This window comes from Bemisia tabaci, chromosome 2, assembly GCF_918797505.1.
Source record: "Bemisia tabaci chromosome 2, PGI_BMITA_v3".
Lineage (NCBI taxonomy): Eukaryota > Metazoa > Arthropoda > Insecta > Hemiptera > Aleyrodidae > Bemisia > Bemisia tabaci.
The window spans coordinates 26,210,143-26,665,717 of NC_092794.1; the positions used below are offsets into that span (position 1 = coordinate 26,210,143).

A 455,575-nucleotide genomic window follows, 5' to 3' on the forward strand; every position below is an offset into this window, starting at 1 on the left:
ATCTATGAAATTTAATGAAGGGACGGTGATTAATCGTCTTTACAGTACGTAGGGTAGGATACCCTCTAGTCATCACGCGGCTCAACCATTCGCGGATCCAGCAAATTGACAACGTTGTTTTCTCTCCAATTTAAACCTATGGAAATTTATCGATTCTTGGAGGGGCCAGGTGCTCCGAGAAGAATCGATTGTTTACCATAGATTTAAATGGAGGCAATCCGGTGTTGTCAAAGTTCTGAGCCCGCCTCTGTGCTCAACCCTTAGAGGGCGCAAAGCGCCCTCCGAGGCACGCTATGCGCACCCCTATCCGTTAATTTAAACGAGGCGGGCTCATGCAGGGTCACCTGGAATAATAATGGATATTGACCGAGGAAAACGACAGAACAAACAGAAACAATTAAAAATTGAAAATTCGGGCGGTCAGAAAGCTTGTAATAATGATCATGCAGCAGGAACTCCAGATCATCTTAAACCCGGTTCGCTTTTTTCAAGTTTCACCATCCACAATCTTTAAGCACATGCCGTGACGAGGAAATAAACCAACTTAAGAACAATCCGAAAGTAACGATGTTCCTCTTACGATGTTAAAATTTACAGAAAAACTTGAGTATCGTCGATAGATATTTTCATGAACTCGATTCGGACTTAAATCTAAACCACTTGAAAAGTCTCAGAAAAAATCCTTAACTTCACTTACAGTTAGTTTACTCGGGAGAAATTTGGCAACATTTGCACACTCGAATGGCATTCTTCCTCAACACGGCCGGCGGTGCAACACGGCCACTATGCACACTTCGATGCTTTCATAAATAAATTCAAAACCACGTAAAGTTCATTAGCACCGTACGCGAATGCGCGGTCAGTCCTGAAGAAGGCAATACGCGCCAGCGCCTCAGCATTGAAAAATAAAATCCTTCTCCCCTCATTGGGTGACGCAGCAAAGCACAAAAAACAGAGCCCTAAACATGCATAACCTCATCTTGCTGAGGAGTGCAATGCCTGATTTTTGTAAACATTCGCATTTCGCACTGCTCGCCGGCTTAATTTTTACAACTCGATGGGCGCAAGCGATAAGAGTTAGGCGACCCCTGTCTCTTGAGAGGAACGTGTTAAACTGCCTTTCTTTTTAGTCGCCGATTGGCGACAGTTCTGCATTCCGTGGTGTTGCATTGCGCTTTTTTTATGTTTTCATAAACCCATGGACCCAGGACACCCTTTTTCAAATAAAGGTGTCGTCATCAAGCTTAATAGCGAGTTAAATTTTCTTAACTAAATCATTGAGTTGAACTGAACCCAAGGCAACCATGAATTTTCTTTCTTTCCTTTTTAACTTTTCTGGTTAATTTCTACCTTTGGTGGAAATTAATGTGACCTTAATAGTCAAATTATTAAGGTCACATTAATTACTTTACTCTAAAAAAAATTAATAAATTAAAAGTAGAAAATAATGCAATATCCTTGGTTTTTCTCGAGTCTTTCGAACATTTGGTTCGTTGCGCAAAAATCTTTGCAAGAATATAATAGAAAGTGATCATAGTAATATCATTATTAGCAGACGTTCGACGACAACAAACGCTTCCTCGGTCGACTATTATATGCCGTGCCGACGACGACGTGACACGGTGACAGAGATGTTAACGCCGCGCCGTTCGTGCTTATAGCACGGCTGAAGATGCAACTATTCTACCTCGATGGATATGCGTGTTGCATACACTAAAAAGTGAAGGCGTTTTCACTTCACTGGCCCGCGCCCGCAACCCGCAACTCATCGCTCCTTAATAGAACGTAGAGATAACTTACTGGACTCGTACGAATCTCTTGAAGATTATGATTGATTATCAAAGTGAATTAGAAAAGGAAAAACAAGGAAAGGAGGAGATTAAAGAAGAGAAGGAAAAAATGAGTAGAGGATATTAAAGAAGAAAAAAGAGAAGGAATAGAGAGAGAAAATGAGGAGGATGGAGAGAGGAAAGAGGAGGAAGAATAAGAACAAGCTGTAGAAGGAAGAATAATAATACGAACAGAGGTAGAAAGAGGAAGAAGTAGATAGGAGAAGAAGAATAATAGGAACAAGAGATATAAAGCGGGGCAGGTAGAAAGATAATAGAAGAAGATTAGCAAGAATAAGAAGGAGAGGAAGAGGTACAAAAAGGAAGACGAAGAAGATTAGTAAAAAGAGTAGGGGAAAGAGGAAGAAGAAAAAGTGGCTAAAAGAAGAAGGTCAAGAAAAAGTGAAAAAAAGAAGATGAAAATTATGCGGAAGATAAGGGGAAAAGGAAGAAGAGGAGGAGAAAAATGATGAGAAATGAATTAGTCTTTGTTACTCTTAACCTTTTTTTTTTCTTTCTTTTCCCCACTTCTCCTTATATTCTTTCTCTGCGCTTCATCCCCCTTCTTCCACTATTTATCTCCTCTCTCCCTCTCGATTTCTGATACGTCCTCATCTGACATAAATTAGGAGTCCTAAGATCCGAGGGTTTGAGACCAGGGATAATGAGTCGCCAGCGCAGGATCTCTATTTTTTAGAGCAATTGAAGCGCTGGATGTAATAAGGGTATTTTTTGGTTGCGAGTTTCATCCCTTATAACTAAGTGATGCGTATGTCTGGAATTTTTTGAAACTTTTATTGAAGTTTCTACATGGTTTTACAATGCTGAAAACGAAAAATTTCAGAAAATTCACCCGATAGTTTCCTTTCCAAAATATAAACTAGCAGAGGGGATTCTGGAACACCGCAACCAAGAAATGCCCTTCTTGCACCCAACGCCTCAATTCGGCTGCGAGCAGATACTTGAGATTCGTCTGCGGTGACTGTTGAGGAAAAGGGCTGCGCGAAGCAGGAAGCCAAGGGTCTGAACTTCTGAAGTCTCGGCTCGCTCACCAGATTACTATGTCGTTTTTCCCGTCTCGAATTTGAGGATGACGGAGGGGCGGGGGCCGGGGGGGCCGAGAAAAATGACTCCAGCCTCTGACGCATGCGCAGGAGTCAGCCCGAGTATTCCGCCACGCTCTGGTCCTTCAGTCAACGCTCCCGCATCCTCCGATCCGCTCCGTCCCTGCCGAAACGGGATTTTACGCGACGCGAATTTTTCCGCAATCCACGAAAAACATCTCGCGTCCACCGACACGTTGTCCAGATGGACTTTCAATTCCAAGCAGCGATTGTTAGAGTTTTTTCTTAACGGAAAGAGAGAGAAAAAATTGTAAGTTCCTCGAATAGCGCACCCCTTGTAAAAAATGGTCAAAAAGAGATTTGAAGAATTATGGGGAGGGGGATGTAAAAACTTTTAAAAACGCAGGGGTCAGTTGACAGTTTCCGACAAATTTTACAACTTTTGGGCTCAAACAAATTGTAGAAACTCGGAAAAATTAAAAGTGCAAAATACAGCACGTAAGCATGCGTGTAAGGAAATAGTGTACGGTGAAAGTTAAAAGTTTTGATTACAGTGTACACAAATAATCTTTTTACAGGTTTTTTAGCCTAAAACAAAACCATAAAACTAAGAGTTACGTACGTAAAAAATTTGTTTGGTTTAAACTATTAACACGCACCTTCTATCCGAGTTAATGTATTTTTTTCCTTAATTTTCAGGGGCGTCCACAAATTACTTCTAGTGTTTTATCCGATAAAGCTGCCAAATACTGTCAACTAATCCATGCTTTTTCTTGCATATTTTTACGTTTTCCTCTTTTCCTCTGCTACGAGAGTGCGACCATTTTTGTCACAATATCATTACAATTTGCCAGAGTGTAACTTGTCCCCCAGCACTATTAAAAAAACTCCAGAACGTTCGTACAGTATGAAGGAATTTGCTGCTGGCATAAAAAATTCATTCAAAAACAGTGTGAAAGTTTAAATGACGGTTAGTGTTTCCAAAAGGAATCTCTTGCCTACTTCATTCTAGCATGAATCGGAGGACTAGTTAAATAGCTGATACTTTATTTTCTAGCGTCACGAGGTGGTTGAAATTGTAATCAGTGCAGAATTATTTTACTGAATTGTATCTAAATACGTTTTTACTTAAATACCGTATTGCAAAGTGATCGCCATCAAAAAGTGTTCAATTCTTCAAATATGCGACGTGACAGACAATAATTGTGCGCCAGTTCCTCGAATGGAAGAACACCAAAGTTTTGATCTTTCAAAGGATTCTGATCAGTATAGCAATATCAGTATCTTTCCAACCTATTCAAGATCGTGGAAATGAAGTTGGGACGTGAGAGTGCGGACCGAATATGCTGTAAGCGATCGAAAAGGTGACACTCAAACATGGATTTTCGGAACTTGGTATGATGGACCATGCTGCATCACACTTCCTGATCATGAGTGAAAGGTAAGTTTCAAAGCATAACTGCTTGGAGAAGTAGATTTGGAACCACTAGCATTGCAATGTTGCTAAGATTGTGCAACTTCTTTTGTCTTGGAGGAAAAACCCGATTATCCCTTAATAGTTTCTATTTTACTCGCTAAAAACTGTAAATTTAAGACAAAAATTACCATCTATATTTCATAGTTTTTCACAATTTCCGCAATTTTATTGCAAAGGATGAAGTTGCACAATCTTAGCATCATTGCAATGCTAGTTGTTCCTTTTTGCAAAATACAATCCATTTGTCTCGCTAACACTAGGGGCTGTTCATAAAATACGTGACGTTATAAATCTGATTTTTTGGATTCTCCCTTTTCTCGTAACGCAGCCATAACAAAGGTCCCTGAAAAAACTACCTAACGCTCAGTTAGACACTGAAAATTAGCATTTTGTGATTCAATTTAGTCCTCTATGGCATAGTGTTATGATTTCGTGACAACGTATTTTCGGGGTTTTTAAAAATTGCATTTTTCCTCTGTAGCGTGATTTTGCACAGTTTCATTGGTTTTTTCTTATTTTGAAAAACTGATTCCCTTAAATTTAAAATTTCGAAAAAAATGTGCACTCTCTGTTTTTTAAACTAGCTACAAAATAGATTAGTGTCCCCTAAAATCTGAGATCCAAAATTAGTTCATGCCATAGAGGATTAACATAGATGAAGTATTCCCACATCGCATTGATTCATCGTATAGAATATTTTAGAAATTGCCGCTACGCGCTCACTCTTACGTTACGTGACGCAGCCTTGGACATTCCATTCCCGCTCGGTAACGCATCCGTAATGCAGGCTCAGATTTCCTCCAACCTAGAGCGTTTTTGATGTGAACGGACCCTTAACTTTAGGTGCAATATGATTCACATTGATCTCTTGAATTGGAAACTGTGTGTCCTGGTTTGCAACGTTGCAAGTTTTCCGTCATGCTTATTTCCTGAATTAAGCATACTTGACGTAATTCCTCGAACATCTCCGTAGGTTTTTTGCCTTGCTGAAAATTTCAAGCACTGAAATTAGTGAATCGTTTACCTGCGATAAATTAAATGAGAGCATAAATTTTTAGTTTAACTGCATAGCATTTAGGGAAAAGGAACCAGCGTGATTGCAGTGATGTGAAAATGTTGCTTTTTTATAATTATTTACACATTCTCCTAATATCAAATATTTTTGGCGTTTTTCCTTTCAAATTGATAATTTTAAAGGAACATAATTCCGTAAGTTTTAATACTGTGCTTATATTGAGTATTTTTAAAATAAAAGGAGAAGTTGCACCATTTTAAAAACACTGTACTCGCGCTGGTTCCTTTGGACAGAATTCCACCGGCCGAAAAGAAAACGCCAGCGGGGGCTGTATTCGTCTCACCATCCGGAACCCTTGCCATAATTTTCGCAGAACACTCCTCCGCGTTCTGAGATTAATGACTCAATTTTGAATTTTTTTGGACTTGGATCCTTTTTCCGATGGACGGTCACTTTTTCGCGGTTTTTTCAAAGGCAAAATAAAGAGTAAAATAAGAGTAGATTTCTTTTCCACGTGGCTCAACAATTTATATCTACCGGATTCTGTATCTCATTTTATTAATCTATACGCATTCCCTATACAATACTCATCTAGAGGAAGTAGAATAATAAAGGGAAAGATAAGAACTTTGATACGGTATAATGCGTAAAATCTACTTGTTCATTTACTTATTTCACTTATCTGTGTGTCACTGGGTTACTCGCATGGACGCAATTAGATCCAACTACGTGAGTAACGCAATCACTTAGACGTAGTGGGTAGCGGGTGGTCGTGCGACATTTTCATTCCTTTTCCACACTACTCTTGCACTTCTGCACTCGCGCAGTCCTGCACTCATCTTAAAGAAACCGTTCAAATCGACTCATTGCTGAAACAATGCCAGTTCAGATAGGATGTTCAAATAGGAAGATATTTTTATTTTATTTCCTCTAATTTTACAGAATGATTTGATAGAGTTTGAAGATTTTGCGCAGAATTACCACTTGTGTGGTATTTGAAGTAGTAGTAAAAAAAAAAAAAAAAACCTTGGTATCTCTACATTATTACAAACCGCATTTTTGAGAAATTTTCCCCCCTAAATCCATAAGCAATAAAGAACAGCCGTCTTACGCGACTGAATAGACGATACATTTTTTTTCAATTGTTACGGTCAGAAGTCTCCTTGTACTTATGAGCGTTCACCACGCTACGCGTATAGTGAACCCCCTCTCCGGAGATTTTTTCGAATTTGCGGACGTAACATTGTAACATGGTATAATGTCATCATGTCATCAGCCACCAGGGACCAAGATTCGAGTGATTCTATGCATGTAGGGTCTGAACTTGACGGCCACAAATTTAAAAGGTTCGATGCGGTGATCGCTTTCCAATGTCCGAACGTTGGGACCAAATCCTCGGTTTTAAAATCGCTACAAAAAAGAGAGAGACTACTAGCATTATCAGCGACCAGAACTTTTGTTCTACCATCGCAAATACTGAGTCGAGGCCGACTCAAATGCCTAGAAATTACACATTTTGATAGGCGAGAGGCTCCTAAATATAGAGGTGATATTTATAGAATGGAGGATTTCAGCTGGTCAATGGATCCTCGTCCTCTCGCAATTGTATAATGAATGGAAAGGATCTATTGGCTAATATTTGTTTCTGTTCGACAAAGTGTCCTGGGGAGCTCCTCTTTATAGTAGGTTTTATCTCGGACGACTCGAGTCTTGGTTCCTGTGAAGTCTAGAATTTTTCGCGGAGTCTCAAATTGGACAGAGAGGTGTCTGAGTGGATTCGACATTGTCGAAGATGAAAAAATCGACAACGGAGCAAAGACCGGGAAGACTATTCTCTATTTATAAATTACTCCGACACCGCGCCGCAGCGCTTCATCGCTCCTGATGCACCAGTCCCAGAGTTGCCTCATTTTTGCGCAAATTGTAATTGCACTTTCGAAAAAAAAATTCGGTAGGAACAAAATAGTTCGGAAACGCCGGATGATCGTAGATGGGAAATGAGGCCTTGATCAACAGTGACAAATTTTTCAGTAATGACGAGTTTAAACGAGTAAAATGAGTGGAGCGAAAAATCAGATTTATTTTTAGGTTTCGACGAACACTCCCTCCAGTGTCCTACAGAATGAGTTTCGACTGGTGTGGCTCATTTTTGTAGATATAAAAGGCGAGTAGGTTAAAATTGGCTGCAGGTGCTTGACACAAAGCCATTAAACAACAGAAAAAAAGGGGAAAAAAGGCGAGCAGCTACATTATAGTTCGACAATATTTTGTAACCTAAACAGAATAGATTAACTTGAATTTCGAAAACTTGTTTTTTTAACAACGTTTGTTGATCTCCAAACTTCAAACCGGCACGACACCGGTTTGATTCCACATTTTTGAGCACTCATCCCCCAAAATGTTCGTTGAACATCCTTTCACGAACCAATTGTTGATGTTTATGTCGGCGCGACAAAACATCGAATGCGCTGTATTTGCAGGTTAAAGGTATAGGGATTTTTCCTGTCCTACCAAGCAAGCGTGTATAGCACCAAAAATCGGCCCGCTAGGCTTTGGTTCCAATAACTCACAATCAGGTTTGAGTTTCTGATTCTGTAGTCCAACATCCTTTTTCGAATCTTTTTCCATGGTATATTTAAATCTTTTAAGGTGTCTTAAGGATGACACCGCCAGGTATATTGATGATTACTGAAGGGCAACTTAAACTTCCTTAAACTAGATCTCGTGTCAAGGAAAGTCTAGATTCAGAGAGACTAGCAATAAAGAGCCCCCGCTCATTACAAGGTATGCAATTTGTGACTCACGCGTCCACACTGTGACTGATACAGCCATTGATGACAATCTATGATGAGAAAACATACACTTTTAAAGCTCTACATGAAACTCAAAGATGACTGATGCGCGATACGTTGAGTACTTCGACGGTGAAAATTGTAAAACACGTATTTCGATCCCTCCGGGTGGCTTTTGCAATGAGTGCGGGATCACTGAGATACTCAAGAAGCAAGTTTGGCTATCACTGAAAATGAAAAGAAATGAAAATATATCGTCGAACAACTTGTACTCTAATTTATTGTATATGTTTGCATTTTGCATCTATTTGGTAGTGACTATTGATAAATATTGTACTCTAAGCTTTCAAGGGTACAGCTTCAAACAAAACAAAAACAAAACAAAACAAAAAAAATCACTGATAAGTAGCATAAATTTGTCCGATACCACCTCGAAAAAGAATGTATATACAGAGTCTCCCTGGTAAAAATTGTCAGTAGAATCTGTGTTCCAAAATACCATAGACCTACGGCCGGCTGTAAGATTTCCAATAGCTTCTATAGCCGGCTACACAATTTCTCATATCCTTTTATAGCCGATGGCGATTAAGCAACTCACAGCCAGGCGATAAAGTGTATGCTAAACGTCAGTAATTACGGATGCTAAGACTTAGTGAGTTTTTGGACCACTGCTCTCTTTTTGGGCCGTAGTATCTTGATTTATTTTGCGAGGAAAGCTCCGTACTTTTGATGGATGCCTGCCATTCCTAATATATTAGAGCGCCTTCAGTTTCGTATGATACTGTGCAATACCTCTGGTGTGAAATAGTTGCTTCAAGCGCCGTGGCACGCTGCGGTGCGGCAGGCGGGCAGCCAGCGCGAAACGCGCACTGGCGCCTACAAACCTAACAGAGATACTTCACGCGTTGCGCAATGCGTGAAGTATCCCTGTTAGGTTTGTAGGCGCCAGTGCGTCGCGTCGCCGCTCCGCTTTGTGTTAGGCTCTAATATTTAATCTGGCGGCGTCAGCGTTTTTCAACTCATGATTTTGAAATGTTTGCACATCCTGTATGAATTATTCTCGTTTTAATTGATGAATAAAATATGTATTAAAGGAAAATATAACGTAGGTGGTACCGTATCGAACTTAATGATTTCCAAAGCACACGAATTTCTACACAATTTCTTGTAGCCTTTTATAATCGATGGCGAAAAAGCAACAGTCAGGCGATAAAGTGTAAAGCCCGGCTATAGGAACTATAGCCCAGCTGCATAATTTTTTATCGCTTCGTATAGCCCGGCCGTATGATTTTCTGCCGGCTATAAGAATTCCTATGGTATTTTGAAACGCAGCTCTTATCGCCAATTTTTACCAGGGCTTTTTGAAGCTTTTTCTGTACGAGCAGTCTATCAAAAAGAACTTATGAATCTGTTTGCAAGATAATTTTTATGAATGGATGGTACTGCATGACCACGTATCTCCAATTGCGACAGCGCAGACTTTCCATCATACTTCATGTTTTTGTTTGAAAACTAGTCAACGTGATATCTTGAAAGGTTCCTTGCTTTCTACTCTCTGCTAGCAGAATTTTCTGTGCGAATTTCAAGCAATGAAACATAGCAATAGAGATACGTGATTCCGCACTTTTGCCATGGAGATGCTTTTTTGCGGATCGGCCTGCCCCTGCTCCTGCCCCTCTTCCCTATATTTGAACCAAACGTAATTTTTCCCGAAATTTCGATCACATTGAGAACCATCCAAAAGTGATTCAGTTGGACCCAAATTTTTCATAAATTAGGGAAAGTCCATAAAGTCCGTAACGTTTAAAAGGGGAGGTGGGTCGAGGAGAGCCTCGAGTTGTGTTTTCACTTAGAGACCTACGTCCTAAAAGCATCACATGGGGGAGGGGAGGAGGTCGAAAATTCCAAAAAAGTGCGTCACGTAATTTACGGACGGTCCCTTATTCTTTTTACGGATAGAACCGATTGTAAACTAGTGCAACTCGATTTTCAAAAATTACCGAATAAGCCATACCTTATATTTGCTTACCAGGTGACCAAAAAGAAGAAACAATAGGAGGAGTTCTGCACATTCACACTAAAACCAGGCTAGTTGGACGTCTATACCAGTGGCGAGGCGTGAATGACCGATTATTATCGATACTTCCCCATTTGAAGCTATGGTAAAGAATCGATTATTAAGGTGTTCGTCGCGAACACCCTGTCTATCAATCCTTTTCCATGGGTTTAAATGGCAGATCCATCGATGCATCGCAAAGCACGCCACGCCACTGATCTACACCCATGCGTAAAGCCGCCTACTCCCAGGGAGCAGAGCCGCCCTATCTCCCTGACAAGTTAACACCCTCCCACCCTCTCTCGGAGGCAATACTCTGGTTCTTAGAACTGAACACTCCTCACCCTCCCCTCCGCCCCACGCTCAGATTCCTGGACCATATTCTCTGAATTTAATTACTCATCCTGACTGTACCTGAGAGTGAGAATGTTTTAATGATCTCCTCTACGTTTTCGTTGAGCATTGCTCGGAGGATCCAAGCATTGAATAAATCAATAGCGTCCGCAAACCCCGTGCTAATATTTTTCTAATGTAAATGGAATGCGTTTTCCTCTCGGCCTACCAAAAATTCTAAATGATTGAGTTTTAACGCTCGGGCCAGGATTCCGCTTCTCGCGTGCATTGCGTGGATAGGTATTCTGAGGTCTGACGCACTGAGGAAAAACGCCGTATGAGCCTTCCGACGTTGGCACATTTTCTCCAATAAAAAGCGAATTTACTGAGAAAATTTTGAATATTTTTCTTGAAATTTTTTACGCGATTTTGTTCGCAATGGACCACTAGACAATGTACGAATTCAAGCGATCTGATACATGTTTCTAAACCAGAATTTCACGTATAACACGATTCACACGACGAAAATTTTTGAAACCAATTCCTAACGAAGATATTAACGTTTTTATTGCACACTGGTCACGAGGAATTTGAACTGCCCGCTCACAAGAAACTCAAAGCTCTACTTGAGTCAAATCGCCCACTACGACGGTTTCAGCAAGCTTCTTAATCGAGCAATGTTCATCTCCCACCATGTGTTATTCAAACTATTAGCAATTTGCTACAGCTGAGCCAAAGCGTCAAGATTGAGGTTGCCAGATTTTTTTATCGCAGAGACTGTCATGATAACGTTTAGCGCGCGATGTGAATCACGTACAGCATTGAGTTTTCATGAGCGGGTGGTTTGAATTCACACATCAAGAATCATTAAATATCTTCGTAAGGAGTTGATTTCGGTACTTTTCGTTGTGTGCATCGTGTTTAACGTAAAATTTTGGTTGAGAAACATGTATCAGAATGCTGAAATCCGTACCTTATCTAGTGGTCCATTGAGTCCATTATATCTGAAAATTACCCCAAAAAAAATGTGTGTACATTTCTTAATAAATAAATATTTTATCGGGGTGATTTGGCAACGTCTGAAGGCTCATACGGTATTCTTCCTTAGCACGGCAGGATTAGTCTCCGGTGTGATCAGGGAATCAATATTTGCATGGAATTTTAATTCATTCCCGTTGATCTTGGAATGCCTTTTAGATAGTGATTGTCTTCAGGTCTAATGCACGACTAAAAATTCTCATCTCTCGATTCAGTTTACCAAGTTATACAATGCTGATGCTATTGAAGATAGGTAGAGAGGCTTTGAATGCCTTATTAACTTGTGAAGCACTGAGTCACCATAAATTAAATGGATAGAAATTCATTCACAGAAATTACAAGTAAAAACCGGATGGAAGAGTTTCTCAAACTTGAATTGTATCTTCGCGCTGCACGGAGAGAATGAAAGTCATGATCTCTTGACGCCTCTTGATAAGTTTTTGAACTATGTTGCGTTCGGACGCGTCAGAGAATCGAATTAAATTAATCGATTACTCTTATTTAAGCAGGTGTAGGTCAGGATTTATGCTGAATTTAAAAATCAAAAATTACACGTAGTGAAAATTTTCAATGATCATTTAGCTTTCGGGATGATTTTATCCGGATTTATTAATATAAATCCTAATTTTCAATAAAGTATCAGCACTCATGGGCTTTGAGATGAAAGCACAGGATCTGGGCTGATTTTGAGATATTATTTGACCCGGTCACCAGGAAGTTTTTCGTTTTCAATTAATCGGCAGCAAAGTATCTATTATTATATAAATTATTCTTTAAATCCTGTTTAAGATAAAATAACAGCACTCATGTTCTTTGAGCTGAGATTTCTAAAGGCTCTTTGCTGTTTGTTAAAAAAGATTCGACCTGGGACACAGGAAGTTTTTTATTTTCAATTGATCGGTAGAAAATCATCTAATAGTAAACGCAGTTCATCGGAAGTTTGATAAGCGGTTAAAAATCGGAAGATATTTGATTGATCGGTTAAATAACCACTAATCGATAAATTCTATAGGGAGCGTTAATAAATTATACGTACTATGCACTTTTTCGACATTTTTACCTCCTCCCGCCTTAGAACTCTTTTGTGTCTTGGGTCCTCATCCTTTGACACGCAAAAACAAAACGGTGTAATGTCCTCCTCGCCCCCCCCCTCTCCCACAGAGCGTCCCGCAATTTATGAACGCTCCCATATCGGAGGTCCATAGTTTTCGATGTCCGGCACGTGTTCCCCATGTTACCTTTCTGGCGGTTACCGAGGAGCAAATTAGGGATCGTGATGTATGGCATTGCGCCAACGTTGCAATCCGCGGCGATGTCTTTTCTGCCGCGCTAGGGAAAAACGCCGTATGAACATTCGAGAGTTGCCAGATTTCCCCGAATAAAAGATGTATTTTTGAGGAAAGTTATGCATATTTTTCCACGAAACTGTAGATTAAAGCGTGAACAAAATTGATTGAAAATTTTGAGGAAAAATATCCACAACTTTCTCAGTGAATTCGGTTTTTCTAGTAGGAAATATGGCAACGTCTGAAAGCTCTTACGGCGTTCTTCCTTAACACGGCAGTTTTAACGTGTGATCATGCGCACTTTCCCACCCGACGCAAAGGATCCGTCACCTTTTTACTTGCTTTTTACAGGCGTGAAAAGAAAGTTGTTACTTGAGATAAATGGTTAAAACTAACAATTTGCGCACCTTTAAATGCCTGAAATTCACTCTTCACTTCACAATCTGCGGAGAAAAGTGCATCTTAAGCTTCCCACCGCAAATAGTACATGCGTACAGAATGCCTTGTGAAAATTTGAAGCCATGCTGTTGATTTGGTCTTTTTTTAAAAAATCAAATATAAACGAAGATATTGAAACGCAGTGCACCGAGTTATGCATTTTTGCAGTTTTATCGTCGATTTGTTGCTTAGTGGTTGATTCATACCCTGTCTAGGAGCCTATTGGTAGAGACTTAATGTGATACAGATGCATGAGTCACCCAGGTTTCACAACCCCACGCGAAGCTAGAGGCAGATCCAGGAGGTTGCAACACTGACTTTTCTCTGTTTAAATCGTTGTTGAATATTCCAGTCTTGTCGGAGCACCCTGTGAATAGATTCATTTTGGAAAATTTGCAGGTGTTTGCAGGAAATTTTGTAAATTACATATTTAAAATGAAACTGCTAAGAAAATTGAGCCCGAGAATATCCTTGGTTTCTGAATTGAACATTTATTGAAGGTAATATGACAAAATAATCTAATCTGCTAAAATACATGTGTTTAAATGGAGAATGTCGTCACAAGGCGGCACATTTTCTCTCTTTTAAAGCTATTTTCCTCCAATTTTTCATTTAAAAAAAAAAAAAAATTATGAAAAACACTGCGAACTTAGCTCCTTAAGCACTCCCAGATGAAGCAATAAAATACTTGTGTGCAAATTCTCTACGTTTCTCAAATGAAAACGAGCAACGAAACTACTTCCACTCAATAAACTTAATTTGAACGAGAAGTTGTCGGATTAATGGTATTTGAATGCATCCCTGATCGTCCCTTCCACCCCAGTAACGCACCCGTAACTTACGTTCAAGCCCCTCTCCCTTTCAAAGCTTAAACTATATTATGAATGGCCTCTCACGATTTAGGAATAGAATTTTTCGATACATATTTTAATGGTTCTGCGTGAAATTTTGATGAGGAAACAATTTTAAGTGAAGTTCAACGCTCACCCTGACACGTAGTTCATGAGAAGGATTTTTCGGGAAGTTGGGCAACACGGGAATCGGGATTGCTTTGTTGCGGGGCGGCCAGGCGCACGTCACCTGCTCGCGCATCGGCGCGGCGGTGGGATTCGCGAACGTGGCATCGACCCCTAGTGGCGTGCTTTGCGATACATCGATTGTTCTGCCATTTAAATGTACGGAAAAGGATCGATAGACTGGATGTCTCCAACGAACACCATAACAATCGATTCTTAACCATAGCTTCAAATGGGGAAGTATCGAAAATTGACCATTCATGCCTCGCGACTGATTACAAGAAAGGCCAAAAGCGATGCATCCGACCCAGGGGTTAGGGGAACAACGAGGAATCGAACAAGGCAGAATTTCGGCAGAGAACGGATCAGAAACACCATGTTGTCGTATTTCAGATAAAATAACGTAATTTATTTTCATGCTCGCAAAATTTCCTCTCGTTTTTAATATTTTTAATGATAGACTGTTGAAAGTTCTCACTGAAACTGCAATTGATTTGTTCCTCTAGTTAAACGCAAAAAGCAGCAAAACTCTGGACAGAAATCAAACGCAGTCATAATCCTGGAAAAAATTAACTTGGTCAATTCTGCAACCTCGGAGTGGAATTACGTTCATCCATTTGGGAGACGACGATTTCGTCTGTTTGTTCCCAAAAAATCTGGTTTGTCAAACCTGAATGAAAGCTGAACAGTAGTGTATTCAGAAATGTTTCATATGGGCAAAGGGGGTCTCCTGTCAAAAATTTTTCATAAAGGAACGGTTTACAGACCGATAAGTTCTAAACATCACGAAAAATGGCATTTTTGGAGGGAAACGTACCGATCAAAGGATGGGAGGGGGGGTGTCCATACTACCTAGACTTCCATTAGCCACACAGCGGAATGATTTAAAATAAAATTACAAAAAACAACGAGATGTTTTCGTTCATTCTGTTTTCTTTTTTTTAACCCAAAATTAATTTTACGCGAATCAAGTTTCAGAACCGCTGCATCGTTTAAACATCATCCGAGTTTCTGAATCGTTGCAATTGAAATACATATTACCCCCATACGCATATACATACACATATATACCATTTATTTTTGTTAAAAACCGGTCAGGGACCGTGAGAAGAAATGACGCGTGGTCCTAGTTTTGCGGCGACTTTAGCGTCGCGCAAGTCATGGAAAGGAGTGCGGCCGAGTGTCGAGTCATCTTCACAGTGTGATGCGCCTTCAATCCAGCTAGCGGCAATGTGCCTAATCCGTAGTCGATTAGTTATCACAAATAACTCTCGCATCGCGTTCGGTGTAATGCGAGAAGTATTCATGCAGTCTTGTGGGCGCTAATATGCGTTTGATGCCAACCGCACTGTTTAGCGGAATGCGCGAAGTATTCCTGCAGTCTTGCAGGCGCTGATATGAGTTTGACGCTGGTTTGACGCCGACCGCACCTTGTTTGGCGCGATGATTTGAACTCGCGTTAGGATGATTGCGGCTCCAAAGGCCCATGTTGTGCTTCGACGCCGTATGAGCATTCCAACGTTGCCTCGTTTCTCCCGATAATTTTTTTTTTTTTTTTTTTTTGAGAAAGGTTAAGAAAGTTCTCTATGTTCGCTTTTCTAGATTGGATGGACCATTAAATAAGGTACAAATTTAAGCACTCGGATACATGATTCTTTACCATAATTTCACTTCCTCGTAGAACACGATTCGCGTAACGAAAACTACTGAAATCAACTCCTGACTAAGATATTCACGTTTTAATTTTACATTGGTTACGGGAAATTTTAGTTGCCCGGTCACAAGAGACACAATATACTCGTAGCCATTAAAAAAATCATAATTTTATCCCTCTGAATTTTGCGATTGTTCTCGTCGCAAATGATTCTTCAGACTCATGCGCAGGGGCTATGATATGAAGGTAAAGTCCTAAATAATCTGGAAGGAACAAATCTCTTACGATGAAGATCGACAGCAACTGAACTATAGGTTCATGACGAATCGATCATGTAGGTCTGCCCGCAAGAACCTCAATTGAAATATTATATGGTAAAATATGCCACACAGCGAATCTCCATAATTACACTCCTTAAAGTGTCGCACAGTGGATCGAGTCGATGGGAAAGGTCGAACAAAATTTGGAAACTTCTAACGCTTACGACTCCGTTTATACAGAACTTCGAGGTTCAAAAATTTTCTTATAAAAGTACCCCTTGAAATTTAAAATGTGACGAAATAAACAACAAAATTTGCAGTTTAAGTAAGGAATTTCATGTCCGACCTCTCTGACTGACTCGATCCACCGCCACCGTACGTCGATTCAAAATGTGCCGTGCTAAGGAAAAATGCCGCATGTGCATTTGAACGTTGCCAGACTATCTTTGATGAAATACACGTATTAATTGAACTTGCGAAAGTTTTTCTTTGAAATGCTTGAAGAATTTGATTGACACTACATTCCCCTGGATATAAAACTTTCTCGAATACATATTCACAACTTTCTTCAAAGGTGAGAATCTATTGAGAATACATTTAGCAACACTGAATATTCACACGGCGCGCCGCGCGGCGGCGCGGCGTTCCTCCATAGCACGGAAGAAATGTAAACAGTATGTAATTTCACTACTCTCTTATACTTCTCCTCTGAGGGTGCAAAATATTGTTTCGCGATCGTTTTGGTTTCACTGGTTGAAAAATGCGATCGAAATCCGAAGTTATCAAAAAAGAGAGCATTCATTTCAAAGATGAATAAGATTTGCGGAGGTAACATTCAAGAAGCAGAATTCACATTCATGGCGTTCTGATAGGTAGTTGCTGAAATGTGAAATACTGAAAAATTGAAAAAAACTAAAGAGGTAAGAGATTCAGGGAAACATAAGAAGCATTTTAGGTGGAAAATAAGACAAGAAAATGAACCTTTGGCTAGGCTATTGTACTCCCCCACCTCTTCCTAATATTCATAACATCTTACTATTTTACTCTTCTTACAGACTGCTCACAATTTCGTCATACCTGACGTACTGTTTGCTCATTTGGATGACAAGATTCGTTGTAATCAAATCCAATGGACTTTCTAATTCCATACTTTATAAAATGAAGAATGCTGACGAGTGTACCGAGACGTGTTCCATTCTCCTCACACTAGGTGAAACTAAAAGGTAAGATAAATTTTATTTCATGTAAGAGCAGTGGCATGACAGGTACTTCCGCAGACTCTGCTGCAAGGGCGGATCTAGCAATTTGGCAACACTGGTTTTCTTCCATTGGTCCAGTCAATTGGGGATTTTATTATGCAATACAGTAGTAGCATTTCCCATGTATTCCTGCGTATTTTTTCGCGTAAAATCTGCATACGCGATTTCCACCAAAATTTTGTGCCACTATGTCCCAAAAATATAAAATAAAAAACTCAAATTTTGCCCCCAAAATGTACCGCAGATATACCCAAATTATGTTAAATACATCGATTATTTGGACTGCATTTTGCAATTTGGAACTATAAATTCTGGCTCATCTGGAAAAACACATATGTGCATAGAGAAACTAATGGCACATACGTTGATTTTAAACCGGGTCAGAATTTATAGTTCCAAATTGCAAAGCAGTCCATTTGAGGTCTCAATGGTACGTCAAATCATGGAATTTCAAGCGCAGTTTTTATGACGCAATAAGAAATCATAGAAAAATTGAAAATGGCATGTTTTTGATGTAATACATTCAATCAATCAACTGTAATTTTCCCAAGATTTTTCTAAAAGTACTTTGAAATTTTGTTCTTTTCTTCAGTTTATGGAAGCTTAAACCCCTCCCGGCTAAGAACTTGACATTCATCGTTGCTCCTTGCTCATCTAAAGTCTCATGGTCGGTCCGATGGTATCTTCCACAAGAAAACAGTAAGTCCCTAAAAACTATAAAATATTGTATTTAGAATACTCTTTCAAATGAAGCTTTCCCACACGAAGAATCATGGTTGCACATTTAGTTCATTTTAGAAAATGAAAAAACATTTTAAAAATTGTGCTTCTTTAAAATTGTATTCATTCTTGATTTTTTCGAATTTAGTCCCAATCAAAACATATATTTTTACCAATAAAACACAGATGGAATGGAAATAATTCCGTCAATTTTCTCAAGGTTTTCAAGATAAACATGGAGTTTATGTGGAATACATTCTCTTACACCTTGCAACGAGGTATTTCCACGTTATCTGCTCATTTCATCGCATCCGATGGTCAGATAGACAGCAGAGGACAGTTGATCTTCACCAAGATGACCACTTCGATTTGCACTGTCAGAGATATTCGATTTCTTGAAACTCAATACGGTTTCGTTCCGTAAGTGAGGCAGTTTATGTAACATCGCCCTTTCATCACTGCCCATTCATTCTCCTCTTTTTTTAGATTATTTTTCATTAGACGGGTTGCGGTCAGTCCCTGCAGCGATGAGACAAAAACGGGGTAAATTATACGCGGCGGAGTGGCTGGGAATGCATTTTCAACGGAGAACAATGACGAAAAGTGAGCCCTCGGAATGACAAACTGCCCCGGGAGTCCAGAAAAACGGAAGGGAACAAGGGGAGCTTAATTATATGCACGAAGACGCTGAGACAATATCTTATGGCAGCTGGAATAAATTATGGTTTCCAGGCAGCATTTTTCCTAACCGCGTCTTCGGTCTCCTGTCTGGAGAGTCCTTAGATTTAGGGAGTCAGTATTAGATGTAAAGAGTAACCGAAATAATAATAGATTCTATCAGCTAGCTCTGTCCGCGCGCGGGGTGACTAAAAACACTTTTTCTTTTTCTTTTTTCTTTTTTTTTATTTATTTATTTTTATTTTGCCGTGTACCTACTGAGAGACAAAATTAGGTTATACATACCGTGAAGCACTGAATGATTTGGGAATATGCGGTGCGGTCCGCCCAACCGAACATTGATAACGATCAATTCGGTGCTCAGTCACCGAATGTATTGGCTCTCGGTAAATAAACCATTCTGCACTAAAGTCTCGAAGTTATGTATTTCTGGTATTTTGGTACGAAGGGTTAATTTCAATAATATTCCATCATGCAAACCGAACTTCATTGTTCCATTCAGGCGAACTAATGGAGAAGAGGTTGGACTAAAACTCATAGAAAATGGGTGCCTCTTAGGATATTTAACGCTGAAATCTTCACATCGAATTTTAAATCTTCAAGTCCTAGAGGTGGTGAGGGGGGGGGGGATAAGGATACGCCCATAGGCACACGTATTGTTTTCCCTCAGCAAGGGAACATTGGACCGCAGTAGCGATTCTTGCAAGTTGGCAACACTATTTTACCTCCATTTACATCCATTGAAAATATCGATTTTAGGTGCATGAATCGATTGTTTTATATACATTTACATGGAGCATTAGCGGATCCAGCAAATTGGCAACATTGTTTTTTCTCCGTTTAAACCAATGGAAATGTATCGATTTCCGGGGGGGGGGGGGCAGATGGCCCGACAAGAATCGATTATTTAACATAGGTTTAAATGGAAGGAATCCGGTGTTGCCAAATTGCTGGATCCGCCTATGAAATGGAGGAAAAACAGTTTTTCCAAATTTAAGAATCGTCACTGCACTGGGCGCGCTCCCGTGTCTTGTAAAATGACTAAATGCTGACTGAAATGGAAATTATTTTCAGCGACGATCGATAGCGTCCTGAAGGAGGGGAATGGACAGGTGATAGTGGAGGAAACAAGCGACTCCCTGATGTACGTGACTGTGACCAGGAGGGGTTTCTACGTGCTGGCCCTGAGGGCGGTTAAGGCCGACACCCGCGTCTTCCTCCGAAGCGTCGAGGATGACGACCTGCCACCCTTCCTCCAGGTCAACCAATCCAGTCACATCACCATCGAGAATCGACGCAAAGGCACGCTCACTTTCCACTGGAGTCCCAGGTGAGTGCATTCTAAGTGCATAAATAAATTGATTTAGTGACTACGTCATTCCACCGAAAAAAATAATATGCTGTTTTAGCATCTAGGATGTTAAAAATGTGTCTGGTGATCCCAATATGCTGCCTCTACTGCCCCCGCAGTTGAATTTGCATTCACAGGATGTAAAACTAACTGCGGGGGCAGTAAAGGCAGCATCTTGGGATCACCAGACACATTTTTGACATCCTAGATGCTAAAACAGCATATTATTTTTTTCGGTGTCGATACAATATCGAACTCTTGGTTCAAACCAAAAAAAAAAACCATAACCTCATGTACCAATTCTTCATGAGTTAATTGTGTTAATTTATTAAATTTTAGTTATTGACCGGTCATAAATCTATTAAAGACTCGTTATTTACGAAAAATTTTGATTGTAAGAAACACTTGGACGCATTTTACTATCATGGTCTAAAGGGCGCGAATCAGGAACAGGGTTCTGTCAAATCCAGAAATTATCAAGTGATCAATCAATCGTTCTAAAAAAACTGAAGATCCGCTTGAAGCGTATTTTCGTTGATGATCGGTCCAGCCAAAATGCCGCGATAATGGCGGCGAGATCATAATCGGGCTGGTATAAACATTTGAGGTTAGAGTTTCGAAATTGATGCTGGTCGGATGCCATCGTCTTCATCAGGTCATTTCTAAACCCTACTTTTTGAAGGATTACATTTTGGCTCTGACGCTTGCAAGAAGTCCACCTTCTATCCGTGTGATGAGTCCCGATGTTCCCTGGTAAAAATTGGCGATAAGAGCTGCGTTTCAAAATACCATAGGAATTCCAATAGCTGGCTAAAGAAGGCTACAGAAAATCATATAGCTGGCTGTAGAATGCGGAGAAAATCATACGGCCGGGCTATACGAAGCAATAAAAAATTATGCAGCCGGGCTATAGTTCCTATCGCCGGGCTTTACACTTTATCGCCTGGCTGTTGCTTTTTCGCCATCGGCTATAAAAGGCTATAAGAAATTCGTGTGCTTTGGAAATCATTAAGTTTGATACGGAACCACCTTAATATTTACAAAACACACATTATAGTTTCCTTTAATACATATTTTTTTCATCAATTAAAATGAGAATAAACCATACAGGATGTGCAAATATTTCAAAATCATGAGTTGAATAACGCTGACTCCGCCAGATTAAATATTGAGCCCAACACAAAGCGGAGCGGCGACGCACTGGCGCCTACAAACCTAACAGGGATACTTCACGCATTGCGCAACGCGTGAAGTATCCCTGTTAGGTTTGTAGGCGCCAATACGTGTTTCGCGCTGGCTGCCCGCCTGCACGGCGCTTGAAGCAACTATTTCACACCAGAGGTATTGCACAGTGTCATACGAAACTGAAGGCGCTCTAATATATTAGTAATGGCAGGCATCTATCAAAAGTACAGAGCTTTCCTCGCAAAATAAATCAAGATACTACGGCCCAAAAAGAGAACAGTATTCCAAAAACTCACTAAGTCCTAGCATCCGTAATTAGTAACGTTTAGCATACATTTTATCGCCTGACTGTGAGTTGCTTAATAGCCATCGGCTATAAAAGGCTATAAGAAATTGTGTAGCCGGCTATAGAAGCTATTGGAAATCTTACAGCCGGCTGTAGGTCTATGGTATTTTGGAACACAGATTCTACTGCCAATTTTTACCAGGGTTGTTCCGAAAAATTATGATCGCGTCAAAACAAAATATACGAAACCGCATGATCCACCCATTTTCGATCATCAACAAAAATATCGATCGATCATCAACAAAAATACGCTTCTAGACACGATACTGCCGTGCAAAGGAAAAATGCCGTAAGGACTCACAGGCGTTGCCAAATTACCTTCGATAAAATACGAATTTTGGGAAAAGTTGTCAATCTTTTTCTTCTCAATGTTTAAGACAGTTTTTCTCGAAGCAGGAGAGGCGTCATGAAGTCAGACAAAATTCGTCACGTAATATTTTATGACTGTCACTAATGCTATGTTTCTCAGCGTAACGGAACACGGTACAAGAGACGGGTTCTCTCGTTGTAATGAATCCAAGTTTTCTGAGCGCGAGAGGCGAAATGTAAGTCGACTCCAAACGGGTGATCTTTTTGGCACCAGTGGAAAACCTGGATCCGTAATCTCAGCGCAAAATTTTCGCGAATCAAGTGCAACGTCACCGCGTTCCTGAAGCGGAATTCACGAAAAACATGCCATCATTATTTATTTGATCTTGAAGGCCAGGGTCGAACTACGGACCCGCTATACGCTCAGCTGATTCAGCAATCCTCTCCGCTCAGCGTGAGAAACTTCCTAGAAAGTGGTCCAAAGACGTCCAAGATGATCAAACTGCATATGTAGACAGGAAAATCGTTTAGAATTACCTGTGCCTGGAGACAAAAATATTTGAGAGACCCCGCGTTGGCTAACTCCTGTGCGGCAAAATTTAAGTCGGACCACAATTTTTACAATACGTTACGCAGCTTCAGCCCCTATTTTTAACAACTGGCGGAAGGGCGCTCCCGATTGGCTAATGGTTTTCACTAACTACAATGGTGGGTTTGGGGAAAGATGTTAAATGTCACAAAAAAATAGCGATCACCCTAGCCCCTATACGATCTTTGAGGCAAAGTGCGCGATGGAAGTTCCGCACTCCCCAAGTAGCACGGATTGCAATAATTTTCAACCACATGGTGAAATTGTTGCTACTACATCCGAATGTTGTGTGTGTGAGGGAGGGTGAAGGTGTGTGTGCGTGGTTGTTGCCTATCTACTGATCGAAGGCGCACGGCTTGTAGAAATTTATTGCAATGAAATTGCAATTTTTCATTATTCTGCATAGGTAATGTCCATCTTTCTGACACATGGAACTCGCTTTGTTGATTGCTTAGAATCGGCATTCGTTGACCGAGTGATGTAAGAAGATTGCAATTTCTAGGTAAAAAATTTCAATTTAAATGCATTAAATCGCACCTTTATTTTAATATTTTCATTGCACTCTGCTACTTGAGTAGGAGCCTCATGACGGTGAAAAAAAGATAGAACATGAGCCAGAAATCTGCAAACACCCCAGTAGCATTTTTCAACGAAAAATCGCGATATTTCGAAATTTAGTTGCGATTTTTTCAGTGATTTTTTGGCGATAAAATTGCGAGGATCATCAACATCTGAGCGATTATCCTCAATCTTGGCGCAATTTTATCTCTATAAAATTGCATTGGATAAAATCGAAATTTGATCTCAATTTATCACGATTTTTGGTTCAATAATATTGCGATTGATCGCCGTCGATGAAATCGCGATTTTATTGCAAATTCATGCGATTAAATCGCAATTTTTTTTCTGATAAAATTGCAGTGAATCAACGTCGATAAAATCACGATACATTCTCCGATCGAATCGCAACTTATCGCGTTCACTGCCAAATCAACTTTTTAAATGTTTTTAATGGTTTAATGGTTAATGGCAAACAATGGTTGCCTGGGGCTGGCTCAGTAGGGGCGGAGGGGGGATGGACTTAAAGCGTGAGATTAGCCCTTGTGGGCTATTTGAAGTAGTAAAAAAAAAATGTTTGTGGCTTGAAATTTTCTTGGCTCAATCTTGAAACGACTTCGAGCACTTCCGTTAAACTCAGTCCAGATGCAATTCCGTTTCTATATCTATCTAAAGATCAAATAATTAAATGAAGGAAATAAAAAATATTAATTGGAAAGAGTGAAAAATCAGAGGCAATATGGCTGCTTCATGAAGAAGCTGACAAGGAATGTTTGTGTGTCCGTTTTAGCACACAGGTGGTCTTTGACGACAAGTGCGCAGGTAACCGGACCGGAACTTGCTGGAGTCAGTCATCTTTTAATGCTCTCATGTATGCCTATACATACACCGACGAGAAGCGTGTTTCGTATCCATGATGGAGTCATTTTATACCGATATTTAAGACTTAACAGCTCATGGTGTCCTAATCCGGTGCAAAAATTCCGCAAATCGCGAGAATTCACTCACCTTTGATTGTGGAAAAAGGAGAGGATGAGGAGAGACCTCCCGTCACTTCATTCCTTGCCTACTGGGACCTTTGCGGAGATCCCGCTCTGCCATCTTCAAAGTGATAGAGGAACAGGAAGCAGAAGAAGAAGGAGAAGAGGAAGAAGAGAAAAGGAAAGAAGAGGAAAACCCATTATTCACTTTAGTCCCTTATTTCCCATTTACTCATTATTCTCGCTCTATCTCTTTCCTTCTCTTCCTCCTTATCATCTCTCATTTCGAAGCTGGCAGAGGAAGGTAAGAGAATAAAGAGGGAGAGTACATGAAATGGAAAGAAAAATGCGGAAATGAAGACAAAGGAGAAGAGGAAAAAGAGAGAACGGATAAAGGAAAAATGAGAAAGAAGGAGGACAACTAAAAAGTATAAGAGGCAGAAGGGGAGAAGAACTGAAAATAATAAAAGGAGAAGAGGAAGAGACAAAAGTATGTAAGAGTAGCTAAGAAAAAGGGGACAACAGAAAGATTGAGATAAAAGAAAGACGAGGAAGATGATGAAGATGATGAAGAAGGAGAATAGGAAAAGCAAGAAGAGGGAGGGAGAGGCCGTGAAGAATGAGGAGAAGAAAGAAGCATTTGTCATGAACAGCACATACGTTGTTTCTAAAATGACTATACTACTAGTTCCTGATTGCAAAATGTAGTCCAAATGACGTGGGTTCCGTGCAATAGTCTAGGAAAGAAGACTTCACTTGACAAACTTGCTTTGTAAATGTCTCGCTCCGACATTAGTTATTATCAGAACAATAAAATGCGCAACGATACGGAAAAACTTGGTGAGAAAAACTACAGTAGCAATCTATACTATAAGCTCCGAGACCTCCTTATATGGTATATATTCCCATATGCCGCGTCAGGAACTTTTTCTCCGTGCGCTTAGTGACTTCATTTGAAATCCATCCAAAAATCTGTCCCAAAAAATGGACAAAATTCCTCTAGTCTAAGGTAGAAGCGATTCTATCCCGGCTCTCGAATTCGTTAGAAACGTAAGAGCAAAGCACAAGGGCCTACGTAACATCTGCGGGTTGCCTGCCCTTCGGTCGCAAGACGGCAAAAACCCTGTCAACTCCAGTAGAAATCGCACGAAGATACGCGATTTCTGAACAGGAAAGTAACAGAGCTCATCTGCCAGATTGTTCTGAAAATTAGCTCTTTTCGGCTTGAAATGCATTACAAAAGATGCATAATTTATGATAAAATCTGACGACCTTGCGTTGGAGGGGGCGGACCTCAGAGACCGCCACCGCCACCGCCGGCCGCGATCCTGGTCGGCTGATGACTCGTTAATGAATTCAGTCGGCAAGACGAAGCACTGATGACCGATGACAGCGGTGACCACCGGATCAACCCTTTTTTTCCTCCCGCTGAAATATTCGGTCTGCCTCCCCGATTAGGCCTATCAATCAGCTCGCAGACAGCCGGCTCTTCTGTTGCCAGCTGCTCTTGAGTCTTAAGGTAAACAATATCCTCATGGGAAGATTGTAGGCTGAGCCCTATGGAGAACCTTTGGACTTAAAGAAAAGAAACAAAAATGGCGGCGACTATACAGAGACAAGAAACCCTCCACTGGCCTCCTAGCAACAGGTGGAAGATTTTACTTTCGGGGATTCAACAATTCCTTATGGACAATCATTACACGGAGAAAAAAAAGCTCGTGCGTGGGACCCGAAGTTTAGGTCATATGGATCTCTGAAGTTTCCAGATTGAGCATCTGAACACTTTAGATCTAGCTGTCGAGGTTCGGATCACACATCTGAAACTTCAGTTCTTACATCTGAAGTACTTCAGATGTGAGAACTGAAGTTCTTTCGGATCGTGAAAACCGAAATACTTCAGATGTAAGAACTGAAGTTTCAGATGTGTGATCCGAACCTCAACAGCTAGACCTCAAGTGTTCACATGCTCAATCTGAAAACTTCAGAGATCCATATGACCTAAACTTCGGGTCCCACGTACGAGGTTTTTTTCTCCGTGTAGGGAGCAACAGTCATCACCCTAATTTCGGCTGTTGACCTACCTACATGGTCGATGATGAGCTTCGGATGACGTCATGAGCCAAACAAGTTTCCCAAACGTCGGCAATTTTCGGCTTGTTTGCAAAACGAAACTGTCAACACGTTGTTGAACATCAACCGTGTAGGTAAGTCAACAGTAGAATGCTGAAGTCCCGAAAGTAAAAGCTTCCACAATGGCCAAGATACTAGTGGAGGGTCTCTTGTCTCTGCGACTATAAGAGGGCTAGTGAGAAGGGGTTGTTGCCAACCTTTTACGTTTAAAATCTGCCGGCTGGTCATAGACTGGTTCAGTGGCTACGTGATTTGATATCGTATCGAGCTCTTGGTTCAAATGTAAACAAACACAGAAACTTGTTCCTGAATCGCGCCCTTTACACCATGGTGGTAAAACGCGTCCAAGTTATGTTTCTTACAATCGAAAGTTCTCGCGTTTGATGAGTCCAGGGCCGGATTTACCTACTTGCCGCCCATGGGCCGCCTGTATTTTGCCGCCCCCTTCTGATTCTTTTGAAACATCAATAAAAACCATCAAGTGAACGTACCAGCGGGAGAGGGGTGCATAAGACGCGTTTACTCGTGTTGAACACATTTTTTGGGGATGTCCTGTCAACACTACTAGCAAAAGTTAAGTTTTGTAAACTTATCTCTGTGTGGACAAGGCCTTCCATTCATAAGAAATGAAAAAAAAATTATGAAAGAACAAACATGAATGTGGTCCAATGATTTTAACTTCCGCCGTCGCGCCGCGCAGACCGCATCGTGTTTGGCGCAATGCGTGAAGTATTCACGTAGTCTTGTAGGCGCCATGCGTTTCACGCTGACCGCAATGACCGCTCTGTGTTTGATGCAATGCGTGAAGTATTCGTGCAGTCTTGTATTATACCGGTCAATGGCTAAAGTTTAATAAACTGACACAATTATTTCATGAAGAATTCACACATGAGGTTAGGATATGCAGGTTTACATAAATCAGTCGGCCTTCGTCGCACTCATCTCTGTTATTATTCACGGGGTGCCGGACAGGGAACCTTGCATTTCGCCTTCTTCAAATTTTGAAAAAAAGGATAATTGTCCTGCGGCCCAATTATTTAATCTATATTACTGCACTATGACGTAACAATAAGGCGTAAGCCTGTTGAAATGTATCGTCCTCTTGAGATTCGCCTTCGACTTAACGCATATAGGCAACATTCTTGCCGGGGAGCGCGAATAGTTATCTATCCAAAGGACCCACGTTTCTACCCATCGTAAGCTTTGACTTAACCGCTTGCATGACGATGTCTCTTCCGCTTTACCGTCCGTCTGAATCGATAAATGTGATTTCGTCGGTAGATCTCTTGAATCTCGCTTTCAATAATTTCACCGCGTGTACTACAGATCTCTCTGAAAGCGCGAAAATTTATCTATCCGAGAAACACTCATTTATCACTCAAGTTTGTAAGATTTGACTGAGGCTATAAACGAAGCTGTTAATTTCTTGGTAGTATTGTTTACTTGAGGTTCGCCTTCATTTTCGTCGCATGGGCAACACAAATTCCGGAGAGCACGAATCCAGGAAACACGCATTTCTCCATCTCTATACGCATTTTTACCTCTATAAGCTTTGACCGAAGCTTTAAACGATGTTATTAACCTCTTGGTAGGTGTCGTCTGTATATAGTTGGTTACAGTACTAATCTATCCAAAAACACGCATTTATATGTATAGCTTAATAAGCTTGCGTTGAGGCAATGTAGACTATAGTTAACATATTGGTGGGTGTCGTCCGCTCGATGTTCGCCTTCAATTTTGCTGCACATGCAGCAAATTCACCAGGAAGTACGAATGGTTATCCATACGAAAAACATATTTTTATCGCTCGATGATCTTCGATTGAAAAAATACTACGATGTTTTTAACTTATTTGTAGGTAACGTCCACTGAAGTTCGCCTTCAATTTAGGCATAGGCATAATGTAAGGTGTTCGTTACCAGAGAACGTACGACCAGATAGTACGTACCATAATGTACATACCATAAAATACGTGCCAAAAAGTACGGTCCAAAAAAGACGTACCAGAGAAAACGCACCAGAGAGCGCATTTCCGATGAGGAAACATATCGATGGGTAAAGTGCGAAACCTCGTATCTCCATTGCAGTGTCTCAACATCTCCGCTCCTATTTCATTTTTTCGAAGAAAAAAAAGCCAACTTTATGGCCTGAAATTTCTATAGAATATTTTGCAAAAAGAGAAGAAAAAGCGAGCAAGTTTTCGAAAAATTACTTCGCCGGTTTCCTAAGAATAAATAAAGTATGACCGGACGTCTGCTATGTCGCAGACGGAGACGCGTGGTTTCGCACTTTGACCATTGATATATGGACTACATTTTGCGATAAGAAACCACTATTTCTGGCTCATTTTAGGAATAACATATGAACTGCATTTTGCAAAAAGGAACCAGGAGCATTGAAATTTTGCTAGGATTATGCGACTTCTTTTGTCTTGGACGAAAAACCTGATTATCTATAAACCGTTTTCGCTTCTCTCGCTAAAAATTCTAAATTAAGGACAAAAATTACCAAGTAAATTCCATACTTTTTCGGGCTTCCAATAGTTTTATTGCAATGGATGAAGTTGCACAATCTTAGCAACATTGCAATGCTCCTGGTTCCTTTTTGCAAAATGCAATCCATATATGCCATTGATTTCCCTATCCAAAAAGGTGCTTTTATGAAAGAGCCAGAGATAGTGGTTCCGTATTGCGAAATGTAATCCAGATCATGTGGCGCTTTTTATCTCTTACCCTGTCAATGGTCCATTTTGCCAAGTGGAACTTTCTGTTAGTGGCCCAGTTACCCTTGCTGACGTTCTACTATAATCTAAAGAAACGATGGGTTATTCTGTAAGGGAAAACACCGCACGGAACATTCGGACGTTGCCAGATTTTCGCCTTTAAAGTTTTATTTTTGGGCATACTTTGCCATTATTTTTCCTTGAATATTTCAAACATTTTACATCAAATTGTGAGTAATAATTTCAGGAAAAGTGGAAATGAAACATTCCATAGCCATGGTTCTAATGTAAATTTGATCAAAGGAAATTCTGCAACGTCGGAAGGTTCATACGGCGTTCTTGAGTATGGGGCTCGGTCCAATTACCCGGTGAGGCAACTGCGGGGGTCTCTGGTTTAGTGATCACTTCTCAGCGCTTTTGAATAATTAGAGACGAACGGTGGCGTGGCGTGCTTTGCGATACATCGATTGATCTGCCATTTAAACCTATGATAAAGGATCGATAGGCAGGGTGTTCGCAGCGGACACCTGAATAATCGATTCTTTACCATAGCTTCAAACGGGGAAATATCGATAATCGATCATTCACGCCTCGCCACTGGAGACGAATGAGCCCGGGGGCTATGACTAAATAAAAAGCCAATGATGGATAATTCCGGCTCCAGTTAAACTTTATGACAGCGATGCAATTACTTAATTGCGTTATGGGGCATGCGGCATGCGGCGTGCGGCGTGCGTGGCACCTGGTGCTTTTCGCGGGGCATCGCGCGTTCCGATGAAGAAAATGGAGGATAGCTCACTTCCACAGCGCGTTAAATTGCCTCCGTCCACGCTGCCAAATATAATTTTGCATATAACCTACTCAATGTGCGAGAAATTGGTGAACATTTTGAAAATGTAGAGCAACTGGTTACGCGCTCAGCCGATAGGGAGCGCTTTTTTATCTCAACGTGCGGGCTGATTGATGGAAATGATAGACAAAGTGATAGACAAAGAAGACATAAGGCGTATGGAGCGATCCTATTGGTTGAAATTGATGGTTCTTTTCAGACTATGGGGGTAAGTGATGGACTAAAAATCGGGTCTCTCGTGGGTTGCCGTTAGTTAGTCTGTTACTCACTTCTCTTGTCATGATTGATGAAATTGATAGACAAAGCTATAGACAAAGAGGACATACGGAATATGGTGCGATCCTATTGGTTGAAAGTAATGGTTCTTTTGGACTAAGGGAGTGAAAAATGAACTAAATCGGGTCTCTCGTGGGTTGCCGCTAGTTAGTCTATTACCCACGGCCTTTTTCCATTGCAACCACCCACTTCCACCAATAGGATCCCTCCGTATCTTTTTTGTCTTCTTCTATTTTGTCTATCAATGTCAACAATCAGCCCAACAATTTCAGCGGTGGAATTCTGGTATACGAGTGCTGCCGTGATAGCGAAGAGTGCAGCAAGTGTCACATTTTCAAAATCGAGTTTTCCTTCAAAATTCGTCCAATCTTTCTTAGATGAAATCAATGAAATAGCTACAACAGAAAAATTCATCTTAATTTTATAAAAACAAGACCTTGAGAAAGTCGTAAGTGCGCAAAAAATGACGCGGTTTCAGGCAAAACAGCCGTAAGTGGCATTATTCCTCCAATAAAGCCCAAAAAAAAGCTCTCCAATAAGAGCCAATAAAAACAGTGCTTTCAAGTAAAGTGTCACCCTCTTCCGCGAATTTGTAACCTGAAAATGTGTTTGTTGTGTGTCCAAAACGCAACCAGGACATCGTGCAGAAGATAGCACTTACGGCTGTCTTACCTAACACTAGCCTAACATGAATTTGAAAAATACCCTTTTTATGTAATTGAAATAATTTTGTCGATTTTTAAGTATCCATACGATTTCTAAGAGTCTTGCGGATGAATAGTGGCATCTCGCGGTCTTGCTTCGTTTTTTTTCTTCTTCGCCGAGGAAAGGAACTGTGGCAACACTCGAGTGAAAAATGGGCGAAAAAATTGCAGCTTGTGACGTTTTTAATTCCAAGTGGTACAATACCTACTTACCTCAATCTGAGAGGGGAAAGATCACTCGACCAAGTTAAATGTTTCCTCTCGGGGCGGCCTATCGTCTTAATGATGCCAAATTGGCACGTTGAGCCGCGTAACGACCCCTGCAAAGTTTCGAAATGCAAATTCGCCGCCGAGAATCGCACCCTCTCGTGCGCCCGCAATACGAATAAAAACCCCGTATCTGTCCGAGCTTTCCTATTGCCGTTGAGCGGTTTTCGCTTCCTCATCGGTCATCCACCATTATCTGCCGGCAATCATTACCGCACCAGCTCCGGATATTGTTTCTTCATTACCCTCGAAATTCCTTCTTGCCATATTCTATGGGAAATTACGACTTATGAAGCCTCGCATGTAAAAACGACGGGAACGCAATGCATTCTATATTGGACACCTGTCGTTTACGTATGTCGGTCTTCACTCTGAGTGGAGATGCGTCGCACTGTGGTCCAGAGCTTGGATCTAACGATAAGTTTAAAAAAGTCAATTGTCGAGGTTTTGTAATTTGTTTTCTTCCTCTTTTATAGCGTGAACAGTATTTTTTTCAATTAATATTCCGTTTTTACATATCATTAACGAAAAATGGGAGTGAATCAATCACAAGGGAAAATTATGAAAAATGTTACAAAGCATCGTTTTTTTCGATCAAGTAATTCAAAATTTTAAAACTTGTCTACGTACACTTGCACTCACGGTGCGACTCTTGTAGTTGTCTTCAATGTCTTTTTTCTTTTCTTTTTTTCCTTTTTTTTGTGGAGGGGAAGAGGATATGGGCTCACTATGTCACAAAATTGAGGCACAAATGTGAGCTTCAATGTTCAATTTCTTTTTACCTACAGACGAGTTTTGTATATATTTCCTAACATCTCAACCTTGAAGAAAATGTCACTTCACTTCTTCATCCATACTTCCGTTAAATCTCATACCAAACTTTGAGGGGTCTTAATTTTATTTTTTGATTTTTTTTTCTAATTTTCTTTTTTAGGCAGCATCTTCAAAGAATGCAAACAGACCAACTTGAGTCAAATTTACAGAAATCAGTACGTGAAATAGACTAAAATTTGCGATGAGAGACAACTAATATTTCTTGCTGACCGAAAAAAAAAAAAACATAAATCCGCATAAAAAAACTAGTGGCACATGTGTTGTCCCTAAAATGAGCCGCCAGACATAGTTATTAAAAGCTTCTGTGACTTGAATTCAATCGAGAATCGACTACCTGTGAGCTACGCCAAATTTTGATTTTTGCATAGTATTAGGCATTTTTTGTCGAATGAAATCTGGGTCCCGGACCATTGTGCGTCGCTTCATGAGCAAATCGATACTTACCTATTAGTCGATATTATTTTGAAAGCTTTTGCAGAACCTGCAAAACATTGTTTATCGATGCCAAGAGGTATACGCTTCATTATAGTTGGTGGGTCGTTTGTTGAGCATTTATCGCATGCTCGCAGCGCCTGCCGTGAGACGCTATTTCGACGTCATTAAGCAGAGGGGTTCTAGGTGCAAAAACAGTTTTTAAGAAATCGCGTATCCGCTAAAGGGATGCAACAGAGCGTCTGTTGTTTCATTAAAACCACGTTTGGAGATAGATCTTTTCTACTTAATGACGTCTATTTATCAGTATGCATTGAATAATTTTTTAAACATTTTTTCCTCGTTGTTTGTTAATTATTTCGCCGGGGGCAATGCGGTGCCCGTGAAAGAAATATGTAGAAGAAAGCCATACGGGTTTGTTATTTTACTTAACTAGTGACCACTTGATCCCTTTGAAACAGAATACGGGGAAATGTGAAAATTCGTTTACAGCGTCGCGCTTTTTTTTGAAGTACACATATTAATTATTGGTGTTTGAAACCGTACACCTCCGCCGATATCGATGGTAAAACTAGAAAGTCAGGTTTCTCGTCTAATGGCACAATGACGCTAGCAAGATGTTTTACAACAACTCAAAGAACAATATAATGTTTCTCAAATGTTTCTTTATATCGAGAAAAGAGCTAAAATATTTCTAAAGCTCCTCTGATACGTTTATGGATATAACGTATAGTGACTTTTCATAGTTCTTAATAATTTTAAAAACATTTCTTGACATGTTTATGAACATATTTTAGGAATATTTGAAAAAATAATTAGTACTAAATATTTTTCAACGCTTTAAATGTGTTTCTAAAAATGGTTTCCTCAGTGACATTTCTAATATAATTTTCTTTCTTATCTTTAAAAACGTGGCACCGCACGTACATTAATACGCTCATATTATAGTGTTCTAGATCCAAAATGGACAGATTTTTGCGTGGTTGTCAATACGAGAGGACCATATCACTCGTTTTGCGCCGCTAATGAGGATAAAAACGCCCTCTCGTCATGGACACAATCTTTTCCAGATGGCGGCCACTCTGTAGCTCTGGATCCGAAGTGGAAAAAATACGTCACAGCGTGGAAAAATGTCGCAGAGAATCCGAAAAATTATTTTCAGGTGCGTACCAGTTTAGTATAAATTCTTCCTCAATAACTAATTTGTTCTCATTTGATAAAAAAAAGAAATTTTGAGTTTGGCCGTTTTATTGTATTTCCTCTTAATTTGTACTTTAAAAGAGGAAAATTAATATTTTGGAGTGATTCTAGTGGGATCAAACCCATATATAGACGGCGTAAGTCTGCAATCACATATTTCATTTGCGGTGTCCAAAAATCTCCGCCTCTTTTTTTATCTGCAATCTTTTAAAATTGCAGCATTTATGGTCCAAATAATGTAAAAATATTGCAATTTTGTTTAATACATTGCAAAGTCATGTCAATATTTTTGTTGCACTGTGCAACTTCGGGCATGTATCCTCAGGCGTGCTCACAGGGAATTTCTGCTTCAGATGAAGTGCAAAGTCGGGAAGAACAGGCGGACGTTCAAGAATTTCACGGAGCACGTTCGATACTTCGTGGACATTTTTTACAGATCAAATAACGTCACTTACAACTTCCCGCTACCTTACGCGAGCAAAACTTTCGTCCACCAAGAGCCGAGTCGTTTGATCAAACTGCGAGACGGCAAAGTGACGACGGTTGACTTGACCAGACTTCACGGCAAAGCGGTCTTTAAGTATAAGGTAAGGCGAATTTAGAGATATGAATTCTATGAAAAATTTTCTTTTCAGTATGGAGAAGAAAGAATAGTTGCTTCTACAAAGGGCCTGGCTGCAAGGTGCGGGAATTTGGGGCTGGGAACAGCACTCTCATGAAACAGATTTCGAGATGTGTAGCATCTTGGAATTTGTTCATACCTACATTTCTAGTCGCAGCTATTTATGTGAGGAAATAATTATGCCAGCCGGAGTGCGAAGGGTTTTGAGTTTCGTCAAGATATAGTGGCGGCTCCAATTCTCGGTTAGAGATCTCTGCAGGCTTGGCGGGGTCGCTACCGCCCTTGTGATACAGTCAGGGACAATATATTTTAGAGATCCTGCTGTGCAATCTTTGGTATAATGCATAGGTTACTTTCGGAAGTCAACCCTCAAATTCCCCTTAAAGGGAGCGTTAATAAATTACGAAACGTTCTTGGGGCGGGAGAGGAAGTATGAGTCTTCAATGCGGTATTTTACAAGGAGGGGATGGGGGTTGGTGGCAGCGTTGCACAACCCTGCTTATTAGTAAAAAACACAAAATCCAAACAATGTCATCCTTATTTTTGCGACTTTATTCGTCACACTGTATCATCTGAAAATACTTCGAATTTTATACAGCCATTTATTCAACAGTTTTCCACAATTTTTGGGATCTTAAGGAGGAGGGTCCGTCAAGAGTCACGTATATTATTAGGGATGGTCCAGGGTTATGGGTGTATGAAGCGTCACAAGGGGGAGGGGACCAATTACGCAGCCGTTATCAATCGAACGAAAAAAGAAACAAACGTAAAAATATTAAAATCAGCCAAAATCTTTATGGCCAGAGAAAGGAATCACCGGCAATACAATTAGCTATTAATTTTAACATTGGACTTTGTATAAAACATGAGGTGCTCATTGTTTCCTAATACTTCGAAACATTTTGAAAAAACTTTGGGTGAGGTATACTAATCGGTATTTTTTACGTTCCCCAGACAAGCAGGAGCACCGTAGGAAATCTAACATTCGTTATCATACCCTGCAAATGGGCAGCTGAAATCGAAGTTTCACGCCAACAAAAACATCAGGAGGGTGTTGTTCAGCACAGAGCGCAGATCACGAACGCTTATCGGCTCACCCTACCCCACGTTCAACCACATCAGATAATTAGTCTTAAAATTTCTTATTTAGGCAATTTTGACAACTCTCAACATTCGTCCAATATTGAGGTACGTATTAGGTGAACTTTCTTCTCTATTTTCTTTTTTTGTTTTGTTTCAAAGTATAGCTATGCCATACCAAGTTGCAGAGTATTTAACTACAAAGTTAGACTCTCTTTTATTCCTTCCCTCCCTTTATTTTTTCTCTCTTTCTTTCAATTCACAATACATGCGATAAAAATTGTGATTCTCTTAAAGAAAAAAGAGGAAAATTAGAAAAGAAGGTTAATAGGTCATGTAGGTAGTTTGATCAAAATGAAATTGTCCTAAGATACCACTGGTCAAGACGCTGGAGTACCTAACTTACTTCCACTCATTTTAAAACGCCCGATATGCGCTTGGCTATGCAACAAGCATTGATGGTGATCATTCCATTGCATATCCGTCAGGCGTTCATAACGAATTTCAAATAGAGTTATAAGACAGATGAAACTGTTGAAACTAAAGAGGCCAAAAACGACGGACAGTTTTAAAGACGATAAATTTCTGCTTTTTTGGAAGGTGAAAATCGACGAATAATATCTCTTTTAGAGACATTTTATTTTGTTGCATGGTCTATTTACTTCTGCGGTTGAGTAACCTTTGGTTCAGTAAATTTGGTTAAATACACTGGAAAAAAACACATTTAATCTAGAGTCCAGACTCTTTAAAACATTGACAAGAAAAAATACTCTTGATTCAATCAGATTTAGGCTTAAATCGAAAGGAAATCCGCTCAAATTAAGAGGCTTGGTTCTTGATTTAAGCTTAAATCTGATTGAATCAAGAGTATTTTTTCTTGTCGATGTTTTAAAGAGTCTGGACTCTAGATCCAATGTGGTTTTTTTCCAGTGTAGTTCTGAAGTTCTGTCTTGACACCATTTCAGTTAATTTTAAGGAGCACTTTTTTCTCTCCCTCTTTCCCCCTTTCCTCCTTTTCCGCCCTTTTTTCCTGGCCCGAGGGTGGGTCATTTCACCTTGCCCCCCTCCCCCCCCCGATCCGCCACTGAATTCTCTACCCTAATGTCAGGACTTCAGCTTCTATTCTATGAAGTTAAATTAATCACATTAATTGAATTAATTATTATATCAGGTGTTGGCATCGACGAACTCGACGACTCTATCCAAGTTCCCAGTCCTGCCTGCGTCGGCGACGGTCTACGAGTTCAAGTGGCTACGCACGTGCCGCTCCGTGACGGTCGGCTGGGTGCCGGTCAAGAGGCTACCCTCCGAGAGCCCGGTTTCGTACTGCGTCTACGCCTTCCGCAGGGATCCCGACGATGATTGGGACCCCTCGCCGGACCAGTGCAAGCCCGAGGCCAGGACCAAGGATATCAGCTCCCTGGCAGCAGTGGAGTGTCATCGCTACAGCGCAGAGAACGAAACGAACCGAACCTCGCCGTAAGTATTCGTTTACAGTAAACCCCAGAAACTTGGGTAAAGAGACTCCGCGCAAGTCACCATCCTCTTGCCAAAAACCTCTAAAAACTCCTCTTTGTTCCCCTCTTTAGTGGAAAAAGAAAATATCACACTACGACAGCTTCCATTTCTGTCGTAGAGTACCCCAAGCGGACCAAAGATACAGTACTATACTGGCTAAACGCGGAAATTGAGACCGAAGGCACAGCGGATGGTCCAAAATCGTGATAATTCAAAATCGTGGATAATCTAAACATGTAGAGTCCTCTCAACCGCGGAAATCGAAAACCGCGGATATTCGAAAACCGCGGATAATCGAAAACCGCGGATAATCGAAAACCGCGATAATCGAAACCGCGGATAATCAAAACCGCGGATATTCGAGAGCCGTCTATAATTCAAAACTGCGGATTACGGAAAACCGCCGACGGCTGAAACCGCGGATAGTCTGGTCTAAAACAAGTATCAATCTCGCTTAATTTCAACCGTGGATGGGAGAACGCAGTAAAATCTCGTTCAAGACCTTAGATGATCCGAACTGAATAATCAAAAACCACGGAAATTCTAACCGCAAATAATGTAATGTCGCGGATAATCGAAAACCACGGTTAATGGAGCAAGAGGATGATTGAAAATCGCGGATAGTCGAAAACCGCGTATAAACGAAAATCGCGGATATGCGAAAACCACCAATAATTGAAAATTGCCGATTATATATAAGCCGCCGATGATTGTTAACCGCGGATAATCGAAAACCGCAGATTGCCTGGACCAATCTTAATCTCGCTTAATCTCAGCCGTGAGTATAGGAGAACTCAGAGAAATCTCGTTTAAGAACCGCGGATAATGAAAAACCGTAGAAATTCTAAAACCACTTACAAGTACGGTTAAGCCGCGTATAATCAAAACCGTGGATAATGTGGTGCCGCGAATAATTGGACTCCGCAGTTGATCGAAAATCCGAGGATAACTGAAAACCGTGGATAACCTGGATCACAAGCAATCTCAGCTGCATGCGCTTAATCTCAACCGCGGTTAATTTTAATCCGAACCGCGTAAAATCGAATGCGGATGATGGGTATCCTTATTGTGATTGCGACCATCTTCAATGCCGTGAAGAAAAAGTTGAGTCAAAGTCAAAGTTCAAAACCGCGGATATTCGAGAGCCGTCTATAATTTAAAACTGCGATTACGGAAAACCGCCGACGCTGAAACCTAGACGTCTAGAACGTCAGTCTCCGGGGCCTTAAAAATGAGCACAAACACGTTGTACAAAAAACTGTATGTGAAAAGGAGGCCTTAGTTTACCGTGGGGGGGGGGGTTGGTTTCCATAGTTGAGCTATTTTTCTCGGGCGCAGGATCGAAAACTCGGATTTTGAGATTTCGACGAAAAACTTTTTCTTCTGTCCCAAAAATTAAGTTAAGATAGTTCAGCCTATTCATGTAGAGCAAGCTATTGGGCTATGTATTGAATTTCGGTCATTTCCAAATTAATATTAAAATGATGTTTAAATCTCTCTCAAATTTGTATTCTACTCGCGCATTTGAATTTTGTGCAAGCTCACAGTCTCAGCACGGAAAGCGTTTGCAAGTATGCAAGAGCAGGGTAAAGCAATAACTAATAAAACTTGTCTCGCTGGACTTTTCCACGGTTACATAACACCTTGCCCTCCCGAAACAGGACAGCGAGATGATCACAGAACAAGCGAAAAGCAATTCCGCACGATCTCTATTAGCGTTCTCTTCAATGATGGCAGTACCTGAGGTAGTTATCCAGTATTTGATAATAGTTATTTGGATTTAAAGCCCTGTGTCCACTCGTCAAAATGGCGTGAAAATGGAAGCTCATTAGCTCAAAGTGAATCGATAAATACGATCTGTTCGCGATTGTTGATCAAAAAAGAGTCGCGCCGCTCTATTTTGAGTTGCAACACTCATCAATAGCATCAAGTCCAATTTTTAGCCACTTATCGCTGAAATCGATTCGCTTTGAGCTTCTATTTTGACACATTTTGACGAGTGGAGACAACGCTCAACAAATATACAATCCATCGGATTAATTTTACCAAATTCCTAAGAGAGCGATTCCTATTCTGCGATTTAGTTTGCGAGTACTATTTTTTCACGGATATATGATTGAATCTGAATACAATGGGCCATTAGACAAGGTCTGAACAAAAATAAAGTCACGTGTTTTCCTCCTCAAAATATTACGTAGGTAAAAAACGATTCACGCAACGGGAACATCGGAAATCAATTCATGGACGAGATATCAGCAAGTATTGTTAACACAGATTAAGGAGAAGTTGGATCGCTAGCTGTAATGGCGTCATTCGTACTTTTGCCGTCCAACCAATATTAATTGTAAACATACTTACAATATTCATGAGGTGACTTCCAGACTCCTCGTTGCGGGTATCGGTTTCCTAGTGAATTGGTTTTTAGTGAGAACATGTTGCGTAGTGCTCTAATTCATACCTTGTCTATAGACCCACTATTGATACCAACACGCTTGTGAAACTGAAACATCTCATACAAATAATTGTTGAAAAAAAAAAACCCCGAGGCAGTAAAACATGTACTATTCTCAAAAGTTTCATGTATGCATTGAGGCCCAATTGCCTTTTTAAACGTTGAAAGCATGAGATTTTACCTTTTAATTAGCTCATTCTACTGAAGTAATGCTTTCTTTAATTTTCCATGTTGCAGATTCGTGATGACACGAAAAATCAATCGACTACGACCAAATTTCAGCTACTCGATACAGGTAGTTGTGAAAGTGCAAGACGGTCGATCTCTATCGTACGATCGCTTGGCGGTACAAACACGGCGCTCATGCAAATCATTGACAATGAGTTAAGATTAGACATATTCGTAACCACGATTTTATCGCGAAGGTCCTTCAACTACAAAAGTCTGAGATTCAATATAATAAAGAGACTGTGTAGTCAACTTTTTTTACTCCAAGGAAGTATTTTGGATTGAAACGATTATTTCCTCTGATTTTGGCTAATATATGCATAGTAGCAATGGTTTACTGCGTGGCCAACCGAAAATTCGTACCAGTTCGATATTTTTCACATTTGAATGCGTAAACGTGTTTCGCTGACATTGTTTCGACACAAATTGTCTGCATATTTTCTCCACAATGATCACTGGTCTTTCTTAGAATGTTTTGACGTGAGAATGAATTGGTGTTAGTATCAATTCAGAGAGTTAGTTTGGCACTTAAGTACTCCTTGCAATAGTTGTATCTAACCAAATATAAGACTGCAATAAAATATAATAGTTGGAAGGGAACTATATGATCCATAGGCATATATGTTGGACTGTTTTTCTCCTCTGCAACATAATCTTATGAAAACTGCATTTTTTTTTTAATCGTTCAAGTCGCTGAAATTCCAGTTCTTTTTATCGATACATGCCTTAGAACTTAGTTGCATTTCACTTTTTTCCAAAAGGCAACCGAGGTATGATATTGCATACACGCACAAAATAGAATCACTGGTACTTGCAGAAAAGATGAGTATTATCTCTGCAGTGGAATCCATGATGAAAGAGATAAAGTACGATCGTATTTTCAGTCAGTGCCCAAAAATTAACCTTCTTTGACCCGAATTTAAAGAAAATAGTGAATACTAGATCTGTATATAAAATATATGTATTTTAAGTTAAGATATCCACGGAACGACAATACTCTTAATGAACTTTTTTATTGTTTTTACATTGTATTTTTACTCTCATTCGCCGTTTTATACATAATTCGTCAATAAAATTGGTTTCAATCACCATAATTTACTGTGTCTTCTACTATGTCCCTGAAAAACTTGTTCATAATATAAGTATGTGTTCACCCCCCCCCTTCCTCAAATGCATTGGTAGATAGCGGCACTAAAACAACTGCAGACATAAAAGCATTAACTGATTTGGTGAGATCTTCGTGCTGCTTGTGTTCCAGGGTCCACATAATTTCTCAAAAAAATTGAAGAAAGCATTTTTTTTTTAATTTACTCAAAAAATTGATACAGATTTTATAGTGAACTTTACATGAACTTCAAAATTTATAGAGTCCCGTGGTATTAAAGCCTAAAAAGATCGAGAGAACATTTAAAATTCAATGATATTACTGAAGTTGCACGTAGAGTACTTTGTGGCATACCTTTGAAAATGAAGGTGCAGTAAAGAGAGAAGGTGCGTATGACACTCAATTATTTTGCACTCAACCAGCTTCCTTCATTGTCGCTTTTTCTTTCTTTATTTCAGCCGAATTCTAAAATCTCATTCAGATTTTAGAGGGACACTATTTGAGCTCTAGATGTTTCGGCGAATTATTGAAATTCTCTTTTTTTTATAATCGGTGGTTAAAAACAAAAGGTAATAAAACAATCGTTCTGAGAACAGAAAGGAGCAGTATGCTAAGTATAGATCTAGTGATGATGATTCAAACAAGCATTGTTCTCATACTGATAGATAGCAGGTAATCGACAAGATCAGCTGTAAAAAAAGATTATTCTTTCATCGAATAAGTCATTACGAGCGTCTAATTAGGTTACGGTTTGTGAGAATCAGCGGTAGAGTGCAACGAATAATGCACCGTCAGTTAATGACAAACGCTGATGCCACTAGGTGCATAATTTTACAGATTTTTTCCAATGAGGACTGAGTGGAATATAGGCTGATTTAACATACACTAACAGTTATGGCAACAATGACACTGACCCCTGCTAATACCTCGAGCTCAATAGACCGCATGAGTCGATGACTGTGAGCGCTGATATTGCAAACACATCAATTCTTCTATCGATATAGACTTTATAGAAAGTGTGATAAAATCATCAGGAGAAATTTTATGTTCTCTCGAGGCAAGTGAGCTATGTTGCTCACAAAAAAAACTTGGTTTATGTGGCACAAGAGTACGGTTTTGATTGAAATGACTGAGCTGCGAGAGTATGGAAATATTATTAACCGCTGGATAAGGTGATAATTAAAATAGGCAACATAACACAGAATACATCTTGAAATTCAAGCTGAACACGTTGAGCATATCAAAAACTTCTGAAATTGAGGAGCTTCCCGGAAAAAGGGCACATGGCAAAAAATTGCATTTGAAGTTTTGATCATTACTCTATGGCCACTGATACTGACTTTCGTTCGAAATCGGGAGTCCAAACTGCGATGAAAGGTACCATCAGTAGCCAGAAATTAGTGATGGAAACTTAAAATGCATTTTTCTCAAACGATATTTTTTGCTCTGTGCCCTTTTTCCGGAAAGCTCCTCAATTGGTGAGAAATTAAGGTACGTTTGAAGATTGAAATGTAAAATGTCCTTTCATGATCCCCATTCGAATCAACCAAAATCAGCGTAAGTAGATCGCAAATCGGTCATTGAACTAGACTTATAGATCAAGCAAAGAACTGCAAGTTAGGTCTCACACGGATTCCCTTCCTCCTCTGACGTAAGAGTGTATCACTATTTCCACATGAGATCTGGAAAGCATAGAGTTATACGAAGAGCAGAGCTCACGAGATACGACCTTGCGTCAGAGGGGCGACGAAGTGACCCATTCTGGCTCCAGTTCGAATCCCCTTCAATTTGCTGACTCACGCAACCGGCTCTTTTCGGAAGCAAGTTTGGTTGCATGCCTCAGCCGCGGAGGTAACTCAAATCCTTATACAGACTATGGTGTAGGAGCATGCGAAATGCGAATGTTGCCGTCTCCCCCATTAATGATGTATTACAGTTTATCCTCACGAGCCTCATGAGCGGTCCAAAACTGTTAAACCAATCCTTGTGCGGCTTAGACATGACATCATTGATATAATCTCCATGTGAATGTGTTCTACAGTCATGCTAAGAGAAAACGCCGTATGGGCGCTCGAGCGTTGCCGCATTTCGTCTGCTTAAATGCAAACATTCTAAGATATTTATGAGCTTTTCTTTTCAAAATTCACAAAAAAATTTCTGCGCACCTCCATCTGAAAAATCAGAAAATGGAGATGTTGCATGTATGAGGGATTTGCGATTCGACTGTTGATTCTTAAGTAAAAGTTCGCGAGAAACACGATGGTGCCACTGGTTTTCTCTGAAATCAACTCCTAAGTTCAAAAAAGCTCTCAAGTTAAGGCCAAAATGGAGGGGATATCCCATACGCTATCCTGAGAGTCCACCTCTACATCAAGACAAACTCTCCATGCAAAGATAGGGAACAAATACATTGACAGGGCTGCCACCTTATTTTGGGACTCTTAAACTGAAATCACGGCAACCCTGTCAATGTATTTGCTCCCTATCTTTGCATGGAGAGTTTGTCTTGATGTAGAGGTGGACTTTCAGGATAGTGTGGGATATCCCCTCCATTTCGGCCTTAAATTAAGAGCTTTCTTTGAGCTTGGGAGTTAATTTCAAAGAAAACCAGTGGCACTATCGTGTTTCTCGCGAACTTTTACATACGAATCAATTGTCAAATCGCAAATTCCTCACACATGCAACATCTCCATTCTCAAAAAAATGTCTGCGCACCTCCATCTGAAAAATCAGAAAATTTAAATGAAAACTATTCATAACTTTTCTTTAAAAAAGGTCTTATAGGAAGAGATATGGCAACGTTTGAATTTTCATAGAGTGCTCCACCGGAGCACGGTAGTCTAGCCGTTGCGAGGTTTGATTTTCAGGCGAGAGAGCGGCAACTCGGCAGAAACGGCAATCAGACTCATTACTGATTCGACAAGTAGAGGCGCCCGCACCGCCGACGCGACGTCGACGTCGAGCCTAGACGCCGCGCCGGACGCCGGGCACGCATCAGTCGCGCGAGCATAGGAGCGGAAGCCTCGTGGTTTTTATTCCACCGTTGTCCATTACATGTCCGAGCCTCGGCTTTATTTATCTTTTCTTCGTCGATGACGTCATCGTCATCCAATGACCATGAATGCGTGTCCGTGAACCGCTTCACACGATTTGTTCGCCAATTATTGTGTTTGCTGTGTAGTGATGTGCGCCGGCACCGGTTGAGGATTCTTCCAGGATGACGACGGACCCCCCGTCCCCGCTGACGGAGCTCAAACCTACGGACCCCACCGACGGACCCCCGGAAACTCATGTCCCCAACTCGAGTGGCAAGGTAATTTGAGGGGCTTGGAGGACAAGGCGCATAAGTGCGGTTTTTTCTATTTCGAGAAATACGTGTTGGAAGTTTCGAAATTACCTGGATCCTTGCGGTGGAAAGAAAGTTCAAACTGACTTTTTGATGCTTAAAAGTTGGAATTTGGGAGGCAATTTTTTTACAGAGTATGCATTAAGACTAGTTGTACTTGAAATCATTATATCTCAATTGTTTAAAAACGGCACTTATGCGCCTTGTCCTCCAAACTGCTCATCAACACTAAACATAGAGGAACAATTTTCTTTCATATGCAACACCTTTTTCATATTGGGTATACCCTCAGCAATCTTGGAGTTGGATGGGCCTGTTGCACTTATGCTTTTATTGTTTTTATCGAAAGAAAGAGGGGTCCTAATATCACCGGAATTTTCCCGGAGTTTTGTGACCATCGGAAACCCCCAAAAAATCAACTTTGAAGCGTCCAGCCCGCACCCAAACTAGGGGCTTCAAAGAGGCTCATCCATGGAACTGTTGACTGTTGCCTTTAAAATATCGTCGGGCCACCGATCTTTGAAGGCAACCGATGTGTTTTGGATACATCATAGATCATATTCTGAAATTTTCAAGGAATTTCGTGTATACATGGCTGAGAAATTGAAGAATTAGCGCCAGTTTGAGAGCCGAAACAACGTGTGGGCTGGACGTTAAAAACGACTCGAAAGTCGGATTTTGGAAACGGTCACTTTTATGCGGGAACGGGAACGGGTCCGGTTCAGGTACACTCGTGACGTCACAGTCCACGACGAACCTGGTCTCTTCTTCGTTCACAATGTATTCCTCCGTACGGAATTTGCAGCCGTTTGATGAGGAGACTAGGTTTATCATGCACTGTGACGTCACAAGTGTACCGGATCCGTTCCCGCGTAAAAAAGCCCGTTTTGAAAAAGTCTGTTCCTTAAACAGCTTTTTTTGAGTTTGGGAGGTGATTTCAAGATTTATTGATAGCACCAGCGTTCTTTTCGTGAAATTTGCCATTGGCATCAGTTAACAATTCGCCAATTCTCGCACCTTGCAACAGGCCCATTCGAGGTCGCTCCCTAAAAACTCCATTAGTATGGCTGATAGGTGAAAAAGCTGATTGATTGGATTCCTTCTGGAAGGAAACGCAGGGGGATGTCCTGTAAGGCTAGTATCACCTCGGGACGTTTAATGGGATTTGTCCCGAGTTCGAATCGCAGGAATGAAACTTCTGGGCTTTTTCCCGGCAAGCAAATCAACAAAATTTCTTTTCCATGTCATTTCGTGTTTTTCATATTGGCCAGATATTCATTTGGACATATTTCTGCCAAACGGAACTATGTGCATTATGCCATAAGCCCTGAGACCCATAAGAACCCTGGTAAAAATTGGCAGTAGAATCTGTGTTCCAAAATACCATAGACCTACAGCCGGCTGTAAGATTTCCAATAGCTTCTATAGCCGGCTACACAATTTCTGATAGCCTCTTATAGCCGATGGCGATTAAGCAACAGCCAGGCGATAAAGTGTATGCTAAACGGCACTAATTACGGATGCTAGGACTTAGGGAGTTTTTGGACTACTGCTCTCTTTTTGGGCCGTAGTATCTTGATTTATTTTGCGAGGAAAGCTCCGTACTTTTGATGGATGCCTGCCATTCCTAATATATTAGAGCGCCTTCAGTTTTGTATGATACTGTGCAATACCTCTGGTGTGAAATAGTTGCTTTAAGCGCCGTGGCGTGGAACGCTGCGGCGCGGCAGGCGAGCAACCAGCGCGAAACGCGCATTGGCGCCTACAAACCTAACAGGGATACTTCACGCGTTGCGCAATGCGTGAAGTATCCCTGTTAGGTTTGTAGGCGCGGGTGCGTCGCCGTTCCGCTTTGTGTTAGGCTCTGATATTTAATCTGGCGGAGTCAGCGTTATTCAACTCATGATTTTGAAATGTTTGCACATCCTGTATGGATTATTCTCCTTTTAATTGATGAAAAAAAATATGTTTTAAAGGAAAATATGATGTGTGTTTTGTAAATATTAAGGTAGTTCCGTATCAAACTTAATGATTTCCAAAGCGCACGAATTTCTACCCAATATCTTAAAGCCTTTTATAATCGATGGCGAAAAAGCAACAGCCAGGCGATACAAGTGTAAAGCCCGGCGATAGGAACTATAGCCCGGCTGCATAATTTTTTATCGCTTCGTATAGCCTGGCCGTGTGATTTCCTCCGCATTCTACAGCCAGACACATGATTTTCTGTCGCCTCCTTTAGCCGGCTATAAGAATTCCTATGGTATTTTGAAACGCAGCTCTCATCGCCAATTTTTACCAGGGAATACATGCATAACACGGCCTACGCCACAATGCATGTTGAGTTAGTTCCGTTTGGCAGAAATACGTCAATTTATGCTTGTACCTACAGCTATTCATTCAGAATGGGTGGCCGAATCTATTTCGAGTGAAGTACAAGGAAGGATTGAACCCGTTGCGGGCCTCCCAGGCCTACTTGGTACTTGGGGTGAGCATAGTCGCAACTGCAAGCAGTGTCAAATCAGGCGTTTCGACAAATGCTAAGACAGATCGTCCATAAATTATTCTCACTCGGTCTGAAATTCCAGAATTTTTTCCTATTTTCTCTCGAGGAGAGGGTTTACACATATAAATTTTCCTCCGTAAAATGTTGGCTCAAGTTCAACAATTTAAGGTTGTTTAAAGAATTTTTATGGCCTTGAAAAAGCTTTTTATAAACATTATTTAGTAGTTTATGAAATGCTGCGTATTTGAACATCTTGAAATGATAAATGAACTTCGAACACTTTTTCAGACTTTTCGTGAATATTTTCCAAAAACTTTAACATTCAAATTCCTTACAAATCCATCTGAAATTCATGATCTAAAATCCATGCAACTCTAAGAAAAACAAAACAAATTGGTAGGTTGTCTATGACAGCACTGACATTGGCAGAAACAACGCCTTTAAAGTGCAACTATAGTCTGTCCGCTTACATCGGAAAGTGCACGTTTCCTCAGTGAGGCAAACTTTTGTAATGTATGCCTCTGCCAATGCACAGCGTGCAGTCTTATGACTACGCTGCCGTGCTAAAGAAGAACGCTGCAAGAAAATTCAAGAGTTGCCAAATTTCTTCGAATTTCACCCGTAGCTGTGAGGATAGTTTTGTAAAGTTTTTCTTGAAATTTTCAGATATTTTAGACTAAATCTCGAATAAAATTGTCTGAAAATTGTGAAAAAAAAAATATTCAAAATTCTCCTAGTAAATTTGACTTTTATTGAAGGAGATATGACAACATTTAAAGGCTCATACGGCATTTATCCCAGTACGGCAGTACAGGTGTGGCTGGTCAAAGTGCATAACCGCATACCACGGTCAGGATTTAGCTTTTATTCGTTGCCTTTTTTCCTTGATCATCGCATCATTCTACTTCAGCGGTGGAAAGCGTTGTGAATTAGTGATAGATCACCTTCCAGCGACTCGATCGTTGAATCTATATCGAATGACCTTGATCAATAAAAAGCATTGCTAATATGGGGATTCGTCGATTAGGATCGTTCGATTTGTTCCAATTGTCTCCTATAATAATATATATGAATTAAAGGGCGTACCTAGAGCATTTTGCTATGGGGGGTATTCCATACCTCCCAGTTGAGAGGGAAATTAGGGGGGCTTCCCCTGGGAAATTTTTAAAATTTTAAATCTATTTGGACGCATTTTGAGGCTCCCGTAACGCAGATTTTCCATCAATTTCTGTGGGAAAAACTACGTTTATTTTTTACTTTCAAAATTTTGCATTCAACACATCCGGAAAATTTTGACATTTTTAGTATATTTGGACACATTCTCAGCCTTCCGTGTCGGAGATTTTCCATCAATTTCTGCAGTTTCGAATCGTTGCATTCAACACATCTGGAAAATGTTAAAGATTCTTACTATATTTGGACACATTTTGCGGCTTCTTTGATGAAAATTTCCGAAAAATACTGACTGATAAACACTGTGTTTTCATTTAAGAGGAGAGATAATCACGAAGGATTTTCCCACCATCAAAAATTTCTGGGGGGCCTGGCCTCCCTGCCCCCCTTCCCTTTGTATCCCCATGTACGAATTATTATTTTTTGCATGCTCTCTGGATTTTTGATGCTGCCTTGAGTTCAAACCGAACCCTTACGATCAGAAATCTTAACTTCCAGCCAAGAGTAGACCTGGACCCGATACTGAATGTCCCCTTTTCCGGCATAGTGTATTGAATTGTTAGTGTTATCAGACCCGGGGGCTTCCCAGGGTCTCATCAACAAATAGGTAGAGTCAGAATCTGACTCATTTTCCGCGTGATTGGGGGAGTCCCATGCTTCCGCGACTACTCACTCATTTTCCTGCAATTCTGTTTCCTCATTTTTCCACGTCCAACAGATTATGGCCGAGTAATTCTAGTAAACAGTTCAGTAAACTAATTTTAAAGCCCGAATAAGCACAATAGGCTGATCGAGTTTAACGGAGAAGAACATTTATTCTTCCATGTCCCATGAACTCAATAAGTATTAAAGGTAAAACCATGGTTCGACGTAGTTATAAACGTATTCACATATTTTAAAGACAACTTACACTATTTGGACGTATTTATGCGAAAAGGAGATATGTGGAAGTGGAAAGATGGGGTGTGCTCGTTAGTGGTCGGACCATAAGAATGAATGGGGAATAATTGTGCGCCAGTGACGTCAGCGGCAATGAGTGCGCACTCTAACGACGGGGAGATGGTCGTCGGGGCGCTGTAACTCGTGAGCCCTGTGCACAAGGCTCTCTTCCCATGCCCGCGGCTCATGAGTTAGCATATTTTGCCGTTTAGCTCCTTTTGATTTAATAGAAAATCCCGCTTCTCAATTTTCTCAAAAGGAGCTATATCCACTGACCACATTGTTTCTTATGACCCAACTAACGAGCACACCCCATCTTTCCACTTGCACATATCTCCTTTTAGCATAAATACGTCCATTTTTTCCATGTACTCTTAAAAAATATGCGGCTGTTCGTACTCGTCCTTACTATTTACAACTAGGTACTCCTAATTATTTTTTCCCAATATATTGTAATTTTGATCCTTCCAGTTCAGCTCAGTCCTCATTTACTGGTAATGTTTCCCTCGAAAACAGTATTACAGTTAGAAACCAAAACCACGCCCATCTAATTTTGGAAACATTAAAACCTACAGGTGGCAAAATTTACGATTTCTGCAGTGATATAAATAAATTCGCTCCCCAAGGTGCTATATACCAATCTGTTCTCCACTCAAGTAGCTACTGCTACCTGGTGAAATGCCTGTCCACACACGGGAGTTGTACTTGAGTGGTACTGCTATCTTGCGGTGGGTTCTTGCTTTAACTCCGCGATGTGGAGCTTTTCAAGGATCAGTTATTAAGTTCCTCCTGGTCTGTAGAGACTGTTTGAGAGCTTTCTTCTGCACGGCACAATTTATCAGTCATGGAAAAATTCAGCCTCGCCGTAATTTTTTTGCATTTTTCTTGCTTTACTTCTCTGAACTATAAAAAACTGAAGAAATCTAAATTAACTGCGAAATTAAAAAACTTTAGCAAAAATTCACTTCTTTCCACGAAGTCGCCGTGTGGTTGTTGAAAATTTTAGAATGAAATTAAAATTGAAAACTTTCCACACCTCAAGTAAAATTCACTGAAATAACAAAATATCAAGCCGGACATGTACCACTAGGCACTGTTTCGACACGTTTTCTCGACAACTTCTCTTTTACGCGAGTGGAGCGGCCCAGAGGATCCCCATCTCTTGCACTTATTTTTCTTAACGTCTACAGTCTCTGTTAATTAGGCCCTCAGAAACCACTTGAAGTGAGTTGAATGAGTGACCAAAGTTATCGAAACCAACTCTTATCTAGTTTGATTTGAGTTCTGAATAACTCCACCACACTTACAATTATTCATCTTCATTTTATGAGCTTTAAATTATACATAAAGTAAGCAGGTATCATCGCATCCGTATGAATCATAATACTTAATCGTAAACTTCAAGCTTAATTCCCATTACGGATTCGTCTTGGGGGAACAGGCATGTTATCTACATCAGCCTATGTATATGCCATAATGTACAAGTTACACATTAATGAGAAAACATAGAAGAACACTTATATTTAAGAATCCCCCCCCCCCCCGAAAATAATGATTTAACGCAGGTCACTGCCGTGCGATAATGACAACTCATTTTCTTCCAACGGTTGTTTCATGCATCAACACTAGAACAGCTTGACAAACGTGATTATGTGATAATTAAAATAAGTAATTTGACTCTTTGAGCGAGGGGCTTAATAAACACTCTCAGAGACAAAAATTCCGTTCTGATTTCCAGAAAGAAATACTTCAAGTGTTTGTTACAATGTTTCTTCAATGGCTTCCTTGAACCTCTGCTGCCTTGGAGGAGTGCTTAAATTTATACCTTGTTTAATAATGGTTCAGTCAGTTTAAAAAAGCGAACATAGAGAACTTTCTTAACTTTTTTCAGAAAAAATATTTTATCGGGAGAAACGAGGCAAAGTTGGAATGCTCATACGACGTCGAAGCACAACATGGGCCTTTTAAGCTGCGATCATCCTAACGCGAGTTCAAATAATCGCGTCAAACACCGTACGGTCGGCGTCAAACTCATATCAGCGCCTGCGAGACTGCAAGAATACTTCACGCATTGCGCTAAACAGTGCGGTCGGCGTCAGGCGCATATTGGCGCCTACGAGAGTGCATGAATACTTCTCGCATCACACCAAACGCAATGCGAGAGTTATTTGCGGCAACTAATCGACTACGGGTATAGGCACATTGCCGCTAGCTGGATTGCAGACATATCACACGTGAAGATGACTCGACACTCGACCGCACTAAATGGTTTGAACGAGTGAGAAATAATGTGAGTGAAGTAGTAATTTTTTAATGACACAAATAAAGCAGGGTTAATTTGAAAGTGGCCTTGATGACCCAAAATTAAAACATTCATTGGTATTGACGGGATCCCAAATACCCTAAAAGCAGAGGAGGAGCCACCGAGAAGGAAAAGGAGAGAAAAAGTTATACTTTATCGAAACGACTAATAATTGAGCTCTAGGGGAACCTAATTTTTTAATTTTTTCCCGTTGAGATAATTCATATTCTCCTGCATCTTTTTTCTTCTCTTTTTTTTTTTTTTTTTTTTTTTTTTTGTTGGTCCACGCCAAATAAGTTAACGCACTTTCAGACTACGGCAAAAGATCGTCTCTTTGACGTTATTTTATCATGGAAAGTTCATACAGGATCAAGATAGAGGATCTTCTGTCGCAGTCTAAAAATGCGTAAACTTATTTGACGTGGACTCAACCAAAAGAAAATAAAACAATTACTGGGAACAGAATACTTTGATTAGGATAAACGAATATTTGGACAAAATTCAAGAGGTAATACTGATTGGTTTTCCTCAGAAAATTTTTAATATGAAACCTGCAACGCGGTGATCGAAGTACTCGCTCGATAAGAGGACCACGTCATCTAAATGTTTAGAAAGAGAGGAGGGGCAAGACTTCAAAAATTTCAAGAAGACGTTTAAATTGGCATAGTGCCTCTCTTCATGAAAAAATCGAATTTTACATGTAAGGGGGGGGGGGAGGTTAATCATCCCTTCAGCAGATTATCATCCGTACACGAATTTTCGATTTTCAGCACAATATTGTCGTACGTATGACTCGAGTTACAGTCTCTGTTACCACCTGACAACAACTGAGCTCATGTATGAGCGAGCAGATTTTTTACCCGAAAAATGTTTTTGAGGATTCTTGGCGGATTTTCCCGTGCGGCAACATTTTTTCACGTTTGTGAATGCCTCCTCTCCTTCAAATCTCATTTTTTCGTTATCAACGGAGTCCCGGCATCTGTCGCCACAGCGCGGTTAATCTTCGTGTCTCAGCCCTCCCTACCCGGTCCCCCCGCCCCCTTCCGTTGATCCCTTAGGAGAAGGGGGCCCCCTCCCCCCCTCCCCCTCCCCCGGGACTACGTATCCTCTTCGGTTCAGGTGGGAGGACGTCATCGACACCGAGCTTAATCTCTCGCCGAACAATCATGCTTCTGGCTTATCAAAGTTTGCGTTTCCACGCGAGTCAAAGTTTACTGTCCGCCCGGCTCCGTGAAAACCCCGCGCTTTAGCCGACATTTGTTTACGCGATACTTCGCTTGTTTCGATCCTTTTTTTCCCTACTTTTCCACTGATTCACCTTTTTCTTGGCCGCGGTTGACCTTTCGTTTGTTTGAATTTTAATCTAATCGGATCGCTCACTGCATCAAAGTACGTGGAATTCGGCCAAATATCGTGATTTATCTTCATTCTACATTGTATTGTACATACGTCAATTACGGGTTCGTGTGGATGATCTTATCATAATAGCTTGTTATTTTATTTTACTAGTGCAGTTACTAAAAAGTAGAAATTCAAAGCAGCCTAAGCTTTATCAGGTGTTAATAAGAGATATTTATCTTTCAATTCCTACAACGATCTTGTTGACCAATATTTTCAACACCGGAAGAGCTGCCTTAAAACCGATACAAGGATCCTTCCCATTGATCCACAAGACTTTCCTTTTACCCACACCAGATTGCCTTGAAATAAGAAAAATAATCTCATTTCTGTGACAAATATTTTAAAATAAAGGTGACGAAAATTCGGTCTTCTCAGCCAAATTGCACGGTGCAACAAAAATGACAATATTTTGCTATTTTTGACCATAAATGTATAATATTTTTACGTAATTTGGTCAAAAAATGCTGATTATAAGCGAGCAAAAAATTGAGCTCCATGTGTGAAAAATGTCGGCAATTTGCAATGCAAATAAAACTACTTTATGCCATTGTGGTTTCGATAAGAGAAGCCCCTTCAAATCGTGAATAGACAACATGCACAACACTTTGATGTAACAGCTGTATTTTTACCATGTAATTGCAATTTATTGTAACCTTTGCTACTTGAGTAACGAGACAATCGAACTCGAGCTTACATATCAAGAATCTCTAAGGATCAAATATAGGAAAGATTTCGTTAATCGTGCACAAACATGAGCCAAATTCTACATGAATAACAGTGCAATTTTGCTGATGAAAGAGATATCGTATCAATACAACCAAATCGTACCAACCAGAGATATCGTACCAACTAATGGAAATTTAACCGTACATATTAAGTTTATGAGTAGCTGAAAGTAATATCCTCAATTTGTCGGACCCTTTCTTCTTCTTCTTCTTCTTCTTCTTTACTGCTTTTGAAAATGACGTTTTCTCCTTTTTTGGTGTTTTCGTCAGTGCTGGACAAAACCTTTACGCGAATTCCAAAATATGCCCAGAAGAGTGAAGTTTAACTACCACAAGTGAAAAATCGCCAACTGCTTATTGGCACTCGATAATTTTCATCATAACTAGACGCTAGGAACTTTTAAAGTAGCGATGGTGCCGTCAAACTCTAATCATGGGAGATTTAAAGCAGTCTCCAACCTCAAAAATGGCTCGGTAAGTCAGTAAACCAGTCGCTTATCCAAGTCTAAGTAAATATAATGCGTTACAACTGTAAATCAGCTACTTGGAACTTGCTTGTTCGTCCGTAACTTTCTCTATGTGTTTGTGTGAGGTATGGGTTTAGTCTAGCTGAGGAAACGTTGTGCCCCTTCGAGCGATAATTTTGACACAGCTAACAAAAAGTTGCATACCAGTCATAATATTAAAAACATTTTCGATCGCTTATTAGTCGTCACTGAGGGCCTTGTTTTAATTTTTCCCCGGAAATAAACCGACAAACACTATTCCTTGGAATTATTACTAATTTTTTTCGTCCCAGAATATTTTGTGATAATTTCGAACGATTAGGTTTATTGATTTTTCTTTCTCCAAAAAGACGATCAGCGAAAAGTTTGAAGTTCCAATCAAGGTATGAGTTTTGTGATATCTAAATATTTTTCGTCCTATTTTCCATATTGTTGCATAGTTTTGTTCAGATACATGCCCACGTAGCAATCATCCTGAGATCAGTCAAAATCGCAAAGCTTCCTCTGTCAGTACTGGTTGCTTGTGGTCATTAGCTCCCTTTCAAACTCTAGAGCGAGTTCATCAGAGGCTGTTCATGAAAAATTTAACGATATAGAGGGATGGGGCGGGGGGGGGGGTTGCTTAAAGCTGCGTTACGGACCCGTTACACTAGAATGGGATCATAGCTCAGATTTTCGAAAAATCTGAGCTATGATCCCATCGTGACAAATCACGAGGTGGCAATTTTCCATTTAGAATTCTTCACAAGACGCTACTTAAAGGGGGGGGGGGGTGAACTGTGTGTTAGCATTTCCTTAGGGGGCGCACTCCTGTGTTGCGTATGCTTTACGAGGGGGGGAGGGGTCATAAGGACGTATTTATGCTAAAAGGAACTAGAGACAAGTGGCAAAATATAGGGTGTGCTGGTAAAAGCTGCATAAAAAACAGAGTAAAAGTGAGCGTGATTCCTTTTGGCAGAATGGAAAAGTGGGATTTGACATTTAATCAAAAGAAACTAAGCCCCACCATATTCTAATTCATGAGCCGTGAGCATGTGACAAGAGTGTTGTGGACAGGGCTCACGAGTTAAAGCGGACCATGTGCGACCGCGGCGACTTCGTCGCCACTGACGTCGCTGGCGCTTTATAATTCTCATTCATTCTTACGGCGATCAACTAGCGAGCAAACTTCTGCTTTCTCGCACCCGTCTCTGAATCCTTTCAACACAAATACGTCCGTAAAATCCTCAAAAAAGTCATCTTTCCTCCATCCTCCTCCCCACAACCCTCTCGCCCTCCTTCCCCTCCTCCCACCTCCCGGCAGTGTCAACCACTTGTTGCCTACGGAACTCATTCGTATACAGAGTGATCCATGGTTAACGGCTGGACTGTATGAGCATATGTTCTTGTTCTATGGGTCAAAATAAGACTTTTTTGTCGTAAAAAGTTTTTATTTCGAAAGTGCCCCCAGTCGGAGTTACGCGCCCCCCCCCCTCCCCAAGAAAAAAAATCGGAAAGCAAATCGTTTTTCCTGAATTTTGGCAACGGTCGTGAACTAAATCTCATGAAAATGTGTACTATCCTGTACTTTTACGCCCTGAATTCATAAATTATCTGAAAAAATCGAAATCTCAATTTTAAGAGGGGGTTTGGGGGTGTTTCGGCTTCTGCAGTCTGGCCATTTAACCCTGAATCACCCTGTACATTCGGCTCTTTTTTTCTTCGCTACATCATTCTCTTTGTAAGCACGGCAGGGCGCCATGATGGGTCGAGCTTTGCCAGAGAAGGCCCGTCGAAAGGGAGCACCGATCCCGAAAAATTGCCCGAGATTAAAGTGCGTGGGATTACCACTCTAGCTTATCCGGTGAATTGCGAATCTCGAGATTCATACTCGGTACTTCAGAGGCGGGTATGAACGTGCTCTGTGGCACGTACGCGGGGGAAAAATCGGAAGAGAAGATCTGGATTTATTGTCGATTGTTTTACTGCTGAATTGTTTTCTCAGTCTCGAGTGGTGGATCTCAATGTTTTAAAGCTGTATATTTTGCTGACGAGATAATCCTTTGAACTGGATACCATGGAAATTTTCGTTAGGGACAATTAGGACGACGCGACGCTGACCTTAACCGGACGTCATCATGCGAGCATGCGTCAATCTTCATTCGGTACTAATCAAAAATACCTCCTAAAAAAGTACTCCTCGGTACAAAATCTCCTAAAATCCTTGTACATTGGCCAAAATAGTCCTTAAAAGTCAACCCTGACAAAGAGCCTATACCGGGTGGAGGGGGGAGGGGAATCACAAATCGACGGTGTAAGTTGGCAATCACATAACTCGTTTGCAGTGTCTGAAAAATCTCCGCCTTTATGTTACGAGTATTTTTTAAAAGAGAACAAATTGACATCATTCCTTGAATTTTTGCAGAATTTTCTTCATACAGAGGAGAAAAATCACGGCAGTTTTAAAAGAATTGCCGTTGAGTATCTTTCTGTTTAATAAATGAAGTATGACAAAGTCTGCGACGTCGCAAACCGAGTTTTGTGATTGCCGACTTACACCGTCGAAATATGTTGTATGTTGAGATATGCGCGATCGAAGTTTCCCTGAAGTGACCCTGAAACGACTATGCCGCATTTGTCGTTTTTAGATCAGAGGAGGTGAGGACTGCACGCCACATTTTGAAACAGCAACGTTGTTATATATTTAAACAATCAAAGTATTATTCAGAAAATTGACCATGTAGTGATAAAACTCGGTAACAGTTTACTTCATCGGCATAATTACAACACTGAAATTAAGTTACAGTGCAATTGAAAACAAAAAAAAACCGCCCTTAGTCGGGGTCGAATGCGACGGACATTAGACGAAAACCCCTATGCATGCAACTATTCGAGCTCCATTGATGTCCGTGTTGCATACGCACGGGAGTGAAGGCGTTTTGGCTGTCCTCGCACTCGCCGTTCGCGGCGCACAGTGGATCGAGTCAATAGGAGAGATCGGACACAATTCGGAAACTTTAAACGCTTTTAACTCCGTACACGCAAAACTTGGAGGTTTTGAAAGTGGTTTCATTAGTTGCCTCGTAAAATTTTCTTTCATTCGCATCCCTTGAGATTTAAAATGTGACAAAATAAACATCAAAATTCGCAGTTTTAGTCAATCATTTCAAGTCCGACTTCTCTAATTGACTCGATCGAGTGGGCGGCGGTAACGAGGGGCTTTACTGCGAAGATCCAAAACGACAAAGAGCTTTCAATTATTCGTTTATATTACAAAGATATCTAATAAAGCACGAATAGTAGCATATAGGAGGTCATAGGTGTACGGTGTGAGTATCTTTCGTGCTTCAGTTTCAATATGGCGTTATGCTGAGCACGATTTGTAGAGCAACCATATTCGTGCCTAAAAGATGCCTTTGAAGTATTGTTAACAAGAATCAGAAACACATAAATATATTAGTACTTTATATTAATTTATTCAAATACGCTTTTACGGCACATAATATTGTACATTGACACCGAGCTGCCGCGGACCATTGACACCGCCAAGCGGCCACGGCACGGCCTATGCTGCCGTGCTAAGGAAGACCGCCGTATAAACATTCGAGAGTTGCCAAATTTCCCTCAGTTAAATATTTATTTTTGAGGAAAGTTATGAATATTTTTCCTTGAAATTTTCAGGAATTTTAGGTGAAATTGTGAACGATATTATCTGAAAAATTGGAAGGAAAATATTCATAATTTTATCAGGAAATTCGCGTTTGATCAATCGAAATTTGGCAACGCCTGGAGGTTCATACGGCGTTTTTCCATAGGACGGCAGTATGGCACACGAAGACGTTGATCGCTGCATCAACAGGAAACACTTGTTTCCGGTTGCTTTAAAGATTATATTTTTCCTCTCAACAAGTATACATGAAGAATTGGAGGCACTGTTTCTTTTGAGATCCTCGCAGTAAAGCCCGCGGCACAATGAAACGAGCCTTTCGAAGAAAAAACATCGTACAATTTTTGACTAAAACTGCAAATTTTGATGTAAATTTCTTCGCATTTCAAACTGTACGGCGCGTGGTGGATCGAGTTAATAGGAGAGGTTGAACAAAATTTGGAGACTTTAAACGCTCATAACTCCGCGGAGTTATAAAACGCGTTTACACAAACTTGACACAACTGAGGTTCTAAAAGTGGGTCCATTGGTTTTCTCGTAAAATTTTCTACCGTGTACACCCTTTGAAATTTAAAATGTAACACAATAAACATCAACATTTGCAGATTTAGTCAAAAATTTCATGTACGATCCTTCTCATTGACTCGATCTACTGTGCGGCGTGCCCCTTGGAGACAATTTTTTGAGAAAATCAATGAAACCTCCTCTAAAACCTCCACGCTCTCTCTAAACATCCATATATGAGCTTTTAATGTTTCCATATTTTGTAAAACTCCTCTCACCGACTCGCTCTAACGCGCCGAGCGGCGCTGGTAGTGTCTGAAGTCAAAACGCCTTCACTTTCGCGCGTATGCAACACGAACATCCATGGAGCTCGAATAGTTGCATCCTGAAATTGAAGGGAGTGTTCGTCGTCCGTCATACCTATTTGACAAGAAGAGGGCGCTTTACTTGTATTTTTTTTTAAAAAAATTTTTTAGAAATCTAAGGAAATTCGAATTTCTGTTTATGGACGGGGAGAGGACTGACCCTTCTTCCGATCACCAGAATGTTAAGCAAAAATGACTTTGATAAAATTACGAAGTTAAAGAAATTGTCAAATGGCCACGTTGAAGTAAGCGTTTTAAAAAGGCAGTTTTATCGTCGCGACGATGCACATCGATTCTGCTGCAATTTTTTGCGAAAAATGACGTCATGTAAAACCCTCCGCCCCCACCCCCCCTCCTAGGCCCACCCGGAAATAAAAGTCCGCTATGTCGAATGTAAATAATCTTCGAGGTTATGTTCTCTTGAAACCACCTCCACAAGTTCAGATTCTGAAGTTCTGGACGCTTATCTCACCTCTCTCACCTGACATAACAACCATGTTTTCCTCCTAATACTAGTATTATCACTTTTTCGTCGTTTCTGTGCAGAAATTATCGTCACCCCAGTAATAGATACAGTTGTTAAATTATCAGTTCTTTGAATTCGACTTTCGTGAGTGCTCGAAAATTTTGATATTTTAGGGTTGTGTTAATCGGTTTTAGTCTTCTCCCTCTATGATCTAACAGTTCTCTCAAGTAACCATTCTATTTCTTACATAGCTTCCTCATTTTTCTCCATTTAATTGACGGGAAACGTTTCATATTTATTCGAATGGCCCTTGGTGACGAGTCTTCCTAGAAATCTGGTTACCAGTTGAAAGCATGTTGAAGTCCTGCCTACTCAGCCTTCTCTTCTAAAGTGTTTGGCTTTTATCATCAAGAAAGTTATCTCCTCCAATAGTTTGCAGTTATTTGAGCTGAGTATGGATTTTGTTGGCTCTTATCTCTCCCTATGTACCATGAACTGGCTTGCCACTTTTTGCTCACTCCGTGTATTAAATGTCACTTTGAGCTCGATGAAACTCGAAATTTTTGAATGATAAACGATAATGTCATGTCCAATACTCAGTACATGCTTTTGGTAAGTCCCTCAATTTTCCATTCATCTGTACAATTCTTTTTTTAATCATTAATTGGGCACAGTAGAGTTTTACGTACTTATGATAAGGTTATGGCTTCAAATGTTCACTTATTCATTGCTTTTCTGCATCAAATACCACCTATGCCGTTTTCTTCTAAAGGATGTTAATTTTTTTTCATAATTGGCCAGTCAGTCCCCTGTTAGCTCCTCTTCAGAAATTTATTTTTAACTTGAGCTGTGTCCCTTGCACATTACTTCTCTGAATGAGTTATGTAAGTGGTTACGCCGGCAACTGAATCAATATACTCTGTTGCCGTCAGTCCGCTGGTAGCAGCAGTCTCAGGATTGATCTAATTTTTCGATTTACCTTAATTACTGCTTGCATCTAAGTCCATTCCCCCTGTATTGCACCTGAATATCTGCTACATATCAATATATAAATGGAAACATGGACAAGGACAAGAGTTTTTTGGTTAATGTTAACCTTGGGCCAAATTTGTTTCTCCATTTTTGTGTCCCTTATATTTTTTCAAGAGTGCTCTTTTCCCTCGAGTGTAAAGGAAATCAGTGATTTGCCTCTACAGTTGATTGGTCAATAACCAAGGTCTAGATTGAAAATCCCTGCGTGCTTTTCCTCATCAGAATTTTTCACCTCAAATTAAGTACTTCATTGACTTCATGCGAAATAACTTTACGCACTTTCAAACTGTGACAGTACATCTTGTGATGCCAGTCTAGCATTACAATTAAGGACAAGAATCAAGATGCTGGATCTTCTGTCACAGTCTAGAGGTGTGTTAACTTATTTGGTGTTGACTTTACGAGCTCAGGACTATTTGTGAAGTATATTAGTTTATGTCTTTTAAATTATATTTGTCCAGCAATAAATCTTTTTTGTTTTAGCCGACGATGGATGGGGACTGCCCAGGAGATCATACCAGTGATCAAGAAAAAAATCAATCGAACCGCAATGTCTCGACGGAAACAACAACGCTACAGACTAGATCTGCGTATATGAAAGATGCTCAAGTGATCATACCAGAAACAGAGGATGTAAGTTTGTTTTTTTGTTTATTATTATCAGAGTGCCTGTAAAATGGAAGGACCTGAAAAGTAATCGTGATGGATTAGACTTTTCTGGAGCAATATCAATAGCTTAAATGCACGTATTTCTGCCAAATGTGCATTAAGACATGAACCCTGAGTCCAATAAGAATATATGCATGACGAGGTTCACATCATAATGCACATAGTTCTGTTTGGCAGAAATATGTCCAATCGGACCGAATTTAACAGAAACTCCTTAAGTTCCATCAAGGTTGATTGAAAAAAAAAGGTTTGAAGTCTCATTTCTCCATAAGATTCAAATTTTAGGGCAGAGTTTGATAGCTTATCACGTTCAAAATACTCTTTCTCGACTTTGACTTTAGCACAAGACAAAATTTGGGACGGCACTTTTCTCATTTACTTGTTTATTGATGGCTTTACTTGGAGAAAACGCACATTGATTGCAGAACCTCAACATTTCTATTACTACTTCGTTTTTTCAAAGGGGAATAAGCCAGTTTTATTACTTAATAATTTCACAAAGTACCCTCAAACAGAGGAGATAAATCATAGGAATTTAGATAATCTATATCAATTAGTGTTCAAATTAAGAAGTATCGTTTAAGAGGAAGTCTGCATCATCGCAAACTGCACTGTCATTTCCTCATATTTGCTTTTCCACTAATAAGATTTCTACTTATTAATAGACTTGTCCAAAAGTATTTACACCTATTCTTGTCTCCTAAAAATTGTCAAGAAATGTTTGACATTTTTGTTTCCTTTCAGGCTGCATTCAGTTTCCGCAAGCTATGGGCTTTCACAGGTCCAGGTTTCTTGATGAGCATAGCCTACCTTGATCCTGGAAATATACAATCTGATCTACAATCAGGGACTGTCGCAAAATATAAAGTTAGTATAAGAATATTTTGTTTTGATATTACAAATATGAAGCATCCAAACCATTCTTAATTACAGTATTATAGTTTAAATAAAATAAAGAAAGTATCCTAATTTTCATCATATTTTTTAATCATATTTGTTCAGAATAATAGACCATAGTATAGTGTCTTCATTTGAAAGGAGTGCTATTGATGTGATATTGCTTTAAGTATGCTACGTAATTTTTGGCACGTAGACCATTGTTTCTATTTCTAGCTGAAGTCTCAGTATCTTTGAGCAACAAATGCAATTAGCTTATGAAACATTGGTCCATCATTTGAAAAAATTGGTACTTTTTGATCGCCACATCATTATTTTGATCTTCCTTTTGTAAATTAATAAAGCTTTCCATTATCTTTTTTATTCAGTTATTATGGGTCCTCTTAAGTGCAACATGCCTAGGTTTAATCATGCAGCGATTTGCTGCCAGACTGGGTGTTGTCACTGGTCTACATTTGGCGGAAATGTGCTATCGTCAATATCGCACTGCGCCACGACTATTTCTCTGGCTCATGATGGAGGTAGCCATCATTGGATCTGACATGCAAGAAGTAATCGGCACAGCTATAGCTATATATCTCCTTACTAATAAATTGTAAGTTATACATTTTCATCATACTTTTGAAACATAGTTCATTTTCAGATGCTAGACTGAAAAATTTTTATACCGAAATTATTATAACGAAGCTTAAATTTACGTTCTTCTCTAACATGAGGAATAAGAATCCCTGATGAGCAACTGAACCAAGGTGACTTTTAATGAGTTTTTAAACCCCTTGACAAGTAATAAACTCTAAAGTGTTCTAATTCTGGGTACTTTTATAAAGGTTGTATCTATGCATTTAACAAGCAAGAGAGGAATTCAGATGTTTTCTTGTATCTGCGGTGAGCTGCCACGAAAAGATTTGTTTTACTTCATGTTCTTGCATGACAGGCATACATGTATTCAGTACATGAATAATAATTTCATAAAAAATTTAATTTAAAGTTTATATCTTCCATAATTGGGGTTGAAGAGTGTCTAAATAAAATACAAGTTTACACCCACTACATGTACAAAAATGAATTGATCTGCCAACAGCGATTTGAGAATACTGCAGTCTTTTCTGTCAACAACTCAAATGCCAATTTGTAGACCCTAAATTTGTTTAACTGAATTCCCGTTGTTAAGCACAAGGGTCACTTTACGGTAACATGGTTATGTACCATTCACTTAACAGGTAGTTTTAAATTTGTGTTACTTGTTTTTTCAGTGTTCCACTATGGATGGGCGTTTTGATAACGGTAGTCGATACTTTCACCTTTCTGTTACTCGATAAGTATGGCTTAAGAAAACTGGAACTTGTGTTCGGTTTCTTGATCATTGTGATGGCTCTTTCTTTTGGATATGAGGTACAGTTTTTCATGCCATTTGGATCTTTGTCTCTTTAGTATTTTATCATCTCCTTGTACCCCTCAATTGTCAAACCTGCCTCCATCTGAAAATGAGACTAGCACTCTGCACTTTTTCACTAAATATCACAAAGAATTACATTTGTGGCAAGCACATACATTTTCAGATTAAGCCGTCTGCAAAATCTTTAATTTTAAACGTTTTTCTTTTCGTTATTTTGATTAAAGTAAGTAGATACTCTCCTAGATAAGTTTACTTTTTTCATCTGCCTGTGAGTTTAGCATTTATGGTATGTTCACAAGCAAATGAAGTACGCAAAATTATCTCAAAAAAGGTCAAACTCTCTGTTGTGTTGGTTTTTCCTCCTTTTTTTTCCTCTGCATTTATTTTGCCTTTACCTCTTAGACATCTAAGGATGTTTATTTCCTGGTTTGGGTGCTTGTAAAAACGAAAAATTTTAGAAAAAAAGAACAATTTTAAATGTTTGGATGCTGGCATATAGCAAGCCCTGCAAGTTTCTAAAGTGCCTCATAAACTTTTGATAGTAAGTATTTTATGTTATTTATTCCTGAGTTCTGTCTTTTTCAAGATGATTTTTTTATGACTTTTGTTTCTCCTTCAGTTTGGAGTGGTCAAACCAGAAGTAGCCTCCATCATGGGTGGAATGTTCACACCATGGTGTAAAGATTGTGACAGCACAGTGCTGGTGCAAGCAGTCGGTATTATTGGTGCTGTTATAATGCCGCATAATCTATATTTACACTCAGGACTTGTAAAGGTAAGACTGAAAGTATTGTTTGATCCAAAAAAGAACAAAACTTTCCAGCTACATTCACACACGATTGTAACTCATTGATGGCTTTAATTTCAAAACGACTTATCAAATAATATGCACCTTCAGCATACAAAGGTTAAGTTGAGAGAATCTAAAATCGTGTGAAAATGATATATAACTGTTATGAAAGTGGTGGATTTAGAATTAAATTGGCAGCCATCTCTCCATTGGAAATATGCATTTTTTTCTAACATTTAATTCCAACAATTTCATCACTCTTACCTAACCTACCTACTTATCTAAATTGGTGCCTTATCTTGCCCTTCGAGTCTTTCAATGAATTCGCATCCTCCAACTAAGGCAATCAGGTTTTCGAAGTCATTCATGGGAACTGGTAACAATTTTCTTCTGGCTTGTGAAAAGAAAGATGTTTTTGATGAATTGAAGCTGTATCAAAGTTTCAATTTAATCAGACACTAAATTGATGAGCCAGTGGAAAGTTGATTCTGATGTGCTATGCATTATCTCTAAAAACTAGCTGAAAGCATAGAATTTAAGTGAGGGTGCATGTAGAGAGTAATTTTTTCTGCTTGTGGATGCCTCAGTATAATTTGCAGCTGTCTTTTTAGATTGAATATTTGGAAGCATTAAAATAAAATCAGAAATTTACTCTCTGATAACAGTAAACAATCACGTCTTTGCAGCCATACATTCTTACAGATTCTTTGGAACCGTGCACATTTTCCTTGATCCAATATGTTTACATACATATCATGTTTACATACAAGTTCTCATTTTACAACTTGTATCATTTTAAGCAATTTTGAATCCAACTTTTATTTGGTGGCTTTTTTAATTTGAAGTGAAAACATTTAAATTTATGCATGTTTCAGTTAAAGAGATATATTTATTTATCCAAATTTTTCCTTGTTTTGTTTCTAGTCGAGAGAAGTTGATCGCTCTAAGCAAGAAAAAGTTCGTGAAGCAAACCTTTACTTCTTTGTCGAAGCTAGTATAGCTCTATTTGTCTCATTTATTATCAATGTTTTTGTTGTGTCTGTGTTTGCACATGGATTGTATAGAAAAACAAATGAAGATGTTGTAAGTATTTTTTTATAATATTTTTTTACTTTAAATCTACTTGCAAATCTATGTATGGAGCCCTGTCCTATTCGTCAATCTCCATGTGGATTGAAACACACAGAAATGGATAAAAACTTTAAACAGTTTACTTGCGCGCTTTTTATTTACTTTATAAGTTATAATATGTACTTTTTCTCCTTTTTTTTAGTTTATTGATCAAGACAAATTACATAAACAATTTATAAAACATATGTAAATACAATGGTAATCTCTTAATCTACACTGTCAATCTATGAATAGATTATATGCTGATAATAACCGTTGCTGAAGAGCCATGTGTCAATAGACATTTGATTTATTGATACGGCTCATCAATTGAAAAGTTACTCATAAAAGGCTACTAACACTCTCACGGAGGCAAATTACCACTCTATTTTGAAGATCACTTAAGTGTTTTCAAAACTAATGCTAAACTGTATTAGGTAAAACCAATGGAAAAAATTGCGATACATTGCTACCTACTTATTTACTGAGGTGTGACTGACCTCCCACTGTAATGAAATATTAGTTATCTCAGTAGATAAGAAACAACTGTTTAATTGATTACAAGAATGAAACACCTCATACAGGGTGGGCGCGGCTTTGTTTTGAAGTTCTACAATTTCTCTTTCCAAGTTTCTCTCTCAGAGATGATTTTATTCGGAGAGAAGACTACGATCATGCACCAAAGTCTGTACAATCAACATTCTTTTATATGAAAATTTCTCATCTCTCTAGCTATATTAGAGACAAAATTGTCCCCTCTGCCAAAAGTGCAAAATATCTTGGTGTTCATTTAGATTCTCGATTAAACCTCCAAGACTACAAAATCCAAGGGGGAAAAAAAAGGAAAATCAAATTAATAATTAAATTCATTTCAATAATGTAAACTTTGTTTTATCTTTTTGTCTGGCTCCAGATGAATGTGTGCCGTGCTAATAATAACCCAGACTGGATTCTTTTTCCGGTATGTACCTAATTTTTATGTACATTTCCCCTCTGTATCATTGTAATATGTACTTCTGATCTGTTATTACAAAGCTATCTTTCACCTTCAATTTATACACAATCTTACCTCAATCAAGTACCCACACATCAATCAGTACCATCAATCAACACAATAGGAAGATAGTGGAGGTCGAAGTATTGACATTTTTTGTTTAACTATCAAAACTATCTAGTGAGCTAAGAATCAAACTATCCTTTATTTTTAAATCAGGCAAGTATCAGTAGCGTTATGACAATTTATGTGAGTGTGTTGAAATACACGGGTTTAAAGGGAAAATGCTTTCCACAGAGGTCACAAGGTGATCCATCTCTCCACTTCTAATGCAACTTTTTTCCGTGATCCTATATCTACAACTTAAAAGAATTGTATATTTTTCCATTGTAGGAAGTTTACAAGAAATCAACTCTATGTAAAAAAAGAAGGTGAAAAATGTTCTGAACTCAGCTCCTAGCTAATACTTTTAAATGAAAAAATAACATTTTTTTTGTGCTTTTGACCCATTATCCACTTCCTTAATTATGTTATTCCAGTAGAGATAAAAATGTGAACATTTTACGTAATAATTTTACTCCCAATTTTGCTAAAATCTTCTACTTGCATTCTAATTTTTTGTTTGTGTGCTCTTTAGAATAACACGGAGCCTGCTGATGTAAATATTTATCGAGGAGGTATATTTTTGGGATGCCAGTTTGGAATTCCTGCAATGTATATCTGGGCGCTAGGTATTCTAGCCGCTGGTCAAAGTAGTACCATGACGGGATGTTATGCTGGTCAATTCGCCATGGAAGTAAGTTTCATCTTCCCTCAGAAGTGCTGATTTCGATTCTTCTCTATATTTTTATTTTTAATCCATGCTGTCTGATCATTTTCAGTCAATACATAACTTGTGGTCTAAATCTTGTTTTCTTTTGTTGATTCAAGGTTTTTCTCATTTACCACTTTATCTCTCCTATTTTTAGAAGTGGGGAAAGAAAAGAATGACATCCAGAAATTACACCATTCAACAGACATTTACACGCTAACGAATGGGACAACTAATGATTGATGCATTCAGACTGATGTGACTTTTGTCTATTCTTTTCTTTCCCCAGTTCTAGTGCTATATGGAGTGTGCAAAACACTGTATTCGACCCCTAATCAGTTAGTTACACCCTGCAACTTATAGGGGTTACAGCGTATCTCAATCAAGTTCAATCCTCTAACGGTTGATTGAATATGAAACTAATATTGTCTGTTCAGACAGTAGGATGCTCTAAGTATGCCAACTCATTCTTTTAAATGAGGAAGCCGTAGCCCAATCTATTTAAAAAGCAAGGAGCCTCCTTTTTTTTTTCTTTGCCATAATCCTGTTATTTTTTGTTTCAGGGTTTTTTGAATCTTCAGTGGAGCAGGTGGAAGCGAGTGGTTTTCACACGATTGATCGCAATCCTTCCCACATTTTTAGTCGCATACTATAGTAAGATTAACGAATTAAGTGATATGAATGACCTTCTGAATGCCGTCATGAGCATGCAGCTTCCGTTTGCTGTGATACCAACTATTGCCTTCACTAGTAATCCACATATAATGGGATCGTTCACCAACGGAGTGTAAGTTCCATGACTTCTTTCTCTATTATTCAGGAATGTCTGCAAGTGACAGTACAAATTTTTGAAATCATCAGTTGCTCTTTGTTTGAACTTTCATACTTTTTTTTTTTTTTTTTTTTTTTTTTTTAATTAACTTCTTATTTTTAATTTTCTGTTTACTTTAAATTTCCTCACTTTGAGGACTGACACCTGATATCTGATCTTGATCAAGACATCTGGGGTACGGGATATAAGGTGATGAGCAAAAAATTGAAAAGTCCAGCCACACACGACACAAACACGCTATCGAACGAGGAAACTGTGAAAATAATAAAAGACCTATTCCCTGCACACCCGGAAATAGAATGGAATAAAATCACGCCAGATAAAGAGAACATCCCTGAAGTATCGAAAGAAGAGATCCGTGAATCGCTGAAAAAACTTAAACCTAAAAAAGCACCCGGGCCAGACTCTATACCGCAAATCCTTGTGAAGCTTTTTATCGCGAATAACATCGAAAAAGTGAGGAAAATGATAAACAACATGGTAACAACATCAACCTTCCCACTTGAATGGAAAAAGGCTAGATTAACTCTAATAGATAAGCCGAAAAAGAAGAAAACAGATAAAAAGAAACACAGACCTATTTGTATTTTAAATGCTTTTTCGAAAGTTCTTGAATATGTCATACAGGAAAGGTTATTGAAATCGGTGAAATTATCGGACAGACAATACGGGTTCCGCAAGGGCCGCTCGACGATACATGCAGTAAAGCGATTAGTGGAGATATACGAAAAGAACAGACAAGTACCATATAATAAAAGAAATATGCTATGCATAATCGGGATTGATGTAAAAAACGCTTTTAATTGTTTAAGATGGTCAGATGTAATTAAGGTATTAGAAAACCAGAAAGTCGAAAGAAGACGCTTTCTTTCACCTTTTTCCCCCCATTTTGGAGATGAAAAGGAGAGTTTTCTTTTTTCCGTGCTTTCGAGTTCCATAACTTTTTTTAACTCTTACGTTGCAAAATAGAGCACTTCTTTCCGTAATGAGTGAAATAATCGTATGTTCTTGGTACTTTTGATTCGAGACGCGACAACATTGCTTTTAGCTCGGGCACAAAGCTCTTATCACCGATGGTGAAATAAGACCCGCTCCCCACCACCATCTCGCGCGGCACATCGTTGTTATCATCTCCTCTTTCCACTCTGAATGAATGCTGGATAAGTATTCCTTTTTCACTCGCATGTTTGTTTACATCTAACCTCAAAGTTGTATGGGTTAATGTTTAAACTACAGCGTAGTCATCCAGGAGTAAGCCTTAGAAGGTCTACAGAGACATCAAAAAAAAAGATATTTGGCAACTTGTAAATCATCAAAAAGTCAATCTCCCATCTAATACAGTAGTCCTAGGGCAAAGCTATGCTAGTGTAGTAGCCATGGAAAAAAAAGGCAGATCATTTCAACCCAGTCCTTAAAAAGCACTTCGAATAATTCTGAGTTTGCTTATCAAAATTTCAATTAGCGACTCCTGTCCCTCACACTCAATTTTTATAACAATATTAATGGTATCTCATTTTATGTTTCAGTGGAAGTAAAGTTGTGGCCTGTATAATATCTGCACTCATCATAGCAATTAACATATACTTTATCTCATTTGTGATGATTAAATATTTGCTAAGTCACTGGTCATTAACAGTATTCATCATTGCGTACCTGACCGTCTACATTTTAACGTGTATCTACCTTATTTTACACATGTTCATAAGCATGGGTGTTGATAATAGATTCTCAAATAGTAAAGTAAGTTTTTCACTTTTGCCCTTTCTTTTTTTTTTACTTTTAAGGATTTAAAATCACAATTTTTTTGTTAGTTAAATACAGCATTTCAGTAAGAACTTAAAGTCCAGATATCTTATTCCAATAAGTGACAGTGAGCAAAAAATCGGATACCAGTTTTTATCACTAAAATTCCGAATCAAATAATCTTATCTAATTCATATTTGTCAAAGTCACAATCATGTAAAATTAGCATGGACTTAAAGCAAAAGCGTTCATTCTTATTAACCTTATGTTTTGAAATAATACAAACAAAAACTGAGCTAAGCATAAGCAGAAATAAAAATTGTAAGCTCTCTTGACACAATTCTGCAAGAAATAAGGACGAGCCTGGCAGTTGCTCTATCAGTACATTATCACGAAGATTTTCTGTCAATTTTCATTTAGAGGAGTTGTGTCACATCTTTTTTATTAATTTCCGTTGATCGTTTTTTATATTTCTGTTGCAGTTTGTTCAGAGTTTAATTGGGACGCAAATCACGCATGACTTTGTACATAATCCGGATGCAGCTTCTTCGAACAGGTATTCTTCTGTCCATTGATTATAAGTAGCTTTTTTAGAGTAATGCAGGTATCAGCATGTTTTTAAGGTTTTGTTTTCTTTTTCACTCATCATTAACAGCAACAGGTCCAAAAATTTTGTCGAAAAATAAAACTGCAGTCAAAGATATGTTAGCTGTAGCTCTCATTTGTTTGCATCATGCTCGTTCCATGTGCAAAAAAAAGAAGAAAAAAGTATACATGAAAAGAATTACATAAGCAGGAGTTTTTACCATGTTGATCAACAGAGGTTTTCTAAAGTTCTGCACCATTTAAAACATCAGAAATTGACCTCTGAGCTTTAAGGTAGGTTTTAAACACTGGCTCTGGAACCCTCTTTTAGTTGGTCTTTTTTACCAGTATTTAGCAATTTTGGATAGCTGCAAGGGTTTTTAGAGGGATAGGATTTGCTGCTGAGATTTTGAAGGCATGCACTTTGGTGAAGGGTTGGCTACAGGGCGATTTTAAAAATTGTTTTTCTTTCCTAATGAAAAACGGGTGCATGTATTTGTGGGAAAAAGGTTTGGCTCATTCTATCATTTTTTGCTTTTGTCTTTCGAACCCTGTAGAGGATGAGGAATCATTCTCATGATAAACAAATCATTCCGACGAAAATTTCAAAGCTTTCCTGTTTGGTCTTTCAAATTCCAGTTCTAATGTATGATCTAGTTACCTGTTCAATGATCCAAACAATTGAATGAGACAGAGATTATCGAAAATGTTATTTCACTTCCACAGTCTTCATTTTAAACATTTTTCTTAAAAACTTAATTTAAAGAATCAGTAACTTTCTGTACAAATGTAAATTAGTAGTTGGATGGAAAATAGGAAAGTTTGCACTTTTTAGCATGAGTCAGAGCAAAATTAAAATTTTAAAATGGAAGAAAGTAGAACATTGAAGATGATGCCGAGCGATTAAATATGAGGGAAGCGCAACACGGGGATGTATGGTAGATGGTTGGTGTCCACAAGACGGAATTGAAACCATCTTAAATATCGGTTGTATATTGAATAAATGACGTCATTAACGCCCTATGGACATGGAGGCCTCTGATTGGATAATGGAAAATGGTGACTCCGCATCAATTGAGAAAACGAGGCATCAAATATTGATAAAGCTATCATGAATGTGATCTCTCTAAATGATGAAAGATAAAGAAATCAGAATAAGTAAAGGATGTGTAGGATCTGAATTTTCGGAGAGTGAAATGTATGGAAGAAGAGGAGATAGAAAAAAAGCTTGAAATATTATTTTTGTGCGTAGAAACCATGGGAATATTCATTTAACATATATTTTAGTTTTGTAAATGAAGCTAACAAAATAGCTTATCTAAAATATGCAATTTATGAGAAATGAAATGATTATCAAGAAGAGAAAAGGGTTTTTTAATGATATATGGAATCTATTATAGTAACTCTTTTTCGAAGTTAATACGGACCATTGCCACATACCTGCAAGCAGCTTTTTTAGTCCTTTCTTCAATGAAGCCATATTAAGTTGCCCCAAAATTCTCATTTTCATAAAATTTTTTTCTCTCATTCTTCTCGTATGCTAACCTTTTCTTTTAAATGGTTTTTGAGAATTTAACTTCGTTTTTTATTTGAATTTTTACATCGGTGTGATAGTTTTTCCCCCGCACCTTCGCATTAAAGTTTCACACCACCCACATTTTCATTCAATGTAAACTCCTCCAAAAACGAAAACAAGAGGAGAGGAGAAAAAGTAAATGAATAAGTAATAGATACATACAGATTTTACACCTGACCAGATTTTTTTTGACACCTGAGTTAATATCAAGACATTTTTCTAGCAATAACTAAAAAGCCTGATGATTTTCTATCTTTTAGATAACTTTTATCGATGATCTCTGCCTCTATCAGAAACTTATCATGTATGATGTAGAAAAAGTAAACGCAGTAGTATGTAAGTTGGCCTTGTCCATTTTTCTTCATTTTCTCGTTTGAGTCAAAAGTATTGTTAATTTATTTATTATCAGCTATTTTACAGAAAACTAAAAAGGTCTGGACAAAGCAATCAGATTATGAAAAAAGGAACAAAGTAGAGGGATCTGTTCTCTTTTTTCTAGAAGGAGAAAAAAAAAATTACAAGTAACCTCTGACTAAAAAAATAGAGTTTGGTATTAATACATTTTTCCTGCAAATTGTATGATTCTCGATTGTGTATTCTTACAAATACTCCATACCCTTTAGATTAGATATTCCCAAAATTTGATCAGGTATAGAAACATCAGCAGAGTTTTCCCCCTGTAAAATATTAAAAACAGAAAATACTACGCTCGTTTTCTACAGTGATAAATATGTTCCTGTTAAATATGCTCAATGCTGCGACAGAAAGTATCAGTTTTACCTTAAAGTAATGGAATGTTTCTTTGAAATAACAGGAATAGTGTTTTAAACAAGGAGTTTTCCTATTATTTCAACGAGGAATTCTGATACGGTTCTAGTTAACAGGAAATTTTTCTCTGTGTATGCTCAAAAGTTTGGTAACTTATTACTGTCAATAACCAATGCCATGTGACCTATGTGATGACTTGATTTCAGTGAAGAGGACTCTGTTAGATCTCAGTGAAGCCTCACTCTAGTGCACCTCAGTGTTTTAAGACGCCCTTGTTCCTTACTAATGTGGTATGTTTCTTTTTGCAGTAACCGGCATAGCTAATGTAGATTTTTCTAATATTGATCGAAACTTGTCTTTCAAACTTATTTTCTAGTATCATAGTTGTTCTGTGTTCGAGACGTAAGTACTTATCACAGTTTTACATTCAGAAGCTCAAGCTAAATGTGATGTGTTCTGGAAAAATCAACTGTAGCCATTCAAGGACAGATTCGAATTCTCCACTAATCAAGTGGTCAGATATGGGTTATTTCAACAAGAATATCTTTATGAAATCTTGACAATGCAGGAACAGTTCGAATTTATCATAAATGGAAAAGATATTTTACAGTACTTAGCTATGAAATTTTGAGAGAAAACGGTCGGAATATTTGTTTTTACTTCCTGATTGTATGACCTGTAACCTAGAAAAAGATTATTTTGATTCAAATTTTGAGTGTCTTTTTACTCCTAGAAGAAAATCATCCACATTCTTTTCCAGAAGATGTCACCAAAGTTTGCTTCAAACTCAGCCTGGTTGCACCTAGTGATAGAAGCATTGAAAAAAAAGGTTAAGCAATGGCTCTGTGGGTTAAAGTATGCTGATTGCGATCCTCTTTTTAAATTGTTTGCTCCTTAAAATCTCTTCATAAATTCCTATTTAGTAGTTTGCTAGAATGTGCAATAGTTAGGTTAAAATATTTCATTCCTCACATTACCAAGTCGTTGCAATATGTTTTTAGAGATTATCTTTGAATTTTTAAGGCTTATGATTCTTACTGAGAGGGCCTTATCAGTCGGTATGATTTCTTTCTAATTTCCTTTGCTTGCTGTAGTTTAAAAGGCCTCGATTCTTCATCAATTCATTGAATTTTTTGTTTTTGCTGACTCTCAAAATTTTGCAACCTTTTTAAGCTTAGCATCGTTATTTTCAGTGCATAGTGTTTCTTTTCTCGCACCATCATTTTGTTTGTTTTTGCGTGACCTGCTTTTACCAATGTACAAACGTTCAATGTACCAAATGTACACAAAAAATTGCATAAAGCAACACTATATTAATCCCATCGGCATTGCTTTTTATTATTTATTTTATTATATTGTTTCTTTTTTTAGTGTATTTTTATTTTGCTTTTGCATTAGGTCAACTTTGTTGTAGAAGTTTCATTTGCTAGCCACTTTAACTCGCTTCTCTCCCATTGAGTCAGATTTACTTTCTCTTACAGTTATCATGTTTGACAGCATTTAAATTAAATCGTGGCTAAGCCATTCGTGGTTAAATCCAGTCGTTTCATTTGCTTTTGGGAGGGTTTCATGAAAAATGGGATCAAGCAACATTTCTGGAAAATTAGGTTTAAGATATCATAGTAGCAAGGACCGTTCAGAAAGTAAAACCTGAAAAAAAGCTCGTAACTTTAAAAAAAGAAAAAAACAACTCTTTAAAAACTGTTAAATTGTTTGTTTTAGGTAACCTTTTTGGGGTATTTCTTTAATTTAAATTTTAGTGGGAAAATTCAAGTATAAAAGTATTGATTATCTCTAAAAATATCGAATGAATTTTTTCAAGCCCCAACATATTTGGGGGAGAGGGAAATGTAAAAGACTCTTATAAAGAAGATCCCTTTCATCCGTCGTAACTTTCAAATTTTCACAGCATCATTTTTTATGACCTCATTTTTCTCTTTCTATGAGGTGTGTAACCTAAGATCAATTATATTTGAGGCATTTGAGCCACAATTTTTTCAAGAAAAACTACCATTATGTTGTCAAGGGTCTTCGCCCAAAAGTTACATGAATTTTGAAGTATCTTGTAGTATTTGAGTAAAGTAGGTATTTTGGCATCCCATATTCACATTCCTTACAATAAACCAAGGAGGAATGATGTACTGGATAAACTTTTTAAGACCCTCATTTTAGGGTTGTACTTGCTCGGATCTGTCAACATAGTAAGTGGTATCGTGAATCCTCTGTTAAGAAAGATTACTTCGCGGATGTGGAGAAATAATTCAATCGTCCACCATCAAGGAAGGAGACAAATGAAAGAATTTGGTAAAACTGAATTGATTGAATCATCCTGGTCATCAAATTAATATGCCCTTCAGCTGATCGTTATCAGAACTCGATGATCAAACTTTCAGTCTTAATACTTCATTTAAGAAGAATTGCTCATAAATCTTCATATAATCCTTGTTGGAAGCGTTCTGGTGATGAAACTACGAAATCGAACGTCTGTGCTTATGATTATGTAATGGTGCATATTTCATGTAACATTTTATTCTGTCGAAGGATGACTGACCTTAATCGACCTAATGATTGAACAAAATTTTGTATGAATTTTCTTCAGAGGAAATTATTTTTTCCCTCCTCTTTCTAAGAATACTCCCGGAAATTTCTATTTACAAATGTCCACGAAAATAATAAAGAACAATTGGCAATTTTGAAACACAATACATCGTTTTCCTGACATATGAGGGTAACTACTTTTTGCAATGAACCCTCTCGTCTATACCATTCAATGCTTCTCCGGGCTCATCTCAATGTGTAGTTATGCTCTTTTGTCAGCCAAGAATTGAGAATATGTTTTCATTGTTTTACCATCGATTTGGGGCCGACCATAATAGATATCAGGTATTTAAGAAGAAGAGGCTCTAGGCCTGCTTGACAAACCCCTTCTGAAGAAGATGAGAGGATGAGAGGGGGAAAGGGAACTTGAAACGAGAGCAAGAGATGAGAAGAAAAAAGAAGGAAAGTGCTTGACGATATTCATGAATGGCCTCTGTGTGATTCCAATTTGATTTAATTTTAATTTTCGTGATTAAGCTGCACACAGATCTATTCTATGGCTTTCAATAGCTTTATTTTTTCTTGCTGTTTTTGTCATTTTTGCCGTATCCAACTCCAAATTATTTTTCTCTTTTTCATTTTGTTTTAACCAGGAACAGAAACATGGGAACCATGTCCTCTCCAACTCATCAACTCTCCGACTATTCAAAGTAAACTTCATAATGATGGAATGTTTGGAATTTTTATTCGTACTACCACTCCGGACCACTGATCATCCCAGCAGCGAAATTTCACTAGTATGATGTATGTACAAATCAATACCTATGACATTGTAAATATTTAGGCACTTTTAAAAAATCATCGATTTTGTAAACGAATAATTGATTTCTTCTGCAAGGACCCATGTTTATTCTGTAAAGTGTTATATGTATGAAGTATGTTTTTTGTTAAAAATTCTCAATACATAAGGAACAAAGTTCTATCCTCAGAGATACCATGTTAGATTTTAGACTTAAATTTTCAAAAGACAATGCAGTGGTAAGGAACTCTCTCAGAAATTTATAATTTAGTTCATTTCTTGAGTTTTTTAAGTCAGAATAACCAAAATATGCAGAAAAAGAAGACATAATGATTAGGTAATAATTAGAGTAAGAGAATATGAGTATATCCATCATTGAGAAATTAAACTTTTATTTTTACTCAGTCCCATTCCTCCTTCTTTGCCTTTTAATTAACTTCAACGCCTCTATGGATTGGAACTGACTCATATTCAGCAATCATTTTTGAGCTTTTCTTTACAACATTATTTAAGAATAAAAGGGAAATAATAAATTGATCAATTTTTTTGCTGGCTTAACAATTCATAGATTAAAAATATTTAGATTTGATGGCATTTTGCTGGAAACGTGAAAGAAATTTAAAAATCTTTTTTTACTGTCAAGCATGTAATCGAATGTAATCCTTAAATCATAAATTTATTTGATTATCCTTTCTCTCTGAAGGTCCCCATAAACCTTTGCTCTCAAACCAAGTGGGCTTCCTGAAAGGGAGCTGTTTGAGGATGAACTATAATACGAGCCTCCAGATTTTTGAGATAACATTTGTTCAAACTGATATAACTATCCATTCTTCAGAAGTAGCGTCTTCTTTTCTTGGAATCAGTAATTTTCTGAGACCTACTTAATTTCTTAAATTGACTATTCATCTTTTTATTTTTGAGTTTGATTGCTCTAATTTACTTTAGGATGACTGCATTGTTTGAGTTGAGGTAATGACTCATGATCTTTCTGGAGATTTAATTTTTACACTTTGTTTTTCTTTCTCTCCTTTTGCTTTCTTCGAGAATCATCACACTCCATACCACTTTTATTGGCAAGAAAGCGAAAATCATTCAGTTTCCGTCCAGCTTTTTACTTATTGCAGCTGTGCATTGTCGTGTTAGCGTTGCAACTATGAAATGGAAGTTAAAAGCATAGCCTGTTTTCTCTTGTTTTCTTTTTTCTAATTTAAGTAAAGCTATGAGTGAGGAATTTGTCAAAGACTTATATTCATTCTAAAGCATGCACACTGAAGTCCACGCCACAAGAAGTGGCAGGTGGGGGGCATAGTCAATTCAGTAGCTCGGTGTTAGGTCTAAAGGTTAATTGGCTTCAGCGAGCGGGGGTCCTTCAAACAAACCAAAGTACCTGTTTTTCAGTTCTTGAAAATACTCTGAGGCAGTCCCTTATTCCGCCTCTCATCTATCGCTTTTTGGGGGGTGAACTATAGCCAGTGCTTCCATTTCTCTTTCTTTTATTGTTTATTTTCATTTTATTTTTGTTTATTTTTCCAAGGCATAAACACTTTGTTGTGTTTTTGTTTTTTCTTTTGAATTATGAATGTTTGCCCTGACAATTTTACCCAAACTAAAGTTTGATTAAAATAAACTTGTCTGCAATTGTGATAAAAAATAATTTGAGACTCCTGCATTAAGAGGCTATATTAATGTTAGTATACATTTATTTTTTTCTATCTCTTGTTGTTTCCATTGTTGCAAATTAGTTTTTAATATGTTTAAAATTGAAAGGCGTAGGTGTTTTATACCTCACAGCAGATGTATTTTTTAAGAAATGTTAAACTGAAATTTCTCAAAATAAAGCTGTAAATAACTTGTTTACTTATTCTGGCCTTCATTTTCTGCCTCCACCTTTCAATTTTCTCAAAGATCATTAGGCACCCACCATCCTGCCATGCGGATGAGGAGTAAAGAGACAGACAACCTTGCAGGCGTACTTATTTTGAAGAATTCTGCCTCATTCGTTTTTGTTGTCTGCACCTTAGCATAGAGAGCTGAGTCATTTTTATGGAAAATATTAATTCATCAATATTGTTTTTTAAGCAGTGATTAGAATTAACCCTTTGAGGCCTACGCACGAAATATCTCCTGTTGCAACTTCCGCCCAGAGATTCCACTCCACCTATTTTTCTAATCGATGTATCAAGTCATACAGCGTATGCATTTTGTTGAAAAGGATATAACATACAACCTCAGACTACTGCCCATAGAGTGCGGTGAAAGCGGGGGGATGATAACCCAGGGCCCAAAGGGGTGCAACATTTTTTCACCAAGATTGTTTTGCTTAAGTCAAGTTACCCTAAATACTCTTTGTAATCTTGACTCCAAAGAATACACCAAAATATTTTGAAAACGGGCTGAGAAATTTGGTCCTTAGATTACGATCAAATAAAGTAAAAAGGAAGTAATTATTGATGTAGTGTCTTTTATTACAGTTAAGTTACTATACAATAAAACTTCAATGTTATTGAACACGAAGAGACTAGATTATTATCGCAGGTTGGTAAAAAAAAAAAAACGCTCATAATTTAGAGCTGTTACAATTAAAAAAAGAGATCTACTGTTTCAACTGTGGTAAAAGATATGAAAGTTAGGTAGACTTTAAAATTGACTCTGCAAAAACAATTTTGTCAAAAAAAAAAAAAAAAAAAAAATTATCCATGAATAGAGTGTGTTTTGGAATGTGAAAGTTTCATTCATTTACATACAAATGTTTAACGAAAACAACTGATAAAACAAAACAAAATTGCAAGAGAGTGAATATTTTTGGATTAAAAAAAAGAGTGCTGGTTTGATTACTGCTCTTCCTACACTAAAGGGGTTTTGCCAGGATTAGGGATTCATTATTCCATTACTACGGTTGGTGATCAAAAGGTGTTTGGTTTTATATCTTAGAGAATCTTCACTGCAATTAGATAAACATCAAAGTATTGAAATAAATTTCCGTGTGTATCAAGATTCAAACCTTGTTCTATAAACTTCATGCAACATTTGAGGGGAAAGCGTAAATTTGCAGGCACCAACATTCTGACAATATTCCACAAATTAGGTTTAAAAAAATACAAGTTTCACAGGTAATGGATGAATCAATTGGAGATTGATAAAACTTGCGATCTATCGACAAATTATTAACAATAATTACTGATACTCCACCAAAAAAGGGACCTAAAGACACAGAGACAATTTTTCGGGATAAAGATTTTTGTCTGGTCAGGTCAAAAAGTATCTGTGTTTGAGTTTTTTTCAGGGAACACTCTTAGAATTTTTCAAGACAATAACATCCAAACTTAAATAATATTCCATTCATGCCCCAATCTCTCTTGTGTATGCTAAGAGACACTAAGAGCCTCTTTGGCACAATTTTTTTTATTAATTTTTCCAGCACGATCACTTTGTCTATTTTTTCATACTAAATACATTTTTAGATAAGTTGAGGTGGTTTTTGAAAAAAAAATTAGACAGCTAAAGTTTTAATTAGTTAGATCAAACCATAGAATGGATTTTTTCGCTTCTTATTTCCTGTTATTGTGCACTATGAAAAATTGAAAAGACTAATTAATTGATCTAAAAGGCTGTCCATAACTTACGTAGTAAGATTTTTCTGATTATTTGACACCCATGACCCACCCCTTGTGATGCAATCGTAACATTGGTTCTGACACCTCCAAAATAATTACGTAACAATGATTTCAACACCCCCCCCCCCCCCCGCCCCTTTCACACAAAAATTTCCAGAGAAATTTCCTCTCTGAAAACTGATGGGAGAGGCGAGAGGCCACAGCTTTTTTCAATTAAAAGGCTCTGCGTTTCAAGAGACAAGAAAGAATAAGACAAAAAATGAAACGTTTCTCACTTTAAAAGAAAAAAAGTTGAAATCCAAAAAGTATAAACTATAATGTAACGCTGAGCTTGACACTCCCACCCCTTGTCACGCTCGGTCACAAAATAATAAACACCCACCCACCCTTTAGAGCATTACATACTTTATAGACAGCCCATGAATGTCCTCATTGGGACTCCTGAACTACTTTTAACTAGGTCTGTTATCAATGACGATTTTATCATCTGTTTCCAAGTCAAAAGTTTTTACCTCATGTAAGTGATCGGCTAACAAGTCAGTTGTCTGAGAAAAGCAAAGCAAAATCCATCCTAAAATGGCACAAACACATCTTACAGCATTCAGAATTTGCCAAGTTGATACAAGTGATGAGATGCTCTGGAAACAAAGAAATTTGAAATTACAGAGGAAGCTATTTTTTTTTTGTTTTTTGTTGCAAGAGGTGCACTCATGATTCCCAAAATCTGGATCCAATGATCAATTGAAACCAAACAGCAAAACTCCTAACTTTTCAACGTCTCCTTTTCTCCCTAAATATTAATCTTGTACATCGGGTTTTCTTACATTTGAGGCCTGCAAAACACGCACAATGACTACTAGGTAGAATTTAATGTCAGTTCAACACATTTTCGAATTTCAAATTAAAAGAAGAACAATTCTGCTAAAATTTGAAGTGTCTGATTAAAATATACGATTACACCTCAAAAATGGGGCTCTCTGCTTCGGCTCAATTTAATCAGATATTAATTTTTCTATTTATATCATCCTTTTTCGCTTTAATTGTTTAATTTATTATCTACTTTAATTACTAACTTTTTTGCAACCAGAAGAGAGATGGTGGCTGAGAGAGATCAATACCACCCCTTCATAAAAATCAGCTGTTAATACTTTGGGAAAAAAAAATATCAAAACTCAGTTTTTGTGAATGGAAATTTCTTTCCCTTTGCATCATTTTTTTCTCTCTTATTTATACCTTGAAAATTTTGGTGATCTTATAAAGAAACATTATATGGAAATTTCAAATTCTTGGGGAGGAATTTTTTATCGTTGCAGGAATAGAATTTTATCAACATAAAAGCTCAGAACTTTCCATACTCCAATTCTGAAGAAGTTCTACAATTATTTTACATGTTTAAAAATGATGGATCAACTTATGAATTAGACTACAGAAATTCTTTGCGAGTCTAATCAACAATGTTTTCCCTCCAAGCTTATCAGATTGTTGCTGGTGGATTTGAACCTTATTTCTTTCCAATTTTTAGAAAAAACTTCTGTAAATAAGCAAATTCTAATGGAAGTAAAATTTTGTGAGTACACTTACCTGGTTTTTATACCAGTCTGTAACAACTTCTGGCGATGAGGTCCCTTGAAAATTGACAATTGTAGGATCCTTTGACGGATAGTGTGATATCATGTGATCATATCGAAAACAAACAGCATTGATGACAAGGCCACAGAAATAAATGAGTCCAATGACCCAACTGCGGCGGTAAGAAATCCAGTCACGGGGATCACACTTGAAAATGTGAAAAAGATCAACTCTGAAATGTTGAATTAAACCTGAATTAATTAGGTAGTATTAACATGACAAGTAATGGTTACATTCTATGATAAATAAGTTTCTACATATTGTATGTTCATTTTGGAGTTAAAAAAAAACAAAAACAAACAACAAATTTTTAGAGTCTATGGCATCTTTTTGAAGATTACACTTGAGGGTATCTATTGTACAATGCATATAATTTGCACTTAATGTGCATGATGCTAAAAGATAATTAATTTTACAGGGCATGAAAAAACAAACAGGGAATTTTTCAACAAAAGAGATAAGATTTACCTGTCCAGTATAGACATGAAACAAATTGAGATGAAAAATGCGAAGCAAGAAGGTCCAACCAAAGCCAACTGCTGATACACTCGAAACACAGTTTCAGATGTAGTTTGATCAAAATTGTGCCCAGAGATCAAATAATATGCCTGCAAAATATGTAAGAAAAAATGAAAAAAAGTGACAGATTTTGATTCATTTTGAAATCAAAAGAGTGGGTAAGAGTAAATATCGACGGTGCAACTGCAAAAATGGAAAATTCGACAGGGAGTCTGCAAGGCTGTAAATAGAGATACGCGATTTTGCACTTAAGCCATTGATATATTTACGGAAAAAATAATTTTCGGTAATAGATGCATAAGAGCTTATTCTCTTTAAACAATACAAAATCTTGGTTGGATTTTGAGATGACCTAGAACCTTCTGATAGCATCAAATCATTACTTATGGATTTCAGGATACACTTGCACCTGTTCAGAATGAGCATCGCAATTGGTTATGTAATACAGAATTCAATGTTAAATTTCAGTGGTGCTGAACTGATGAGAGAGATGAAGATGTAAAATATAAAAAAAGTTCTTACCAAGACTAGTTGCATGACTGCTACTCCAGCTAAGAAACCATGACAAGCAATAAAAAAAGGGCTTATGACTCTCCGCTGGAATAAAAGGGCCACATCTAAAGGAGAGCGAAAGCCCCTGTAACAAAGAAAAAAAATTTAAAAGGACTAGCTTAATACCTACACTTTTCTAAGGGTGAATGGATAGATTACATGACAATTCAAAAATGAGCAAAAAAATCAAGCTCATAAACAATTATGCATCTTCCTAAAACCGCAAGCAAAATGTTTTATTTTTTTTCCTTTTTTTAGGAAACTGATCTTATAAAGTGGCTATAGCATCAAAGGCAGAGACAAAAGTTAAAATGCTCTTAATTTGACGCTCATGTGGTGCTTCATGATGCTGTTTAGTGCTTTTTGATTTTGACCCTTATGGATCATTACATATCATTTATGAGACTCTATGACAGATTTCATTTTTAATGAGATGGCACGGCACAGTTTACTCAGAAATGTGATGGTCCAAACTGATCGTATAAGAAAAATAAAATTTATGATAAATTAAAATAAATAATTTTAGAAAAATAAAAGTATTTTAAGATTTACAATGAAATTTCAGTAGGTAAATGAAGGAGAAATTTGCCATGATTTTAATTAAACCATGAACTTCTTCTTCAGAAGAAGCAGTAGAAGAGGAAGAAGATAAATAAACTTAGGTCTAAAATTATTTCAAATTGAAAATTGCAGGCATGCATTTAAGAAATTTTAAAAAAGACATTACACTGGAACTGCTGAGGTGATCCAATTTCAAGTTAACAGAATTAATTTTGTAGCTCTTAACTGATAAGGCGGGAGAAAATAAATGAGGCAGATTCAAGACAGTCGACTGCCTCCTTTCCTGAAATAGTGGAATACTTAATGATCAATCTAGCATTTCTCTTTGTTAATGTCCTGAATTGAACATCAATGAGTTGGAACTTATAAATGAGGAGAACTTCCATAAAAAGGAACCAGGTTGTACATACTACTTACAGCTTATCAGTATTCAGCCACAAATTAGAGTCGCTTTTGTTGATATTTTGATCTATATTCGGATTAGTAGTTTTGATGAATTTGTTCCTTTGCTGGATGTAATAACTGTCAATCAGCTGCGTTTCAGATTTTTTCAACTCAGGAGACACCGCTGTGGGAGAGACAAAAAATACTCTAAGCTACACTGTCATCCAAAGCAAGAGTGATGTAACTCGATATTATCCAGATGAAATAAAGTATTCTTAAACAAGCAAAAATTAGGAGGGCTCTGAATGGAATCAGTTTCACCACATTGATCTTTGCTAGTTTCCTCTCATGTTGTGAAAGATATTTACAAGAAAAAATAAGACAATATTCTGCTTAATGTTGAAGTCACCAGTGGAATATACACAAAAAAGTTACTCGCGAGCATTCTGGCTGGAAACAAAGGAAAACAAAGGCCAGAAGGCTTGTGAGTAATTTTTTTGTGAATATTATGATTACTTAGACTAACTTTATCTGTTGCATTTAGGTTTATTCTGGTTTGGTTTAGGCAATCCATTTACTATGAGAACATTGTACAAAGATTAAAGTAAAAGGGTGATTTTGATTCTTTTTATCTTTTTCTTTTTTGTGGAGCATTTTATTTGAATTTTTTTTTTTTTTTTTAAAAAAATCCCGAGTGGAATTGTGGCTTTTATGTTTCCGATAGCAATGGATGTGATATAAAAATCAGTTGAAGAAACTTGTTGAGAAAATTTTCTAGCTTTAACAAAAAGACCGTATTTGGTGTTTCCTCTTCTTTGCTTATACTAGTTACTGAGGGATTAATTTTGAAGATTCATCAGTTGCTGGTACTTACAAGTGCTTTTGATTGCTTCTTCATCAAGTTTTTCAACAATATCTCCTTTAATTTCGTTTAACACTTTTGAAAGTTCGGATTTCTTCTCAATAATTAGATCTAGAGAACAAACAGAGAAATGAGACATGAATTACATCTACTTTCAATAAGGAAGAGTCATTCTCCTTTCTTCTCATATGAGTACAAAAAATTATTAGCCCCTTCAACTAATAAAAAACTGTCATGGGCGAGTTCATTTACACAAATAGATGGCCAATCTTCCAAAACCACAAGTTTTCGTTTATGCCATAGCAGACTCCCTGTCATACTTTATTTTTCAATGGGAGAGCTACTCAGCATAAATTACTAAAAACTTCCATTATTTATTTTCTCCAAGCGAAGCAAATTCTGAAAAAAATCAAAGAAATAATGTAGGTGTGTTCTCCTTTGAAAAAGTAAGATAGGAGTGGAGATTTTTAAATACCACAAACAAAATACGTGGTTTAGGAGTTTCACCATCAATATATGAGTTCTTATTGCTTCAGCACTTTTGCTGCTTTTGAATATTGTTTTGCAGCAATCTTCACCGTTCCAAAATTCAATGTTGTAGCTGGAAACACGAAGTGGCAGGTAGGTATAGCAGTCGAAAATGTATACAGATCAAAGGATTGAGAAGGCTCTTCTTTAAGGATGAAAATGTCTGGCAACTATGCTACAGCAGCCATATTACGGCTAATAGCACCGTTGATTTACAGCCTGCAATATACTGCCGCAAGGATACTATGAGGGGATTGACCAATCAAGGGCCTTACAGCTCCATTACCATGAGGTACTTACCATTTTTAAATGGGATGAAAAGGAGTAAGTTAGATCTGTTACCTATTCTTACCTTTATCAGGACACATCTAATTCCTGATTTTTTCCGCCCGATTTTCTAAAAATTTTGGAAAAGCTCAAAAATCATAAAATAAGTTTTTTAACCTTCTGAAACATTCCTAGTGATCAGAAAGACAAAATCAGGATTAGAATTAAAATAAGCACTGGGTTGATTAAAAAATGGCTGAACTGTCAATTAAATGGTACCCTCCAAATCCAGTAATGATTTTTGACTGAGCAAGTGTTTTGAGCCATTCTACTCAAGACACCGTCTGAATTCTTAAAAATTCTAAACTGTTCAGCATGCACCTGAGAAATCAAATATTCAGATGAGATCAATAAGCCAGCACCTACTTAACTAGGAAAAAAAGTAAATAAAATAAAAAAACCTCAGAGAAGAAACTACCTTTCATTTCATTCTGTACATTTTGTCTTCCCCTCCGGATATTCTCTGTGCGGGCTGATGTTGGAGCTTTGTCATCATCATTTCCAGACTTTCCACTTGAAGATTTGGCCGACATCTTGGTGGTTTACGCATTTAATAAAAGCTGACTCTGTAAAGATTAAAAGGATTTCCAAACTTTAATCAATAATGAAAAATCAGGGGGTGGTTCAACATTTAAAGCTTGTAATGGATATGTTGAAACTTGTTTACCTCCGATTATTATACGACGTACATTTTTTTAGGTATCTGTGTAAGGCAACGACAGGATCACCCTGGTTCAACCTTTGATCAATATTTAAAGACAGCAGCAGAGTTTCTAGTCAGCTAGTCAGAGAACAGAAGATGGTAACTTAGCTGACATGAGCTCTACTACAGCAATAAAATGGTGAAATTATTTTACCACATCTAAGTTGAGAAGGTTGAAGATTTCTGTCACATTTTGCTTTGGAGCGGACAAATCACCTTCATTCGTGCATAAAATTTTCTGCATTGCTCTGATACCTGTCTTGAAAGTTTATAGGTACCTAAGTACATATGACTCAAATTGATAAGTCAGTTAAGTCCAGATTATTTGGTAGGTATTTTGTGAAGGAAAGAGGTAATAAAATGCTTACCTACATTTGTCACTTTGCAGCATTTTAAGAGTAGAATGAGATGGGTAGAAAAGATTTTGATGAAACACGCAGACAAGAAATTGCGGGACGATCGGTAAAATCATTTTCACTTTTTTGGTTAGTTTGTTTTTGTTTACATTTGAAGTCGTACTCCATCGTTGCCGTGTCTCTTTCGGTTGCTAGGGTGACAAAGGTAAACAACAAGTAGTTAGGTGAAACTCGGCAACATTACTCAAACGCAGCTACGTAATGGCGCGCATTTTAAATATGTCAGAAAAATAATGATCGCCGCCGTCTAGATAAATCTGTACCTAACGGTAAGATTTCCTAACGATACCAATTTCGTAAGATACTGTGCAACACCTCTGTCGCGAAATAGTTGCTTGAAGCGCCGTAGCACTCCGCGGCGCGGCGGACAACCAGCGTGTCACGCGCGTAGGCGCCTACAAACCTAACTGGGATACTTCACGCATTGCGCAATGCGTGAAGTATCCCGTTAGGTTTGTAGGCGCCAGTACGCGTTCCGCGCTGCAAACACGCCGCTCCGCTCTGTGTTGGACTCTAATATTTAGACTCGCGGAGTCAGCGTTTTTCAACTCATGGAATGGAAATGTTTGCACGCTGTGCATGGATTATTCTCATTTAAATTGATGAAAAAAAAATATGTATTAAAGGAAAATGTAATGTGTATTTTGTTCATTCAATGTAGTTCCCACTCAAATTTAATGATTTCCAAAGCACTTTAATTTTTTCTTTTATATTCTGTGCTTTTACTGTGCTGCAGCGTGGTGTAAGCGCAACCAAACGCTCAAAATTGGATGCATTTGACTCTAAAATATCGATGTACAAAAGAGGTTAAAACCAAAGATTGCGTACTTTTTGGTTTTCTTCCCTCTTTTATTCATTAATGTTTACATTTCTTTCAACATAACTGCGGCTCATTGAGATTATTATCCATGCCATTGCTTGGAAAAGGCTTTACAAATAATTGCTACGTTTTAAAAATGTAAATATTTTTAAAAGGAAGTAATATTTTCATTTAAAAAAAGGGAAATATAAGGTATACTTCATATCGAAAATTTTAAGGATGGAAATAAAACTAAATATTCATCGATGGCAATTTGAAAAGATGAATTGAGAGAAGAAAGTAACATTTAATTTAAAAATTGAATTACCATAACAACACCTCCTTCACTCTCAATTTCCTTATTTTGATATTATCAATATATTTTTATGTACCAACTAAAATATGACGTTTGGACCAAGTCACTGTTAATTATTTCATGCTTGGACGTAAATTACTAGACATAACAGTGCGCAGACAAAAAATCGTTGATGGAATTTCCTGAAACCTTTAGAGGGTGCTTTTTCATCATTTTTTAACAAGCTCTTTTGGGTAATTGGTGTTGAGGTCAAATGGAAATTTTCTTGAAAATGTCAGCTTTGAAAGATGAGCACTGCAGAGATGAACCTGTCAAATGCGTTTTTGAAGAAATGATCGATCCCTATCATCGCTTCATCTCCACACATCTATTTATGTGCAAATGAATAATGATGGCACGCTCCGGCAACAAGGTTCTATGACGAAATCATTTTTGCCTCCAGAGTCTCCAAAATGTATACATCTTAGTGATCAAACGTCCAATCACTGAGAAAAATGGCTCGCGGAGCGAGCCGAATGTCACTCGCGTAGCGAGTGATCGGGGGTCCAGGAGGCGCAGCCCCTTGGCTGGCCGTTCTGGACGCGCAAAGCGCGTCCAGAACGGCTAGTAATTAGTAAACATTAAAATTTGCAGTTTTTGTCAAAAATTGCATGTCCGACCTCTGCTATTGACTAGTTCCAATGTGCGTCACAAACCGAGATACCTGCTCTGGTAGTTTCACCGTCGAAATGTATAAGCCAAACGGGAGCAAACACATAGTGGAAATAGAGCAAGGGAAATGACGCGCGTTGATGACGGGGCAGAGATACAACTATTCGCACTTGATAGATGCCCGTGTTGCATCTGCCAAATTGAAGGCGCGATGGCGCGAGGCGTGAATTCGCAATGCTCTGCCCTATGCTGCCAATGAGGTATCGCTTGAATTCGAGAAAAATTATTTTTAAAAAACGAGGCCTGGTTACGTATTACCTACCTTGGGCTGTGTTTGCACTCGATTTTTTCTTTTTTTTGCAATTTGTGTCTAATTCTTTTTTAGGATGTGTTCGGAAACTTTTGTCAAAGGCTTGTATATACAGGCCCCATGCAACCCGCGGGCACGTTTTTTTAACGAGCCTCGGGTCAATTTGTCCTACGATTTGCGGCTCCGTTTCGGAAAATTCCGTTCCATTCGGTGAATATTTTTCCGGAAAACGGGAAAATATTCACCTTCATCCATCCTTTTCCGTGATTTTTCTTTTCAGCACGGCGAATTCTGAAAAAAGTCAAAGGACTGATGTTAAGTTATTCTCATTTTAAAAAAATGAAATAAGAGCGGAAAGTTTTGAACTCAGTGAACTATTTACGTGGTTTGGGAGTTTCACCGTCGTTATCCTCGTTCATTCGCAAAGTTCATCAAAAGATTCAAAAGTAGTTTTAAGTAATTTTTTTAACTTTAAACACAATCCTCGATAACGCAAAGATTTTTCTCGACTCATTCAAAAATGATCGCTTTATTAAATTTTTTTCACAGCATCAAGGCTTGAAAATTTTTAGGAATTAGATTCCAGACTGTTACTTACAGTGCTACTCGTGAAGCATTCTGCCATTCTAAGGAAAAACGCCGCATGAACCTTTAGAAGTTGCCAAGTTTCCTCCGATAAATACCGAATTTACTGGGAAAATTGTGAATATTATTTTCCAAAATTTTCAGACAATTTTGTACGCAATTCAATCTAAAACATCCAAAAATTTCAAGAGAAAATATGTATAAATGTCCTCAAAAATACATGTTTTATCGAGGGAAATTTGGCAACTCTCGAATGTTCATACGGTGTTCTTCCTTAGCACGGCAGTATTGTTATCAATTATATGCTTCTCTTCCATATTGAGGCATAAGGTCATTCCCCAGACGAAGGAACAAAACTCGATTGCAAGATCACATATTTAACTCAAACGATTCATTTCTTTAAAATAGTATGAGTGTGTAATTTGGGTTCAAAATGTCTCTTATTATTTCGTATAATCGAGCGGAAAATCAGTGAAAATTTCAGTCAGAAACGCTCAACAGTTTCCCATTAAAAATACCTACGATTTACGGGTAAAAAATTTGCAACGTTAATATTTATTACGTTCCTTATAATTCTTACTAGGTACTTAAGACGGTTATAAAACTAAAGAAGATTCAAACGGAATTATTTGCAATCAAAAAGCACCGGTCAGGTTTTCTTCAGAAAAGTACCATTCAGTGGCGTGGCGTGCTTTGCGATATATGGATTTTTATGCCATTTAAACCTATGTAAAAGGATCGCAGCGAACACCTTAATAATCGATTCTTTACCATAGGTTTAAACGGCATAACAATCGATATATCGCAATTCACGCCACGCCACTGGTACCATGTGACAAGGAGGTGAAAAACGTCGCAAACGGGGGTACATGGTTCGGTATAATTTCACCACTTGAGGGGGGGGGGGGGTCACTCCCACATTTTTTTAAAGGATCAGCGTTTCCCAAGCATTCATGCAGCGAACGCTACAGCTAACGATGACCTAGGATTTAAACGATACCTCAAATTACATTTAATATACTTCAAATGAAAATTAATGTAAATTTAATTTAAATTAAATTAAAATAAATCATTAATGCTTGAATGGTGCGAGAGCATGTGCGCATGTATTTGGCGCGGCGAAAAATCCCGAGCAGGGATTCGAAGGTACGCGACGGCTCCGCACGCAACTGCGTTGGAATGTCATTGCGCAGATATCAAGGGGGTGGAGAGAACACACCCCCGCGAATCATGATCCGGCTCCAGCTCCGCCCCTTTCATCCCTTATCGCGTTATCTTATCACCTCCCGATCATTTAGTGCAATGACGGATCCTCGCCCGAAAATAGCCGCCGACTCGCGATTTTCAGTCGACTCTTTGAAATTTGTACCTTTCCCTCACCTCGTGACATTCGAAAGTAGCCCGCCAATTTCTTCCGATTTAACGTTTTTATTCATTTTTTCTTCCTCTCTTTTCGATAATCTCTCTTATAATTTTTAATTCACTTCGGTTGAGATTTTAGGTGATGTGTCGCATTTGGTTTATTATTTGAATCTTTTTTTCTATTACCCTCTTTAGTGGCTCATTTCTTTATTTTTGCAAATTTTTAATATTGGGGCCTGCCTTTCCTTTACCAGTGATACGTTGAGAGGAGATAAAATCGGTATACCTGAGTCTCCATGAATATCCGCGACTGACCGGGAAGATCTTTTGTCTCTCTTCGAGAAATTAAAAGAAAAATAAGTAAAGTTAGTTGCGTAGTCGGGAAGTCAATGAGGAAATAAGAATTTTTACGTAACGCTAAATTACGTAACGCTAAATTTGAGGGTTTTTGACACCTTATACTCTTACAGGAATCTCGAAATTTTAGCACCTCTGTTCGATTACTTATTTAATGTATTATTGATGCTTCTAAGATCAAATTATTCTAAGATATAGTAATTCACCGTTATGTAGGGGAATTAGACTCATTTAAGAGAAATGACCGATCCAAAAGAAAATATTGTTAACTATTGTATTACTATTACGTATCTTGAATTTTCACAATAATGAATTTCATCACAATGGACACGTTAAAAAATGATATCTGCATTTCAGCTAAATGTTGTCCTTAAACAGGAGGCTCGTGGGAAATAGTAAATAGTATTTTTCTGCTAAACGCTGACAATACCGACGAGTTTTTCTCACCGTGATTTTGAAGCGGTCGTAAAAAAAAAAAAATTCTGCGATGCCACTTTTTCCACCTGTATCACGATTATTATAGTTTTACTTGAAAAGTATATACCTTAGAAAATTGTCTTTAAAAAACGTTGGGTTATCCGTTACTTTGTACCAAAAATTGGCGCACTTTTTTTCTTTCTTGGTTTTTAATTTTTTAATTTAAATTTTTAACCCTCTTTCTTTTTCTCTCTCCTTTTGACTTTTATAATCATTCTATTTTATAAGCTCATTTAATTTCAACCCATAATAAAACGTGTGGTCATTTAATCTGATTAATAGAGATTTTTATTCATCAGAAAAAGATAGGGAAAACTTATGTCACCTCAGGCATAATCTTATTTGCACCAAGACAAGCTGCGACAATGAAAAGCTCGTGGGCGTAGAAAACAATCTCATTTCGTCATTTTTCATGGTAGAATGAATGACTAATATTTATTTGTATCTTCAATCGAAATTAAAGTTTTCCGAAATGGAATCACTATAGTTATCTCTACACATTTCAACATATCTTCAATGTAGCCGTGAAAAGACATTATACCTGTGATGTGATAAACCAGAACTTTTCTCGAGAAATATTCCTAAGAATGTTACGTCCATAACCTGTGAATTATGATCAATTTGAATCATTAAGAGTTTTCATTGAAGACAGAAACTGCTAGAACTGCCACCGTCGTTAATCAGGAACTTCGATTCAAGACAGAATGATGAGTTTCGCAGATGTCATATCAGAGCCAGAATCAAGAAAAGTGGTAAGACACTTCACCATTTTCCATTTGACGTAATTTTCTTCTCCTTTTTTTAAATTTTATATCGCACTCTACCAAAGTAGTTTAGACTTGATTGTTATTTAAAACATGACGCACTTGCCTTTCAAATTCATGCAGATAGGTCTATATCAACCTTCGAGAATGCAACTATTCGAACGCGCAGGATCTGTTTTTATCTAATCGTCAAAATGAAGGCGGAGGAAACCCTCCGTGCTGCACGAGATGTCAAGTTAGCTTCAGAGCGTGGTCGCAGGTTCCCTTCATTTTGACGGTTAGGCAAAATCTGGTCCCATTCCTTGAAATGAGGGGGCAAGAGAAAGATAAGCTCAATCGCATTATAACGTTGAGAAAGATTTTGAGACCATACAATTTTTATATTATTTGATCATTTATTCATTTATTTGGAAACGGTTGCAAATTTGAAATTTGTCTTGATTTTTCTCAGCAACTCTGCGGAAATTTTCCACAATTTTTTACGTAAAATGTACACCTATCCACGACTAAATACATATATGTTGTCATGCGAAAATTTCAAATATTGTAATGCAACCAATCAGGGCCGGATTCACCTACTTGCCGCCCATGGGCCGCCTGTATTTTGCCGCCCCTTCTCATTCGTTTTGAAACATCAATAAAAACCATCAAGTGAACGTGCCGGAGGGGTAGGGGTGCATAAGACGCGTTTATTCGTGTTGGACACATTTTTTGCGAAAGCCCTATGTCAACACTACCAGCAAAATTTCACGGAACTTTGCGCGAAAGTTAAGTTCCGTAAACCTATCTCTGTGTGGACAAGGCCCTCCATTTATAAGAAATGAACGAAAAAATTATGAAAGAACAAACATAAATGTGGTTTAATAATTTTAACTTCCGCCGCCGCTCCGCACTGACCGCACTGTGTTTGACGCAATGCGTGAAGTATTTTTACAGTCTTGTAGGCGCTATGCGTTTCACGTCGACCGCTGCTGACCGCACTGTTTTTGACGCAATGCGTGAAGTATTCGTACAGTCTTGTAGGCGCTTTGCGTTTCACGTCAAGCGGTGCTGAACGCACTGTGTTTGACGCAATGCGAAATTACTGTATTTTCAGGAAATGAGAGATTTTGTCGCCTTTTCTCGTTTGTATTTTTTTCTGAATCCGATTTGCTTTATATCTTCACTTAAAAAATCGCAAAATTTGCCACCATGGGCCGCGGCCCATGTGGCCACCCCCTTAATCCGGCCCTGCAACCAATACCCTCTGATGCTTATTTTTTAAATGGTGTGCCCTCGTCGCTTTACTGGCGTTTTCTCGTGTTCTAGAGAGTTATTTTAATTCATATCGCCTTACACAGGGTGTCCCAAAAGTACTGCACACTGCCCTCACTGTCATAAGACGAAGAAAATTACGAGAGTTTTATTGTTAACTTTTTTCGATAAATGGGTTTTCTTCTCTTTAGGGTTCTCTCATTTTCTTTCTCACAAAAAAAGTGCCGGAAAACCACCGAGGTCAACTTTTACACGTCAACTTTGAAGTGACATAACTTTGGCAATTTTTAAGTTAGATACCTGCTTTTGGTCTTCTTTTCAAGCTAAGGATTCAATTTAGAGGCCTGTCTAAACCGCATGTCGATAACTCTTACCGTTTTCTCAGAACAGGGCAGTGCGCAGTACTTTTGGGACACCCTGTGTATGTGTGTCACCTGGAAAACCCCCCAAAACCCTCCATTTTGATTCTGCTTTCACTCAATTGGACGTATTTCTGCCAAACGGAACTATGTGCATTAAGATATGAGCCCTGAGGCCCATAAAGATGCATGCATTACAGGGCTCACGTTATAATGCACATAGTTATCCGTTTGACAGAAATACGTCCAATTTTCAATCAGTGAGCGCCACTGTCCTTGATCAGGCTTCCATACGAGCGATTCTAAAAGCGCGCAAGAATCGTGTAACGCTTCATAAAAATTATGATTTGCTCGCAGACAGTGAATGGAAGTTGGTCGGGAACGAGAGGGGGGGGGAGGGATGATTGGGTCCGGAAATGAGGCAATCCCACACAGGAAACAGCGGTAGACACCGATGGGTCCTGGATTATGCTTCCCAGGGATAAGAGCGGGCAGAATTCACCTTCCACAAGGTAAATTTTTGTCCTTGGCGCCGCGACGCGGTCCTCCGCGTCTTGTCTCGATCTCAGTAACCGCCACCCCCAACCCCTTGCGAATCTCGCCGTTTTTACTCGGCGACAATTCGATTATTGAGAATTAATTTTAAATCGGAGATAATTCCGCGACGCGCTCAATCAGATTTGCGGAATCGTTTTGTGGTGCAATTAGCGGCCCCGACCATCGGGCGTTCCTCGAGGTCTTGAGGGAGGGGAACCGTTTTGCGGTGATTTTTTATTCCCGACTTCATCTGCAGAGACACCTTGAGGGCTGATTGGGAGTTTAAAGCAGTGCTCTCATTCAATGTCAGTCAAAAGTTCTGAGATTCGGAACTTTTTTGTTCCAATTTCTACCACTACATGACCGATGTTCCGGGATTCCTTTTAGATATTTTCAAAAGTTCCGAGAAAGTTCCGGAAAATGCAAATGATCCGGGGCATTTCGGGAATTACAAAAGTTCCGGGAAAAATTCAGGAAAATCTCAATAGTTCTGGGATTCGGAACTTTTTTATTCCAATTTCTACCACTGCATGACCGATGTTCCGGGATTCCTTTTAGATATTTTCAAAAGTTCCAAGAAAGTTCCGGAAAATGCAAATGATCCGGAGCATTTCGGAAATTTCAGAAGTTCCGGGAAAATTCAGGACAATCTCAAAAGTTGTGAAGACTGTGCTAAAACTCCCTGGTAAAAATTGGCAGTAGAATGTGTGTTCCAAAATACTATAGACCTAAAGCCGGCTGTAAGATTTCCAATAGCTTCTGTAGCCGGCTGTACAATTTCTTATAGCCTTTTATAGCCGATGGCGATTAAGCAACAGCCATACGATGAAGTTTATGCTAAACGTTACTAAATACGGATACTAGGACTTAGTTAGTTTTTGGACTACCGCTCTCTTTTTGTACCGTAGTATCTTGATTTATTTTGCGAGGAAAGCTCCGTACTTTTGAAGGATGCCTATCATTCTTACTATGTTGGAGCGCCTTCAATTTCTCATGATACTGTGCAATACCTCTGGTGTGAAATAGTTGCTTCAAACGCCGTGGCACGCTGCGGCGCGGCGGGCGGGCAGGGAGCTCGAAACGCGCATTGGCGCCTACAAACCTAACAGGGATACTTCACGCATTGCGCAATGCGTGAAGTATCCCTGTTAGGTTTGTAGGCGCCAGTGCGTCGCCGCTCCGCTTTGTGTTAGGCTCTAATATTTAATCTCGCGGAGTCAGCGTTGTTCAACTCATGATTTTGAAATGTTTGCACACTCTGTATGGACTATTCTCATTTAATTGATGAAAAAAAAAATATGTTTTAAAGGAAAATATAACGTGTGTTTTGTAAATATTAAGGTAGTTCCGTATCAAACTTAATGATTTCCAAAGCACACGAATTTCTACACAATTTCTTGTAGCCTTTTATAGCCAATGGCGATAAAGGGTAAAGCCCGGCGATAGGAACTATAGCCCGACTATATAATTTTTTATAGCTTCGTATAGCCCGGCTATATAATTCGCTCCGCTTTCTGCAGCCAGCTATATGATTTTCAATAGCCTCCTTTAGTCGGCTATAAGAACTCCTATGGTATTTTGAAACGCAGCTCCTATCGCCAATTTTTACCAGGGTCAATTAGGGGGTCAGGGGGGTTTAATCTCTCAAAAGACTTCTAAGATCATCGTTCCAATCAGCCTCTCTCGTAAAAAAGCTCATATCAACGAAGGAACTAAATACGGAAACATGTGTTTCAATTTCAGTCTCTCAAAATTTTAAAATTCGAATTTGATTCTTCGTTTTTATCTATGGGATATTACTAGATATCTCTGCACCCAGTTTTTTGCGAATGCGAATAATGTAACTGAGAGGACAAAGAGAAATCATGCGAAAATCTACGGAAAAGTTATTGCTCATACTTGAAAAAGCTTAGTTTTGAAAATTGCAAACCCTCTGCTTTACCAAGGACTCGGCCCCTATGATGTTAACAATAATTTTATCGATTAAAATTTAATGTATTGTTTTATGAAGGTAGCTAAATTTTGTTTTTTAGTCATTCAAATTAATCTCTGTTCTCAGGGTTCAGGCTATCCGGGAAACGCTGTCTCAGACTGTTCCAGCTACGAGTCACCATGGAATCCACCCCACCATTATTTTGGAACGAAATTCTCCGGTATGATTTTCAGCTTGAATTTTTTGTAAATGTATCATTTCTGATGGACCCCGCCCCGGTGCCTCCCCCCCTCCCATTTGTAAAATTGATTCCTTTATTTATTTCATCTACAAATTTAATTTTTAAATTGATATCTAGTAATTTCAAAAATTAATTTCTCAAAAAAATTTTCCTTTAGTTCTTGAGTACTTTATTTGGGGGTGAATTAATTTTTATATTATGTAAAATCAGTTTTAAAATATGTAATTGTAAATTAAGTAATTAATTTAATAAAAAGTGACTTCTCCAGCACTGAATTTTAAGTTATAAATAATTAATACTCTCAGAAATTAAGTACTGTAAAATATAAAAATATACACGTAAAAATACAATAATATTACAATAGCATTATTGATACTCTTAAACTGGTGATTCTCTTTGGCTACTGTGCGGCCCAACCCCCGACTATAACTCCAAAATTTGAAAACGACGAGCTTATCCAGAGATTAATTACCAAATGCTAATACCTGACTGATTGAATTTTAATCGGGCGTGGTTTTTTGTTACATGTTGGAAGAAGTACCTAACAGAAAAACCTTTTAATGAACAGTTCATGAAAAAATAAGAATCCTATCACTGAAATTCGAAAATTTAATTAGTGCTCAGTGAGTCAAGACCACTGAATAATGGTGGGGTCCATTTGACATTCATTCATCTCTCAAGGAACGATCAGACAAACTCCATCTCGAACAATCGAAGGGCTTGGAGGACAAGGCGCATGTATGCAGTTTTTGAAAAAATTGAGGTATTCATGAGCTCAACTAAAACTAGTTCGAAAGTATATTCTTTGAAAAATTTACAACTATAATCCAACTTTAAAGCATCAAATAGCGAGTTTATACTTCTTTTCCGCCATAAGGCCCCATGTAATTTTGAAACTTAAGACACGTATATCTCTAAATAGCAAATACTGCTCTAATATGCCTTGCCTTGTCCTTCAAGTCCCACAATTGCACGCAATAAATATTTTAAAGAAAATAAGACAAAATGCATGATCCAAAATCAAAATTTGGAAAGTAACTCGGCAGTCGACATCGCAACCAGATAACGTACATTTTCTGAGGAGAAAAAAGAAACCTTTTGTTCATCGCCTTTCAAGTTTATTGATGTGTCCCAATCGTATTGTACCTTGAATGGAACTTGGCAAAGGGTGGGGGGGGGGGGGGGGGGTACGGTTCCATCCCTCCGACGAAAGACGTCGATTGTTGACGAAACTATACAGTGCTGGGCACATGCCGAGGATGCCCTATCGATTTCTACACGGCTAATCGTGTTAATGGCTCCAACAGAAAGGTGAACTTCTACAAATAAAAGGAGGAGAAATTAAACTTATCTTGCTTTTTTGCGCGAGATTCACCCTACTCCATCGCCTAATTGAACGTATTTCTGCCAAACAGAACTATGTGCACTAAGACATGAGCCCTGAGATCCATATGGATATATGCATAATATGGCTCATGTAATAATGCACATATGTAGTTCCGTTTGGCAGATTTACGTTCAATTGAATGTGGGTCATTCTGAGATAACCAATTGCACAACTGGAAAACAAATGAAGAAAGTTTAGCTTATGCTTATCCTTCGTGTATTTTTTCAAATAACCCATTTCGACGGCGTGAGTCCGCAATCACGTATCTCGTTTGCGGTGTCTGAAAATCTCCGCCTCCACGTTATTTTTTTATAGGAGAACGAATTGACATCATTCCTTGAGGTTTGTCACAAATTGTCACAAGTGGGAACTAATTTTGTCCATTTTGTATTACAGGGAACAGCTGCGGAACTGAGGGAAGTGAACACCAAGTTCCCGAGTACCATAATCTCTCATCAGGTCAGTTAAAGCTACAAAATTATTTGGTTATACCTAGAGTGACAAAAATTGTCATAATTTCTAAATTTTGATCTTACTCTCCTTAAAATAAAAAAATTCTCTCACCGCTTTCATTCTAGGCTGAAATGTTCAAATAAATTCATAAATTTTAATGAATTAAAAAGACGCGCTGAGGCTGACGATAAATAATAAGACCACATACTGCGATTTAGGAACTATGATTGGTAGCTCAACTTTCAAAGCGCCTCTCTGCATAGGGAAGCTGATCGTACATGCGTTGTTTCTAAAATGAGCCAGAAATATTGGCTCCTTATTGCAAAATCCAGTCAAATTTTCCAGCAGAAAACGCAAAATGCCACCACGACGCGCCCCTCCGCCAATTCCGCCGTGCTAAGGAAGAACGCCGTATGAACATTCGAGAGTTGCAAAATTTCGCCAAATAAAACGTGTATTTTCAAGGAACTTATATGCATATATTTCCTTAAAATTTTCAGATATTTTACACTTAATTGCAAACAAAATTATTTGAAAAAATGGAAGAAAAATACTCACAACTCTCCGAATAAACTCTTATTTTTTCAAGAAAACTTAGCAACGCCTAACGGTTTATACGGCGTTCTTCCTTAGCACGGCAGAATTGCACCGTGAGTTTAATAAAATTGCAACATCGCACATCGTGATACGTGTTTTTCGCTGTCGGTACGGCCTCCGCTGGAGGGATGAGGGGGCGACGTGGGGGTTGATTTAGGCCTGGCGAACAAATCTTTCGGCCGAGAACAAAGTTTAAAAGAGGGTAATTCTTGGAGATAGATTTCATTACTGGATTTCAATAGCTGTTCGGGCAAATATTTACCCTGCTTACAATAAACAGAACGGTCGGCAAAAAGCTGCGGGGTGTAGGCTTCTCAACTCTAGAGCCGGCACCTCCCACCCGCCCCCTCCCCTCGACTTACCGATGATCAGGGATGAAGGGCCCGACCAAAGTCTTATGCAGCTAGCTTATGTTAATGATACAGTTTACACCAATTACAGGCCTCTATCCAAAGTAAGGGAAATGCTCAATTTTTTATAAGTGCTTACTTAAATTGAGGGGCTTGGAGGAGGCTCGCATGAGTGCAGTTTTTGCTGTTCCGAAAAATACGCGTTTGAAGTTTCGAAATTACGTGGATCCTTACGGTGAAAAGAAATTTCAAACTGACTTTTCTAGATCAAAAATCGGAATTTGGGAGCGAAGTTTTCTCAAAATATGCATTAAGAGTAGTTTTACTTGAAAACATTAAAATCTCATTTTTTTTCAAAAACTGCACTTATGCTCTATCACATAACGACGATGAAACTACCAAACCACGTATCTCGGTTTGCGACGTCGCAGACTTCCTGTCATACTTTATTTTTTAAATGAAAAACTACTTAACACCCAGTCTTGAAAATGTCTGTAATTTTTCCTCTTCGTTCGGAGAAAATTCTGTGAAAATTTCAAGGAATGATATTGATTTGGTCTACTTCAAAAAAATAAAATGCGAGCGTAGATTTTTAAACACCGCAAACGAGATACGTGGTTTGGTAGTTTCACCGTCGATAAGCTCGCGAGAAAATCGCGATTTCATCGACAGCGATGTATTGCAATATTATCGTACTAAAAATCGTGATCAATCGTGATCAATCGTGATCAATTTTGATAAAATTTCGACTTTATCGAACGCGATTTTATGAAGTTAAAATTGCGACAAGATCGAGCATAATCGCTCAGATGTTGATGATCCTGGCGATTTTAGCGCCAACAAATCTTTAAAAAAATCACATGTTAATTTCAAAATATCTCGAAATTTCCGTTGAAAAATGCTACTCGGTAATTGTCTCAGCTACTTTCCAGAGAGGTGGTGGGGGGTAAAAATGACATTAAAATCAAAGTCTGGTCACTCTCAATTACTCTAAACACTCTCACTGATTATCACTCAGCACTCACAAGTTAATTTCAAAATATCGCGATTTTTCCGTCGAAAAACTCTACTCGATAATCGTCTCAGCTACTTTCCAGAGAGGAGGCGGGGGTTAAAAATGACATAAAAATCAAAGTCTGGTCACTCTTGGACCTTTACAAAGATCTCAGCCCCAACTGCACGGTCGTTCACCGACGAGCATCCCCCGGCGGAGCGAAAATCGCTCATCCGCTGAGGGTTTCCCCGCGGGAGTGCGCGGTTCTTGAACAGGACGGCTGACGCGTCGGGAGTCCTCCGATTGAGGCGGCCGGGCGCTGCCGTAAATTTGTAAGCGTATACATGCATTATTTATGGCGACGATACATCGTTTATAATTCATTTGACACCGTGCGCGACCACATTATGAATGAGCCGCCGCCACCGCCAACGGGATCAGTCACAGTGTTGTGATCGCCGCGACCCCTCTCCCCCTCCCTCTCATCCCTTATACCCTTGCCCCCCCCCCCCCCCCCCGCTAATTTCAAAATCAGCTGTTTCTAATGACGCCGGAGCAGACTGGGGAGCCTCCCCTCTCCAGATGACCCCAGTGTCTTCATCAGGAGAGGATGGACATTGGCCCCGTGGAAAATCTTCGGGACACTGGAACGGTGCTGCTTTGGATGAGGGTGGGATAGGGGGTTGCTCCTTGCCTCAGAAAAGGGCCCTTAGCAGTGCTCCCACCTCCCGGAAATAGTTCCGAATTCCGGAAATTTAGAGATTTCCCGGATTTTTTCCCGGTTCTTTTGAAATTCCCGAAATAATCCGGATCTTTTGCATTTTCCGGAACTTTCTCGGAACTTTTGGAAAAATCTAGAAGGAACCGAAACTTTAGACGGTCATGGAGTGACAGAAATTGGAACAAAAAATATCTGAATCCCGGAACTTTTGAAGGAGTATGGAGAGATAGGGAGTATGGAGCGAACCTATTGGTTGAAATAAACTTTCTTAACGACCATTTTTTTTTCGTCCTCTTAAATTAGATATATCAGCCACAGGTCTATCAAAATGAGCAAAAGAAGCACTAGCTCAATACGCCATGATTTGACGTGTCATAAGTCAGGGGCTCTCATTTGAAAATGATGATATTTTTTGAGGGAAGATGCTCCCTTCCTTAGCCCTACCCCCTAGGGGCTCAGATATTCGATACTCTCCAAAAAGGGTTTCTCGTTGATGATCAGGGCAACAGTCAAAACCGGAACATTTTAACTTAACCCTTTGTTGCACGAATTAATTTTGGATCACCGATTTTGATGAAAAAAATATATGTTGTAGGTTATGGAAAAAAAATGGACACGTCTTTTGCCGTTTTTGAAAATTTTGACCTTTTGACCTTTTTTGGGGCACAAAACCAAATGTTGCCAAACGGCATCACCGAACACTTTGAGAATTTTCAAAAAAAATTGAAAGACTTGGAAGTGGAAAATTTTGAGCTAATAAATTGGAGTATTAATTTAGAATGATAAAAGAAAGAAAAAGTATAAGAAATCGTAGGTAAAATTGAATGCTACGGCTTTCCGGGGAGGAAAAACTGTTGCGTTTCCAAGCGTACCAAAAAATTAGACCTAGGTCCAACGTCCGACCAAAATATTTAGTTTTAAAAAAATTAATTAAAGTTTAAATACCCTAGGTGTATAAAAAATGAAAGAACGTGAAAAATAATGTAAAGCAATGGAATTTATTCGTTGAAAAAATTTGGAATTTATTCGTCTTCATCCAAGCTGCTGGCCAGGTCTGAATCATCAGATTTCTCTGGATTTTCACCAAGACACTTGACGATTTCGTCTATTCGCAGGCGCTCCTCCTCTTTAGCCATTGTTCCAGGCACTCAACACAGCATTTTCATAGCAAAAACTAATAAAACTGACTGAAACGCGCGTTTAACGCATGTACTCGCGCGCATGATAACTTGAGTAAACATTCAAAAGTTGTCCCCTAGTTGCTCGGTGATGCCGATTGGCAACATTTACTTTTTGATCTCTATAAAACTGCGTAATAATGCTGTAATAATTTTGATTGGCTATCAAAAAACTACAGAAAGCAACCTAACAGCATGAATTTTCCCAGCCCATCAGCACCACAGGGCAGCCAACCACCGACCAGCGAAAGTGGTGACCTCACCGGTGACCCTCAGACCAACCAACCTGACAAATGAGCGTTTCTTTTACAGTTTGCAGCCCTGAATTGGGAGTGGGGGAAAATTTATGCATGGCCGCTGTACCGATGCCGAACGGTATCACCAAATGCATCAAAAAATCATCTACATCCTGATTTTAGAAAAATAAAAAACCAAATGTTGCCATATGGCATCATTGTGCAATAAAGGGTTAATGATTAGAAAAATTAAAAAAATGAAACCAGGGCGATAGGGATATTTTCGGAAACCATCTCGGCTTTTTCGCCGAAGCGTATTTGAGAAGAAACTAAAAATACGCAACTGTGGACTTTGTTCTTTATGAGTTCACATATCATTCAGGAAATTCTGAAAAAATTCCTGAAAACCGATTGTGCTCTCTCTCTTTATCCAAAATGCAAGAATTAAAATGAAAATTACCGACCAACCTGTTTTGGTGGATCGTATTCCCCACAGGGAACATCGGCTCTAAATCGAAAAAGCGAGGCTAACGCTGTTCGAGAAAGTCACAGCTTGGGAAAAGAGTGGAAAGGGGGGGGGGGGGGGGAGAGAAAGTCTCCACGGGAGCTTCTCTGCTCACATGCGCGTCGCTCGAGAATTGAATAACGGCGACGCACTCAAAGGCATGTCACTCACGGTAGTCTCGGAAAATATTATAACTAATTTCCGAAAATACGAGCTCATTCAAAGATTAAGAAGGAGGAATCTTCACCGCTGTAACACTGGAAAACCGGGGAGGGATCGGGGGTGGGGCGGGGAGGGGAGGGGGTGTGAGGGATTGAGCGGCCGTCTATTCGGGACCATCTTTTGAACGTTGGCACCCGCTGCGATTTCCAACTGGTTACATCATCTTGTGCTTGTCATCCCTGTATACCTCCACTCGGGTTTTTTATACTTTTCTTCAAAGCTTCAAGTTAGATGTTTTGTTCGAAATGTGGTTTTCGCATTTTCCGCGGTAGCTGTTCGGCGATTCTGTTGGGTCCGTGGCTTGCGATATATCGATTAATCTGCCACATAAATCTATGGAAAAGGATCGATTTACAGGGTGCTCGCAACGGCCACCTTAATAATCGATTCTTTAACATGGGTTAAAATGGGGAAATATCGATAATCGATCATTCACGCCTCACCACTGCACAGTATTATGAAGTGTTCTTCCCCCTTGCGATCCCTGGTAAAAATTGGCGATAGGAGCTGCGTTTCAAAATACCATAGGAGTTCTTATAGCCGACTGAAGAAGGCGATAGAAAATCATATAGCTGGCTGTAGAAAGTTGAAAAAAATCATACGGCCGGGCTACACGAAGTGATAAAAAATTATACAGCCGGGCTATAGTTCCTATCGCCGACCTATACATTTTATCGCCTGGCTGTTGCTTTTTGTTCATTGGCTATACCTTAAAGGCTGTAAGAAATGAGAGTGCACAGAGTGTGCAAACATTTCAAAGTCATGAGTTGAAAAACGCTGTCTCCACGAGATTAAATATTAGAGCCTAACACAAAGCGGAGCGGCGGCGCACTGGCGCCTACAAACCTATCACGGATACTTCACGCATTGCGCAATGCGTGAAGTATCCCTGTTAGGTTTGTAGGCGCTGTCTGCTCGCCCGCCGCGCCGCAGCGTACCACGGCGCTTGAAGCAACTATTTCACACCAGATCAAAAGTTGCATACATTCAGCTGCGAAGGAAGCCCTGGGTATGTGTAATGAGAGCAAGGATGTACAGAAACCCTACTGGTGGGACAAAGAGGTAGAGGAGGTAATTGAAGAAAAGCGTAGGAAGTACCATGACTATCTGGCTTCTAGGACTGCAGACACCCGCGGCGCGTATAGGAAAGCCCAGGCGAGGGTTCGTCTTTTAATCACCAGGAAGAAAAACGAGTCTTGGGAGACCAACTGCTCAAGGATTGACACATACCTGGGGGGAAGGAAGAGTGCTGAGAGCTGGAAGCTGATCAAAGGCCTAAGAAGGGACATGAAACGGGACATTATATCTCCGATAACAATCTCACAGCTTGACGAACATTTTAATAAATTATTGACGGAAGGACGACCAGAGTTTCAAACGGGGAATGCTGAAAATATAGTCGAGGATCACTCAATGGAAATTCGAGTTGAGGAGGTGGTCAAAGCAATCAGGGAATTGATGAATGGAAGAGCTCCTGGGCCAGGAAACATTCCAGCCGAGTTAATTAAATGTGGGACTGGCAAGTTGGTTAACCATCTCAGGGATTTGCTGCAGAAGTGCATTGACGGTGATGACATCCCGAAAGAATGGAAAGAGGCCTGGATAACAGCGTCGCATAAAAAAGGAAGGAAGGATGACTGTGGGAACTACAGAGGGTTAGCGGTGACAGGAACGATAAGTAAAATTTATGGAAAAGTGTTGAAAGCGAAGATCGAAGAGGAGTGGACCCCGTTCGAGGCGGAGGAGCAAGCAGGTTTTAGGGCTGGTCGGTCTACCGCTGATCATCTGTTCTGTGTTACCCAGTTAACCGAAAAGAAGAGAATTGTTGGCCAGGAGCTTCATTTAGTGTTTTTGGATATTGAAAAGGCTTATGATAGTATTCCTCTTGTGAAACTCTGGGAAGTCCTAGAAGAAACTGGTTTTAGTAAAGGACTTATTGGGGCAGTCAAGCAGTTTTATCGGGGGGCTTTTGCTAGAATTAAGTGCCAAGGAAGGCTTTCAGACGGTTTTTTTGTCACCAAGGGGCTTAAGCAGGGATGTTGTCTGTCACCGACGCTGTTTAAGATATATCTAGAGCACGTTCTGAAGGAATGGAAAAGAAAGTGTGCCGGCATGGGCGTCCCTCTAAATGACCAAGAAACACTGTTCACGCTATGCTTTGCTGACGACCAGGTAGTCATAAGTCAAGATCACGATGACGCGGAGTATATGACCCGGAAGTTGGTGGAGGAGTACCGCAAATGGGGCCTCGAGGTTAGTGTCCGTAAGACAAAAAAGATGTCAGTCGGAGGTGCTCAGCAAAGCATAGTCCTGGAGGATGGTCAACATATAGAAAGTTGCGAACAATACAAGTACCTGGGGGTGAACCTGACTTCGGATGGGAAGCTGGATCAGGCCATTCGGGACCGTAATCTTCTAGGAAGGAAAGCCATCGCCATGCTTAATGGGATCCTTTGGGACCAAAGGATTTCCAAAGACAACAAGAAGAGGATTTATAACTCGGTTGTCAAGCCTATTATCACCTATGGCAGTGAAGTGTGGCAGTTGAAGAAGCGGACCCAAGAAATGCTCAAGGCGACCGAGATGGATTTCTGGCGAAGATCGGCTGGAATCTCGAGGAGAGAACGTGTCAGGAATGAACGTGTCCGAGAGATAATGGGCGTTGAGGGGACGATTGTGCACGATATCATGACCAAGCAATTGGTATGGTATGGGCATGTGCAGAGAATGGCTGATACCAGGTTGCCGAAGAAGGTGTTGGAGTGGGTCCCCCCAGGTAGGCGACGGAGAGGGCGTCCAGCCAAACGGTGGGTAGAGGGCATCCATGAAGAGATGGAGAGATGCCACCTTCCGGAGGATCTCTACCATGACAGATTCCTGTGGAGAATAGGCGTCGCAGAGCGCCCTAGCGCGCCGTAAAAGCGGCTCATACATACATACATAGGTACTGCACAGTATCATACGAATTTGAAGGCGCTCCAACATATTAGGAATGGTAGGCATCCTTCAAAAGTGCGGAGCTTTCCTCGCAAAATAAATCAAGATACTACGGCTCAAAAAGAGAGCGCGGTAGTTCAAAAACTCACTAAGTTCTAGCATCCGTAATTAGTAACGTTTAGCATAAGCTTTATCGGCAGGCTGTTGCTTAATCGCCATCGGCCATAATAGGCTATAAGAAATTGTGTAGCCGGCTATAGAAGCTATTGGAAATCTTAAAGCCAGCTGTAGGTCTATGGTATTTTGGAACACAGATTCTACTGCCAATTTTTACCAGGGATGATTGAGATCAGAGGTAGCGCGGATGATCGTAACACAATTGAACGAATTTCTGCCAAACGGAACTATGTGCATTAAGACATGTGACCTGAGATCCATAAGAATAAATGCATTACAGGGCTCACGTCACAATGCACATAGTTCCGTTTAATAGAGGTCCGTCCAATCAATTGCTTTCAGTCGCCTTATTAAGCTTTTCTCAGGCACCGCGTTCTTTCTTGAAATGTTTTGGAGTCCTCCACTGAATCCTTTTTGTAGCCTCAAAGTGTTCTCATGAGCTCCTTTTTTGTCCTCGTAGTGCGCCTGGATCAATCTCGCACCAGTTGAAAAAATTCATACAGCTGGCACTGCTGAGTATCGTAATCAATTTGACACAATTTTTCCGAGTAATAGCGCTAGCGCTCGTATATTGTTTATTGTTTGTTTCGTCTGATTCCAGTCGTTAAACCTGAACCCAGATCACCTGAAAGTTGTCTCGGACCTTACTCATCGAGTTCCTTGCAGATATCAGCTTCACCGTGTCCGTCAAGGTAAAATAATCATGAGCGTATAAATGTGATATAAGCGTTTTAAATTGGAAACTCACATAAAATCCGGAGTGTCTCATCGATAAAATAAGGAATTTTCGTGAAAGTATATACGTATAAAAAAATGCATGAGCCTGATACATTCTGATGCATGATGAGTATTTTGATCATTTCCCGGGCGAACAAAAAGACGCAGCTTGGGAGAAAAATTATTATTTTTTTTTTTAACCAACAAGAAAGTTAAAGTAACCCACTGAAGAGATGTATTTACGAATGAGCTTCCACTTACAGAATCATTTTGATGTAAAGTAACATGGTGCACGCATTAATTACACATCACGTGCTAACAGAAATCCATGAGACGTTTTAAAAAGGTAAATTTTTTCAGGATTTTAATCGTATAGGTACTTATTTTTATTTGTAAAAGGGCTCAATTTATTTTTGCAGGAATAGAATTTCTAAGCGAAGAAATTAGAAATTTTAAAGCGATTTAACCCACCTACCAGCCTCACAGGCGTGGACAGCAAACAGTTTTTTGAACATGGCATAACCGCGAGAAAAATGTTTCGCTTCGTTTTTTTCAGTGGAAGTTTTCCCTTAATTTGACTGAAAAGCCTTCTAAAATAGTTGTACATCTCTCACTCCAATTTTAAAACAACCGGAAGCCCTCTTGAAAGACTTCTCTTTAAACTATTCCATCAAATTTGGTAATATTCAATTCATGTCAATTTTATCAATATTCATATCAATTCAAGTAAAAATTAATCTTCATATAATAAGGAAAAATGAACCATGTGATTTCATACAGGGTGTTTCAGACCACCCGTACCAGGCCTTTTTCTCGGTTGGTATAGGTCGTACGAAGTCGGAGACCGCGGGGTTGAATAGGGAATTGACCCCAAGGAATCCGAATTTCGTGGTCCCGAAACCCCCCCACCCCCCCTTGGGGGGTAAAGGGGGGGTCACGATGCTAAAAGTCACGGTTCCCGACCGAATTGCGGATAGATCGCATCAGAATTGAAAAGCACGGAAAATTTCACGTGGAATTGACCCCTAAAAATCCAAAATCGGACCATCCAAGGCCCAAAAATGACCCCCTAAAGAGGGGGACAGTACCCCCCTCCATAATTTCTCTTTGGTCTCAAAATTGACGTAAATTCTCCAGAAAAAGACGGTTTCCCAGGTAATCGACCTCGAGAAATCCAAATTTCATGGTCCCGAAGCTCCTCTAGCTCCCCTTGGGGGTTAAACGGGGGGGCCCAATTTCAAAAATCGGGGCTCCTTTCCGAATCGCAAATTGATTGCATCCAAATTGAGGAGCAGAACACATTTACATCTTAAGTGACTCCTAAGAGTTCTAATTGACCCCCCTGAACGGCAGAAAGTAACCCCTGAGGAAGGGGGCCTCGCCCCCGCCAAAAATTTCTCAGGATTCCTCTTTGGTCGCAAAATTGACGTCGATTCTCCAGAAAAAGACGGTTTCCCATGTAATCGACCCCGAGGACTCTAAATTTCATGTTCCCTGAGCTCTTCGGGGTCGATTACATGGGAAACCGTCTTTTTCTGGAGAATCGACGTCAATTTTGCGACCAAAGAGGAATCCTGAGAAATTTTTGGCGGGGGCGAGGCCCCCTTCCTCAGGGGTTACTTTCTGCCGTTCAGGGGGGTCAATTAGAACTCTTAGGAGTCACTTAAGATGTAAATGTGTTCTGCTCCTCAATTTGGATGCAATCAATTTGCGATTCGGAAAGGAGCCCCGATTTTTAAAATTGGGCCCCCCCGTTTAACCCCCAAGGGGAGCTAGAGGAGCTTCGGGACCATGAAATTTGGATTTCTCGAGGTCGATTACCTGGGAAACCGTCTTTTTCTGGAGAATTTACGTCAATTTTGAGACCAAAGAGAAATTATGGAGGGGGGTACTGTCCCCCTCTTTAGGGGGTCATTTTTGGGCCTTGGATGGTCCGATTTTGGATTTTTAGGGGTCAATTCCACGTGAAATTTTCCGTGCTTTTCAATTCTGATGCGATCTATCCGCAATTCGGTCGGGAACCGTGACTTTTAGCATCGTGACCCCCCCTTTACCCCCCAAGGGGGGGTGGGGGGGTTTCGGGACCACGAAATTCGGATTCCTTGGGGTCAATTCCCTATTCAACCCCGCGGTCTCCGACTTCGTACGACCTATACCAACCGAGAAAAAGGCCTGGTACGGGTGGTCTGAAACACTGTATTTTTCACTTTTTATGAATTTTATATTTGGTAGTGCTCAGATAAATGATCAATTTCGTATTAAATTGTAGTTGGAATTATTTCTTTAACTTCTGACACCGAAGACATACAGCTCTAGGACTTTGGGTTTAAATGCGGGTTCAACATTTACTGAGCAGTTAATTCGCACCGTTTTGATAATATTCGGTGTTCATGGAATTTCTTTGACGTTGCATTGTTGAGAACGAAAGACAGAGGAAGTGGATGGGCTGAGCTTAGGTCTGTCGACTGATGTGTCTGTTTGCATTTTTAAAAGGGGTTAAAAATGGAGCCCGTTAAATGGCTGCTTTAAAATGCTGACCTGAGGCCTGGAGGGTACATACTTAACTGAAAAGCTTCTTAGTTACGTTTTTGCACGATGAATACGTTTTAATTATTCACTTTGCTGCCAGAGACTGTATTCGGCCTTTTGCAGTGCGGCGAGAAAACTTACCGCTGCGCTGCACCGCTTCCCAGTGCATCCATCAACCATCAACCATCAACCATCAACCATCAACCATCGGGAGCACCGAATCATCTAGACCGCGTCGCATAACGTCCTGTCACTTTCTTCGTCTAATTTCAAAACATTTTAATGCCTGAATTTCTCTTTTGCCAAACTTAAGTCGACCGATTTTACATTTTCCTCGGTGAAGCCGTGCAAGCACGTACATTCCAAACATCTAAATTGATTTGGGTGACTTTTGGAATTGCTAGAGTGCATGTGTGTTGAAAATTCTCATGATTTTGCTCATCAAAGATCAGTTACAGATGTCTTAGCGACACGATCACATGTCCTTCATTTGGAAAAAGTAATGGAGGGAGGGGCTCAAAAAGAGGGGAGGAAAACTGCCTTCAGTTCTCAGCCTTCATATTCGGTCGGAACTTGGCCAACGCGACAGACATGACTAAGTACTAAGATCTCCCCCTCCCTTCCCCAAATTCAGCCCTTAACCCCTTCGACGACCCTCATTTTACCAAAAAAAAAAAAAAAAAAAGAAAAAAAAAAAAAAAAAAAATGGAGTCCGAAAAAATTGCTAATAAAATTATGTTTGAGGGACAACATAATTCTTTTAGAAAGAGAGGCTTACGTAAGCCCCCCCCCCCCCAACGTAAGTCCTTGTAGGCTATCATAAGCTCAGACCCCACCCTACATCGGCCGAGGCTTGAGAGGCTCCCTGGTTGACAATCACTGGGATGCAATTATACATGCTCGAAGGACGTCCATGTTGCATAAGCAAACAAAATAAGGCGCCATGCCATCGTTTACTTCCGATACACTCAGCCCCGCGTGGCTCATTCGCGTTAATCCCTACCTAGTGGCGATTCTCGCAAGTTAGTAACACGGTTTTTTCTTTTATTTATACAGGGTGATCCAGAGTTAAACGGCCGGACTGCAGGAGCCGAAATACTCCCAAACCCCCTCTTTAAATTGAGATTCCGATTGTTTTTAGATCATTTATGAATTCAGGACATAAAAGTACAGGGAATATAAACTTTCATGAGATTTGGTTCACAACCGTTGCCAAAATTCAGGAAAAACTATTTACTTCCCGAAATTGGGGGGGGGGGGGGGTTGTTCCGACTGGGAGCACTTTTGGAAGAAACTTCATAGAACAAAATTGTCTTATTTTGACCCATAGAAGACGGAGCGGCAGTCTGACCGTTTAATCCGGATCACCCTGTATAAATATAATGAAGTCTGTATAAAGCCGCGTCTTTCCATAAATTCATTGTTTTGCATTTTGTGGATTCATTTAAAATGACGAGACCGGTGTTTTCAACCTGCTTGGATCGCCACTGCTAAAACCATCACTATCAAACTGCCTGTATATTATTTCTTCTATGGTTAAACATGCCTTGCCTTGGGGTGTTTTTTTAAATTCTTTGGAAAATTTAAACGTAAGAAACCCTTACGATCTCTCTTTTAAAGTGTTGACAGATATAAGATACACTAAATGATAAATGCAGTATTCTATATAATTTGTTTTTATTTTCATTTCCAGAAGTTCTCACAGTTGGTCGTCTGTAAAAAAGGAGTTGAGCTCTGCGCGTAAGGTACCAGGATCAAGCCAAAACTTCATTGTCCCTACAGGTGAATTTCTTTTGCTGTGTTTTGTACACACATAATGTATGTATAATTTGTTTGAAAATCCCTGGTAAAAATTGGCGATAAGAGCTGCGTTTCAAAATGCCATAGAAATTCTTATAGCCGGCTAAAGAAGGCTACAGAAAATCATATAGCTGGCTGCAGAATGCGGAGAAAATCATACGGCCGGTCTATACGAAGCGATAAAAAATTATGCAGCCGGGCTATAGTTCCTATCGCCGGGCTTTACACTTTATCGCCTGGCTGTTGCTTTTTCGCCATCGATTATAAAAGGCTATAAGAAATTGTGTAGAAATTCGTGTGCTTTGGAAATCATTAAGTTTGATACGGAACCACCTTAATATTTACAAAACACACATTATATTTTCCTTTAATACATTATTTTTTCATCAATTAAAATGAGAATAATCCATACAGGATGTGCCAACATTTCAAAATCATGAGTTGAATAACGCTGCCTCTGCCAGATTACATATTAGAGCCTAACACAAAGCGGAGCGGCGACGCACTGGCGCCTACAAACCTAACAGGGATACTTCACGCATTGCGCAACGCGTGAAGTATTCCTGTTAGGTTTGTAGGCGCTGTCTGCCCGCCCGCCGCGCCGCAGCGTACCACGGCGCTTGAAGCAACTATTTCACACCAGAGGTATTGCACAGTATCATACAAAACTGAAGGCGCTCTAATATATTAGTAATGACAGGCATCCATCAAAAGTACGGAGCTTTCCTCGCAAAATAAATCAAGATACTACGGCCCAAAAAGAGAGCAGTATTCCAAAAACTCACTAAGTCCTAGCATCCGTAATTAGTAACGTTTAGCATACACTTTATCGCCTGGCTGTTGCTTAATCGCCATCGGCTATAAAAGGCTATAAGAAATTGTGTAGCCGGCTATAGAAGCTATTGGAAATCTTAAAGCCAGCTGTAGGTCTATGGTATTTTGGAACACAGATTCTACTGCCAATTTTTACCAGGGATTTGATGATATTTTTATTAAAATGTCGCATTTCATTACTTAGTTTTTAACTGAAACCTAAGGTGTTGAACCGAATTTTGGTGTAAAATGTTATAAACTCAGATGAAACATCTGATATTTTAATGGCCCGATTAGAGTTTTGGTAATATTTTGGCAAATAAAGATTAACAAAATAGGTAAATGGTGGCAAACCCCTCAGCTAAAGATCTCCGTCTGGTATCCCAAATCAGTGGGCTCCCTAAGTTTTTAGAATCACATATTACCATATCACTTCAATATATTACATGGTTTTACCAAGCGAATTATTTCTGAATAATCGAAATTTCATTTTTTAGATTTCAAATTTCCAGAAAATTCACCTTAAAAACATGAAAATAAATTTAATCAAGTTTTCGTTTAAGTACGTGCAATTTTTTCTCCGTGTTTTTATCTTTATCCTTAAGGTAGGTCCAAAATTTGATCAGATAATTTTGAGACATGTACCTACTTCGCGTGGATCCGACCTGCAAAAATGACCTAAGTGCAACTCATAATGAAGGGGCTTAGAAGAGAAGACGCATAAGTGCAGTTTTTGGAAAAAATTAGTTATTGATGATTTCAAGTAAAACTAGTCATGGTGCATATTCTGTGAAAAAAGAACTCTAAAATTCGAATTTTTAAGGATCAAAAAGTCAATTTTTGAACTTTCTTTTCGCCTTAAGGATCCGTGTAATTTCGAAACTTCAAACACGTATTTCTCGAAAAAGCAAACACTGCACTCATGCGCTTTGTCATCCAAACCCCTCAATTATTCATGCACTGAAATGGAACCAAGGTGCGAAGCTGCGAACCGTGGATTCCCCTTTAGGCTACAGTATCAGAGATATTTTGTCACTGAAGAGAGGTAGGAAATCGGAAAGTGGAGAAAAATAGAGACTAAGAGCTCGAAGGAAGTAAACTCGGTGGGACAAGGAAGGGAAGAGAGAAAAAGCGACACGAATCTATTAGGTGAGTCAGGATCAGCTCGGATTAACGGTTGCTTTATTAAAGGAAAATATTGGAGTGCCAAATACAGGCGCCACCGCTCGGATTCCACGAGTCTTGCATTCCCGCCACGCGAGGAGCGTTATTATAAACTCGAAATCATAATATTAAAAGGAAATCAAAACCGCAACATGGAAAAATAAAATATACAAATTGCATTATCTTGTAACAATATGATCTTGAGGGTTGCCTAGGCGTCGCGGCGCGGCGCGGGGGGAGGAATGAGAAAAAAATAAGCGAGCGTAATTCTTCGCCTCGGGGGGATCTTAGAGACGAGTTGACTTTCGGCGCGGCGCGCGGCGCACGGTGGCGTGTGCAGAAATTCAATCATTTTGGTTCGAGTTATAATTTGCAGCCAGCAAAGGGTGCTCCGCGCGGGAGGTCTGCCCACCCTCTCATCCCCGTGGCACTCTTCTTTCCCACCCCCCACACCCTCCTCCTCCCGTTAGCCCGACCTCGTCTAGTTCGGCAGCAGGAAATGAGCGACGTTTGCCAGTCAAATTGTGTTGCTCCATTTACCACCTTTTTCAACGCCGACTTAACTGTAAATCTGAATTTCAGCCCAGGCTCTACCCGCATAACAGAGGATTCAATGCAGTTTTATAGATGGAATAACATAAAATGTTCATTGACTGATCCAGCAAATTGGCAACATGGTTTTTTCTCCATTTAAATCAATGGAAATGTATCGATTCTCGGGGGATCTGGGTGCCCCGACAAGAATCGATTATTCGACATTGATTTAAATGGAGAGTCAGTGTTTCCAAATTCTTGGATCCGCCTCTGAAATTGTTTTGTCTAACTTTTAGCGGTTACAATTTTTCCTGAAAATATTGAATTCTTCCGAAATGTCAATAAGAGTTCCCCTCACAAGTTTTAAGATGCACGAAAAAAAACCCTTCAGTCATACGAAAAATTTTCGGTCGTAAGAACCGAAGTCTTTGGTTCTCAGCTCTGAATTTTCGATGGATCAGGGTCTTAGTTCCTCGCACCGAAAAATTCCGGTGTTTCTGGATCATGTTCTATGTGAAACAGTTTTTTGGTTCATTGAGCTGAATATTGGATCCGAAGAACTGGAACTTTACGCTTCGGCGAGCCGAACTTCATTCAGGTATCGTCAACCAAGAAAGTATGCTAGCACAACTGACAATGAGTGCTCCGTCCTCCATTTAAAATGACGAAACCCAGTGTTCTCAACCTGCGAGCATCGCCAATTCTGAAATCACCACTTCATGTATTTTTTCCCCTCATATAGTTGAACATTCCTCGCTTCCGAGTGCTTTTTTTAAATTCTTCAGACAAATTAATCAATAACAACCCTGCAAGATCTATCTCTTAAAGTGGTGACAGACAAACTTCAAAAAATTCGTAAAATAATCCCTAAGCAGTGGTGCCGCAATATCTTAATTTTGTATTTTCAGTTATACCTATTACCTTTTCCCGGGGAATTTTATCACTGTATCGATGTTAAAACATGTATTAATGGCCAAAGTACAAAACCACGTGTCTCTATTTCGGAGTATCAAAATTTTGGCTCCTATTTTACTTTTTCTGCCAACTTCAACATATCGACGGTGCGTAAGTCGGCAAGCACATAGCTCGGTTTGCGACGTCGCAGACTTCCTGTCATACTTCATTTTTTAAACGGAAAACTACTCAACGGCAATTCTTTAAAACTGCTGTGATTTTTCTTCCCTGTGCGAAGAAAATTCTGCAAAAACTTCAAGGAACGATGTCAATTTGTTCTTCTTTAAAACAATAATTAACATAGAGGCGGAGATTTTCAGACACAGCAAACGAGATATGTGATTGCCGACTTACACCTTTTACTATACCCATATCGACGGTGAAACTACCAAACCGCGTATCTCGGTTTGCGACGTCGCAGACTTCCTGTCATACTTTATTTTTTAAATGAAAAACTACTTAACGTCCAGTCTTGAAAATTTCTGTGATTTTTCCTCTTCGCGCGGAGAAAATTCTGTGAAAATTGCAAGGAATGATATTGATTTGGTCTACTTCAAAAAAATAAAATGCGAGCGTAGATTTTTAAACACCGCAAACGAGATACGTGGTTTGGTAGTTTCACCGTCGATATGCTTTTTGCGCCGACCAGCGACCGCACTGCATTAAGCGCAATGCGTGAAGTATCCCTGCACTCTTGTAGGCGCTAATCTGCTAATCTGCAACTTCAAGCCAACTTCATGGCTTCCAATGGAGGTGTTACATGTGTGAGGAATTTGCGATTTGACGGTTGATTCTTATGTAAAAGTTCAAGAGAAACACGATGGTGCCACTGGTTTTCTCTGAAATCATCTCCCAAGCTCAAAAAAAGCTCTCAAAGTGAGGCCAAAGTGGAGGGGATATCCCGCCCTACCCTGAGAGTCCACCTCTACATCAAAACAAACTCTCCGTGCAAAGATAGGGAGCAAATACATTAGCAGGGTTGCCGTGTTTTCAGTTTTAAAGTCCCCAAATAAATTGGCAGCCCTGCGTCAATGTATTTGCTCCCTATCTTTGCACGGAGAGTTTGTTTTAATGTAGAGGTGGACTCTCAGGGTAGGGCGGGTTATCCCCTCCATTTTGGCCTCACTTTGAGAGCTCTTTTTGAGCTTGGGATATGATTTCAGAGAAAACCAGTGGCACCATCGTGTTTCTCGCGAACTTTTACATAAGAATCTACAGTCAAATCGCAAATTCCTCACATATGCAACATTTCCATTATGGTAACCGTAAGTGAAATGTAAGGATAGGCTTCTAGACAAGGTATGAATTAAAACAGTATGCAATTTTCCCCTTCAAAATTATACGAGGAAAACGAATCGTACAAAGTTTGGAAATCAACTTCTAGACAAGTCATACTTGAGTATTTGAGTCGAGGTATCCTCTCTCCTACAAAAACCCGGGGGGGGGGGGGGGGGGGGTTAAAAAGCAAATTCCTTATTCCATTCTGAAAGCGTTCAAAATTAAACGATAATTTGAAACTGAGTTGTGGATCAAAATTACCATTTGAAAGAGTTTGATCACTCTAACAATTCCCTACACTGGAAAAAAAACACATTGGACCTAGAGTCCAGACTCTTAAAAACATTGACAAGAAAAAATACTCTTGATTCAATCGGATTTATGCTTGAATCAAAACGAAATCCGCCTAAATTAAGAGGCTTGGTTTAAGCCAGATTCTGATTGAATCAAGAGTACTTTTTCTTGTCGGTGTTTTTAAGAGTCTGGACTCTGGATCCAATGTGTTTTTTTCCGGTGTTCCCTAAAATAAAAAAATCGTTTCTTTTCTGTTGCGTTACTTTTACATATGAAACAACAGTCAAATCGCAAATCTCTCACACATGCATCATCTCCATTGATGCAGAATAATCCGCTGACAGAGAAGAAAAACCATTGCGATTTTCAAGAGGTTACGCTGATCAGTTTTCCTTAGAAAAAATAAAGATAATAAGTCTGCTATGTCACAAACGAAGATACGTGGTTCCGCTTTTTGGAAATCCGTATAGCTATAGATTCTTATTTAAAATGAAAAACGGTGATTTACTGATGGAAGTTCGTGGACTTTCTTTATTTTGTCATTTGTTCCCAAAAGAAAATACCACGCAAGCGAAGCTTTGGTCCACAACCGCGATATCTTAATACCTTTAATTTTGATTAACGGTCCAGATAACGAGATTAAAGACTGCAAGGTTGACTTTGACGAGTGGCTGAAATATGTAATTAAAACAAATGAGCCCCTCTCGCTAATAAGTGCAATGAGGCGTTACTCTCAATGAACTCAACCGAGACGCAAGCGTTACGTAGCGTTTAAGCTTTCGTAGATAAATGATGTGTTTTGCGTCACTCGCTCAGGAGACTATAAAACAGAAGTAGAGGCAACTCCGTTTTCGGCTTTACCAGTCTTAACATTGCGCGTTAATTGGGCAACGTTATAAGAGAACGGAAAAACCCTCACAGCACGTTTCATAATTTTCTTTCTTTTTAGTTTTTTAATTGCTTATGAAGCTAACTATGTCATTGCATGAAATTACGAGTTTTTCTATATTTTTAATCTACAGAAGAGGAGCTATTAACATATAAAACTTAGAAATAACTCAGAAAGAGTCATATGCATATCGACGGCGTAAGTACGCAACCACGTATCTCGTTTGCGGTGTCTGAAAATCTCCACCTTTATGTTATTTTTTTAAAGGAGTACAAATTGACATCATTCCTTCAAGTTTATGCAGAATTTTCTTCGCACAGAGAGGAAAAATCACGGCAGTTTTCAAGAATTGCCGTTGAATAGTTTTCCGTTTAAAAAATAAAGCGACAGGGAGTCTGCGACGCGACGTCGCAAACCGAGTTATGTGATTGCCGACGTACAACGTCGATATGTTTCTTAAGGGCCGTTCTTAAAATACGTAAAGCTGGATTTCAGAATTTTTGCCCCCCCCCCCCCCCCTCTCTCGTAATATTTTTTTTTACGTAGGCCCCAGCCCTATACATGTAAAAGTAAAAAATTGCGTAATACACTCCTCCACCCTTTTCCCCTGGAGCGTCATGTATTTTATGAGCTGTCCCTTATGAAAATGGTAATGATAGAAAAGCATGAACATATCTCGATTCTGATACTTCGAAATTTTTACTCGGACAATGTCTTTGGAAGAAAACTTTCTACTCCCTGATACACGCTCCCAACACAGTGCGGTCGCTCGTCGGCGCTAAACGCAGATTAGCGCCTCCAAGAGTGCAGGGATACTTCACGCATTGCGCTTAATGCAGTGCGGTCGCTGGTCGGCGTATAACGCACGTAAATTAGCGCCTACAAGACTGTAAGAATACTTCAGGCATTGCGCGTTCACTGCAGTGCACGAGTGCGCGTTTTAATCGTTGAAAATTCAGCCGTATATTCGTGGTCTAGATTGTGTAATGCATGTCTATGAAAATGTACCTGTGGGCTGATTATTAAAATTGATAGACTAAGCTTTAGACAAAGATGACAAACTGAAAATCAAGCTATCCTATTGGTGGAAGCGGGTAGCTGCAATGGACAAAGGAGGTAAGTAATAGACTAACTAACGGCAACACATAAAGACCCTATAGTTAGTTCATCATTTTCCCCCTTAATCTGTAAGAAACACCCGTTTCAACAAATTGGATCGCAGCTTTGTCCGTCAATTTCAACAATCAGCCCGCAGTGCAGGGTCCTGAAAATCCTCTGTCTCTGGTTCATACTCGCTCTTCAGCGGTATTCCACGGGAAGTAACCCGTTTGCGTGTAGACTTGGCACAAAGCTCTCGGTGCGAGTGTTTATAGATGTTCGATATGTTGCTAATTCGAGGCAAAACAACTAATCCCTGGGATCGGATCGGGGGAGGGTGGAGTGGACAGAGGAGGACTCACACTGGCCTCCCAGCAGGAAATCTGGAAATAAAAGCTTTCTTGGGGGATGCGCTGGGCTCGGATGGGAGGCTCCAGGAGGCCTGTCTAGTATCCCCGACATCGGCACTCGCGCACCGTTCGACATTCGGGCAGAATTTTCTAGCGAGCTGAGAAAAACGCCGCGCCAGCCTGGCCCGCGTTGTTAAAAGCTTTCGTTTCATTATTAACTCACGTTTCTTGTTGCCATGTCCGCTCTGATACGCCCCGATTTCCTCGCTGTATAATCGCACCGTTCAAAAGATGCGATTTTTACTTTCTCGCTTCCCTAGCGGTTAGAGGAATTACTGTCATCGTCCAGGAGGAAGAAAGTTGAAATTTCATTATTTCTAGGCGTTTTAAGGTAGCTGGAGTCAAAAAGACCACACTTGAAAAAATGTGTGTCCGTCCGTCAGGCGTGCCCTATTTCTGTGTGCAGCCATATCTCAAAATCTACATATATTTGTTCAATTTCATTTAAAAGTTGCATGGAGGACCCTATCTATGGTCTCCTTATGCACGTCAAGTGATTTTTGCGTGCGCTAATTTCCCCCCCCCCCCCAACCGTTTTCCGTCCCTTCATGAAGCGACACTCGTTGGAATAACTCTGGTTGAAAGAGACCTATTTTTACGTCTCGCAGATTTCTAAATATTAAAAGATAAATTCATTATAATTTATACGTATTTGTAATTGACAATCAGCGATTTTCCCCCGGAAAAATAACATCTATCAACATTTTATGTATACGAAAATTTAGTCCATAAATTTGTCCTCAATATTTTAAAAAAAAATAATAATAAATGATTTAAAAATAAAATAATGCAGGCGATCCTGATAATTGTGTGATAGATGTTTCACACCATTTCTAACTAAAATCTAGAGATTTCTAACCAGAATTAACGTAGATAGCTACACCAGACTCCACATGTTGCACGTTACGTGTGAGTTGGTAATTTTTTTTCGTGTTTCATAATCTTCGAGGATCACCTAGCAGCAGTCTGACTTAATGTTTTACTGGTATACTCTAAATAATCCATGACAAATTCAAAGGAAGTTTTGAGGTGTCATGTAGCTTCGTTTTCTTGTGAAACATAAAAATTAGAGGAAATCAGGCAACGAGAAATGCAGTTCGCTTGCTTATGGTTTAATCCGTCCATTCATGGGTTCAGGGACTGAGCTACGTACCGCTGGGTGATTATCAAAACTATTACTACTTTCTCGAATGATCTCGATTGACAAAACTAAAATTTACAAAAGGGTTTCCACTTCCCTTAAAATAGGGATACTGGGAAGTTTAGACATATTTTTCTCAGTTTGCTCTTTCTAGAAAATTTCTGGTAATAGTATCTATGTAATCTGCAGAAGATTAGAAATTTTGTCCTTAAATCTCCAAAAACTTCACTAAGATGTGATAAGCCAGGCATTCGTCCACAGGATTTTACTTTTAAAAAGTTTACTTATTCAAGTTTAGTTTTAATTATTTAATTTTTGGATTACATATGCCATTGAAACTAATTAAATCAGATAACTTTAAGTTCAGCCGCAACTGCTAAAACTTAATCAGCCAGTAATAGTCATTTTTATATTGAATTACGCTAATTTAAAAATATTTAACGTTAATATGTTTTGTAACGCCGACCGATGAGGACCTTTTAGTAAATTCCAACCTCGAGTGAGAGGGGTAAACATTCCACGCCGACCAAAAATAAATGTTACTGCATATTCAGACGATTCCAGTGTTTTAGGAAGTACGAAAGTAGATAAATTCAACCGGATACCGTGAAGGCACGCAAGTACTGCCATCCATATTTATCGCGACGTTTGGCAACCTCGCGCTCCGGCGCTCCGAGCCCCTAACACATCATACAACTTGCCCTCTCCCCTCTTTCGGATGTCAATTAGGATTAAAAAGCTAATCTGGGTGCATGAAATGATTAATTTTAACTAACATCTATTATCTCCTTGTTCATTAGGGTTTGCGCACCGCGTCGACAGCCACCGCAGCTACCGCGGATCTTTTTTTGGTGCATTCCTTTCTTCCGCGATGCGGCTCAGCGGCTCCTAAGGTATGCATCTGCATCCTTTGCAGTCAAGCCCCGCGATAACCGATGATTTGCAGAATAGACCGCATCTCCCATGCACGGTGCCCCTGAACTCACTTTAAATGCGACTTTGTTGTACATCAAAAATTCAAGTTGGAGGTTGTAGTGGGGTACTCCCTGATGGGTTTTTGGGCAATTTCGAAATAGGTTGTCGGAGCTCCTCGAAAAATAATCGCATTTTTGTGGTTTTTTAGGGGTAAAATAGCAAAATTGGCCTCGGGGCGACAAATTAAACCCCCTCTCCCTCATCCTTGCCTTGACCGATCTGAATTTTTAGTATGTTTTTACCTGGTATAAGATGGGACTTTTCTGAAATTTTCATGCCCATACAAATTTTTTTGCTCCCGCGGCAGCGTTGCCAAGTTGCGGACTCCAAAATATCGAATTTAATGATAAAATGAAGGTTTCGGAGTGTGATTTCCATTCAAAATCAAAAATTCAAATTGTAAGTTGTAGTAGGGTACTGCCTGATGGGGTTTTGGCCAATTTCGAAGTAGAGTGTTTGAGATTTTTGAAAAATAATCGAATTTTTGCGGTTTTTTAAGGGTAAAATAGCACACTGAGCACGGGGCGGCAAGTTAAACCTTTTCTCTCTCATCCTTGCCGTGACCGATCTGAACTTTTAGTATGTATTAACCTGGTATAAGATGTGACTTTTCTGAAATTTTCATGCCCATACAAAATTTTTTGCCCCCCGCGGCAGCGTTGCCAAGTTGCGGACTCAAAAATATCGAATTTGATGATAAAATGAAGGTTTCGAGGTGTGATTTCCTCCAAAATTTCACGAAAAATGTGCAATCTGAGAGTTTTCGATAAAAAAAGGCATATTTGAACAATTTAGAGTTGCAGTGTTGCCAGCTTTCGATTTAAAATTCGTCAAAATGACCCAAATCGCGTTGCAACCTCAAGCGCTGGATTTTTATTTCGTTCAGAATTGGTTATTACGGTTCTTCTGTACTCTATGCATTTAGGTACCATGAAAATTATGCCATTACTTACTTGATGGGTGCAGCTAACTCAAAAAGAGAGGCCGGATAAAGCGATGAGTCGGGGGAAAACGAGCGGTTCGGGTTGACGGAAAGTTCTTAAATCTACTCCATCTCCAGAAAGTAGAATTTGAGAACTTTCTCCCACCCTCCAAACCTTATTCCTGTTGCAGTCAATCCTTTGAACATCTTATCTGATATTTTGCCCCCGAATTTTTCCCAAAAACATGAAAAATAAAAACACAAATAAAATGGGTGGATAACAACGATTCAAAAAACGCTATGAAGTCCCTGAATTCGACCTCCTCTCATACAGCGGATTGGATAGTTCGAATCCAGAAGACTTCTTACTGTAAAGAAAATACCTTCGATAATTTAAAGAATAAAAAAATTACAAAAGATCACAATAAATTTGAGTAATGTTGAAAATAAACTCCCTCATAAAAAAAAAATAAACTAGATGACGAAATTAAAAATGCTTTGTAAATTTTTGGTTGTATAAGACATGTTTGACATTCCGAAAAATAAAATATTTCTGGACTAAATAAGGAAACATACCATTCATGGCAAACTCTGTTGCATGAGATTCCAGATGATCGAGAGGCCTCTTGAATTTAGATGGACTCCATCAGGTTTGTTCCGATCATAAAAAGTCATAATTTCGTCATCTAGTTTATTTTTTTTTTTTGTGTTTTTGGGAAAAATTCGGGGGCAAAATATCAGATAAGATGTTCAAAGGATTGACTGCAACAGGAATAAGGTTTGGAGGGTGGGAGAAAGTTCTCAAATTCTACTTTCTGGAGATGGAGTAGATTTAAGAACTTTCCGTCAACCCGAACCGCTCGTTTTCCCCCGACTCATCGCTTTATCCGGCCTCTCTTTTTGAGTTAGCTGCACCCATCAAGTAAGTAATGGCATAATTTTCATGGTACCTAAATGCATAGAGTACAGAAGAACCGTAATAACCAATTCTGAACGAAATAAAAATCCAGCGCTTGAGGTTGCAACGCGATTTGGGTCATTTTGACGAATTTTAAATCGAAAGCTGGCAACACTGCAACTCTAAATTGTTCAAATATGCCTTTTTTTATCGAAAACTCTCAGATTGCACATTTTTCGTGAAATTTTGGAGGAAATCACACCTCGAAACCTTCATTTTATCATCAAATTCGATATTTTTGAGTCCGCAACTTGGCAACGCTGCCGCGGGGGGCAAAAAATTTTGTATGGGCATGAAAATTTCAGAAAAGTCACATCTTATACCAGGTTAATACATACTAAAAGTTCAGATCGGTCACGGCAAGGATGAGAGAGAAAAGGTTTAACTTGCCGCCCCGTGCTCAGTGTGCTATTTTACCCTTAAAAAACCGCAAAAATTCGATTATTTTTCAAAAATCTCAAACACTCTACTTCGAAATTGGCCAAAACCCCATCAGGCAGTACCCTACTACAACTTACAATTTGAATTTTTGATTTTGAATGGAAATCACACTCCGAAACCTTCATTTTATCATTAAATTCGATATTTTTGAGTCCGCAACTTGGCAACGCTGCCGCGGGAGCAAAAAAATTTGTATGGGCATGAAAATTTCAGAAAAGTCCCATCTTATACCAGGTAAAAACATACTAAAAATTCAGATCGGTCAAGGCAAGGATGAGGGAGAGGGGGTTTAATTTGTCGCCCCGAGGCCAATTTTGCTATTTTACCCCTAAAAAACCACAAAAATGCGATTATTTTTCGAGGAGCTCCGACAACCTATTTCGAAATTGCCCAAAAACCCATCAGGGAGTACCCCACTACAACCTCCAACTTGAATTTTTGATGTACAACAAAGTCGCATTTAAAGTGAGTTCAGGGGCACCGTGCATGGTAGTTCGTCACGAAAAAGCCGCAATAGAGCACAGTTGCAGGATACGAAATCGAACCTAATCTTGTCCTAATTTAAATTAGATTTAACTAACCAGTGCTTCTATTTCCCGGAACCAGTTCCGAATTCCGGAACTTTTGAAATTTCCGAAATGATCCGGATTTTTGGCCTTTTTCGGAAATTTCTCGGAACTTTTGGAAAAATCTAAAAGGAATCCGAAAATTTAGATGGTTATGGAGTGAGAGAAATTAGAACAAAAAATATCCGAATCCCGGAACTTTTGAAGGACGTGGAATGGGAACACTGGCCCTTAGCGAACTCAGTAACTTCTTTCACTTCCCGGAACTAGTTCCGAATTCCGGAACTTTTTTTTTTGCTGGCTGATTGGTTTCTGTTCCGTTAGGAATCTACAGTCCCCTAAATAGTAGATTCATTGTCTGTAGACATCAAGGGATAGGGACATCCATGCTCCAGGCTTTTCAAATTTTTAGGGATTAAGGCCGAGTAGAGCTTGTTCCTGCAGATCTACTCATCAGTTCCGGGAAAATTTGACGCCACTACCGGGATACGAACCCGGGGCCTATTGACCTAGAGTCAGACGCGCTGACCACTAGGCCGACCTGGCTGGCATTCCGGAACTTTTGAGACTGTCCTGAATTTTTCCCGGAGCTTTTGAAATTTCCGGAATGATCCGGAGCTTTTTATTTTTCCGGAATTTTCTAGGTACTTTTGAAAAAAGCTAAATTTTTAGCTAGATTAAAGCTTTAGTGCTAAAGTCCTCATGAAAAAATTTAAAGGCTATAAGAGATTATAGCCAACAGAGAGGAACTAGAACTGGAACTATAAGTCAGATCAGGTTAATTGAGGAAAAGAGGCTCAAAGTTGCATCCCTCTATGAGACTAGAGTCCCTTTATACCCAGAGTTACGACAACTCGATTATCAGCTGACTGGCAGCCGTCCTTGGCTGCTGGCCATGGAAGCCGAAACGAGTGCACCCAAACGAACGATATTGAGGGATAAGGATCAGGAATCGTGCGATGTCTGTCACACAAAAACAACAACATCAACAAAGTGATCAATTAAAAAGAAAATGAGATTGGTTTGTGAATAATTTCTTAATCTATTTTCATTTTGGACCTATGGAAATAACAATTTACTCTTCATAAACCACAATTAGGTAATATTTTCATTATTCTTGTTCACATTCGAGGTACCGCCATCTTGGTGCACTCGTTTCGGCCTCCATGAGCGAGAACCAATCAGAATTGGATTTTTTTTTAGGCCACTTTCAGCCCAATCCTGGCCCAACCAAAAGTGAGTTGTCGTAACTCTGGGTATAAAGGGACTCTATATGAGACTATATCATAGAGATGAAGTTCGAACCTATTTTCACGTTCAAATTATTTCTCTAGACTTCACAACTTTTGACAGGTGAAAATAATGACCACATAGTTGAGCTTAAAACTACCTATCGCTAATTATTTTCCAAAACGGATCTTGCCTCCATTCCGTTTGATCAGTTTAATTTTTGGTGAAATGTTTAAAAAACCTTCAATCGCTCCGGAATTTATTAAATTCTATAGTTTCGAAAGACTGTTTCAAAGAACCGAGTCACATGGCACCAGGATGATGGACAGACTTTGAAAAAAGGGCAAAAAAAAAGACGACACATTAGCTAATTAATACATCCGACAAGGCCTCCCGTAAAGCTGTTAGAAGTGAGAAAAATGAGGAGAACTTCATCCTTCTCCCCCCCCCCCCGCCGCCGCACATCTTATTGGGGTAGTTTTCTCTCTCTCCCTTTCCCCAGACGAGCGAGTGGCGGCAGGGCGCGTTTAACGTAACCGTTGGCGTTTGTATACACAAACGGCGTCCCTTCTCCCTTCGCCCCTTGATTTCTTAGTGGAGTTTACGCCCTGGGGGCTCATTACCCTTCCTGCAGACCCGTTTAACTCGTGTCTGTTAGTACAAAATATTAGATTATTAATCGCTCTGTACCGACTTTCATGGTTTTTTTCTCTCTTATTACAAGTTTATTAATTCTCAATCAGAGTTGCCGCTCCTCTTTGTTAACATTGAGCTCTCTTGACGAGTTACGTCACACTAGCGGGCCGATTATTGAGATTGATAGACATAGACAATCCTGTGTACAAGTAGCCCTATGATCAACCCTTGTATTTTTACGGTCTCGCACTTCTTTTGCCAGAGAGTGCTGCCAATAGTTAGAATTTTTCGCTACTACATGCAATGCGCGTTGGCTTCCTATCGTCTCATCAAAACAGCCGTATATATTCGTGGTCTAGATTGTGTAATGCAAGTCTATCAGAATGTACCCGTGGGCTGATTATTGAAATTGATAGACAAAGCTATGGACAAAGATGACAAACTAAAAATCAAGCCTATCTAGTCTATTTCGCCTCAAAAAATCGTTTTAACTTCCATTTAATCAAATTGCATACATAATCAATGAACTATCCATGGTCTATATCAAATTTATGGTTCAGGTGAAATTAATAGACAAAGCTATAGACAGAGAGGACAAAAGGGATACGGAGGAATCCTATTGGTGGAAGACGGTGGTTGAAGGACTTGAGATGAAAAGGACAAGCCCTCGGCACTAGGGTCGACATGTAACACATATTAGTGCCTACAAGACTGCATGAATACCTCACCCATTGCGTCGAACACAGTTCGCCGGTCAGGAGCAGTTGGCGTGAAGCGCGTAGCGCCTACAAGACTGCAGGAATACTTCACGCATTGCGCCAAACACAGTGCGATCAGCCCGGCGCAGCGGCGGAAGTTAAAATTATTAAACCACATTTATGTTTGTTCTTTCAATTTTTTTGTTCATTTCTGATAAATGGAGGACCTTGTTTATACTACAGAGATATGTTTACGGACCTTAACTTTCGGGCAAAGTTCCGTGAAATTTTGCTAGTAGTGTTGACAGGGCTTTCGCAAAAAATGTACTCAACACGAGTGGGTAAACGCGTCTTATGCACTTCTCCCCCTTCGGTACGTTCACTTGATGGTTTTTATTGATGTTTCAAAGCGAATGAGAAGGGGGCGGCAAAATGAGGCGGCCCATGGGCGGCAAGTAGGTAAATCCGGCCCTGCCGCAAAGGGTGTATTATAGAATTCCATCATAAGACGAATTTTTGCGACTGGATTCGGTGAAATTTTTTTAATAAATGACTGTCGCGTCATTGTTGGAATTTCGACCAATAAGAATTGAGTATCTATTTTTCAATCAAATCCTGAAGGAAACGAGCCACATCCAGGATTTTTTTTAAAAATAAAAATCGCGCCAATTGGCCGATGCAACACGATTTAATATACGGTATTACAAATCACAATACAAACGTACCAAAAATATGTGAAAATGTCAACCAAATTCACTTGCGGGAGAGAATGAACACTGACCCCTATGGGGATCTTTAGAAACCAATTAAATGGCTGCGACACTCGATGTTGGAGGGAGTTGAAGTTATTGCCAACATTCGACGGTTATAACCTGTTGCATGTCTTGCCAACATTGCCCTGGTAGAGATATTACTTGAAAAGACTTTCTCGGATGCAGTGCACAAAGTTGGTTTGAAAACATTTGAATTTGTATAACGGTATGATCGGCGGAAAATTCACGGTGATTTAAGAAAATGGCATCTCATAGTTTCTGTCATTTTTCATCATCTGCATGCAACTTTCGCCGTTTTGGGGGTCCTGAGAGTTTTTTGAAGCCTCTGGAGCAAAAGAAAAAAAGAAAGTCATATGTTTTATTTATTTGGGACAATCGACAATAAACAGGATCTCAATCCTCAAAAACTCAAAGTTGAGTCATGGATTCTAAAGTTTGAAAGCGTGCTTTCCTAACATTTAAGGCCAAAAAAACACCCGAGGCTAGTATCGTGGCAATTTGAAGGTCGAGAAATATCGAATTGCAGCTTATTCTCCAGGACGCAACTGAGAGCTCTTGTCTAAATCGCCTCAAAATCTCATTTTTAGACTCACCTCGACAAAAATCGCTCTCTTTAGAATTTGCCTCTTTGCAAAGAAGGTACTTTTTTGTGAACGATCACATTTCTTAAGATCAAAATTGCTGAGGAAAATTAACTTAGAAATTCTTGATGAATTAAACTTAATCCCGGAGCGCGTAAGGACGTAAAAACGTAGAAGAAAACACCTTCACGAGTACATATTTAACATATCCATAGCATAATTTTTGACAAGATATTTAAGGACCATTAAGAAATACCCATCCAGTTTTCTCCGTGCAAAATTTTGCTATGGATGTGCTAAATATGCACTTGTATACAAGTGTTTTCTTACATATTTTCGCGTCCTTACGCACTCGGAAATAAGTCAAATTTATCAAGAATATTCTCGTGAATTATCCGCACCAATTTTGATCTTGAGAAATGTGACCGTCCACAAAAAAGTATCTTTAGTGCAAGGAGGCAAATTTTTGACAAGATTTCTGAGGACCATTGAAGAATACCCATCCAGTTTTCTCCGTGCAAAATTTTGAATCGCCAGGTCATAAATTAGTTAACTATTGACGAGGTAATTACGCAATGAGCGAACTGGAAGCGCATGCACCCCGTTTAATCGAGGTATTGAATGATTTATACTAAAAATGGTAGCTGACTTATGACGTCTGCGTTGGGCGGGGGAGGCGGGGGGGGAGGGCATAGGGCTCAAATCAGAGCTCAGTGACACGAGATGATAGGATTTGTTACAGACGACGACGCGTGCAGAATGATTGTGGCGAACTTTTACCGACGGGGTGCAAACTGCAAGGGGAAGCCTCGACCCCAGGAGAAGGCGCGGCGGGGAGCGGAGGAGGGTACGATCTACTCAACGCATACATTATTCAAGACGCTTAAATTGATACTCCCATGGTTTTATAAACTATCATGCTCATTTTCATTTTGCAACTCCACGCCCGCCCAAGTTGTGCTCCACGGCTCGCTTGTACGGTACGCCATCGACAGCTCTGTCACAAAATTCCTGTGTTGTCCGACCTCCCGAAAACCACCCCCATGACAATGGAGGCACTGGATGCGAAAAGGGCACTTCTCGGTTGCAGTGTTTTAGAGTCTCCTCTAATATTTCATTCATTGTAAGGAAAGTGAACGCGTCCATTTCACTAAAAAAAAAAAATTTATAATACTGCAATAAATCGGCATCGATAAAATCGCGATACATTCTTCGATCAAATCGCAACTTATCGTGATCACCGCTACTTGGGATATTGACCCGAGACTTGCTATTAAAACACCGTGCCACGCCAATTGTACATGTGCAGGGCCAGTGCGTACAAGCTTTCGATACAGTTCCTCAAATGCATCCTAAAAAAAGATTCAGACGTGAAATTGAAAAAAAAGGAAAAAATCGAAGTATCCAATAACGTCTATTAACACAGCCGAAAATAAGAGAGACGTATTTGACCCTCGTTTTTTAACTTTTCTCCCGAGTCTAAGCGACACCTCATTGGCAGCATAGGGTGGACCAATTGGACCATTACGACTAGCGAGTTCATGCCTCGCGCCTTCAATTTTGCAGATGCAACACGGACATCCATCGAGCACGAATAGTTGTATCTCTGCGCCGTCATTAACGCGCGTCGTTTTCCTTGCTCTGTTTCCATATTGTGTTGCTTTCGTTAGTCTTATTTGCCGTGGTGCTTCAAGGGCTACGTGAGCAACTTATTCTTCTTTCTTCTTCTCTTTTTGTTGATAAACTAAAAAGTTGGGTCATAACATGAACAGGAGTGTAGTATAGCGGATTCAAAATGAAATTTTGGAATGGTAGACGTACTGGTACATACACCTTTTGAGAATGATTTGAAAAAGAATGAGGTTTATAATTTTCTGTTTTAACTACACCTTCACAATATTTGAGAATTTTTGAATGAATATAATTCAAGATATAAGCGTGCATATTGGTATTTTTTGGAACGTCGCAATTAGTGCGCGTTTTTTAAACTAAACATTTTTTAAGAGTGGTGTCCAATTATTTTCATTTTTTATAGTACACTGGAAAAAAAACCACATTGGATCTAGAGTCCAGACTCTTGAAAACATTCACAAGACAAGTACTCTTGATTCAATCGGATTTTTGCTTGAATCAAAACAAAATCCGCTTAAATTAAGAGGCTTAGTTCTTGATTTAAGCTAGATTCTGATCGAATCAAGAATACTTTTTCTTGTCGATATTTTTAAGAGTCTGGACTCTAGATCCAATATGTTTTTTTTTCTTTTTTTTTCCTCCAGTGTGTGATATGTGATGAGTTCAAATTGTTAAATACTGAGAGGAACATTCTGGTGGACAGCCCCTTCGCTACAGTTGTTTACCTACATTATTAATAAGTCGAGTTGTAATTTGATACGAGGAATGAGAAGGGTTAATATCCATGAAATTTCATTGTAGGGTCAAAGTCGCACGTGCCACCCTCTCGGAAGAGACAAAGCATTGTAATCGGTGCTCATCGCTTCACCTTAAAACAACATCTTCAGAGTTCAACAGAATGAATCAAGTCCAACATTTAATTTTTGAAGTCTCAAAGCCCAAGTAGCAATTTTTGATGAAAAACTCGCGATATTTTGGAATTAAGTTGTGATTTTTCGGCGATAAAATCGCTAGGATCGTCAACATCTGAGCGATTATCCTCGATCTTGTAGCAATTTCATCTCAATAAAGTCGAAATTTTATTTTAATTTAGCACGATTTTTCCTCGATAACGTTGCGATGGATTGCCGTCAATAAAATTGCGATATTATTGCAAATTAATGCGATGAAATCGCTATTTTGTATCTGATAATATTGTAATAAATCGACGTCGATAAAATCGAGATACATTCTCCGATCAAATTGCAACTTATCGCGATTACTGCTACTTGGGAGGGATCCAATGAAAGTGTCATAAAGTGTCAGAAAGTGTTATTTTAGTGATTCCTCATACAGATTTTACAAAGATATAAAATAGGACAGGAAAAGACAGGGACGAGGCTGAAAAACACAATTATTTACAAAACATAATTTTTTTTACAGAGATGTGATGGAGTAAGCAAGAGCGCGCCCTCAGGGTGAAAAAAAAATGAGATCACTCCTTTACAACTAAAATGGATCAATCTTACATTATTTTATGCAGTGTTGACAATTTATTGAATTTCCTAGTCGTAAGGCAATAAAGGTCGGGAATCCGGAAAGAACACGGTTAAAGTTCGTTACTTTCATTAATTTAATAACTTCATAAAACAGTATACTTTACATGATCATACCATCACGGGTAATGCAGTTGGAATTTGAACCCAAAGTTCTTAGGAGTATCGGAAAGCGTCTAGCAGAGAGGACTGGAAATTCATTTTTTTGCCCTTGAATGGACTTTTTCGCTACCAGTGGGTACGCTACGTCCCCGGACCGCTTTGCGTTCCAACCCCTCGAAGCGCTTCGCGCCTCAAGCGTATGCGTTGCGTGTTTCTTTTATGATTTTATATTATAGAGCAGGATATAGAACAATTTAAAATTTTTTCTGACTCCGTAACACTGAAATTGATATTTACCTAAAGGCAAGGGCTAATTTTTTATCGATCAATTACAGATTGTGCTCCTTGCTGGGAAGATTCTAACTCAACGCACACAGGAAATCAAAGAAGAGGATCCTTGCAGTTGTGGCAATTTTTAGTTACCCTTTTGGATGACCCAGGAAACGCTTCCTTCATAATTTGGACGGGTCGAGGATTAGAATTCAAGCTGGTTGAACCTGAAGAGGTACGCTACACTTTTACTCACTCTCCTTACTTTTATCCTTTCGTACTCATTGTAACCATTGCCTTGAGAAGAGAGAGCCGTATCTTTACCTCTGAAACTTTTTTTCGTTTTTTTTTTTTTAAATAAAGTGCTCTAATTTAAGAGGATCTTATCATCTAAGTACGTCATTATTTGCTTTATGATTTTCCAATTTTTCCCGTCATTCTAAAGATATGACGGCTAAAATAATATCACTATGTTTATCTTTTCTGACAATACATTGGTCATTAAAAGCAAACTTATATCATTTGACGGAAAGCTTAAGTAGGATTCTATAAAAATGTCTGTGCTACTCTAATGCACGGTATTTGTGAACTCGCAATTAAGGAAATTCAGTATTCCGGGAAAGTTATTTGATCATTAAGATCACTATATTGAGTTCAGTGGCCACATATCACACGAGTAGATTTTTGAGCTTCGGGAAATGGGAGCTTTGAATCGACGAATACGGAATACACTGATTTTTCATTTGGACTACATTTTGGAATAAGGAGCACTCTTTCTGGCTCATTTCAGAAAAAGCATGTGTGCCATTAAGTTTTTCTACGCAGATGGGCGCTTTTGCAAATGACCCAAAAATTATAATTTCTAGTTGGGAAATGGGAATGCATCCTCATAATAATGCAGTTCAACAAGGAGTTTATTTTTATATTCTCTCGATCCTCAGGTTGCACGGAGGTGGGGCATCCAAAAAAATAGACCAGCAATGAACTACGATAAGCTGAGCAGGTCTTTACGGTACTATTATGAAAAAGGAATAATGCAAAAAGTAGCAGGTATGTGTATGTACAGTATGATAGAGTCTATATTACATTGTCGATATAAAGAGTCTAATATTCAATCACCGTTTTTCTAAGCAAATGTCATCGGAAAAAGATGCGTAATTACATCTGAAAGCGTCGACACACATTGGAAATACATTTCTCCTCATCTTAAACGATGAAAATGGGCCTGACATCGTGTGCGCCCTGAATTTGGAGGGTATGCAATTCGAGCTACTTTGCCGTTTAAAATAAGTACGTTGTACTGTGAATTGCGGTCTGTCAGCATGGCGTTTTATAGATGAGAAACGCGTACAGTAAGCTTATACTCATTCTTTTACAGGAATCCAGGGTCAAATATTTCAAATTCCTTTCTTCATGATCATTTCAGTTTATTTTACGTGTTTTCTAGCCGTTCAGAACAAGTAAAGAACCTCGACTGACATCTTCAAAAGGAACTTTTTAGGATGTGAAATTTGTCACGAAACGTCAGTAGGATTCACATACTTGAATCAGTCGAAATTAAAACTCAGTGTCTGAAAATCACTTTATAGGAGAAAGGAAAAACGTTCATCCAATGAATAAATTATGTGCGTCGGCAATATCATTGAGATTTTCTTTTGCAATTAAGAACTATTTCTGGCTCTTCCACACTGGAATTGTAGTCTATTTAATATCTCTAAGAGTTTGTGGTGTGAGACATGCTTACTTTTGACAAGCCTGCTTGATTTTCATTGAATTAAAGGGCGTATTTAATATGGTACATGTTAAATTTTGAATGATCTTTTCCGACGACACGTCCATTTTCCGGATACTTCTGCGAAATCATCATGTAGAGTATGGAATGTTCTCTCAAAAGAGAAGATTTCCATGGAAAAAAATTCATTTTTCGTTTTTTCGACATTTTTGGTCTTAACGCCGGCTGACTCGTTAACTTAAAAATGTACACTATAAGTGCATCTGTACTGCATTTTGCAATTAGGAACCACCATTTCTGACTCAGTTTAAGAACAACGTATGCGCCGTTAGTTTCCCTATGCACATAAGCGTTTTCACTAATGACTCGGAAATCGTAGTTCCGAATAGCACAATTTAGTCCATCTAAAGATAATGACCGTCTATAAGTGACGTCAGGTACTTTTCCCGATTTTTGGACTTCCCTCTCCCCACCCCAATGTCAGGTGCCCTCTTCCCTTCTCCCGCCCTCATTTTAAAGGGTATGTCAGGCAGTCGTAGTCGCCACTCCATTCAACGTACCAACGTACCTGACGTCAATTACACTGAAAAAAAAAAGTTACGGGTTATATAGACGTACCGTCCGTTCCGGACTCAGAGGCCGAAAGTTCCGGGTACTGGAGCCATACCTTCGATTGCTCCGGGTGCTACACCCGGAACTATCAGCCTCTGAGCCCGGAGCACGGACGGTATGTCTATATAACCCGTACGGCTTCACCGGCCGGATTTTTTTTCAGGGTTTGGACGGTCCAATATACTGATGGTGATCTCTGAAGTCATTCACTCCACAGTTGGTTCTTATTTTCCGCAGGTGAGCGCTACGTCTACAAATTCGTATGCGACCCAGAGGCGCTCTTCAACATGAGCAGTAGCTGCAGTTCGAGCAACGGGAACACCTGCCACCGGGGCCTCAAGTCGGAGGCCCTCTGCTCGCTCAAATCGGCAGCCTACTCCGAAGTCATGTCCACCATCTACAACACGGGCAGCAACTGCAATTACACGACGCAGCTGTCCCACTACCTGACCTACGCCTCCGGAGAACCCCCTCACGCCTCGGGCATGTTCAAATCCCTCAACTCTCGTTGCTTCACCTACCACCAACAGAGATTCAACAACCAGGAGAGATTCATCAACTACAACAATCAGCATTGCCTCGGCGACTACGCGCCCTGCTACAACCGCGAGGATGGCTACCGGTCCAACCAAGAGGGGATCAAATGCTTCAACTACGAGGCCCCCGATGCGAATTGTGACGGCGCCACCGGTGTCAATAATAATTTCGATAAGTTCGATAGGAATAGCGAGGGCAGGAGCAAGGAGGAGAGAAAGAGGGAAGCTTACGAGAGTCAGGATGGCGGTCTCTGCCGGTCGCTGTCGAAAGATAAGTCGAGCTTTGAAAGTTTGAATTTGGCGGCTCCGACGGCAGAGAGCGCGCAGAGCCTCGGCGAATCCCCCGAAAGAACGCGGCCGGCTGTCAATCTTGAGTCGCTCCAATGTGATCTCTCGCACCATTCGCATCTTGAGAGTAACCGGTGTGAGTGTTAAGCGTGAAAGACCACGTATTTCCCTTCTTCCACAATCGTCAGGTAACGACAATCACTTAAACGCTCATTCTCCAATTTTGCATCTAATCAATGAAATTATAAACCTTTGCCATGAAAAAAAAAAAAAAAAAAAAAAAACGGTACGCAAATGTGTCTCATTACTGTCCCGCGCTGAAATACTATCTCAATTTTTGGCATACTATCTGTAAATTTCCTGCCCCGAAGTTTATTGTTGCTGAGACCAGAGAAAAAAAAATGCAAAAAGTGTGGTATTGACTTATGCCCTGTCGAGACTAATTGCATGAAAAATTAACGGGAAACTTTTATTTGTTTTTGTTTCTTTAAGTATGTTTGTTTATTTTAATAACTTTACAGATTAGCGAAAAGTTTCAAACACTGTGATTAAGTAACGAATTTTTGTTAAGTCGCCTCTGGCGGGCGTATATTTAAACGTCTGATACTAAGTCGATTTCGATTCAACTATTCCATGAAACTCGGTATCAACGCTGAATGCAGGCTGAGATATTTTAGTCCGACCATTCTCGAAAAAAGACAATTTTTTATGCTCAGTGCAGTCATACGTTTTCGATAGATCAAGCAATAATCACCATAAAATTCCTTAATGGAAGTAAAAGAAAAAAAATAAGGATTCCATAATAGCTGGGTGGGAAGCCGCTAGAATATTTGTAAGTACTACGAACATTAAGATAATAGATAAACACCATCGGATTCAAGTGAGACGAGCTGCTTCAACAAAATCGTGATAGGGAACACCTGTTGATCGTGCGATAAGCGTACCGGATTCTGCGTATACCGTATTCTGCGTCAAAAATTACATGTCCGACCTCTCTAATTGATTCGATCCACTGTGCGATGTCTTATGTATAAGATGAGTCTCAAGTGGAAATTGAGGTATGCTCCTACGCCAGAACCTTCCTATTTTCCGCGGTTTTGTTTATCCGCGAATTTTGATTATCCGCGGATTATTTTTGTCAGTTCCGGCCCCAAATTATCATTAATCGACAGTGAAACTTCTAAGCCACGTAACTAGATTGCGGTGTTCAAAAATCTCAACTCCCATTTCAATTTTTTACAGGTTAACGAATCAACATAATTCCTTTAAATTTTTCACAGAATGTTCTCCACCCAGAGAAGAACAATCATGGCAGTTTTTAAAAAAACCGTTGAGTAGTTCTCCATTTAAAAAATGAAATACAACAAGAAGTCTGCAACGTCGCAAACCGTCGAGATACGTGGTTTTGGGAGTTTCGCCGTCGAAGTACAATACCTTATTATACCACAGTATGTCACCAAAAATTACAAAAATAATTCTTCAAAGAATATTATCACTAATTTGCGTTTTGCTCTGACTCTAAAATTTGCAGGAGTAAAGGTTGAAGGTCACGAAGATAAGTAACAGGACTTCAAATAATAGATGAGCGATCATATAAAATAGAGTTAAAATTGCAAAATAAATAGGTTGGTCTACCGCTCCAACTGTATTTACACAATTAATTTGTAATCTGAATATTTTACTTGCATCATTTTTTTGAACTTAATTTTTCCAAGAGACCTAATGACCTCGTAATTCTAGCTGTATCATTTAAACAATTGCTTGTGTAAAATACTCGACAAAATTTTCACTCAACCTGGTTACCTCTCCATTTTCTTAACAAAAAACTTTTCCTTTCTCGTTTTTTTTTTTAAAAAAGCTTCGATTAATTCTTCTTCTCCAATAACAACTGCCTCATTTTGTTTCGATTTACTAATTTTCTTGGTAATATATCCTCCTTTTATTTTTTCTGGTATTTCTCATTTCTCTCTAACATCTTCCTCTTAATTAAAGAACAAATAGGTATATCATCAGGGTGCAGAAGTATTTGTATGTAGTCGGCACCTTTGATATTTGACTGCTTCCAGTTTTTCAACTTTTAATACGTTGCTTTTTACCTCACTGACATCAGTTTTCCTCGTTAAACATGAGCTTGGGAAGGGCTCCGGATTTTGCATGCAAAATCACCTGAATGGTAACCATCAAAACCCGCGACCTTTTTCTAGTGGATGAAATGAAAGTTGAAATCTCGTCCAAGCGTTCTATTTCCGGCTTTGCGACCAGCATTTGAAATTGCACTTAAGTAAATCAATACGTGATACTTATCATACCAATTTTTAGAATATCACGTTCAAATTAAAATTTGCGCCCGCAAAGCTGATTTGATACCCCATGGTACACGGACTTTCTGTCCACTTTTTTTACGTCCATAGACTTTTCGTCCACAATTTTTACGTCCACAGTTATAAAGCCCACACTATTGTTAAGTCCATTACTTAAACGTCCACTAACTTAAGTCCACAAATGTAACGTCCACTAAAATCAAATTCAAGCGTTATATTTTAGTCCGTGTGTAAAATTATATTGACAATATCGAAATGAGAAAATTAAAAGAGAATGAGGTGTTGTTATCGTAACTCATATTTTAAATGAAATGTTAATTTCTTCTTTTGATTCATGTTTTCAAATTGTCTTTGGTAAATATTTGGAAATTGAATGCGTTTGGTTGCGCTTACACCACGCTGCAGCACAGTAAAAGCCCAAAACATAAAAGAATAAATTTGAATGCTTTGAAAATCATTAAATTTGATACGGAACCTCCATTATATTTACAAAAAACACATTATATTTTCCAGTAGTACATATTTCCTTTTCATCAATTTTAATAAGAATAATTCATGCAGAGTTTTCAAACATTTCAAAATTACGAGTTGAAAAACGCTGACTCCGCGAGTTTAAATATTAGAGCCTAACACAGAGTGGAGCGGCGTGTTAGCAGCGTAGAACGCGCACTGGCGCCTACAAACCTAACGGGATACTTCACGCATTGCGCAACGCGTGAAGTATCCCGTTAGGTTTGTAGGCGCCTATGCGCGTGTCACGCTGGTTGCCCGCCGCGCCGCAACGCTTTAAGCAACTATTTCGCGTCAGAGGCGTTGCAGAGTATCCTACAAGATTGAAGGCGCACGAAATAACTAGTTAAAGAGGACTTTCAATTTTGACTGCATCTGTTACTGAAAAATGTTTAATTGGAGCGTTTCCTAGGCTCCCGCTTTGGTTTTCATCTTATCATATCCGTACAGTGTACACATGAACATAAGTTTTTATCTGCTCTTAGAGTCTGTTCTTTTTCATGACTTGATTCATGAATGAAATGTTTCTAAGAATGAAGGTAGTAGTAGTAGTATGCATTTATTTTTGAGCTGGTTCCTGTCATTTAAATGAGAAGAAAAAAATTTGACATAACATGCCCACAATTTGGACAATTTTGGACATATTCATGGTTGAACATTAAATCATGTGGACTTAATAAAGACTGGACTTTACGTTCAGTGGACATAAATAGCGGTGGACATTCATTTAATGGACGAAAGGTAGGTGGACATAAAGTCCTGGAAGCTACCCCATGCCTGATAGCATATTTTGGCAAGTTCACAGTTTCATCGGATGTTGTTTATGCGTACCACGACTAAAATCAACAGTCTTATCCATCACGAAGAAACAAACTTTAAAGAGATCTTAAGTTCGTGTGCAGCCCTTAGGTTCATTCATGAAAACATCGAATATCATGAATGAGGTTAATCTCCAAGACGAAACGAAAAACATTTGCTCATAAATAAATTTGCGATCACTCCGGACAAGTCGGTTTATTATGAAAGACAGTAATAGTTGTAACCTTCAACATAAATACATATAATACACACCTTTGCTACTGTTAGTTACCTACCTAAATATCCGCACAGTTCAATTTTGATGACATCATATACATTTAAGATACAAGTACAAAGGAATTACGACTTTATAACTTAATTTGGTGCGAGTTATATTCACTAGTGAATAGCGTGCAAAAACTCTGCCATTGATCTCGTAAAAATACTATCTTTTCCTCAGTCCTTAGATTAGGTATCAGCTAGAGACTGATTTCATAAAACGCATTTGAGAAAATTGCAAACGATGGAACTTTGGTCAAAATTGACATAAAACCATAAACAACGGTATTTTATTTTGAATATATTATACAAAGCAGTTTAATCGTAGACGTTGACCTCTATAACATTTTTCGTATCATTTATATTTTAAGGCATATTTGTCAGCGGGGTGATTATTGAAATCGGTAGACAAAGCTATAGTCAAAGAGGGCAGAGGGAAAATGGAGCGATCCTATTGGTTGAAAAAGGTGGCCGTTGGGGACTAAGGGGAAAAATGATGGACTTCCCAGGTGCTTACATCTCCACGCGCAACCGTCAAAATATTTAAGAGACATCCAGATTATCGGATCACCCTGTAAAGTATAATGTGAAGCTACGGGAATGACAATAAACGGAAGCCTTGGCTGAAACCCGTCTGCGGGTCTCGAACGTGGGTCGTGAGCTTCGAGGACAAGGTCAGGACCATTTCGGCAGCCGCTTTGTCGCCGATGACCGCACCGACCTAATTTTATACTCTTTACTTCATCGTGCCGAAATTTATCGTACGATCTTCCGCCCCCCCTTTTTCTTCCCTCCCTGCCCTCTCCTTCCGTTCAATCCTCTCCCCTTCTCTCGCTCCCTTTCGCTCTTTGCTATGCAGGGTGATCCAGGACTAAATGGCCAGACTGCAGGATCGGGTTTTATGGGTCAAAATAAGACTTGTTTGTTGTAAATTGAGTTTTGGATTTTTTTAGATCATTTATGAATTCAAGGCATAAAAGTATAGGGGAGCACGAATTATCATGAGATTTGATTCACAACCTTGCCAAAATTCAGAGAAAACTATTACTTTCCAAAATTTGGGGGGGGCGTAGCTTTGACTGGGGGCACTTTTGGAAAAGAACTTTATACAACAAATAAATCTTATTTTGTCTCATAGAACACGCTTCTGCATGCAGTCTGGCCGTTTCACCCTGGATCGCCCTGTATACACTGAGAAATCTATATCCTCACCAGGTAAAATTACCCGGAACTCCCGGTCATTTTACCGTCACTTTTTTTTAACAGAACATCGTAAAATTACCGGCAAAATCTGGTAAATTTTCTGTAGATACAGTAAAAATTACCTTTCATCGGGGATGTCTAATAATGGCTGTATTCCCGGATTTTGGTAGTTGGTAAAATTATCGGCATGAAGGAGAAAATTAATTAATGGTAATTATCGATCACCAGGAATTTCTGGTAATTTCATTGCGTTCCCGGTACTTAAAAGTTTGTGAATTTTTCAAGAACACATTAAAATCACTGGAAGACGGTAGTCACCAAGAAAATCGGTAACTTTCTCGGTTTTTTTCTTATTCTTCTTCCTTCCTTCTTAGTACTTACAGTGTCGTTCATAAATAATTAGTCCCAGTGAGAGAGAAAATAGTGTCTCTGCGCTCTGCCATGCTGAGTAAAAACGCCAAGTGAGCATCCGAATGTGGCCAAATTTATTCTCAGAAAATATTTATTTTTGAAGAAAGTTATGAATATTTTCCCTTGATATTTTCAGACTCTAAAGTAGTCTACAGATCAAATTACGAACGAAATCCTCTGAAAAATCGGAAGAGAAATATTCACAATTTTTTCTGAAAATTTATCATTTGTAGAAGGAGAATTGGCAATGTTTAATGGCTCATGCGGCGTTCTTCCTTCGTTCGGCAGTGCTGATTCTAGAGTTCCATCTATGGCCCTATACCGAACTTTTTTTTCAACGTAGTTACAAGTAAACATATAATCCAAAAGACTTCAGACTTATCACGATGAGGGGCCGATTAGGAAGCATAGTTGCCAGATAATGCTGAAAAATCAGCCAAATGTTGCCAATCATGTTGCAAAATCTCATCTCAGAAAATATTTATTTTTGAAGAAAGTTATGAATATGTTCCCTTGAGATTTTTACACTTTAAAGATCAAATTACGAGCGAAATCCTCTAGAAAATCGGAAGAAAAATATTTACAAATTTTCTTGAAAATTCATCATTTGTTGAAGGAGAATTGGCATCGCTTGATGGCTCAAGCGGCGTTCTTCCTCAGTTCCGGCAGTGATCCCCCACACTGGGAAAAAAAACACATTGGATCTAGAGTCCAGACTCTTGAAAATATTGGCAAGAAAAAATACTCTTGATTCAATCAGAGTTAAGCTTAAATCAAAAGAAAATCCGCTCAAATTAAGAGGCTTGGTTCTTGATTTAAGCTTAAATCTGATTGAATCAAGAGCATTTTTTCTTGTCGATGTTTTTAAGAGTCTGGACTCTAGATCCAATGTGGTTTTTTCCAGTGCATTTAAACACTTGTAAAATATCGACATGCAATCGCACGATCTGGCAATTTCGTGGGAAGACTCAGGCAGGCATATGCTCAGCCTCCGGGGGCGAAACAATAAAATTTTAAGCATCCGCTCGATAGAATCGTTTACGGATACTTAGCATGGATCATGCGGAGCCGAAAAAAAACAAGGATAACTTTCCCATTAGGACGGCGAGGCAGATATTTTAATGAATGATCCCATAGTGTGTACGATGTACGTCGCCAAGGTCGAGATGAAGACGCTTGGAATCTCGCCTTCAATTCACACCTTCCTCGACCAGTCGATGACCGTACCTCATTACCAGTGGCGTGGCGTGAATTGCGATGTATCGATTGTTATGCCATTTGAACCTATGGTAAAGAATCGATTATTAAGGTGTTCGCTGCGAACACCCTGTCTATCGATCCTTTTCCACGGGTTTAAATGGCATAACAATCGATATATCGCAAAGCACGCCTCACCACTGCTCATTACGCCTGCAAATTAGGTCGTCTTCGCACCTGCCTATCGGAAAGATTAGGTCTTTCAAATTTACTCAAAACTTTTGACTTACACTCGCATCATAAACGAGGGGCTTGGAGGACGAGGCGCATAAGTGCAGTTTTTGCTATTTCGAGAAATACGCGTTTGAAGTTTCGAAACTACATGGATCCTTATGGCAGAGAGAAAGTTCAAACTGACTTTTTGATGCTTAAAAAATGGAATTTGGAAGCGAATTTTGCACGAATAGGGATCAAAGCTAGTTTTATTTTAAATCATTAATAACTCAATTTTTTCAACTGCACTTGTGTGCCTTGTCCTCCAAGTCCCTCAAATTTGGTTACTGCAATTTTACGTCAGGGCAGGATTTACCTACTTGCCGTCCATGGGCCGCCTGTATTTTGCCTTCTCATTCGTTTTGAAGCATCAATAAAAACCATCAAGTGAGCGTGTCAGCGGGGGAGGATGCAGAGGACGCGTTTACTTGTGTTGGACACATTTTTTGGGAAAGCCCTGTCAACACTACTAGCAAAGTTCACGGAACTTTGCGCGAAAGTTAAGTTCCGTAAACCTATCTCTGTGTGGACAAGGCCTTCCATTCATAAGAAATGAGCGAAAAAATTATGAAAGAACAAACATAAATGTAGTTTAATGATTTTAACTTCCGCCGCCGCGCCGCGCCGCTCAGACTGCACTGTGTTTGGCGCAATGCGTGAAGTATTCGTGCAGTCTTGTAGGCGCTAATATGTGTTACATGCCGACCGCCGCGCCGAGGGCTTCTCCTTTTCATTTCAAGTCCTCGTCATCATTGCTCTCTGCGTCGTGCCGTTCCAGGCCAAATTGCATGTTTGGTTTCTCTCTTAACTCGACTAAGTAATTAAAGGTGCTGCCTTTTATATCACCGAAAGACGTCAAAATTAGAAATTACTTTACTCTCAGGAAATGAGAAATTTTGTCGCGTTTTCTCATTTGTAATTTTTTTTCTAAATTCTATTTTTTTTATACCTACATTTAAAAAAAATTGCCGCCCCCTAGATTTGTCGCCATGGGCCGCGACCCATGTGGCCATCCCCTTAATCCGGCCCTTTTTTACGTAATCAATTTGAGGCATCTGTTATTTACTTTATTACCTGGTTAGCTCGACCGTCACAGTCCCTTTTGGCCGAATCTCAACACTCTTCCCCCAAAACTTGAGTTTGGAATAAATAGATCCATAGAAAATGAATTGCTTACTCTCATGGATCCTTATGGTGGAAAGAAAGTTTAGACTGATTTCTCGATGCTCAAAAATTGTAGTTTGAGAGTGAATTTTTCACAGAATATGCATAAGACTTCCTGTGCTTGAAATAATTAAGATCTCAGGTTTTTCAAAACTGCACTTATGCGCCTTGTCCTCCAAGCCCCTCAAATGTCGAATCTGATACCCAAAAAAGCGAATTTTGTAAACACAATGCGCGTCCAAGATGATGCTTTTATTGTTTTTATATACAACAACGTTCCCGTCCTAAAATATAGGCTAGGGGCCCCTGTGGCCCCACTTCAAAATACGAGCGTTCGTTGACTGTTGGAAATAATAAATTAAAAAAAAAAAATAAATAGAAATGTGGGAAAGTCTTACTTTTTGGTGAAAGTCATTTGGGAGTTGTTGATCGAAAGTCATCAGCCCGCAGCCCAGACTTGAGGTTCAACAGTCGATACCCCCATCATCGATACCCCCAAACTAACGCTCCAGTTAGATGCCATCAGTTTGAGCGTCTGAAAGGGGCTTTTAACTTTCGCCTCACTCGATTTGACATATCCATGCTTGAAGGAACTATGTGCATTGGGTTTGCTTGCAACATACTTACTTTAGTAAAATGCGTCCAATTACATTGCTTACATTTTTAGTGCGGGGTTCCTAAAATATCGACGGTGTAAGTCGGCAATCACATGACTCGGTTTGCGGCGTCGCAGACCTCTTGTCATACTTTATTTTTGTTTCCTGTGCGAAGAAAATTCGGCAAAATCTTCAAGGAATGATGTCAATTTGTTCTCCTTTAAAAAAATAACATAGCGGCGGAGATTTTCAGACACCGCAAACGAGATATGTGATTGTGGACTTACGGGACTTACGTCTCAGGTTGTATCATGGTTATATCTGGTAATTTTTATCGAGTACATTTAGTAATTTTTATCATTGTTGTACAGGGACTGATATAAAATATGCCGAAGGTCAAATCGGAGAAAAGGAACGCGGCGGACTCGGAGAACGACCCGAAGAAAGCGCAGAGCGGCTGGAACAACGGGAAACTCTTCGGGACGGAGACGACGGAGACGACCTTCCAGGGCGCCGGGTTCAAGGACAAACAGAAAGCCCTGGAGACGATCAAACTCCTGGAGGGGCGCGACATCGCCTACCAGTACAACATCATCAACTCCATGTACAACAGAGCCAAGGTCATCCTGAAGCGCACCAACGACAAGGAGAAGATCCAGAACCTCAGCGAGGCCATCGACACGTTCGCCGCCTGGATCGACGACTACAAGACCAACAACCGATCGAAGGAGAACCTCGGCTACCTCCCGCTCGAGACGGTGGAGAAGTTCGAGAAGCTGGCCAAGAAGTACGACATCAAGTCCAACGGGTTTCTCAAAGTTTACAGGGCGGCCGAGGGGGATTACAAGAAGCTCAGGGCGTGTAAGGTCGAGGGCAAGGAGGTAACCTGGGACGTTCACAGGAACAACGCCCTCAAAGCTCTGGACAAAGAAAACAGACAGGATCTTTGGGAGGAGAAAGGGCTTCCTTCGAAAATCCACACGCAACGGATCATGTGGGGTTATTCCAACGAGCCGTCCAAGGTTAAGAAAGCCATTCCGTTGTTGGAGAATCTTTAACTGAGCTATGCGGCCCCTTAAAATCCAGGGCCCGGAGCTCGTTGGCAGAGTTGCAGTCGACTGCAAGTTGAGGCGCAGAGGCGGATCCAGTAACCTGGCAACGCCGGATTCCCTCCGTTTAAACCTATGTTAAATAATCGATTCTTGTCAGAGCACTTGCCCTCTCCAAGAATCGATACATTTCCATAGGTTTATATGGAGAGAAACAATGTTGCCAATTTGCTGGATCCGCCAATGCAAGAATGTTGACTTCGTTACTCGATCGCTGATAATGGTTTGCACCGTTGAGAAACTATGGATGGCTTGACCCGACTGTAAGAAAAGCTCAACTTGCGTACAGCTTGAGTTTAGAATATAATTATTGCGACTTGAAGTCGAATTTAGAGGTTAGGTTTCTCAACTTGCGTTCGACCGTAAACCAACAAGATCTCGTGACCTTCCGGCGAAAGTATATATCACAAGTGCAATGCGACGTTTCGAAATCTCCGCCGCCATTTGATTTTTCTACAGAGAAAGTTTTCAATGAAGCTGTCTAAAAATTTCACTGAATTTTCTTTGCGCTGCTGATAAAATTCAGTGAATTTTTCGAGCAAATTCAATCAACAATTTCTCTGTTTAAAAAAAATGGCGGCCGGAAATTTTGGAGCCTCGGGCGCTTGTGATACTTTGGCCGGGAGGTGACGGTGTGGGCCCAGAAAGTAAGTCTATTATTCATTCTTGAAAAATGAGGCACCGAACGAACCATGGAAAGTATATAAGACTCGAAATTTCAAGTGTTAAGGGTGTTAGCATTTTTATTGTAGTATTTTTATTACGTCACACGGCACTTTATGTCAGTCTCCGTTGTGCGTCTCCTTTGTCTATGAATGGACAGAAAAATACATGCGTCTTTTGTAATGTTACGAATTCTCCGGCAAACTTTTTTTTTAACTTTTTTGCTAACATGGAATGCAAACTTTCGAGATATTCTTTCCCCTACGGCAATATCTCAGAGGTATCGTAATAGCATCAATGGATAAAATTTCGAACTATCCTTATCTGAAAAGTACTCTAATAACTATAAATTGATTTATTTGTTTGTTTATTTATTCATTCCTTCGTTATTAATTGTTTATTTTTATATGATTTGTATGTTTTTAATCGATCGATTATTATAATTTATTAATTATTTTTCATTATGTGTAGGTATACGATACCCGTGCTTATAATTTCTTTGATGTGTGTGTACAGTATCAATATTGTTCAAAATGATACAACACTTTCATACATCCTGTGTACATCAATATAACTATAACAATAGCCGCGCATGTTTTCGTTTATTTCCCCAAATACTTATTTGGCACCAACACCATAGAAAGCGAGCAAACTCTCAGACAGAGCCGCTTTCCATCTTTCCGCTCGATCGTACGAAGCTTGAAATCATATAGCGCCTTCAAACAATGTAGATGCTTTGCAGCACGACACCTACGCTCAAATAGTTGCATCGTCGCTTGTATTCGTCATACCACTCTTCACATGTTATATGCCTTGCTGAGGAAATGCACCATATCTGCGTTCGGACATTGCCGCACACCCTCCAATAAAATATTTATTTTTAAAAGTGAAAAGAAAGGACGAATGGAGTAAAACTTAAGGGATATGGGTGGCAGGTATGATAATTCCAAATTAAAAATACACCAATAATTTCAATTAAGTTTTATTATTCAGACAAGTTTTAAATGCAAGACAGGAAATTTGCAAAGTCAGCCGAAGTGATTGTTCCGGACCCAAAAAAAAGTAGACTTGTCCCTTTCCATATCTTGGAGATTACAAAATATTTTCCAAACTTGTTCTCCTATCGTTAAAGGGATTCGAAGAAGCGACAATTAAAGCATATCGGTGGATAAAAATGGAAATGATCCATTGCTTGAAGTCTTTTTTGACTTTCACAATGACTTTCAAGCTAGCCTTCGGCAATTCTTGACAATTAGAAGGTTCGTGCATTGATGTTACAGTATCGTTTAACGCACATTCCGTGTTACCCACATCTCAGGCAAAACTCGAGCGAATACAAAGAGTACATACAAAAAATCTGCACTTCGTGAACTTTCAAATGTCTTATCAGCTGGACTAAAATCTGTATTTGAAACCTCTTCTTGAAACTAAGCATCAAGATGGCAGCTAATTTTTAATATTTTAAGTAGGGAAACAATATCGGGGTGACATTTAAAAAAGGAAGGGTTGAAATTAGGGTTGATGACTCTAGGATGAATTGGAATCAGGTTTACTGTGCTATTGATAGTGCCATAGATTGCACGGCGATTGCGGTAGATGCAGTAGATTGTGCCAGCTTCGCTAGTCCTAGAATCGTGTTTTCGTGGTTGAATCTTAGAGACCAGCAACATTTAGTGACATCTCTTCAAAATACAAGTCTCTACAGACACCCTGCCAGAAATGACTTTTTAAAACCGGCGTCTTTAAATTAATCTTCTACTAAAACTTGAGAATCAGTGGACCGTCACATCACGCAATTTTAGCCACTAATTACATTGGTAGATGACGTCATCCACCAATTTTAATAGTGAATGAAGAGACTTGGGGTTTGGGTACATTTTCTTGTTCTTATTTGGTAATCTATAAGATTTGCCTACTAAATCTTGATTTTGTAACGCGCAACTGGACTACATTTTGCATGCTCCTATTCTTGGCTCATTTTAGAAACAACGCGTGTACCATAAATTTCCCTACACAGATAGGTGTTTCCGACGATGAGCCAGAAATATTAGTGCCCTATTGCGAAATTTAGTCCAACTGTCACTTGACATCGGACCAATCAGACAAACAGGAATTCCATTGCTTTCCCACCCTGCGGTCAGTCCGCCCGTATATGTTAAATTTCTACTTAGTTGAGAATTATAAATTTATGTGCTACGCTCTAGAATGAAATATCTTATCGTAGAAAAATAATAACTGATTGAGGGAAGGAGAACTACATACTGGAGAAATTTTCTCGGTGACTTACATTAGTGACTCGAAAAATTAGATACTCGATTCTAATATCCACACAGGATCCAGCGCGCTTAAGCTCCATATTAAATGCATTCTTGTTACTTAAATGGCATACACTGAAGAATTGGTTAAAAACTTTCTTTCAATTTGAAAAAACGATTGTTTTTGATTCGCAGAATTTTTTTAGGTCAAAAATGTTTTTGGCTAAAGAGAACATTATTGAAGTCCAATAAAAATTTGTTTTACCTAATGAAAATTCTTTTGGAGTAAAGAAAATTTTTTTTAGTTCAAATTCATTTTTTCTTACTAAAAGAAAATCGTCACGATGATTTGTAGTCACTTTTCGAATTTTGAAACCAAAAAAAAAAACCTTAAATTTAACTCACCCAAAAAATTGAGCCTTCAAGTTTCCTTTAAATCAAGCACAATGAGAAGGAAAAAAGAAAAAAAGGAGTAGTAACCATTTCGTTCAGTGTGGTTGCCAGATTGTGCTAAAAACAGTACTTTACCGCATGTAACTCAATGTAAAGTACGCACATTTTATCACACGACCTGGCAACAGCAGCGTGACGTGTTTTGCGATGAATCGATTGCTCTGCCATTTTAACTTGTGAAAAAGGATCGATTTTCAGAGTGTTCGCAACGGACACCTTAAAAATCGATTTTTTTCTATAGCTTCAAATGAGATAGTATCGATAGTCGTAATTCATGCCTCGCCACTGCCTGGCAACATTATCGAATGGCCAGCAATAGTGACTCACTAAGGTCTGAATTGAAGATTGCAGGGCTCAGATCTGAGCGGAAGTCCAAGATTCAAGATTTTCAACTACCCTTAAAAGCTATCCTAGAAGATGTCAATGTCTGTGAAGTCGCGCTCCCAGTATTTCCCGTTGAACATCCAATCCTCTTGGTTCGTGTATTTGTTCATCTGTTTTTCGAACCATCTGGAATCAATGGAAAATGAAATTAATTAATTATATTTGACAACTACGCGCCGGGCATTGATTTGGACTGCATTTTGCAATTTGGAATTATAAGTTCTGGCCCTTCTGGAAAAACGCTTATAGGCATAGGGAAACTAAGGGCACATACGTTGTTTTTAAACCGGGCTAGAACTATGGTCCAAATTGCAAAATTAGTCATTTTATCACATACATGGACTGCTTTGCAATTTGACTATAATTGGCTCATCTGAAAAAACACTTGTGCATAGGGAAACTAATGACAAGTACGTTGTTTTTAAACTGGCCCGGAATTTGTAGTTCCAAATTGCAAAATGTAGTCCATATGATCTCCTTGATTTATGGTCGCCTAAAAGTATACTCTCATTTCTACCGGGTTATAGGACATTTCGTCAACGATTTTTTGTCCGCGCACCTGTTTTTTCCAGTAATTTTTCCATGCGTTTTTTCGGCACGGGAGTTTAATACGTTCAATTTCGTATAATACTGTGCAACACCTCTGTTGTGAAATAGTTGCCTCAGGCGCCGCCGCACGGCGGCCAGCGCGAAACGCGCATTGGCGCCTACAAACCTAAGTGGATACTTCAAGCATTGCGCAATGCGTGAAGTATCCACTTAGGTTTGTAGGCGCCAGTGAGCCTCTCGCGCTGGCAGCACGCCGCTCCGCTCTGTTCGGCTTTAATATTTATACTCGCATAGTCAGCGTTTTTTAACCCATGATTTTGAAATGTTAGCACACTTTGCATTGATTATTCTCTTTTAAATTGATGGTAAAAAAATATGTATCAATTTATCAAAGGAGAATAATAATATAATGTGTGTTTTTTAAATATTGGTGGTTCCGTGTCAAATTTAATGATTTCCAAAGCACTTTAATTTTTTCTTTTACATTTTGTGCTTTTATTGTGCTGCAGCGAGGTGTACGCGCAACGAAACGCTCAAAATTTGACGTATTTGACTCTAAAAGATCGATGTACAAATGGGTTAAAACTAAAGATTGCGTGCTTCTTGGTTTTTTTTCCTCTTTTATTCATTTTTGCAGTTTCTGTCGGCACAACCGCGGTTCATTGAGATTAATGTCGCTTGGAAAAGGTTTTACAAATATTTGTCACGTTTTAAAAATATAAATGTTTTCAAAATAAAGTAATAATTTCGTAAAGAAAAAAAAAAAAAAAAAAAAATAAGTACCTATACATATATCAGGTATATTGAATAAAACCAAATATTCACCAATGACAATTTAAAAAGATGACTCAAAAGGAGAAAGTAATAGCATTTCATTTAGAAAATGAGCAACCATAACAACACTTCCTTCTCTCTCAATTTCTCATTTCCATATTGTCAGTATAATTTCACATACCGACTAAAATATAACGCTTGGACCAAGTCACTGTTGCTTATTTTACGTGTGGGCGTAAACTACAGGACAAAAAAGGTGCGCGGACAAAAAATCGTTGACAAAATGTCCTGAAACATTGTCCTGAAACCACTACCATGCTAAGGAAGAACGCCGTATAAACATTCAAGAGTTGCCAAATTGCCCCATGTGTTTTTGAGAACGATAACGTATTTTTCCTTGAAATTTTTAGATATTGTATACAAAATTGTGAAGAAAATTGTCTGAAAAAATTCAGGATTTTCACAGTAAATTAAGGTTTCATTGAAGGAAATGTTGCAATGTCTGAAGGTTAATACAGCGTTCTTCCTTACCATGGCAGATTTGAACTCATGTTGACATTTTTACACTTGAAGTGGAATTGAGGCAGTTTAGTAGGTACTTAGTCAACTTATTTTTGGGTTCATATTATACCTGGCAGCCTCACACAGACCAATTTTGATCGATTTAACTCCAATTCGAAATCACTAGCTAGGTGACTATCTATAACCAAACCAATGTCCGTGCATGACCTGACCATTAATATAAATCCTTTGACACCTTGATGACACTCGTGATGACGTGTTCTGAACTACACGACTCAACTAGGTCAATCACCAGAATGTTTGTCACGAAAAAGTTATGATCATGTATACTGTTGCTGTAACTAATGATACAAAAAATAAAAAGTTACTTTTGGTACTAGTGATTATTATTCTATACGTTCCTCAATGATACGTCTACTTACTTCGGTGTCCATTCCTGTCCTTTTTTTGATTTTCTAGTTTTTTTGGCCTCCCGTTGTTTCTCTTCTAGCCGATGTTTCTCGGCTGCTGCGCCATCGAGATCACCTTTCTCTAGTTTCCGTATATCAGGTCTTAACCTGTCAAAACAATGAACACACCCGTGAACATTTTGACTACATTTTGCAATTTGGACCCATAGATTCTAGCCCGGTTTAAAAACAACGTATGTGCCATTAGTTTCCCTATGCACATAAGTGTTTTTCCAGAAGAGCCAGAATTTATAATCACAAATTGCAAAATGCAGTCCAAAATTAAACATTAAATGACCACATACCTAGTTAGGCGTTGTGTTGAATGCATGAAAACAATAGATTATATTGTGCGGAGTTAATCGTATGCAATTCTAGATCTCCATAAAAATATGTTCCGACTATCGGGGGGGAGGGGGGGGGGGGGTGTGTCCATCAAACTTGAAAAACCGCTAACCTGCAAGGAAACTAGAATTCTGAGCTCGGAACGGAACCCACTAGGTATCCGAGTGAATCATTTCACTTTCGTTCGTACTAAAAAGGTAAAACGTTCCATATTGTGTGTATTCCGTATGTGTTTTGATTCAATAACTTTGACATTTTATGCCCCGTCCTTTCGACCCCGCTTTATGAAGGGCATGGCCGGATTTACCTACTTCCCGCCCATGGGCCGCCTGTATTTTGCCGCCGTCTTCATTTTGAAACATCAATAAAAACCATCAAGTGAACGTGCCGGAGGGAGAAGGGTGCATAAGACGGGTCCACTCGTGTTGGACATATTTTTTGCGTAAGCCCTGTCAACACCAGTGGCGTAACGGACTTCCGCTGGGCCCCCCCGCAAAATTTTTTCTAGGGGCCCCCCATGTCGAAAAAATTCCAAAATTATCCCCCCCTTCTCCGTCCCTCACCCCTTCTCGTTTTTTCTCTTATGGTCTAGGCCCGCAGCACGAAAATTCTTGAGAAAATCAGCCTTAACCACCAAAAAATCAAAATGGCAGTAGCTTATATCTTTTTACCTCTAGGTACGGTATGTGCAGGATTTAGCCTACTTTTACGTTATGTTCTGAGATGGAATTTGATTCACTTACATGTTTGCGCAAATAAATAAATTTAAAAAAAAAACAAAAAAAATAAAATAAAAAAAATAAAAACGTAAAAGTACCTGATTAAAGGGAGCCCCTAAAGGATCAAGGATCTAAAGGAAGGCGGGTGCTCAGCCGAGGCCCAAGAATCAAAGGGCCCCTAAGGCTTTTAGATTCTTGAGCCTCCTAAAACCCGAAATACGAAAAGTGACGAAAGAAGAGAAAATTATTTAGGAATCATTGAGTCCAGCAAACGAAAAGTTAGTAACAGTCCTAGAGGAGTGTGAAAAACCCCGAGTTAACAATAAAATTCAGATGAAGCCCCATCTCGGTAAGAAAAGGCCCAAAGTTTGAAACCAAAGCTGAGCATCAAAGAGAGAGATAGAGAAAAAAAAATCCCGGCGGCCGAGGGCCCCCTAGGCGCCTGGGCCCCCCTGCATAGCAGGGTCTGCGGGGGCACCCGTTATGCCACTGGTCAACACTACTAGCAAAAGTTCACGGAACTTCGCGCGAAAGTTCAGTTCCGTAAACCTATCTCTGTGGGGACAAGGCCTTTCATTTGTAAGAAATGAACTAAAAAATTAAGAAAGAACAAACATAAATGTGGTTTAGTAATTATAACTTCCGCCGCCGAGCCGCGCTGACCACACTGTGTTTGGCGCAATGCGTGAAGTATTCATGTAGTCTTGTAGGCACTGTGCGTTTCACGCCGCGCCGACCGCTGTTGACCGTACAGTGTTTGACGCAATGCGTGAAGTATTCATGCAGTCTCGTACGCGCTAATATGTGTTACATGCCGACCGCCGCGTCGAGGGCTTCTCATTTTCATCTCAAGTCCTTGACATCATTTCTCTTTGCACCGCGCCACTCCAGGCAAAATTACGTGTTTGGTTTCTCTCTTAACTCAACTAATTAAAGGTGCGCAGTCTTTTGTATCACCGAAATACGACAAAATTTTTTTGCCCTTAATTCCAAAAATAGGCTGGTTCGGTCATTTTTGACTCGATCCAGTTGAAAAAGAAAGTGAACAATTCGTGACATAGAAGTAAACGTAACCAACCTGCTATCAGTTGGGCAGAGTTTTCCTTCCATACTGGGTTCTATTTCATTCAGTGACATCGTGAATGCGGTAAACTGATAGAACTGCAACAAGAATGCAAGCAACTTATAATGAGAGCAGTCGTTATAATCATCACGGTGCCAGGCTGAAACCTACGGTAAGTGTTCATATCATCCCGTTCTTTTGTGATAAAGAACATAAAAAGTGCCCTCTAAAAAAAATTGGTACACGCACATCTTGCATGTTTCACGCGCTGAATTTAGCAGCTGAATTTGGAAGTCAACAGCCATCGCCCAACGGCTGAAATTTAGCAAATTCGAGTTATTTTCATCCAGATGTGTATCAAATCTACTCGAATAGTTTAGGAAAATTCAACATTAGACCGATGGTTGCTGAAAATTCAGGCATCGGGCCGATGACTTCCACATTCAAGCCACATTCAGCTCCCACATTCAGCGTGTGATTGTGGCATTAAACAGAGTAAAATCAGGAAAAATCTGCTTTAAAATGATTGAAAATCAAAACATTTGGAGTGTATTTGACTGCGAACCTCTCCAAAAAAATGACTTTGCACCCTATGCTAACTTGGAGCGGCAAGCATTGCGAGTTCACGCCTAGCGCCATCGCGCCTTCAATTTTGTAAATGCAACATGGACATCCATCAAGCACGAATAGTTGTATCTCTGCGCCGTCATCGACGCGGGCCCTTTCCCTTGCTCTATTTCCATTCCGTGCTGTGCTGCGGCCCGATTTTTGAAACTATGTCGGCCCGACACGACAAGACATATCCCTATCTTAACCATGCAATATATCGCAATTCGATGTCTTATCGGGCTGCTTTAAAATTGCAATAATTAAAATTGGCCCGCTAGTACTGTTCCCATTTGCTTTATTTGTACTGGTGCTTCATGGGTTCTCAAATCTCTCTCGGCCACAATGGAAACCATCTGGTGCCTATTGGGAGGAAGCATCTTTAAAGACAGGCTATGAATACGATCTTCAGACATTATTTGCCACTCTGTGAGAGGACTTCATCTATCTATGAAATATTTTTTCAGTCCAGAGTCATGCCAAGCTTATTACCTCCGATGTTCTCTCCGGTCGAGGGTTTGCCTCCCACAGCGTTACTGAATTTGGAATGTCTATTGAAAATGTTGAGTCGCTTTTTGGAACATCTTCTGGTCCATCGGAGCTATCTTCATCATCAGGCTGTAAAATAAACATAGGTACATTACAAAAACTATAAATAAATGTGTAAAAAATACAATGATATGAGAACAAAATAATAGAAAAAAATTAAATTAAACATAAATGAAAATGTGAACGAACGAGTCGTTAAGTCATGGTGGAACTACAGAACGTAGGCATTTCGATTGAAGTGTATTCGACTTTCTGAATTTAGTTTCTTAGTCTCTTTATTTTTTCAGAAGTCGATCATGGAATATTTTTACATGACATTTTAAAAGAATAGAATTAGGTTGACGGGGTGAAGAAAAATCACAAAAAATTCCGTGCAATAACGAGAATCGGCCAATTTTCTTATATACTAGATACGATGGAAAATCTGCAACACCGTAAACTGAGGTACGCGTATTTCTAGTTTTACCATCAATTTATATTTTGCATGATATTAGTGTATTAAAATATATTTATTAGGATTTAAAAAAAATGCACATTTGTATGATATTAAATGAGAGAAAATTCGGGCATACCTCATTTGCGGAGATTGACATGGATTTAAAAAGAGACTGTCCCATTTTTAGACTATTTAATTTGGCTAAAACTTTTTTTGGTGTTTGAGCAGGGCTCTCTGATCCAACTGAGTTGTATTTGCTATCCGATGACCTGCAAAAAAAAAGAATAAGGTCTCAAACATCTTTCCTTAGATTGAGCTGAGTGAATATGCCTCAATACATAGAATAAAATAAATTACAGGTTTCAAAAAAGCAAGTAGTATCCACTCTAGTTTTGAGAATGAAGAAAAAATTGAAAAATTTGTTGATCCTTACCTAAATTTGTTGGGGTTTTCTTTCGCATAGTCCTCAAATGAAGAGTAATCTGTGCACCTGATGAACTCTGTCCATTTGCCGTATATGAAGGTTTGTTTGACATTGCTGTAAATGAGATGAAATAGGCATGAGCATTATATACACAATTTGAAATAGTTCTCTCAAAAGATAAAAGATGGCCACTTTTGTAGCTGTAATAAGTAACTTTCCAAACAACAAAAAAAAGAAGAAGAAGAAGAAAATAGGGATATTATGGACTATTAAAGGAGTTCTGATAATTAAATTCAAGGATCTCTCAAGAACTTCGGAGAACATTTACAAGTACTTTCAAGAATGTGCAAGACTACCTCAAAGAACAGGTTTCAGCTCCTTCTTTGAGGCTGGCTTCAACCTAAAGATTTTTTTTTTTTTTTTTTTTTTTAAATTTAGGGGTAATTTTACAAAAATCCTCCGGCACTGTCATACCATTTGTGACGGTTGTCGCTTCATTGACTTTCTGATACCTGCTTAGAGTATCCGCTTAGGAGAAGCTGGACACACTAACGGTACTCAAACAAAAATTTAATTCGCTCAAACCTAGTCCATAGCATCATTTACTGAGATATACTTTCCATCCTCACGTAGTTCAATATATGTACAAAGTACAATAGAAAGAAGGAGGAAGAAATAAAAACATACTCTTTGTCCTGGATGAATCCTTCAACACGATGAATATCTTTGGACGCTCCACCAGTGGAGGGTTTGAAAGTCAATGTGGATGTGTGACCTAAGAAAATAAAATTCATTGCATTGACAATTTGATACCTGTGAAATATCCTGTGAAATATCCTGTGAAATAAATTTATTTTTTTCTGATTTAAGAATCTATAATTTCATAATGTATTTATTAAATTTGTGCGTTTTGTTCGAGTCGCTAAATTTTCCTCGTCGCAAGTAAGCGTTATTTACCATACTTCTTCTCTACGGTCAGCCCCGGTGCCCCAAAAACCTCTAGATAGGAGCACTGGCAACCTCTCCGACGTGAACCGACGTAAGACACAGGTTAACAAATGGCAAATGGTAACAATGGTTGCCTGGGGCTGGTTCAGTAGGGACGGAGGGGGGATGGGATTTAAAGCGTGGGATTAGCCCTTGTGGGCTATTTGAAGTAGTGAAAAAAAAAAAAAAAAAAAAAAAAAAAAAAAAAAAACAAGAAATTTCAAATGGTCGCGAAAATACGATGTTTTCCATTAGGTGAACGATTTCTATGTTTCCATTGAATACGTAACCAACCCTGATTATTTGCCTTATTTGAAATCTTATTCCTTATTAAGACGGTTTTGTGGAGGCCCATAAGATACATGTGGGACCCCATGGAGAGCCATGGGGATCTCACATCCTCAGTCATGACGATTTTATGGGAACTCATGGGGAATGTCATGGAGACGCCCTGGAACCTATAGGTTCCAATGGGGCGAATGAAGAGACTAACAGAAACCCATGTGGCAGCCAGAGTGACCTCTAAAGGGACCCTCAGAGTTCTCAAGTGGTTCCCTCGGTGTTCCTATATATGGGAACCCGTGCAATGCTTCCATGGGACCGTTTTGACAGAATGGGCAATAGCTGAGCTACTAAAATCTGTAAGAGAGGAGGATTATTAATTTCTCACCAGTTTTATGATTCCTAATTTCCATTGTTCCATATTGTTCAATCCATAATTTCCCAACAATTAAATTGTGCACACAGCAGTTAACATTGGACCATGTGTAAGCCTCGCCCCATCTAGAAAATACCAGGAAAAAGAATTAAATAACAGTCTCGTCAGGTGCAAAATAATTCACAAAAATCATACTTCTATAATGTAAAATCATAAAAGTACCGCATAACGTATAAAGCACAAGGGGAGGGGAGGTTGGACCGCGAAGCGTTCAGGGGGCGCACCGCTGAAACTAAAATCAGCAAAATCCCGCAACAACAGCGAATTTTTGGAATAAAAATCGCAAAAACATATTCTGGTAAAAAATGAAATCGTTTGAGTCAATTTTGCAACCCGAGGAATGGAATGGCGTCCATTCGTCCAGGAAAAGACTAACTGTAGTGAACTATACTGCCGTGCTAAGGAAAAACACCGTATGAACCTCCAGGTGTTGCCAAGTTTCCTTCGATAACACGAATATCCCGGTGAACTTATGAATATTTTCTTTCCAATTTTTCAGATACTTTTGCTCACAATTTCAACTGAGTAAAGTTCCTGAAAATTTCAAGGAAAAATATACGTAACTTTCCTAAAAAATGGACATTTTATCGAAGAAAATTTGGCAACTCTCGAATGTTCATACGGCGTTCTTCCTTAGCACGGCAGTGTTTGAAGTTTCGAAACCACATGGATCCTTAAGCTGACTTTTTGATGCTTAAAAAATGGGATTTGGAAGCGAATTTTTACCAGAATAAGGATCAAAACTCATTTAACTTGAAATTATTAATTACTCAATTTTTTAAAAAACTGCACTTATGCGCCTTGTCCTCCAAGTCCCCCAAATCTGGTTAACGCAATTTTGCGTAATCAATTTGAAGCATCATAATAATCTTTTATTTACATTTACTTTATTACCTGGTTAGCTCGACCGTCACAGTCCCTTTTGGCTGAATCTCAACACTCTTCCCCCAAAACTTGAGTTTGGGATAAATGGATCCGTAGAAAATGAAGTGCTCGCTCTCGGCATGAAACGCTGAAACCGGGGGATGATGACTAACTTGCTCACAAACAACCCTGGAACAAAGAGAAATTTGGAACAAATAAGTGATGGGTTCTTTAATTTCAACTTGGAGTTTCAATTTTAAAATTTGTTCATCTCCTCTAGCATCTGCCGAGGGGATGGATCGTGCTCGATAGTGGTTCAATGTATCGTTTGGTTCAAAACAATAGAACATAACCTCATACAAAAATTGTAGGATTTAAGTTAGAAAAGCTGAAAAAGAGAAAATTCCTAACAATTTCACTTTTCAATGCCATGTGGTACTCTTAAGAATCCAAAACCTATCACAAAAGCCCCGTTCCCACAGATTACTCAATTGGCTGTTGCGACTATGTTTACATGTTGAGCCAATCGATATCGATACAATCTCACCTGTTTGATTCATCGTATTCGATCCTGAACATCCCATTAAGGGAGAGAACGGACGCCGAACACGCTGTTTATCGATCCTTTGCTATAGGTTTCAATGACAGATTTATCGATGTATGGCAAAGCACGCCGCGCTACTGATTCCTATGCGATTTGGCACCGGTCGCACTTCGCGTGTTTGACCGCAAGTTTAAAAGTGGCGGGTGATTTTTGTAATTCGCGGTGTTAATTCTGGCGGGAAAAGCAAACTTGCCTCTAATTGGCTAAAAATTCCCGCCTTTCACTGCAATTGGTTGATTGAACAATGCTAAACGTGACGTAGTCCACTACTAATCCTACGATTTTCCTCCATCTGATTGGTCCATTTCACTGACGTAATAAGATGGCTACTCAAAAAATAAAGTTGACAACCTGTTTGTTTCGCTATGAAGCCGAATTCAAATTCAAACAATAACAAATAGTTTCAATTTAGTTTCAGTTCATTCAGTTGGTTTCTACTTCAGCAAATAATTTTATCTTTCAGTTCTGTATGTTCTGTAAGTGAAAAAAAAGGTTGCTCTTATGTAATTTTCGTCCGTTTAATTATCCAGTGTCTTCGAATATCTTCGCATCAGGTTAAAATTAGGTAATATATTCCGTTGCCGCTACCTGCATGTTCTTGTTTGGATTTTCTCCTTGGCATATTATTCATAATATTATTCCTTGGCCTCGCGCTGTTTCTTCTTGCCTGACAAAAGAATTCTGGAAACCCTCAAGTCTGGTGTGTGGCCGCCTTGTCAGATTATCAGTTCTCTGTAGCCACTGAGACAAGTATCGACGGTGAAACTACCAGACCACGTAACTCGGTTTGCGACGTTGTAGACTTCCTGTCATCCTTTATTTTTTAATGGGAAACTATTAAATGTACATTCTTGAAAACCTTCATGATTTTTCTTCTCTGCTCATAAAGAAATCAGCAAAAATTTCAAGGAATGATTTTTATTCGATCTGTTTTAAAAAAATAAAATAGGAGGGGAGATTTTTAAACATCGCAAATGAGATATGTGGTCTGGTTGTTTCACCATCGGAATGTTTTCACCAAGCGATCCACCATTAGAACAAGATAGATCTGTGACCCACCATTTGAAGATGCAATTTTTATGCATATCTAGAGGAAAGTTCTCAGTCTGTAGCGACCATTTTCCTGCAAGATGGGATCACCTGTCTAATACATCCCAGGGATCCAATCAGCTCTCACTTTTTTCCCATCACAAACATATTACATAGCGTTAACTCACATGAAAGTGGTCTGTGCTGAAACGAAGTAACATCTTCATTTAAGAAATTAGGTTTATATCTACGTGCGAGTTCTCTCTTTTAAATCTGGCTTGAATTAGAGCACCCCTAATCAAAACTGTTCACAAACTAAAGTATTTGGCAGGGACTTAATTTTGTTTCCATTTGATGTGATGTTCGATACAACCTCTTGAGCGTGGCGAGCTTTAATAATAGAAAATAAAACCTTCGGCGGGAATTTGCAGAGGACATGACATCAGATAATGTCAAATTTAATGTTTAATGTGTGACTTCCTTTGGAGGAAAGTAACTTTAATCTGTTTATGTTGGTAAGTTATTAATGAAAGAACTTGAATGTCCTTCCAGTGATTCAGTTCCTCACTCCTATCAAAAATGACAGCAATGGACGAGAAAACCTTACTGGCCACAATTCAGGATTTTTTCCCGGAGTTGCGCATCATGCCTCAGGACCTGAAGAATCCCAATCCTGAATTCGTCATCAAGTTTTACAATCGAGTTCTCATGGAAATGGAGGTTGATCTCACAAATCTACAAGCGGTCTGTATCCCAATTCCTTTTTTTCACAAAATTACTTCCATTATTACAACATTGGCTCACAATTCAATGCGACCTGAAGTTCCTCCATCTCTCCATCTGGGACCATTAACATATCGATAGGGTAAGTCGGCAATCACATATCTCATTTGCGGTGCCTGAAAATCTCCGCATCTATGTTATTTTTTAAAGGAGAACAAATTAACATCATGTCTTTAAGTTTATGTAGAATTGTCTTGACACAGAGAAGAAAAATCATGGTAGTTTTGAAGAATTGCTGTTGAGTGGTTTCCGTTCAAAAAATAAAGTATGAAAGGAAGCCTGCAACGTCACAAACCAAGTTATGTGATTGCCAACTTACACCTTCGATGTGCAGCAAAAATAAATTTTGGTTGTGTCTAGAAAAATGACATACTAAATTTTCAAACACCAGTGCTGAAAGTATACAAATTCTAGGTTGTGTCTTTTCTTCCTATAAAGGAACAATCTTAAGTAGTTTAAAAATTTGCTCTCAATAGATCAATTCATAAAGAGTATCTCATAGTTTGGCTGTTAAGTATGTTAGTCCTGAAAATATGACGGTATATTTACGCTTCCAAGACCATTTTATTATCCCATTTGTTCTTCAAAATGTTGGATTGGATAGTTAATTCTCATCACATTCAAAAATTTGCACGGAGTTCACCTACATAATCATAGCAAGGAAATTAATGGTCCCCTGTAAATGTCTGCATGTACCCACAAATCCCTTAGACCATGCTCTCCATGTTGTGCCATTACGGAAAGAAAGTCGCAAATTATTTACCCAGCTTGGTTATAAAAAATATCTTCTACTTCTAATTGATGAAAGAGCTTCATAACTGTTCCTAAGTGTAGAGATTTACCTCCAGAAATCTCTTTTGGTGACCGTGCAAATGGACTCAATAAAGGAAACTAATGTTAAATTAAGCAATATTAATTTTAAAAAAAGTACTTTTCCAGTAACAGATAATAAAGAACGATCTAAATTGCAACCTTTTGGGTGTTTTAACTCTAAGATTCACTTTTCAAATTATTGTGTATCTCCGAAAGTGGGCTCACTTACTGATTTATTTTCTCCTTTTCAGGCTCAACCCAATCAAATGGAAAAAATTTCCAATTTGGAAATGTATCAAGATATCATACCATCCTTGAATTTGAGCAAAGGAATTCAGTATATATTCTCACAGATAGGGCTCGGCCGATTGAAGTTCGGACTCTCAGATCTGCTAGCTCCTAGTGAGTACTAAGTTTTTAATTTCACAATACTGAAATGACAAGTATTGATCAGAAAGGAGTTAAGTAGCTTTTCTTATAGATCTGAGGCACCATTCATTTTGAGTAAAGCTTTTCTCAGCTCTTTTTTGGTATTTAAGTTTAAAGCTTGCTAAGTTTTAAGATTCCATCTAATATTTCATCTTAACAGAAGATTTTCTAAATATTATAAAATCATCTCTAATCCTCTTCAACTGTGGAAGAGGCATTCACTAAAGTTCATCTAATTTCATACTGCTATGATCAACTTTTTCTATCAGTATATTAGCATTGGAAGTAAATACAAGGATTAAGGTGCTGGATCTTCCGTTTTACACTAAAGCTCTGTCCATGGAGCAGTACATCATGCTCAAAGTGACGGAGCACGTGCAAATTGATGTGACTCACCTAATTTTACTGTAACAGGTATCCTAGTAATATCAGAATTATCAGGAAGTTTTCAGCTTTATTTTTGTTTTAAGAGATTCAAAATTGTTTGAAGAATAATGAAAAGGATTGTTTGTATACAGGGTAACTTAGTGCTTTTTTTTCTGATTTTTCAGCTCCCAAGCGAAACATGATGCTCATGTCAAACCTCATGAATTTTGTCTTGTTCTGCGATACTCGGGCAGCAGAATTTGACCCTAAATTCAAAGAATATACTTCATTCAAAGTCAAATTCCAAGAACTAGTGAAGCAACGAGATGAATTAAAGAGAAAAATCAACCAACAAGCCACGGAAAGAGTTCATAGAAATCAAGTTAAAGAAGAGGTAAATTATAAGCTTTCCATATCCAAGCATTCTATTACAATCAACTAATTTTTCAATGAATGATACAAATTATTGTTGCTGTAAATCTGTATACTTATGTGGTTGAAAATTCAATGAGAGAGAAAGTATCCAATCAGCTATCAGTAAACCTCCAGAACTTTAACAGGAGCAAGCAGTCAATGTACCTAAAAGATTCATTTGGGCAGCCTTAATGAAAGTGAAACCTTTATTAAATTTTCAAAAACTGCTGCCAAATCAAATATTAGTAGATTAAAACCTCATTTCTCATGAAATTGGCAAAAGTAGTCTGGGAATTTTATCTGTCAATTTCTGTTGTGCACTCTATGAATTGATGTGCCTTAGTTTTTATTCCTTAGAATTTTGTCACTAGCAATTCATTTAGGTATCAAGTGTGAACAAAATCTATAGATGCAGCATTAATTTTCCCAAGTGATGCTAGTTGAGCCTGATGGTGCTGCTTCATATGTAATGGAAGCAGATGGTAACTTTCTTAGCTAAGCCTGTGTCAACTGGCGACTAATAAATAAATTTTCTTATCCAGCTTCTGGCTCAAAAAGATGCACTCGAAACAGCACTTCAAGAAATGACAGCAGAGTACGAAGAATCGAAAGCTCATCAGAAGCAAATAAAGATGCAATTGAAAACTGAGGAGCAAGGATTAGAAAAAGCAACCTATCAAGTCAAAAATGTGAGTATTGTTCTATTTTATCTGAAAAATTATATGAAAAAGGAAGGAAACCATGTTTTGAGAGGACCTGGGGTGTCCCAGACCAGTCCCTTGACTCAAATTAACTATCTTTAAAACTTTCCCAACATGCCGGTCCTTGGGACCGATATTCTCTTGTCATTCCATGCAAAAATCATTAGTGACCATATTATTTGTGACCATTCATTGTTGAATGTTTCCATAGCACTACTAAGCTGTGAGAGAGCCTCCTATATTTCGGTGAAGCAGGAAAATATTGGGGAAGTATGCATTGTAAACACACTAAAGGTGTAACGCCAATGGCGATCTCCACTTAAAGCAGAGAGGAAAAATCTCGGAAGTTTTCAAGAAATAATGGTGAGAAGTATGCAGCGTAGAAAATTAAGTATGATTGGAAATTTGCAATGCTCCAAACTGATACAAGAATTTCTGCAGTTTCACCATTATAACACTCTTCGATGCGGTGGCGCTAATATTTCAATTTTGAATTTCCCTCAATTATGAGTTCCCACGATTTGTGAAACTTTAAAGTCAGGAAGGAATGAAACCAGATGAAAAATTGCGTACTTTAATAGAGTAAAGCAGCAATGGAAAAAATCAACTCTGTGTGGTGAAACAGGGTCTTGAACAACTCTTTTCTTTTGAAAACCTCTTATTTTCTAGTAATGTTTCAAATTATTTTTATTTCAAAGGCATTACTTCCTCTTGTCCCCTTAGCTAAGCATCCTTCACTTTGCAAGAAATGTGCCGATTTCATGCTGAAGCAAGTAGGCTTTCTCATTTTCAAAATCCCATGCTTTCCATTCTCTGAACCCTCTCTTGCAGCCCTACTATTTCTTTGAAATGTTTTTGCTCCCAAATGGTAAGTTCTTAATTAATGTCTGCTAAATTTTATATAATTTCAGCTGGAACAAGAGTTAGTGTCCCTGCGAGAGCAGATTGTTAGTTCACCGGAGGAATTCCAGGACCAATACGATAAATTGAGGGAGCAAAGAAATGAGGCTAAAGAGAAAGTAGACAACTTACTCTGCCAAATTGAACCAAAGAAAGAAACCTATGAGAAACTAAGCAGTCAAATGGAATCTCAAGAAATTCGGTTGGCCATACTGAATGAAATCGTCAGCTTGAACCAGACTCTACAGTAAGAATTTTTTTACAGTTCTGGAGAATTTTAGTCAATACAAGATAAATGGAAAAATTAGCATGCTAAATCGAACAGCTACCTTTTAATTGAATCAGCCAGTATGGAAGATTACGGTAGATATTTTACTTCTCAAATCAGCTGTCAGTATTTAACTCTGCAATTCTAATGCAGGAGAAAGACTTGGCACAGAGGAGGAAGATTGTCATGTATATTTGTCCAAAAACTCAAATTTTAAAAAAAGGCTATTTTTTGTGTGTATTTGTAGTTGTCAGAACAATCAAGGGAATATTTTCACTCCTAAATAGTCTTGTTTTATTTAGAAAGACAAAAAGTGGTTTATCACTATCTATGAACAATTTTCAATGGAACTTAATATCATCATCAGTTAAAGTCAACAACCAAAATTTCAGTAGAGCTCATATCAGATAAGTTCCACCTATTAACTTTTCTACGTTTTTTCATCAATTTCATCATCAATATTTATGCATTTGTTAACATTTTTTCCTTCAGGGGCTTAAAATCTGAAATAGGTATCTTGACCAAAGAAAAATCCTCAGCAGAAGAAGGAGCGGAAAGCGCTCACGAAAAACTCAAGAGCTATCAAGAACGATTGGATCAAAAGCAAGAGAATCTGGCTAAGCTTCAAGCACAATGGAATCAACAGCGCTGTATTTTGAATGTCAATCATGAAACCCTCCAAAAGTGAGTTTGCTCTTTCTAATTCTGTTATTTGTAGTTTTCAACATTTTGAGGGGTTTTCCCTGTCTTCTAGTTCAATTTTATTGAGGGATATTTTCTGTTTCGGCGCTGAATGTTATTGAGGGGCATTTTCTACCTATTAACCTGAGTGCAAGGATGGACACAAAGAACAAAGCCCAAAGACAAGGTCAGCATGTCCCCTACTTAAAAAAAAGAAAATGTATTCATGTAATGTTTTGCCATAAAATATTTCTTCTCACTCAAACTTCCTCAGTCGACTAAAACAAGTGAAACTCAGATGTCAAATACCTACTTTTGTGTGAAAAAGTTCAGCATGAAAAGAGATGATTCGCATAGTTTAAGTCAACTGACGATGACTGTTTTCGTTGCTGTCATGTTAAGTAATGGCTCAGTTGCACTATTCATTGAATCTTATTTTGATGGTAAAAACCCCAAATGAGAAACAAGGGAAGCGAGAAAGTAAAAATCATACAATCTTTCTGAAAGCAATATATCCACGTCCAGTATTACAGAGATATTGTTCATAGAAAATTCAGTCACTAGTATCATCCGCCACAGAAATGCATGCCTCAGTTTTATTAATGATGCACAAAGGCAATCCAGAAAAGGTGTATCACTGATCTTTAAAATCTGTGTGGAAGACACCATAGTTTACCTTATTTCTTTGGATAAAGTCATTCATAGAAGTTCTTGCACAATGATATCTCCATTCTTGTTGGACATGGTAATACGACTATTAGACAGCTCCTAATATTTGTTATTAATTCGTAGGATTCAATCATCAATACAAGACTCAGTGCAACTGACCCATTATGCTAGCAGGAGTTTGACGTTATTTATTGTTCAAATCAACAAAATTTAAAGGTCCATGTTGCTATCAAGTAATTATTTTTGACTTTCATGTTTGCAGAGAACTAGAAGACGTAGAGGAGAAGTTTGAAAAAACAGCTGCAGAAGAGAAAGATTTAAGGCAAGAAATCAATTATGCTGTAGACGGTATCAAAGAATTGGAAATTAAGTTCAATGATTGCGTTGCAACACAAACGTTGTTGAGGAGCCTATGGAAGGAAACTCAAGTAAGTAAGATAGGAAATCAGACAAGTTCTCCCAACAGAAAATCCATCACAGGTTTGCATTAAACCATCCTTGCTGTTGGGAAGTATTGATGATCAAACCATGATGCAGATCGCTGTATCAAAAACAGAAACGAACTCCTGGGCAACGGACATTGATGCTTTGCTTGCTGTCTTGCGTTGATCCCGTAAGAAATGGTTTAATCTTATGATGAGGATAAATCTCTAATTCTAGCATAGTTTTCTCTCAAGCAAAGATGAGCCGAGACCAATTAAAAACATGATAATTTACGTTTCTTTAACATAGGAATGTTTGGTATTACAGTGAAACCTCGCTAAGTCGGTTTTCATCGGGACCGAGGAAATTTACCGAGTTAAGCGGGTTACCGACTTACGCGGACTGCCACTTTTCCTGCCGCGCTTTTTCAAATTTCGCGCCCTAAATTGGACAAACGCAAACGTGCGTGTAGAGTGACTTGTAGGAGTGTTTAGGAGAGCCATTTGATCGAAGAGAATGGTACTAAAGAGTAAAATTTCATGAGATGCACTTGAAATTGCGTGTTGTAAGTGTCAGGGCATCATGAAGTCATCGGGTTAATCGTATGTTGGGGTGCCGCGGCACCCCATTGCGTATCACCCCCCGCGCACCCCACGCGGCATGCCGCGCGGTGATGCGCCGCGGCCACCCGCTATGGCGGGTCGTTGAACTGAAAATGCAACGTATCAATACTCGCTAAAATCTCCGAAAAACTCTGCGGAAGATTCCTGGGGGGAGCGGGGAAGGGCAATGCAAGATGGTAGGGGGAGAGGGGCCGGTGCCGACTTGACCTGTCAACTCATCGATGCGTGAAATTGCTTAATTATGCATGCGTGTTTTCACACGCGCGATAAGATAACACGCGGTATCAGATATCCTATTCTCTACTGTTCTCATCTTTCGTGTCGTTATCGAGTGTTTTTGATTCCTTATCTCTCTATTTCCGATGTCGTTTCTCGCACTGCGCTGCGCTTTCTCGGAGATTCGCTCACCCTTCGTGGCGTAACTTGACCCGACCCGCACCGCACCGCGCACGGAAACACTACCTACGCTTGATCACGGGTGACGATCGAAGAAAAACAGGTCGAGATGGAAAAATTTCACCGAGTTAAGCGGGTTCAGAATCTGACCAAACCGAGATACCGAGACTTATTTAGCATTGTGTTATATGGGTGATAAACGGGACCGGGCGATTCTACCGACTAAAGCGGGTTACCGGCTTATCCGGAAACCGACTTAGCGAGGTTTTACTGTATAACCCAAGTTGACACCTTGTTTTGTCTCGTAAGAATGTCAGATTTCATTACTCAACACGCAATGTGCTGCTTGAAATGTTTTGATAAACTCCACTGCAGTACTGCAGGTGCTTTGATCCCTCTCTTTAAATGTCTGTTGTACTCTGTCTCCTTAAAAATGGCATGAAAGCTCATCTTAAACCTTTAAACTTCATGAGGTTTCGTTTAATGCTGTGCGGCAGCTTAATGAGGTAACAGGTACTCAATTTTAATTGAGGCGCCCAATTAATAATAATAACAAGTATAAATATTGTATGTTAGAAGTATATAGCGAGCAAGTAACTTTGCTGTAGGTTCAAGATGTCAGCAAAAATTAGTAAGTGTCAACTTAATTATTAATTCCTCTTTTTCTTTATTATGGTAACAGTGTAATTATCATCTTATTCTTTTTGGTTTTCACAGGATAATGTCATCGAGAATTATCAGTGCAGACTTACAGATTTAGAGAAGCTAGTAAGAAAACTGACTTAGATCAAACTTTGGCCATTTTCTGCGTTCTAAAGCGGTGAGAAAAGTTATTCCGCCTCTGGTATGTTTTCAATTGATAAATATTTTAATTTAATAATATAATATATATACTGTTTCTTTTGTAATTTTCATGAAATGAGTATTTAATAAATAATGTACATAGTAAATGAAATTCCATTTTCTTCATTCGCAGTTAATTAACAATCTTAAAATCCACGCGGTTTTGAAACATCAAGGTATTTTTTTTCCCCTTTGTCTTTTTGACACTGTAAATTATGGAGGTGTTAAAAAATTTGGTCAGTCCACTCACTTGAAACCGTCTCTTTGAAGCTCATAAGTCTCCCCCAGCAGTGGGTTGAAAGGTTTTCCAGGTCGCTCCCAGTTAGATGACAGAGCGCTAACGGCAAAAGCTGACATGTACTAGAAAAAACCAAACGAAGTTATAGAGGTTATGCAACCTTTCTTTAGTAATTTAACGTACTTAAATACCTACTATTTTACGACTCTATTTTCCGTTACCGGACATAAAATGTTCTAAAAAGTTGCCAAAAAATCGCTCTTTTTTTCTTTTTAACAAAGAGAACTCAGTCCAACCAATTTGAACTTACATTAAACATTTGCAGTGTTTGATGGAAGCAAGTAACTTTTTTCAAGAAAGCACAAAGAAAAAACAGGTTTCAAGTTACATTGCCTCTTAAAAGTTTCAATGGTTATCCCGCAACTGAAATTCAATTTTTCTTAAGGTGGCTCTTCAGCACTTTGGAGAACGACTCAACAGTCGATCAATAAATTGATAATTTCTGGATTTCAGGACATTTCTCAAGAAATTCTGAGCATCTTATGAGGTATCTCAGGTATTTGTACACAAAATTTAACCAAGAAACATTTTGAAGTAACTGCAGAAGCACTTTCGGATTGAAAATCGCAAATCGAAAGGCAAAACAATTTGTGATATTTACTCGAGACATACTTCCTAAATTATTTCGAAGTTTTTCTTGGATCAAATTTTGTGTAGGTACAAGTACCTGAAATACTTCAGTGTGATAAGATGCTCAGAAATTCTTGAAAAAAATCCTAAAATCTAGAAATTATCTATTGATCGATCGACTACCATATCGTTCTTGAAAGCTCTGCAGAGTCACCTTAAGCAAGCTTTAAAATTATTCTTTGAAAGTAAGCTTGCTCAAAATCCCGAAAATCTTGGTTTTTTAAAAATTGCTTTGTATCCATTTTGTCCACTGGAACCCTCATTTTTATAACATTCACTGTCCATTAGCATCTCATCAATCACAGTTTTCTCCTTTTTTCCCCCTGATTATTGTATAAATATAGGATAGATCTCTAGGAAACTGTAAAAACTGGAACTGACCATAAGTTATCACATACAGGGTGTCCCAAAGTATCCGTACCAGACTTTTTTCTCGGTTGTTTTAGGTCACACGAAGTCAGGGACTGTGGGGTTAAAAGAGGAATCAACCTGAAGGAATCTGAATTTCATTGTCCCGAATTCCTCCTAGCCTCCCTTGGGGGGTAAAAGGGGATTAAATATTGACACAATATCCCAATTCAGTGATTAACTGTTCAAGCGTATTGTTACATCATATGGCTCACCTGCATTCGTATGAGAGGATCGGTTTCCTGTGCAGCTTTGACAAGAAGGTTTGAGTACTCCATGTACTCAACCATTCGTTGAAGGAAGCTAAGAGGTTCATTGAAAATGACCGGCATTGTGACAGAACTTAATTCCTTTCCACAAGAACGTTTTACCATAGACCAGACATTCAACTCCTCTCTCTTTGCCATACTAGCAGGCAACTTGTTCCTGGAAAAAATTACACAATTTTAAACCTCAGATTATTTTCCCTGCAAAGAATGCAACTGTAATATAGGTTCTATACAGAAAAAAACAATCCCTTTGCAATTCTTGAGTTACATAGTGGGAGTTAGCAAACATTGAGAAATCAAACACATTTTGGTAAAATACTTTTTTTTTTTTGTATATTTGGCAAAAAAAAAAAACAGATCGATTACGCTTAGGGGCACACTTCAGCTGTTTCTCCTCAAAGGATCCATTTTGTAAACCCTTAAATGCAGCTAAAGAGAGGTAGACATGCTATCAACTGTTCGATTTAACTAACTGAATGCAATTTTTTTTTTTTTTTGCACCTTTCAGCTTTATTCTCAGGTTTAAAAATGGATTCTTTGGAAGAAAACAGTTGGAGTGTGAGTTCAGTTAGAATCAATCCGTTTTTTACCGAAAAATGAAAGTGAAACCGGTAATTTAGCAAAATTTGTTCAAAATTCCAATGTTTGTCTATTGTCGTTGGGGATCCATCCTCATGACAGTGAATAACTGAGACCTGGAAATTCCAGTCATTTTTTAAGTGGATTGATTTGAAGCAAGTTCAAAAGTTTTTTGTAGTCTTTCAAAGTCTGATGTAGGGTGTCTAACGACTAAGAAAGCCAGGGAGATTAAATTGGTCAATGAGAGGAGACGAGTAACAGGGAGAGTTGCAGAGGCCCTTGCAGGATAGTGTTTTTTGCATAACTTCACGGCGATTCGATACAGGGCGCTCTCCTGCAGGCTGATTATTGAAATTGATAGACAAAGCAATAGACAAAGAAGACATAGAGAGTATGAAGCGATCCCATTGGTTGAATCTGGTGGTTCTTACAGACTGAAGGGGAAAACAATGGACTAACTAAAAGGTCTCCTGTCCGTCGCCGTTAGTTAGTCTATTACCTCTCTCCTTTGTCCATTGGAACTACCCACCAATAGGATCCCTCCACATCCCTTTTGTCTTCTTTGTCTATCTTTTTGTCTACCGATTTCAAGAATCAGCCTGCACTGGAAGCCATCCTATCGAATATTCCCATCAACCAGTATATTCTAATTAGAATCCCTCCCAATCCCTTTTGTCCTCTTTGTCTAAAGCTTTGTCTATAAATTTCAATAATGGGCCTGCTGGTCTCTGTTCATCACAAAATGTAATCCGACTGGTATTTACCCACTCAAGGAATGTCTCGCGAGAACCGAAATTCCGAGCTCACAAGAATCAATCCTAATAGCACAATGGAGAATTTGCACGCAATTTTTCTATTGCTTCATCTGAAAGTGCCTAATGAGCTGAGTTCGCAACATTTTTCATAATTTTTTTCTGACATGGGAAATTGGAGAAAAATTGATTTAAAAGTGAGAAAATGCGCCGCCTTGTGACGTCATCTGGCGGCATTTCCCATTTAAACACATGTATTTTAGCAGAATCGGTTATTTTGTCATATCTCCTCTAATAATTGCTCAATTTATGAATCAAGGGTATCTTCGTGTTCAGTTCACTCAGAGGATTCCACTTAAACAGGAAATTCATCAAATTTCAGACCCTTGCAAATTCTCCATTGGACGTATTTCTGCTAAACAGTGCTATGTGCACTATGACGTGAGCCCTGTTATGCATATATTCTTATGGGTCTCAGGGCTCACGTCTCAATGCACATAGTTCCGTTTGGCAGAAATACGTCCAATTGACAAAGACATCGGAATGGAAACGTGCTCGTTTGGCCCTCACCGTCACCGGACATTTTTACGGTCTTTTTTCGTGCAGTACTCGGCAATCGCGTGCGCTCGAGCGGATTTTTGCCGCACAGTGGATCGAGTCAACAGGAGAAGTCGGACATAATTTGGAAACTTTAAAATGCTAATAACTCTGTTCATACATTACTTTGAAGTTCTAAAAGAGGTTTCATTGGTTTCCTCGCGAAATTTTCTTCTAGAAGAACCCCTTGAAATTTGAAATGTGACGAATTAAACATTAAAATTTGCAGTTTAAGTTAAACATTTCATGATCGACCTTTCTGATTAACTCGATCCACTGTGCGCCGCTTGAACTGGTAGCGCGGTGTGCTTTGCGATGAATCGATTAATCTGTCATTTGAACCCACGGACAAGGGTCGATTATCAAGAAATTTGCGACGAATACACAACCAATCGATCCTTTACCACAGCTTCAGATGGGAAAATATTCGTAGTCGATGATTTGCACTTCACCGCTGATTTTGAACATTCAGACGTTGCTTAATTTCTTCTAATAAAACACAAAAATCCTAGAGAAATTTCCCCGAATTTTGACTAAATTTATTTTCATTTTTCAGGGAGTGTTTTCTCCATTTCATTCTAATTTACCTGAAAATTTCCAGGCAATCTATCCGTAACCTCCTTCAAAAATAAATAGTTAATAAAAAGAAAGGCAATGTTTGAAGGTTTACACGTTTCTTCTTCTTCGTTTTATTTTCAATTTTCAGGGAATGTGTTTCTCGTGTTATTAAAATTTACCTGACAATTCCCAGATTATCTATCTGTAACTTCCTTAACAAATAAATATTTTATCAAAAGAAATTTGGCAATGTCTGAAGGTTCATACGGCACTTTTTCATAGCATCGCGGCAAAATGGTGTGTTCAAGGATGAGGAGGGGGAGAGGGGCTCAGTAGGGCACAGAGAGGAGACATGGTGGACGGAGATCTTTCGATCTTCAGCTTGTTATGGTGAGACGTAGCACATCGGTTTCACAGTTAAAAACTGAAATTCATTTCCACGATGGACCAGGATGGAGAGAAAAAGGGAGGTAAAAAAGTGATATCTATAAAGCAGAAAATGTTAGGGGTTGAAAATGAGACTCTAACACTGCAACTCACCTGAAAGTATGATCAATTTTGATCTCTGAGCCCATCTCCCAGGCGCTGGTTTTGATACAAAGTGGGCTGGAATTACAGACATCTGAATGTTTCTGTCATCAGTGCAACACTCAGGTCCCAAACTAAATTCAAAAACAGATAAAATACAAAAATTACATATTAGGTACTCAAGAGTCATGGACGTAGATAAAAGTTGTAGGTTCTAAAGGAAGCACACTTATCGTGATGAAGTTTGCTCAATAGATATGCTCCCCTCGGGATTTAAGGAGAAAGAGGATTTAGCAGTGGTCTCTTCAAAGAGTCCGTGTTTTATATCTTTGAATCTTTTGACGGATTTACAATGAATTGAAACTCAGAGCAGCCCTTTTCTTGTCTCTAACTCTGTTCATTTTATTTATACTATCCCTTGTATTTATACTATCCCTTGTATTTATACTATCCCTTGTATTACTCACTACTATAACTAGTTAGATTTACCAAAATCAGTTCGTCTGCATTTCCCGGGGGCAAATCCACTCTCGTATCTTTCCTTTTTGAAATTACACAAACCGCATTTTTTTTAAAAAAATTAAGAGTCAAATTAGCTTATAATTTTGTTAGTACGTGTTATGTGTCCAAAGCTGCATGTTACTTGGTTTCGTGTTGGGAAAAAAAATATGAATAAATAAAAACATAAGAGAACATTTTGCAGTGCAAAATGCAGTTAAATCTATTTCGCTGAGAACTGGAAAACCAATTGATTATTTTTTTTCAAAATAATTTATTTCACAGACGCAGGCGGTGCAATTTTCTGACTTGCAACTCCTCATCAATAGGGAGCATAAAGTCGTCACGCATTTTGTAGAAATAAAAAAGAAAGAAAAAAACCCTTATCTTCTCTTGCGATCTTTTTTTGTGGATGATTGGGGAATGGGCATGGGCACTTGTGAGTGAGCGGAGGGCCGCGCGCCTTCATATTTTAGATATGCAACATACACGACGCACGTCCGTGAAATAGGAATAGTCGTATCCGTGCGCCGTCATCAAGAGTCGCGCTTAGAAACGTATTCTTTATCGTAGGAAATTTGGCAACGTTTATATGCGTTCATCCTTAAGGATCGCGAGCGGTGGTTCTTTTGTCGAGACTCTACCTCAGAGCTCCATTTCCTGTTTCCGTCTCTCTTACTTGGAGATTCGTTAATTAAGTAAGTACTATATTAATTAAGACTTGAATTTGAGTAACTTATCACTCCTCCTGTCAGATAAATATCAGGGTTGGAAAACAGGGAAAAGTTAGGGGTACGGACGAAAAGTGTTGCTCGAAATGTCAAAGAGCTTCATTAAAAAAATACTGGAAAGTTTCTCGCTTGCTCTGTTTGTCTCTTTCTTTAAATTTTGGACGGCTGCGGCCGTTAGATTTCAGGTCTCTGAAATGTAAATTTTTTACGATTGATTTTGTTAACATAAAAATTGAAAGCACATTACTGGCTAAAGTAAAAAAAAAAATCCATTTCATTCAAATTTCCACTCTCATTTTATTTTTTCAAAAGAAAACCAACCATTTTTATGAATAATTGATTTACCAATTTTGTTTATTAATTTATTCACCCATTCAAAAAGATTCATAAAAAAATCTCAAACCGGTGTACCTACAGCGTTAAATATACCCATGACCCAAGCACTTTTCACATTACAATCAAATCAGAGATAAAATTTATTTAGTTTTAGGATATACCATCTTACTAGAGACTTTTATTCGAGCTTTGAAAAACAATTTCTAGATGAGTATGAAATTCCGTACGATTTCTAGATGAAAATTCTTCGTCCTTTATGCTTTTCAATTTTGTTTGATTCAACCGCGTAAAGTAGCGAGATTAAATAGAGATTAAGAAGAAAAGAAAAGAAAAAATTGTCCACGAAATTTACTGCTCGGGGCTCCAAATCCCAAGAGCTCTTTTATGAGCCGAATGCGGTCTTTCAAGGCTCCTCCCCTAAACGTCGAGGAGATATCAGTTAACCTGCAAATACGAATATTTCGATTACGCTGTTTCAAAATCCCCGCCTCTACTTTGATTTTTTTCATTTAGACGAAACCAACATCATGGCTTGAAATATTTACAGAATATCCTTCACACGAAAAGGAAAAATCGCCTAAGTTTTCGGAAAGTATTTTCGAAAATTTAGGAAATGAGGTAGTATGACAGGAAATCTGCAACGTCGCAAACCGAGGTACGCGTTTCTACAGTATCGCCGTTGACATGCTATCTCGAATTGCGAACGCGCGCCTTTTTCTGGGATGAGCCATGAGCGTGTAAAAGCTGAGCGCCTTCAAATTTGTGGATATGCAACATGGACATCCGTAGTGCTGGTGTAGTTGTATGCAGGCGCCGCACAGTGCAGTGTCCCATGGACAAAAATCGAAAATTCGACTTTGTCGGATAATAAAAATGACCGCTGGATTGAAGAAATGGATGGATGGGAAGAAAAAATTCGTAGTTTCTTGACACGAAAACGCTACTGGAGTGGAGGGAGGGGGAGGGGAAATCACGGAACCTGCGCGGATGCACAATTAGCAGAGATCCAGCAGCGGGCATCATATGTTATGACGGGTGATAACTGAAATTACTCTACTCAGAACGGAAAAAGGTAGAATGTTTAGGTATAAGGTATGTTTGTCGATACAAAAACTATGTTGATCATTTTAAATTCTTAAATTAAGGGCCTCTCAGTCCGGTCTTCCGTTGATGATGCCAAAAATTCGATTTATTCTATATACGCATCTTCAAATGTAGATTAAAAAAATATATCAAAATATATCAACGCAATTTTTTGATATGTTGTTCAGAATACCTTCCAGATTCAGAATATGTTTAGTTTTTAGCCCTAAAGACCCCTAAATCGACGGAATCGTCATTTTTGTGACCTCAAGTCAGGGCTTAGGCGCGCACTGCGCGGCATATTGGCTTGTTTTTATAACAGCCATACGGGAAACCAAACAGAGCCAGTGTGCATGCATGAGTTCAGCCGTGTTTTTTGATAAGTTGTTAGAATGATGTTTCAAATCCATTATCTATTTGATTTCTACTCAATTGGACCTCAAATTTAACGACAATTATGGTGTCCGTCCTTTCATGTCAGAAATCAACTACGTGATCGATAAATGAGATGTGATGATATCTTTAAACAGAGATTAAAAAAATATATCAAAATATATCAACGCAATTTTTTGATATGTTGTTCAGAATACCCTCCAGATTCAGAATATGTTTAGTTTTTAGCCCCAAGGTCCCCCAAATTGACGGAATCGTCATTTTTGTGACCTCAAGTCAGGGCTCAGGCGCGCACTGAGCGGCATATTGGCTAATGACCATGTCTTTAAACATAGATTTAAAAAATATATCAAAATATATCAATGCAATTTTTTGATACGTTGTTCAGAATACCCTCCAGATTCAGAATATGTTTAGTTTTAAGCCACAAACTGCCCCAAATCGACGGAATCGTCGGTTTTGTGACCTCGAGTCGAGAATTGGGTATACTCGTTGAACTGCATATTCGCCCCTGTTTAAGGCGAACTTTATGATTCCTTTCCGACGAAGAAAAAAAAAGTTACATACACATGTGGTTATTAGACATTATGTTCATTCTATACAATACTCTAACACATACCCCCCCTCCTCGCCCCGAAAATTCTATCCGTCTTTCAGCATCGTCCTCTAGTTTTTCGGAATAGCCGATTTTCCCTCGGATAATCACAGTTTTTGACCACTTTTTGTTTTTGCGACTTTTTTCTCACACAAAAATTTAAAAAAAAAATATATAATACGTGTTAATCTGGGTAAACGTAACAGGGCCTGTTGTTAACCAGTAATTTCAAATCAAATCATGGGGAATGTGCCATGACCGTCTTTTTCCGACCAGAATCGATCTCTCTATAATTGTTACAGCCCTCCCTCCCCCCTCCAGGTGCTGCTTTAAGAATGTAATCCTATCTAACGATAGACTATATGAATAGGAGGTCTCATGTCAAATTTTCCTTCTCTATGTCCATCCGTCTTTGAGCTACGAGTTCAGTTCCTACCGCCCGAACGCTCACTATTTAGTAACTTTGTGACCGCTCCACCCCTCCCCGCCGCAAGTGTCATTTAAAAAATTTGACATCATCTAACGATGGCCTATATCGGTAGAAGAGGTCGCACCCAAATTTCACCTCTGTATGTGCTACCGACTTCGGACTAAAATGTTTGTCCCTACCGTCCAAACGTACGTCTTCAAATATCACTGCTTCCGCCCCCCTCACCCCGCTACAAGAGTTATGAAAGTTTGACCCCATCCGACAATAGCACATATGTATAAGAGGTCTCATATCAAATTTCACTTTTCTATGTCTTTCTGTCTTTGAGCTATGAGTTCGGTCTCTACCGCCCAAACACTCGCCTTCAAGTATCAGTACTCCCGCCCCCCTCCTCCCGCCCCAAAGTGTCATTAACAAAATTTGACCTCATCTAACGATAGTCTATATGTTCAAGACCTCTCATACCAAATTTCACATCTATATGTGCTTTTGTCTGCGAGCTATGATTTTTGTCCCTACGCGCCATAAGGACACTGCACTGTGCGCCGTGAAAAAGCTAGTGTGTCTCTAGTGTTTCATTCTAAGTCCGTCCGTTGCTCTCTTTTAAAATGATAGTGTTGTTTTTCCTTCTTTAAGACTGAAGTACAAGTTGAGTCACAGTTAAAGCTAAAATACAAACACTTTGTTTTTTCTATTCTGAAAGGCTGTGTCTTGTATAAACAAATCGTACATTCTTAAGGAACGAGTCGTGAAAATTCTCCAAGAAAGTTTCCCCATCCACTCTTGCTGATTTTATTGAAGTTTAACTGTCTCATTTTGTGTGTTGCAAAGGGCGCTCCGATCCTCAAAACTTCCGTAATCGACCAAGAAAACCTTCGACTCGCAAAAATTGTCTTCGTATCGCTCTCTTTCAGGAGGTAAGCACGACATGCTACAGAAACTTCAACGTAAACCGAAGTTGCTTTTGACTGAAGGATATTTTCAACTTCCTTTTGTTTAGGATTATACATGCATATGTTACGTTGTGTGCGTAGGTAAAGTCCCCATAAAAAATCGTCACGTTGCCGCATCTTGATAGCTTTTTGAAATATTTTTCGTTTATAAAGTAACAGACTCGAGGCTACGTAAGGAAATGTTAAGTATTATCAGAAGTCGCCATAGTAGCGAGGGTATGTTCTCGTTCCCCCTCGTACATTATTTTTAAAAAATTCAAAAATTTAAGGGTGACAGTAACTGAATTAGTAATATAGTTTACAGGTATCGGGAGGAAAGAACATGCTCACAAAGTAAAGATTTTTATTTCAAGTCTCCGCGCATGAAACTAATTAATTTTTCCTTTTTTAGATGAGGGTGAAAGGGAGGGGCACATAAGAGCAACAAATTGCATACTTTAAACTTAAGTTCCTTCCAAGAGACGATATTTTAAAAAAAAAGTTTTTGCGGACCACCGATTGCGTCTCAATCGTGGCTCTAGGCCCCCTGGCACCATTCAAATTTGGTAAAATTAGTGATCAGATTACTATTTAATTCGACCCGCGCGATCAAGTGGCTTGAATCGATGGATACAGAAGTGCGCAGTCCCCCGAAGACGAGAAAGTGGTTCTAAACTCTATCAGGCTGAGGTGGAAATCCAAGTCTATTCAAAATATACACAGGGGAGGACAGGCGTAGTTTTGGGACGGCCTTGTCCTTCATCAATCACATGGAAATCTAGGTGCAAGTTCGGTACGCGAGCATACTGAGGGTTCAGGAAAAGTCAGCCCTTACCTGGATTACAGCACCGCCATCCAAAAGAGCGTTACTAGTGGCTGAAACAGTCACTCCTCACTTTGGTTTTGGGTTTAAATTCCGTCGAAATTTTCGGGTGAAAATATCCCGCACCAACACCGTTCCGCGCAGTTAAAGTTTACCTCGCTCACCTGAACTGACAGCCCCTGAACGGGTGCACAACAAATATGGAGCGGAGACTCAAGGCAAGGTAGACTGAAAGCAGGCGCGCACAACTGCCCGGGATCGACCGTGATTGGCTGCGAAAAACTTTGCTTTCGACGCCCCGCAGGAGAAGAACTCCGGGTTCCCTGATTCAAAGCAGCGTAAACACACGGTTCGATGACGTCATTCTTGCCGACTAGCGCTCGTGGTCGCCGGCGAAAGCTTGGGGTGTCCTCGCCCGCGCTTCGGTCAACTTTTGAGTCATGCGCTCGGCTAACTCTTCCCTCAGCAGTAAATCAATACTGCCTTGTTGAGGAAAAACGCCGTATCAACCTCAGAGCGCTCCCAAATTTACCAAAATAAAACATGAATTTCCCAAAGAATCCGTCATTTCTTTTCGTTGACCAATCCAGAGGAGTTAATTGGCAATTTAATGTAGTGTATTCGAAAATTTTAAGGAGGAAAACCTCGTATCTTCCCTCGAAAACAAATATTTAATCGGAGTGAATTTGGCAATATTCGAGGGTTCTTTCATTGTTTTTCCGTAACACGGTGGAACACAACGGTACGCCTCTCTAGATGCTCGCCAGCGCCTGCTATCGATGGCACGCAACCAGGAGTACCGCAAGCATGTTTCAGTTACCTCGCTCCCTTGACTATTAATGCTTGATTTGATTAAGCTCAGATCAATCAAACTCGCTAGGGAGCATAGGATATCGCATCCAGCTCTTTGTGATACGAATAGCAAGAGCTGGAACTTCGATGACTATTCTTCGAGATCGCATCTCCATTCCGACGTTTCGAAATTTGCTCGCAGATGTTAATTTTTAGAGGGGGGAGAAATCGACACAGTGGTTTGCAATTTTCTCTGATTTTCCTGTGTCATTCCATCGTCATTAGGTGTATTAAAATTTTACACAAACTGATTGCGGTGAACGCACGGGTCGTCAGACAGTATGTTGGAGTTTTTTTGTCAACGTGCGTTAAAAATTTAGCATCAAGCTGAAAATCTCAATACAGAGGGAAAAGTGTGCTCGTATGAGCTTTTTCCCTCTGTAGTGAAATTTTCAGCTTTATGCTGAATTTTTAACGCACCTTGGCAAAAAAACTCCTACGTGCGGTCTTAACATTTTGGGTCATAATCAAGGGTGGCACCAAGATTTTTTCTTGGATGGGGGGGGGGGGGGGGGTAGGGGGCAGAGAAGGCTCCTCAACAATGGGGGTCTAGCTCTAGCCCACCTCCTTGCCCAGAGGAGGAGGCTCTCTCGGGAAAATTGGAAGGTCCTAGAAACAACTTCGAGTTTCTATTACCAATAAATTAATTAGTAATACAATTCAAATAACTCCCAAAAAAGCCCCCCCTAGCCATTGCCGCCCCCTGGCTCCCCCTTCCCCCCTATTTCGCCTACAGTCAAAATGTATAAATGTTGGATTGCATTTCCTCCAAGAAGTAAAATAAAAATGTATACTTTCAATTTATGCGGTTGACGCACGTGATTTTGGAGTTTAGCTGTAAAACGGCTGATGTGTATGTGGATCGCATTTAACAAAAAGGAACCAACGCGATTGCAGTGTTTTCAAAATCATGAAACTTCTACAACTCTTTTAAAAATACTCAATACATATACAGTGTTAAACTGTACACAATTATTATCCTTAGCAATTAACACTTCCCTTGGCGGGAAACAAAAACAATTTGCTATTCTAGGAAATTTTTACAGTAATTATGAAGAGGCAACATTTTTACAACACTGTAATCGCACTGGTTACTTCTTTGCAAAATGTGATCCATATGTGTTACGTGTGTACTTGTAATTCGAATTTCTACGTTTATGACCCAGTCGTATCGTGCAACCTGTGCATAATCTTTAGTTTGAACTTAAAATCGTTCCCGATAATTTTAGCCAAGCACGAGTCGGATAGAAGTTCCTGCGATTAAGTGAAGCGTGGTGTGAATGTGTGATGGCTAAAGAGAAAGGGGTGGTTTTGGGGTAGTACACCACTCTGCCGTGCCAAGGAAGGGCGCCGTATGAACATTCGAAAGTTGCCAAATTTCCCCGGATAAAACATGAATTTTTGAGGGACATTATGAATATTTTTTTATCGAAATATTCAGATAATTTAGATCAAAATGCGAAAAATATTGTCTGATAAGTTTGAAGAAAAATGTTCAAAGTTTTCCCAGTAAATGCGGTTCTCATTGAAAGAAATATGGCAACGTCTGAAGGCTCATACGGCGTTCTTCTTTAACACGGCAGCACTGCTGCACTCTGGAACGTCATTCGATAACATTCTCGCCACCCTGGTAAAAATTGGCGATAGGAGCTGCGTTTCAAAATACCATAGGAGTTCTTATAGCCGACTAAAGAAGGCTATTGAAAATCATATAGCTGGCTGTAGAAAGCGGAGCAAATCATATAGCCGGGCTATACGAAGCTATAAAAAAGTATACAGTCGGGCTATAGTTCCTATCGCTGGGCTTTACACTTCATCGCCATTGGCTATGAAAGGCTATGAGAAATTGTGTTGAAATTCGTGTGCTTTGGAAATCATTAAGTTTCATTCGAAACTACCTTAATATTTACAAAACACACATTAAATTTTTCTTTAAAACATATTTCTTCCATCATAAGAATAATCCATACAGAGTGTGCAAACATTTCAAAATCATGAGTTGTACTCCGCGAGATTAAATATTAGAGCCTAACACAAAGTGGAGCGGCGACGCACTGGCGCCTACAAACCTAACAGGGATACTTCACGCATTGCGCAATGCGTGAAGTATTCCTGTTAGGTTTGTAGGCGGCAATGCGCGTTTCGCGCTCTTTGCCCGCCCGCCGCGCCGCAGCGTGTCACGGCATCTGAAGCAACTATTTCACACCAGATGTATTGCACAGTATCATAAGAAATTGAAGGCGCTCCAACATATTAAGAATGACAGGCATCCTTCTAAAGTACGGAGCTTTCCTCGCAAAATAAATCAAGATACTACGGCACAAAAAGAGAGCGGTAATCCAAAAACTAACTAAGTCCTAGTATCCGTATTTAGTAACGTTTAGCATAAAATTTATCGTCTGGCTGTTGCTTGATCGCCATTGGCTATAAAAGGCTATAAGAAATTGTACAGCCGGCTACAGAAATTAACTATTGGAAATCTTGCCGCCGGCTTTAGGTCTATAGTATTTTGGAACACACATTCTACTGCCAATTTTTACCAGGGCAAAACTTCCTCCAAAAAGAATGTATCATTCAGGAGATTAAAGAATATTCCTTTTTAAATTTTTAAAAAATATTCGGTTAACTTGCCGATAAAATTCTCTGAAAAATTCTAGGAGAATTGTTTTTCAGTTCTCTTTTCTGCAAATTTGTATTTTATGGGAGGAATTTTGGCATTTAAAGTTTGAATGTTCGTGTGGCGTTTTCCCTTACTGCCGTGCCAAGGAAGAACGCCGCATGAACATTCGAGAGTTACCAAATTTCCCTTGATAAAACATGTATTTTTGACGACATTCGCGCATATTTTTCATTGAAATTCTCAGATAATATAGATTAAATTGCGTAAAAAATTGTCAGAAAAGTTTGGGGAAAAATATTCTCAATTTATTTCCCTGTAAATTCGGTTTTTATCGAAGAAAATTTGGCAACGTCTGAAGGTTCATACGGAGTTCTTCCTTAGCACGGCAGAACACGACAGCATAACACAAGGGGTGGTGAATACAGCAAAGCTCCATGTTGGCCGACATTAATTGAATGCCGCAGGCAAAGATTCTACTCACACTGCTTTGTTGCCAAATCTACACATCGATGCTTTCTTTTACGAGTTCCTTTGATTTCTTGGTTATGTATTTGTTTATATAAATTCTTGTTGTTTAAGGAAAGTCTGGTTTAATTTTTATCGTCAAAATTCCAAGTTGAATTGAACTTTCTGTGAAAGTATCAGTGCCTTTTAAAAAAATTTAGGAGATAATTTTACTTACTGGTTCAAAAAGTAGAACTATACAAATTCGGCGATTTTCCATCATTCGAAGCGACCAACTGTCATTTTCTCTAACCTAAATTCATCAAGTAAGTAAAATACTTTACACTTCTTTGGCTACCTAATTACTTTCACCTTTTGGAGCAGAGCTGCATGAGAAGAACAAATAAATAATTAAATTTAGTTCTTCCGATTTTGTCCCTGTTTTTTCATTAAAATTTACACCACACCTCATAACGGTCATCGAGCTCACAGGAATTGTTCTTCGACTTATCTTATCTGTTTGTATATCGACGGTGAAACCTCTAAACACGAATCATAATAATGGAAAGGATAACCAGAGCGCCTTCAAGTTTTTACGTATGCAACGCGGACATCCATCAGCAACGAATAGTGGCCTATACGGCCGGTAGTATCCCCGGTGCATAGCACCTATCAACAATGAATCTCCCAAACCACGTATCTTGATTTGCGACGTTTCAGACTTCCTGTCACACTTCAAGTATTTTCTAATCAAAAATTCAACATCAATTTTTCAAAACTTCCGTAATTTGTGTTCTCCGTGCGTAAGAAATTCTGTGAAAACTTGAAGGGGTGCTGTTCATTTTTTCTCATTTAAAAAAATAAAATAGGAGCGTAAATTTTAAAAAATCGCGAACAAGTAAGATACGTTATTTGGGCATTTCGCCGTTGATATACTCGTTATACCTCACCTGCCTGATGAAATAAAAATGAAAAAAAAAAAAAAAAAAACAATTGATTTTTGCATGTTTGCATGGGACTAGTGGACACAATTTGCCATGCTTTTTCTGGAGCCTTTGAGGCCTTTCCTCTGGAAAATTCGTGGAAAATCTCGGTTATTACTCGCTGAAGGAAATGAAATCATGACGGAATTTGTTCAAAACTGTAGCCGAGAAAATATCCTAAAAGTGTCGCCATCGATAGATGATTCTCAGTAGGTACTTGCATTCTGTCAAGGACCCATTCTCATCATGCAGGCAGCAGCGAAATATTAACTGATTTAATCTGGCTATACGTCATTCGATATATCGCTGATGAATGATTGTGCCGCTCTCGAAACAGATAAATGATCGATATCAGAACCACTTATTTGGAGGGGGGGGGGGGGGGGGTTGTCGGGGTCGGGTCTATTCAATACCTATATGTATTGAATTACGCAGCCACTGAATCTGACCACTCTGATGCACGTGGAAAGATCGCCTTCAAACCGACGGGTATGCGACATCACGACGGCCGTATTTCGAGAGTTATCGCTGAAAATCCCAGGAGCAGGGGCGGATCGCTGACAGACATGGCTACCGCCGAACAGTGCCCCGCAGATCAGTAGCTGCTCTCGTAAAACAGAAATTCCGCTGATTATTTTTATGGTGGTTTTCACTAAATCGTTCTTTCTCTTTCCTTTCAGAAAAACCAATTGGACTCCTCAGCCTCAGAAAACTAAATTTCAAATTTCAAATGCTCACACCTGTAAGAGGAACTTCTGGGACTTAAAAATGTACCTGATAAAAGGCACAAAAAATGATCCTTCTCCATGTACACAGAAAGAATTTTCTGAGGAGACTAAATTGATACTTTCTGACTCTCAGCATGTAGTCAAATGAGCTTTAACTAAGTTTCCTCTTTAAATAGGTATATCACAGGAATGAAATTTGAAACTCTTCTGGGGTCATCTTATTCAACAGTTTCCATAGAGGTCTTTCAAAATGGGGAAAAAGTCACGTGATAATGACACAAAATTTGAAGCTTGGGGAGAAAATGTTGAAAATGGTCCTTCGGTCTCACCGGATAAAATGTTAAAAATTCAGTCAGATCACTCGAAATCACCAGAAAAAATTGTAAGAAATTACCGGAATCCGTCAGTAACACCGGGAAAACATTTAAAAATCCAGTCACGTCATTCAAAATCGCCGGAAAAAGTTATAAAAAATTGTTGGTGCCCCTCAGTAACACCAGAAAAGACTGTGAAAATTCAGTCATGTCACTCAAAATCACCAGAAAACGTTATAAAAAATCATCGGAGTCCTTCAATTACACCGGAAAAGTTTTTAAAAATTCAGTCACGTCACTCAAAATCACCAGAAAAAGTTATAAAAAATCATCGGAGTCCTTCAATTACACCGGAAAAGTTTTTAAAAATTCAGTCACGTCACTCAAAATCACCAGAAAAAGTTATAAAAAATCATCGGAGTCCTTCAATAACACCGGAAAAGTTTTTAAAAATTCAGTCACGTCACTCAAAATCACCAGAAAAAATTGTAAAAAATCAACTAAGTCCATCAGTGGTACCGGAAAATTTGCTGAACATCCAATCACATCACTCAATATCTCCAGAGAAAAACATTAAAGATCAATGGAATCCTTCTACAACCCCGGAAAATGTTTTACAGAATCGACTAGGTCCTGCCACATCGCCAGAAAAGGTTACAAAAAATCAATCGAGTCATTCCAATTCACCAGAAAAGAATGTCATTGAAGAATCCCCTACCAAGAGTAACAAAGATAAGAAAGAATCCAAGAGAAAGGAGAAAAAATGTTCAAACACTACTGAGAACAGTGATGCAAAACCAAGAGCACTTGATAATGGATGGAAATTTAGAAAAATGATTAGATCGATCAAGGATGCTGATTTAAAAAAGCCGTGCAAAGTTCACGGCTACAGTACACCTCCAAAAAAAAACTGCGGTAAGGGTTACCACAGAAGTACGACAAAGCATCCGACCATTGAAGAAAAAGTTGAAGATAAAGCAAAATCTGAACTTGGGGTCTTTTCAACCTTGGATGACGCATCCCAGGTCAGCGACAAATCACCGACTTATCCTAGTACAAAAAGCATTCTCAAATCGAATGGTGACAAGGTATCGAAGATGAAGTCCAACATAAAGTTTGACTTCCTCCCAAGCACTTGGAGTAGTACAAGTTGGAAGACTGATCCTCAAAACTCATCCACTTTTGCATCCCATCTCTCAAAAAGTAGGTATAATACATTCAAATCGAGCCAATCGCAGATTCGGTCCTGCTCTTTCGCTCGTAATCACCAATCTTCCTCTCTTTCGGGCTCTTTTCCACATGATCATCGTTTCTCATCTCCTGGCCACCCGCTAGGACTTTATCAAGAAGCTCCGGGCTCGAAAGTTAGGGTATCACCTCTTTCTCAGATTCTAAACCATGGTAGAATTGACAAAGACTCTCGGAGATCAAGCAGAGCCTCTATCAACATTCTTTCCAAATTTAATCAAATTTATGAGAACCCAGACCTTTATGATCCAGGATCCAAAAGGAGTATGTTGAGTCTCTTGCAAAAACGGTACAGCACCAACAACACAAGTGTGCCTTACACAAAGAAACCTCTAATTTACAGCACCAACGTCACAGGAAAACCTAGGCACAGCCCGAAAGTAGTTTGTCATTCCCATCCAACAGCTCATACTGAGGTCCTAAGTGCCACCTCCATTCATTCTGAAAGCTTTGAATCTGATTTTGATGTCATCAGTTTACTTTCGAGCCAATCTGAAACAATTAATGCTGCAGAAAATGCAGCCCAGCATCAAACTAGTGTGAACTTAAGATGTTGTGAACCTAACTGCAAGTCTTCGCCGTTGAGACAGCTGAACCAACAACAACGCCACACTAATACAATCAGCTCATCTGAATCAAGTGAGATGGAGAGTAGTTGTTCATTCTGCAGTGGAATGTTTCGCAGCAATGTCCCATCCAGCAGAATGGATGGAAAGGGTGTAGCAGATGAAAATTGGTTGAGCGATTTTTATGGGCCAAAATACAGAATGAGTCTGAGGAACCAAGTATGCAATAAGGCGTGATAATTTCGCGCCAATGATTATGTAAGGGAGATTAATATATCTTACTGGTTGATAAAATGGAACCAGTTGAAACGACGCAAAGCTCAACAACTTCCAGCTGCCTTCTACATTACAGTATTAATTGAGAACTCCGATGTGATATAAAAATAGTAGGGATTTAAATTTTTAAGATCAAACAAAATTAGGCTGAGATTGAATTATTGATGATTGTAGTCGAAATTATACTTTCAAAAGTCTATCCTGGTTGCAACTTTTACTTATTAAAAATTTGTAAGAAACTCCCGAACAGGGGAGGACAATATAGCGGGTAACTGTAGATTTAGAGATTGGATTTTCACAGTTTTCCTTCGGTTCACTAAAAATACAATATCTAAAGTTTTTATATTCAATATCTTAATAAAATGGTGTTTCAAAAACTATAAACATTTCATCTTTTATTTCTTTGCTGCTGATAATCCGTTTTTAATCAAGCCATGGGGTTTCATTGTGATACCCTGGTTAAGTAGTAATATTTTTTTCCTCCTTATCTTCTCTCATCAAACAAGTGTCAAATATACAGGCAAGATGCAAATAAAGAACAACAAAACGTTATTTGTTCATTTCAGAGTTTCGCAAAACTTGAGCTTACATGGGAGCTAAGGGTACCTAGCTAACCTTCCACCACAGCCATTGACAAAAGCCTCCTCGTACACTGTGAATCCATGTTGCTACGATGAGCGATGAAATTTGGGCATTTTACAAAGGTTTAGAGAGAAATGCTAATTTTTTAGCACTATCTAGCGACAATGCAAGACTGGAAATTAAAATCAAATAAAGTACTTCGTGATTGATCTTCAAATTATCAGGGTGAAAGACCTATGGCTTTTTCAAAGCTGAGAGTATATCATGGTGATAAATATTCTCTTGGAAGTATTAACGAATTTGCATAAATTTTAAGAATTTAAATTTATTCTCATAATAAATTACCTTAAAAGGGAAACTGACAATGTTTTTAACAGAATTAGCGCTACTTTTTCGAAGTCAAAGTTTTCAAAATTCTCAGATCTTCAAACTCAACAAAAAAACTTTTGGCAAAATCAAAGCATCTGTGAAATTGAGGAGTACAAAAACAACATTGGCTTTCAAGATCAATTTGTTAAGGACTAACGATTCAAAAATTATCCAGGAATGAAAAATGCATCCAGAGCACGTTCTCACTCGGCCACGGTAAGACTAGCATTCTAAAGTACTAAAATTATAATCTGTGAGGCATGATTGATTAATTATAAAATTTAAACTGATTCCTCATAGCATTCATTGCAAAATAACGTTTGTTATATGTATGTACTTGAAAAAATGAATAAGAATTGGACCTGATCTTGAAAATCTTCAACCTGCAATAAGATAAAATCGATGATATTTTTCCAGATAAGTTGTTTATACACTCACCAATTTAGTACGGAACCATCTCCATAAATTAAAAGCAGATCTCAACCTTAGACATAAAGCAATTAGGATTATCCTTCACAAAATTTGAAATAAAATGAATTCTTTCGTAAAATTGATAACATTTTATGATATTTCTTTTGATGTCACCATTGTCCATTTGATCAGAATTTCAATGTAACATTCTTCAATAGACTTTAATTTTAACTTAAAAGTAAAATCGATTTGCATGTAATGTCTTTTAAAACCACCAACAAAATGGTTATTATTTTACACTGTACTTCATAAAAATTATAATCATCACAGAAGACCACTCAGTCATGCCACATCTTAAGTTTCTTAAACCTATAGAGTTCTAAAAAATTTACTCCTCACGACTTATTTATTCTGCAATGACACACAGAAACGTTCTTACTTACAGATCATAGATTGAGGTCCCTAGAAGGTGATCAACATTCACAGGCAACGCTTTAACTCAACTCTGTATCATATGTAAAATGCGCCTGAAGATCAGGTTTAAGCTTAGCACCTAAAATAAGGCACACTAGCCCAGCCTTAAAAATTTGCAAAGACCTGATTTCTTAAGCATTCTATCTTCTTGTACGAGTTCAAGCCAAGCTCCACATATTATCAAAATATTTGATACTGCTAGATATTAGTCTTCTCAATTGGCTAGCTGAGATTAAGTTAAAATACCATTCATAGGTTGTAAAACTTTTATTCTCAACACATTTAAATAAAATATTTTTTGTTGAAGGACCCTTAGACCTTTCTTCAGCACAATAAGTAGTCCCTTCAACTACTTCATCGGCTGGGCTCATTGCCAAATTTCATTTCTCAGGTTGCCCTTTGCAAATATCATTCATATGCTTACAGGCACCAGGTCAGTGCAATTGATAGACTGAATGAAATTTCAAAGATTTGATTTCATTGGGAAGAAAACATGCAGATACACAATTACTTAACATGAAGTGTTTAATGACAAATATCCTAATACGGATCAATTAATGAATAAATTTGGTTTTGGTACTAAAAAATATACACATGGATTAAAATTTTGTTGTAAAACTTGCGTTGTCCAAGTTGGCAGTTGTTTACTTTTGACCGTCACTAGCAGTAGACTGTTTTACATAGCTGCGCGCAAAGATAGCATCGCCTGTAGTCACTTCTCGATCACTATTGGACATGGCAGTACGGCCCTTTATTGACAGAAAGTAAAAAGTGCCAACTTATCTATGAGTTTTACTGCTATTGACACAAGACTTCTGGTTAACTCTGATCAGAACAAGTTCTCAAAGATCCTTCCCTGCTACTTGCTACTTCATCCATTTCCAAATTTCTAGTTCCTAATTCCGCCAAACTTACCTCACTCTGCGCACAAATTGAACAATTTTAATTCAATGTTTCACTTAAGCCGCCAGAGTGGTTTTTATTTCAAAAAGTAACAGGTACCTTAAATAAAAATGTATTCACTTGAAGCATTGCTTAAAAAACTTAATAAAAAATAATTGATCTGGAATTAAAAGTAACCATTTAATTGAAATTAAAAATTTCATCAAAGCACTATCGTAACAAGCAAGTTAAGCAGCCTATGTTAAACTCATCAGGTAGAAAAGCTTCATGGGGTTTCCACCCGCCTTAAAATTTTTCCAGTTTTTGTGCACAAAATCACAGGTATGCCACATTTCCGTTCATGCTGCTCGTGGTCTTTTGGACAGCTCTGTTCACAGCTAAACGAGGCTGATGGAAACTCTTCCGGGGCTTTCACCTCAGCCATATTCGCTTGCACCTGCATGGTCGGGAGGGCCAGAGGATCTTGCTGAACCAACAAAAAGTCATTGGCGTCTTTGTTCAACTCTCCATTCAGCAGCTGTTTCATGTGACCATGTGTTGCTTCGTGCTTCAGAAGATTGACATTTTGTGCAAATGATTTCCAACAAACTTTGCAAGAGAAAGGCTTCGCTCCTGAATGCGTTCTTTCATGACGCTCGAGGTTGGATTGTTGCGTGAATGTCTTGGCACAAAGGCGGCAATGGAATGGGCGCTCCCCGGTATGCAAGCGAATGTGCTTGTTCAAGTTTGCTTGTTGTGTAAACGCTTTGTTGCACACACGACATACGTATGGTTTCTCTCCGGTATGAATCCGGATGTGCTTTACCAAGTTGGCCTGTTGAGTGAAGCCTTTATTGCACGTTTCACATCTGTAAGGACGCTCACCAGTATGGGTTCTGATATGCTTCCAGAGATTTGGTTGCTGCGTGAATGTCTTCAAACAGATCTCACATCTGAATGGTCGTTCACCCGTATGGATCCGTTCGTGGGTCACAAGGTTGACCAACTGAAAGAGAACAGATAATTTCCTCAAAGATTACACTAATATGCCAAGGTTTGTTGAATAAAGTGGCATTGCTACATCATCTTTGATCATGAAATTGAAGCAGGGTTCGAAAAAGGTGGTACCTAGTTGTTCTAAAATCTTTAAGTTTTATCACAAAGCATCACCAAAATTGGCACACGGGAGCCTCTTCCTACAATCCCCGCACACAATAAACAGAAATAATAGCTAAGATCGCGCATGAAACTTAGGTAAAGGCCATCTAAAGAATCTACCTTACGTGCTCTTGATCCTTGAAAGCATTCTACTTTTCAGTTCTTGAGAATTCTGATCGTATGCATGAACAGAGCCAGGATGTCTAGCAATTTTCAAAACTAAAATTCCTTGACACTCCACACACTGATTTCCCTGACAAAAACCGGGGAAACATTTAAAATTCCCTGACAGACAGAAAAAATAATTCCCTGACAAAAAGGATAAATGTTCCTTATTTTTTTACACAGTTGAGCTGATTAGATGCAAAAGACTTTGTTCATGTTTCAGGGATATAATGTAATAAATAGAGCAAAATATATGGTGGTTAAACTTATGCGAGTTACGTTTGCCTCATTTTTAAAATTTAAGACATCCGCAGAAATTCTGGTAGAAATTTGAGTATCGATTCCATTCTTCTGAAACTTGATTAATCATCAATTTTCAATAGAAAAAAATCCTTGTTTTTCAATTTCCCAGAGACAAAAATTGCTTGCAATATAAAATTCCCTGACATGCCGAATTTTTGCCGATTCCCTGATGTTAACCCTGATTTCCCTAACACAAAAAAAAGTTCCCTGACATTTCCTGGTTTTCCAGGGCAATAAGCACCCTGAGAGCTAAAATTCCTGAGTGCAAGGGACTCCTCATTGTCAATAGAATGTATAGCTGAGAGTTACAAAACTTACAACTCTCAGAGAGGAGTGCTTCGAAAATGCTGTAAAAATAATGAGGCAAAAATTTAGGAAAATCTGAGAACTGATTCGGCATTTTTCTCAAGCTTGCAGAAAAAAGAGGATAAGATTATACACAGCAAACAAAATTAATAAATGTTTAATATAAACCTTAGGGGTTGTTCATAAAAAATGTAACACAAAATTTCGGATTTTTCAACTGCCCCCCCCCCCTTCCTCTCATGGTAATGCCTATGTGATGAAGGTCCTTTTCCTTTAAAAGTAAAAACAAATTGGCATAATGCTCTCCTTAACCTCCTCTCCCCCGCTCTAGAGCTTCACGCATTACATGAGTGGCCCCTCTTATCAGCTTTTATTTTTACTTGAAAAAAGACTTACCTGATTAAAGGTTTTAAAACACACTTTACAGCGGTATTGTCGGGAATTTTTCTTTTTAACAGGTTTTTTCGGGCTAATTTCTTCCACCTGATGCGGTGACTGCGTTGCATAAAAGTCAGTGCAGACATCAACTTCAACTTCCACCTCCTCGTGGCTTGTGGTATGATGAGAGACAACCTCTTCGCGGCCTACCGGCATGGATACAGCACTGGTTGGGTGGTAGTTGTGATGACCCAGCATATCAAACGGCTGGCCCAGAATGTAGCTACAAACAGAGCAGTACCCAATTGTTGTAAATAATTGCTGCTAGGGAAAAAATGGGAAAGCACCCAGGAGAACAAGAAACATAAGGCAATCCCTGTGGAAATGGGCAAAGTTCGGGGACCCCTGAGAGATTTGTTCTGCCATTTACGTTTTGGAGCGCATTTAGCATTGAGAGAGACCGATTTTGAAGGTGAAATCTTTATTATTGATTTCCACTCGGGGGAGAAAGCTATCATGAATTTGGATTAAAAATGGAGGAAGTGAAATTGCATTTACAGAAGGACTTGGAACTTTCTGTGCTCTTAGAAAAATCTTTAAATAAATTAAAAAATTTGAAAAAGAAGTTACATGTCTCATCTTTTGAGAAGAAACGCGTTTGAAATTTTCATTTCAGTTTTATGTAAACACAATTCATGCTGACAAGTAGGTCAGCATGTGATTGCACCAAGCTTAGCGCCACTTAAGCGCCAGATACACATGAGTGCCAGACACAAAAAGTAGGATCCAATCCTGCTTGGAGCGAGTTACGGGCGGCAAGCTGCAACCTGATTGTCTACGGGGATTGCCCAACACGGCCGAAGGCCTACTCCCTGCTCAAGAAGCACGTCTAGCTTGCAGGTGTATCTGGCACTTTAACAACTGAATTTGATGACTGTTGAATACTATTACTACTGATGGCAGGGATGCCATATCCCCCACGATTGGAAAACTGAGCAGGAGAGCAAATCTTAGACAGTGTAGAATGTATCTTGATACAGTACGTTCTGCATTATTAAATGAATCGTCAAGCAGGACAGCCTCATAAAAATTAATCTAATTACTAATACATACTAAAAATGTTATCTACAAAGATACTTGGCAAATAAAGAGAATAATAATCCATCATATTTACCGATAAATTGCATTTGGATCATTTCGCATATCGTTGCGCATGGAGTCCTCGTACTCATGCTTGATGAGATTTGACTTTTTCACACTTGTCAGCTGAAAGGGCTCAAGCTGAGGTGACTGTTGTATAAATAGAGTTCGAGAATCTGACATGGCCATTTTGCGTATTAGGGAGCCAAAAATCAGTATGACTTCAGTCCAAAAATTGGAGATTGCTTGACAAAGGCATCTAATTGTGACTTGAAAAGCTCGCTTTTAATCGGTTCCTTCAAATTGCACTCAGGGTTTTTAATGACATATTCAACAAAAACCTAAAAACAACATTGAAAAATGTGAGAACAAAATTGCTGAACACAAAATAATTTTTTGTCTGCAAGTGACTATTATTCACAAATTCATAGACTATCGTAAAAGAAAACGCTTTATATTATAAATGATTAAATGAACCGCGTTAAGCAGGATGGAACCAAGCCACATTTTTAAGCGATTTGAGTTATTGGTTGATCTGAATGGGCTAAGATATGCTTTATCTCACAGCAAAAATGTTTGGGAAAAATCGAGTTCAATTCGAAATTTCGATTTGAAAAGTGGATCAAATCGCTTCGAGGAATTTTGAATTCACAGAAAGGAACCAAGTACATGAGCCGCGCTCAGGTAACTTTGCCAATATGCTTCCGCCAAAACTGCAACTTGAGGTTAGGTAACGAAATATCAACTTAAATTGTGGTTCATTGTTTAAATGGTATTTACATGTTAAAATATTTTTATTCATTATTCACAAAAATTGCGCCAGCAAAAAGTATAATAGAATCTGTTTTTGTTTTGAAACTAAGTGTTCTGTCAGCAACAGCACTGCACATGCGCGCTCTGTCGGGCCTGGAGCCAAGTCCTTGCTATATTCAAAATCGAATTCATGGAGAGGAATCAAGCGGGTACTTAGTTCCTTTCTCTGATTTGATTTGATTTTGCCCATTTAGTAGTAAGCAACAGGGAACTAGTGACCAAAAAAACAGATAATTAAATGGGTAAAACATTCATTCCACTTTTATTCATGTCAAGAAGTCTCTTATGTAGATACTAGTTAGTCAAAATTCAAACTTCAACCATTTCTAACGGTTTAGAAATGCATGGATAGTAATAACTTCAATTTACTCAAGATCAGCTCAATGTGGCTTGGTTTCATTCTGCTTAATACAGTCCAAATAGAGCTCAAATCTGTCATTAAAATTAGGAGATTGGGAACTTCTGAATCATTTTTCCAGGAGAGAACTTTCTACCTCATTGTACATTTGAAGTGCAATAATACATTTGTAAATTTTCTGTCAGCACACACTCTAATCAGCACATTATTTAATTGGACGCATTTCTATCAAATGAAACTAAGCGCCAATTTGAGTTCCTTTTGAGGAATTAAGAATTCCGGATAGCGCGTTCTGTCAAACGGACCTAAGCGTCATGGAAAAGCATTGCGAGTATAGGACGGAATAAGCCGGACGCCCGATTCCGCCGCCAATCCAAGCCCCCCTCTACCTTCCTCACCCTATGGCGCTTAGGTCCGTTTGATAGAAATACGTCCAATTTGCCTTTTAATATCGTTTGAGTGCGATGAAATATTAGTAGATTCTTGGTAAATATTGGTAGATTGGATTGTTAGCAAGTACTTTTTAATTTTCTGTAGAATTCCCTAAAAATGAGATAAATTTAGGAAACTTAGTGTTCCGGGAACCATGGATAATTTTTTGAACGCTCAAGTATTTCTCAGTGAAGGAAAAAAAAAAAGCTGATACAGCTTTCGATTTAAAGCTAATATGACCCTGTTACCTGCAAGGTTGCAATTGATGTGAGGACTAAATACAGACAGTGAAAACAATGTTTTGGGAAAGTTTGAGAAATCTGAGAGTTGGCCGAGAAGACTTGAAAGGATGGGAAAAGAAATTTATCGTGCACAGCAAAAAGAATGTTGACTTACCTGTCGGTAGATTTGATACAAAAGCTCTCTTACATTTTGAGCATTAACATCAGTGTTCAAAATGAATTTCAAACCAGTAGGAGTCTCAAAATAATGCAAAGCATACTTATTAGTTTTATAGCAAAGGAAGCCCTTTTTAGTATCTAATGGTGATATTTTGCAAACAAAAGATTTGATGGACCAGAGCATACCAAACATTAATTTGGCTTCCTGAAAAAGAAATTAGTATTAGATGGCTACTAAAACTAGAGTAGGGAAACTTCTTGACCATGCAACCAAGCCGGTTGCCATTGGTGCAGAAATGGGAAAGTAGGTAAAATTGCATTTCCTTTTGCTAAGCTACACTAGAAATCATGTGTTTCTTCTAAAATTTGGCAGCTTATTTGTTTGGAGCCATAAAAAGGATTTAACTTTTGAAATTTTTAAGGAGAAAAGGCTTTTTAAAATAGGAAAGTCATGAACTTTCTGCACCCTTATTCTAAAAAAAAAAATGAAAATTTTTCATTCATAATAATGTAAGGATAATTTAGTTAAACTGTCCTTACAGGCGATGTCTAAGTAGTAATATGATGTTGAAATTTGAAAAACGTTTTTTCGTTGTTTTGTTTCAAAATTATCGCTCAAATTTTATCTTGTAATCATCACCACTTCAGTACTATTGAAGTTTTGTTGCATTCCTGAATTTATCTTTATGATGCATCGTCAATCAATCCTATAGTAGAGCATGGCGTCATGCTCACATAACCGATGAAGTCAGATGGAAAGTCATATGACATATCTTCGATTTATCTCAGGACCACTTTGATAAATTATTCAATGAACAGGTTTGTTTTGTTCATTATTATATTGGAGCATAAACACAACACAGTGCGATAGCATTGCAACAGGTGGCTTTTGGCTCAGATTTCTTGAAAAATTTGTGATATTATTATTTGAGTGGCTTGGAGGACAAGGCGCATAAGTGCAGTTTTTGCTATTTCGAGAAAACGTTTTTAAAGTTTCGAAATTACATGGATCCTAATGGCGGAAAAAAAGTTAAAACTGACTTTTTGATGCTTAATAATTGGAATTTGGGAGCGAACTTTTCGCAGAATATGCATTCAGACTAATTTTACTTGCAATCATTAATGCCTCGCTTTTTTCAAAAATTGTGCTTGTGCGCCTTGTCCTCCAGGCTCCTCATTTATTTGTCATGAAATGGACCCTATATGCTCTTTCAGCTATTTGATTTCAGCAGCTCTTCTGAAGAATTCCTATGATAATTTATACAAAGTGTGACTTGTGAAATGAGCAAAATTCTACAACCTAAGTGCATACCTCTTCTCTGGTGATGCCAGACTGTTTTAAACGGTTCCATTCAGCATAATACAGAAGAATTCCAGAACGATCAAAAATGTACAAATTATGGATCGTCATTCTACCATAGTGGAAGGGGAAGAAAAGAATATTCCTGGAACACAAAATATTTTATTAATTACTTTATCAAGCAGATGGAAAAGAGAATGACAGAGGAAGCTTTCTAACAAAATCCCTGTGAGGAGGGGAGGACATACAGTCAAATGAGTGTGGGCTTTTGTGAAAGCGGAGTTGATATCCCAAGTGTTCGGTAAGTAAGTATATGAAGGTTCAGTTACTCTCCATGCAATGAGATTATCGACATGGAAGTAGTATCAACAATAGCTTCTGTGTGGCTCCTGAGAATATCAGGTACATAATGAGACCTACAAGGAAAAATGCGAGTATTCCCACGTATCTAGATAAATATTGTTTATAACACAAAGATCACACAAGGCACTATTTTAGTATTGAAGTGTCTCAATTGTTTTGAAAGCCTTAAGCTATAGTGATAATTTTACAAGTATGTAGGATACACACCAAAAATAAGAAGAGTCAGCGGTACTTTGAATTACCGTAATTGTTTTGAAAAGCCACATACTATGAAGATATTTTTACAAGTAGGATACACAACAAGAATAAATATTGTCACAGCAACGCAGGACCACCCACTTGAGAAACAGAGCAGTATTTCTGATTAAAACTTTGAGAATGACCTACACAAAGGGCATCTCACTACCTATTTCTGCCGATCTCTTCCAATTAAATACTGTTCAAATCTGGAATAATATCAGTAGGTAGCGTTCATGAAAATCTAAGTTCATATTTCTCTGCAGCACTACCCACTTAGAATCCTACAGTTGTCCAAACTTAGAAGAGCTAAACAGTACGATTTTAGTGAGAATCACTTTGGATGAAAATTGAATTGATGCAATTTTGCAGTTATATATTGGAACTTGGGTGTTCACAAAAGCAATTTTGTCAGCACAGTCGGGAGTCGCATCATGGTGGGTGGCGGAGACTAAAAGTTATTACCAACATGTTCTCCTAAATTAAGTAAAAAGGTCGAACACATTAAAGTGTAAGAGAGGTGAAAAAATCGAACGTTCAAATGTGATACTTAAAATTAAACCAAAAATTGAACGACAAGTTAGGGGGAGCTTTTGACTAGCAAAGGGTTTCCTTACTTATCAGAGGATGGATGACTCTAGGAGTTAGCATGAAAAGAAGTAAATAGCAAGGAAATTTTCGGACAAAACTGCACTACAATGAAAGGAAATAAGCAATGAAGAGCTCAATGATTGTAAGGTAAGTACCAATCGTTGAATGGAAAAGATTTTAATAAGTGCTTGTCACAGCAAAAAGATAAAAGGAAAGTTATGAGGCAGGGGTTCAATACATGCTCCCTGTAGAAGATTCTTACCTTCAGAGCTAGATCAAATGCACGGGATCGGATGCGCACTTAAAATGTTGCAATCATTCAAACGGAGAGTTCCAAATTTGATAAGAATTCGAGACGAATTAAGCACACTTCTAATTCTCCGAATTTATGGTAGTAGCGGCCATTGACAACACAAAAGACAAAACATCACATCATCCATAGAGAAAGAAATGACAGACACATTGATAATTTAGTCATGACGTAAAAAGGTACTAATCAGTATTAGCCAATGAGAGTTAAGTTTGGGCACGGCGCGTGTGCTGCTTCACGTTTGACACGACCCAACTTTGCAACAGTCTTGGATTAAGGTGAGTTCCAATCATTCGACCATCGCGATCAAGCTCATAAAAAGATTTCAAAAGTTCAATAAAAAAAAGTAGGATTGAAGCCGCATTAGCGGAAGAAAAAAGCAATAGTTCCTTGCATCGCTCGAAGTAATTTTCATCCAAATTCATTTTTTTTTAAATTTCATTCTCCACATATTTTGTTATAGGTACCTACTCCACTTTTAAAGTTCTCTTATACGTGATCAACTGGAGAGAACTTCTTTATGAATCCATCACGCCCTCTCGCCTCCCATTTTTTGGAAGGAGTTTTTGAGAATTGAGCAGCGTGAGCGGCTAACGCCACCTAAAATAATTGATTATACCCACTATGTACATATTTTATGGATTACATTTTGCAATGAGGAACCACCATCTCTGGCTCCTTCATGAAAGAACTTACCTGTATAAGGAAACCAATGGCATTTATGTTGTTTCTAAAATGAGCCAGAAATAGTGGTTCCTTTACAGAGGTGTCATCCCTCCCCCCCTAGGTTCTTGACGAGCTACCCCCCCCCTCTATTTTATCACTTTGCACCCCTCGGCCTCCCTTTTTCTAAAAACAGCCGTGGATGTCCAGGGATAGTCTGGGAGGCCTCCCCCGGAAAATGTTGACATTTTGACAATTTGATGTTCTCTAGCAGCACTCTAAGCACCCCCAAAGGAGGAGGGAGATCTTCAAACCAGCCCCTCAACCTTCAGGACATCCTTCATTGAATGCGGGGGGGGGGGGGGTGTACTGACAAAATACGCTCTCTCCAGTATTGCTAAAAGAAATTTCATCGAATGAAATTTCGTGAAATTTCCTCATGAAATTTCTTCTTATAATCTTTCACGAAATTTCTTAACTCTGGCTCTCTCTCTTCGCTTCTTCGCTGATTGGACCGCGCTCAGCGGAAAGAAACCGAGCCACATCAGCTTTAAATTGCAAAATTTAAGTAACTGGGCAATTTAAATTTTTACGAGAGATCGTTTGTGCGATTTCCTTTGAAAATTTTGGGGAATTTGCTTTGTATCATGCAGAAAATTCACTGAAATTTGCTGAAAAATCCGCACTACCGTTCTCAGTAAAAAAGTGATGTGGCTTGGTTCCTTTCTGCATGTTCAAAATAGTCGGAAAGATGTTCGGAGAAAAATTTCTTTAATTTTATCAGAGGTATTTTCTAGAATTGTAATTTTATCCCAGACCCTTCACCAGAGTTAAGAAATTCCGTGAAAGATTATAAGAAGAAATTTCATGAGGCAATTTCAAGAAATTTCATGAGGAAATTTTAAGAAATTTCATGAGGAAATTTCAAGAAATTCTGGGGAAAAAGAAATTTCATGGGGGAAAAAGAAATTTCATGAAATTTCTTGTGAAATTTCATTCGATGAAATTTCTCTTAGCAACTCTGCCCTTCACCTTTCTGTTGTAGATAAAAAATACCCTCTTGGGCTGGGGGGGGGGGGGGGGGGGGTGCTGGTGGTTAGTATCACGGTACATGATCAATGCTTCGATCGCAAGTATCTTGAAAAATGACCTCCGAGCAAGATTTTTGAGTCGGAAAAAAGACAGTTCAGATTCAGACCCTCTGAATGGTCACATTCTGAATACCTACAATGATTATTCTGGCTTTAATTTTCATTTCAAAAATCGCGCTGTTTTCTGGTTTTCGCGACGTGGTAGCCAAATCAGGCAGTAAGAACAGAGACACAAGGTTGCCAAAGTTGCCAAGCCATGTCCGAGGACAATAGCACTTTACATTCACTTATATGACATCATCGTGCGAATCCACCAATGAGAGCCTCATACTCGTGGTGAAATTCTACCACGGGTCGGGGATTACGTTATCGACTGTTCTATGGTTCTGTTGCCTGTGATGTCCCATGTCCTTTATCCTTATCTTCTTCTTTTTAGTGACGAATGTTTATTATCTCCCTTATCCGCCTTGCGTCCTAATTCGTCTAATATTGCATTGTTCCAGTATTTTTGCACATCCCACTGAATTTATGTCTCTCGATAATGGAAGGTAGAAGGTAAACACTTAACTGAAACTACTGACGAACTTTGAGCAGCAGAAATGGTCACGCCAGCAGGAAATGGTAAGTGTAGTGTAAACTTGTGCTATGAAAGATTCCTGTCAGATTTTGTATACATCGTGGGCTGCTTATTTATATGTTCTGCTTGTAACTTCCCTCTTTTTTTCTTTCAGGATGCAATTTACCCACCAGGCCTGCCCCTGCACCTCCTGGAAGCTCCATATCCAGGGGCATCTCGTCTCTAGACCTAGGAAGTGACAAGTAAGTTAGCGGCTTTAGTCTACATTAGTTGTTTACTTCCATACTTAAGTTTTCCTATCTAACATAATGAGAATATCATGCATACCAGGTTTATCTCATCGCCTCTTTAATAGGAAGTATGTATAATATATTAACTGGCCCCACTAATATGGTTTTCTCATCAGTAAGTACAGAAGGGGGTTCCGCCGTTCAAAGGAGTGAAATATGACAACATCAGTGTTGCAATTCTCTCACGTTGTTTTATATCAGACTGGAAATCAAGGAACCTGTTCCTAAGATATTATGAGTACCGTATCTTTGTAAGTAAGATATAAAAAGACCGCCAAGCGTTTCATTAAAATACCCCTACAACTCGGTGAAAAATATTTTTTAATTGAAGTAAAAACTTGAAGACTGTAATCACTCCTCTGCGTTCTCACCTCAAACAAAATTGGTGAGATGGCACTACAATCAGAATCAGAGTTTGCACGCACAAAGCCCTGTAAGAAGCATCAACGCACCAACTGCTCAAGCCATTTTTAGTTTGCATAATAGATTTAAAGAAGAACATGGTGCCCTCAGGAAATCTTCAGGGTGTAAGTGATGACCAAGGTCGATAGACCCATATTAGTCTGTCACAGAAGTTGAGTGTGATAATCATTGAAAAACGGCGGCAAGGGTTGTCTGCGTTGCCAAGAAATTCCCCTGATTTGCTCGTTCCACTATGCTGTTCCTCAGTCTGATTCCATTGAACTTATGCTCATTAAGGAGATTAAGGAGGCTTTGCAAATTAGGAAAACGTTTGGAAAGTAGTGAAATAATAAATCGGGGCAGCTTGGCACCAGATCGAGAAAATGCCATAGAACATCTTGTTATCGGACTGACCTTGGTGATGACTGGCACCATGTGTGAGCTCTCTTCGTCAAAGAAGAAGTATTATTTACTGCTAAGACACGGATTTCGTTTTCCCTAGGTATTTCCCCTTAGGTATGTTTTTGATGACTAAGTAATTGTGCAATGGGTGATCGAATTTATTTACTTATTTTTTTAAAAGAAAAGTATTGTTTATAGAATCACTAGTAATAATACAAATACAAAACATTTAGTCCTGCCATTGATCATAGCTTGTTAAGCAAGAAAAATACATTTTACTTTCACATTTAGGTACAAAACAATAATAATAACATTCAGCTATTTTTAAGTTTAGTTGGCTAACATCTGGTAAGTACTCCCTGATCTCTCAAATCCTTAGATTCTCTGACATAAAGTCAGTAAGTAGAGTCTGAAAAATGTATCAGTAAAATCAAACATGAAAAAACAATCAAAATTTATGAAAATTCCATTTACTTATTATCAATGTCGTAGAAGAGAAAAAAAGAAAAGGAAATGAGAATCCCTCACTAGGGCAGAGCTGAGTGATTTTATTTCTCTAGGACACACAGTTATTATTTTGCAACCTCCTTATTTAGAGCAGGATCTTGTGCCCTTCCCATGCGATTGCAATTTGATCACTCCTCATGCAAGTGTAATGCAGTTCACAATATTTATCTTTTTTGTCTACAGGAAGCATGCCATTGAATCCTCAAGACCGTCTAGTCTTGCTAATCAGTTTAGATCTCATTCAATGTGCGATGTTAGTAAGAAAAAGAAACCTCCACCACGGCCTCCCCCACCAAAAATTGACAACAAGAACAAAATACAGGTCAGTCCACCTCAGAATTTTCTGCTCGAATGATGAATCTTCTATCCAAAAAAGAGAATACTCAAAATCATTTTACTATTATCGAGGTTGGGGGTTGATAGAATACCTTTATCCAGTATTTGAAACTTGGCATGAAGTCTTAGCAGCCATCTGGCCTGCAACTTTTTTTCTTAGGGGCCAAAACGAGAAATCGCCTTTTCGAAATGCCTCGAGTCTGGAATATGCCGAAAAATCCCAAAACTGGAGTCCTAACAATGATTTTCTTGGCGTCAGTTTCATTTCTTAGCGGCTAAAGGCGATTTCTTATCGGCGAACTGCTGTTTGGCTGGCGTATGTTTCAAGCACTGCCTTTCTCTATTTGTAATCTCATCCCTAGCTGCGCTGCGTACCTTGTTGTTTCAAATTCCTCAACAATTTTTTTCACTGTCCATAATCTCAAAAGAATGGTTAACATTCGCAATTTTTCCCTTCTACTGATTTCAGCTTCATGAAACTTTTCTTTCAATTGTTGCAAGATCTCATTGTCATTACTCTCAGTCACCACATCACAAGTTTTATGCTTAAAAGTTCCCGTTACTCTGTTACATTTATCTTTAGAATACCTACCTATTCTAATTTTTTTAAACAAAAAGAGATTCACCAACAACTTTTAAGCTAGCATTTAATGCTTCTCGATTTTAGGAAAAAAAACGAATAAAAAGTGAATCAAATAGATAGAACTAAATGACAAGAGCACAATTATAGTCTTCAAACATTTATCAAAACTAGACCAATGGTACTCACTGTCAAGTGGTGACCGAGCAGGAATACTGGATGCTTGAGTCCTGCAACTCAGCTAAATTGAAGGACTGGAGCCAGAGGTCTAGAATTTGTAGGTGTCAGCACATTTAGAGTCTCCAGGCATTGGAAACCCAAGCCAGAAGCTCTGACTCCCCGTTTGGACGTCTCCTTCCAGCATGCTTTCATTTGAATTTCTAAAGTCCTAATTTTTCCCCACCCTCTCCGAGCAAGACTTAAGACTTAAGGAAGGTAAACTGCAAACATTAATAGCAACATCCCCCTCCCCTGTGCAGAACGGAAGTTCCCTGTTCTTTGGCCTTTTACAGGTTAGAAATTTCACCTTTTTTTCTCTCAATACTGAGCAATTTTTGCCATTGAATACTTTTTGTAACTGTCGATTCCTCCTTTATTTCAGAACCGTACAACTGTTTTATCAAATTTGTTCTCTCGAAAAAATTCTTTTGCGGCTTCAAGGCCTGCTCACATCTTTAACCCTGAGATCACGAAGGCTGTCCACGTTCCAAGTGTACCGGTAGCATCTCTGATTGACTTGCATTCACCTCCTAGTTCACCAACTCTTACCACAAGGTATGCGGGTTTATCACTTTCAATATTAGGAGCAGTAATGGAGTGATGTAAATTGAAAACTCGCGGGCTTGAAATAATGTTCGAATAAAAATCTCTTTGAAGTTTGCTTGTCATCTGGTATAACAAAATTCCACCGCAAGATATTTTATGCCCCTGTACGCCCGTCAGAAATTAAAAGTGAAGACATTGCAGAAATTAGAGACACAAAAAAGGTGACAGACAAGTCAATCCAATGAAATTGAATAACTTCGGACCAGGGGCGCAGAAAATTTTTTGCCTTCACTTTTCCTAAGGAAGCTTTCACATATTTTGAGGCAGCCATCAAATTTTCTAAGGCTGCCCTCACATTGCTGTCCACCTAAGACTTCCCTCCCTTCACATTTTTTGAGTCAACCTTCACATTGCTCTACATAAGACTGCACACTTCATTATTATTTTCGCATGAAACACACAGTTCGCAGTTTTTTTGCTGAAAGTAATGTGCTCAGCACTTTCCATCTGAAAGAATAACACATTCAATAATTTTATTCACACAAGGTAGTCCCACCATAACATTTTCCCCCCTTTTCAGATGCCTTCACATTTAAAAAATCCCTGTCCATCAGCCTTTACAATTTTATCGTGACTATTATGATTCGGTTGGTCATTCAGTAACGGTAGCTCTGCACCCCTACTTCCAATTTAATGCCTTGAAATCAATTCTTTCAGACATCTGTAAGAATTCTCTGGAGAATTGAGATTGGATCAATTTACATTTTTAGCAAACTTCTCTTTTCAGCCAAAATTTCGTATGACAATAAACTCCTGTCTACCACAAATCATGAAACTCCATAATGTTTTTCTATGAAAACTATGTATATGACGATCACTTATTGCTTAACCTTTAAATTATTTTTCTTTAAAAAAAGGAAAAGAAAAAAGGGCCAGTGCCAGTAGATAAGTTAATCAAAAAAATAAATTAAAAAACCAAAAAAGCCAATATGCTGAGAAACTTGAACAGTGTATTATACAAATAGCAGGCATGCACTTGTTTCTCAAAAGAAAATGATTTGAGACTCAAATTTGAATAATATCGGTGAAGAGTATGAACAAGCTGGTAAATGCTGCTGGGACCCTGTAACTTTAAATCTGATTTGTAGCAAACTGTAATGAACACACATGCTGCACATTTCTAACCAAAATAAATGAGTAAAACTAAAGACAATTTTTGAAGGGCAGATTCCGGTCAAAGTTTATAATAGTCCAGCAGGAAATGAATCTGTAAGTATTACAATCTTGGCAGAATTGAGGAGCTTGTAAGTGTGTATTTCTTGCATTATAAAAATACAACTCTCTCAATTTATGAAACTCACGAAAAGATTTGTAGCTGTGCATCGTCACCAAAAAAGTCCAACAATTCAGTCCCTCAAAATAATCCTCATTTTACCATTTAACTAGTAGGAAACTTAAGTCTACATTAAACCAACTTCGTGTTCTCTACAGATCAAGTAGTGATGGGGTCAGTGTTGACAGTCTGAGTAGTGACAATGGAAACACTTCAGCCAGTGGAAATTACGGAACCGGCTCTCAAGTGGAAAGTGGTTTCGAAGATGACTTCGCTCTTTTTCCTACGAGCCTCAGCCTTGAGGACACCACCAAACCCGTCACAGACCCTTTCTCCCCTTTGCCAAAATCAGCATGCGTCAATCCAACTTTCCAACTGAGCAATGAAGATCCTAAGTTAAAAGTAAAAATGCTGGACACACCAGCTGTTCGCAACCCCACAATTATACGAACAAAGCAGAGTAAAGCACCTTTGAGGCCACCTTTACCCGTAATAAGTCAAAATTCATCTGAGTCTCTATGGGCAGTCCCGTCCAGCAGCTGTACGCAGCCATCAGAGTCAATCTTTGACTTTCCTGATGATTTTTCCCCGCCTATGCCCTCTGTTCCACCACCTCCTCCCCCTGCTGAGGTTCTCCAAGTACTATGCAGTGGGCCACCAGTTCCACCGAGACCATCATTTGAGTTTGTAAGTACTATTTCACGTAAATTAATTTTTTGGCACCATGACTGCCAATGCATTTTCATGTGCCTATTCTGCAACAGACCCTCAGATAGTGTTCCTGTCGTTCAGAAATGCAGTTTATGTAAGCCGTGTTTTGGTCTCAAGCACATAAAAACGATCTCTACAACTCGCTTAGCAGTTAAAGTTCTTATGGGCCTAGAATTGTTAAATAGCTTGGTGTCCAGCCACCATCAGACAAAGTTATTCATCGGTTTTTATTGAATGGGAAAGAAACTGGGATAAGCAAATTAATATAAGATAAGTAGAGATTCTAAAAGACATCATCTTCGATATTCTTATTTTTCTGGTCTCACCTTCCATTTCGATATTATTTCTCAGAAAAGATGTATTAATCAATAATTTTGTCGTGTGATTTTTTCACTCATTCAGTTTCTAAAACTTGGAGATGTGCTGATTGTCAAGGTATTTTTTAAAAAATTTCTGATGATAGAATAATGTTCAATTGAAAGTATCTGTAACATTTCTTATTTTTCTTTTTTTAGAAACCATCAAAACGTGTTGAAAATGAAAAGCCATACTGCATTGCTTTGTATGATTATAACGCAGATGTTGAAAGTGATTTATCTTTTAAGGTAAGGGTTCAAGATTTTTTTATTTAAACTACCTGAAGGCTCTCCTCAAATATTTGATATTTGATGATAAATTCACTATTCATTGTGCCAACCTTTATGAGTTGCAACTGACAAGGAAACAGTTATTGAAAGGAAACTTCTCAAAGTAAATAATTGTCTTATACATTTTTGATGAAACACATCCTTAACATTGTTTCCCAATAATTTTTGGAGTTTTTTCCACAGACAGGAAAATAACTCTGGAAATATCTGATGGCTATGTTAGTATTCTCTTCAATACCGTTAAAGGCTAGCTACAATGCTACCAACTTCACAAAAACATTAAGAACATTAAGCATCTCAGAGGCAGGAGGAATATCACGAAGGATCTCATTTTGTCCCTTTTACCCCTCGACCTCTTTTCCCCCTGGATTTTCATATTTTAGGCAACTTTCAAAAAAATCTGAACACATTTTTTAAAAATAATACTCAATGAGTCTGTTGCATGCCAGAGATCCAGGCGAGTAAAAAGATTTTTCATAGGTAAATTCATAAGGAAACTAACCGTGATTAGCTGGCTTTGCAAGCTGACATGCCTAGCCGGGGAGTGCCCCTGGACCCCCGGTTCTTGGCTTCTCGATGAACTTGCGACTCGCTCTGCGAGCCGGCCCTGTCCCACATAGTTTTTAACTATCATGAGAAGACAGCAGTCGTCTTCATCTTCTTTTCCACCAAGTTGCACAGAAATCGATGGTCCAGGAGCAGACGCAGTATTCCAGGCCACGGCCGCCATTTTAGATTTTGGAATTTTGAAAATCTGACTAAAAATTCGAGTTTCCTGACGAAAAATACGCGGTGATGCCGAGTTTCATAAAAATCGATGGAAGAGGAGCCAATGTAGCATTTTAAACCACGTCCGCCATCTTGGATTTTTGGAATTTTGAAAATCTGACCGAAAATTCGAGTTTCCCGTCGAAAATTACCTCCTATCACCGAGTTTCACAAAAATCGATAAAACTGGAGCCATCACAGTATTTTAGGCTACGGCCTTCATCCTGGATTTTGAAATTTTAAAAAGCTGACCAAAAATTCGAGTTTCCCGACGAAAAATATCCGGTACTACTGAGTTTCACTAAAATCGATGGAAGAGGAGCCAAGATAGTATTTTAAACCACGCCCGCCATCTTGGATTTTTGGAATTTTGAAAATCTGACCAAAAATTCGAGTTTTCCGTCAAAAATTAACTTTGGACTCCGAGTTTTACAAAAATCGATAAAGCAAGAGCCGACACAGTATTTTAGGCCATGGCAGTCATCTTGGTTTATGAAATTTTGAAAATCTGACCAGAAATTCGAGTTTCTCAAGGAAAAGTACCAGTATGGCAGCTCTATGTAAAGTAATGATGATGGGCACATCTAAGAAGTCTAAAATCCTTTCTTCAGTTTGTAATCTGCGAATTTTGTACCCCTTTTTTTGAGTTTTCTGTATGGCAGCCACTAAAAACAACAACCTGTTGGAGGTGTAAAATTTGAAAAAGTGTGCTATAAACTACGCAGATTGAAGAAGACAGCCTTAGTTCCATTTATTAAGAATTCGGCATGGATAATCATTTGAATCAATCAAGGATCCAAAATTAAGGACCTTCTCCTTGTCATACTACTTTTTCAGTTAACTTGTTACATAATCAAGCACCAGGGTGTCTAGCAAAACCTGGAAAACTGGGAAATGTCTGGGATTTTTTTTTTTTGTGTCAGGAAAATCAGAGAATATGTCAGGGAATCTGCAAAAATTCGGTATGTCAGGGAATTTTACATTGCAAGCGATTTTTGTATCAGGGAAACCAAAAAACACGACTTTTTCGGGAAATGTCTCCCAAATTTTACTCTTTCAGAGATTTCTACCAAGATTTCTATCAGAATTTTCGCTAATGTCTTTACAAGTTTAAATAGGCAAAAATATCTCTTATAAGTTTAGGCACCATATATTTTGCTGTATTTATTACATTATATTCCTGAAACATGAGAAAATCCTTATCTTCTTGTTAGCTCAACTATGTTGAAAAATTAGGAATATTTTTTCTTTAAATCAGGGAAATTTCAGGGAATTTTAAATTTTTTCCCGGTTTTTTGGCCGTTTTTGTCAGGGAAATCAGGGAATGTTAGGGAATTTTGTTTCGAAAATTGCTAGACACCCTGTAGCTCCTGCCTGATCAGGCAACTAGCTGTGCAACTAGCGGCTTACGTAACCGCAGTTACATAACAAGCCAGGAGAGTTATGCAACAGTTATGTAATGGGCTCAAGGCCAGCCACTCTCGGTTGTGTAATCACTCATATAAATACCGGGGCAGGGCCACTGTAAACCAGTCTCTTTTCTACCTCCAAGTGCTCAACTACTCCTCTCTTAAGCATGCCTGAGTAAGGCTGCTTCTCTAACATTTGTCTCTGAATTAGACAAGGTTCATCGAGTCATTGAATTCAGTTAGTTCTGTTCACAAATTACGTGCCAAAGAGTGGACTTCAGACTTTTTCATGTGCCCTTTGTGACTTTCGTGCGTAAGTTTTGTGATTTTAAAACTCTATTTACTTGGCTGTATCTCTTGCATGCAACAGACCCACCTTCAAATGTCAGTTGGAGAGTTCAATTTTAGGCGTTTTGATTAAAATGAACAGTTGATTTGATAAACAGTGATTAAAACAAGCCTCACTCACTTTCATTTATTTCCAAAAACCACTTGTGTTTGTAATACCTTTTCTCTTTCTTTTTGTGCAGGAAAAAGATGTGATTCTGCTCACCAGAGAAGTGAATGAAGAGTGGTTCATGGGGTGTTTAAACGGACGAGAAGGCATGTTTCCGAGCAACTATGTAGAAGTCAAGGTGCCTCTGAATAGTGCTGACAGTAGTAGTTCTGAAAATAGAAAAGTTATCGCTATTTTTGATTTTCATGCTGAAAGTTGGGATGATCTTGATTTCAAGGTATTTTGAAATTCCATAATTCTTCAGCTTATTTTTCTCTGTTTCTTGCTCCCCTTTCTCTCCCTCAAAAAAGCTCCTCAACATTTTTAACTGCTGAAATGATAATTATACAAATGGCTTACATATATGCTGCAGCCTTCTCTCTCTAAAAAATGAAATTTGTTTTCCGTGTAAAAAAAGAGAGAAGTATGACCTATTTTAAATATTCTGCATAAAAAGTTTTGCAAAAGGACATAGGTATATCCAAAGGGGGGGGGGGGGGGCTGAGCCTAGGGGCACAATTCCCCTAGTTCTCAGGCAAAATATGGCATTCGGAACAACAACCTTTGCCCACAACCCCTACAGTAAAAGCCTTCAAGCTATTTTTTCCCCCGTTTCCCTAAAGAACCTATTATGAATCATAATTTATCCGAATTTAATTAATGGCTCGATGGATTAATGACATGCTCATATTGATGATGATGTTATTTTCAAAGGCTTAAAACAGTAACAACATCTTTTCAGCAAGGAAATGATTAAATGTATCTTTCACTAGTAACTTATATAATTTTGACTGTTTGAAAACTATTATTTGTAAGTGAAAAATAAATATTTAAATAACCTTGTAAGATTTGTAACAGTATGACGTAAAAGGATAAATTAAAGCACATGAATACACTACATCATAACTGTCATTTGGTCAGTTTTGATGTATTTATTCTTACCTTCATTGTATTAAGATCAAATGAATTCATGATTTACCTGCTTCTTCAATTTCAGGAAGGAGATGAAGTCACTGTTCTGGAAACAATAAATCAAGACTGGCTGTATGGTGAAATCGGAGACAAAAGAGGTCAATTTCCTTCTAGTTTTGTAAGTCCTTTACCAGATTCGTGATATCACTCAATAGCTAATCAAGGATATTTGTCAGTCACATTTTACCCTTTTTTTATCCTTTTCATTTTATCAAATTTAAAAGCATATCTTGTGGATCATCCAAACATCAATCTAATCAATAATGTAATTTCTCAGTTTGATAAGATTCGTATGTTTCTGTAAAGATTATTATATTACAAGATTATCATTGGCTCGTGTTTTAGTGCATTTAAACTTAAAGAGCTTAACGTGAAAGTCAAATAGAACAAATAGGACGCTATTATTTGTCCATGTGTAACATTGTCCAAGGAGACATAATGTAAATGAGATGCTAGTGGCACCTGCATCAGAAAACTGTGTCGTGATATAACTTAGGTAATGTTAGTTCAATTGTTCAATTTGTCGTTCCTCTGATACATGGGCATATCTCTATTTGCACATGAGCCCCAGAAAGGATAGAGCTATGTGGAGAACAGGGCTCTTGTGGCAATTGAGATACATTCTTACGTCAGATGGGCGATAAATTGCAAAAGGGACTCGTCATTTCTTACTATTTATCTTGTCAAAAATGAATTTTTTTGTAGGATTGTGAAAATCTGAAAATGTCTTTGTCTAAAATGTCTCTAAAATTCTGCAAGTGAACATGTAGTTAACATGTGAATGTCTTTAATTTAAGAATTTCCACATTCTTTTCGCCACTTGTGAAAATGTTTTACAAAAATTGGTCGCTGATTAAGTCATGCCAAACAACTTTTATCCGAGTGTTGAACAAATGAAATTAATTTTAAATCATAACAAATCGTAAGAGAGGGCTTCAACTTGTCATAAGAGAGTGGTACATGTTCATAAAATGGTTACTTGAAGTGAGGGTCATGGAAGACAAAACGCGTATGTGCTGTTTTTGAAAAAATTGAGATATTCATGAACTCGACTGAAACTAGTTCGAAAGTATATTCGGAGAAAAATTTACAACTAAAACTAACTTTAAAGCAAAAAGTGAGTTTAAACTTACTTTCCGCCAGAAGGTTTTATGTAATTGTGAAACTTTAAACAGACATTTCTTGAAACTGCACTTATGCGCCCTGTCCTTCAAGCCCCTCAAATGAAATGTCACCAATTTCCGCAGAGAATTTTTCAATTAAAGTGTATTATTTAGTAATCAACTCCAGTTAAAACGCCCCAAACAATTTGTTTTTTAAGTTATAATAGTTTTTAAAATTTGATCAATTTATCTAAAAGTAAGAGAGTGTATGTTTTAAATTTTTTTAGTCTCAAACTTCTTGAAAGATTCATGCTTGCGACCTTCACATGCAAATAGTTTATTTTTATCCTACAAAAAATTTGCATGGTTTCTGGCTCATGCAAGTACAATTTTATTTTGATCTAGTTTTTGTCAATCTGATCAGTCTTACCTATTAATTTTTTTTTTTTTTATCTAGAGAGCCGAAAATTTGTCAATGTTGAGGTCATTGAAGATCTTGCAATTTTTTGTTCCGCAGTCAAAACAGTTCTACTCTCTCTTTTTTATCTTGTTTCACAAAAACTTTTTTTGATCTGCATTATATCTCAACAGCAACAATTTATACCATTCATAATGGTGGGTAGACTGTTACATTTCAATGGCTTCATTTTGTTTGTGTCACAATTTTTTATTTTTATACATAGTGCATAATCAGTGGCAGTTTTTAGTGTGTAAAAATTGGAAACCACATTGCTACAGTGCATTTAGATTACAGAAACTGTTTTGGAATGTTTTTTTTCTGAAAATAGTAAATATTTTCTATTTTTAGATTCTTCAGTAAGCAATTGAATCAAATATGCTTAAAATTAATTTAAGCTGTCTTTATAAAAGAAAATTCTGATTGGAAGTTTGACTGCCCTAGTTATCGCAACAACTGACAAAAGTTTGTCAAATTTTTATTTTATATATTTATTGGTTGAACTGTAACCAGAACACATGGGACAGGAATCCTCAAACCTAGTGGCTTGGGTTTGATGTACTCGGCAGACTGAAATCTTAATACTTTGCGAAACTATTGATGCACAAGCAGACAGATGCCAGAAAGCAAACAGAATATCAATGAAACATAGAGATCAAGAAAAACTGAGAACTAGAGAAGAAAATTTTTCTTACAAATTTAAGTAAGAGGCACCTAAAAACAAGGAGAAAAGTAAGAAGATGTCCTTGGAAGAAAGTAAGGTGCACGCTGAATAAGTTGATGCATTTAACATGGAGTAAAAGATCTGCAATTTTCATATTAGTATAGAAGAAAATGATGGACGATCTGTGTCACTTGAAAAGTGCGTACACTTATTCAGCTTGTGGCCCTATCCAGGATGCAGGAAAATGATCTCTCTGAACAGACCCAATAAAACCCAAGCACCTCATCTTTTATGTTGAATGCAATTCAAGAGCCCCTGAAATCATTGAGTTTTTAGCCTCCCGTTTGAGCCCAAAGAAAATCACTGTGAAGCCAACTAGATATTTGATCCTTTAATTTCAAAATATCATCCTGTTTGAGACATAAACATTAACCTTCCTTGACATCGCTCTCCCGATGGGAATCAGCCTATTTGTAAGGAAGACAAACTATGAACGGAGGACCCCCTTCTTTTAGTCATAATCAACTGACAGTTGAACATATTTATGCTAAAAAGAACTATTAGCATAGAGTTTGCGTGTAACATAGTTCCTTTTAGCATAAATACATCCAGTTAATCCAACAGCAGATCATGAAAATTTTGCTTTCAGCTTTGCTCAGTGAAGAGAAAATGCAGAACATTCGATCAATACACCGGTCTACTTTCAGCTGATCAATTCTTTATCAAAATATTCAAGTGTGTCTTGATCGAAGTGATCTGAATAGTTGGGCAATCTCTGAAAGCAAATTTTCTGAGAATAGTGAAATTGAAGGGTGATTAATCTCTTGCATAGTGTCTTTCACAGTAGTCAGGAATCTGGGTTTGCATGACCAGCGTATCACAATGAAGAGAGACAAACAAATCAGGAAAAAAACCCATTTTGAAATTTCTGAAAGACTTCTCTGAGAAAACCGTTTTATTAGATAAATCCAAAACAACAAGGGACATCTTTCCATCTTGGTGAAAGATTTTCTATGAGCAAGAACAATTAGTAGAAGATTTATTCCTTGGGCTTAAAATATTCAAGAGGAGTATGTTACCATATTCATTTGCTGTGCCTCTTAAGATAAATTTCCTAGATAATAGGGATCATGTTTGTCTGCAGTATCAAAGAATCGAGATTTCCTGTCAGAAGTCCTCAAATAGCATGTTTTTGATTACATTGATCCTCTCTCTAATTTTTTTATTTATGAATATAGTGAAGTATACTCACTCTTTAAAAAATTCGTCCATGTATTCATTACTTGTGTAAGTATTCTCATTATTGTACCTTCCAAATTTTTCTCTGATGTATTAATGCTCAAAGACAATCAAAGAGGTGCCTTATAAAGTGTTAGAGCTTCATTATCAAGCCTTGTTTTGTAATAAAATTTTGTTACTATTTCATTCGTTGCCTTTCATTGTTTTTTAGTAAGGGGGGGGGGGTGTTAAAAAAAAGGGGGAAAAAAATCGAACGTTATGAAGTGAACTAAAAGATGCTAAAAGTGCTTATTGACATTACATATTCACTATTATTAGTTTCAAGGTTTCTATCAAGATAATTTGTCACAGTTTCTGGCGTAGTCGAACTGGTATGTGATATATTGCATCGATCATGCAAAAAATCTCGGCAGATTTTGAAGTTCTAGCCATAGAAAGGACGATAGCCCCTACACCTGAACCTAAAGAATTATTCTAACCATAAAATTGGCCAAATTTATAGAAATAAAAGCAGAATCCTTTTTGAGACAAAAACGTTGCATTTGATACAGTTGTCGATTTCTGCATGAATGCAAGGTTTGTCCTCGAAAAGGATTCTGCTATTATTTTTCTGAATTTTGCCAATTTTTTGGTTTAGAATGATTCATTAGGCTCATGTGTAGAGGCTATAGTCATTTTCTTGGCTCAAACTTCAAAATCTACCAATATTTTTTGCATAATTGATGCGATAGATAGCATGTCAGTTCGACCACACCAGAAACTGGGACGAACCACCTTAAGAACTGTTATTTCAAGCATTTTATTCATCTATCAAATTTCTCTGTATCAGAAGTGACTGAAGGGTGAAACTGGAAAATTTAATGTCTTCATTTACAAGTATGTCAGATTTCGTCCCATGCCCACCAGTTTTCAATTTTAATCCAGAGAAACAGGTTGCTATTTTCGTTTCTGTCACCTTAATGTGTCCTAAAAGGATAAATCCATTTCATCGTTTTCAAAAGTTGTCCGGTTTACATGAAGGAGAACATTTCGACGGTGTAAGTTGGCAATCACATAACTAGGTTTGCGACGTCGCAGACTTCCTGTCATACCTACTTTATTTTTTAAACAGAATACCATTCAACAGCAATTCTTTAAAACTGCTGTGATTTTTCTTCTCTGTGTAAAGAAACTTCTGCAAAAACTTCAAGGAATGATGTGAATTTGTGCGCTTTTGAAAATAAATGTAGAGACAGAGATTTTCAGACACCGCAAACGAGGTATGTGATTGGCGACTTTCGCTGTCGATTTGCTTTTTTTTGCAGTTTATACCAAATATTTTCCCTTCTTATTTGAAATTAAGGGTTAGATATCAATGAAGTACCTGCACATGAATAACCTTTATATAGGGATGTTTTTCATTACCGTTAGTGGTTGTATTATCAAGTGACAAATTAAAATTTGAACGAATTTTAATGATACTTATTTATTAAAGAGTAAGTAATTTTAACAATTAATTTGATTTAATTCAATCCAAAATGTTTATTATTTGAGTTCTCCGTTTTTGCTCACTGGATTACTTATGAGAGGATTTTAAAAAGAGCATAACTAGAAATTTTGTATGAAGGGAACTCTATGGATCTCCTATATCTAAAAAAAAAAAAAATCCTACTCCATCCAGTCAACAAAATTGCCTAAAACACTGAGGTCAATCTCTAGAAAGCCAGTTGCCCTCTAAGTTCTGACCTGACACGCAATGTTTCCATTCTAGTTTGTACAGCACTGAAAGATTTAAATGCCCATCCTAAAATCTTCGAAAGTATAGCCCAAAAACTTGTAAAAGAATGCAGCCTTCCAATTACTCGTACGTACAATAGTCGTACGCAACAGGAAGTTGTGTTGCATACCCGCCCTTTTCGCGGCGCGGGGTTGTTGCCCAATTTGTGGTCGACGGCCTTGTTTTGAATGAAAGGCAGAAGAGTCGTTGTCATTGGCCAGCCTCACGTTGGAGGGGCGGACCTTGCTGCATTCCATTTGCCGCGAGACAAAGCAGTGCTCACTTTGTTACCACCGCGTTTGGATGAAACGAGAAATATTTCAGTGAAATGAGCTTTCCTTCAATTTCCCTTTGGAATCACTTTGTTTTAATCGTTGGACAAGTTTGATTGTGCTTCCCTTCATACGACGAGTGCACCAAGGAAAGAAAGGAGCAGCGCGGATGTATCTGCATGCACGGGAACTACTTTTTCTTGTGCCAAGAGTCCCGGAATCAGCCGTTGGTTTGAATGTACGGTAATCGCGGCCGCGGAACGTTTTGTTTGTAGTGTCGGGTGCGATTTTGTGTCGTTTTTCAATGATATTAAACGGAATTAAGTGCGAAAATGTGAAAATTATGTGCATGTGACTACTTGTGAAATGATTTTGTTTATTTTATGAGTGTAGTTCCCCGCAAATTTGGATTAATGTGGTTTTACAAGAGCTGAACCGTCGCATTCAAACCATGAAGCGACCTGTGGATTACCTGCTGTCCCTCATTCTATTCTGCTTATTCTCAACGGTCGTAGAAGGTTTGTACTTTGATTGGAATTATCGTTATTCGTTATTCTACTTTTTCATGTACCCGGAGCAATAATTTTCAATCAGTCTTTAATTTTTCCCTTCAATTCAGCGAGATTTCTCAACCTGTTGAATTAGATTTGGCCGTGCGTCCTTTCCTTTGGTCCCTTTAACCTCCCCTGCATTTTTTCACCAATGGCCCCATTTTGCCTTCCTTCGTCGTAGGTATTTTGTCTTTTTTTTGTCTCTATTGACCTGAATCCAACATCCAATGCTTAGGAGTGTTAAATTTTCCATCCTTCCGAAGTTTTCCACGAGTTAACTACATTGAATGGTATCAACCCTCTGTTCAAAGCTTTAATCTTGCACTGGCCTCAAACCTTCATCTCACGTTTTCATCGCAGGTATTCAACAATTTTTGAAATTGATGTAGTATTTGAAGTAATCATAATTATCTACAATGTGGTTTTAAACTTTCCTCAAGTCTGTTTTGGCCACTGGATATTATTCTTTCCATTTAGGTACCTATTTTGGATTCTGTCCGGGTACAGACACCACTTTTCCCCCTCTAATTCAAGGAAGCAGGACGGTTATCATTACCAAATTCGTGTGCCTTCTAGGTTGAAGAAACTTTTTCCTGTAAGATGTACTTTTCTGTGAATCTGGTTCCTTGCCCTTATCCTCCTATCTACCTACTACATTTATCTCATTGATAAAAGCTACGTGAAAGCCACTGTGGTTTAATCATAAGCTGTTCCTTTGAATTACATTCAATGGCAAATTTCTTTTCTTTCCAACTTCCTCAGTCCATACCTGGACTGGATAGGGCCTTTGCCATGTGTAAACAACTCATGGATAAGGGGAGGAGCAGGGAACCTTTGCACTGTGCAGTATGAATGCGAGTGCTCAAAGTCCGTTGCTGAGGTGTTGATCTGTAATGCTATGGGCAGTTCTGATAAGGAATTTACCTAAAGGTTGAAACTTCATTTCTGTTTTATGTTTCACAAGTGAAGCTGTTTGCTCTCAAGATCTTCAATTCTGATGAGCATTGTTCCAAATAGGGCTGTAGTAGAAAGGTGATTCACATGCTTGTTGATTATTCAGCTTAGTGTTTGAAATTTTTGTCCTGTTGATTATAAGACAAGACCCTTTTGCAACTTCTCATAGGTCGCCTTACCAAAGGATTGTAAACAAAGCAAGGGTCAAGAATGGCAATTAAAGAACACTGACCCCAGTATACTTGAATTTTTTATTGATGTCAGCTTAGGATGATTGCTTCTATGGTGGCAAAAGTGAGATGATTCCCCCTTAGAATCTCGATACCTTTCTCAGGTCCTTCTGTTTTGAAAGTGCTCGGATGAAAAATTAGGTGCACAAATCCAGTCCAGACTAATAAGGATGTGAGACCCCTAGACTTTGGAAGGAGAGGGGGTGTAACCATAATTTGGGAGCTTGTAGTACTTCATATGAGATGTTGATTGCCCTATCTGTGATTTTGTTGCCAATGTTTTTGTTAAAATGAGCTCTAAAAACGAAGACTTTTTAGGTTGAGGAAGGGTTAAAGTACTCCTGCCAGTTTAAAATCAATCTCAGAAATTCAAATCCTCCATTGCATCACTTACTTCCATGATGCGCATCTAAAGCATTAACTCTTTATACTTTGGTGCTTCCACAATCCTATCGTATCTTCTCTGCGTAATATGAACAAGTCTAAAGGGCAGTTTCCTCCATAGAGGATAGATTTTTCTGTAGCCACTCCATTCAAGGCATATACTTACTCAAGCCTTTTTAAGCACAAGGAAATCCTGCAATCAGTCTCAATGTAATCAATTTACTTAATCACCCTTTCATTGTGTCTGGAGGACCTCATCTCTCAAGTTCTTTGACCTGGAGGAAGGACAGAATGGACAAATGTCTCATCGAATGATGGCATCATTCAACAGAAATTTCTCTGTGCTAATGGGGCAAGTGATTCTTAATGCGTTTTAAGTTAATGTGACTTTTGTCTATTCTCTTCTTTCCCCAGTTGAACTTAGGATGGATAAAGTACTCCTGTAATTCGAAATGTATCACATTCCATCTTCAATCAAGTGCATACTTTCATAAGTGAAGTGATTTTTGATACATGAATTCTATCATAAAGATCAAGTGTGTATTATCTCATAAGATTAGTGGCATACCTAAGTATATTCTGCTATTAAAGTGGAGAAGAACTGAGACTAAATATGGTGAATGATGAAATACTACAATTCGTTTCCGAACCTTTAGGACGGTTTCAATGCTTTTTGTGGCATTTTTTTTTCGTATTGGTTACCTCTCCTTTTTACTTCAAGAAATGGGAGGTACCGGAGCCCTCAAGCACAGAAACTTTGGCTGCATCCAGTCGTGATTCACAGAAGCTGGCAACACTGTTTTTTCTTCATTTAAATTCATGTGGAACAATTTATTTCAGGTGGTTGGATCGATATTTTTAATGGGAGTAAACGGGATAAACAGTGTTGCCAATTTGAGAGGATCGGCACTCGCGTCATTTTTCTTTACCTCGCGTTTAAGTCTCTGAGCCAGCCCAGCTTTCTCAAATCCACTTCTCGCTTAACTTAGATCCTGAATAGGAAAACCTATCGAAAGCGAATTTTTTGCATTCTATAGACTAGAATTCTGTTTCCTAGAGCATAGAATTTCCAACTCAGCAAGGATTCCTGCTAAGACAATAAGTATGTAAACCAACGAATGTGCTGATCGGTACTAAACGTCCGAGTGTCAAGGACATTGCAATATTGAGTCTTCTCGCCCATTGTTTTCGACTTCTGAATTGAGCCGGGTCAATACTCAGAAGTCTCTCGTAGGATCCATGTCCGTCACTCCTCCCTCCCCCCCCCCCCCTCTCGCTAGGATCCTGACGTCGTCAGAACAGTTAGTTTCGAAAAGTGCTCAACTCTGGAAAAGAAATTTCACGGAACGGAAAACACTGAAGTATGCCGAAAATTTTTGGATGAATGAAAAATGCCAAAACTGTTTATCATTTTCCCACGACAGCCTCTCAGCCAAAAGTATGCAATTTTTCGGTCCTATTGAGTGCTATTGGAACACTGGAAAAAAAAAACACATTGGATCTAGAGTCCAGACTCTAGAAAATATTGACAAGAAAAAATACTTATGATTCAATCGGATTTTTGCTTGAATCAAAATGAAATCCGCTTAAATTAAGAGGCTTGGTTCTTGATTTAAGCAAAAATCCGATTGAATCAAGAGTATATTTTCTTGTCAATGTTTTAAAGAGTCTGGACTCTAGCTCCAATGTGTTTTTTTTTTTTTTTCTTTCTTTCTTTTTTCCAGTGTATATACAGGTTCCCTCGCGCGGGTTGCCGTTAGTAAGTCTATCACTGTATCACTTACCTCCTTTATCCATTGCAACCACCCGCTTCCACCAATGAGATCGCTCTATTTTCAGTTTGTCTTCATCGTCTCTCGCTTTGTCTATGAATTTCTACAATCAGCCCGCCGTGTTTGTTGTGAGGCAGAGATCGTGGCGCATCACTGGAAGCACGCACTGGGCCAATAGCTATGTTTATGCGAGCCTCTTAACCTAACTTCAATCGAAACCTGAGTTTGAAACCAAGGTTCAAATCACGGCATAAACGATACGGAACTAACGAAATGTAGGTTTCCGAAATTTGTGTTTGAAACCTTATTTTACACTAAAGACTAGGTTTTCGCACTCCGCATAAACGAACCGGAGGTTGAAATTAGTTGAAATTCGACTTCAAATGCGATTTTCAGGTGCGCGATCGGCAATATGGCGGATTTATTATCATACCGTTCGTAAACAACTGGTGCTTATCCCACGATTTAGCTTTAATTTTGCCATTATTCAACATTTTTTACAATCATAATTTTACTATAATTGTTGCTTAAGCACTTTTACGTGATTCCTTCAGTTATATGTGGCTTACTTATCCTTATTTAGCTAAACGTAGGACGTTATTTTCTAGTGAAGGTGTTTAGTGTCAGATGGAATCCAGGCTTATTACTGCTTTTTCAGATTATTCTTGCAACTCTAATCAACATTTTATGACTACAGAAGCAAAGCAAGCAAAGAGCTTTACAGGCTACAATTGAGTAATCGCCTTACCCACCAGTTCATCATCTGCGGAGAACTTTTTTACTGCATCCGCACGATTTGCCTAGGATTTCAAGATAAGGCACCCTGCTTCCCTTTAAGTAGTGCACCGAATTTTTTCATTTCAATCTACCGATTAAATCTAAAATCTGATCCAATCAGAGCTGCATAGCTCTTGAATTTGTGTGTTATCCGTGTACGTATTTCCTGATTGTCCTACTGGAAGTGTGACTCCAGCCACAACCGTGACCTGCTGACTTATTTCTTTGATCCAATCTCTAGTAAATGATGACTCAAATTCTGAAGCCATCATTTATTGAAACTAGTTCAAAGTTATTGCTCCAAAGTATCGTCACTCTTCTCATACTGATGCAGAAGGAAGGAGATTCTTCGGTGAGTGCTCTGTGATCCAAGATTTTCAATTTGAGATAAGAATAAGGTTATTATTGAAGCGTGTAACAATTTTTGGTCGTTGAACCACTTGTCATAATTGAGCTTTGGCGTTAGAGATGCATCAACTGTGGAAAGGGGCTCTGCCTGTGCAAAAATATCTTGTGACAGCAGTGAATGTTAGTAAATGCGCTTTACAGATAGACTGAGAGCTCCAGTTAATTAAGGCACTTTTTCAGTGACTGCGGCGCGGCGCAGCGCGAGGGCTTCTTCCCAGCGCAACGCTGCCCTCCTTAGACACAACCGCGTATGTACATAGATTTGCCATTTTACTTACGATGTTCTCGCAGAGCACGGCGGAACGTCAGCGCGAACCTTGCCTCGCTCGTTGCTGCGCCTGCAACCAGTTCGTTTAACCAACGCCCGCCTTGTCGCACGGTGAACCCGGCCTGAAGGAGTTGTATTCCGTACAGTACGCAGGCATAGAGTATACATAGAGTTCATACCAGAGGGGCCCTAAAAAGTAACTACGCAAGTCTGGTCGTAATTCTCTACCCCCTTTTTTAAGACCCGGTGAGGCAAGCTCAGACCTCCCTCCTCTTGTAGAAGTTTCGCACGTTATTCTTAAACGGCTCCCAGGATTTTTGAATTTCATTCGGAGCAAATTTTAATGGATATGTTTGCTCTGAATTAAGTACTCTTTTTCCATGCGAATGATTCATTTCTCTCTCGATACTATAAAATCCTCAGAATCGGTTTCTCCTTCACCAGGTTTTTAAGAGCCCCTTTGAAAACCTGCAGTCGATGAACCAACTAGAGAGCGGCATAGCGGGCTGATTATTGAAATTTACAGAGAAAGCTCAGACAGACAAGGAAGACAAACTGAATATAAAGCGATCTTGTCGGTGGAAGTGGGTGGTTCCAAAAGACAAATGAGTTAAGTAATAGACTAACTAACGGCAACCCTCAAGAGTTCCCACAGTTAGTCAATTACAACCACCCCTTTCAATCCACAGGATCGCTCCATGTTCCGTATGTCTTTTTTTGTCTATCGCTTTGTCTATCAATCTCAATAATCAGCCCGCAGAAATGACAAGTGGATATACTGAACTTATGGACAGAGCATCTCGACTTTGGACGGATTTGACATTTTTTCCGGTACTTTTCTCAACCAGCATAAGACGATTGGTTACACGGGTATTTTGCCGAAGTAAGCATTCAAGTTAAGTTACCGCAATACCTTTCTGGATTTTTGAATCGTCGGACCGCATGATTTTTCCTTGTACATAAAACAACCGGTGAATCCGTTCCTTACTCCAGCTTCAAGAAATGTATAAGCGTCGTCTCTTGGCAGTCTGTCAATGTATGTCGCGTGACGGAATGTTTCTTTTGCCCCCGGGTCTGAATCTTCTTCGGATTTCCGAGCGGAGTGTTCAATCACCTATCTTGCTCTTTTCTCGACCGTCGAGTAATTACTGCCTTCCCGCACAGATACCTTTCGAGACTCGTGCGCCAACGCATATGCAGATGAACTGAAATTGCCTCAGCGCTAAAACTTCAAAATCCTGGAATCTCCGGTCAGGAGGTCTCCCGCGTCGCACTATAGACTCATTTAGTGACTACGTCATTGGATATAATATCGAACTCTTGGTTCATATCAAAACAAACTACATAACCTCGTATACCTATTCTTCGTGAGTTAATTGTGTTAATTTATCACAATTTAGCCATTGACCGGTCATGAATCGATTGAGGATTCATTAAACACGAGAAATTTCGATTGTAAGAAACATTTGGACGCATTTCATCACCCTGGCGCAAAGAGCGTGAATCGGAAACAAATGTATTCCAGTCAATCTAGCCAAAAAAAGGGTCTAACCTCGGACAAATTAGCACAAACTTCTCTTGTGTTTTAAAGCGCTCCAAAACATGTCTAGAGCCCCCAAAAAAAAGTTTACCATTAGCCCCCCTCGGGAACACAGTCAAAATTGCGTATGACAAAATGGCGGCCGTCTGAAATAACGGATAAATTGATTGTTGACTTCGTCACCGTTTTCCCGATTTTGCGTGATTCTAGTGCATCCAGTGAAAAAAATCATTCCTGTCGTTTTTTTAGAGTATAAAATTCTGCTCACGAATATATATTAGTTTTTTTAATTTTGACTTGTTGGTGCCGAGCTACGAGGTCAGACACCGAAAAAAAAGACTAGAATTTTCTTGAAATTTCAAGTTTGGTTTGTAACTTTTAAGATACAGCAATGAAAGAATTTTTTCTCTCAAAACTGTTGGTACCATTGGAAAGAGCATGAAATTTTCTTTTGAAAACACATATTACATCAAAATTTAACTGAAGGTTAAAGACCTTTATAGGGCCTTTATGGAATGGTGTCAAATTTGACATTTTTTACTTTTTGTAAATTTTGGCTGGAATTTCGATCAGTGTGAACCTTTTTCCCGAATATTCGACTATTTTTGAAATAAATGTTGTTATTAATTTGATAGCCATGGTACATAGTAAAGGGAGAAGCACTTAGAGGGATGGTGGACCCGGGGGGGGGGGGGGGGGGCTTATCTGATTCGTTCACCGTTTAGACTATCGCAGTTAAAGATTCTAAGAAAAAAACTGCAAAACACCTATTTGTCGGCAGATTTTCATGAAATTTGGTGTATCCCAGTATATCGACCTAGGAAATTCGAATTTGACGTTACTTTCAGTCTGAATCAAAATTCAAGATGGCGGAAAAGAAGATGGCGGCAGTAATTTGTTAGATACCTGTTTATCGACTGATTTGCATGAAACTTAGTAAAACCCTATATTTTGACCTAGAGAATTTGAATTCGGTGTTGGTTCTAACCAGAATTGAAATCAAAGATGGCGGGAAGAAGGTGGTGGCCATAATTTTTAAAAATTAAAGATGGCGCCCATAATTTGGAAACTACTTGTTTATCGCCGGATTTTCATGAAACTCAGTATACCCTGGTATTTTGACCTGTACATTTTGAATTTGATATTAATTGTAGTCAAAATCAAAATTCAAGATGTCGGCAAGAAGATGGCGGAAAAAAGATGGCGGCCTTAATTTGTAACATACCTGTTTATCGACTTATTTTTAAAAGTAAGGAAGAAGTTGCACAATTTTGAAAACGCTGTAATCGCGCTGGTTTCTTTTTGCTACACGCGATCCAATTGTGAACTGGTCACCTGATGAGAGTAGTAAACGCAAGCGAGAGTAGCCAAATGCAACTCATATGGAGGAGAACGAGTGCGATGTCAGTCTCTTGACAATTGAGCTGTTTCGTAAATAAACCGTTTAATTTAATATTAGAAGTGCAGTTCTTACAGTGTAGATAGCAGGAATACTTAAAAAATTCGTAGGAATGAGAAAAATATGCTTGAGGCGTATTAAAAAATTGCCGCCGGCGGGAGTTGAACTCGGGTCTCCCAAATAGGAGACGAGCGCACTGACCGATACTCCAACGAGCTCACAAAGAGTTAGGCGTAAGATTGTTCATTATACATCCGGGATATGAAATGCGCGCGTCAAGCAGCAGTGAGTGGCAAGCAAAACTTGTCATTCCAAATATGTTCGAACAGTTTAAAATGATTTGGGTTCTTACAAATCACATTACCGCGAAAATTCTTTTAAAAATGCTCTCATAAGCTGAGGATGACACGCACTATTTTACCTCATCGAAGAATACCTACTCTCTAAGATGCAACAAAATTATAAAGGCAATTCCAGAGAAAACGGCCTTTTAAACTTTCATACCCAAGTTGTTTTGAAAATTTACTTCCTCACAATATGTCATTACTTTAAGTTCTTAGTTGAGATTCAAAGCCAACGAGTTCTCGAAAACCCTTACCTATTCTCTTTTACTAAGCATCAGAATCGATTCATTGTTTCCCTGTTGCATTGATAGATTGATTGATAATCCGGTGGAGGAAAGAGAGGGGAATTTTTCATTCTTACATCAGTTAAGCAATTTCGGAAAGGACTATTTGAATTACTAATTATCTTCATTTTCCGCTTCCTTTTTGCTATCATGTTTCATTGATTTACAATTGGCTTTAGCAACAGGTTTCCTGATCTCGGTGAACCAGATCTCACATCTTATTTAGTAAACAACACAGGCAAGCAGGCCCGCATAGTGTTTGTTAACTTTTGAATCCTGACGTAGCCACTAAATTAGTTCATTAGTTTAGGTTGGCGATAGTCGGAAGAAAGGAAATTGAGGAAAATTCAAGAAATGCCGGAAGTCGGGGAATGTTTTAACCTAATTGCGAAAAGACTGAAAATTTGAAAAAACTGAAAATCTGGAAAAATATAAATGATGTCCGCTCACCTTCTAAGTATAGGTAGTACCTAGACAGAGAAATGATTTTTAGTGATAATTGCAATTTTAGTCAATATCGGATCATTAGGTAATACCTGGAGAAAAAATCTTCACGTGTCTTTCATCAAGAGTAAAATTACGCAAAGATTGTATACTTTTAGTTCTATACATGCCAAGTGTCGATGTAAAAAGTAAGGTAATTTTGATTATTGTGGCGAGGGAAAACCTGAAAAAATCTGAGAATTTTCTCTCCGGCAAGTCTATGACACTGAAAAAATCTTCTTGAGATATTATTTTGACAGCGTCGTTTATTGCCGACAAATATTGGTTTTTTGTGTTAAATCCCTGCGGAATTAACTAAATGTCAATCTTGTTGAGCTAAAGAAACGTTGTTTTGTTCTAATTTTTAACTTGAACTTAACGAGAGCCAAACAGTGTTTCTTTAACTTAAAAAAACTGACTTTTAAGTCCAAAAAATATCTCAAGAAAAATTCGTTTCGGTGAAACATTAAACTTTGGTTGTTGTAAGAGGACATTATTCCTCGAGTTGGACTACTTGCCACCTGACCTCGTCCTCGCATGCAAATCGACCAGAGGAAAGCGATCGGTGGTGTAAATAAATTGACAACGCTGGCGCAGGCGCGGAGCATGGCATTGGGCAAGGAGTAATTGACAGGTACAACAGCCCACAGCCAGGTCATTTTTCTCGCGAGACTCCTCGTGTCAGAAGAGGGCCGCCATTAAGGCCTGAACTTCTAAAGATTTCCCTGAGCTTTGCCGTGGATTATACGCACGCAACGAGTATTATGCTCGCAAAATATTCGACTCCACTTCGCTTTTGAACCGTGCGTCACAATTGCACACAGCATCACGAGTTGCAATGCTTTCTCCGTCTCATTTTTCGCAGAGTTGTCCGTGGACAGAGTTTAGCGCCAACGAGCCAAGTCTGTGGGTCACGCTCACAACAGCAAGTACCTATTTGTATTTGGACCGCGTTTAGCAGAAAGGAACCAAGCCGCACCAGCTCTTGCAAAATTTAACTGAGCGATTTCATTTTTTACAAGAGATTGTCTGTGCGGCCTTTTTCGAAAATTCTAATGAAGTTGTGCAGAAAATTTACCGAAATCGGCACAAAAATCCGCTTATTCGTTGTTTTGTAAAACATCAAATTGGCAATACCTAGCTGATGTGGCTTGGTTCCTTTCTGCTTAACGCAGTCCATTTGTAAATCGATGGTGACCTCATAATGTTACAACTCAGAATTCTGAGTATTGCGTTAAAAACTCCTTTATACTGATCAAAATAGGTTTTATTTACTATTCTGAACTCGCTTTAAAGTTTTAGGAGCCTTTACAATCGAATCGGCGTATGCGAAAACGTCCGATGTCGAACACAGTGTTTCAGAATTTAAGTGGAAGATTTCTTTGTAGCTTAAAGACACAAGATGGTTTTAAGACGTTAGGAATGTAGAACAATTTTATAAAGAATCCCCTAAGTATAATTAAACGGCTACAAAAGAGATCGATCTTACTCATCAGTGTCATGGGGCAAAGGAAACCACTGCAATTGTCAGTTAGATCGAAAACACACAATCGGTACTCGACAATCGAACTTTCATCAAGACGGTCAATAACAAGGTATTGAAGTTAGCGCCACTGTTCAAACTTGGACTTAAAAGCGAAAGTGCTCGTCTTGATTCAAAGAATCTTTTCTTCGACTAATTTCTTCATTCTACTGTGCAGTTTTGTTTTGTTCATGACTATATTCATTATTCAGAGTTGGTGTGTTTCGTGCTCACTGTTCAATTATGAAACCCTGTATTGGACAACGGACGTTTTCACATGAGTCGATTCAACTAGCCCATTAAGCTCAATTTTTAAGGGTCATCAACAATTTTTAGGAGCCAAATAAAATTGCTGCATACTTGATTATGTATCACAGCACATTTATCGTCGGTGTACCGGGGGAAATACTTGTTGCGCTCAGGAAGTAACTTATTATGCGGGTTACCGAAGTAGGAAAAGGAGAGAAAGACTCGTATTCGGCTTGGTCGATTCGGATAGCACACCCCTGGCTCGACGCAAGACTCGTTCGAATCTTAACGGCATCGCGTGGCATTCAACCCCTTTGCGCCTGGTAACGGCGAGCGGCGAGTTACCACCCTTGGAAGTAGGTTCGGCAGCAGGTGACGAGGCCTCGAAGACGCCCCTCATGGTCCCTCCGCTCCGGATCCGTGCTTTAACCCCCTCGGCCCCGAGCCTCAACAGATTTTCGATCAGCGTGCATGTCGCGTGGATTCAACAAGTGGTCCTGGCCTACCGAGGCGATGAGGTCGCTATGGCAACCACCACCGCGACGACAGATGCTACTTCTTCCGCTCCTCGCCCCCCCCCCCCCCCCCCTCCTTCGGCTGTACACGCTTGATATTCTTCAAATCTCGACGGAGCCCGTGGGTGCTCGACGCTTCGGCCCGGCTCCTCGAGACACTAATAATGTAACGTTGCCGGCTTCATGGTATCCTTATGGGGAGAGTATTGACTCAGTAACTCAGTACCCCAGAGCCAAAGAGCACCCAACTCCATTTTAGTCTTTTCGAGTTGTCAGAAGAAAACCGCACTGGAAAAAAAGAAGAAAGAAAAAAAAAAAAAAAAAAAAAAAAACACATTGGATCTAGAGTCCAGACTCTTGAAAACATTGACAAGAAAAAGAACTCTTGATTCAATCAGATTTAAGCTTAAATCAAAAGGAAATCCGCTCAAATTATGAGGCTTGGTTCTTGATTCAAGCTTATTTCTGATTGAATCAAGAGTATTTTTTCTTGTCGATGTTTTTAAGAGTCTGGACTCCAGATCCAATGTGTTTTTTTTCCAGTGAGGTAAACTATTTCAAATCCCAACCTTAGAGTCGGACTTCATTTTGCATCGTAGAAACAATATTTCTGATTAATTTTAGAAACAGCAGAAATAATATGGACCGCGTTAAACAGACAAGAACCAAGCCACATCAGTAATTGCCATTTAATTGGGCAATGAATTTTTTTACATGAAAACGACCGCGTGGATTTGTGTGCAAATTTCAGCAAATTTTTTACAAAGTTCGAAAAGCTCCTTAACATTTTCAAAGGAATCTGCACAAACGTTCACTTGTAAAAAAAGAGGTGTGTGAAAAAACGGCCAAAAATGCCTCAAGGCATTTTCGAATTTTGATCACTTGGGGTGATACAGTAGCTTTCGAGACACCCAAAACCGGTCGCCGTTTTGCTTAGAAGCGCCGGGTTGCGACGTTGCCATTTTTTAAAGTGGAAACCTTTAAAAATTCATATCTCCGCCGCATCTCAACCGATTTCAATGAACTTTTTTTTAAAATGTTCCTCTTAAATAGAGCTTTCTAGTGATGTATAGTTTCTTGGGGTTTACTTGGCTTTAAGTGGCACTTACGCGGTTTTAGCAGTTTTTGATAGACACAAAAATTTAGTTTTTATTTTGCCACGATCGTGGAATCGACGGAATCTAAACAAAAACCAGTCTAAATGAAAGTTCAGATTCTCACCTTTCTAACGAGCACAAGATCATCCCGGGGAAACGTTTAGTTCCCGAGATATGACCGCTCAAAGTTGGTCACATGCGCTTTTGCGCAATGTGAATGCGTGTTATCACTGAGTCATTCGCGAACTAGGGGTCCCTTACGTTCAATTTACGTTGAAATAATTACACAGAGCAGTAAGGTGTACAACACGAGCCGTATTTTCACCTTCGGCTGCCGATGTGCGACGTTGCCATTTTTTGAAGTGAAAACTCTTAAAGATGCATAATTCCGCTGCATTTCAACCGATTTCAATGAACTTTTTTTTAAAATGTTCCTCTTAAATAGAGCTATCTAATGGCATTTAGGTTTCTGGATTTTATTTACCTTAGGGAGGCACTTAGGTCGTTTATATGGTTCTTTGCAGAGATTTTTCATACAAAAAATAGTGTTGCTATTTATATTTTTTTTTCTCGGCGGATTGTGGGAGGGTTTAAAATGGCAAAATTTAAAAGAAAGAACTTTTAAAAAAAGGGATTCTTTTAAGCACTATTCTTACGTGTACAAATATTGAAAGCGACGCTCTCATTGTACAGGAGAAGGTGGTGTTGCTAATTTACCAAGATTTTTACATTATACTTTAAGCGATGGTGATCTTCCGATCTAGTTTGAATGTTAAAAAAAATCGGGGGAAATACCTACAGACCCCCTCCTGAAAAAAAAGAAAAAAAAAATAGCAACACTATTTTTTGTATGAAAAATCTCTGCAAAGAACCATATAAACGACCTAAGTGCCTCCCTAAGGTAAATAAAATCCAGAAACCTAAATGCCATTAGATAGCTCTATTTAAGAGGAACATTTTAAAAAAAAGTTCATTGAAATCGGTTGAAATGCAGCGGAATTATGCATCTTTAAGAGTTTTCACTTCAAAAAATGGCAACGTCGCACATCGGCAGCCGAAGGTGAAAATACGGCTCGTGTTGTACACCTTACTGCTCTGTGTAATTATTTCAACGTAAATTGAACGTAAGGGACCCCTAGTTCGCGAATGACTCAGTGATAACACGCATTCACATTGCGCAAAAGCGCATGTGACCAACTTTGAGCGGTCATATCTCGGGAACTAAACGTTTCCCCGGGATGATCTTGTGCTCGTTAGAAAGGTGAGAATCTGAACTTTCATTTAGACTGGTTTTTGTTTAGATTCCGTCGATTCCACGATCGTGGCAAAATAAAAACTAAATTTTTGTGTCTATCAAAAACTGCTAAAACCGCGTAAGTGCCACTTAAAGCCAAGTAAACCCCAAGAAACTATACATCACTAGAAAGCTCTATTTAAGAGGAACATTTTAAAAAAAAGTTCATTGAAATCGGTTGAGATGCGGCGGAGATATGAATTTTTAAAGGTTTCCACTTTAAAAAATGGCAACGTCGCAACCCGGCGCTTCTAAGCAAAACGGCGACCGGTTTTGGGTGTCTCGAAAGCTACTGTATCACCCCAAGTGATCAAAATTCGAAAATGCCTTGAGGCATTTTTGGCCGTTTTTTCACACACCTCTTTAATCGCCCACGGCAAAAGCTGATATGGCTTGGTTCATTTCTGCTAAACACGGCCCATATTAATTTCACTGTTTCTGAAGTTGATGAGGAAGATTGTTTCAATAATGCTAAATGAAGTCCTACTCTAAGGTTGGGATTTGAAATTAGTTTCCATCGGCAGACGGACATGTGCTTTTATGAATGAGTCAAGAACAGTAGTTTTTTCACTTGAAAATGAGGTTTAATACTGGTCTCTGTTTCTCCATTACAGTCCGTACATCAAATGCTAAATCAATAATCATTTAAAAATAATAATTGGCGCTCACAAAGTCTCAAAGAAGCCGTGCTTTTCGAGCTTGTGTACGAGGAAGCATCACTCGGCGATCTCGATGGGTTCACGGAGACTGGTTTTATGACGCGGCGAGACGGGCGGCATGACAGATGAGAGAAAGAGATCGTCGGGGCCCGTCTTTATCCATGTGTGTTTTGGGCCAACAGAAAATCACCCTCTCGCATTATCACGAACTCACAGTTGCAGCTGTTTCAGCAAATCCTATCGCATTCACCCTCCCTCGCCCGACCCCTCACCCCTCCCCGCTCCCTCCGCGACTACCTGTTTCCTTTGGTTCCTTCGGTGGTATATTTTTTTCTTCCTTATATTCACGCTCATCGCTCAGGTTCCATATTCATATGCACCGTTGCCGAGTCTCTCCCATATTGAAACCAGAGCTAGTTCTGGAAGGCCCTCTCCACGAATGAACTTCAGACACATCGATTATTCCAACTTCTTTCAATCGGGTTGCCACAGTCAGGGAAAACCGTGAAACGTAAGGAATTAAAGTCAGAGATAACCGGGAAATGTCCAGGAAAATTTGTTACATCACCTTCATTTGCTTTCTAGAATGGGTTTGAGGTTTCGAACAACAAATTCGCTGAAAACTATTTTCAATTATGCCGTCTGAACACCGTACATCTTCCATTGACAGGTAATTTCACCAAATGTGTCCGGGAAATCAGGGAAATTTCTGTGAATTTCATTTTCTAATTTCCGTGGCAACCCTGATTCAAGGTTTCCCAAGTCAGGAAAAACAGGTGAAACAGGGAAATGACTGGGAATTTCAAAAGGAAGGATAACCAAGAAAATTGCTCTAATTTCAGGAAAAATCATCTAAGAGTTGAGGGAAATGGTTTATTAACCTTTAATTGAGGGGCATGGAGGACAAGGCGCTTAAGTGCAGGTTTTGGAAAAGTTGAGATAGAAATGATTTTAAGTAAGACTTGTCTCAATGCATATTCTGCGATAAATTCGCTCCCGAATTTCAATTTTTAAGCATTAATGTGTCAGTTTGAACTTTATTTCCGCCGTAAGGATCTATGTAGTTTCGAAACTTCAAACACGTATTTTTCGAAATAGCAAAAACTGCACTTTGGCGCCTTGTCGTTCAAGTGCCAAAATCTGTCGAATCCTTCTTGCTTCGAATGCATTACGGAACTTAAATACCGAGTCAGTTTGAAATTATTTTACGTCAAAAACGCATGGCTGTCCCCTACCGAAAGTGACCCTAATAAGGCCGGGATTTGATCCGAAAAGTCACGAATTACTTTCGGCAGACCGCCGGACTAACCTCTCATTTAGCGGAGACAGAAGTATTCCATTTAGTCGCCCGCCAGTTACCGTAATCATCCATCTGCAGATCAAGGGAGCCGTACCGCTGAAGATGAAGGCAGCAGATTTAGGTCAGATGATACTGGAAATCAGCGCACGTCCGGAAAATATAATGAGTGACTTTAAATCGCGGTAGCTGAGTAAGTGAAGATCGTCTGCCTTTGTAATAAGAGAAGTGAAAGTTTCAGCGGCCGTGCGTTTGTGTTTGGTTTAAGCAGTTCAGAGGTGCCATGAAATGGGTACCTCGGTAAGGTAAATTCTTGGTTCGTGGAAACATCGAAGTTAGCCCAAAGGACCCAGCATTTAAAAGCGTGAATAGGTCCCCTTCTAGCATTATCTGTTCGAAAAAAAAAAGAAGTTGTAAATTTTGAAGGAAAAGCTCTGAAAAAATGTTAACATATATGAGCCTGAAAATCTGTTTTGTTCTGTTTTACGTCAGATGCCATGTTGCACTTTACTTATTTATTTTAAGTTCCTAGTAAAATTAACAAAATGTGACGAAATATTTTAGATTTTTATTTTGTTTATTTTGCAGTTTATTTTATGTTCAGCATCAATACGCACAAGGAAATAAACTTAATAAAATTTTGATGCTGATCTCTTTTCATGTCTTTGCTTACGTACCTACAGTTTACGTAAAGGAAGAATACAGATGGTTCTTAATTCGTTCATTTTAAGATCTTTATTTTACTTCTTTTAACAGGCAGTGCCACTACCTAGGGTCGTTTTTTGGAGCTAAAACTCCCAGGTTTACCCCTCCCCCAATCCTGTGCCAAGCTGTGTCCATGGGAATCAAAAAAATATTTTTCATCCAATCCTTTGAATTAATTTAAATAAAAAATAATTCAAATGTTTAGAAGTCGAGTACTAAAAATGAATTTTGATGAAGGTGTTAAAGCTGAATTGAGTTGATAATTCTAAATTGAAAAATATTTAAATCCATCGTCTCTCCGGAAGGGAGAGCAAAATTTTCGCCACGGGAACTCGCTTCTTCCAAAAATTAATGATTATAACTGTGAGGGATATTTGGTTTTTTCTGTTAGCATTATATCTGTTCTCTCGGCTGTTGTATTTTTTAAATGTTTTGAAGTTGCTATACTTTCTTATTTTGTACAAATATCAATGATATTGTTCTCTTTTTTCTGTGTGTCCCAGGTTTCGTGTCATGCTCCCCAAATCCTTGCAAAAAAGGAGGGACATGCGTCTCAACACCAAGAGGCGAATCCTACTGCAAGTGAGTACCCTTCAATTCATTTTATTAGTATAGATTTGTATTCTCGACGGTGAAACAGCAAAACTGCGTATCTCGGTTGCAGTGTTTCGAAATCTCCGTTAAGTAGTATTTTATTTTTTAAAAGAAGACCGAATCAACATGATATCTTGAAGTCTTCACAGGATATTCTTGTCAGGGTGTCTAGCATCAGGATTTCCCGATTCTATCTGGATTTGAGGTCAATTAGGATTTAATCCCGATTTCATCAGGATTGAGGAAAGATCGGTCGTGAAGTCAGAATCTGAGAAAAACACTTGTTTTCAATCCTTAGAACTTAATTCTAGAGTTCTGCTTTTGTATACTTGCGCTTATGCAAAAATTTTAATTTTTCTCCGCAAAAAATCAGGATTTGGAAAAATTATGAAATCAGGATTTAGCAGTCAAAAATCAGGATTTCCCAACATGACAAAAAACTAGACACCCTGTTTATGAAGGTACGAAAAATCGTTAAAATATTCAAAACATGTGTAGGAATACTGTAGTTTTCCAGTAATTTTCCATGTCGAAAATAAAGAATGAAAGGAAGTGTGCAACGCCACAAACCGAGCTACGCATTTCTGCACTTACACCATCAATTTGTAATACGTCCAGACAGCGCAATGTAAACAAGCTTCTTTAAGCATTAAGACTTCGAAACTGAGGAAATTTATGCGAAATCAAAGTTTTATACGTGCTATTATAATTTTTGATTTGTCATGGAACGACGGGTAGCAAGAATCATGAAAATTAGTACCACTGGAAAATTCGAGTTCATAGGTTGGCGCAGCCCTTTTGGGCCCCAAGAGGTACATGGCCTGATCAAACTTAACCTCCAAATTTTCGAGTTGTCCGTACTCTCCCCATAGAGGTACTCCTCTAGCCTTGAGGGGTCTCTAAAATCCATGTCTCAAAGCGACATAAGGCCCAATCAGAAGCATTGGCGGATCCAGCAAATTGGCAACGTTTTTCTTCTCCATTTAAACCTATGGAAATGTATCGATTTTTCAAGGGGCCAGGTGCTCCGACAAGAATCGATTATTTAACATAGGTTTAAATGGAGGGAATCCGATGTTGCCAAATTGCTGGATCCGCCTCTGATCAGAAATGTATCCTCCTGTGGCCATACTCTCCTTGTAAAGGAATTCTGCTCTCGATATGAGCGGAACCTGTTTGAATCGAGACTCCCCCGAGTGACGTCATATCTAAGGCAGTCGGTTTTAAGTGGAAGCCGGAAGGAGAGCGGGGAGGGATACCTGCCGATGACCGAGGGCGAAGGGGTTAAAGAGCCAGGAGCCGGAGTCGCGGGGGTCACAGGAGCCGCGGCCGCGGCGGCCGAAGATGAAAAATGAAAGAAGCGAGGAAAAAATCAGGGCCGAGCGTCCAGCGGCCGTCGTCGAGCCGAACCTCAAACACACGCGTTCCTTTTCGGGAAGGCAGCCCGCGGTAAAAGAAAAGGAGAGGAGGAAAAAAACCGGGAGGAAAGGCAAGAGGAAAAAAGACAGCGAGCGAGGAATTCCGAATGGCTAATGAATCGGGCGAGGTGGAGAGCGAGTCTGTGACATCATCGGGGCCCGCGTGGTGGGGGTAAAGAGAGTGCAGCGCGCGAGCCAAGTTCCCACGTCCGAGCGCCGAGCAGCGGACATCTGCCTCGAGAGTCACGCTGTTCCATTGTGAACCGGCACAACACCCCTCCCCGCGCCGCCGCCCCTCGCCGCACCGCGCCCCTCGCCACCGCGCTCTGGAGGCGCAGCGAGCAGGCAGGCAGGCAGGCGAGAGACCATCCGAAGCCGAGGCGAAACCTGGCCTACCGATCGGGCCCACCGCGGCCGCTGCACCGAGGCTTCGGATGCTTCTACACATGTTCGGTCCCATCGGCCCCCGAGAGGGTGAAAAGCACTTGGCTCCGGGGCCGCCACCGCCGCCCGCCGCCCCGCCCGCCCCGAAAAACGATTTGCATTCGCCCGGCCCAAGGCCGCCGGGTGGACCCCCGCCCACCGCACAGTGCGGTTACGCCTCGTCGTCGAGAATTAAATCCACGCATTTTCGCCCAAGAAGTTTTCGTGTACTGAGAGAATTTAGGAAGAATCTTTAGGAGGAAGTCAGGGGACTGGTCGGGCGGAGCTACCCCCGCCCAACCGTACTGGGCGCTTCTACCTCAGAATTTAATCCACGCATTTTCGCCAAAGAAGTTTTGTGTACTGAGAGATTTTAGGAAGAATCTTAGGGGAATCGGGGCTGGTCGAGGGAGCTGCCCCCGCTTACCGGAAGAAGTTGGGGGATTTCTCAATGAAACCGTGCGTTTTACCTTAGGCGGACAGAGTTCGGAGGATTTCTGACATGTTGGATGAGGATGTATTGGCGATCGGAAGGAAGAGGAAAGAAGGAGATGGAGAGAGAAAGAAGAGGAGGAGAAAAATGTAAGGGAAGAAGCAAAAGAGAAGAAAGGGATGGAGGACTGAGGAGGCAGAAGGAAAATATGGGGAAAGTTGAAAAAAATGAAGAAGACTAAGATGAGATGCACAGGAAGGGTGGAAGAGAGGAGAAGAGAAAGAATTACTACGTCTTCGTCTTTTTCTTCCTCTTCTCTGCTCCCGTATTCATTCTTTTTATTCTTCTTCTTTTACTCCTACTTTTCCCTCTACCATTCCTTTTGCCGTCCGATTTTAATCATCTTCAGCGAAAAATCCTCTTTGGATACCTCCTTTCAGCTCTATCGTAGGATTTGCGAAGAAGATTTTTTGCAAACTATGAGCTGGAATGAGGTTTAAGATGCTGTGGAATTATATTTGCCATGTTGCAGGTGGTTTGCCAAAAATGCACAGTATACCTCAAACCAGAATATAGCCAAATTTTGCCAGATTTGTCGATGTACGCTTACGCCTGCTTAGAACTTACCCTACACAGTAAAGGGTTGGTAAAGGGTCTCGGGAGGAACGCACTGTGCGGCGCGGGAATACTTGTGCAAAGCAACAAATGTCGAGGATGGCGCTCCTCGGCCTCGCAACCCGTCCACCCATGGCGACCTCCCCCCGCCCCGCCCTCCCCGTCCCTGTCCGGGTCCCCGGGCGCGGATTTATATTTTCTATTTTTTTTTATCCGTTGCACGCTCTGGGTCCCGGGCTGGGGGCTCGGCGGCGAGGCAAGTGTTTTCGTAAACAATAGTCCAATTTAGCGGGCAATAGCGGCGAGGGGCTTAATTGTGCGCGTGGATGGGATCGCGCGTCACGCGAGGGCTCCTCACGCTCGGCGGCTCCTCCTCCGTTGGGAATGCGCACTTCGCAACTCCCGACGCCGAAGAAAGTGCACGCCGCGCCCGGGCGTAGAGAGATCCCATCCAGCGGCGGCCGGCATGGCGGGTTCGGCCCCAGTCCAGATGATATCCAAGGGAGGTATTGGATCGGAGACGAATTGGACATATGGAGGAATTATATAAAGTCCCTTCATACCCAGAGTAGCGCCATGTGGAATTATTAATGTCTGATTAGCTCCCGTTTTAAGGTCGTTTTAAGGTCTGCATCCCACGTACGACTAGGAATAGGTACAGATAGAGCCATCGAAGGGTGCAAAAATTTCTCGACCGCGCGACCGGGCGGGTCGCGTGTGGAAGTAGGAAGGCCCTGAGGCGGTGTTTTGAAATGGGAGAGCCGTCAAAATTGCGCACTTATGCTTAGGGGAAGTATAGTTTCGATAAATTGCGGTAAAAATCACGTTTTTTTGCAATATTGTGGCAATTTATCTGCGCAGAGTCATAAAAAAATTATCCTTTTGAAGTTTCTGAGTGTTAAGAGGTTTTTAAAGTGGGAAGGCAATTCTGAAAATTAGGAAAGCTGCTTCCTGCATCCCTCCCTGGAGCTATTCTTAAATGAACCGATTTACAAGCTGTAAAATCTTGCGGAGGATGTGCCGATTGTTTAATCAGGTGCAGCAAAACGGTTTTGAGACCGCAGTGAGATTCCCCAAATCATCCGTATTTTCACTGATTTTTCTTCACAAGTAATACTTAGCAAGTAGATCTCGTGGTCCTCATATTAAGTTCTACAAAGTTGCACAGTTATCTCTGTATTGCCAAGCTTACATATGTCGTTGTTACAAAGAATAGTGGGCTTGTTTCTCCTGTCTTTCCGTAATCATCATCAGGCGTAATATAGTGTCGATCCCCGAAACCTCTTCGGATACTTAAGAAGGCTTCTGGTGCGAGGTCTCATAAATATCCAGTTTCCGGATGGAAGACCTCTTTAGTTCCTCGTTAAGGTGTTACGCTTCACTTATCGTATTCTGATCTCTCTTCAGATTGGAAGATGACCTTTTCGCTCCCGCTTATTAAAATCTGATTTTTACGACTTTTAACTGCATCTGCTTCTCCGTTTTCTCGGAGAAGAAAGCATAGATTCCCAAGGGAAAACGTTCATTTTTAAGGAGTTTAAAATGTTTGGACATCATTCAGGATTCATGTTGATCAACAAGTAGGGGCATCTCACTTTTGATAGGCAACACTCATCTGACACATCCGTGTCCCATTTTGATCGTGGAATCAGAACTGCGGGCTGATTATTGACATTGATAGACAAAGCGATAGACGAAGAAGATATAGGGAGTATGAAGCGATCCTATTTGTTGAAACTGGTGGTTCGTAGAGGCTAAGGGGGAAAATGATGGAAGAAATGAAGGGTCTCCTGTCTGTTACCGTTAGTTAGTCTACCCTTTACCTTCATTGTCCATTTCAACTACCCACTTTCACCAACAGGACCGCCCTTTTTTCCCTCCGTCTTTTATGCCTAACGTTTTGTCCATCGGTTTCAATAATCAACCCGCTGGAGGCAATATCTCCGTATCGATGAGTCCGGACGGATTTATAGCTTTCTTTGACGGAACTCCAGTAGCTCCCGTGGACCGGTAGCTGCCCCGCGGTTCCCTCGCCGTCGGCGGCGGCGCGGCCGGTAGACGGAGCATGACCGCACTCCCGAAGGGGGGGGGGGGGGGGGTTCGTCTCGGATGGCACCCGGGTCGAAAGGGAATCTCCCACTAATTAAACGGGAGTTAATTTCGTTTTTGCAGACGCGACTTAATGAATCCGGAGAGATGGTTCGACTCAACTCGGCTCGGTCGGCTGGCTGCTCGCTCTCCCGGCTAAACTCGAGGTGTTAAGTTGTCAAACCCCCCCTCCCCCCCCCCCGGCCCCCCGGTGACGTCACGGCGTCGTTGTCGTCGCTGAGCTGCATCGTAGCGTCGCGATGCTCACGGTGCTCGTTGAGTCATCGCGGCGGCGGCGTCGGGGCGCAGCCGGCTGTTAAAGCACCCGACCCCCCCCACCCCCCCGGGGGGGGGGGGCGGTGTAATGAAGATGAGGGCCCTTGCGGGCCCGCGAAAGCTTATTATTGTCGGTTGCGGTATCGTGATTAAACGATTGTTTAAACGGTCGACGCGGCGTCGAGTTATGAGACGGTCGAGCGTGACGCGGTGCTCGGCGGGTTGCGTCGCGGCGCGGCGACCACGCGTGATGCGCGTGGGACTCAAGCGGAAAAATGTCGGAAAATTTGAGAGAGAATTTCAAGATAACTCTGACGGTTCTCTCAGTAGTTGCAAATGAAACATGAAATTTACAAAATTTCAGACACCTGCAAATTCTCCATTTCCTTAAACATTTGGGTGAGACAAAGAGAGAGAAAAAGAAGAAGAAAATTGGTGAAAAATTCAAGTTAGGGAATTCAAATCCTACATTTCTGTGCCTACTTAGCTGCCGCGTTAGTTGAAACAACAAGTGTGAATACCTTACCTCTTGAGTTTTTAGGTATGGTGTATTAAGTTGCAAGCAAAATCCGCATAAGGGGGACGAAACTGCCAGGTTTACTTACAAAAAAGTGTGTATTTTATCTTATGAATTTTGGCAACGTCTGAATGCTCAGAAGACTTTTTTTCTCAGCATGGCAGTATGCATAAAAGCTTACTAATATCATATTTTAACGTCATCTTCGTCAACTTTCAATGCCAATAAACTGTTCATGCATCGGGGAAAAACATACGTTTTTCCGCGGGAGTTCTGCCATGCTAAGGAAGAACGCCGTATAAGCCCTCAGACGTCGCCAAGTTTCCTCTGATAAAAACTGAATTTCCTGGGAAAATTGCGAATATTATTTCCCAAAATTTTCAGACAATTTTGTGCGCAATTGAATCTGAATACTATCTGAGAATTTCAAGGAAAAATATGCATGAATATTGTTAAAAATACATGTTTTATCAAGGGAAATGTGGCAACTCTGGAATGTTCATACGGCGTTCTTCCTTAGCACGGTAGAGTTGCTCTTCTACATCCACTCGGCCTGTCAGGGAAGTGTCACTGCGAAGCGAACCCTCCTCCAGTGTCCAGTCGTAGTCTTAGCATGCTGCTACTCTGTATTTATCAGAGCCTCGTATGCCCTCGTATTAATTATTTACTTAAACTGCAAGCAGCGCTCCGTTCGTCTCCGAGTAATTAAAGTGAGGCTAATAAGGTTGTAATACTCTGCCGACTCGACGCAAGACGCCCTACAATGGGCGCGGTGCAGCGCACAGTGGGATATTCAACCGGTTGGTTTTTTCCTGCCTCAGTTTCCTGCAGATTGAAAAGATTGTATTCGATACATTAAATCATGGTTGCCACAGTCAGGGAATACCGGGACAACCGGCAAATGTCAGAGAATTTCAAAATGTCTGGGAAAATGATTGAAATGCTGGATAATCGATTCTTTTTGGAGCACCTGGCCCCTCCAAGAATCGATACGTTTCCACAGGTTTAAATGGAGGAAAACTATTTTGACAATTTGCTGAATCCGCTAATGCCATGACCCAACCGTGCCACAATTCCCATCAGAGCTTACCATTGCTTACTGTGACGTAGAACTGTACATCTCCCCGCTCGTCACCACACTCTGTATTTTTTCCACGGCCACATCCATGCGTCGGGTCGGGCAACGGAAACCGGCCATAGCGACGACGTTTGCGTAAACACGGGGAATGAATACGTCGGGGATGGCGCTATAATCAGGATAATGAGAGAGCAAGAGCACGAACGGGCAGGAAGACAGGGAGCAGATTGGAGGATCCCCGGTCGCCTCGCGCCTCGTCCCCGGGTCGCCCGGGGGGGGGGGGGGGACTACACGTGGGGGGCAATTAAAAGCGTAATGGCCGAGTCGGGGCCCCGTGTGACACGGTGGAAGCGGGCGACGCACTATGGTCCACAGACCCTATTTAACGGAACTTTAGTCAAATTTTGAGGGTGGAAAAAATTAAAGTTTGGCACTACAGTTTTATCATACATACTCTCATGGATCGTCACCTAAGTTTTCATCGACTAATAATGATTTATAAGATTGTGACGGACCCTAACAACAGAGCGCGCGGTAGGTCTTCATTAGCTGATTGTGAGCTGCATTCGGTGGTGCGTTACAGGGTGTTTATTTTACCGAGTTACGCCTCATCTATGTAAATTTTTGGGCAACGTGGATCCACCTGATAGCAAGTGACTTCCTTTTCACCCCGTTTCATTAATTTTGAACCGAAATTTGTATGCTTTTGAACGCTCCAAACATACGCCAAAAAATGCTAGAAATCAGTGAAATTCGTAATTTTTAGGAAGCTCTAACTTTTTTTTAATTCTAGTTAATGCTTTGCGGATTGAAAAATCTTGTTCAACATATCCTTGACTTTAAAATGATGCCAATTTAAATTGCGCCTTTTTGCAACTAACGGTCGAAATTAATTTTTTTCGGAGTGCACCTCCGTACATCAAAATGTGGAATATTCCATGCATTTTTGGCGTTTTTGCGACTGTTAAATTTTTTCTAGGTACAAAATAAAAGTATTCCGATGTATTTTGAACTACTGAGTCCGAAAATGACCTTTGTATTTTCTTATCACCTCTCACTTTTCCGAAAAAGCAACTTTTTCCCGGGAAAATGAGCAATTTTGACGTATTTTTGTCATAATTGCAATTCATGTTGATAAATTATACTGGACCCGTGATAAAGAGATTCTGTCATGTATATTAAGCTGCTAAATCCGAATATGAAATAGGTTTTGGTTAATCACCCTCCAGTTCTCCGATAATGCCGATTTTTCCGCGCCTTTTGGGTAAAACCTTTCCCGGACTCTAAGTGTGCTAAAAATACGGTTTAAATTGATTTCGATGTTTGATATATCGATTCTTATGTATTTTGACTTGCTAAACCCGAATATGACCTTAGATTTTTCCTATCACCCCTCATTATCCCGGAAAATTTAATTTTCCTCGGAAAACGAGCTTTTTTGGTATTTTTCCGACGATTTTCCGTATTCTGAGGAAAACGGGGGTCTGTAAGAGGCAATTTGAGGTCGAACTCCGGTTAAATGTTTCTTAAGACGTCATAGAAGACCTAAAGAGGAACTTGGAAAATCGCTACAGCTCCATAGAATAGGAAAATTGGCGCAAAAATACCGAAAAAGCTCGTTCTCCGAGGAAAATTGAATTTTCCGGGATAATGAGGGGTGATAGGAAAAATCTAAGGTCATATTTGGGTTTAGCAAGTCAAAATACATAAGAATCGATATATCAAACATCGAAATCAATTTAAACCGTATTTTTAGCACAAGAGTCCGGGAAAGGTTTTACTCAAAAGGCGCGGAAAAATCGGCATCATCGGAGAACTGGAGGGTGATAAACCAAAACCTATGTCATATTCGGATTTAGCAGCTTAATATACATGACAGAATCGCTTTACCACGGGTCCAGTATAATTTATCAACATGAATTGCAATTATGACAAAAATACGTCAAAATTGCTCATTTTCCCGGGAAAAAGTCGCTTTTTCGGAAAAAAGAGAGGTGATAAGAAAAAACAAAGGTCATTTTCGGACTCAGTAGATCAAAATACATCGAACTAGTACTATTTAGTACCTGAAAAAAATTTTACCTACATGTTGCAGAGGTCAACAGTCGCAAAAACACCAAAAATGTCCATTTTTCCGGGTAAAATCGGCTTTACCGGAAATTTTAAGGGTGATGGACCAAAACGGAGGTCATATTCGGATTTACCGCCTAAAAATAAATGAGAATAGTCTGATCTCGACAGAGAGACACTTTTGTTATTATTTTTATACATGTCTAAATAGGGTGGAAAAAATCTTCAGTCTTAAAAGCGCCAGAAATCACATTTAAGGTTAAGTTTCTCGGTCAGGATGTTAATATTTTGTTAAACTAAGATGTAAAATGAAATCAGCGACCCAAAAAACATAAGATCCAACACCTTTTATAACGGTGCAGTGCATTTTCGAATAAAGTTCCGTTAAATCCAGTCTGTGGACCATAGTGCGCGGGCGACCGCGGATCCGAGAGCGGATTGCGATAATTATGAAATTAACACCCGACATCGGAATCGACGGGCACCGAGCCATGCCCATGTTCGACCGCCATTACATGACACGCTCGAGCCCGGGAACCGTGTGTCATGCCACCACTCCTAAATCAAATGCGATGTGAAGGAGCGGGCTTTGAGGTTAATTTTTGCGAACTAGGTTAGGATTGCTGAAGCAATCGCTCACCTTTCTGTTTATGGTCATCGGTCGTCATCATCATGAAAATCTGAGCAATGACTCCTGGAAGTACGGGTACCTTCAGGGTGTCTATTGTACGGAACAAGCACGGATACACCCAAAAAGCACGGATATCGGAGGGTCAGTACCAGGGACAAGAGACCCTCCACTAGTATCTTGGGCATGGTGGAAACTTTTACTTACTTTCGAGACTTAATCATTCCATTGTTGACCTACCCTCATATTTGATGGTTAAGGACGTGTTGATAGTTTCGTTTTGTAAACAAGCCGAAGTTTGGGGAACTTGTTTGGCTCATGACGTCGCCCGAAGCTCATCATTCACCATGTAGGTAGGTCAACAGCCGAAATAAGAGTGGTGACTGTTGCTCCCTTATAATTTTCCACAAGGAAGTGTTGAATCCCCGAAAGTAAAATTTTCCACCTGTCGCCAAGAGGTCAGTGGAGGCTGGAGGGTCTCTTGTCTCTGGTTAGGATTGCTGAATCAATCTCTCACATTTATGGTCCTCGGTCATCCTCAGGAAAATCTTTGCAATGACTCCTGAAACAAGGTGTCTACTGTACGGAAAAAGTAAGGATTTACTCCAAAAGCACGGATTTCGGGCTTTTGGTGAAAACGTACGGAAATTTTAGATTTATGTGACAAACTTTAACAAAGAGCCTCGGGGGCATGCGATTTCCTCGGTCGCGTGGTCGGGGAGTCCCTGTACCTCTAGATCCCCTAATTTGCAGTTTCCATCCGGAAAGATTTCTAGATTGTTTCAGTCCGTCGAGATAGTAGACTTCTGACTTGGCATCCCCGGATCTGCTCACTCGGTGTTGTCTTGCCAGACTGTGGTGTAATTGTATCGTGTTCGCGGGGAAAAGGACGTTGATTTGGCGGGCGATTTGGCAATCGCAAGCTCACTTGTTCTCCGGACGCGATGGTCGGTCCGCGGACGGCGACCCCTCGATTGAAAACGCCCGGACCGGGGCCCTTTCAGCGGCGCTGATTAACGGATTAGATCCTCCGTCCTCATCCCTCGTCCTTCCCCTCGCTCCGCGCCCGCCGGAAGGGATCCCATATCCACATCCTATCCATCCATCGAATATGGGTCAACGATTCCCAACCACGAAACGCATTCCTTTTCGTTTTTTAATTACGTCATTATCAACTGTGAAGCGTTGGAGCCGAACAGGGACTGTTCCACGCATAAACTGGGACTGATAATTGAAATTGATAGACAAAGAGGAAATGGAGCGATCCTATTGGTGGAAACAGGTGGTTGCAATGGAAAAACGAGGCGCATAATAGACTAACTAACGGCGGAGTATTTTTCCCCGGAGTCTATGACAACCAGGCGTTTCAACCGATAGGATCGCTCAATTTGTTGTTTGTCTCCTTTGTCGATCGCTTTGTCTATCAATTTCAATAATTAGTCAGCTGGGGCTTTCAAACTGGCACTAATTCTTCAATTTCTTAGTCGTTTCTGCTCGGAATTCCTTGAAAATCTCAAGATCTGATCTGTGATCTGTGATGCGTGATGGTGCGAGACTCCTGAATCACACTGCATGTAGCCTTCCTTAGGAAAGAAACTGTGTAAGAAAGAACTATACTGCCGTGTTAAGGCAGAACGCCGTGTGAGCCATCAGGCGTTGCCAAATCCCCTTCTACAAATCACAGCTTTTCAGAAATATTTATGGATACTTCTCTTCCAATTTTTTACAGGATTTCGATCGTAATTTGATCTATGAAGTCCAAATATTCCAAAGAAAAATATTTATAACTTTCTTCAAAAATGAATATTGTCCGAGAGAAAATTTGCCAACATTCAAATGCTCATACGGCGTTTTTACTTTGCAGGGGAGTATGAATACGGTCCGAAAGCGAGTTGAGTATCCGACCGCCGTACAGTGGATCAAGTCAATCAAAGAGTCCAGACATGAAAGTTTTGACTAAAACTGCAACTTTTGATGTTTAGTTTGTCACATACTAAAGCTCAAGGGGTGCCGCTTGGAGAAACATTCACGAGGAAACCAATGGAACCACTCTCAGAACCTCCAAGTTTTGTAGAAACGGAGTTATGAGTTTTTAAAGTTTCCGAATTTCGTCCGACCTCTCCTGTTAACTCGATCCACCGTGCGCCGGAAGGTGGAGCGAACTTGCGGGTCGCACAGTTGTCGACGATGGCCAAGCGGGCGACTCCCGGATCACCCGGTGGAGGCCGGCAATTAAGCGACCGCAATCAGATGCACAAACGTAAAATTACCCATTACCGAGGTTCCCAGGGACCCGGGACGAAGTTGGAAGCTTTGATATCAATTAAAACTCTCGTAAATATACATCTCCCGCTCCGACTGTTTGGGTTTCTCTCCGCGAGTGAGATGTCACTGTCCGGCAATTACGGGTCGTCAGCTTCTCCTAAATCGTCGCCCCCCCCCCCCCCCCCCCCCCCCAACCGGCGTCTCCCCGCCGGGAATGGTAACCCGGATTGCTACCGTCGAGATAATCGGTAAACATTCCAAAATTAGGTGAAGAACAGGAGAAGTATTAGGACAGAGAAACATTTCCATTTGAGTCAAAAGAAAGGTTCATTATACAGGGTGATCCAGGGTTCAACGGCCAGACTGCATCAGGAGCCGAAACACCCCCCAAACTCCCCCTCTTTAATTCGAGATTTCTACATTTTTAGATCATGTATGAACTCAGGGCATAAGAGTGCAGGGGATTGCACATTTTAATGAGATTTGTCTCGCAACCGTTGTCAAAATTCAGGAAAAACGATTTACTTTTCGAAATTTTGGAGGGGCCGTTGCTCCGACTGGAGACACTTTTGGAAAAAACTTTATCCACCAAATGTGCCTTGTTTTGACCGATAGAACTGCTCCTGCAGTGGCCGCTTCTACTTAGATCGCCCTGTGTATGTACCCTAAATCAAAGAGTTGTTGGGGGTAGGTCTTAAAATACATAACGCTAAATTTCGTATTTTTCGACCCCCTTGTGCCCGATCGTAACGCTTTTGTGCGGTAGGTCTCTACACTTTAACACAGAGAAACAAAATGGCGTGCTCTCCTTGACCACCCTTCTGAGTGTTGCCGGCAGTCCGGAAAACAGAGAAAATGAGAGAGGAAACCAGGGAATTTTGACACTTGTTTGATCGATTTTCCAGAAAGTATTCATCGAAGTGGACGTATTCATGCTAAAAGGAACTACGTGCATAGGTTTTTGCGAGCAACATAATTCCTTTTAGCATAAATATGTCCAAGTATATATCGATTCTGCTAAAATTTTAGAATTTTCGAACGGGTTAAGTGGATTGCATTTTGAAAAAAGGAACCACTAGCATTGCAATGTTGCTAAGATTGTGCAACTTCTTTTGTCTTGGAGGAAAAACCCGATTATCCATTCATAGTTTCTATTTTACTCGCTAAAAACTGTAAATTTAAGACAAAAATTACCATCTAAATTTCATAGTTTTTCACGATTCCCGCAGTTTTATTGCAAAAGATGAAGTTGCACAATCTTTGCATCATTGCAATGCTAGTGGTTCCTTTTTGCAATATGCAATCCTATTGATTCTGCTAAAATTTTAGAATTTTCGAACGGGTAAAGTGTTTTTCGAGAAAATCTAGGGAGCCGTTCAATGCCCGAGTACTCGGTTTTGTCCGGCGTCCTGATCCCGAGCGATCACCAAGAAACTCATGCTCAGACGCGGAGGGTCATCTCGTTCGCTACGCCTTTTGTGCGTTCAAACAAGGAGGCGACAGGTGAGAAAACAAAAAAGCCCCGCGTTTCGTTTCTCCTCGTTTCGATCGCACCGATTTATGATCCCGACGAATTCCTCGCGTCCGTGAATAATAAAATTCTCTATGCCCGCGGAGGCGGAGGCATTGGCACGGCGCATGACGACTTAATTACGCCCCGCGGCGTTGCCGAGTCGCCTGTTTTCCGCACCGAAAAAAAATTCTCGGCGTTTTTACCACGGTCTGTCGGTACCTTTACCATCTCACTTTTTTTACCAATTATTGGTAATTTTACCAAGATAGACTGGTGAGGTTACCTAAAAACCGGTATTTTTACTGTTTTTTCAGGTAAGAATACCACTTTTATTGGTAATCAATTCCCGGTAACTTTGCCATTTTATCTCGGTAATTCTACCACAGTCGATGGCGTTTTTACCGGGGTCCAGTAAAATTACCGAGAAAGTTCAACAATTTTACCGAGATTTCTCGGTAAAATTACCAATTCCATAAATGGTAATTTTACCAAGAAAAAACTGGGATCAAATAGAACCCTGAATTCTTGGTAATTTGACCGTTTTCTTAGTAAATACACCGAGATTTGTTTTTCAGTGCGCTCGCTCTCGACGCCGAAATGGAGCCGACGCGACAACCCCGCGCATATCACCCCCTCAGCTTCCATCCCGCGAGCTGAGAACTTTGTCTGCGCCGACGCAGCGTAATCCGATAGCCGCCGTGATTAGTTTTTATTTACTCATTGTTGTGTACACATATTTTGTTTCGCCTCTCCAGATCCGTATCCCCCCCCCCCCCCCCCCGGCTCGAATTGGGGTCTTAGATAATGTCGGGGGAAAGGGGCTGGGGTTGCGCTACTGTCGCCCCCATCCTCCCCCGAAGCGATGAGAAGCGGTCTGCGGGTCGATTGTTGAATCGTTATCGAATGAACTCGATCGGTAGATCCCTATCCTGGCAATGCTTTTTATCGATCAAGGTCGTTCGATATCGATAAAATAATCGACCCGCAGGTGTTGGTAGGAACATGGGCACGAAAATGGATGATAGCTTGCCGGTTTAGAAGCAGGTATGGATGTAAATCGAATCAAGTGTCTGATCGGCAGCCAAGACTCGAAATGAGTTTTTCGAGCCTGTAATTTGCCGAGATGCCCGGAATTTGATGAGAACAAGTGTATGAGCAACTAAACTTTTTGTTCGTTATTGAATTGGGGTGTTCCTAAATTGGTCCGTTGCACATGAGAGCTTTAGCTAAGTGAGTAGAAAGTTCCTAGGTAACGTCTTCCACGCAGAGCATGCTAAAAAATTCTAAATTTCTCTCCTCAGCGCTCAATTTGCACCATTTTGGTATCACATAACGTCGTTTTCTGCAGAAGGAACGTAACTTTATTCCAAGGTCGCAAAATTGACTCACACAATTCAATTTTTTACAAGGAAATATCTGTGCAATTTTTGCCCAAAATTTTTCTGATTTTTGCATGAGATCAGAAGAAAAATCAGTAAAATTTTCGGTTAGAAATCGCCAAAGATTTTCCTTGTGAAAATGCAATTTGCGAGGGGAAATTTGGCTACATCGAACATTCGTTACGTTCTTTCGTGAGAGGGACGACAATATGTTTAAGTTTCCTTCGTCCACGAGCTCTTTTCCCCAACAGTCCAGTTACAAGATCAAATTGAGCCATCAAATTAGGCCTCTCATTGGTCGCATCCTCACCTCGGTCTTTTTCCACCAATCGGAGCTTCAGTTTGATGGCTCAATTTGATCGTGTAACTGAACCTCAACCCGATCGGAAGCAACCAGGTTTGCCGAAAGAGAAACGCAAGAAAACCCAATAGAACGAACAATCCCGCGAACCATTGAGACTATAACACGGTGTTCTAAAGGTGTTCTGTCGTATGATTTTAATATTTCCGAAGCATTTATTTGGTCTTCATTTAGAGTAATAGACACAGTTGTTGGAGTTGGTTGACACACTTTAAAACTGTTAAATCATATGTGAGGAAGATTTTTTTTGTATGAATATATTTCTGGTTTTTTTAAATCTCTCCTTCACGTGCCCCTGATGGAACTCGTATGGAAATTAATTCAAGGATGAGTTGGGCGATGAAGCTCAAGTGTAACGATCCCTGAACTCGTCGAAAATCCCTTCAGGTGTTGTGATTCAACGAATGGGGATCACGTGACATCCGGAACTCGTTCGAATCCACTCCACTCGACGCCTCTCTCTTTTCTCTTCGCCTCCTCCCTTTTTGTTCTCGACCCTGTTCCTATCAGTTTTTTGTCCCTTCGTCCCGGTCTCGTCGGGCCAGCTCCGCCCCCGAATCTGGATGAAAGAATTATATGTCGATTTTTATCAAACCCGTTTCAGTTATGACGAGTCTTGAGCTGTACTCCGGTTACTATTAGGAAATCGGATTTCTTCTCAGATATAAAGGGTCACCGGCGCGCGGCGGTCTGGAAAAATGGGGAAATCAGGGAATTAGTGGGAAAAGTCAGGGAATTTTTGAATCGTCTACTAACCACTAAGACTTACATTTCTGATCTTCCAACTGTTTATTGTTTCTAGTCACTTTAAGGCTTGTCATATCTTAACCAGCCTCTAATTTTGAGTGCCTTTTTCAATAATTTAATCTCTAAATAAGGAGATTGCGTTATCTAAGGTTAGCGAAAGCCAGCGATTTTTTTTTTTTTTTTTTTTTTTTTTTTTTTTTTTTAATAAAATAAAGTGGAAAAGGTGGTAATTTTGTCCGAAGGTCAGAGAAAATCAGAGAAAATCAGGGAGTTAGAACATTTTGGAGTCAGGGTAAAGCGAAAATAGTCAGAGACTTTGAAGATGACCAAATTATTGCAACCTCCGACATATGTATCTGCCAACAGATGTGACCCTCGTGTTTGCTGTCAAGTACCTGTTTGGCTGTTGACCCACCCACTGGTTGAATGATAAGCTTCGCGCGATGCAATGTGCCAAACAAGTTGACCAAACCTCAACTTGTTTGCAATGCCGAACGAAATTTTCGGCACGTGGCTCAACATCCAACTGGACGGTCGTTCTCCGTCAGAAGTCGGATTTCCGAAAGGAAAAGCTGCCCTTGTACCTAAAAAACCAGCGGAGGGTCTCGCTTGTCTTTAAGCCGCCCCCCTCCCCCCCCCCCACTGGAAAACAAACGCATTTGACCTAGAGTCCAGACTCTTGAAAACGTTGACAAGAAAAAATGCACTTGATTCAATTAGATTTTTGCTTAAATCAAAAGGAAATCCACTCAAATTAAGAGGCTTGGTTTTTGATCTAAGGAAAAATCCGATCGAATCAAGAGTATTTTTTCTTGTCGATGTTTTTAAGAGTCTGGCCTCTAGATCCAATGTATTTTTTTTCCAGCGCCCCCTCCCCCCAGATCCGCCCATGATCGGCAGGGAAAAAGAAAGGAGTTTTTTTTATCGTCCCCTCGGCGGAACCCTGTGTCGGGTCCGAATTATGTGTGATGATCCCGGCGCGGCGGCGTCCGTGAGAGAAAAAGAGGAAGATCCCTGAAAGTACGGGCTTGCGGAGCGGTGAGAAGAGTCCCGAGTCCGAGATCGAGGAAGCTGGAGGCTACGGGGACGAGGATGGCGCTTTCCCGTGCATAACGAAGCTCGCTCGAGTAAATAATTCGTCGGTCACGGAGTAAGAGGAAAATTACTCAGTGCCCGTCGTCGCTCTCAAGGGCCGCCCCCCCCCCCCCCCCCCCCGCCCCCGGGGGGCTCGTCCATTACCCGTTTCCTCGCTTCGCTATGCATATATTCGGGAAAATGACAGACCGGCACCGAGTTCGTCACGTCGTGGAAAGACCCTCGATCCTTTTGTAGTTTTACCATCGGATTTTCACCGGATGACAAGTTTGGGAAAAGTCAGGAAAAGCTTGCTAAAGCATGGGAAATCCCGCATCTTGAAGTGGGTCAGCTCCAATCGGTGGGGTGGATTAGCAAGAGATACCTCCAGAATCATACATACATACATATAAGTCGCTTTACAGCACTCCCTCGCGCTCTACGACTCCTAACCTCCACTGCTCTCTTTCAAACCACAAATCTTTGGGGATTGAGCACCTTAACATTTCCGTTTCAATCCTCTCCCTCCAACCTTTCATTGGGCTACTTCAGAATCATACATTTATTTCCAATTACAAGCGGGGAATCGTCAGGGAGTCTTCTAACGAATTTAGCGAAGATGCCCAGGGGGGCTGGGGGACGGGGGCCCTAAACTCATAAAATTCAGATTGTTTGGAATAGGTCACAACATCACCATCAACTAAATGTTACATGTACTTCTTACAGCTCTAATACTGGTCCAAACCTATACGCTTGCCGCGCATTAGTTGGCCGATTTCTTTCTCTGATTTTCTTTCTGACTTATTTGATGAAATTTGGGTGAAATTGTAGGGTGAATTTTCTTTGGATGAACTTTTAGTGGATTTTAGGGTGAAAAAAGCAGGGACAAATGACTCTGGACATTTTGGCTTTTGGCGAAAAAGCCTCCTACCATTGTGTACCGTGGTTGTAAACGTTTAACACGAGCTTCAAAGAACCTGAGAGAAGAAGGATTTCAACTAACATTTTTATTATAATAAGGCTGTGGCTTGGTAAAAGAAAGATCTAGTATCGGGACGAACCATGACCTATCCGAGTTCGGAAAGCTTTTAAGACTCGGTCTGACTTGGATGCGAAGCCCGCGGGCATATGCCGCACAGTGGACCGAGTCAATTAGAGAGGTCGGACATAAATCTTTTTACTTAAACTGCAAATTTTGACGTTATTTAATCATATATTAAATTTTATGTAGCAGTTTTGGAAGACTATATTTCACGAGGAAACCAGTGGAACCAATCTTAGGACCTCAAAGTTTTGTATTACCGGAGTTACAAGCGTTTTAAGTTTCCTGATTTTGGCCGACCTCTCCTATTGACTCGATCCAGTGTGTGGCGGGTAATGGTGCAACGCCAGGATGGCCAACTGGTCAGAGCGCTCATTTGCATTCTGCGCTTGGGATCTATGATTAATTACGATCGGATCGCTATTGTTGCTATCGAAATCCGATGCCAACCGCGAAAGCGCCCCCTCCCCCCCCCCGGTCCGGGGCCCCGCGCCCCCCGGCGGGAGGGGTGTGGGTGTGTCCGCCTCCCGCGCCAAATTGCGGCGACGTGATCCCGCGCTCGCCACTACTGGGTACCTGGGTGAATTCAAATAAGGGTCAAATTCCAGGTTCTATTTCCTCCCAAAATTTTTTTCTGAATTTTTGGGCAAACCAAACTTTATTTTGACTATCATTAGGTGTAGACTTAGGAAATATAGCTCGTCGAGCTTAATAGTTGGGCTTAAACCCGAATTTCCACCGTCAAGTGTATCACTTCCCAAAATTTGCCGTAATTTTGCCTGATTTCCTAAATTTTCATCTCAGAGGTGACATATAATACTTTTAATTAAAAATTGAACACAATTGTCATAAAAGCATCGTCGATCACTAAATTAAACAGGGTTCATGCAAGCTTGAAAAGTGCTTGAAAAGTGCTTGATTTTTAAAAAAAAATTCAAGGCCTTGAAAGTGCTTGATTTTTTGGAAAGTGCTTGAAAACGTGCTTGAATTTCTCAGATCCACTTTTCGGAGGTTTTAGTGTAAATAAAAACCTAGAAGTAGAAAATTTAAAGGAGCAGTCCCACATAGCACAGCGTTATGTACATGAGTTTACCGATGAAATGGAGAGCTTATCCAGTATGGTAATAACCAAAGAGTTAAGACAAAGTGTATCAGGTGCTCGCAGTAGATATGCTACCTATTTAGAGGAAGAAAAGAAAATCAAGGCTCTCACAGCTATTAAAAATGAAAAGTCAGAAAAAACGAAATCTCTACAAGAGAGAAAAAGACGCTTATATGAAGATGTAAAGACCTTAGAAAAAGGTGCAGACGACCTGGCAGAACAAGCTGAAAAGAAGCAAGATCTCTCATTAATTGTTAAGTCCAATAGTTTCCGCCAAAGTGCCAAAAGAAAAAAAGAAGAGTTAGCAATCGTTGAAGGAGAAATTTCGAAACTCTCCAAACAGTTGTGAAAAAGAACCATAAGTCTCGGTTAAAATCTATAACTTTTTAAACTGCTTGTAAAAACATTTTTCTTCATACCTACATTTATTTAATTTCACATTAACATTTTTTTCTTTTTACTTCTGGTTTTTTTACCTTATTTTTTTTCAATGATGTGGGTCCATTATCTTCTTGAAAGTGTTTTTTTTTCTTCTTTCGTCCGGTTTTTTAGTGTTCATAAAGACTCTTTTTTCAAATGATGTGCCGTTCCATACTCCAGACATACTCCTTACGTGTAGCTTCAAATTAAGAAATCCCACTTTTAAAATTCAAATATTTTTACAGTAGTGAAAGACTATCAGAAAACATCTTGCTTCAGCTTTATCAAGAATGAATCTTCAATTTTGAGCTTCTTGTCCAAGTACCCTACTATTCTCATGAATTTAATCCATCGGGTAGCATGCAGATTTTCTATTAACTCTTTCATAAGTTGCACCATCTTCAGCCCATCTTATACCTATCGATATCCATCGGATTTAACCCATCGGATAGCATGCAGATTTTCTATTAACTCTTTCATAAGTTGCACCATCTTCAGCCCATCTTATACCTATCGATATCCATCACTTCTTAATGATTAACGTTGTCTCAATGAATATGAAGGTAAGATATTTATTTATTATTATCATTTATTTTTCTTTTTATTTTTAAACCAACGTTTTGAATAAATTGGAATAAAACATTCAGGTGTAAGTATGGATGGGTAGTTGGTCGAAAACTTATGCGGTGAGCCAGGATTTTACTTTTTTTTGCTTAGAATTTAGAGGTATTTACTTACTGGGTTGTCAGTATTGGTACTGATACTTGGGATGGTCTTTCATTTATACATCCGTGTATTTTTTAATTAGAGGAAAATACTCATTTTAGTTGGTTGTTGATATCTGTCTCGCTATTAGGAGTTTTCATGTCAAAGGTCCTGTGGAAAAATTTCTTGAATCTCGCGCAAAACTGCTTCCAAAAGGCTCTTGAAAGTGCTTGAAAAGTGCTTGAAAAGTGCTTGAAAATTCAGAAAAATGTGCTTGAAAAGTGCTTGAATTTTTAGCACTGAGGCTGCATGAACCCTGTTAAAGCATAATTGAAAACATGTAACCCTTTCATATCTTGCAGAACCAAAAAAATTAAGAAAAAATTCATCTGTCATGAGAGATATCTGGAGCTTATTCTGCTTGTCTTTTAGACAGTTCCGTCTGTTTAACAAAATGCGCACTGATTTCGTTTCACACGAGAAGAAGCTTTTATTTCTTGGAATATTGCAATACCAAATGGATCAAAAACACCGAATTTTAAAACTTCGAGTGGGCGTGTACCCGCTGAAGTGGTGATAAAGCCAGGAAATTTTGAGGACTTACATTAACATAACAATTACACCGGTCAACTTTTTTTTTTTTTTTTTTTTTTTTTTTTTTTTTTTTTTTTTTATTATTTTTGATTTTCCGAAGATTTGCCAATGGTTTCGGAGTAGATTTTTGGCGCTGATTCTGGAGAACACCTCCATTTACCTGTATCAATGCGATTTATCCTGGGAAAGTTCGGAATTTTTCCGGAGAAATCGGAATTTTCCTTAAAAGTCTAGCTTTTCCAGAAGAGTCAATTTTCCGGGAGAATCTGTGCACGATGGAAAAAACACAGGAATTTTTCGATTTCGTAGCCTAAGATACACAAGAAACCCTATTGCACCCCTATTAAAATTTCCTTTCTTTTCCTTATACCAAGGTTTTCCGGTCCAGTTTCATAAAAATCAATTAATTAGTCACAGAGATAGTGTTTTAAGCCACGGCCACCATCTTAGATTTTCGAATCTCAGAAATTTGACTAAAATTCGAGTTCCCCATTCAAAAATACCCGCGGGTACCAAGTTTCACGTAAATCGATTGATTAGGCTCTGAGATAGCATTTTAGGCCATGTCCGCCATCTTGGATTTTCGAATTTTAAAAATTTGACTAAAAATTCAAGTTCCCCATTGAAAAGTACCCCCGGGTACCAAGTTTCACTTTAATCGACTGATTAGGTGCTGAGATAGCATTTTAGGCCACGTCCGCCATCTTGGATTTTCGAATTTTGAAAATTCGACTAAAAATTCGAGTTTCCCATTCAAAAATACCCCTGGCTACCAAGTTTTGCGTAAATCGACTGATTAGGTGCTGAGATAGCATTTTAGGCCACGTCCGCCATCTTGGATTTTCGAATTTTGAAAATTCGACTAAAAATTCGAGTTTCCCATTCAAAAATACCCCCGGGTACCAAGTTTTACGTAAATCGATTGATTAGGCGCTGATATAGCATTTTAGGTCATGTCCGCCATCTTGGATTTTCGAATTTTGAAAATTCGACTAAAAATTCGAGTTCCCCATTGAAAAATACCTCCGTGTACCAAGTTTCACTTAAATCGGTCGAAAAGAGCGCCTACAGGGCTTAAACAAACAAGTCCCAGTTGATTAGGCGCTGCGATAGCATTTTAGGTCATGTCCGCCATCTTGGATTTTCGAATTTTCAAAATTCGACTAAAAATTCGAGTTCCCCATTGAAAAATACCCCGGGTACCAAGTTTCACTTAAATCGGTAGAAAAGAGCGCCTACAGGGCTTAAACAAGCAAGTCTCAGTTGTAACAGTTTTCCACTCTGTCCCACTATAGTGGGACATGGGACAGGATGGAAACATATGGGACAGGATGGAACGGGACAAGATGGAACGGGACAGGATGGAATAAGCTGTTTTTTAAGCTTATCTCTAACAGTAAAGACAATTTTGGTGTTTTTTTTCACGGAATATTTAGTAGCACGTCCTAGAGGATCGGAATAAGAGAAAATTTTCCCTAACGCACACTTCGAAAGTATTTTACGAGCTGATATTAGTGTGTGTGTGTATGCTTGACGCCCTGTTAGTTATCATGTACTAGGGGGCTACGCCCCCTGGCCGCTACGCGGCCCAACCCCCTGAAGGCGCTTCGCGCCATCAATGGGCCGCTTCGCGGCCCTATTTTTACCCTCCTATCAGTGTTAGTTTTATTTTTCCCCAAAAAAAATACGATATGAGGTATACTTTAATTTTAAACTTAACTTAAAATTACTTTTAAATTAAAAGGACGCGTTTTGGAATGACTGCTTGATGACATATTGCAGTAATACAATGAACAATGACAGTCAGGTAATAATCAAGATCTCATAAGTCAGGGATCGAACCCACACTGTGATTAAAGCGGATGCATTAGACGTCTTTAGACGACTCGGCCACCGCTCGACATGAAGTCGTAGGTGCGAATCTTGTGTAGATAAGTGTAGAGCTGATGCGCAGGCTACCCAGCTACTGCGCAACCTCCTCGACCATTGCGCATCCTCCCGCGCATAGCGGTAGCAGTACCGGAGCATTCTGTAAACTCACTCACTTTTATAACGTGATTTTAAAAAAACCTGGGTCCTATTTCCAAAATCTGATTGCAGCGGGCTCATCTAGGGCCTATTACCTGTCGATTTACGCAAAAATCATGGAAATCGGCCCGGTAGAACGCTCAAACGAACTATGACAAAAAGTATAAATTTACATTGTTTAAATGGGAGAATTCGCAACTTTACCACGTAATATAAAAAAACCTGGGCCATATTTTGAAAATCTGAAAAGAGTTGGCTTATCTAGAGGCAATTGCCCGTCGATAGCCGCAAAAATCATGAAAATCGGCCCGGTAGAACGCTGGAACTAAGCGTCACCAGTTTCGCAAAATTAGGAGGTCTTGGAGCTTATAGTATAGATAGCATTCTGTTTGGCATCATTAATGGCGTTAATCTTGCACAAAAATTTGCGAATTTCAGAATTTTTGCCATCTACGACGTGTGAACTATTCAATCAAAACAAAAAAAGTCGTTTTTGGAAAAACCTCAACGTTACGGCAATCATTTAGTGCTTATTACATCGTTGCCATGTCTCTCCTGACTGTTGCTGACTGTTGCTCGGGACAATGATTCTAGCGCGTGAAAAAGTTATTGATGGAGCAAAAAATAAATTGACTTATTTTTTTTCTCAAATTCAAAAGCATTACCTATCATCTCCGATAAAGTTTTCTCAAATAATCAGTCTAGTTATGCTGCAACATCGATTTAAAGTCAAGAACCAGGCACGGGGGACACGCAAATTTGGGACAAATGTAGGCAATTTGCACATTCAAAGTTCTCCTAAATTTTTATTTCAGTCCAAATAAAGTGGGAAGTAGCATGTAATAGTCAACAATAGTGTGGAAAATGAGAAAAAAATTTGATCTGCCCATGATTCTCAGATTATGACGATTAAAACAGCTCGGGACACCAAATTAGACGCTTATTTGAACTCACCCACCTGCGACCGCCGCGTCCTTTGGCAACAACTTCCTCCTCGAATTTATTGCCGTCGCGCGGTCAAAATGTCCTGTGCGTTCCCGGGGGAGAAAAAACGCGATGGGAATCCTGCCGTGATAGTGAAGAGAACAGTAAGCGTGAAAGTTTCAAAATCGAGTTTCCTTCAAAATTCGTCCAATTTCTTTTAGATGAAATCACTGAAATAGCCAAAACAGCAAAAATCATCTCGCTTGTTCAAAAACGAGACGTATGAGCGAAAGCCGTAAGTGCGCAAACGATGACGTAGTGTCATGGAAGACAGCAGTAAGTGACATTATTCCTCCAGAGAGCCAATGAAAACGGTGCTTCAAAGTAAATTGCCGCCCTCTTCTGCCAATTTCTAACATGTAGGTAAATGTCTTCTTCTTCTTCTTCTGTTGGTCTATTGGCTTATATTCCTTAACCTGTAAGTATGTTTGTTGTGTGTCCGAAACCAACCACGAAAGCATGCAGGAGAAAGCACTTACGGCCGTCTTGCCTTACAATAGCCTAGCACAAAAATGAAAAATACCCTTTTTATGTCATTGAAATTAAATTAGTCGATTTATAATCATCCAAACGATTTCCAGGAGTCTTTCGAACTGATAGTGATAATTTGAGAAAGAACGGAGGTTTCTTCCAATTGAAATTTCCCTTCGCTACTAGTTAAAATACTTTCAGTTTGCGGAAGTGTTGCAACGTCGAAAGGCAGTTAGGTTTTTTTCGTCTGGGAAACGACGCAATGAGGAACGGCTCCCGGCGAGCGAGATATCCATAGCCCGACAACAAAAGCACTCCAACCGGGCTGATTAGAGCCCACGAGGACAATGCAGCCTCGCGAAGGAAAAACCGCGGATCCACGCACGGTCTCCACGGGAGTTAAGCGGTTTTGGCTCGACGACACCGCGGCGCGTTCGCATGTGGGAAGACGCTGGATTCTGGGCGCTGGAGCTGGGAGCAGCGGGACCCGGGATCAAGGAATTCTTGGACCGCGGCGCACAGTGGATCGAGTCTTTCGAAGAAGTCGGACATGAAATTTTAGACTAAAATTGTAAATTTTGATGTTTATTTCGTCACATTTTAAATTCTTAGGCCTTGTCTCCACGAGCCGTTTCACGAGATTTGTCCAGGGAAAAATCCCATTTACGAAGTTGGGAAAAATATTGAGTTAATCAATATTTTTCCCAGTACCAAGTATGGTACTTGTACCCTAGAACCCACTGAGAGAAGAAGAAGAAGTGAAAACGAATTGTGCGATATTTAATTCATTACATTGTTAATGTTTGTTTAGTTAAAATAATGTGTCTAATTGTCAATTGAGTGTAATTATTATTTTCATCCCGGTTAAATACTCGACTTTAACCAATTTATCTTCCCGCGCAAACTAGTCGCAGGACTGTATGAGCCCCGTCCCGTGGAGACGGTAACGGGGAAAAATCCCAGAAGTTTCATTCTTGCGATTTGAACTTGGGACAAATCCCATGAAAACAGGCCTGGAGACAAGGCCTAAGGGGTGCAGCTCAGAAAAATTTTACGAAAAAAACAATGAGACAACTTTTGATAGGCTTTCCACAGTTAGGGAATACCGGGAAAAGTTAGGAAAAACCTGGAAAAAGCAGTGGAATGACCAAAGTGTCAGGGGAACATTGTTAATTCATCTTTATTAGCTTTCTAGAATAGATTTGACATTTAGAACAACAAATTTTGCCTAGAAAATATCTCTCATTATGTCTTTTTGGCCGAATGCAGGGTGTCTACAAGTCCGGATTTTCCGGAAAGTTCGGATATAGTACTGATTTTATAAGGGCGGTCCGGAAGTACTGAAAAGTGCGGAATTTCGCGAGAAGGTCTGTAATCTTTGTTATTTTTGTCGCAATTCGAGCGAGGAATTCAAGTTTATGAAAATTTTTGAATTTCGTCAATCGGAGTCACTGAAAAAGTACTGAATTTCTCTTATGAGGAGGTAAGCACTGAATTTCTTGAGAATGGACTGGAAAATTACTGTAAAAGAACCGCTTTTCGGCCAGCCTGTTTTAGTAGACACCCTGGAAAGGCATATCTTAAATTGTCAGGGAATTTCGTTTTCTAAATTTTGTGGTAACCCTGTTTTGAATCAGCAACACTGAGTATTGACGGAGTTGTAAGCTTTTAAAGTTCCCACATTTTGTCCGACTTCTACAATCGACTTGTTCCAGTGTGCGACGCGGCGTCTCCCAGGCCGCGGCTCAAGCCTGACCAATTCATAATGAGCGCCCGATAACTATTGCGGGCATTATTCCGTATTCAAATTATTCATAATACGTACGTGCGGCTCCGCCGTCCGTACATTAGTGTATCAATAGAGGAAGACTCTTCTGCGACGGCGTGGCGAACGTACGGACGCGGCGCTGGGACATCTCCCGGTCGGACATTCACAGGAGCCAACCGCTCGCCGCTCACAGGCCGGGCTCCGGGGCCCTGGGAAACAGGGATTTTGAAAACTCGGAAAAAATTTAAAGGATCATGAAGGGGAACCCAGGGTGTGTAGTCAGGGTGTCTACAAGTCTGGAAAGTCCGGAAATAGTACTGATTTTTTTAAGGGCGGTCTGGAAGTACTGAAAAAAAGGCGGAAATTCTGTAAGAGGGACTGGATTTTTTTTTTTAATTTTTGTAAGTTTTGTCGCAATTTGAGCGAGAAATACAAGTTTTTGAAATTTTTCGAAGTATGTCGAATGGAGGTACTGAAAAAGTACTGAATTTGCCTGTGGAGAAGGTACTTAATTTCTTGGAAATGTACTGTAAAAGTACTGTTTAAGTACTAATTTTTGGCCAGCCTGAAGGGGAGCCCAGGGTGTCAAGTACTGATTTTTTAAGGGCGGTCCGGAAGTACGGAAAAAGTGCGGAAATTGCACAAGAAGGTCCGGAATTTTTTTAATTTGTTGTCCTTTTTGTCGCAGTTTGAGCGAGAAATTCAAATTTTTGAAATTTTTCGAATTTCGTCAATCCGAGTCATGGAAACGGATTTCGGGGAAATTCTGAAAATTAGGAAATGTTAAGGGATGCTTCAATGAATGTCTACAGGATGTGGGCGACTTGAAGCCCATTCAGGCAATATTTTAAGCTGCCGAGTGATTTACGCCGAGTTTGGCCGGAAAAACGGTTTGTTGCGGCACCGACGAAGGAAAACGAGCGAAAACAGGAAACAAGAAAAGTTTTCCCTAAAGGCCCAGATACCTCTGCTCCTTTAAGCGCTATTTGAAAGTGAAACGCCAGTAGGAAACCAGGATTTCGATCGCTCTACGTCGAGCTATCGAAATGCTCCTTGCCTATTGGTGTTTCACTCTCAACAAACGCTTGTAACTTGCAGGTGTATCTGGCCCTTAAGTTGTGTGATGACTTGCGTCCTGACGATGTAGTAGTCGATCGTTGTGCGCAGCCTCACACGGGTTCGCGTTAATTCAATTATCTCACTGTTCTGTGAGGATGGGAAAGCGACCGATAATTTTTCATTCCTAATTTCTTCGGGATCCTCTCCTTTCTTTTTCACATTGTCCGTTCCAGGAAGGGGAGGGTGTCATTTCTTTATGAATATGAAATGACGCTCTTATCCGTCCTATACAAATTGGTTCAGTTTAGTTTCGGTCGTCAAGTTCATTTTCGGTTTGATTCGTTTAATGTAACCTGATTTACATGCCTGGTCGACAAAAAATCGATCGTGGCCAGCATGATAGTTATTAATCAGAAAGATTTGAGAACGAATTGGGTCTGTTGATGTAAAAAGACGATACTGTGATCTGTCGGTTTGAATTTTTCAAGCTTATGATACACCTAACTGTTGCCCCGAGTGTAATCAAATCATTCATGATTCTTATTTTAATCGTGTGATATTGAAATCGTGCTTTTAAAGTTTTGGTTTTCTCATGTAACTGCGGATTTGCGGGGTCTGAATCTCTGTTACTGTTCGATTTGGGGGGGGGGGGGGGGGGTATAGATAGCCGGCCGCATCACGCAATGATTTCCTAATTGAAAAGGAGACTTTTTTACTTTTGAAAATATTATGTTTTCAGACTACACATTTTGTCAAAGAACCAATTGAATTCGGAAAGCAAAAGCTGTAGATCCACCATTAATACATGTACATAATATACACAATAAATACATAATATGTATATACAAGGTTGTTACAAGGCAAGGAGGGCGATAAAAGAATTGGAGAAGTGCGTTACACAACCACCCCTTCTCCCAAACGCCCCCAGCGTTCAAATATTCACACTGACATGTGCGTTATTTTTTATTATGAAAAAAAGTTTATGCCGCAGTTCTCGGAAAAATATTCAGTGTTTTTTTTTTACGCGCAGCTTCTCGATGAATTTCTATCCTTGATCCGTCGAACATTTGTTCCTCATTACGAAGTTTAAATCACGCCTAAAACTAAATCTCTCCTCACGCCGACGTATTTCGTTAATCTGTGAATTGACGAGTGTTTTGTAGCAGCTGTAAACTGAGAGATGTAAAAAATATTATGATTGAAGCTATGTTCCTCTCGTTAACTGCTCTGTTGACATGTGTCTCTCATTTTCGAGCTTCACTATGAGACCAACTCAACGTCGCTTGGGTTGCGAGAAAGTCAACTGATCGCCAGAAGGGTTATGAAACGTATTCGATTTTTTATCGTCTGTAGTAATTCGAGTGTGTTTATACTTAGCAAAAAAAAAAAAAAAAAAAAAAAGGTAAGCGATCGCTGGAATTGTCGTCTCTGTGTGTAATAAAAGATGAATAAATAAATAATAAACCAAGAAATCGGACCTGACGTGGGAATTTTACCTCAGCATTTGATCCTCGAGTTTTTTAAGAATACAGGGTCTCTTGAAAATGACTGTTATTTCATGAGTGAGCTAGTTTTTAGGTCGAAAACTATAAAGCACATTTTCCTTATATGATATGACATTTTGTCTAAGCCGTTTTTAAATGGGGAGAGAAGGCTCTTAGAAGTTTAGAAGTTTTTTAAAAGAGAACAAATTGACATCATTTCTTAAAGTTTTTGCAGAATTTTCTTCAAACAAATCAAAAAAATTCTTACCTAATTTATACTGGAGTCCCTTTATACTGAGAGTAAAGACAATGCGAATCCATTTCCGATTGGTTACCGTAACATCCACAAGCCGCGTTGTCTCAACACTGGAAAAAAAAAAGAAAAAAAAAAGAAAAAAAAAAAAAAAAAAAAAAAAAAAAAACTCATTGGATCTAGAGTCCAGACTCTTGAAAACATTGACAAGAAAAAATACTCTTGATTCAATCAGATTTTTGCTTAAATCAAAAGAAAATCCGCTCAAATTAAGAGGTTTGGTTCTTGATTTAAGCAAAAATCCGATTGAATCAAGAGTAATTTTTCTTGTCGATGTTTTTAAGAGTCTGGACTCTAGATCCAATGTGTTTTTTTTTTTCCAGTGAACACTCTCTATAAAGGGACTCTAACTCATACCAAAAGTATGAGTCTTTACTTTCGAGTCACCCTGTATGCGATGTCACTGGAGACCGACAAATGGGATGTAAGCACTTAGAGATGCGAGCGTATCTGTCTCCCCTCGTCGGATCAATCCACACTTCATATCCGCTGTCAAATGCTCCAGTCGCGTTTAAACAACCATCCTAATATCCGACCCATCAGACCCACTCGGACAGTAGTTAGGAAAAAATGAGCCGTCGCTCAGTTAGTTGCCACGGAGTTTCATGGGAGACCCCATCAGCACATCCGCTTTAATCTGTCAACGATATCTGCAACCAGTTTTATTTGCCAGTCAAAGTTCTCGCTTTTTTTATCAGTCGAGCTGAGGCGAATTTCTCAACCTATATCCTATCGTTGGAACAATAAAAAATGAAGCCAGGCAGAAACAAATTTTATTTTTTTAGCACTGGAAAAAAAAACAACACATTGGATCTAGAGTCCAGACTCTTAAAAACATCGAAAAGAAAAAATACTCTTGATTCAATCAGATTTAAACTTAAATCAAGAACGAAGCCTCTTATTTTGAACGGATTTCCTTTTGATTTGAGCTTAAATCTGATTGACTTAAGGGTCCTTTCTCTTGTCAATGTTTTCAAGAGTCTGGACTCTAGATCCAATGTGTTTTTTTTTTTTTTTTTTTTTTTTTTTTTTTTTTTTTCCAGTGAGCGCTATTCCGCTAAACGAAACGTATGAAGGGTAATTTCACTTCTTGTGCCAAAGGCTCCACCGTACAGCGGTATCGAAATCGCAAGTTTGAGTTTTTTGACATCAACGTCTTCGTCACCAGAGCTGACTGTAATTTCGAAATGATCGATAAACTGAAGTGGTGGTGTAACGTTGAACTGAAATCTGGAGCCCCCTAATACTGAACTCGGTTCTCACGGCCTAGGGCTGTGGAAACGGGATGCTGTGGACCAGCCCAGGCGTGTAAGAAAGGGAAGACAGCCGTAAAGTCAAGTGTCTCATATTTTAAGAGGTGATTCACCCTTGTCGGGGGTTATGTTTGGAGCTCGCCTGAGTCTTGGCTCAGCTGTCACGTTCAACGCACGCATCATCGCAGGGTTGCGTTGGAGAGGATGCAACGAACGCCCCTACATCCAGCTGTAAAAGTCGTTTTTATTTTAACAGTTACGGGAAATTTGAATGGCCCGGTCACAAGAAAGGCAATATACTCTACCAGAGTCCCTTTTATACTATGAGAGTAAAGACAATGCGAATCCATGTCTGAATGGTTCCCGTCTTTTAGGCCTTCGTAGTGTCACAAACGGGCTTAAAGATTTCCTGTTCATCAGTCGCAAATATTATAAACTGGAATGGACCGGGGAATCGGGGTTACGGCCAGGAACAAATGGAATGAAAGAGGGAATGAAGACATACGAATTCTGCCATGCTAACGAAGAACGCCGTATGAACATTCGAGAGTTTCCAAATTTCCCTTGATAAAACATGTATTTTTGACAACATTCTTGCACATTTTTCCGTGAAATTTTCAAATATTTTAGATTGCACAAAATTCGCACAAAATTGTCAGAAAATATTGGAAAATAATATTAACAATTTGCCCAGTCATTTTTCCTCGAAATTTTCAGATATTTTAGATTAAATTACGCACAAAATTGTCAGAAAATATTGGAAAATAATATTAAGGAGTTGCCCAGTAAATTCGGATTTTATCGGAGGAAACATGGCAACGTCTGAAGGCTCATACGGCGTTCTTCCTTGGCACGGCAGAACTCGGGAATGGGTTGATACTTATTAGATTACAAAAAACGTCCGATTTGTTTAATCTTCATTCCCGTTTGTACATAGGCCGCGTTGTTTCAAATCTCCCTATACTTACTGGGGCTCCATTAAAATCAAGGTAAAGTGAGAAACTTTTGAAACTCCAAGGAAATCTGTGACTCCTGCCCAGCATTCCGTGCACGGGTGCGAATGCTGGCGCGAGGTCCCGTAGAAGCGTACAGGTTGCACGCGGCCGGTAATTTTTATTCCCTGAGTCATCCGCATTCTCGCGGAGGTAAATTCGAGCTCTCCGACGTCCCCCCGTTCCCCCGCCACCCCCCGCTCGTCAGCACGTACCCCCTTACATATTTCTGCGCTGCGCCGCACTTGTCTTGTGGGCCTCCTCGCGCCTCGCACAACCCCCTTCCGTCCCTCGCCCGATGAAGGCATCGCACAGTGTGGAATCTCATGGAATAAAATGGAAAGTCGACTTTCTAGTGTTCCTAATATTGTTGTGATGTCCGTGATCAGAGCAATTTTGCTAATACGACTGTATACTTTTTTTTCGATTTCCTGCTAAAACCTAGAGTACCTGTATAGTAAAGTATTGCCATCTCAATCCTTTTACTACTACAGAAAAAGGGTGCCGCTCTCTGATCGGTCGGCTATCGTGGAGCCTCAAAGTTGGACCAATGTAATCAAACCCCAGCCCCTCCGCTCCTAGTTTGGCCCAATGTAAACAAACAAGATGACGAAAAAGTTCTAAAAAGTTCTAGGTGTGATGTTGGGTGTGATAAAAAAAAAAATTATATCAAACTTCCGGATTGAGTTCGGATTGAACTTCTCGTAAGACATAAACAGAATATTTGTAAGTTGTCAACTTTAGATGAACTTTTCTCGAGAATTCGGGATATCCCTCAGGGTGGTGAACATTTTCTCATTCTTTGTACACCCAGCTTCAATCTTGCCAAAAACTCATGCAACAATCAGAGATATTTGCAATTAAAAATTTGTTTAAAAACAGGTTAAACTTACCATTTTCAGTCTCAATATTGAGTGTCTTAACTCATAATTACGTGCATTTAGTGCATAACCACTTTTGACGTATTTTGTCTACGGCTTTGTCCATCAATTTCAATTATCAGCCGGTAAGGTCGTTCCCTGGTCTGCGTACTTCATTTAAGTAAGTCCCTTGCTGAGAAAATACTCGTCGTCGAAGTCATCTTAAATGTTCCTAAAACATCATATTTTAGGCAAAGTAAGGAGTTTTTGCAAGTTTGCTCGTGTGCGTTGCTCGTGCCAGCTCTCGGATGCTGGAAAAGTCAAAATTCGTTGTGCAAACGTCCAGTGCAGCTCAATTGAATATTCCATGCCTTTTATGGTTTCGCACGTCTAATTATATACGGCGCCTTTGATTTTTGTTCACACCGCCGATGGAAGCTCCGCACTGTGCTCCGCTCGCAGGGTGGGGGAATCAGGTTTTCGTCGCACCGCCGAAATGTCATCCGTGGCATCGTCAGGTGTCCCACAGTGGATTGAGTCAATGGGACGGGTCGGACAAAATTTAGAAGCTTATAACTACATTTATACAAAACTTGGAGGTTCTGAAAGTGGTTCTATTGGTTTCCGCGTGAAATTTTCCTCAAGTGGCACCCCGTCGACTTTCAAATGTGTCGAAATAAACATAAAATTCGCAGTTTTTGTCAAAAATTTCATGTCCAACCTCTCTCATTGACTCGATCCACTGTGTGCCGTCCAAAGGCTCAAAGCTGTTAATCTGTGTGACCTCCGGTCGTTTCTCCGAGTAATCGAGTTCACTCATGGAAAAGTGGCGAACGCGTGCAAAGCTCATCGCTCTGGGAAAAGCCCGTTTTTTGAACTTGATACAATCTTGAATATCATCTCTTTTCTAGAATAGGGACTTAGACAGCAGCAGAACATAGCTAGCATAGTGACTCAAAATGATTGGAAAATCGACTTTTTGAACTCTTCCGTAGCACGCAGGATCGAAAGGTTGTGATGGATTTACACCGGAAGTGAACAAACATCGAGGTGACGAAGGAAGATTGTTGAAATATCGGTTTGACGATTTTTTTGGCAAAAAACTGACTCTCGCGCTTTGATGCATACTTCTCACCCATCTATTCCCTACAAATCTCTTGTAACATTTTAATGAAAGCTGGAAGTTATCGAACGTAGGAATTAATGAATTATCCGTACAGTCTGACCCATTGAAAGAAATAATTCGGGTCCGGATATTTTCAATGTTATTCTAGGACTCTTCATTTGTTCAGGAATGCATGCGGACCTATTGCCGTGGTTTGACGTTTTTGTTTCACCGCATATTACCGATTGGCCTCACAGTCCAACTTCCGATTCTAGGCAAAATATATATGCTTTCTCGGTCAATATGTGATTTTCTATATTTTCTTAAAATATTCACCCCCTTTTTCCAGAAGGAGGAGGAGGAGGAGAAGAAAAAGCAGGAGAAGAAGATAAAAATAGAAGGATAAGAAGCAGAAGAAGATAAAAGAAAAATCCAATAGATTTATTAGTGAGGTTATTGAAAGGTGCCTCAAAGTGTACGAGATCCGTCTATTTCTTTCCCCTTTTTTTTGCCAAAAAATTTAAAGTGTAACAAGGCATTAGACGCTCGCTATGTAGACACCTCGACGTATGTTAACTCGGTGCGGATTCGCATTAAATCGGAGAGAATCCGCAATTTCAGATGGAAATCCATCGCACGTGGATCGTTTGACGTTCCCGCGAGCTGCGACGAGTCTAGTTCGCACGCGCGCGCCCGCCCTCGGCCGGGCCGGATTGGAGGGGCTGCGGCTCGAGACGTCGACGCCGACCAATCGCCGGAGCGTCGCGACGCCACCCCCTCGCCTCCGCCGCGGCTCGCGATTCGACGCCGCCGCGCAGGCCCGTTCCGCCTCGTCCGCCGCTCGCGCCGCTCATTGGCCGCGTCGCGACGCCCGCTCCAGCCAGCGCGTCGCGGCGCCAATACAACGTCCGTTGCTCCGAACCACGAGGCTCCGAGACGTAGCCACGACTGTGCGTTGGATCGAGCGTACAAATTCTGCGGAAAGCGCGCAATTTTCACTATGATTTCATGGGAAGTTCGCAGTTTTGACGCTTACTGCGCCGGCCTTTCCATCCAAGTTCGAAACCCTTTTTTCGGCACGCTATCATTTTCACACGCAAGCGATCGTTTCATCAACTTTTTCCTCATCGATTCGTTGCGACCATAATAATATGCTTATATTCTATTTCACTATTCCCAACTATTAACCCCATCATATCCAATTTTGGTTTTTTTGGGTTAGAAATGTATTAATCGTGTACATGAACATAAAAATACCTATTTAAATTTGCAACTATGAATATAGAAACGCCAATTTTTATTCCGAACTGTAGTCACAATCAAGAATAAACGATTTTTGGTCAAACATTTAAGGGGCTGTAACTTTGGAGAAGCAGCTTTCTGTCAAACGCTTTAAAACCAACATTAGTCCTTATAATATACCATACGTCTTATTCTTATCCCAAAAATCGATGCCTTTAAAAAATGCTCGCAACTTTACAACTTGCTGGGAAACTTTACTTATCGTCTCTAGCATGAGTCGCTTATACTGCGAAACTTTACATATCGTCCCTAGCATGAGTCGCTTATACTGCGAAACATCCTACCCAACACCTACGGCGACGAGCCGAATGAGCCCCTTTTTTTCACGACTGGGATCGAGACTGCATTCGAGGGACGATCCGTCGCGTCGGATCGGCGGGAGCTTCCACGGCGTGGCGCGGGAGGGGTGACTTGCACAACGTCTCGGCGTCGGCGCTGCGTTCGCCGTTGCCGTTGGGTTTGGCGCAACCCGAGTCATAACACGCGGACGATGAATCGATCGTAAAGTGAGCAGCGCCATTTTATTAATCGGTCTCGCGGACGATTTACAGCCGATGGCGGTCGCACCGCTCCCCCCCTCCCCCTCCCGGCCCGCTTAATAAGCCCGGCTTTCACAACGCGCACCCGACGGGAATACGATGAGACTCGCCGGAGATATTCCATGAATAAATTTAGAAAAAATTCATCATCATGCCAGGTGACTGATTGAGCTACTGAAACGAGTGCCGTGGAAAATAGAACTGCAGCTACTCGTGGAGGGGGAGGGGGAGGGGGTTATGAACTCCTCCGAGGAATAGAGGTTGTCGAATGGCGGACTTTACAGCGACCAAATCGTGATGATACGTATTCGTCTTACTCAAAATTTTAATTATTTACACATATTTAACTATAATTTTCGGTTTTTTTTGGTGAGTTGAGCAGTTTTCGAACCAAGACAGTCGTACGGGCTTTATTACTGTGATCAGAGTATATTGTAATCAATTAATCATCAACTAACTGTATGATATCAAAGAACGTAACACAAATCACATTGATCTGGTAACTGCTGCCAGATGTCTCGTTATCTTTAGTCTCGATATCACTGTGTAAAAAATTTGAGTAGACTAATTATTGAATTTACCGTCTTTCTGGTAAAATTCGCCATACTTTTTTCCACTGACGTACAAGGTTTTTCCTTTTCCTGGGGAAAAAACTTACCAAAAACCTTTCATAGTCAGGAAAAGGTAAGGGGAAATGTATCGAATTTTTAAATCCAAGAAAACTTGTCACCCTATAAACATATCATTGCTCATGTATCGTAAGGGCTTATCTGAATCGCCACGTGAGTCCTGCTTTACGTATAAACCCATAATTTCTGGGGCTCATCCGGAATTCTAGATACGCACTTACGTCCATACTGGAAAAAAAAACACATTGGATCTAGAGTCCAGACTCTTGAAAACATCGACAAGGAAAAATACTCTTGATTCAATCAGATTTTTGCTTAAATCAAAAGGATATCCGCTTAAATTAAGAGGCTTGGTTCTTGATTCAAGCAAAAATCCGATTGAATCAAGAGTCCTTTTTCTTGTCAATGTTTTTAAGAGTCTGGACTCTAGATCCAATGTGTTTTTTTCCAGTGCAGAGGGACCACAAAATGGACCAATTCAATCAGGATCTTTACAGGTGCGCGAGGAAAAAGATAATTCATTTTCAAAAAAGTTTCCCATAGAACGGTGGGGGGCCCGGAAAAGAACAATAAGCCTATAAATACGTTTAAATCGCGAGATATAATATTTATAAATATTACTCTCCGACGAGAAAAATATCGGGTCCGACGGGAACCCCTCTCTCGGGCACACCACCGGGAGGCCGATTTTTACATGGTAATGTTTTTCGATAGGATCCAAATGACAAGAATTAGGAGGACGCACGAGATTATCAAGTCGGATCGTAAATTCTTCGGATTCAGATTCGGATTCTGGGAGTCGATTCTCGAATCGTTATCGAAGGAACTCGATCGACGTGTCCCCATCGTAGCAGTGCTGTTCATCGATAGAGACGGGAGTCGACAATCCAGGCGGTGGTTCCACAGTTGTCAGATTGTGCGATGAAATGTGAGGGTGTCTAGCCACCGGGACCGGGAGAACCTGGAAATGTTGGGGGTGTCAGGGAAATCAAGGAAAACGTCAGGAAATCTGCTAAAATTCGACATGTTAGGGAATTTTATTTTACAAGCAATTTTCGTGTTAGGGAAACGTCAGGGAAATCGAAAAACACGGATTTTCCGGATAATGTTTCGGGAATTTTACTCTAGCGGAAATTTCTACCAGAAGTTCTGCTGATGTCTTTTAAAATTTAAAGATTAGGCAAAAATATATCGCATAAGCTTAGGCGTCCTATATTTTGCTCCTATTATTACATTATATTCCTAAAATATGAATCAAATTCTTACGTACATCTAATCAGTTCTAACGTGACCAAAAGTTAGGAAATGTTACCTTCTTGTCAGGGAAATGTCAGGAAATTCTTTTTTTCCGTCCGTCAGGGAATTTTGAATTTTCCCCGGTTTTTTGGGCCGTTTTGTCTGGGAAATGTCAGAGGGTTTTCCTCTGAAAATTTCTAGACTCTCTGAATCGATTATTACGGTGTTCATCGCGAACAGCCTATTTATCGATCCTTTTCCATAGGTCATATCTAAGCAGTTCTAACGTATCGAAAAAGTAGGAATTTTATCCTTTTTGTCAAGGAATTTTGAATTTTTCCCGGCTTTTTGGCCGTTTTTGTCAGGGAAATCCAGGAAATGTCCGCGAATTTTTTTGCTTGACAATTGCTAGAAACCCTGAATGTGGATACACGCTCAGATTTGAACAGGGAACGTTGCTGATTTTTCAGCACGACGCGGCAACTGGTTGGTTCCCATTGTTTGGGATCTCACAAGAGTAAATACTCGTCTCATCGGGATGCCTTTTATAAAGTCATCACGGGCCGTATCTATGCATCGGAACTGTCGTGACCCGGGCGCGGACCGGCGAGAATCCTCCGACTGTCCCCCGAACCTAATTCGGAATGCAGTCTATCAATCAGAGCCGGAGCTGACCCGCGGCCGCCGCGAGGAACCTAAAACCTACTGTCAGAGCCCGAGCGACTCGGTAAATAGCCTGCCCAGATTCGCTCCCGAGATATGAACCCGGGTTTTCGGAACGGGGACACGCCCACCCCCGGGTGAGCCCCGAATCACGGTTGCGAGTGGGCGTTTCGAGGCTCAAGGGATGGGGTTCCTCGAGGGTGGATGTTCGAAACAGCTTAAGCCACATCAAGTGTTGCCAAGATACAAGGTTGCCACGGTCAGCGAGTATCGGGAAAAGTCAGGGAAAACCTGGTAATGTTAGGGAAAATGACGTAAGCAGGGTGTCTAGCATCAGGAAAAACCGGAAAATATCAGGAATTTCGGCTGATCAGGAAAATTTCAGGAAAATCTGTAAAATCGGACGTTGTATCAGGAATTTTTCTTACGCAAATCTCCTCGGCAGAGAAGTCTTACTGCTTTTTGCCTGCCGTTCTAGGAGTCGTCGCGCCGTCCTTGTTGAAAAATCAGGAAAATATCAGGAATTTTCAAAATAAAAAATCAGGAATTTTTTATTAAATATCAGAAAAATGTCAGGATTTTTCATAATTAAAAAATACTAGACACCCTGGTAAGTGTCAGGGAAAAATTGTTAAGTCATCAGTTGTCACCATTGTTGTCATTGTTAATTGTTTGTCATTTGCTTCCTAGAATGGATTTGATGTTCCAAAGAACAGATTCTGTGTGAAAACTTCTCGAAAAAATGGAATTTCAACCGTCTGGCATATAACTTCAATAGGATGTATTAAAAGGAACTTCGTGCATAGGGTTTGCGCGAGACACTGTTTCTTTCAGCACAAAAACGTCCAATTGTCAGGAAATTTTACCAAAATATGACGAGGAAATGTCAAGGAATTTCATTTTCTAAAGTTTGTGGCAATCCTGAAGATAGTGCGACCCGGTCCACGATGTGAAAGAACCTGAAGAGCTCTTCATTAAAAACGTAACGCTCTATGGGGGAGGGAAGTGGAAAGAAGTGAGGTAAATAGGCTCCTGCTCCCTAAAAGAAGCAGTTGCATAATCTAGCAACGTTTGATGGCACTTACGATGTTTTTAATTTCCACTTTCGACGTGCCCTTTAAAAATAATAAAAATGAATTAGTAAGGGCTGCTCATAGTGCCTGGCGGGTGTTCCCTTCATCATAAGATTTTAGTTGAGTTTCTTTCTGTCTACTCATTTTAAATGTACCTTTCCTAGGCGTGGACGATAGCTCTTAAGTTAATGGACTTCATACGTAGATTGAGGCATTTTTAAACGTTGGACCGGGAAGAAACTGGCGGAATAGACAGATCGGCGGATAGTTCGAACAGACAAGTTAGGAGGGTAGGAGGGGCCTCGGACAGGGACATAACTTTCGCAATTCACTGAAAAAAAAAAGAATCTTAAAGCCGCCAAGAAGTATTCCTTCTTCAGTGAAGAATTTTTCTGGGTAATATAAGGTAGTTTTTTGCTTAAACCGAACATTATTTTTCTTGTATCAAGAAAAAGTCATCTGAAATCAAGATAAAAAAAAAAAATTCTTGGCGTCAAATTCAAGAATTATCATGCTTGATCCAAGCTACTTCTTTTTTCAGTGTTTGATAAACCTCGAAAATGTCGAAACCCAAGAAAAAGTTTTTTGCCTTCGAAGTACTTTTCTGCTGTACTTACCTGACGTCATCAGTCGACATTTTGTCTCCATCCGTGAATCGGTATGACTTTCTCGTGATAAATAGTAATCAACGATCCGGAGGCAGGAACATCCCTTATATTAAGAGAAAATTCCGACGAGTCAGTAGTCAGTGATTTCAACCTCTCAGCTCATCACTCGCATCAAACCCCGTAACGTGACAATAGCGGCTTACAATACGATCTCCCCGTTTTAGTTTGTTTTGGATATCAGCAGTCAGCAGGTATTCCTCGAAATATCAAATACACCTGTAACGACGTATCTCCAGCGCTGGTCGCTTAAAGGTTGTGCTGTTTCTGCGCGGAACGACCCGATTTCGTCCATCGGCTGGACAATAGCCGGACTGACCTACCCTTTAGCCTGGAGCGTGCCGCGCAGTGTAAACAAAACAGGGAGCCATTGTGTCCAGTTCAGGGATACACAGGGACAGGAGGAGAAAATCAGCCCGTGTCTCTTTTTCCGAGAAGGGGTCGAATGAATAATACCTGTTGATTCCTCACCTTTCTCAACGCCTCAATCTGGACAATCGCCCTGGAACAAAGATTTAATAACGTGTCGATTGGCCGAGAGAGCCGTAACGTAACCGTATTTCGAGTGAGGATCCCTATTTATAATGCCTGGTTTGGCGGGTTGGCTCAGATCATTCCTGTTTTCGAAGACAACTAGAAAAGAAGCAAAAACAGAAAGACCTGATAAGAATTTTAGGTTTAGGATGAAATTTTTTCAATAATAATTAAATTAACTCAAGTTGGCATGTCCCCGGGGGATACGCCCCCCTCTTTTATCTCCCCTTTCTTTTTGTCTGTACCAAAAATTCTTATGTTTGTTTTCTCTATTTGTTTCAGGTGAGTATCATGGTTCAATTCGTCGATCATTCGATTTGCTGGGCGTTGGTATGTTTTTTGGTTTAACTGTAATCAGGGTGTCTACAATTCCGGAAAGTCCGGAAATAGTACTAATTTTTTAAGAGCGGTCCGGAAGTACTGAAGAAATGCGGAAATTCCGAAAGAAGGTCCCGAATTTTTTTCATTTTTTTGTCATTTTTGTTGCAATTTGATCGAGAAATTCATATTTCTGATATTTTTCGAATTTCGCCGAATGGAGGTACTGAAAAAAAAAACTGAATTTTTCTGTTGAGGAGGTACTGAATTTTTTGGGAATGTACTGAAAAAGCACTGTAAAATTACTGATTTTTGGCCAGTCTGTTTTAGTAGACACCCTCGTATTGGGTATGTAATGTGGATGCCGTACCGTCCGTCCAGGCTCAAAGGCCGAAAGTTGTGAGTGCTGGAGCCGTACCTTCGTGCTCCGGGCTCCGAAGTCGAAGCGACATGTAGTACTTTCGGAACTTTCAGCAGCTGAGCCCGAAACAGACGGTGTGGCTTCCACGGCTGGAATTTTTCTTTCCAGTGTAAACCATATCTTGCGGAAATTGCATTGCGGTTTCTCAAAAATAGTAAATTTCTGTATGGGCTGTTCCTGGATACCAAGAAATATGGTGGATTTTCGATGGATGCCCAATTCGGGTAAGAGCATGCACTGGAAAAAAAAATCACATTGGATCTAGAGTCCAGACTCTTAAAAACATCAACAAGAAAAAATACTCTTGATTCAATTGGATTTTTGCTTAAATCAAAAGGAAATCCGCTCAAATTAAGGGGCTTGGTTCTTGATTTAAGCAAAAATCCGATTGAATCAAGATTATTTTTTCCTGTCGATATTTTTAAGAGTCTGGACTCTAGATCCAATGTGTTTTTTTTTCCAGTGAGGATAATGAATTTAAGAACCCGTCATACTTTTCTCTCCGCGTGGGCTCGATGATAATGGTACGGTGGCTCGGGCCGGAGTCGGAGTCGGAACCCGGCGTCGGTCGTCCGCGAGTCGAGGAATCCAGTCGGAGCGCCGATCGCGGGATGGCAGCGCCCGAGTGCCCGGCCCGGACGAGGGCGCGCGCGGTGAAATAACGCGGCGAGAATCTCCCCGACCAGAAGTGGATGCCACTCTGCATAGCAGCCACGAGCACCATCATCGCTACTCATCCGGGGACGTGAACCCTGGATCTCTCGGAGTGAAAAACTCGACCCTCCTCTGTGGACCTCCAAAAACTGCCCTAACATATCTAGGCGGATCCAGCAATTTGGCAACACCGGATTTCCTCCATTTAAACCTATGGTGAATAATCGATTCTTGTCGGAGCACCTGGCTCTTCCGGGAATCGATACATTTCCATAGGTTTTAACGGTGAAGAAACAATGTTGCCAATTTGCTGGAACCGCCAGTGCGCTGCAAACGTGCGATTCCCATATTGTTGAGGCCATGGATGAATCTTAACGATTCAAATTACAGGAAAAGTTATTTTTCATGAGTTTTGGACCATGACCACAACGCCAAAATTCGGAAAAACGTATGACTTTTCAGAAATTTGAGGGCTGCAATTTTGACTAGGAACTACAAAAAGAGACTTTATAGAGTATCAACCCCTCTTTCAATTCATATAGCACGCTTTTATGCGTTGGTATTGTAACCTCTGATCTCCCTGGACTCATCTTAAATGGGAATTGCTGTGGATGGAGCTGCTACTTTTCCAATCGTTCGTTAAAGTCTCTTGACGATTTAAGCGATGAATGAATTCGTATCACGGGTTTTTCAACTACGGCCCACGGTCTTATCTAGCAAAGATTAAGCTGCCTCTTGAGAAGACCAAGAGAGGAATGATCAAACCATATTTTTGCGATAAGAAACTAATATTTTTCATTTAATTTAGAAACAACATATACGCGATTGGTTTCCTAATGCAGAAAAGTGGTTTAGTGGAAAAGCCAGAGATAGCGGTGTGAATGGAAATTACTTTTGATGCAATTGCTACTTTTCTAGTCGTTCGTTAAAGTCTCTTGACGATTTGAGTGAAGAGTGAGTCCGCACCAAGGATTTTTCAACCACGGACCACAGTCTTATCCATCAAAAATTGGACTTACAAGTGGAGGAGCAGTAATTTGACCACGTTTTTGCAATAAGGAACCACTTTTTCTGGCTCAGTTTAGAAACATGTTTGCGATTGGTTTCCCTATGCAGAAAGGTGATCCTATGGAAGAGCTAAAGATAGTGGTTCCCGATTGCAAAATGTAATCCAATTGTTTGCGACAACACGTTAATGACGTGACTTTACCACGCTCCTCCAAAATTAATGGCGACAGTGATGTGCGACGAAGAGACTTTGCATTTGGGTAGGTTGTTATAATTTTTACACCTCCCAGTACTTGAAGGTTAACGACCCGACGACAAAGAGTTTTATTCTTGTGTCCGTAATGACCTCAAGTTAAGAGACGCATATTATCACAGCTCGCATTTTGATGAGTAGCTCTGTGAAAGTTATGGTTGATTAGAGCCGCCCATTCGTCGACTTGACCGTCTAAGCTTTACGATTCGTCTTTTTATGTCATTTTCGCACGATTCGAGGCTAACCGCAAAGACGGCCCATCGTTATCTCCCCTAGCCTAAAAGTTACTTTTTCAAGTCAACGATAAGATTCGCCTGATGATTACTGAGCACCCAAGAGTTTAGCATTTTGTTCAGCAATTCCAACCTTATTTGCAGAAATTGGCCTTGCAAAGTGCTCACTGCGATCGGATAACAAAGCCAACACTCTTACCGCATCTTTTAGTCGCATGCAAACTCTGCCGTACCGAGGAAAAACGCCGTATGAGCCTTTAGACGTCGTCATATTTCCTTCAATAAATATCGAATGTACTGGGAAATTTGTGAATATTTTTCTTTAAAATTTTCGGACGATTTCGTTTGCAATTTAACTGAAAATATCCGACAATTTCGAGGAAAAATATGCATAACTTCCCTCAAACACAAATATTGTTTCCGTGGCAATTTCGCTTTGTTCGAATGTTCATATGACGTTCCTCCTCAGCATGGCAGAACTGGCAACAAGATTTGGGCGATGAATATTAGGTTTTTAAAAAACTAGAGTCCCTTGATACTGAGAGCAAAGACAATACGAATCCATTTCTGATTGATTCCCTTATTTTAGGCTTCCAGTGTCACAAACGGGAATAATGATTACATTTTCACTTAGTAATTGCAAAGATCATGAACTGAAATGGACCGGGGAACAGGCGGCACGCGCGTTGTCTTAACTCTCTCTATTAAAGGATTCTAGTAGAAATCTGCAAATTAAATCCTCAGACAAATAATAGAAAAAACCCACCCCTCGAGATTTCAAGAAAATTCGTGTTTTATCTTGTAGATTTTGGCAACGTCCTAATGTTGATACGTCGTTTTTACCCGAACCACGACAGCTTTGTCGAGCTTCGGAACAGGATCGCGTGCGACCGGCCGATTTGGAGGGGATTTCTTTCCTTTCTTCTGTCGGGGACGAATAAAGAATCAGGTTGATATGCGTCGACTCCTACGATTGTGCGAGTGCGGTGCGACCGTGCCGGACCCCGGATCGCCGAGCCGACCGCAGACCGAAGAAGTCGCGGCCGGCGGGTCGGTCGCTCTAGCATCTGCGCTGCGATGGCCAATGGTAGTAGGAGTCCGAGCTTCGTGGCCGAGTTTGTTATGTTAATGCCCTTGCCCCCCCTCCCCCTTTCACCCCCCACCATCGACCGACTACGTGAGATCGATCCTCCTCGGTGTTGCCGATTCGCTACGGAATCTATAATTGTCGCGTGTTCTCTTGGAAAATTGCGAGGAGAACGGTTGTGGTGTGGTGTTGCAGGGGTGCAGAAAACTCCTTACCACGGGAACGGACCGGGAAATGGGTAAATTCAACGGAAGACGAGAGTAATGAGAGAACCCGTGCGAAGACGAGAAAAATGGGGGAACCCTGTAAAAAGGGGGAGGTTGTTTTTTTTTTTTTTTTAATTTCTTGCGAGGTGGGGAACAAAACATTCAAGTGCGCCGTTTTTGAGGGAACAAAACTGTCGACTGCCGCACTTTGAGTGCCGGGCAATAGTTGTCGAAAACTTGAAGTGGAGGAACCTATATTTATTTCAGGGGAACCCTTGGTAATTCCTGCACCCCTGCGGTTAACTTTACCTAAGTCTTAGGTTTAATTTACCAATTCTTTTGATTGAAACACTCCAACCCCGTGAAAGCCCAGGCACTAAGAGCTAGATTAGAGCCTTAATCTCGGAATTGACAATCCGTTTAGTTGTGCCATTCACTAGCCAGCAGTAGCGTGGCGTGAATTGCGATTTGTCGATTGTTATGCCATTTAAATCTGTGGAAAAGGATCGATAAACAAGGTGTTCGCAGCGAACACCTTAATAATCGATTCTTTATCACAGATTTAAATGGCATAACAATCGACAAATCGCAATTCACACCACGCCACTGCTAGCCAGTTGTAACCGATGAACTCTTGGGACGGACACTTTTCTAATCCTCAGTGTATCGGATTGATCTAATTAGAACCGAACAGTATGATTAACAGGCTGGATTAACCAAAAAATTAACGTTGATCCACCAAACTATTTTGTTGATCCAACCGAAAGAGATGTAAACCCGAAGTGCCCAAAGACACGGAAATTTTTATCCGCGTGGGTTCCACGACCCTCGACACCGGTTCAAGTACCTAATTACCAGAATTATTTATCGTTTGAATGGGAGATGGTTTATCAGCGCGAATTTCCCAAAGCTGAGCTCGAGACGAAAGTCGAGGAAATATAAAAGTATTACACGGGTCGTTGGCCGTGGACGCGAGCAGAGAATCGCCGGAGCGTGAACCATTGTTGCCAGATCAAGAGTCCCTTTATACTGAGAGTCAAGACAACACCCCTTATGGAGTCACAAACGGGAATAAAGATTACAGAAATTGAACGTTCTTTGTAATCTTTGATCGGCCCATTCTTAAATTCCTTCCTCCGTTCCTTCTCTCATTCCGTTTGTTCCTTGCCGAACCCGTAATTCCCTGGTCCATTCCAGATTATGGTCTTTGCAATCGGTGAAAATGTAATCTTTATTCCCGTTTGTGACATTGTGAAGGCCTAAAATATGGGAACCAATCAGAAATGGATTCACATTGTCTTGACTCTCAGTATAAAGGGACTCCAGTTCGAACCCGTTTAAACCCGTGATTTTTTTCTTCATTTTATTTTTAATTGTTTTTTTAAATTTCGTTTTGTTTTTTTCCTTTGATTTTAATTAATTCCGAGAATGTTAATATATTTTTAAGATGTCACGACTTGGCAACCTCGCGTGAAACATCCCGTGCTGAAACGAAGACGCCGGGTCGGATTTTAAGAGAGGGCCCCGAGAGCCCGGGTCATGCGGACCTTTGACGATGGCCACGCGATTACATCCGGGCCCGGCGGCCGCGCCGCGCCGGCCCGTCGAGAAAAGAAATTCCTCTTCGGAAAAAAACATACAGGGTGAGCGAAAAGTCCCCGACCCCCCCTCTAACTTTTGAACGAATTGAGCTAGGGAAATGAAACTTTGGGAATGTTCCTATCTTAAAGGGGACCATCTTTTGAGGGGGTCAAAATTTTAGTCCCCCCTCAGGGGGGGACAGGGGCCCCCAACTTTTTTTTTTCAAATAGCAACCCCTATCTTGTGATACCTCATTCGAAAAAGCATAAAAAACTAAGAATTTTGGCGCAAACCGCAGATCAATATCTCAATTTTTGACCGAGTTATGATAGGTCAAAGGTCAAATTTGACCTATTTTCAAAAATTCATAACTCCGGTTCAAATTATCGTAAAGAAAAAAATAAAACGGGAAAATTTACCAAATTGTGTTCGCTTTTACGTAAAAATTGCAGAAATCACTTCGATTAAATTTTAAGGGGGGGCTCGGACCCCCAAATACGTCAATTCAAAGGTCATTCAATTTTCCCGCGAAATAAGCCAATTTCCTCTGGATTTGCCTCCACATTATCTCAGTAAGGTCAAAATCAGTTCAACATTACGTTGGCAAGTCCCCAAATTTCGGGAAAAGTTAAAAAAACGAAATTTAAACGGTCTAATTTAATCACCTTAAATTTCGTTTTTTTAACTTTTCCCGAAATTTGGGGACTTGCCAACGTAATGTTGAACTGATTTGACCTTACTGAGATAATGTGGAGGCAAATCCAGAGGAAATTGGCTTATTTCGCGGGAAAATTGAATGACCTTTGAATTGACGTATTTGGGGGTCCGAGCCCCCCCTTAAAATTTAATCGAAGTGATTTCTGCAATTTTTACGTAAAAGCGAACACAATTTGGTAAATTTTCCCGTTTTATTTTTTTCTTTACGATAATTTGAACCGGAGTTATGAATTTTTGAAAATAGGTCAAATTTGACCTTTGACCTATCATAACTCGGTCAAAAATTGAGATATTGATCTGCGGTTTGCGCCAAAATTCTTAGTTTTTTATGCTCTTTTGAATGAGGTATCACAAGATAGGGGTTGCTATTTGAAAAAAAAAAGTTGGGGGGCCCCTGTCCCCCCCTGAGGGGGGGACTAAAATTTTGACCCCCTCAAAAGACGGTCCCCTTTGAGATAGGAACATTCCCAAAATTTCATTTCCCTAGCTCAATTCGTTCAAAAGTTAGAGGGGGGGTCGGGGACTTTTCGCTCACCCTGTATAACGCGATTAGCTGTTTACTGTTTGGTTTTTATTGCAAGCGACCGTCCGACCCCGGTCGCGGGACTTTACGATTGGGCCCCCTGCATGCGAGCGGCGAGCGCTGCCGATGAGAATTTTCGAGGTCTCGGCGCCCGATTTTCCGGATTCTTAGGCTAATCAGTTTCTCCTCCGTCGAGTCCGGTTCCCGTCGAGAGGAAAAAATCGTCTGCAGCTCATTCCAGGCGCAGCCCATGTATTTTTAGTCTGATTTACAATGCTACATTGTCGTCCTAAGCTTGTCGATTCTCAGAAGGAAAGAGAGGAACTGCATATCGATGCTGCCGTGATGTAGCGAAGAGAGCAGTAAGTGTCAAAAAATGTTCGAAATCGAGTTTCCTTCAAAATTCGTCTAATCTCTTTTAAAAGTATCCTCGATTTTTCTCCTGATTGCATACGAAATTCAGCAAAATTTTGAGCAATGACCACATAACTAAAGTCTTCGAAAGAAGGAAATTGCATTACTAAGTTAATTTTGTAATCTTAGAATGAAATTGCATTCCTTTGTTTAGAAACTGACGTTTTGCGACGGCAATTATTCCGGTCCTGGTAACAGCGCGGCATTGTTTCCGTCAGGGGTAGTGTTGTAACCCTGACTAGGTATTTAGCTGTGACATATAAGGCCTTGTCTTCACGAGCGTGGTTCGTGGAACTTCGGGCGATTGTTTCAGGAACTTACCATAATTTAGTTATAACTTTTTACGCAAGACCCCTTTTCGCGGAACGAATTCGCTCTAGCTGCACTCGTGCGAACAAGTCTTTAGTATGGAAAACGATTTTTCTCCTTGTTCGATCTCAGATTAAGATCGTCGGTAAAATGAAACTTCCTAGAGTTGCAATTAAATAAATCCCTGCAACACAGGAAAAACATTTGCAAATGCCGAAGGCAATAATGAAAACGCAGTCCTGTGAACTCGGGTCTTGAACCGCCAGACTTGAAATATCAGCTTCTATTTCTTTTTAAGTTTTGCCTAATCGTTAAACAGTTAATTTTAATCCCCTGATGATGTATTTTTTTGTCCTGCGAAACATCGCAGACCGATTTTCTATTTTTAAAGATCTGATCTGCGTTTCAGCTTTTTCGCTGACGGTGGCACGTAGTTCTGTACCCTAGGTATTTTCCCAGCGTCCCAGGTTATGCGTCAGGGTGTCCATACTGCCGTCCTCAGCCAAAAAGTCGTAATTCCATTCCCACTATCGTCTACTTTGCACACTGTCAGCTGTATCACATGGAAACCTAATCGCCACAAGACGTTATTTCTTCATTTTGATTTCGTTATGGTAGGTCCGAGTATAGACTTTAAAAATGAAAGACGCATGCATGTGCATATTTGTTAGTTTTTTTGTGAAAAATATTATGTCACTGATTTATGTCCGAGGAGACTTTAAAAATGGAGGACGCATGCGTGTGCATATTTGTTAGCTTTCTTGGAAAAAAGCATTTTGCCACCAAAGAATGTCCGAGTAGACTTTAATGGAAGACGCATGCGTGTGCATATTTGCTAGTTTTCTTGGAAATAAGCATTTTGTCACTAATCAATTGAGGAAATGTAGAGTGGAAGTACGGCATTCTTATACTTTGGACGGCAGTGTAGGCTTAGGAAACCGGGAATTTTCAGGAATTTACATCAAGCTAGGGAAATCACTGAAAAACAGAGAAATTTGCACTTCATTTCACCGTTCATCATCATTTCATTTTTTTTTCATTTTCATAATTTTCACTTCTGATTGCACACATTTCGTCGGTTCTTGGACGAAGGAATGTAACTCCATTCAAAGGTTGCAAAATCGATTTAACAAATTCAATTTTATACAAGAATTAGAGTGCAATATTTCTGATTTTTGCATGAGATCGGAGGGAAAAATCAGTTAAATTTTCAATGCGATTTGTGCGGAGAAATACGACGACATTGTGGTTACGTTCTTTCATGAGGGCAACGACGATTTTTAGATGTGAAAAGTCGAAGGAATTTCGATGGAAAACGTGGATGGGTCGAATTTTTCCTCCTGACTCTTCAGACACCCCTCAGAGTCCCTCTTTAGAGAGAGTCAAGACAACGCGGCTCATGGATGTCACAAACGGGAATGAAGATTACACAAATGGAACGTTTTTCGTAATCTTTGAACAACTCATTCCCGAATTCCTGTCTCCGTTCCTTCTCTCATTCCGTTTGCTCCTTGCCGTGCCCCTAAATTCTCCAGTCCCGAGGATGCATAGGGTTTTTAGCTTCCCCACTTTAAAAACCGCTTTTCCCTCAGAAATGTCCAAGACATGACTTTTTCATGGCTTTATACAAAAAAATTGTCGCGACTTTCCGAAAAACTTCGATTTATCTTAACGAAAAACACGTGGTTTTTACCGCAGTTAATCCATCCATACCGTTAGTCCATCCAGTTAATGATAATCTTTGCAATCTATGAAAGTGTAATCTTTATTCCCGTTTTTGTGGCACTGTGGAGGCCTAAAATACGGGAACCAATCAGAAATGCGGATTCGTCTTGTCTTTACTCTCAGTATAAGGGACTCAGATATCCTGTACGTATGATCGAAAGCAGCGAAAGGTCCAAGAAAGGAACAGATCGTGAGTGTATCAAGATCTTGAGTATATCTCATCCAGCGGTGGATTTATCTCGAACGGAGGCTTCGTGGCGCGTGATTTAAACTCATTTGTGGGAGCAAATCTAGCATCGGATCGGACTTCAGCGTGCGTACTGCGTAGCACGTTGACCACTGACCACTGCAAGTTGTGCGTGCGTCGACGGACGGATCACCGAAAGCTCCCGAGCTAGTAAATCCTCGTATGATCCGAACGTATTGCGGTCCGCTCGCAGCCGGCACGACACGCTCGCCCTGCCCATATTTGCTACCAATTCCATTCCTCATTTGCTCCGTTCGCCGTCCGCTGATGCCATCGTTCTTCGTCCGATATCCGACTTAAAAATGTCCAGCTTCGTACCTGCCTACTTACAAGCAAGGTGTACTGAAATAAAAGTTACGGCTTTTTACTTACAAGCAAGGTGCATTGAAATAAAAGTTACGGCTCTTTACTTACAAGCAAGGTGCACTGAAATAAAAGTTACGGCTTTTTACTTACAAGCAAGGTGCACTGAAATAAAAGTTACGGCTTTTTACTTACAAGCAAGGTGCACTGAAATAAAAGTTCCGTCTTTTTACTTACAAGCAAGGTGCACTGAAATACAAATTCCGTCTTTTTATTTACAAGCAAGGTGCACTGAAATACAAATTCCGTCTTTTTACCTACAAGCAAGGTGCACTGAAATAAAAGTTACGGCTTTTTACTTACAAGCAAGGTGCACTGAAATAAAAGTTCCGTCTTTTTACTTACAAGCAAGGTGCACTGAAATACAAATTCCGTCTTTTTATTTACAAGCAAGGTGCACTGAAATACAAATTCCGTCTTTTTACTTACAAGCAAGGTGCACTGAAATAAAAGTTCCGGCTTGTGAATCCGACGTCCGAAGTTCTGCATATCGCCCGAACCTTCGGCTCCTCTAGAGTACATTCATACTGAGAGTTAAGACAATACGAACCCATTTGTGATTGGTTCCTGTATGTTTTAGGCCTTCACGGTATCACAAACGGGAATAAAAATTTACACCGATTGCAAAGATTATAAACTGGAATGGACCGGGGAATTGTGGGCACGACAAGGGACAAAATGAGAGGAGGAACGGACGAATGGGTGTGAGGTCTGAGCCGTGTTGAGTCCTGGAGACTTGAACGCAGGTATAAGAAAGTAAGCGAATTCGCTACAGCCTGGCTTCACATACACTGGAAAAAAACCACATTGGATCTTGAGTCCAGACTCTTAAAAACATCGACAAGCAGAAATACTCTTGATTCAATGGGATTTTAGCTCAAATCAAGAACCAAGCCTCTTAATTTGAGCGGATTTCCTTTTGATTAAGCTTAAATCTTTTTGAATCAAGATTCATTTTTCTTGTCAATGTTTTCAAGAGTCTGGACTCTAGATCCAATGTGTTTTTTTTTCTAGTGCCCTATAATCAGTCGATCATTTTCTCCCTTACTTAGTCGGTATGAACCAACCATTTCAACCATTAGGATCGTTCCATACCCCCAGCGTTTAATTTGTATATAGCTTCGTCTATCAATTTCAACAATCAGTCCGCTGAACTGTCTGGAGGGCGCGAAGGAAAGCGGGGATCCGTCAAGGATTGACAACGACGCGGGCAATATCCGGAACATGAATAAAACATGGGCGAGCGATCGGCGATTGGTAATCGACACTGATCGGCCGGCCGCCGCCGCCGTAGCATGATCGCTGGGAACCGCGCCGCGCCGTTAACTCGCTTGTTTATATCATTTACCCGCCGATGGAAAAAACGCCGAGACGAGGGGGGAATAACTAATTTGTGAAAGTTCCGTTGTGGGACCATGCGACGTATCCCGCGCTCGGGTTCTGTATTGCGCTTTTTTACGTCACTCGGGGAACCCGGTCGACGATGTGTTTCGCAAGGGAATCGTTTTGTGGTATGAGGGATCAGAACAGTGTTCGAATCCGACAGGTGCCATGCACAAACTCCGCCTAAATAATCGGAATCGTGGCCAAAGTTTGCACTTTTGCGAACTAGGTTAGGATTGCTGAGCAATCGTTCACCTCTATGGTCATTGGTCGTCACCAGGAAAATCTGAGCAATGACTCCTGGAAGTATCTGTCAGGTGTCTATTGTACGGAAGAAGTACGGATACACCGAAAAAGCACGGATTTCGGAAGGTCAATACGGAAGTACGGAAAAGGTACGGACTTTCGCTGAGAAGGTGTGGAAATTTGAGATTTTTGTGACAAAGTTTAGAAAAAGGCCTCGGGGGCACGCGATTTCCTCAGAGGCAACGGACACCCCACTGGTCTTTTGGCGACAGGTGGAATCTTTTACTCTCAGGGATTCAACATTTTCCTATGGACAATTATAAGGGGGCCACAGTCATCACCCTTTTTTCGGCTGTTAAATTATACTCCAGATAATTTTGCAGTTAGACCAGTTGATTACCAGGTTGATTTAAGAAAATTTGACCATTTTTTCGTATGACTGAAAAACACTCTCCTCTTTCTTGAACACAAGTTCAACCCTCTCCCTCTCCAAAGCGCGTCCCCCTCCCCACTACCACTACTTGTAACTAAGCAAGCCTGATCCAGTTGAGGCAACCTTGTTAAGTGGTCAACATCTGAAATGAGTAAGTCTCTCTCAGTGGGATCAGACAGACTTTAATTCAGATGAAATAGCTGCGATTCAGATACGTGCGACGGAGAAATCCGAGTCGGTGAATAAATTTTGCAAGTGAGCGAAAGAGGGGGAGGGAGGAACCCCCTGCCGAGCTCGACTTGGTCCCGTCTCGTTCTCGCCAACTGCTGCACTGGTACGAATGAACTTTCCGACGTTGCCAAAATTCCCACGACTTTACGGTACTTTTTGGTGGAACTTGCAAATTTTCCCCTTGGAATTTTCTCGGGATTTTCACTCGAACTTCAGCCTAGCGCATCTGAAAATTTCGCGCGAGAATATTCATTAGTTTTCTGGAAAATAAATATTTTATTGGTGGAAATTCGGCAACACTGGAAAGCTCTTGCGGCGTTCTTCGGGGCGACAACGTCGACACCTCGGCACGTTCGAGTCGGAGAACGTTACAACCCATCACGTCCGCTATCTGATGCGCCCCCGAATGTAAGGGCTCTTATGGAAATCAGGGGTCATCAGAGGATGCGCCTCGAAAGGTTTTACGCTGGGCGATTCGTTTGAGCTAGGAGCCGGGCGGCCGATTTATGCACTGAAAAAAAATTCTCGGCGTTTTTACCAAGGTCCGTTGGTACCTTTACCATCTCACTTTTTTTACCAATTATTGGTAATTTTACCAAGACAGACTGGTAAACTTACCTAAAAACTGGTATTTTTATTGTTTTTTCCAGGTAAGAATACCACTTTTATTGGTAATCAATTCCCGGTAACTTTGCCATTTTATCTCGGTAATTCTACCATAGTCGATAAAAAATATTATGGTGTTTATACCGGGGTCCAGTAAAATTACCGAGAAAGTCAATAATTTTACCGAGATTTCTCGGTACAGTTACCAATTCCATAAATGGTAATTTTACCAAGAAAAACTGGGATCAAATAGAACCCTGAATTCTTGGTCATTTAACCCTTTTCTTGGTAATTACACCGAGATTTTTTTTTCAGTGTGCGTCTTCAAAAAATCGCAACAGCACACACTCCTCCGGTTTATCAGGCTGCTAGTTTTCACGCGCGATAGAGGTAGCCGACGACGTCACAACGCGAGGAAGCCTCGTGGATTTCAGGCTCCGAAAACCGAGGTCTTATGCGGGTATTGTATCGCGGTTACGCGGTTCTGTCTCAGTGGTTCGCGGTTGGGTCCAGAAGGGGTGCGCTAAGCCTCGGTTCCACAGGCAGCGCGCGACGTAGAATAGATTGTTTTCGATACATCAAATAGGTGAGATTGTATCGATATCGATTGGTTCAACATGTAAACATAGCCTCAAAAGTCGATCGAGTAATCTGAGGAAACGGGGTTTTTCTGATAGATTTTTGATTCCTATGAGTACTAAATGGCATTGCAAGGTGAAATAGTTAGGAATTTTCTCATTTTCAGCTTTTCAGACTGAAATCCTGAAAGTTTTGTTTGAGGTTATGTTCTATTGTTTTGAACCAAACGATACATCGAACCACTATCGAAAACGATCTATTAATTGGCCGTGCGACCGGGTGCAATTTGTTTAAATCCGCCTGTTGCCACAGACGCACATTGGACCGAGTCATTAGGAGAAGTCGGACAAGATCTGGAAGCTTTGAAAGCTTATATTTTCGATAGTAGGAAACAAAAGAATTTATGAGTGGTTCCATTGGTTTTTTCGTGAAATTTCCTTTCTGAAACACCCTTGGAAATGGAATTTGTGACGAAATAAACCGAACAAATTGGAATTTTAGCCGAACATTTCATGTCCGATCTCTTCTATTAGTTCGTTCCACTGTGAGACGTATCGCTTTAGGTTAGTAAGCCCTAGAGCCCTTTTATACGAAGAGTTAGGAGACGTTATGAGAGTTTCGAGAGGCAGAAGAGTTGAGGTCCTGGAGGTGTAACAGTGCAGTGGAAGAATGTCTGTCTCCTATAATCACCTCCGTCAAAATTTCAAGTTGCTCTTTACCTTTCAAGTTTCGACGGGTTGATCTGGAAAATAAGGAGAGTATACCCGCGTTTCACTCCAAGGTTTTAATAAATAATCGAAAGATGATTCGAAACTAGGAGGAGCGAAGACTTGCGGTCGTTCATCACGAGGTGAAGAACCCCGACAATTTCATACATAATTCTCCGAACGTCTTACACAAGAATCCAATCCAATCATGGGATAAAGAAAATGCATGGATCCACCATATAGCACGGCATATCAAGAAGTCACCGCGAACAATGGGCGACGAATATTTCGTGGCATTGAACGAGATATATTCCGGTGCGCGGCGGCATAAGGTCCATAAGGGGGGGGGGGGGGGGGCATAAGAGGGATTTCCTCAGCGAGACACCGTTCGGGAAAGCGGACCAGGAATAAACCGTTCCTCCTTGTAGATTGATCCTCATTTCTGCTTCGCCAAGAATAAACGTCGTATTAATCTTCGGACGATGCCGAAATTTCTTCCACAAAACAAGGAATCTCCGATAAAACTTATGAATATTTTTCTTTTGACCTTTTCACAGTTAATTCACAAAATCTTAAGAACAAATATACGTAATTTATCAACATAATCGATGTTTCATCAGAAATGAATTGGACGTATTTCTGTCAAACGGAACCAAAGACAGGTGAGAAAGAAGGGATGCTCTCGTTAGTCGAGAGCCGTATGAGTGAATAGGAATTATTAAGCTCCAGTGACGTCAGCGGCGAAAAAATCCGCGCCGTTATCGCTTGTGGTTCGCTTGAACTCATGAGCCCTGTGCACAACGCTCTTTTTGCATGTCCAACACTGGAAAAAAACACATTGGATCTAGAGTCCAGACTCTTGAAAACATTGACAAGAAAAAATACTCTTGATTCAATCGGATCTTTGCTTGAATGAAAACGAAATCCGCTTAAAGTAAGAGGCTTGGCTCTTGATTTAAGCTAGATTCTGATTGAAACAAGAGTACTTTTTCTTGTCGATGTTTTTAAGAGTCTGGACTCTAGATCCATAATGTGTGTTTTTTTTTTCAGTGAAGGCTCACAAGTACCGCATTCAGTTAGCGCTTAGTTCCGTTTGGTAGAATGTGAAATCCCACTTTCCCATTTCCCAAAGAAATCACGCCCATACTTTTACATAGTTTCTCATGCAGCTTTCTAGAGCACACCCCATGTTTCCCACTCTTCTAAAAATCCGTTCAGCAGAAATACGTCCAGTTTATTCACGCCAAAAACAGAAAATCTTATTCTCTAATGTAAATTCATAGAGTAACGCTCAACGCGAAACTTTACCCCGGGGGGGGGGGGGGTTGGACCGTAAACCGGTTAGGTGTCTTGTTGTAGCCGCCTATTTTCATGTCAAATATCAAGGAAAATCTGAACTGAAATTTTAGTAGACACCCTGTCCACGTTCCTGTTGAAACAATACAAGATGAAAATACATGATGCAATGTTTGGTATAGTTAGGAGGATTCTAGTTCAATCCGTCGTAATACTAAATCTGATGAGGACGTTATATCGCGCGGCGTTACTCGGGACACCGCGATGCGACGCACTGTGGATCGAGTCCGAGAGAGATTGAAATTGAAATTGAAATTGTTTCCTAAAACTGCGAATTCGGATGTTTATTTCGTCAAATTTTGAATTTCAAAGGGTGCCTCTGAAAGAAAATTTTACGAAAAAACCAATGAGACCGTTCATTTTGAAGGCCTCAGCATTTTGTTCTTGAGGAGTTGAAACAATACCAACTCCCCATACCTACCAGGGTAGAAAGAGGTTAGGAACCCGTGGTAAAAACCGAAATACCTGGCATCTTATGGGAACTGCTGAAAGGGGTGAGTGTTCGAAATTAAAATTACGTGCACGAATTTCAACGCAACTTTAATTTAACCCGCGCACTTGAAAATGAAAGACTTTCAAAGCATTAGGATTGCGTAAAAGAATAAAAAACTTTCACTTTATTGGGAGCCGACCCATGTGAGAGAATCTGCCTTTGATTATGACTTGGAAACTTGATTTACATTAATTTCCTTCGATACTCGCAGTAAGACAATCACTTTCAAACACACCCCTAAAAAACACTTCCCTCAACACGGACCAAGTATTTCCAAAAAATTACCTGCATCTGAACACTGGAAGAATAGCCGTTATCTTCACCGAGGATACCTAACCAAGGTGTCTACGCAAGTTCGGAAATAGTACTGATTTTTTAAGGGCGGTCCGGCAGCACTGAAAAAGTTATCGGAAGTTCCGCAAAGAGGTCCGGAATTTTTTTCATTTTATCATTTTTGTCACAATCTGAGCGAGAAATTGAAATTTTTCAAATTTTGTCAATTGGAGATGCTGAAAAAGTACTGAAATTTTCTGTTGAGGAGGTACTGAATTTCTTAGGAATGTACCGAAGAAGTACTGATTTCTGACCAGCCTGTTCTCGTAGACACCCTGCTAACCCCCTAGCTTAATCTTCGGCAGTGAAAGGTATGGGTAGGTGGTATTGGTGGTTAAAAGCCTGCAAAGTTTCAACATTTTGTCCAACTTCCCGCATTGCCTCGTTCCATTGTGCGGTGGTGGACGGGGCAGGGTCCGGCCAATTTATTCGCTGCGTCCGTCGCCGTCATAACTCGGGAAAAGCGCCAACCGCGCCGCGGCGTGTTGGACGCGCTCATAACTCCGCTTTATGCTCCGCCGAGACACAACGACATGCCCCATCTTGTAAAAGAAGAATTTTAGCGCGCTGATGCGACATCGGCCCAATTGCAAATCCACCTCCAGACAGGTTAACGTAGAGTCCCTTTATACCCTGAGTTTAGACAACTCACTTTTGGTTGGGCTGAAAGTGGCCTAAAAAAAAAATCCAATTCTGATTGGTTCTCGCTCATGGAGGCCGAAACGAGTGCACCAAGATGGCGTACCTCGAATGTGAACAAGAATAATGAAAATATTACCTGATTGTGGTTTTTCAAGAGTAAATTGTTATTTCCATCGGTCCAAAATGAAAATAGATTAAGAAATTATTCACAAACCAATCTCATTTTCTTTTTAACTGATCAATTGTTGATGTTCTTGTTTTTGTGTGACAGACATCGCAGGATTCCTGATCCTTATTATCCCTCAATATCGTTCGTTTGGGTGCACTCGTCGTTTCGGCCTCCATGCCAGCCAAGGAAGGCTGCCAATCAGCTGATAATCGAGTTGTCTTAACTCTGGGTATAAAGTGACTCTAGTTAACGTGGATCCCCAGCTTTAGCGCTATGCATTATGCGCCGGGAAAAAAACCACATTGGATCTAGAGTCCAGACCCTTGACAATTAACACCGACAAGAAAAAGGACTCTTGGTTCAATCAGATTTAAGCTTAAATCCAGAACCAAGCCTCTTTATTTGAGTGGATTTCCTTTTGATGTAAGCTTAAATACGATTGAATCAAGAGTCCTTTTTCTTGTCAATGTTTTCAAACGTCTGGTTTTCCAGTGTGCAGTGGCGAGACGTGAACGATCAACGGAGAATTCGCGCACTAAAATCTTATCGCTTCATCTCAGAGTGCTTAACGAGCTGAGTTCGCAGTATTTTTCATAATTCTTTTCTGACGTGGAAAATTGGAGAAAAATAGATTTCAAAGCGAGAAGATGTGCCGCCTCGTGACGTCATCTGGCGGCATCTTCCATTTGAACACATGTATTTTAGCAGATCAGCGGGCTGATTATTGAAATTGATAGACAAAGCAATAGACAAAGAGGACAAAAAGGATTTGGAGGGATCCTATTGGTAGAAGCGGGTGGTTGCAATGGACAAAGGAGGTAGGTAATAGACTAACTAACGGCAACCCACGAGAGACCCGACAGTTAGTCTATCATTTCCCCCCTTAGTCTACGAGAACCACCCATTTCAACCAATAGGATTGCTTTATACCCCCTTTGTCTTCTTTGTCTATAGCTTTGTCTATCAATTTCAATAATCGGCCCGCAGGTTATTCTCTCATAAAGACAACTTGCGCTTAAACCGTGAGAATAATGGCTCTCTTATATATCAAGTATTCGTCAAAGGTCCTCATAAAATCGAGGAATGTTTCCGTCAGTTACAAGGTTGCGGAGATCATTAAAATCTCGTGAAAAAATAAAAATGAGCTCTAACGATATTGCAACATCAAATGCAGATGCTGTACTTCAGCCTGGAAGTCTGAGGTGCAATCCACCCGTAAACCTGTTTGCCGAGGCGACATTTCGTTCGAGAATGACCTTCGGATTGGACAGGGCCCTCTTCTCGAGCAGCTCAATCTACTTTCGTCGCAGAGGTGGAGCAATAAAAAGACGGACGTCAACAGGGATGTCTGGTCCTGATATCATTCCCGAAAGCATTATTTGGAGGCTCTCTCAAAGCAACACCGAATGGCATCAAGAGCCTTCTTTTTTGGAATTGAAGCCAAAAGTGACCTAAAAAATTAATAACTTCATACGAACTCGAAAGTAATGAGCATGAATCAAACACGATACGATACGTAGATGAATTGGATTACATTTTGCATCATGGAACCACTAAACTATCTCTGGTTCGCCCTTAAAAGCACATGTCTGCATATAGGAAAACCAATGGCAAGTTCGTTGTTACTGAAATGGACCAGAAATAGTGGTTCCCTATTGCAAAATGTAATTCAATTGAAATTCGCTTACTTTCTTATACCTGCGTTCAAGTCTCCAGGACTACACGGCACGGACCTCACACCCATTCGTATTCTCCCCCTGATTTCACCGATTGTGTACGAAAACTTCCATCGGATCAATCAGAATTGTTGTTTAATATGCCGCGACAGGAATTTCTCGCTGAAACAACAGGAAAAACATCACTCCTATTATTTCAAAGACAATTTTATATTTCATTACTTCTAAGAGCTCTCTGGCATCTTGAGCGTTTCTTGCAAATTAGCAGCGCTGTTTTTCCTCCATTTAAATCTCTCTTAAAAAAATCGAAGAAAGCCTCCTACTTCACCCAGAATCGACGTATTTAAAAGATTTAATTATGGAAAAAAAAAACAGTGTTGCCAACTTGCAAGAATTGCCGATGCAAGATGTGTCCTGTCAATCTGCGTCCTCAGTCAGCCCGGTTGATTCAACGATAATTTCTGTCGCGGCATTTGTAACAAGAACACTTTTCTAAGTGGAACAACTGTTGCGCACATGTGAGCATCACTTTTTGATGAATGGAAGACAACGATATTCATTTTACACGGGTGGCCATGCCTACACGGAAAAAACGAGTTTAGGATGGGGCCCTAACTAGAGGTAGGGCAGTGAGAGGTAGCTCACGTCCCTACAGATTACAGGCACGAGACCTCCATGAGCTAGTTGCGAACGCTGCCACCGACTGGGTTTTGAGGTTTTAGTTACTGCGCATGCGCAGGAGTAGCGAATAACGTCATTTCTCGCTGAACGCCAGTTGAGGACTGATGCCCGTATGATCAGGTGTCATTGATATGCCGAGTGGGGGAATTGCACTCAAGAGGCGTAAATTCGCCGCCTCGATTATCGAGGCCTCGTAGCCTGGTGGTAACGCGCTGGTCTACCATCTCTGCGATGCGAGTTCGAATCCATGCGAGGGCACGGATTTTTTACGCTCGGCGTCGATATGGAGGTAGGGCTGGACCCTACCTTCAGCTTGGGCCTGACCCTCTGAGGTTTAGGTGAAGCAATTTCACCTACCCGGGTTTGGGGCCGGGCCCTGCGCCGCAGTACCCGATCCTAAACCCGTTTTTTCCGTGTAGTTTTTGTAGTGGGGAAAGTTTTCACCACTTCATACGCTCGTACACATACATGGGATGTTGATCCCAAGGCAGTTGTTGATCATCGAGAAAACCTAACCTAACCTGACCTAAAAATTGATATTGTAACCTTTTTTTGCGGTTTTTGCGATTTCGTGGTTAGCTGAATCCTTTTAGTTGATCCCCAAAAGATCAATGTTATAAACACGATCAACATTCCAGGTCTTAACTTCTCCATTCCGTGATGTGTTGACACATGTAAACTGTGTCGCTTTCAGGTACAAGTCTTGTATTTTCAGACTCTCAATCAGAGCAGCCCAGCAAAATTCCAGCGGCAAACAGCTTTTCAATCGCTCTCCTTTTATTCAGCCTTTCCCAAACTCTGACATGGGTCCGCCGCCGGCCCAAACCCGCGTGAGCACATCGGTAGGGCTCAAGCCATTTAAAGTGTCCGATCCAATAAAGCCGAAACCAAGTGTGGGCATGTTGGACTGACCGTCGGACAGGCTACCGTTCCACCTCGCCGAGCGAAAACAACGGATCTACAAGTAGAGTTCCCATCGGAGTTGCGTCGTTTCAGCCGTTCCGGTGGAGTTGGTGCACCTGTCGTCGGCGGTGGTGCGCCGAGCCCTCTTGGCCGGCCCCCGCCCCTCGCTTCGTCGAAAATCAAACCACCGCCGTAGCGGCTCGAAAGTGAAAAAATTATGCAGAAGCAAGTCGAATTAATCGCCAATTCAACCCGAATCGCGATGGTTTTTTGCTCGTCCCGTCGGGGGAAATTGGCCCCCCGAATCGGGTAGAATTCGCAGCGGTAGCGAGTTTGTTGACTCCGTGCTCGACCTCATCCCCTGCCCCCTTCTCGTTACTGGTTGGTAGTAGCTACTGGTATGTGTGAGGTAGGCTGCTACTCGGCTGTTCGAAACGATGTACGCGATTTTTTTTTGTTAGGTCTGAGGTAAGCGAATTTAAAGCATGCCGATGCTACTCTCGGAGTAATAGTAGCACGGATTCGAAATTATCGTAGAAGTTTGCATGATTGGGACAAATTCCAAGAACGGACGACGGAAGCTCTCTTCGGGAAATCGCGTCTAGAAATATTGCCTTCTCAATTCTTTTTTGCACGGAAAAATGTGCCAGTCATGATGGGTTTTTGCTGACGGTGTCGGTCGATCCCTTAGTTATTGCTGCGTCTACAATTTTTCAAGATCGACATCCTTGGATTGCAATGGCGTGGCTTGCTTTGCGATATGTCGGTCGATCTGCCATTTCAATTCTCGGTAAAGAATCGATTAACAGGGTGTTCGCAACAACGCCTTAATAATCGATTCTTCACTGTAGCTTCAAATGAGGACATATCGATAATAGATCTTTCGCCTCGTCACTGTTGGAGTGTTGGATGGCTTTTTAATATTTCCATTTAAAATTTTCAAGATAGTTAGAGTTGAAACATTGCCCTACTTTACTCGGGCTCAGTTGAATTTTAAATTAGGAGGAGGAAAAATCACAGGGATGCTGAAAGATCTTTGGAGAAATAATTTTTTGCCACTTTAGCCTCAAAATATCCCAATTTTTCGAAAGTTTGCTCATTCTGCAGAAACGTCAGAAGTACGCCAAGTTGAGCCTAGAAAGTCTTGAAATCAGCACGTAGATCTGTCATTTTCTCATTTTCTCTAAAAAAGTAAAGTAAAAGTTTTCGCTAAGTTTTCTCACGCCACGCGTGTGTTCGAGCATGGGAAAGCGACGACGCGTTCGACACCTCTGTGATTGGTCACTTCCGGCCGAGGAGTCACCTCAACAAAAAATAACCTCAAAGTCAGCCAGTAGGACTTGTCAGTGGAAAAAAGGAATTGAGGAAAAAAGCAAAACAAAACAACTTTTGAAAACGATCAATCTGCGCCGATCATCTGCCATTCTTTCGTGCTGAGGAAGAACGCCGTATGAACATTCGAGAGTTGTCAAATTTCCCTCGATAAAACATGTATTTTTGACAAAATTTATGCGTATTTTCCTTGAAAATTTCAGATAATTTAGATAAAATTGCGTACAAAATTGTCTGAAAAGTATGGGAAACAACATTCAAAATTTCCCTAGTAAATTCCGGTTTTATCGAAGGAAGTTCGGCAACGTCCGAAGCCTCATACGGCGTTCTTCCTTAACACGACAGCGTTGGACACATTCTCGTCGCTAACCCGTCAGTATGTCCCGAAGCGAAAACCGACGAGGGCGCGATTTCGGGCGCATTATCGACCGGAAGAGGCTAACGAAGTCGTTTTGTTTTCGTTTCATCTCATTTCGTCCGGCGACGCTGAGCAGCTCAGCGCGGCGGTCACCGTGGGAACTGGATTTCGCGGATCGCGACAGCCGACCGCGGCCCGGCCTCAGGCCTGACTCAGCCCGAAAGACGACGGGCTCGTATTTCAGGGCAAAACGACGTAAGCGCACTCCGCGACAGAGCCCCACCGAGCGTTGATCCGGATGGTGCCCGCCGTTCGAGCCGGAATGGACTTGAGCCTTTTTGTCGGGATCCTGGACCGGAGCCACATCTCGTCAACGGAGCTTATGCAAAACGCGGGCACATCGGCAATGAAATAACGAAAGGACCGTTTTGAAATGAATGTGAAATGCGAGCGCCGAGCGGACGCCCCGCCAGTGCATCGATGAGTTTTGGCCATTTCGCTCGAATGTTCGCGGAGAGGAAAAAAAGCAAGTCGAACGAACAACTGCCGAACACGTAACTTGACAGCAAATGATTCGGGTGAGAATTTCCGAAAAGCCCGGAAATAGTACTGATTTTTTAAGGGCGGTCCGGAAGTACCGAAAAAGTGCGGAAATTCCGCAAGAAGGATCGGAATTCTTTTTCATTTTTTTCCAATTTGGGAAAAAGTCAAACTTTCGTAATTTTTCAAATTTCGTTAAATGGAGGTACTGAAAAAGTACTGAATTTTTTGGAAATGTACTGGAAAAATTCTGTAAAAGTACTGATTTTTGGCCAGCCTGGTCTAGTAGACACCCTGCCCTAGCATGGTGTCTACAAGTCCGGAAATAGTTCTGATTTTTTCAGGGCGGTCCGGAAGTACTGAAAAAATGCGGAAAGTCCGCCGAAAGGTCCGAAATTTTTTAATTTTTTGTCGTTTCTTCGCAATTTAAAATTTTTGAAATTTTTCGAATTTCGTCAAATGGAGGCACCGAAAAAGTACGGTATTTTTCTGTTGAAGGAGGCACTGAATTTCTTAAGAACGTACCGAAAAAGTACTGTAATAGTACTTACTTTTGACCAGCCTGTTTTAGTAGACACCCCGGACCCTTATGAAAACCTTAAACTCGCTTACCAATCCGAAAGCGGCACATTTTTTTATTATTAGATAACGGGTTGAGATGGCAATACATCTCCGATAATTTAGGTTCCCTTTTTTCCCCCTAAACTCGAAGGATACCTGACTACTCCAGGTACCACTCCAGGTAGTCCAGGTATCGGATCCGGCGACCGTCTCGGCTCCCGATCCTCGTGGCCGGAGTGTGCGCCGTCGCGCGGCGTTGCCCGATTGTGCAGGAGGCGAACCGCTCGCGCGGACGGAGCATTCCGAAAAAATATGGTTTTAATTATTCAGCCGGCCGAGCGGACCGTCAATCCCGGAGCCCGGACCTGGAATGGGCCGCCCGGATTATCCTGCGTCAAGTGTGGGCCGCAGACGAGGCGCAGGTGTCCGCGCTCCACCTTCGCCCCCCCCCCCGCCCCCCCTCCCCCGTCCTCCATTGTATCCTCCGAGTGCCCCCCCGCCCTCCGGAGCCCCCCTTCCTTCCTCATCAGGAGCGATCGTCTGAGATTGAGTAGACAGCCTCGGGCTCCGTCCGCCCTGTTGCCTTTTTTGCGGAGGTGCTCTCCGAGAAGCCTTTCGATAGGCAGGGTTGCCATGGTCAGGGGACACCAGGAAAATAGAGTACCTTTATAGAGAGAACATGGACAACTCGAAAATTTGGAGGTAAGGTTTGACGGGTCATGTAGCTCTTGGGGCCCAAAAGGGCAGCCAACCTATAACCGCGAATTATCCGGTGGTACTAATTTTCTCATTTCAACTATTTACACCTGTAAAGCACCCGTGTAGTTCCTTAAAAGCTGTAAAAGCATGTATGAAACTTTAATTTCGCATTAATTTTCTCAGTTTCCATGTCTTGTTCCTCTAAAACGCGTGTTTAGAATGCACTGTCGGTCCTATTGATTATTCTTTCAAATGCATAGGTTGGCAGCGGCACTTTTCTTTGGGCCCTAAGAGCTACATAAATCGAGTTGTTCATACTCTCCCTACAAAGGTACTCCAGAGGCAAACCGGTAAACGTCGGGGAAAATGACGAAAAAGTCATGGAAAATCTGGGATTGCTAGGTTACACGACGAAAATGTCAGGGTAAATGACTTAAATGTCAGGGACAAATTGATATGCACCTTTATTTGTTTCCTAGATTGGGTTTGACGTTTCGAACAACACATTTCCCCCAAAAACGATTTCTAATCATGTCTTTTTAACCATGTGGCATATATTGAATTGTCAGGGAAATCAGGGAAATGGCAGGGAATTTAATGTCCTAGATTTGGTGATAGCCCTGGATAGGGTTTCCGTTTAGTGCATGTTATATCAAAGAGCGTACGAGTGCCTTAAAAACACGGCTAATCATGGTAGTATTCGAAAAGCATTGGCAATGCTGCCTCAGCTTTGCCATTTGAGTAGGATCTAAGGTGGTGCACCCGGGGCATAACCGCTGATCTTCGTAGAGATCCTCCTAATGTTACGATGTTTCTGGCGCAAAAATTATATTCGTGCCTTTGTTCGAATGAGGGCGGAGTGGATTTTGGAGCAGAACACTTTATTCTATTTTGAATTTGTCATTCCTGTATCCTTGGAGAGGAGCAGGTGATAGAGGCGGGCGGAGCATTGATTCTATCCGATTCGAATGATTCTGCAATGCACTAGCAACCATTCAGTATCTACGGAGACCCTTTTAAGACTTATAATAAAAACTATTTTTTCGATGTTAATTTTGTTTTTCGATAAACGGTTCAACCCCTCTGTTGAAGTTTTCAGAAATGGGTGATTTGAATTCACCGATTCTAAATGTAAACTTTTAATTGTGTTAACACCCATTTCTCATCCACACATCAGAAAATTCAGTCCAATTGTTCGATCCTCCTCTTATTATCATACTATTTTGCTCTCGATTGCTTTGCTGAAATTGCGTTTCTCCGGACTTCCTCAACAATAATTCGAGAGAGGCATGCAGTAACACCAATCTCCGTGGGGTGGGTCACGGGGGCTCTTTTGTTTCTAATTATGCAGGACGTGGGAACTCAGTATTTTGACAGCTGTTTATATTTTTTCACCGATCTATAAACTGAAAAAATTTCAACAAGATCCCTTGACTAGCGCGACTGACTTAGAGTCCCTTTATGGAGAGTTAAGACAACGCGGCTTGTGGATGTCACAAACGGGAATCAAGATTACACAAATCGGACGTTTGCTGTAATCTTTGATCAACCCATTCCCGAATCCCTGTCTCCGTTCCCACTCTTATTTCATTTGTTCCTTGCCGTACCTTCTACTCCCCGGTCTATGCGGGTTATTAATCTTTGCAATTGGTGAAACTGTAATCTTCATTCCCGTTTGTGACACTGTGAAGGCCTAAACTACGGGAACCCATTAGAATTGGATCCACAGTGTCCCAACTCTCAGTATAAAGGGACTCTAAGGGTGTCTAGAGTCCCTTTTAGCTGAAAATGAGAGTAAAGACAAGACGAATCCATTTCTGATCGCTTCCCATATTTTAGGCCTCTTTCGGCCTATAGTACGAGAACCAATCAGAATTGGATTTGCATTGTCTTTACTCTCAGTTTAAAGGGACCCATTCCAGCTACGCTACGTGACGCCCTCGTCGACTCGCCAGTCGCCAGGAGGTTTCATTTTCTGTCACTTGTCGATTCGGAATGGATTAGATTGGAATGGAGTGGAACGGAGCGGTCTAGCGGATAAGAGTCAAGTCGAGGGGTCTAGTTTAGCATGCGTTGGCATGATTCATACTCTAATTACTGCTTGTCTTTCGGAGAGAAGCGGCCCGCTCCGTCTCCTTCCCCGGATCCGCGATCGCCGCCGCGCCCATCGCATCGCATCGACGCACGCCGCGCACGACGCACAGTGGATCGAGTCAATTAGAGAAATCGGACTTACAATTTTTGAGTAAAACTGCAAATTTTAATGTTTATTTCTTCACATTTTAAATTTCAAGGGGTGCCTGATGTAGAGTACCTATATTGAGAGAGTGTGGCCACTGGGCCCCATGGGAGGCTTAGGACCCAAAAATGGCGGTGCTTTGTTTTGGTTTTTGTGGATGGGAGGGGGGTCATTGCCAACTTTTGACGGTTATCTCTAACCGCACTTGCTGCCAACCTTACTACATCTAAGATAATTTTTCTCAAAAATTGGACACGATTAGCCTTAAAAATATGTAAATAAGTCGCAATAGTACATTTGGGTAAATTTCTCGTTACGATAAGCAAAGAGAACTACATTTTGAGTCATTTTGCATCACATTAATTCATGGCGTCCGCCATTTTTGGGTCCTTAGGGCTCCATTCAGCCTAAGATGGCTGAGCCAATCAGAGGTGGTAACACCAGTGGCCATACTCTCTCAATATAGGTACTCTAGCCAGATGCAGAAAATTTCACGAGGAAACCAATGGAACCACTTTCAGAATCGGAAAGTTTTGTATAAACAAAGTTCTATTCGTTTAAAGCATGGTGTCTAGCTCTTTAAAAACCGAGAAAAACCGGGATTCATCAGGGAATGATAATTTACCGGGAAAATCAGGGGGAAATCAAGGGATTTATTCCAGAAATCAGGAAAATCAGGTAAAAATCAGGGAATTTGTTCCCCGAAACCAGCAATAATGTAGAGGCTTTCATTGACCAGATAATGTAAACACCAGGATCATTTTTTGACTTAAAATTTTGAATGTGCGCCAAAGAAATGGCTGTAAGATGAATTAAAATCTATATTCATATTTGAAACTCTGAATAAATTATTTTCCTTTCCCCAAGAAAACCCCGGGAAAGTGGGAGAAAACTTCGGTTTCTCATCCGGGAATGAGCTCCTGAAAATCAGGGAAAAATCAGGGAATGAGCTTTGCCAAGAAAACTAGACACCATGGTTTAAAGTTTCCGAATTTTGTCCGACCTCTCCTATCGACTCGATCCACTGTGCGACGCATCGCCGTCGCGCGTCCAGGTTCGAGCTCATGATGATGATTTTTCTTGGAGGCCGAGTGCACTCGCTCCTGCTCCGTTGTAGGGAGCAGGGTTGCCTTAGTCAGGGAATTTTAAAAAGTCAGGGAAAATAACAAAAGTGTCAGGGAACGATCAATAATTAACCTTATTAGCTCTCTAGAATGCATTCGACAGGGCCGGCCATTCGACGCCATTGTCAGGGACAACCGGGAAATGTTAGGGAATTTTAAGTATTCAGGGAAAACCGGGTAATGTCAGGGAAAATGACGAAAATATCAAGGAAAATTTGTTAAATCACCTTCATTTGCTCTCTAGACTGTGTTTGAAGTTTCGAACAACAAATTTTACCTGGAAACTATTTCAAATTATGTCTTTTTGGCCTTAAGACAATCATCTGGTAATTTTATTTAAATGTGCCCGGGAAATCAGGAAAATGTCAGGGAATTTCATTTTCTAAATTTTGTAGCAACCCTATCCAGCCCTCCGTTTAATTCCTCCAGTCATCCTCCCACCGCGCCATCGATTTACACTACATACAATTTTTTATGTAGATTGTAAAGTTACGCGTGAATATTCCAACTTCCCGATACGCTCATCGTGATTTCTGAGCCGGCCGTGAGAAACAACTTGCCTTTTCGCTTGATCATAAGTTGAGCCATTGTGTAACGCTCAGATGGACTTGCGTCCGTATGTAAAAATTCGATTTAAATGTTCTCATCAACGGTCTCATTTTAACGGCTGCGGCGTGCGAAGCGCTGCGATGCCGAACAGACGCGTATGACCCAATTTCATCCGGCCCGGAGTGACCAAAGCGCGGAGTCGCGGTTCATCCAACGCGACCGCGTATCGGCGCACAACGGATCGAGTCAATGGGGGAGGTCGGCAAAAAATCTGGCAACTTCGGAAGCTTACAGTATCGAAAATATGAAGCGAAAAAGTTTTAGAGTGGCTGCAATGGTTTCTTCATGAAATTTCCCATCAGTATTAACCATCAAAATGGAGATGTTACATGTGTGAGGACTTTGCGATTTGACTGTTGATTCTTATGTAAAAGTTCGCGAGAAACATGATGGTCCCAATGGTTTTCTCTGAAATCAACTCCCAAGCTCAAAAAGTTTTTTGGCCTCAAGTTGAGGCCAAAATGGAGGGGATATCCCACGCTATCCAGAGAGTCCACCTGTACATCGAGACCAACTCTCCATGCAAAAGATAGGGAGCACATAGACAGGTTGACAGGGCTGCCACTTTATTTGGGGACTCCAAGACTGAAAACACGGCAACCCTGCTAATGTATTTGCTCCCTATCTTTGCATGGAGAGTTTGTCTTGATGCAGAGGTGGACTCTCAGGGTAGGGTGGGATATCCCCTCCATTTTGGCCTCAACTTGAGAGCTTTTTTGAGCTTGGGAGATGATTTCTGAGAAAACCAGTGGCACCATCGTGTTTCTTGCGAACTTTTACGTAAGAATCATCAGTCAAATCGCAAATTCCTCACACATGCAACATCTCCATTTGAAGATTTTGCCAAAACTCTTATGCCCGACCTCTTCTCCTAGCTCGTTCTACTGTGCGGAGTTCGGAGCTCGGAGGCGCTGACATTTGGAAACGGGGCTGCTCGCAGGTGCCCGGCCTCTTAATTGCGGGAGCCAGTGACATTTGATTCGGTGAACTGATCGGATTCGACGCTCTCGCGGGCCCGGAGCCTCGCTTTGATTGATGAGCGTTTTAACGCGTCCGAACGCTTTTCGGCGGAGCTTGAATCGTCAATTAGGCCATCATAAGGCCACCCTCGAGGGCCTCGAGAGCCGAGATCTTGATTTCGAGTATTATTCTCCTGTCGGCGGTATCGCGAGATGAGGTTGCTTGATCTACATCCTCCGATGAAAGCACTTTCGAAATGTCCCAGGAGATCGATAGAGAATTTGCCGGTGTCTGATATTTGACGAATTTCGTGTTTAGGTGGAAACTCCTGAGTGAACTGAACACGGGGACCCTCGGCTCATAAATTGAACAATTATTGGAATAGATGGAACAAAATGATGTAATCTGCTAAAATACTTGTGTCAAAATAGGGAAATCGTTAGATGACCGTTAAATCTATGTTTCCACTACTTCCCAAATCAGAAAAAAATTAAAAAATTACCTTGAACTCAGCTCTTTAAGCACTTTCAGATGAAGCAATAAAAAATGTGTGTGCAAATACTCCATTTGGTTGCATCGCATTTCCCATCGTGTCAAATTATCTCGCAGAAACTCGCGTCAACTTCACCCTCTTTTGGGGTGGGGGTGCTTAAACTTCCCAAATAGGCGACTCAAACTTAAAAAATGAGGAGGCCTTCAGGAATTTTTTGAATTCTCGCCGCAGGCTAAGTGAAAGTCAAACTTGGAGGAATGTCTTGCTTGGATCAAGTGAGTTGGAATGATAGCTTCATGCAGCCTTCAGTCTGGAAAAACCTCAGACTAAAGCAATATAATCATTTGGATTAGCGAGAAGGTGACAATAAACTCGTGGATTTATTTCACGCCTTGTCTTAACGTAGCGGAACCGGCAGGGTCGCCTACGGCGCAAAACCGCAAGCCACTTGCCAGTCGTCCAGTCCTCCACTGTCCAATGCCCATGAGCTCTAACCGAGATTCTGGAGGCTGAAAGGTATATGATACACTTACTCAGCAAAATCCTTCACTTTTCCTGGAGGAGGCCAAGTAGATCGACAGAGATCCCCCAAGAAAGACCCTTCAGAATCATGCACGCTCGGGGATTCAACACTTCCTGACGAAAGAGATACAGAGGGATCTTATTGGTGGAAGCGGGTGGTTGCAATGGACAGAAGAGGTAGATAATAGACTTGCTAACGGCAATCGACAAGAGACCCGACGGTAAGTCTATCATTTTCCGTCTTAGTCTATGAAGACCACACCAGTTTCAACCAATAGGACCGCTTCATACTCCGTATGTCTTCCTTGTCTATAGCTTTGTCTATAAATTTCAACAGTCAGCCCACTGGGAGGGTCTCTCTTTATCCCTGAAGTCCTCGCGGCTCCTTGTTCCGCTCGTGAAGCCACCTTCTCCCCGGTTGAACCGACTACGTCTCTTTTTGAGGGTCTCTTCATCTCTGAAGTCCTTGCGGCTCCTTCTTGTTCCTCTCGTGAAGCCACCCCGAGTCCCCTTGGTGGAACTGACTACTTTTCTTTTTGAGGGTCTCTCTTCATCTCTGAAGTCCTCGCGGCTCCTTTCTCTGAAGTCATCGCGGCTCCTTCTTGGTTCGCTCGTGAAGCCACCTCCTCCCCGGATGAACCGACACATTTTCTTTTGTGGTTTCGAGTGTTTGAATTTGTGGACTAATGCGTTTGTTGTGATTTGTTTCAGCTGCACGGCGATGTACGTGGGGGAGTACTGTCAGCACCTGAACCCGTGCCACACGGGTCCGGGCCCGCGGTGCCAGAACGGCGGGACTTGCCACGTGCGGACCTCGCCGCAGTCGAGCCCGGGCTTCTTCTGCTCGTGCCCGATCGGGTTCTCGGCCTCCCTCTGCGAGATCCCCATCAAGAACTCGTGCGACTCCCAGCCCTGCCAGAACGGCGGCACCTGCACCCTCCGCTCCCTCGACTCCTACAACTGCACCTGCGCCCCCGGATTCGCCGGTAAGTCGCCCTTCCTCAATGTTTAGAGCTTGGAACGTTAGGAAAAACTCCGGAAAGTCAGAGGAAACCCTTGGAAAACGAATGGATTGTTCGGAGGAAACGTGATAAAGTCTCTGACTACCCTGGATAAGTCAGAGGAAACCGTAGAATAGTCAGAGAAAACCCTAGAACAGTCAGAGCTTGGAAAGTTAGGAAAAACTCTGGAAAGTCAGAGGAAACCCTTGGAAAATGAATAAAAAGTTAGGAGGAAACGTGATAAAGTCTCCGACTATACCCTGGATAAGTCGGAGAAGAAAACCTTAGAAAAATTAAAGGAAACCCTTATAGAATAGTCAGAGAAAGCTCCAAAAGAGTCAGAGAAATAGTAAAGGGAAATACGTGCTTGGAAAGTCAGACCAAACCCTGGAAAAGCCGGAAGAAACCCTTGGAAAATGATTGGAATTTAATTAGGACAAACCCTTGAAAAGTCACACGAAACCCTTGGAATATGAATGGAAAGTTACGGAGAAACTTGATAAACTGTAGTAGAAATTCCCGAAATGTTCCGGATCTTTTGCATTTTCCGGGACTTTCTCGGAACTTTTGAAAAATGTAAAAGGAATCCTGGAACTTTTACCGATCATAGAGTGGGAGAAATTGGAACAAATAAGTTCCGAATCCCGGAACTAATTGACTGACATGGAATGGGAGCACTGTTTTCGAGTTGGTGCGTTTTCGTTCTCACTGATTCAATTACAAAGCAACCAACTTTGGCGCAAGTAATTTTTTTCGCCTCACTAATGTTGCGACGTTTGTTCTTTTTTTTTGCAGGGAGTCATTGTGAACGGCAAGATTTCTGCGCGCCTCAACCATGCCGCAACGGCGCCACCTGCGAGTCGTTGGATCACAGGTATCAGTGCTCGTGCGCCCCCGGGTTTTCCGGCCCCACCTGCTCCGACGACGTCAACGAGTGCTTCAATTCGCCTTGCCAAAAAGGAAAATGCTTCAACACCCATGGATCCTACACGTAAGTCCACCTCTCCTTTTTAAGAGAAAACATACGAAATAAATGTCTCCCAGTAATTAAGTAGTTTGGGATGCAATCAAGAAACCTTCAAACTTGAACTTGGGGAATGTTCTCTTATATTGGGAGCACGTGTGACCGTTTTGAGACAAAACCTGAAAGTATCAAAATTAAAAAGTTCGCGAACAAATTATGTAGTTTTCCTGTTTTGACATCAACAATCCAGTCGAAAAAAAGCTGTTCTCCTTCGGGTCCGTAGCTCTTCGAACCGAAGGCACTCGCTCAAACAAATAAACATCAGATACTTTCGAGCGTGGAAACTAAGCACATTGAAATTTCATCATGCATTACTAGCTAGTTTAATAATGCACCACAATACACACGGTTTAAAACTCAACCGTCAAAATATAATATAATTATGACCCACCCCCCCCCCCCCCCCATTCAAAGGAAATTGCATATCCCCAGGAACACTTTATAGTGTTCATCACGTAAATCTCGAATTTCCGTACCTTTCCACGGAAAATCCGTACCGACCTCCTGAAATCCGTGATTTTTCGGTGTATCCGTACTTTTTCCGTACGGTAGGCACCCTGCCGTAGCAACCACCCGCTTCCACCGATACGATCCCTCCACATCCTTTCGCCTTCTTTTTCTTTGTCGATAGACAAGAGTCTATCGATTTCAACAATCAGCCCGCACTGGGAGCCATCCGATCGAATATTCCCATCACCCCGTCGATTCTAATTAGAGGTCCACAATTTTCCCACCACGAAAGTCGCCCATGACTCAGAGTGAAGAAAGGCCAGGATTTCGAACGCAGGCGAAATGTCCGGCGTCGAGGGCCTCGAATTCCTGTGCATTTCCGTGAGAATCGGACGCTGCTCCGTCGACCAAGAACCACGCAACTCCGGGTGAGAACCCCGCGTCGATAGGTGGTTTCGGATGAAGACGCTGGCTCGTTAGTGGACGGCGTCACCGTCGCACTGCGACAGTGGCGTGGCGTGAAAGATCGATTATCGATATATCGCCATTTGAAGCTATGGTAAAGAATCGATTACTAAGGTGTTCGCTGCGAACGCCCTGATAATCGATCTTTTTCCATAGGTTTAAATGGCAAATCAATCGATATATCGCAAAGCACGCCACGCCACCGTTAAATAATTATCAATCGGGATCAGGAGCGAGAGCGGGCCTTGAATTAAGATGAAATTTATTCGGGAGCTGGGTGCTCGCGGTTCCGGGGTTTATTTACTAATTCTCGGTCGCGTCGGGTTCCTGCCATCGATTTATGCATTAATGAGCCCGTTTAAACGCCCGGCCCATTAGTGCGTCGCCGGGACGGAATGCGAGCATGAATGTCACTCAAGGCAATTGCAGTCCGGGAATAATACTGCGGGGCGCTCATATTCTTATTCTTAATTACGGTGGAATAGTTAAATGAAACGAGAGAGGCCAATGCGTTCTCGATTCCATCGTATCGTCCCCCGTCACCAACTCCACGGTTTCCAGGAGTTCATCATTTTCAAATTATTAGCTGGACGTATTTCTGTCAAACGGAACTAAGCGCCAAATTGAGTTCCATCTGAAGATTTTAGAATCCCGGATAGCGCGTTCTGTTAAACGGACCTAAGCGCCACGGAAAAGCATTGCGAGTATATGAAAAGCGCAGGGTTGCCAGCGACCGGGAAAACCGGGAAAAGTCAGGGGAAAAAAAATCAACCGGTAAAAGTCAGGGAAAGTCAGGGAATTTCGGTGTTGGTCAGGGATTTTTCTGATTTTTCGTGGAATTAGGCGCGGGCGGTCTCGGGATCAACTGGATCAATTTCACTTCAACAGACTGCGTCAGATCCATACTTAAAAGTCAGGGAAAAGTCAGGGAATGGAAAAAAATAATTTGGCTGGCAACTCTGAAAGCGAGCATCGCGTTCCGCAACACCCGCCAATCCAAGCCCCCCTCTCCATTCCTCCCCTATGGCGCTTAGGTCCGTTTGATAGAAATACGTCCAACTATGACTCCAAAATGGAGATGTTGCATGTGTGAGGAATTTGCGATTTGCGAAAAAATGACAAAAATCGTCCTGAACACCAGCATTTTCAAATTTTCCCGCCAACTTCGGCAGCGCGGTATAACCATGAAAAAAAAATGGGATGTTGCCTAGATTTTCGTATGTTTTCGTCGGTTCAACATGACTCGTAAAATTAGTCGTATAAAATACGCGGTTCAACGCTCTGACGAACTCCCTCTTACTATTTCGAGAAAAAAGTCCCCGATTCTCTCGAAAAAACACCCCTAAAAGTCCCTGAAAGTCCCCGATTTTGGTTTTTTATAACTGGTCAGGGCCGGATTAAGGGGGTGGCCACATGGTGGGCCGCGGCCCATGGCGGCAAATCTACGGGGCGGCAAAAATTTACAATTTTTTTAAGTGTAGGTGTTAAAAAAAATCAGATTTAGACAAAAAAAAGTTACAAACGAGAAGAGGCGACAAAATCTCTCATTTACTGAAAGCATAGTAATTTCTAATTTTGTTGTCTCCTAGTGATACAACAGACAGTACCTTCATTTAGTCGAGTTAAGAGAGAAACCAAACACGCAATTTGGCCTGGAACGGCGCGACTTAGAGAGAAATGATAACGAGGACTTGAGATGAAAAGGAGAAGCCCGCGGCGCGGCGATCGGCTTGTAACACATATTAGCGCCTACAAGACTGCACGAATACTTCTCGCATTGCATCAAACACAGTGCGGTCATTGCGGTCAGCGTTAAACGGATAGCGCCTACAAGAATGCACGAATACTTCATGCATTGCGCCAAACACAGTGCGGTCAGCGTGAAACGCATAGCGCTTACAAGACTGCGTGAATACTCCACGCATTGCGCCAAACACAGTGCGGTCAGCGTGAAACGCATAGCGCCTTCAAGACTGCGTGAATATTTCACGCATTGCGTCCAACACAGTGCGTTCAGCAGCGGTCGGCGTGAAACGCATAGCGCCTACAAGACTGTCTGAATACTTCACGCTTTGTGCCAAACATGGAAGGCCTTGTCCACACAGAGGTAGGTTTACGAAACTTAACTTTCGCTCGAAGTTCCGTGAACTTTTGCTAGTAGTGTTGACAGGGCTTTCCCAAAAAAATGTGTTCAACACGAGTTAATGCGTCTTATGCACCCCTCCCCCGCTGGCACTGATGGTTTTTATCGAGTTTCAAAACGAATGAGAAGGGGGCGGCAAAATATAGGCGGCCCATGGGCGGCAAGTAGGCGAATCCGGCCCTGGACACCCTGATTCTGCTATCAGCGCAACTGACCCATTCTCGACGAAACCGAGACCACGGAACAGGGAGGCGAGCACCAGTGGCGTGGCGTGAATTGCGATTTATCGATTGTTCTGTCATTGAAACCTATGGTGAAGAATCGATTATTAAAGTGTTCGCTGCGAACACCTTAATATTCGATCCTTTTCCACAGGTGTAAATGACGGAACAATCGATATATCGCAAAGCACGACACGCCACTGGCGAGCACACCGTCCGGCTTTCGCGATTATTCCCGAAAACGTGCGGAATTTCTCGCGAGCCCCGATGACCAGGAACTGCATCGCCCCCCGCAGCCGCCGTGGCCTAGGTGACGAAATCCTGATGGGAGCGCCTGCGCATGCGCGATCTTACCAATCTCACGGTCTAGTTTGCCCTCGTCTCACGCACCACCGCAATCAATGCCCGCCGCGCTTTCAATACAATTACGAATTTCCACTCTGCGACCCATACTCGGGACCCACCGCCCCCCCCCCTCCCCTTCTTAAAAGCTGCGCTACGTATCCAGTTAAGCGCGAGCAATATTTTTATCTCACGCCGTATGAAGCCGTTGCACGCAGCGGATTGCGTGTTGCCGCGCACCGGATCGAGTCGATCTGAGAAGTTGGACATGAAATTTTTGACTAAAACTGCACATTTTTATGTTTATTCAGTCACAATTCAAACGAACCCGATGGAACTATTTTTGCATGAAGAGTTTGTCTTGATGCATAGGTGGACTCTCAGGATAGCGTGGGATATCCCCTCCATTTTTGCCTCAACTTGAGAGCTTTTTTTTGAGCTTGGGAGTGGTCTAATCGCTAATTCCTCACACATGCAACATCTCCATTCTGCAATTTCGGGGCCAGGGAAAAGCAAAAAGTCAAGGATTTGGTAATTTTTAACGGGGTTATCTAGGAAGGTCAAAAAATCTGGAAGTGTCCTGCGCCCTTGTGGGCGGTGTCTTATGATTTGATCGTAAAAGTGGAATCTTTCAGAACGTTTTGTCTCTGGTTGGGATGTGATGACAGCGCGGTGGACATTCCTTGTGCGGAACGCTCGATTTTTCTCACGATTCGTGGATCTCTAGCCATCAATCCTGGTTCATTAATTATAATCATGGTAAATCATGGTAATAGCGGTAGAGCGGGGGCGGTCATAGCCTGGAACGAGGGGAGCGGAGTCGCCAAGTTGACGTATTCAAGCTGAGAGGAACCGTGTATGAATAAATCTCCTTTCGAAAGGAACTATAAATCCTATCTTTTTGGTTGTAGTTAGTTCGTGCGTTGTTCGTTTTCTCAGGAATGCCGCCGTATCCCTCCGTGGAACGCGGATTGGACTCGGCGAAAAATCTCTTCAAGGTGAATTCTCCTCAGATTTGATGCATTTGATGCATGATTGGTTCATCAGTTTTAACTATCATGAAGCTCCAAAGTTGGACCAATGTAAATAAACCTGACCTAGAGGAACACGTTTTATTGCTGAGAATTGAATGATAATCACCCTCTAAGCTTAATTTTCAGCAAAACTTTTGACAAAACAAAACTCCTCAGATTTGATGCATTTGATGCATGATTGGTTCATCAGTTTTAACTATCATGAAGCTCCAAAGTTGGACCAATGTAAACAAACCTGACCTAGAGGAACACGTTTTATTGGCTGAGAATTGAATGATAATCACCCTCTAAGCTTAATTTTTAGCAAAACTTTCTATCACACCCAAAATCACGACTAGAACTTTGTCGCCATCTTGTTTGTTTACATTGGGACAAACTAGGAGCGGAGGGGCTGGGGTTTGTTTACTTTTGTCCAACTTAGGGGCTCCATGATAGCCGACCAATCAGAGAGCGGCACACTTTTTCTGTAGTTAAAGGATTGAGATGGCACTACTCTCTCGGTATAAAGGGACTCTAGTGGTGTCTTTTAACTATATTCATGTCTTGGGAGACGGCAACGGCGGACGGCGGATACGTCACGGACGGGTGGCTGCATGGCGAGGCGTTTTTATAAACAGTGCCATGCTCGTATTTAACAATGCCCCGGTCGGTGCGCTGCTTCTTCCGAGAGCCCTCTCGTCGGCTCCGTAAACTTGGGTAATCCGCGCTTATGCATAAAAATAAGTCGCCACCGCCGAAAAGTGCGGGTTCCCACAGTCTCGACGCCGCACAGTGGAGCGAGTCAATCGGAGAGGTCGGATAAAATTTGGAAACTTTAAACGCTTATAACGCCATGTATACGTGACTTTGAAGTTCCGAAAATGGTTTCATTGGTTTCCTAGTGAAATTTTCTGCAAGAAGCACTCCTACAAGTTTAAAATGTGACGAAATAAACATAAAAATGTGCAGTTTTAGTCAAAAATTTCATGTCCGACCTCTCTAATTGACTCGATCCACTGTGCGCCGCCATTTCATGCCCCATCTCCTCAACCGAAACCGCAAAACGCCGTTGGGTTTCAACGCGAGTTGCGCGCTTTTAGCCCGAGGGTCGGACCGGCCTCGTTCCTACCACCTTTCGTTCGCTCGCCATGCTTTTTTCTGTGTATTTATTCGGTTTAATGCTTGTTTTTATTCTTCTTCTCTTCCTTTTTTTGGGGGGACGTGATTTCGCAAGTCGCAATTCTCGTTAATTCGCGTAAACCTGAGAGATTTAGTATCGCCACCTGTGCTGTAAAGGTTGTTTTTCGAAGGTTTGAGCTTTCACTATTAATTAATGCAGGTGTTGAGCTTAACCAACCAAAAGCGCAGAGTACATAGACGTATCTGGGGAGGGGGGAGGGGGGTCGCCCGTCGCCCCCCCCCCGTTCGCCCAGGAAAAATGAGGAAGAAAAAGAGAAGGAAGAAAAGAGAAGGAGCAGAGGAAAGAAGAAGGAGAGACGCATAAATGATGTAATTGTTCATGACGAAATTGACTCGAATTTGATATTTAATGCTTCAATAACTCGAAATCTTTTTGGGGGAGGTCCAGGGACCCCCCTTCCGCCTGTCTCACCGTTCGAGATGTCTAGATCCGCCTACGGCAGAGTGTGCACGTTAGTTAGAAAAGTGGTCCAGAAATATGGATAATATCGGAAATAAAACACAAAGTAATCCATACTTTTGGTCGAGTCAGAGTTTTCTCGGTTCTGCTCTTCATTGTTGTGCCGGAATCAACACAAAAGGATCGGCTCGTTTTTCACTTCTCTCATTGACCGACTTTCTTCCCAAGGACACTCAATTCTGTGTGATGTCGTGTCCGAAAGCATTGTTTCTATCTCCAAGCTCAAACAATAATACAAAATTTACGTTACTATGACAGTCGGATTCCTGAGGTGTGTGGGAAAGAAATTCGCGACAATGGGTCGGTCAGTTGCGCTGGTCATGGGATTGTACGATTGCGGATCAGCTGAACGAGATCCGTCCTATCAGCAACTTTCTACGTTCAATATTAACCGAGACATCCACTTCGAAAAATTCGTCGTATGACGTCATCCACCGCGGTAGTGACACCCATGGTTTCTTCCACCTTGCTTTTCATTTGTGAGGGAGACACACATTTTCACCGGTTTCGCAACGTGAAACTCGGTTGAAAGCAAGGCGGAAGAAACCAAGGATGTCACTATCACGGTGGATGACGTCATGAACCTGAATTCTTCAAAGCGCGATAATTCGGTTAATATCCAACGTAGAAAGTTGCTGTTGAGGCAGATATTATTATTTTTAGCAGAACTACAAGAGTCTAGCATCGAAATACGATTTTGTGACAACCGCAACTGACCCTTTAGCTGTTACGCACAGACCCTCTCGGCTCCTCTGAAAGTGTTTATTGCATGTCAATGTATATTGTCTATAATCAGCGATGAATTACCTGTTTTTTCTTGTGCTTTTTGTTCCAGGTGTATCTGTGAATCGGGTTATACGGGTAAAAACTGCGAGAGCAAGTACGTACCGTGCGATCCGTCGCCATGTCGTCACGGTGGCACTTGCGAAGAAGTCGACGCTCTGAATTACAAATGCGAATGTCCGCCCGGTAAGTTTTCTACCCTCAAAATACTATTAAGTTAAGAGAAAAGTGAAATATCATACGATCATCTGTCTTTTGAAGTCCTCTTCTCTCAAGCTAACGATAAAAGTGCACGAACCTTGCGTCATAAAGCTCATGGAGAAAAACAAAATCAGCTGATCAAGCGGATCATGGAAGTTCAATTTCCATGATCAGCCAGCTAGCGTACTGATTCTGTACCTGACGAGATTTCTTTTTTCCCCGTTTTGAAGTAATGTATATCTGATGAACTCGGTTGAATTGAAGAGTTTTCAATGCGTGCGTCTGATGTTCGTTGTACCGTGACAGCATTATGTCTCCCCCGTTCGCTCTATTTATTGACTCATTTACGGATAAACAAACAATCGAATCACAATTATGCGGTAAATATTGATTACGATTCAACAATGACTAAATGCTTACTGATTACCGACGCATCTCCGGCGCAAGTAAGTTCAAGTTACAGAGGTCAAGGAGCCGCGTTAATTTTAAGTTTCGAAGCTCATTTTATTCAAGTTATATTTGGAGTTCTGTTCAGATTATATGTAAGCCTCTCACCCACTGAAAAACAGAAAACAAAGAAATTGCCATAGAGAAATAAGGGGTTTTCATTTTGGGTGTGAGGTGGGTGACGTAAGTGGGTAAACCGACATTTTTGTCATTAATTTTCTAAAAAAAACCGTGTGTGGCGTGTGGAAGAATGCCAAACTTCAACAAGTTTTTAAATCAATTTTTTTGTCGAATAAAGGGCGACTTATTTTCGATACCGCGGAATTTTGGATTTTGCAGGAATATTGACGTCATATTTGCCCCAATTACGTCACACTGTTCATAAAATTGGAATTGCCTTCATATTTTATTTTTCTTAAATGAGTAATATCAATTTTTCTCGCCTTCGGGCCGATTATTGAAAGTTAGTTTACAGCAGCCCGATTAGACATCGGTATGTGACATATTGCAAGGTAATGATAGAGCCATGTCTAATCTTGTCTTGCCGACTTAGTTTCGATAATAATCGTGCCGCTGAGGAGAAAAAGGGGCAACTTGTCCATTGCCGCCGCCCCCTCCCCCCCAGAAAAAAATTATCTTTTGTTCGAAGCGAGGGCACGTTGCCTCCTGCTTTGAGTCAAAGTTTTTGTTGTTGTTTTTTTCCCATTAATTATACTTTTTCGGCGGGTGCGAGATTTCTCGTCCTCTAGTTACTCTCGTTTTTTTTAAACTGTACTGATTTGACGTAGAGAAATGACTTTTTCCCCGTATTAAATAGATGCCAGTTCTGATGGTTCGTGTAGCGCGTGAACCCGCCGCACGGTGGATGGAGTCAATGAGAGACATCGGACAAAATGTGGCAACTTTAAAAGCTCATAACTCTGTTCATTCAAAACTTTGAGGTTTTAAAAGTTGTTATATTGATTTCCTCGTGAAATTCACTTTTAAAGGCACCTCGCAAAATTTAATATGTGACAAATTAAACGTCCAAAATTGCAGTTTTAGTTAAAAATTTCATGCCCGACCCCTCTAATTGACTGACTCCACTGTGCGCCGTCTAAGAACTTATTATCGAGCCTGGGAAGCCCGGAAAAGTGAGAGGTAAAATAAACCGACAATGAATTATTAGAAACCTCCTTGCCGAAACTTAGGAGCCAGTGATGCCAATTCTTTCTAAAAAAACATTAAGAATTCACATCCTTTCCTCCCTTTAGGGTTCCCACAGTGTTAGAATAGTGCCTAGCGTTGGATTTTGAGGAGCGATGTGAGACGATCGATCATTTGATAATTTCGGATTTCCTAGGCATTCATTCTTCTCTCTCTCTCTCTCTAAAAGCTACAATTTTCATTTCACGGTGTAATATGTCACGTATTTTTGCATAATTTGACTGAGGAACACCTGAAAAACCCTCCGAAAGAGCGTTATGAATTCACAGTTTCCATGATTTTATCCGCAAGTTGATCTAAAGTACCTAAAAATTTCCAGGGAAACATTCTCAGCTTTCATAAAAAAAATTCCTATTTTACTGAAAGACGTCTAGCAACACTCGAATGTTCTCCCTACGTTTTCATCTCTTTTTTTTCTTTCTCGACGAGTCATGGCAACCGCGCCGCGCTCTCGGACCGTGCGCTCCTCCGTGCAAGCTCGCGGGAGCACGGAAGCCGCCGCCGCAATCGAGGAGTCGGGGTTTTTTCTTTCTTTTTTGTGTGTGGGAAAAATTAGGGAGGATGCAATTGCAAATGCCGACAATGAGGTCGGAACGGGCGGTGCGGCGCGCGGGGGGAACCCGAGCTTAGAGCTTTCTTGGGGCTAAATGGGGGCGGCGGGGGGAGAGGGGCACGGCCACGCAGTGTCCGAGTGGGATCGCATCGGATCGGAATGCCGGATCAGCGGCTCTCCCCTCCCTCCCCCCTCCCCCTTCGCCCTGCGCGGGGTGGATCCGAGCTCGTTTCGCCAATCGTGGGTCGATGCGATGTGGGCGCACTGCGGTCCGGGATTCGGGGTGAAGCCTGGAAAAGTCGAGGGATATGTAGAGTCCCTTTATACCCAGAGTTAAGACAACTCGATTATCAGCTGACTGGCAGCCGCCTTGGCTGACCATGGAGGCCGAAACGAGTGCACCCTAACGAACGATATTGAGGGATAAGGATCAGGAATCCTGCGATGTCTGTCACACAAAATCAACAACATCAACAAATTGATCAATTAAAAAGAGAATGAGTTTGGTTTGTGAATAATTTCTTAATCTATTTTCATTTTGGACCGATGGAAATAACAACTTACTCTTGATAAACCACAATTAGGTAATATTTTCATTATTCTTGTTCACATTCGAGGTACCGCCATCTTGGTGCACTCGTTTCGGCCTTCATGAGCGAGAACCAATCAGAATTGGATTTTTTTTTAGGCCAACTTCCAGCCCAACCAAAAGTGAGTTGTCTTAACTCTGGGTATAAAGGGACTCTAGGGATATGATCTTGCCCCCTCATTGTGAAGGGGGGAGGGGGCTCGATTTTGCTTCGCTCAACAAAATTTCATGATTTCTGGGGCACTGCGGTCCGGGATTCGGGGTGGATCCTGGAAATGTCGACAGAAATTATCTTCTCCCGGTTTTTTGTTTGCAAGGGGGGGGGGGGGGTCGATTTTGCTTCGCTCAACTAAATTTTATGATTTCCCGGACTTGATATAGAGTGAAAAGTTTTTGATGAGTCAGGGAATGTATCATATAGCTCTGAAGAGTCGGGGAATTTGGCTGCGGAACTTTGAATTTTGATTTTATAGCCAAATCATTGCGGATTTTCAATTTTAACAGGCTTTCCGCCTAAAGTGTTTCGTGGGAAGCATTTTTATGAGGATTCATGCGCCCCTCCCCCCTCCGCAAGCAGGAAACAATAGTCCGGGACTACAATGTTCAATATCCCGAAGAAGTCGTGGAAAAGTCAGAGAAGTTTGAAATCCGAGAAAACCTGTCACTCGTTAGAATACTTTCCACGTTTTCACGCGCCTGCTCTCCAGCTTTCTACAATTTCTCATAAGTTTTCCGCAAAATTTCCCGCACCAATTCCAAAAGCGAGGACCTTCTCCCCCTTCATTCCTTCGATTTGCAACTTTTGACCTTTAAAAAGTGTCCCTCCTTCCACATCTGTAAGGGCCTCTCCACATTTTCACATTTTCTGCACCCTTGGAAAGATGATCCGGGCAGCCATAGTCGAGGGAAACCAGGGAAATTCAGGGAATTGGAGCAAATCGACTCGCAACAATTCAAGGACTAATAATGTTTTTGGAAAAGGGGAATTTCTACGTTTATCAATTTTCGGGTGTGGGTACGGAAGCTCGAAAACCGAGTCGGGCGAAGGCGGACCCTGGTGCGGCGGGGGGGAGGAGGGGGGAGGGGTATTGTGGCTCGGCGCGTCACGTTTCGGGACGGGATAAATCATCGGGAGATTCTATTAGCCAGATATATCATTGGGAGCACGGGGGACGCCGCTCGCCGCCCGCTCGGGCACCGGGAAAAGCAACCCAAGGAGAAATAGATGCTAATGATTGCTACATAATAATTTGCATGGTTTCCTCGCTGCGGCGGCGGCGGCGGCGTCGGTCGGGCAGGCCAGCGAGGAGAAAGGTTTGTCGTGGTGGCCGCGAGGGCTCCGACTCCGAGAGACCGCGGCCCCGGCAACGGTCCCCCCTTACCACCCCTTGCCACCCCCCTCCCCTCATCCTCCGGTTCCGGGGGAGGAGGGGGAGGTCCGAACCGAGGGAACCCAGAACCGACGCCCGCCGACACTCGGACCCCGGCCGAGCGGCGCCGGGTCGCACCGAGCAGGGCGTCTTCGGCTTTGGAAAAGCGGAAAAAGTCCGGAAATTCAACTTCAGGTCCTTAAAAAGTCATGGAATTTAACTCCAGGTCCGTAAAAGTTCCGGAAATTGTACTTAAGGTCTATACGAAGTATAGAAATTTTACTCCAGGTCCGCAAAAAGTCCGGAAAATCAACTTGAGGTCTGTATGAAGTGCTGAAAGTTAACTCCAGGTCTGTGCTGTGAAGTCCGAAAATTCAACTTCAGGATCGTAAAAATTCTAGAAATCTTACTCCAGGTCTATACAGAGTATGGAAATTTTACTCCAGGTTCGTGAAAAGTCCGGAAAATTAACTTAAGGTCTGTAAAAAGTCCGGAAAGTTAACTCCAGGTCCGTAAAAGTCCGGAAAGTTAACTCAGGTCCGTAAAAAGCCCGGAAATTTAAAACTAATCCAAACCATTCGATAAAATGCGCAAGATGCGAATTCCATTCAGCGATGTCTAAAAAAACAAACAAGAAACTATGGTGTCTGCTGGTTCAGAAAATCGGCGACTATCGAGAAACACCGGGAAAAAAGTCTCTTGGATCCTGTGTCCAGGCTCTTAAAAAATTTGACGAGAAGGAATGCTATTGATTCAATCGGATTTTTGCTTGAATCGAATGCCGAGCCTTCATTAAAGGAGTGTTCCCTTTGCTTCAAGCAAAAAGCCGATTGAATCAAGAATATTTGAATCAAGAATTAATATTTATTTGAATATTATTCTTGTCAAATATTTCAAAGATCTGCACTCTGGATCCAAAATACTTTTTTCCAGTGAATAATAACAACAGGTCGGGAAGTATGAAGGGCAAAGTCAGGCAGGCGATTTTATGTTTGAGCCAAAAATACTGTTTCTTGTCGTAAAATGCAGTTGCAAAGGGTGCCAAGCGTTACTTAAATCCAAATTACAAATAAAGCTCAAAACCAAAGTACATCAATCATTTAGTAAGTCAAGCCAGAAGACTTTCGTCGTAGTAGGAATTCGATGCTGAAACCGTGCGCCAAGCTGAACTTTTAAGTCAAACAAAGTAAGATCCAACCTGGTAGTCGACCCTCGCTCGCACTTGTGTCCGAAGCTGTCGCTTGTATAACATGTATTTCATTTTTATCCGTGTAAAGTCACGGGTATAAATATTCAGGCATCGCTGACAACCGGCGAGACGGGTACTACACGGATCCCGCGAGAATTTACATGGAAGAGGGCCGCGGCCTCCGCACAGTGGACCGAGTCAATACGAGGGGTTGGACAAAATTTGGAAACTTTATAAGCTTTTAACTCCGCTTTTAAACAATTTTGAGGCTCCAAAAGTGGTTCCAGTGGTTTTCTCGTTAAATTTTCTTCTATAAGCACCTCTTAAAATGTAAAATAAGAAGGAATAAACAATAAAAATTGCAGTTCTTTTAATGTCCGACCTCTCTTATTGACTCGATCCACTGTGCGCCGCCGTACCAACCGAGAACCCCGTAACTCCAACGCAGATCCGATCGACGTACGTGGTTTCTGCTTCGTCCGAAGAGCCGCGACGCGACTTTGAGAAGACAAATGGCAAGGAGTTATCTGACACTGGTGGGATAAGGCGGTAAATAATTAATGGTAACAGTCGAATCGTAGAATCGCACATTTATTCGCAGCGTTGCCAAATCTTGCTGAGCAATTCTCGATGTTTTCGTCACGGGCTCCTCTTTTATATTGCGAATCAATAAGCCGATTTTTTTTTAGTCCCTTTATACTGAGAGTCAAGACAATGTGAATCCATTTCTGATTGGTTCCCGTATTTTAGGCCTTCACAGTGTTTCAAATGGAATTGAAGATTACATTTTCACCGATTGCAACGATTAAAATCTGTAATGGACCAGGGATCTACGGGTTCGGCAAGGAACAAACGGAATGAGAGAAGGAACGTAGAAAGGAATTTGAGAATAGGCCGATCAAAGATTACGAAAAACGTTCAACTTGTGTAATCTTTATTCCCGTTTGTGACTCCGTGAGGGAGTGTTGTCTTGACTCTCAGTATAAAGGGACCCTAATTTTTTTCCTCCTTTTGGGGAAGGGGGTTTCACGACACTGTATTAAATTGAAAGAAAAATCTGAAGAAACTAGCTGTCCTATAGTTTTGCTTCATTTCGAAGATTTTTCAACCAGGATGAAGAGCAGTGCACGCGGAACATCCAAACACCATCGCCACATCTGGTGTGTTGCTAAAGGAAGTAACATTTCGATTCCTCTCTGGTAATCTCTCTTGTAGTTGACTTAGGAAATACACCGATCGGACCCGTGGTCAAAGAAAATTCTCCGCGCTAAAGGCGCCACCGCTATTATGTTTCGATGTTCGAAAAGCAAAATCGAAAACATCCGAAACCGTTTAAGTGGCTGCCATTGCCACGCCACTGCTTGTGACACTTGGGTTGTTTTGATCTTTCACTCCTCATTTATGACTACGAAGTGAAGGGATTATGGCAGCGCTCCTGTTTACCGGAACTAGTGCCGAATTTCGGAACTTTCGAAATCTCCCTGAATCTTTCCCGGAACTTTTCAAATTCCCGAAATGTTCCGGATCTTAGGCATTTCCCGGAACTTTCTGGGAACTCATGAAAAATTTACAAAAAAGTTTCGAATCCCAGATTTTTGACGGACATGGAGTGATAGCACTGCATTACGGTGAGTTTTTCTGAATTCTCACGGCCTTCCGTGAAGAAGAGCCTAAAGGACAGAATAAATAGTGCATGTTGTTTCGGGATGGAGGAGTCTGGACTCCGGATCGGACAATGGACCTCGTTAGGATTTGTCGCGGCTGCACAGTGTACTTAGAGCCCGTTTCGCTCCGTCCAGGTCGATGTTCGAATCGTTATCGAACGACCTCGATCGATGAGCCCCTATCTTTGCAACGCTATCTATCGATTACATTCATTCGATAACGATTCAACAATCGACCTTAGTGGCTGGCGCGGCGTGAAATTTTTCTTCCCGCTCCTCATTTAAAGCCATTAGCCGGACAAGGGACCGCTCCCCCCTCCGCCCTCCATAACTTATGGGCTCCAACGGGAAGCAGGTGGAAAGAGCGAGCCGGCGGGAAGAAAATCACTCCGTATACTTCGTCCTTGAAACGACGCGACGCTTCAACGTAATGTAACTCAAAATTTAAATACCACAAAAAATGACTCTCCATTGTAATATCTCACACGCCGCGTTGGACGCAATAGAAATTGCTGAAAACCACTTATGAGTGAGTGAATGGTGTTATAGTTGGATGTCTGGTAACCAAAATACGTCGTTTCCCCTGCTCGAGAGAACGTAACTTCATTTAAGTGTTGTCAGATTCCCTCTTGGAAATTGAGATTTTAAATGGGGATTCGACCAAAACTGAGAAACGGAATTCCGTGGAACATTTTGTGACCTTGTCCTAGATTTTAAAGAATTTAACTCGGCTCAGGATTTCAAGGCAGAAATGCCCCTGTTTTCCGTCAAAAACAGTGTTTTTTTTTTTTTTTTTTTTTTTTTTTTTTTTTTTTTTTTTTTTATTTATTTATTTATTTATTTATTTGTAAATGCACATTTATAACAGCAAAAACAAAGAAACTTCGAACTTACCCTTGAGCTTTAGGAGCCATGAGGCTTATCAAGCTCGATTTTTAGGGGCCAAAAGCTGAAAATGAGAAATTTCGAAGCAATTTTACTACTTTTGGCCATTAATTGGACGTATTTCTACCAAACAGACCTATGTGGAGGTGAGAAATATGGGGTGTGCTCTAGAAATCTGTATAAGAAGCAATGTAAAAGTGGGCGTGATTCCTTTTGAAGAATTGGAAAAGCGGGATTTTACATTCTATCAAACAGACCTATGTGCAACTGAATGCGGAACTCATGAGCCGCGGGCATGGCAAGAGAGCCTTGTGGACAGGGCTCACGAGTTAAAGCGCCCCAACGACGATCTCCCCGTCGCGCCTCCCGTTGATCATTGACGCTGACGTCACTGGCGCTTTATTATTCTCATTCACTCTTACGGTCAGAGAACTAACGAGCACACCTCATATTTCTCACTTGCACATAGGTCTGTTTGATAGAAATACGTCCAATTAGTTCTCATACGAATCTAAAATTTATCACGAAAACCCCGTTCCGTCAGATTATTCAATTGACTTTTGAGGCTATGTTTATGTTTTGAACCTATAGATATCGATACAATCTCACCCGTTTGATGTATCCAATACGATCTACATTGAAATGCTCTCGGTTCCTGTTTGCCGAATGCAATCCAAATTATTCTGGGAAACGAGCGTTACGCAACTCCATACTGTCTCTTGTCCTTGGGAATCGTGCGTTACGCTGGCGACCATGTCCACGAGGTTGCGCTACGCAGGGACGACCCCGCTGCGTTTTTCTCACCGATCGATGAAATGATTCGGGCTTGGCGCATTGTGCAATTTCACCGCGACGAACCTCTCCGTTGCGCGGGTGCCGCGAGGGGCTAGAGCTCCTCCAGCCGCACATAGCGTGGGTAACTTCACGAGCGCGGACATAAATTTCCTTTCAATGTTCTCATTGAAGTTTATGAAATGTTAAGTGCTCGTAAAATCCGCGCCGCGAGCCGGAGACAGGAGCACCGGGGCACACATCTTCATCGCTTTGTCCTCGCCGCAGTTCGCTTCACGCTCCCGACTCTCGAATTGGGTCACGCAAATCACGCAATCGACGAACCATCCCGTTGAATCGGTTCCTGTCGAAACCTTACTTCCCCAAAAAAATCCAAAAATGATTCAGGGTGTCTACTGTGCGGAGAAAGTGCGGATAAGCACGGATTTTGGGAGTTTGGTGTGGGAGTACGGAGTACGGAAAAGGCACGGATTTTCCGCTAAAAGGCACGGAAATTTGAGATTTTCATGATGAACTATTACTATTACTATTGAACTATTACTCTATTACTTAGCCTTTGGGGTATGCGACTTCCTTTTATTGAGTTCCCGGTTCGATTCCTCGAGTTTTTCGATTCACACCTTTGTCATTCCATCATTTCACTTTTCCAATCCAAATACAGTAAAAAATGCGTGTGTGGTAAGGAAATAGCAAGGAAAAGGTGAGGATTAAGCAAGAATTTTTGAGATTTTCAAAAAAATGGCATTTTCGGAAAAGCAAGGAAAAAGGATTTTTGAGATTTCCAAAAAATGGAATTTTCGGGAAAGCAAGGAAAAAGGATTTTTGAGATTTCCAAAAAATGGAATTTTCGGGAAAGCAAGGAAAAAGGATTTTTGAGATTTTTTTTAAAAAAAATGGAATTTTCGGGAAAGCAAGGAAAAGGAACCGATAAAGCAAGGAATTTGAATGACAGTCGAATTCGAATTTTGTCAAATGGGGGTACCGAAAAAGAACTGAATTTTTCTGTTGAGGAGGCACTGAATTTTTTAGGAATGTACTGAACAAGTACCATTAAAGAACTGATTTTTCGCCAGGCTGTTTCGGTAGACACCCCGAAGATGACAAAAATTGTTCCGCTGAATCAGTTAGTTTTTTTTAACCGGATCACTCGAATTTTGAGGGAAATTCAGAAATGAAAGTCCGAGCGTTACCGCTCTCCTCGCGGTAGCGCCAGCGTTATGCCCAAAGCACTACGAACCCCGGTGCGAGCGCGTGTTTGAGTGTGTTGTGCGATGTGCGCATGCGTGGTGGCGATGCTAATAAATTACGCTCGAGACGCGGACGGTGGACGATGGACGGAAGTCGCGGTTTCATTTACGAGCTCATGTAAACGAGCTAACGAAACAACCGCTAATCGCCCCGCGTCGTCGGCGAGATTGCGTCTGGGAAAGAGACTTCAACGAGCGGATAAGAAAGTCAGCCGAGGCGGAGGGCCTGTTGAACCGAGTGGTGAATAGATGCTCAGCATTTCTCCGCCGTAATTCTTCTCGAAATAAGCCCCCTCTCCTCTCCTCAATAAGGGACCAGAGAAAAATTAAAAAAAAAAATAAAAATAATAACAATAACAACAACAACTTCTTTCGTTCAGTGGCGTATGCAGACATGTATAATTATGTGGCAAAAGGCTGTGTTCGAAACTCACAGGCGCCAACACGCCAAACGTTCCTAAGAAATCGGTCATGGCGCCTAAAAAATTAAAGCTCTGAGCCAACGTGGCCCCTAAAATTTGCCCCCCCCCCTCCTCAAAAAATCCTAATTTTTCTGTTTTCTGAAATTTTGACGTACGGCACCGGATTCTAACTTTGTCACTAATTGCGCCGTGACGCAAAAAATCAATTTGGCCCCTAAAAAACATTCACTGGCCCCTAAAATTCGAGTTTGAAGAGCCACATGGCTCCTGAAACTCAAAGGTGAGTTTCGAACAGTGTCCAAGGGGGTCCAAAATTGAACTACTCAATTTCAGCAGGTTATACCATAAATTGAGAAATACATGCATTTAAACGGGGAATCGTGCTTTTTTTATGCAATTTCTGTCAACAATGCACATTCTAAAATCGTGTAAAAGGGTCTATTGTGTGGCAAATTTGGATCTGAAGGAGGGAGCCAGACCCCACGACCCTGCCCCTCTCTCCCTGCCACGCTACTGCTTTCGCACGTAAAATCGTCAATAAATTTGAGGGAGGTAAAGAGAGCAAACTAGGCTGTTGTCCCTGATATGAATCCGATATTAAGCGAAACACGTCAAGTCGCATTTCAGAAGAAAATGAGTAGAGAGCATGTTATGATTTTGAATCTTGAAAGCACGCCGCGCCACTGGTTTGAGCTTTTAAAGGCAGGCGGGCGTGGTGATCTGATGAAATTCAATCCTCGTGTCAATGCCATCGATGATGCAGTTGCGCTCAGTCCCTGAAAACCGTCAGAAGGGCGTAACCACACTTGTTCTTTGTAACCTTGTCGAAGAATGGGTAATATTTTTCCTTTTTGTCGGGGAAATGCCAGGGAATTGTAAGTATTCTCCCTGTTTTTTGGCCGTTTTCGTAAGGGGAATCAGGGAAATGTTGGGGGATTTTTTTTTTTTGAAAATTGCTAGACACCCTGCTGCTGCACCAGGTCTATTCGCCGGTGTTGGCGTTCGGCCATAGCGTCGATTTTGTCCCGGGCTAAAATGCGAAAACCATAGTGTCATCGATCAAGGAACCCATGCCCATATTTACGTTGATCTATGCCGGGGCCTGGCTCGAACCTCGTTATACTGACACCAACTTGTGACCTGCTGCCGCGCAAGTGCTTTCACCGGGTTTCTGCTCAAACGCACAGCACAGCGCCTCGTGCACCGTACGCTACATCAGACCTGCACCACAGGAATGACTCGATTGTGTCATACGTAGAGATACGTTCCGATCGGTAGAGTACCCTCATACACCGAGGGTGCAGGGCCACACTGCCGAGCTAAAAAGAACGCCGCATGAGCCGAAAGACGTTGCCAAGTTGCCTTCGGTCAAAACCAAATGCACTCGGAAAATTGTGAATATTTTTTCCCCCAAAATTTTCAGACTATTTTGAACCCAATTTAATCTAATGTCGCCAGGCATATCGTCACTAGCACAAATAATCGGGGGTACTACACGGTTAATTGGAAAAGTTCGAATTGGAGCTGGACTCCTACCCTTCTTTTTTTCCATGCAATAACAAATTAAAAGGGAAATATTCCCAACCCTCGATGAACCATCGGACCGACATCTTGATGATCGGTTGGATCCATCTGAGCTTAAAAATACTTAGACGTTTCCGTTGAACACTGTTAGATCGAACAACGCACACTGAAAAAAAAAAAAAAAAAAAAAAAAAAAAAAAACACTTTGGATCTAGAGTCCAGACTCTTGAAAACATCGTTAAGGAAAAGTACTCTTGATTCAACCAGAATCTAGCTTAAATCAAGAACCAAGCCTCTTAATTTAAGCGGATTCCGTTTTGATTCAAGCAAAAATCCGATTGAATCAAGAGTATTTTTTCTTACCAATGTTTTCAAGAGTCTGGACTCTAGATCCAATGTGTTTTTTTTTTTTTTTTTTTCAGTGCGCATTTAGAGTCGCTCAATTAGGTTCGTTTTGATCGAAAATATCCGAACGGTGAACGGCCATAAGATGATCCGTCCGTCATGTCGTCGGGCTCGGATCCAGTCGGGATGGCACCGTTATCACTTATCAGTTTATCGGTGAAATAAAAGGGCAAATGTCCGTCTCTCGCTGCGATCCGCGATCGGCCCCGGACCCCGGAACCCTCCGCGAGCAGAAATCGGACACACATTACTGTCAGCGAGTATCGCTATCAGCTCGTCCGATAAGAGCCGATGATGCTCATGTTGCCGCGCCAGCCATTCCGAGTGTGGGAACCGAATCCACCCTCTCTCGTCGTCGCGTCGCCCGGAGATCTGGATCCGCTCTCCGTTATCAGTGGAAAAAGTATTTTCTTCCATCCGGCCGATTACTCTCACCCAGGGACAATGTTAAAATACATACCCTGCACTGATACTGAGAGTGAAGACAGGGTGTTTGCAAGTCCGGAATTTCGTGAAAGTCCGGAAATAGTACGGATTTATTAAGGGCGTCCGGAAGCACTGAAAAAGTGTAGAAACTCTGCAAGAAAGTCCGGAATTTTTCGTCATTTTTGTCGCAATTTAAGCGAGAAATTCAAATTTTTAACGTTTTTCGAATTTGGTAAATTGTAGGTACTGAAAGAGAGCTGCAATTTTCTGTCGAAAAGGTACTGAATTTCTTGGGAATGTACCTACAAAGTACCATTAAAGTACTGATTTTTAGCCAGCGTGCTTTAGTGGACACCCTGAAAGACAATACGAATCCATTTTTGATTGGTTCCCGTATTTTAAGCCTCCACAGTGTCACAAACGGGAATAAAGATTACATTTTCACCAATTGCAGAGATTATAAACTGGAATGGATGGGATCAAGTCTGCGTTAAGGAGCGTTATGGAGAGAGGGGGGTAGAGGTCACCAGAGTCCCTACATTCTGAGACTTAAGACAATGCGAATCCATTTCTGATTGGTTCCCGTATTTGTGGCCTTCACAGTGTCACAAGCAGGACTAAAGATTTCATTACACCAATTGCAAAGATTTCAAACTGGAATGGACCGGGGAAATGGAGGTACGGCAAGGAACAAATAGAATGAGAGAGGGAACGGAGACAGGAATTCGGGAATGGATTGATCAAAGATTACAGAAAACGTCCGATCAGTGAAATCTTTATTCCCGTTTGTGACATCCATGAACCGCGTTGTTTCAACTCTCTCTGAAAAGGGACTCCAATTTTCTTACGAGCCGCAAACGACTGCGTGAGAGCTGGAACTGTGCGAGTGTGACGTGGACGTCCCGGGGGGGGGGGGGGGGGGTACGCAGCGTTATATCGTAGGGAGAAGAATGCTCAGCGCCCGCGGGCATGGCGCAGGACGGAGAGGAGGGTGGGTAGAGGTGCCTCCACCTGTAATCTTTGACAAAGCATCTATTACACTGTGTTCACTTTAATACACACCCACACTAGACTTAACAATTACCCCGCCTGGCTCCGTTTCAGCACCGGCCGCCCGCCCCCCGTTAAACTCCCAACAACACATCGCCCTCCGAACATAAACGCGTAACTGCGTTTCGCGATGAGCCCTGTCGCCAGTGGCGTGGCGTGAATTGCGATGTATCGATTGTTCTGTCATTTACACCTATGGTAAAGAATCGATTATCAAGGTGCTCGCTGCGAACACCCTGTTTATCGATCCTTTTCCATAGGTTTAAATGGTATAATAATCGATGTATCGCAAAGCAACTCGACGCTTTCCCGGGCTCATCTCGATGTGGAGTTACGCCCCTTGGTGAGTCGAGTCGGATAGCCCACGATTCCCCCGTTCCTGTTGGCATTACCCGCTCGGGTTCATTGAAGATTTCCAGAAATTATGATATGTAATTGACCTGTCCGATTCCTCCGGAGCCCCGCGCCGCGGAGGGGGGCGGGAGGGGTTGCCCCGATCGCGCGTCCAACTACCGCCTTCTCATTAACCCCTTGGGCACACGAGCACCCTTCTCCTCCCCACGTCGGAGGATGCGTTCGGATTGACAGAAGAGTTGGGATTCCGACCGTCTACGAAAATCCTTTCCGCTCTGTGATGGTACGAATGAATCTTCCATCAGCGGAGCCATTGTTGAATCGCTATCAAATCAGGGAGCAGGACGTTGCATCCACCTGCGATGCATCCACCCAGCCGTTAGGTTAGGTTAGGTTAGATAAGTTTGAGTAGCAGTGGCGTGGCGTGCTTTGCGATGTATCGATTTTTATTCCATTTAAACCTATGGTAAAGAATCGATTATTAAGGTGTTCGCTGCGAACACCCTGTTTATCGATCCTTTTCCATAGGTTTATATGACATAACAATCGATACATCGCAATTCACGCCACGCCACTGTTGAGTAGGTTAGGTTTTAGATAAGTTTAAGTAGGTTAGGTTAGGGAAGTTACACAAGGGTGGATGCAAAGTCACGCACTCATCAAATTGTAGGATCTATCGTTTTGCCACGCTAAGGAAAAACGCCGTATGAGCCTTCAGGCGTTGTTAAAGTTCCCCTGGCAAATCACTGATTTTCGGGAAAATTTTTGAATATTTGTCCACCAATTTTTCAGATAATTTTGTTTGTGATTTGATCTAAAACTTCTGAAAATTTCAAGGAAAAATATTCATAATTTTCCTCCAAAATAAACATTTTATCGAAGGAAATTCGGCAAGGTAAAGTTGCCGAAGTTCCTCGAGTAAAACATGTTTCTCTGAGGAAAGTTTTGCAGTGTTTTCCTTGAAATTTTCAGATAGTTTAGCTGAAACTCGCGTACAAAATCGTCTGAAAAATTTGAAAAAAATTATTCACCGTTTTCCCGGTGAATTGAACTTTTATTGAACTACACAAGGCAACATCTGAAGGCTCATACGGCGTTTTTCCGAAGCACGGTAGTATATTAGTCCACACTTTTACCTCAGTTTTCCATCGCAACCACCCGCTTGCACCAATGAGATAGCTCAATTTTCTCTCTATCTTCTCTATCTATCGCTATCCCTATCCGTTTAAATAATCAGCCGACAGTCCAGATCACTCGTCAAGTGGGAATTTTTGAGAGGCGCGGGGCTCCCATGAGCGCAAGCGGGTCGTCGACGGGGTGGGTGCCAGACAAGGTTGCCAGGTTACGCCATGAAATGTGGGCTATTCTGCTGTCCTAAGGAAAAACGCCGTATGAACCTTCAGGCGTTGCCAAATTTTCACTGATAAAACGCGAATTTCCTGGTCAACTTATGAATATTTTCCTCCTAATTTTTCAAAAGAGTTTTGTTTGCAATTTCACCTAAAGATTCTGAAAATTTAAAGGAAAAATATTCACAGCTCTCGTCAAAAATAAACATTTTATCGAAGGAAATTTGGCAACTCTCGAATATTCATACGGTGTTTTTCCTTAGCACGGCAGTATTTACATGGGTTTACCAGGAGGGAAGTGCGGATTACCAACACTACCCGGCAAGGATGGCTGCCGGAGCCGTAGCCGCCGAGGACTAGGTTTTTGAAGCTCTCACGACACCCGTTGATAAGCATCACTTTCCAATGTAATGCAACCGAGTTATGCTCTGTTATGGGACCGGGACCCACCGCACCGTTCCGTTCGTCCCGGCCCCGAACGCGCCTACTCGAACCGAACCGCGGCCGACATCGAAACCCAACAAGTTCCGTTTTCCAACGAGCCCTGAACCCGGTAAGAATCCCTGCGTTCCAGGGTTCACCGGACGGAGGGCGTGTTCGGTTTTCCCTCTCGGACTCGGCGGGTCCTCGAGGCTCCATCTGGGAGATCGCGGGCCAAAACAAACATCGATCACTCCCACTCACTCACTCACTCGTCCCCCGGACAACTGAATTAACTCGTTGTCGTCTGTGAACAACGATAGCGCTCCTTCTGTTTGGTTAGGTCCCTCGTCAGACTCACAGTCGGAGACAAGAGACCCTCCACTAGTACCTTGGGAATGGTGGAAGCTTTTACTTTCGGGGATTCAACACTTCCTTATGGACAATTATAAGGGAGCAACAGTCACCATTTTTTTTTCGGCTGTTGACCTACGTACATGGTGGATGATGAGCCTCGGGTGACGTCATGAGCCAAATAAGTTTCCCAAACTACGGCTTGTTTTGACTTGTTTGCAAAACGAAACTGCCAACACGTTGTTAAACAGCAAACATGTGGGTAAGTCAACAGTTCGATGTTGATGTCCCGAAAGTGAAAGCTTCCACAATAGCCGAAATACAAGTGGAGGGTCTCTTGTCTCTGGTCGGAGACAAGAGACCCTCCACCAGTATCTTGGCAATGGTGGAAGCTTTCACTTTCGGGACTTCAACATTCAACTGTCGACCCAACGTCTTTGTTGTTGGTTAACAACGTGTTGGCAGTTTCTTTTTGCTAACAAACCGAAATGGCCGAAGTTTGAGGAACTTGTTTGGCTCATGACGTCACCCGAAGCTCATAATCCATCGTGTAGGTGGGTCAACAGCCGATAAAAGAGCGATGACTGTTGCTCCCTTATAATTGTCCCTAAATGGGCAGATATACCTGCGAGCTACACGCGCGTCTTGAGCGGCGAGTAGGCCTTCAGCCGCGTTCGGCAATCTTCGTAGCCAATCAGGTCGCGGCTCGCCACTCGTAACTCGCTGGAAGTAGGATCGGATCCTTCTTTTCGGGTTAAGACGCGCGTGTAGCGCGCAGGTGTATCTGGCTCTTGAGGAAGTGTTGAAACCCTGACTGGAAAAGCTCCCACCTGTCGCCAAGAGGCCAGTGGAGGGTCTCTTGTCTCTGGACTCAACTCATAGTCCTTGTAGCACAGGAATAGAATACGGCTCTTGGGATGAGACGCCAGGTAGGCAACCCGGATTGCATGTCTGGGGCCCGGGTGGACGAGCGCGAGTCAGGCACAAGAACTACGAGGTATGACAGGGTTTCCGACGGTCTGGAAAACTTGGAAAGTCAGGGAATTGGCGGCGACCTGGGAAACTCAGGAAAATTGACTGAAAAATTTGAGGAAAAACATTCACAATTTTCTCAATAAATTTGATTTTTATCGAAGGGAATTTGGCAACGTCTGAAGGCTCATACGGCTTTTTTCCTTAGGACGGCAGAGTACTGTCGCGTCGTCTTGCGGAGTCCCGGTCGCGAGTCCTCTCGCGCTCCTGCTGCGCCGTAGCTCGCTCTTCTTCCTCTTTTTGTGGAGGAATATATTTTGTCCCTCTCTCTCTCTCTCTCTCTCCCCCTCTCTCCCCCTCTCTCCCCTCTCTTCTCCTCCCCCCTCCTTCCTCTCTCTGCGGCCAGGATGAAGGATTATAATTTGTATTCGAAATCTGCGGTGAATCTCTGGGCGCGATGCGGTGCGCGGCCAGCGCGGCGTCATCCCTGCATGCCGATGAGCTTATCAACGGGGACTGGTTTCTCGCTCCAGTTGCCCAGTCGCACAGTGGATCGATTCCATCAGAGAGGTCGGACATGATATTTTTACTACATCTGCATATTTTGATGTTTATTTCGTCCCACTCTAAGTTTTGAGGGGTGGTTTTAGAAGAAAATTTCACAAGGAAACCAATGGAGCCACCTTTAAAACCTCAAAGTTTTGTGTAAACGGAGACGTAAGCTTTTAAAGTTTCCAAAGTTTGTCCGACCTCCTCCACACTGGAAAAAAAATTCTCGGCGTTTTTACCAAGGTCCGTTGGTACCTTTACCATCTCACTTTTTTTTAACGATTATCGGTAATTTTACCAAGGCAGACTGGTAAGCTTACCTAAAAACCGGTATTTTTACCGTTTTTTTTTCAGGTAAGAATACCACTTTTATTGGTAATCGATTCCCGGTAACTTTGCCATTTTATCTCGGTAATTCTACCACAGCCGATAAAAAATATTGGCGTTTTTACCAAGGACCAGTAAAATTACCGAGAAAGTTCAATAATTTTACCGAGATTTCTCGGTAAAATTACCAATTCCATAATTGGCAATTTTACCAAGAAAAAACTGGGATCAAATAGAACCCTGAATTCTTGGCAATTCTACCCTTTTCTTAGTAAATACACCGAGATTTTTTTTCAGTGCATCGTCTCAATCCACTGTGCGTTGCTTCCCTCGTCCTCGTCGCAACCCCGAAATCCGAGCTTCTTCTTACCTCTTCTCTCTGACCCGGACTCTGTTATGGACGTGGATCGTGCGTGGGGTTACCAAGTGGGGGAGGGAGCGAGCATCCTCCCTCAAAAGTCCTCCCTTAATGTCAACCCTTCCTCGATCCTGCCCTTTGGTATCCTACTTGCTGTAGTCGTTATTCATCTTCTTTCTCTTTGTCCTCGTCCTCCTCCTCCGGATTTTTTTCTCTTTCTCTTGTTTTCTTCATCTTCTTCTCGCGGTGATAATTTCTTGAAAAGTCCTTGCAACCCTAGAAAAGTCGAAAGATGTTGCCCATCTCTGATAATCCGTGGAGCTTCGCCTCGAAGCGTATAATTATTTTCTACCACGTCCATGCGTTTTATCGATAAAAGTTAGGACTCTTACCCGTCGATCTTCGATCTTTATACTGGATTGAAATGGAGGGAAAACAAGCTCTGGTTGATGGATAGTCGCGGGTTGCTCGGCGCCCGACCCCGGGTTTTGAAGGACGACCCGCGAACCCAGAAACCACATCATATTTCCAATCACCGAGTTATTACGAGGCTTGCCCGCTCCACTGCCGTGCTAAGGAAGAACGCCGTATGAACACTCAATGGTTGTCAAATTTCCCTTGATAAATCATCTATTTTTGACAATATTCGTGCATATTTTTCCTTGAAATTTTCAAATATTTTAGATTGAATCGCGCGAAAAATTGGCCGAAAATTTTGGAAATAATATTCACAATTTTCCCAGTAAATTCGGTTTTTATCGGAGGAAACTTGGCAACGTCTGAAGGCTCATACGGCGTTCTTCCTTAGGACGGCAGCCCACCCCTCCGACTCGGCAGCGCCGCGGATCCGGTCTCGCGCGGACTCGGACTTCGATCCGCGCTCTGCGATGAATCGATCCATCCGCCGTTCGAACCCGTGAAAGAGAATCGAATATCAGGCTGTAGCTGGGTGATCGATTCTTCAACGTGGCCTCAAACGGGGAAATGTCGATACTCGTCGGTTTGGATGGAGTGCGCCCATAATAGGATATGGCGGTGGTTGTAGTTGCGGTTGTGACATCCGAGCCGGACCGACATGGTCTTTGACGGCTGCGCCTGAGTTTACGAGTCCTCGCGTTGGCCCGCATCGAATCGGATCAGATGATCCGATGCAGATCTCCCGATCCAGATAGTCCATTATCCTCCACTATCGCTCCTCCTTTCTCCTCTCCTCTGTCTCTGCCTCCTCGAGTCGCTTCGTGAGCCCTCCGACTCGCCTCGACCGAGGCAGAGCGATAGCCGAAGCCAGGGCTGCAAAAAGCTCCACCGAGTCGAATCCAGTCGCTAGAGGCGGATCCAACATTTTGGCAACGCCGGATTTCCTCCGATTAAACCTACATTAAACAGGGTTGCCAGCGACCGGGAAACGGAAAAGTCAGGGAAAGTCAGGGTATTTCGGTGTTGGTCAGGGATTTTTCTGATTTTTCGTGGAATTAGGCGCGGGCGGTTTCGGGCTCGCGTTGCGGGATCAACTGACTCATTTTCACTTTTAACAGACTGCGTCAGATCCATACTTAAAAGTCAGGAAAAATATTGGAAAAGTCAAGGAATGGAAAAAAATAATTTGGCTGGCAACCCTGCTACATTAAATAATCGATTATCGTCGGAGCCAGCAACCCCCCCCCCCCCCCCCAAGAATCGATCCATTCCCATTGGTTTAAATGGAGGAAAACGATGTTGCCGATTTGCTGGGTCCGCTAATGAGCTCAGCCTGAGGATCTCCTCTCTCTCTCGGAAAATTTCCTGGCCCCGCCGAAAGGTTGCAAGTACATTTCGAGTGAAAAACTCTAAAATTCAGCGGGTTTTCCTAATGACGCGTCGCGCGGGTGAAAACTTTGGGGCCAAGGTAGGAAAAACGAGCCGGGGGAGGGGGGCTGGGGGGTTTTTCTTATATCGAGGTGGGTCCGCTGGTCCGCGGATCCTTCTGCGGTAAAGTTTTCAAGTAATTCTGAAGTATGCACTCCGGTACCACAGTTGAAACTTCTTTGGAGGCAACCGAGTACCGAAGTACTTCAGATGCGTGACCTGAACCTCGGCAGCTGGACCTGATGTTTTCGGACACCCGATCCGGAAACTTCAGAGATCCATGCGACCTGAGCACCTGAGCTTCGCGCAAGCAGCAAAAGGCCGCAAAGGTCTCCGCGAAAGGACTCGCCACCTGACGAACGTCCCATGAGTACTAACCCGTTTTTTTGTGTTTGTATATTGCGTGTATTGGACGTGGATTTGATGGGTGTGTTTTGGTTGATGTTGCAGGTTTCCGGGGGATGAACTGCGAGGAGAACATAGACGACTGCCCGGGGAACCACTGCCAGAACGGCGGGAGCTGCGTGGACGGGGTCCAGGGCTACACTTGCCTGTGCCCGGCGACGTACACGGGGAAGTTCTGCGAGCAGGACGTGGACGAGTGCCTCCTCCGGCCGAGCGTCTGCCACAACGGCGCCACGTGCACCAACATGGTCGGCGGCTACTCCTGCATCTGCGTCAACGGCTGGAACGGGCCCGACTGCTCCATCAACATCGACGACTGCGCCGGAGCCGCCTGCTTCAACGGAGCCACCTGCATCGACCGCGTCGGCAGCTTCTACTGCCAGTGCACCGCCGGCAAAACAGGTAAGTCATCAACCCAGAGACAAGAGACCCTCCACTAGTATCTTGGCCATGGTGGAAGCTTTTACTTTCGGGACTTCAGCATTCTACTGTTGACTTACCTACATGGTTGATGTTTAACAACGTGTTGGCAGTATCGTTTCGCAAACAAGCCGAAAATGGCCGAAGTTTAGGAAACTTGTTTGGCTCATGACGTCACCCGAAGCTCATCATCGACCATGTAGGTAGGTCAACAGCCGAAATTAGGGTGATGACTGTTGCTCCCTTATAATTGTCCATAAGGAACTGTTGAATCCCCGAAAGTAAAAGATTCCACCTGTCGCCAAGAGGCCAGTGGAGGGTCTCTTGTCTCTGCATCAACCCTATTTATCAAATGGGTAGGCAAGGAAGAGGCAGCAATGCAGGGTGTCTGGCGACCGGGAGAACCGGGAAATGTCAGGGAATTTTTCTGGGTGTCAGGAATATCAGGGACGTCAGGGAATCTGCACAAATTCGGCCAGGATGTCTACAAGTCCGGAAATAGTTCTGATTTTTTAAGGGCGGTCCGGAATTTTTTCCGGAGGGAAAACATCAGGAAATAAGCAAAAATTCGGCATGTCAGGGACTTTTATTTTACAAGCGCTTTTCGTGTCAGGGAAACGTCAGAAAATTGGAAAAACACAAATTTCTCGGATGATGTTTCGCTAATTTTACTCTGGCGGAGCTTTCCACCAGAATTTCTACTGATGTCTTTTAAATTTTAAAAATGAGGCAAAAACATCTCGCATAAGTGCAGGCACCATACGCTTTGCTCTACTTATTACACTATTCGTGAAACATGAAGCGAATTCTTATTTACATCTAATCAGTTCAAACGTTTTGAAAAATTAGGAATTTTTTCCTTTTTGTCAGAGAAATGCCAGGGAATTTTGAATTTCCCCCCGGTTTCGTGGCCGTTTTTGTCGGGGAAATCTGGGTAATGCACTGCTAAAAAAAAAAGTAGCATGGATCTAGAGTCTAGACTCTTAAAAACATTGACAAGAAAAAATACTCTTGATTCGAATAGAAATCCGCTGAAATAAAGAGGCTTGGCTCTTCGATTCAAGGAAGAATCTGATTGAATCAAGAGTATTTTTTCTTGTCGATGTTTTTAAGAGTCTGGACACTTGTTCCAAGCTACTTTTTTTACCAGTGTGTCAGGGAATTCCGTTGGGAAAATAGCTAGACACCCTGCGACTGAACGCGACCCATGCGTACCAGGCAGCAGTGAGCCTCGCATTATTACAACTTACAACTTACTGTTGTAATTTACAACAGTGTCGAGGACCGGGACGATGATCGGATGAACAGTTTGCAAACGGGCGTCTGAAACCGTCGCTTCTCTGACGTAAGGGCGTATCTCCAATTCCACATGAGCTCTGGAAAACATAGAGTTATACGGAGAGCAGGGCTCACATGGAAATCGAGCTACGCCGTTTCATCAGAGGCGCGGCGAAATCAGTGCGGGTTGATGCCCCCGCGGCCGTCGGCCGTCCTGCCGGACGCCGAGCGACGGGAATTCGAGAGATTGGCGACAGTAATTTGAAAATGAGGACAAATTGATTGATCTAAATTGCCCGAGCGTCCTCAACCCATCAGACAGTGCCTTAGTCTGGCGTGGCATGGGTGACGCGCCCCAACGCAGCGCCCCACAGTGGACCCACTCGACGGGAGAGCTCCGACAAATTTCGAAACTTTAAAAGCTCATAACTTCGTATAAGCCAGAGTCTCTTTATATTGAGAGTCAAGACAATGTGAATCCATTTCTGATTGGTTCCCGTATTTTAGGCCTTCACAGTGTCACAAACGGGAATGAAGATTACATTTTCACCGATTGCAAAGATTATAATCTGGAACGGACTAGAGTCCCTTTATACTGAGAGTCAAGACAATTCGGCTCATGGATGTCACAAACGGGAATAAAGATTACAGAAATTGAACGTTTTTCGTAATCTTCGATCGGCCCATTCTCAAATGCCTTTCTCCGTTCCTCCTCTCATTCCGTTTGTTCCTTGCCGAACCCGTAATCCCCTGGTCCATTCCAGATTATAATCTTTGCAATTGGTGAAAATGTAATCTTTATTCCCGTTTGTGACACTGTGGAGGCCTAAAATACGGGAACCAATCAGAAATGGATTCAAATTGTCTTGACTCTCAGTATAAAGGGACTCTAGAACGGACCAGGGAATTACGGGTTCGGCAAGGAACAAACGGAATGAGAGAGGGAACGGAGAAAGGAATTTGAGAGTGGGCCGATCAAAGATTACGAATAACGTTCAATTTGTGTAATCTTTATTCCCGTTTGTAACTCCATGAGGGGGTGGGGGTGTTGTCTTGACTCTCGGTATAAAGGGACTCCGGTATAAACCAATCGTTGAGGTTCTATAAGTGGCTCCATTGGTTTTCTTGTAAAATTTTCTACTGGGAGCACCCCTCGAAATTCGAAATCTGACGAAATAAACATCCAAATTTTTTAGTTTTAGTCTAAAATTTTATGTCCGAGCTTTCTGATTGACTCGATCCACTGTGCGGCCGCGCGGAAAGAGGAAGCCCCCCGCCCGGGCTCTTATCACTAATGATTCGACTCGCGCGGAAAAGGCGCGAGTCCGTGAACTCATGAGCCCTGGCTCGCGTTGTCGGCCAGGAAAGCCAGGGCTCATGTGTTTCTCGACTTGCGCCCTTTTCGCACGAGTCGATTCCAATGACCCGGTCGAGCCTGCTTCACTAACGCGACATTGAGCGGATAGTGTCCGCGCTCAACTCGCTGAATTTCTAGCTGCTGAATTTGCTGAATTTCTAGAGACAATAAATTCTGCAGACCCTGCACTTTTATCTCCCTTATAATGTGGAAGTAATACCACAATCACACGCTGAACGTGGTAGCTGAATGTGGAAGTCTTCAGCCACGATTCTCAGCGACCATCGGATAATGTCGGATTTGTCTGAACTATTCGAAGCGATTTGATACACATCTGGATGAAAATAACTCGAATCAGTGAAATTTCAGCAGTTGAGCGCTGACTGTTGACTGCCACATTCAGCTGCCAAATTCAGCGTGTGATCTTGGCATTACGTTGGGAATCAACTCTCAGATTTGCCAAATGACCGAATTGTTGAGCAATGGACTGGTTTAGCAATCCTAAACCACTATTGTAAAAACTCGCCTAAGCAGTGCTGCCATTTTATTTTATCAAAAGACTCCGAAATAATTCCGATTTCCGGAAACATATTCCGATTTGCCAAAGTTCCGAGAATAATTCCGAAATGCGCCCGGATATAGATTTGAAGATAGTCAAATTTGATCAATTAAAAAGTCAATTTGGCGAAAAACTGCACATTTCACAAGATAAACACTTGCGTAAGCAAGTGTTTATCTTGACAACATCATCTGGCGAATTTTATTTAATTTAATGCGCAACAAGTTGCTCATCTACCATCATCGTCATATTGGATCTCTAACCATTGTTTGTGTTTCGTGCTTTTTCCAGGTCTACTGTGTCATTTGGACGATGCTTGCACATCGAACCCGTGTCACGCCGATGCGATCTGTGACACCTCGCCCATCAACGGATCTTACACATGCTCCTGCGCCTCTGGTTATGAAGGACTCGATTGCTCCGAAGACATCAATGAATGTGCACAAGGTAGGAAAAAGATCAGTTTGTCCTTCTTTTGCTAATACTGCACGGCAGTATTGATGAAAGCACGCAAGACGAAGCGTCGGGCGCTTGAGAACGGGGACTGCGTCTTCGCATGGGCAGGGTTGCAAGTGTGAAATGAAAAATATGGAAGATTGGAAAATTCACTTGAATTTTTCATGAAATTTCACAAACCTGTGAAAAATATGAAAAATTGAAAAAATTGGAACGTATAAACCTGAACATATAACATAGCAGGAACATCACTGGGGCAGTCTTTTTTGTCTGAAATTGAAGGTTCTTGTGAGAAATGTCATGAGAAAAATACTGGTATCATTGAAGGGTGCCATAATTGGTTCCCCCCTCCCCAGAATCTTGCAACTTCCACGAAATCTAACAATTCTAGAATGACAGGAATGACATCATCAGGAATCACATAAGGTCCGAAAAAAGCTAAATTTCCCCAATTTTTAAGAAATTTCCTTCTTCCTCTTGTGGAAGTTATCCTCTCTTCTCGGCCCTACATACCTGTGTGAGATTTTAATTGATTTGAATAGGCTGCCAATGAAAAAACAGCTATAATTTGTAAGTTTTATAATATTTTTGATACAGTTGTCTGCAATGCGACCTTGAGAAGTAAGCAGAGACATTTTCTTTTATATCACTCGTTATTCAATGTCGGGGATGAAAAAACATCATTAAAATCTAATTTTTCAAAATTTTTCATATTTTTCTGAAATTTCATGAAATATTTCACGTGAAATTTCAAGATTTTATTTTTCATGAAAAATTGCAACCCTGTCGGACGCTTGAGAACGGGGACTGCGTCTTCGCATGGGGGCGCGCTGTGTCGTGTCGTGTCAGTCCCCCCGGAAGCTCCCGAAACGAGGAGAACAAGAAACAGCTACGTCTTCATTTTTTAGGCGGAGAAAATGAGGAGCGTCCTCTCGTTCCCTCCGGGATCCACCCCGCGTTGCGTCGGAGGGGAGGCATGAGTGCCAACCACCAAAATCATTTTATTCATTTTTTTCCCGGGGCCCTCTAGCTGTTCCACCCCGCCAACTACGTTCCGAGAAATGGAGTCCTCGAGTTGAGTGATTTATTCGGCACCGCTCAGTCACCGCTGTTGTGATTTTTCCTCTTTCTTCATCCTCTTTTTTTATTATTTTGATTTTTTAAATGAGAAGACTGTGCCTCCCATCAGTTATGCCACTCCAGCCCTGTGAACAATTTGGAGACGATTTATTTTACTGTTTAGCTTGAAAGAATAACGCTGCATGAGTGGTACTAGAAAGTGAAGAAATATCCTCGGATGAAATATTTACTTTTGAAGAAAGTTACGAGTGCTTATTCTTAAAAGTTTAATCATAATCGTATTACAGTACGAGAAAATGTTCTAAAAAATGTAAGGAAGAACATACTTAAATTAGTCTTCCTCAAAATTCGGAGAAAAGTTGACACCCGAATGTTCTCGTGGCATTTTTCTGTAGCCCGATGGTACAGAGGACCCCTTGAAAACTCTTCGAAGACCCTCGATTTTGGTTTTGTTAATCTGTCTACAGAAACCCTATTCAAGCAGCATAAACGGGCTAGGCCTGAGGCAAAGCTTACAAGCGAAGAGCAGTATTATTTCTCGGCCGACGATGATCGAGTAGTAATTTGTTGATCATTTTATTGATTTGACGTTGACTCATGAATGTTGGGTTAGCCGTTTGCAAAGCAAGTTTGTCAAACTAGTCTTACTTGTGGGAAAAATTTATCAACTCTTCGGTCATCAATCTTTTCTGAATTTGAGAATTCCCCGTTTCTATCGCGTCTTGTGAAGCGGATCTATCCTCTGGTTCAAATAGCAAGTTCTGAGGGACATCTTAAAGTTTAAAGTTTCACCCGCAGTCCTAGAATATTCCCCCAGAATCGAAAATGTCATGCGGACCATGGGACCGTACCATAAAAATTCATCGATAGCGTTGAAAGTTTTGCTTTGATAAGAGGCTTTTAACCTGAGTTGTTCAGAACCGGTCCATAAGGGAGGTTAGTGGAGGGGAGCCTTTATTCACGCTTGTGACTATCCACCGTCGATTTCGGCGGCGGAATTTCCGAAGTCAATTTTTCCAGGCATCGGGGGGTGGCAGGGTTGCCACAGTCAGGGAATACCGGGAAAAGTCAGGGAATATGACGAAAATTTCAGGGAAAAATTGTCAAGTCACCTTTATTTGCTTTTTAGACTAGGTTTGACGTATCAAACAACAGATTTTGAGTGAAAACTATTTGAAATTATGTCTTTTTAACCACCTAGCACACGGAGAAAAAAACCTCGTGCGTGGGACCCGAAATTAAGTCATATGGATCTCAGCAGTTTCAGATTGAGCATCTGAACACTTTAGATCTAGCTGTCGAGGTTCGGATCACACATCTGAAACTTCAGTTCTTACATCTGAAGTACTTCAGATGTGAGAACCAAAGTATTTCGGATGTGAGAACCGAAGTTTTTCGGGTGTGAAAATCGAAGCACTTCAGATGTGAGAACTGAAGTTTCAGATGTGTGATCCGAACCTCGGCAGCTAGATCTAAAGTGTTCAGATGCTCAATCCGAAAACTTCAAAAATCCATATGACCTTAACTTCGGGTCCCGCGCATGAAGTTGTTTTCTCCGTGCATATCTATGGAACGCCGTTAGTGTCAAAACTCTTTTCTTGCGCGCGCGGAATTTTTTCTGGCGCGCGGAATATTTTTCCGGCGCGCGGAAAGAAAAAACCCGTTTTTGATGAAAATCTCTGAATTTCCGGATTCCGCGCCGGTTTTCGATATATTTGCGCCGTTTGTGTCAAAACTATTTTTGTCGGCGCGCCGCTTCAAATCTGTTCCGCGCCCGGAATTTTCGATATATCGATTCCTGCTCGCCGTTTGTGTCAAAACTATTTTTTCCGGCGCGGCGCTCCAAATCTGTTCCGCGCGCAGAATTCTCGATATATCGATTCCTGCTCTCCGATCGTGTCAAAACTGTTTTTTTCCGGCGCTGCACCAGAAAATAATTGCGCGCGCCACTTTTTCGAATTATTTTCTGGTGCAGCGCCGAAAAAAAACAGTTTTGACACGATCGGCGAGCAGGAATCGATGTATCGAAAATTCTGCGCGCGGAACAGATTTGGAGCGCCGCGCCGGAAAAAATAGTTTTGACACAAACGGCGAGCAGGAATCGATATATCGAAAATTCCGCGCGCGGAGCAGATTTGAAGCGGCGCGCCGACAAAAATAGTTTTGACACAAACGGCGCAAATATATCGAAAACCGGCGCGGAATCCGGAAATTCAGAGATTTTCATCGAAAACGGGTTTTTTCTTTCCGCGCGCCGAAAAAAATTCCGCGCGCAAGAAGAGGGTTTTGACACTAACGGCGTTCCATAGCATATCCTCACTTTTCAGGGAATTTACCAAAATGTGTCAGGGAAATGTCAGGGAATTTCAATTTTTTTATTCTGTGGTAACCCTGGGGCGAGGCGCCGCCCCCTGTGGCAACCCTGGCGGAGATGCGCGCATGTGTGCGCAAGTGCACACGGAGAAAACTGGATCACTTCTGTCTCGAAGAAAGGGAGACGGTGCGGTTTCCTGTTCTCACGCTCTTCCCTCTCACCCCCGCCCCCCGCCCCCGCCGCCCGCCCCACCGGTTCAGCGGTGACGGCTTCCTTCCCCGGTCGCCGGATCGTCCCGTCGAATTTGCATGCTCCGCCGGGAAAATTGCAAATTGTACCGCCATCCGGCAACTCGGCTTCCTCCCCGCTCCCGATGGCGCAGCGACCCCCTCTTCCACGCTTCCCGCTCTCGACCCCCCCCCCCCCCATTTTTTAAATTTTATCCGTAGATTGTGTGCCTTTTCAACGGTTTTGAGTAATTCGGATTAGACATGTTCCGATGTTTAAATAAATCGACAATTGTGTATCGATAGATCAGATTTATTTATATCGATATGTTGACATATCGGAATAAATTAATCGATGTATATAATCGGATGACAAATGCGCGAAATGGCATGTAGAACATTTCTAAGATCGTCACGCTCCGTCCGAAGTACCACCAGCGCCACGCGACGTTTCAAAATTTCCGCCGCCATTTTATTTTTTATAGAGAATTTGTTGGTCGAATATGTTTGAAAAATTTGAAAAATTTCACTGAATATTATCGGGAGCGCAAAAAAAAAAAAAAAAATTAGTGAAATTGTCGGGTAGCGTCGTTTAACAATTTCTCCGTAAAAAAATAAAGTGGCGGCAGAAATTTTTAAACGCCGCCTTGTGACCCCCAGGCCGGAAGGTGACGAGATGTTGACTTTGCCGTTCTTTTAAGCGTATGAAAATGCATTTAATTTTGCAAGAAATATTCTGAAAAAATTTCCTCGTGAAATTTTCAAATTTCAAATTTCACAGAGAAAAGCTAGGGAAAAAAGAAGATTAAATATGATGCCTTTCTCCTCAAAGATCGATTTCTCACCTTTGTTTTCCTTTTTTTATCAGGGTCTCCTTGTGAACATGATGGGATCTGTGTGAACACGCCTGGATCATTCGCTTGCAACTGCACACAGGGATTTACAGGGCCCAGATGCGAAACCAATGTCAACGAGTGTGAATCGCATCCATGCCAAAACGAAGGATCTTGTTTGGATGACCCTGGAACTTTCAGATGCGTTTGCATGCCAGGTATGAATAACTTTTGAAGCGACTACATTAACTCAAAATCTTCAGTGCACTCACTTTGAAAAATGTCACGAACTGATGATAGTGTAACATCCAGGAGAACGTGTGTGTTTACCATCAGCACACAGATTAAATTTTCAGCAATAATTCATTACACTTCATCAAGTCTGTGCTCAAGGTTTCGGACACTGTGGAAGTTTTTCATTCCTCCGCCACAAGGCATGAAAATCAAATTCAGAATCCAGTAAAAATTAGAATCCCCATCATGAACCGATGGTATATTGCGGTACTTGCAGCAAATGAGCAAAACAGGCGTTGGCTTCCCTACGCTCACAAAATATAGCCCTTTAAATTAGTATCTGAAAGCTGTGAGTTATGAGTTCCTTCTATCCTTTTGACTTTTTATTTATGTCAACTTTAAAGTTTCGAATAGAAGAGTAAAGTTTTTCTCCCTACATTCACTTTTTATTCCTGTATTTTATGATTGCTCACAGGAATGTCAAAATCCCTTTTACCACTGACTAAAATCCCCGATTCCCTAAAAACACGAATCTAAAATTCTATTTTTGAAGCAGTATGGAGGTAGGTTTGTCGAATGTTGAAAAGTATGTGTCACAATATCAATTCAGATATTCAATGACAGTGATAATGCTGGTCCTTGATTTTTATTTCAAACAACAGAAATGTCCAATAAATTTAATGTTACCTGTGCCTGTTTTATTAATGAGTGTTTTTGTTTACAGGTTTTACTGGAAATATGTGTCAAATTGACATAGATGAATGTGCGATCAATCCCTGTCTCAATGGTGGCGTTTGTACAGATCGAATCAATTCCTTCACTTGCACGTGTCCTGTTGGCTTCACTGGTACCAGATGTCAAACGAACATTGATGACTGCATCAGCTCACCTTGCCAAAATGGTGGCATCTGTCACGATTCCGTTGGCGGATACACTTGCCAATGTCCTCCTGGCTTTACAGGGCCACGCTGCGAAACGAACATCAACGACTGTCAATCTTCTCCTTGTCACCGTGGCGATTGTATTGACGGGCAGAATTCGTTCACTTGTGCATGTTACCCAGGCTACACCGGGTACCTCTGTCAGAACCAGATTGACGAATGCGCCAGCAACCCTTGCCAATATGGAGGCACTTGTGAAGATCTAATCGATGGCTACCAGTGCAGATGCCGCTCAGGAACATCAGGCCCCAATTGTGAAATCAATGTCAATGAATGTTACTCTAATCCATGTCGAAATGGTGCAAAGTGTGTTGATGGAATCAACAGGTGGGTCTTCATTTTTATATTTGATATAATCCAATGAAATACTTAACTTATAGTTTATTCAAATCAAGTATGCGTGCTGGGAGCCCTCATTCTCTAAGGTGTTTCAGCTTGAAATGTATTTGGTCTAAGAGAGGAATTGAGCTTATTTTGAGTCGGTTCACTCTACAAAAAAGTGTAGAACATGACCTAATAGTGTAGCACCTGTTTTATCAAAATTTGTTTAACATTTCTCCCTATGATTTCTATCCATTGAAGACCTTCCCTATGACTTGAAACATATTTACAATAACTCTAATTCTAATTTTTCCTACTTCAGGTATTCCTGCGAATGTCTGCCTGGTTTTACTGGTCAGCACTGCGAAACAAACATTAACGAATGTGCCAGCAATCCTTGCGCTAATAATGGTGTTTGTGTTGATCTCATTAATGGTTTCCGTTGCGACTGCCCCCGTGGATATTACGATGCCCGTTGCTTGAGCGATGTTGATGAGTGTGCAAGCAACCCTTGCATGAACCATGGAAAATGTGAAGATGGTCTCAATCAATTCATCTGCAAATGTCTCCCTGGTTACGGAGGTAAGTTACAAAGAAGACTGTTTTCCAGCCAATATAATTATTCTCATAGAAACCTAGGAATTTTTGACCAAAGATGTTTAAGCTGTGTATTCTGTAAGTATTTGCCTTTATTTTTCTCAAATTTGTATTGGCATGATTTTAAAATCCTTGCCCCCTGCAAACCTCGAAACCACGGAGTATTATCCATCAATGATTCATAATGACATTTTTCAAAACCTTGTCAATGCCACACGACACCAAAGATGGTATACTGATTCAAATGAATGAGAGAGTAAATCAATTAGTAAGTGTGAAAAGAAAAGAAAAAACAAGGTTAAACAATTCAGTTTGATGAAGTCACCAGTTTATGCAAGTGATGATAAATGTCAAAGTTTTGTCCTTCTGGTGTAAAGAGTATTGAAGTTCAGAACAGATTTTGCCCATTATAATTGTTCTTGAACCATTTAAGCTGATGGAACAACATTGTTTTCCTTCCAGATGTGAGATATATAATTCTGACGATAACTTAGAACATTATGAACAGTGCAAACGTACCCTATCAATTGCTTTAACACAAAGTTTTTGTTGTTAATAATGAAGCTTAGATCTCCAGGAGTAAGAGCATTTGCACTTGAATTTTCTTTTAAAATCTATTCCAATAATTCGATTTGCTAGTGAAAGGAGCCCTCTTTATAACGATTATCGTAAAATGTCTGCAAATTTTCTGCTTTAAATATCTAATGTCAAAATATGTCTATTACAGGAAAACGTTGCGAATTGGACATTGACGAATGCTTCTCCAACCCGTGCCAACATGGAGGAGTGTGCAATGATCGCCTGAATGGCTATTTCTGCTCCTGTCAGCCTGGATACACTGGATTAAACTGTGAAGTGAACATCAATGATTGTGCCAGTGCTCCGTGTATCAATGGTGGTTCCTGCATTGACCAAGTAAATTCGTATTATTGCGCCTGTGTTTTGCCCTTCACAGGGCAAAATTGTGAGAGGAGATTGGATCCATGCTCTCCAAACAAGTAAGGGTTTCAATCATATCTCATTCCTCTCCTGTTATTTTAATATTAACACCTGATTTTGTCAAGTATTTTTGAAGGTTCTTTCTGTTACAGCTATTAAAAAAGAAAATTCTTGCCTAGGCAAGTTTGAAAAAAGAGAGTTGAAATACCCACATATGTATGAACTGCTCTGTTTTTTCGTTCTTACAAAGAAAAGTATTTTCTCGAAAAAATGTTTCATTCTCCAGTATCCATTGTATGTATTTTTAAGTAGCTAGTACCTCCGAGGGAACAAAAAATCTAATCTGTTTACAGAAATCTGAAAATATGAAGTAAAGTGCTTTGAGGAAGTGCAAATGCATGGTTTACTCCTCGCTTGAAGTTACCTAGATCATCAAACAAGCAGAGGAAGAAGCCGGCAGAATTATCTGTTCACTTTCGTCTCCTCTTGATTATGCCTCCTCACATCATTAGATGTCTGAACTTCGCTTAAATTCATTGCCTAAAGAAGTTACCAAAGAAGTAGTAGAAGTGTATCAAAGTTTCCTCTTTCCTCTTTTTTATTATTTATTATTTAAGTTTCGATGTAAGCAAAACGTTAATTTTGATCCTAATGTTATCACTCAGCTGACATCTGTAATTTTTCGATCTTTTAACCCAAATGGAATATATTTTTCAGCTGCAAAAACGGAGCTCACTGTTCTCCTTCTTCCAACTTCCACGATTTCGCTTGTCACTGCGGATCTGGATGGGCAGGCAGATACTGCGACGAAGACGTGGACGAATGCGCTATTAGTCAACCTTGTCGCAATGGCGCAACTTGCCACAACACCAATGGCTCCTATTTCTGTGCCTGCGCTCCTGGTTATGAGGGTCGCGACTGTTTGATCAACACTGATGATTGTGCATCATGTAAGTATTTTTTTTTTCTTCTCCCATCAACTTTAATTGTTAATTATTTTCAATGCAGTTTTTTTTCTCTCTTTCAGTTTTCTCATTTTGTAACCTTGCATGTATTGATGCTTGGCAGATTTTAATTTGACAGCATTTCAAGAAAGGAACTTAAAGTGATTCTGTGAAAATTGAAAAACACGCTCTCATTCCTCAAACATCTTAAAACAGAGTGCTAATACAAAGTAATTCTCTAAATTCAGAGAATTGAATCAGTCAAAGACTCAGTGTCTCACTCCACACACAGTCGGCTAAATTTTTAGTTTAGTCATTCTCTTGTTTTTATATTTTCATCCTTAAATTTTTCCTCTTAAGCTTGCATTTCTCAATTATCCTTTTTTACACCAATAGCAATCATACATATTTTTCATCCCATATCGCCTTGACTGAAGCCTAGAGGAATGAAACTGCTTGTCTGTAGAATGATACTGGTTAATTTTATTGAATAACATTCCCTGACATTTTTTGCTGTCTGTTCAATTCATGATTTTTTCCTTTCAGTCCCTTGTCAGAATGGAGGTGCATGTCTGGATGGTATTGGGGATTACACGTGCCTCTGCGTCGATGGTTTTGCTGGAAAACATTGCGAATCGGACATTGATGAGTGTCTGTCAAGTCCCTGTCTGAACGGCGCTACCTGCACACAGTATGTCAACTCATACACCTGCTCGTGTCCCCATGGCTTCTCTGGTCCTCGTTGTGAAACCAACGATCAAGATTGCACTGAAAGCTCATGCATGAATAATGGAACCTGCATTGACGGCATCAACTCCTACACTTGTAACTGTAGACCAGGGTAAGAATTATTATTTATACTACAGAATAGGCATTAACTTTTTGATTGAAAAATCTGGATTGAGTCTTGTAGGACTAAATAATAGCAGGGAATGGATCTGCAATGGATTATGTTAGAGTTGCCAGGTTTTTCACGGCCTGAAGTTTCTATGTAAACTGAGACAAAACTTTGTCCTAAGTAACTGTTGGTATCCAATTTTTTGACTAAAATTACCATCATAATATCTTTCCAATTTTATTCATAGTTAATATTGCAAATTTATATTTTTTACAGCTATACCGGTAGCAACTGTCAAACCCGCATCAACGAGTGCGACTCGGGCCCATGTTCGAACGGAGCAACCTGCATTGATTATGGAAGGTACTATAAATGTCATTGTCCATACGGATTCACAGGCAATCTGTGTGAAAACTATGTAGACTGGTGTGCTGGCGACCCATGTATGAACGGTGCTACTTGCCACCAACGAGGCCCATCATACCACTGTACATGCCCGCCAGGCTGGACCGGAAAAGTCTGCGATGTAGAGATGGTTTCGTGTTATGATGCAGCTATACGGAAAGGTATGATCTTTCAAGAGCTCTCTGAAATTGTTTGAACTAGTTAGGTTAAAGAGCAATAATGCATTATTACGGCTAAGTGGAGCCAGTATTATAAATCTGGTTGCAGAAATAAATATTCAGAAGTAAGTAAGAAGAACTGTGCAAGTTGACCCTCAGTTTGGGCAGAAGACATATGTTGTGTTGTTTTGTCGTGTGTGTTTTGACAAACGAGTTGTCAATTGATGGGAAAGGAAAGATGGTCTTAGAACATTTGGAGTCCACTAAGGATAGCCACATTAATCTCAAATCAGCTCCAAAATAACTGTTTCCTAAAACCTTTTTCCCCCTCTTTACTGCTCTAACTTCAGCGTTTGAGTTTTTTATGTTCCTTCCCAAGAGCACCCTTAAGAGCTTAATGATTATTTTCAGCAGATGTAATGGAAATGGTGGTCTGTGTATGTTTTGCTGAACAATTTGGGTTAAGTTCAGCTTTACGAACAGAATAATCCTGAAATTACGGAAAAAAGTTTGATTAAGACACAATTCTCTCCTGTTATTCTACAAAAGTGATGCCTTTTTTTTTTTGAAGTCGCAACAATCTGATCATCCTGTCTGCAAGTAGGATCAAGAATTCTCTGAAGCAAGCCAAGCTCATCATTTGTCTTATCAGGTTTCTAAACTTATTCTCTTTTTCTACAGGAGTCAGCCGCGATCTGCTGTGTAACAACGGAACTTGCGAAGATTTTGGTAACAGCCACCTATGCATCTGTAATGAAGGTTACACAGGCAGTTATTGCGCCATTGAACTCAATGAATGTGATTCAGCTCCATGTCTGAACGGCGCCACTTGCACAGATCTCGTCGGCAGCTATTTGTGTTCCTGCACAAAAGGTTTCCAGGGTCAAAACTGTGAGCTTAATGTCGATGATTGTAAACCAAACCCATGTCAAAATGGTGGTACATGCCATGATCTTGTCAGCGGTTTCAGTTGCTCATGTCCGCCAGGTATGTTGTTGTATTATTTGCTTGTTTTGGATGCTAGTTGACAGATACTTCTTTTCCTAATAGGTTGCATCAAATTGAAGTGCCTAAAAGCGAGGTTTCTACTGATTCTTCGGGAGATGTTGAATTTCATGTGCAAGTTTGTATCATGAGTCAAGATAAAAACCATTTTGATGTCTTGTTGCGCAAAATTCATCACTGCTCTGGAAAGCTTTACCGAAATTCTTTCAATTTATGAATATAGCAGTAGATGTAAAAGTGTTTGAAAAATATTTATGAAGTAGGTATGATAACCAATTTGAATTGGTCGAGGGGGCAGCAAGATTCAAATATCCATGGTTAAGGAGCTAATGATGGCAGTTTCTTTTTTTTTTTAGTTAGAACTGAACTTTGAAGCTTAATTCCATCATTTCAGTCCATATAACCCATAGGAAATGAGTTGCGGCTGTTGCTTGCTGATTATGGAAAAAACCACTTCCTGTGGTTTTCTTTCTGTTATCAAGCTGAGCGTGAAACCACTGCTCTCCTTTTTCATGAATTATAACTTTTATTTTTTATTCTATCACTCTTCTGTAATTAACTAGTTGCACATTGTATTTAGCTGTGTCATTTCAGTTGCTCTCATTCCTTTAAAATCAAATTATGTTTCTCGCTCAAACTTTGACACTTGTCTAATTTCGTGTGTAAGTGTTAAATCTGTGGGGTGTCCGTTTTTTTAATTTTTTGTAGCCTGTGATGTTTTGATGACAAAAGACATTCATTCAGTGAAATAAGTGCTTTGCATCACTGTATTCCCTAGGAAAGTATTTTAATTAAGGGAACTGTCAATGGCACTTAAAATTCTCAAATACAATTTTTATATAATGTATTTGTATACTACTGTATATCTATTGCAACCCCTCCCCCCTTGTCCCAAAGTATTAGACTGACTAAAGTAAAGTGGCTCATGAAAGATTTATTTTAGAATTTGGTTGAGCATTCCAAAACTGACCTATCCAAACTATGAATGTGTCAATTACATTCCTGATAGAAAAAAAGTCAGGAAACCTTATGTTATTATTTTCCTGGTGAGCTAAGAATTAACTTCCTTTGGATTTTTCACGCTAACAATTTGCTTGTGTTATCACAGGTACTCTTGGAATTCTCTGTGAAATCAATGTGGATGACTGCACCCCCACATCTTGCCACAATAATGGAACATGCATTGATCGCGTTGGCGGGTTCGATTGCAAGTGTCCAGCTGGTTTTGTTGGTCCACGCTGCGAAGGCGACATCAACGAGTGTCTTTCAAACCCCTGCTCTCCCCATGGAACACAAGACTGCGTGCAACTCATCAACAACTACCATTGCAACTGCAAGCCAGGCTATATGGGCCGCATTTGCGAACTGAAAGTCAATTTCTGCGAGAGCGGACCGTGCCAAAACGGTGGGGTTTGCTCTGTCATTGAGGGTGGACACAAGTGTCTTTGTCCAGAGGGCTACTCCGGCAAAAATTGCGAATACTCTGGCTTTAACTGTGCTTCTCACCCTTGTCAGAATGGTGGAACTTGTGTGTCACTTGATTCTGGAGGCTACAGGTCAGTATTGCCATCTACTTAGCAGATATTTTATACTGAATGATTTTACAACATCCCCATTGCAAATTGTGTTCACCCTCTTAATCAACAGATTCTGTAATCTATTCAAAAACATCTTCTCCTCATTGTAACTCATCCCCTTTTATTGTCCAAAACAACAAGCTACTTAAGCGAACTTACAAAAACTAGGAATCCTGTAGTGTAGTACTTGCTGCCTGGGGAAAATTTTGTAAAGTATCAAAAAGGTGATCTGGAATTTGAGCTTTACCTGTACAAAGACATATTTATTTTCCAGGACCATCCTTGAAAGAATGTTCATAGATGAGCTACCTTGCATGTTAATTAGGCGGCCCTTCATCAACACTTCAGTTAAACCAATTTTAAAGAAAAATATGTGATTTTTTTATAGATATCAACGTTTTCAATCAGAATGCTCAGTCAATTCTCCGGCAGATCTATAACAGAATTTTTTTGAACCCAAAGGTCTTCATAGATAACAATTTAGGCTTAATTGGAGTGGAATGTTTCAAGAGTTCAGGTATAATTTGGATTGAAAGTAAAAAATCTGCACAAGTCATTTTTAAATAGGCTTCTACCACATTATAAGGCTTTTGAAGACATGCCAATTCTGTTTTCAAGGTAATTTTCAACAGCTTTCATTCATGAGACTTATCATTTTTTTTTGTTACTGAAGGTGTGACTGCCCGATCGGCTCTATGGGATCACATTGCGAGTTCGATAGTCGTGATGAGTGTGAAAGCGACCCTTGCTTGAACGGTGGAGAGTGCCAAGACCGCATCGGAGACTACTCCTGCTTCTGCCGTCCAACTTGGACTGGAAAGAATTGTGATCTTTTTGACATCAATTCTAGAGGTGGCCTTGGCAGTTTCATTGGAAAACAGGTTTGTATTTTCTGGCTTTTCTCCGTCCTTAAACTGCAACTCAACTTCAAGTAAGCTCAGACAAATATCATGAGATTATTTATATGTTATGCATCTTTGAAGTTTCTGGAAAATAACTTCAGGCCTCCTTAAGCAATTTTAAAGTGTGTTTCACTTGAGCGATCTCCTGTGAGAAGAGGATTTTGCAGCCATGGAAGTGAGATTATACCAGGCACTTTGCTTTTGGTTCTGCCAATCGACTCCTGGAAATACATTCATGAAAGCCTCGTGGTGTATAAAGTGAGGGCAGAATTTTAGTAAAGAAAATCTTTCAAATCAAACTGATTTGTATTGATCAGTATTGATATTGATCACTCAATTACAAAATCTTGCCTCCTAGTATCAGCCTAAAAGAAAACTAATGTCTGTATTTAAACAGTTCAGCACTTACTTGCTCAAGCAAAGGAGGACATTGTATCAGTCATTTGTAAAACAACATCAAAATCAAAGCTTCAAACCCATATTTTCCTATTGTGTTTCCCTTATATCTAATAATTGCTGTGTCCATCACAGACAATTCTGTTCGGAGTCAAGCCAGGAAGAGAGGAGCAGTGCTCCCAACGGTGTCGAGAAAAAGCCGGCAACTACTACTGCGACAAAGAATGCAATCGGCCAGAGTGCAACTTTGATGGTGGTGATTGTTCCCTGGGTATCAATCCTTGGCTCAACTGCTCTGCCCCAATCAACTGTTGGGAGGTCTTCATGAATGGACAGTGTGACGAGCTTTGCAACAACCCTCAATGTCTCTTTGATGGCAGAGATTGTGAAAAGTCTCTTCAACCCTGCAAGTAAGTCATTTACTTTATTATTGAATCGCCTTGTTTTATCATCTTAACTGTCAGAAAAGTATGAATCTTGCTTATAATCAAATATTTATGATCATGAAGAAGGGAAAGGTTGATTAACTTCCAGTGGTTAAGTGATTAATACCCTGATCGAAAATGAGACAATGTTCAGTCGATACATTTCTTCAAAGAAGTGTTTTTTTTTTTGCTCCTTTTCTTGCAGAAAAAAAGAATCTGTAAAAAATATTTAAGTTTAAATTAATTTTTTTGAAGGTTCCACTTTGCCTAAAAAATTTTTGGTCAACTTACAGTTCAAAATTGCAAAAAGTAGACCTATGCTAAGGTATAAAATTCTACGGAGAAGACCTTTATCCATTTTATCCAGTAACTTGAACACCTTAGCCAATGATTAACAAAGGAATGTCTGTGTTCTTTGTCACATTTGAGAGCATAGGAGAAGGCTGGTATGCAGTTGTTGTTGTTTTGTCGTAAGACATTCCAATGATTTTCGCCGATTCTGGTGCCATTTTTAATCTCTGGAATGATCTCTCAGATCTAGATTTTAATTTTCCGTATCTTAGAGTTTGATCATCATATGCCATAATCCTCTCAGAGAAAATGGTTACTCTCTTAAGGAACAGAACCCTCTTTCCAAATGTTTTTTGTAAGTATCACTGGTTTTTTTTAAATGTTGCTCTCTGTTGACTTTTCAATAATTAAAAATCATTGTCATGTTTTTCAGCCCTGTTTTTGATTATTATTGCTCGCAACATTATAACAACGGTATTTGTGAGCCTGGTTGTAACAATGCTGAATGTAACTGGGATGGTCTTGACTGTGTCCGCAATCTTCCTCCTAGCCTTGTTGAAGGAGCACTGTCTGTGGTAGTTCTGATGGATATAAGCACCTTTAAACAAAATCTAATCAACTTCCTGCGAGAGGTGAGCTCATAAATGAATCTTACCTCTCTATAATTGTTATATTTTTCTGTAATATAAGTTCCATGGTCCTGCTAAGTATTAATAATATGTATTTCAAGCAAGCTTGGCAAAGCAATTGTACAGAATAAATCCGCATGAAAAATATGAAAAAAGTTTAGCCAAAGATTAATACTTTTCTTCATGGTAGTGCCAAAATTATAAAGCAGACCAGAAATCTAGATTTATGAAAAGGTACTGCAATGCTATTTTAAAGAAAATCGTTAAGGTGATTCGTCAAGCTCAAGTGACGTGGTCGAACTGGCATGCGATATATCGCATCTTTTAGGTCAAAAATCTCGGCAGATTTTGAATTTTCAGCAAAAAAAAGGACGATAGCCCCTGCGCATGAGCCTGAAGAATCATTCTAAACCCAAAAATCGGCAAAATTCAGAGAAATGAAAACACGATAGTGTTTGGAAAAAAACCTCGCATTCGATACCGAAATCGATAGCTGAATCGAATGCGAGGTTTTTTTCCAAACACTATCCTGCTTTCATTTCTCTGAATTTTGCCGATTTTAAGGTTTAGAATGATTCTTTAGGCTCATGCGCAGGGGCTATCGTCCTTTTCTTTACTGAAAATTCAAAATCTGCCGAGATTTTTGACCTAAAAGATGCGATATATCGCATGCCAGTTCGACCACTTCTTTTGAGCTTGACGAATCACCTTAAAACATTTGGGTTCCCGCTTACCTGAGTATTTTTGATGATGAAGGAAATTATGAAACATGGATAGTAAACCAACGAAGGAAACAAACAAAGCATTATTCGTGGATGGATATGAAGTATTCATTTATTATCAAATGAATATCCGTCCCAAAATCTAATATTTCTCAGCACTTGACAAATTCTGCATGAAGTTTTTGTTAGCTTTTAGTTCTGTAACTGCTGCTGATCAGCCAAGTGTTACAGCCTGTCTTCATTGTTGCTTCTTTTTTTGTCAAAATAACCAACAACAGAATGCTTTAGTGTGCTATAATTCTAAAGTTTGCAGCAATATGAACTTTATGTCAACACAACCTCAAGTTTTTTTCCTTAGTTCTTTTTTAACTCCTAATAAAACTTCCAACGATGAGACACCATTTTCTGAGTTATGCCAAAATTGGTAATTACACCTCTCAGCCAAAATTCTAATCAGTATTTTTTTTTTTTTTCCAGTACGGGCATCACTTACGAGCAACGGTGAGAGTGAAACATGATGCTGATGGAAAAGAAATGATCTATCCTTGGAAAGCATCAAGCGGTGGAACCTCTGGAGGAATTTCGAATGGTGTCATTGTCTATCTTGAATTGGATAACCGAGGGTGCGAAAACAATCCTGGTGCTGAATGTTTCCTTAGTGCCAGCGAAGCAGCGGAGTACCTTGCTGCAACAGCTGTCTCTCACACTCTCCCAAAAACATTCCCAATCTATCAAGTGCGTGGTATTTCCTCTCCAGATACACCAGCAAATAACACCCCTGCCAATGGTACTTATATCGCTGTTGGTGTCATCATGACCTTACTGATTGGTCTCCTATTAGGTGTCATGGTAACGGCTCAGCGCAAACGTGCTCACGGTATAACTTGGTTCCCGGAAGGTTTCTTGACCAACAATAATGAACACAGGAGAAGTAGACGCAAAGGACCCGATGGCCAGGAAATGCGCAACATGAAGCAACAGGCGATTAGCTGCTTGGAAGGGAATTCAAATCATTGGTCTGATGATGAAAGTGAACTTCCGCCTGCCAAACGAGCTCGAGGAGGGGACTCAGAATATGAGCATATGTGGCCTCCTCACTCAGGGGACAATCAGAACTCCTTGATTTTGACCCCACCCAGTCTGGACAACAATACAGGCCAGTATGGAATGAATTGTCTGATGCCGGCCTCTGCACGCAGCACCAATCTTGAAACAGGTGACGAAGAAGAAGATGAAAATACAGCTGCTCATATCGCTGATTTGGTGGCTCAGGGTGTTGATATCAACGCAGCGATGGACAAAACAGGTGAAACTGCGTTACATCGGGCTGCACGCTATGCCCGGTCCGATAAGTCAAAGAGACTTCTTGATGCTGGTGCAGATGCCAACTCTCAAGATAACACTGGCCGCACACCCTTGCATGCTGCAGTCGCGGCCGATGCCATGGGCGTATTCCAGATTCTGCTCAGGAATCGAGCAACAGACCTCAATGCCAAAATGCATGATGGAACCACTCCGCTCATTTTGGCAGCGCGGCTAGCCATCGAAGGCATGGTGGAAGATTTGATCAATGCAGATGCTGATATTAATCTGGCTGACAACAGTGGTAAAACTGCTCTCCATTGGGCCTCAGCTGTCAATAACACAGATGCTGTTAACATTTTGCTCGCCCATGGCGCTAATCGAGATGCCCAAGATGACAAAGACGAGACTCCTCTGTTCCTAGCAGCCCGTGAGGGTAGCTTTGAAGCATGCAAAGCTTTGCTTGATAACTTTGCAAATAGAGAAATCACCGATCACATGGATCGGTTACCTCGTGATGTTGCGTCTGAAAGGCTTCATCATGATATAGTGAGATTACTGAATGAGCACGTCCCTCATTCGCCACAAATGGTGTCTGTGAACTTGAATGGCAGCACCCTGCTAAGCTCGCCGAACCACCATCACCATCTAATAAGCCAGCCCACAGTTATCGGTTCTGGAAAGGGTGGAAGTGCCAAAGCAAAGAAAAGACTTAACAAGAATAATGGTAGCCTCAATAGTCCCGATTCTGATAATACGCAATCTGTAAGGCGGAAGAATAGTATTAAAAATAAGTCAAATAAAAAGCCATCCTCTCTTGAAGGAACTGTTCTACCAGGCCTTGAAGCATCTCTTTATGACAATTCTGTCATTCATCAGCTTCCTTCATATGAAGATTGCAACAAGGCTATGCCAATGCAGAGCTTAGGCATTGAGTATCCATACTCAGGACTGCATGGTTTCCAAGAACCATCGCCCCCACATAGTGTGACATTATCGCCCTCACCGGCAAAAACACGTGGTCCTAATCTGCCAACGTCGCCAACCCACATGGCAGCGATGCGAGTCGCTACACATCAAAAACAATTAGCTATGCAGTTTGATTTCTCTGATACATTGTGTAATAATATGGGTCCACCGTATCAGCAGCCACTCATGAATTCTGGTTTGCCAACGCAACCATACCACAACTTCACAAGTCACTACCTCACTCCCCCTTCGGAAGCTCCGCCTTCGGAAAGTTTTCCGACTGATTCGCCAGAAAGCCCATTGTACTGGTCTAGTTCGTCACCGCACTCTAATTCAGATTGGTCTGAGGGTATATCCAGTCCAAATGCGCAACAAACAGGTAGTAAACAAGCAGATGGACTTTATGTTTAATCCCTTTAGGATGTATTATTTTCTAGCCATTTTATTTTAATTTAAATCTTTCGCGTTTTGGAATCAATGTGATATCAATTTTTAAGAAGTAACTTTAGTTATTTTTAAATAGTTTGCGATCTGACCTTATGTGCCCCGGCTTTAAACTATTTCATGTTTGCTTGTAAGTATTTTTTTTAGAAACGACTATTATATTTTAAATGTACAGCTTGTTAATGTTGTTAAGTTTTTGACTGGGGGAAATTCTCCCTAGCAAGCACTCTCATGTTTCCTAATAATGCTTAATTGTACTAAAAATCGTAGCCACGAAGTATTAGTGGAATGTGACTGTCATTTTTTACCATTCGTGGTCACAACAAGCGCATCAACTACTGTATGTGCTATCAGAAATCATCCTAAACTTTTATTAGCGCATCAGACACAGGATACATGAGAGTGTGGTACAAGTTACTTTTGTACCCCCAATTTTATGATTGTTATCATAATATATCTGTAGAGGTAAATAAAATGAAAAGATCTCATTTGTCTAGAATTTTCTCTAGATGTTTATATTTTCAATCAAAATGGGATTTTGTAATCCCATGTTCATCTTATTCGATTTTAGGTCAACTTGAGTCTGTTGCTTTTTAATTGTCCAGAAAGCAAGGTTCCTCGATTATTTTTCTTTTTCTCTCTATCTCTTTCTCTCTCTGAAAAATTGAGAGATCTCAAAAGACACAGGTTTTTCATTTGAAAGTTTTGGGGGCCTAAAATGTGGTTTGCTGTTGAGTGCCTCCTAGCCTGAAGTGGATTGGCAGAAATATATTGAGACAGATCCCTTGGTGACAGTTTGTATGGTTGACAAAAGTAGCCGATTCATCAAGTTAACTCCCCCCTCTCACCTACATTTTAACAGATTTATTTTACCTGTTGATTGCCACACCAATTGGACGAAACACGGGGCAATATTATTTGCGGAGCCTGGTGGCTAATGTGTTACCAATGTTCCTCATCTGCTGGTTTTCACCTATAACCTTCGAGTCCATCTCCGAACTAATTGTGTACTCGTAGAAGTACATTTAATATAGAGAATTGCCCTAATTACCAATAAAAATTCTAGCCCTCTTTTTGGTAGCTATACTTTCAAAGTATCCACTGAAAGTGCATGGTGGTTTTGGACAAGAAAAGAAATTCTGTTAAGACATTTTGCTGTGTCTCATTTGTTCAGAACATGCTACTCTTCAGTATCAGCAGAAAGGTTGTAGAAAATTATTAGGGAGTGGCTGCTGCCAATTTGTAACAGTTACACTCGATGCAACATTTGCTCAAACTGGCTGCACGTTTTTAGTGTTCACTAAATTTCAAGGCTGTTATCCCTGTCTTGTGTTATATTTTGGAGGTTTCTTTTCAGTTTCAAACTTCAGATTGCAACCATTTACTTGCCAGTTTTTCAGCAAGGGAACTGGCACATTTTATCGTAATATGCATCAAAGTTGCTACTTCTATGCACACTTGTGAATGTAAATATGTAACTATCCGCTAAGATGTGTACATTTTTTAGGTGTTACAACTTGTTGAAAATTATCAACTGTGGTTTATTTTTTATTTTATTTTTTTTTTTGTTAACTGTAAGAATGCTTTAAATCAGTCACCTCTTTCTTAAATCATGGATGATGTTTTTCTATCCAAAGTGTTTTAGTCGATCAAATCACCATTCTTCTTTCAAGGAATCGCAAATCATTCAGTATTTTTTGTTTTATCTATTATTTTATCAAGACAGCTGATATCACGTCATGATTTTTTGCTTTTATCAGGGCCTTAAAAATTTAAATATAAGTATTTTTTGAAGGAACCCAAATGGATCAAACTATTTTTTTACTCTTTCCAGTGATCAGTAGAAGTTTTTTTTTTTTTTTATCTTTAACTAATTCAAGATTTTAATGTTTTAAATAATCAAATTTTACACCAAGAAACATGACTCTTTGACCTATCTTGATGTCTGACTTTTTGTTCCTTCAAGTCATGCCATTAATAAACAAAGTATTAGACGTTTCAAGACTGTCAAGTCCTTCTCTCTAAGCCTTTTTGATGATTGCTTCAGTATTTTACCAATCTAACAAGTATTTACTTAGATCTTCTCAATTTTAGTTTTTCGAAGCTAGTCTCCAGCCATCAACAACCATTGAAATCTTTTTTACTCATTTTATGAAAGATTTAAATAATTTATCTGAATTTGATCTGATTTTTATATAATTTAAAATGTAGAGAATATTTTACACCGTAGGTATTTGTTTTTTTTACACCCACTTAGATGTGTATAAAAAAATGAGAATCGGATTTTTATCTGCTATTTTAAAATCTAATGAAGGAAACTGAATTATTTTCTTGGAGCTTAAACTTGAATCAAAAGCGATCATGTAGGTATTCAATAACAATTTAGAAGGACAAACTGTGTATTGTGATAAAAATCATTTTGTTGATATTTTATGAAGTCTTCTTCACCTTGATGTACATGATGGTTGTTAGTTTATAGTATCCTTAATAATAGTTGTTAATATTTTTTTGTACTTTTGTAGTACAGTGAATCAGCAGAGGTATCCTATTTTGTGGATCTAAAATAATTTTGAAGGTATTTTTTTAAAACCCATCTCTTCTTCTTAAATGGCCTTTCGTTCAAACGAGCTTCCGTACTTTTTTACAGCCTATTTATTGATCAAATACTCATCTTGAATAATTTTTTAAGTATTTTTACTTGCCAAATGAATTTATCCTGTGTTCCTAGGATCTTGCAAAATACAAAAAATACTATAAGATTTTACAATTTTACATAGACTGGTAATTTTTTAATCTTGATAAAGTATTTTATTTTTTTTTATATAAAGTATATCGTAAATTTTTAGACAAAAATCTCTTCGAGTTTTACCACTCGCTTCAATCGTGTAATATTTTTTTTATCAGTCTTGTTATCCTAAAATATTTATCTTGCAACAGATGATCATTACTTTTGTTAACTGCCTGGTCGACTGATAGTTTTCTAACTTACTTTTCTCTCTTTGTATCCAGTAGGAAGTCCATTTTAATGCCCTCTGTTACTCAATATTGATTTATTATGATATCAATCACTAGCAACTGTCAGTTTTTAAGACTGAGACTTCTTTTTGTTGAGAAGTTTGCCATGAAAATTCTGTCAGTTAGGATACCAGCTGTCATAATTGCAAAATATAGAAGCACTCAAAACATTTTAATCAGCTCGTTTCTTCTCAATTCGAAAGCGAATAAAGCTCATTTGAGTTTGATCTGTACATTTAGCCAAGTTTAGCTGCCTTATTTCTGTAAAATTGTAAATAAGTTTATTTGTAAATTCCTCATCCAAATATTCTTCAATGGAATGAATCTCAAATTTTCTGATACAGCAGGTACAAAACAGAATTCATCAACTTCAAGTGGAGAAGGAAAGACTTCAGAATGACTGCTGAATTTCATGAAAGTCAATTCCTTTCTTATACGAAGGGTTAAAATTGAAAACTGGAGTACTTCCTTTATCTGTAATTGCTCAATTTTCAATCTGCTCTTTTTGAATTCATCTAAAGTGTCACTGCTTAATCTTAAAGGCTAATTGTTATGGTTCTTTTGTTTGTTTTTTAAAGGGTGGCTGCTTTAAAACTCAGTCTAAATTTATCAACACTATTGTTTGGTCTTGTTACAGTATCTTTTTCAGTAAAAATCAGTATCATCAGCACTAAAAGTTCAAATATTTAGTATAAAATTCAAATTAATGATTGAAATCTCTATCGACCATCCAAAAACATTTCTTCGTTTTACAATTTTCACTCACAATGCCAAAACCCTCTTCGACAAAGAAATCAGAACTATTTGTCAGCTTGTTATGTTCAAATAATTGAATGCATACTAAAGCCTTTCTCCTTCTCTATTATCAGATGTGTGATTGCTATGTTGCTGTTTGTTTCATACATGAAATCAGCTGTTATTACAGTATCTGCCGCTCCAGTTCGAAACGAGTGGTTTTTGAAAATCATTAGGAGCTTAAGTTTTGTAGCTGTTTTTATACCATTTCCTGGAAAGAAAAAAGAAATAAATATATATCCTTTTTGTAAATTGTTGTTTTTCCATACTCTTTTCCCCACATACTTGTGCATAAACTACATTTTCATTGAAATCCCTAAAAGTTACAATATTACCTACCCCTTACTCGTTAACGAGGTGTGTATGGCGGGATCGGGTTCCTAACCCCCCCTAATTATCGGTGGGGTTGGAAATCCATTAGGCCTTCACTAATGCCTCCGTGACTAAAGTTAAAATGAAAAAGGGCAGCCAATCTAAGATTTCAAATTGCCTGTTGTTAATTACCTTTAAGTTCACTATTTCTTACCAACCAAGGATGGTTTGGATGTCAATTTACATTTGTAGCTAAAGAGCCGAAGACCTCAAAGTCTAACGCAGCCCGATAGTTAAAATTTATGTCGGCTTAACATAACATCAAAAATCAATAATTGCACAGCGACAGAGCTGCTGTCTTGTCTTGCCAACTGATAGTCCAGTACCACATGTACAAATCAGAGGTCCCGTGTGGAGTTTCGTGGGTAAAATTGTTGTGACATACCGTTCTCTTCTTTAGGATGTCTAGAATCAGAATTTCGATGTTGTCAAGTTCAGAAATTGAACCGACGCCCAGAATTCAAGATGGCGTCCAAGATGGCCGCCACCATGGTGGAATTTTTAAATTTTGCAGATGGTGTCGAGTTAGATGTTGATTCCTATGTAAAATGACACGAGGAATCCGAAGATAACATTTAAAAACACCCCCGACCCAAAGGAGGGCTCCAAATCCAAGATGGCGGCCAAAAATACCACTCAGGGGTACTAATTTGCCTTTACGGATCCAAGTGCATAGTGAGGTATCCATTATTGGGTTTTCAGGGTCGTAGAGTCCGGAAATGAGGTCCATTTTTCGCTGCGGCCTTGAAGAAACCCTAAAATCAACTATGGCGCCCAAAATGGCCACCGTTTTTACGGCTGAAACACCAATTTTGCGCAGCTATGATAAGCAATACGTTCAAAATTCAGTTTTATGAGCAAGGAGTTCGAATTTAGGAGATCAAATGTTCACTCCTATAAAAAAATGAGCCTCCGAATCAAAAATGCCTACCGACTTGGTTGCCAGTTAGAGGTGCAAAGAGCAGAGAGAAAAAAAAGGAGGGGTTTGCATTTCGGGCATCTTGGACTTTTTTTGATGACGTAGCTCGATATGACGAGTTTTATCATCGATTTTCTTGGAAATGGTGTAATTTATGGCAAAGAGCCGTTCTCTAAAAAATGCTTCAAATTATAGCACGAGCTGATCTAAAATCAAACAAAAAATCGGAAATTATGGTCACTTTTTCATATTTAGAATTTCGCTGGCCAGGTTGTACAGACCTACGTCACAGGGTAAACAAACCTCAAGATGCAAACACCTCCTTTTTTTTCTCTATGTAGATATAGGACTTTTCGCGCGGCTGCGCGACGGTTTGTTAATAATATGTGGAGGTTAAGCTATATTCATGCATCGCAAGCAACCTGGCGCGTCTGTTTCTTGCTACTGCGAGCACGCCTTCATTTCCTCCCGCACGCAACAAGGACAACCGCGATGATAAAGGAATCCCATTCGACGAAATCGAGCCGAAAGCAGGCACCAGTATATACATATGGGCTATTTTAGTGATGGGTGGGATTTTATTTAAAATTCCTAGGAATCCTAGGTATACTATAGTATTTACTGTAGTAAACAATTATCATTTATTCCATCACTTCTTCGGATTATTTATTTTTAATCAATCTATATTCATGTGAAGTGTAGCTCATCTGTATTTCCATTAATTTTTTCTTTCCCTGGAACCTAAATATATATTATGAGTTTGAATCCATCAGAAACTAAGTCAGTCAAAATCAAATTTAACTACGTACGAAGTAAAAACAATTTGTATTTCGCAAATTAAAGTGATAACTAAAGCAACCAAACTGTGTCAGACATGTTCCAAAATTACTAGTTAAGGCTTTTATCAGCTCATCATCTGATCCAATAATTTTAATTGTGGCATTTCATTCGGCATGTCGCCGCACGACTTCTATGATACTGAAAGTCTCACATATATAATTTGAAAGGGGGAGTCTGGGGGAGCGGCGCCCCCTCAGCAGGTAGCTTTTGCTACTTGTTTTTAAAACGGTACATTTGACAATTCATAAGGTAATATTTATTTTTCAATTTAACAGGATTATTCGGGATCTTTCGTAACAAAAATGGGAAATGCCCACTTCCGCCTGAACGGAGAGGAAATCGTAATGATAACAAAGAGAAATAAAAGAAAAAAATATATTTACAGCAATTTAAATTTGTAAAAAATAAATAACATTTAATTACACAAATTTTACAAGGTGGCTAAAAAGAGGAAAGATAGGGACAAAAAAAAAGGGGGGAGGGGTAAAATCAAAAGTTACAGAGGAGTGAAATTTTTTTATAAAACAAACATTATGTTTCCATCACTACGGTAATCTAAGTCTGAGAACATTTGAGAGCATTGAGTGAAAAACTAAAAATTACTTTCATGTTATTTAACAGCCATGATAAAAAACTTAGCCTTTCCAATACCTCAGGATGGAAGTGGAAATATTGGTTAAAGAAAAAACAATTTCTAGGAAGCTGAAATAGCACAGAATAATCAAAGGGGAGAGAGATGTAACTTGATCTCTTAAAAAATAAGCAGTTCAGCAGAGGAAAGGGCTTTCAATAGGTCGGCTTGTTACAAAACTAAGTACTGATCTTCCGACAAGAATATTCAGGCTCTCATCATGAGTTCAGCGAAACATTTTCAATACAATTCTTAGTTATAGATATAAAATTTTCAAATTACACTATTACTGATCTGCAGTATCAATAAGCTAAAAATAATTATTTGGAAGGATGCAATTCATACCGTATTTTTATTTACAACTCAGCGTTCTGTAAAATGCACAGTGCTGTGTATTAGTTGAACGAAATGAATATCTCATGTTTAATGCACACCTTTGAACTGTAAAAAAGACTGATCACTTCTCATCACCTACATTTTCTCCATGTTTAAGAGAAAACACTGATAGACAAGAGATCTCCAAAAAGAGATGAATTCTTCACCCCATATCACTTGACTGAACAAAGGTAGCAACCCTACTGACTATAATACTTGCACAGAGGGTCGGCAAAGAGGATGCACACACGCCTTCTTTGGCCTAGCATTGATGTTTAATCTTTGCAATGGAGTGATGCTCGTCCAAACCTGCTGTTGTGCTATAGCTAAGGCTATCACCTTTTCTGGGTTCTTTCGGAGCCACAGGCAGGTATCAAGTTATTCTTTTTATCTCCATACACAACCCGCAGCAGGATTTCTGACTTCAGAAAAGGAAGAAGGTGTACATTATACTTGAGTGCATACGGTATTTGACAGTTCACTCCATTTTGACAAATATCTTCAACTACAGGGTACTCAGCAAGCAGTAGCTCAACAGAGAGAGGACTAGGAAATACTTTGATAGGAGGATTTCGCAAAGGAATCATGACAAACAACAGTCAAATTGAGAATGAAGAGGCGTGAACATAATCATATCCCGAGGAGCCGTCGTACCACATAGTTGCGCTAAGGGGATCATGTGGTCACAACGGCATGGCCCGCCTTCACCTGATAACAAGCAAGAAAGTTTGTCTTACTATCGAGCAAATAGGGTAGGAAAACGGTTGTCAAAGCTTAAGTACAGAAAACACTGCAAAAACGGAGAAAACCTGTATCACAGTTAAGAAGCAGTTCAAAATTACGGATATTTTTAGCTCACTTTCATTAGCAATTAAAACTTCTTCCTGACTGTTCAGAGGAAACTGCTTTCAAAAATCAAAAAAATGAAACCAAAACAAGGAAAACCATGGTAAAATGTAAAAAAAATTACAAAAAATCAATTAGCTCGGTGCCTTGACTACTACACCTGTCTTGGTACGCTGAACTGTGACGCCATTTTATCCCCTTGGGCTAATCACATCTGATCTCTCATAGGGCCCAGAACTGAATTTGTTTGTGATAAAAATTTCGTCAGGAAACTTGAAATATCCAATTCTCTCCAAATGTCCTTAATTTTTAAATTTCACTTTATCCATTTTGTGTTGGACAACACGTGTTACAGATTTTTATAGGGCACATTTTCATTGGCCATGAATTTTCATTTCTACAATGTCATTATTTTCGTTGTGATGAAGAAAAAACGATGGCAAAATTTGGCAAGTATACCGAATTGAAGGCATTCTTAGAAGAAACAGAAATTCCTGAATATAGGAAAGTTTGACAATGAGTTGATAGATTTTTTTTTATTTGAGACAATGTTAACTTTTCATTCTTAGCAGATAATCATCTTTTAAAATTCTTAGGAATCCCTGGGAATGAAATTTCTGAAAATTGAAGCCGCCTAAATGAAAGGGGTTAAGTATTTGGGTTGATTCTATAATCTTGCTATAAACTGAGAATGGTTCCAATCATAAACAACCTGGAAATTTCACCAGCAACTAAAAAGACGTTGACACATCGATTTTGAAATCCTTCCATTTACAAGAAGGTATTTATATAGAATGGAGTCGGAATGACCACTTAGATTAAACGTTTTGACATTCTTCAGTCTGTTCACTAAAGAAATAACAAATGTGAGAGGGGGTTTGACAATAGGGGGGAGAAAGAAAAGACACTGAAACAATTAAAAAGCCGTCAACTTTAGAGAGAGACAAGGCTGGCTGAAAATGGTGTTGAGACAAAGAATAAGCCAAACGAGGATAGCTTTTCATGTTAACTTAAATGGAAAGCTAGCATGAAATTATTATTGGAAGCAAAAAATAAGGCTTAAAATCTCAAAATCGCCAGTTCCATTCTCTTTGGTAGAATAAGGCTATAAAATTAACACCGTTACCAAGGCGGTTAATTATACATGGTTTATGGAGTTGCAGAAAAGCATAAAATGGGCTTTTTTTCTTACGTTATATGATTTAACTGAAAAAAAATCTTTAACACAGCAAAATGAAAATATAAGTTTACTTGTCTCATTGGTTTTTTAATGGAGCTTTTTACACAAACATAAATATATATATATAAAAATTTAAAGCAACATCACAGTAGAAGTGGCTCTGAAAATTCTTAATGCTATTGGAGAGAGCTTTCTTAAATTCATTAATCAATGACAACAGAATTTTAAAATGATTCCTAGACCAAGAAGACAGTTCCAGCTGTGATACTAAATCAAACTAAGAAAATTTTCAGGTCCTAAAGATTTAAAATATTTAGACACTCTTTAAGGAACTTTAAAAATATTTGTACCCCCTTCAATTCTTCAGGTGAGCTTAAAATTACGGAATATCAATATGATATTCAACGAATAATAAATTTCCTAGGCAATTATGGGCAATTTTCTCAACCAGCTTTGTCTAGATCTCTTCTGCAGGAGCTCTGCCAGGACAAAACTTGGCGCAAGGGATGAATCCCTGAAACTGGGACGATCTGCATGGATTGTTGGTATGAATCAAGATGCCCGTTTTCTGTCATACCTGGATATTGAGTGGCTGCGCTCTCTTGAGAAAAGGGTTTGGTGGAGTGGAATTTTATCAAAAAATGGGTGCGTAAGGGCTTCTGCAAGCGTGATACGTGAACTTGGCTCGTAGTCGAGCATGCGTGAGATCAGATCAAATAACTGCTTGTGGTCTTCATCTTCTTCATTGATATACCGCTGCAGAAAAGTACAAAAGAAAATATATGTTAACAAGTAAATTGATTGTAAGTGTGAACTTGAATAAAATATATAGAAGAAAAAAAGACCAACTGTTAGCTAGATTTCTGTGTCACGGTGTTCCAGTTGTTCCCACATTCCACTGCCAAAATAAGCAAATATTTTCCTGAATTTTCAAGTATACATTGTAATCGACCATCTTGTCAGGCTTTTACCCACATTCTGAAGTCAGCACTGGACATCAGAGTTATTTCAAAACTTATGACAGAAAATTTCTTAAAGATTATATTTATGGGGTATTCTTCATGAAACAAAAAGTTTGCATTGTGCCCAGGATGAATTCACCAATTTCTGTTAGGAGGTAAAAAGGAAAGGGACTCAGAACCTTAATAGGAGAAATTAAAAAGTTAGAATCAGGAATATTGTTTCATTTTTCAAATTTCAGCCGAAAATCTATAACCTGTAAATTAAAAGGAATAAAGCAAAGACAGTTATGATTTACATTCTACAGTTTTGACTCATTTTTCTTCTGTTTGTTCATTCCGTTTACTCATGTCTTGCCTTAATAATGTGATTTACAGGGCACAGTATTTACTGCAAATTTTACAGCATGCAGGACTTACCATCAAAGGTTTGCAATTATCACGGACATAGCGACCAGCAGAATTCTTTTCATCCCAATCCAATTTCCCATGATAGAAGTACTTCACCTTAGTTTTCCGTGCCATTCTGAAAGTAATTGAAATGATTGAGTTAATGAAGGAACTAAGTTATTAGAATCTGACAACATTAAAAAATGTAAGCACAATACAGTTGAAGCTCTGAGAGATCTTATGATGGTATAATCTTGTATCAGTGATTTAAGCTACAGTTATTTTAAACTTTAAGATAGGGACGTACATATACACTTGGACCGGATAAAAAATACTGAAATGTAACAAGAAATTAGGCAAGATACATCTTTGACTCAAATATTATTAATGGGGGCAAGAGAGCTAAATTTTCTACCTTTCTGTAGTATTTGAGTGAAAATTTTGCTCAAAATGTTTGGAAATTACCCCTTAATTATACCAAAAGCAAGAAGTTACTCATTACTTATAACAATTGCTGCGGGCATCTAAGACGCTAAAAAACTCAAACACAGAAGTCTTTGACTCTAAGATTTTGTGTCCAAGGAGCAAGATCATGAAAAAAAGTTTAGGATCTGGTAATTATGTCAAAAATATTAGTAAAAAAAAGTCATTTTGATGAAAGGAGCCAGCTTGAAATTTCCGCTGTTGGTAATTTTTTTATTTCATTGAGAGGGAAAGCAGCTTCATTGCATTTGTGATATAGAGCAATAAATTGCAACAGCATCTCTACCACTTTTGGACTTTAAGATAAAATCCCATCGTACGCGATGTAATCCACTCTTGTCAGAACTAAATGTTTCATTTGAACACAGCGACAAATTTTTTTATCAGAAGAATTTCGACTTGACTGGTTGATAGAGAGATTAACTTGCTTCCTACAAACATTAGTAATGATTCTCTGACCCTCAGCAATAAAACAATCTAGACAAGAACATGCATGCACAATGTAAGAGATTCACAGAAATTACCTATATGGAATCGGTCCTAAAATTCTTTCCATCATGGCTAAATGTTCCCTGTTATCATGCGTTTGGAATAAAGTGATACCCAAGTAGAGTTCAAACATGATACATCCAATGGACCAAACATCACACGGCTGCGCCCAACCTAATTCTGTAAAACATGAGGATTTGAAACTCATTAGTAATTTGCATTAGAAAGAATGAAATATTAACATGAAAGTTAGAGCTTATCTATTATTGTTTTGAATGTTCCAGTGTTTGAATCGGTTTCCTAATCTGTAGGCAGTGGATACGGAAACCAGTGCCCAGTTCTTATGGATTCAGATTTAATCAGTGGCTAAATTATTTGACACATTCAACAACTCCCCCAAAAGTTCGATTCTTGTCTTAAATTCAAAGTGGTTTATAGAACTTCCATACTTTAACTGCGCCTTTCCAGCGGAGCATATTATTACCCTCCTGACATAAGGACATAACTATATTTTGCAATGAGCCCTGTCATCCATTTAACTCAATGCTTTCCTAGGATGATCTCAAAGTGTAGTTATGCTCTTCCATTAGCCCAGCGACGATATAATGAATCGGTTAAGTCGATGAGTTTAGATTATTACAAATTTAATGGTTTACACATGCCGCGTTCCCACATTTCCTTATTTTCCGATTTTCTCCCTAAGGTTATTTGCTTTCCCCTAACTAATTACCCCTGACCATCAACAAACTTTTTATTTGGATTTAGTTCTTCTTGGATTGCGCTAGCTTCCGCTAAATGCTGCTTGCCAAATTCCTTGAGTTTTCCACGAGCAGAAACCCTGAACATGTCCACTAGTTTTGTCCACAGGTAGAAGGTGAGAGATAAAATAAAGAAAAAGAATTGGTCCACACTGACCAGGAATTCTTGAAGAAAGTTTATTATCTGAGAAAAATTTGCTAACTCTGACTAACTTTGTTTGTGCTTTAAATGTCCAACTAAAATGCATCACTTAGAGAGGGGTTAAAATAAAGAGAGTATTTAAAAATACATTGAATAGTTTTGTCTATTAAAAAAGTTTACGACAGTTTCGCAAGATAGCAAAAAAATGTTCATTGACAAGTTTGCGAAGTGTGCCGCAAAGCTTAGGAATTGCATTAGGTCTAAGGCAGACGGTTATTTATCCATATTTATAAATACCCAAGTATGTTAAAGCACTGATTAGGATCGATTGCCACACTGGAAAAAAAAACACATTGGATCTAGAGTCCAGACTCTTGAAAATATTGACAAGAAAAAATACTCTTGATTCAATCGGATTTTTGCTTGAATCAAAACGAAATCCGCTTAAATTAAGAGGCTTGGTTCTTGATTTAGGCTAGATTCTGATTGATCAAGAGTACTTTTTCTTGTTGATGTTTTTAAGAGTCTGGACTTCAGGTCAAATGTGTTTTTTTTTTTCCAGTGCAAACAAATTGGTAAAACTAAGATATTCAAAGCTAACTCACCTAAAATCACTTCTGGAGCTCTATAGTGCCTCGTTGATACAATGGTACTGTGGTGCTCATGGTCAAACGTAGCGCTTCCGAAATCTATTAGCCTCACATCCGTGTTTTTAATCCTCTTGACTTCTTTTTTCTGAAAAGGGTCAAACTTGACATATTAAAAAGAGAGCCGGCGCCATGAAGACTGGCTCGTTAAAGCTAATACAGATTGCATTCATTGAGATTCTTAAAAAATGAACATCAACATGGACAAGAAGGAAAAAGTTTCTAGAAGTTTCTGATACTCATCAAGGAGTTCAGAATGTACATCACCCGCTTAAAATCAATGATTCCCACTTTCTATTGAGAAACATCTGCTGAAGCATGTGCACCATTATCCCATGAACGTTCATCCTGTGACGGATTTAGGTAATGCGCTGTTTCTTCCAGCCTCTCATAACAGTGACATGACTGAAGCGTAGGGATTTGTCTGTTGATTACATCGGGTTTCAAACTTAGATCCCCTCCAACCCTACTGATGCACCTAGCACACAAACTAACGAACTGTCCTCCCTTTCAAAGCGTAATGTAATTTCTGGGTAGCCGATAGGAAAATTAAGGAACCAACGGTAGCTATATTATCTATATGGTTCACTGACAAGGGTTTCAATTTCATGAAACTATAAATCTATATGACATGTCTGTCTTTTTCTTACCTGTTTGATAAATATCAAACACATTACAGTGAAACCTCAATAACTCGGTTTCCATTGGGACCGAGGAAATTTACCGAGTTAAGAAGCGGGTTACCGACTTAAGCGAACTGCCACTTTTCCGCCGCGCTTTTTCAAATTTCGCGCCCTAAATTGGACAAACGCAAACGTAGGTGGTAAAATTACATGAAATGCACTTGAAATTGCGTGTTGAAAGTATCAGGGCATCATGGAGTCATCGGGTCAATCGTTTGTTGGGGTACCGCGCGGTGACGCGCCGCGGCTGCCCGCTATGGCGGGTCGTTGCACTGAAAATGCAACGTATCAATACTCACTAAAATCCTCGAAAAACTCTGCGGAAGATTCCTGGGGGGAGCGGGGAAGGGCAATGCAAGATGGTAGGGGGAGAGGGGCTGGTGCCGACTGGACCTGTCAACTCATCGATGCATGAAATTGCTTAATTATGCATGCGTGTTTTCACACGCGGTATCAGATATCCTATTCTCTACTGTTCTCATCTTTCGTGTTGTTATCGAGTGTTTTTGATTCCTTATCTCTCTATTTCCGATGTTGTCTCTCGCACTGCGCTGCGCTCTCTCGGAGATTCGCTCATCCTTTGTGGCGTAACTTGACCCGACCCGCACGGATACACTACCTACGCTTGATCACGGGTGACAATCGAAGAAAAACAAGGCGAGCTGGAAAAATTCACTGAGTTAAGCGGTTTCAGAATCTGACCAAACCGAGCTATCCAGACTTATTTAGCATTGTGTTATATGGGTGATAAACGGGACCGGGCGATTCTACCGACTAAAGCGGGTTACCGGCTTATCCGGGAACCGAGTTATTGAGGTTTCACTGTACATCTTTACAACCCTAGTAGTATTCTCAGTAATGCTCTTCAACACTTCCTTTAAGGATAATGTGGTGACAATTTACTTACTCTTTTGCTATTGTAGATGACATCGTAATCAGAATTGACGAATAGAATATTTTCAGGCTTCAAGTCTGTATGTGTCAATCGATTATCGTGCAGGAATTTCACAGAATAGCAGAGCTGATACGAAATGTGCCGCACCTGTTCAAGTGTGTACGGCTGATAGTTGTTGTCTTTCTGTAATCAAACAAGGCAAGAAAAATCAAATTAACTTCAGCACTAACAAAGCAGATGTCATTTAACCTAACATGAAATCAAAACTAAACTTTTTGCTCCCTCTCGAAAACTAAGCGTCGTTAGGAGCACACTGTTTCTGGCGCAAATCACCCGCTTTTGGCTGCCGTATTACTTTCAATTGCAGCCATGCCGTAAAATTTGCAGTTGCAACATCAAATTTGGCATTTCATATCGTAAATGAATTTAAACATTTTAGCACAGAAATTTCACAATATTTAGTTAATTATGCTACTGCTGTACAGGAGGCTGAGTAGGTTTGGACCCAGGAAGCAGTGTACTTGTAGAAAGCAATTTTTCGAATGACATTTTAAGCCTACTTTGGGAAAATGAGGGTTGACATGCACCTATCCATTCAGTTCTGTCGGTTTTTATACTGTCATGATGCCTACAGAAATAAACCTTCAGCACAATTAAAATCGCGTAGATTCTAGATGATCTACGGATGAGATCTCCCTCTACGTTGCACTGCTACATGGTCTGTGTTTTTGAGAAGCAATTACTATCATAATGTACAAGTTAATGCAATAAATTAATCCATGACGTGTAGCAGCATTAATACTGAGTAGTATGACACCGAATGTGTGAATATTTATAGAAAATTCATATCCGAAAATATTATACTGGGCGTCTCTTACTGATTTTAATATGTAAAGGAAAGATATTTAAATGCTGACTCTCTCTTACACACATTGATTCAATAGGCAACGTCCATGATGATAGAATACAATATCAATTTTTAATGAATTCTCAGAAATTTGATGTCATACTACTCAGTAACAATGCTGCTACACTTTTTGAATTAGTTTCTAGCATTAATTTGTGCACTACGATGATTTTTGCATCTCAAAGACACAGATCGAGCGGCAGCTCAACATAGTAATAAATCTTAGCCTTAGATAACGTAGAATCTTTATAGCAATATCAATTCAGGCATGTATTATTCAATAGACACAACAGACTGCAATATTTATGGAACTGCAACACAGATGGCACAAAGGCCAAGGATAGCACCAATTAGCAATAGGAAACAATTTTCTACTGATGGTTTCTTCCTCCCACCTTAGCAGACTCAATATAAGAATTTTGAAAAGAAGGTCAATTGCAAGAACCTGCACTCGCTAATCAGACGATAGGATTTTCAGGATAGGAATAAGTACTACGTCAGGACGTGTTGTTTTGCTTTTGTTTTTTACTAACTTTATGCTCTTCATAAAAGCCTTCATTGCTGAAAACCTATAGTTTAGCAAAAAGGAGTCAAAAACAATGTAAGATTGATGAAACAGTCAGTCTCCTGCATTGTCCATTACAGGCTCACTTAGCCTACTCCTGTACATCTTGAATGCTCTGTTTCAGTATTTCTTACTTAGATTTTATTTGTTTATAGGAGAACCATTGCATAAATTTTCCTGAAATTTCGAGTTTTTTTTTTATTTTTTCCCCCTATCCTGGTGAGAATAGACTCTGGGATATTCGGACTGATTCGTTTCATGGTTCTCTCATCAAAAAACAACAAAAAAATGTTAGTAGAAATACAGAAACAGTGCAGACAAGATACGATCCTTCGTATAAGAGACAAAGATTTTTTAACGAAGCAGCAAAAATATTGTATTCCTTTCTACTGAACTTTATACAATGGTCCACTAATAGACGGAAAACAACTAAAACAAATTAATTGTATTGATCCTTGATCAGCCAAACTTCTTGTCTGTTTGTGCCAATTTGAGTACAAAGAAATGAATTGAGATGATGATTCATCTATGAATTGAGATGATGAGTCATCTAATGCAGACAAAGCTTACCATCTTCCCCATGCTTACCAAGAAGTCGAAGACGCTTAATCCTAGCATTTCAAATGCAATGCACATATGACCATGATAATCGAACCAGTCCAGCATTTTGACACATAAACTGAAATAAAAGAAAGAGTAAAGCAGCATTAGAGTTGAATTGAAATGAAAACGGGGTATTAAATTAACTCGTAAAAAAGAGGAATGAATCCTTGTAATACTTAGAGTACCTTTATAGACAGAGTATGGCCATTTCTGTTCCGGTTTTTCATTGGTCGCGTGAAAATAGGCTGACACGATGTTCTTACCGTTGTAAATAAACAAACAAGATGGCTGTTATCAGCAAGCAAGATTGAGGTTATGCACATCTTACATCCTCCTATGATAGAGGCGAAAGGCAATTTAACAGTGTTTTCGTGTATTTTTCATATGTTATTCGCAGATATGCTAGTTTAAATTGTTACTGCCGTATAATTGAAATGTTTGTCAAACTTTAGCTTCTTATCAATGTTACGGTGAGCCGCCAACTTGTTTGTTTATTTACGGCCATTAGAGCGTCATGAAGCCTAAAAACTCGTTGACCAATCAAAAAGCGGCACAGTTTTCCTGTAGTAAAAAGATATGAATGGCCATACTCTGTCTACAAAGGTACTCTAGTAATACTGGGTATCAATTTGCGTACATTCTGATTCAATATGTTTACAGAACTAAGAGGTCGTTCATTCTTCTAATTTTCCGGTAAAAACATGAGACGCAATTAGGCTGATTTTGTTTAAAACTGCAGAAAAAAAGTTTGCTCAACTCCTCCTATTAATAGGTGAACACATGTTCAAAGTTTCTTCAGTCCTTTAATTCGCAGGTATCTACCAGAACAAATTAATTAGTAACGGTATGGTCCTGCACAAGGCGTCAAAGCAGATGTTAATCTCTTGTAGGATTCAACTATAAAGGTCTTTGTTCTATGAGTTGTTTCAGACCCCAAGAGTGTGTAATAAAGTTTCAATTGTCATGGCAGCAAGAAATTAACTTGCTTGTGGACTGTTTGAAACCCTTTCATGTTAGCAAGCCGAGAGAAAGTCCTTCTACGTTACTTGAAATTTACTTGTCGTTTTGCGCAGGAACTAAAGTAATTCAGCCTCACAAAAATTATCACACATCCATTAAAAAAAAGTGAAATACTCACTGTTTGCTATCTGGATCTTTTTCGGCTAATTTTTCTAGAACGTTGATTTCCAGCTTTGCAGCTTCTCGGTACTTGTCAACATTTTTAATGATTTTGAGAGCCATGATGTTATCACTGAAAAAAGAAAGAAAGAATGAAAAAAGATTGTGAGGTGGGATTAATCCAGGCAGAAAATTGGATGGGAGAAAAGATGCCATAGTGTTCTTCAGCATTATTCAGAAACCAATGCTGCTGCCAGGCATATTAGGTTAACCCTCCTCATAAAATAATTAGGTCATTACTCATCAATACAAATTAGTCTTATGACTCAATTGCTGAGATGGGCTCCGCTTTCTTTAGGCTCCTTTCTCTCACTCGATACGGTTTCACTTCAATATTATAACAACCAAGACCAAAGATTTACAGACCAATTACCACCAATTAGACCAAGATTAACAGAAACACATCAAGACGCATTTCTGAGAAGGAAAAACAAATTAGTTGGGGGCGGTTTTGAATTCAATTAGTCATACATTTTTTCTTGTCAGAAATTCTATTTTCTCCTGTCAGAAATTCTGAGTCCAAAAAAATATGTCTTTTGAAAGTGAAAATTGTCATTGAACAGTCCTTAACACTGCATATTATGGTGGAGTGGAATTCCAAAATTCTCATTCAACTTGATGCAACTCGGTGCATTTCTGTTAAATGTGGCCCATTAACTTGTAATCTTGAAACTTTTTTTTAAAAAATAAGGATAAGATTGTTGCTCAATATTTTTAAACTATTACATTATTTTAGAATTCCAAGATAGGAAGTGCCAGTGATATTTAATATACAAAGAGAATGGACCTTATATTTTAGTGTTCTTCAGGGAGAAGAGGAAAAAGGAAAGTTGAAATAATTTGTTTTCTTTGGTTTCCTTGGTTGAGTTTAAATGTAACTGAATAATGAATGATACCGGACGAAGGCTCCACATGTAAATAGCTTTATTTAATAGAGCACTATCCATTTCTTCTTTCCAAGATAACACCCAGAATAATCAATAGCCATAAAATACGAGATTCGAATACTCAAACTCCCACTCGAAATTGATAGTTCATGCGCTATTTTCGTGCCAACTGTACGACCAATTATTTGAAAGATATTCATCAGCGGATGCCAGAGGAGCAGTTGGCAGCCAAAACAGACTCTGATTGATTTATAGCGAGACAAGGACCACCAACCGATACATGAATATGTCTTGCTCTCTTCCGGATATTTTTCCCTGGGCATTTCACTTCTTTCTCATCTGCTCTTTGTCTATCAATCCCTTTACTGACTTAATTTCATTTTTCATTTATTATGTTCTTTTCTAATTTTTTTTTTTTTTTTTTTTTTAAGAAAAAAAAAACCTTGCCAGAATATTGCTGTGCTGCGGAAAAAAGCTGTAATAATGTTTGGATATTGCTGTGTTTTTTTCTAAATACCTACACAGATCTTCCAAAAAAATGTGAGACCTGTTCAGAAAGCTACTTTTGCGATTCTATCTTGTGTTTCTGGAAATTTTATGAGAAAAAATTGACAACGTTTTTGGGGGGGGAAAAACGTCAACATTCAAATTCGTACATAAAATTATTGCACAGCATAACAGAATCATTGTGCCCCCTTGCTTCTTCCTTCAGAGGGAATACATGATGTTTAATGATGTGGGGGAAAATTAACCGATGATTGGTCAAAGTTCAACTGGGGGGGGGGGGGGGGGGGGTTCTATCCCGAAAAACGGGTTCGCGGCGAGGAGAATGGGGGGAGACTCCTAAAATACGAATTTCGGCGAGAGTGAATGGTCCCTCACGTTATGATCAGGATCCAGTTGCTTCGATAAAGGATCCCGAAATCACATTAAGTCTGAAACAGTCAACGTAACTCTCTCGGTTCACTCTAGTTCAGCCGGTGGGCAGCTTGTTTGAATAGGTTTCGGACCGACATAATGCTCAGACTGAGAGGTTGGGGAGGGGGGGGGGGGGGGCCGAAGGCTGAAAGCATGAGAAGCGATGGAAGTAGGCAATGCTGTCATCGGTAACAATCAAGATTTTCCATATACGGCGAAATTGGGAGGGTGGACGACCTTAGCATCCATAACGCAGAGAAAAAGCCGCGATCGTGCGCTCAATAACAGCTGCGCAGGCAACTGGTTGGGAGCCCCCCCCCCCCCCCTCACTCCTCCAAACATTTTTAATATTAATCTAATTAGGCTGCTTCACGCGATGTGCCTACCTGTAAAAACGCAGTTCCATAATAGGAATACACCAATATATCACTCACGCCTTTCGATTAATAGAATGCCCTGCTTCTTAAACCGCCACGCTCGAAAACAATGCGGCAAAATCCATTTTTTGGCGGGAAAATGAATTTTTACTGACAATCAATAATACCGCAAAGTTTTTCACTCTACAATGAGAAGATACGCGCGAATTCTAATTCTACCGAAAAACCCGCCAAAATCGAGATACGTGTATTTGCATTTTCACCCGATGCCACAGGATTTCTAGAAGATGCGTCTTTTTAATTCTATTGCAAAAAGAAATATGGGACAGCCGAGGGAGGATTAGTGGAAAATGAATCCCTCCATCAAAAAAAAAAAAAAAAAAAAAAATTACGCCAAGCTTTGCTTCATCACTTGAATTGTTGGCTGGCGAATTGGATTTCAATTATTGGCAATAGATTCTTCCCTTCATGCCTTTTTCAATACGTCGAATGTGGGGGGGGGGGGGGGGGGGGGGAGAGAGGATTTTACTGAGCGCGAAGAAAAAATTCGCACGATAGCTAAGCGGACCTTCCACTTGGTGTCAAACTGTCGGCGGGGAAAGAATAACACTCAGACAGTGTTGTCAAAGTAGGTGATGTTTCTAATAGGCGAAAGGTGAACAAGGCAGCATCATTGAACACCCGTGCTTTCACTATTTAGTTCCATTATGACACTTTTGTACGAGGGATTTTTTTTTTTTAATTTGAACTGTAAAATGTAAAAAAAAAGTAAAAATATAAAAAAATACTCGTAATCCGCTCTATGTGTTCAGGTATAACAGAAATCCCTGGACTGGGATTCCCTGACAATTGACATTTCCGACTTTTTTTTAGGTACTCCCGATCAGTGCTTTGCAAAATAATCCCAAGAGATGGATTGCCGTCAGTGCTAAAGGGTGAAATTCTTTGATTTGTTCAGATCATAAAAAATTCAGCGACAATTTTCTAGGTCACCATTAATTAACCTAGATAAGTGACTCTGGCTCGAATGTAGACAGCAGAATACAGTTTTTACGAACGAAAATTTTCCGCATCAAGATAATGGGAATACAGTGCATAGAGTGAGGAGCTCTAATAAATTATTTCGAAGGAGGCTGCTTCCGGGTTCTTCCACGTTCCCGGAAAAAACAAATTTCTGATTTTTCCACCATTTTTCTCGGCAAAAAGTTGAATACACTCCGAGCATAGGTCTTTTCTATACTTTCGCTGGGGGGGGGGGGGGGGGGGTTGGTGTCTTAGACTTTCCACATGATTTGACGACATTCTCGATTTTTTCGGTTACAAAAAAGGAAAATGGATGCTCCGTGGGGAGGATTCTCTGAACTTGCGGCAAACTCTGCAACTCAAAAAAAAAAAAAACCCTACAATGATTCTGGACCCACGACCGCTTGATACCATTCCTCTCATTTCATTTTTCATATAATAGATCTTAATTGACATTTCCTAAATTCACGGACTGTAAAAATTTTTAACTATAAATTCCCTACGTTTCTCGAACTATCGCTGTCATTAAGAAGAGATACGCAAGACAGAATGTAGCAGATACGCTATTAGGGGAGGAGAGAGGTGAGGTTTTCCGTCCCTGCATTTTGAAGACGGCACCTCCCCCCCCCCCCCCCCCCAGATATGACTGTGATGACGCCCCTTGCGTTCAGGTAGCCAAAACTTTCAATTTCCGCCTGTCATTACCACGAAGTGCCGGAATTTCCTCCGATTTTCATGGTTGCCCCCGTGACATAAAATTATCTGAGCTTTTCACAACGAGCCCCGAACCATATTCACGCTTTCTTTGATCGTGTGGACAGCGCTGATGTTAACACATAAAAATAGAGGTTTGCAGTTAAGTAGCTTGCAACTGATCGCGCGTTTTGATTCCTTACTGATGCGTAGCCAAAAATTTCATGCAGGTTTATCTGGAAAGTCGACAACGCTGCCTATTGAAAGCATGCATAGAAAAAGTTTCTGATCTCATTCATAAAATTTCCAGACTTTTCTCCACTTTAGCTGGTCTGCTGTTTAGTTTCTTGACACTATGACTTAAAATGTCTCGGTTTTTTTCATTTCCTTAAAAAAGATCGTAGATTCAAGCCTGAAAGGACACAACAAATTTCTCATGGAAAAAGCATTCCAGAATTTTCAAACGAGTGTTGACTCATCCTCAGGACACTCCGGAAAACGTTTAGTCATACTTTTCAATGAGAAAGTCAGTTGTGTATCTCCTGTGAAATCACGTTTCGAGGACTTACGCCTATCTAACAGAAAGCGATTCATACACCTTGGCCGTGCCCACCGCATTGTACTGCCGTGCTAGGGAGAAGCGCCGTAAGAACATTCGAGAGTTGCCAAATTTCCTCCGATAAAAGAAGTATTTTCTAAGGAGATTTATGAATATTTTTCCTTGGAATCTTCAGGAACTTAAGGTGAAATTGCGAACAAAATAATCTGAAAAATTGGAATAAAAATAATCGTAAGTCCTCTCGAAAATGTGTCTTCAATCAAAGGAAATTTGGCAACGCCTGAAGGTTCATACGGTGTTTTTCCTTAGCACGGCAGTGCACACCTCCTGTTTTCCTCTGCGACGGGTAGGGAATCTCTTGCGCGAAAACCACGCTGTTTTCCCGGATCACGGTCGGGGCCGTAGGGACGTCATTTCTGGCTGCCGACGTTGCCATACCGCTCGGGGAAATTCTCTTTTTCCCGGTGGCTCCCGGAGAGGTTTTCTCGGGTTCGGCAACCGGGGGAGCTTCCCCTTGAGGACTAGCCACCCAAGATTTGGCAGCGAGCGAGGCTCTGCACTTGAACAAGGCGCGCGGCGCGGCGCAACAGTGCTCGCCATGCTCCGCTTTATCCCAGAGATTCTTTCATAAATGCACGCTGCTCGCGTCATTTCTTCGATCTCGCCCTGACCATCATCGTGTAAAACTCACTCGGCATCCGGCCACGCACGGCAAAAAACACGTATCTAAACGGAGACAGTTTACTTGAGGGACCCCGCACTGCCAATCTAGGCGATGAAATCGGGGGGACACAAGTTGATGGATCGTAGTCTACGGGGTGTCCGGAAGTTAACGTACTTAACTTGCACACTGAAAAAAAAAAACACATTGGATCTAGAGTCCAGATTCTTGAAAACATGACAAGAAAAAATACTCTTGATTCAATCAGATTTTTGCTTCAATCAAAAGGAAATCCGCTCAAATTAAGAGACTTGGTTCTTGATTTACGCAAAAATCCGATTGAATCGAGAGTATTTTTTCTTGTCGATGTTTTTGAGAGTCTGGACTCTAAATCCAATGTGTTTTTTTTCCATTGCAGGATCGATTTTTCGGCTGAAAATATGACATTTTTTCCTACACACATATGCCCGAAAACGCTTCATGAGTGAGCTATGTACTCCCAAAGTTGCCATTTTTTTTTCTTTTAAATTAATGGAACTCCTCCTTATTTAGTGGTAAGAAGCTGGAGCTTTGTGCAAGGAGGGATTTTTTAGCGTACTATTAATCATTTGGTCTCGTCATTTTTTAGGGAAAGTTTTTCCGATTGGGCCGGGGTGGCTACCGCCACCTAGGATTTTCTGTTTTCAAGAACGCATGACTACGCAAAATGACGTAACGAACGTTCCCGAATTTAAAAATTGCGATAACTTTTACAACCGATTACGGCGCGTGAAAGATGCAAAAAAGTTTTATGGGGAATAATTTCAATGTTTATACCAAGTTTTTCGTTGGTACGGCAGTACAGTGCTTCACCCCCATGAAGAGGCACTAGAAGTATTCGAGTATGTGGACATGAACCCAGCATCGCACAATGGATCAACTTTTAAAAAAGAGGTCAGACGTGAAATTTTCGATTAAAAATGCACAGTTGGACGTCAACTTCGTCGGATTATAAATTTTACGGGGTGCTTCATGAAGGGAATGGATAGTATTCAATGGTGGTTAGATGCATCGTTTGGTTTAAAACAATAGAACATAATCTCAGACAAAAATTTTAGAATTCAAGTTGGAAAGTCTGTAAATTAGAGAATTCCAAACAGTTTCACTTTTCATTGCCCTTTGATACCCAAAAGAATTAATAATCAATCACAAAAGACCCGTTCCCTCAGATTTTAAAATCTACTTCGGAGGCTATGTTTACACGTTGAACCAATCGATATCGATGCGATATCACCTATTTGATGTATCGAATACGATCTACTTCACAAGAAACCCAATGGGACCTTTAAACTTCGACGTCTTGCTGCGACAAAAATACAAGCTTCCAAAGTTTCCACACCCTGTCCGACGCGGCTATGTTTACACGTTGAACCAATCGATATCGATACGATATCACCTATTTGATGTATCGAATACGATCTACTTCACAAGAGACCCAATGGGGCCTTTAAACTTCGACATCTTGCTGCGACAAAAATTCAAGCTTCCAAAGTTTCCACACCCTGTCCGACTAGAGTACCTTTATCAGGGTTGCCAGCCAAATTATTTTTTTCCATTCCCTGACTTTTCCCTGACTTTCCAATATTTTTCCCTGACTTTTAAGTATCAATCTGACGCAGTCTGTTAAAGTGAAACGCGTTAAACTTTAACCGCAACGCGAGCCCGAGACCGCCCGCGCCTAATTCCACGAAAAATCAGAAAAATCCCTGACCAACACCGAAATTCCCTGACTTTCCCTGACTTTTCCCGGTTGATTTTTTTTCCCTCACTTTTCCCGGTTTTCCCGGTCGCTGGCAACCCTGCTTCATAGACATGTCCGACCTCTCCCGTGGAATCGCTCCACTGTGCGTTGCGAATAATAAAGGTGCGGATGCTGCAATAAACAAACGACCGAAAAAAAGAGGCGAAGAAAGAGAAAATGCCGAGAAGAATTAAGTTTCGCGCGAGGGTCGGACAGCGACGGCGAAGTCGTTATCGAGTTCGATACTTAAAAGTATCTCGCCGCGTGATTCTGTCTTTGTTTACTCCTTGTTTTCGGCTGACACGTTGACTCTCTCTCTCTCGGTCCCTCTTTCTCTCTCTATCTCATAGTTCTGGCCCAAATCTCAGACGGCGGTGCGGAGCTAAATATAACAGGGACCCGAGGGACGGGAGAGGGGTGTCGGGTGTCGCCAAATTTTACGGAGCCTTGAATAATCCGTCGAGCACCGAAGGACAAAGCGCCTTTCTTGAGCAGTCATCGAAAATTAATACAAAATTCCTGGTCCTCCCGGAAAAGGCCACTACATTCATGACAATTCATTGAATCGAGCGAAATGCAAACGATAAAATTGTGAAGTTCCGCGACTTTTCTTCGACTTCTCGGGTAAAATCCGTGACTCTTACTGTCTGAAGTACCTGGCTTTGCGATGAAAAAAAGGCCTGCGGCCGAATTTTGTCGGCTCTTTCACACGGAAACGCAACATTTATCGATGAGTTCAAATCGCACCACCGACCAATCAGCAGCGCTAAGCAGGACCGACAAAATTCGGCCCCTGACTAATCTGATTTTTTTTTTTAAACGTTTATCAACTTTTCCTTACTATGCTACAGCAAATTCCTGGTCTATTGAGTCACGAAAATTCTTTAATTTTTAGAGTTTTTTTTAAAAGAAAAAATTTAGAAATTGTTCGGGCGAGGAAAATTCCGCTATGTAGAACCGAGAAAAAATTTATTATAATTATAGAACAAATAAACTTGCTAGTAATAAACAAGGCTCGCAACACGGTGCGACGTCTCCTGTATCACCCTCCATTTATCAAAACATACCGTGACCAGGTTCAGTTTCTGGATCCATCTCCTGAATATTCCTTCTTTCCTGTTTTCCAGGAATCTTAGTTCGTGGGGTCATCAGAGCAACAGTTCCATTTTGCGTAAATTAATTTTTTGCTCATCACGTGGTAAAATCCCTAAAGATCGGATATTCCTGATCCTAGATAATTTTTCGAAAAACCTCATGATTTCAAAATATCACTTAAAGTTTTCACACTGCTCATCATTTATTTTTTTAGTCTGTTTCGTTATGTTCGTTACTTTCGTTTCCATCTGTAATCAACCGAAAAACTAAATAAAAAATATGTTTTCTAATTTCCGTCTCCTCAAGAATAGTAAGAGGTTGCGAGGACAACAAAGTCCAGACTTGTTCAGGTCACCAAACATTCCCTGAGATTTTCCCACAGGCCGTCAAACGGATAAAACACTCGGCTCTACTCCGAATTAAATTTAAGGAACATTGTTATCTAAATCGGCAACGTCCAATGCACTTCTTGGGGACTGACGCGTTGACGACGATTACCAAAAGAAACAGATGACGGAGGAGCTGCGTCAGTCAAAAAGATCTACACCAGAGCCGTCTTGAATTTAGTCTCGGGATTTAATTATCGGTTCAGATCATTGTTACAACAGAGCATCATCACATATTGAAGTTAGGGTTTTTATGCGTTACTGTCGAATGGTTCCAAAAATTTGGCGAGGGTGCTGGTAAGCACTCCGGTCTCCGGTCAAGATGGTACTTCTGGCGAGCTCCAGAGGCTTCAAGAGGCACCCCTCCCATGAGTCATGATAATGCTATTATGATCCACGATACAGAGTTTCGTCAGAGACCGAATTAACATTGCGAATGCTTGCCAAATTGCTCTCAAAATGCTGTCAGTCAAGAGTGCGGAAAAGGAATCCCCAACAAATGTGTGTTCATGTATGTTAAAATTACTTATATGTTCCAAAATGCACGACAGCTCATGTTTCCGCAGGTACGCTAGAATCGCACAAAAATGGGGTTCGATTCCTCTGGTATGAAAAGCAGAAATGAGGGCGTTGAACATTATCTGGCCTTACAGGTGCTCAAATTGCCTGATAATTTTCAACCTCTCCTTGAGCTTTTCAGTTCCCTTCACTTCCCATGAGACGAAAAATATTGCTGTGGTTTGAGGATATGTGTGTAAAATTCAAATTTTCAAAAAAACAAAACAGTAAAATAAAATAAACAAAAAATTTTGGACTTGAAATTTTTATCAAGAGAATTTTTTTTTTTTTTTTTTTTTTTTTTTTTTTTTATTTTTTTTTTTTTTACAAAAAAACGATTTGGTGTGCTTTTGTTAAACTCTATCCTATCATTCTCGTCTAAGTCATAGGAGAGGCAGTGCTACGAAAGTCTCCAGAACTTTCCTAAAATTGATCAAAATTGAGTCAACAAAAGAAGTAAACTTTAAAATTCACCCTACGCAAAAGTAGGGTTGCCACAGACTTTGGAAAATGAAATTCCCTGCTTTCCCTAACACGTGTGGGTAAAATTCCCTGACAATTTTTGACAAGCCAGACGATTTAAAAGACGTAATTTGAAATGGTTTCCACGCAAAATTTCATGTTCGAATTGCCAAACGCATTCTAGAAAGCAATTATAGGAGATTTAACAATTTCTCCCTAAAACTTCCGTAATTTTCCCTGACGTTTCCCGGTATACGACAATTCCCTGACCGTGAAAAACCTGCAAACGACGTTCCTAAAACCCGTCAATTGCATTGCTTTCAAGCGTCCCTCCCGTAGCATGGCAACGTGTCGCGACGTCAAAGCCGCCGATGCGGCGGCGCAGCGCGTCCGTCGCGGCGTCATGTCCTTCGTCGACATATGGTGCTGTCCACCGTTAAGGAAATGTACGCAGTGCTGACACACTGCACGCAGAACATCACGGCCAAAGCTCTGGAACAGGTGCACGCGGGGGTGAGAAAGGTGACACCCCCCCCCCCTCCCCCGGATCGGGACGAAAAATCTTGGTACGAATGAAACTCGGAAAAAAAAAGAATAAAAAAAGAAATCCAAACTGGAATCGAGCGATAGGTCGATCTAGGTCACTCGGCCTGGATCATGTGTGGGAGTCGCTAGTCCTCGCGCGTACGCATACGCATACTCATTTTCGCCCGTTTTCTACGAGTTTGTTGTCGGATAAACATTTTCAGAGCAGCAGGTCAATGGAGATGTTGCATGTGTAAGGAATTTGCGATTTGCCCACTGATTCTTATGTAAAAGTTCGCGAGAAACACGGTGGTGCTACTGGTTTTTTCTGAAATCAACTCCCAAGCTCAAAAAAAGCTCTCGAGTTGAGGCCAAAATGGAGGGGATATCCCACCCTACCCTGAGAGTCCACCTCTACATCGAAACAAACTCTCCATGCAAAGATAGGGAGCAAATACATTAGCAGGGTTGCCGTGTTTTCAGTTTTGGAGTCCCCAAATAAAGTGGCAGCCCTGTCAATGTATTTGCTCCCTATCTTTGCATGGAGAGTTTGTCTTGATGTAGACGTGGACTCTCGGGATAGCGTGGGATATCCCCTCCGTTTTGACTTCAACTTGAGAGCTTTTTTTGAGCTTGGGAGTTGATTTCAGAGAAAACCAGTGGCACCATCGTGTTTTTCGGGAACTTTTACATAGAAATCAACAGTCAACTCGCAAATTCCTCACACATGCAACATCTCCATTGAACAATGACCAAACAAGTGAAATAAATGGAATCAAAATATGATGAGAAATTCGAAATTTGGCACTTACTTGGTTAAATCCTTGACTTTAACAACTTTCCCAAAGGTGCCTTCACCGAGCGTAGCTAGGATATTATCTGCAAATGAAAGACAGAGAGGACGCTCTGATTAAAACGCAAGCATTCAAATTAGGATCCCTGAAAACAAGCACAACGCAACACATCCCCTAGAGGTAAAATTAGTTGAAAGAAGCTCTGAGAACCGGGCCTCGATTTGAGAGTAGATGTCAATTGTTAAAACATTTTTCTCGTTATTTTGGGACTTCAAGTTTGCTCCAGATCTTCTTAAAAATTCAGTTGGATGGGAATCTGATCGGTGACTCGAAAGACACGGGGCGGAACAAACTTCTGTTCTAAGGAAAACCCCCTTATGAACCTTATTTTTTGCCGAATTTCTTCTTGTAACAAAAAAATTCTCTATAAGACTGTTGAATACTTCCCTTTGAAAATTGTGGAGATTATAATTTGCATTATAGTATGAAATGGCGATGGAAATTATTCAAAAGCTCCCTAGAAAATTGTTTTTTTAAAGGAGGGCATTCAACAATAGTCGCATGATCTTATGGAGTCTCTCAAAAATTTAGAAAACTTAGTTTAAGGCGCAGAACACTGCGAAACTACGAGGGTCGTTTGAAAAGAGAGCTCTTTATTTCTCTCCTAACAAAACAAGCGTAGGGGCTTTTTACTGATCGTGAATTGTAATTTTTAACTGGTACATGAATTAACTGGAATAATTACTTGCTCCCTTCACTAACGACCCTCGAAATAAAGAGAGAAAATACCCGCAAAGGAAGCAAGAGAGTAAAAATCTGAACAATTATCTCCAAAATTCTCGAAATACAACTGAAAAAAGAGGGGTTTTCATGAGGCGCAAAATAAAGAAACCTGGAGCCTACTTAAAGTTCTTTCGTTTTTGTTTCATTTTTTGTTAGAACCCCAAAGACAAAAAAATTTGAACTATTAAAAATATCGGTCAATCGTTCTCAGTGCTCACGATTCGCTTGCACAGGTGCAGAACATTTCTCCCGCCCATAGAAATTCGCAAAGTGCCTTAAAAGGTGTAAAACTGATCATCTAGAACATGCATGATTATCAAAGCCTTGACCGGAGTCCACATGAAATTATACTAGAGAGAGAGAAAAAAAACATGAGATGAGCTAGAACCCTTAGCGGACTTGATAGTTTCTTCAAACTTCAGGTCTGTGCAACCAGAAGCTACTCAAAACCAAAATGAGGGGGGCGGGGGGCTCGAAGCATTGTGGGGCGAGAGGGGGGCGGTTTTGACATAACATTACAACAAGTAACAAGTTACAACAAGTTTCACGAACATCTGTCCTGGAGAATGTCCCCTTGCCGGTAAATCAAGTGTCCGTCTCCGTCGTCTTCTACAGAGGGCGCTCTTGAGCTCTGTGCGTCCAGGCCAGGTCCAATTCAGCCGGGGTTCGGGGGTTTCGATCGGCGATGGGTGGCGTCACGTGGTTCGGGCCGGGGTCACGCAAGGGCGAGCGTTCCGGGGCACACGGCAATCGTGGTCAACGCAACGGCAACGGCAACGGCAACGGCAACGTCAACGTCCGTGGCAAGGCAATCGTTTCCGTATCGCAATGGCAATGTCGCAGCATAGATCGCATCATCGAGTCATATAGACAAAGGGGAGGCAAAAGAAATCGTTCGCCCAAGTTAACAAACACTCGTACATTAAATATACTTCTTTCCTAGGTCAAATGAGCTTTCACATCCGGCGAGCCATATCCGTGAACCCAAGCTCCATGAAAACTGCGTTTTGGCCGACTGTTCAGACTGTTACCAAAAGCGATATGAAATCCGGAGTGAATTTCACTCGGGAGTGTATTCCTCCCTGACAACAGGAGTGACATCAAGACGGAGCGAAATGCGCTCTTCTTGAGGAAATATATAATAATATATAAAATACAATAAAAACTATTTTTACAGCAATTTTTCAAGTTATCTGCGATGGTTTTTGGAAGAGTAGAGGGGGGGGGGGGGGAGAGCTAACGTATTTAAGAACAGGGTGAGAGGTTGGCTTTCGAAGGAAGGGATCGCAATACCACTCGGGTTTTGTTGTTTTCTTGGGAGGCTTGGGAGAGAAATTCACTTCGGATTTCGCTTCCAGATTTCTTACTGCGTGTATGTGTGGGCGTGCGCAAGGATTGAGATCTAGGCTCTGGGGGTGGGGGGGGGGGGGGGCACAATATTTCTACGCTACCCTCGAAAATATAGGACAAATATCCCGGATTACGGATACTATTTAAACAGTTATTCCCTCGTTATGTGCAATTTTAAAGGAGAGGAATATCATGGTGAGTTGAACTCAATGTTTTATTGTGGGTTTTAGCATGGCAAGGGAGATTCTAAATAAATACACCCCGGGTATCCACTTCAAAAAATGTCCATGCTGTTTTTACTTTGAAGTTCTAAAATGACGACAAGGACGTCGGCAGATCCCTTGAGCGGTTCTTCCACACCTGGGAGTCCTGGGAAACGAACTGTGAGGCTGTTCTCAAATTTGAACGGGCACCGTATTTAAATTTAACCTTGGCCGTAACTTACTTTGGCAGACTTCAATTTCTTGGCGGAGACACGGAAAGACTAATGTTCAAGAATCTTCTTCAATTATCTCCTCTTTCTGCCACTGCATACGTGGTGTCCCCCTGTCCCCTAAGTCCCTCCCATCCTTGCGCTCCCGCAGGGGCGGACCCAACGATTTGGCAACACCGGATTTCCTCCATTTAAACCTACGTTAAATAATCGATTCTTGTCGGGGCACCTGGCCCCTTCAAGAATCGATACATTCCCATAGGTTTAAATGAGGGGGGAAAAACAATGTTGCCGATTCGCTGGATTCGATAATGCGCTCCCGGTGCTTATCTTTTAAATCAAAAACTTACTCCATCAAGGATGATTTTCAAGTTGCTTACAGCCGTTAAGATGAGCTAAGCTTTCTCCATGAGTCACTTAAAAATTGGCGATGCTCGGATATGGCTCGCTGGAAGGGACTGCCCGCTACCGGAGAGTGAATGAACATTTTCGAACTTTTCGCAGATCGAGATTTCGCGAAAATGTCGACGAATAGTTCGAGATGTTAAATCAAACTTGGTGAGCGGGCATCGATCGCTCATTTGACCGCAAGTCAAAGGAAAATAAAAAAAAAAAAAACAAATCTTAAACTAAGTGCGTGAAGAGCAAAAATAAAGAGACAAAAAAACAAAGGAAGCATAACAACAATAGATGATAAAACGAGAAAAAGCAAAAAAAAATATTGATGATGAAAATAGAAGGTCAAATTAAAACGAGAGAAACAGAGCAAAAGTGGCTTCACAACCGAATTATGTTAGTTAAAAAGACAGCAGGGAGCGGGGAGAAATAGGCGAAGGATGAACGGAGGTGAGGGGAGGTGGAAAGGATAAAGGAGGGTCGGCTCAAACAAATATGTTCGATACATATTAATATTTGGAAGGGCGTTGTGTCGGTCGCAAATCAGATCCAGCAAAACGAGAATGCATTGCACTGTTACATACACTTTTTCAGAGCGGGTGGTCGACATCATCTGAAGCATCCACTCTAAACGTGGAGGGAGAAAATCGGCGGGAAAATAAGTCAACAAATGATCATTTTGGTCGGCTTTGGTCAATTAATATAACTTGAAATCTTGCTATGGAAAATAAATTAATTAAACCCCTCGAATCTTTTTAGTTGCGATCCTTAAAAATACAGTCGGTCGAAAAAGATCATTTTTCGACCCAAGAAGACGAGGATCGGAGTTATGATAGTGTGGAGTCCATAAAATATATACTCTCTGGCTTGTCAGATAAAAAAAAGAGTATTCTTGGGTTTAACATCGACTGACACTCAGAATGCTTTATCAGTTTCTGAAACGATGGACTTTTCTTCTTCTTCGTATTTTTTTTTTAAATTTCTATGACTCTCTTCCGGTTTTTGTATACGCAAGACGGTCGCGACTCGTGAGGTGGGTGACACTTCTCATCCAAACCAGATGCTCGTTGCGACAAGTATATAATGTTTCTCCACTTTGTTGTTAAAGGTATAACATGTTCTTAGAACAATAGATTTCGCGACAATGCGTGTTACAATTAGTGTCATACTGCGTAGGTGTGCTTCATGAAATGGAAATTTTCCACCGTTCGAAAAAATTTTACCCTGGCCAGATTCTTTCATCAGCATAATAAGCTGAGTAATTATCGGAGGCGAGGCGTGAATGACCGATTATCTATATTTCCCCATTTGAAGCTATGGCAAAGAATCGATTATTGAGGTGTTCGTTGCGAACACCCTATTTATCGATCATTTTCCATGGACTTAAATGGCAGATCAATCGAGATATCGTAAAGCATGCCACTCGTTATTATCCATGCCTTCGAAGAGAAGGAAGAAAGACAACCCGATCATTTAAACTGGGAGAGTTCCATAATTGCAGTTATCTTCTTGAGGGACCGATGTTCACGCGTGGTTACAAGACGTGGATTTTTAACTTCTCTTCGACGCTCTTCTTTTCAGTTATTTTTCCAGTTCAAATAAGCCCAGAAAATGAATTATTCCGCTCCGATTTTGATGTAATTATTAGTTCCCCTGTTTGTCTCCACCATTAACATTGAATCGACGGCAATGTAACTCTGACTAACTTAGAGAAAACTTGACCTGCCAAAGAGTTGACCGAAAAATAATGATAGAAATAGGACCTGGGATTACTTTGCGTCACCTGTGATCCGTCGACATACTTGAGGCAGGACAACAGTATCACGTGATAAAAATCCACGATCGGACTTGCGTTCATACAGATGGCACGCATGATGCTATACTTAGAGAAAGCGCAGTATGTACAAAAGCTGTGAATCTTAACAATGCGACTTTTGGTTCCTCGTTTCAGTTTTCGTACTTCCACTCTTCCACTGGGACAGTTATTTCTCCCTTTGAGGCGTCGTGCAAAATGCCCGTGTATGTGACAGCAACAATTTTGTGACTTTCAGAAACACGAGCTGCAAGTTTCAAAGTCACTTCAATCCTTCAGAACACGAATATTGAGATACGAAATTTTTTAGCTTGTCTATCGACTCATTCAATGGGACAGTGACGTCACGACTAATAACGCGTATACGATTACGTGACGTCACAACTAATAGCGCGGATACGAATACTTGGCGTCACGACTAATAACGCGTATACGATTACGTGACGTCACAACTAATAGCGCGGATACGAATACTTGGCGTCACGACTAATAGCGCGTGTCACAGTACGTGACGTCACGACTAATAGCGCGTATGCGAATACGTGACGTCACGACTAATAGCGTGGATACGAATACGTGACGTCACGACTAATAGCGCGTATACGAATACCTACGCGAAACGATTTCGGCTCCGGAAACCGAATCGAACGACCCGAAAGAGACCACCTACGATCCCGGAAAGAAACGACAACATAATGGAACAGTAAGTCGTACTGAATTCCGACGTCGGGATACTGAAAAATGCCGAATACCCCGAAATACTGAATGGAACAGGGGATGCGTCACGGATTGCCAAGAAAGCGATTGCTTCAGTTTGGCACGATGCGATCGACTCGCGAATTTCCGTTGCGACCTCTTCGGATTCGCCGGACTACTCGGCTATTCATTTATTTGTCGCAATTTGTCCGACGTCAACCCCGCTATGATTGAGCGACAGGACCTGAGTTATGAATTGGCAATGCCCAGAGAACGCCTAAAATGTGTCACGGCATTTTCCGTCGAGGGATGCTAATTATTCCCTCCGGATACCTATCCGTTATCTGTCAGAATGCAAATACTCCCTCTGATAATGAAGCCAGAGATAATACATTTTAAAGACCCCGCAATGACGATGTAAATGTACAAGTAACAAATGTTACTGTGACATTGTAAGCAATGTAATCTGGTAAGGCAAAGGAGATATCTGGAAATCAACGCTATTTTTCACCTAATTATGGTTCATGAGCAACTTATTAAGCAGATATCAATTAAAATTCGCGTAATGGTGACCGATGATGGGGGGGGGGGGGGATTCGCTTAATGGTGACTGAAGAATTTGGGGGGGGGGTCCCCCCTGCCCTAAGCGTGTTTGTGAAAATTGTTGTTGTTGATGATGATTGTAGGTTAGGATTCCTTCACTAATCACTCTTCTCTTTGATCATCGGTCATCATTGAAGGAATCAGAGCGCTGACTTCCGAAAGTAATTTTTGCACTCAGGGAAGATAGCAGTGCAGTGCCTATTAAGTATACTGCGTTTAAGTGCAGCTGGTCAAATACACACTGGTAAAAATCTCAGAATGCAATCTGACGTGACTTTCTATTTTACTCTTAAACAACCCAAGTGACAGCAGAGCAGTATCTACTCTTGTAAAGGAGTAAAATACGCTCTTATAGAGCAGAATTATCTTTCCACAGTAAAAAATTCATAGAGTACATAGAGTCGTAATGTAAATGGGAGAGCTGGCGCCATGTTCTGCTCTACGAGTTCCGAGCCCGGTGTGCGCTGAGTTCGGGTCACTTTTTCGATACATGTTCGATCCAAAATGACGGTGTGGAATTCCTATCTTCTTTGTTTACATTGGATGGCCGGGTACCCGTGTATCGCAAACAATCGATTATGTATCGAAAAAGTGACCCGGCGCACGGTGGATCGAGTCATAGGGCAGGCCGGACATGGCATATCACGCGACTTGGTTTGCTCATTTACGTAGTGTTTGCGCTCATAAAACAAATCAGGATACATGATTCTTATGTATTTTTCGTCGCAGATTTCATTTTTGATGACTATTTTCCTGATTATTGGGTTTAGATATGTATTTTGGCACAATTTCAGGGATATAAAGAAATATTGTTTAACAACAGATAAGTTTAAACTTTCTACACTCATTTCAATCGAAGTTTTAAGTGTTCAATGGACTTTTCTCTCCGGTAAAATGTTTAAATATCGTATATAAAACGTATATTACTCATCTCTTTTACCATTCCCCCTCCTCTCCCCCAAAAAATGAATTAATAGAAATCCGAAAATGTTGAGAGGAAAACAGAGGATCTCCTTTCCCCTTCATTCCTGGGGCACCATTTTAGCTTTCTAACAAAAGAAAATGACAAGGGGGAAAAATATGAGAGAAAAATACAAATCAAATACACATCAATCAACACAAATCATGTATTATCCGAGCCTTCCTAATTAAGGGCCCCGCGAGTCACCATTGTACACTGCCTTTATTTATACACAGGTATCTAATGGAGCTTCTTCGGCTTAATGATTGCTGCTGAAGCTCAAATTACCTCAATTTTCTCTATTAACTTCTAATTTTCCGAAGAAATTAAACATAAAAAAAAAAAAAATCCTATGTCAAAAAAACGCGAGTTTTTGGGAAATAGTTAGAAGATAGAAAAGAATTTAGGCCATTTTTGACTTTAGCATCAAGTGGTAGATGAAAAATGCTCCATTAGACACCAACTTGATATAATTTTCCCGTCTTTTCAGACGCAAAACAAACGGATTAGTATCATATGCGTCGATTAGGACATTTGAGAGGAAAACCCCGTTATCTGAAACAACGTGGACATTTTTTTAACCACGCAAGGCATGTTTTCTCATGTATTTTTGTCTCCTGGATTCGAAAATGACCTTGGTTTCTCTTTACCACGCACCAGTTTTCCGGAAAATCACATTTCCCGAAAAGTCCATTTTAAGTGGAAAATCTCAATTTTCCGGAAAATCGGTGGGTGTAGGAGAAAAACCAAGGTCATTTTCGGACTCAGCACTAAAAATTACATACAGATCACCTATCAAATGCCTGGTGTTTATTCGCCACAGACCTGTGAAATTCGAATTCTCTCGAGCCACCATTTTATGAACTTCACTTTTTCAAAATCATTTAAGCTTTATTCCCAAAAGGGCACTTTGGAGCAGCCAATTTTTCTTGATAATGAATCTTAAGGGATCAGTTAACACTGCTATACAAAGGTTTCCCTGAAATACGCTGAAATAGCTAGTTAAAAGTCTAGCTATATTATTATTTTTACGGTATTGAGGAGGGTACTTTTAAGCAAGAATACCGCTTATAAAAATAGCGATATTTTAACTTGTTATTAGTGAAATATATTCTACTTAAGGAGGAGGACAAGCTACTTTAGTCAGAAATTGTCATAAATCTATCGGAGGGAAATACCAACAGGCGAACGGTTTGTCTCGAGTGAGGCAACATTTTTCGAGTGCCGCCTGAGCCACTTTAGGAGGCTGTGTGCGTTAAACTGGGGTTAAAAAATTGAAAACCAATACCTGTATCATAAAATATAACTCTTTGGGAAGACATTTACATCAATGAAATGACTATTTGTGAGAATCGCCCATGTCCGACTTTTTGCAGGTTTCGATCCACCGTGCGGCGTCACACAAGAGTCTCGGAATTCGGGACCTGGAAAATGCTTAAAAGTGGCGCCAGCTCACCCACTTACATTACGACTCTATGTACTCTATGAAAAAATTAAGGGTTATGCCTGACATTTCCCGGTATTCCCCGACTGCGGCAACCAGTGGCGTGGCGTGAATTGCGATGTAGCGATTGTTCTGCCATTTAAACCTACGGTAAAGAATCGATTATTAAGGTGTTCGCTGCGAACACCCTGTTTATCGATCCTTTTCCATAGGTTTAAATGGCATAAAAATCGATGTATCGCAAAGCACGCCACGCCACTGGCGGCAACATTGTCATACGTGGCTTCCACTCTGGATTTCACACCGAGACCCTGTGTCCGATGACACCCTCCCTCCACTCCTGTAGCATCCCCCCGGGAGCCGGGAAAAATCTGGGGGAGAGGGAGGGGGGGGGGGGAAGCATTTTCGCACGTGGGGAAGGAGGCCTCGATCGAGGGAGGCGGGAGATGCTCGACGCGCGTCGCGCCGATCGTTGGACGCGGTGACCAAGTTATCAACTAAATTTAGCCATTCACAAAGTTCACTCATGATTCATAGTCGTCTCTACTCATGCACTCGGACAGGTTCCAGTCATGACTCTCAAAGTGATAGTTCTCGCTTAATGATGATTTATACGGGCGCCCGCCGAGGTTAACCCTTTCCACTACCTACCCCAATTCTTAATTCCCCCGATCCCGTTTCCTACAACGTTTTAGAGTTGAAATTTTGCCGCGTTGACGTGTGCGACGGGTTCGTTATTTTGATTAGATTGAGACCTGACACCTATTTTCTTGTAAATAATAGATGTTTTGATACGATTTCGATTTTGCTGGCGGATTGTGTTTCAGACACTGCATTCCCACCAGGTGGTAAATTAGGTCCTCAACAATGGAGGCATGTAGAAATGTAGGATGCTGAGGGGAAAATATTCGGAGAAAATTTTCTTATCTTAGGGTTGATTCTGCATCGGAACAGTGCATTGATCTCTATTGTGATGTTTTGTACTAATGGTACATCTCATCTTCATACACAACAAATACTACATAGGTGTGGTTCAGACTGAGCATATTTTACAATTTTTTACAGGGATCTGTTTCAAAAGTGGTTTAATTCCTCCTAGTTCTATTACGACATCACCATTATTTTTTTTTTTTTTTTTTTTTTTTTTTTTTTTTTTTTTTTTTTTTGGGGGGGGGGGGGGGGAGTTTTTGCGGCTTCTATTCCTTTTGTTATAAACCTTTAGGAATCTACGGCCATCTATAGGCGCTATTTATTGTCCTTAGACATCAGGGAGTTTGGTAGACATCCATGCTCGGGTTTTCACGGATTAAGGCCGAGTGAATTCTGCTTGCAGATCCACTCGTCAGTTCCATGAAAATGTGTCGCCACCACCGGGATCCGAACCCGGGACCGATTGACCTAGAGTCAGACGCGCTGACCACTAGGCCAACCTGGCCGGCACCAATTATCTTAATTTTTTCTAATAGATTAATAGCAGAAGCGTAGAGTTTGAGGTCAACCCTACATAACGGTTGGGGATTTTTTGTGATAGAGTGATTCGATCCAAACTGCGATTGATAGAAATTTGGCAACGCTAGCTTGTCTATTCAAAATGTAAAACTATGGATATTTTTTTAGGGAGAATGCCTCACCTAATATAAGTGAATTTAAACGACTCAAAAAAAGTGTCGCCACCTCCAAGAATTGCTTTTAAGTGCGCGGGGGAGGGGAGGGAGAAAATGCGGGAGAAAAAGTTAAATGCGAAAAAAGCGAGGAGAATGTGAAAGTAAGAAATTAAATGCAAAAAAAGGGGCGAAATTAATGAATAATTACATTGCCGATGAGTTCAGGAGGACTGGTCAACGGGTCAGCAGATCAGAGGCGAAAACACACAACGGCATGCTTCACGATAAATTAGTTTCACACATGGGACGAGTCTCCGCCAAAATTCAAAGGATGCGAGAGACCCCGAAAGCTGCAAAAAATCCGGACTTCAAGCAGACGCAAGCGTGGAGTCGGAAATATTCGACCAAGAGCTGATCTTCGACCCAAGAGGTCCAATTCAATATATAGAAATCATTGCCTACATCCCTCTAACTTTTCTCAAACGAATTTGTTGTGTCCCTTAACCGCCATAAATAAAAAGCAGCAAGATCGAAGATGTCTCAATCCTCGATCTTTCACTAGAACAAAAAAAAAAAAAAAAAAAAAAAAAAAAAAAAAAAAAAAAAAAAACAACATTGTATCTAGAGTCCAGACTCATGAAAACATTGACAAGAAAAAATACTCTTGATTCAATCGGATTTTTGCTTGAATCAAAACGAAATCCGCTTAAATTAAGAGGCTTGGTTCTTGATTCAAGCTAGATTCTGATCGAATCAAAAGTACTTTTTCTTGTCGATGTTTTTAAGAGTCTGGACTCTAGATCCAATGTGGTTTTTTTCCAGTGTTCAGTCAAGATTGAGTTCAGTATTTCAAGCATTTTTACGACTTTTCCGGGTCTGAAAACTCTCCTTAGTTTCTGTGTTTTCCTAGACTGTCGGGAAAAGTATGAAAAAACAGGATTAAAAAATCTTGTTGACTTGATTCAGCAGTTCGATACTTCCTTAATTTTTTGGATGAGCTTGGAAAAAAAGACGAGTAGATTCCCTGCATTTCCAGTTTTTTCTTTCTTCTTTTTTTTTTCATGAACTCGTCGATTTGTGTCCGACTCGTGCGATCATTGAACATTTTCTTGACTTTGTTCGGTTCATTAAAGTTTCCCATGTTGCGATCAACACTGGTCATTAATATATTACTCTAAGTCAGAATTTCTAACTGTTACGCGAACGATAATTTTAATCAAACATGGGGACTCGATTTCTCGTTTCTCAAATTAGGAGACAGAAAGGAAACAGAGCACTTCGTCAAAGGACCCGGTAAATAGTCAAATGATCATCAAAAAAACCACTGCTGATTTCCATTTTTTGTCTCGTGGTTTGTTTCCAAATTCTCTCCGATAATTTCACCGATCCGAATTTGATCAAAGCTTTACTCTTTCGATTTCTGCGTGCAACATTTGTATTCTTGCTCTCTTCTTAAAGATACACCACAAAAAGAATTGTAGTGAGCTTTCATTCTTTATAAAACAGAAAAAGTTGTGAACAATTCGACGATGATCTGTTCTTTCAAAAAAGTTCGGCTCACAAATAATACTAGAGGATCGCATTACGCTAGACGGGAATAATTTTTTTGGCTCATTTTAGAAAAAACTTACATATGATTACGTTCTTAGTCCAGGCGCCTGGTAAGTCTACCTGGAATTTTGGGTACACAGCGATTTTTTTGGCTTACTTTAGGTAATTTGGGTCGCTGAATCCGAATCTGAAGTTTCCTACCGCGTATCTGGTGAGCATTTTCCGCCATTTTGAAAAAATGGCATAAAAAAGCCTTTTTTTGCGGTTTTTTTTATATAGCGGCTACGCATGAGAAAAAGTTCCGGATTTAGTTAATGTTTTGAATAGCTGACAAAATTTGGAAGAAAATGGTATTGAAATATGCTAGGTTTGCTCAAAAATGAAGGAACCTCGGATCTCGGAACTTTGGAACGCTTTGGAACTTGGCTGACCGCGGCGAGCCGGATCGCGCGTTGACGGGTGCGCCGCGAAAACGTGAAAAGGCGCGATGTTCACGATGCTGTATCTTCCTCAATTTTAAAGCAAACCTAGCATATGTAAACACAATTTTCTTCCAAATTATGTCAGCTATTCAAAACATTAACTAAATCCGGGACTTTTTCTCATGCGTAGCAGCTATATAAAAAAAAAACCGCAAAAAAAGGCCTTTTTAGGCCATTTTTTCAAAATGGCGGAAAATGCTCACCAGATACGCGGTAGGAAACTTCAGATTCGGATTCAGCGACCCAAAAAACATAAAGTCAGCCAAAAAAATCGCTGTGTACCCGAAATTCCAGGTAGCCTCATTATTAGCTACCAAGCGCCTGGACTATCTCTAAGCAATGCAGTGAGGCACTAATTCAACAGGTAAATTGTAAGCTGCGCGTATCAGGTAATCGTGTATCGATGGTTGCGGATGATAGATAAGAAAATATGGATGTCTGGCGACATAATATGACGGGTCGAGCGAAACACGGAACAGAATCGGATCCAGCAATTTGCGATACTACATTGCCTCCATTTAAACCCATGTTAAATAATCGATTCTTATCGGAGCACCATGCCCTTCCAAGGATCGATATATTTCCATGGGTTTAAATGGAGGAAAAACGATGTTGCCAATTTGCTGGATCCGCCAATGACGCTGTATCATGACGTCACCCCTCGGCGGTAGTGCGTACCATAGTTTCTTCCGCCAAGGATCTTTCAATCAGTCATGTTCATGCACATTCGCACTGGTAATTGCTTGATGGACATCACTAATCAAACCGAGGCAGAGGGAACCACGATATTCACTACCACGGTGGATGATGTCATAATCCGTTGATTATGAAAACACAATATCGCCGCCGACATAGGAGTACTTTGTGATTAGATAGATCACAAAAAAAGGACAGAAAACATAGGTAAAACACAGCTGAAAGTGTAAACATGAATTGGTGCATGATCCGACAACCACTGGTGTTTTCTTGATCATGTTTTGTGTCATACTCGGCAGCTGAAAATGAGCTTGTGACGGCTCGAAACGTCCTGCCTTTTAATGTTTGAAAATGTTTGTCTTGTTTTACCTATAGGTATTTTTAGTCATTCTTTTTCTTTTTTGGGCGAATCTTGCAATTCTTGGCTGCTCTATCATCCGAGACCATTGAAACACGATTATTTCACACGCGCAACTTATCCATCGCTATGGAATCATTTGACTATTCGCCGGGATTTTGATAAAATAAACAATTCGCCAGTAATACATTGATTGTCGCATCATTTTGTCTTCATGAATGGGTCCGTAGTGCACAGGATATACAATCATTTGAGAGGACTTCGAAAGAGTGAAATCGCATGAAAATCACGTTGAGCACATCAAAAATTTCTGAAGAATCCTCCTTGGCGCACAATTTGCGGATCCGTGTGCCAAGCATTTTCAAATTTATCACGCCTGCTGAGAACTTGATCTAGATGAACAAGCGGCCTAGCAAAGTATTATCAATCTCTCCCAAGTATGATTTTAACCATTTAAAATATCAGTTTCCATCTGAATTAGATAAAAGGCAAGATTAAATCCTTCTGGCCACAAGTGAGGAAGACGGATAACAGTTCGTAGGTTCATTTGTTTATCTGTGTTAGCCTTTCTCAAATTTCTCTCTACTTGATGGGCGGCGACCGTGAATACAGTGCCCGCCCTAGCGGTAAATTTGAAAATACCTGGCGAGAATTGATCAAAGGATCAAGGAGTTTTCATCAATTGGAATACATTTACGATGTTCTTGACGTTATTTTCGTGGGACTTTGCCTAGCCTTCTCAGATGGCTGATCATCTTGTAGACGGACGCATTCGGACGAATTACAATTTTGATACGCGAATCGCGAAGACACTAGGACGGAGAGGCTCTCGTACGAGAACACTGGTGGAAATCTGGGGAGCTGGGCCGATTGACCGACGGTCATGAGTCCGGGGAGTGGGTTAGTCGGAGAGCGGGAAACACCGCAAGGGCAGACTTACGGCTAGGATGGCCGAGTACTTCTGTTGACACTTGACGAGCGCGCTCTGCTCCCCCGCGGGAGCGCCCTCCTCGTCGTCCTGCGCGACCCCCACGTACTTCTGGATGAGGCTCTGGATCTCCTTCCGTTTGGCTTCCCGCTCGGTGAGCGGCGCCGGAGCCGGGGCCGGGCTCAGCGCGTCGCCCGCCTCAGCATCGATATCGATGGCCGAGACGCAGGCGGCCAGCTTGTTCTCCTTGCCGCCCTTCGGGGTCGCGCCCGCGGTCGCTGCCTCGGCGTTGTGGCAGGACTTGAGCCGCGGGCGGCTGCTCCGGAACGGCGTTCGGTTCCGCGTCGCGCCGCGAGGTGCCGCTATCGACACGAACGGGTACGCTTTCTCCGAGAGCACCACCGTCGTCGCACTTTTCATCAACGGGCGGAGACTCCGCTTCTCCTGCGAGAACTCGACGGACCGCTGGTACGAGTACTTGGACTCGGCCGCCTTGGAGCGGGCCTTCCGCTCCACGCGCGCTTCCACCGACTCCGGCTCCGGGTCGTCACGCAGCCGAAGCGGCTTCGACAGGGGGATGTGGACCGGCTCCCGGTGGAGGGCCAGCATGTCGTAGGTCCGCCCGCGGTGGAGCCGCGGGCTCGAGCACAGGTCCGTGTACTTGTCCGAGCATTTGTAGACGCTGAGGGGGCCGTCGTACTGTTTGCGGGTGGACGTGCGGCCGAGGAGCTTTTCCGAGGGGGTCGGGCAGGTGGAGGGTCCGCGGACGCGGGCCGTGATCCGGTTGATGAGGCTGGAGCACGAGTCCTGGAGGAGCTGGGTCACGCTCACCGTCGACGAGCGGGCGTAGCGGACGCGGCGGTTCTGGGCGCCGGGGGTCGTGGTCGTCGACATGACGGAGCGACCGACTCGGACGGCTCGAAACTAAGCTCGCCGATCTTGTCAACGCGGGAGTCGCGCCCCGCGGGCAACCCCCTCCCCCCGCCGCGGCCCATCCCGCTGCCAAAAGTCCGCCGAGCCATTTCCACTAAAAATACGCACACGCTCCCGTCGTCCAAGCCCGGGGGACTCCGCTCGACGGGAGCTGCTATCTGGACGCCCGCCGACGCAACAAGAACCTTCTCGACGCGACTCGCGCCGTTCCGACGGCATGATACCGTAGTTCTCATCTGCCTGTCGTTCCGATTGCATCATCGTCGAAATGAGGGGCACTCCATTTCCGTGGAATCATTCTACGTGACGTGAGGTCACTTACAAACCAGTGCCCATTGAGAGCTCTTTCAGAACTCAGAAAATGTCATGTATCCGTTACAAAAAGGTTTAAATGTCATGACATTACTACGATGTGCGCGAGAAATCTTGCGGACCATTAACTCGACATCAGATTATTATTTTTCTTTTGCCCCAATGCATCCTGCATAATATTATCTATATATTATTCTACATACATAGATTCATACCCTTCTAGCGCATTCTCATCTCAACCACCCTTACTCCTCCCTTGCCCGCACTACCACCTACTTCGAACTACCGATATTTTTGAGGTGAACGAGTAAAAATGCCCGCAACCTCTCTAATACGAAATACTCAATTTCCGCGAGTTTTTTTTTTATGTTATAGGATGATCGACTCCTTATATTGATAGTGCGTTGGAAGACTGAAAATTGAGGGCAAGCTATGGTAAATAGAAGAGACGGACAAGTTTATAATGAAAACAAGGAAAATCATGCGAAATCCAAGAGAGGAGCTACTTAAATCAGAGAATTTGGTTTGGACACACGCAAGAAAAAAATGTGCTGTCGCAATGTCAACTTCAGCAAGGGCATGGGCAAGCGCGAAGCTGGGGCGCGTGGTTATCTTTGGCGTCAAACTCAAACCACATTTCGACCGCGGGATTGATTTACCGGTGACATACACTGTAGCCTCAATTTTATTGTGGGAATATAATTCCGAGATTTGGGTCCCTTAATGTTCGTTCTCATCTGCATTAGACATCTTCGAGTGTCTTTGCGTGTCGGGCAAGTAGGTATTGCTGGTCAAGGTATCATAAAGACTTAGTTATGTTGTGATTGATAGTTTCGACCTGTTCACCGGACTCCAAGTGAAGTGTCGTATGTGCAGTCAAAGGATAACCTCACATCAGACTTAGTTGAACCAGTTTCAATGGCACTGAGGCTAGTTTACCGAGTCGACTGTACTTACTCAGTTCGCAGAAAGAATTCGGAAAGGATGCAAAGCATGTTAACAAAGTCGGAAAAAACGCGCAGGGAACACACAAAAAAAAGGAAAAAAACTTGGGTAAGAACGGCAAATAATGATGTAGAGCTAAACAAAAGTTGTGAGGCAGGGTTCCCAGCGAAGTTCGGTGAACATTTTATGACTTTGGCTACTCTTATTTTTTTTTCTTTCTTTCTTTCTTTCTTTTTTTTTATTATTTGTACAGCATCAAAAATCCTTCGTAACATGGACGTTTCTTGTCAATAGAATAGTTAAACACAGGAAAGAAATTACGAAACGAAGCTCTGGTCAACTCAAACCACCACTTTGACAGGCACCAGACCAGAGGTCTTACAATCGGTCCTTAGACTGACCCCAGCTCACCGGGCGTGAGCCTGGATTTGGGACTGCTGGAAACCCTGCAGGGAGAAGGACGGATGATGGGCTACGTACGAGGAATCGGCGAACAGGGAGGATGGGCAGAGGCAGGGGCCTCGGGCGGTCCTTGGGCCCGGGCGACGTCGTCGGGATGACGGGCCACCACGAGGAGTCGACGAGGGTGGCGCGCTGGACGTTGCCCAGGGAGAAGCCGCAGAGCCGGGTCTCGATGCTCTCGACGGCGGGGCCCTCGGAGGCCCGGGCGCCGGGGGCCGTCGACGGGAGGCGCGGGCCCCCCGGCTGCCGGGAGATGACCCTCCGGTAGGGTCCCGGCGAGGGCTCCTGCACCATCCTCGTGTAGGCGTCCTTCTGGTCCCGGTCCCGGCGGAATCGGTAGATGCACGACTTCAAGGCCGGCGGCGTCTGGCACTGGCACGAGTCCAGGCCGTCATCCGACTCGGCTTGTTGGCAAGGTCTTCGACACACGAACATGACTCCACTTTCACCTCCTCCGTCTCACTTGCGCCCGACGCCTCGACGCACTTTTACCGGCTTCCATCGCGGATTTTCCGCCCGTGATTTCTACCGCCGCGCTCATTTTCCCCCGGGGCCACGCTCATTCCGCACGCTCTTCGTTGAGCTTTCCCAGGCTGTCGTCGTCCATGCCTCTGGAGTCTTCGTCTTCAGTGAACTTGATTCGATCGAATATATAGGAAATTTCTATCTACCTTAAGACACAGAAGAAGAAAAGAACTCCGATCAGTTCAGTCGGCACTTTTCGGTTCGGAGGACAGCCGCGGTTCACAAGAACTGACTTCTACGGTTGACGGAACCCAACTTTGGCCCGGTGAATCCAAGTTTTAGTTCACCGAACTGAACTTAGGTTATGTCGACTGAAGAGGTGGGGTTGTGCGACTTGTACTTTAGTCTCCTGAGCCGAAAGCACCTGATGAACTTATCGGTTCGTACGACCGATATTTTTTCATCTCATGCGTGGCTCTGCATTTGAAGATCCATTTGAAACCAATCCGAGGAGTAAGAAGATCGTTCAACCTCGAACTATAGTATATCACACGTCACTGAGTTCTCATCCGTTACGATGAAGGTATTCCACAGATCCGTTGAGTATATGATTATCGTGCGTTGAGGGTCCGATGAGTAATGGGTGAGTGTCTGATTTCTCGACGCACTAACCTAAATAGCTCTCGCACTTTGTTTACCTCTTCGCACGACGTTAAAGTGTGTTCCCTAAGCAGACCACGGCTTTCGGCAAGATCACGACCCGAGTTCCTCTCGATAACCCACGAGTATTCGACGACTGTCCTGATGGAAAAGTGGGCCCACCGGACGAACTTATCGATTTACGGTTCCACTGGTGGGAAACAGGAAGTTTAAGACCCTTTCTTTTCGTTTCTTTAGCGTCGTCTCTTATCGTCCTGGCAGCTACGACGCGCCCACAACTACTGGGCGAGTAGGCACTATAAGGCACGACAGGGTTGCAAATTTAGTTAAGTTTTAGAATTGTTGACTTCTAAAAGGAAAATCTTTCTCTCGGTAGATATTGAAAAATGTATCGGGTTTTTAAACTCATTTGTTTCGGTTTTACAACTAAGGGAGGGTCCTAATCTCGTTGCGAAAACTTTCCAATTCCCAACCCTGCCAAACAATCACGTGACTATCCTCTCAAAATTTTTTGACTTTTTCACAAGAAAGAAATATTTCACACAATTTCTCTTTGGCTTTACAAAAATTTGTAAAAATGAAAATCACTAGATAAGCTTCCAAAATTGTCTCGTGTCTCTTTCGCGGTTCTTTCAAACAGATACGCTGCCCAAGCCCTTGGGCGTTTCACTAAGAGAGAGGAACATTTACTATAAAATGACACGTGCTCTCGCGGCGCAACCCCCTCTGGATCCTGGAGTCCCAGGTGCCGGGTCGTTCCCTGGGGCTCGGAGCCCTGTCGGCTGTGGCGGAGCTGACACTGGACACTCGCGCGGGGTCACGGGACCGGAGGCGAACGCGGTCGCGGTCATGGGCCGACTAGGCGACTAGGGGTCCACGGAGAAACGACGGCGGCGGCGGCTCTCCGGGGCTCCATGGGACCCGTGGCCCGTGCCCATGCCCCACGGCGAGGAAGCCCCTCGGCTATTTATAAGTCCACAAAACGTGCATTCCACCAATACGCGCCCGGCTATGAAATGCCGCCGCCGCCGCTGCACCGATTCCCCCCGAACTTGAATCGAGACGTCAAAAAAGGGCCCGAGTTTCGGGTCCAGATTCCTTCATTTTTCCATTCCCTAATTCCAAGGTTGCCACAGAATGTGGAGAAAGAAAATCCCTGGCATTTCCCCTGATTATTTTGAGTAAAATTCCCAGACAATAAAAGCTATGCCATTTTGACAAAAAGACAATTTGAAAAATTTCTTTTGTTTTTCTAGACGTCAAATCCACTCTAGAAAACCTAATGAGGGTAAATTACCAATTATCCCCTGACACTTTCCTCATTTTCCTCGAAATTTCCAGGTTCTCCCTGACTTTTTAAGATTCCCTGACGCTTCCTGGGTTTCCCTGACCGTGGTAAAGACATAAAGACGGAGCGCTAAAAGCAAAAAATGAAGCTTCTTTTCAATCACCTCTACTATTGGCTAGAGGATTGGCGGCAAAATCGGGACAAGTTTGAAATTCAAATGTAGGGCGGGAACTAAATAAAATTGCGGAAACAAAGTATTATAGGTTGATTTTTGCCCAAATTCACTTACACACTCATATTTTTATAACTTTAGGTTAGTTTTGGTCCGTCGTCGAACGATTAATTTCATTTGGGAGTAACGGTCATCTACGACTGTAACGGCCTGTTTGAACCGGCAGAACCACCATGAGCAGAAGAAAAACTAACTTTATCTGAGATTACTGCCTGTTACCGAGCAAAAGTAGGTGTATTATGGTAGGACGCAGTCCCAACTTTCTTAATATATTCGTTTTAGGCATTTAAAATACGTTTCGAAGAAGAAATGTGGAAAAATCAAGAGGACAAGTTCAAATCAAATTTCCGTTTGCCGCCATGGATTCCCGCGCTCATTTACACACTCACACAAGCACCCAGCGCCAAACCAGGCTTCACTTTTTCCCCGTGCTTTTAGATACGAGCACTCCGTCTTTATGTCTTTGGGTAACCCTGAAATTCTAGAAAAAATAAAAAACCTGGAGTTCTAGAATAAAACGTTAAGTCGGGGGGTGTGGTAAAGGAATATCCTTTCAATCAAGGGGGGATACCGTGATTTTTGAGGAATATCCCCATTTGGATATTGTGTTTTAATCTACAGGAGGCTTCCATCCTAATTTATGACCTAACCTAGCAGAAACCAATTAGATGCCACAAAGTTACATTTTGAAAAGACTGTCTCCAAGAGAGGAGAGTTCATGGAATAACAATCTATCATGCACTTACCTTTCGACTCAAATGAAAGAAATAGAAGTACCTACTTTCGTGAGTAAGATAAGTTTTTGGAACCACTGCCAATATAAAAAGGGTTTATAGAAAAAGTCAAATCTCAGCAGAGGAAATATTCAACCGAATAACCTGACACGAAGAAAATAAAATAATCCCAGGAAAAGAAAACTAAAGGCTTCATTTTTACTGGAGTGGTAATCTTTGATACGCATCATACAGCGCAAAGTTTTTAGTGGTTTTTTATGAAAATTATCAATTAAAATGAAAAAAAGGATAAAAAAAAAACCGCTGAGTTTTGACTTTTCCACTTGCAGCCTTCTGGGTATGAAGGATAGGAAATCTGTCAACGCTGAAATCTAACATATCCATTTTCTGATGTGTCTTAAAACCTTTGAATGCTTCCGTGTAGGGGCACAGGCGAAAACGGGCATGTAAGGTTTGAACGTCTGTTGATTCCGATGTACCAAAATTAGAATCGGCGAAAGCGATGGCAAAATGAAGTTAGCGCTTCCAAACTGCGTTAACACACCCTGTTAGTTAAACCGATCATTGTACGACAGATCTAGCAGAATCATCAATATCCACCATAATGGGAGATCAGATATTTGACTAGGGAGGGGAGGCACTGCTGACTGTTTTGCTTACTTATTATGCAAAAAAGAGAGAATTTTTTGACTGCCAATGAGGGCGCTTCATTTATTTTTCCTGGCACCAAAACACATGCGCCACTACAGGCCGATTCAGTTTACATCATTCGATATATATTTATCTTATGTAGGTAATCAGAATCTAATTGGCTCATCTGTATTTGTCACTTTTCGAAAGCGATAGAGTACTTTAGCTGATTTCAGAATGAGATGTGTTTCTGTTAACAATGGAAACTTCGAATTGAAGCGAAAATATAGAATGATGTAATCACTAAATCGGTCAACTGCCGACAGCCTGATTTTGGAACTTTCTGGGATGAACAATTTTATTGCTAGGTCATCAATTTTGTCAGGCAAGCTTCTTAAAAGCTGTGAGAAATAACCAAAGTGTTGCTGATGATCCCAGAGTGGCCATTAAACTGACGCTTTTTACGAAATTGGATATTTGACACAATCTGTAACCCACGAATAGAGCTACTCCATTCCCGAAAATGTGCAGAATCAGTCCGCTAGTATTTCAACGGAAGAACGGGTCCGGGATTGAGGGATGGTGGGGTTGGGGAAACGAGTGAAAACTTTCATTCTGAAGAAGTCAAAACTCCCCTCTCCCCTTGTCCACCTCCAAAATGATGCCTAGAATTAAAATCGAAATGGAACAAGGGGGGAAGGGGGCGGAGAGGGAAGGGGGCAAAAGCAGAAAGAAGAAAACGTTGTGAAGCCACTTTTCGAGAGAGAAAGAGAGAGAGAGAAAACGATGAGAGGTGAGATTGCGGAAGTGGATGACTCACCTGACTGGAGTAGGATCGCCGCTGGCGACGACGGTGGCGGGAGTGGTGGCGGTTGTGGTGGTGATGGTGGTGGCGTCGTTTCTCCCTGTGGTGGTCCGACGAGGGTGAGCGACGGTGGTGCGACCGCTTGTAGCGCCGCTCGGCCGATGTCCCGCGCTCGTGAAGCCGTGACCGCTGATGGCGCTCGTTACTGTTTGCAACAATCACATCAAGAGGCAATAATGAAAGATGTACGGAGAAAGAACAACGGAACAATTTTAACACAAGTAAGAGGGTTGGGTATCATGGCATCGTGCACGAGGGGAGGGCAGGCGTTTGATCTCATACGGTTGGTCTCCTTTATCGAGACAAACGATTCATGGCGGTCACTTCGTAGCTAAAAAGTGCCTTCATTCGTTGGCACATGCGACACGCATTGCGTCCGAGCACGATAAGTGGCAATGTACGATGTACGGAGGAAGAACATCTTGAACACAAGTAAAAGGGTTGGGTATCATGGCATCGTGCACGAGGGGACGGCAAGCGGTTGATCTCATCCGGTTGGCCCCCTTTATAGAGACGAACATTTCACGGCGGACGCATCATAGCTAAGAAGTGCCTTCATTCGTTGGCACATGCAACACACATCGCGTCCGAGCACGATAAGTGGCGGTCTGGAAGTGCCTTCATTCTTTGGCACATGCAACACACTTTGCGTCCGAGCACGATATGTGGTATCTCCATGTACAGCGTGCAAAATGAGAAAGAACGATTCGTTGTTTACCACCCGGTGAAACTACCAGCGTACGTATCTCGTTTGCGGTGACTAAAAATCTCCGCTCCCATTTTGTTTTTTTGAAGGACACCAAATCAACATTATTCCTTGAAGATTTCACAGATTTTTCTTCGCACGGAGAAGAAAAACCAGGGAAGTTCACAAGGATTGACGCGAAGCAGTTTTCCATTTAAAAAATGAAGTATAAAAGGAGGTCTGCAGCGTCGCAAACCGAGATACGTGGTTTCGGAGTTTCACCATCGAAATAGAGATTAACCATCTTGTGACGAATGATAGCTTCAACCTGCGATACTCCGTTATCGATTGGGCTTTACGTAATAGAATTGTATCAAGTTCCATGGCGTTGGTGACACTGTCGATTTGGAGGGATTGCGAAGCAAAAACTGAACCAGAAAATGATCTCGGAGCATCGCCACCAATCCGGTATTTACATCTCACCTACCGAAGTCTTTTCCTTTGGATGCCTTGGGTCGCGGACAGGGGGATCGTCCACTTCTGCAGTCTTGAACAAAAACTCACTTGTAAGTATGCAGAACACGGAAATTCTATTTGCAAGATAAATCAAATGCAAAGTTTGAGCCTGAACAACACAACCGACAGGTGCCACCGAGGTCATAGAAAGTTCCAGTTTTGGCGTTGGAACAATGACGTTTTTGCAAGTTGGCAACACAGTTATTCCTCCATTCAAATCCATTGAAAATATCGATTGTAGGTGAGGCAAGCTTCCTCAGCAAGAATCATCGATTGTTTTATATACATTCGAATGGAGGAAAAACGATGTTGCCAAATTTCAAGAATGGCTACTGGTGTTGAAGTATCCTGACTTTTTACGATGTATTGAACTTTACTGACTTTCCTGGGGGTTTCCTGATTTTTCGAGGACTTATCGTCACTAGTAAATATTAAAAACCGTTATTAAATCCGTATGAATTCGATGTGCATTGAGTTAATGCCCGTATTCACTGAGAGGCGGTTCATAGCGCTTCAGACATTTGCTAGCTCGCCAAGCCGTAGGCGAAGGATAAGGCCGTGACTGATCTGCTCTCGGTCTAAGGTTCAAAACTTGAGACTTGACACCCGGCCCCCACATGCTGCAAGTCGATAGCTTATTGTTCGATCCAAAAATATTTACTCTATTGCAACGTTTCGGATTTCCCTCTAGGGTTATTTTTAGAAGGATTACTAGGCAAAAATTTGATACTCGCAATTTTCCAGGATTTAAGCGGGCGGGGATTGAAAAAACTCCAAACGACGAATAAAAACCAGATCGAAACTGACGTCTCGTTGAAAATACCTAGGAAAAAAATAATTTAGAAATATTTCGGTTTTCATCGAGGCGTTATTTTTACGCTGATTTCTTGCGGACAAGCCTTTGATCGATGTATAAGACTTATTTCAATGTGTCTTTACACAAATGTCGATCACTTTTTACAAGGCTATGTCTGGAAAAACTGGATGAGAACTCACGGTGCCCAGAGCTTTCTAGAGAAAAGCCATCTCGACGGTGAAACTACCGGACCACGTATCTCGTTTGCGACGTTTCAAAATCGTCGCTCCCTTTTTATTGTTTGGAAGGAGAACAAATCAATTTCATTCCTTGTTCTCACCGAGTTTTCCTAGCTCAAAGAAAAATTATCACGGAAGTTTTCAAGAATTGACGTTGAGTAGTTATCCATTTTAAGAATTAAGTATGACAGGAAGTCTGCAACGTCGCAAATCGAGATACATGCTCTGATAATTTCACCGTCGATCTTCTAATTGAGCTGTTTAAAAAGAGCGAATTTCTATGGCCGTAATTTTTCAGAGGGAAAATCTCCTGATTCCATAATTTGCCTGATTGGAAAGAAAATTGTCTGATGATCAGTTATTTTCGGGGGCGTCAGAGAATTAACTCCTGAATTCCTCGATTTTTAGGTGCAAAAATTCCCTGACCAGCAAATTTCCCCTGTAGGTAATTCCTGAAACTTTTCTCGGATTTTCTCCACGTCAAGAAAACTAAGTTTTTCAAAATAACTCACTTTTCCTAACGCCCAGTGTTAGACGTAAGAGCTGTTTGGTCTAGTATTCAAACGAAGTCAGATATGGATCAGAGAACTCACGTATCTAATGTTTCAAGGCATTTTTGATTCGTCATTGACTCCAAAACCATGACTAATAGAAATACTCTAGCGCTAACTCACGCACACGCGTTTAAGAAGAATATTTTGTTGAAAGGAGAGGTTGTAAGGAAAAATGCAACCCAGGAATGAAAAATTAAGCACAAGCGAGAAGCACGCACAGATATAAAAATTTCAAAAAACGTCCAACATTTTCAGAAATAAAAATTACATTTTGACTTCTCAAAGTTTTCTCAAGACACATCCCACCTTAAAGTCACGAACTTTTTCAATTAACGCACGACGACACGGTAAAAATAGCCGTTCCTACAGTGGATATTAAAATCCTCAAAATTTTTTGATCTTCTTTCCGAAATTTCTTCGTTCCGACGATGTGGTAAACACATTTTCAAGGATACAGAAAAATCGGGCGAGGACAAAAATTGTCAGTTTCTTTTCATGGACTTATCGGACATATCGAAATTATCCCCGGACTTTTCCAATTGTCTGGTCCCCTGCAAGCTCTTCAGTTACACATAAATTCGTCACTTTTTTTTAAGACTTTTTTTTTACTTTTTTTTAAAGCGAAGAAAGCATTTGATTGGCACTGCTAAGCGGATTCAGCAAAGAGACACAATCAAACCTGCTTACTTAGAATTCGGCGACGATTCAATCCCTAACGACATCACAAATAAAATAAAACACGGTGACTTGTCTCAAAAAATCTGGTTATATGAAGGAAACCAAATCTTGGAAAGGTAAGAAAATTTGTTCTCATAATTTTCTCGAACACCAGAGCACTGGCGTCCAGTCCATACGACGAGCGAGTAATGAACCGATCATCGTGGAACAGAATACAACCTCTTCCCGAACGCGAGGCATCCTTAGATGTTCGAAAAGAAATCAACGAAAACTATCTTAAATTAGGCCTGGGGTATCCCGTGCGACCTGTGAAAAACATTCTGGATCCGGGGTGACGATGACGAGACAACCAACTTAGGGGTGGGCGAGACCGAGGCACTAGGCTCGAGGAGACGGGATTCGCACTTACTCTAGCACAACACAGACGCAGATGGGCATTTTGACGGAGCCGGGGGCATATCAATCGAGACTTGGAGAGCCCCGGGGAAGCGGGCGGGAGCGCGTTATCGCGCGTTACGGGAGGGCTGGGCACAGGCTGCACAGGTGGGCAATGCTTTATCGGGAACCGAGCGTTATCACCGCCGCGCCGGAGACTTAGGACGCGTTCCGGCGAGTAGTGATGAGTGACTAACGAGCAACCTGACTCGGACGCGCTCGCGACATTGGCCCTGCCATGCCGTATGCCACTAGCGCCATCGAATTAAACTTGATCAGTCCTTGCACGGATAACTCCCCCCCCCCCCCCCCACGTTTCTGCCTTACCAGCAGCGTCGCTTGATTGGGGTGAGGAGGGCAACTGCCCCTCAGCCCCCCTCCCTCGAAGTGGAAAAAATTGACCGACAAACATCATGAAATTTGGTGGATTTGAGGATTTGGGAAAGCCCCCTCCCTCCCACTCGAAAATCTGAAGAGGGATCATGAAATACCCCCATTTGTCTATAGATGGCTGTAGATTCCTATAAAATCTGAACAAATGAATAGAAGCCACAAAACTCCCCCCCCCCCCCCCCCCCAAAAAAAGAGGGATCATAATGAAGTAGATTTGTGGATTTCTTAAAGTTCTGCCTCTCTTCTGGAATGCTACCTTTGCTGCAGCATCGTTCGATTGGGGCAAGAAGGAAACCCCCCCCCCCCTCCTCTGCTCCCTTACCCATTGGAAAATTTGACAAAAATTCATAATTAAATTGGGTAGATTTGTGGTTTTTGAAAATGTTGCCCCCTTACCCCTCCCCTCGCGACTGTGCTGCTTTTTCGGGGGCATCACTTGATGGAAGCAAAGAGCGGCACCGCCTCATGCTGCATGAAAAATCAGACGGACGATCACAGGGTGTCTGCACTCTGCACGGTTTTCAAGATGACATTCCCTGACTTTTGAAGGTTCTCTCTGGGGAAAAAAACCCCTGACAAAATTCTCTGGCTTTCCGGTTTTCAGCCGTAAGATGAGCAAATTAACAAAAATATAAAAGAAACTGATCCTTCATTGAATCTGGGTTTATGTTTTCCACGGCTCATTCCATGGTTAGCTTAGCAAGTGGTTTCAGCTGAGCCTCTGAGAACGTGAAACTTTTCTAGCTCAGGCCTTCGACAAACAATCATCTTAAAAGGAAAAACCCTATCTACAACTCGGTGAAGCCACTCTATTCATTATCCATATTCTCATTCTGTACTAACCCAAATTTCCCCCTACTCACTGTCTCCACATACCTAATATGTATAATAAAAAAATAACTCTTCTCCCGTAATTCCCTTCCAAGGCCGCAGTATCTCCTAGATATAAGTGAAGCCTCTAAAACCATTAAAAAAAAAAAAAAAAAAAAAAAAAAAAAAAACCCGGCTCTTGGCAGTGAGAAGTAATCCCTGTAAAGTCATATCCTCAATTAACCACACAAGCGCGATAATCGGCAGAGACGAGCGTAAACAGCCGCGAAGTGTTCGAGAAGAGAAAATTCTCTGACTTTTCCCAGTTTTCTAGATAGTGATCAAACGCTCCGATTGTTCCCGGTTCACCAGTCCTGTAGACACCCTGCGACTAAATACGAGACAACATTTTATGAATAGATAAGGGATTGAAAGATCCTACCCATTAATGTCAAGATGTGCAATGATTCTTCATAGAAATAAGTATTTTTGCTCTGTTGTGGGTGGTCACCACTTACCAGTGGTACCATCTAACTGCATGTATTAACCTGTTGAGAAATGCTAATTCAGAGCTAATCGGAGATTGACTTTTGACTCAACATACGATGTGCCAGCTCTGAATGCTACAGTTCATGTCAGATAGTGCCACTGTTTGTTTCATAAGGCAGGAATCTAGTGTCTAGAGAAAGGCAATTTGGACCAAAGTCTCAAGAAAAATTCTTAATGAAAAGTCCATAAAGCAACAACATTTTGACAGTGAAACTACCAGACCACGTATCTTGTCTGCGGTGTTTAAAAATCACCGCTCCCACTTTTGTTGTGAAGAAGAACAGACCAATATCATTCCTTGAAAATATCATAGATTTTTCTTCTCACAGAGAAGAAAAATCACAGAAGTTTTCTGGAATTGACACTATCATTATTGAAATCTCACTATCAGACTGTTCAGACTACAATAACCGATGGGTCAACCACATCCCCTTTATTGTTGTTTACATGAAAGTAATCAGACATATTTACCTGTATTTGGAATATGCATCAGAGGAATCATGCCTTCTTCTCTTGACATCTCTGTGCCGAGATTGGGATCTTGTCGAACGGGACCGAGACCTGGAGTAAGACCTAGATCGGGAACGGCTGCGAGAGTGCTTTCTTCTACTGCGTGGCATCTGTAAAAACAATCAAATATTTGTGAATTAATTCAAAATAGCAGGCCAATAATGGAAAGTTTAAAGCAGCTCGATAAGACATCAGATTGTGATATATTGCATAGTTAAGATAGGGCTATGTCTTGTCCTGTCGGGCTGACACAGTTTCAATAATCGGGCCGCAGGGGTGCAGAGCATACAGGATACTTAATGAATAAAGCTAGAGCCCAGCTCCACTGCTGTGTTTCATTTTTTCCTATCACTTTATTATATTTACAGATAATTTCAGCCAACTTATCTGATATACATTTCAAAATTGAATATTTTGATTTATAGAAAAAATATATAGAAATCACTAAAATAAAACCTTTTACTTAAGTATTGGATTTCTTGGGGTAAAGAAGACAAAAACCATACTGGAAACCATACAAGGCAATAGCGCCAATAGCTGAGCAGTTTTTGAAACAAGGCATTTAAGTAATTGAGAAAGCCTCAACCTTTTCGTCTATCCTCTTAAATTTTTGCAAACATGATTATGAGCAGAAATTGATTCCTTCTCAGATGGATCTGTTGTTAGCGTCAATAACATTTAAATAAAGAGAGTAAGTCCAATAAGCGGAATTATTACATTCCAGGTAAAATGATAGGCGGTACCCCAGTTTGAAACTATCAACACATACATAGTAGATTCCTCCTTCAGGGTCAATTTTAGTATGCCAAAAACACATGTGCACTGTCAGAACGGCACACAGCGCTTTGGCTCTTCAGCGCAACACATAATTCTGAAGGGGCGGTACAATAAGTACACAATGTTCAATGACTCGGGTCTGTTAATTAGCAACCTCCTTAATTTTACTTTACTCTGTAGCACTCGGAGCGTAAAAGCCAGGAATTATTACTTAGTAATCTCCTAGGATACATATTGTGTCAGAATTACAACACAACATATCAACTACCAACAGCATGTCAATAACACATTACTGTGACAGTAAATAAACCACTTACTTCCTGATTGCTACATGCTTGATACTAGTTCGTTCAATTAGCCTATCCTGACTCTAGTAGATGCTCTCCGAAAAGGTACTTTGCAGGAAAGATCAATTTGATTAAAAGCTTTCTACAAATGGATGACAATAGAAGCTACAAATGAATTAAACAAAACGCAGCTTACTTGCGATAGCTGAATCAGCAGTAGAGTTGAAATGCGTAGAGGGAGACAGTTGACTAGATAGGGGAGGAATTAGACTAGGAGAATTTTGTCCATCTGAGATTTGGGTAGGTAATAGAGGGAATAGTGGATTCGATTGCACAAAAATTTGAAAGAATTTGAAGTAAATGCAGTTCCCTCACATTGGAGCCAACACCCAACAGCCTGAAGATTTATACGATGGTGTTGTGTAAAAATATAACCAAAAAGCGAACGAACGATTACGTTCCTCTTTCGTAAGGTAAGAGGTCCGTGGTTGAAGGTCGGGAGTGTAGTTATACGCACAATTACGGCAATTGATGATAATTGTACATCAAGCAATGCAGTCAAGAGGGAAACTGAACAATAAGACGCAGAAGTTCTGGAATTACGGAGCTAAATCGAAACAGAAAAGAAGAAAATTCTAGGAGTAACGGAAAATTCCGCCATGTTGAATAGGAGCTTGGATCCTAAAAATAACTGTGGTGACACACTTTACTTACGTTTGGCTTCCTAAAGTTATTGAAAATTTTCCAGATTGCGTCCAGAATGAATCCCTGGGGAGTCAAGAAGGAATTTACAGAGCACTGGGAGAATATTTATGCATTTGGCTGCACAAAGATAAGGGCAGAAGTACTTCGCAAGCGGCTGCAACGACGTAAACTAGTAGTGGTTGAAGAAACCAGGTATGTCGTTCTTGCGCAGCTCCTCGAACCGCGCCGTTGCGAAATGACGTAGTTAGTTTTCAAAAGTGTCGCAGTCCCCGTGCACCATTTACGCACGATCTCATCTGATATGGCTTCCTTCTACGTCATTGCGCACTAGAATCTCATTTTTGTGCTTGACACTTGCTTTGCACTTGACGCCCACACGTCCACACGTAGTGTTGCTAAACGCGAAGTACATTTTAGGTGGGTGGTGTTAGGCAACATGCAATACATCAATGCTTAAAATTTAAGTACCTATTTTCTGATTGAGTAATTAAATGTTCAATTTATTCTGGGCCAGGGTCCGAGATAGGAGAAGCCGTCATCGGTTCCTCATCGCTAAGAAAAGTCATAAAATTCAATTCACTGCGAAGAGAGAAATTTAGACATTGTTTAGAGCTGCTGCTTTCGATGACCAAGTCAAGTAGTAGAATCATGTTGAACTTCTTGCGACCCACCTCAGATGCTCTCAAAAATTTTAGGTATGATGCACACTAAAGGTACCTGACCAATCGCTATGATGCACATACTTGGTACATCACTAAGAAGTACCTACTATTGCACGAACTTGTCCGTAAAAACAAAAAGAGGAGCAGGTCATAAGCTCCGCTAAGTTAGGTATATACCTAATATAGGTTTTGCAAGAGAGGGTCCTTTTATTGGCCACGTGGGCTCACTTTATTGAGACTGGAAAAATAGGTATACTTATGTATGATATGAAAATATGAGTGAAAAATGTGCGAACGGGCGTACAGTCGATTGGAAACAGATAAAAAATTAAGTAAATGTTTGGTAATGAAAAACTAAATTTTTATTGAAACACAACAGATTAAATTTGCAAAAGTATACTTAGCAAAAATCATGGACAAAAAAAATAACTAGGGTTGAAGGTCAAATCAAATTGAACCGGGTGAACAGTATGATTTCATTTGCACACCTGTATTGATCTGTGCAGAAAGAGCAAATAATGAACAGTATTTCCGAGCGTCACCCGGAAATTTTCAACAGAAACATAATTCCATGCACTATTTGTACCTAAATCGTGTGGGTATCCTTTAAATGGACTTGCAGACAGCACATCAATGACCAAACTTCAAAATCATGTACCTATCCTATTTGCTACATTGCAAACTTCCTATCATAGTCCAAACTAATGTTAACTAGCTTTTCAAAGATACCTCAACATCTTTGAAAAATTAGTGAACATTATTTATTTTTTAAATTTCCTGGCTTTTTAGATAATGTTAGTACATAAAACATTCTGAATAAATTTCAAGCTAAAAACCTGACTTCTTTCTCTTCAAAATTAAAATAGGAGTGGACATTTTGAGACACCGCAATGGAGATATTTGGTTTTGAACTTATATAAAACTGTTAAAAGACTAGTCCTCATTGGTACATAGAACTCAACATGCAAACATTCAAGGGCTTCAAGGAGCAACTCTTGCACCAGATTTTCACAATTCAAACTAACACATTTTTGTTTTGAACTGAACATCAATACCCAAATAAAAAATTAAGAAAAAAAATTATCAAAACACAAAATGAAATCTTTCTCTCCCCTTTTTTAAACAGACAAATGCCCGTTGCTGTTTCTGAAATCTGCGAAGATCTGACAGATATTGATATACTAGCTTTCAGCTGTGTGTATGAATTCTTACGCACAGGCAACTTCAAAAACGAAATTAAAGATAGAGATAGGAATTTGAGTTTGTAACACTATCAACTTTGTGCCAAAATTCATCAAGACCGAGTTACACAGAAACGCACTTAGTCCCATCAAGTTTGATCCAAGAGACAGAAGTTTGAAGTTTCATTCCTCCATTAGACTTAATGTTTAGAACAAAGTTTAACAACTTTCTTCATATTTAAAATATGCTTTCCTTTTTTCTCGAAACTTTGAATGGGAGAAAATTAACAAATGATTAAATTCAAAACTATTCGTGACTTATTTTCTAACAAAGTGTAATTTGGTGCGTCCTTGTTAACCTCGGTCCATTTTATTGCAGGTAAATGAATCATTATAATTAAAAAAAATTATTTCATGATTTTTTTATGATGCATGGTATTGAATAATTCATACAAAAATATTGATTGCTTTTTTTCAGAAATATGCAGTGAGATACAAAATTTGATAATTAGAAATTGAATCACAAGTTTTTCTGATTTTCCCTTTTCTCCTGACTCACTGTTACTTGGCTACAATTTTTTTCTTCTTGTTCTCTTAAAACTGGTAGAGGCTTGAAGCTGCCGAATATTTGTGCACATGGAAAAAACTAGAAATTGGAGCAGATAAGATTGCCAAATTGTGCATTATTGAGCTATACTTCCTTCGGTGCAACTTAATTTTAATCAGATTCATTAAAACAAAGATCGTAGTTCTCTACTGGATACAAAAGGACTATCAGATCAGGCCAGTCCAAAGGAGACCTGCTGTCAACTTTCAATTTAAAAAAAATAAGGCGAATAACTGTGCTCTGTCTAAATCAAGTTCTTATGATAACCTTACTTAAAACAGATGTACCTAGTTTATAATGATTTTGCTATAACACAAAAATTAGAGTTAAAAACAAAAATCCCTGATTAGTACCAAGAGTACCAAGTGTTAACAAGTTAGAATGCATTCATTCAAAAAAGGACACAAGAAATACATACAAATTAAACAACTAATTAGCATTTCAATCTTCTTAGACAAGGTTAATATATTTCTTACCTTTCAGGCTAGCTACGGGAAAATGTAGCTGGTTCTAGCACATTTTGGGGGCAAAAATAAATTCAAACGGTGCAAACTTTTCTCGTTTCACTTCCTTTGACAACTGATGCATGCAAATTAAATTCTTTACTAATCCATGAAACCAACGCAGGCGGAAAAATATTGAGTGAATTTGTCCATTATGTTCTTCATAGAACTACATCTAATTTTGACCGTATGGCTATGAAATAATCAGTTATGAAAATTTGGCTTCAGGAAAGATCGTGATACTCTTTGATAATTTATGAAATTCAGTCATTATCAGGTAATACCGTGACATAGAAGACTGATTCATTGAGTATTACTTTACACGAGGCTTCAAACAGAGCATTATAAGCTTCAGTCTTAATTAGTGTATTTACCAAAGGAAATACACTGATGTGTTCTCCCTCTTCAGTTGTTGTGCCATGAACACAGCATCTGTTTTCAAAAACAAATATATATATTATACCTATTCAAATTTTTGCAATTAATAATTTTTCATTTTATTAATGGTCTGAAGTTGCTCACAATAGCTGACACAGCTATTGCGGGTAAACGTGTGAGCCTTGACAACCGAATTATCGATCTAAATTGGGCCAAAAGAGTGATTTTTCCATTGGCAGTTCCAGCGATTTGGCAACATTGTTTTTTCTCCATTTAAATCAATGGAAATATATTGATCCTTGGAGGGGCCAGGTGCTCCAGCAAGGATTGATTATTCAACACGTGTTTAAATGGAGGAAAGTCAATGTTGCCAAACTGCTAGATCCGCCTCTGAATTTTTCAGGTGTGTCAACATAAATCATGGGAAAAAATCATAACCGTGTCAAGTCTTTTAAGCACTAATATTGAGGTAAATGATTGTATAACCTGTTTGATGAAGATGAAGGTTCAATCGTGCTTCTCACAACATTCATGACAGTCATTTTATAATATTTTATCACATATGAAGTATTAATCTAGACTCGATCATAACAGAGGAACTTCAGACTCAGTTGTGTAGCTTTTGACCCTGGAGTACCAGAGCGGAGGGAATCTAGAATGGGCCAAGTCAAATGTTGATTGTATTTCAGGATTGTTGCCTTTCTTCTGATAGAGAGCGTACCGCCGCCAGACAAGTTGAACATTCAGACGAGATTTGTAGTTGAGGATTTGGAACTCCTGCAGGACAAAACAAACATTTCATGAAATATAAATGAGCAAAAAAATTCTGACCATCTAACCTACTTGAAAAGTATACCAAAATAGTACATCTATTCTCACCATCCTTCCCATCCCCTCCGTTTCAAAGTTACACAATATATGCAACACTAGTGTGTGTAAAAATATGTAAGTTTGAAATGTCACTGTTTCCAGGCGGCAATTGATGTCACTAGGTAAAAAAACATGTTTGCTAAAACTTGGGTTCATTTCGTCCATTTTTACTGATGCCCAACATCAATTTTATGATAAAAAAAAAGTGATTTTTCTGTTTAGACCTCGATTTCGGACGAAAAAAGCTATAAAATGGAAACCACAAGTATACAAGAAACAAGCCGTATAACGTAAGTTGTAGAGAGTAGAGTTTTGCTCTAGAGGAAAATAATTGTCAAAAATAGAAATAAAAATCAAAATAGACTGAAAAAAAAAACACTGAAGTATTTTTTTCTAATCCTCCGAATTTCTGAGGCTTTACAAAAATATTGTTATAACTGACTCATTTTCCATCAAAATGAGTCCAAAACAGGTGAAAATCAACTGTTGACAAGTGCTGACAGTGTGTTTTCCACCAGAGTCTCCTCAGTTTAAAAAAGTCTCACTTTCCTTTAACATTCCTTAAAAAGTATACAGCTCAAAAATGAAGATACGAAAATTCCAAGGACCAAAAGAATACAGCGATGAACTATTTCAGTTTAAATTGGGTTTTATTTCAGATAATGTTTTTCTAGAGCAAACTTATGCACGTTTTTTAGACTTCGAACAACACAGGGCGGAGAAGAAACAATACTCAATTAAGAAGTCTGCAAAATACGTTGTAGTACGCGCTTTGATTCACACAGGCTCCAGTTTTTCTTGTGAGCTGAAAATTCAAATTGTTTGTGACCAATGCATAAGAACAACAATCAAATCTTGGTTAAGAGTTAATTTCAGTAATTTTTATTGCACAAATTGTGTTCTACATACAATTTTGAGGAAGGAACATATCAATATGCTCAGATTTGTGCCTTGTTTAGAGGTTCATTATTTAAACTTACTTAAAAATTAATGACAATCATAGAAAAGGTTAGAATAAACACTTAAGTTACCATGTGGAAAGCTGAGTCCGTTGTTTCTTTTGGAACATTTTTGCTTTTTCTATTTTTACTGCCAAAAATAGAAATAGGCGTGGTTGTGGTTTGATGAAATACAACCGTAACAACATCATCTGAGATAAGATAATGACCTGATAGCACTGAATTATTTGAGCAGGATCGGCGACGAAGTTGTCCCACTGTTTGAGCAGGCTCTATTGGAGTGCACAACATTAAGACCTGACCACCGCCAAAAAACCTGTGAACAGAGAGAAATTCCTAAGACTTATTTTTGTTCGCATGTCCATTCAGATTTTTCAGAAAAATCTGAGGACTTTTTTCGACCCATTGGAGAAAAATTAACCGCTCTTACTTGAGGAAAAATAAAGTACGGTGAAGGTACTTTTTTTTGCAATATTTGCTATTGAGGTTTAAATTAGGTTGTCGATTATTCTTAAGTCTTTTTAAAAAGAGATTAAGCATTGATACCCAAGTATGTATTACAATATAGTACAATAGTACTGCGAGAAAATTGGAATTTTATCTTGTCAAAGTATAATTTTTATTTCTCCTCAAAAAAAAAAAATAAAATAAAATAAAATAAAAATAATAATAATAAAATTGTGAACACATTAGGGATGATTATTAATTATTATAAAAACATGTATTATGAAAAATTCTATTATTATGAAACAAATTGTGATAACTTTATATTACTGCAATATAATGCAACATTTCCATTACAAAATGCTACTGTGGGGGGGACAACCAAATCACAGATCTCCATTGAAATGTATGAAAATTTCTGGCCATATTTTAGTTTTTAAGGAAAATATGTACTGCTTAACATTCTTGCCCGACATTTTTGGAGAACACTTTTTAAAAATTAAAGAAAAATCTAAAAAAATTGTGCGCAGAAGCAATGATTAGGCCTCCTTAAGGAACGTAAAATGCAGTAAACTTCCGAATTATCCGAAAACTCCCGAAACTTGGATAATTTTGAGTTTTCTCTACAGTAAACTATCCACACTAATTGGGGCCTGACTGGTCCGGATAGTGGAAAAGTTTGGATGGTTGATATGATACATGCGTCAAATAATTATTGGTGGGACAGAGTTCATATCTCAGTAAAAGGGTTCAGGTAGGCAGTAGTTACTTAAATTTGGTATTTATACTATAAATGTATACTGCAGCTATTTGCACTTGAATAAGGCTTAAATAGGCAGTAAATACGAAATATTTGACCTAAACAGTATCAGATGCTCCATCCAACTCAGTTCGTCAGGTCTGAGATTCGGCCGCGCCTACTTACCAAATTAGTTCGGATAATCCAGGGTTCCAATAATACCGTATTCGGATAGTTGGGAGTTTTCTGTACAACAAGAAATTGCCAACAAGGCAAACTGAAATATGAAGTTTGATTCTTTGACCATTATGTACTCCTCATAAAATACAAACCTTAAATATCTATAATATGTCACCAGATGCCATGGTCGATATGACTGGTCTTGAAATGAGTTTTCACCGTGACGAATATAGGATGTTTTGCTAATGTAACAACCAGATGTTTTAATGAAAGGACTTTCCACAAAAGTGCGCCGCCAGCGATTGTGTTTCGGACTTTGCAAAGGTTGCACTTTCAAGCCCCACATTCTGAAAAAATGCAAAAATGTTGTTCAAACAGCTACATAAAGAGACAAACAAAAATAGAATGAGGAGGTATCTCATTTGAATTTCTTTGTTTAATTTTTTGTTAAATATGGTGGTACTATTTCTTGAAAAAGTACTTCAAATTATATTTACATATTTGCAAGCTTAGTCTTGCTAAAGTAATTCTTCATCTATATTCAACTTCTAGACTGACTTAATCATTTTTATATCAATAACTTTAGGTGACTGATTAATTTACATACTCCTCAATGACAAAACAACATCTAAAAATCAACACTTTTTGCGGGACTGAAGATACTTACATGCAATTACTTTTATTTCTCCTTACCTTCTGGACTTGGTTTCCTGTAATGAGGCTTTGATTTTACTAAAATTATAGGATAAAGACCTACTAGAAGGGCACTAGCAGGACACCTTAGTTTTCATTTCTAAAGCTAGCAAGAGGCCTATGTCTGTCCAGACTGTTTCCACCATTACGCAACAACCCGCTAAGACTGCTGCTGCCATTTTTGCAAGCTTAGCAGCTTCTGCTAGTGTCTTTAGTTCAAATTTCCCGCTTCTGGCAACATGAACTCTACAAAGAAAAGTGACTTAGCCATGATCTTGTGGGGAAAACAGACAATTCCCTTTCTGGTGGGGTTTTATTCTGTGCCGTGGGATAGTGATTGATATAGAGAATACAGGAAAAAGATAATGGTGCTTTTCACTGAAAAAACTGAGCTGAAGATATGTATAAAATATATTATTATTACAGGAAAAATTGTCACATGCAAAAAAAACCAAGGGAGCAGGATACCGGATCACAAGTGATATTTGAAGATGAAGAAGTGGGGTAAATTTAAACTCTCGGAGATTTATTTCTCTCTTCCCTTTTCATTAATTATTGATTTCACCTTCATAGGCACTTCTCCTGATTTATTATTATTTATTGGAAATTTCCTGCTATCTTTCATAAGAAGTTAACCAGACTGCCTGACTGAAAAGTTCAGCATATAGGCATTATTTTTGGATTTCGCTAAGATTTGGATTGAGAGGAAACATTTTATGGAACCCTAAAGTAACAGACAAATAAACTTACTGTTGGCAAGCAGACTTCCACAGCTCTTCGTCACGAGCACAGAGGTAGAAACTACGGCACACTAGCGCACATGATTCCAGGGACCGGAGATCAAGATCCCGAGAGACAACCCATCGAAATATATACAAGAGAATTTCAAAGGGCAGTGCTGAGATGTGAGTATCCTGAAGTGAGGAAAGGAATAATACATTATTCAAACTACTTCAACATGACAATTCATACTTAAGAAATAAGCCAATTAGAGGCAAAATTAGTAAAATTGTACATTGAGAAAAAAGTGTTTACTTTTTCGATGTAGAGTCAAAAATAAAAGGAAAAAAACTCATTTTTTGAATGGGCACCAAAATTATCTAACAGCAGTGGTAACTCCTCATGCCGCTAGAGGTACGATAAATTCCTCTATTCATGGTGTAAAGAGGATCTTTCAGGATTATGTACCATAGTTCTTCGCTATTACTTAGGCTGTTAATAGAAGGGCAATTCAGCCTTCAAAAAATTATACTTTACTCTACTAGTCCAAGGGACACAAAATTTGAGAGGAATCTTTCTAAGAGGAGGATAACATGTCTATGTCTGTTTTCTATGAGGGGGCATCCCTCAGCCAACAAGGCATCTCAAGGAGCCTCCCCCAAATATTTGGTGAAAATTGAACCACACAAATGTTATATGCCACTTTAGCACAAGTCGTAGCTGATGTTGGCACATCTCAAACCGTACAAACAGTAGAATTTGCCTACCAGAATGTGTTGAGACCAACAAAATTTTTTGGTGTAAATAGTTTTCACTAAATACTCTTTATTAATACTTATGTTTGGTAAAAATAAACTTTTATCGGTGAACTCTGGTCACCGCCGTGTGTACTTACAGTTTGTACATTCTCAGGTAAACATGAATAGTTTTGGTCTTTGGCCATTTCCCTCTGAACCAGAAGAATAACATCCTCTACAGGCAAGGAGTCTTCACCCAAATTTGATTGGTTTTCTGGTTCATCTTCATCATCTGAAATAAAAACATTTTTGAAACACAATGAATCATTGAATCAGATTTAAATTTATTCTTGATTACCAAAATCAGCTACAATTGATGCTTGGTAATTTGAAGTCTTTGGGTTTTAAGTTTGAGAAAATGAAAAAAAAAGCCGGTTCCTGTGAGAAAATCTCTATATTTCCAAAAATACTGTGTATATTTCTCCCCTTGCCAATTACAAATTTTTTGATTTTGATCAGTTGATGAATCAGCTTTGTAATTCAAAATGGCATAACCTTGACGTTCTAAAATTTTAGATCAGGATCAGACGATCTGTATTTCTACTGACAGAACCAAGCGCTCTATTTTTCAAAAAGGTTCTTGTGGCTTCGTTCTGATGTAAAATCTTGAGATTGACAAAAAAAAAGAATGAACTTTGAAAAATTGCCAAGTGCTTTCTAATTATCAAGCAATTGATTAATCTACTTTAAGCTACAGAGCTAATTTAAAAATCCCTTAGACTTTGAGTTTTCTTAGAAACTGCTTTCTAAAATTTGAATACTCATGAGGTAATTCAAAAACCCTTTAATTGGGAGAAAAACCTCCATCCTCTCACATTCAGATCAGCAGACAAGCACTGCACTTCAAAAGCATGTCAGATTTAAACCTGCACATTAAATTTTTAAGTTGCAAGGACAAGGGCTGTCAATCCTAAATGAATAATAAAATATTGATGATAGAAAATACTGCTGACAAATCTAAAAGTGGGTATAAAAATTAAGGCTAGAAATCTTAAAATACAATTAGTAGAGAAGAATGCTGAGTGGTACCAGACCAGGGACGTGGGAGTTAGATAAAAAAAGTCAAGCCCAACAGAGTGCTTCATTTTGAATTAAATTTTTCAAGCAATTTAATTTGAGGTAAAAATTTACGATGAAAAACATGCAATTATGTACCTACTTTTCTACAGAAAAAAAAAGATGTTTTTAAGACTTTGCAGGGTTGCAGTAAAAATAACCCTGTTGCTCTGCCTTGTAAACAATGGATGAGGGTAAGCTAAGCATACAGATAGTAGGTCTGATGGTAAATTAATCATAAAAGTAGGATAGGGTCATTAACATTTAGACTTATCAACCAACATACCTGTTTCAGTTGATCTGAACTGCACAGTTTTGTTACTGTTATAAATTCTGAATTCTATGTCTGGAACAAGTTGAACAGCTCTTTTGTAGAATTGAATGGCTTCATAATGTTTGCCTGCTCGCTCATTTTCAGCACCTTTCAAAAATAGTGTTTTTGCCTGAAACCAAGAAAATAAAAGATATGGACTTCAAAACATACTAAAAAGTTCGGAGATTTTAAAACGTTAGCTAGTTTTTTCAATCTCGATTACAGCCAAAATTCACAATTTGAGATCATCATTATGTAGATCTCGACTTCCGTTACCTCCGTTTCCATTCATTGTCAGTCAAGTCAACATTTTAAGCATGTGATCATCCAGGTAACATGTTAATTTTTAGGGTTGGATTTACTATCTTGCCACCTGGGACTAGCAGCAATTTGCTGTCCCTCAACTTCAGGACAGTGGTTACCTCTTTTTTTGGCTTTCCAATCGGGTGAGTTATTTTGTAGTACAACCACTTAAAGGAGATGTTTTACAAGCATTTGTATACAAAAATCAGCCAAATATAGATCCAACCGACCAAACATTTGGATGATTTTAGTTTGCAACTTCATCAACATTTACGTTTGATGAAAAAGAAAAACTTAAAGTTAAAATCTACAAAATTTGGTAGGTACAATGCTTAAAGTTGAAACATTGTGTGCTGAAAAGGCACTTTGCGGTTTTTCAGAACGTCCACTTTAATTTCAAACCCTATTTTAAGAGCACAATTTCTTTTCACCTTATCGTTCTTTGAAACGTTTCTCTGAAGGATATTTAATTGTTTTGCTTCCAAACCATAAAATATGATAAAAAATTAGGATTAAAAAGGTATTAAAAAACAATATTTACTTCATCTTCCAAGTTGCTGAAGTTATCTAACTTCTCTTCTAATTTTTTAGATCCTTTTGAGGGTGGATTTGAATTGAGCTCCAGCTCTTTCTGCCATTCCTCTCGAAAGCTAACGAGTAATCCATCTGGAGTATCCTATTATTAAAGAAATTTTCATTAAAAAATAAAATTCCAAGTATTTTAACTGTCAGACAAGCAACAGCGTCATTATAGACAAGCTCAGCGTCAAATTATTGGGTGAGATTTTAATACTATTCACTTGATAGAGTACGTCAACAGTGAAACTGCCAAACCATGTATCCGGTCAGCATGTTTAAAAATCTGTGCTATCCCCATGTTATTCTTTTAAAGGAGAACAAATCAACATCATTTCTTGGATATTTCAATGAATTTTCTTCTCACAGAGAAGCAATATCATGGAAATTTGAAAGAATTTACAGTAAACATAGTTCCATTTGAAAAAGATAGTTTGACAGGAAGTCTGCAACATCACAAACTGGGTATGTGGTTTGGAAATTTCAGTCAACATACACAATGTGCCATGGAACAGTGCAATTACTACTATATAATACGGACAGAGCTTAGGTAACCTACATCACAAAATATACCTACCGACAGGTTTAGTCTCTTTTTTAGTTCTAGGATTAGGTTACATACTAAATTCTTGGAAATCCTGCATATGAGGTCTCATTACCTGAGGATTGAAATATGCGAATCCAAATGAAATTCATCAATCCTTGCAAAAAGCACGTAAACTGAGACTTTCTTAAGGAATTCTTTCCAATGAAATTTGCACCCAGAAAATAGAGATCTTTGTCATCTTGGTTGTGCTTGCCAGTGCACAGAAGGAAAGAAGTATCCGGGGATAATCTTTACGTTCAATCAAAATTTAAACCAAGGTCAATCCCTGGCTAACTATTTGTATGTACTGACAAAGATGTTTCTGTTGAATAGAAACAGAAATAAGTGAATTTGAGGAGCAGCAGTGTGACAAAAATCTTACAAACCACAATTACATCATCAAAATCCGTGATATTTTCTAGCAAAAGAAACGCCTGTTAAATAACACATTTAATACGTTACCATTGAGGTTATCTGAGCTCAGAAAACGAACATGATATATTTGATTCAATTTCAATCCTACTGCCTTATTCGGAGTGTAACTGAAAACGTGATGAGAAATTAAAAAAAAAAAAACTTTGAGGTGAATCAAAATAGAGCCGGACATTCAGCCCTCTTGCATTTTTCCACTGCACTCGCACTCACTGTTATTGTTTATTTTGATAGCAGAGTAAAAGCAATCCTTATCAGTCAGAGAGAGCAATAACCAATCAGAGCTTGAAATTCATCTTACGTCATTAAAATGTAACACGCGGCAAAGCATGAAGTTAGGAAGGGGGGAGGGGGATTGAGCCGACTTCCGCTGTTGCCCGGAAAATTCCCGGCAATTTCGAGATAGTACCTAAACATGTTTCAAATCAATTCACGGAGTATACTATTTTTAATTGAGAGTAAAGTTTAAGGGGAGCTAATAATGTCCAAAGAAAGAAAAACTTGAGAGGAGAAAATTTGGGAGGGAGGGGTAGAATTTCAAAAAATCCCCTAATTATATAAGAACTGGCATAATGTCACTTTTAAAGTGCAGCGGAGGAATGAGTATGACTTCCCTGTCACGGACAAAAAATGCTCAAAATATGATGCCTCTAATGCAAATCGGTAGAAATATCCTGGGCAAAGCTGATTTTTAATAACTTCCTCCAATTTCCTCATTGTCAGATATAATGTCGACAAATCAAAATTTTCCCCATTTGAACTCATACTTACGTCAAATATCCACATTTCATCCCAAAGCCTTGCAATCATGTCCAATTTTGTCTTGATCTCAGCATAATTATGTTAAAACTTGGAAACCACGTAGGTATCTCTATTGCTGTATACCTACCAACCTGAGTATATTCCTAAATTTTCGTTCCACTTTTATATTTTGTAGAGAAACAACCCAATTGTGTTACTCAAAATTTTCATAAAATATTTTTCAGACAGCGAAGAAATTTTCACAACTGAGTAATTTCATCGATTTCACTAATTTTTGAAAGAGTTATGTACATGACCGCATGTGCAAAGTTGCAAACCATTCAGAAAACAAGGTTTTGTTTTTTCACCGTAGATATTAGTGAACAGTTGCTGTTGAGGAATTAATTTTTTAAAAAAAAGCCAACATTGGGGAGAGGGAGGAGTCATGAGGACTACACATGCCAACAGCCTCAAGCCTCATCTCCGCAAATTATGTTCTCTTAAAATTTCTTAATGACAAATTGTTAAAAAAAGATTTTTGGCCCAAATGTGTTATACAACTGTTTCCACATTGCAAAGAAACAACGCAGCAATATTTTTGCGGCAATATTGCTGTACCTAATTTATTTCCCACTATAACTGGTCACGCTGCTGCTGAAATGTTGCCTGTCTAGTTTGATGACAATATAGTTAGATTTCATTGTGAGCCTGAACTTTAAGAGAGCAAAACATATTGAATCTAGGCTAAAGTTTCACTATGAGTGAAAAATTATGAGGGAAAATATGTCAAGAAAGTGTTTTGATGTCCATAGAATTGCAATAATACTGGATTCCTAATAGTATACTACTGTGCCTATAAGAAATTTTCTTTTTTACTCTTAAAAAAATACTATGCTTTAGAATTTGTCTTGTCCGACAAGAAATGATGAGCTTACATCAAACACCGGTATGAAAATTGAAAAACACATACCTCGATTACCATTTTTGCGGATTCATCATCACATTTTACATCAGTACAGAAAAATCACTAGTTTTTGCAATTTTTACTGATTTTTCTTCATTTTAAACGGTCTTATCAGTGAAATTTCAGAGTGTGATGTCCAACTTTTTTTCTCCAATAACTGAGAACAGAGACAATTTTAAAAATCTGTAAACTGGGTACATGTATTTCAATTTTCACCTTCTGTTCGCCTGAGAAGTGGATCAAGCTTGAGCACTTAAAATGAAAACATTCGGAGGAAATAATGATCTCAATTTAAATAAATAAATATAACAAAATTTTATTTTTACAGTATGAACAGGTTATTCTTACAAAACAAAAAATAACTATCTATCCAATTTTTATTTTACAGAGTAAGACGGAACGTAACTCAATGTTTGATTCCAATTCAGTTTCATCATGATCTGAAATGTTGATTGAAACAAGCAAGATAACAAAAATAAGTGTTCGAACACAGCCTTAAGATGATTATCAAGAGGAGAAAGTTCCTGTTTCGGTAACCTCGTGATGATGACAATAACCAAAACAATTCTCCTTACACTGGTTCTAAGACCCCTGGTACTATTATAACGTTGCTTGTGAGGAAAACACAATTGCTCTAACAAAAAGAGTATAGTTTTTTTTTTTTTTTTTTTTTTTTTTTTTTTTTTTTTTTTACCAAAATCAGTAGTGCCTGAGACCAAGCTTTGATTCTAAAAACAACAGCTTTATTTTGGAGCTTATGAGGAACGTTTACATAGGTATGTATAATGTATATTGCTCCAATCTAAAGGTATTCTGCCATGCTCAGGAAAAACGCCGTATGAACCTTCAGGCGTTGCCAAATTTCCTTCCATAAAACGCAAATTTACGGGTAGATTTATCAATGTTTTCCTCCGAATTTTTCAGATAATTTAGTTCACAATTTAACCTAAAGATTTTGAAAATTTAAAGAAAAAATATTCATAACTTTCCTTAAAAATGAACATTTTATGGAAGGAAATTTGGCAACTCTCGAATGTTCATACGGCGTTCTTCCTTAGCACGGCAGTATTAGTCTTGGATGTGGAAGCTATTCTACGCCAAAAGACATTTTTCCCCTACATATTAGATAAGTATCAGCAAGTTTCACAGTAATTTCAGAAACATTCAACACTTCAAGAGAAGATTTACAGTTTACAGAAGCATACGCCATTGCAGATTAACAGAAAATCACCATTGATAGCCACAGTTGCAAGTGAAGTCTCAAAAAGGTTTCGTACTGAGAGGAGAAGAATTTTCCTCGTCAGAATGACCATATAGAATAATAAATTTAGTTTCCGACAGTCAGTCTCCTCTTTAATAAGCATGAATTTGAAAAAATATATATTGAAAACTCTGCGATAAACGTTGTAAAATTACAAATCTGATGTTTTTCCTTGTTAAGATTATTTTGTTTTTTTGGGGTCGACTCCTTGTAGATTCATTCCTAAAAATGTACTGTTGAACAATCCTTCTCACAGTTTTTATTTTTTTTCTTGCAAACAAGATTTAAGTTGTGTGCAAAAATCAACTACATTCCATGGCCTCAGCAGAGGATGCTGGGTGTCTTAATTTGAGTCTGGAAAAGCGCCGATGGGAATGCTAATTTTTAGTTTGAAAAATTGTTAATTACCTGGCTAGAGGTAGTGGTATTGATGACCCTTATAGTTCACTTCATTCCATACAAACTATTGCATTAATATTCTGAGGGAGAATCAGAGCATTGATTTATCAGAAGCTTAGTGTGGATCCAGTAATAATCTACCATCCTGTCACCCAAAGATCGTATCCGTAGTAAAATAATTTTAAATAATGATGCTTGGCACAAAAGAAGGCACTTAGTTGACTCGGTTTTGTCATAATTTGAAAGTGAATCTCGAGAAGCTTGAATCTTGATTGATGATGTTGAAAACTTCTGGCAAAATCAGTTTTAATTCAGACAAAATAATAATTTTATATTCATAAATTAAAACGATTTTCTTTCAGCATTCAAAGAATAATTCATGAGAATTTGATGCAAAAATATTACAGTTTTATGCTGAAAAAGTAAAGCTGAAACAGAAATGTTGAAACACCGCAATCCGGATACATATTTTCTGGTTTCATCATCGATTTTACTTGATTTTACCTAAAGCCTCCTCATGACTGGAAAAATGATGGCAAGTAACGTTTGTATTTCGAAAGTAACATTTCTTTGCTTGCTGCAATCAATTCAACCTAAGTATTCTGTCTGTAGAAAATTTCTGTGACTGTCCTCCCTCATTTTCTAATTATTTAAGAGCGGATGGACAAATCCACTGAGCATGAACAAGAAAACAGTCTTAAATTAAACACTTAATTCAGAAATAAAATTATAATAATATGTGATATCTGAACTAAAATAAGCAAACTCTTACTTAGCTCTGGTTCATATTTTGATGGAACTTTGAAATTTGAAACTTATTTGTTCAATTAAATTAAATACTTCCTCTACCCGCTAGAGGAGCGAGAAAGTAAAAAATACTGACATCAATGTTGAAAACTTTAGGAGTATGACAAAATATACTGTGCAAATTCTCACTTAAAAAGAAATAGAACTATGAATACAGTAATACATTTTAAATTAAATTATCTACAAGAAATTAAACATAAAATTGACCTAAAGAGCTCCTAACTTCGTTTTGACAGTAACACTCCAGTCTTTTGAAAAAATTTTCTTGCAGCGGGAAGTCTGTAATACATTGGTATATCGTTGATACATGGTGATAAGCATTAGAATTCCAGACTTTGAAAGAGTTGCAATTTTGAAACTCTACGTCATCCTTTTCAGTTTTCTATGAGAATTGAGAATCAGATAAAATAAATTTCCTATTCAATAGATTAACCCATTAGACTAATCTCATTTTATTTGACAGTGAAATATATTCCGTAACAAAGAATGTTACACAAAAAAAAGTCATAAGATGAAAAAATTGACTCATTATAATAATTACAGGACGAATTACGAATTCTAAGCTAAAAACAGAGGAGCAAAGAGTTATAACTCTTAATAGGATTGAGAGAGCTGAAAAGTAGTACGGCTAATGATTATAAAAAAAAAAAAATAAACAAAAAATAGTAGCAGAACTGCTTGAAGTAAAAGACTTATTCTGTGCTTTAAATGACCAACAATGGTGAGGATTGAGTTTCTGGTAGGTAATTACAGTTGTACATCTTAAGAGGAAAAACCAAACACTCACTGATATTTTCAGCAGGGAGATTAAGAAAATACCAGTCTAGGAGAGATATGCCGAAAATTATTGAAATGAATTCATTATTACACAATGAGGTAAAAAAGGTAAGAAAGCATTGAAAAATTCTTTAAAACTTGGAATTTTTCAACATTACTTATTATCTTCTACCATTTTTTTGAGAGAGGGAGGCAGTAGGGATAGGTATTGATAATTGCTTTCCTTACTTTTAGGGTTGACACAAGATCATTCTGAGGTTTCAATCAAAGACATTTCTTAAAAGTTTTCAAGGAAAAAATACTTTTGAACCTCATGACTGGATTAAATTTACTGTTCAACAGCTGCGTTGGCAATGATACTAGGATTGTTGATGACTTCACCCAAACTGTCCAACAGCTCCTTCCTGTAGTCATCGAAGTCTCCATCGACTTCATTGATCGTCTGATCCTCAATGACCCATAGTGAACATTCTGTTTCTCGGATCAAACGTTCGTCGTGAGAAACGATAATAACTCCTCCATTATACTCGTTAATTGCTTCTGCCAGGGCATCGATGGACTCGATATCTAAATTGTTCGTTGGTTCATCCAAAATTATAACATCTGGAGCCATTAGACACAGTTCGGCCATAGCTACTCGTGCTTTTTGCCCTCCTGAAAGGTCTTTCATTTTGATTGTGTGAGCATGTGACGCTAGACCAAACGTTCCTAAGGCTTTGCGCGCCTTTTCGTACTGCAAATCAAATAGCCGCATCAAATATTCACTAGGGGTCTCTTCAGCTGTTAAATGTTCTCCGCTGTGTTGGTCAAACCTTCCAATTCGAAGCCGGTGATTTCTTTTGACTTCACCTTTTGTTGGCTCCAAATCACCGGTAAGAAGTTTCAAAAACGTAGATTTACCAACTCCATTAGGACCTACGATAGCAACACGAGAACTAAGGTCAATACCGAAATCACAATTAATGAAGAGTGGTTTTTGGCCGGGATACGCAAAAGTTACGTTGTAAAGACCAAGAATAGGTGGTTGGAGAGGAGGAGGATCTGGGAAGGAAAATTTAACGATGTATTCCCTTGGTTTCTGCAACAATTCTGTGGGTTTGTCTTCGTCGTCTGCTTTCGGTGCTTTGCTACGATTTTTCTCTTGTTTCCTCGTGAGCGCCTCTTTCTGTTTCTTTTCTGCAGCTTTCTTGGACTGACCATGAGCTTTCAAGTCCTTGATACGCTTTTCTTGTTTTTCGTACTCTTTAATTAGTTCTTTCCGCTTTTGCGCGAACATTTTTTTGAACATTGTGTAATTTCCTTTGTAGTAGAATAGTTTTTGCATGTCTAGGTGAATAATTTCATTACAAACATTATCTAAGAAACTTTGGTCGTGAGAGACAACTAAGAGAGTTTTCTTCCAGCCCTGTAAGTAGTTGTCCAGCCAAATTACAGCATTAAGATCTAAGTGATTTGTAGGTTCATCAAGTAACAAAAGAGTTGGTTCTACAAACAAAGCTCTAGCTAAAGAGACACGCATTCGCCAACCTCCCGAAAAACTGTTGGTCGGACGATCCTGCATGGCTCGTGAAAATCCTAAACCAGCTAGAATTCTGCGTGCTCGTGGCTCTGCTGAATCCGCACCAATTGCTTTTAATTCTTCATATACTTCATTTAGCCTTTCTTGTGCTTCCAAATCTCCTTTCTCAATTTTTTCTTCCAGCTCTTTACATTCCTTCAGAAGTTCTGTTCGTTTGACATCTGCTTTTAATACAGCTTCATATGCTAATGTATCATCGGCAATGACTTCCTGCTCACAATAAAGAATATCAATGTTTGGCGGAATTGCAAAAGCTCGAGTCGCAAGATGCCTGAGTAATGTTGTTTTACCATGTCCATTGGGTCCAACTAAACCGTACCTGCGGCCTGCAGCAATTAAAAGCGTTGCATTTGTGAACAAGTCTTTTCCCTTGGCCGATATGCTAAAGTTTTCAATTTTGATATCTACAGCATTCTCAAGTGCTGCTAATTGGTTAGCTGATTTTAAAGATTGGGAGACAGCAAAGTTTGAGTCTAACTCACTATGACCTTGTCCACCCTTCTTTGTTGTTAACTCCATCATTTTTTGATATTCCATTTCTTTTTTCAGCTTCTTTTTCTCTTTGTGTGTGAGTTTCTTCTCCTTCTCTCCTTTTTCCTCTGAAATTTCAGGAACAGGTTCGTCTTTGGAAGCTTCCTCTTCAGCTATTTCATCTTTGTGATCTTCTTGGGGCTCACTGAACTTCACTTCTTTTTTACTCTTTTTCTTTTCTTTAGATTTTTCGACTTTTTCTTCATTTACATCTGCTTCACTACCTTCAACTTTTTTCGCATCTTCCTTGATTTCTAATTTTTCATCATCATTTTTCTTCTCCCCTTCTTCGGTGTCAAGTAATCCCATCTGCCGTTTGAAATCTGCTTCAATTTTCTCTTTCTTTTCTAGTTTTTTCTTCTCTTTGGCGGACAGTTTCTTGGGTTCCTTAGCTTTCAGCTGCATACTATCTAAACTTGCACTCAATGCATCGACATCATTCACCGTTTTACTCTCAACTTTTTCATCCTTTTTAATGGATTCTTTGCTACTTAACTCTGCATCAGGTTCGTTCTCTTTACCACCGTCTTTTTTCTTCTTTTTCTCTTTCTGTTTTCCTTTAGTTATCTGCAGATTTTCAATTGCTGCTTCAATCACTTCAACAGGTTTGGACTCAGCTTTATCTTCAACATTTTCAACATCTTTTTTCTCTGCTTCTTCGTCTTCTTCACCGAGTTCATCCCATTGTTTCTGTCGCTCCATCTTTCTTCTTTCCTTGGCATTGAGTTTTTTACCACCTTTCTCTTCTGCGACATCCTCTACTTTTTTCTCTTCTTTGGGTTTTGTTTCATCCTCATCCTGTTCCTCTTCCTCTTCTTCCCATCCCTTTTTCCGCTCCAGTTTCCTTCTTTCTTTTGCTGTGAGTTTTTTAGGCGCTACATTAGTGGAAGCTTCATTGTCAGAGTCCGATGCTTTCTTTGCAGTTTCTTGTTTAATGATATCTACATCACTATCATCATCACTTCCTGCTTGTTTCTTCTTCTTTTCTAACTTTTTCTTTTCTTTAGCGGATAGTTTTTTAAGTACAGGTTTTGAGGTATCTGAGTCCTCATCAGACTCTTCCACTTTCTTAGTTTTTTCTTTTTTAATGATATCCAAATCATCACTATCATCATCACTCACTGCTTGTTTCTTCTTCTTTTCTAACTTTTTCTTTTCTTTGGCAGATAGTTTTTTGAGCGAGGGTTTTAAATCATCAGAATCCTCATCAGACTCTTCTATTTTCTTAGAATTCTCTTTTTTAATGACATCTATATCATCACTTTCATCAGCACTTTCTTCCAACTTCTTCTTTTTTTCCAACTTTTTCTTCTCTTTCGCTGTTAGTTTTTTGGGTATTTTTCCTATGCGGTCCGTTGCGCTTGAATCTTCATCGGAATCTTTTTTACTGATGCTAAAATCATCACTTTCATCGTCACTTTCTAGCTTTTTCTTCTTCTTCTCAATTTTCTTTTTTTCTTTGGCACTGGACTTTTTGGGAGCTAAGCTTGCAACAGGCTCATCTTCATCTGACTCAATAAAAGATGCAAAAACATTACCTGATTTTCCTGACTTAGATTTTTTGATGTTTGAGTCTGAGTCACTATCATCATCTCTTTTCTTTCCTTTGGTTGGTTTATGCTCCTTACTCCTGAATCCTTCTTCATCTTTCAACTTTTTCTTATCTTTTGCAGACAATTTTTTAGCTTTTTCTGGAAAAAAGAAAAAGCTTATTATGGATATGTTCCTAGTCTTACAATTAGTAGGAAATGCTCATTCGAAGTCCTCAATACTTGTGTGAGAGAAATAGAAAAGGTAACAATTCTTAAGATGTAACATAATTTGCTTTCAAAGGTTGTGACAATGATTTGGAAATAATCCAAATTATATTGAATATGTATATTTCAACGCTGTTTATTTGGCAATGCACTTAGAAATCAGGGTATTTGATGACATTTCTGGCAATTTAGATTTTTTTTTTTATGTTTGAAAAACATGGAGACTAAAAGCTTAAAACTTCCAGCTTTGAGAGCACCCCAGGAACTTAAAGAACTTTGGAACCCAATAACCTAACTATGAACAAACAATGCGGTGAATAATAGCATTGACAGTTGCAAAAAAAACCCAGATAGATTCAAACCTTCTTGAGAAACAATATGACTGTAATACTTACGAACTCCAGATAGAGAAGAAGATATCGAATCAGAGTCATTGAAATCATCCATTTGCTGTGAAAATGAAAGAGAGTAAGATAAATTTAAATTAGAGCTGAGGTATTGTGTAGCTTTTTTAAACAAAAATCCTAAATTTCAGTACAGTTAACAATCATTCAACCTAGTTTTCTATTAAGATTTTTACTATGTACAGACAAAGATGTGACATTGTGCACGAATTGTGGCGTTGTTCTGTGTTCTTATTTAGACCGTAAGAGAAAATCCAGAGAAAATCCAACAAATTCTGAAGAGATCTAACCATTTTTAGAATTGGTGGATACCAAAACACTACTTCAATGACTAAGTGTGAAAAATGCATATCTGCAGGGCATTGTTTAAAAATCTCTGGTGATGTATTATTTTCTTCAAGAAAAACTACGCTAAGTGCCCCCTCCTAATTTTGGGGCAAATTTCCAGAGAACTTCAGTGGGAATTTTTGATTAATTGGGCGAATTTATGCTAAAAGGAACTATGTTGCACACAAACCCTAGGCACATAGTCCTTTTTAGCAAAAAGAACATCCAACTTTCCTCTAAATTAAAACATAAGCAGAGACTAACATTGTTGCAATCTGAGATACGCGTTTTTCAACTTTAGCCGTTGATAGGCTCCTCTTCCAGCAACTAGGATTTTTTTAAGACCTCACATTGAACTTCGTTGACCAAATTTAAGTCTTTTCAATTTTCTGCAATGAGACCTTAAAGGTATACCACTGAATTGTTAGTTTTAAATCAGTAAAAAAACCTCATCAAGAAAAAGTAAAGACTAAATTTTTCTCTGAATTTCAGGGTAAGTACCAATAATTTTTATTCATCAACCAAAATAACAGAAAAAAAAAAGTCTGAAGGTGGAGATCATTGTTTAAAAATTTTAAAATTTCCATGTGATTTAAGGATTAACCTGTTCAGCCCTGCACTCGAGAATCCTGGGCTCTGAGCTCTGCCCTCCAGGGGTTACCCCTGAGTATTCTTGGGCTCAGACTTCGCCACGTTTATACATGATAGCGCCGTTGTGGTGGTCATTCAAATTAATAAGGTATGTGGCAATATAAACTGGGGATGAAGTGGTCTGTCATTTAAACTAATTTCTAACAAAAAGCATGCAGATTGTTTACAAAAGAAGTAATGTCATCTGCTTCTTCCCCCATGCTGGAACAAAAGTCTCCAAAACCGCCGCTCACACCCCTATTTTAATCAAGATATATCTTGAATACTTACATCGCCTCTGTTATTATTTCATCATCAGTTTTTAAATCTTTAAGTCTCACAAAAATGAATTTATTTTTAATATGGGCAAAAATGCTACAAAAAATATTAAAAAGTAAAATTTTTCAGCAGTTTTCGATTCCTAACCTATGCTGGGCTCATGCATATACTGCCATCAAGGCAAAACTCCACAAGGTAAGGGGTGGCTGAGCAGCCAAGCAGGCAAAGGGATCTGCGCACGGACTGTCCTAGCATTCCTTGGGCCATGGAGGTAAATAAGATACAGGTGGAAATAAATGTTCCTTATTAATTTCAAATTGCATTTTTAGAGAGAGAAATGTGATGACAATAAGTGTAACAGTAATCTGTCATAACCAAGTTGCAGATATAGCTGATAGCAGTATCGACCAGATAAGAGATCATTCATCTGATTGGTTTTGTTTTACCTAATTTATAAATGAAGAAACAAAAATCTCAGGAGCTCAGGCCTGATGGCAAAGGTTAAAAAAATAGTAGAACAACTTCATGAGCTCTTACCCCTTTCTTCAATTTCCTCTTTTCTTTGGCAGATAACTTCTTCTGAGGTTTGCCTGAAACACCATGGATTAACATATTGAAGTTATTCAAGACAGAGTTCTGTTCATAAGCTGGCATGGTATTGATGCATTGTGGGCTCCAAAAGAAATGATCTCCTTGCAAGCATAATGGGTTGGTATCATGGAATTTTTCGGGGGTTGTTGTATGATTTTTTCAACTTACAAATAATTTGGTGAACAAGCAAACAAGTTCATTAAAAAGTTAAAAAAATCATTTGGAGGGGGAGAAGCTAATGAAAATTCCACAAATTAAAAGCTGATAGTCGAGTTGACGTACTTAGTAAGGCGATGCCTGAATATGAGTTCAGCCAATCAGCAGACGTCCTTCCGCCGCCTGGCTCATCAAACAGGCCCCATTTTCGGCATTTTCAAAACAGTATTTCTTTGCAAACTAGGATTTGGAAAAATCTGACAATTTCCTACGAGATTGGGTACTAATAACTTTCAGAAGATGAATTTAAAAAAAGGGTGCAATGGATCCATTACGGTTGACTGTTTAATCTACATGGCTGTGAACTTTTGGCTGGTCCTGTCACTCGCAACTTTAGGACATACTTACATGCCATTAACTTGACACTTTTTCCCCCTTTTGGGCAAGAAGCTTCTGCATCTTTAGGAAGCAATTTAAAATTAAATGATTCAAAAAACTTTTCAACCGCACTATCTTGATGAAGCAGATAGACCTGTCCTAGATCAAATTCTTTTGCATTTTTTACAAGTTATTGAATTCTTTAAGAATTGAATATTTCAGGTCAATTAAGAGAAACAAAAAATAAAGAAAAAAGAAGAAAGATAACTTCTGTGTTAGGTAATTTGCATTATTTTTTTAAAAAATATCATGAATGGGGAAATGATGGAATTCCGTACCCGATGCTTGACTTTCTTCATCATCATTCATTGCTGGTTTCTGAGATGTTTCTACTTCTGAGTCTGAGTCATCATGTTTCCGGCCTTTCTTCGACTTTGCTGGCTTAGTGTCAAATTCCTCCTTTATATAAAAAAAAATCATTTAAAATTATGTATCAACAATAGACAGGTTTCAGAGAGTATGCTGCATCTAGTATGGTTGTTAAGATAGTCTGTGACAGACACAAAAATTCAGTTAAATTTACTTAATTAACTTGCGTATTCTAGATGTCAGAATTTGAACAACAACGTTTTAAATAATATGTTTAATTGTCTGGCAGGATATCAATCCAAGGAGATGTATAATGGCCCAGGTCAACAAACGCAGACTATGATGATTAAATGGACTCTATAAAGCAGAAAAGATTTATAGACAAAGGCAGGTTTGAAGAAAGCATGAACATAGATGGCCAAAGCCAAAAATGCATCCTTAAATTGAAATGTTTAAAACTCTTTGATTATGATGCTTCTAATTTAAAGGAAACTATCCATAATGTCTCTTGGAAATTTTAGATAAATATTTAAAGGAAAAAATTCACAGGAACTTTACCGAAAAACTGTTGCTTTGTTCCCCATTGAAATTAAACAAGAAAGGAGATTTGCAACAAAGGATACTGAGGTAGGTATGCATTCTTTAAGTAGTCATGCATATCTACTAGATAATGTATGTAATTGACGAACTTATATAAGTAGAGGTACCCTCTGTATGATATATCCATTCTGTGTAAGTAATGGTGTCTAACTTGCAACATGGAAAATGGGATGAATATCTTACCTCTAGTTTCAACTTCTTCTTTTCTTTGTTAGACAGCTTTTTGCCTGAAGAAAAATAAGAAATCATAATAATTAGCAAGCTACAGCAAAAGCTTTCCTGGGGAGTCAAAAAACTTGCAGTATACCTGAATAAATTTTAGTAAAGAGTTGACTAAGAGAAACAAAAATCACAATGCTCCAATCGTTGACTGAGGTTTATCTCAGCGTATTTGTGAATTAAAGTTTCAACCTTACTGACTTACATGATTGACAGATATCTTAGATTTCTGTTCTAAGGGAAAGATGTTGGATAACATTTTTTAGCGACAAATTAAACATTTCAAAGGTTCAGAGCTGGTGGGAATAAGCTTTGGTTCGGGTGCCACTTCACTGCAGAGGAAGGTAGAATGATTACTTAAAAGGAAGTAAAAATATTGATTGCAAAGTCAGCAATCAATATATACTTCGGTAGAAATTCAATTGTTATATTGAGATAAAAACCTTGAACGTGGATCTGTTATAGCTGCTATGAGGAAACTTAAACACCGCCACCAAAACTATAGGTTTATAATATCCATAGTTTTATCAGACTCGTGAATGAAGACTCAGGAGGTTCTGCTGCCAGTTATAACACTGCTGGGTGTGATGTCCTCCACCAATCATAGCTTCCATCAGTAAGGCAATCCAAGATGTCTCCTCCAATCTCGCTGTACGTACTTAGTTGTAAATTGTGCCTCTTGACTGAATCAATGATGAATGATCTGTTTCTCCCAAGTCCATGTTGTCTTCCTTCCTCTCTGGTTCACAGGATACATCAAATGGCAATGAGGATATAAAAGTTGGATTTGCAACTGTAGTCAAGTTAAAGTCTTTAATGTACAGTCCAATGGACGTCTGTCTTGCCAGGCACATATTCAAATCATCATATCAGATCACCCACTTCATAAAGAGGTATGAGCTACATGACAATGTCCAGCAAAGCTGGAGGTGATATCTTGAAGTACCTCTGAGTGGTGATTTGTAGAAGACACCGCACCCGCCTGCCTGAAGTCTCTCCATGATGATACATGCTACAGATCCAAGCCAGTCTCGTTCGGGTGGGTAAGAGTATTAATATAAACTGAGGGATTATTTAATTGCTTTGCAGCTCCTACCAGGAATGATGAAGACAGCATAGAAGAGCACTTGAATTCAACGAGAGCAGTGCATTCTTCCCACAGCTTTTCACGGCAAACTTGAGAAGTTTACAGCACTATCATAAGCGCCTGGAGCTTCTGAATCATTCTTCGACTCAGTACAGTAACTCCAGGAGTACATAGTATGGATACATCCAGAACAGGTGAGGACCTTCCTGACTGAACAGTTTGTACCCATGTCAACGATACTAAAACTGGGCAACTTTTCCTTTCTTTTTCCAAGTAATGAAATCACCCACATTATAAATTTCTCTGCCAAAATATTCAGAAAATAGAAGGAAAATTTGAGGCAAATTGCAAAACAAAGCTCACAGCTCTCTACCGACTAAATAGCTGAATGAATGCACAATCTTAGCGCCGTTAACATGGGTATAGGATGTTTGATCGGTAAGGTCCTCAGTTGCTTGATGGCTACGTGTGGCTGAGGAATCAAAACGAGATTGCGGAGTATTTAGGAATCATGTGGGGCGAAACAAGAGAACATATTTTCTAAAATGGAACAAGAGCTGAGCAATGAGGCTGATATTTCATAGAATGTCAAAGCGCAAAATGAAAATTACAATATGCAAGTTGAATGAGCTAAGGAATGAAAGTAAGCTCAATAATTGAGGTAATGAGAGAGAAACGCATCCATGAATTTTCAGAAACATATGCTCTAGTTATCATTCCATACTGAGTGTGCAGGATTGGATTTGAAAATGGTCAAAGATTTTTTGATTCATTGAATGGAGTGTCATACCTGATGTTTTCTCTTCAGCTGGCATGGTGACAACTTTATGAAGCTTTTTTAAAAATTTAAGTAATTTACTTAATTTACAACTACCAAACTAATAACGAGATTGAAGTGAAGTGTACACGACACAACTCAGTTCTAATTATCGTAATCGCAGAACTGTAGTCAAAATCAGTTCAAGTAAGTCTGGAATTTACTTATAGGTTAGAAAACTGAAAAATGATGGCGCATGGCGCAACCGCGCAACTTGAGTTGTTTCTGAATTTGCAAGGTACTTTCACACCGTCCGACGTGCGGCTTGAGCGGCCCTGCGTGGCCTCGTCAGGGCACATACTTAGGTTCAGGTTTCAGGTGATGCTGCATCGATCTAGTTTACAAATTACAAAAAAATAAATTTTCCGAAACTGATCCCACTCTCCTGCCTTTCACGATGATTTAAAACATTCAGCTCTCTGCTCACTGCTGAAAGACAGGACTCGAATCCTGCGACCAGAAGCGATAAAGTTAAAAAAAACCATCGCGGTGCCGAAGAATAATTTTATTGCATTTCATATTATTATAAAATCTTCAAAAAGTGTACAGTGACATTTTTGTCATCCCCGAACGTCCCTCCCCCTCCCTCCTTGCACTTCAGATGAAACTAAGCATCCCCAGATGAAATTAGTGGTGTCTTCTCTTAACTCTTATTCTCTCCTCCAAAGAAGTTTGGCTGAAAAATATTCACTCTATATCGCAAATTTTCTAATTGTCTCTGTGCCAAAATTACAGAATTCACAATTTAAAACGCAACCCTACGAAATTTAGGAAAAAAGAATGACTCTTGGGAAAACAGAGGATGTCTATAGGTTGCTTACGACTCGTTGGGGAATAAATTTGCGACTCAATTGCTTTTCAACTTGAGTGACTTTATACAGGGTGTCCCAAAAGTCCGTACCCCCCCCCCCCCCCCCTGATAACTTTTGAACGGTTAGAGATAGAAAAACGAAACTTTGAGAATTTTTGTATCTCATAGGGGACCATCTTCTGGGGAGGGGGGGGGTCAACATTTTTGCCTCTCTCTCAAGGGGGGGGGGGGCAACTTTTATTTTCAAATGGTAACCCCTATCTTTTGATGCATTGATGGAAAAAGCATAAAAAACTAAGAATTTTGGCACAAACCGCACATCAGTATTTTAATTTTTGACAGAGTCATGATAGATCAAAGGTCAAATTTGACCTATTTTCAAAAAATCATGACTCCGGTTCAAATTATCGTAGAGAAAAAATAAAAAGGGGAAAATTTAGCAAATTGTACAAGCACTTTTAAGTATAAATCACAGAAATTACCTCAAATTTTAAGTAAATAATTACTAATATAGTGGGGGGGGGGGGGGTTCGGACCCCAAAATACGTCAGTTCAAAAGGGCATAGGTACGATTTTCTCGCTAAATGAACCAATTTTCTCTAACTTTACCTCGACAAATCTCGGTAAATTAAAAATTAGTTCAATATTGCGTTATCAAGTCCCCAAATTTCGGACAGAAGTTAAAAAAAAAAAAAAAAAAAAAAAAAAAAAAAACGATAATTAACGTAATTAAATTTAACCGTCTACATTTTGTTTTTTAAACTTCTGCTCGAAATTTGGGGACTTGATAACGCAATATTGAACTAATTTTTAATTTACCGAGATATGTCGAGGTAAAGTTAGAGAAAATTGGTTCATTTAGCGAGAAAATCGTACCTATGACCTTTTGAACTGACGTATTTCGGGGTCCGAACCCCCCCCCCCCCCCCACTATATTAGTAATTATTTAGTTAAAATTTGAGGTAATTTCTGTGATTTGTACTTAAAAGTGCTCGTACAATTTGCTAAATTTTCCCCTTTTTATTTTTTCTCTACGATAATTTGAACCGGAGTCATGAATTTTTGAAAATAGGTCAAATTTGACCTTTGATCTATCATGACTCTGTCAAAAATTAAGATACTGATGTGCGGTTTGTGCCAAAATTCTTAGTTTTTTATGCTTTTTCCATCGATGCATCACAAGATAGGGGTTACCATTTGAAAATAAAAGTTGCCCCCCCCCCCCCCCCCCCCTTGAGAGAGAGGCAAAAATGTTGACCCCCCCCCCTCCCCAGAAGATGGTCCCGTATGAGATACATACAAACATTCTCAAAGTTTTGTTTTTCTATCTCCAACCGTTCAAAAGTTACCGGGGGGGGGGGGGGCGGACTTTTGGGACACCCTGTATTTTTAACATGCGACTTAACGCAACTGTGGCAATGCGTGGCAAATGACAACTAAAGTCGCTCATTTCCTCTGCGCAAGCGCGACTGCGCTCTTACACCTTTTCCGGATTTTGGCGCCGCACTACGTCAGTGTAGACCACGCTTTATGATTCACCTGATCTAATGCTGCTACCTGATTGGTCAGTGGTCGGCAAGCAACCGTAAGCAGGACTCGAACCCGGGACTTCTGATTAGACGGACATGTGCGTTCTAGTGCGTCCTCTTTTCAGTTTTCGAGAGATTCTCGCGTGATTTTGTGTTACTTCTCTTTACTGTCCGATAGAAACTCATCGCGAACGGGCGAACGCTTCTAAGACTGAAAATGTAAGTTTGTCATTAATCTTGAAAGCAGTTTTACCGAACGTTTGGAAGAAATCTGATTTTCTCTCGCTGATTTTAGGATTTCCCTTTCGCACCGAACATTACTGGATCCGGTATTCATTTTTACCTTGCCTAGCTGTATGAACCGATTACATAAGTGAAACGCACTTTGGCCGTGTTTCAGGACACTCTAAAGCTTCTCAGTGTACTATTTTGATCTGTTTTCCATTTCTCCAAAAACAATACTTCCGTGAAAATCATCTCATTCATCATCCTTCACTGACTTAAAGTGATAGTGACTTTGGTCATCTTTGGTATTGGTACCTATTCGTTTTGTCTTCCTCTTGTCTCGTGCTTATCCTGTTTCGCATCTCTCGATGTAATTATTTTTAACGCTGACTCATTAGTTGATTCCTTCATCACCCGTGTTTTTCCGTTTTGGCTCTTGAAAATCGGACGTTTCGAAATACAACAAGAAGTTACCATCTTTGAAAAGTGAGGACCTAGAAGTGAGACTTGAGTGTTATCATGAGTTGTGTTTCTAGAGCTATCCCCTATCATCTTCATTTGCAACTTCATTTCCTGTATTACCTGCTAGTTGACCTTGACATCTAAGTTGCTCATAGAATTCTAATATCTGTTTGTGTTATCATAGATTGTGGCCGAGAGAGAACCGCCTGTCAATCCGACGCAGCAACCATTTGATTTGGAAATTGTAAATCAATTCTCACATTCCAATGGCTGGCAAAACCAAAGCAGTTTGTGTGTTGAATGGAGAGAAAGTCAAAGGAACTATTTTCTTCACCCAAGATGTGAGTAATTCATTTCCATATTACAGTCATCATGAGAGTGTTTTTTTTGCTCTGCTACAACTAACACCATCAGCCTCAGCTTAGAACATTAAGCCCGAGTATTGATGATAACTTATGGTTCCACATAATTGAAGAGAATGTGGTCTGTAGTAATGATTTGAAAGTTTAATGAAGATGCGCTTGGAGTTCAAAACTTGCAAAATCCACCAAGTAATATCTCAGTGTTTCTCCCCCTTTCAGTCTCATGAACTGTCGGAAGGATCTTTCCGAAATTTTTGCTCCAAAGTTTCTTTTTGGTGTAGATAAAACTTGGAAGAATATGCAGTAAGTATTATGCCCTTTATCGATGTTCGAATTCCACTGTGGAAAAAAAATGCTTCAACATCACAGAGGATTTGTAGGTTATGCAAGCACTGCACATCGGGAACTGACATTATCTGTCTTCTCCAAGTGACAGTATCTATAATTAACGCACAAATTAAGAATGCATACCTACACTTGTCACATCATATTCCTTTTACCACATAATACATGGTTAATAATGCAACACATATTAGTGAACTTCGTTTATTCAATGGAAACAGAGGGGCGGGTGGTTGGCAATGTTCCCGGGTGCTCCGTGTGCGAGATCCGTACTCTCTGCCTTTCTCCAAGCTGCTATTGGCTACTTCATCATTTTGTGACTTCAGGCGTACAGATATTTTAAGATAGGGAAGTGTTCCCCCATGAGGTTTTTGTCCGTATGCTGTCCGCGCCAAGATAGGGAAGATCTGCACGGCACTGATATATCCGCACACTTGGGATCACTGGTGGTCAGATGCCCTCTACACTGTCATGGTAAGCAAGAACCATGGTTTCCTATTCCAGGTTCTGTAGTTATTTCTTCGACTTATTTTCTAATAAAGAGGCAACTTTCATTCCTACATAATTTGTTAATTCAGGATTTATATCGGAGGGTATGAAGAATGTATCCTGAAAGACTTAAAAATGCGCTTACTCAGGCTTGCTTTTTATGGAGCACTGTCACTTCTGTCTGTAAAAGACTCAAAATTCGGAGTTGAGTTCCTCGGTTTTTGCTTCGCACAGTTTTAAAGTAGGGACAGAGGGGCTCCTAAATGCCACCTTTCGTTATTGATGGGATTCTTTACATCACAGCTCAAAGATCAAGACAGGACCGAAGAAAGTAATAAATAGTCTATCAAGCAGAGAGCTACTGAAATTCTGGCACTCAGTTTTACCTCAGTATCGCTTTTGGCTTTCACTTACACTCATTCTTGTTTGATTCCAGGAATCCAGTGGTCCTGTCTCTGTCACTGGAGAAGTTCAAGGATTAGCTCCAGGGCAACACGGATTTCATGTGCATGAATTTGGGGACAACACTAATGGTAACTTAATTTTTCACTGTAATACACATTTGACCACTTTTATACTCAGTTGATTAGTTTTCCATTCAGAAAAGAATCTCGAAAGGCACACTCTAGCCATCTGCTTTGCCGTCTGGAGCAGAAAAATCAGAAAAAAGTGTTTCAGTTTTCTTACCTAATGACTTCTTTTTGCCAGACAGCCTGCGCACTTTTCCTTGCAACTCGAAATCAAATCGAACTTTTTATGAGCGATGAGGCTCTCTTTGTAATTTTCTAAATTGTTTTTTTAATTGTGACCTCATCGGTGCTAAAGGATCTCAACTTCTTGGAGATAACTTTCCTTAACTTTTTGTGAACACAGGATGAAAAAAGAAAATCTGGACATTTTTGCATAAGTTTGACCTTTAAATTTCAAGAACTGATATAGGAATTAGTCTTGAAGTCACACGACAAAAATTCTTAGGATTTTGAAAAATGTGTCACTCAAAGGTTTACGAAAAGTAGGGTAAAGTTATTTTCTAAAAGTGAGGTCCCTTTCCACAAATCCTGTCACAATTATGAAAATGTTTCATTCTTTTTAGGATTATCTTGAGCTTCTTTTGTTTTCTAAGAGAAATTCATGAACAATGGAATTACTCACAGCATTTGTCTTATTAACAAATGAGTTTTGATTTTGGTGCAATAACTCATAATTTTGACTTGTATCGAGTTGGCTCCATGTAGCATTCTAAGTGAAATCGGAACTTTTGTATCAGTCTTCAATGAAAATTTGACACTCCTATCCTTTTGAATTTATATAGGATGCACAAGTGCCGGTCCTCACTTCAATCCTGGGAAAAAAGACCATGGAGGTCCTGACGATGAAGTTCGGCACGCTGGAGACTTGGGAAATGTGATTGCTGACTCTGATGGTGTGGCTAAAGTCAATATTACCGACAAACAGATTTCACTGAATGGCCCTCTGAATATCATCGGTCGTACTTTAGTGGTAAGTTATTTTCTTACCCTCATATTTCTATTCAATGAACTCTCACTAGTTCTCTACATTCAGCTGAATTCAATTATGTAAAGACTGCTAGTCAATTCCTTTGTCCTCTTCTACCTAAAAAGTATGGAGCTAACTACAATGGACCACTGGACAAGGTACGAAATCAAGAGCTACAATGATTATGGTCTCATTAAAATCTTATGTGGAGTAAGCTTGAAGTTGTCCAAATTCAACTCATATGTTAAGAATAGTTTAATTTGCTTGCTGCCATATGAGTTTGTTAGGTACCCGACAATTATAGATGTAAAAAACTTTCCTTGTCTGACAAATGATAAGTCTTGTAATTTTTTGTGTGCCTTAGGTCCATGAAGATCCTGATGATCTTGGCAAAGGTGGCCATGAATTGAGCAAAACAACTGGAAATGCCGGAGCAAGACTTTCCTGCGGTGTGATTGGAATCACCAAGTATTGAGAATCAAAGAAGTCTATGAAGCAATTAAAGTTTCATCCTGTCATTCCGAAATTGTGACCGCTCTCCTATGGCCACACTCGCTTCTTAGAATTCTTCTCGCTTGAACTGACCCAATCCTTTTCAGTTGAGATTTTTGTGCACAATTTTAGAGGTTGATTTAGCCTAAGAATTGTGTCTTTTCAGTTAAGTATTCTATGTTATTATGCCTGTACCTTTGTACCTTATCTTACTTATACAAATGATTAATCACGTTCCATGTTAGGTATTTTTGTTGTTAATAAATTGAACGATTAATGTTTAAAAGACTTGTCTTGTTTTTTAAATCACCTCAGTTTTTCAATCTTTAAATTGAACTGTCTCTGCTCTGAAGAAACCAGGATTGATCAAGGAATTTCACATATCTTGGAAAATCAAAAGTTAGTCGGGGAATTGATGTTAAAACTCAGAAATTTCTCCAGCAGGGTCGATTTTAGCTTGAAAAAGGCTTCCCTACACATGACAATGCTCTCACATTTAAAACACAGTTATCAAGTGAGCTTCAATATAAGTAATGATCAAAAATATAGAGCGAATTATTATCAAATTTTGTTATAAAAATGCTTTTATTAAACAATAAATAATAATTTGAACATCTAAATAATAATAAGAATGCACATACAAACAATAATTAATAGATTCCAAGTAGAAAACTTTTATCATTGAGAGGGGTTAAAAAGAAAGTCCCCTACTAAACAAGGATGGACGGATGTCTTGAGTTGGCTTGCCCTGACAAATGTGTTTGAAGAAATTTGTTAATACTAGGTGATGTCATGTATTAGTCAGTTGGATGTATTCATGTGAGATGGAACTATGTGCAAGTGGAAAGATGGGATGTGCCCGGGCCATAAGAATGAATCGGACTTTGAAAGCGCGAGTGATGTCAACGGTGAAGACCAGGCGGGACGAGGCGCGACACAAGCGACCAGTCTTCAACTCATGAGCCCTATCCACGACGCTCTTGTCACACACCCACAGCTCACGATTTAGCACTCAGTTCCTTTTAATTTAATTGAAAATCCCCCTTTCCATTTTCTCAAAAAGAACAATATCCATTTTTACATTGTTTCTTATGCAGCTTCCACTAGTACACCCCATCTTTTCACTTCCACATGGTTCCTTTCAGCATAAATACGTCCAGTTGTATATTTTCGTTTGTCAGGCAGCTTTAAGGGAGGCAAATCATTTAACTGAAGCAAACACCCACATTTGTCTGATTAGACATTGAGGAAAGCTTTGTGCAAAGCAAATAAGTAGATGGGTAACAATAGATCTAAAATTGCACGGAACAAAAGACCATGCACGTAACACCAAGGGATTCAGCACTGGCTGAATTTCGATGTAGTTTGATATGGTGTGACTTTTGACCTTCGAGCATGATGAGCTTTTAAAATCGAATCAGTATTCCGTGCATAGCACTTTTTCAACTGTTCTCTGACAAAAAGTGTGGTGTAAGACTTCGCAACTTGGTAGGTAAGTTACGAATCATGAGAAAACATTTTTTGAGGAAAATATGTGGGGGAAAAAAAATTTACCTCCTCTTCATAAATGCAGGATAAATCAAACATAAATTGTCAATCATAAATTGTTTCATAGTTAAAAAGCACCATTTAAAATATACATGTATAAGCCAAAATAAAATGACCGCACAAGAGACTCAGCCATTCATTTTCTTATTTAATACAAATATGTGCATGGACTAATCCTCCATGGACTGTATCTTCAATTAATATAGCTTTCTGAAGTAAAGAATTTTGGCGAAATTTTAATACTGGAAGCATAAGGACCTTTAAAAATGATATTTAGAAATTAGACGGCCCATTCAAACTCAGTCCTGGAACTTATACCACTTATAGCTCCTTTTTTTAAAACCAAACAGAGTTAAGAAGGAAACAGTATGAAAATTTTTTCCTATCTTGAATTTCCTTTTTCTTTCTTTTTGAGATTATCACCATCAATATTCCTCTTATCAATGGAATACCTTGTTCTGAGAAATCTCATTTCATTTGATTTCCTGTTCATATTGGTTTTTTCTTCCCCTCCCTTTCTTTTCATTTTGGGTGTGCCACACATTATGGTCGTCCCTCTTGTATTTCAACGGTGTAATTGGGGAATTCAGATTTCAGTCTTTTTCTCACAATTTGTCTATTTTCACTTCTAGTAGCGGGCATCATCATAAAAGTTAAACTCACATTCTGATAAGAGGAGTTTCAACCAATACAGGATGGCACGCAGTCAAATGCCTTGTGTTAATCACATTAGTAATATAGCTAAGTCTGAATTTATTTCAAAGTCTTTTTCCATATCAATCTATGAGCCTTGTGTAACTTTTTTACTTTCGTTACTCTATAGTTCCTGATATTATCTTTGAGAATGAAACTTCAAGCTAATCCCTTCATTCAATGTATGTACCTAGGTACAAGTTTCACCAGCACTTCAGTTTGGTATCCTTTTTCAATCATTCCCTCTACTACTTTAAAATTAATTTACTCTCTTGTATGCATGATAAAGGTTTGTCCAGCTCACACTGCCATGTTCTCAAAATAGAGTGACTTAATAAAAAAAAAAAAAAAAAAAAAAAAAAAAAAAAAAAATTCCACTTGATTAGAACTGGAATTCCAAGGATTACTTTAATTGAGTTTTTAGGAATGAATGATCTGGGTCCTTGCAGGATTATTCATTGGCGCGTAATTCACTTTTGACAACGCAAAGGACCTTCTCAAGGTTGCTATCTAGATTAGACCCTTGGTTGTTCTGCTGCTCTACTGCGCATTTTTATCAATTCAAAATGCTCTTTCCCCATTACGCTTCTTGATATAACTTCCTTGAGAGCTACAACTTATTCTTTTTTAGTGTTGTTACATTTAAATGGTAACTGTATTTTTGAAAAACGGAACTTTTAATTTATTCAAATGAGTAGGTGGAACCTTAATTAATCTGTTCTGTAAACGAATCAAAAGTGCAACCCTAAAAAAGTTCTGAGAAATTGATAAGAGACTGGTGACGAGAGAATTGATAACTAAATCATCATTGACCATCACTTGGTTAAATTTTACAACACATCTTTTGGAGCTGACTTGAGTTAGAAGAGATATTCGGAGGGCATTAACTCAGGAGTCTAGTAACTTGTGTAAAGAGTCATTTTCAAGGAGCTGGGTAATATTTCAGGGAAAAAAATACCACCAATCTCGAGGTTGGTGGAGGAAAATTTTGATTACGAAAAATATTTTCGAGGATAACACAGCCAAGAAAAGCAGCAAGAAGTTCACCACCACCTCATGGAGATAATTACGGAGGACAATCATTCCGCATCTACATATGGCCATCACCGGAGAGCCCGATTTGAAACCAACAAACAGACACAGATTTCTCATCTTTATCAGAACGATACAAATTAACCTTCTTTATCCTGAGGTTAAATCATCATCGCCTATACTGCATTGCTTTCATTCGCTCATTTTTCCACCGAAGTGTTGCACTTTGATCTGGAGGCGGCGGAGCTCTGAATGGGGCCGAGTTACTTTTGAAAAGACATAAAATTAATGTGTAAAGACCATACACAGCATTATTAATGACATGCAAGCATCCAAAGAGGATAGGAGTTGCAGCTTCCGTGAAAATGGATACCTCACGCATGAATTTGAGAAGAAATTCGCCAAAACAGTAGGTGAAATTTCCTAAAGTAACACAAATTGTCAACAATAAAGCACTCAAGAACTGCACTGCTAATTTAAAATTTGTATACGTGAAAACCTCTAGAAGAAACTCAGTGAAATGTCTGGACAGCACTGCAATTCTTTTTTTCAAAATTTCTGCAAGTGGTTCGTCTTCGTTGTAATCAGGAATTTCAAGTTCATTGGCCTCGAGTCTCCTGTGGACACAGTAAGAAAAGGAAAATTTTAAAGTTTTGCTGGAAAAAATTATCAGAGGAACTTAAAGATAATCTGCTTGATTAAGATTAAACCACTGATTCATGCCTTGGAGTCCTCTCTCCTTAATAAATCTTGAAAATTAAAGATTTTCTTTTGCATGGCACTGCATTTGTTGCTACATGCTATTATTGAGGAGCTATAATGGAGATGTTGCATGTGTGAGGGATTTGCGATTTGACTGCTGTTACTTATGTAAAAGTTCACGAGAAATACGATGGTGCCACTGGTTTTCTCTGAAATCATCTCCCAAGCTTAAAAAAAGCTCTTAAAGTGAGGCCAAAATGGAGGGGATATCCCGCCTTACCCTGAGAGTCCACATCTACATCAAAACAAACTCTCCATGCAAAGATAGGGAGCAAATACATTAGCAGGGTTGCCATGTTTTCAGTTTTGGAGTCTCCAAATAAAAAGGCAACCCTGTCAATGTATTTGCTCCCCTATCTTTGCATGGAGAGTTTGTTTTGATGTAGAGGTGGACTCTCAGGGTAGGGCGGGATATCCCCTCCATTTTGGCCTCACTTTGAGAGCTTTTTTTGAGCTTGGGAGATGATTTCAGAGAAAACCAGTGGCACCATCGTGTTTCTCGCAAAATTTTACATAAGAAACAACAGTCAAATCACAAATCCCTCATGCATGCAACATCTCCATTATTATTGGCATTTCCATCTCTTGAAACTTGGAGGGATGTTTTATCTCATTGAAAAAGGTCAGGAGACCTCTAAAAAAGTGTAATTAGTTTAATAGCTTGTAATACAGAAGTAGATGCATAGCTTTCTTGACTTACAAACTAATTTATCTGCTTTACCTTAAAAATGACATGTCATCAAAAATTGACGGATCAAAATTTTTGTTTTTTATTCTGATTGTTGAAATGAGTCTTATTCAGCGTATAATCTTTGACTTATCCTTGTGACCTCAGAAATGTTCATCAAAAAGAGAATTTTACTCTTCATGGCTATCCGCCATGGCTTAGAAATTTTGATGGAATCATCTATCATGATGACAGGCTAATTACTAGATGATAAGATCCATTATCTTCTTACATTTCCAGGTTTTTTTTTAGTTTTTTATTTTGTTCTTTTTCTTAACAAAAAATATTCCTCCAAAGTCAAGGAATTGAATAAAGTTTTGAGCCAATTAAGAGAGAAGCCATTTATAAATTAGCAAATATGGTGAAAAATAAAAAAAAAACCTGCATAAAAAACTAATCCTAAAATTTAAAAATACATATTTTATAAGTAGCATACAAATTAATCCAACATCTTGTCCAATACCAGTTTAAAAAATTGTGAAAAAGATATTCAAAATTTGTTCCGCACACACTTGAATGAAGTGTAAATTGGCTATTCATTCACTAGATGCGTACCTGGTAAAAAGCACAGAAACACCAACTTCCGCCTCGTTGGCAACGATTCCTGGCATAAAGAATAAATAATCTCCAAATGGCTGCTCGTGTGCAGGTGGGATCCAAAGCAAAATTTCAGATTCACCAGAACCTTCACATTCTTTTTCTAGAAAATAGACAAAACAAAATATACCTAGGTGCACTAATTTTTTTCAAATAAAATATGATTGTTTCTAGAATATAACTCACTTTTCTTTTTTCGGTCCTGATGTTGTCTTGAATGAAATTCTGTTAGACGATGATCATTTCGATTGCTCATATGCGTTCATCTTCAGGTCAATGGGATCGCGAAACACGATTTTGTCAAACAAAATACGTAAAAATGTTAGTGTTTTGAAAAAGCTTTTAATGTTTTGATAGGTGTTTTGTTTGACAAAATCGTGATTCGCGATTCCTATTGACCTATAAGCGTTCGAAATGATCATCGTCTAACAGAATTTCATTCAAGACAACATCCGGACCGAAAAAAGAAAAGTGAGTTACATTCTAAGAAAATCAACAACCTGATAAAGTAATTCTGAGACTACTTTCTCCATTCGTTACTTAGAGATAAAGAGACCCCGGCTTAAGGAGACAAATTTTCAGGAGAACAACTAAGAAGCATCAAGTTGGGTTGAAAAATCAGAATCCGAAAATGCAGTGGAAATCAGTTTCTGGTGTCCTATAAAATAAGTTGGAAGCAATTTTATCTGACAACAAAGGGTGTCATTTTGGAAATTGGGAACCTTGCCAAAATTTGGTAAGTACCTAGGACTGCAACCTTTCAATCATGCTCCAGTTTGGGTCAATATTTTTGATGGCAAAATGTTCGTATAGCATCCTCTTCTCTAATAGCGTTTTGTGTTTCCCTTAGTCTCCTTTCCTTGTTCTTTGCTATTGTTCCTGTTGAGTACTTACTTTTAATACCATGTAGACCTGGCAGCGTGCAGCTCACTTCAATCGATTGATTCCATTTAAACTTAATGCTGGTCTTGCAACGGTCACATTAATAGCATGGCTGGATTTATGTGACTGCTTCGAGTGCCACAGCCTTGACGGCCTGTCGGCCGTATAGATCGGGCCATAAACATTAGAGGAAAATTATCACACCAAATAGTTGCTTTAGAATAATGCACTGATTTCATTGAGTGAACTAAATGATGAGCTTGAAGAATGCACTTACCAGCAGGATGTCAGGTTTACAAGATATTGAAAATATATACGTAACAGTTCCCGCCATGTCATTTTTCTTCCATAGATATGTATAGTATTTGTTAATGAAAATTTTGTTGTCCATGAGAAAAGTTAAGTTAAGGAAAAAGGGAAAACCCAACCCTTACAACAAGGTATCAATTGTGACAGAACTGTTGAGAAAATTACCTGTGATTCCGATGAAGGAGTCCTTATACCTTTCTAATGGTTTTAAAATTCTTATGGCAACCCTGGCTTTCTTCAAGAATTCCTTCTCTGATTGATGGATGACGATTACATCACTGAAAAATTCAAAAAGAAATAAGCTAACTTGTACATGATAAATAAATGAGTTGGAGCAAAAATTGAATTTAAGGACAGTAGAGTGAAAATACACAATAAACAATAAGTTAACTTAAGCCAGATCACAATATTGCAACCACTTACTCATGAACTCTTTTTCATTGTACTTAAATCTGCAAAGCAAATTTCAATAGCATACTTAATTTACTTGATTAAAGGGACTCACCGAGGGCCATTTAAAAATGGAATATTTCTGCGCTCTCTAAAAGTGCCTTTAAAGACATTGTTCCGCAGAAGCTCATTGACTCGCTGAAGAATATGCATAGGATTTATGGTTTCTTCGCTGAATGATTTGCTTGGTGACTTGGACATACTTCCTTTACTTTGGTGTTCTGAAAAAGGAAATCATATGTTAACACGGAATCAAGGAAATAAAAAAAAAACTCCCAAACAAAGGAAAACAAACATAATAGCTGCTTCAATTCGACTTTGTCTCCAACATTTATCGACAACTATTTAGCCAGGAAATAGAAATATTAGTTTCCCAAAAAGGAACACTATCTCAGTCTATTTACCTGCATATTAGTGTAGGTGCTGTACATCAAGAAACTACTGTTCTGCAAAATTTTTTTAAAAAATGGTTACTTACTGAAATATGATTGAAAAGCCAGATCAGAGTGGTATTTTTTCTTACTTGCTTTGGCCTTTAATTACTTACACCCAAGCATAGAGTACATAGAGTCGCAATGTATGTGGGAGAGATGGCGCCACTTTTAAGCATTTTCCAGGTCCCGAATTCCCAGACTTCTGGATGACGCCAGGTCATTTTTTCGATACATTGATCGATTGTTTGTGATACACAAGCACCCGGCCATCCGATGTAAACAAAGGAGATAGAAATTACCATGTATTTCATACCGCCATTATTGATCAAACATGTATCGAAAAAGTGACCCGAGCTCGGCGCACACGGGGCTCGGAACTCGTCGAGCAGAACATGGCGCCAGCAATTCAAAGTATTCAAATTCAGGTATGCAAACAGTAAGTAGGGGTGGACTGGCACCAAAAAGTGACTGGAAATTTCCCCCTATCAGAGCTCAGACTGGCCCATTTTGCCTCATGAGTAGAGCAAACCAGCTTTAATTCACCTTAAATGTCAACCCACCGCCTGAGATTTTTCCGAGAGTTCCTGCCTGCCTGGTAGTCCCTTACAGCAAGTATGTAGGATGAAGCAGATTGATTAAATTCAGACTGTGTGTGTATAATTCAAAAGGAATGTAGTGAATAATTCAATTCCTGGATTAGACTGTCCAAATACCACGAAAAAAAGTGGTCATGTTATGATTTTAAAAATGCATGAAAATGCGAACATGCGAGTACTTTTTACTAGATGTGTGTAAAAAACGTGAGGTTCTTAGAGACTGAGACAGAGCGGGAAGTTTAGAGAATAGTTTATAAGTAACAAGACGTAAAAGTGAACTGAACATGCAACGCTCGGTGCACTTACTCGTAGCTGGGGTTCTTCAAAGAAAGAAACAAAACTTGGGTGAAAAAGAATTTCTTATTCTTGAAAGCACTGTTTAATCTGGAAACTATCTAGAAATCAACAACGAACAGAATTCATTTGTTTAATAAGAGATTTGAACAAGAAAATGCAATACAATTTTTGTCGCAAAATTTGGTACCTACACATTTGTTTATTTACAAATAATTTGAGGTTAACTTCAGAGCTAAAATTTCTCGTTCCCTGATTGGTTCTTTTTTACGACGTCAACAAGACGGCGGCAAATTTAAAGGGAAGTATGTTGTCCGTAGGAGAGGTAGCCCGGGGGGGGGGGGGGGGGGAGTGCTGGGGTGCCGGCAGGGAAAATAACTTTCCGGAAAAACGTAATCCACCTGGTCATTGGTTTTACGGTAAAAAAAAAAATAGATCCCTGAAAGACTCCGAATTTGATCTAACTTGGCACTGATAGTTTAGCATAAATGTTTTGAGGTGAAACAATGGTATGTAAAACAAACCTAATTTTACATGCCAGGATGTGACAATTTCCATCATTGTAATAATTTTTGGGAGGTAAATTCTTTGAAATTATTTTATCATCAAGATATTGTATTTCAGCTGAATGAGCGAACTATGGTATGTCATATTTTCACTATGAGGATTATGTGCCACTAAAATCTATCTTATTCCAGTCTAATATATATTTACCCACATATTCCTTTTATGTTTTCCTTTTTTGTGTTCGTTACATATTAATTCCGTTTACCTATCACTGGGTGAACCTGGAATCTAGCTGAAATGGACAAAATGCCTCCAGTGATTTTAACTATCCAAGAGGCAAATCAAGCAAACAAGAATCCAGCTATATAACCCCTTCCACGAAAGGTCATAAAAAAAACCACTACCTGACAGATGATCTTTTCAATGTTCTTTGACTTTTCTTCCTTTTCCAAAAAGAAGGAGAAAAGCAAAGTTTTCAAGAAAGAACCAAATTTTTTTCTGAGAAAAATGAGTCATACAATGAAATGCTGAAATGTAGCAACAACTTATGTAGGTACTTAAGTTTTCATCTCTGATGATTTATGCAAATTTAAAATTATTTGTACCTAAAATTTTTTATCAACACCATTTTAACAGATCTACTATGTGATTCCTTGTGTGCTTCATTCCCTTATTGAAATATATAAGTTATAAGTTACTTACCTTTACAGGATTTTGGGCACAGCAACAAAATTTTTAGGAAAAAAATAAATAAATAAATAATAATAATCCAAGGTCCAAGGAAGCGCAACACGCAGATGAAGTTTGAACCATCATTTTCTAAAATACCTGATTACCGAACAACAACAGATAGACGCCACTTGCTTTTCTTTAATTTTATACAAATCTATTGTCGCAATTTTGATTTAGAAAATAGTTAAGATCTGTGCTGATAACCATCTCATAATTTATTTAAAAAGAGAGGTTATGCTAGAAATTTCATGATTAAAAAATTAAAAAAACACCAACTTCCTAAAGCTACAAGCTGTGTAACAGTGGCGTGGCGTGCTTTGCGATATATCGATTGATACGCCACTCAAACCTATGAAAAAAAGTCGATTATCAGGGTGTTTGCAGCGAACACCTCAGTAATTGATTCTTTACCATAGCTTCAAATGGCGAGATATCGATAATCGATCCTTCGCGCCACGCCACTGCTGTATAATTTATTCCATTTTGAAAAATGGACTCAAAAAAGCTCATTCGACTGGAAGGGCGTTGACATTGAAAAGAAAAATAAAAAATGAGTAAAAAAAAAATAATATTAAAAAAAAAGAGTGGAAAAATATATAAAAAAAACCTGAGACAATAAAAGCTGTAAAAAAAAGTAAACATTGAGGGGTGCAGTTGCACCAAAGTTCAATTTCTAAGCACCCAATTGCGTTAAACCATGGCGTCAAGAATTTTTAACCAGGCTTATTCCCTGATTTTCCAGAGCTCTTCCCTGATAAGAAACCAAAGTTTTCACCCACTTCCCCGGGGGTTTTCGGGGGGAAAAGAATATAATTCTCCAGAGTTCTATGAAACTACCATCAACTTTAAGTCATCTTTCAGCCGATTCTTCGGCACACATTCAAAATTTTAATTCTGATAGCTCTCCCATTATATATTATCTGATCAATCAAAGCTTTTCCATTCTTTTGATGATATGAAGCTTCAAATGTTTCATTCAAGAGGTCAATAACAGCGCTCGGTCAGATTAGACCGCTAAATTTGAAAACGAAATGATCCGTCAGTGGTAGAGGGACCCCAGTTTCTGGAGCAGATTCCCTGATTTTCCCTGTAAATTTCATTCCCTGATGAGTCCCGGTTTTTTCCATTCTAGACATCATGCTTTAAACTCAAAGTTTTCTTATTTCCCGACATTTAATTCCACTGAACCAAATGAATATTGCTTTTGAAATGGCTTTTCTTGCATTGCACATGACTGCATTTTGTTCTGCCTTTCCAAATTACAATTCATTGCATTATTGGCAAATCTATTGGACGTATTTATGCTAAAAGGAACTAAAAGCATAGGATTTAGGACAACATAGTTCCTTCAGCATAAATACGTCCTATTGTATAATTTATTTGGAGCACATTACATTTCACATACTCTCACAGTTTCAAATTTCAAAATTTGCGAGTCTTCAGTTTTTTCAGTTTCTTATCCACCTTCATTTTCTCTTGGTATTTTTCTTTCCCTGGAAATTATTGAAATCTGAAAGATGATTATTCAAAATTAATAAAATTAATTATGAAAGACGAATTTTTAAGCCAATGTTACCATTTTATGGTATTTTTACAATTAAATGAAGATATTTTTCAGCTCCATTAGTGAAAAGCAAAACGTGATTCCAGTGGTTTCCTCTGTTCTGGGAGGCAAGAAAGACTCATGGTATAGTATTTAGTTGTCGTTCATACCAAAAATTGAATTTGCCTTTACTCGTCAAAGTTATAGCCCATGAAGATACTTTTTCCGCCAAAAATCTCGAAAATACCCTCATTTTAGGTTAGAAAAATAAATACAAAATTGGCAACATTGCCTCATGAAGTTCACGATGGCCTTAAAATGCGTTTGCATACGATCTCAGGATAGTATTTAGCCTGTTTACAAGTCCGTTTAATTATAATGCACTGGACTATTAGTCTTGAATTTCTTGATTTTAGCACATAAAAATGAAAAATTGGCAACAATGTACAGCCTAAACGAGGTGTCACTTCAAGTTGAAACTTTGCCTTACCATAAGCTTTTATTTGAGCCTTGTCCAGTTGACCAACTCAGGTTTCCAAAAAGGGGCTAAAAAACACCCCTTTTGGGCGAGGCTCTTTTAAGCCTTGACCACAGCCCCGTGAAACTTTAGAGAGCTTTTTTTCAAAGCTAAGTTTTTTCAAACAATTCAACTTGGATTAACTACATACAAATGATTTGCGTGTTTAGTTGCTCCTAATATTATTAATTTACACATGGCTCTCTTAAATTTAGATAAATCCAATTTCAGATGAATGGTAAAGAAATAACTTAAGGGCTTCTATAGGTATGAAAAGAAATAGACAGTTTTACAAATTGATGGTGTACTAAGCCTACAAAAATAAATAAAGTGATACATGATCACTTAAATCAACTTCGAGTTACAAAAAAGTTTTTTTCAGCCACTCCTGCTTTGTTGCTTGCCAAGCATGTGTAACGTCCTATCCCAGTCTGGGATAGATTCACGGTATAGAAATAAGTATTGAAATCATTATTTAATTTCTCAAGCAAAATGACAGGTTTTGGTGAGATGGCAGTCCCATTGTGCAACCATGTTACCTCTGGAGTTGGATGACTAGATATACTGCACTTCAATACAGGAGAATCTTGAGAACTAGATGTAATATTTTCTTCTATTGATGAATCTTTAATCACTGGAATTCCTATGATTATACAAACAAAGATATTAAAATGTTTTCATAAAACGATAAAACAATAATTTCAAAAGATTTTTTTTTAAATGAAACAGATAAAAAATTTTATTTGACTTAAAATTTTGAAACATTTAATTTCCACACGAAAAGATGAAATTCGGAATCTGATAAGTGCAATCAAGTGTTGCCTAGATTATGAGACCGTTTCTCTCATAAAACAAAAATTCAGTGGCCCTACAATAACTCTTTCTTTCACAAGAGTAAGAACAAAATTCCTGGTAAAAAGGCTATAAAGCAAAGTTATTCAAATCTTACATACTGTGAGAAATACTGTGAGAGGCACAAGGTTTGGTTGTAATTTTGATTTTCATTTCCGATAAAATGAATTGGAGTTAAATTGAAAGTAGAAAAAAAAAAAAAAAAAACGGAGAGTGTATTGGTCATTGTATGCTCATCATTTACATCATCAAATAGGTTAAGTTATTGAAATTACACTAATAATTTTTTCCAGAAAAAGAGACGCCATAATTTCA

General features: G+C 40.0%; 16 protein-coding genes across 32 annotated transcripts; 9 read left to right on the top strand and 7 right to left on the bottom strand.

The window, feature by feature from the left end:
* Positions 1–2,997: 2,997 nt before the first annotated feature.
* LOC109032517 (protein NDNF) lies at positions 2,998–40,642 on the top strand. 3 transcript variants are annotated; one of them, XM_072297038.1, is made up of 10 exons: positions 2,998–3,203; positions 3,709–4,334; positions 17,314–17,481; positions 18,110–18,216; positions 19,990–20,245; positions 33,397–33,610; positions 34,002–34,235; positions 35,225–35,458; positions 36,522–36,829; positions 39,558–40,642. In XM_072297038.1, exons 2-10 carry the CDS (start codon positions 4,291–4,293, stop codon positions 39,706–39,708), a joined length of 1,716 nt encoding a protein of 571 aa, XP_072153139.1. In that variant the 5' UTR covers positions 2,998–3,203; positions 3,709–4,290; the 3' UTR covers positions 39,709–40,642. The 3 variants fall into 3 exon arrangements, with proteins under 3 accessions (XP_072153139.1, XP_072153141.1, XP_072153142.1); XM_072297040.1 differs by having other exon boundaries at positions 3,767–4,334; XM_072297041.1 differs by having other exon boundaries at positions 3,951–4,334.
* A 3,000-nt stretch (positions 40,643–43,642) lies between these two features.
* On the top strand, positions 43,643–76,926 carry Mvl (solute carrier family member malvolio). Of its 10 annotated transcripts, none has more exons than XR_002008919.2 (14): positions 43,644–43,966; positions 60,045–60,194; positions 60,975–61,097; positions 61,496–61,722; positions 62,381–62,519; positions 63,143–63,298; positions 64,238–64,396; positions 65,337–65,384; positions 66,055–66,213; positions 66,792–67,015; positions 68,587–68,800; positions 69,286–69,359; positions 71,939–72,022; positions 74,924–76,926. XR_002008919.2 is itself a non-coding variant. In XM_019044595.2 (14 exons), exons 2-14 carry the CDS (start codon positions 53,454–53,456, stop codon positions 74,982–74,984), a joined length of 1,797 nt encoding a protein of 598 aa, XP_018900140.1. In that variant the 5' UTR covers positions 52,088–52,376; positions 53,313–53,453; the 3' UTR covers positions 74,985–76,926. The 10 variants fall into 10 exon arrangements, 7 of the variants coding, with proteins under 7 accessions (XP_018900139.2, XP_018900143.2, XP_018900138.2 ...); XR_002008920.2 differs by having other exon boundaries at positions 74,930–76,926; XR_011899277.1 differs by lacking the exon at positions 74,924–76,926 and adding an exon at positions 71,225–71,300 and having other exon boundaries at positions 71,939–71,980.
* A 587-nt stretch (positions 76,927–77,513) lies between these two features.
* LOC109032457 (uncharacterized) lies at positions 77,514–85,270 on the bottom strand. 2 transcript variants are annotated; one of them, XM_019044603.2, is made up of 8 exons: positions 85,121–85,270; positions 84,464–84,611; positions 83,203–83,301; positions 82,362–82,512; positions 81,354–81,468; positions 80,781–80,920; positions 80,265–80,484; positions 77,514–79,321 (listed from the first exon to the last, which is right to left on the bottom strand). In XM_019044603.2, the coding sequence occupies exons 2-8, from the start codon at positions 84,576–84,578 to the stop codon at positions 79,136–79,138; spliced, it is 1,026 nt and encodes a 341-aa protein (XP_018900148.1). In that variant the 5' UTR covers positions 84,579–84,611; positions 85,121–85,270; the 3' UTR covers positions 77,514–79,135. The 2 variants fall into 2 exon arrangements, with proteins under 2 accessions (XP_018900148.1, XP_018900147.1); XM_019044602.2 differs by having other exon boundaries at positions 85,117–85,260.
* A 5,069-nt stretch (positions 85,271–90,339) lies between these two features.
* On the top strand, positions 90,340–142,235 carry LOC109032475 (uncharacterized). The gene is made up of 9 exons (XM_072297043.1): positions 90,340–90,773; positions 94,995–95,088; positions 96,893–96,955; positions 105,468–105,558; positions 109,806–109,894; positions 129,872–130,041; positions 130,748–130,856; positions 132,388–133,162; positions 142,098–142,235. The coding sequence occupies exons 1-8, from the start codon at positions 90,726–90,728 to the stop codon at positions 133,119–133,121; spliced, it is 1,398 nt and encodes a 465-aa protein (XP_072153144.1). The 5' UTR covers positions 90,340–90,725; the 3' UTR covers positions 133,122–133,162; positions 142,098–142,235.
* On the top strand, positions 142,113–142,784 carry Ude (Uracil-DNA degrading factor). The gene has a single exon (XM_072296397.1). The coding sequence runs from the start codon at positions 142,113–142,115 to the stop codon at positions 142,782–142,784; it is 672 nt and encodes a 223-aa protein (XP_072152498.1).
* Positions 142,785–144,464: 1,680 nt separating this feature from the next.
* On the bottom strand, positions 144,465–176,211 carry LOC109032474 (oxysterol-binding protein-related protein 2). Its single transcript, XM_019044626.2, has 13 exons — positions 175,990–176,211; positions 170,169–170,290; positions 167,089–167,299; positions 165,788–165,897; positions 155,626–155,784; positions 154,684–154,796; positions 153,714–153,801; positions 153,036–153,140; positions 152,739–152,871; positions 152,110–152,235; positions 151,027–151,109; positions 148,858–148,992; positions 144,465–146,716 (listed from the first exon to the last, which is right to left on the bottom strand). The coding sequence occupies exons 2-13, from the start codon at positions 170,201–170,203 to the stop codon at positions 146,617–146,619; spliced, it is 1,398 nt and encodes a 465-aa protein (XP_018900171.2). The 5' UTR covers positions 170,204–170,290; positions 175,990–176,211; the 3' UTR covers positions 144,465–146,616.
* On the top strand, positions 156,613–165,662 carry LOC109032476 (uncharacterized). Its single transcript, XM_019044628.2, has 9 exons — positions 156,613–156,764; positions 157,781–157,972; positions 159,076–159,226; positions 159,805–160,013; positions 160,576–160,722; positions 161,646–161,881; positions 162,395–162,586; positions 163,515–163,680; positions 165,412–165,662. The coding sequence occupies exons 2-9, from the start codon at positions 157,808–157,810 to the stop codon at positions 165,478–165,480; spliced, it is 1,335 nt and encodes a 444-aa protein (XP_018900173.2). The 5' UTR covers positions 156,613–156,764; positions 157,781–157,807; the 3' UTR covers positions 165,481–165,662.
* A 3,451-nt stretch (positions 176,212–179,662) lies between the features above and the next one.
* On the top strand, positions 179,663–184,757 carry LOC109032486 (uncharacterized). The gene is made up of 2 exons (XM_019044645.2): positions 179,663–180,219; positions 181,557–184,757. Exon 2 carries the CDS (start codon positions 181,855–181,857, stop codon positions 183,967–183,969), a length of 2,115 nt encoding a protein of 704 aa, XP_018900190.2. The 5' UTR covers positions 179,663–180,219; positions 181,557–181,854; the 3' UTR covers positions 183,970–184,757.
* A 138-nt stretch (positions 184,758–184,895) lies between these two features.
* On the bottom strand, positions 184,896–195,119 carry LOC109032487 (uncharacterized). 2 transcript variants are annotated; one of them, XR_002008927.2, is made up of 5 exons: positions 194,934–195,119; positions 193,493–193,625; positions 192,176–192,385; positions 190,211–190,517; positions 189,101–189,319 (listed from the first exon to the last, which is right to left on the bottom strand). XR_002008927.2 is itself a non-coding variant. In XM_019044647.2 (4 exons), exons 2-4 carry the CDS (start codon positions 190,363–190,365, stop codon positions 187,013–187,015), a joined length of 1,140 nt encoding a protein of 379 aa, XP_018900192.1. In that variant the 5' UTR covers positions 190,366–190,517; positions 192,176–192,384; the 3' UTR covers positions 184,896–187,012. The 2 variants fall into 2 exon arrangements, 1 of the variants encoding a protein (XP_018900192.1); XM_019044647.2 differs by lacking the exons at positions 193,493–193,625; positions 194,934–195,119 and adding an exon at positions 184,896–187,732 and having other exon boundaries at positions 189,055–189,319; positions 192,176–192,384.
* Positions 195,120–196,829: 1,710 nt separating this feature from the next.
* Positions 196,830–210,579, top strand: l(3)05822 (SH3 domain-containing lethal (3) 05822). The gene is made up of 8 exons (XM_019044650.2): positions 196,830–197,356; positions 197,467–197,554; positions 199,097–199,235; positions 200,431–200,603; positions 202,086–202,614; positions 203,154–203,243; positions 205,993–206,196; positions 206,956–210,579. Exons 1-8 carry the CDS (start codon positions 197,335–197,337, stop codon positions 207,070–207,072), a joined length of 1,362 nt encoding a protein of 453 aa, XP_018900195.2. The 5' UTR covers positions 196,830–197,334; the 3' UTR covers positions 207,073–210,579.
* Positions 210,580–212,416: 1,837 nt separating this feature from the next.
* LOC109032481 (uncharacterized) lies at positions 212,417–356,017 on the top strand. Its single transcript, XM_019044636.2, has 20 exons — positions 212,417–212,939; positions 229,657–229,735; positions 300,099–300,373; positions 301,184–301,379; positions 308,542–308,675; positions 329,438–329,794; positions 333,298–333,453; positions 337,952–338,134; positions 338,875–339,418; positions 339,735–339,994; positions 340,737–341,007; positions 341,666–341,898; positions 342,439–342,733; positions 343,007–343,296; positions 343,975–344,280; positions 345,407–345,854; positions 346,549–346,756; positions 347,309–347,583; positions 348,323–348,521; positions 349,718–356,017. The coding sequence occupies exons 1-20, from the start codon at positions 212,873–212,875 to the stop codon at positions 351,920–351,922; spliced, it is 6,981 nt and encodes a 2,326-aa protein (XP_018900181.2). The 5' UTR covers positions 212,417–212,872; the 3' UTR covers positions 351,923–356,017.
* A 2,240-nt stretch (positions 356,018–358,257) lies between these two features.
* Positions 358,258–396,805, bottom strand: Doa (CDC like kinase darkener of apricot). Of its 3 annotated transcripts, XM_019044582.2 has the most exons (11): positions 394,457–395,426; positions 381,682–381,760; positions 380,365–380,431; positions 369,588–369,701; positions 368,435–368,525; positions 366,387–366,557; positions 364,755–364,899; positions 363,285–363,429; positions 362,308–362,413; positions 361,506–361,684; positions 358,258–359,610 (listed from the first exon to the last, which is right to left on the bottom strand). In XM_019044582.2, exons 1-11 carry the CDS (start codon positions 395,336–395,338, stop codon positions 359,607–359,609), a joined length of 1,983 nt encoding a protein of 660 aa, XP_018900127.1. In that variant the 5' UTR covers positions 395,339–395,426; the 3' UTR covers positions 358,258–359,606. The 3 variants fall into 3 exon arrangements, with proteins under 3 accessions (XP_018900127.1, XP_018900125.1, XP_018900126.1); XM_019044580.2 differs by lacking the exon at positions 358,258–359,610 and having other exon boundaries at positions 360,852–361,684; positions 394,457–396,805; XM_019044581.2 differs by lacking the exon at positions 358,258–359,610 and having other exon boundaries at positions 360,852–361,684; positions 364,755–364,884; positions 394,457–395,423.
* Positions 396,806–410,905: 14,100 nt separating this feature from the next.
* On the bottom strand, positions 410,906–422,141 carry LOC109032507 (F-box only protein 9). Its single transcript, XM_019044675.2, has 8 exons — positions 421,934–422,141; positions 420,851–420,985; positions 419,980–420,136; positions 418,736–418,869; positions 417,871–418,034; positions 416,580–416,774; positions 415,137–415,380; positions 410,906–414,012 (listed from the first exon to the last, which is right to left on the bottom strand). Exons 1-8 carry the CDS (start codon positions 421,934–421,936, stop codon positions 413,821–413,823), a joined length of 1,224 nt encoding a protein of 407 aa, XP_018900220.1. The 5' UTR covers positions 421,937–422,141; the 3' UTR covers positions 410,906–413,820.
* Positions 422,142–423,904: 1,763 nt separating this feature from the next.
* LOC109032464 (uncharacterized) lies at positions 423,905–436,787 on the bottom strand. The gene is made up of 6 exons (XM_019044610.2): positions 436,550–436,787; positions 434,637–434,680; positions 433,823–433,943; positions 432,897–432,949; positions 431,115–431,169; positions 423,905–430,653 (listed from the first exon to the last, which is right to left on the bottom strand). Exons 1-6 carry the CDS (start codon positions 436,572–436,574, stop codon positions 427,181–427,183), a joined length of 3,771 nt encoding a protein of 1,256 aa, XP_018900155.2. The 5' UTR covers positions 436,575–436,787; the 3' UTR covers positions 423,905–427,180.
* Positions 436,788–438,975: 2,188 nt separating this feature from the next.
* Positions 438,976–443,071, top strand: LOC109032512 (superoxide dismutase [Cu-Zn]). Of its 2 annotated transcripts, none has more exons than XM_019044685.2 (5): positions 438,976–439,135; positions 439,788–439,944; positions 441,233–441,329; positions 442,109–442,296; positions 442,658–443,071. In XM_019044685.2, exons 2-5 carry the CDS (start codon positions 439,870–439,872, stop codon positions 442,766–442,768), a joined length of 471 nt encoding a protein of 156 aa, XP_018900230.1. In that variant the 5' UTR covers positions 438,976–439,135; positions 439,788–439,869; the 3' UTR covers positions 442,769–443,071. The 2 variants fall into 2 exon arrangements, with proteins under 2 accessions (XP_018900230.1, XP_018900231.1); XM_019044686.2 differs by lacking the exon at positions 438,976–439,135 and adding an exon at positions 439,321–439,452.
* A 280-nt stretch (positions 443,072–443,351) lies between these two features.
* LOC109032515 (uncharacterized) lies at positions 443,352–451,332 on the bottom strand. The gene is made up of 5 exons (XM_019044689.2): positions 451,122–451,332; positions 449,841–450,006; positions 449,501–449,613; positions 448,103–448,247; positions 443,352–446,675 (listed from the first exon to the last, which is right to left on the bottom strand). The coding sequence occupies exons 2-5, from the start codon at positions 449,984–449,986 to the stop codon at positions 446,228–446,230; spliced, it is 852 nt and encodes a 283-aa protein (XP_018900234.1). The 5' UTR covers positions 449,987–450,006; positions 451,122–451,332; the 3' UTR covers positions 443,352–446,227.
* Positions 451,333–455,575: the final 4,243 nt, after the last annotated feature.

What these genes read in the sequence shown, in the direction of transcription:
- LOC109032517 (XM_072297038.1), top strand. Translation starts at nt 4,291, where the DNA reads ATGATGGACCATGCTGCATCACACTTCCTGATCATGAGTGAAAG. An exon ending in AAGCGGTCTTTAAGTATAAG is followed by an intron (nt 34,236 to 35,224) that starts GTAAGGCGAATT and finishes TACGTTCCCCAG; the next exon opens with ACAAGCAGGAGCACCGTAGG. An exon ending in GAAACGAACCGAACCTCGCC is followed by an intron (nt 36,830 to 39,557) that starts GTAAGTATTCGT and finishes TCCATGTTGCAG; the next exon opens with ATTCGTGATGACACGAAAAA.
- Mvl (XM_019044593.2), top strand. Translation starts at nt 43,871, where the DNA reads ATGACGACGGACCCCCCGTCCCCGCTGACGGAGCTCAAACCTACGGAC. An exon ending in TCCCCAACTCGAGTGGCAAG is followed by an intron (nt 43,967 to 60,044) that starts GTAATTTGAGGG and finishes TTTTTGTTTTAG; the next exon opens with CCGACGATGGATGGGGACTG. An exon ending in GATGCAGCTTCTTCGAACAG is followed by an intron (nt 69,360 to 74,923) that starts GTATTCTTCTGT and finishes TGTTTTAACCAG; the next exon opens with GAACAGAAACATGGGAACCA.
- LOC109032457 (XM_019044603.2), bottom strand. Translation starts at nt 84,578, where the DNA reads ATGTCGGCCAAATCTTCAAGTGGAAAGTCTGGAAATGATGATGACAAA. An exon ending in AGAAGCAATCAAAAGCACTT is followed by an intron (nt 82,513 to 83,202) that starts GTAAGTACCAGC and finishes TCTCTCCCACAG; the next exon opens with CGGTGTCTCCTGAGTTGAAA. An exon ending in CAGTCATGCAACTAGTCTTG is followed by an intron (nt 80,921 to 81,353) that starts GTAAGAACTTTT and finishes CATATTTTGCAG; the next exon opens with GCATATTATTTGATCTCTGG.
- LOC109032475 (XM_072297043.1), top strand. Translation starts at nt 90,726, where the DNA reads ATGATGAGTTTCGCAGATGTCATATCAGAGCCAGAATCAAGAAAAGTG. An exon ending in AGCCAGAATCAAGAAAAGTG is followed by an intron (nt 90,774 to 94,994) that starts GTAAGACACTTC and finishes CTCTGTTCTCAG; the next exon opens with GGTTCAGGCTATCCGGGAAA. An exon ending in AATAATGCAAAAAGTAGCAG is followed by an intron (nt 130,857 to 132,387) that starts GTATGTGTATGT and finishes TATTTTCCGCAG; the next exon opens with GTGAGCGCTACGTCTACAAA.
- Ude (XM_072296397.1), top strand. Translation starts at nt 142,113, where the DNA reads ATGCCGAAGGTCAAATCGGAGAAAAGGAACGCGGCGGACTCGGAGAAC.
- LOC109032476 (XM_019044628.2), top strand. Translation starts at nt 157,808, where the DNA reads ATGACAGCAATGGACGAGAAAACCTTACTGGCCACAATTCAGGATTTT. An exon ending in ATCTCACAAATCTACAAGCG is followed by an intron (nt 157,973 to 159,075) that starts GTCTGTATCCCA and finishes TCTCCTTTTCAG; the next exon opens with GCTCAACCCAATCAAATGGA. An exon ending in CTCAGATCTGCTAGCTCCTA is followed by an intron (nt 159,227 to 159,804) that starts GTGAGTACTAAG and finishes CTGATTTTTCAG; the next exon opens with CTCCCAAGCGAAACATGATG.
- LOC109032474 (XM_019044626.2), bottom strand. Translation starts at nt 170,203, where the DNA reads ATGGGCTCAGAGATCAAAATTGATCATACTTTCAG. An exon ending in AATTAGGAATCATAAAACTG is followed by an intron (nt 153,802 to 154,683) that starts GTGAGAAATTAA and finishes TTATTTTCTTAG; the next exon opens with GTCACACATCCACATTGACT. An exon ending in CTCTGCCCAACTGATAGCAG is followed by an intron (nt 148,993 to 151,026) that starts GTTGGTTACGTT and finishes TTGTTTTGACAG; the next exon opens with GTTAAGACCTGATATACGGA.
- LOC109032486 (XM_019044645.2), top strand. Translation starts at nt 181,855, where the DNA reads ATGGGGAAAAAGTCACGTGATAATGACACAAAATTTGAAGCTTGGGGA.
- LOC109032487 (XM_019044647.2), bottom strand. Translation starts at nt 190,365, where the DNA reads ATGGCCATGTCAGATTCTCGAACTCTATTTATACAACAGTCACCTCAG. An exon ending in GATCCAAATGCAATTTATCG is followed by an intron (nt 189,320 to 190,210) that starts GTAAATATGATG and finishes CTCTGTTTGTAG; the next exon opens with CTACATTCTGGGCCAGCCGT. An exon ending in GTTTTAAAACCTTTAATCAG is followed by an intron (nt 187,733 to 189,054) that starts GTAAGTCTTTTT and finishes GTTCTCTTTCAG; the next exon opens with TTGGTCAACCTTGTGACCCA.
- LOC109032481 (XM_019044636.2), top strand. Translation starts at nt 212,873, where the DNA reads ATGAAGCGACCTGTGGATTACCTGCTGTCCCTCATTCTATTCTGCTTA. An exon ending in GATCCATGCTCTCCAAACAA is followed by an intron (nt 341,008 to 341,665) that starts GTAAGGGTTTCA and finishes TATATTTTTCAG; the next exon opens with CTGCAAAAACGGAGCTCACT. An exon ending in TGATGCAGCTATACGGAAAG is followed by an intron (nt 343,297 to 343,974) that starts GTATGATCTTTC and finishes CTTTTTCTACAG; the next exon opens with GAGTCAGCCGCGATCTGCTG.
- Doa (XM_019044580.2), bottom strand. Translation starts at nt 395,338, where the DNA reads ATGTCGACGACCACGACCCCCGGCGCCCAGAACCGCCGCGTCCGCTAC. An exon ending in AAAGTCAAGGATTTAACCAA is followed by an intron (nt 369,702 to 380,364) that starts GTAAGTGCCAAA and finishes TTCTTTTTTCAG; the next exon opens with TGATAACATCATGGCTCTCA. An exon ending in TCATCTACAATAGCAAAAGA is followed by an intron (nt 364,900 to 366,386) that starts GTAAGTAAATTG and finishes TAATATGTCAAG; the next exon opens with TTTGACCCTTTTCAGAAAAA.
- LOC109032507 (XM_019044675.2), bottom strand. An exon ending in TGGAAGTCTGCTTGCCAACA is followed by an intron (nt 416,775 to 417,870) that starts GTAAGTTTATTT and finishes GCATTTTTTCAG; the next exon opens with AATGTGGGGCTTGAAAGTGC. An exon ending in CGGACTCAGCTTTCCACATG is followed by an intron (nt 414,013 to 415,136) that starts GTAACTTAAGTG and finishes TTTGTCCTGCAG; the next exon opens with GAGTTCCAAATCCTCAACTA.
- LOC109032464 (XM_019044610.2), bottom strand. Translation starts at nt 436,574, where the DNA reads ATGCCAGCTGAAGAGAAAACATCAG. An exon ending in AGAAGAAGTTGAAACTAGAG is followed by an intron (nt 433,944 to 434,636) that starts GTAAGATATTCA and finishes TTTTATATAAAG; the next exon opens with GAGGAATTTGACACTAAGCC. An exon ending in TTCTTCTCTATCTGGAGTTC is followed by an intron (nt 430,654 to 431,114) that starts GTAAGTATTACA and finishes TCTTTTTTCCAG; the next exon opens with AAAAAGCTAAAAAATTGTCT.
- LOC109032512 (XM_019044685.2), top strand. Translation starts at nt 439,870, where the DNA reads ATGGCTGGCAAAACCAAAGCAGTTTGTGTGTTGAATGGAGAGAAAGTC. An exon ending in ATTTGGGGACAACACTAATG is followed by an intron (nt 441,330 to 442,108) that starts GTAACTTAATTT and finishes GAATTTATATAG; the next exon opens with GATGCACAAGTGCCGGTCCT. An exon ending in TCATCGGTCGTACTTTAGTG is followed by an intron (nt 442,297 to 442,657) that starts GTAAGTTATTTT and finishes TGTGTGCCTTAG; the next exon opens with GTCCATGAAGATCCTGATGA.
- LOC109032515 (XM_019044689.2), bottom strand. Translation starts at nt 449,986, where the DNA reads ATGTCCAAGTCACCAAGCAAATCATTCAGCGAAGAAACCATAAATCCT. An exon ending in CCATTTTTAAATGGCCCTCG is followed by an intron (nt 449,614 to 449,840) that starts GTGAGTCCCTTT and finishes TGAATTTTTCAG; the next exon opens with TGATGTAATCGTCATCCATC. An exon ending in GTTTCTGTGCTTTTTACCAG is followed by an intron (nt 446,676 to 448,102) that starts GTACGCATCTAG and finishes CTGTGTCCACAG; the next exon opens with GAGACTCGAGGCCAATGAAC.